This window comes from Artibeus jamaicensis, unplaced genomic scaffold, assembly GCF_021234435.1.
Source record: "Artibeus jamaicensis isolate MK-2021 breed Jamaican fruit bat unplaced genomic scaffold, CSHL_Jam_final scaffold_1964, whole genome shotgun sequence".
Taxonomy (NCBI): domain Eukaryota; kingdom Metazoa; phylum Chordata; class Mammalia; order Chiroptera; family Phyllostomidae; genus Artibeus; species Artibeus jamaicensis.
In genome coordinates, this window is record NW_026522030.1 from 26447426 (window position 1) to 27024141 (window position 576716).

The window sequence follows — 576716 nt, forward strand, 5'->3', positions numbered from 1 at the left end:
CTGGATGAGCACTCTTTCTACCCAACATTTTGGGGGATAGTGCTTACCCAACTTGGACAGAAAATTTAAAGGTGCTCGTGCAGGGATGAGAGCATGGGCGCGGAGGCCAGACAACATTGTGGCCTGATCACCTGAACAAACGGGTTAGATCCGAGGGCAGGAAGCCCTGGCCATGGAGCAACGATTCCTCGGGATTGCGAAGGGTGGCTATAGGTACTATGTCCTTGGTTATGAGGCTCTTTCCTCTATCAATTCACGTTTCAACTCCCGCGCTCTGGGCATTCAGGTCAAGCATTTTAAATCTAAGTAAACAAAAATTAAGCATATTAAAGTAATATAATATTCCTCCTGCATTCATTAAAGACCTCCCGGGTCCACAGACGTCTACTAACTACAGCTTTGGTTATGAGGCTCTCTCCTCCATTAACTCAGCTTTCAACTTCCGCGCTCCAAGCAGTTAGTTCAAGCACTTTAAACCTTCCAAGTAAACAAAAATTAAGCATATTAAAATAAAGAAACATCTCTCCTAAATTCAATAGAGACCTTCAAGTCCCAGCAACTTCGTGAAAAACAGAGAACCAGCGCGAGCGACCGCGCAGTATATGACGCAAGGGGTCGGAGAACTACGTGTTACTGGAGCGCAAGCGCAGCCACGGCCGCAGCGCCCAATGGTCCGGCCCTTTCTAGTAATTTCGCTAGCACACGACGTCATCTCCATGCGCCGTGACAGTGCCTTTCAGAACCCAGGAATATTTTGGGGTGGAGTTAAAAAAAAAGAACCACATCTCTCCTACCCTATTCTACTTTTAGCCTTTAACTCTGGTGGTGCCTACACTTTGATCCGTGGAACGGGACGGAGGAAGCTAAGCAACCGGCCCTCGAAGACGGATGGGTCGGGTGTGACTGGACGCATCCGCCAACCGCGTTACCCGGCGTGCCCCGCGCGGCGCCCGGAGAGTAACGTGGGGGCGGGGAGTGGGAGGAGGAAGAGGCGGCTACTGCGGATGTCGCTGCGACCCAGAGGCATAAGAACACACGACGGCTGCTGAGCGTCAGATCAGACCTGTGCCTGAGCCCACACCTAGGTCTGCGGCACATCTCTCCTAGGGCGGCTCTTCGTCCGTTGCCATTTAGGCAACGCGTCCTGCATTCTCTGTAGTCCGGGCTCGCCGGCTCTGGCGTCTGCTGGCTTCTACTCACTCGCCTGCCGCCTCCTGAGTCACTGCAGCCGCCGCCATGGCCGAGAGTGGTGAAAGCGGTGGCCCTCCGAACTCCCAGGACAGCGCCACCGCGGCTGAAGGTGGCGGCACCCCCGTTGCCGCTGCTGCCGCGGAACCTAAGATCATGAAAGTCACTGTGAAGACCCCGAAGGAGAAGGAGGAGTTCGCTGTGCCCGAGAATAGCTCTGTCCAGCAGGTAAGGGCAGCCCTGGGCTCGGGCTGGGGCGGGGGTAGCGGCAGGACCTCTGCCCACAGCGGGAGGATGTGATTTTGCGAGGGCCTGGGCGCAGGTCGTTCTTGGAGGTGCTCCTGGCCCTACTTTCCGGGCTCATCCAAGTTAGATCACACCCAAGTTCGTGGGTTTGTTCCTCGGGACACCGCAGAGGTTTGTGGCAGTGCCGTGCGGCCTGTTTGTGGGACGCGCGGGCACCGCTTCCTTCCGCGCCCCCTTCTTGCTTCAGCCTCCACAGACCCCCAGCTCCCCGCCCCCAGCCGCCTCCCTGCTGCTCCGCACAAAGGAAAGGGACCTACGGTCTGGCTCCGGGCTGGGGTGAGGGTTCTCTAGCCCAGTCTGTGATTTCTGTCTCCTGAATAAAAAAGAGAGGGTGCTCATTGTTTTACCTGCCTGGGGGTTAAGGTGGATTCTGCGGTGAGAGGCACGTGTATATTTAGTTATGTCTTTTGATTGCTGAAGTCTTTTTCATTCTTTGCTTTTTAAAAATTAACTATATCATAGAAATTGTTTTCAGCCACGTCTTAAGTAATAACATTAGGCTTAAGGAGAAAGGTTCATGACTTTCATTGATGACTTGCTGTTTTCTTTTTAATCTATCATACCTTAGATACTAGCCATTGGGTAGGTTTTAGTTTAATTTTAGAGGGATGATAGCTGTGTTATTATTCCTGTATTAGCGGTTGCAGTCTAATAAAAGATCACAATTGGAGTTAATGGAGAATAATACCAAATAATTTGCAACTTAAAATCTATTCAGGAATATAAACTTTACAGTTAATTAGGAATCTTGAAGAATTCAACACATTGATTTAGCATATTGTTTAATACATCCCAGAATGTTTTCCATAACTATTGCATTGACTTCTGGGGATGTCAGACAGTGTAAACAGTTTAGGAGGAAACAATTTCTGAAGTGTACCTACGTTTGCCCAGGGACGGTAAATGATTTGCGGTATTGGTGTATACGCTTTTAAAAGATGGTAGGTTTTGTGAAGTTGTAAGTAGTGTGCAGCATCAGGTTAGAGAAACTTTTACCACCTACTGAATCACCATATTTTTAAAATATTTTTTATTAGAGAAAGAGGAAGGGAGGGAGAAGGAGGGAGAGAAACATAGATGTGAAAGAGAGAGTTTCCTCTCGCAGGCACCTCGATAAGGGACCAAACTCACAACTCAGACATTTGCCCTGACGGAGAAATCTGTCTGCTACCTTTTGCTTTGCAGAACACCCAACTAACCCAGTCATACCTGTCAAGGCCATATATATTTATATTTTTCGTCAAAGTTTTGTTATAAAAAATTTACTTAACATTTTTACAGTTTCCAACATAAAGGTAAGTTGAAAGAATTGGGAAATGAACACTCATATGTACAATTAACATTTTGCTGTATTTGCTGTGTCACACAAATCATATCAGTCCATTTTATTGTTTTGGATGCATTTTAAGGTAAGTTTCAAATATCAGTACACGTGCTCCTTAAAAAGCACTTCAGCAATGTGGGTATCATTAATCTGAGTTCTTTTTTTTTTTTTTTTTAACTTCTTTCTTTTAAGGTAGGGTTGACAAACACTGAAATAGCAACTGTTGTCATTCTCAGTTTCCACAAAACTGTACTCTAAAGCTTATCAAGCTGTAGAACTTAATAATTGACTAGAAAATTACCTCCTCTTTTCCAGTCAGTTCAGTCACTCTCTCCTTCATCAACCACTTTTTTGATTCTTCGTCACCATGGGATAGTTTTGCCTTTTCTAGAACTTATATAATGACGTTGGGAAAGGCTCCCCCCCCCCCACTCAGCATAATGTTTTTAAGATTCATTCTTGTATATATATATTTTTTATTTCTGTGTTGCTTTACATTGTATGAATACACCAGAAGTTGTCTATCATCTGTCTTGTTGAGGTTAGTCAACTGGACTGTTTTTCTTAGTTGCTATGGACATTCTTGTACAAGTCTTTTTTTTTTTTTTTTTTTTTTTACAAATGCTTTTATCTTTCATGTTAAATATTTATAGAGGTGGAATGACTGGGTCATGTGGTAATTGTATCTTCAGTTTTACAAGAAGCCATATTTGTGCCATTTTATAATCCCCAACAATGCATGGGAATTTCTGTGCTCCATATCCTGCTAACATTTGATAGTGTCCGTCTTTTTTGTTTTAGCTATTCTACTAGCCATACTGACTTCTGAAGGCCTTAGGTATTCTTTTTTAGGATTCTAGTTCAGATCTCCACCATTATGGCTGTTTTAAGCATTTTACGATAAGAGATTAGAAAGATTCAGTATTCTATGAATAGAAAATTTGGTTTAGGTTAGTATATGATGTATCTGTGAGGAGTTTTAAAAACTTTTTGCGATAGTGAAATTAGTTTTAAAATTCTGTAGAAGTTTGAATTTTACTGCTGTGTAACCAAAATAAAATTTTAGTAGATGAAATCAAGGCCTTTCTGAAGCAACTTTTTCTGATGGCAGGTGAATTTCTATTTTGATAAGTGCTTTCTCTTAGAGCAGGAAACATGACAAAAATTGAAGCTCACCACTACACCAAGAATCTGAAGACAAGTTGAACTACCTGTGGGCTCTGTTAAAGGAAGCACATACAGGAAAATGTGCCAGAATAAGAAAAGCAATTTCAGATGATTTGTAATTAAATTTTTTTCTTTTTAAAAAGATTTTATTTGTCTTATTGTCATTGTCTATTGTCTTATTGTTACTTTATATTTAGACAGAGCTGGTGAGGGAGAGAAACATCAGTGCATGGTTGCCTCTCGTGTGCCCCCTACTGGGAGCCTGGCCCACAACCCAGGCATATCCCTGGCTGGGAATAGATCTGAGACCCTTTGGTTGGCAGGCCCGCACTTAATCTACTGAGCCACACCAGCCAGGGCCTGAAGTTTTCTTAAATGGTTTGATAGCTTTAAATTATTTGCTACAGGTTAAAATTTATTACTGAAATGTATTTAGTAACATTAAGAGTCCCATAAAAATGTTCAGTAAAAAATTGGCAACGATTTGATTCTGAGAGTACTTAGGTAATGTTGGAGGTAAGGAGGGGGTAAGCAAGAGACCTACAAAAAAATAATATTGGAGGCTTAGGATTTCTACAGCTTAAAAACTCTTTCAATAAGTGTTCCTATATAATGTAAATTCCCTTAATGTTATACTGAAACCGCATTTCTTAATATGAACATGTTGTAGTTCATTAGATGAAATTATGTTAAATCTCTTGGGTCAGTTGTAAAATAAATCGTAAGGTGGTAATTAATTTTGTTATTTTCCTCCATTAGTTTCTTTTTGAGTGTATGTAACCAACAGGCAGAAATAGGATACATAAATACAGTTAGTGTGTGATCAATGTTATTTGTTCAAGGTTGATAATAAAACTTGAAAACTTATGCTTTTCTTCAACTTAAAGTATTTTACCTTGTTTTTTTACTTACTGATTTTAGAGGGAATAAAGAAACATCGATTTGTTATTCCACTTATTGATGCATTTATTAATTGATTATTTTTGAGAGTATGTTTAAAGCCAGGGACAGAGAAACAAGGTAAGCTTAGGACAAAAGAAGCATCAGGAGAGAGCTAGGCTGGGATGCTTTGGCTCCCGAAGTCAGAAAAGGGGACCTTGGAGACAGGTTCATGGGGTAAAGCTGGGCCAGGCTACTGCTATCAGTTGCTCCCTTGGTTGTGGGGACCCTTAGAGTTTAGGAGAGAAAAGTAAAGATGCAGTCTGAGGGGGGAAGAAAGGCATGGGTATACACACTCCAGAGAGCCCTCTCAAGCTGGTTTCATTAATAGGGGTTTTCATAACATAAGTAAATATATTTAAAAGTAGATAAATGTGAAGTGGCACAATGTCTCTGTGTGTGAGACTGTTTTCTTCTTTTTATTATCTGTTATTGGAAATAGTTTGAGGATTTCCAAGTGTCAACAAGCAAGATAAAAGTCCAGAAGAATGGGGGTGTGGGTGGGTTGTGTGTCTGTGTGTTTGCCTAAAATAGTTCGAAGACTGGTAGGGAGCTCCCATATAACTTCTGACTAACTTGGATTTTGTTCTTGGGTTTTGTAGCACTCTAGATTATAGTGTAAAATTTTGAAATATAGTTAACTGAAATACTCAGGGAACACGTATTCTGGTTTAAAAATATCTTCGTCACTTGAAACTTTTAGAAAAATACTAACATGTGTAATATAACATCAGTACTATAAATATTGTATTTGAGCCTTTCCTGATAGGGGAAATTGGAGTGCTTTAGGGTCATTATCACAAACATCATTTAACATTACGGCGTGGATCTAGGCCTGCACTGTCCACTTTGGCACCACCAGTTATATCTGCCTGTTGAACATTTAAAATATGATTGAAATGATTTTAAATGTTCTGCAAGTGTAAAATACACACCACATTTTGAAAAAGTTGTCACTGTTTTCTTATACATAGCATAATGTTTTTTAAGGTTTATCCATGTTGTGGCATGTATTAGTACTTCCTTTTTATAGCTGAATAAAATTCGTTGTATGAATATATATTGCATCTTATTTCTCCATTTATCAGTTGATGGATATTTGGGTTGTTTGAACTTTTCTGACCATTATGGAAGATGCCTCTGTGAATACTCATAAAAGTTTTTTTGTGGACATACGTTTTCATATTTTGTGGGAATATACCTAGGAGTGGAATTACTGGGTAATATAGTAGCTGTATGTTTAACTTTTTGAGGAACTGGCAAACTATTTTCCAAAGCGGCTGTACCAGTGGTGCACCAGGATTCCCATTACTCCACATTGTCCTTAACACTTGTTATTGTCTGTCTGTTACAGCCTTCCTAGTTGCTATGAAGTGGTATCTCATTTTGATTACTTGGCTTTCTGTTACTTGAGCTGCAGTTCTCAATGTGGTTTGGAGTGCCCAAGACCCTTTTACGAGGACCGTGAGATCAAAACTATTTCATAACAATTTAGAGCTGTTATTTGTGTCTTTCAATCTAATTGTCAAAAATGAACAACATGCTTTTCCAGAAGCTATAAGATGTGGGCTCTTGCAGCAGTTGTGAATCCAGTTTTCCATTACAAGACTGAAGTGATTTGCAGAAATTTAAAACAGTGCTACTCTTTACACTGGGAAAAAGTAGTCATTTTTGTGATAAGAATGTTATCTATATGGGTTATTTTTTAAAAGAATGTTTAAAAAGATTTCTCAGTTTTAATTTTGAATGTAGCATATATCATTAGCCGTAACCTACATAAAGAAAAACTCTCTGGCGTTTTGTAAGAGTGGTGTCCCGAGACCAAAATTTGCTGCAGTAGAGGATTTAGTAGATTAAGTAGGTACTTACAAAATTGAGGAATGACTCCACTCTTGCCTAGAAACTATAGTAGCCTACTTACTGGTCAGTCTCCCCACTTTTCTCTTCTGCTCCCCCTCATTCCTTTTTAGAGCAGTCTATGAAGAATGTTCGTCAGATCACGTGATTCTCTAGGTAAAACTAAGGGCTCCCCATTGATCTTAGACTATTTAAAGTTGCTGTGAGGCTCTTTGTAGTAAGATACCTCTCCTTTCTTATTCCTTCTTTTTTTCCTTTGTTACTTGGCTCTTGCCGTACTGACTTTTTAGTTCCTTGACTTGCTTAATACATTTCCTTCCTGCATCAGGACTTGTGAGATTTGTTCTTGCTACCTTCATTGCCTACTACTCTTTGCTCATTCCATTTATCCCTTAAATCTCGGTGCATAGGTTACTTTCTCAAAGAAATATTCCTGATTGTCCAGACCACATTGGGATTCCCAGTTGTGTTTTCTCACAACACCCTATTTTTGGTCATAAGTCATCACAATTTATATTGTGTATTTATGTGACTATTTGATAAATGCTTGTTTTTCTGCTAGAGAGCATCTGTGATTGTTCACCGTTGTTACCAGAGGTTGACCCATGGTATGGGCTCAGTGAATATCTATTAACAAATGAATATAGATTATTATGAACAATAACATGCATTTAATAATAACTACCAATTTTGAGATTTTGCTGTGCAGTATATACATAGTCTCATGACTTCCTGCCTTCTTCTCTCTGCTTAGTTTTAAACGTTTCTTCCCTTAGTTCACTGCTCTCCAAGCACAACTATTGACTGCCTCAGGACATCCACTCTTTAAAAAAATATTTTTTATTCTAGAAAGAATGGAAGGGAGGGAGAAAGAGAAACATCGATGTGAGAAAGAAACATCTGTTGTGTTGGGGATTGAACCTGCAACCCAGGCATGTACCCTGATCAGGAAACGAGCCTGCGATCTTTAGCTTTGCAGGACAACACCCAACCAACTGAGACACACTGGCCAGGGCCAGTCACTCTTACTTGTATTGGCTGAAACATAATTCTTCTAGAACTGCCTTTCTTAGCTGTGGATCTTCATTTGAACCACAAAACACAGATGATTTGAATGAGTACTCGTTTTTCTCAAAGATGGTTCATAGCTAATACAATTTAAATGCCTAGGAGAAAAGTTAATTCTTTTTTTTAAAATATATTTTATTTAGTTAGTTTTTTAGAGCGAGCAGGAGGAAGGGGAGGGGAGAAAGAGAGAAACACTGATGTACAAGAGATGATCAGTTGCCTCTTGCACACTCCCAACTGGGGTCCTGGCCGGCAACGCAGGCATGTGCCCTGGTTGGGAATTGAACTGGCAACCTTTCATTTTGCAGGCCAGCACTCAATCCACTGAGCCACATCAGCCAGGGTAAGAGAAGTTAATTCTTTACGTATGTGTAGTCAATATGTAGTGCTGGTAAATGTTCCAGTTATTCAGGGAAAACGGATTTATAGTGTTTGCTGATTTCCATGGTATAAGTTCTCTTACCATGGTAGATTTTAAGCTACTAATATTAAACTGGCTCACAAAATTCCTGAAAATTTAACAGTGTGAGCCACAGGAGCTTTTGCTTACAGTGGATGTCTTAAGGCAGGGGACACAAAACATCATGGGAAAAATCTGCCATGCCTATTCATGTATGTATTATGTGTGGCTGCTCTCAGAACAGACCACATGGCCCCTAACTGAAAATATTTATTGTCTAGACCTCTATAAAATACCAGTGATATATTTCACAGATACGCGGACCTCTGCCTTAGGGCAGTAGGCTTACTGTTCCAGATCTTGGCATATTGGAAAATTTTTACCATGACTTAAATGATTACAGTGCTGTCCAGTAGAAATATAATGCAAGCCATATATGTAATTTCAGTGTGTTCATAGCCACTTAAAAAATAAAAAGAAGTGAAATTAAATTTTTAAAGATTTTATTTATTTATTTTTAGACAGAGGGGAAGGGAGAGAGGAAGAGAGGGAAAGAAACATCAATGTGTGGGTGCCTCTCGCATGCCCCCTTTTGGGGACCTGGCCCAGTGACCCAGGCATGTGCCCTGACTGGGAATTGAACCAGCAACACTTTGGTTCACAGGCCGGTGTTCAGTCCACTGAGCCACAGCAGCCAGGGCGAAATTAATGTTTTATTGTGGTAAAATACATATAAAATTTACCATCCTAACCGTTTTTAAATGTCTAGTTTAATGACATTAAGTACATTTACATGGTTGTGCAACCATCACCACAGTTCATCTCCAGAACTTTTCATCTAGCAAAACTGAAACCCCGTACCTATTAAACAGTAATCTCCCTCCTACCAGCCCCCGGCAGCAGCCATTCTTACTTTCTGTCTCTTCGAATTTGACTACTCTAAGTATCTCATAAAAGTGGGATGGAAAGTATTTGTCCATTTGTGACAGGAATATTTCTGAAGGTTCATCTGTGTGATCGTCTGTCAAAATTTCCTTCCTTTTTAAGGCTGAGTAATATTCCATTGTATGCATATACCTCATTTTGTTTTATCTGTTGATGGTCACTTGGGTTGCTTCTACCTTTTGGCTACTGTAATTTTAATAATATGTTTTATTTAATGCAGAATTATTTCAACATGTAATTGATATAAAAAACTGAGATACTTTACTTTTTTCATACTAAGTCTTCAAAATCTAGGGCTTATTTTATACTTCCAGCACATCTCAGTTTGGACTAGCCACATGTTAAGTGCTCAATAGCCATATGTGCCTAGACTAGTGAATGAAATCGCACAGTTCATAGACTCTTCACGTTTTTCTCCATACTGTACCTCTTTTCCTTCGTTCACTACATTTCAGCCATTTGTATGTCTTTTCCCCTAAATATCACTCACTAGCTTTTTTTCCTTCTGGGCCCTTGAAAGGGCTACTGATGACAGTAAAATAATAACTAGTATTTATTCCAGCCTTATCAAGGCATAATGCATTTTTTAAGGCTTCACAACTTTATGATAAAAGTACTATTATTCCTTTTTAAAAAAATATTTTATTTACTTTTTAGAGAGCGGGGAAGGGAGGGAGAAAGAGAAACATGAATGTGGGAGAGATACATAGATTGGTTACCTCTCTCACGCCCCCAGCTGGGGACCTGGCCTGCAACCCAGGCATGTGCCTTGACTGGGGATTGAACCAGCGACCTTTCAGTTTGCAGGCTGGCACTCAACCCACTGAGCCACACCAGCCAGGACTGTCCCTTTTGTTAAGTGAAGAAATGGATTTAGATTGGTAAAATGATCAAATCCATACACCTGTTAAATAGTGGAGCCTGGATTCATTCTAGTGACTATCTTTGGAGTGCACACCTAACCAATTGCTCCAAGTTGTCTTAGCTTTTCCCTGGGTGACTTTTATTTAAATTTATTTAATTAGATGGTGATTGGAGTCACCATTCTAAATTAATAATTATAATCTCATACCATTTTGTTCTTTTAAAAAATTTTAAAAAATATATTTTTTTAAGATTTTATTTATTTTTAGAAGGGGAAGGAAAGGAGAGAGGGAGAGAAATATCAATGTATAGTTGCCTCTTGTGCGTGCCCTGCTGAGAACTGGCCTGCAACCCAGGCATGTGCCCTGACTGGGAATCAACCATGATCCTTTGGTTCGCAGGCCTGAGCTCAATCGACTGAGCTGCACCAGCCAGGGCTCATACCATTTGGTTCTTTTGTGGACTTTATCCTTTCTACCACATACTATAAAAATTTACAAGGGAAGGGGCTGTTTTCTGTTCTTGGCACATACTGAATAATGCAGGTATTTATTAAGTGAATGAACAAATAGTGTTTTAAAGATTATTTACAACATTTTGTACTTATTTGGGACTATCTTAACATTGTGATTTATTGAAAAGTATGTGATGTTTAATCTTATTAAATATGCAATGACATTTTTCAGTTGTTTCCCTGTGCAAGCAACTTCCACCATAAAAAAAAGAAAACCCCATTAAATTAGGACTGGGAGTTTTTTTAGAGACTAAAGTTGCTATCTTCTATAAAGCTGTTCGGTGCAAAATTATTGGATACAAGTAAGTGGAAGGGAGTATATTATGGGGTAGGGGGATCAAGATAGTGGTGGAGTAGGAGGATATTTCTTATGCTGACTCCCAGAACCAAACTGGAAATAGAAATAAAGAGGAGAACAGCCACCTGAAATAAACAACTGAAAATTAGCTGAAGAGGAGACTCTTAACCAAGGACAGGAGGGGTAGAAACCACCTCAAGATTGGTAGGAAGGGCGGGGACATGAAAGGAGCCAGCACTGCTCCCACAGGTGGTAGACTGAGGTAAGGCACGGCTGTGGAAGCTTCACTCTGAGAGGAGTGAATCCTGGACCCCAGACTGGACTCCCTAGTACAGAGCACAAGTGCTGGGGTCAGGTGCCCACGTAGCATCCAGTGGTAAAAGGCGGAGGAGGGTTTGTCTGCTGGGGAGAAATGGAGCCCGCTGGAGACAGAGCCACTATTTTTTTTTGTCTTTCCTAAGGGGCCAAAGCACAGGTTTCTCATTTGTAGCCACTCACCTTGGGCTCCAGTGAAGGGAGGGCAGCATGGACTGGAGTCTCCTAAGGAGAGTCTGGAGTGGGAGGCTTTGGGGAGAGATGTGGAGGAACAGCCGCTGGGCTCCCTGTGCTGGGACAGACCTCAATACTGTGTTAGCCATTTTTCTTGAGAAGAGCAAGCCCCTCCTGGGGCAAAACAGTTACCTTCATCCTGTGGGAAACCACTCACCCAACCCTCTGGAATCCTGCTTGCCAATTCCTCTGGAATTCTACTTGCCCTATCTACTGGAACCCTGCTTGCCCCAGCCTGAACCTTTTTTTTTTTCTTCTTCTTATTTTTCTCCCATCCTGGGTCTTGATACCTGCTGAGGAAACAGACCCATAGTCAACCTCAGGGGGTGTCAGAGACTGGCTTTAGGGTACAGCCATTCCATACACTTTCCCAGGAACCAAATTGGAGCTTAACCCTCCCCAGGACACAGAACCCTTCACAGCCACAGAAACACCCTCTGGGTTTCCGGCGGAGCCAAAAGCTGTGGAGACCCTGCCTGCTTTTCTGTTAGGGGTGCTGCCCTGCCGGGCACAGGGAAATAGTCTGGGGCAGAGTCGGATGTGTGAGGGCAGACTTAGACATGTGGTGCAGGGTCAGGGGGACACACCCATCATCTTCCTTGAAATTTGAATGGCACCTCCCTTGGCAGGTCCCAGGGGTCCCACCTGTCCTTAGCAAAATATCCCAGAAAGTTCAAGAAGAGGGAAGACTTCCAAGCTCCTTTATAAGATTTTATTTATTTTTAGAGAGAAGGGAAGGGAGGGAGGGAAGGGAGAGAAACATTGATTAGTTGCCTCTCACGCTCCCCAGCTGGGGACCTAGGCCACAATCCAGGCATGTGCTCTGATCAGGAATTAAACTGGCAAGGTTTCGGATTGAGGGATGCCTGGCCTACTGAGCCACGCCTGTCAGGACACTGGCATTTTTATACACCAATAATGAACTATCAGAAAGAGAAATTAAGAAAATAATCCCATTTACTATTGCAACAAAAGAAATAAAATACCTGGGAATAAATTTAACCAAGAAAGTAAAAGACCTGAACTCGAGAATTATAGGACATTGAAGAAAGAAATTGAGGAAGATACAAATAACGGAATGCATATACTGTGTTCATGGATTAGAAGATTTAACATCATTAAAATGTCCATACTACTCAAAGCAATCTATAGATTGCATGCAATTCCTATTAAAATACCAATGATATATTTCACAGATATGGAACAAATATTATGAAAATTTACATCAAACCAGAAAAGACCATAAAAAGCTTCTGCTATCTTGGGAAAGAAGAACAAAGTTGCAGGGATCACAATACCTGAAATCAAACTATACTACAAAGCCACTATAATTGAAACAGTTTGGTACTAGCTTAAGAACAGACATATAGATTAATGGAATATTCGAATAGGGACCCCAGAAATAAAATGCCTTTATGGTCAATTAATATTTGACAGAGGAGGCAAGAGCATACAATGAATTAAAGACATTCTCTTTAATAAATAGTGTTGGGAAAACTGGACTGGTACCTGCAAGAAAATGTAACTAGAACCATCAGCTGACACCAAACACCAGAATAAACTCAGAGTGGATCAAAGACTTAAGTATAGTGATAACCATAAAAATTCTAGAGGAAAACAAAGGTATTAAAATTTCAGATATTTTGCATAACAACATTTTTGCTGATATATTTCCTAGGGCAAGGGAAATAAAGGAAAAAGTAACAAATGACATTACATGGAATTTTAAAAGTTTCTGTACAGCTACAGAAACTGATCAAAATGAAAAGGGAACCCACTGTATGGGAGAACATACTTGCCAATGATACATCAGACAAGGATTTAATCTCCAAAACATATGAAGAACTCATGACTCAACACCAGAAAGGTAAATCAATTAAAAAATGGGCCAAGGACCTAAATTAGACACTTTTCCAAGGAGGATGTATGGATAGGCCATAGACACAGGAAAAGATGCTCAGCATCACTAGCCATCAGAGAGATGCAAACTAAAACCACAATGTGATACCACCTCCCACCAGTCAGAATGGCCATCATAAACAAATCAACAAACAAGTGTTGGAGAGGACATGGGGAAAAGGGAACCCCAGTGCACTGTTGGTGGGAATGCAGACTGGTGCAGCCACTGGAAAACTGTGGAATTTCCTCAGAAAACTAAAAATGGAACTGCTTTTTGACCCAGCAATTCCACTGCTGAGATTATACCCTAAGATCCCTGAAACACCAGTCCAAAAGAACCTATGCACCCCAATGTTCATAGCAGCACAATTTACAATAGTCAAGTGTTGGAAGCAGCCTAAGTGCCCATCAGCAAATGAGTGGATCCAAAAACTATGGTACATTTACACAATGGAATACTCTGCAGCAGAGAAAAAGAAGGAGCTTATACCCTTTGCGACAGCAAGGATGGAACTGGAGAGCATTATGCTAAGTGATGTAAGCCAGGCAGTAAGGGAAAAATACCATATGGTCTCACCTTTAACTGGGACATAATCAACAAAAGAAAAAAGCAAACAAAATATAACCAGAGTCATTGAAATTAAGAACAATCTAACAGTAGCCAGAGGGGAGGGGGGAGGGGACAGTGGGGAGAAGGGTTTTCAGGAACTGCTATAAAGGACACATGGACAAAACCAAGGGGAAGGGTGGAAGCAAGGGAGGGAGGTGGGTTTGGAGGGGGTGGGGAGAAAATGTTGAACAACTGTAATTGAACACCAATAAAATAATTTAAATGAAAAAAATTTTAAATGAGCAAAAGATCTGCATATACACTTCTCTAAAGAAGATATGCAAATAAGTACATAGAAACATATTTAACATCATCAATGACCAGGGGACTGTACATTAAAACCAGTTCATACCCACTTGGATAGATATAATAAAAATGTCGAATAATAACAAGTATTGGTGGTGATACTGAGAGATTGGAACCCTATACACTACTAATCTACTGGGAATGTACACTGGTATAGCCACTTAGGGTAACACTCTGGTGGTTCTTGAAAAGGTTAAATCAAGAGTTATCATATGACCCAGTAATTCCACATCTGTACATATACCCAAATGAAAAACATTTGTCCATGTAAAAGCTTGTACATGAATGTTTATTGCAGCATTATTTATAGTAGTCCAAAGGTCTAAACAACCAAATGCCCATTAACTGAGGAATGCATAAACAAAATGTATATACATATAATGGAATATTATTTGGTCATAAAAAGTAATGGTATGTTGATACATACTACAATGTGGATGAACCTTAAAAGTACTATGTTAAGTGAAAGAAGCCAGTCACAAAAACTGCATATTATATGATTGCAATTATGCTAAATGTCCGGACTAGGCAGATCAATAGAAACAAAGTGGATTTGTAGTTTCTCATGGCTTGAAGTGATGCAGGGAAGGGGAGGTGATAGCTAATACGTACAGGTTTCTTTTTGAGAAGATGAACATATTCTAAAATTGGTGGTTGATGGTTGCACACTTTGTGCATCTACCAAAAGTCATTGAATTGTATACCCAAAATGGGCAAATTGTATGGTATATAGGTTTTATCTCCATAAAGCTAAAAAAAAATTCTTTACTATTGTTTTAGTGGGGATTTGAAACGGTACCAGTAGATACATGTCTCAATCTAGTATCTTCCCTTCAGATCCTGAAATATGCTAAAATGCTACATCATTGTATGTTAGACAGTTAAATCACTTATTTTGGAATGGCATGAAGGATATCAAGGACTCCAGAAAAGATTTCTTGGTTTGATGTTAAGAAACACAAATCTAGATTATTCTCATTTTACATAAGAATACAGGGTCTGGCACAAATAATGCTCCCCTTTTATTACAAAACCATAAGCATATAATTCTATAGCATAACAATATCACACTCAAGCACACCGTATGACATTTTTAGGTGAAATCTTCAAATTAAAACTATAAATTATTACACCCATATTATTACCCTACTAACCATACTTAAGCAGGCGTTACTTCTGCCAGACCCTGTATAGTTAATCTGCGTACATTGGTGCTTGAAATCAGCCTAGGTTTTAATCCTACCAGTAGGTTATTACTTGTGTCACTATGAGAAAAGAGGGACATATTGAACCTGCCTTTGTTTCTGTATCCGAAATAGAATAAAAAACCATCTGCCTCACTGAGTTACTGAGAATTAAGAGAGCTGGGATACTACTATTTATTGACTACCACCTGTGTACCTGACGCTTGCGTTTTATGTACCTTCTCATTCAGTTTGTACAAAACCATATGTTCTGCCTCTCATTACATTATTATTTCTAATAGCCACCAAAGGGAGAAATGAGATGTCTAATCATAGGAGAATGGTTAATTTGTGGATTGACCTATTTGCCTATGTAGAATATTATGCAAAGAATTTTCTACAAAGATTTGTAGTTAGTTGGAAATTGCTTATCTTAAATAAAAGGATTGTATATCATGATTTCAAGCAAAGGAAGAAGAGTTCAGTTCGAAAAGCTCCAAAATATTTACTGCAGTATAATTTTGCATTATCTTTATGGTTTAAAAAAACTTGGTTGTTTACATTGAGTGTTGTAACTTGATTATGGAAAATTTTATTCATGCACAAAGGTAAAGTGTGATGAAATTTCATGCATCTCTCATTTTCAGCAGTGATTGACATATGGCCTATTTTGTTTTGTTTATGTTCCTCTACACCTCCTCCTTCCTGCCTCTGCAAGATTTTATAAAATCCCAGATACCATTTAATGTCTTCCCACTTACTGTGACAGCCAAAAATATCCCCTATGTTTTCAAAATACCCTCTTGGTAATAGTGCCATCATCTGTGGAAGACCCACTTCCCTAGGGCATGGGGTAGAAACGTTTAAGGTGCGATTCTTTTCTGAAACCAGACTGGTTCCCGAAGTAGTCTATTAATGTAGATTCCTTGGCCTACCTTGGGGTTTCCTGCTTTGGGCAGAGGAGTAAAGCCTAAGCATACAGGTGATTTTTGATAATGGTTTGAGAATAGATCAAACCTTGATCTAGAATAGAACAAGTGAGTTTTTCTCTGTAGTATGATCTCTTGTCTGGTTTTGCATGTTATTCTCTGAAGCTTTTCTTCAGATATTCTTGGCTGCTTCCTAATCTTTCTTCAGTTCTCACTGAAAAAGTTTTCTCTGTCTTTTGTGCTTCCTCTGTGTTTTGTGGTTTATTTGACTGACTTTCATTGGGCCTTATTTTAGGGAAAGTTTTTGCTTTGTATTTTTGCATCTATGTAATACTGTTTGCTAATAAATGTTGAATGAAAGAGATGAAGAGGAAAGTCAGTATAATAGGATAATAGGCCAAGAATATATATTCAACAGTGTACTTTATATCAGTGCCAACATACAGTATGTATGTTTGTGTCTGTGTGTGTATACATGTAAACTCATGGATACACACTAAAAAGAAGTAGGACTGGAGGTGGAAATTGGAGGAATAGCTTCTTGTAAACTTGGTAAGAGCCTTATGTATGACTTGAACTGCTTTCAGTATTACTGATATAAAAAGGATATTGCAAAGAAATGAATTCTCAGCCTTAGCAGAAGATTGAATATCGGATTTGTACACTTATAATAAAACCTTTGTGTTAAGATGAGTGAAGTGGTAATACTCATTTCCCCACTTAAGATCAAGATACCGACACATAAAAGATACATCTTTTTAGTGTTTGAATTGTTGCAATATCTGTAGAAGGGGCTGCTTTGAAGTATTGGTTTGTCCAAAAAGTCCATTTAGTTTTTTTCTATGAAAGACATTTTTTCATTTTTTACCAAATAACTTTATTGATTTGAGTATAGTATGTTGGCTAAGCGTTGATTGTTCTCAGTTTCTCGATTTGATTGCTATTGACTTCAGCTGGTTTACTTGACTGTTCAGCATTGTCCAGCATGAAACTTTGCAAACCATTTTTGACATGCTCGATTAGTCACAGCACCTTCTCTATACACTGCACAAATCTTTTTTGTGCTTCAGTGTGTTTTTACCTTTCTTGAAATAATAAAGCATAATATGCTGAAAATGTGTATTTTCTTTCATCTTCAGTATTAAAATGGCTACACAATAATTTACCAATTTTGATGCTTTTTTAAATGCATGCTGATATGACAGCTGTCACAATACAATTTTAACAAAGTTTCAAATAAAGTAAAAGACAAGTGCTACTAGAGCCATCTTATGGAAATAAATCAAACTTTTTGGCCAACCCAATAATTTCTTCTAGGAACTAGATGAGATGATGCTATGCGAATACCTGTAATACATATTTTTATCTTACTTAGTTTAAGGAAGAAATCTCTAAGCGGTTCAAATCACATATTGACCAACTTGTGTTGATATTTGCTGGAAAAATTTTAAAAGATCAAGATACTTTGAGTCAGCATGGAATTCATGATGGACTTACTGTTCACCTTGTCATCAAAACGCAAAACAGGTATGTTTTTAAAAGACAGATAGCTTTAACCACAAGTACTTTAGAAATAAAAGTCTTGACTTTAAAAGGCTTTCTCTGTCAGCACTGACTAGGTGGCTTAGTTGGTTGGAGCATTGTCTTACACACCAAAAAAGTTGTGGGTTCCCTCTCTGGTTGCGGCGCATGTGGGAATCAGCCAGTCAGTGTTTTTGTCTCTAAATTTGATAAACATATCATCGGGTGAAGTTTTTTTTAAAGGGCTTCTTTGTCATTAATTTTTTAATTGCAGTATTCACTTTATTGTGGTGGTGTAGACCTGAACTTACAGGAGCTCCAAGGTATGCCTGTACTGAATCAGCATCTTCAGTGCAAGGGTCTGGAATCTGTATTTCTTTGTCATTAATGTTTAAGTGTATTAAAATTTTATGTTTAAAATAGAAGTGTAATTCAGTAATGTTAATGCTTGTACATTTGATACTTGATAAGATTCATTTGTATTGAGTCATTATATCTAAATTATTTTACTTAAAATGTTTAGTTTATACTTAATGAAAAAGCTCCTTAGACTTACTTGGATATGGTATTTATCATATCGCTCTTGTGCATACATACAAAGAAAATATACATGACATAAATTGGTTAAAGTCTTTCAGTGCTTCACAATGAGTCTGAATCTTTTGAATCACTTTTTTTTAAATCCTCACCCAAAGAAGGGGAAGTAGGGGTGGGGAGGGAGAGAGAGAGAGTCCCATTGATTAGTTGCCTCCCATACCTGTCCCAGCTGGGAATCAAAACCACACTTTTTTGGTGTATGAGGCAACACTAACCAACTGAGGCACCTGGCCAGGGCTTGGGTCACCTTTTGGCTCAGTTATCTGTGTCCCTGTTTTTCCACATGGGATGAAGATCTGTACTCTCAATATGGAGTTGGTGCAGCATTCCTTCAGGAATTTCTTTCAAGCCATTAACACCCATTCTGCAAATTTTTATGCTTGTTTTCCCTAACAGGAGATACTGGTTGTTCGCTGTATGAAATTCATTTTTTCTGTTCCTGTGCTTTTTCTGTATACACAGTAACTTCATTTCAGTACCAACTAATGGTGTAATCCTTTTGAAGACACTTTATGTGGTAAATACAACATGGGTAGTACAACAGTTTATTCAGTCACTCAGTTGAAGTCATGTAGAGCGTGTGTGTGCAGGCAGGGCCATTTGTCAGCAATTGTAAGGCAGATCCTGATTTCAAAGAAATTAAAGTTTAAAAATGTGTACCTTACAATCAATGAAAGAAGCAGTGAGTGAGATTCAGAGCTCTTAACTAGTATCAGATATGAGGGGTTTCCAATAAAATTTTTTTACTTAATATTATGTAATCAGTTATTGTTTATGTTGATTTTTCAACCTTCTTTTGGAGGAAATCTCTATTTTTTACTTTTAAGAATTTCAAGAGTCTGGGCAAGACTGTCCCCCCTGCCCCTCAAGGACTTAGAGGGAGGTAGATAAAAAGTGGCCTGTGTAGTTGAGCTGTATGGGTGTGATGGGTGATTGATTTTTTTCTGTGAGGTGACCTGTTTTCCTCTCTTACATAATAAGTATGATCGAAAGCAGTGTAGTATTTATATATATTATACTTGAGGAGGGGGGGCAGTTTTAGTTAGGTCTTTGTAAGGTTTACTGTGTTTCTTTATATTGTGTTCCTACTACTTAGTTCCCTCGAGGTATTTAATTTATGAAAATTTGAGCTGGTTTGAAAACTTAAACTTTATTCTGGATATGCGAATTTCAGCGGTTCTTTTAGAAATAGTTCCACTGTTCACTGCATGATTTAATTATTTTCCGTAGGTCTCAGGATCATTCAGCCCAGCAAACAAATACCAGTGGAAGCAATGTTACCACACCTTCAGCTCCTAGTAGTAACTCCACATCTGGTTCTGCCACTAGCAGCCCTTTTGGTTTAGGTAAGTGTCTTTAGTCATTTTTAAAGGGATTGGAAGAAAAAAAACCTTTCTCCCTAGGGTAGTTTTTATAAAGTGACAAAATTAAACATTAAGTCACTTTAACAAAAACAATAAAAACTTCTATAGCTTCTGTTATTGTTGTAGGTATTAAAGAAGTAGTTGGGAATACAGAGATACTCGTTTAGCTTATACTTACATTTAGTTAAATGGTCAATAAGTGGCATATTTCTTTTTAATAATGAAAGAGGTAGTATATGTTTGTATACCTGATCTGACCACCATGTTAGCTAATTGTTGGTCATAAGCTAAGATCCTGAATATAATTTTCTCACTTGTAAAACAGAGAGATCAGAATGCACTAGTGATTTTTCCAACTGTCCCAAACACCCAAAAAGGATGGGGCCTGGGAGCAAGCTCAGTGGTTAAGGATCTTCTGCATCCGTTTTATATACTGAGGTTCTATGGAAGGTTTTGCTGGGGGAAAAAGTATTCTGAAGCTAACAGTAGTTGAACTAGATAGATGTATAGCTTATCCTTCTTTCAATTTTTAAGTTGTAATTCAAGTATAGTACCTCGAAATGACATTTAAAAAAATACATATACAGTGGAGAGGCTTGGGGAGACTTGGTAAAAAAAGGTGAAGGGATTGAGAATTGGTAGTTTCAGAATAGTCATGGGGACGTAACATACAGCATAGGAAATATAGTTGATAATATTGTAGTAACTGTGTATGGTGTCAGGTGAGTAATGGAAATATTAGTAGGAACACTTTGTAAGGGATATGATTGTTTAATCACTATGCTGTACACCTAAAACTACAAAAATAATACTGAATGTAGACTGTAATAGAAAACATAAATTAAAAAAATTATTTTTCATATATCAAGGATCATACCTTTTATCTGTTCCAGAAAAAGTTTTTTAGTGATTGAGTTTTGTGCTATGTTGAAAACCTTTAGGATATGGCATGAATTCACATTTTTGTAAAAAATGTTTGTTGCTTTTTCTAAAATGATCTGAGCTGCCTGTGTATGTTTTGGTTTAGGCAGATGAGTTTTATATGGCAAAGTTATTAACACAAATAGTCTAGAGACATTAAGATGAAATTATTTAGTGTTCAGACCCATGGAAGGTGTTGTTGAGGTGTAAATCTCTCTCCACTTCCCTCATTTTATAGGCAAAGAAATTTAAACCCCCATACGTCTCCCTAATCCTTGAATTTCTAGTTTTATTCCCATGTCCTCCTATTACCCCATTTACTCTGTAGACTCAGCTTTTCTTTTGGCTGCCTCTTTTCATATTTAGGTCTGTCCCCTGTGTAAAAGCCACAGACTCGTGTACTGTTGCTTACTCTTTTGCTTTCTTTTTCAGCATTGAAAAAGACATTTTCTGTTTTTGTTTCCCTTTCACTGAGTGTTCTCTGTGCCTATTTTTTGCCCTTATCACTTGACTGAAAATTCCCTTGATAAGGTCATCTTTGACCTTTTATCTTAGCTTGTCAAATTTAGTGGACACTTTAGATTTTAAATCCATGTCTCTTAATGCTTATCGGTCTCCCCTTGAAATTTTCTTCCTTTTATTTCTGTTACTGTTTTCTCTTGGCTAGTTTTCTGGCCATTTTCTTTAGAAGGTTTTTTTTCTTTAAAAATTGTTTAAATTACAGTTTATGTTCAATATTATCTTGTATTAACTTCAGTTGTACAGAATTGTGGTTTGCCAGTTATACTTTACAAAGTATTCTTTTTATTATAACCTTTTTTTTTGGTCTCTTTTATAGGTCTCTTTTCTTCCTGTTCCTTACAGTATTGTTCTTCAGAGTTTTGCCTTGTCTTTCTTCTTTTCTTTTACTTCATTTATTTTCCTTGAGTGCCATTATTCTAACTGTGTATCTTGGTGAGACCCAAACCTGTACCTCAGTGCACATCATTTTTGAACTCCCTGCCTTGTATTCAATTCTCTTTGCTAATAACTGGTATTCTCTAACTGGTATTCTCTTTAGCTTATATGTGTCTTCTGAGAAAGCAAAGGAAAATGCTAGGAATGCAAACATTCACCATCTTGCCATTTTAAACCACTACCTCACCCCACGCCAAATCTGTTGAGTCATAACCTTTTCTCTCTCCTACCCCATGCAAGTTATTGCTACCTTCTTGATGTGGGTCCTCAACTTAAAAAAAACAAACAAACTGTAATGGTTGTTGTGGGTCATTTCCACACTGTTGTTATTACAGTAAGAGTATTATAAGTGACTAGACTTCCAGCCAAGATGGAAGCGTAGGTGGAAACACTGTGCCTCCTCCCACAACCAAGTTTAAAGACAACAAAGTTTTAGTAACAAAAACTCAACAAAACACAGAAAATTGAACTGTACGGAAGTCCAACAACAATGAATAGTTCAGCCAGACCAGTAAGAGGGGTGGAGTCAGCAGCTGGTGGAGCGGGTCAGGCAGGAAAAATCGGCCAGACCGACCCAGGAGTGCAGGCAGCGGTTGCCAGATCCCAGGTGTGGGGTGGCAACAGGCAGACCCAGTGGGGGCACAAGGCGGCTGGCTGACCCTGGTCACACATTCCCACACAGATAAACCAGGTGAAGGAGCAAGCAGTGAGACAGACCGTGTAGGCGAGGGACCCAGAGACAGGAATTAAAGCCTAAAAGCACCAATTGGAGAAACTTTTGGGGTCAAGGTGCTGGGAGAAGCTCCCAGGCTCACAGAGAGTTTGTTGTAGAGACCCACAGGGTCCCGGAGGGTGCACAGGCCCTCAACACCTGGGAGCCGGCACCAGGGGCATCCAGTTTGCTTGCGGGAAGCAGCAGAGGGGACCAAAATCTGAGAGAGAGCGTGGAACAAGCGCCATTGCCCCTCTCTGACCTCACCCCCACATAGTGTCACAAACCAGTGACTGGATCACCCCACCCTGGTGAACACCTAAGTTTCCGCCCCTCATATGTAACAGGCACGAAACAGACCAAAACATTATGGCTCAAGAACAGCTCAAAGCCCCAGAGCCAGTGCTTCTAAGTGACCAAAAGATAGCCATCCTATTAGATGCACAGTTCAAAACACTGGTGATCAGGATGCTCACAGAACTGGTTGATTTTAGTCACAAATTAGAGGAACAAATGAAGGCTAAACTAATTGAAATGAAGGAAAATGCACAGGAAAGCAATAGTGATGGGGAGGAAACTGGGACTCAAATCAAGGGAGTGGATTAGAAGGAAGAAAAAAATGACCAAACAGAAAAGAATGAAGAAACAAGAATTCAAAAAAGTGAGGAGAGGCTTAGAAATCTCTAGGGCATCTTTAAATGTTCCAACATCTAGATTATAGGGGTACCAGAAGGGGAAGTGGAGGAGCAAGTGGAAAACTTTTTGAACAAATAATAAAGGAGAACTTCCCCAATCTGGCAAAGGCAATAGACTTCCAGGAAGTCCAGGAAGCTCACAGTGTCCCAAAGAAGTTGGACCCAAAAAAGAACACACCAAGGCACATTAAAATTACATTAACCAAGATTGAAATGAAGGAGAGAATCCTAGAAGCAGCAAGAGATAAGGGGACAGTCACCTACAAAGGAGTTCCCACCAGACTGTCAGCTGATTTCTCAAAAGAGACCTTACAGGCAAGAAGGGGCTGGAAAGAAGTATTCCAAGTCATGAAAGGCAAGGACCTACATCCAAGATTGCTCTATCCAGCAAAGCTTTCATTTAGAATGGAAGGACAGATGAAGTGCTTCTCAGATAAGGTCAAGTTAAAGGAGTTCATCATCACCAAGCCCTTCTTCTATGAAATGTTAAAGGGACTTATCTAAGAAAAAGAAGATAAAAAAGATGAACAGTGAAAGGACAGCAAACTCACAGTTATTAACAACCACACCTAAAATAAAAGCAAACTAAGAGGACAGCTAGATCAGGAGCAGAACCATAGAAATGAAGATCACATGGAGGGTTAGCAACAGGGAAGTGGGAGAAGGAGAAGGGGGGAGAAGGTACAGAGAATAAGTAGCATAGACTGTAGGTAGAAAATAGATAGGGGGGAGGGCAAGAATAGTATGGAAATATAGAATCTAAAGAACTTGTGACACATGGACATAAACTAAAGGGGGGGAATGGTGGGGGAGGGGTGTGCAGGGTAGAGGGGAATGAAGGGGGGAATAGGACAACTGTAATGGGGTAATCAATAAAATAGATTAAAAAAATCCAAAAAAAGAGAGTACGGTGACTATTCTACTTTGTCCCTTGTCTACCTCTCCATTTAGGCTACCCCGTGGTAATAGATAACCCCAGAATCAGTGGTTTATTACCACAAAGCTTATTTTATCTGGAGCTTTCCTTCATGCTTTTCACTGGTCAGTGAGGCCCCCATCTGCAGGCTTCAGGGACTTAAACTAACAGAATTCTGCCATTTTATAGCTGTACTTCTTGAAACATGGCAGAAGACAGAGCTAAAGAGTCTCAAGCTGGACTGTTTATGCTTTGGCCAGATGTGATGCTCATCATTTCTTGCAGTCCTTTGGCCATCTAGTCATGTGGGCCTGCCCAATTGCAAAAAATATGAAAGGCTGCATGTGAAATGTTTAGTGAGCACTGCTATGTGCCATTCTAGTCACACTGAATTTTTTGCTGTTTTGAGCATACATCAATACTGGTATTTATTGCTATACTTTTTGTATATAATGTTTGCTGTGCCTAGTATTAAATCTTCTCCCAATGTTCTCCACTTCTTGCCAACTTAATTAGTTTTCCAAACTCATTAAGTGCCATCTTGTGGGAGAGCAGTCATCCCACTTAGGCAGATATTCTCATAATATCCTGTGACTATCTCTGGTGAAGTACTTCTGCATTTGTTTTTTTCTTTTTTTTTTAGAGAAAATATTTTATTTATTTTTAGAGAGAGGGGAAGGGAAGGAGAAAGAGTGGGAGAGAAACATCAATGTGTGGTTGCCTGTCATGTGTCCCCTACTGGGGACCTGGCCCGCAACCCAGGCATGTGCCCTGACTGGGAATCAAACCAGCAATCCCTTGCTTCATAGGCCCATGCTGAATCCACTGAGCTACGCCAGCCAGGGCTGTGCATTTGTTTTTCTTGTTAGTCTTTTCTACTAGAGTGAGTTCTAAGGGTAGTTCTTATGTCTTTTGTCACCTTTTTCCCAACATGTAGCATAGTCCCTGACATATATGGAAAGTGCTCAGTAAGTGAGGAATGAATGCATATGGTTGGTTATGTAATTTTTACTGTTAGCATGTTGCAGTAAGCACTCATCCTCTCCAGTCTGTTGTTTCTCTGTGGTTTCATTCCGTTGTATGTCCTGGCCTTTTCTTTCCTTGATTGGCAGCGGCTTTGCTCTATCCAGAGTTTATAGTTGAATTGCTAAACTTAAATTAGCTTTCTGCAAAGAGGTTCTTAGAAGTGTAATCCAGTACAATTTTTCATTTCTTTCTTCCTTTAGCTGGCATATTTTAGGGTATTTTCAAATTTCCAATTCCACATGGGTATCCAGTAGTTCAATTCTGATATTACCTACCTGGAGCTAGTGTTAGATCCTGCAAGTTAAAGGCCTCAGTCCCCAAGACTGCCCCGATTTCAGGTAATAGCCCAAGTCCCAAACCACCTCTACTTCTGACCAGGTTTGGTAATTTGGTAGAATGGCTCACAAAACTCAGGAAGACACTTTACTTATGTTTACCACTTTATTATGAAGGGCACAACTCAGAATTAGACAAGTGGAAAAGAAGCACAGGGCAAGGTATAGAGGTTGAGGGAGAATACAGAGTTTCTGTGTCCTCTCTGGGCATGCCATCATAATAGCATCTAGATGTCTTCACCCACGGGAGGCTCTGATCTCTAAATCTCATTGCTCAAGAGTTTTTACAGAGCTCAAGGTGTGGTCCCTTCTCTTCTTGAGGATGATGGTGGTAAGAATTTTTCAGCTTTATTATAATCTTTAGGAACCAGTGTTGAACAATACATTTGGTCCATTGTTGACCAAAATGTCAATTATGTGGCATGTGACTATATATTTTTGTATTTGAAATACATATATGATGCTTTTATTACTTAAACCTAAATTAGGATGAATATATTTTTGGCTAATTTCAATTATAGAAATTAAGCGTGTATTTATGAAAGTAATTAGAATTCTATTTTTGCTTTAAAGTGGTTTTCTTTAATGGATTCTTAATTCCATTAATATTTTTGCATCTTCATTTTTTGCACAGTTTTGTTAATAGTAACATTTCTGACTTTTTTTTTATGTGTCCTGTTTTTCTTTTTCCTGTTAGGTGGCCTTGCAGGTCTGAGTAGCTTGGGTATGAATAGTTCCAGCTTCTCTGAACTACAAAGCCAGATGCAGCGGCAACTTATGTCCAATCCTGAGATGATGGTCCAGATCATGGAGAATCCCTTTGTCCAAAGCATGCTTTCAAATCCTGATCTGATGAGGCAGTTAATAATGGCCAATCCACAAATGCAGCAGTTGATACAGAGAAATCCAGAAATTAGTCATATGCTGAATAATCCAGATATTATGAGACAAGTATGTGGAATGTTCTTTAAGTCCATTTAACTAGAATATATTTACTTTATCATTTTTTATGCCTAAAGAGCTTTCCCTATAAGTATGGCTGAGCTAAAAAAGGAAAGCCTAATATTTGTTCAGTAAAACTCAACAGTGCACTAATTTGGACTCTTTGAACTTGGAATTTTCTGCTGTTTTAAAGGTCTTTGTAAAGTTATTTTTCAGATTTCAGAAATAAAGAGTCCAGTTCAGGAGATGGGGATTCACTTAAAACAGAGTGCTTCTTTCTTTAATTATTTGAATATTAGCTTGCTTTTTGAGGCAAAGTCCAAGAGGAATTATTTAAAATAATGTTGTGACTGAAATAAGACTGATAATTTACAGACTTAAAGAACTTCATAAAATTAGGCAGTTAGTATGTGAAGTAATTCATGTGTGTTTTGGTGTTTTGTTTTTTTTTTTTAATGCAAATTTTCTTAGACGTTAGAGCTTGCCAGGAATCCAGCAATGATGCAGGAAATGATGAGAAACCAGGACCGAGCCTTGAGTAACCTGGAAAGCATTCCAGGGGGATACAATGCATTACGGCGCATGTACACGGATATTCAGGAACCGATGCTGAATGCTGCACAAGAACAGGTGATGATACTGGCTCTGAGGCTCAGGCTAAGGGGTAGCCCCTGTTTTAACAAAATTATGTGTGTGATAAACCTTTATGTGGGAAATGCGATTTTCATTAAAAAGTTTCATATCTGTTATTTAAAACAGAAACTTACTCTTTATGATTTTTGTCTTTTATTACAGTTTGGTGGTAATCCATTTGCTTCCTTAGTGAGCAGTACATCCTCAGGCGAAGGTAGTCAGCCTTCGCGTACAGAAAATAGAGATCCATTACCCAACCCATGGGCTCCCCCGGCTCCCCAGAGCCCATCAGTTTCCAGTAGCACCACCAGTGCTGCAGGGGGCACTGGCGGTAGTACTCCCAGCAGCACTGCTGGTCAGAGTTCTACTGCACCAAGTTTGGGGTCTGGAGTAGGAGGTATGTTCATAATAACACACTTCTTTGTTGTCCTCACTTGTTTGAATAATGAAAACTTCTTAATGCTGTTATTCTTTCTGCTTTTATTGGTGTATGACAAGTAGCTTTTATGAATTACCTTTTCCTATTGTAAGTTTTTTTTTTAATTTAAAAAATGTTTTAAATTAATTTTTAAATTTATTTTTGGGGGGTAAGGGTGGGAGAAAGAGAGGGAGAGAAACATAGATGTGAGAGAGAAACATCAGTCAGTTGCCTCTTACACATGTCTGACCAGGGACCAAACCCACAACCCAGGCATGTGCCCTGATCGGGACTCAAACCCAAGACCTGACTGGAATCAAAGGCAGAACCTTTTTGGTATACAGGAAGACACTACATCCAACTGAGCCAGTTGGCCAGGGCTAAATAAATTTGTCTAACCAACAAAAAATTAGTTCCGTGACTTTATTGAGATTTTTTCAGGAAAATCTGCTGAAGAAGAGAAGCAGATTTGAGAAGCACGTATCAGGAAACTTCCTCTAAAGGACCTCTTTGCAGGTCAAGAGGCAAAATCAAGAATACTACAGTACATTGGGGGACAAAACAAGTTTTTGCATGTTTTTTAATGATGGGATTAAAAATATAATTGTGTATAGTATTTTTTCACAATTACATGTGATTGGAATAAAATTTTTTTTTTTAGGGAATGATGTTTTTGCTTACTTGACATTCACACAGTTCCCTGTTGTCAGAGTCAGTTGCAGCTCTGACTGGTGTAGCTCAGTTGGTTGGTCATTGGTCTGCAAAGCGACAGTCACTGATTCAATTTTTGGTCAGGGCTCATACCAGGGCTATGGGTTCAGTCCCCAGTAGGAGTGCCTACAAGAGGCAACGTATCAAATGTTTTGCACGTGGATGTTTCTCTACCTCTTTTTCTCTCTTTCCCCTTCTGTAAAAATGAATAAATAAAATCTTGTAAAAAATCAATTGCAAATGTTCACCGATTAATAGTTATATATGCTGCATTTTGCTGTGTGTAATGTGCTGCTGAGTTTTTGTGCACGTTATACTCAGGATTACTGTAGCCATGGTATGTAATCATTATACTCATGTATACTGCACATCCTATTTTCCCGTCAAAACTTTGGTCATAAAATACGCATTATACATGTAAAATATGTGTAATGTGATTTTACTTATTTCATTCAAATACAGTCATTTGGTATGGCAGAGGATTGGTTTTAGGACTCTCTGGATACCAAAATCTATAGATGCTCAAGTCCCTTATATAAAATGGTGTATTATTTGCATATAACCTATATTTGCATATAGGGTGTGCCTGTATATCACTCCATTCACATTGATTCAGCATAGTGCTTGGTACGTGTAAGATTTGCTTTCAGGAACTTTTTCTGGGATTTTTTTTTTCTGAATGTTTTTAATTTGTGGTTGGTTGAACCTGCAGATGCAAAACTCTTGGCTACAGAGAGCTATTTATTCCAAAAACATATGATTTTAATAGAATATTCATCAGTTGGTAAACATTAACAGAATTCTATTAGATTCTTTATTGCTTTTATCATGTTATGGCAGGTTAATCATTTCCAATTGAGGGTTAGGTGGTAGGCCTCATTTATAGGTAAATAAATTTTGAAATGGTGGAAGTTTTCTTTGCACTTGTGCTGAGGTCCAAAAAGGGCTGTTGCAATGGCAGTGTTAGCTCAAAAATACATCTGTTGCAAGTTTGTGGGAATGAAGTCCTTCTTGCTTTGGCCTTTGACAGTACAAGAACATGTAAAGCAGCTTGACATTGCTTGTGATATGAACATTATTGGTTGTTGAAATGACTTTACCACAGTATGAGTTTCTCATGTCAATTTTTTTTTTTTTGCCCTGTAATCTGGGTTGAATTGAGAAACATTACCAAGTCTCTAGCAAAAGGTGATTTCCAAAGCCATTTACTCTTTCCATATCAGTGGTTGGGTGGTTCAAAAGAATTTCAGTCTTAGCCCTGAGCTACAAAAAAAGAAAAATTGCAGTAAAACTTTGCTGAGTCACCAAGCTGCTGTGTGGTTAAGTCACGATATTTCTCACAAAAAGTCATGAAATTGATTAGGGTTTATTTCACAAAAATGAATGATGTCTATCACTGATACTCTTATTGGTTGAATGACATGAGTTCAAAACAGTTTTTTAGACTACCTTCGAATGGATAAGACAGTAAGTAACCTTAGTCTTTGAATATATTCTGTGAGGGGGAACTCTCCTGCAAAACTGGAATTATCTCATTGTTGTGAGAAGTGGCTTTTGGCTTCAGTGAAATTTTTTTGATGGTTCTTTGTACATGTTTGCCTGTTTCATGATGGGTGATTTACGAGTACACTTGCCCACACAGTATCTGGTTTTAAGTCTTTGACCAGAAACAGCACGACCCGTGTGTCCCACCCTCCCTGTTCACACGGTTTCACCCCATGCCAACTGACTTTTTTTGTTGTTTCTCTGGATGAAAACATTTCCCTCGAAGGGAAATGTTTTGCTAATGTTGAAGAGGTGAAACAAAAATGGTAGAAGTACTAAAAGGCATCAAAATAAACAAGTTAAAAAACTTGTTTTGAACAATGGAAAACCACATCTTGATAGGTGTATTGCATTAAATAGAGACTACCTTGAAGATGACTGAAGTTTTAAGAATAAATACACAATTTTTATTGGGGTTTTGGGGTCTCCCTTGTATTTTCATAAGCTTTGTATATTTGTCCAACTAATCCTTTTAGTCTTCTACATTCTTTTATCACTATCAGATGTAGCACATTTTAGCAGATTCGACTTAAGGTTGTGCTGAACTAGTATTTTCTCAATTTTGAAATAGTTTACCTGTAGTCATTCCATGCAGACTATTTTAGAGACTAATTTTTCGGTCTCTTCAAACTTGGCATTTACCCCTCAAGTTAAACAGGAACTGAGCAGTATTAATGATATCCAAGGTATACCACTCAAAATAATTTACTTTTTTTAGTTAACTTTTAAAATTCTAGTGTATTTTATTGATTGTGATATTAGAGTTGTCCCAATATTTTTCTTCCCTTTAGTCCCCTCTGCCCTATATTCCCCCTCCCACCAGCATTCTTCCACCTTACTTCATGTTTATGGGTCATACATATAAGTTCTTTAGCTTCTCCATATCCCATATTACTCTTCACCTCCTGCTGTGTATTTTGTACCTACCATTTATGCTTCTTATTTGCTGTACCTTTTCCCCCATTCTCCCCCAAACCCTCTCCACTGATAACCCCCTATATGATCTTTATTTCTGTGATTCTGTTACTGTTCTGGTTGTTTGCTTAGTTTGCTTTTGTTTTTTTTTAGGTGCAGTTGTTGATAGTTGTGAGTTTCCTTCATTTTACTGTTTGTATTAATTGATCTTCTTTTTCTTGGATAAGTCCCTTTATCATTTTATATAATAAGGGCTTGATGATGATGAACTCCTTTAGCTTGACTTTACCTGAGAAGCATGTTGTCTGCCTTTCCATTCTAAATAAAAGCTTTGCTGGATAGAGCAATCTTGGATGTAGGTCCTTGCCTTTCATGACTTGGAATACTTCTTTCCAGCCCCTTCCTGCCTGTAAGGTCTCTTTTGAGAAATCAGCTGATAGTCTGATGGGAACTCCTTTGTAGGTGACTCTCTTCTTTTGCTGCTTTTAAGATTCTCTCCTTTATTTTAATCTTGGGTAATGTAATTATGATGTACCTCGGTGTGTTCTTCCTTGGGTCCAACTTCTTTGGGACTCTCTGAGCTTCCTAGACTTCCTGGAAGTCTGTTTCTTTTGCCAGATTGGGGAAGTTCTCTTTCATTATCTTTTCAAATAGGTTTTCAATTTCTTAGTCTTCCTCTTCTTCTGGCACCCCTATGATTCAGATGTTGGAACATTTAGTTGTCCTGGAGGTTCCTAAGCCTCTCCTCATTTTTTTGAATTCTTATTTCTTCATTCTGTTCTGGTTGAATGTTTCTTTCTTCCTTCTGGTCCGAACTATTGATTTGAGTCCTGGTTTCCTTTCCTTCACTGTTGGCTGCCTTTATTTCACTTTTCATAGCCTTCATTTTTTCTTCTATTTGGCAACCATACTCAACCATTTCTGTGAGCATCCTGATTACCAGTGTTTCGAACTGTTCATCTGATAGGGTGGCTATCTCTTCATCACTTAGTTGTATTTTTTCTGGAGCTTTGATGTGTTCTTTCATTTGGGCCATATTTCTTTGTTTTGGCACACCTGTTATATTGTAAGGGGTGGAGCCTTAGGTGTTCACTACAGCAGGGTAAGCTGCCTTGTGATGCTGTATGTGGGGAAGGGTCCGAGAGGAAACAATGCCACTTGCTCAGCTTTCTGCTGCCTTTCAGTCACTTCCTCTACTACCCCCAACCATGTTGGGCCCTTCTGGTGCTGATTCCCGGATGGGTGGTTTTGTGGTTGTTTTTGTGTACATTCTAGGACCCTGTGGATCTCTGCAAAGAACTCTCCTGTGAGGCTGGGAGTTTCTCATGCCACCTCAGTCTCCATAGGTGTTTTCAGCCAGAGGTTTTCAGGCTTTATTTCTCTGCACAGGAACCTTGAGTTACCTGGCCTGTCTTGCTCCCCAGTTGTTCCTCTTGGTTCATCCTCACACAAATTGGGACCAGGGCCAGCCACTGCCTCGCCAAGAGTTCTCTCCACCCTGCTGCCTGTCTCCACCTCTCCTACCAGTCTGGATGAATATTTCTATCTTTAACTCCTTGGTTTTGGACTTATATACAGTTTGATTTTCTGGCAGTTCTGGTTATTTTTTGTTTTTTAATTTGTTGTTGTCCTTTTGATTGTGTGAGGAGGCAAAGTATATCCACCTACGCCTCCATGTTGGCTGCAAGTCGGTGCATATATTCTTTTCAACTAGTGTTTTGGGTTTCTTGGGACATATACATGTATTACCTGAAATGGAATTGCTGGGTCATAAGACAATTCTATTGTTAATTTTTTGAGGAACCTTCATCCTGTTTTTTTATAGTGGCTGCACCAGTCTACATTCCCATCAACAGTGCACAAGTGTTCTGTTTCCTGCACCTCCTCATCAACACTTTTTGTTGGTGATATCTCATTGTGGTTTTAGTTGTCATTTCTCTGATGATTAGTGACCTTGAGCATCTTTTCATATGTCTGTTGGCATCTGTATGTCCTCCTTGGAGAAGTTTATCTTCAGGTTCTCTGCCCATTTCTTAATTGGATTTTTTTTGGTGTTGCATTGTATGAGATTTGTATAAATTTTGGGTATCATCCATCTATTGTCTTTTCATTTTGTTGGTGGTGTTCTTTACTATTCAGAAAGTATTTAGTTTGATTTAGTCCCGTTTGTTTACTTTTTCTTTTCTTTCCCTTGCCTGAGAAGATATATCAGAAAAAATAATTGCTTAGAGAAATGTCAGATTTTACTGCCTGTGTTTTCATGTAGGAGTTTTATGGTTTGAGTCTTACATTTAAGTCTTAATCCATTTTGAGTTTATTCTTGTGTACGGTATAAGAAGGTGGTGGTTTCATTTTTTTGGCATGTATCTGTCCAATTTTTCCAAGACCATTTATTGAATAGACTGTCTTTACCCAGTTGTATGTTTTTGCCTACTTTGTTAACTATTAGTTGACCATATAGATGTGGGTTTATTTCTAGGCTCTGTATTCTGTTCCATTGTTCTATAAGTCTGTTTTTATGCCAGTAGTATGCTGTTTTAATTACTATAGCTTTGTAGTATATTTTGATAACAGGTAGTATGATACCTCCAAATTTGTTGTTTTTTCCTCAAGATCGCTGTGACTTGTTCAGGGTCTTTTGTGGTTTCATATACATTTTGGATTATTTGTTCTTGTTTTGTGAAATGCAGCTTTGGTATTTTGATAGGAATTGTATTGAAAAATATTTGTGGTTTTCTAATGATTTAAAAAATGTAAAATTGATTTTTAGCTCCTGGGCTATACAGAAACAGGTTACTGGTTGTATTTGTCCTGCAGGGTATGTTTGTCACCCTTTCTGAGAATATTCTTAGACTCTAGGATGTGGAAGAAAACTAAATTACAACAACATGAGAAAAATAGGAAAAACAAAATTATCTTTAAAAATCCAGGAGAATCATGGAAGCACTGGAGATCTTGCTTCCATGTGTGTTGTCAGTTTGTCTCACATAAACTGTTATAAAAACCAAATAGTAGCAGAATCTGGAAAGACAAATGGGAAGAGTCAAATGTGTTATGTCTGATAAAACAACAATGGATAGAATGAGAACATAAGAAAAATGAAAAAGTTAATGAGTTAATAAGTAGACGTGAATTTGAGAACATATTTGAGCTTATCTAGTCAGCAAGTAAAACTCTGGATGTATATTGAACAAATTATCTAATTTTCAAAAAAGTTGATTTCACATAAATTTAGCTATAGTGCTCAGTAAAACAAAAACAAGAAAAACTAGAGAATAGTGTTAATAAGCAGTTTACACATTATCTAATTTAACTGTCACAACCAGGCTATGAAATAAAGACTATTTACCTCATTTTACAGATGGAAAAACTGAAGTATGAAAAGGCCATATAATTTCTCCAAAATTATATAGTTAGGGTAGATTTGAAACCAGGTACGTAATATGGCTTCAGACACTAGTCTTAGTCACTATGCCATCTGGTCTCTGAAATGTTATGTATCTGCCATTTTATCAATGAGTGCCAGTGCGCAAAGAAAACGGGATGGAGGCCTTTATTTATTTATTTATTTATTTATTTATTTATTAGTGAGAAGCCTTTTTTATTTATAAGTGTGAGCATATTGAGTGCTCAGTGTGATTCTAATTTAGTGATCCTGGAGGAAAAGTTTTCTCAGACTTACTCAATTTATGAAATTTTTCAATAGTAATTTGGATCATACCCAGTTTTTGCTTAAATAGACTATAGAACTTAACTTTTCCATTAGGTGTGATTTTACTGTGACTACAACCAGAATGTTTAAAATCCATTAGCCCTCTTTTACCTGGTATATGTTGGACATGTAGTTTTGGATCTTAGTTTTAAAATTATTTTAAAGATTTTATTATTTTTAGAGGAAGGGGAAGGGAAGGAGAAAAAGAGGGAGAGAAACATCAATGTGTTGTTGCCTCCCACTCACACCCCTCCTCCATCCCCCTCCCACCCTCCCACACACTGGGGCCTGGCCTACAACCCGGGCATGTGCGCTGACTGAGAATCGAACTAGTGACCCTTTGCTTCACAGTCCGGTGCTTAATCCACCGAGGTACACCAGCCAGAACTAAAATTCTTTATTAGTTAAATTGGTAAATAATATATGTACTCACTAGCAGTTGCCAAAATTATACAGTGTACATATGGCTTTAAAACCTTCACTTTTGTTTACATAGCTTGTCCTTGATACAATCCTGTTTTTGTTTTTTTTTTTAACTTTCAGCTAGTATGTTTAATACACCAGGAATGCAGAGCTTATTGCAACAAATAACTGAAAACCCACAACTTATGCAAAACATGTTGTCTGCCCCCTACATGAGAAGCATGATGCAGTCACTAAGCCAGAACCCTGACCTTGCTGCACAGGTGAGTTGGTAATTGAATTTGAAAAGGACTGTGCAGTGTGAATTGAAATAGCCTAATCAAATAGTTGTGATTTTGGCGTATTTATGTTGTGTGTTAACACAACCTGAGAAGTAGGTAATCTGCATATCCACTTTTTGTACAGTTACTTTCTTTGCAGCCTCAGTTCTGTCATTCACTGGGTGGAAGTGCAGTGCAGATTTACTCTGTGTGTACATAATGGTGATTTAGGGGATTAATACAAAAGTTTTGGATTGCTTTCTCTTTCGAAGACAGATTTCTTTTGTGAAATGTAAGTGTTGAAAGTGATTAAGAACAGTATTAATACACTTGAAATACTTTTATTTATTAGGTCATACAGATTCTGAGTAATAGTCATGTTCAAGTGGTTGTTATAAAGAAGCCTGAAATTTCTATTAAAGGCAGAGAGATATTTGTGGGAGCAGTGTTCTCAATTTTTGCATTATGGATCCCCATCACCACCAAATTTGAATTTATTCATTTATCTTTATTTATTCATTTATCTAACTTGTTACTAAAGAAACCATTAGGAGAAAAATTAGTGGGTCTCCACCCTAGTTGAATGTTAAGGATCACTTTGGGAGTTTCCCATCCTGAGAGATTTTATATAACTGCATTGCATCTTTTTGTTTTCTTTAAACCTCCAAGTTCCCAAATTATTCTGATGTACCCCTAAGTTAAGAACCATTGGTCTTGGAAAACCTTGGAGAATGTGAGACAAGCTTTGATCACGTACAGTTTATAATTGCTATTTTTAAAGAATGGTTTCTGTAGAGTGTTATGAATTTGAAATAGGTTACTTTATAGTTTATTTCCATTTCTAAAACCTCAGAAACTTTTTAAAGATAATCCCTTTCTTCATTATGTCAAATGAAATGGTTTTTATTTCCTAAAGTCTGCAACATAATTGTTTCAAGTATGCAGTATATATATTTGAGCTATAGTTGTTAGCAGTAACATCTGCCCTCTTAAAATTTGTGGTATTGGAAATAGAGAACAAGTTTTTTTATTTTTCCCTCACTCCCTTTCCTTCTTTGCTCCTTCTTCCCTCCCGAGAACAAGTTTTTAGGTTAAATTTTGTATATACTTAATTTTGTATATTGTAGGGATATTTTATTATTCACATGCAGATTACCATACTGACTATATTAGTATTAAATGCTGCATTTACTGTTATTGCACTTTTGTTTAAAATAAATGTGGAGTTATATATGTAAAGTGATCTCATTTGTGTCTTTAAATGTATATTTGACTAAGAGTTAATGTTGAATGTGCAATCATGCTTTAAAATTTGACTTTAACCAGGCACATTCCCATCCATTTTAACTAACAGTTCTATATTTATGAAGTGACTTGAGGACTTTCCTCTATTCTACTTTTACTTTAAAGCAAAATGTTGACAAAGAAGGCTAAATATGAATGTCTTTTATTATAGACAATTTAGAAACATTTATAATGTACTGTGGTTATAAGCAGTTTAAAGTTTGTAGTTCTCTATTCTGATTTTTAGGCATAAACAGGTAAGTTAGAAATATCCAGTGACATGCTTTTTAAAATAACCTGAATTCTGCAAGATAAATGTGATAACTTCATTAATGTGTTTGTAATAAAAAGTTTTGACTGGAGCCAATAAAGAAGCAGGTTTGTTCATCTTGAGTAGGTATTATTTTATTAACTGTGAATTTACCAGTCACTTTGAAATAAATACTGTGTGTCTATAAAACATTATTTGACTTTTGCTTTAGATACTTCTAAAAAAAATTAAGTAATCCATGTTGCAAAAGATTAGCTAAAAGAAGGAGAGAGGAATTCTCTTTACTTCCAATATTTACATACAATTACTCTTATATATGGTTAACTACTAAGGCAAGGATTATTTCCCCCCAACTCTGAGCCAGTAAATAGGCTATCGGTAAGTCATTCTTAGTTGACTTTTCACTCTGTGGGAAAACTGATACAAAATTTGTCTTTTTCAAAGGTATGAGAATTTACTAGTTTCTGGTTATGCTGAGTATGTATTGTAATTTTATTTTCAGGTATCTAGCATCATGTTAATACTGACCTTGACTTTTTAATTCTATTACCTATTTGATGGTTAGGGAGCATGACACTTTTCTCATCTCTGGTGATAGCGAGGTGCAATCCAAAGGCTAATCTTGGTGTTCTTAAATGGATTTACATCTTTCAGGTCTTAAAAGTATTTTAATGCTTTCCCCAGAGATCTGTTGATGAAGTCCTGGGCTGATTTTGACCTAGGTGGTTGCTCCATTTCTCTGGCAAGGTAGTTGCTGTTCTGTGGTGTTATTTTTCTGGACCTAATATTAGCTGTTTTGTAGTAGGCTATTATAGCGATTCCAGGTCTGGGTTTTTTTTTTGTGCTTGCTACTTGTGTGTTGAGGTGTCTTAGCAAGCCAACGAGAGTGTCACGTGTTGTTTATTCTGTCGGTGTAGCTGAAAATGTATCCTGTGAATGCTGGTTACTCCCATTTTTCTTTCAAGGGCAGGTATCTTTGCTCAAAGAAGAGCTTAAGAAAATGATTGCTTTTAGTTTTTAGGATATTGAATGCCATCATAATCACCATTCTCATTGACAGAGAGGATGCCTTTTGTATTTTTTCTGGAGATCACTCTTGCGGACAGTATCTTCCCTTTCTTTTTATTCATGTTCTACCTTCCTCCTTTTTAAATGCCAGGTTAGGCAGTTGGGGGAAGATAGACTATTAAGCAAGGTACATTACTTGTTTCAGATATTTCCAGTTAAAATTGTTTGAACACTTGCCCCATAGATGATGCTGAATAATCCCCTATTTGCTGGAAATCCTCAGCTTCAAGAACAAATGAGACAACAGCTCCCAACTTTCCTCCAACAAGTGAGTAAGAAAAGATGCTAGCTATCTTTGGTAATGATTTGCTTGAAAAAGTTTGATAAACCTTTTCCTTTGCTCTCTGGATGATAGCAAAACGTAGAAAGGAGTCTGGTGACGCTATCAATTCACAGAGAATTCAGCTTGATCTTAACTGAACCCCATTTCATTGCCGACCTTTTGTTTATGCTTGTATTTCTTAAACAAATTCCGAGGAAAGGACTGTTTTGTTTTTGCTTTTGAGGATTTAGGATTTTGAGTGTGTTTTTAATACCATAAACCATTTTCTTTCACTTTATTAACTTTGAAGTACTTCATTATGTCTATGTCACGCATTATGGTTTAACCTTGAGTAACAGGAAAGAGCTACCCTATCCTATTTTATAGGTTTGGGGTTTTTTTTGTAATTTTTTAATTCCTTGAAATTAGTAGAACACCTGTTTTTCAAGGGAGCTCGATCACATTTCTTCAGACTCAGAATTAGCAGGATTAAAATTGGCCCTGTTGTCATGTAAGGAAGATTTTAAGTACTTCAGCTTGCCATGGTATTTTAGTATTTAAAACGATAAAGAAGTCAGTTTTGGTGTTTTGAAGTCAATCTCGGTGGTTCTAGGTCTTAAATGATTCTCAGCCTATAAACCATTATCCAAGATTTGTTAGTGCTTTTGATCTATTGTAATGATGTACGCCTAGCTATATTGGTTAGTCAGGTGGTATGTATTGAAAGTAGTGAAGCTGAACTCAGGACATACGTATTAACCTCAAATTTGGTACTATTGTTTTACAGTTTAGTTTACTGGAGAAAATTGTTACATCAGCAACAAGTAACACTGGATCAGGAGGAATATGTGGCCTTCACCATATTACCATGTTACATTAACTATGCATTTGGAGTTGTCTTTTAGAAATAATACTTTTATCTTCTGTTGGAGAGAGGGAACCAGATGTGGCTTCTAGAGGAACCCCTCATTGTCCTGTATTATGAAAAATGGCTTTCATGATGGATTTGGGAGGAAATCAAGTAACAATTTGCATACTAGGTTTGCTCTCAGGAGGTGCTGGTGTTTATTTTGGGAAAGGAATTATGGATTATCGTTGTCTAGCAGTAAAGTTTTTTATTTTCTGCAGAAACATAACAAAGAAAACATTTAATTTTACCTTCACTGATTGTAATTCCCCCATAACCTCTTTTTTTTTTTTTTTTCCCTCCTTAGATGCAGAATCCTGATACATTATCAGCAATGTCAAACCCTAGAGCGATGCAGGCCTTGTTGCAGATTCAGCAGGGTTTACAGACATTAGCAACGGAAGCCCCCGGCCTCATCCCAGGGTAGGCTTATTTGAGGAAGATTATGAAAGTGCACAGAAGTTAACTTTCTCTTTTGGAGAATTTAAAGATTTATTTACTGATTTATTTTTAGAGAAGGGGGAAGGGAGGGAGAAACAGGGAGAAAAACATCATTGAGTTCAAGAGAAACATCAGTGGGCTGCCTCTTGCATGCCCCTAACTGAGGACCTGGCCCCACAACCCAGGCATGTGCCCACATTGGGAATCGAAGTGGCAACCTTTTGGATTGTGGGAAGGCACTCAACCCAGCTACACCAGTGAAGGCTCTGCTGGAGAATTTTAGACTTAATATCTTTTTCTCTTTTTGTTGAGATTGTTTTTAAGATAGAGCTTTCAAGGTGAAAAAAAAAAGCTCTCATTTAAAGAGTGTAACTTAGCTAATGTTATGTTAAAATGTCACTGATTTATTAACATCTGGCTTGATCTGGCCTCTTGTTTTGTAGGACTTTAGGTTTATTACCAATGTGTGCTTTCCCTAGGTTTACTCCTGGCCTCGGGGCGTTAGGAAGCACTGGAGGCTCTTCAGGAACCAACAGCTCCAGCTCTACCACTAGTGAAAACCCAAGTCCCACGGCGGCAACCACTGAACCTGGACACCAGCAGTTTATCCAGCAAATGCTGCAGGCTCTTGCTGGAGTAAATCCTCAGGTAGTGGTTCTTTTTTGCTCACATTTTGCATTCCTTAATGTTATAAATCCCCTCCCCCTCAAGAAAAAGAAAGGAAAGAATGTGGCAGTCCTTTAGAGTTTAGACTGTCTTAGAATATTGATTCTAAAGCAGGCATTATAAAAATGGTTATAACCATGATAACCATTTAAAAATGGTTAACTTTGGTACTGTATCAGACACTAAAGGAAATGTTTTGGTTGTAGAGAATAAATGCTAAAACTCTGCCTTACTTTTTACAGGGTGCCTTTAAAAAATATTATGTTGAGTTTATAAAGTTTGTCACGGAGGAATGAGAAACTCAGTTATCCCATATACCTCTTGATCAACTATATTCTATCTAGTCTTTGTATTTTGACTTAAAGAAAGAATCTAACTACCTAGAAACAGAAGCATGGAACAGACTGACAGCTGTCAGAGGGGTGGGGGAGGGGGGCTGGATGAAAGGAGGTGAAGGGATTATTAGCCAAAGAATATACATGCGTAACCCATATACACAGACCACAGTGTCATTATTGCCGGAGAGGAGGTAGAGCTGGGGCAATGGGGGGGGGGGGAACGGGGACATCTGCAATAGTGTTAATAAAAACCAAGGAAAAAAAATCCGGGCTACCTCATTCTGCCCACTACCTTACCGCACCCACTACTACCTCCTGTGGTAACTTGTGCTACATTTATACACCTCATAAATATGTCTAAAAAATGTGGGCTGATAATAATGCTCTTGCATCTGGAAACATTTACTGGCTTGGCCCAGAGTCTGCCATTATGCAAAGATTACCGCAGTTCAAACCTATTATAGTAGGTTGCCTCCAAACTTCTGCATGGCAACAATATAGCATGCTTAATGATTTTTAAGCCTTATTAAATATAATAAACAGGGCAGGGTTTTATCTTACGCAAGTATTTGTATCCTGGTTCCTAGCATAGCTTCTTATTCAGTAAATATCCATGGACTTAAGAAGAAGAAAGGATTTTAGATACTGGACACAAGAGTTGTAATATAAAGTTGCACAATCTGCAGGCTTCCCCATTATTAGGTTGGCCTGGTTGGTGGATCATTTGTGCATTTTTGTCTCACCTCGTTTGTGAAGAAAGATATGACACTGCTGAATTATCAGAAGTACAGTCTTTGGGCCTGAAACTGGACCTCTTCTGAAGACTGTGGCTGGCCAATGCAGAAATTGGATCCATATCTAAGCCTCATTAAAACTTTAGATTTGATATGTGAGGACACTGGCTTTTATAAGTACCCATTTGGTCAATAGCTACAAAATAAATCATCTAAGTCTAAACTGTTTGCATATACAGATTTCTTACTTGTTCATGAGCTTCTTAAATACTTGTAAAATAATGGTCGAGGTTTACTAAGCTACATTTTTAAGTATGTGATCTATTCAACATGATTGTTTAGGTATAAATTAGACTACTTAAAATAACAAAATAAAGTGCTAATGGACTTTTAAATATGTTGAAAAAGCTTCAAGAGATAGACCAGTGCTTTTGTAGCTTGGAATTTTGATTATTTTTTCTTTTTCTTTAATAGCTACAGAATCCAGAAGTCAGATTTCAGCAACAACTGGAACAGCTCAGTGCAATGGGGTTTTTGAACCGTGAAGCAAACTTGCAAGCGCTGATAGCAACAGGAGGCGACATCAACGCAGCTATTGAACGGTTACTGGGCTCCCAGCCATCATAGCAGCATTTCTGTATCTTAAAAAAATGTAATTTATTTTTGATAACGGCTCTTAAATCTTTAAAATACCTGCTTTATTTCTTTTTGACTTTTGGAAATCTGTGCTGTTATAAACAAACCCAGTATGATGCATTTTAAGGTGGAGTGCAGTAAGATGTGTGGGTTTCTCTGTGTTTTTTTTTCTTTTCTTTTATGGAACAATGGGAATCAATGCTTTTTCATTTAAGGCTACTGCATGCATCAAACACTTCTGCATTTCTTGTAATTTTTAAAATTATCATTTATAGTTGGGTGAACAGATTTTTGTCCTGCATCTGTCCAATTTATTTGCTTTTTAAACATTAGCCTATGATAGTAATTTATGTAGAATAAAAGCATTAAAAGAAGCACATCATTTGCGCTCTATAATTTGTGGTACAATATTGCTTATTGTGACGTTGGCATGTGTTTTTTGCAAACAAAATGCTGTAAGATTTATACTACTGACAGTTTTATTTGTATACAATATATTATGCACATTTGGGACTGCATTTCTAGAAACATACTGCAGTAGATTATCTGAGCAAAACACTTGTAACCAAAAAAGTAAAGATAAGGACATAACTTGGAAGTATTTCCTTATTGTGTAGAATCTTACAGCATCTTTGATAAAACATCTCTCAGCAAAAGTGCCAGTTGGTCAGGTTTGTTGAGTAGAAAAGCTGATTCTTATTATCTCTTAAGGACATTTAATTGTACAGACATCATAATGTAATGTTGTGTCAACATTCACTGATTGATTGTAAATTACCTTAATTTTTGTGCTGACTGGAAGAAGCACTGTAGTATAACCCAAAGTGCATTTGCCTAGGACTTTTCAGCTTCTCCCATAGGTAGTTTAACAGGCATTACAGTTTGTAATTGAAATATGTTGCTTTCACTGAAAGTGTCTTGATGCTTCAGTTATTTTTAATCACCATATAAAAATAGAACTATCTTTTGGGTTTTCAGATTTTCTTATGCACAGGCAATACATGAATTGAAAATGATTTGTGAGCTACTTGTTTCTGAAGTGTTTTGGTAGTTTTATTAAGGAATAGTTCAATATTGTGCTTTTCAGAGCCTCAGAGAAGGGGAACTTGAGGGAGGGGGCGGGGATCTACCCTGGATTGGGCCAGCCTAAATAATACTGGCAACCAAGATTCTGTTAGGATTTCTGTGCTTATAGTGTAGTAAACAAGTATCATTCAGGGGTGAAAAACAAAGAGCCGTTTTAACAATGTTGAGTACATTTGGCTGTTTTACAGCCTTTTTCTTTCCTCCCCAGATAAGTTCTGTTTGCCTAACTCTCAAATTGTTGGTGTGGTACATTCCTTTAGGACCAATTAAAACATAACTTTGGGGTCAGTAATATAATTTGGCTGACTCTGGTTCAGTATTCTCTTAGGTCATTGTAGTCTCTCATGTACAGGAAATTAAAATGTTGAAGTTACCTAAAATGAGTTCAGACCAATAAAATCACAGGAAACACAAGTTGAATTCCATTACTTCTGTAAGTTGCTTGCTGTAAAAAGGGTTAAGAGGTCAGGTCGTCCACCACCTGGTGCACTGTTCTGACACTTTCCCCAGGAGGAAAACCTGTGTGAAGGTCAAGGTGGAGGCATGGCTAGAAGACGTTGTTCAGGATGATGTTCATGTGTCTTTGCTGTCTCTGCCTTATGCCGCAGTCTGGTTTCAAAACTTCTGTAAATGGTGGTATACAGTACGGGATAGTGTCATAACTAATTTGACAGTTTATTAATCAAAAATAACAATAAATCTCTAGCTTTTACACTTGGTTCGTCTCGCCTCTTTTGTAGAAAGGAAATGTCTTTAAGAGTTGATTTCCCTCAGATTGTATCATGCTGTATATTCTTAATTTTTAAAGTTTCCTCAGTTTAAATATGTGCATCCTTACTGTATTATGTGTTAAAAAAAGACAGCCCGCTGGGAAGTTCGGTGACCTGGGCTCTGCTTGCTCTTTTAGGCGCCCGACTAGTTATTTGCCTCCGAGGAAAGGCGTCATGATGTCGTTATTACAGAGGTGCTGGTGAGGCCTGTGTGGCACACTGGGCGGGGCGAGCTCTTAAGAACCTTTCAGCTGCTGCAGTGGTATGAGTTTTTTTTTCTGATATTTCTCTTATGTTTATCCTGGATTTGAATATCTTTTACGGGGTTCAAAATACTAAAAATTCTAAAAAGCATTAAAAAGATACTTTAAATACTATGGGCTTAAATTGTTCTCATTGGATTAATACAAATTGAATGAAGAGTGTGAAAATATTTCAGGATTTTATTTCCCAAGTGAAATATTTGTGATACTGGGCTATCTTCAGCTGGCCTCTTTGTATTCAGAGGAGTTTGACTTGGCTTAAATATAATAATGAAAGGGGTCTTTTGTTCGGGGAAACATCAGGCATATTACAACAAAATGGGACAGAAAACTGTCACAGACACTAGTGATAAAAGTGAAGTTAGGCCATGTGTCTCAGTGCTTGACCAAAACAAAAAAGGTTGTGTGATTAAGAAAGGGAAATACTGCATGCTAAAGTTAATCTCTCAGAGGTTAACATTAAATTAAGCATGTTAAAGTCAACAAGAAGCCTTGCATTCAAGAAGCTTATTTAAAGTTGTTTAATCCAGCCTTTTCCAATCTTTAAGTTAACTACTCAAGATAATGCTATTTCCAATGAATGTACTTTGGGAAAACTATACTTAGCAAATCTCTACTTGTCTGGTAATGTGCATGGTATTCTCTTGTCTAGAATTTCATGTCGTCTTCAGCTTATATGAAGTCTACATTCCTTCTGGGCTCAGTTCTATTGCTAAACAGTGATTGATTTACTCTGAACCACTTAGCCTTTACTGTCAGCTGCTGCATTTTGTCCTCTCATTCACCTTACAGTTTTGGTGGGCTTTGTTTGTTTTCTGCTGAAATTTTCTTCTCAGTTACTTAAGCAACAGTGTTTTCCTTGCCTTCTTTGTATCTTTCCTTTAATCAACCATAAGCGACCATTGCCGTAGAAAGTCAGCATTTATTGAACATCTGTCCAGTACCAGGTTCTTTTCTAGTTGTTCAAAGTAAATAGCAGGAAAATAAAGTTCTGTCCATATGGAGTTTACATAGTAGAATCTAGGGAGACAGACAATAAACAAAACACACATATATACTCAGCCAGTGACAAGTGCTTTGTTGAAAATTAAGGCTGGTTCAGAGTGGAAGAAGGTGTTTTTACTTTATTTAGAGCAGTCAGAGAAGGCCTCACTGAGGTGGTGGTGTTTAAATAGAGACTCGAAGAATATCTATCTGGTATTGCGAATATTTTCCAGGGAAGAGTGGTACAGCTAATGAGCAGGCTCTGTAATGTGAGTGTCTTGAGTGTTTAGACCACAGGGAGTTTGATATGACTGTGCAGGGCGAACGTGGTTTAAGGAGTATGATTGGAGAGAGAGGAGCACGGGCGTGGCTTAGATGTTTGATGTGGAGGACTCAACACCCCATCCTTTGTATCCTGTCCTCAGAGTTTTTTGATTTACTAGTTCTGGGGTTGGAGGAGGATTTCCATTTCTAACAAGGTGCCATATGAGACCTACAGACCTACTGGAATAGGGTGGCTGGGGTGGAAGCAGAGTGACCCCAGGAGGCAGTGATCTTGATAAGAGATCATACAGCCTTAGGCTAGTTGGCAGCAGTGGGGGTGGTGAGAAGTCAGGTTTGGGGTATGCTTTGAAGAAAAAGTCTTTACGATTTACTGATGGATAAAAGTGGGAAGGTAAGCACAAGAGAGGTATCAATTATTGAGCAAGACAAACAAGAGAGGCACATATGGAGAGGAGTATAAATCAGAGGTTTAGTTTTGACATTTAAAGTGGGATATACTTAGTATGCATATAAATTCAGAGAAAAAGAAGGCAGTTGGAGGAGAGGATCAGGGTATAGACAAGTTATGCAATTGCCAGTGGATGAGGGGGGGACCGAAAAGAAAAGTAGAATTATCTTCTGGAAGGTGGGCCTCTTGCAGTACAGGCTTTCCCTAGTAGGTGAGTGTTCTAGGAACCCCTCTGTATCAGTGCACAAGCTGACACTGTTGTGAGAGGATGCGTTCTGCTTCAGTGGAGTTTTTTGAAGGCTCTTTCAAGTGCGTTTGCCCATTTCATGATGGGTGATTTACGATTGCACCTTCCTACACTGTGCCTGGTGTTCAGCAGCTTTTATCCTAAGCAGCATGACGCCCCTCCCCACGCCCCACCTTCCCAATTCACATGATCTCACAGTGAGTGACTTTTTTGTTTCCCTGGATGAAAAAGGTCCTCAAAGGGAAACATTTTCTGATTGGAAAAGAAAAAAAAATGGTAGAAGCGCTAAAAGGTATCAAAATCAACGAGTTCAAAAACTGTTGAGCAGTGGGAAAAAACCTTGATAGGTGTATTGCATCAAATGGAGAGTACTCTGAAGGTGACTGAAGTTTAAACATGTAACAATAAATACACAATTTTTTATAAATAGGTTCCGTTTTTTGGGGGGGTCTCTCCCTTTTATATAGCTGGTATTTAAAGCCAAAGAATAAGACTGGTGGCCCTCAACCAGAAGCAGTTTGCACCCCAGGGGGCTTTTGGCAATATATGGATATACATTTTTGACATCATGATTGGGGCTATCGGCATCTAGTGAGTAGAGGCCAAAAATGTTGCTAAACATTCTGTGATGCACAGGACAGTCTCACAACGAAGACTGAGCTTGGCTGAAATGTTAAAGCTAAAAGCTTTCCCTCTAAGATGCTCACTATCACCATTTCCATTCCATATAGTACTAGTAGCCCTAGCCACAGCAATGAGACAACAAAGAGAAATAAAAGGCATCTAAAACAAAAAGGAAGAAATGTAACTATTTGTAGATGACATGATAATATATAGAAAACCCGAAAGCCTCCACCCAAACACCATTAGAACTAATAGTTGAATTCAGTTAAGTTGCAGAATACAAAATCAAAGTACAGAAATCTGTTGATTTTTCTCATGAATAACACCAATAAAATATCAAAAGGAGAAATTAAGAAAACCCATTAACACTTGAATCAAAAGGCATAAATTGATCTCACCTTTAACAGGAACCTAACAAACAAAACAAGCAAAATATAACCAAAGACACTGAAATAGAGACCAGGCTGACAGTGACCAGAGGGGAGGGAATTTCCAGGGAAAGGGGCGAATGGTTTGCAGGAACGAGTATAAAGGACACATGGACAATAACAAGGTTGGGGCTGGGATGGGGGTGAAAGGCAGAAAATTGTACTTGAACAACAATTAAAATAAAAATGTAAAAAACATAAGTTACCTAGGAATAAATTTAACTTAGGTAAAAAACTTGTGCTCTGAAAACTGAGTCATCTGCAGCCTTCCGAGCCATCCAGATAGTTTCTGCGGAGGAACGTTCAAGCTTAATGCAAGATGTGATGCAGATTCATTGCACTACTCACTCAGGTGTTTTTTTTTAAGATTTTATTTATTTATCTTTAGAGGGGAAAGGAAGGAGATAGGGAGAGAAATATCAGTGTATGGTTGCCTCTCGTGTGTCCCCTGCTGGGAACTGGCCTGCAACCCAGGCATGTGCCCTGACTGGGAATCAAACCATAATACTCTAGTTCTCAGGCCTGCGCTCAATCCACTGAGCTACACCAGCCAGGGCTACACTCAGTTGTTTTTAATGCAAAGGCCACCCCAATATGCTTGTCCACTCAATGCCATCTATTACCCCCACTGATAAGTACAGTTGTCATTTGTTCATGTTCATTCCCAACCACTCTCCTTGGCTGCCAGGTTACATCAATGCTGTGCAAACCATTCTTCTTATAGTAATAATGGCCGGACTTTTTCTGGGTAGACTTTGTATATCATATTAAAAAGTTTTTGCACTGTGAGGAAAACCAATAAAGAGAACCTACTGTGTGAGGGAAGGTATCTGCAAGTGACCCAAAGTAATCCAATAAGGGGTTAATATCGAAACTACACGAACTCGTGCACCTTAACACCAAACCCCCCTAAACAATCCAATTAAAAAAATGGCAGAGGACTTGATATATCTCCAAAGAAGATGTGCCAAAGGACATGAAATGCTCAATGTTACTAATCATCAGGGAAATGCAAATCAAAACCAGAATGCGAACCCACCTCACACTGGTGAGAGTGGGGATCATAAAAAAATCAACACATAAGTGTTGGTGAGGGTGTAGAGAAAAGAGAACCCTCTTAACGACTGTTGTGGGATGACAAAGTGGTGCAGCCAGTGTGGGAAACTGGCTAGTCTTCAAAAAATGTAAAGTAGAGCTGCCATACAATCTAGCAATATCACTGGTGGGGTTTTATATGAGGAAAACAAAAACACTGATTTGCAAATATACATGTACTCATGTTCACTGAAGCATTATTTACAATAGCTGAGCTGTGGAAGCAACCAAGGTGTCCACTGATGGGTGGGTAAAGATGTGCACATACAAAATGGTATACGATTGAGCAATGAAAAATGAAATGTTGCTCTTTGCAACAACATGGCTGGACCTAAAGGGTATTAAGCTAAGTGAAATAAGAGAAAGACAAATAACTGTATGATTTCACTTACGTGTGGAATCCAAAACAAAACAAAACAAAAATGAATAAACAACCCATAGATTCAGAGAACGGGCTTATGGTTACCAAAGTGGGGAAGAAGGAAGGGCAAATGGTTGAAATTTTTAAAAATAAAAACCTCAGATTTTTTTCAATAAGTGGTACCAAAAAACCACAACAAAGTTGATAGTGCCAAGGCTGAGAATTTGAGGCTAGATGAATTTTAAAGGGAGAATGTGGATAAACACACTTTGTGAAGACTGAGCCCTGATTTACTCTAACAATGCTCAGGAAGACTAGAGGAAGCCAACAAAGGAGGTCAGCCGGCTGGTGGTGATGTGAAAACCAAGAAAGGTCTTGAAAGCAAGTGAAGAGACCTTTTCTCAAGGATAAATGTGCTCAATGAACTGTATTAAGTGCTGTTACTTCACATGCTTCTCATGGATTGGATATTAAACTTACAAATTTAATCAAAAGAAGGACTGTCATTGATGATAGAGTTTTTATAGAGTTGATGAGGGTAAAATTCTGGCTAGAATGGACCAAGGAAATATGAGCGGAGTTTTGCAGGGAAGAGACTCGGAGAAATGGGGTCGGTGGTGACTGTAGAGAAGATTGCCTTTTATATATTCTTTTAAGCTGGGAAGTACTAAACAGGGTGGGGCAAAAGTAGGTTTACAGCGGTGAGTACAAGGAAGTTCATTATTATTTATCAAGCATTATTTTCCATACGAATAACTGTATGCATTGGCATTCTAGCCTACTTTCACCACATCCAGTATATGTAGCACATTTGTATTCTAATGGCCACGATCCCATGGGTGGAGGGGGACTTGATTTGGGGGGAAAGTAGGAAGTAATTGTTTTCCAGCAAAACAAAGAGAAAGAAAGTCATCACTAGCTTTTGATCCCCAGAATAGCTTTAATAGGTAGGTGAATAAGTAGGCACTTCCTGACATGAACTAAAATGTGAGGGAGAAAGAAGGTTTCTTTTTCTCAGCCGTGAGCAGCCTTTCCTTGTGAGTAGGAGCGGCACCTTCCCAGCCCATTGGATGGCGTTTTGATGTTTTGTGTTCAACCCTTTCAGAAGTGGAGAGACAGCCTGGCATCTCTGCTTCAGTGAGATGAAGCATAATGTGCTTGAGAATTCTTCCAGAGCTGGGACAGTGTGACAAAATGCATCCTCAGGTGCTAATTTCAATTCACGCACGTTAACAGCTGCCTTTCGGATTCCCTAATTATTAAGTAACCTGTCCCAGATCCACAACCCAGCCTGTCCTCAACACTCCCTGCTTAGAGCAGAGCTAAGTGCATAGAGGGGGTCCCCGTGTAATTCCTCTCAGAAGATCAAAGCTGAACGTGGCACCTAATTCTTTAATGGGATAGAAAAAGTAGCTATTGTGTATTCAAGGTAGATTCAAAACAAAACCAAAACCAAAAACTATTTAGGTACATTTTCCACTCCTTGTACTTCCGAGAAAGTGAAGGGACTTTTCCTGTGTTGTGGTTACTGAGTGCTTTATAACGGAATACCCTACCACTTGGTGGCTTAGAACAAAATCAGTCATTGATTTTATTCCCAAATGAGCAGTTTTTACTGGTCTTAATGTGAACACCGCTGGAGCGATCTGACTGGGTCTGGAGAACTGACTTCCAAGAGGGCTTCCATGCCTGGCTGTGTGACTGCTCCGTGCCTCCACTGGGGGGGGGGGTGCAGCTGGTGTCCCAGTTCCGCTCCCCATGAGCCTGTCCACAGCCTACTTGGTAGATGGGTTTCAAGACCAAGTATTTTAAGAAAAACGAAAATTGTCCATTTTTTTTAAGGTCCGGGCCCAAAACTGGCCCCGGGTCATTTCTCCCATATTGTAACGGTCCGGCAGTTTCTGTTCACCCAGAGTGGAGGGCCACAGGTCGTGCTGCTTGATGGGTAGAATCGCAGTGAATCTGTGAATTTATCACTGTCTCCATCTACTACCCACTGTCATTCCAGAAGGAGGAAAATGTTGGAGCAGTTTTCTTCCCCAGTGTTCACTTTTTCTCCTGAGGCAGTAGTGATAACTTGATTGTTGAATATTGTGGAAGGAACTAGGTACGCTTGACTGAGCCCCCTTTACTCAGGAAAGTCTCTCCAAAAGGTAGCATGCATTCTAGCCTGCTGTCCTAGCGTATGGTAATAAGCTCGGCTCAGCTCCGTGGTTCTCGTTTGCTAAAAACTGTGCTGACATGGATGTAACAGAACTCACTACTGTAAGCATTTTAAAGTACATTCACAGTGCAAACACTGTCATCAACCAGAACTTTTATCATCACCCCGAAAGGAGACCCTGTAGCCCTTAAACAATTGCTCTTACCTCTGTGCCCAGCCTCTGGCACCCTCTAGTCTGCAGTCTGACTCTGGATTTATATATTTTGGATGTTTCATGTAAATGGGATTGGTGGCCTTTTTTGTGTGTTGGTTCATCCACATTGTAGCACATGTCAGTACCTCCTTTCCTTCTACGGCTGAATGATATTCCATTGCATGGCTGCACTGCATTTTATTCCTTAACCTGCTGGTGGTTTTTTAAATTTATGTTTTAAAAATTAACCTGCTGATAGATACCTACATCATCTGGATATTGTGAATAATGCTGCTATAACATCTGACTTGACCTGGTCAAGGGCTGGGGAGGGGTGGAAGGAGACCCTGGCAGTGATACAGGAGGAAGACTTCAGACAAACTCAGGAGGGGTTCATAAGCTCCCCCACAGTTGAAGTGACAGCAGTGGTTTTTGTCCTATGGTCACAACCCCTCAGACTCCAGGGGATGACATATATAGCAAGAGCTAATGTTTGTTGGTTAGTTTGTGTGTCCGGTTTTAGTTTTAGCACGTTGCAGGCATTATCTCAGTTATCACAGTCTTATGGGACAAGTGGTGTCCCCACTTTATAGGAGAGGGAAATGTTTAACCCGAACTCTCTCCAGCGGAGGGGGGCAGGTTGGAAAGTGCCGCTAGGGAGGGTCATAGGTAGTATTTGCAGGGTTGAGGAAATCTTTCATCAGCATCTGTTTTGAGCCATTTCAAGCAGTTCTCACCTTCTCCTTCTTCCTAGTTCATAGAGGCTGGGCAAGGGTGTGGTCATGGCTGGGTGGGGAGCAGCATCCACTGCCCTCCACCCGCGGACATTACCCTTGGCTGCTTGGAGGGGTTCTCAGGACCTGGAGAGCGCTTTGCACTTGCTGTGTCCCCTCTGCGCCACCAGAGGGCAGAACTTCTGCACACATTGGCCTCCTGGCGGCCTTGCTGGGGAACAGAGCCCCGTAGTAGTACTCAACCCCACCAGACTCCATGCCTTTTTAAAAAGCAACTATTAATATTTTCTAATGTCCCCCTTAATAAAGCTTACCCAAGCAAACAGTGCATATAATGCCCTATCTCTAAAGGACAAAAGGGACGGTAGTGTGTAGTAAGTGAATGGGCTTTCGGGGTGCAGTGGCTATACTAGACAAACATGTGGCAGTAGGTGACGGTTGGGGCCCATCGGTGGGTCACTGGATGAAGAATTCTGGGTGCAGCTGGGTGTTCATGTGTTGGATTCACGACAGATGCAGTGTGATTTGTTTTGAAATGATAAACAACTCTTGTTAAAAATAAAGTGGAGTAAAATTGTCCCTTTGTTACATTCTTGGAAATTTCAGTGAATATTAAAACTGCAAAAAAGATTTCTATTTATGTATAAAATAGAGTTGGCTTATGTGCTCCTACCATTATAAACAGGTTTTCTCATTTGGCCCTACATGAATGTCTGGCAGGATATTTGAAAACCAACTCTTTTTTGTGTCTGAAGAACTGTCTTCAGTTAGAACTCCAGCCTGTACCCGAGGACATGAGATGCCCTGTCTTTCCACCATGAGGTGAAGCCACCTGAGAGCCAGGGCTTTCTGTTGCAGGCCCTCAAACCCTCCAGGGTGCCCCTCACAGTACCCAGTGTGGACTCACTGAGGACGGGACAGTGGATTGACTGAGCCCTTCCTCTACGGCTGGGGGTGATTCTCATCCAGCTGGAGTATGTCGACTGCACCCTAAATATGAGGGTTGATCCAAACTGAAGCCAGGCAGGAGGTGCCCCAAGTACCTGGCCAGAGAAGGAAATCCAGGGCTCCACATTTTCTTAGGCAAGGTGCACCCACCCAGCAGGTCCCTGCCCATCCCTGGCACCCTATGCAGGTGTTCTACATGCAGTTCCCGGGACAGAAACTGCGTGCCCTTGTGAAAGAAGTTGATTGGTTCCAACTCATTTTCTGTCCAGAGCCAAGCAGCAGCCCTGTAATGTAGCTAGGTCCGATGGCCCTGCTTAGGATGGTGGGATAAGGAAGCATCTTCCTGGAGCCCTGTGTGGGGATGGGCCCACGCCCAGCCCATGCTGGCCAGATTGCAGCTTCCCCAGCGGGTGCCCAGCCGTGTGCCAGCAACACACCAGCATCTCGAACCTCCTGTGCTGCCGCTGGCATGTGGTTGCTCATTGGAAGGTTTCCTTTCATGTCTTGGCCACAGCAGCTCTGGCGTTCCTTCCAGGCCTGGTGTCTGTGACAGGTGGCTTTTCTAGGAGGGCACGTGGGCTGCCACCACTGAGGCGTCTGTAAAATGGAGACGGGCAAGACTGGGTCAGTGTGTCGCCTCATTCACTCAAGTTCCATCTCTGCAGTTTTTTGTATCTGTGAACTGCATGTTCTTTTCGTTTACTCATCTTGAAATGACCCCAGGACAGAGGATTAGGAAGTATGTGGTATGAAATGACTTGCTGGAGAGTGGTCGAATTCGTACACATTTCTGCTCCAGAGACCAGTTTCTGAGAGATGCCAAGGATGGCCAAGTTTTATTTATTTGTTGGAATATGGCATGATCAAGAATGTTCTGAGTAAGGCAATGATTTCAGCATTGATCATACAATGTCCTCTGACCGCTTGATTGGGTCACATGAATTTCAACTTGAATTGAAGCCTTACTTTGAGAGTTCCCTCTCATGTGCCAGAGCGTGATGAGAGAGTATCACAAATCCCTAAAATTACACCCAAACATGTGTATCTCAACACATCATGGTTTGTTCACCTGAATTACAGTTTAAAATACAGTAGCAAACAGGATGCTGGAACATCTGGATTAGTTAGAAATTTATGGCTAATTCTGTTCTGCACCGCTGCTATGCAGCAACTTACACTTCATTTTAGAGCTTTCACAATTATAGCAATGATCTCAGAAGGAGTTTTGTCCACACTGATTTGGATGAATTTTTCTGGAGCTGATGGAGGCTCCAGAGTATCGAACTGGGACTGCAATAACTCAGGGGGCATAAAATGTCCTTTTCTTCTGAATAAGCGTTCAGAGATGACCTCAAATGAGCCGCTCAGATGGACCACAAGGAGCGTCACCTCGGCCAGCTTCCCCTCCTTCCCCGGCTTGTCATGCTTCACAAGGGCACCGTCTTTTCCTTGGATTAAGATGTCTCTGTACATTTTCTTCAGAGCTGAACAGGCTAGAACCACCTGCTGTCCTGAGGCTACATCTCTGTTTAAAAAAAAAAAAAAAGCAGGGGAAGAGGAAGAAGTGCTAAAGAATTATGACACTTAAAATACTTGGTATCAACTGTAGGGTGATTCCAGTACTACTTCCCTGCAAGTGGAGGGCATCAGAGAATGGTGGTCAAGATTTCAGGCCGTCCTAGTTTTGAGGCAAAGATCTCCTATCTAGTGAACTGAACTATCTTGGGCAAGGCATGCATTTCTCTGAGCATCAGTGCATCATCTGTTAAAGGGGGCTGCCCATAGAGGACCAGCCCATAGAACTGTGAGAAGGAAAGTTTGTCGAGCTGGGAACACAGTGGGTAAGTGCTTGGTGAGTGGCGGCTCCTGTGGGTGCAGGGTGTGGCTCAGGTGCTGTGTGTTACATGGTTCAAGCACTTACACACTGATACGTTCAAAGTACTACTCATGATTCATCTTGTTAATTCTTCACAATAACCTGTGGCTAGGAGCTATTTAACCACCTTTTCGAGTGAAGAAACAGGCTCATGGAAGCCCAGTGGCTGGGATTCCCAGCTGGTGCTTGTGGAGCTGTCTGGGTTTGTCTCCAGAACCCCACTGGACTGTACGAGCGCGTCAGTGGCTGATCAAACTCATTGTTGGTTACTACACAGAAAAACGTTCCACTTCTGGGATCTTTTCTCATAAATCAGTTGTGATTTCAAGGGTCTATTTTTTCCTGTCCTTTCTGATGGGTCTTTACTCACAGGCTTACGCCAAGGCCTGATGTTCTTACCTCAGTAACATTTCATGCAAGTTGCAAAGCCACGGAATCCTGTCCTGAAATTAAAGCAAACAAAAGTGACTTTTCCAGGTATTGTTTATACAGAAACATAGTTAATCTTCTTTGTCAGTATTAAGTCCAGAGTGACCTGAGTGGTTTTGAGAAGTAGGCCATACACAAGGCTGAGGGTCAAGTCACTGGGCAGTGAAGCGCAGAAACGCTTTCCCGGTTCAGGTGTCAGGGGCTCTTTTCACAATAATGAAGATTGCCCTGAAATTCCAGGGTATGTCTTCGCCCTCTCAGCTCCATGTTGTATGTGTTTTCCCTGGTTCTGATGATTGCAGGTCTCCTTTGGTTGTACGGCATGATTCTCTAGGTGCCTCTGATCTCAAATGCAGGGAAGTGTTCACAGAAACCCCATGATCAGCTACCCTTTCTTCAAACCCTCCTGAACTAAGACTCAAGTCAGGTAAAAGCATCACGAGAAATTTCTGTTTTCCCAAAGATGAGACAGAGGAAGTTTACACTGGGCCCCTACCGTGTGTCACAGGGACATCCTCCTGTGACATGATTTCCTTCCAGGGGTAAGTACTTAGCCGTAAAGCACTTAAAAAATCTTTTTATTAATGAAAATTTCAAACAGACAAAAACACAAAAAGCAGCACAAAACAAACTCCTGTTAACTCGTAACATAGCTTCAACAGTTACCAACTCCATCTCATCTCATGGTATATTCCCACTAGGTCCCCACGTGTGGGCTCATCCTCCATTATTTTGATGCATGTTCCAGAAACATGATGCATTTAAAAAAGTCCTTGCTTTTATTACGTATTTGATTAGTATGGTTTTATTGAGGATTTCTGCATTCATGTAATGGAGACCTGCAGGTTTTCTTCTTGTATGGTCCATACTAAATTTTGGTATCTAGGGTATACTAGCCTCATAATATGAGTAGCTTTCCCTCTAAGTCTATTTTTGTATATTGCATACCATATATTATTGTTATGGGGTGAATGTTTGTCTCCCCCGATTTTAACACACAGAAGCCCTAACCCTGCAATGTGATGGTGTTGGAGGTAACTAGGTTAGATGAGATCATGAGGATGGTGCCCTCGTGATGGGGTTAGTGCCCTTCTAAAGGGAGACCCAGGAGCTACTGCTCATGCTCTCCTGCCTCGCCCGGGTGAGAGCACAGTAAGAGGGCAGCCATCTGCAAGCCTGGAAGAGGGCTCTCACCAAGAGTCTGACCATGCCGACATCTTGGTTTGGATCTGGGCTTCCAGCCTGCAGAACTGTGAGAAATAAATGTCCGTTGTTTAAGCCAACCACCAGGGCCTGGGGCCTTTTTTGAGGGGAGATCTCCAATTATAGATTCCATTTCTTGAATGAGCAGTTGTGTTCAGGTCTTCTATTACTGATTCAATTTTGGTACCATTTGAGGTGGAAGAGATTACACACACGGGCAGATCTCTAGATATTTCTGATTCTTGTGCCAAATGCAGCACCAGCAAGGTCATGGTTTCACTGTGGGGGGAAAGCAGACCCTTGTGCCCCCAAGCACTGTGTCTGCAATCAAGTCGCTGCTGTCCAAGTCCATTTTCTCACAGTAATTTGTTCTTCAGTGAAATTGTCCAATTTTATCAGTCTTCAAGTTTACTGGCACAAGCTTGCTCATGGTCCACTTTTCATTCCTAACCTTAATTATGCTTTTTACTCTCCTGACCAGTCTTGCCAGGGGTTTGTCAATTAGTTTTGCTCATCACCTAGCTTTATATTTCATTAATTTCAGCATTCAATTCCTATTTTCCATCATCACATTCTTCCTTTTAGTTTATTGAGGTTTTTTCCTACTTGAACACTTAGCTCATTATTTTCCATTCTTGTTATTTTCCCAAAAGTGCATTTAGAGGCTGTTTCTTCCTTTGCAGTATTTCAACTGTATCCCACAAGTTTTGTCTGATGGCAATGTCGTTGTACATTTCAAAATATATTTCCATGTTTAATTTACACATTCCTTATGAATGTTGACTTTTATTTTTCAGTTTTACTTATTTTTACAGCTTCTGGCCAATTTAGTGATTTGTGAGAATATGCTGCTGGAGTTGATGTTCAAGGTCATCTCACTCCTGATAGTCCCTACATGCAAGGACAAGAGGGAGAATGGTGCCCACCCCCCACTAGGCTGGTGCTTAGAAGTAGTGGGCACAATAAATGTTCCACTGAGAGTTAGTCAGGATGTCATGGGCACAGAGGAGGATTCCTGGGCCTGTGGTTCCAGTGATCTGATGGAAACATCTAGAGAAACAAAGTATGCTCTGGAAGGGGTGGTGGTTAGAAGGAGTGGGGAGATGAAGCTCTCAGGGACCGACGAGGGGGCATGTGTCCAGTTGGTCACACACGGGGGAGGCAGAGGGTGACGAAAGAGTGGGAAGGCGGTGGAGGGGAAGGGAACCGGGTTCACCCTGTGAGAAAGTGAATTTAAGACCATAAAGAATGCATGTAAAAGTATATATTTTATATATAAATAAAAGAGGGAAAACCTCTAAAATTCAATCAGTAGGTATTTTTGGAAGATGAAACCAAAAGTGATGTATTGTGAACTTTTCAGTACTTTCCAAAATTCCTATACAGAGTAAGTATTGCATTTATAACGAGGAAAAAATTTCTCTTTTAAATACTTTTGAAATTGAAGTAGAAGTCTGCTCAAGTGTGACTGTGGGCTTCCAAGACCGCACAGGGGCTCACTGACTGGAAGCTCACAAGTTATCATCATCATCATGCTAATAACTTGCCTTTCTAGACGGGTGCTGTCCAACAGAGCTTTCTGCTGCACTAGAAGCGTCCTCTGTCTGTACCATCTGGGTTGGTAGCCATCCGTCACAAGTAGGTGTGGAACACTTGAAATGTGGCCCTACAGCCCAGGAACTGGGGCTTGCAGTTCACGTATTGAAATGGCCTTGAGGAGTGGTTGGCACATTCACCTCTTCGTCTTCATATCTCATCCCTCTGAGCCCAAAACCTCCCCAAGACTCTTCCCCAGGAAGAACCCCTGCCTCTGCCTAGGACTCTGTAGTTGATCCCCCTCACAGCATCAAAGGGGCAGGGCTGGTTGCCAGGTACCCAGGAGGGGTCACCTTGCCAGCTCAGCTATGACCCATGCCTTCACTCTTAGACTTGCTGGGCTTTTGTCAGGAAGGCAAACCACCTGCTATTCTACCCCTTGCTCTGTTCTGCATCTCTCTCAAATCTGGCTAATTCGCACAGTTTCTCCTACATGTATTCAGGAACTCGTTATGTTTCTTCCGGTAACTGATAACCATGTTTTAGGTACAATAAATTCCTCTTCTGATTCCTACTCCCCCCACCCCATCCACATTGTCCACTTAACAGGGCTCACCTTTGAACACAGGAAGGGCATTTAAATGCCATTTTAAAGTCCATCCATTTGGGTTGCTTTACTTTGTTCTTTAACTTAACTCTTATGTGCAACTCACCGAGGAGAAAGATGAGACTTGCAGGGGCACATCTGACACACTACAGACATGGTTCACACCTAAACATACACATGTCTATACAGGTATGATATTAGAAGCAATAACAAATGAAAAGTGATACTGAATACTTTTGAGTACTTATCTGTGCATTTATTTTAATTATCTCATTTAATCCTCCCAAGAACTCAATGAAGTGGTACAATCCCTACTTCAGGGGAGGAAAATGAGGTGCAGAGAGAGGAACCCATTTGCCGAAGGTCACACAGGCTTAGTGGTAGGGCTCAGTTATCTGCCCCATGTCTCTTATCTCTAGTATGAGGGTTATATGTAAATTATCTTGTATGGTTCATTTCCTATCTTCTCAAGTCAAAGGTTGTGAATTTATTTTGTTGGTTCAAGGCCTGAATCACTGTGAACTCAAGCAAGCTGTGCTGACACAGAGAAGTGCACCCTTAGAATGCTGCAGAATTAGACCTGCTAATGGGGCAGTGAGTGACTCAAGTTTTCAAGGCAGGACAAAGGGAAGAGTGAGATGTTGGAGGCACAACAGGGTGTGAGCCAAGTTCACAGGAAGTGAAAACAACAGTGCTGGTCTTTGGCCAGTTCCATGCTGTCCTGTCCTTTGGACACACCTGGCATGTGGGCCTGGCTGGGGCCCCTGCTCTGTGGACCCAGACCTTGCCCCTGCCATCACAGTGTCTCCAGGGCGACAGCTAGCTTAGCCAATGAATCCAGTTTGTAAGTCTGGCTTGAGAGACAACTGTAGGAAATGGCCTCGTGATGGTGCATATACAAATGGAGAGCCATTCATTCATTCCTTCTCTCCTTCATTCATTTATTCACAAATCTGCCACAAATATTCTCTGACATTTACTCTGTGTCAGTCCCTAGGGATATATAACGGTTAACAGAAATGGCCACAGTCCCTGTCCTTCTAGAGGTAAAATTTAGTTGCATAGATAAATGTTAATCAAATTCTCACACTATCAAGTGCCAAATTGCAAGTGGGACAAAGGCAGTAAGGGATATGTTGCCATGAGAATTTACTATATGAGGTTTTACTTAAGTGGGTCAGGAAGGGCTTCCTTGCAGAAGTGGCACAGGAGCTGAGTCGTGAGGGATGAGTGGGGCCAACTTGGTGGCCAAGCGAAGCAAGCACATTCCAGGCTGTGGACCAGCAGGTACAAAGACCCCGGGAAGGAGCATGGCAGGAGGAGCTGAAAGGGACCATGGTGACTTCACCGGAGGTAGGGAAGGGGTGCATGGCAATTAAGGAGAGGGGACTGGGTGGAGGTCATTCTGGCCTAAGGATACATGATTCAGCACTTTAGGCATTTGGTACTGACCCTGAGATTGGTGGGAAAATTCCAAAGGGCCAGACGTGAATTTGCGAAGATCACTCTGGCTTGGGGTAGATGACAGAGTCTGGTGATGGTACAGGCTGACAGGACCTGGGAAGGGAAGATGAACTTCCCCATGTATGAGGTCCCCTCAGAAATGACATTCTGCACATTAAAATTCTTCAACCAAGAGTTCTGGCAGACCCTGACCAAGCTGGGGCAGAGAGTAGGTGCATTGCTTCTGATGCTGAGGTAAGAGAAGTTCATGGCCAAAGCTAGTAATATTTGCTGAGGCCCCACCGTGTGCCTGGATTGTGGAGCACTGTCCCCGAGTTATATCTTAACTTAGGAGCTGAACTACACCAAGCATTGCGAAGATCTGAACTTGCACTGCTCAGCTGGAATATGGGTGTTGGAAACAGTGAACATTACCTGGTCATTCAGCGGAATTCCTCTTCCCATCTTTACTCGATTTTCTTCTGGGTGATAGTCATCCGCATCATAGAATTTCCACCCTAGCTTTAAGAACAAAGTGAAAAGCTGTATGTGGCGGGCAGCGTGGCCCACCCTGCTAGCCGTTCGCCACCAGCAGCCCGAGGGCCGTGGCCAGTGCCGGAGGGAGGTCTGGGATGCCACTTCGAGATCCCACCTCACGGGCTGCTGCAGCTCCTTTTTTCATTCACTGTGGTTCACAATCACCAGAGAGGAAGACAAAATTCTTCCAATAGTTTTACAAACCTTGTGCAGGTGCTGTGGTGAGTTTTACAATCCACTACAGGCCAGAAGAAAGGGTGGGCAAAGAGAGAGAAATAGGAGACAACACAATGGTGCTTGTAAGTGGGGGTCGTGAGGGCAGGTTACCTCGGATGCCAGCAGGGCGCCCACGGTCGATCTGCGGAAAGGACACAGGTGTTCAAACGGCTGCTCTTTACTACCCTGCACGGTGCCTCCTCCCACCCAAGAGTGGCTGCCCCACTGGTATTGAATCACCAATAACTTTATGATGTTGAAGGAGTGAGAGTGATGCTCTTGACCCCGGAGGCCAGAGCCTGATCCCAGTTTCCTCTAGGAGTTTAAAGGACATAATGACCCGGTTACCAATAATTCCCCCTGCCCCCGCAAAAGCAGTATATAAGATCTCATTGAACTCCCTGTGGGGTTTTTTTTTGCCCCTGTTCTATAGAGGTTTAGTTTTTGAGAAAAATACTGAATAAATGGGATCAATTAGATCTTGAAATTATCCTTGACTCCTTCGTCCGTCATACCCTACATCCAGTCCATCGATGCATCTTTTTGACTCTGCCTTCAATACACCTCCAGCATATGGCCACTTCTTATCTGCATTGTTCCTTTGACCTCACCTCCCACTGTTCAGCCACAATGGCTTTCTTGCTGGTCCCCAGAGAAGCCAGGCCTCAGGGTCTTTGCATTCACCATCCCCCCTGTCTACAATGCCCTTGCGCCGGCTATCAGCGTGGCTTATTCCCTTGCTTCCTGTGGGTCTTGGTCAAATATCACTTCCTTTGGGAAGCCTTCCTGGACCATTCTTCCTGGCACTCTGTCCCACTCTCCCTCCTGTATTTTCCTGCGGAGTACCACCCAGCACTGGGCACACCAGACATACGTTTATTCACTTACTGCCTGTTGCCCACACTAGTGCGTAAACTCTTTGAGGGCAGGGGTTTTATGTGTCCTGGTCGACTGTGTCCAGTCGGCAACACAGAGTAAGGGCTGAGTTCAATAACTACTTACTGAGTGTATCACTATCACAACCATAATTATAACGGTAGAAATCATCTGGTCCAGAGTCTCCTCCTCTGAGCCAAAGCAGAGGTGCGTGCAGCCCAAACTCACACCAAGGGCTCCCATGACATGGCCGCCATCTCACATTCTCAACTTCTCCAACTCATACATCAGTTACGAAGTCTTGGCCAACACGTTCTAATTTCATTTAAGATTCCCCAAATGATTTTAATTTCTCAAAATTTGAGGCTAAAAATGCACAATAATTTTGGAAAGCTAAACCTGCCCACCTGGGGCAAGAAAGAGTCTATAATATACACCTGACCACGCGGGCAGTTCCTGAGCCAGAAGACTGTGGGCCTTGGAAGGTTATGATATTTTAGTTACGTTCTGGGTGGGTGGGGTGGGTGGTGTGTGTGTGTGTGTTTTCTGCCTCCATTGCAATGCTGCAGAGACTGTTGGTCCTGATAAAGGGCAAAGTTCGATTTTGGTTTAATCAAGAAGCTAATGAAAGGCTGGCACCCTCGGCCCCCAAGCCGACCAGCCAGGAGGCTTTGCGGCAGCCAGGGTTCCTCCGGCCTCACAAGCCCTCCATCCGTATGAACGCTGACTTCTTCCAGCTGTAGCTGCTAAACTCTGATCAAACACGGGGAAACAGGCTTAAATTCACGTCCCAAAATCTAATCAGAAAGCCCGGAGCCTCGCAGGAGGGAGCTGCAGCTCTACCCAGCCTGACAAAGGTCTGCAGAAGCCTGGGACAAGGTTTGCCCCCGCGCTTCGGGCTTTGCAAGCTCCACCTGGTTCTGACCTCACCCCACCTCCCGACCCTCGACTTCGGTCCCAGCCGCTCCAGGTTCCCCAGCAGGCGCCTCTTTAAAACGGCCTCTCCGTGGATGCAAGGATCCCCCGATCTCGGACGTGGTGCCGCGCCAGGTGCCCCGGGGCGAGCAGGTTGGAGGGGGGAAGAGGGAGCAGGTCCCCCGAACCTCACTTTGCTGCAAAGCGGAGGGAGGCTCCCAGGGCCGCCCGGCCGCCGCGGGCACGGAACGCAGCCGGGTTTGGCCTCCGCGGTGCCGCCCCCTCCTCCCGGGCGCCCCCTCCTCCCGGGCGCCCCCCGCGCCCCTGCCCTCCTGGACCTACTTTCCCGAGCCGCTCACGCCCATGACCAGTACCGCTGCAGGTGCCGCCATGGCCCCAGTCCGGCTGCGTCCCGCTGCTTCCGGGCCGTGCGCTCCGCCTTCCCGGGCCGAGGGCGGAGCAGCACGAGGGCGCGCGTCGACCCCTGCTGCCGCGCCCTGCCGCCCTGCCCCCCTGTCCCCGGCGTGTCCCAGGCTGAACCCCGGTCCGCGTCTCCCGCAAGCGAAGCCAGCAAAGGTGGGGTTTGGGGGCGGGAAGCCGGCCCGCAGCCCCGCCTCCCATCTGCGGGCCTCTGGGTTCCCTCTCCTGCTCGCTGCTGGGGCCTCGCCCTCCAAGGCCAGACTCTCCTGCTCCTCCAACACCGGACGGAAATAGATTTGATTTATTTAAAATGTTATCGTAACCCTCTCTGGCCCGGTAGCTCGGTCGGAGCATTGCCCCAAAAGGCCAAAGTTTGCGGGTTCCGTCCCCGTTGGGGCGCATACAGGACTCAACCCGTGAACACATGAATGGGTGGAGCAACAAATTGATGTCTCCTCTCCCACCGTCCCCTTCTCCCCTCCTCTCTAAGAAGTCAGTCAATAAATTGAAGACATTTAAGGCGTTATAAAAAGAGTTAGCAGATAATAAATTCACACTTTCCCACAGCATGTGGCAGTAAGTATCCATTTCTCGAATGATCTCCCCTCCCACATAGGTAGATGGGTTTGAGTATTTTACGAAATTGGGGTCATGCTGTCCATGGTGTTTTGTAACCTGGCGGTTTGTCACAATAATGTGAGAAGGACATCTTTTGCGGTCAAATATAGATGAGATGAGACCATAGCAGTGCATGTCATGGCGGCAGGCCTCTGGTATTTCATCTGCTCCTGGTCTCTGGTAAATTCCTTAAGAGGGAAGGAGCACCTCTATGAAGAGCGCATTTGCTTTACAACAGTGTGTTAATTGTAGGATCTAACCCACTTACATGAACACCTAACGCCCTCGCTGCACAGTGATGAATCAGGCCGCTGGGCAGGAAGCTTTTGTGGAAAGTCTCCCTGTCATTGGTCTGCAAGTGGAACGTGTTGCACCACCTGTCACTGAGGGGAGTGTTCTTGCTCGCCTCATCCTACCCAATAATGATGTTGGGCAAAAACACTCTTCGCGCTCGGTGTGTACACCATATTATGCAGCGTGGTTCCCGCATTTGGTCAGGTGTTCAGAACTGACAGCCATCTCCAGAGGTGGGGTGATTCGGTTGTGTCATGGTTGCCCACAGGATATGGATCTAGTTCAAGTGGAACTAGATGAGGTGCATCGCAGCCACACCTGGTGATGCACCTCATCACCTTGGACTCTGCCACACCACTGGGCACATGCTAGTGGCTTTGTATCGTGAACTGACTCCAGAGACAATTCTCACTGAAGAGCCGTGGAAAACCGGTTTAACACGTTCAAGGCTGCAGCTGGCCTGAGCATCATGCATGCAAATTATTCCCCATTAGATACATCGTCATATGTGGCAAATATAGCCACTTACAACTGGTCCCATCATCTTCTAGTCAATATTTGTCCACAGGGTTGGTGGTATAGCCCGGCCGTTTGTGGTCCATGTGCACAAGGTAGCCCAAGCAGCACAGATGACTTCCCTCATGGCCATCAACACATTTCTCACGGAAGTTGACTCAGCTCTTATTCTAATACCTGGAGTTCTAGATGAGATAATGAAATTTTGCGAGGCATAGAGACACTTGGAGCAAGAAGTTGGACCCAACCAGCTTCTATATGCCAAGACTGCATGTCACTGAGAAGCTGCCAAGGTGACCCCAACTGCCTTCCCAAAACTTGCATCAGCTGTCTTATACAATGCATCAGAGATGAGTGCCACTATGAAGAATTCCCGGCAAGGTTGTCCTGTCCTGGGTGGAATACCTGACACAAAGCTCCGGGACGCATTTTGCAGGAAGCTTAAGAAAACAGGGCAGTCGACGTTTACTGACCGGCAGCGGGCCATCCTAAGATCATGGGGCATCACTCAAGACAATGTAAATGCTATGCTTGGATCACGCCAGAAACACAGAGATGAGTCTCCTACTTCAGTGATCACAGGTGATTATAAACACATAAATAAATAAAAAATAAAACATTTGATTAGAAGCACCTCCCATGACATTTTGCTCAATCTCCTTTGTTACCCAAGTTCATATTACTTGGCACCCTTGAAACGACAAAGCTGACATATTTCAATTGCCCCTGCACTGACTTTGTTTTTCCTACTTAGCCAGAGGAGGTGAGAATTCAGCGTTCCCATATGTTGCAGATACAGAAATTGAGACCTGCAGAGAGAAGGTGGCTGGTCTAAGACTTTACTGTTCACTTATGGTCAATGACCATTTCTTGAGCCTCTACCAGCCAGGGGATTCACTAAAGATGAACCTTACCCCCCCCCCCCCCCCCCCCCCAGGTGTTAGCAGGCAGGTAGGAGGAGCTGTGTAAGCAAACACTGGAACTTGTGCTCTGCTTTACCAGCTCTGGCAAAAAAAGTTAGTTCTCATTTCTTTCAATGTTCAAATCAAAATGGTTAAAGTCTTGTTCATCTCCCCAGATTTCCCCTCCCCCCAAAATGTTCAAGGGCCTCAGATTTGCTGAATTAGGGAAGGGGGCGGGAGGAAACAGCACCCTCAAGCTGGGCCTTTGCAAAGGGTTTAACAAAGGGGCTATTTTTGGAGATGCAGGTGGGGTCAGTTAAAGCAACAAGGGGCAGTGTGTTAGTCCCAGTAATTGAGGGGCTGAGAAGGGGTGATGGGAGGGAGCCTTTCTAAAGGGCTGAGAGAGAGAGAGAGAGAAGTCCTAGGAAGAGACGCAGACACCCCTTGTTGACTTTCAAGAGGGAGGGAAGCAGAAGAATGGGCGGCCTCCCCTCTGCTTCTCTTGCCCTCCGATCTCCTGCGAGCAGCCAAACCCCAGTGGCCAAGCCCAGGCGGAAGGCAGAGACCTGGGCAGTCTGTTGAGTGGGCCCATGCGTGCCAATCTCCTGGACGTGGCAGGGAAGAGAAGGGCAGAGAGTGTGCCTGATGGGACAGAGGAAAGACATCCAGTACTTCTCTGCTCTCAACTGTCACTGACAGTGATTTTCAACCGATGTGCTGCCAGAAGTTTTAAAACATGTGCTACCCGACTACTCAGTCAGGGGCACTGACCTCTTTTGCCTTAGATTGTCAAATTAAAAAACAATGACAACAGCCAACACAACAGCAGCTGTCTGGTGTGAATGAATCAAAATTATACTTAATTTTTTGTTAGATTGGCAAAAATATTTTTTGGTGTGCTGCAGAATTTTGGTAATTACCCCATATTTTGTCACGTATAATGCGCACCCATGTTTTTGGTCCAAACTTTCACAGAAAAAAATCTTTCATTTTAATTCAATTATTTATTTATTTATATGTAGATAGTTGTTTTTTTGTATTATAAAGGAATTTTAGGATTTATTTTTTAACATATTATGGTACAAGAAATGTTATGTAATAAATAACTACAAAGCACAAGAACAGATACAAAGTACAAGAAATTTTATGTGCCAGTAACAAGTTTATGATATTTACCTACAGCATTAGAACTACCCATGTATAATGCTCATCTTTTTTCTTCCCTCAAAAATTTGAGCATAAAAGTGTGCATAATACACGGTGAAATACGGTAGTTCATGTGTGCCATGAGATGAATAAGGTTGAAAATAGCTGGTCAGTGAGATAATCCTCTTGTGCGTCTAGGACAGCAGAACTCAGAAGTGCCCCTAAGAACTAAATTTGACTTTTTTGTGGGGAGGGCTTCCAGAGAGTGCCACCTGCTGTGACTCATGGACAACCCGCAGGCTGCACATTGGTCTGGTGTGAAGTCCTGACTCTGCCGCAGGCCCTGCTGTACCAGCTGAGGCCCATGGTGCCCTGGAAACCGGGAGACCCCCAGTGAGGTGTTGCTTGCTGCATGAGTTACTGCAGTGCGAGGCCCTGGCACAGGGAGGACAGCTGGAGGGCTAGCAGCCTCTAGGTGAGAAGGCCCGTGCTCAGTCAACAATGAGAGAAGGTGCCTGAGAGGAAGCACTTACGAGGAACCCAGGGAACCTTTAGTTTCCAGCGCCCTCCTGGTTTTCTGTTTGCAACTGTCTCCAACTTTCCCACCTTCTCTGGGGTCTTGGATTAAATAACCCTCTGCCTACAGCCTCCTTGTGGGGGCAACTCTGCCCTCAGGTACCCCTGGCCACCACGGATGAAAGTAACACTACCAAGACATGATCTACTTGGGGAGGAGAGGCGGCCAGTTTCTCAGAGGAAAAAAGCCAGGAGCCCCTTCCTCAAGGGGCTTTTATTGGGTTATAATGCACAGGAATACAGGCGGCAAGGATCAAACAGTAGATAACATTTCAAAGAAATCTGAGGGCTTGGTCTGAGTCAGTGTCTGTCAGGAAAGGGGTTTGCAGAAAATTTGGGAGACATACTCCTTTCCTGCTTGGACCCTTACTATATGAATGAAAGCACTCTTAGCAAAGCAGGCTTCACAGGACTTTTAGGAATTCTTTCTCATGCCTGATTACCCTGATACTGCTCTAGCAAGGCAAGGAGCTGCACTGCCTCCCCTACCATAGGTTTTCAGGCTTAAGTGGATTATTGCCAGGAAGCGCTTCTTCCAGAAAACATGGAGAATTGGGCTATGTCAGAATAGCCAGGGGGCAAGGGTCCATTGCTTCCTCTTTGTCGCAGCCTCCCGAGTCCTTCCATGATGGCCTCCCAAGTGATCATGTCTGGCTTAGGTTGCCCCTCCTCTGAGGGGACTTACCTGTCATTGACTATCCGACCAAGCTTTGGGGGCAGGGGAGTAAGCTGAGGCAGCATTTGCTACCAGAGACAAGCTCTGTCTCCTGCGGTTTGCATTCTGGAGGTGGCTCACTCATCCTTAGCCATGGGGGGTAGTTACAATGCCCAAAACCAGGCAGAGCGGTTCCCAACACCTCCTTCCCTCTCCACAGATGATTTATTTCAGTTCTCCACTGGCTTCTTCCCACTATTCTTTTAAGAAGGTATTGCTGCAAGTTTTGGGTCTTAGGACCCTTTTGTACTCTGAGAAACTTGAAAATGTGTATTAATTTGTTTAGAAATAAAATAATAAACCCATCGCATACTAACATAACACATTTTAGGAAAAATCTGTACTTTCTAAAACAGAAATGATTCATGAGAAGAGTGGCATCTTTACATTTTTGGCAAACCTCTTTCGGGTCTGGCTTAATAGAATAGACTGGACAATTCTCACTCCTGCTTCTGTACTTGATCGATATGTTTTGTTTGAAGTGTATGAAGGGAATGTGGCCTCGTGTAGACGTGTGTACTGGAGATGGGGCAGGGAGTGGGTGAGCATAAAAGCCTTCAAAGAGAGTTGTGCAAATTCCTCTTTAATATAATATACCTGATCGGCGGTAGTTTCTTCAAGTCTGGTTCCACTGTGGAAACCATACCAATGAACTCTTTGTATTCTTACATTAAAATTCCTTCACTACCTCATATTTTGAATGGACCTTTTGCCCATGACTTTGTAACCTCTTGCACCGATCACTTGGAAAATATTGGTTCACTGTTGCAAATCATCTAACTGTTGACACACCTCATTATACAATATATTTTAAAAATTGCCTTTGTAATATCACCATCAATCTCATCAGAAAGTCTGTAAGTCTTGGGAAGCTGTGAAGCACCCAAGGGACCTCAGGGTTCTGTGGACCTCACTTTGAGAACTCTTGTTTTGAGTTGTTTGTTAATTGCTGACTATTCTCATTATCTTCTTTTTAACCACATCTGAGTTAAAGAAGATGAGGTTTCTCATTTTCCCCCACAATTTGTTAAAAGTCTGTCTTCTCCACTTTACTCTTGTTTCCGCGTCTGTATCCTTAGTATCTGGTGCTATGCCTGGTGTTAGGAGCACAGTAGGTATTCAAATACACCCATTAAATGAATGACTGGGAGGGAAAAAGGAAGAATGAAGACGGAGTTTGGAAGGGAGAGGGTGGAGACAGCTCACCTCTGGTACCTTGCTGGCACAGACTGACAGCATGGACTTCAGGTAAAGTCTGCCCCCTAGTGGAGATGGCTTTGAATGAGCAGGATGGAACAAGCTACAATCAGAAAGTAATTTAATTATTTCTCACGTTACCTCCTCAAGTCCATTCTTTCAGCATTTTTCCCTCAGCCCCTGTATGAAATTCTGAATATACTCCATTGTGTCCCCATTCCTGATAGAATCAGTGTGGTAAAGGGTCTGATTTTGGGCTTTGCTAATCCATGAAATTGATTTCTACCAGTCTATCCATAGTTGGTTAGGCCTGGGGAAATGATTCCCAAGCAAATTTACAGTAGGTTGCAAATGTAAAGGTATTTTGCCATCTATAAATTTCTGTTACAAAGTATTAGTTTCCTTACATTGACATAGAATTTACATGTAACTGTAGGTTTAAGGTTTAGAACATATTGATTTGACACATTTATATATACCACCATAATGTCAGCTAACACCTCTCTCACATCACATAATTTTCTCGCCTTTATTTGTGGTGAGAACAATTAAGATCTAGTCTCTTAGCAACTGTGAAGTTTATAGTCCAGTGTTGTTGTCTATAATCATCATGCTGTATATTAGATCTCCAGTACTTATTTACCTGTTGATTGCAAGTTTGTACCCTTTAACCTCTCCCAATTCCCTAACAGGTCAGTTTCTTGTAATATGACCCTGATGTATATGTCCCCAGAGCTAACATAGGCACTGGTCATTTACAATTCTACTCATGCTGTTTAGGTTACAAAACCTTGAGAAAACAAATGATTAATCAGAAGATTGCTTGGTAGGTGTGGATACAGAGTGAAAAAGTTTTGAATGGGCTGGGCAGATACGTACCACAAACCAGGAAGAGTTTGCCAAGCCACAGTGATTTGTCTGTGTTGTGCACTATTTCCTGGAGACCTGCTGGAGACCTGTGGACCTGCCGCTCCTCCGAGTAGGGCCCCTGCCCATCCTCTCTCCCCTCCCTGTTGCTTGTTTCTCTTTCTCTCACATGTTGTAAAAGTCTCTTTTTGTATTTGTCTGTAATATATATATTTTCCAATTTGTCTTTTATTACTTTACAGTGTTTTCTTTTGGCCCTGGAGAAGTTTCAAATTTTTATCTAACATAATTTCCAAAATATTTTATTTCAGGTGCAACTAATTCTCATGGTACTTTTGATATAACATGTTGAAATATTTTGACATTTCCTTCTGTACTGTCAACTAGGAATTGTTTTACCAGTAGAAAAAATGTTTTATGCATATTATAAAATACATAGTTAAAAGTTTACTCATTTCTTTTATCAGGTTATTTTAATTTTAATTTTAATCATTTACTGGTGATGCTCATTTACAAGATTGGCATGTATCAAAAATGTAAGAAAATGAATGGGGGAAAAACATGGTTTTGAAAAAATTCTGTTCATAGATGTACTTGAATTCTTGGAATTGGTAAAGTGTGAATTGCCAATGCATGATTTCAGGTGGTCCATTGCATGGGAAAAATGAATGTTCCTTGTAAATACAGTTGGCAAACCCTATGTCAAATTTCTCAAAGTTTTTTCTCTCTGTAGGTCCTCTAACGGGCATTCAAGAAACAGGAGGGCCAAGATTTTTCAGTTGGTTAACAAATATATTTGCCATGAGTTTTTAAGTAGTAAACATAAAGCTGGATCTTTAATATTGTTAATAAAGCTGCTAGTGGTTTATTACTGATGGGAAGGATGACATGGTTTGATGTCTTTCACAGGAGACTTGCCTTCCATGAGCTTAGAGAACACGAGTTCGCAATGCTAAGCGGGTAGGATCAGGGCACGTGCGGGGGCGCTGCCAGATGGGGCTGGGTGGCCCAGAGATGACGTGCAGCTCATTGGTGACCGCACTCAGATGCTAACCCAGCCAGCATGGCTCACATATGCTGCCACGGAGAAGGGTTCCAATCCGGCTTCATTTAGCCTTGGAAAGTCACTCTTCATGTTCTGTTACAAGCATTTGCATGTGGTATAAAAATATGTCCCAAAACATATCTTCGGTTTTATTCTCGAACAAATGAAGACCCATCAACTATTGTGAAAGAGCCAAACTTCACAATCAATTGTTTGCACATGGCCCGTTATTCTTCAGTAGCTTGATATTCTTTTTCTTTCCACATTAAAACCAGAAATTTTGGTCCCAAAGCATTAGGTAAAAATGATTCACTTTAGAACCATGAAGCAGGCCAGTTGAAATAATAAAAACCACCCTTACTTTGCATAGTCATAAAGTAATCCTTTCTATTTAAAGAGTATTATACGTGAGATAATTCATAAACCATATAATGAAACAAAAAAAATCCATGTTGATGGCATTTAAATGGAATTACTCCCTCATCATGTGCTAAAAGAAAAACGAAACCAAGACCTCTGAATCATGCACCTTTGTAAACAAAGAATGGTAGTGTCTCTGTTCCCTTACAGTACATTTCCGGTTTTGCGGAGCCGCCAGGCGAGCACCGGGTGCTCCCTCACCCTCGGCAGCCACTGACAGTTCGGAGGCTTAGTTTCTTCCACGCGGTGGGAGAGCACTGCTCTGTCCACCTCATGGTGTTCGAAATGAAGCTGAAAGCATTGGTCAACTGTGCAATGTTACAGAAATGATAATGTTGGTATTAGTTGATACCAATGTAGAAGACAATTGTTCAGTTTTTAAGTCTGTTCTTAACTACTGAATTAGCTATTATTATATTACATCAATAGTAACATGCTAGTAAGTTGAAAATATTCCAAGATTAATTAGAGAAAATTTTATATACACACGTATACATATATGCACCCCCACTGTATTTTTTGGATTATAAAATGCAACCCCCAATTTGGGAGGAAAACGGGGGTGTGTATTATAGTATGAATGTAGTTCACCTGGCTCACTGTGGAGTGGGGGTCGGCCGTGGAGTGGGAAAATGGGTTATTAAATATTTTACTACATTTTTTGCTTCAAAAAATTGTTTTTCTATTTTCGTCCTCTAAAACCTAGGTACATCTTATGATATGGTGTGTCTTATAGTCCTAAAAATACAGTATATGACTTTAAAAATATATAATAACTATTAAAAATGTTGGTAGGGCCCTGATTGGTATGCCTCAGCCAGTTAGGCATTGTCCTGCAAAGTGAAAGGTTGCAGGTTTGATTCCAGGTCAGGGCATACGCCTGGGTTGCAGGTTTGGTTCCTGTAAGGTTGTGTATAAGAAGCAACTGATGGATGTTTCTTTCTCCCTCCCTTCTCCACTGTCTAAAAATAAATTTAAAAATATTTTTAAAAAGATAGTAGGATATCTGTAAAAATTGTGATTTAATATTACATTTCAAATTTCTGAAATCTATATGAACAAAATTATTTGATCACATTTTCCTCTGACATACCCATACTATCAAAAGACTGCTTGATAGACTTTGGGGACAACCTAGGTATGTGGATAATATTTGAAGATTTTATTTACTTATTTAGTAGAGAAAGGGGAAGGGAAGGAGAGGGAGAGAAATACTGATGTGCAAGAGAAACATTGGTTGGTTGCGTCTTGCACGCCCCCAACTGGGGACATGGCTCACAATCCAGGTATGTGCCCTGGCTGGGATTTGAACTGGCAACCTTTCAGTTTGCAGGCCAGCACTCAACCCACTGAAACACACCAGCCAGGGCTGATGCTATTTGGAGGAACACACCACACATCACTGGAATGAAATCTTTTTCTACCCTGGGCATCAGATGGGAAAGCCTCTTGGCTGCCATGATTGTGGACCTGGGAAATAAGGCTCCCAGCCGGCTGGTCTACCAGACAGCAATTTCAATGCTTCTGGCAACCCTGGTTCGTCTTCTCTCCTTTAAACAGGTTTGGCTGTTTTGGGTCAGAAGGCTATATTATTAATGAGCATTTTATGGGTAGAAAATATTAGATGCAAGACAAAGGTTTTGCTAAAGTCTCAGAACAAGTGTAATTCAGAGCATCTGAATTTAACTCACTTGGGTGTGGGGTGATGTGTGGCGGGTAGAATGAACAGTTTTTCACTTCATAAATTGCTGGACAGCTCACTTTATTTTTATACATTGTAACTAGTTTTGTTTCTTGGTTTAATTTCTGGCTTTTATCATATGACACTGAAACCAAACTTATGTTTTACCTTCATACAACACGTCAAAGCCCCTGAGCACGGCCTTTACGGAGAGAGTGAAAGCGGAAGCGAAGCAGCCGTCACTGAAAAAAAGTGAATGAAACATGAGTCCTCCAATAAGGCAGCTAGGCCTCAGATGAACTGGAAACGCGTTGACTCACTGACCTATATTCCTCTCTGCTCCCACCATTAACCTGCTTTCGTTACACTGTACGTTAGATAACCTGGATCCTTAACACAAGACTTCACTTAAAGTGTTTGTCTTCAGCTGTGTGTGGGAGGCACGCTGTCATGAGCACGCGGGATCAAGGGGGTAGATGATGAAAGAGAAGTAGGAAGACAAAAAGTGCTGTCTCATGAACACGGGTCTGACTCTGTATTCAAGGAGAGCACTTACACGTTTTTTGGCGACCCCACTCAGGGGAAAGGAAACCTGAGATGAACGATCATATAAGTGAAGGGGTTTTGCTCGAATTCTGAATATTTATTGACGTCCAAACCAGGAGATTCAGTGTCTTCTTACCCCTCGTTGCAGGCAGAGTGCCTCCCCTCTCTCCTGAGCGGCAGGGTCAGGAGGCCACAGACTCCATTCACCAGCTACTTTCAGCTTGAGATCGGGAAGCACACTGAGCAAACCTGTGAAGGGATCAGCTTGTCTTCCTTGTCCTTACAAAAATTGTGGTAATCTACACACAACACAGCATTTACTGTCTTAACTAGTTCTAAGTGTACAGTTCCATTGGATTAGGCACCTTTGGAACTTTCATTTTGCCAAGCTGAAACTTTGTACCTGTGAAATAACGACTCCCCACCCGCTCCAGTTTTTGGTAGCCACCAATTTACTTTCTGTTTCTAAAGGATTTCACCACTTTAGATACTTCATACAATACCGCTTTTTGTGACTGGCTTACTTCATGTAGGGTAATGTTCTCACGGTTCACCCACGTTGTGCCCTGCGACAGACTTTCCTTCCCCTTCAAGATTGCGTAGTAGTTGACGGTGTGCGTATACACCACTTCTCGTTCACCCGTTAATCACTCGGTGGACATCTGGGTTAGTTCTGCTTCTCGGCTGCTGTGAATAGTGCTGCCATGAGCATGAGTGTGCAAATATTGCTTTAAAAAACTTTTAAAATTGTATTTTTAAATGACAATTTACATTAAATGCTATTTTGTACTAGTTGCAGGTGTACGGCATAGAGGTTAGACAATCATATACTTTATAAAGCAACCCCCCCAGTAAGTCTAGTGACCACCTAGCACCACACATCATTATTACAGTATTATTGACTACATGCCCTCTGCTGTACTTTATTCCCCTGAGATTGTTTTGCAACTGCCAGGTAGCCCTTCTTAATCCCTTCCTTTTTTCCACCCAGCCCCCACCCCACTCCCCTCTGGTAACCATTAATCTCTTCTCTGCATTTATGGTTCTTTCTCTTTTGTTTATTTTGTTCTTTAGATTTCACACATGAGTGAAACCCTATGGTATTTGTCTTTCTCTGTCTGACATTGTATTTAGCACAATACCCTCTAGTACACCCATGCTGTAGCAAATGGTAAGATTTCTCTTATTTTTAATGGCTGAGTAACATTCTATTTTACTCACTTGTCTACTGATGGACACTTAGGCTGCATCTATATCTTGGCAATTGTGAATGATGTTGCAATGAACATAGGGGTGCATATGTGCTTTCAAATTAGTGTTTTGGGTTTGTTTGGATATATTTCCAGAAGTGGAATTGCTGGGTCATAGGGCAGTTCAATTTTTAATTTTTGAGTTATCTCCATAGCAGTATGGAGATACTGCTATTTCCACAGTGGCTGCACCAGTCTGCATTCCCACCAGCAGTGCAAAAGGGTTCCCCTTTCTGCACATCCTTGCCAGCACTTATTTGTTGATTTGTTGAGGATGGCCATTCTGACAGGTGTGAAGTGATATCTCATTGTGGTTTTAATTTGTATATATCTTTTGAAGCCCATTTTCAGTTCTTTAGGATATATGCCCAGAGGTGGGATGCTGGATTGTTCATAGTTCTAGTTTTAACTGTTTGAGGAAGCTTCATGCTGTTTCTGTAGCAGCTGCACCATTTTACACTGTCACCAACAGTGCACAAATGTTCCCTTTGCTTCGCATCTTCGCTGACACTTATTTTCTTTCTTCTTTCTATAACCATCCTAAATTGTATGGCGCCATATCTCATTGTGGTTTTGACTTGCATTTCCTTAGTGATTAGTGATGTTAAGCGTCTTTTTTATATGCTTGTTGGCTGTCGTACATCATCTTTGGAGTGTTGTCTGCTCAGCCTTTACTTTCCTGCAGCCTTTCTCCATCTCAGCGGACCACCCCTCTCATTTAAATAGGACTGCCTGCCTTATTTATTCACCCTCCACCCTCCGCCACCTAGATCCTAAAAGAGGAGCCTCCCAGCATGTGTGCATTAGGACAAAATGAAACAGCTGAGAGAGTGGGGTAAAGGGAAGTACAAAAAAATAAGGTAAAACCAGGAGTAGTGTGAGCACACAGGGGGACATTTCAAAGGCCCTCTCATCGCTGTGGCTGCAAGCTCCTTGACAGCCAGGACAGAGTAGGGAAAATAATTATTTATCATACGGTGAACCCACCCCAGCTGGCCAGAAGAGCCAGCCTTTCCGTGGAAGTGGCCTGAAGGGTGATAGGTGGATTAGATATGGTGAGTGTCTGGACGTGGAGACAGGAATGGAAAGAGAGGAGTTTTGACTTCCACGTTTCTGGTTTAAGAAACAAGGTGGGTGGAGATGCTATTTACTAAGAGACTGACGAGCACAGGAGGAGGATCAGGAAGGTCAAGAGTTTCATTTTGAACAGGGCCTGCGGCGTGCCCGGAGCCAGGCAGGAGAGTCAGGATGAGGAGAATGAGGAGGCGTGGCCGGAGAGGGAGGGGAAAAAGAAAGCTTCCTGGGAGCCGCTCACCCTCCACTGCTCCAGAGAGCAACAAGTAGGAGTATTGCCGTGTGTCCAGTGGACTTGGTAACATGTTTAAATTACTCTTTGAGCAAAATGATAAAATTTACTTTTCCTTGAAACCATATGATAGAAATGTGCCCAGTGCTAAGGGGAAATTTGAAAAAAGAAAAAGAAAAGCTTTGCATTTTAAAATTGCGGACAGCGCTGCTAGAAAGGACACCTGCTGCTCCCTCTGGTGGCGAGGATTGGAAGTGGCTAGTTCAGTGTTGGGAACGAAGTGTGAGCAGGGTGATACAAGGTTACACTGTCTTAACCTCGGAGGAGTTTTCCAAGGTGAACTTCAGCGGACATGTTTTTTTTGGGGGGGAGGCGGGGAGGGGAATAATTTGAGCAAAGAAAATTTTTACGAGACTAAGCTTGTTTGCAGAAAAGGCAGTGAAAATAGAAAAGCATACTTTTTATTAAAACAAATTCTCGAAAACAGAGGATATTTGAAAGTCACAGAATTATTTCAGATGGAAAATAATTACACTTGGCTCTGGAAATGAGTCCTAAGTCATGGCCAGTGAGGATTCTAAGTAGTACCTGAGAAGGATGTCCTGTTTACTGGAATAATTTTAATTTTAAAGTACATTGCTTTTTTTGTGAGTGAGATGTGTTCCACATTCAAAACTTTGGTGAGCAGGGAGGCCACAGGCCTGTCTGGTTCCATTGCAATTTCTCTTACAATTTGAGACTGATTTCTGGATATGTTTGAGAAGTTTTCTCAGTTGCTTCAGTAATGGTACTCAATCTCAATTGTAGGTCACAACAGAAACTTACATTTGAGAACTGACTCACCGACACCATTAGATGACATTTGGAATCTCCTCACATGCTACCAAGTCCAGGGCCTTGAAATTAAAATGGAGCATCTCACCTGCATTTCATTTCACTGGTTAAGTCACATTAAGTTTATTAGTAAAGGACATGTGATGTAAGTTCCATTGGGTTTTTGTTTGTTTGGGTTATCAGATTCCCTTCTGGAGAGTTTTGTACTTCATCCAAGGTTGTTATTAGAACATGCTGTCATGTGTGAAAATTAGTGATTTGCAGGGGGCAGGGATTCAGTATTAGAGAGTTAATATCTTTTCCTATCCTGAAATTTTAAAATACAAAGACAAGTCTTTATTAACATAGCTAAGCTTAAACAAGTGCTAAGTTCCCTAATACATCAAGTTTAAGAGAAAATAAATGCTGTGATATCACTTTAACTAAATTTAAAAGTGGCAAGTTTGTATCACCTCAAAATGAAGCCTTCTCCCCATTAACAGTCCTCCCCAAACCATCCCCATCCATCTGACCTTTCATAGAAGTGGATTCATACACTATGTGGTCATCTGTGATTGATTTCTTAGCATGACATTTCAAGGCTCATTCATATTACAGCATGTATTAACACTTCATTACTTTTTATTGCCAAATAATATTCCACTGTGTGAATACACTATATTATGCACTTGGGTTGTTTCCACTTTTTGGTTATTTTGAATGATGTCTTTAGGAATATCTGTGTAGAGGTTTTGTGTGGATGTGTGTCTTCATTTTTGGTGGGTATACACCTAGGAGTGTATATGCATTGCTGTGTCATATGGTAACTTTATGTTTAATTTTATGAGAAACTGTCAGGCTGTTTTCCAAAGTGGTCGCGTCATTTTACATTCTCACTAGCAGTGTATGACAGTTCCAATGACTCCTCATCCTCATTAACACTTGTCATTTTCTGTCTCATCGTAGCCGTCTTAGTGCATGTGAGGTAGTGCACCACTGTGGTTTTGAATTACATTTTCCTAATAATTAGTGATGTTGAGTACTTTTTTCTTGTGCTCATTGGCCACTTGTGTATCCTTGGAGAACTATTTTTCAGATCCTTTGCCAGTTTTAAATTGGGTTATTTGTCTTTTATTATTGAATTATTCTTTTTAAAAAATATATCTTATTGATTATGCCATTACAGTTCTATTTCCCCCCTTCACTCCCCTCCACCCTGCACACCCCCTCCCCCACCATTCCCCCCTTTAGTTTATGACCACATGTCTCCAGTTCTTTAAATTCTATATTTCCCCTACTATTCTTGCCCTCCCCCTATCTATTTTCTACCTACCGTCTATGCTACTTATTTTCTGTACCTTCTCCTGAATTATTCTTTATACATTCTCTGTATAATTCTCATCAGATATAATGATTTCCAAATATTTTTTTATATTCTATGGGTTATCTTTTCACTTTTTTGATGGTGTTCATTGAAGTATAAAATTTAAAATTTTGGTTGTGCCTAATTATCTTTTTTCCACTGCTTCTTATGCTTTTGGTGTCTAATTCAAGGTCACCAAGATTTACACTTACATTTCCTTCAAAGAGATTTATAGTTTTAGCTTTTGCATTTTGGTGTACAATCCATTTGGAGTTTTTGTATGTGATGTGTGGGTCCAAATTCATTCCTTTGTATGTAGATATTCAATTGTTCTAGCACAATTTGTTGAAAAAATTATTCTTCCTCTCATTGCGTTGCCTTGACATTCTTGATGAAAATTAATGGAACATAAATGTGAAGGTTGGTGTGTGGATTCTGATTCTATTCCATTGACCTGTGTCATTCTTTTGCCCCTGCAATTGTCTTGATTACTGTTGTTTTGTAGTAAGTTTTGAAATTTGAATTTATGAGTCTTCCATTTTTGTTCATTTTCAAGATAATTTTGGCTATTCCCAGTTTTTGCTATTTCCATGTAAGTTTTAGAATAGGTATTTCAATTTCTGCAAAAAAAAAAAAAAGAGCCATTTGGGATCCTGATGGGGATTGCACGGAATCTGTGCATTAATTTGAGCACTATCCAACTCAACAAAGTTCTTCCTACTCGCTGATGTGGGGTAAAACATCTTTCTACTCACTTACGTCTTTACTTTCTGTCAACAATGTTTTGTACTTTTCAAAGTCTGTACACCTTAAAAAATGTATTCCTAAGTATTTCATTTTTTGGATACTAATGTAAATGCAATTATTTCATTAAAACTTCAGATTGATCATTGCTAGCGTACAGAAATATAATTGATTTCAGTATATTGCTCTTGGGTTCTGCAACCTTTCTGAACTTGTTTATTAGTTCGAAGGGGTTTTTGGTGGATTCATTAGAATTTTCTGTGTAGAAAATTGTGGCAAAGTACAGATAGTTTTATTTCCTCCTTTCCAATCTACTTACCTTTTATTTCTTTTTCTTGACTGGATATAATCTCCTCTACAACTGGAGCAGAAGTGGTGAGAATGGACATCATTGTCTTGTTCTCGATTTGGGGGCACAGCATACAGTCTGTCACCATTTGGCATGATGTTGGTTGTGGGTATTGGGGTAGATGCCTTTCATCAGGTAGAAGAAATTCTCTTTTATTCCTAGTTTGCTGAGTGTTTTTATCATGACAAGGTGTTAGAGTGTGTTAAGTGCTTTTCTGTAGGTCAGCTGAGATTTGCTTGTGGTATGGACCTTTATTCTATTGATGTGGTGTATTACATTAATTGGTTTGGAGCTGTTAAATCAAACTTTCACTCCTGGGATAAGTCCTACTTGGTCATGGAGATTAGTCCTTTATATGTTGCTGGATTTGGTTCACTAATATTTTCTGCATTTTTGTGTCTATATTTGTAAGAGATATTGAACTTTAATTTTCTTATAATGTCTTGATTTTGGAATCAGGTCAGATAGAATGAATTGGAGTGTGTTTCCTTCTCTTCTATTTTTTTTTTTTGGAAGAGTTTGTGAAGAATTGGCACTTTCTTCCTTAAACACTTGGAAGAATTCATGAGTGAAGCCATGCGGGACTAGATTTTTCTTTGTGGGAAGTTTGAAATTTAGTAATTCAATCTCTTTACTCATTAGCAGTTTATTTAGATTTTCTATTTTTACACTTGATTTTAGCCAACAGGCTGAGAAGCAATAGAGTTTCTATTTTTTTTCTTGAGTAATTTTTGATAGTTTGTGCCTTTCTATGAGTTTATTTTATCTAAGTCTTTTAAATTGGTTGGCATACAGTTTTGTTTGTTGACCAAGAGTATCCTCACTCTTTCTAGGCAAACTGTGCACCTACACTCTCCATGGTTATGGTGGCAGAGTTTCCTAGGCACATTCGAAGGTGTGAGCCAGGCTGCCTGACTACTCTTGATTGGTTCATCTGACCAACTGGGAGTTGAAAAAGACCAATTTTCCTCCCATTCAAATAGACCAGGAACATGTAAGTGCAGAAAGAACTCTTGGCAGCCACATTTGCCATTCTGTTGCCTGCAAAACAGAGAAATCTATTCTACAGTGAGAGGCACCGATGGAGCTGTCTGGTGGAGTAAATGTGGGAGACAGAGGCTTGAGTAGAATTAAACCCTGGTTTTAGTTGATATTACTGAAATTGGATTGTAGATTGTATCCTTGCCAATGATTCCCCAGTCTCACAGTCTTTAATTTTTTTAAACATCCTTTGAGGGGACATCTTCCAACTTCGATGAGTAGAGTCTTGACAGGTGAAGAGCTGGGTCCTGGGGAGTGGACAGTGTAAGTGGAGGCAGACAAGCTGCCTTTTGTGTTTTCAACTTGGTGTCTCAGTCAGTGGCGAGCCAGTTCCAGAAGCCTGGCTGAAAGTAGACACAGAACAACAGATTAGGGATGCTACTTGGCTAGTAAACTGAAGCTACTTAAGATCAGAAAATCACACATCTACGTGAAAAATAATAACTATATTCTTTGATATACTCCACCTTTTAAAATGAAGATTGGGACTGAAAATGCTGATTAAGAAGACAGATAACCTGGCAACTAGAAGAGACAAGTCTTGGAGGAGGTAGGTCCCCCTGTAGCACCTTCTACTAGGCCCTGCATTGGGCCGAAGGATGTAGCTTCCAGGACCAGGACAGAGCCCAGGGCACAGGCACAGTACTGCAATGTAGCTGTAGAGGAGCGCCACTTTGTGTGGCCCCAGACCACGGTTCTTCTGTGACTCTGAAGGGGACGGGCAGACTCCTCAGTGTTTCTGCTAGGAAACAGAAGCTGTATGGACGTGGCCCTGTTTTAGGGTACCATTTAGAAGATCTAGAGCTTTAAAGGTAAGGGGAATATTTGTGTCATGGGGTATTGTCAAATGGAGTTCTTCTCAAATGGGACTTATTAATAATCCACGAGATACACCAAAAATTTTACATACTTTACCATGTCTAACAAATAAAAAGGTAAGATTTATATTTTGGGTGTGACCAATTGGATTTTTTTTTTCATCATTGTGTACTGCGTACGAATGGGTTCCATTTGTCACGTCCCAGTTGTTGCAAAATGAGTGTGTTTCGTCCCTGGCCCAGACCGAGATTGTACCAGAGAAATAATGCGAGATCCTGGATAAAGAGCAGGGTCTCTGTGAAATCTCTCAGTGCAGGGGCTGCCTGGGACTCTGCCAGTGGGGAGCAGATAGCTGTTATTATGTTAGGTAAGGGCATTTTGGACCTTTATATTTTAAGTGGAAGATGCTATGGATGTGTTAAATAGAAAAGGAAGGGAATGTAACTGGAGCCCACTGAGATGACAGCCCTGCTATTTCTGGTCACGGCCTCTCCCTTTCCTCCACTTGCTTACAGAGGTGCGGTCTCTGCAGCCATGTTTTGGGATTATCGCAGCCCTTTGGCCACTTTTGATTGGTTTGGGCATGTCCACCTGACTCAGATGTAGCCCAAATCTCTTTTTTAGACCATTTTGCTATTTTATCAGTTCAGTAATGAATCTCTGGCTCAAGTTAGGGGCGGGAAGAGAGGAAGACACAGAGAGAGAGAGAATGGGAATGATTTTTCCACCATGTAGATGAGGAGAGCAAGGAAGAGAGAGGAATGAGTGCAACACTAAGAGTAGAGTCGAAATGAGAAAGAGACTGTGCTCAGGTCTCTGCCTCCAGCTTGCATCTGGGTCCCAGTGTCTCACGGGTTCTGTGATCTAGCCCTTAAGTCAGATATTCCTTCTTGCTTTTGTTAATTTTAGTAGGTTTTTCTACTCACAACCAAAACAATATTAACTAACTCAGTCTGTTAAATTAAGACTAACATCCTAAGAGACTAATGTGGTAATACATTTAATATAATGATTTGTCATGCAAACAAAAACATAGCAACATCTTTCCTAGCCTGTCAGCTCCTTACACGAACGAAGTATAATGTTTCCTCCTCTTCCTTTTTTTGTATTCTCCTTTTTGGTGCCCTTGGAGCCTAACATCGATAGATGTCCAATATCAATAGATGCTCAATTAATATTTAATGATTGAACTGAACATAAATAAAAAAGAAAGAAATTCCCTCCAAATCTCATTGCCAAGTAAATAAAATCATTTTCACTTCTCCCTGAGTCCAGATTCTCCCTCCTTCCTTCCGTCTTTCTTTCTTTCTTTCTTTCTTTCTTTCTTTCTTTCTTTCTTTCTTTCTTTCTTTCCTTCCTTCCTTCCTTCCTTCCTTCCTTCCTTCCTTCCTTCCTTTCTTTCTTTCTTTCTTTCTTTCTTTCTTTCTTTCTTTCTCTTTTTCTTTCTTTCTTTTCTTAAAAATATGTCTATTGACCTTCGAGAGGGAGAGAGAGGGGGAAAGGGAGGGATAGAGAAGGAAATATTGCCCTGGCTGGTGTAGCTCAGTGGATTGAGCACAAGCCTGTGAAGCAAAGGGTCGCCAGTTCGGTTCCCAGTCAGGGCACATGTCTGGGTTGCGGGCAAAGTCCCAGTAGGGGACACATGAGAGGCAACCACACACTGATGTTTCTCTCTCACCCTTTCTCCTTCCTTCCCCCCCCCAAAATAAATAAAAATATTTTAAAAATTTAAAAAAGAAGGAAATATTGATGTGAGAGAGAAACATCAATGATTGATTGCCTCCCATATGCACCCGGACTAGGGATTTAATATGCAACCTAGGTATGTGCCCAGACTGGGGACCAAACTTGCAGCTTTTCAGTTACAGGATGATGCTCCAGCCAACTGAGCCACCCGGGCACCCTGGCCAGGGCATCATCATTTATATTTAAGTGTAATCCCAGGACAGACCCAGCTTTGCATACTATTTTTTTTCAATAATAATGTATTTTAAACACATTTCTGTGATGTTCACAGCCTTCAAAATTGCTATTATTACTGCTTTAATAACAGGAAAGATAAATTTAGAAAGTATTTATACTGAATACTATTTCATAAGGCAAACAGAAATCAAAAGTGCTTTCATCACAGTCAACCAGGCGGACCCGCCCCTCTCCGCCGCATGGCCTTCCTTTGCAAACCCACACTCTGCTCAAATCCAGCTCTTCTCCGTACACCACACCTACACCCGTGCATCTGAATGTGGCTGGAAAAACTTCACCGCCACACCGACTGTCCACTTCCCATTCCTCACCACTAACCCAGGGAGCGCCCGGTTGCTGTGCTGCCATCATTTCGTATTTTCTGAGTTGAGGCGCGTTCCATCTCCGAGGCGCTTGCTTCAGCCTTCCAGCTCCAGCTTCTCACATGTCTCTCCAGCCTCCAGCTGAGCTGATGACCTTGCACTTTCTTTCACTGAGAAACAAAAGATAATCAGAAGAAAACTTACAAGACCCCAAGACCACTCCACCTTATCTCTGTCCATTTGTTCTGATAGATCCTGCCTTTCCTCCTGTTGCTATGAATGATCTGAACATGCTCCTCTTGAAGGTCAGTTCTTACTGGGTACGAAGTCTGTTCTCCCTCAAAGGCTCAAGGATTTTGCTCCAGCAATTTCCTGCCACCCCCACCACCCTATTTCTTGCATCACTATTATTTTCTTTTTTACCAGACTCTTCTCATTAGACTACAAATATATCATTATTCTGTTGGTGTAAAAATGTCCAAATCTGTAGAGAATTTGTATGAGTTTATTTGAGCCAAACTGACAACTTATGCTGGGAAGCAAAATCTCAATGGAGTGAGAAAATGCTCCTGAGAATGGCAGTTTGGCAGCTTACTTTACATATTAAACTCAAAGGAGGAGACGTAAGAAGGGTTACATGAAATCCATTGGTGGTAGATTAGTGAGGCAGGAGAAAGCGCAGTGGGGAAATCACTAGGACTGGGTAAAAGGCAAAATGGAGAAACACACTTTGTTTGCATTGGTGGGCACAGGACAGTTAATAATGAACATTTACAGCACAGGGCGATGGCTTGCAGGGGGCGAGATAACAATGCGGGAGTGGGTCTTTGGTCTTGCACTCTGGGGCCTGTAGTTGTGTCTTGGAGCAGTCTGGAAAAGAAAACTGGCATTTCTGAGGTATGTTATCCTAGATGCACAAGAACAATGGGCAGAGCTCATCTGAGGTAAAGATTGACCTTTGCTAAGGAAGCTATAGGCTTGGTACATGACTACCTGCCATGACCTGCCCAGTTAGGAATTTGTGAGTTGTCAGGCCTGCCACGTGGCCCCCTGAGCTCATCAGGTTTATTTTATTTTATTGATTTTAGGGAGGTGGAGAGAGAGAGAGAGAGAGAGGAGAACAAGAATCATCAATTTGTTTTTCAACTTATTTGTGCATTTATTGATTGATATTTGTACGTGCTCTGGCTGGGCATTGAACCTGCAACCTTGGCTTTGTTGGGTTTATTGTATAGCCCCCTTTTTGTTCACAACTTCTTTCCTTAACATACACACATGCACACACATCCATGCACACACCCAGAAAACTTTTCGTGACCCACTTTACTCTCCACCTACCTCTCCACTTCTTACCTTCTTTTTGAGCAGAATTTCTTAGTCCAGCCGTTCTTGAAGTGCACTATGAGGTGCAGCATGAGCATCACCTAGGAGCTTGTTAGAATTGCAAATTCTTGGACTCTACCCCAGATCTACTGAACCAGAAACTCTGGGAGTGGGGCCAGCGGTCGGTGCCTTAGCAAGCCTTCCAGGTGAGTCTGAGCTATGCTGAAAGTTGAGAGCCACTCTTTAGCATATACTGTAGTTGCTGATTCCAAATTTTCTCATTCTCTCTGAAACACATTCCAGCCAAGCTTTAGATTCCTGCATTCCATAGAAACTGCTCTGTCAAGGTCAAAAGTGACCTCTGTTGGTGGGAGTCACACTTATTACCAGAGAGGAAAGTTACAGGTAAGCAAGACGAGAGGCTAGAATGAACCCTAAGGTACTGGAGCATAGTCAGAGACAGCAGTATGAACGTATGTTTAATTTAATATAAGTATACATACATATAGACAGGTAAACATAAAATAATTACAGGTATGTGTGTATACATGCATAAGCATATGCACACACTGGTTTTTACTAGACTGAATCGGGTCTGAAGGCTCATTAGTTAGCAGCCAAACAGGCAGCTTGGGGCTTTTGAGCATTAGCTTCCTGCTCTCCTGAACGATGCTGTTCATCAATAAAAAAGTTGATCTGTCTTTCTTTAACTGCAATTCTTGGTGTTTAGTGTCTGGCCCTGCTAATGCCAGGCAGATAAACTGAAGTCTTTCTGTGAAACTTCTCAGCAAGTTACAAAATAGTATTCCACAAACCTTATACATTTGAGAGTGATCTATGTGGAATTACTGGTTAATTGAGGCAAAGTTACAGACTCCCAGGGGTGTCCAACCTGTGGCCCATGGGCCGAATGCAGCTCAGGATGGCTGTGCATGCGGCCTAACACACAATCATAAATTTACTTAAAACATTATGAGATATTTTCTGTGATTATGTGTTGTGATGTATTTAATGTGTGGCCCAAGACAACTATTCTTCTTCCAGGGTGGCACAGAGATGCCAGAAGGTTGGACACCCCGGCAGGCTAATCTGTGCTAGGCTCCCTGCTAGGCTCCCTGTGCAGGGTAGGTTCCAATACACCCTAGCTCTGTCCGCCGAGAGGGTGTAAGAGCAGAGACATCCCAGCAGCACACTCATGGCCTAGGTGATGCAGTCCAACCTTGGTTCTTGAATGTCTCCCATCCTGAGCAATTTAGTTGCCCACCAAATTGTTCATGGAAAAAAATGTGTCCGCTGACGAACAAAACTTCAGGTCTCGACCCAACAATCCTTCTATACTGATGCCTGTATGAGCAGTCCTGAGCCCCTCAGGTGACAAATGAGAGAATGGGCAAGTATGAGTCAGTTTATCATTAAACTTCACATTGTTAACATCTCAGGGAATTTTGCTATAATGTTTTTGTGTTTTTTGCTTTTGTTGCTGCTTTTTATTATGAACTATGTACAGTAAGTGACCAGGGGTCCTAAGAAGGTCAGCGATAGCAGCAGAGCGGAAAAGGAAGTTGTGAGAACAATGACAGAGCTTAAAAAAGAAATAATTGCAAAGTATGATAGAGGTGTTTGTGTGTCTGGTCTGGCTCCTGAGTGTGGCATGGTAAAATTGATGATTAGCACAGTTTTAAGAAATACAAAGGCCATCAAGAATGCTGACATTGCTACAGGTGTGAAAGCACTTGTGAAACAATAATCAGAGGTAGGAAAATTGTTGATTTGGATTAACGAAAGGCAGTTAGCTGGTGAGAGCATTTTGGAGGCAGTGATATGAGAAAAGTGAAAGTGCTGCATGCTGACACACCCCTGGAATGAGTGCTGATAGTGACTTGTCTAAGGCCAGTATGGGGTGGCCTGATGATGATTATTTTTTACCTTCACCTGAGAACATTTTTCATTGCTTTCAGGGAGAGAGAGAAACATTGACTGGTTGCCTCCTGTACCCTTCCAGACCAGGACTTGAACCTGCAACCTAGGTGTATGTCCTGGCTGGGAAGCGAGCCTGCAACCTTTCAGCCATGAGATGATTCTACCAACCGAGCCATACTGGCCAGGGCGTGATAAATTTAAGAAAAGAAATGGCATTCATAGTATAGCAAGGCATGGGGGGGCTGCCAGTTCTACGAAAGTAGCTGCTGATGATTTCATGACAGAATTTCAAAAATACATAGAGGCCAAGGGACTTTTTCTCTCCAGCGAGTATTCAGTTGTGATGAGACAGGCCTCTTCTAGGAAGACAATGCCAGAGGGACCTACAGCACACAGGAGGAGAAGTCGTTGCCAGGACACAAACCGATGGAGGACAGGCTGATGTTATTGTCGTGTGGCAATGTGAGGGGGGACTTTAAATTAAAGCCTCTACGTATGTACTGTCCTGAAAACCTGTGAGTTAAAAAAAAATAATGTCGTAAGAAACAAGTTGAATGTGATGTGGAGACCTAATAGCAAAGTTTGTGCAACCAGGAAATATTTTATTGAGTGGATTCATGAAGTGTTTGCCTCAAGTGTAAAGAAATACCTCTGCAAAAAACAGTACCCACTCAGGGCACTGTTTGTAAAGGGCAGTGCTCCTGCCCAGCCTCCAGGCCTGGAGGCCAAGTGGGTGGAGGTGGACAGCCTCATCACTGTTAGGTCCTTGCCACCTAACGCCATTCCTCTCAGCCAGTGCATGGACCAGCAGGCCATTTCTCATTTTAAGGAACTCTGCACAAAGGCACTGTTTCAGAGGGGTTTTGAGGTGACCTCTGAAACCTAACACTCAGGGAGTTCTGGAAGTTGCATTTTAATAGCCTCCCTTGCTTGAGGTTCATAGACAAAACATGGGGTGATGTACCTTCCAGGACCATGAAATCAGCCCGAAAGAAACTGTGGCCTGAGTCTGCTGCCGAAAGAGACTTTGAGGGCTTTGAGGACATGCCTGTGTCTGTTGGGGAGGATACCCTGTCTCTGGGCAGGTCCATGGGCTTGAAGGTGGATGGAGATGATGCAGAAGAGTTGGTGGAGGACCACAACACTGAGCTGACCCCGGACTCCCAGACCTTAGAGGGAGCAGCAACAGATGGCAGCTGAAGAGCTCTCTTCCGGGGAGCAGGAAGGAATGGAAGATATTCCTACTTCACTAATCAAGGAAATGCTTGGGAAGTGGGGAGAAATGCAAGGTGTCATTGAGAAGTATCACCCTGACAAAGAAGTTGCACCCCATGCAATAAACTTATTCATTGACAATGCAGTGTCTCACTTTAGGCAAGTATTAAAACACAAGCCAAAACAAACTTCATTGGATAGGTTTTTAGTGAGATGAGGCTCAATGAGCCTGAAGCAAGTTCTAGGGGAGCAGAGACAAAAGAGAGAAAGCAGCGCAGAAGAACAGCGACCTGCCGTTTGGAGGGAAGGGGACTCCTCTTCCAAACCAGAGTACCCCTTTATTCCTCCTCCCCACATTCAGTCATCAGTAGCTCTCAGTGTTAAGGGTAAGTTAAAGTGTGTACGTAAATTTTTATTTTTTACTGTACATTTGGCTTCCTTTTTTAACTTTTCACTGACATTTCATGTCCCTTTTGCTTTTACAGTGTTTATTTATGGATTAAACAGTACATTAGACATGTGCTATATATGAGAAAGGTTAAATAGGGAATCATTTGTGGGTCTGGAACAGATTAATTCAATTTACATTATTTCTAATGGGGACAACTGATTTGGTTTTCGAGCAAATTGCTTCTCAACCAGCCTTCTGGAATGAATTAAGTTTGAGAACTGAGGTCCCACTGTACTGTTCTTCAGTAGAAGGAACCTTGGACAAGTGGCTGATGGGAAGGGCTGAGATGGGAAACTGCAAGATGAGCTGGAGCAGCTTATAGTGCCAGAAAGGAACAAATTGCTAAAAGGAGATGTTCATGGTCTAGGTCGCCATAGGCCTGGTTTTTGTTTTTGTCTCATTGACTAATATTTCTAGTCTCCTTTGCTGATTCTTTCTTGTGTCTCTGACCCCTAAACACTGGAGCGCCCCAGGGCTCAGTCCTTGGACCTTTTCTCTGTTCTGTCTTCAAATCACCCTCTGGTGATTTCATCCAGTTTTGTGGCTTTAAATACTAGTGACAGACTCCCAGATTTCTATGCTAGCTATACCTCTACCCTAACCCCAGATCGTATATATAGCCACGCATTCCTTCAGGGTGGATGCATTGTGAGAAATTCGTTGTTAGGCACTTTCATTGTTGTGCCAATGCCATTGAGGGCACTTACACAGACTTAGATGGGATGGCCTACTACCCACCTGGGGTAGGTGGTACAGCCTGTTCTTCTGTAGGGGAGGAAAAATAATTTCCTCCTCTACCCTTTTGGGTTCTTGGCTGAGACATCTCTATAATAAAAGATAATTAGCAGGAAAAAAACCAAAGTTTAATAACATAAGTACCTTCTGTATTAATGGGAGGGATCCAGTGAAACTAACGCGTTGAAATGGCTGAAGCCAACACCTTCAATACCATCCTCAGCTGAATACAAAAGGAGATGTTGGGAGTGAGCGGAGTCAGGTATGGGGGGCTTCCAGAAAAAGCCCAGTCAACACAGGCAGGGTCGTTAGGCAGATTTAATTGTCCTTTGGCATTGATGAGAGTTCCCAGAACCAAGGTCATCCCCCTGTTCCTGGTACATTCAGGGAGATACCTTTACAAATGGGGAATTCTCTTACAAATATAAAGATAGATGAACGAGACTCAGGTCGGGGTGGAAGGGGGTGGGAGTGGGCCCACCCCTGAAATCCACTTTCTTAAACTCCACCTTTGGGAAGACAACTTCTTCTACCTCTTGCTCTTTCTCACAGTCCTGTGTGGAACTCTATCACGTGTTCTCAGTGATCCACAATGACACTGAAATCTGCAGAAAATCTCCGCCTGTAGGTACTTTTCCGTCCACCTGCAATGGCCTGGTTGGGGGCGTAGTAGATGCTGGAAGGACAGGAGTGGGCTGCCTGTGTGATGGGCAGTGGTGTCTGCCCTTTGCCTCCACTTCAAAACCAGCATCAGCGGCGTCTGGAATGCTTCAGCGGAACAATGGAGTAAGGAAGGCAGCCAGAACATTTGGGTACATGGTGGTAAAATCTCATTATAATGAGTGTTTCTGGGAAATGGGCTCTGTGGGTGAGAGGGTTCACACAGTATTCACGTGGGGAAAAATTAACTTAAATGTTCCTCGTGTCAACAGGCTGACCACCAGCCAGCTCCAACTGGCCAGCCAGAATACCTTAAATCCAATGTGTTGCCAGCGCCTGCTGCCTCTGCCTTCTGAGGCGATTATTTTCCAACTCTGGTTCACTCAGTACCACCAAGTTGGCCAGCCAGCCCCACCTGAAGGCCTGGGTGCTCGGCATTAAAAAGCGAAAAACCATTCCTGCCTGCTTCCTGGATGACACCCCTGTAGGTCCCCTCACCTCCTCTCTTGAGGAACTAAGGGGAGGTTTTTAAAGAAATAGGTAGATCTGGGCCCACAATCAGAGATACTGGGTGACTGAGTGGTGGCTCTTGAGCATGGAGAATGGGTGTTTTCTCTCCCTCTACAAGAGGTCCAGTGCCTGTCAGTTCAGCGCAGTCCGGGGCACGGGCAGGTGCGGATAGCTGCTGCAGACCAGGGGTGTGCTCCCCGTGAAGTGTCGGGTAAAGAACTAGCTCAGTTTTCTCCTGGGCTTCAGTGAGGAAAGACAGCCCGTGCATTCTCGGGCTGCTCTCGGGTGGGTTTTCACACGCTGTCAGGTTTTAGACAGTCTGGTTGGAATGTAAGACGTCCTAGTCAGGCAAGTGTGCAGAGTTAAGGGGGGAGTGAGGCGGCTGCCCTGACCCGGTGCTGTCCTGGGGCAGTGCAGAGCTTGGTGTTTACTAGGGATTTGGAGAATTCCTCCCTCCCTTCCTCTTTCCCTTTCTACCTACTTATGTGGAGTAACATTGGAAAGAAGTATTTAGGCAATAAGTGGAGACATTTGAAGGTCCATATAGTAGTGGGGATTGTTTTTTAAAAATTAGAAGAGTTTTCTCATTAAGTCAGTTAACAAACTTTGATTGTGGTTTCCACTTTCGATGTGGCCTCTGTACTCCAGATGCCTGAGGGCTGACTCAGGCAGAGACTTGGCCCCAGCACCTCTGGGACTGAGCCCTGGCAACAGCCTTTAAATACTGTGAAAATGAATTTCAAGACTAAGGAAGGGCCCATGTCGGTGACATGACATGAGAGGTCAAAGTAGGAATGCGGTTAGGACATGAGTTTTGCATAAACATGTCAGAATGTGTACAAACAAACGTGTCATTGTTTGAACGCTCTTAGTCCAATGAAACAACTCGGTGGTGGAGCCTGCCGGAGGCCCTCCATACTTTGTGGCAGATGTTTACGATACTGACTCGTCCCCCAGCCCCCTGCCTCCTCGTTTGTTTCTGGTTTTGTCTTTCCCTTTTCACTGGAAAGCAGAGAAAACGAGGCTTCTTCCTGGCTTTGCATTTCCAAAGCCCATACTGTCTGTGACCTGGAGAGGACAGGGGCATAGGCGGCCTGAGGTGAGGAGAGGTTCCAGATCCTGGAGGGGATGCAGTGGGGTGCAGGCTGAGAGAACAGGCGGTCAATGAAGCCAGTGGGAGGAGGTTTCCCTGGGGTCCACCGGGAGGGGCCTGTGGGCGCGGTGTGTGCACCCGGCAGCCAGCTGGGAACCAAGCCCGTGCTCACCCGTGCTGAGCATCATTCAGCATCTGAGCCTCGGTGAGGGTGGCCCAGCTTTTTGTTGGAGTCTGAAGCTTCACTTCCACAGCCACCAGCTTTATACAGGTTGTGCTGCAGGACTGTCACATTGTGGGGACAATACCTCCACCCTGCTGTCCCTCTTACCCATAAATCTGAGAGAAGTAGCATGGGGTCCTAGATACCCAGCGGATGAGAGAAGGAGGAAGCAAAAGTCCCCCAAACTCGACTGGGAGTGTGGGTGTGGGGAGCTGAGAGGGAGCAACTTGGAAGCCCTGGAGCTGGGACAGTGGTGAGCACAGCCTTGTCACCCATAAAGGGCCCTGGCTGGATGCTACAGGGCCCTGGCTTTTACTACACAATGTAATCTTGGGTAAATACTGTATTTCTTTGGGTCTCAGTTTCCACATTGCATTCATTCATTCATTCATTCTTTCATTCACCCGCTTGTTCATTTTTTTCTTTAATAATTTATATCCTAATCTTTATTTCTTATTAAACATTTTTTGAGCATCATTCATTGGTGAAACCCCAGCTGGGTGCTAGATACACAAATATACCCAAGCTCTGTCCTCAAGGAATTTCCAGCCCAGAGCTCCAAAATGAGGGGGCTGAGAGACTGTCTCCAAGTTCTGCCCTTCTGGAATTGTATTATTATTGCAAGTTTTACATAATCCCCCCTACCCGCCTTCTTTCACAGAGCTCGTGGCTCAGTGACAGTACCTTCACTGGTACTTGCCCTAAGGGATTGGTTTCAATATTTGGAAATGGCTAAAGGTCATTTGGACCAAGCCTGGTGGAAAAGGCAGCTAAGGTGTAGAAAAGAACTGAGTTCCAGGTGGCCTGGCAGAGGACTCTCATGTTCCTGTATTTATTTCTGGGTGAAGTCACCTTGAGCACTGCTTCTGAGAGCGCTGTGGTGGTCTGCTTGTGGATGCGGTTTTTCTTAAGCTTTCAAATCCTCTCCGGAGCACAGCTCGCTGACGCCAGAGTGAGAGCCTCCCAGCTGCTTGTGGGCAGCCTCCAGCTGGGAGGTCACCATGGTGGCCTGCTTGGTCGTCAGCTTCCCCAGTCTCTGCCTTTGCCCCTGTTTGTGCTAGTTTGTCTTCCCTGTCCCCCAGCTTCCTTCGAAGGTTGACAACAAATTCAAGTAGTAAAGCATGACACATCCAAGAACCTACTCATGTAAACGCCAATTACGTGCCCACTCTCATTCCTCTTTAGAGGTGCTCTTCTGCCTTCTGGGTGAAGAAGCTTGTTGAATTGAAGCTGATGTCATTCTGTTAGTACTTCCTAACTATCTAGTCAGATTGTTCTGTGCATGTGCCCTTGCATTATCTCACAGCTTCTCTAGAACAGGAGTACTTGATTCCATCCACTCATTTACTCTTTTATTCTCAAAATAAGCAATAGTTGCTGAGTACCAAGCAGTGCAGCTAGGCAGGGATGATGCATAAGACATGATCCCTGCTTTGTGAAGCTCACAGTACTGGAAGGGGTGGACACCTGTACAGTTGTGATACAACATAGTAAGTGCAGATAAAGAAATAAGAGAGAGTCACAGAGGAAAAGAGGGCAGCGTGGGCTCTTCTTTGTGGTAGATGGTGCTCTTGTTTGCAAATACACACTATTCTTCTCAAGGATTATATTTCCTTCCTCTCTTAATGCCAGGCTCAGCCTTGGGACTTGCTTGAGTTAGTAAAATAAGGTGTATCATTTTGAGTCAAATGCTTCAAAATCCAGCACATGGTCCATTATATTCTTTCCTTTGGCCCTTTGCCATAACAACCAGCAACCATTCAAGGTTGTCATATTGTCTTGAGTCCTGGAGTGGAACTAGCATGCTGGTCATGCAGAGTAAGCAGGAAATAAATAGTTGTTTAAAGCCATTGAGATCGAAGGGTCATTTGTTACTGCAGCATAACCTAGTGAATTCTGACTGATACACTTTTGTTTTTGTACCTCACTGTCTAGTAGTGCATGGTAGCTATTCCACAAATGTTTGTTGAATGAGTGAAGAGCGGGAGGGATTAGATAGGCTTGAATGAAAGAGGAAGGGAGGTTCAGAGGGGTTTGGAAGGCATCATGTGAAAAAGTTGAGCAGGAGCTTGGACATGATGGGTGCTATAAACTTTTCCAGGTAAACTAGACAAAAAAGGCCCACAGTACTTTTGTCTCCCTTTATGTCGTCTGTTTGCTTGCTATGTCACAAGCAAGTTTTGGAAACTGATTCTATTGATTAGCCAGAAAGGAACTGATATTAAAAGGATATTGGGCAACTCACAAAATCACTGGAGAGGGGGGAGTGGGCTAGAGAAGCAGCTTTGGAGCTAAGATTCGAGCAGTAACATCAAAGAACTTCTCAGAGAAAGCAGTTTCTCAATTCCATTAGTAAAGGTAAAAACAGATGGTTGTACTACATGTGCTAAAAATCCAGTGATTTAAAGAATATAGAACTTCCCTGCTGTCTAACAGGTTCAAGGTGAACAGTTCACATCTTTACAATTTGATGACTTCTGATAATTTAGTATATAAAGATTCTTCTGGATGTCAAAATTTTATATTTAAAAAGGTTACTTTCAAATTTTGTGGAAATTTCTTGCAATAACAGTAATAAATAATATTTTGAACCATATAAAATTGCAAGTACTAGGTCATTTCCGACCTGCAACAATGGCAATTTTATGTGGTCTAACCTAATCCAATCAAACTTTGTCTAATTAAATATTTCAAAATAAAGTAGAAGCTTTTTATTTAATTACATATTGATGTCAACATACTTTCTTAACAATTCACTAATAACATTGGCTAAGTATCATATGTGAACAATTTAACTTTATCAGAATTGGCATTTTGCTTTGAACCTATAATATTTATTAACACACACCTTTCACATGTTTTTAAATTTAAAAATTTACAGCTTTCAATTTAACTTCAGGTAAGCAAAAGTGTTAGAAAGTAAGCTTATTTCATTTAAACTAGGAATACTCTTCAACAAATCTTCAAAGTGAGATTCATTTGTAGAAAAATCCTCATTTCAACTCACACATTCTTTTATTTTTTATTTTTTAATTTTATCTATTGTTCAGTTAGAGTTATCCCACCTTTTTCCCCATTGCTTTCCCCTGCCCTGTTACTCCCACCCTAACTCCCACAGTCAGTCCCTCCCCTTTGTCCATGCCCATGAGTTCTCTAGTTGTCTTCCTTGACTTGCCCCTTCCCTTTCTTTCCCCCATTATTCCCCTCCCCCCACCCCTCTGGTCACTGTCAGTTTGTTCTTTATTTCCACATCTCTGGTTCTATTTTGCTCATTTGTTTGTTTTGTTGATTAGCTTCCATTTATAGATGAGATCATTTGGTATTTGTCTTTTACCACCTGGCTTATTTCACTTAACATAATGCTCTCCAGTTCCATTCATGCTATTGTGAAGGATAGGAGTTCCTTCTTTCTGCTGCATACTATTCCATTGTGTAAATGTACCATAGTTTTTTTTATCCACTAATTTACTGATGGGTGCTTACCGCTGTTTCTAACACTTGACTATTGTGAATAATGCTTCTATGAACATTGTAGTGCATAGGTTCCTTTGAACCGATGATTCACGATTCTTAGGGTATAATCCCAGCAGGGGGATTGCTGGGTCAAAAGGTAGTCCCATGTTTAGTTTTTTGAAGAAATTCCATTCTGTTTTCCACAGTGGCTGTACCAGTCTGCATTGCCACCAACAGGATAGGAGGGTTCTTTTTTCTCCGCATCCTCACCAGCACTTGTTGTTTGTTGATTTGTTTATGATATGGCCATTCTGACCAGTGTGAAGTGGTATCTCACTGTGGCTTTAATTTGCATCTCGCTAATGACTATCAATGTTGAGCATTTTTTCATGTGTCTCTGGGCCCTCTGCCTGTTCTTCTTGGAGAAGTGTCTGTTCAGGTCCTTTGCCCATTTAAAATTTTTTTCTTTAAAGATTTTACTTATTTATTTTGAGAGAGAAGGGAAGGGGGAGAGGAAGAGTGTGAGAGAAACATCAGTGTGTGGTTGCCTCTCTCATGCCCCCCTAACTGGGGACCTGGCCTGCAACCCAGGCATGTGCCCTGACTGGGAATCAAACTGGTGACCCTTTGGTTCACAGGCTGGTGCTCAATTCACTGAGCCACAGCAGCCAGGCCCCTTTTCCCATTTTTTAATTGGATTGTTTGCTTCCTGGTGTGGAGGCATGTGAGTTCTCCATATATTTTGGAGATCAAACCCTTGTCTGAGGTATATATCATTGGCAATTATATTTTCCTATATAGTTGATTCCCTTTTCATTTTGCTGATATTTTCTTTAGACGCTCAGAAGCTTTTTAATTTGATGAAGTACTATTTGCTTATTCTTTTCTTTACATTCCTTGCCCTGGGGGATGTATTGGTAAAATATTGCTGTATGGGATATCTGAAAATGTTCTGCCTATGTTCCCCTCTAGGACTTTTATGGTGTCACAATTTACATTTAAGTCTTTTATCCATCTTTTCATCTCACACATTCTTGACAACTCTTACTTTGAATGCCATACACTTTGGAATGAAAAACTGGTATTTTGATCTCATGCTTGACTGAAAGCTGAAACCAGATGGACTCTGGGAGCTTTTATTTTGTTAGATTTCCCCATTTTGGTTTCATTATTTAATGTGCAATTTAGAGCTCTAGACAAACGTTTACACATGAGAGTTTCTTTCTGAATAAAACATGTATTTTGAATCTGAAGGTTTTAGACAAAATTCATGCTGTACAAGGCCTTTACATCTTCCTGATATTGCAGTAAAATCACAAGTGCACCAACACAGTGTTTCTATCATATTTCATTGAAAAAAATCTTTATTGATTAACTCAGATAATTCATCTGCAGCAGTTAGATTTGGCACTTTGCTTGTGGAACAAATTGTGTTCCTCCGAGCATTTCTCTTTGGGCCTTCTAATTAGTGCCATTAACTAACAGTTACTCATGTCTGCAGTTATGTCAGTTAATTGATAAACTTCTGAATTCGTGTTTCCCCATTGTAGGAAATGTCATCCATGTGTCTGTTGATAGTATCATTTATCATCTGATGGGGGCTTTTTCTGTTTACCTGTGCTGGTCCCAGTGAGGTTGTGGATAATTATGCAGGCAGATTAAAAGACCAATTCTGCATTTGTGTGAGGCATTTTAACTTTCGCTATTAATTTCATGAGTTTATAACCAGTGTTCTGATATTGTACCAATCTTCTAAAGAATGTCATTTCTCGTTTTGAACACCCAATTTATAGAAATCATTGTATCTTTTGCTGTTTCATATGGAGAACTCTGGCTCAGGTGTTGGAGTAGTTTGCAGGGGCCATTTTTTATTTATTTTTTGCTAACTGAGAATATGACGTCTAAGCTGAGAAAGAGGATTTATGAGGCCCACAGATCAGGACATTCCTTATAAACTCCTAATTAGTCACTCAAAATCATTTTTTACTGCTGTGAATGTTTTATGAATTTAACAGCTTTAGAATTTAATTTAAAACTTTTCCATAAGAATGTGTAAAAAGTAAATACTTAAATGTAAAACAACGGAACTAGAGGCCTTTTTATGGCTTCAGAAAATCTCTTGGTTAGTGCATTCCTAGGTCACCTTTATTCTTTAGAGTGTTTTAAAAACAAATTACAGGGGAGGATTCTGGGAAGATGATGGTTTAGCAAGCACCAGGAATCTGTCTCACCACATAAAGTTTTGAAAGCTCAAGACAAAGAGAGAATCTTGGAAGTAGCAAGAGAGAAGCAGCTCATCACATATGAAGGATTCTCAATAAGAAAATCATCAAATATCTCATCAGAGACTTTGGAAGCCAGAGGACAATGGGCTTGGATGTGACAACAAAACCACAGCTAACATAGGAAAATTTAGACAAATCAGGCTTTGTGGAAATTTAAAATTTTGTGCATCAAAAGACTATCAACAGAGTAAAAAGGCAACCCACAGAATGATAGAAAATATTTGCAAAAATATGTCTACTAAGGGATTAATATTCAGAATATATAGAGAACTACTAAACTCAACAACACAAAACTAAAAATCAAGTTCAAAAATGGTCAAAGGACATGCATAGATGTTTCTCCAAAGAAGGCATACAAATGGTCAATAGGCCCATGATAAGATGCTGAGCATCACTGATCATTAGGGAGGTGTAAGTCAAAACAGCATGAGATACCACCTTACGCCATTAGGGTAATTACTATAAAAAAAAACAGAAAGAAGTGCTGGAGAACATGTGCACTGTTGGTGGGAATGTAAAATGGTACAGCTGCTGTGGAAAACAGTATGGTGGTTCCTTAAAAAAATAAAAACAGAATTACCATTTTTGGATACATACCCAAAAGAATTGAAAGTAGGGTCTCAAAGAAATATTTGTACACCCATGTACATAGCAGTATTATGCACCAATAGCTAAAATGTGGAAGCAATTCAACTGTCCCTCAATGGATAGATGAGTAAGCAAAATAGAGTATACACACTATAAATACTATTCATCCTTTAAAAAGAAGGAAATTCTGCAATATGTTAGAATATAAATGTACTTTGAGGACATATAAGTGAAATAAGCCAGTCACAAAAAGACACACACTGTATGTCACTACATTTATATGAGGTACATTGAGTGGTGAGAATCACAGACACATAGAGTAGAATGGTGGTCACCAGGGGCAGTAGGGAGAGAGGAATAGGGTGTTATTTCAATGAGCACACAGTTTCTGTTTTACAAGATGAAAAGGGTTCGAAAGATGAATGGTGGTAATGTTTGCACAGTATTATGAAAATATTTGATACTTCTAAACTGTATCTTTAAAAATAGCTGAGGTGGTAGATTATATGTCATGTGTATTTTCCAACAATAAGAAATTAAACAAATTTCATTTCATTCTTCAAAGAAATGAAGTATGCAGTAAACAAAGTGAAAATTAAAACTTTGATTTTCACTTAATAAAATAACAAAAATTCTAAAAAACCCACAGAATATAAATATTACTACCCTTATATATCATTAAATATATTGAAAATATATACCCTGAAATTGGAAAGGTACATTAATTAATTAATTAAATTATATTTATTATTTCCCCCCTAGAAATGCAAGGAAATTCCAGCAGCAACCTGAATTTGGCAAATTGAAAATTTCAAAAGCACACAAAAAATAAAAAACAAAAAACAACAAGGAAAAGAATTAATAAAAGTCAATAATTTAATAGTAAATAATAGCAACAATGAAAAACCCAATGTAATTTTATACAAGTAGCAACAATTGTTAATTGTGGAAATTAATTAAAAAATACTTAAAATTCATCTGTAAGGGAAAGCATCTCACTGACAAAACACGAATTACAGTTAAGCAAACCACCAGTGGAGTTGCTCTGGTTTTGTCAAAGTCTTGGGTACACACCATGGGGTATTGCCACTGTTGACTGCTCTCTGACAAGTCAGTGATGCATGGAGTTATACGCCCCCAAGTAATATTTACTGAATGCTGAAATTTCAGAGAGGGAGCCATGTAAATAATGTCCAGAATATTTTCAAGGATCTTTTTCTTGGCATAAATAACAGAAATTTATTTTCTCATGGTTCTGGAGGCTGGGAGTTCAATATTAGGTGCTAGCGAGTTTGGTTTTGGGTGAGAGCTCTCTTTGTGGCTTGCAGATGACTACTGTCTTCTCCCTGTGTCCTCACCTGATGGAAGTCAACCACTTTTTAAATACACTTAATTTTAGAGACTTCTACCAAGATGGAGGCGTAGGTGGAAACACTTTGCCTTCTCGCACAACCAAGTTTAAAGACAACAAAATTTTAGTAATAAAAAATGCAGCCAAAACACAGAAAATTGAACTATACATTCAATTGAACTATACGGAAGTCCGACAACAACCAACCGTTCAGCCAGACAGGTAAGAGGGGCGGAGCCAGCAGTGGAGTGGGGTTGGGCAGGAAAGATCCCCAGACCCAGGCACGAAGGCAGCTGTGGGCGGATCCCAGGTGTGGAGTAGCAATGGGCAGACCCACTGAGGGTGCAAGGTGGCACGCTGACTGCAGTCACACATTCGCACGCAGATAAACCAGAGCAGGAGCGAGCAGTGAGACAGACCAGGTAGGCCCCAGCAGCGGGAAGCAGCAGAGGGGACCACTATTGCCCCTTTGACCCTGCCTCCACATACAACCCAGCGACCTGGGTGGCCCCACTCTGGTGAACATCTAAGGCTCTGCTCCTCATACATAAAGGGTGCGAACAGACCAAAACATGGCCCAAGAAGAACTCAAAGCCTCAGAGCTGATAATTCTAAGTGACCAAGACATAGCCAGACTTTCAGATGCACAGTTCAAAACACTGGTGATCAGGATGCTCACAGAACTGGTTGATTTTAGTCACAAATTAGAGGAACAAATGAAGGCTAAACTAATTGAAATGAAGGGAAATGCACAGGAAAACAATAGTGTTGGAAAGGAAACCGAGACTCAAATCAAGGGAGTGGACCAGAAGGAAGAAAAAAATGACCAAATGGAAAAGAATGAAGAAACAAGAATTCAAAAAAAAAAAAATGAGGAGAGGCTTAGGAACCTCCAGGACATCTTTAAACCCTCCAACATCCGAATTATAGGGGTACCAGAAGGGGAAGAGGAACAATCACGAGTGGAAACCTTATTTGAACAAATAATAAAAGAGAACTTCCCCATTCTGGAAAAGGAAATAGACTTCCAGGAAATCCAGGAATCTCAGAGTCCCAAAGAAGTTGGACCCAAGAAGGAACACACCAAGGCACATCATCATTATATTAGCCAAGATTAAAATGAAGGAGAGAATCCTAGAAGCAGCAAGAGATAAGGGGAAGTCACCTATAAAGGAGTTCCCATCAGACTGTCAGCTGATTTCTCAAAAAAGACCTTACAGGCAAGAAGGGGCTAGAAAGAAGTATTCCAAGGCATGAAAGGCAAGGACCTACATCCAAGATTGCTCTATCCAGCAAAGCTTTCATTTAGAATGTAAGGACAGATAAAAATGCTTCTCAGATAAGGTCAAATTCAAGGAGTTCATCATCACCAAGCCCTTGTTTTATAAAATGTTAAAGGGATTTATCTAAGAAAAAGAAGATAAAAAATATAAACAGTAAGACAGCAAACTCACAGATATTAACAACCACACCTAAAACAAAAGTAAACTAAGAAAAAAACTAGAACAGGACCAGAACCACAGAAATGGAGATCTCATGGAGGGTTAGCAACAGAAGAGTGGGAGGAGGAGAGGGGGAAAAGTAAAGAGAATAAGTAGCATAGACCATAGGTAGAAAATAGATAGGGGGGAGGGCAAGAATAGTAGGGGAAATATAGAATCTAAAGAACTTGAGACACGCGGTCATAAACTAAAGGGGGTGAATGGTGGGGGAGGGAGTGTGCAGGGTGGAGGGGAATGAATGAGGGGAATAGAACAACTGTAATGGCATAATCAATAAAATATATTTTTAAAAATTAAGAATAAAAATACACTTAATTTTAATTTCATGTAGTTCCATTTATTTATTTTTTCTTTGGTTTCCCTTGCCTGGGGAGATATGTTTGATAAAATACTCCTATGAGCAATATCCAAGACTTTGGTGCCTATGTTTACTTCTGGGATTTTTATGGTTTTGGGTCTAATATTTGAGTCTCTGATCTGTTTCAAATTTATTCTTGTGTGTGGTGTTGGAAGGTGGTTTAGTTTCATTTTTCTGCATGTATCTGTCCAATTTCTCCAACACCATTTCTTGAATAAACTATCTTTAGCCCATTGTAGGTGCTTCCTTTCTCTGTCAAACATTAATTAACTTTAAGGGTGTGGGTTTATTTCTGGACCCTCTATTCTGTTCCATTGATCTACGTGTCTGTTTTTATGCCATTACTATGCTTTTTTTGATTACTATGGCCTTATAGTATAGTTCAATATTAGGTAGTGTGATTCCTTCAACTTTGTTCTTCTTTCTCAAGATTGCTGTTTAGTATGAGGGGGCTTTTGCAGTTACATATAAGTTTTTAAAATACTTGTTCTAGTTCTGTGAAAGATGTCATTAGAATCTTGGTAGGAGTTGTGTCGAATCTATAGATTTCTTTTGATAGTATAGACATTTTAATGATGTTAATTCTTCCTATTCATTAACATGGTGTGTGCTTCCATTTATTTGAGTCTTCTTTAGTTTCTTCAGTGTTTCATAATTTTTGGAGTCCAGGTCATTTACACCCTTCTTTAGGTTTATTCCTAGGTATTTTCTTCTTTTTGAAGCAATTGTGAGTGGGATTGTTTTCTTAATTTCCTTTTCTGTTTGTTCATTATTGGCATATAAGTGCAACTGATTTCTGGATGTTAATTTTGTATCTTGCTACTTTGCTGAATTCATGGATCAGTTTTAGTAGTTTCTTGGTGGAATCTTTGGGGTTCTCTTGTACAGGATCATGTCATCTGCAAATAAAGACAGTTTTACTTCCTTTTTTCTGATTTGGATGCCTTTTTTCCTTTTCCTTGTCTGATTGCTATGGCTAGGACTTCTAGTACTATGTTGACTAAGCGAAGTGAAAGCAGACATCCCTGTCTTTTCCCAGTCTTAAAGGGAGCACTTCTAGTTTTTGCCCATTGAGTATGATGCTGACACTGAGTTTATCATATACGTATTATTATGTTTAGGTATGTTCCTTCTATTCCCACTTTGCTAAGAGTTTTTATCATAATTTTATCAAATGCTTTTTCTGCATCTATTGGTTTGATCATGTGGCTTTTATCTTTATTTTTGCTTATGTGGTAAATAACATTTATTAATTTGCAAATGTGGCATCAACTTTGCATTTCTGGAATAAATCCCACTTGATCATGGTGTACAATAAAACAACAACAACAACAAAACAAAAAGACACCCACAGAATGGGAGAACATATTTGCTGATATATCTGATAATAGGTTAGTATCTAAAATTTATAAAGAACTTACAACACTCAACGCCAAACAAACAAACAACCCAATTAAAAAATTAGGGACTTTCAGCAAAGCTTTCATTTAGAATGGAAGGACAGATAAAGCGCTTCTCAGATAAGATCAAATTCAAGGAGTTCATCATCACCAAGCCATTATTATATGAAATGTTAAAGGGACTTATCTAAGAAAAAGAAGATAAAAAAGATGAACAGTGAAAGGACAGCAAACTCACAGTTATTAACAACCACACCTAAAATAAAAGCAAACTAAGAGGACAGCTAGATAAGGAGTGAACCATAGAAATGAAGATCACATGAAGGGTTAGCAACAGGGGAGTGGGAGAAGGAGAAGGGGGGAGAAGGTATAGAAAATAAGTAGCATAGACAGTAGATAGAAAATAGATAGGGGAGAGGGTAAGAATAGTATGGGAAATACAGAATCTAAAGAACTTGAGACATGTGGTCATGAACTAAAGGGGGGGAATGGAGGGGGAGGGTTGTGCAGGGTGGAGGGGAATGAATGGGGGAAAATAGAACAAATGTAATGGCATAATCAATAAAATAAAATTAAACAAAGAAAAAAATTAGTAAAGGACCTGAGTAGATGCTTCTCCAAAGAGGACATACAGATGACCAATAGACATATGAAAAGATGCTCAATGTCACTAATCATCAGAGAAATTGAAACTAAAACCACAGTGAGTTATTATCTCACACTTGTCAGAATGCCTATAATTGATAAATCAACAAACAACAAGTGCTGGTGCTGATATGGAGAAACGAAAACCCTTTTGCATTGTTGGAGGGAATGCAGATTGGTGCAACCACTATGGGAAGCTGTATGGAGATACCTCAAAAATTTAAAACTGGATCTGCCTTTGAAAGAGTGATTTCACTTTTGGGAATATATTTAAAGGAGCCCCAAACACTAATTTTAGAGAACATAAGCACCCCTATGTTCATTGCATCGTTATTTACAATTGCCAAGATATGGAAGCAGCCCAAGTGTCCATCAATAGATAAGTGGATAAAACAACTATGGGACATTTACACGATGGAATACTACTCAGACATAAAAAAGAAGAACATTTTACCCTTTGCAATAGTGTGGATGGACCTGGGGAACATTATGCTAAGTAAAATAAGCCAGTCAGATAAAGACAAATACCATATGATTTCACTCATGTGTGGAATCTAATGAACAAAGTGAACTAACAAGCAAAACAGAGACAGACTCATAGAGAACAGGATGACAGCTAAGGGGGGGGCAGGGTTAGGGGATGGAGGGATTGAGCTAAAAGGAAAAAGGACTCAAGAATGTGGACAACAGTGGGGTGATTGTTGGGGTGAGAGGGCATAAGGGGACTAAATGGTAATGAAATCAATACAATAAAAAAAAACGCCACAACTTTTTAGAGCATTTTTAGGTTTACAGAAAGTTATGCAAAGAGTATAAAGAGTTTTTATATATCTTCGCTCCCTCTCTGGCCCCGAGTTTTTCCTATTATGATCTTTGCCTTTTCCAGATGGATGTCATACAGTTGGAATTGTACAGTGTGTACATTGGCTTTTTCTATTTAGCACTATGCATTTAAGGTCTCTTCAGGCCTTTTTGGGCTTCATAGCTCATTTGTGTTTATGGCTGAACAACATTTTATCATGTGGATCTACCATGGTTTGCTTATCCATTCACTTATTGAAGGACATCTTAGGTATTTTCATTTTGGGGGAATAATGAATAAAGCTGCTATAAACATAGGTGTCCAGGTTTTTTTGTGTGTGGACATTATTTTCAGCTCATTTGGGCTAATGTTTATGAGCACAATTGCTGGATTGTGTGGTAAGCCTCTGTTTAGCTTTCTAAGAAACTGTCTTCCAAAGTAGCTGCCATTACACATTCCCATCAGCAATGCCTGGGAATTCCTGTCAGTCCTCATCACCAACAGCATGTGGTATTGTCAGTGTTTTGGATTCAACTATCTAATAGGTGTTCAGCAGGATCACAATATGGTTAATTTTGAAATTCCCTAACAAGTTGAGAATCTTTTCATGTGCTTATTTGCCATCTGTAGAGGGGGAACGCAAAAACCCTGGAATTTATTTATAAAAAATTGTGTATTTATTCTTACATGTTTAAACTTCAGTCACCTTCAAAGCACTCTTCACAGCTGGAGGACAAAGTAGAAAAAAACACCCAGAAAGAGCAAGAAAAGAAAAAGAGGCTCAGGAAGAATGAAGAGGGATTAAGAGAAATACAAGACAATATGAAATGTAATAATATCTGAATAATAGGGATACCAGAATAAGAAGAGAAAGAGATAGAAAACCTATTTCAAAGAACCTATCTAGGAGCTGGTTCTTCAAAAAGATAAACAAAATTGACAAGCCTTTAAGTAGGCTCATCAAGAAAAAAAAGAGAGAGCACCCAAATAAACACAATGAGAAATGAAAGAGGAGAAATTACAACTGAACCACAGAAATACAAAGATTTGTAGAAATTACTATGAAGAACTGTATGCTGAAAATTTGAAAAACTATTTGGAAAAGTAATGATGGAAAACTTCCCTAATTTGATGAGAGAAAAAGTCATGCAAATCATGGAAACACAGAGAGTCCCAATCAAGAGGAACCCAAAGAGGCCACTTAAAGACACATCATAATAAAAATCGCAAAATTACAAGACAAATAGAGAACCTTAAAGGCAACAAGGGAGAAAAAGGAAATAACATGCAAGGTAGCCCCAATAAGGTTAGCAACTGCCTTCACAATAAAATACTCCAAGCCAGAAGAGAATGGCAAGAAATATTTTAAGCAATGGCAACAAGAGGGCTACAGCCAAGGCTACTTTACTCAGCAAGGCTTTCAATCAAGATAGAAGGCCAAATAAAGAGATTTTCAGGCAAAAGAAGTCTAAAAGAATACATCTCCACCATACAAGCTCTGCAAGACATGCTAAAGGGACTGCTTTAAGGAAAGGAAGGAAAAGAGAGAGGAACACAGGTACAAAAATGACAATGAATATGTACTTATCAATAACATATTGATTTTTAAATTATATGGATTTAAACATAAATGGATTAAATGCTCCAATTAAAAGACACAGAATAGCTGAATGGATAAGAAAGCATGACCCACACATATGCTACCTACAAGAGACCCACCTCAGGTCAAAACACCTACACAGATTGAAAGTAAAGGGCTGGAAATAAATTTTCCAAGCAAATAGACAGGAAAAAAAGCCAGGGTAGCAATACTCATATCAGACAAAATAGACTTCAAAAAAGGGGCCAAAAAGAGAGACCCAGAAGGTCACTTCATAATACTCAAGGGAAGAAGCCACCAAGAAGACATTAACATTGTAAACATATATGTACCCAATTTATGAGCACCCAAAGACATAAATAAAATCTTAGAGGACTTCAAGCAAGATATTGACAACAATACAATTATAGTAGAGGATTTTAACATCCTACTGTCAAAAATGGACAGATCTTCCAAACAAAATATCAACAAAGATATTGTGGCATTGAACAATGCCCTATATAAAATGGACTTAATAGATATATAGAAAGCCCTTCATCCCCCCAAAACTAAATACACATTCTTTTCAAATGGACATGGAACATTTTCAAAGATAGACCACATGATAGGTCACAAAACAAGCCTCAACAAATTGAAGAAAATTGAAATCATACCAAGCATTTTATCCAACCACAAGAGACTGAAACTAGAAACCAACCCTAAGGTAAAAAACTCCAAACATTCAAAACTGTGGAGATTGAATAGCATGCTATTAAACAATTAATGGGTCAAGAATGAAATTAGAGAAGAAATAAAAAAGTTTCTGGAAACAAATGAAAATGAACTTACAACAACTCAAAATTTATGGGACACAGTGAAGGCAGTTCTGCTAGGGAAGTTCATAGCAATACAGGCCTACCTAAAAAAGATAGAAACATTTCAAACAAACAGCCTAACCCTAGGCCTACAAGAACTCAAGGAACAACAACAAAGACAGCCCAGAGCTAGTAGAAGGAAGAAAATCACCAAGATCAGAGCAGAATTAAATGACATAGAGATGAAAAGCACAATTCTAAGGATCGATGAATCTAGGAGCTGGTTCTTTGAAAAGATAAACAAAATCGACAAGCCTTTAATCAGGCTCATCAAGAAAAAAAAAGAGAGTACCCAAATAAACACAATGAGCAATGAAAGAGGAGAGATTACAACTGATACCACAGAAATACAAAGGTTTGTAGAAATTACTATGAAGAACTGTATGCCAAAAATGGACCTAAATGAAAACCTAAATGGACAAATTTCTAGAAAAAAATATAGTCTTCCAAAACTGAATGAAGAAGAAGTAGAAATCCTAAACAGACCAAAAGCAGAAGAAATTGAAGCAGTAATCAAAAAACTCCCAACACATAAAAGGCCTAGACCAGATGGTTTCACAGGAGAATTCCACAAAACATTTAAGGAAGAGCTAACCCCTATCCTTCACAGACTAGTCAAAAAAATTCAGAATGATGGAAGACTCCCAAACTCTTTTTATGAAGCCAACATCTTTCCAATCCCAAAACCAGATAAAGAAAGAAAGAAAAAACAACAAAGAAAGAAAACTTCAGGCCAATATTGCTGATGAACATAGATGCTAAAATCCTCAACAAAATATTGGCAAACTGCATCCAACAATATATTAAAAAGATCATATACCATGACCAAGTGGGATTCATCCCAGGGATGCAAGGATGGTTCAACATTTGCAAATCAGTAAATGTAATACACCACATAAACAAAAGCAAAGACAAAAATCACATGATCATATCAATAGATGCAGAAAAAGCATTTAATAAGGTACAGGACTCATTTATGATAAAAACACTCAGCAAAGTGGGAACAGAGGGAACATTCCTCAACATAATAAAGGTCATATATGAGACACCTACAGCCAACATCATGCTCAATGGGCAAAAACTAAAATCTTTTCCACTAAGATCAGGGACAAGACAAGGTTGTCCACTTTGTTGACCACTTTTATTCAATATAGTATTGGAAGTCCTAGCCACAGCGATCAGACAAGAAAAGGAAATAAAAGGCATCCAAATTGGAAAGGAGGAAACAAAACTGTCATTGTTTGCTGATGACATGATAGTGTACATAGAAAATTCTATAGACTCCACCTAAAAACTGCTCAACCTAATAAATGAATTCATCAAAACAGTGGGATACAGAGTCAATATCCAGAAGTCAAAGGCTTTTTTCTATACCGACAATGAAACAACAGAAGCAGAAATCAAGAAAAAAATCCCATTTGATACAGCAAAAAGAGAAATAAAATACCTAGGAATAAACCTAACCAAAGAAGTAAAAGACCTGTATGCATAAAACTACACAACACTGAAGAAAGAAATCAAGGAACACACAAACAAATGGAAACATATACCATGTTTATGGATTGAAAGTATTAACATCCTCAAAATGTCCATACTACCCAAGGCAATTTAGATTCAATGCAATACCTATTAAAGTATCAATAGCATATTTCACAGACATAGAGCAAACACTTCAAAAATTTATATAAAATCATAAAGCTGAATAGCTGCTACAATTTTGAGAAAGAAGGGCAAAGTAGGAGGTATCACAATACCTGATACCAAACTGTATTACAAGGTTACTGTAATCAAAACAGCCTGGTACTGGCATAAACACAGGCACATGGACCAGTGGAACAGAACAGAGAGCCCAGAAATAAACCCAAGGCTCTATGGTCAATTAATATCTGACAAAGGTGGCAGCAACATAAAATGGAGTAAAAATAACCTCTTCAACAAATGGTGTTGGGAGAACTGGACAGCTACGTGCAAAAAAAAAAAAAGAAACTTGAGCACCAACTTACACCATACACAAAAATAAATTCAAGGTGGATAAAAGACAAATACAAGCTGTAACACCATTAAAGTCCTAGAGGAGAACAGTGGCAGGAAAATCTCAGATATTTCATACAGCAACATTTTAACTGTTATGTCCCCTAGAGCAAGGAACATAAAGGAAAGAATAAACCAATGGGATCTCATCAAAATAAAAAGCTTCTGCATGGCTAAAGAAAACAGTATTAAAATAAAAAGAGAACCAACCATATGGGAAAACGTATTTGCCAATGATACCTCAGACAAGGGTTTAATCTCCAAAATATACAAAGAACTTACACGACTCCACTCTAAGAAGACAAGCAATCTGATTAAAAAGTGGGCAAAGGACTTGAACAGATGCTTCTCTAAGGAGGAGGACATACAGGAGATCCAGAGACACATGAGAAGATGCTCAATATCTCTAGCTATCAGAGATATACAATTAAAACCACAATGAGATACCACTTTACACTGGTCAGAAGGGCCATCACAAACAAAGCAACAAACAACAAGTGTTGGAGAGGTTGTGGGGGAAAGGGAACTTCAGTGCACTGTTGGTGAGATTGCAGACTGATACAACCACTATGGAAAACAGCATGGAATTTTCTCAGAAAACTAAAAATGGATTTGCCTTTTGACCCAGCAATTCCACTGCTAGGATTATACCCTGAGGACACTGAAAAACCAATCCAAAGAACCTATGCACCCCAATGTCCATAGCAGCACAATTTACAATAGCCAAGTGCTGGAAACAACCTAGGTGCCCATCAGTAAGTGAATGAATCAAAAAAACTATGGTACATTTACACGATGGAATTCTATGCAGCAGAAAGAAAGAAGGAGCTCCTACCCTTTGGGACAGCATGGATGAAACTGGAAAGCATTATGCTAAGCGAAATAAGCCAGATGGTGAAAGACAAATACCACATGATCTCACCTTTAACAGGAACCTAAACAAAAAAAACAAACAAACAAGCAAAATATAAGCAAAGACACTGAAATAGAGAACAGGCTGACAGTGTCCAGAGGGGAGAGAGGAGGGAATTTTTTTGGGGGGAAAGGGAAGGGTTTATAGGAACAAGTATAAAAGACACATGGACAAAAACTAGGGGGGTGGAAATGGTAGGGAGCGGGGAAGGCTGGGTGGGTGGGCCGGGATGGGAGTAAAAGTCAGAAAACTGTACTTGAACAACAGTTAGAAAACAAACAAGTAAATAAATAAAATACCTTAGTAAAAAAAAAGCACTTTTCATTTGGTGCAATACACCTATTGAGACTTTTCCCACCACTGCTGAAAACCGTTTTTGAACTCCTTAATTTTGATACTTTTTAGTGCTTTACCATTTTTTGTTTTACCTCCTTCACTTAGGCAAAACATTTCCTTTTGAGGATTTTTTTTTTGTATGTGGAAACAAACAAAAAGAAACATGACTTGGGGTAAGATCAGGTGATTATGGAGGGTGGGGCCCAGGGTTCATGTCATTTTTGATTAAAAACTACTGAACACTCAGCATGGTGTGAGCAGGTGCACTGGTAAATCACCCATCACAAAATGGGCAAGGACACTGAAAGTCTTCAAAAACAATTCACCGAAGTGGCACGCAGGCTCTCCCAACAATGCCAGCTGGTACACTGATACAGACGGGTTCCTAGAACACTCACCTGCCAGGGAAGCCTGTACTACAAGGGGCCCACCCTCCAGAAGATAATTCTGGGTTTTTATTTGTTCCACCTTGTATATCTTCTGTTGAAGTATCTGTTCAGTTCTCTTGCTTAATTTTAAATTGGATTATTTGTTTTGCTATTTTGATTTTTAAAAAGGTTTTCCTATGTTTTGGATACAAATCCTTTGTCTGATACGTGTTTTGCAGATATTTTCTTCCGGTTTGTGGCTTGTCTTCTTATTATTGTGTCTTTCACAGTGGAGAAATTTTTAATTTTAATGAAATCCAAGTTATTGTGCTTTTGGTGTTAAATCTGAAAAGTCATCAGCAAAGTTCAGGTTACCTAAATTTTCTCCTGTATTCTAGAAGTTTTATAGTTTTGCATTTTATAATCTGGTCTGCAATTTGTCTTTGAGTTACATTTTTTTAAAATCCCTACTCCAGGATATTTTTTTTTACTGTTATTGATTTTACAGAGAGAGAGGGAGAAAGAGAAAGAAACATTTATGTGGGAAAGAAATATCGATCAGTTGCCTCCTGTACTCTGATTGGAAATCAAGGCCACAGCCTTTTGTTGTGTGGGACAGTGCTCTACCCAAATGAGCAACCTGGCCAGGACTTGAGTTATTTTTTTATGAACAGTGTAAGTTCTGTGTCTAGATTCATTTGTTTTTTGCATGTGGATATCTAGTCGTTCCAGCACAAGCAAAGGGTAGTTGAATTTCCCCATTGGACTGACTTTGCTTCTTTGTCAAAGATCAGTTGACTATATATATGGGTCTATCTTAGGGCTGTCTATTCTTTCCCATTGATTAATTTGTCTATTCTTTTTCTAGTACTACCTGCCTTTGTTCACTGTGACTTTATATTAAGTCTTGAAGTTAAGTAGTGTTAGTCTTTTCTTTTATTTTTCTTCAATGTTGTGTTGTGTTTTGGGCCTTTTTTGCCTTGCCATGCAAACTATAGAAAATTTTGTTGATATCCATGAAATAATGTGCTGGGCTTATGATTTGAATTGCATTGATCAAGTTGAAAAGAACTGACATCCTAACTATGTTGAGTCTTCCTATCCACAAGCTAGCATTTCCCCATTTATTTATTTATTCTGATTTCATCAGAGTTTTGTAGTTTCTTTCATATAAATCTTATAGATATTTTGTTAGATTTATGCCCAAGTATTTCTTATTTTAATTATCAATTTTAATGGCTGTAAAAATAGTTAAAAACTTTAATCAGTATACAAAATTTACCACCATCAGTCTTTTATGGTCAGGCCACCTGTTTTCCATCTACGGCTTGACAAAGTGCTGTGACTCCTGGGTTCAGAAGTGGAAGTTTTTTGATAAGGAGTAGCAGCTACTCCTGCTGACCATGACACATTACAGTCTCTCCCACTGCTATTCCTTTATTAAGAACTGGACCATGTCAGTTCTTTGCTGCTATGGTTAATATTTTCTTCCCTCAGGTGGACCCATCTTGCCTTTACTCAGATGTCTCTGGTCATTTGTAGGGACAGGTTGTGATTTGGGAATTTTTGTAGGGGAGTTTTATTAGGCTTTTGTTTACTAGGCCTAGAAATACTGTCATCCTACAGATCCAATGTTGTACTCCCCATGTGTTACATCACTCTGAACTCTTCTTGGTCCCCATTGCTCATTCCCTCCTTGATATGACTTGTTCTCTGCTACTTCAGGCTCCCATCATCCTATTTAAGCCAGGGAGCTCCTTTCAGTTGCATTATTCATAGACACTGTGGAACTTTACAAAGGCGGCAGAGCTCTTTCACCAATGGTTCTCTGAAAGACTTGATGGAGATGCCCTTGGGAGAAATGGTTACAAGAGAGGTGAGCTGGCTACATGTGAAAATCTATATTTCCTTCTCCTTGATTCTTTGGATTCTTTGCTGTAGAATACCATGGGATTTCCTCCTTGTTTTTCTTTAGCTGAGTCTAGAGGTCAATTAATTTTAGATAATATGTTGAAACCAGAGTTACTGAAAAATATGCTCAAATTGACAAATTTAGATTTAGTCACACATATACTTTTTTTCTTTTTAAATATTTATTTTTAGAGAGAGGAAGAGATGGAGAGAAACATCAGATTATTGCACGTCTCAGCTGGGTACCTGGCCTGCAGCCCAGGCATGTGCCCTGACTGGGAATTGAACCAGCAGCCTTTCATTTTGCAGGCCAGCACTCAGTCTACTGAGCCACACCAGCCAGGGCTATTCATACATATACTCTTCAATTTAAGTTAGCAGAGCCTTGTAATTCTTTCTCCCTCTGGGGCTGACTTTGTAACTGGCCTCTCAGGTGTGCCTGGATCTAATTCAAGTATTATGAGTTAAGAGAGTAGTCAGAGGTGGTGAGCGAGAAATGGGGAGATTAGCTTCCTTTCAGAGGTAACTGCTTCAGGTGAGGTCAGAATGAGGTCTTCAATCAAGGCAGAAACATTCTCAGGATATAAAAGAACAGGTTTTGCTTGTGCTACCAAGAGGGACTTGGGGGCTTGAGTGCCTAGGAAGTATCCGAATCCTATTTTATGGTCCCATTTTTTTTTTTTAGAGGGAGGGGAAATGAGGGAGAAAAAGAGGGAGAGAAACATTGATGTGAGAATATGTTGCCTCTCGTACACTCTCAACTGGGGACCTAACCCACAGCTTAGCCATGTGCCTTGACTGGGAATCAAACCTGAAACCTTTTGGTTTATAGGATGATGCTCCAACCAATTGAGCCACACTGGCCAGGGCTAGGGTCCCATTTTTATTCCCAGATTCTTACTCTTTCCTGAGGATAACTCTCTACTCATGAAGTCTGGTGAGGCTGATAATTTAATTGATTTTGTAATTTGGCAACTTGTTGACAAAATTTCAAGTAATTTTCAGTTATTTTAGCCTTGTGGTTCATTTAATAGAAATTGTTTTAGCTCTGTTGTAGAAATAATGCAGATTTTTTAAATTTAAAAATGAAAAAAATTTCAGTTACAGTTGACATTTAATATTATATTAGTTTCAGGTGTTTAGCATAGTGGTTAGATAGTTTATATGACTTAGGAGTTAGTCACCCCAATAATTCTAAAACCCACCCAGCACCATACATAATTACGATATTATTGACTATATCACTTAAGGTGTACTTTATATTCCCTTGACTATTTTGTAACTGCCATTCTGTACTTCTTAATTCCTTCATCTTTTTCACCGAGTGCCGTAATGCACCCCTGTCAGTTCTCTGTACCTGTGAATTTGTTTCTGTTTTGTTTAATCATTTATTTTGTTTTTTAGATTCCACATATAAGTGAAATCATATGGTAAAGAATACAGATTTTTAAGTCTTGAGCTGAGAATTTAGAAATCAGAGTGTTTCATTGCTTTTCTTTAAGCGGTTCAATTTTAAACTCATCTCTTGAGTTCCTCTTGATATGTATGTGAATCTGTATAGAGATAGAGTATAGATACAGACATAGATACAGATACAGAGGCAGATATAGATACAGATATAGATATAGATACAGATACAGATACAGATATAGATGCGGATATACAGATATAGATATAGATACAGATGCAGATATAGAGGCAGATATAGATACAGAGGCAGATACAGGTATAGATACAGGTACAGATATAGATACAGATACAGATATAGATATAGATATAGATACAGATATAGACATAGATATAAATATAGATACAGACATAGATATATAGATATATATTTGGCCCTGGCCACTTGGTTTCCCAAAGCCTTGTTTTCAATGGGTACTTGTCTTCAATCCAGGTGACAGTATGCGGTTATCTACCTGGCTGGTTTTTTCATGTATGCCAAGGGCTTTCAAGGCCCGTATCTTTATATTAGCTGAATTTCAGCCTTCTTTCCAAACCAGGTCAGATAACCAATCCCAGATACTTCTCATTTCCTAACCATGGGTGACCTTTGTTCTTTTTCCTCCTGTTCTTGTTCATCTCAATCTGTTTCCTTCGAAGTTGAGATAATGATTTTAGACTGTTGAGCATGACTCTTTTGGAGCCAAAGGCAATTATAATAAGGATGGGTTAGCTATCCTTCAAAGAAAGGTATGGATTGTGTTGGGTGCAGACTTTTCCTCATCTCCAGGCTATCTTAGATCTGCTCTTTGGGTTGGGAGACTGGACTTGGACGATCTTATCACTGCCACCTTTTCTGTGCATGTGGAGATTTACAGATTATAGGCCGTAACCTGGCCCCCTCCACTGATGTTGCCGTATCCCCAGCTTCTTGGCCACCTGTGAGACAGGCAAAACAAACACGAACGTGTTCGTCTTTGAAGTTAAGAACAGAAATGAAAAGACTTCCCCAGGGTCCCCAGGGTTGGCTGGTAGCTGGGTCAAGAATCATATCCACATCTTCCCAGACCCTGTCAGGAACTGCAGTGATACTCACAGGCCCAGTGCCAGAGTACCCATGGATGCTCACATACTCTTATCTAACAGTTTGAAAGCAACAATCAATCTGTACTAAAATATACTCTACACTTCTGTCTTCACCAGTTGTCACATTTGGAGTCTGCAGAAGCAGATCCCGAGGCTGAGTTTGGCCTGCAGGGTATTCATTAGTGATCAGCACAGAGCAGAAGCAGGAGCAGACAGGGGGAGAAGTCCATCTGCAATGCAGGCTCCCTGAAACCCAGCCGACCCCACAGGGCGGCCTGGAGCCTGTGTGGCCCATGGGACCACACCAAGGTTAGGTGAAAAGGATGGGCCGTGATTGCTGCAGCCCCAGGACAGGGTGAGCCTTTGGATGAGGGGTTCTATGTAGTTGCAGCAAGAGCTGACAGCTGAGCAACAAGTCCGTTCTCTAACTCCTTAATAACGACTCAGGAAGGGGCAGCAGGACCAGGGGCCCTCCTTCTCTTCCCACTTCTGGATGCCTGGTCTCCTCATCCAACCTCCATCCCCTTGCCCCACAGCTGCTCTTGGGCCCATGGGCACAGCACCGGGGTGCTTGAACCACCCTGGGTAAGGCAGAGAGGCAGGAGACCCCTAACACCCTGGAGGCCAAGAGGAATTCCAGGGTCCTCAGTACCCAGAGGCGGGCCTAAAAGGGGATGGGGGATGTCTACATTTCTGGGCAACCGGGGATGGGGAGCAAGGTCCCTAAAGGGGGTGGGGCAGGGTCGGCCACCTCGCTCAGGTCTAAAGTACTGCTCTCAGAGATCATACTGAAATGGTGGGAGACAGCAACCTGAGAATTTGATGGAGGTTTTGAATTTTTCAGAGAAGGAGATTTACTCCAGTTAATATTAAATAAAATACAGGCTTAAAATATCCTCATGAGTACCAGAGACTGAAATTATTAGCGGCATTCCTGGTGTAGCTTTGCCAGCGTTTCGTGTCACTCGCTGGGATTCGTCCTTGGTCCAACAGTCCTCTCCCGTGCTGGAATCCTCCCTGCAGTTGTAGGTTAGGGTCACCCGCCATCCCCTGACTGTAGCCAGATCCCTGGGGCCAAGCAGAGCTGTCGGGCGCACTGGGGAGCCGGGGCAGGGACAGCGCTACCCGGAGCTAGAGCGATCGCGGTGGGAGCAGGAGGCGGTGCCCGGGCCCAGCCTGACGCAGCGGCAAGAGCAGGCCACTGCTGGGCGACCAGCTCCCAGTACCAGCAGTCTCTCCGCCTTCTCCCGAGGCACCGCGCGGGAGTGACTGCATCTCACACCTGCCTGGGGATTACGGGCTAGGGGCACCCTTTCCAAGGGAGCCCTGGCGGAGGGAGTCACAGGAGCGCGCACACTGGGCGGAGGCGGGGAAAGGAGCTGGGCGAGGCGCTGGAGAGGGAGCTGAGAGGGAGGAGGAAGGAGGAGGAAGAGGGAGGGCGGGGACCCGCCCGTTACGCTCCAGCAGCCCGGCAAGTGTGGCTGCAGGCGCCTGTCGCCACTGCTGTCCCGGAGCTGAGTCGCACCCAGGTGTCCAGGACGGTGCGTGCTCCAGTGTGTGTTTCCCTGAGGGCGAGCGCCGAGCCGGCCCCGAGCCTCCAGCTCGCTCCTCCTGGCTGCGGTGCATGTTCGCCTCCTGCCACTGTGTGCCGAGAGGCAGGAGGACCATGAAAATGATCCACTTTCGGAGCTCCAGCATCAAATCGCTCAGCCAAGAAATGAAATGCACCATCCGACTGTTGGACGACTCGGAGATCTCCTGCCACATCCAGGTGCGGGCGGCTCGGGGCGAGGGAAGTGGGGTTCGCCAGGCTGTGGGGAGCCCTCTGCGGGTGGGCGTGCACGGGCAGCTGTGTGGAACCTACCCCAGGGCCTTGCTAGAAAGCCAGATTTCGGTTCCTCCGCCTCCTGAGGCTGGGAGCTCTACCCAGAGATGGGGGCACTGTTCCCAGCAGGCGCCAGGAGAATCTTATCCGAGCCCAAGCTCCTTTAGGCATGCACGCTTGGCGCTAGGCTGGCCGTGTCCAGGCGGGGAGCAGCGGACAGTTTTCTCCTGGGGAGAAAAAACCCTCTGTCCCCTATCCCACCAGGAAATGGGAGTTCCGAGAACGTAGAGGGGCACCTTCACATCGCCCACTCTTCCTTTCTCCTTTCCTCCACGTGGAGAAGGCATGCACTCCTTTTTCTTTTCTGCACTCGGGCTCCTAAGGTGCCATCAGACCCGACGACCGGCTCCCTGCTAGGTCCCTTCGCCTGGCCTTTACTTCTTCACGTCGTGGTGGGGGCAGGAGGGGAGGAGGCTGAGAAGTTTCCTGGGAGGGAGAGAGGTTGGGCAGCCCCGGGCTCCAGCCTCGAGGGATGAGGTGCGCGTTGCGTGGAACTGGAGCTATCTCAAAAGGAATTGTGAGAAATCTGGGTGTTTCAGAGAAAGAAAAAGGGCTGTGAGGCCGGCAGAGTTGTTCAGGGCTCAGGGAATCTCAGCAGCAGCCGAGTCCCAGGGAAAAAATCGCCTGTTGGAGTATTGGTGGACATTTCATTTGCTCTTGCCCAAGCTGGAGAAGACGAAAGTTGTTTAGGCAAAGGCAGCTTTTCCGGCAGCCCCATCCTTGGGTAGTTAGTAACTGCCTCTGGGCTTGCAGGAGAGCTATTATGAGCTGCAAGTGTGTGTTATCAGTGCATGTATATGTAGGCAGGTGTGTGCCCTCTCCCACGACCCGCGGGGAGCGCACAAATTGGAAAGGTCCAGTTTTGGCTCACCACTTTTGACGCCTTTGACTTTTGAATCTATTTACCCGGGATTTTCTTTTCTTACTTACCCCAGTCTTCAATGAAGCTCCAGGACTGAGCTTCAGATACAGGGCACTCTACGCAGTTCTGGTGAGAGGTGAATGGGGGCAGCATCTCCCAACGACAGGAATGCTTCTGGGCTGGGTTAACCAAGAATGAATAAATGAATGAATGAAAGGTCTTTCCCATTTATTTTTTCTGCTGGAAGCTTGTGACATGAGGGCAGCTGGAGAGTTTCAAGGCAGGAATGTGGTGCCCCATGATCTCCCAGGAAAGTAGGCTGCTCTTGAATTTTCTAGAGGATCTTGAATTTCATTCCGAGCTAAGTATTGCTGCTTAAACTTACTAATAAAAAGATGAGCAGGATAGGCAGTTTTTCTGCTGCCACAGAGTTGGTCGCACAGGAATGTTTGGCATGTACTGTCTTGTGATCGATCCCAAGGCAGTTTGTTGGTGCACTTTGCTTTACATCATGAAGTGGATGTACAAGTCTTTTAATCCATATTGAATATGCAGCTAATGGAGGGGCGGGTAGCGGGGGGTGGAGCCGTTGAGTCCTCCTTTGCGCTGTCCTGTGCCCACTTGGATTTGATGCCACTGTTTTTGTCTGGTTCCAGACTAAGTCTTCCTTAGAATAGATAAGTATTCCTCAAAGACATGCATTTGTAGTCTGGCGTTCTAGGACATAAAGCTGTAGCCAATCTAATGACAGTTGGAAAGTTAGCCTGTGTATGGCCCAGCTGATGCCAATGTGGTTAAAATGATATGATCCAAAAATGCTGATTTTGGCATTGCTTAAAAAAGTCAAATGTTTAATTTTTGTGGCACATCTTTTTCTGCCCCTTCTGCCCCCAAATGGTGATTATTATTTAACCAGTTAAAATGAATTAAATTTTTTATTTTGCTAATCATGAAACTTCTTAGGGCATTCCAAACCCAGGAGTTAAAATTGTACTTCTAGGTATGAGGTCACACATATGCAGAAAAACTCTTGCCATTTGTTTAGAGGGAGAACAAAATGCTTTATTTATTTATTTTTAAAAGAATTTTTCAGAATCACCAGTATATGACCTGGGGAAGCCATCATCCCTCCCTCCCTTCCTTCCTTCCTTCCTTCCTTCCTTCCTTCCTTCCTTCCTTCCTTCCTTCCTTCCTTCCTTCCTTCCTTCCCTTTCCCTGTTCCAGGGAATCACAAAAAGTATACAGACTGTTAAACAGTGTTACACACACTCTTCCTAAATAACTCATACAAAATGTGAGTTATGGGATTTTTGAAAAAGAACAGCTTTTGCATATTCCTTTTCCAAATTATGTAATTTCAGCAAATCAAACTTTCAAACAAACAAGCTAATGGCCCAGTCTAAGCTGCCAGATAGCCAGTTCCAGTCAGAGATGCTGAAAGTCAGTAGCTCAGTCTGTTTTTACGAGGTCTGGGATATTGTCCTATCATGTCACTTGTGTGTGATTGTTTATTGTAGGTAGTGCGGAAGAGGAATTCCAAATAGACTGTGAGTCAAAAGAAAGTCTAGGGCACCAGACAGAGGCCTGGAGAAGGGAAGGAGTTGCAGAATGCTTCCTACTGGGCTTTCCAACTGAGCCAACCCTTGAAGTCAGGAGGCTGTGGAAGGAAGGACATGGTGTAGTTCTAACCTGTTTCACTCAATCTTGCTGCTTCAAGTAGAGTGGAGTCCTAGCATTCTTTCCTATTCTGTCCATATTTTCAGAAGCTAGTTTGGTTATTCACAACTCCTTCTAATGAGCTTCTAATTTTTTAATAGTTACTTTTATTGAGTAAAATGTAGGCTTTTCACATTATTATTCATTCTTTAGCAAAGCCTGGTAAGCATGATTGATAATTATTGGGAATTTGGATTTGGATTTGAACAGAAATCCCAGCATAGTACTTAGAACATAGTAGTCACTCAATAATTTTTTTTAAAAGTGTAGATTGGATCCTTTCCTTTCTAAACTGTTAATTCCATGAGAATAAGAACATTGTGTTGTTGTTCCTCAAGAAGTCCCCAATATGTAGAGTAGCACTTGGTATATAGTATGTGTTCACTAAACACTTGCTGAATGAATGAGTGTTCAACATTTAATCTAGCTCATTACCTATCAACACAAAGCTAGCATGGCAATATTAGACTTGGAATCAGGAGCTGTGTGATTTAATCATGTTATCAAGCAATTATATGGCATTGAGTGAGTCATTTTGTATTTGGAGTCAATGTTTCTTCTCTTGTAAAATAAAGGAGCTAGGTTAGATGCATGGTTTCAGTTTAACAAGTCTATAGTTTAATTATTACCTAAGACCAACTACATTGCTGTTGACAGATTGGTTGTCTAAACATCATCTCACATGATTTTCATAACTATCCTGCATTATCTACATTGTATTGATGTTATGGAGTATTATCTCAAGCTTATAGATATGGAAGATGAGGTTCAGAGACAGTATGTAATTCAGGCCACATGGCAAGTAAGTGGATTAAAACTTGGGTCCTTTGACTCAAAATCCAGAGCTCACTCCTCTTTGTAGCACTGCCTCTTGAAACTTCAGAGTTAGGATACTTTTGGCTGCAAGTAAGACAGCCGGGCTGAAGTGGCTTAAATTACCAGGACACTTATTATCTTACTGGAGGAGAAGTCCAAAGGTATGAAGCTTCAGGGTTGTTCAGCAGCTCTGTGTGGAAGCAGGCACTGTCTGGCTTTCTGTTCTGCTGTCCTGCATGCCGGCTATGTAACTATAGTCATCATGACTGTAAGGTGGCTGCAGTAATTCTGGATGCCAGTAAGGCACTACCACATCCACCATATTAACGGGGGCATTTCCTCATCCATTTGTTTAAGTCATGGAAGAACACTTTTTCTAGAGTCCCCATGAGTCTTATCTTCGGATCCCGTTGGCCAGGATTGTGTCATATTCCCATGGCCTTGGGACAAAAAAAAGTCTAGGAACAGGCACATCTGGTTGTCTTCACTTTTTACTCTCTATAGTAGGCAGCGGGCTTTGCCAGTATGGAAGGAAGGAGGCTTGTGTATGAGTGTGTGTGTGTGTGTGTGGTGGAGGGCAGGGACTGGCTTTTTGACTAAGCAACCAATAGTGTCTTTCAGAATAGGTCAAATTGAATTACAATGATTGTTATAATAAAATTATCAGAAGGGTTTAATAAGATGTTATCTTAATCCTGGCTTATTTTAGGCAAATTTTATCATCTTTGTATGATGAAATTTCAGAACAAGAAAAATTATTGGATAATCCTTTGTAGTTTGTGTTATTAAAATATGAGTTCAGTCCCATGAACTGGCGGGCTCTGGGCAGCCACAGCTGTCTTGTGCAGAGCGGGTATCTCCAGTCTTGCTGAAGTGCCAGTACGGCGAAGTGGTGGAGACCTTGTGTTCTGGAGTGCTACTTGCTTGGGTTCGAACCCAGCCACCTGTGCAGTTGACTAGCCAGGTGACTTTGGGCACGTCACTGTATCTCTTTGGGCCTCAGTTTCCTCATCTGTAAAGTGGAGATCATAATGGCATAGACCTCATGGGCTTCTTCTAAGGACTCCATGTAGAATATATGTCAAATACTTGGCTTAGTGCCTGCCCAGAATAAGGGCAGAAAAAAATATTGATAGTTATCTTGATATTGTGTTCGGGTATATTAGAAGTAATACCAAGTACTGGAAAGGATTTGGCTTAGAATCCAATGTCTTTAAGCCCAAACTCCATCACTTTGTGATTGTTTAAGATTTTAAGCAAATCACTGAGTCTCCTGTTTTTCATCTGTAAAATGGACATAATAATTCCTCAATTGCCATCTTCTCTTGGATTGTTGAGATAATATATATAAAAGCATGGTGTAATTGTTAAAATATACCAAAATGTAGAATACTATTTTATCAATTTATTATTTTTTAAAACATAGTGGTAGCGTACTGCTCCCCAGATTTCTTAATTGTTGGCACAGGAATTGGATGGTCACATGAAAACATACATATATACTAAATGTCAGGCCCCATGATAAATCTACTGGTGAAATCCAAGCTAGATTTAGAGGACAGCCACACCTTTTTTGTTAGTAACAACCCAACACTTTCTCTGTCAAACTCATCTAGAATGCCATTTAGAGTTCACTGAAAATCAGACACAAAAGGAATAGAAAGGAGAGACAGTTTGTTAAATAATGTGGCCTGGTGCTGACGTTTTTAGGCAAGAATACATGGGCCAGCTCTTTGTATTAAGTATTTTCTGAAAAATAAAGTAATCTTATTTCAATGGTCTGCTAAGATCTTATCTCTTGATGTCCTCACAGCAAATTCGAAGTGTATTGACTGTGGGGAGAATGAAATACTGTTAGCTCCACGTCATTTGGACACTATATCCATTGGATGCTTTTAACTTCATCTAGCAAATTCTAATTTAAACTGGCATTAACGTCAAGCACATATACTGGCTTATGTATCCAGAAGTCCTGAGTTAAGGACTGAATTCAAGGACTGTCCTGCTTTCTGTGATGGCTTTATCTTTGAACTGATAGTAAAAAGGTTGTAGTAGTTCCAGTTGTCACATTTTTATAGGATGCCATTCAGAGTGACAGAGGAACTACTTCCAATTCAGTGTTAGAAACAAACATCCTGCTGTCATTCTGATCAGACCTCCTAGGTCACAAGTCCACCCCTGAACCAGTGACTGCAGTCAGGGGAAGGGAATCTTCTAATCAGCTTACAGCGAGCAGAACTTGAACCTGGAACTCAGGGTGGAATTAACTTCCTTCTTGGTGGTGTTCTGCATGGAGGAGGGGTCCATATCTAAAAATCAGGGCTCTTTTCAGAAAGGAGGAAGGGGGAAGGGGCAAATGGCTTCTAGGGAGATAACCCACTATATTTATTCCAGGTGCTTTGTCTGGGCAAGTGGTCCTCAGAATAGGTCTACAGACCCTGGAAGTCCCTGAGATCATTTCAGAAAGTCTATGAGGTTCAAACTATTTTCAAAAAAATTCCCCAGATGTTGTTTACCTTTTTGGGGTAAGTTTTATTGAGCTATAATACCATAAAATCTACTCAACATGTACAATTTTAATGTATTTACGGAATTGTGCAACCATCTCCACAATCAATTTTTAGAACAGTTTCTTCATCTCCCAAAAAAGCCCTGTGCCCTTTAGCAGTCATAATCTCATTTCCTCTGAAATCTCTCTGCCCTACGTCACCACTGATCTACTTTCTGTTTTTAATGGTTTGTTTATTGTGGGCATTTGATGCACATGGAATCGTATAACGTAGGTTTTTGTGACTGGCTTCTTTCACTTAGCACAATGTTTTCAAGGTTCATCCATATTGTAGTTTATGTCAGTATTTCCCTTATTGCTGCATACGATTTCATTGAAAAAGACAGATCACATTTTGCTTTATCAATTCATCAGCTGATGAAAATTTGGGTTGTTTCCACTTTTTGGCTATTATGAGTAGTGCTGCAGTGAACATTCCTGTACAAGTTGCTGCATGGACACATTTTGTTTCTCTTGGGTACATTCTTGGGGAGTGACATTGTTGGGTCATATGGTTACTCTTTGTTTAATCTTTTGAAGAACTACCAGTTTTCCCAAGCAGCTGCACCATGTTACATTCCCACCAGCAATGTGCAAGGGTTTCAATTTCTCCACAACCTTGCCAACACTTGTTATTTTCTGACTATTTGATTATAATCATCTTAGGTAGGTATGAAGTGGTATCTCATTGTGGTTTTGATTTGCATTTCCTCGATAGCTTATGATTTTGAGCACCTTTTCCTGTGCTTATTGGCCATTTGTGTATCTTTTTTGAAGAACTATCTATTTGGGTCCTTTGCTCATTTTAAAATTAGAGTTTCTTTTTATTATTGAGTCATGAAAGTTCTTTATACAGGATATAAATTCCATAAAATAAATGATTTGCAAATATTTTTTCCCACTCTGTGGCCTTCTTACTTTCCTGAAGGTGTCAACAATTAAAAAATTTTGATGAAATCCAATTTATCTAGTTTCTCTTTTATTGCTCATGGTTTTGGGACATTGCTAACAAACGGTTGCCTAATGCAAGGTCTCGAATTAATGCCTGTTTTTTTCTAACATGCACAGTTTTAGCTCTTACGTTTAGGTATTTCATTTATTATTTTATTGATATGTGATTTACATACCATAAAATTCACAATTTTAAAGTGCACAATTCACTGGAGTTCAGTATATTCACAATTCTGTACAATCATCTAATTGCAGAACATTGTAGATGTTACACAACTATCTAATTCCAGAGCTTTTTAATCATCCCCCAAATAAATCTGTACCCCTTAGCAGCCACTCCCCATCTGTGATCCCATTTTGACCTCATTTTTGTGTGTGGTGAGAGGTAGGGATTCAACTTCATTCTTTTGCTTTTTATTCAGCCGTCACACCGCCATTTGTTAAAAAAGAAATTTTTCCTCACTTAATTGTTTTGTTACCTTTGTTCAGATGTTGCTTGCCTTTCCCTCTTCTATCTCATGAGCGTACAGCGGGGTTCCCCAGAGGCTGCATGATATGTGATATTGCAACACACTGAACACAGGAGCAGACCTGAGAATCTAGCTGTCTTCTAATGAGCCAGACATTAAAGATATTCACAAAAATCTAAAACAATAATCCCTTTCTTACTAAATTAGTTATTATTTATAAATAAGTTATTTTTTAAAATAGAATATGTAACATATGTTAATGTGCAGTGAGTTTATTGTTATTTTTAAATGAGTCAAAAATTGACTAAAAAATTCTCAGCAAATATTGATATATACAACCCAAATAAAAGTCCTATAAACCCTCAATAGTGTAATGGAGTCTTGAAGCCAACAAGCTTAAGGATTGCTGGTTTTGGTGACTTTCAATTTATTGAACTTCTCAAAAAATTAAAAAGAAAACCAAATAAAACAAAATAGAACTTCCATGCATCTTGGGCCTCCAAGATTGCAAGTTATAAGTGCTTGGAATGATATCAGTTAAATAAAAACACCCAATGTGTACATGGATGAGCATATATGTATTTAGAACACTGAGTAGTAATCGTACCCCTGGTGTTAAAAGTAGACGGGCGGGCCAGGCTCCTGCTGTAGTAAGCATTCCTCAGTTGCACCTGCTCTCTAACTGAGTTATGGTTTTTCAACTTTAATGATTAGATAAAGCCATGTTTATTTTGAGGCCCCTATTTTGGTTATGGGCCATGATACATTAGGTGTTTAAAATATAAGCCACTTGAATCAGGTCTGTTAGTCACTTGAATTCTTAAGCTGTTACTTCCTTTTCCAAGTAGACATTTTGGAAAAACTTGAAAACATTGCAGGAATGTAAATATCGAAATACGTTTTTTGTATATATAGTTTTCACATGCTGCTGCTGCCAGTCCATGAACCACACTTGGAATAATTTGTGGAATTTATCTTTTTCGTAATACTCTTCTTATTTTCCTTGAGGGTGGAGATATGTGGGCTGTTATCTCCTTTGATAATGCCTCACCTGGCACATTTCCCTCAGCAGATGTTCAATGAATGTTTGAGTGACTGGGTGAGTGAGTAAAAAAAAAATCACCTAGGTGTGTCTGTCACAATAGACCAAAGTGCTGATTAGGCACTGATGCTGGGGACCGAATGATCCCTGTGCACTCCCACCCCAGTCAAATCAAGAGGCTGCTTTTCAAACAGGATTTCCTGGAATGGCCAATGAGATGAAGTGTTGAAAGACCGTGAAGACATGGGGGCCTGCGGGCAGGGAGGGTCTTCTTGTCTCTCTGGGCCATACTTCCCACTCTCGCCCTCCTGTATCCTGGACCCTTGATGCCACTGCACAGGAACTCTGGCAACTTCGCATCACAAATCATTGTGTCTGTGCTAGCAGTGCCTGGGAACTCCCTGCAGTGGAGGGAGCCCAGTTGTTTTCACTAGCAGAAGTGACGCTGAGGGACAGTGACCCTGGAGGACAGTGAAAAGTGCATTTGAGGTGTAATATAAGCTCTGGGGCTGTTTACTTTGGTGATTTTCCCTGAAGGTGCAGGAGGCAAATGAGAGAACACTTTAGAATAAAGAATAAAGCCCATTCTAAAAGGGAAGAACATTTGTATAGATTAAGAAATTATGTTTTTTTCCAAAAGTAAATTAGTAAAGTTTTTTGAAATAACATTAATCTTATTTGATAAGCATTTAAAAATGTCTTCTGTATGCCAAGCACAGAGCCTGGAATGGGAGATAAAAAGAAAATAAAATCAGCCATCAAGAGGTTCACAGTCATTTGTGGAGAGAGAGACAAGATAGTGATACAAGAACAAAGTGTCAGAGGCAGGGACAGGAATATGCAGGTGGAGGACCAAGCGGAGGTATCTGTATCAGACTGGGGCAGCAAGAACTATCCGTGCTATAGATTAATCTTGATTAATAATGAAAAAGTGGAAGGCAACTCTTCGAAAAAGTGGGGAAAGGCTTTACAGAAAAGGTGATTTCTTGCTTGGCATGAAATAGCGTGATTGAATGTGGAAGAGAGGGAAGGTAGCCTCTGGGGACAGTCCCAGGTGGTTGGGTTCAGTGACAAGGGTTATGATGACGCCACTCCAGGAAAGACAGGACCAGCCACATAATTTTTGGTTCTAGTACAAAATGAATGTGAGGGACCCCTTGTTCAAAATTATTAAGAATTTAAGGATCATGACAGCAGACCATTACACCAAGTGTGGGGTCCTTCTAAGCATAGGTCATATACCCATGAGGCTGGCCCTGAGAAGATGGAATAAAGGTGAAGCAGTTTGGTGGGGGAGATGATGAGTGTCATTGTGGGCATGTTGAATGTGAGGTGTGTGTAGAGTGTCTGAGTGGAGAATTTCCAGTAGGCAGCTGGGTACAAGGAGTTAAGTCAGCAGAGCAGTCTGCCATGGAGACACAGGTAAAAGGGTCTTCAGTGTTGGTGCAAATGGTGGTAGAGACCACGAGGCATGAATGAAACCACTGTGATGAGTCTCCCTTTTCTGTCTGTGATTCTGTTTGGGTCATCCTTATAAACCAGACCCATGGGTTATTAGCTTTGGAATTCTTTCCAAGGGTATTTGATTATTTTCCATTTGTTAGGCAACAAATGGAGCAAGAGCTTCCCCATTTTTTTCTGTAGCTAGTGCAGCCAAGTCAGAGACATCCATGGGAAAGCATTTTCCTGCTCTCAATCCTCATTCCTTTGCTTGGACTAGCAAATGATAAAAAGTCCTTTCTCGGCTTTAAGGTTCTGAGTTATAAAGTATAGGATTTTCACTCTAGGGAAGTTACCCTCTGAAATAGGGTCATGAACATTAAATGGATAATACATTTTAAAATTCTATTAACATGGTACAGCATTGAAGTAAACGTAGCCTGTGAAGAGCAGGTTTGCAAATTATGCTGCAGTACTTTATCCTTTAATTAATATTTATATCTCAGATTTTTAATGGCAAATTTTGTTACTTAATTTCCAGGGCTTATTGTGAATATTAATTAAAATAAATTCAAATTCTCTAAAACCATTAAAAAATAAATATAATATTAGTAACAATAATCTGGATCTTAGATGCATAATAGAGTTTTGTCAGAATACATCTATGTATTCTGCTAAGCTTTGAAATGTGATTATTCTGTAGCAGGGGAAAGGAGTTAGTATGTGAACAGATCAAGGCTCGATTTATTATCTCCTGCATCAGAAGCATAATTTATTGCTTTAAGGTGCTAGGCCTGCTGGTAAATGTTGGTCTTGAAAGGACGGACTGACCCAGAGTCTTCACACACAAACTGTGAAAATTCAAATATAGTATCATTTACTAATGATCAGTAAAAAAATTAAGTAGTCTTAAAATTGATTAATCAACTTCCTTAATAGAAGAGAGGATAAAAACTAATTAATAAGTTGGTTAATAATTCTTTCTTGCTGTTCCTAACTGATTTTATTTTGGGGGCTGGTCTATATACATATTACTGCCCATTGTTCTGAAGATAATGCTAGTCCTTATGATCCGTATCTGTGTGTGGGTGTTGGCTACAATTACGGTGTGTTGGCAATTTAGCAGTTCTTTGTTTACCAGCATCCCTTCTCTTCACTCATGAGCCTTGATATCCTTGAGTAGTATGTTAATAGTGTGTATTAGGTAGTTGATTAAGTTGAGATCTGGAGATATTATGTGATTTGCCTAATCAAAGGTTGCATACTTAGCATAATTAGGATGGAATATGGTGTCTTGGGTTTTAGGTTTGCTCCTACTATACTCAGTATTACCATTATTTTAGTTTTGAATCTTCCTCGATAGTCTAACCAATGTAATTCTTTTGCACTGACAACTTTCTAAATAACTCAAGGGAAAAACCATATACTCATCATATGTCTGGGTAAAGCAAGCCTATTGATATCTTACAACTGTCATCTAAGGATAGAATTTTAGTTCTCTACTTTCTTTTAATCAACATGTAGCTCATTGTATATCTGAATAAAAATTGCAATCAACTTGTCATGTATTTATGAATACTTTATCATTTCACATAGCACGGTACGGCTTGGTATACACATTGCTTGTAGTTTGAAATTTCAAATTAACACCCAAGAAATTGTAAATTAAAAAAAAGAAAGAATGAAGTTAACAGAATTTTTTAAATCTATTTTTTAAGGTAATTTACTTCTTAGTTTTGAGGTTGACTCTGAAAATTAAAATTTTAGCAATCCCAGACCATGATATTTAGATGACTTTGAGAAAAATATGAAAACATGTTTTGTTGTCATTTTCAGGCCCTCGCTACATTCTGTTGGACTCTCTTTGTTTTGAGGGCTTAGGCAGAAGAGTAATGATATCTCTGGAGTCAGGGGTAAAAAAAAAACAAAACAAAAAAACTACTTCTTACCACCTGGAGCCTTGTCAAGGATAACTTCACCTCTTGTGTTCTCAAATCTCACGGGAGATGTATTTCTGCTGAGGGGCATTGTGGTATGGGGAGCGGGTAGGGGGGTGAGGGACCTTGAATAACACCTTTTTTCTCCAAATTTGGAGACATAGCTTCTTCCCAGGTGTAGATGGCACTTTCTTGGTTCAGTGCTGATTAAAACAAAAAAGAGCAGGAGAAGTTGTACAGCAATTCAAGGGCAGCCGTGGAGTCTGAGTCTGCAGCGCCAGCAGCAGTGTGGTAATTTGAGAACAGCAAATTAGAAGAACAAAGCAGATTTTAATCATATGCCACAGAGAGGAAGGTGGTTTAGTTTTATCTCCAAATTGTACTTCCATTAGAGAAAGTGAGGCTTTTAGTGCCATTATCCAATATTTATTGTTAACGATTTCTTCCTTCTCCCCCCCAGTCTTTCTTTAGTACACTTTAGTACACTGAGTGGGAAATGCCAGATTTTTTTTCTCTGAATGTTTTGAGCAGTTATTAAATATGAAACATTTTCTTGATATTACTGGAAGTGGTGAGAGAGAGAGATTTTGAGATTGAAGATCTCTCTTTAGAAAATTTAGTCTGAAGGTAAAATTGAAGGTAAAGAGTCTCCTCCCATCGCTCCCATCGTTTCAGCCATCCGTCCACTCATCCAACCATATGTCTGTCAACCCACCCACTCACCTGCTCCTCCACTCATCTGTCCACCCACCTGTCCATCCGTCTATCCATCCAGTCAACAACCATTTATTGAGGACCTCTGTTAAGGACTGGTCTGGGTACCAGAGATACAAAGATAGATAAGAATATATATGGTCCTTTACAGTGGAGAATACAGATAGCTGAGCAGATGCAAGGTGGTACTATTATGATGGAAGAACTCACGAGGATATTATGGATTGCATAGAGAAGCCAACAGTAGAGCCAAGGTATGGCTTGGGGGAAGATGTAGCCCTCCCTTAATCTCCAGTCACTCTCTTCCAAAGTCACTACTCCTCAAAAGGATATTCTTTGAAACAGAATACTAATATTTTCTCTTTTTTTGGACTCTCATTTTGCTTTTAATTTTTTTTAACGATTTTATTTATTTATTTTTAGAGAGAGGGGAAGGGAAGGAGAAAGAGAGGGAGAGAAACATCACTGTGTGGGTTGCCTGTCTCATGCCCCACACTGGGGACATGGTCCCCAACCCAGGCATGTGCCCTGACTGGGAATGAAACTGGTGACCCTTGGTTACAGGCCTGCACTCAATCCACTGAGCTACACCAGCCAGGGCAGATCACTAATATTTTCCGACTCTCATTTAGGTAAGTAAGAACATCTCTAAGAACTTTGATCTTCTTGTAAAAATCTCATCAAAAATTGTATTTTGCTGAAAATGTGATTTTAAGAGAAGTCACACACCTTCTTCTCTGATTTCTGCCAGATATGCAACTTCAAATGTCTCCTATATAGAAATTTTGGAGCAGCCACTGGGGCACCTAATGCAGCCAAGGAAGGACAGGGAAGGTTTTATGAAGGAAATGATGTCTCAGATGAGTTTTAAAAGAAAACAGGCATTGTCTGGCCCTTAATGTGGGGGGTGTGTTGAGAAGGCATGCCTGCATCCTTCTCAGGCTGAACTTGAAGTCCAAAGAAGAGAAGGGTCTCACTTGGTGAGTGACAGAGACCATTGGGACCTGGCCTCAGACATCCATTTTCATAGCTCTTTCAGCTTCATGATAAGGCATTGCTCATGTGAGCTTGGTTAACATTGCTAGGTTTTGCTAGTTTTTTTCTTTGTATCTAGAAATAAGTGGCATATAATCATTTAAGTTCAAGTTCCACTTTCCATTGCTGGTATGTAGGAAAGGGATTGACTTTTATAAATTCACCTTGTATCACCTTGTCATACCTATAATTGCATATTTGTTTCAGGAGTTTTTTTTTCAAATTTTAAAAATTTTTATTCTTTCTGATTGTCTTTTTAAAAAAAATCCTCACCTGAGGATATATTTTTATTAATTTTAGAGGGAGAGGAGAGGGGGGAGAGTGAAAACGAGAGAGAGAGAGAAAAGAGAGAGAGAGAACGAGAGAGAGAGAGACAGAGATTGGTTGCCTCCTGTTTGCGCCACAACTGGGGATGGAACCTGCAACCTAGGCGTGTGCCCTGACTGGGAATTGAACGCACAAACTTTGGTGTGTGGGATGCTGCTCCAACCAACTGAGACACACAGTTTTTTAAAATGATTTTCTACATAGATGATCATGTCATCTGTGAACAAAGGCAGTTTTGTTGCTTCCTTCCCAATCTGTATGCCTTTTATTTCCATTTTTTGCCTTTTTGCATTAGCAAGGACTCCCAGTACACTCTTGAAAAAGAGTGGAAGACTGAATATCCTTGTTTTGTACCTGATCTTAGTGGGAGAACTTACAGTTTCTCACTATTAAGTACGATATGAGCTGTAGGTATTTGGTAGGTTTTTTTAAAACACATTGAAAAAGTTCCCCTCTATTCCTAGTATACTCAGAATGTTCATTATGAATGGGCTTAGGGTTTTGTCAGATACTTTTTCTGTACTTATTGATGTGATCATATGATTTTTCTTTTTTAGTTTGCTCTTGTGATGGATGACATTAATTGATTTTTGAATGTAGAACCTGCTTTGTGTACTGAATGAATCCCACTTGGTTGTGGCATGTAGTTCTTTTTATACATTGTTAGATTATCTAATGATTTGTTTATATTTTCTTTTTTCCCCCATACCCACCCTCATCATCTAATGATTTAGACAAAGGAAATTCATTCCTAAAACTTGTAATTATTGGAAATAAACAGCACCTCAGTAATTCCACTCCACCACTTATTTTGGAAATATTGGGTTGGCCAAAAAGTCCACATGGTTTTTTATTTTTGTGAAATAGAAGACACGTTTTTGCATTTTCACCATAACTTTATTGATTTGGATATTTTGCGTAAGTCAGCTATCTCCCAGGTGGTACAACATTTTATTGTAATCAGTTAATGTCTTGAACTGATTGCTATCAATTTAACTGATCCACCTGACCATGGAGCATCGTTCAGAGAGCAATCTCCAGCATGAAACCTCACAAACCACTTTTGACGCATTCAATCAGTCACAGTCCTTCTCCACAAATCTTTCTTTGCATTTCAGTTGCATTTTTACCTTTGTTAGAATAATAAAGCATAATATACTGAAAATGTGTATTTGCTTCCATCTTTAATAGTAAACTGGCTACACAAAAATTCACCAATTTTGATAAGGTTTTTTAATGCATGCCGATATGACAGCTATCACAATACAATCAACAAAATTGCATCCAATGAAATTAAAGACAACTAAGTTCTACTAGAATCATCTTACAGAAAAAAACCCAAATGAACTTTTTGACCAACACAATGCCATCTTTTCTCTTTAATAATTATTGTAGAGCACACAGTAAGTGTTCAAATAATACAAAAGATTATTTAATGAAAAACAAATCATTGTTCTATACCTGATATACTCCTCAGAGGCCACTACTCTCCACAAACTTTTTAGGTGCATCCTTCTAGAATTTTTTGTTTTCTTTCATAAAACAATATTGACACCTTTTATTGGGGAGAAATAACAGCCCCATTGGGGTGTGGTTTGTATGGGGCGCATGACCTGAAGAAAGGTGTTCTAGGGTTAGCTTGGCTGACGCTTCTAGAACTAGGGGAAAGACATGTCAAGTTTTTGTCTTGGGTCCTGAACACCTCCAGAAAAGGTGGAGCCTGCTTCATGGTGCCCTAAGCACTTTATTCCCTTTGGTGGGCTTGATCTCTTGCTGGGTGATTGATAGCCACATCCCAGTTTTGGGGGTGTGTCCTCACGGCCTCTTCCATTGCTTCATTTTATTTCCTGCTTTGCAGTGTGAGTGGAATAAATGAAGAATCCTTCCATGTTCTCCCCCCTTCTCTGCTCACCATCACGTCTTGCAGACTGTCTTCAAAGAAGACCTTTCCTCTCAAGGGCCCTGTTTAAAATTCCACCTCCTCAGTGATGTGTGAAGAACAGTCAGAGATGCTGAAAGACATCTGATGTGTAAAATTCCTTCCAGGGAATTATGACTTACTTAGATCCCAGGGACGCCCCAGACAGTGAGGGGCAAGAGGAAAGGGGGGCTGGTTTCTAGCAGGAGAAGAGCAGAAAGGGAAAGCCCAGGAATTTGCTTAGGTAGTGTGTGTGAGCCGGTGTTGCAGTGAGGGTGTTGGGTGCATATACAACCTCACAGTTGCTGTGTTCATTTTTGCTGGAGGGCTTAGGCAGGTTGTCCAAATGATCAGTTGCTTAGCCAATAAGCTTTACTAAATCAATGAAATTTTAATGCCTCATGACACCCACTACCTGAGCCTTCCCAATCATATTGCTGCTCATTACTTTTTTCGTAGCACCGATGGCAGTTGATTAACTTACTCATTCCGTTAGCTGCCTATTGGCTGTCTGTGTTCCCCACCCAACCAGCAGCTGCAGGAGGACAGGGCTGCTGCATCCCAGTGCCTGGGACACTGTAGGTGTGCAATACAAATATCGGTTAGCAGAATGAATACAGAAATAAATACACTTTATGAAATAATAATGACAATAGCGACAGTGATTGCTACTATTTGATGAGCATTTATTATGTGCCAGCCCCTATATTAAGTACCTTTCATCTCATTTATCCTCAGAAGCAGCCCTATGAAGTAGGAATTAATACCCCTAATTTACAGTAGGAAAATGGGCCACAGAGATGGATCCTGCCCCAAGTCACACAGCCAGTAAGTGGTGGGCTGAGCTTTAAACCCTGTCTGTTTAAGACCTGGAAGTTCAATAAATTAAGGTGTAATCCCTAGAGATGTCAACCTTGAGCAGTTACTTCAGAAAGAGACTCCACCGAGGAGCAGGTTTGCGCCTTCCAGGTGCGTGTGAGGCGCTTGGTGGCAGCCCAGGCTCCTGCTCTTCAGGAACTGAGCTGGGGACACCCACGTGCGCTGTCGACAAGCAGAGCAGCTTTATCCCCAGTGCCGGAGCCTGGTAGATACTTTGAGCAGTTGTGAATTATTTAGGTGCTGAGGCAGAAATACTTCCTGGCATGGAACTCTAACTGAAAATTGTGCATGAAATGAAAGCCGAGAGGTCCAGCAGATATTTATTTTATTTTTTTTCCATTAATGAATGAGGGAGAAAAGAAATAGCCCTTCAGCAAATGGCCATATGTTTCACCTTTTGTTACTCTTTCCTGGCTCTCCAAGTGGCCCCTTGGTGCTTGCAAATTTTTTATTTTTATTATGTCATATTTTGCAAAATAACAGAGCTATTTTCACCATTCTGGGTGCCCAGAGAGCACTCAGGGTGATCTATTTTCCTACCAGGAGAGCTTAAGCTGAGAGAGGTAAGAGGCCTACCAAGCACCTAGCCCAGGCCAGTTCCCTCCTGCTCTGGGTCCTCCCTGGGCCTCCCTGCTGTTTTCCTCCTCAGCTGTTGTGCTATTTGAGGATCAATTGTGCCTATTATTGGGAATTTATGCAGCACATTGTATTTTGTAAATGCCTCCTATTCAGTTTATCGGTCATTTCCTTAAGTCACTAAGCAGGGAGGGAGGAGACCTGGGAAGGATTATCCTGGTGAGTAAACCTGGCAAGGGCAAAACTTCTTAATGAGGGTCAGTACTGTTCAGTCTCATATCCTTTTTTTTTTTAAAAAAAAAAACAACAACTTTACTTAGATATAATGCACAGGGCATAGAACTTACCCATTGAAAGTGCGTAACTCAGTGCTTTTTTAGAATATTCACAGAGCTGGCAGCCAGCATCACAGTCTATGTTAGAGCATTTCATTACCCCCAGAGGGACCAGCCGCTGCACCTCTCCCAGCCCCATGCAACCACTAACCTCCTCTCTGTTTCTCTGCATTCGCCTATTCTGCACATGTCACGTAAACAGAATCACGCGCTCTGTGGTCTTTGTGACTAGCATTTTCTGCATGCCATCATATTTTTCAGGTTCATTCATGTTGTTGTATGTGTCTATACTTAATTTCTTTTTATTGCCAGATAAGATTCCTTTGTATGGATATAACACAGTTCATTCATTCATTCACTGGTTGATGGACATTTGGCTGGTTCCACTTTTGGTTATTATAAATAGTGCTGCCGTGAACATGTGTGTACATGTTTTTGTGTAGACAGAGGTTTTCATTTACCTACGAGCAGACAGAATTGCCAGTTCATGTGGTAATGGTAACTTTACGTTTAAACTTTGAGGAACTGGCAGACCGCTTTCCAAAGCAGCTGCACCATTTTATATTTCTACTGGCACTGCATGAGGGTTCTGATTTCTCTGTGCTTCAGTAATAATACTTGTTATTGTCTGACTTAAAAAAAAAATCCTCATCCATGGACATGTTTCTATTGATTTTCGAGAGAGAGGAAGGGAGAGAGAGAAAGAGAAGGAAACACGGATGTGAGAGAGGAACGTTGATGGGTTGCCTCCTGTGTGCACCCCAACTGGGGATCGAACATGCAACGTAGGCATTGGCCCTGACCAGGAATCAAACCAGCAACCTTTTGGTTCACAAACAACACTCCAACCAACCAAGCCGTGTTGCCGGAGCCATTGTCTGACTTTTTTATGGCAGATATCCTTAGCAGGTGAAATGGAAGAGTGGACTTGCATTTTCCTGATGCCTTCAACCTACATCTTGAAAATAGTTTTTCTCCTTAGGTGGCTGAGCATTCTGCCGGGGCTTGACATTTGAAGAGGTGAGGAGAGAGCATGGCAGTTTCTGGAGCACAGTGCGTCCCTCACTCTTGAGCCTTTCCCATCTGGGCTGTGGGGAGGCACATGGGGACCAGGTCCTTCACTCTGTTAGCCACCTTCCCAGTTGGTCTGCTGCTTTACTGGCCATTTGTGATCACCACATGATCCACGAGAAAAATGACAATTTAGAGCAATTTGTTTTTAAAAGTCAGTTACAGATGTTGTCTTGTCACAGTTACAGACCAGACTATGAGGGTTCCTAAGGTCACGAGTGTTTTTGTGAAGACATTGTATGACAAGCCCACAGCCCAGAAGAATGTGCATGTTTTCAGCTTTCCTGTGTCCTCAGAGTGAATAGACAAGCAATGCCAAATCCTTGGGGATGTGTTTTTAATTAAATTCTTCATTTCAAGATAGATGTAGATTCACCTGCAGTTGTTAAGAAGTAATATGGAGAGATCCCATCCTCGGAACTGGTTAGCTGTGGGAGAAAATGATTTACTCGGGGACTGGAAAATAACTCTGGAAGTGTGCCAAGAATTCAAATTATTTCTACTGCTGTCTGCTCCCTGCTTTTCTCAGGATGGGGAGCACATGACCCCACCATCAAATGAACTGCTCCTGAAGAGTGGTTATTTATTGATAGTGCCTCCTCAGCTTTGTGAATTATTTTGGCTTAAAGTAGACAAACCTACCGACACTATCCCTTTCTTCCTTCTCACCCCCTTCCTAAGGGTCGGTTGCTAATATTGAATCTCGTCTGCCACTGTAGCTGTCACCACCCCTAATCTGTTGAACTTGTAAAAGAAATTAAACCTGCAAAGAAATTTAAACTTGTAAAGAAATGAAAAGATCTCATTTTAACTTAGATCTACCCACACTAGAAAAAAATTTTCTAAGTGAGGCAAAGAATGTAGATGAGCTAAAGATTATAAAACTGGTCAGGGCAGTACCTGGGATATCACCTGAGTTTGGTGCTCTCGCGGATTCCACATGTACTTACAGAATTCTGTCTGTGCTAGGCCCTGCTGGAGGTGCTCGGGTGTAATTAGAAAACAACACATGCAGGGATCCCTGCATGTGGAGACTGCACTCTCCTGAGGGGACACCAAAAAACTAAAAACAAAAGCAAAACAGTAAAACTGGAGGATGCCAGTAGCTGGTGAACGCTATGGCTAAAATGCAGTCTGTGTGTGTGTGTGTGTGTGTGTGTGTGTGTGTGTGTGTGTATGATGAGGCCATAGTGAGGAGGGGAAGGGAGCGGAAAGGTTACAGTTTTTTAAAAAAGCCTTTAGTGTCATGCTGTACATTACATCCCCAGGGCTTATCTGTCTTTTAGTTGAAGGTCTGTGCCTTTCGACCCCTTCACTCACTGAGCCACAACAAATGGTTCTGGGGCCTCTGCTGAACAAGGATCTGTTCTATCTGGGAGGTTTTTTCCTTCTTTTAGATTAACCACTACAGGGCGGGGCAGAAGCAGGTCTATAATTGTTCATGTGGAAAATAATACAATAATTAATAAATAACAACACAAGAATAAACTGTGTTGCATACTCACAACTGTAAACCCTCTTTCACCCCACCCTGTGTAAGTGGGGTCATACAGTATTTGTCTCACTTACTTCACTTAGCATAATGCTCTGAAGGTGTACCCATGTTATCGCAAATGATCGACTTTCTCATGGCTGAGTAATATTCCACTGCATATGTGACCCACACCTTCTTTATCCAGGCATCTGTTGATGGACACTTAGGTTGTTTCCATGTCATGGCTACTGTGAATAACACTGTAGTGAACATGGGGGTGCAGATATATCTTTAGGTAGTGATATAATTTCTCTTGGATAGTATCCAGAAGTGGAATTGCTGGGTCAGATAATTGTTCTGTTTTATTTTTTTGAGGAACCTCCATACTGTTTTCCACAGTGTCTGATGAGTTCACAATCCCAGCACTAGTGCATGGGGGTTCCCTTTTCTCCACATCCAGTGGATTCCAGTTTTAAACAAGGTCAGGGAAGACCTCCCCAGGAAGGTGGCAGCAGAGTAGGGGTTGGTGAACCTTTTTTACAAAGGGCCAGAGGGTACATGTCTTAAACTTTGCTGGTCAACTGCTCAGTAACTTTCAGTGCAACAGCAGCCCTCGACCTGACATAGAGGAGTGAGCGTGGCTGTGCTCCGTAAAACCCCATTTACAGAAGTGGGCAGTAGGCTGAGTTTGACCATGGGCTGCAGTTTGTCAATTTTTGGATTAGAATAAAAAATGTGAAGGATGTGAGAAATCAGGCCCTGCGGATATCTGTGGGGACAGCATTTTAAGTAGCAGGAACAGCCAGTGCAAAGGCCCAGAGGTGGGCTGGTGGCTGACTTGAGAGTTGGGCAGTAAGAGTTGGGCGAACAAGTAGGGGAGTAGGAGGAGATGAGGCGAGGAAGACGGTAGGGCCAGTCCCATGGGGTTTGTAGGCCAATGCCTCCTCAACACATGCTTATTAAGAATATTCAAGAGAATACTCAATGAACTGCTTTTTTTAAAAATTGAAGAATGCCGTGCATACAGAAAAGTATGCAAAACCGTAAGTGCACAGCATGATGCTCTTTCATAAAGTGAACACTCTCGGGTGACAGCACTTGGATCTAGAAACACCACATGACTGGCACCTCAGAAGCCCTCCTCGTGCCTCTGCTTGGGCACTGTCCCCACAGGGTGACCACCATCCTGGCTTCTGACACCACAGGTAAGCTGTGCCCACAGTTGAACTTGACACAATTTTTCATAAAAGGCATTGTACAATGCGCGCTCCCTCTGTTGTCTTCTTGCGACTGGTTCCTTGTGCTGAATATTATGTTTTTGAGATTCATTCTTTAAAAAAATTTTTTTATTGTTCAATTTCAGTTGTCCTCATTTTCCCCCCATTGCTCTCCCCTGCCCTGCCTAACCCCCTCTCCCACATTCAATCCTCCTTCCTGTTGTCCTTGACCATGTCCTTAATACATGTTCCTTGACTTGACCCTTCCCCTTCTTGGGATTCATTCTTAATGCTGCTTGTAGTTATAATTCTTTAAGTCTCACTGATATATGTGAGTCAGTTCTGTGAATATAATATTTAGTTCATTTTTGTATTGTTGGTAGACATTTAGATTATTTCCAGTTTGGGCCATTGCAAACTGCTTTGTTAGTTTTAACTTAAAAAACCAAAATCTCTTAAGTGACAGACACAGAGCTAGCCAAATATTTAGGGGCTTTTGGAGTTTTGGGAAAACAGTCACAAATCTTTGATAACAAGGCAGGTCTGGAACAGTCACAGACTTGTCCAGGCAGTTGTCTTCCTGCTGCAGCTCAGGGTCAGAGCTGGTCAGTGCCACAGCCGCCCACAGGCCTTGGCCTCGCAGTGATTCATCGGGAGTTGGTGTGGTTGGCTTGAGTTATTGTGGGGATACTTCACCTTTGCCTTTTGACATTTCTCTAGCAGATGTTTGCCTGTCTGTTCTGGAAAGGGGCTCTTTGTGGTAGGGCCTCAGAACTTCTCGTGAGCTCTTCCTCAGCCATCATCTGTGGGACCACAGAACACCTGCCTTGTCTAAATCTTAAACCCTCCCTTCAGGAAGACTCCATTTCTGAGACTGTAATACTTTCTTCCCACAACCCAGGAAGGAAATTAAATATTTAGGCAGCTCAAGGTGGAATCTGCCTAGAGAAGAGAAAACTGTGTTTGCAAATATTCTTCACAAAGTGTTCCAGCAGCACCCTGAGCACATCACTTTTTGATGATTTTGAAGCTGACCTTTTTGAAAAATACAGTTCTTGTGCTGAAAATGCAGACCAGGTGCACTTTGCAGCTGTGGAGTCATGAGATAGAAATCTGATCACTTCATTAGGAGGACCTTGGTGGCTGTCCTGTTTCTCTTGGCTCTCAGGCCACCTGTCCTGTTGCCCCTCAGCTCAGCGAGCACACATCTGTAAGTCATCCTCTTGGTAAACAACATGGCCCCAGCTGTCTATCTGGTGGCCTCAGCACCTGGCTAACCTTAGAACACTCCCAGCTCAACAGCTAGAGCTTACACAGCCTCCTTGTCCATCTTGAGCACTTTCTCATTTGGCAGGAGGGGGAAGCTCCTCCTTGCAGACTCATTCTAAATTGAGGAGCCCAAGGACACAGAGAAGCAGGCAAACTTAGGAAATAAGTGGGCTGGAAAAAGCAAGAGATGAGGCAGTCTTCCAAGTTAGCAGTTCTGAATGTTCTCACCTGTGCATAGACGTATGCCGCATTTTATAGGACTTTCCACCAGTACAGGTATTTCTAGACTGTTCCATGGCTTCTGTGAGAATCATTGTAAAATACCAACTCTGTGCTGCATTGACATATGAAGGGTGCTCTCCTTGTCTTGTGTAGAGGAAATTTTCATGATAGGTATAGACACCTCTCACAGAGTGGATGTGTGGGTATTGCTGAAAGAATAAATGAGGAGAGTATGTCTCTGAACTTTCTGCAGCAACTGACATCCCCCTGTATTGGGGACTCCTGAACCCAACGTTGCTTGTTCTTTGACTCCAGTTGGCCCAATCTTACCATTCGACATCTCCCAGAAGACTTCCTCTCATTCACTCATTCAGTATTTACTGCACAAGGTACCTCCACAGGATCTTGGGATACAGCAGTGACCAAAACATTATAAATTCATGAAGCTTATATTCTAGTGGGAGGGGGATGACAATAACCAAATACTCATACAGATAAAAATTTTGACAGGTGGCAATGAGCTCTGTGTAGAAAAACAAAGTTGAATAAAGGGGATTGGAGAGGGAAATAGAATAAGGATGAGGTAGTGTGCTTTCTAGGGTGACCCAGGAAGGTCACTCAGAGCAGAGGCCTGAAGGAAGTGAGAGAGAGAGCCATTTGGATATTGGGAAGAGCATTTCAGAAAAAGAATAGAGGTTCAAAGTCTCGATGCAGAAGGGAGTGTGACGTGTTTGAGTGGAGTAAGCGAGGATGGGGAGCTGGAAGAGAAACTGAGAAAGGCGGTGGTGGGCCAACCCTGAGGGTCTTACAGTCCACTGGAAGCACTTTGGAAACCATTGGAAGGCTTTGCTGGGGGATGGTTTGGTCAGACATGTGTTTTAAGAGGATCACTCAGACTTACACCAAGATGGAGGCATAGGTGGAGACGCTGTGCCTTCTCACACATCCAAGTTTAAAGACAACAAAATTTTAGTAATAGAAAACACAGCCAAAACACAGAAAATTGAACTTTTCAGAAGTCTGATAACAACAAATTCTTCAGCCGGACTGGTAAGAGGGGTGAAACCAGCAGCTGGTGGAGCGGGGTTGCACAGGAAAACTCGGTCAGGCAGACTCAGGTGTGCGGATCCCAGGTGTGGGGTTGCGACGAGCAGATCCAGCGAGGGCGCAGGGCAGCAGTCTGACCTTGGTCACACATTTGAGCGCAGATAAACCAGTGAAAAAATGAGCAGTGAGACAGACTGGGCAGGCCCCAGCAGTGAGAGGCAGCAGAGGGGACCACTACTGCCCTGCTCCGACCCCGTCCCCACTTACACTGTCATAACCCAGCGACCTGGGTGGCCCCACCCTGGTGAACACCCAAGGATCCGCTCCTCATACTTACGGGCGCGACAAGACCAAAAATTGCTCAAGAAGATCTCAAAGCACCAGAGCCCATAACTCTAAGCAACAAAGAAATAGCAAAACTTTCAGATGCACAGTTCAAAACACTGGTGATCAGGATGCTCACAGAACTGGTTGATTTTAGTCACAAATTAGAGGAACATATGAAGGCTAAACTAATAGAAATGAAGGGATTGCACAGGAAAGCAATAATGATGGAAAGGAAACTGGGACTCGAATCAAGGGAGTGGACCAGAAGGAAGAAAAAAATGACTAAACAGAAAAATATGAAGAAACAAGAATTTGAAAAAATGAGAAGAGGCTTAGGAACCTCCAGGACATCTTTAAATGCTCCAACATCTGAATTATAGGGGTACCAGAAGGGGAAGAGGAACAGCCACCAGTGGAAAACTTATTTGAACAGATAATAAAGGAGAATTCCCCAATCTGGCAAAGGCAATAGACTTCCAGGAAATCCAGGAAGCTCAGAGAGTCCTAAAGAAGTTGGACCCAAGGAGGAATACACCAAGGCACATCATAATTATATTAGCCAAGATTAAAATAAAGGAGAGAATCCTGGAAGCAGCAAGAGCTAAGGGGACAGTCACCTACAAAGGAGTTCCCATCAGACTGTCAGCATATTTCTCAAAAGAGACCCTACAGGCAAGAAGGGACTGGAAAGAGATATTCCAAGTCATGAAATCCAAAGACCTACAACCAAGATTGCTCTATCCAGCAAAGCTTTCATTTAGAATGGGAGGACAGATAAAGTGCTTCTCAGATAAGATCAAATTCAAGGAGTTCATCATCACCAAGCCATTATTATATGAAATGTTAAAGGGACTTATCTAAGAAAAAGAAGATAAAAAAGATGAACAGTGAAAGGACAACAAACTCACAGTTATTAACAACCACACCTAAAACAAAAGCAAACTAAAAGGACAGCTAGATCAGGAGTGGAAACATAGAAATGAAGATCTCATGGAGGGTTAGCAACAGGGGAGTGGGAGGTGGAGAAGGGCGGAGAAGGTACAGAAAATAAGTAGCATAGATGGTAGGTAGAAAATAGATAGGGGGAGGGCAAGAATAGTATGGGAAATATAGAATCTAAAGAACTTGGGACACATGGCCATAAATTAAAAGGGGGGAATGGTGGAGGAGGGGGTGTGCAGGGTGGAGGGGAATGAAGGGGGGGAATAGAACAACTGTAATGGCATAATCAATAAAATAAAATAAAAAGATTGCTCAGTTGTTCTGTTGAGAACAGGCCCTAGGGGGAGAGGAGCAAAAGCAGGGAGACTTTTAGGATGTAGTACATGTGTCCAAGTGAGAGATGTGCCCTTGTGTTATGAGAATCTTTAGACTGCCCAAAGCTGCCAGAATGTTCCCTGGTCCAGAATGTGCTATTCTACTTGTGCGTGAATTTCAAACTCAGGGGATAAACACCAGCCCGGCCTTGGGGAGGGAGTTGGCACGGGCTTCCCTGGGCCCCAGCCCCAGCTCCTCTTCATTCTGAGGGCTCTCACCATAGAGTGTCACAGGGCACAACCCCCAGCAAAGCTATGTAACATCTGCGTGTCGGCAACTCTTGGAACACACTTGAAATTACAGAAGGAACTCGAGTGCATCCTCCTCCTCCTTTACTCCCCCACAGTGTCACCAGTTGTGGGGAAGCCCCTCCTCTGAGGAGCAGGAGAGTCTCACCTGGCATTACTCATGCAGGACCTCCACAAGCCATAGCTCCCTTCCCCTTCTTGCTGGCACGAGTTATGCTTTTTTTCTTTTTCTTTCTTTTCTTAATTGAGATATAATTTACATATAACATTGTGTTATATTTAAGGTGTATAACATATTGATTTGATACATAAGTATATTGCAATATGATTACCACCCTAGCATTAGCTAACACCTCTATCATATCACATAATTATCATTTCTTTTTTGTGGTGAAAACATTTAAGATCTACCATACTTTTAGGACTATAAGATGCACTGGACCATAAAACATACCTAGGTTTTAGATGAGGAAAATAGGAAAACAATTTTGAAGCAAGAAATGTAGTAAATGTTTAATAACATAAATAACATAGGCCACCACCCTCTCCCCACCCCGGGGAGCCAGATAAGCTACATTTGGACTATAAGACACATCCCCATTTCCCTCCTACATTTGGATGGGGGGTGCATCTTATACTCCAAAAAACATGATACTTTCCTAGCAATTTTGAAGTATGTAATGCAGTGTTGTTGGCTATAATCCCTATGCTGTACCTCAGATCTTCTGAATTTATTCATCTTTTGGTTGCAAGTTTGTACCATTTAACACCATCTCCCCATTTTCCCTACCCCTCTAGCCCCCGGTAACCAGCATTCTGCTCTCTTTTTCCAGGAGTTCAGCTTCTTTTTTTTTTTAGATTCTACACGTAAGCAAGAGCATACAGTATTTGTCTTTCTCTGTCTGACTTATTTCACTTAGGGCAATGCCCTCAGGGTCCATTCATGCTGACACAAATGGCAGGATTTCCTTCTTTCTCATGCCTGAATAATATTTCATCATGTATATACACCATATCTTCTTTACTCATTCATCTGTTGATGGACATGTAGGTTGTTTCCATGTCTTAGCTACTGTGAATAATGCTGCAATAAACATGGGAATTCTGATAGCTTTCAGTATCCTGTTTTCATTTCCTTTGGATATATACCCACCATTGGGATTGCTGGATCATATGGATGTTGTATTTTTAATTGTTTTGAAGACACTGCAATCTGTTTTTCATAGCGGCCTCCCCCATTTACATCCCCACAAACAGCACACAAGGGTTCCCTTGCCTTCATGTCTTTGTTACCTCTTGTCTTGTTGACGATGGCATTTCTAACAGGTGTGAGGAAGAAGTGGGCCTTTTCTGGCCATGATTTTGACTAAAGCCACTGGGGCAGTGCTTTCTTCAGACTTTTTTGGATCTGCACTTACTTGGTTCACTTAGCTGTTGGAGGTGTGGCCCTGGAGTAGGGGCCATTCCAACCCTATGTCTGGTTCACAATGCTTCATCTATTTGGAATCTGTATCAGTTATCTATTGCTGAGTAACAAATGACACACACTGAGTGCCTTAAAACACCTGTTTATCAGTTTCACAGGCCAGAAGTATGGTGGGCTCAGTTTGGTTCTATATTCAGGGAATCACAAAGCTGCAGTTAAGGTGTTGGGCTTAATTGCTAGATTTTTTTGGGGGAAATCTGTTTACAAGATCATTCAGGTTAGTGGTAGAGTCCAGTTATTTGGGGTGTAGAGCTGAAGTTCCTATTTTCATTGGCCAGGAGCTGCTCTCAGCTCCTAGAGGTCATCCACATTCGTTGTCCCGTGGCCCCCTCCATGTTCAAGCCAGCAGTGGTGCCCTGAATCCTTCTTACCCTTTGTCTCTCTCTCACTTCCCTTCTGCCACCAGCTGGAGAAGGCATTCTCCTTTTAAGCTTTCATGTGATTATGTCTGGCCCACCTTGGTAATCCAAGTTGATCTCCCTATCTGAAACTTGTCATGTAGCATAGTGTATGCACAGGTGCACTTGTTTATTATAGTGGTGGGTTCTGGGGACTAGGGCAGGATATCCTTAGGGGTCATTCTGCCTGCCCTGACAGGCTCTTTCACGTTCAATGTCAGTGGCAGTTGCAGACCTGTCTTTTCTTTCATGACTGGTGTACCCTGGCAATTACTGCAGTGTGCTTTTACTTCCAGAACCTGAGTTCCTCCTTTATTAGAGAGACAGTTGGCATTTTGAAGCCATTGGTGCCCCAGAACCCAGCACAGTGATCAGAAATTAATGTTTAGTGTTTCTGTCCGAATGGCCAGGAAACAAGGAAATTATGGCTTATTATATCATTATATGGTCATTAAACCTTCCCATTAAAGCTAAAATTATGAGGACCGAGATGTTCAAGGCACTTTCTGGGTTTGATTTGGAGTCTCCTGAATCATAAATTGGGAAGTAACCTCCAATGTCCCTATGCTTCTGTTTTTATCTGTCACAGCCAACTTCCTGGTAATGTACCCATGAGTCTTGCTACCTGGGCTGGAACTTCTCATGATCAGGAGCTTGTTACCTTACAGTGCCGTCCATTCCATTCTTGGACAGGCCTATTCATTAAAAATTCTTTCTCCTATCAGCCCATATTGTCTTCCTTCTGATTCACCCATTGCACTCATGTGTGGCTCAGAGCCATACCAAATGCCTTTTCTCTTATAAAAGATGGTTATTCAGATATTTAGAGGCAGATATCAAGTCTCAGAACATCTCCTCTCCAACTCGACTCCAGATTTGCCAGGCAACCTGGCCCATTACCTTCACTTCTGGTGCGGGGAACACTTTCAGCATGTGGCCTCCATCAAAAGTGGGAACCTTCTTTGTCGTACTCTCCACTGTGTCCCCAGATCCTAGCACATCACCTCATGCATAGATGCAACCAGTAAATATTTAGTGAATGGGATGTAATCTCCTTTGGTCCTGAAGTCTATGTGGCCCTGCTTAGGAGTTTACATGTGTGAAAATGAATAAAGGAAATCTCATTCAAAATGGAATCAAGAAGTCCTGAAGAGAGAGCCCTCACACACGTGCCAGTCCTTGCAGCTGGCGCAGGAGGAAGGAAGATTACCCCTTGGCCAGCAACAGCAAGCTGCCCTCCCTTCAGCCAGTGAAAAGCTGCCTCCACTTCAAGTTCTTATTTTCCTCCAATGAACTTTTGTTCAAAACAGCCACCGCTCTGCCCCCGCAACTTCTTTCTTCTTTACCTCTATAAAAGAACAGCTCTTCCTTGTTCTGAGGACTTGTCTATGGTTCACCAGAGCTTGCTTGTCCTGAATTGCAACTCCTCTGCTATTCCTGAAGAAGCTTGATCTTGCTGGCCAAAACACTTACCTTTTCTCTTCTAAAAAGGTTGACAAGTATGCTCCCTGGCTGACACTGCCCAGTCTTGTGAGCCATCCCCCTGGGTTCCTACCTAGAAACAGTGAATGTTTTCTATCTTAATCCTTTCCAGAACAAGGCACATGAATAAATAAATAAAGCAAGTGAATGATTCTGGTACCCAAGAGAGGTTGCTTCCATAAGTAACAAATTTTGGTGCTCTGTTGAAATTGTACCTCATTTAGAATTGGAGCAGAAAAGAGGAGGCTAATTCATTACAGAGAAAAAAGGATCATGTTAAACTTGGAACTGGTTTTTCTTCTCTTAAGTGCAGGGAGTCACTTAATCAGATGCATCTCTCAATGTGGGCACTCGCTGCAGAGATGGAAATGCGGCCTCACTAACAATGAGAAGGCATTCCTTCCAAGAACAAATAGGAGAGGTGGCTGCCTTGCTGCTTGTTACAGAGCAATCATCTTATTACCCGGAGGCAGCAAATATGGATTTTCAGGGTGGGTAGGCGCTGCAGTATTTTAACATTCCTGCCTGGTTTAAATGCATAGTTTTGTATAATGTAATTATTGGCACATGTATATCATTTTCCTATAGAAAAATATAGGTAATTATGTCTGTAAGAGATTACCCCTAGCTTGGTAGCTCAGCTGTGTAACCAGAATGCACTGTTATCTCCCATGGAAGCACATTCCACATTTACAAAAATTTCAGGATGTAGTTCTGCTCTCTGAAAAATTAATATGGTACCTTGTATGTAAAATAAAGGGTTTTGCCTTGTCTTCACCTTTCAACAGATATTTGCTGATTCCTGTGATATGTAAAGAAGTGCCGTTTTGAAGCAGAATTTCCAAAGGAAAATCTTTAGTTGTATGAGCTCTGCAGAAAAACAGTAATAGAAAACCAATAGTTCATTGACTTTTAATATTGCTTGATAAACATCAGAATAAACTGTGAGTCTGTTTTTGATCACTTTGATCTGGACATAATATATTTCACACATACTTTGCAAGGTAATTTAAAAGATAAACCCAATCATTCTAGGTAGGCAATTTTAGTTTAAGGCTTGCTTCCTTTGTTATCTCTCCCAGTAGTGTGCCTAATAATTAACTTACAAGTGATTATAAAGCATTTTATAACCATAAGTTATAAAATTCTAGAGAGAAGCTAACTCATATTCTCCACATGTATCCTCTCTTCCAAATTCATATTTTGTTGTCCCTGGATAGTTGCATCTTGTTAGAGTCCAAAGACAGATTAAATTCTCAACCTTTTTAGCCAATTGCATTGACTAATTAATCGACTCAGTCATTCTGCAAGTGTGCACTGGGCCTCCTGTGTTAGATCGCAGCAGAAGACATGGAGAGAGAGGAGAAAGCTCCACGAGACAGAGGAGCCTTACCTTTTTAAAAGAACATTTTTTTAGTTAACACATGCATCACCTCACACAATTACTTTTTTTTCTGAGAACATTTAAGATCAAGTCTTTTAACAACTTTCAACTCATACAGTATGGTTAACAGTATGGCCGCCATGCTGTACGTCAAATCTGTAGAACTTACTCATCTCATAGTTGGAAGTTCATGCCCTTTGAGCAACATCTCTTCACCCCCCTCCACCCCACAGACCCTGAGTGCCAGTCTCAGAACTTTCTGTAAGTTCTGCTGGTTTCTTTTGGATTCTACATATAAGTGAGAGCATAGAATATTTGTCTTTCTCAATTATTATTTCACTCAGCATAATGCCCTTAAGAGTCATCCATGTTGTCCCAAATGTCAGGATTTCCTTTTTTATGGCTGAATATTTGTATACAGATCACATTTTCTTTATCCATTTATCTAATATTGGACGCACTTAGGTTGTTTGCACGTCTTAGCTGTTGTGAATAGTACTGCACCGACACTAGTGCTAAGATAGTAAGGTAGTGATTTCATTTAGAGGACTGCCTTTTAATGAATGAGTCTATTGATCAATAGTTTTCAAAATGTGCTCACACCCTCTATTGACACTGTGTATGTGTGCGTGCACACCCTGTATTGACACTGTGTGCATGTGTACATGCATACATTTTGCACATGCTGACAGCTAGAAATGCCAGGAAATGGACACTGAGGGTTATTTAAATAAAATAGACACGCTTTATTTTTAAAGTAGTTTTATGAGTGTGTATATACATATATATAAACTGTTCAGAAATGCAGAGTTTCCATCTCCTCCTATTCACTCCCCTCCCCTATTATTAACATATTGCATTAGTATAGTACATTTGTTACAATTGCTGAACCGATACTAATACATTATTACTAAAATTTGTACTTTATATTAGGGTTCACTCTGTGTAGTTTGTGGGTTTTGACAAATGTACAATGTCATATATCTACCATTACAGTATTGTGTAGAATAGTGTCACTGCCTAGTCATTCTTCCCTTCCTCTCCCCAAACCCTTTGCAACCACTGATCTTTTTACCACTGTCCCTGCAGTTTTGCCCTCTCTAGGTTCTTGTATAGTTAGACTCAAACATTCTGTAGCCTTCTTACACTGGCTTCTTTCACTTAGCAATATGCGTTTAAGGTTCCTTATGGTTTTTTTTGTGAATTGATCCTTCCTTCCTCCCTCCCTCTCTCCCTCCTTCTTTCTTTCCTTCCCTTTCTTTGAAAAGTATATTTTATTTATTATTTTTCAATTTAAGTTTTTAATTCAGGTATAGCTGACATCATTATGTTAGTTTCATTTGTACAATGTAATGATTCCATTTGTACATATCGTGAAATGCTCACTACTATAAGGGTAGTTAACACCTGTCACCTCACATAGTTACAGAAATTTTTCTTGTGATGAGAACTTCTAAGATTTACTCTCTTAGCAACTATCAAATATGCAATGCAGTGCTGTTGGCTCCAGTCACTGTGCGGTACAGGACATGCCCAGGACGTACCTATTTTATAACTGGAAGTGTGTACTTCTTGACTCCCTTCAGCTCATTTCTTTTTAATCATTGAATAATAAATTTTTATTTTATTTTATTTTGGTAAGGATATTTTAAAATTTAACTTTTTGAGTTCTTCTTGTAGTATTTTATTGTCTAGATGTACCACAGGTTGTTTATTCATTAACCTATTGGTGAACATCTTGGTTGTTCCCACACTTTGGCATTTATGAATGAAGCTTCTATAAACATTTATGGGCCCAATTTTTAATGTGAACATAAGTTTTAAGTTCACTTGAGTTACTTACCATATGCGTAACTAAGGAGCACAGTTGCTGCCTCCTATGGTAAGATTTAGGGTTAGAGAAACTGCCAAACTGTCTTCCAAAATGACTGCAAGACTTTGCCTTTCCATCCTCAGTGAGTGAGAGTTCCCACACTCCACATCCTTACCAACAGTTGGTGTCAGCAGTTTGGATTTTAGCTGTCTAGTAGGGGTGTAGTAAGATATCTTTGTAGGATAATTTTTTAAAGCATTTTAAATTTAATTATTGCTCAAGTACAGTTTTCTGTCTTTTACTCCCACCCCAGCCCACCCCCTCCAGTGCTCCCCACCTCCCTCCCATTTCCACCCCCTTAGTTTTTGTCCATGTGTCCTTTATACTTGTTCCTGTAATTTTTAACAAACTTCCTGAGCTCGTGAGTCTCATAGGTGCCTTGCACAGGGAGGCAGGAGCAGGAAGCTGTGGCATCCTACTGCATTCTGAGTCTGGGTGTTTCAGGAAGTCATTTTCTTCATTGTCGTTTTTACTCATGAATGTAGCTGTTTTCAGTCAAGGGTCAGAATGGCGAGAGCTCTTTCCTTTGCTACCTTGTTCAAAGAGGGTTTTTCCCCCCTACAGCATATCCTTCACAGTTCCTCAGTTTTATTTATTTATGTAAAAATGTTTTAATTGAATTTGCTAGGGTGATCTCGGTTCACAACACCATATGGGTTTCAGGTGTATGATTAACAAAACATCATCCATGTACTGCACTGTGCACCCATCACCCTGGGCAAAGTCTCTTTCCCTTTCCAGTTCCCCTCCTTTGCCCACCTCCACCTCTGCCTAGCCCCCACTTTCTCTAGCCATCATCACATACTTCCCCAGGTTTTTTTTTTAAAGAACTGGCCCCTTTGGGATTTTCATCTTATTGTCAGTGCAATGAGCGTGCAGCTGATATTCCCTCAGGGGAAAGACACCTTGCTGCAAGGTGTCTCCAGTGTCATTTTGGACAGCTCCTCCCACAGAGTTGTGTTTGCGTACAAGCCGTGGCATTATCTGGGCTGAGTGTGCCTTGCTGCCCTAATGGAGCTCAGCGTCAGTTTTTACATGACAAGTGCACTATTTTTTCATATGTACACACATATGTGAATATATATAATTTAGAAGATTATTTTTTGGGGTGGCCTTTGTTAGGGTATTTTAGACTGTCACTATTTAGTAAAATTTCTCTGTTGATAGCAGTGTATTTGCATTATCCACTATGGTATCTACTAGCCACATGTGTTTGTTGAGCATATGAAATGCAGCCATTTTAAAATTTTATTTAGTTTTAATTAATTTAAGTACCCCATGCAGCTGGTAAGGCTGAGAATGTAGGGGAGTATACAAACTCTTTCCTTAGCAGAATTGGAGATTTTATGGGAAGTGGAACTAAACTAAATCTGAAAAACTCTGAGCCTGTTATATTCCATCATGGAATTTGAAATAACTACTTAAAAATATTTCTTAATTTGATTTTCTGTGTCTGGCCCCATGTGGTTCTCAAGAAGTTTCTAAATAATGCATAGAAAGTTTGAGGAATAGGAAGTTTGTCTTTCCATCAGTGTGCTTTCTGGCCCCAGACAAAAAACAGTGATTCTGAGCTTCAGTTTCCCACATATAATGAGAAACATGGAGAGTACAGTGTCAGGATATCTAGCTTCAGCGGCGGATGTGACCCAAGTTGAACCATGGACAGAATTCCCACTGCTCTGGAAAATTCTGATTTGGGAACCAGAGAAGTCAGGTGACTGCCAAGTATGTTAGGATTGGCTAGATTATTCTGTGGTGCCAGATTAATTTAGAAATCTCAGGGCCTTAACAAAAGCTCGGTTTTTGCTCCTTCAAGAGGTAATGCAATTGGACAACTCTTCAGGACATGTGTCCTTCATGCGGTCACTCAGCAATCCTGGCTGTTCCTTTATTATGGAAGCCACCAAGATCTGAGAAGGAGAGAAACAGAGAGTGTCAGAAGGTTGCACACCAGCTCTTAAATATTTATACCCAGAAATCACCTAATCTCTTCTGCTCACACTATGCTGGTCAGCACTTGAGCTTGAACTCGATCCTGACTATGCAAGCTGACTGGGGGATGTGAAGGACCCCATGAATATTTGGCAAGTAATAAATGGTTTTTCCATACCAGACCCTTTGCACTTAAAAATTCCAACATTTTAGAATATTTTGGATTTTTAAATTATTTCTATTACGCCACTTAGATATGATTAGGGAGGTTGTGCAAAATATCTTATGTTCAGGGTTTAGTCCCACTTTGGAATTTACTTGGATGCACCATTTCTTGGTAGATTTGACTTCGGTTTCATTTTTAACATTTGCTCTTACAGTGCTAATTCTCCTTGAGATCCTCAGGGCACAGGTGTTCATAAATTTAAAAAAGTTACAATTTCATTATCCACTTGAACAATTTTAGTTTACATTGTTTGGTATGTGAACTGAAATTCAAATGGAAAGAGTATTGTACATAATTCCCTCAAGCTTGTCCTTAACTTGAGCATTGCTACCTATGACATTTTATAAGCATGCTATGCTTTGTTTTATTTATTTTTAGTTTTGCAAAACCCAGTGTACTACAAATCCTGGTGAAATGCATTCTTCATTCATAGGAGCCAGCTTTAAAGTGTCAAACTTAGAGAAATCACCCTATTTTTCCTAAATCTTTTTCCTCAACTATAATTTTTCTGCCATCTCTTGGAGCTTATATCGATATGCTTTTTATAATTCTGTTGCAAATTTCCCAAGCATAAAATTCAGCAGGACATTTGTTAAAAAAAATGTAGATTCACTATTTTCAGTGGATCCTAGATGGGTGTTATCTAGGAATAAATATTTTAATAATTACTTCTTGATGACTTAGGAACTCTGCTTTATCTTATTTTAAAGGTAAGAAAGCTGGTTTAGGATGAGAGGTTGGCTTCTTGTTAGACCGAGAGCAATATTCTTGTCATATAAGTAAGGTTAATGACGAAACACTAGCAAGTGTCTTTGACAAAGAACAATAGACATGTTGAGTTGTAGTTCATCAGCTTCTCAAACTTCAGTCATCACTCTGCCATTTCCACAATTTTTACATGGTCTCATGCCATTCGTACAGTTGTTTCATATTTTTCTTTCAATTGCATAAGCCAGCTTTTTAAATTGGAGATTTTATGCTGTGAAATCATGGTTTTACATTAAGAAAAGTTTGTGTACCAGTTAAAATTATTTCAGGTACTCATTGTGGAGTGTGCACTGTATTTGGGGAACACAGTGTGAAGTAATGCATTGTACCAGTAAGAAGGTCTCTTGCCTTTGAAGTATCAGTTTATGAACTTGTTGACTGAACTATGCCAATATAAGCTTGACATACAAACTTGACAAAATTCAAGCATTTATATTTTATTTGTATCTGTCAGTTGACTTTTTTCATTTTCTTTTCTTTTTTTCTTTTTTCTTTTTCCATTAATTAGCTGGGTTACTGAGAACATAGCTGAGCTGGAACTGGGCCACCCATGAGGCCGGGGGACCCTGGTGAACTGTTGTGAATGGTGGAGGCTGGGGAGGTGGACACACAGCTAGAGCTCCCGCATCGTGGAACAGAGTGGAGGGGAAACCCCAGCGGAACCTTTCACTGAATGCGTTAACGCTGAGCACCAGGGCTCCTGTCCTCTGGAGGCATCGCTGACTAGTCAAGGGGCAGAAACGAAGGCCAGGTGTGGAAGGAACCCTTCTGCGCTGTGCTGCTGGAGTCATAGGCTTAGATTTGAGCTTGGGATTGAACTCTTTAACTGATCAGGACTGAGTCTTAAATACCTACATGAACCTGTTCTAATACTTGTGAATGACCGGAATATTGTGGAATCTAGATAATTTAAAAATAGATTTTATTTATTTATTTTTAGAGAGAGGGGAAGGGAGGGAGCAAGAGAGGGGGAGAAACATCAGTGTGTGGTTGTCTTTTGTGTCCCCCTACCTGGGACCTGGCCTGCAGCCCAGGCATGTGCCCCTGACTTGGAATTGAACTGGCAACTCTGGTTTGCAGGCTGGCACTCAGTGCACTGAGCCACACCAACCAGGGCAGAATCTAGATATTTTTAAGGGACTCAGTAGAAAAGCTGAGTTTGATGCAAGACATTTGGGACCAGTTTTTGGGGAAAAAAATCAAACTAAACCCCATGCCATGTTTGTAGCCCAATGAGGCTTTAAAAAATCCTCTTCTGATTACATTATTATTTTTTTAAATATTTTATTATTTATTTATTTTTAGAGAGAGGGGAGGGGAAGGAGAAAGAGTGGGAGAGAAACATCAATGTGTGGTTGCCTCTCGTGAGTCCCCTGCTGGGAACTGACCTGCAACCCAGGCATGTGCCCTGACTGGGAATCGAACCGCGATACTCGGTTCGCAGGCCCGCACTCAATCCACTGAGCTACGCCAGCCAGGGCTGATTACATTATTTTTTTAAAGAGAAATATCAATATGAAAGAAAAACATTGATTGGTTGCCTTCTGTATGCACCTGGACTGGGGATTGGATTGGAACCTAGGCATGTGCCCTGACCAGGAATCAAACTTTCAACGTTTCGGTTACAGGATGACGCTCTTACCAACTGGCCATACCAGCCAGGGTAAGATGGGATTTTTAATGGATGGTTTGATTCTGGTTTATTACCCTCTCTCCTCAAAGTGTTTCCATGTCAACCGGGACTCCTGGTGTGGCTGTCATCTTTTCATTTAAGGCTCTTTGTGTGTCAGTTTTAGGTTCCAGTGGGAAGAGGCTTTAATCAAACCATCTTCCATTTAGGGCACTAGTTAATTTAGAGCTATACTGTCCTGGAGCGACCTAGCAGAAACAGAACTCGTGATTTGCTCTTGTTGTATGTGAGATATGTTTCCTTGGGAGCCCAGAGTGTGATGTGTATACATATTTATACTAAAAATTAAACGATATAGTTCACAAATACATACAAAATAGATAACAACAAACACTGTGACTTACCCAGCTTGAGAAGTAGCATGTGAACAAACAGGTTACAAAGCATCACAAATACACAGCCTCCTGTGGACACCTGTCCCTTCCCATTTCTTTTTCCCACCCCAGCGTCACCTCCCTTCTGAATTTGGTGTTTCAGATGCATGCTGGTTCACTTTGCAGAGGAGAACTTTTCCAGGCGGCTACATCCAGTTCAGAAGAGTAGAGCTCAAAATACCACTTACTGACTGAGTGTAATGCAATCGCCTTCCTCCCACGGGTCAGGGTCAGGAGGCCTCCAAGGTGGTTTTCTTGGCTGACCTTCCTTTTTCCACTGTGCTGGCCCCACGAGGATTTGTGTGGAAGGACGAGGGTCGACTGAAACTTCTGAAGTTGCTGATGTGGCAGAACCTCCCCGACAGGTGACCCCTGATGCTTACCACAGACTGGGAGTGCTGTCTGTCGGCGGTGCCTCTGTGTGAGTGGTGTCTCTCACCGAGACAGATGTGGGGTGCAGGCGTGTGTCCTGACGCGTCATCTCTCAGGCATGACTTGAGTGACTGCTGGACAGGATCCTCAGTGTACATGTTCCCCCCGGCGCCAGTTAGAGAACATAAAGTGTCAGGGAGCCACAAGCATTGTCTTTATATTGTCTCCCATTATGTTTATGGTTTTTTCTTGATCAGGACTCAATTTATTATTGCAGCCCTGCCCCCTGATCCCCAGTGGAGCAGTGCACTGATTACCAAGTTTCCTTGCATCTCCAGTTCCTGTACTCAAATGTTGTAATCCAGGTAGCCAAGAGGGTATAAATTGGTTGCAATAGGATTTCCTGAAATATAAGTATTCCATTAAAAAGGGGATTTCATGAGCAATTCAGGATTAAAATCTCTCCCTCCCTTTTTTTAAATAGCAGGACTTCACAGAGCTTTGTGTATACTGTTTATTGTGGTTCTCCAAGAGTAAAAATATGTGTGGTGATCATCAAAGTCATCTGACACCGAATTTTTAAAAATGAAGCATCTCATGGAATGATGGGCTCAAAACTTTCCATGAGTTTTCCACTTTGTTATGCTTTCTCTTTAAATGGCTGCTCCTGGCAACAATAAGAAACTCTGTGTGTGTATGTGTGTGTGTGTGTGTGTGTGTGTGTGTGTGTGTGAGAGAGAGAGAGAGAGAGAGAGAGAAAGAGAGAATGAGAGAGAAAGAGAGAGAAACAAACTGGGTCTTTCACAAACTGGTTAATTGATCTATCAGTCTGCAAATTATACGAAGTTCATTAAAGGCATTTTTTTCCAAAACGAATTTTGTTTTCCTAGTATGCACATCTCCTACATTCTCCAGATCTCTTTTACGCCAAATAGATTAACATTTAATTCCATTACACAATGTAGAACTGCAAAAGGAAGTTAGAAAAAGGCCTGTTTGTTTTTTTCCCTTGCAGCCTTTCCCAGGAGTGTCCATCTCTGGATGAACTCTCCTGCAAATGGTCGAGTGCTTTCGACAGCTTTGCAGTGGTTTCTGCCATTCCTGTGCCGACTTCAGGGAAAGGCACCATGAGCAGATAAAAAGCAAGGTGATGGAAAATAAAAAGAGGGCGGGCATTAGTGCATTTTAGAGTTTGGGGAATTGAGAAGCAGGGCAGGAAACATACATCACATTTGTTAGAATTGCAACAGGGTTCGGCTGCCCTCTTATCTGAAATCCCGGGGACCTGGCCACAGGGGTGTCTGATGTGGGGGGGCTGAATGTAAGACATGAGTCCCCTTGTTTCTCTGTGTTTATTGTACTTGGTTGTTTCATTTACTGAGATTTTGATCAGCAAATTATCTACCTAGGAGAAAACTGCAAGGAGCTTTTATTTTTAATGGCATTCATTTAAAAATTTTTAATAACATTGTTATTTTAAACAGCAGCTATTAAAATCATTTTTTTACAGCTATTAAAAGCTGAATGGAAATGAATAATTTAAGAAGCGGTGAGTTCAGTATGGTTGTATATAAGACCAGTGACACAATGTCTCAGACAAAGGGAAACAGCAGCCAGACTGTCACAGTGGTTTTGCTGACTTTCATGGTGAGCTTAGATCAGTTTATTTTTTAAATGCCCATCTCTCAAATGGCCCTAAAATATGGTACCAAGACCCTGTGGTACAGCAATTGGAATCCTTTTTTTTCTCCCTCTTTTTACCTGATATGCAACCTGTGGGATCCTGCCATGGGCCACAGCAGGGCTACTTGAGAGGACTGTTGAAATGGCCAGCGACCTGAGCAGAATTTCCTCCTGTCATTTAAAAAATACCCATCCATGTCCAAGGGGCTGAGCCGAGCTGAGGGGAAAATGTGGGGGTGGGGTGGGGTGGGGGCTCTCTGATGGTTTGACAATCTGTTCAGTCTCTCATAGCCTCTCATTTTCCGTTCATGTTCTTTAATTAGTCAGACATTTGGCAGTGGTCCAGCATAATGTTTGGGAAGTGGGAAGGAGATCTGAGTGAGACCAGGTGCCTGCCCTGGTAAAATCACACGGTCACATGGGTGACCCCTGTGAATAGTCAGAGAGGTCTTCGTGGGGAAAGTGAGTTTTGAGAGTGAAATGAAATGAGGAGAATAATTCAAATATCAGGAAAGCAAAAGTATTGCGTTTGATTTGCTAATAATCAGGAGTCCCCTTTTCAGAATTGTAGACATTCTGCTCTTGGCTTCATTGACCATTTACCTTCTTTTGTGATCCCACGTGTCCTAATCCATAGTTTTAAGCAGATGAGTGTTCCTTTCACTGTGGATCAGTTTCCACCTGGGTTTGAGTAGTGTCCATGACTAAATCTGCATCTAAAGATTGTGAAGGCAGTGGACCCTTGCGAAATTAATGTTAGCTCAGGCCTAAATGCAGAGTGAGAGGTTTCCAGGGGATCCAAACAAAATACTTGCCCACCTTTCCTTCCTTTGGTGCACTGGTATGTTCCCCCTGGGGCTGAGTGGAAGGGGAGCCTGTTGCTGAGATGTTTGTACATCCTCGCTGCCAGTTCTTTAGTCGTGTGTACACTATGTAACTGTAGCAGAACTGCAGGAAAACCTCAGTGGTTAAGTGTGCTTCTTTCCAAAGGAAGCAAAAGCAGTATATATTTTGATACTTAGTGATGCTCATAGAAAAATTGTCAGAGGTAAATAGCTTGGGGTTTATTTATATTTTGGCTGGAATATAATATTGGTGAAAATTCAGCCTCTGTTGATCTTGATTGGAACTCGAATGAAAATTTATTTTCACCTAGACTTATGTTGCTGTGATGGGCAGTTAAATCCACAGTAAGGTTCTGGGGGAGATGTTTGGTGAAATTCTGATCATTTTGGGGGTGTTGGATCGCTGAGCCTACTGTTCTTCCCAAAGTCCCTCTGATGTGTAGTTAGCCCTGGGAATTCTCATCAGATTCTTCCTGAAGTGCTTACTTGTTCTCCCCTCTGTGCTAGTATTTTCATGGTTGTGCCTTCTACAGAGTACTCTTTGCTTAAATCTCTCTCCCCCACTCCACTGATCAAGGGCTCTCCTAGGACATATGCGTTCCCTAGTCTGCCACAGGGGGAGTGCTCAGTAAATATTTGTTGCAGTAAATGTGTTTGCTGAGAGCCTAACAACTACTGTGCTGTTTGAAGTTTACCAACTCCAGCGGTGTCCTGGAGGGCTGTTATTACATCCAACCTATGTCTTCAGGAGCCTTTTAGCAGATTTCCAGGATGAGGAAAAGTGGTTTGTATTAAAATTCTATTTCCTACAAGTAGAGAGAAGTATACTACAAATTGCATTTAGCTCTTAAGTAGAGAGAAATATACTACAAATTGCATCTCTTTCACAGATGGGTAGGCTCTTGGGTGGGGAGGAGAGGTAGGTGGGGAAATGTTGGTTTTTAGGAACTAGAGAAAAATGAGAAGTGATTTTTAACAAAACCGGCTTGATTTTGGAAGGTGGCTTTTCAGTGACCTTTTACAATCCATTTCTCATGGTATTTTTACCACAAGGTTGAGACCACGGGCATAAATTTTATTTCTGTTGATAACGTGGATGACAACATTAATATTCTCTTCCTTGCTCTACTGAAAACAAACAGCACATCAAATAAGAGGAATGGCAGGGGTTAGAGAGGAAATATCACTGTTTGCCATGCAAGCAGTGTTGGCAAGGATCCCTGCTAACAAATGCTTAGGCTAAACATGCTTACAGTGGCTCTTGGGAGAATATTTATAATCAGCCCCTGGCATCATGATGTCATTGTTAATGCAAGTGTTTACTGCAGTTTCTCCTGTTTTAAAACTCAGGCATAGAGCTGAACATTTAGTCAAGTCACTCAGTGGGGTGTGTGCGAATGTGCGTGAATTGAAACATTAACTAATGTTCCATTAAGCAAAGGTACAGAATACGCCCCCATTACAGGTTTATATTACAGGTTTAATGGCTTAGACATAGATTCATGCATCCGCAGAACCAGGTGGGCTCACCTTGAAGAATACATATAAGCTGAGAAGATGGGCTGGGGAGGGGTTTGGGCACTGGAATGGCAGGCACCCTGGAGTGCCATATTTGGGAAAGTACTTGTCTTTTCTCTGTGGCCAGCTGGTCACTGAATGTAGTTTCTTCCAAGGGGCCATGGAAGTCCTGATGATTAAGACCTTAGGCTACTGTATAGCCTGAAAGAGATGCTTGGTGCTGGTCAACCTTGGTGAGTTCTCAGCATAGTGGATAGGCAAAGGAGGTTTTTATAGCCCCCAGTGGCCTCAAGTTTTAAAATTGTGTCTCTGGATGTAATTTAGTGAACATATGCATAGGATATTATTCACCGTTGATCAACATAAATATGTGCTTGTGTAAGAAGGCAGTAATTTTTTGCTACAGAGTTATACATGAATATATTAGCATATGCAATATATATTACATTATATAATACTACCTATTATATACACTGTCCATTATATAGGATATACATTAATATATTAGAATCTGATAAAAGGACTTTTTCCCCTTATAAGATTTTGAAGGTATTTAAGAATCATTGGCCTGTAAGAGAATTTTGTACTGTCTTGGTTAAATTCACTAAATTTTTATAGGTAAGCAATCTTTGTGTGTGTGTGTGTGTCTGTGTGTGTGTGTGTGTGTGTGTGTGTGAATCACATGGTATGTTTGTACCTGAATGGGAGCTGAAATTCAGGTCTTCTAATGCCTGGCCTAATGTTTTTACTAAGACTTCACACTAACTTGTTCTTTGCCCTACTCTGCCTGACTTGAGCCACGTCTGGGAAGTGGGAATCCCCAAAGCACACTCTTCGTGATTCAAGGTAGTTTTCCCCATCTGTTTCTGAAATGGGGGATCAGGTTGCATGTGGCACCTGGAGGGATTTGGCAGGAAGGCCAGCTTTAGATGTGAGACACATTTCTTGTTCAGAATTTAGTGACCCGAAGAACTTAAATACTTCTAAATTATTTTTGGGAGATTTTAATAAAATTGTTTCCCCTGTCCAGGTGGCTTAGTTGGTTGGAACATTGTCCCATACACCAAAAGGTGGCAGGTTTGATTCCCAGTCAGGGTACATACCTAGGTTGCAGGTTCAGTCCCTGATTGGGTGTGTATGTCAGGCAACCGATTGATGTTTCTCTCTCACATTGCTGTTTCACTCTCTCTCTCTCCACCCTTCTTCTCTCTCTTAAATCAATAAACATATCATCGGGTAAGGATAAAAAAATTGCTTAATGTAATTAAGCACTATGCAAAAGTAAAGAATGACATGCTGTTTATAGATCTGCCATCTGCTATAGATCATAAAGGAACTGGAAAATTAGTCATGTGCTTGTTAAATTACTTACAAATTACCCTGTAGTCTAATGAGATGTACATTAGTGCAAAGGCAAACCAGCTAATTTTCCACGTCAGATTACTGAAGGGCATTTTAACATTAGTCCTATAGACTATAAGTACATGTAATTCTACACACCAGGGAGAAAACAGCATAACTTAGGTTTGTTGTCTCCGTACAATCTTCCCCAGCCCCTCTGTGTAGAATTCTCATTTAGGTTCATTTGCTTTTGTCTAAATCAATGAGGATTTATTAGTGAATGCCCAGACAGAGCTAGTCACTGATATTTGTTTCTCTCACTGAGGCCCTAGGGACAGAATCACAGCAGTCCCCCAGTTCATATGGAAGCTCAGCCATTGACATTAATTTATTTATATCCACAGCAATGGCCTTTCTTTTATTTTTGATTATCTGTATCTCTAGACTGTTATGGCTGCAGGATACAGCTTTCCTCTATATTGTTTCTTTTTATAACTGCTTTAATTTTACTAGGATGCAAATACTATTTCCCATTCCTCAGTCATTTCTCTTCTAATAGTTTAAAGACTTTTGCTTATCTAATCATTGGTATTTTATATGCCTTCAAAAATTGATCACGAATTTATAAAATATCCATGTCTATACGTGACTCCTCTGTCCTTTGCCACATTTCCTCCTGATTGATGGGCAGAGTTTATGACTTGGAAAGATGCCAGTACAGATGTTGTGTTCTGTATTGGTGAGGAGTATTATTTTGAAACACGGCCAAGTCTGCACTCCAGACTTCCACGAGATCCTTTCCCACAGTGTGTGTAGAAACAGATGAGCACTAGAGCTAAGTAAACGCTTTCAAAAAGAGGTTGATAAGGGATTTTGCACTGATTTTTAAACAGATGTTTTAATGTATTCTTTTAAGGAAAAGCACTTATCCTCAAGCTTTGAAGTTTTCATCAGAAATGTACCCTTCTGGTGAGGACAGAGTAAATCCTCTCTAGTGAGTCTGAGGGCCTATTGGTACACTCAGAGTCAGGGCGTTTTCTGAAACACAATTTTCCATGGTCCATAGGGGTGTGTGCAGGCTCAGTACATGCACTTGGATTCTTTATATTGGACACATTTTAAAATTCACATTGTGCCACAGTTTACATTTGTATTGGATGAGGTTTTAGTTGCAGACATTAAAATCCCCTACAGCTAGTTTAAACACAAAAGGACTTATTAAGTGCAATAGATAGCTTACAGACTCACTGGCAGGGTTGAAAACAGATTCTGGGCTGAGCTCCCAGGAATGACTCCAAAACCACGCTGTAGAACCAGACGGTCAAAGGTGCTGGTCTTTTAGCCATGATCAGGATGCTGCCTGCCATGCCAGGAAAGCCCTCCAGCACCTCCTGGCCCAGAATCATGCCTTCTCTGCCATCTTCTTAACTCTTAACAAACACAGTGCATGTGACCCTCAGGGGAGGGTGTAAGTGCAGTGCTCATGCATGGGTTCTTTGACTCAAATTGGTCTGCTGGTGGCATCTGCTCCTTCCTTCCTGTGGGTGTGCACGTGCCCTTTCACCTGACTGCCCTGTGCTGTCTATCTGCCCTTCTGATTGAATTTCCATCACCCTTTCTTTGGCACACAGCCGAACGTGTCTTACTTCTTCTGAGTCCATCCTCAGTAGACTCTGGCTTCAGAAACTTTCATTTCTTAATGTCCTATGGCCCTCTTTTTTTTTTTTTTCTATAAATAAAAATTGTTTATATTGAAGGTATACAATGTGATATTTTGATATATGGATTCATTGTGAAATGATTATTAGAGTCAAACTAATTAACATATCCATCATCTCACATAGTTAACTTTTTTTGTTGTTGTAAGGACACTTAAGATATACTTTCTTAGAGAAATTTTAGTGTACAGTAGGTCTCTAGGATTTGTTCATCCTGTGTAACTGAAACTTTATACCCATCGACCAATATCTCCTCATTTTCTCCACCTCCCTGTCCTGCCCTTAGCAACCACCATCCTAATTTCTATTTCCAGGAATTTGACTTTTTAGGTTTCATACAAGTGAAATCATACAGTATTTTTCTTTCTGTGTCTGGATTATTTTACTTAACATAATGTCCTCTGTGTTCATTCACATTGTTGAACATGATATGATCTCTTTTTTAAAGGCTGAATAACATCTCTATATATCTATCTAACTATAAATATCTATTTACCTACTTATCAATCTATAAACAGAAGTTTACCCATTCATCCATCACTGGACACTCAGGTTGTTTTCATACCTTGGCTGTTGTGAGTAATGCTGCAATGAGCGTGAGAGTGCAGATATCCTGTTAAGGTAGTGATCCCATTTCCTTTAGATAAGTATCCAGAAGTGGGATTTATAGATCATGTGGTAGTTCTATTTATAAGTTTTGAGGCATTTCCATACCGCTTTGCATAATAGCTGCATCAATTTCCATTCCCACTAACATTGTACCGAGGTTCCCTTTTCTCCACATCCTCACCAACACTTGGTATCTTTTGTCTTTCTGATAATGGCCATTCTAACAGAGTCTTATTGTATATACCAACCATTCTCTTGTTATAATATTCAGTTTATATGTCCTATCTTTCTGAGTAGCTTGTAACTCCACATTTATACCTGTTTTCATCCCCTAAATCTAGTGGAACCTACTGTACATGACAGAAACAGCGTGGGGCAAAAGTAGGCTTACAGTTGTTCATCTGGAAAATAATATAAGAATTAATAAAATAAATAATAATACAAGAATAAACTCTGTGTTGCATGTACTCACAACTGTGAACCTTCTATTGCCCCACCCTGTATATTTGTTGTTGGTGAAAAAGAACTATAATCACTGAAACTGAGATTTTTCTTGGAACATCCCACCGGCCCTATCAAGCATCTAAAAAGTAAGTGCTTAATAGATGCTGTTGACCACCCTATAGCCCAGTCAACTTTTTATCCATTATTATTTTGTGAGTCACACATAGTTATGAAAAGCTTGACAGCTTTTGTTGAAATCATCTGGTAGGGAATCCAGAATGCAGCAAATAAATATTCCTTGAAGTTTTCAAACAGATGGGGTACTACTGCCAAAAATGTACGTGGGAGGAACTCCCTGTAAATGGGCACCTGCCTCATGCACAGGCCTCATCAGCAATGGCTGAGGCCCAACAGCCGTCCAGAGAAGGTGGCTACTGCAAGTGATGTGCTGTCTTCTCTTTTGTTTGCTTTGTTTTATGACTGATTGGTGAGGCTTCCTTCCTTCATTGTCCTTGTGAACATGCTTAAAAAAACCCACAGCAGCAGCAATTCTCAAGTGAGTTCTGTAGGCAGGAGACTGGCTTTCTGCAAAAATGGTTCTCTGGCCAAACACCCTGGGGAAACACTACAATCCCCTCGTGGTGATCACAGTGCACATTAGCATGGAAAGAGCTCCCAGAAGCCCTCTGGGAAGAAGAAACTGGTTTAATTTTATCCAGGCTTCAATGTTTCCCTTGTTTGTTAGACTGGGGCTCCCTCTCTTCCAGATGACTTTTGAATATCCCATAGAATTATTCTTAAATCAAATACCCTGGGTTTTGGGCAAATTAAAGTTTTATACATGGAATTTGGGTTTAAATGAACATAGAATTTGGGTTTAAATAAATGATGATACTTAACCTTGTAATAAGCACTGGACTTCTTTCTTATGTGATTGGTCCCCCCATCCATGTTTTTAAGTTTAAATTTTTGTGATCATGCATAGGTTTTCCTTTAATGGTATTCTTATACTATTTGATTTGGTAGTGTGTAGAGAGCCTTTTAAATAATGATTATTTTTAAGAGCTGGATGCAGAATTTCCTTTAGGAAGAGAGCTGTCCTTTTTTTATTAATGTACCTAGAAAAACCACTCTTCCCCTTTGGTTTTTGTTCTTTCTCAAAATGCCTCTTGTACATAGGATTGTGTTTGTCATAATCTGTAGTTCATGACATGCTCATGTCTTTGGGACATGCCAGGGCTACCTCTTACTTGTTTGTTGATTTGTTTATGATAATGTAGTAAACATCCAGAAAACCAGGGCCTTAACAGGGGCATCTCTATGTGCCCTTCCAATCCCATCTTTCTGCTCCTGCTGCCTGGGGTGCCATCACCCTGGATTCTGAGTTCATCATTCCTTTGCCTTTCTTTTTATTTGGTTTTCTTGAATCTGTATGTTTTCTTATACAGTATTTAAAAATTCAGTGGTTTTCAATATCCTGCTCTGTATATTCTTTCGGAACTTATCTTTTTTCACTTAATATTATGGTGCCACGGTTCAGTAGTGTTTCTTGCTGTTTTAATTCATTTGTTCTTATTGCTGAATAATATTCTATTGAATGAACAGACCACAGTTTCCTCATCTGCTGGCCTATGGATGGGCATTGTGACCATTCCTGAGGTTTCAGTGTTGTGATAAGTGGTGCTATGACCATTTTTGTACATGTATCCTGACATACTTAAACAGTAATCTCTTGTGATGGATATCTAAGAGAGGAATTGCTGGAGCGAGAATGTTCTGTTTAGGGGATAATAGCAAACTATTTCCCTAAGAGTTGCATTTACTGACATACCTAATAGCAGCATGTCACTCTAACCCTTAGTATTGTCAAACTTTAAAATTTCATCCAGTTGAATCATTTAAAATGATATCTCATTGTAGTCTTCACTTGCATTTCCCCTAATCACTACTGATTTTGGTTGCTTTTGTTTTCTTTTTCTTATATTTTACTGGCCATAGTTGTTTTCTCCTAGGGCCTGTTTATATCTGTTGCTCCTGTTTTTTATTGTTTGTGTTAACTTTTGATTTTTAGTTCTTTTATAACTTTTATATTAATCTTTGGATTATTATGTATATTGAGAATATCTTCTCTGCGAAGACATAATTTTGGGCGGTTCAGGCTTCTTTGTTATTGCAATAAAATATACACAGCGTAAAACTTACCGTTTTACATGTCCGGTTCAGTGGCATTAAGTGCATTCACAGTGCTGCACAACCATCACCCCCATCCACCTCCAGGACTTTTTCATCATCCCAAACTGAACTATACCATTGAACCACTGCCCATCCCTCCTACCCCCCATCCCTGGCCCCTGCTAACTTCTATTCTACTTTGTCTCTATGGATTTGCCTATTCTAGGTACCTCATATTGGTGGAATCACACGATATTTGTTTTTTTTTGTGTGTTTGGCATATTTCCTAGGCATGATGTCTTCAGGTTTCACTTATGTTGTAACATGGGTCAGATTTTCCTTACTTATTAAGGCCAACTAATATTCCATTATGTACAGTTGTTTATTCATTTATCTACCTGTGGACATTCGGGTTGTTTCTTCTTTTTGGCTCTTGTGAATACTGCTGCTGTAAACATGGGAATACATATACCTGCTCGAGGCCCTGCTTTCAGTCCTTGTGACTCGATCCCTAGGAGAGGCATTGCTGAATCCTATGGTAGTTCTATGTTTAATTTTTTGAGGAATCGCCATATTGTTTTCTACAGCGGCCGTGCCATTTTCTGTTCCTGCCAGCAATGCACAAGGGTTCCAGTTTCTCTCCACATCTTCGCCAAACTTTATTTTTAATTAAAAAGATTTTTAAAACTATTAGCCGTTCTAATGGGCATGAAGTGGTATCTCATTGTGGTTTTGATTTACATTTTCCAAATGAATAGTGATGTTGAGCATCTTTTCATCTGCTTCAGTACTCTTTTGAAAATCTTATGAAAATTATGGACTTTCTGCACAGAAAAGTGTACATATGTTCACCATATGTATTTGCATAACAACCAAGGGGAGGACATTACAGGTCTCTGAAGCTCATATGGGGAGTCACAGGCCCAGATTCAGAACCTTTCTTAGGTGGTTAATATTATGGTTAGATAGCTTTCTCTAAACCATTGCTATACAGGATGGCCTCAATAGTTTTAACTGCTTAAGAAATGTGAGAAATTGACAGCTCTAAAGTGATATAGAAGTCTTTGGACACAGAAGAGTTCATTCTTCAGGATGTAGTCATTCAGGCGAGAGAGGAGAAAGAAGGGAAGACAGTTCCAGGAACATGAATAAGGTTGTGGGGCAAAGAAATTGGTCTAAACTTTAGAACAGGGCAAACATTTGGTATTTTGGGATGAACTCATAGGCAAGATGAGCCTCTGATGCCAGTTATCATACTGGGAAGTCAAGTCACAGTGGGAAAGGAAAAGCAATATGTGAATTCTTTTAAGGGACGATCCAAACAAGGTCCAAGGCGTGGTATGTTTAAATAGAGTTTGGAGTATAGACAATGGGAAGTCTGGGTGAGTGGCATCAAGGGACCCCGAGGCAGAGACAGGAGTAAGGATTCAGGGCCAGCGGAGGCACAGATGTTGTCTGGTGTTACCAGGGCAGGGAAGAATGCTTTTGCTCTACAGCAGCGGTTTTCACCCTTCTTCATCTCATGGCACACATAAACTAATTACTAAAATTCTGAGGCACACCCAAAAATATATATTTTTGCTGATTTGACAAAAAAATATAGGCAGGATTTCCATTCATTCACACTGGATGGCTATTGTTGCGTTGTCTGTTGTAATTCTTTAATTTGACAATCTAAGGGAAAAGAGATCAGGGCCCCTGACTAAATAGTCAAGTATTGCATGTTTTAAACATTCTTGTGGCAACCCTGACTGGTGTCGCTCGATGGTTTGAGTGTCTTCCTGCAAACTGAAAGGTTTCTAATTTGTTTCTTGGTCAGGGCACATGCCTGGGTTGCAGGTTTGGTTCCTGGTTGAGATGCATGGGATATTCATGGGTTGCATGTAAGAGGCGACTGATCCATGTTTCTCTCTCACATTGATGTTTCTCTCCCTCCTTTTCCCTCTCTCTAAAAATAAATAAATAAAAATATTTAAAAAATCTTCTAAAAAATTCTTGTGGCATGCCAGTTGAAAATTGCTGCTCAGTAGGCTCAACGAGATGGTGCTGGTGTGTGAGACAGAAACCTTTTATTCATGAGCAATAAAACCTTGACATGAGAAAGTCTTGATAATTGGCTAGGAGAAGTGCAATTCTTAAAGAACTTGGCAATGAAGCCTTTGTGTTCTAGGAATGGGATCAGAAGATGATCAGGTTTTGAGTGAAACCAATAGCCAGCTAGCTCAAGGCTGAGCTGATCATTCACTGCCTTAGGGTTTGGCATAACCCATGACTAGAGAGAGGCTGGGTCCCAGTCTGGGGCACACCTAGTTAAGAGGCCCCAGCTGTAGGAGTTGGAACTTCCTAGAGCAGTGATTCTCAACCTGGGTTGTGCATTAGAGGCACAGAGAAACTGTACAAATCCTTGTGGTCCAGTATGCTTCAGACTTAGTAAATCAGAATCTCTGAGGAGGGGAGATGGGAAACAAGTATCAATATTTCATAAAACTCCCTAGTGACACTAATATGGAGCCAAAGTGAGAACCTGTGATTTAGGGGCAGACAGTCATGTTGTCATTACACATCCTACTTGTGTTTGAAAAAATTTTGTTCTCATATAATTTGGATTGAAACCAGACTGTTGACTCGAAATCATTTCCCTTATAACCTGCTACTCACTCAGGGTCAGGTTTCTTGCTTAGCTATCAAAAGTACATATAGTGGGCCAGTGCTTTTCAAATTTTATGTGCACACCAATCACCTGTGGGTTATGATATAGTAGGTCTGGGGAGGAGCCTGGGAATTTGCATTCTAACAAGCACTCAGGTGTTGGTGATGCAGGACCACATTTTGAGCAGCAGTATTCTAGGCTTATAACCATTGAGCTGATTTTACTTATTATTTTATTTATTGCATTTATTGAAAGGTGCTTACTGCCTGAAGGACATTCTGCTACTTAGATTCTGGGGATGTGATGGTGAATAAGAAAGAGACAGTGCTGCCCTCAAGGATTGTAAAATCTAGGAGTAAAGGCAATAAACCCATTATTTCACAAAGATTACTGAAATTCAATTTTAATTAGGGCCACAGAGGAAAGATACAGGCCACTATGACACCACTATGACACCACTATGACACCACTGTGATAGGGAGTCTTGATCTAGTTAGTGGGACATGGTGGTGACTCATGAGGTAAAGTGGCCCCAGGAGACCCATGTTCTGTACTGATGGCTCACTCTGACTGTGGGAACCTGTTGATTTCTTCCACCAGCTTCCAAAAGCACTGGCTATATTTAGTATATTGACCCTTTTTTCCTGCTGTACATTTTCCCATGGTGGCCTCATCCTTGACTTTCCTTATCCTCCCAGTCTCCACTTCTGTCTCTCGCCTGAGCTCCAGGTTCAGGTTTTGAACTATTATTGGACATATCAACTAGGAAACACATTAGCCTCTAAACCCAACACATTCTGGGACAAAAGCCCCACCCTCTTCACCAAATCGGCTCTTCTGTATTTCTGACAGCATCAACATTATTGTTTTTTAAGCCAATCAGGCAAAACTCAGCATCTTCTTTTAGGTGATGTGGACTTTCCCGTTGTTGGCCCAAGGGTGCAGCACACATTTTGTCTCAGGATCTGAAATAGGTGTATATTATGTATATTACATTCATTTGCTTGATGAGTGACCTAAGTCAAATAAACCGCCCTCTCGGTGAACGCTGTTTAAATAGGATGTCAGGGAGGAGAAAAGGGAGGTAACATTCATTTAGTCTATGTGCTTGTGCTACATATTTTAGGGACCTTAACTCATTTCATTTTCCATGTAGCTTTCTAGGAAGGTATTGCTGCCTTCCATAGAGTGAGATATTCTCATTTTGGTTTTCTTTGGGCTTTTCTTTTCTTTTTCATGCTCCACTATGAATATATTTTACTGAATCATCATTTTCCAGAGCACTAGTTATCTCTTCAGTTGGGTCTAGTCTGTTGTCAGTCCATCCACAGCATTCTTAATTGTTTTTTTTGTTGTTGTTTTAAAGATTTTATTTATCTTTAGTGGGGAAGGGAAGGAGATAGGGAGAGAAATATCAATGTATGGTTGCCTCTCATGTGTCCCCTGCTGGGAACTGGCCTGCAACCCAGGCATGTGCCCTGACTGGGAATTGAACTGTGATACTCTGGTTCACAGGCCTGCGCTCAATCCACTGAGCTACACCAGCCAGGGCTTGCATTCTTAATTTTTAAAATTAATTTCAGTGCTAGAATTTCCAACTATTTGTTTACATATATATGATATATATGTATGTGAGAGTCTCATCCTATCATCTACTTTCTATGTTTTTCTTTTTAATCTTCATCTGAGGATGTGCTTAGAGAGGAGATGGGAGAGAAACATCAATGTGAGAGAGAGAAACATCAATCAGTTGCCTCTCGTACATGCCCCGACTGGAGACTGAACCCGCAACCTAGGCATGTGCTGTGACTGGAAATCAGACCCATGACCTTTTAGTCCATGGGATGATGCTCAACCCACTGAGCCACACCAGCCAGGGCTCATCTATTTTCTAACATGTTGATCAGTTATTTAAAAGTGTGTGTCTAATAACCACACTGTCTGGATTACCTGTGAAATGGTTTCTATTGCCTGTTTTTCTTTTCCTTTTGGCTTTGTTTCTTGGTATGCCTGGTGATTTTTTAAATTAAATGTTGGGCATTGTAAATGAAGAACTATGGAGGCTCTTTTTCTTTAGCTCCCCGTTAGCAGGAAGAGTTTTAGAGTAAGAGCAGCTTATCTTAATTCATTCTGTCTTACCTAGAAGATATAATCCTTCGGGGGTCCTGACTGAAAGCCTAGTGTGTATCCAGGGCTCCTCCACTTTGGTGAGCTCTGAACTCCCATTATATGGTTGTTAGTGGTGACAGCTCTGCTTAGTTGATCATTTCTCTAGCAGCTGTTTTCTGCTCTGCTTCTCTCCCATCTGCCTGCGAAATTTACAAATCATCAGATGCCTAAGTGGGAGTGGTGGGGAGAGAGCTGGGCGCAGTTTCTGTGCTCCCGTACTCTGGGAATTTGGCCTTTCAGGTTCTGGTTGTCTCGTTAACTCTTAGATTCCCTCAAGGAAATAATTTTTTGTTTTTAAATTTTATCCAGGGTTTTTGTGTGTGTGTGTGTGTGTTTGCCCATCCTTGCTGGAAGGTGACACCTATTCTTTATTTTAAGCTTTGGAATTTTATGAAGAAGCCTGGTGTTCATTTTATCAGCTGCATTCTGATAAAGCAGGTGCCATCCAGATGTCCAGATGGAGGTTTCTGCTTGAGTTGCAGACTAGCTGCTACCTGCTCATCTCACAGGAACCTTTGGCTTTTCTCATGTTACAACTTTTGCTTTGCATTCTGAAAAGGCAATGCTAGAAATGAGTGAATTGAATAGTATATACTTTAGCAAATGTAAAATGATAGCTTTATGTAGTGAGGAATGGGTTAAAATAAATGATAGAGACAAAGGAAACTCAGGAGACTCAGGTTCCTAATCTGATGTTCAGGCAGTAACAAAGCATGTAATTCTTCTGCAGAGGAAGGGAAAACCATGGTGCTTTCTAGTGGTCTTACCTTGATGATATTTTTAATGTATTTTGTACTTTTGAGGGTTTGTACTTTTGAAGCATATGGTAACAAGTTTTGAAGTGTTTTCAATGCTATTTGTGTCTGCGTATAGATAATGTGTTTATATAAATACATAGAGAGTATATACAATCCCATGTTCTGAAAAGGGGATTGAATGCAAAAACATAAGTACTCCTCAATCTTAACTTCTAGGGAAGGAAAGAAAATTTAAACCAACAGGTTGTTAACTTTGGGAGGAGATTATGGCTGTAAGATTTCATCACTTTGCTGTCTTGTCTGGCACATGTACCTCTGCCCCAGTGTGTTTATTTTTCTCCTTCCTTCTCTCCCAACAATGAACCTGGAACCTGAAAGAAGCCAAGCTGCATTTCTTGTGGTAATTTTGGGGAAGGAGCCTGCTTTCTTTGGAGACTGGAAGTTGGCATGAATGCTTTCCTTTAGGGGGGTGAATTTTCATACTCCAGCTTATTGACTAGTCTTTTCCTTCCCCCTCTCTTTCCTCTCATTATTATTATTATTTAGTGGGATTATAGGCAAAGCAGATCATATGCTTTCTGTTTCTGAGAAACATGAAATTTAATTGCATGGAATGTCAAATATACTGGAAAAATTAAACATCAATATAAAAATTAAATAGGAACAGAAGTTAATTAAAAACAAAGTGCTAAATGGAGAGTACAGACCCTGCCAGAGAAATTTGATAAGAAGGAGGACTGCGCTAGAGGCATGTGGAAAGATTCTGTTGACTTGAGGACTGGGAGTTCTGGTGGAGGTATAGTTGGCAAGGAGCAAGGCTAACATCTTTGTCAGGGAGACTGATGTGCACAAAGGCTTGGGGTTGGGAAGGAGCAGGGTGGACTTGGAGCTTCCAGTGTCAGTATAAGCATGTGGAGAACGTGGGTGGAGAGGCTGAAGTCCCATGGTAGAGAGCCTCAAATGTCAGTTTCTGGGTTGAGTTTGGACACCCCATCAGCAAGGAGGGATCCATCAAAGGTCTCTGAAGCGGGGAGTAGGGTGATGATGGTTTTAGGATAGTTAAGCTAACAGGAGGGGATATACTGTAGGCACTGAGGATAGGGGGCTTTGCTATGATCCCAGAGAGTGTGGTAAGGATTGGTGACATGAAAGGGGAAATAAAGAGGCAGAATGCTTTACAAAGAACACTGGTGACTGATTTGCCATGAGCAGAGGTTATTGGCATTTTATGCAAATATAAACTATGTGCATTTGAGGTAGTACAGCATACCAATATTGACCAAGATTATTTTATGAGAAAATTTTTGAAATAACCCTAAACCCTTTCTTCTCACCAGGCATGGTACAGGCATGGTCACATGGAAACAAAACACTTCTTTGGGATATTGTGTCAGGCCTCTGAGAAGTAGGAGCTGGGCTGGGCCTGGCTCTGGTGGACTGACACTTGAGGCCTCATGTGGACTGGTGTGGAGCTCCTCTGGCTGGCGCTCTCCTTCCCTGGTGGCATTGTTGTCATTCCTGACTGCTGGATGTCTCCTCCATCATCATGGTGCCTGGGGCTAATGCCAATCAGAAAATGTCATAGGCCACTGGATGAGCCACCTCTCTGGTGCATTACTGACCTTTGTTCCAGATGAGCATTTCCTGAACTGTGGACCATGGAATGCTCTACTGGGATGTTGATGTGTGTGTCAGAAAAGGAGTTTCTTGCAGAATTTAGTTTGAGAAAAGTTGCGTATTTTCTTCCCTGGCCTGAGACTTTTAGGAAGATCACAGTGCACATTAGCATGTTAATGGCTCAGAGAAGGTGAGCAAACAAAGAAAATGGGTTGACATTGGTTTCCTGCACTTAAATATTTGGCCGTGAAACACTGTGTTTGCAGTACAATCCCTAGCAGTTATTAATCAAATTTGGGGAACAAAATTCTTCCTCATGGCCTCCGTGATAGCAGCAAAATCCCTTCAATGAGTGAGCAAACAAATATTATTGAGGCCACAGCTCTGTTCTCTCAATGTGCAGAGGAGTCCACATGAATTCTTACTCAAACTTCAAAATAAGCCCTCCTATGTGTATCTAAGGAAACTGTGGCTCTGATGAATTAGGATGCTTGTGTGAAGTTACACCAGTAGGAAATGGCAGGGTCAGAACTGCAGTCCAGATCAACCCCAAGTCCAATGTGAGACCATTTGCTAGCTCTCCAGGGAGAGTTTTGGGTTCTGTCCATAAGATAGCAGCTGTTTCATCATAAAGCTTTCATGCTTCACCACTTAAACCAATTCAAATATCTCTGTTGGTAAAATATACACCCCTGGTATTTTCAGAGTCAGTCTGTTCATTGTGATCAGAAAAAAAGCTTTGAACCAACTGAATTTGCACTGGTTCCTTTTCAGCCCTTTCCTGTGGGAGGGTCAAGTGCACACTGACACCTCTCTTCCTTTGCAGCAAGAGCAGTGAGGCCTCATTCATTCAGCCCTTACCTTCCTGCTTTCAATTTTCCAAGGCTGGTGCCCAGCCCATCCTCACTGATCTACCACCATGTCCTCAGGCCCTTCCCCTGTGAATAATAGTTTGAGTCGTTAAAGTGGAAGCAGTCACCTCCTGAGCATCACAGCCTAAGGCTGAACATTGACGTGAGAAAATGGAACAGAACGGGCAGATAATTACCTGTTTTTCCAGTTGCTTGGTGGGTTCATGGTTCTCTGATGAGTCTGGAAAGTTTTGGGGTGCTCAGACTATTTTAGTTTCTTTTTCCTGCCTCCTCTTTTCAGTTCTTGTCCCCGTTTGGCCAGGAAAGCAGACGGCCCGAGCAGCTCCCTGTGTTGCTGATTCTGTTCTGAGTTCATGTTCTCAGTTTCTTCTTACCTGTTGAGAGGCAGAAAGACGGCACATTTCTCTCCTAAAATTGGAGCTCTGTGAGAGAGAGTTAGATGTGAATTTTCCTTTAGCATTTAGGCAGGACCATTAAATTGCTCTCTACTGTTGTTTGTTTCAATATTATTTTAGCCGCAGTTGATTATTTGAAAGATTTAGAGATTAAATGGATCGGGGGAAAGTGTTCCAGTTTGCTTAGGACTCTATCTTTCAGTCACTTTTATTGAAAATGAGGGGAATGTATGATCACCCCAAAATGAAATTCACAGTTTATCTCTAAGTTTTCTTTGAGCCATCCGGCTCTCAAATATTCATTTGTTACTCATCTGCAATGTGCAGCGTCTTGCTCACTGAAACTCATCATATCAAATCCTAGCAGATAAAGCTGTGTATTCTATTCATAACTCCAGACCCTCCTAGGATGTCAGAAGGTAGCATTTTTCTTTGGGCGAGGCATATACTGGTGTTCCATAGACTTGGACAGCTGGGTTGTCACTAGCAAGGGGTTTTGAGCCTAAATATCTGCTCTCTAAGGGGCTATACTGGTAATAGCCCCTCAAATGAATGAACAATAGAAAGATTATTAGGCTCCTGCTCTGTATAGTCACCATGCAAGGTGATTTGTGTAGATTCTCTCACTCAAATCTCAAAATAACCCTCTACAGTGGATCTGAGACAACTGAGGCTCAGAGGAGTTAGGGAACTTACCTAAAGTCATGTGGGACATGGCAGGGCCAGAACGAGAGCCCCAAGTCCAGTATGGGACCTCATCACTCCCTCTCTAAGGAGTCATGCAGTAGGGTGGGATCCAGAACCTTCACTGGGCTCCTTGAGACATGCTCTGGCTCTGGTGGAGGGAGAACTGTGAATGGAGCTTTGGGGCAGCTGGGACTGGGGATGTGGGTAGTAAGATTTTTCCCTTCATTTTTAGAAAACAAATTTTTTAAATTGGTTGCATCCATTTTTCCCTGGGAAACTGGAAATGGTTATGAGCTCATGGCTTCTCTCATACAGATTTAATGGTTTCAACATGCTGGACCAGCTGCACTTTAAAAAGCACAGATGCCCAGTCCTATCCCCAGAGATCCCTATCCTCTGCTTTCACAAAGCTCCAGGGGATTCCAGTGTGCGTGTGAGTTTGGGAACTGGTGGACCAGAAATGACTCACTCTGGCCCTTCTCATTCAAGCACCAAGGCTTCCTCCCCACCCCCATCTTAGTTTTCCAAGACATCCTATGGGTGAGGAGGCACTAGCACCTGCGTTTTAATTATGTACGACCGCAGAGCCTTTACCTGACAACTGGTTTCCAATTTCCATCTTAGCTTTGAGTTCAGCCATTGTGGTTTCCTCCAGTTTCATGTTTTGTTTTTATTTTGGTGTTTTATTTTTGTAAAAAGTATATTCTTGTTTTTACCTCACTCCATGTTTTCAGTGGGGTGGTTTATGCATTTTTATCTTTCGCAGTGACTTTGAGATGGTGCAGTTACTTGGTTTTAAGTTTCCCTTCCACAAGTGATAGCCTCATGAATAAGATATGGCTCCTTTCTCACCAGGCACTTCCTTGCTGCCCTGGTACTCTCCAGTTTGCCTTTGCTCTTCTGGCCCGTGGAAATTCAAATGCTCCATGGCAGGGGAGAAATATTTGAGTCACTTGACCTGTAGGCAAACCATCCTGTGATTATCCAAGAAGCATGTTGACTTTCTTAGAACTGGTGTTACGAGGCAGACTGATTTTTGCCACAGTTGAGCTCTGTTAGAGTGACCCAAATAATACTAACCCTTGGCAGTGAGCTGCAATTTACCAGCTGTGGAGATGAGATTCTGTCTCCAGCTGGCTTTAGGCAAACCAGAGTTTAATGTTTGTTTGCCTCTGTCTCCGACTTAGCTGGCTTTGATTCTCTTGGTGACGGCTTGTCTCCAGCCAGTGCGACTCCTCATCCCTGCCGACATCGATATCTTGTCACATTTTAGTTTAACCTCTTTTGAATGCTTTCTGTGCAGCTGGACATTGATAAAACATTGGCATGGCGTGTCTGAATTAGCTCAGGGGTGGCTGCCTTTTGGCTCTGGGCATTTCCAGTGCTGATATCGTCTATCAGACTGGAGAGTTTGGGTACGCCATTCATTCAGTCTCTGTGCCGTCTCTGGGCTTTGGTGTGGGGAAGGAAGTCCAAACTATGGCCATTCCTTGGCTTCTTGGCTGCTGTCATGGGCTTGGCCTGAAGGAGGAGCCTCCCTGTTCCTCTCTGCTCACTTTCCAGGCTCTGTTTTTACAGGTATTACCTCCTCCCTTGTCCCAGAGCTGGGGTAAAGTTCAGGAACTCTGTGGTGAGCAGTTGCTGGGTTGCTGGGTTTATCCTTTCTGTTAATTACCCAAGCTCACTAATCCTGCTGTTGGGGAGGGTGGGAACAATTTACTGAGCTTTAGATTTTCTGAAGGATCTGGAGTAATAGGGGTTCATGGAGCTGGTGTTAGTGCTGGGAACTAAATAGAGCAGGACCTGACTTGTCTAGGGCCTGAGTCTAAGTCATTCCTCATGTGAATAAAGAGAAGAAACAAGCCTTTTCAGAATCAGAAGTTTGGACCAACTCTGCTCACCTCATTCTGCTCCTCTGTGTGGCATGTGCTTCCATAACCATTGGTTATGAACTCTGCCCACCTGAAATTTTTGGTTTGGTTACTTTTCTCCATCTAGCAAGGATTCATTTATGTAATTTGAGAATGTAGCTTCAGGTGGATGTCATGGTTTTTGGTGGTTGATAATTTTGGAAAAGACACACAAATAGGAATGACCGAAGTCTATTTTCTTATGGAAATGAAGTTTGTAAGGGGTCTGCTTGGGTCTGTCTTCACCTTCTTGTAGAAATGATTACAAAACCAGTATTTTAATTTCTCATGGAAGTGATCACATAACTACACTTCACCAAATGGCTCAGCTCTGTGCAGTGTCATTTTAACCTGGTGTCTAACAAGGTTAGATAATAACTGACTGACTAGGTGCTTTTTGACTGATGTCTTTATTCCCAAACTTTTGAGATTTTTTTCCCCAATGGTAGCTGGCACTGAGACCTAAGCATGACCCATACCTATGTGATGTCTGATGGTAAAATTTGCATCTTACTGTTCAATGACCTTTGAGTGATTAAAAGCACCTAATGTTTGCTAATCTTTTAGAAAACCGTCAAACTATTTACTGTGATAAAAATTAGGAAATAGGATTTTATTGGCCACAAGATCTCTGTGAAAGCTTGGAGTGGGGTCCTGTAACTTCCAGGGACAGAAGACAGGACAGCGGTACCCTAGTGTGCTGGCCCATCATGGTCCCACAACCCCAATCCTCGACAAGGCAAGAGGAGGTTTGCTTGTACAGCTTTCAAAGTAAGTGTCAGTCAGGTAAAATATAATCAATTCAGGTGTATCTTTATTTACCACGATGTATGTCATAGACTGCTATGCAATGTTCTGCATTATTCTTACTTAAATTAGAAGGAGAGATCAACTTCTGGAGGATCTCTTTTGGAGAGCTTCTGACAGGTTTCTTTCAGGAACCTTTATATTCTGCTTAATGGTCTTTTGAGAAACCAGCCAGAAGTCTGTTTTATTATCTTTTCCTCTCAGACTAGAATTTATCCAAGTCCCTGTGGTAATAATGGTGCTGAAGTTGGTTTGTTTCCCGACCAAGCACAGACAACAGGGACTCAACCACTGCACTTCCTGCCGAGGTCAAGGCTGAGGTACCATTTAAAAAAATTGTCCAGTTAATGCCTTTTGATTTGGGCAACACCTGCCATTTTCTTTGCAATTTGTGAAAGAAACCTTTGTATTACTAACACTTTATTTTCTGAGATCTTCATGGCAAATATTTTGGTAGCTTCTTAAAGGATTAGAGAATTGGAGATTCTTTGGCTTAAGAACCTAGGTGTGGGTAGTAGTTACTGATTAGCAGGAAGGAATAAAGGTAGGTGGAGGCTTATCTGTCAGCAATCAGAATGTAATTTTTCCAGCCCCTTTTGCTTATTTCAGTAGTACCAGTATCTTTTCGGGTGGCCCAGATTCTTCCATTTTAAACATTCTTGCAAACACTCAGCATCTCTGCCTTCTTTGCTAAACAATTGGGCATTTATAGTTATTCTCTCGTGTATGCCTTGTGCACACGCACACCTGTGTACGTAGAGAGATATTAGAATGGCTCACAGGGAATCACTGTTGGAATTCAATATGACAGAGGTCTTCCTGGAAATGACACATTCTAAACAATTTTAGTCTCTCAATATTTGCCCATACCAGCTATTAACATTTGCTTTGCAATCTTTCTGTGAACTAGGATACCTAGAAAGGTTGGTTCTCAGAGTGGCTTTGTGGGATGCAGTATCTATGTAGGTAAATGCTCAGCATATGGTGTATAAACCTGCTATTTTCTCTGGTGAACATACTGGGATTTCTTTCTCAGAAACATGTAGTGAACAAATGTACTCCAGAGTCCCAGTACTCGAAGCCTACCAGGGTTGCAGAACTCAGGCTCATAGCCTTTCTGTGCAGAGCAAAAATTTGAAATGAGTTTTCTACTCTGTTATGGGCTGAGTTATGTCCTCCTAAAATTCATGGGTTGAAGTCCTAACCTTCAGTACCTAACAATGTGACTGTATTTGGAGAGAGGACCTTTAAAGAGGTGATTAAGTTCAAATGAAGTCATAAGGTGGGCTGGGCCCTAATCCAATATGACTCATGGACTTATAAAAAGTGGAGATTAGGACACAGGCACACACAGAGGAAAGACCAAGTGAAGGCACAGGGAGGACAGCCATGTACAAGCCAAGGGAAGAAGCCTCAGAAGAAACCAACCCTGCTGACACCCTCACCTCAGACCTTCCAGCCTCCAGGATCATGAGACAATAAATGTCTATTGTCTAAGCCACCCAGTCTGTGGTACTTTGTTACGGCAGTTCCAGCAAACTAATATTGCACACACCCTGATATATGCAATCTTTGTTGCCAGAAGAAGAGCATAATGTCTTTTTGAGGTGTTTGGCCTAAATCAAAATGCAAATTTTCAAAGAAATAAAATGCAGAAAAATCAAACCCACCTCTACTCATCATAATAATTTCATAGACAGGAGCTCTGCATCCCTCAGGGGTCCCTCATGAATGACAGGGAAGCCCACTAATGGCCATGTGGACTAACAGTCTTGTTAGCTCTGTTCATCTTCTTCTGTTTTGTTCTCTTTTGTTGGCCCCTAACTGCATGCTCACAGTGCTCTTGTTACAGGTTATTGAGGAACCTGGTTATTGCCTGAGTCACAGCAGTTGGTGGTTGTGAGTGAGATGAGAAATTTCTAAGTCGTAACCATTTCTTATAGAAAGTCACAGAATGGTCTAAACAGATGGGACTTTAGGAATTTCATGATTTATTTCAAGAACCTAATTGAGAGTTATGTTGTTGGTCAGTTTAAAGCCCATAATTAAGACTTTTTTGAATTAAAAATTGTTTTTAAATGAGTTGAACAGAGTTCTAATTGATTAGATGGAAAATGGACAGTAGTTTTCTACTACTTTCTCCTCTACCATCTGCTGACTTTAAAGGTGAGAGATGCAATTTCAGTTTAGCCAAGGCAGCTGGCTGCTGGGCTGCAGTTTGTAGGCAGATCCCATTGTCATAGCCTTTATTATTTTAATGCCACCTTTATTTCTGTGACTTATGTGCAAATTTTCCATTCCCAATGAATTTAGGCACACAGAATGTCATAAATTTACAGAACACTGGAAAAAAGAAAATCAAGCAAAAAGGCCTGCTGTTTTCTGTACTCTGGAGGACGATTTGTGTGGTGTTTACACTAGAAAGGAAGCAAGGAGTGAAGGAAAGAGGGAAGGAAGGAAGGAAAGAAAGAAGGAAGAGTGGAAGAAAGGAGGGGGAGTTTGGAGTTTTGGGGAGAGCATGGAACAAAAGTCAGGATGCTCAGTTGTCATGGCCTTGCTGTGTAGTCCTGGGTATGTTCATTCATTTCCGCATTGGTCAAATCTTCCTTTTACCCCATCAACCCTGTAAAGTTGTTGTTGTGATTGGAAGGAAAGCGTGTGAAAATAAAGAATGATGTACCAGTTGAGCTTAATAGACTACCCAGGAGTATGATCCCATTTCTAAGGCATCTCATTAATCTTTGATAAGTTTTACTGTCCACGTAGGAGAGAGTCTCTCAGAGGGAACAAAAGCCCACAACACAGGAGCAGCATGTCAGTCAGAAAGAGTTGCCCATCGGTGAGTGGCCTCTCTGACAAAGGCCAGCCCTGTGAGTTTCGATCAGGCCCTAGTGCATGGCAGTAGCTTGAGCCCACTTTCTGAGAGCCTTCTCTCCCCAGGAAATACTGACTATTAATAACCCAGACCTTCTCAGAGAGTGAGAAGATTTGATGTCCTAGTGCAGAGGAGTGACAATGACTTGGGCGATCTTCTACTCTCCACCAGCTAATACAGCAGAGCAAGAGCCAGAACCCAGAACCTGGCTGGCCCTACTTGGGAGAGATTGCTGGTTCCTGAATGGGCAGGTGGGACTGAGGATTTGGACTCACATCTTGAGGTATCTGCCTGGTCTGTTGAGAATCCAGAAAATGATTGATTGCTGGATGACACTACAGCCTCTCATCATAACAGCCATTCCTTGCCAGCCCAGATAAAGAAGCTGTTGAAAAATGTATGAGGATTGCCTTCAGCAATAACAATGGGTATGGTCCAATCTGAAGTACAAAGAGTACTGGCTACTCTTGGCAAGTATCGAGATGGGAGAAAGTTTGATGTCTTTGAATGCCAGTGAATAGTGGTAAGCTGCACATTGGGTGTGTGCATCAGAGTTGGGCACTTAGATGGATGTGCTGAGGTTCAGAGGAGATGCTCGGAAATCCTGACAGGAAGAGGGATGCAGTGGGGCTGGTGGGAGTAGGAAGAGGCTACATAAGTTCTCACAGGATATGGTGGTCAGGTAGAGCTGTCTGTACATCAGATGACATGTCCTCTTCTTGCTCTTCCTGGCAGAGAGCAAAAATTCAGATGAACACCTTGGCCATCTAGGGGCAAGGGATAAATTTCTTTATGAGGTGAATGGCAGGTAGGTGTTCCATCAGATGTGAGCTGTTTTGCAGATAATGCCACACTGATTCTAAATGGGTCTTTCCTGGGGGTAGGGATGGGGGAGAAGAGATTTTTTTTAAGACAGAAATAAATTTCCTTGGCAAAAGCAAAATGCCAAATAGGTCATTTGTCCGTCCATCCATTCATTTATTCATGGCTAAACTACCCTACTGTTTATTATAACCAGTAAGGAATCCTGACTATTTCAGGGTTTAAGGTTTACATCTTCAGTAGAATCCACATTCTGAGTGTGATGCTTGCTGACCAGCTTCTGAGGCCTTATTCTAGTCTTAACTGCTTTCGTTTCCTTTGCTGTCAGAATCCCCAGAAGAGTGTGGTGCCATTTTTATACACTTTCCATACAATCCAACAAGTATAGAATATTAATATAAACCTGCCAACCACCAAGCAAGCAACAACATGTTTGGACTATATGATACTGAGAAACTATTTTTATTTTGGAGATAATGCTTGTTAGTAAAGGCAACTTTATAGCTTCAAGTGCCCAAATAGTTGTTTTCCCTACTGAGTTATATATTCACACACACACACACACAAAATAACGATCTTTTCTGAAACATAGGTGTGCTGGGACAGTTCATTGAGATAGTAATTAGTAAATGTGTTCTCCCTCCATTATCTACTCTCCTCTGCGATCTAATTAGGGAGGGAGCAGAAACTACTGGAAGACTATAGATCTATCTTCCTTTCTTCTATAAAAGGTGAAGCTCTAGGACAAGATATTTCCAAGTGTTTGTGATCATTAGATATGAAGGAGTGGGCTTTTGAGATCAATAGGGAATAAGAGCAGGGAGATTCCTGAAGCCTGGGAAGTGGTTACCATGGGAGCAAGGGTGCTGGGAGGTGGAATATCATGAAGGAGATGGCATCATGGTGAGCCCATTGACAATGAACCTAGGGGATTGGGCTCCCAGCATTGTCAGAGAGCACTGGGACCCTAAAGACACTGAAAGTACCGGGCACGAGCTAATGGCTGGGACAATGGGCATTGTAGGTGTAACAACTGGAGACCAGTGACCTGACTGGTAAAAGCCACAGGGTTGTCCTCAGTAAACATTAAGGCTTCAGAGATCCCATCAGCTTGGCACAACCCTAGCCAAAGTAGAGGGTATGTACATGTGCCAGTGATAACTGAGATTGAGTTTCCTTCCAGGAAATGGTATGGGGGACCAGGTCCAGATTTACATATAAGAATAGAGACACATTATACTTCTTTCAAACCTGAGCTTGTCTGCTAAGTAGTCATGGACAGGTATATATATAGTCCACCCAATATAACTTCCTCATTTCACAAATAAAGACAGTGAAACTCAAAAGTATGTAAGTTCTTAAGGTCTCTTAACCTCTCCAGTTCTCTTATTTGTGATCTATAACATGAGGGAATTGGCTAACAGAATCCCTAAGAGAATTGTTTGATAGATTGCTAAAAGAAATTGGGTGTTTGGCTAGTAAAATCTGTAATCTTGCCATTTTAAATGCCTAGAAATTCCCTGAATAGATACCACAGGGCCTTTGGATATGCTACTTCCAGTCCTCGGAACTTCCATACCCAAACCTTTTGTTCATCCAAATGAACAAATGTCTTTTTCTCTGGGAAGCTTTCCCCAACAACCCTTGTACCCCAAGACTAGGTTAGGTATATATCCTGACATTCTGGGTTTACCCTATGTATTAGTTTTATTGCTGCTATAACAAATCACAAACTTAGTGGCCTGAAACAAATGTATTACTTAATGTTCCAGAGCTCTGAAGTTTGAAATGGGTACCCCTGGGCTAAAACTTTAGGTGTTCCTTCTGGGGGCTTGAGGGGAACATCTATTTCCTTGCCTTTTTCTGCTTCTAGAGGGCTTCTGCATTTCTTGGCTTGTGGACTCTTCATCCCTCTTCAAAGTAAACATCTTCAAATATCTTTCTGGCTCTGAATACCCCTGCCTCCTTCTACAGCTGTGGAGCCTATGATCACACGTGGCCCACCTGGATAATTCAGGATGAACTCCCATCTCAAGGTCAGCTGATAAAAACCTTACTTCCACTCAATACCTCAGTTCTTCTTTGCTCTGTAACCTAACATAGGTTTAGTTCTGGGGATAAGGACATGGCTGTTTTTGGGGGGCATTATTCTGCCTCCCACCCCCCCCCCATCAGTGCTCTTGTCATACCTTGTGGGAACTGCTTTTCACTTTGGCTGTCTCCTTCTTTAGACTCCTAGAGTCTCGAGTCTGTGTTTGTTTTCTGTTGCCTTCTCAGTAATTTGTACAGACATTCGAAAATGGAAGCGTTAAGAGATGATGTGATCTCTGCATTGTTATAAATAGATTTAAATTCATTACCAATATTTTTTAAAATTGGGAGACTTTGCATAATAGCTGTGAGTCCATTTTTTTTAAATGAAAAGCATGAAACTTGAAAACACTGGACATGTGATACTGGGGGATCTTGGCTTTTACTTGTCCTCCAGCACTCAAAGGCATTAACTGCCTAAGACCTGTGGGCACTAGGATCTGACCTGTAATAGGAACCCCATAAATTTATTCTTTGAATAAATTAATAACTCAGTGGCTGACTTAAAGCCTAGGTGATGGGATGGGTTAAATTGGGAAGCGCGAGAACAGAAGACCAGCCTGTGAGGGGCATTACTACTAGGACTGGCAGAGAGTCCCTGGCCGGCGGGGGTCCAAGTGTGGTCTTAGGTGACGTGCCATCTTAGCTGGGTCTTAAAAGCAGAGCCTGAGAAAAGAATTTGTGCATATGTGATTTATTTGGGAGGTGATCCCAGAGAGCTGGAACGAGGACCTAGGGCAACTGACACAGGAGAGGATGAGAGCCAACATATGAATGTTGTCATGAACTGAATGTTTGTGTCCCTGTCAAACTCATGTCGAAGCCCTAACCCCCAGTGTGGTGGTATTTGGAGATGGGGCTTCTAAGAAAATAATTAAAGTTAAATGAAGTCATAAAAGTGCTCCAATAGGATTAATGTCCTTACATGAAGAAACACCAGAGCTCTCTTTTCCTTTTGCTCTCTCCTTGAGATCCCTGAGGGAAGGTCATGTGAGGGCACAGAGAGGAGGTGGCATCTGCAACCTGAGGGGAGAGCCCTCACCAGACACCAACCCTGTTGATCTTCGACTTATAGTCTCTAGAACTGTCAAAAAATAAATTTGTGTTGTTTCAGCCACCCAGCATATGGTATTTTGTCATGACAGCCCTAGCAGACTAAGTCAGTTGCATTTCGGAAGTCACTGCTGTGGGCAATGGGCACTCAGTTCTTCTGAGGTCCTCTGAGGAAGCCTCAGATTGTCGGCCCAGAGGACGCAAGGCAGGTGTGGCATTTACCATCAGCTCCTCTCTCCCACTGGTTGCATGTGAATCCTGGGAGTGTTAACTCTACCGCAGTGTGCTACATTTGTGCACAGGCCTAGGCATCTCTTGATAGCCCCTGTGTTCTTGGGGAAGTGCCAGGATGGAAGTGAGAATGTGGGGGCATGTGTAAGATGCCGTCAGTGTGAGATGAGCTGGAGCCTGGACAAACTTGGCTGAAATTAGGGGTGAGACTGAGAGCATGTGAGCTAGGACACCAGAAGTGTCTGCTGTGGACATCTGGAAATGCTCCAGGCTGGGGGTTACAGTTCAAGAGGCTCAGGCTTAGGAGAGAGAATATGAACAAGCAGACAGGCTTAACTCATTGTTGGGTTGTCAAAGACCAAGGTCAAGTAGCCAGACCTTGGAGAAGCCTGTGGGTTAATGGCCATGCAGGCTCTTAAATAATGAATAAATAAACTCTGTAGATTCTCCACAAGACTCAATTTAATTTTTCCCCCTTCATATCTTTTAGATCATGTCATACAACCTTTCACTATTGCTACTTACCTGATTAAGATCAACTGCCAGGAGTTCAATTTTTCCCTCTAGGCGCACTGTTGGGTGGGGGCCATTCACTAACAGTGAAATAAATGGATGGCAGGCAACAGGAAGGTAGCTGAGTATAACAAAGTGTCTAGAATAATCAACATATATTAAATAAACAAATAATTAATTCACAAATGGAAGCCAGTGTTTGGCCAACTAACCATATTTCTTCCTATTTTAGGTCTTTAATTTTGTTTCTTTAGATCACCTCCCCACCCCAACCCCTCCAAGTTCCTTATTCCATTTAGCATTTGTTTTTTGGCTTGGGGAATTTCTGTTTTTGATAAAGATGACTGTTATGGTGGCATTTCCCCCCCAACCTTTATAAGATATACTTGACATATAACACTGTGTTAGTTTACAGTGCACAATGTGATAATTTGATACACATAGATATATATTGCGAGATGTTTACCTCCACAAGATTAGTTAACATACCCTTCACCTCACATAATTCCTATTTTGTTGTTGTGGTGGTGAGAACATGAAAGCTCTACTCTCACAGCAACTTGCAAGGATATAATGCAGCGTTGTTCACTATAGTCATCGTGCTGTACATTAGCTCCCTGGAGCTTATTCATCTTATGACCTATGTCAACCCATTTCCCCCACACACCAGCCCCTGGTAACCACAATTCTGCTTTAAAAAATACCAGTATTTTTTAAAGTACTGGGTTGGCCAAAAACTCTTTAGTTTTTTTCTGTAAAATAGAAGACACACTTTTCATTTTCACCAATAACTTTATTGATTTGGATATTTTGAGTATATTGATTATCTCCCGTGTGGTATAACATTGATTGTTCTCAGTTAATGTCTCTATTTGATTGCTATCAACTTGGTCTACTCTACCGTGGAGCATTGTCCAATAAGAAATCTCCAGCACAAAACTGCAAACAACTTTTGACAAGTTCTATCAGTCACAACACATTCTCCATATTCTGCACAATTTTTTTTTGTGTGTGTGTTTCAGCTGCATTTTCACCTTTCTTGAAGTAATAGAGGATAATATTCTAAAACATTGCATATTTTCTTCCATCTTCAACATTAAAATGGCTATACAAAAATTCACCAATTTCAGTTTTTTTAAATGCATGCTGATATGACGGCTGTCACAATACAATCTAATAAAATTGCTTTCAGTAAAGTTAAAGACAACTAAGCGCTACTAGAGACATCTTACAGACAAATGAACTTTTCAGCCAAAGTAATATTAAAACATTCTATGAGTGTGGTGTTTTTAAGTTCCACATGGAAGTGAGATCATACAGTATTACAGTATTTGCCTTTCTTTGTTTTATTTCACTTAGCATAATGCCCTCAAGGTCATAACTATATCTTAGTTTTGGATATTTTTTGTTAACTTTTTCATTTTGCTTTTTTTAAAGTTTGCTAGATAGGGTCTTTTTGTTTTCTTAATTGCTTTGCTTAGCATTTCCATGGATAGCACCCCTTCTGGAAATCCTCAGGACCCATCATCCCGTCACAGGCTTCATAGCTGATGACTTGGACACCCACGTAATGAAATCTGTCTCTTCGGCTTTATGACAGGTGCGTGTACTGTTGTGAAATAACCAGAATTATTGCAAGGGTGTTTAGCTGAGAAATGGACATTAAAATTGATTTTAATCCTCACTGAGCTCATTGATTCCAAATTTTAGAATGTATTTGTTCATTCCTTTCAGTCATGGTATGAGATAGAACACACAGCATGTGTTCTATCACACGACTCTTTGGACGGGCCCTGGGGTTACAGAATCCTTTCTTAACACACATGGAAATCTCTGTTCTTTGGTTCTAGTGGTTACTGACCACCCCTAAGCAATAACCACGTGACCATCAAATGCATATTAAAATGGTGGTAAGTGAAGGCCTCTGTACATATTTATTTTTAGAAAAGCCACTCATCATCTATTAATCAATAGCATTAGGAGTATCTTTCAGTTGGGAGGGACTTCAGAGAAGAATCCACTGCAGTCTCTTCATTTGAATAGATGAGGAGTTAGAGGTCACAGGGGTATAGTGACTTGGCTGGGGTCACTCAATGAGCCAGTAACCAAGGTCCTGCTCAGAACCTGTGTGACCTTACTCTAAGTTCATTGCTGATCTGAAATACAGGACTTTCATGGGGTCAATGAAGATGTGGGTGACATTGGGAAGAGACATTTTTTTTACCTTCAATTTGTTCTTCATTTATCTTTTTCACTGGTTCAGTTCAGGGTTGTCTAACATAAAGCAGACTCTCAAGTACAGTGTTGATATTTCTGAATAGTTGAACTTTAGACAGCTGCTGGGTGGTTCTCTCTCTAGGATGTTTTATAAAGCTTGTACATGTGTCACCATGATGAATTGGCTTATTATAAGGGGTGGGTTAATATTGTAATTACATATTTGTCTTTACTGCTCATGTGAACCTAATATATCCTTTTACAGGGTAGTGCCATGTCTTAACTTTTATAGAACCTTCCTCTGAACAAACTCAGTGTGTTGTTCATTAGGCTTCTTAGATCCCTTAGCTTATATCTCTTGTATTAAGTTGTGCTTATTCCTTTTAAAATTGAGAATTTTAGAAGTATTTAGAACATTTGTAAATTACTATTTTAATGAGCTATCATTTATCACTTAGCTCAATTAACAGAGCACATAGTACATTATGTTTTGACAAGGGGCAGGGAAAAGTGATGCCATCATGCCTGATGGGAGTTAAATTGTGTAACTTCTGTGAGGATACTTTTGTAATATCTATCAAGATGTTATATACATGTGTATATTTATGTATATACACATAGATATATACACACATTTTTATATATGCATAAAGTATACACACATACACACTTTTTAACTCAACAGTTCTGTTTCTGGGAATTTGTGTTGTGGATATTCTTGAACATTATGAAATTCCATGTATATGGGAGTATTCAGAGAAGCACTGCTTATTTCCAAGGATTTGAAGCTACCTCTTAATCAATGGGAGACATGTTAACTCAATCATAGCACATCTGTACAATGGATGCTACCAGTGAAAATAACAAGGCAGCTCCACATGCACCAATATGCAGGATCTCAGAGATGACCATGAAAGGGAGACAGCAAGTTGCTGCTATTTGTGTTAAGATGTGGGGCAGAACATATGTATGATCACTTGTTTATGTGCAATATCTCGGAAATAAACTTGAGAAATGATACTGGTTACCTATGTAGAGGGTTCCCGGGGGTCTGGGGGCAAGGGGTGGAGCTTTTCTCACTCTAAACCCTTTTGTTTACTATTTTGTACCATTCAGAATTTTTGATATAAAGTTTATTTTAGGGAAAAAGCACATATAAAAATGATTTCCAATCTGCCCGTTCAAAGTTTTTAATGATTATTGAATACACTGAGCTTCTTCTATTGCTGTGAACTCTGTATGCTGTGTATGTGAACATATATAATTACATGTAATATTTCAATTTATACTCATTTATATGTGCCTTGGATGGTGACTCAAGAGAAAAACTTGTTTTTTTGCCTACAAATTTAGTAAATTGTTGCTATATTAAGTGTGGTCAAAGATAGCTACTCATCTCAACTTTATGTAAGTTAAAAACCATCTAGTATTTAAAGCACACTTGAGTATATGCAGTTTTAAAACATGTCAAACCACACATTGCTTAGGGATGTGCCTCTAGGAAAAGTATAAAGGAACGTACAGACATAATAAACAGTAATTCCATGTGGACCATGGTAAGGGGAACTAGGGGGTGGAATTTAGGAGGGATGGGTACCTGATTGTCATTGCACTTTTCCGTATATCTTCTAGCATATTTCAACCATTGCATAATGGTTTAAAGGGTCAAATGTGTTTCTAATTTACTGCTGGGAAATTATAGTTAGAGTTTTGTGAAAATTTTAAAAGATGCAGAAACAGTGTGGGAACTGGTGATCTTTGTTTTCCCCATTCTCTGTTGAGTCACTCCAGCACCTAGAACAGAGCCTGGCAGAGGGTGGGCCCTACAACGTGTCTGTGAAAATGAATTAAACAGGCATAAGAGCCCTCTGAACTGCTGTAACTGTGGCAGTTGGGCTGTATGATCTTCTGGTGTGTCATCTTGTGTGAGGGGACCCCAGGAAACAGAGTGGACATAACTAATGATGTCTATTACCTCTCAGATGGCTAGGGAAAAGAATCTTGGGAATTTTCCCAATAACTGGAAATGAAAATGAAATATAGATAGGTGATCAGGTCTATGACAAAATTTAGTTCCCACCTGTGCTCCGGAGCACACAGCTTGAAAAAGACTATTTCTATGGTTTGCAGTAAAACCAGATGTTTTCTTTGTGTCATGCTCCACAACCATCTTTATAGATACTGTATATTTAAGAAAGACAGCTAATGTGGGTGTAGCTCTGGTGTTCCTCCTCCTCCTAGCAATGTTGTTGCTGTCTGTCGTGTATTTATCCCCAAGCCCAGGAGCCAGGTGGTATGGGAGTGGCTGGAATGGGTGGCATTCACTACCACCCATTCCCAGCGACAGCATAACCCTCCCTCCTGCAGGGCAGCGGTCAGTCATTTTGAGACTGGATGAAAAGACTGGGAAAGTCATTAATGAGGCTCTTCTACAATAGCTATAAGAGATGTATTAGTAACTGGAGAAAATCAGTGAATATTGTGCTATTTTTGCCAGTTACTTTACTATATATCACACTAGCTAGAAGAGTGCTGTTCAACAGAAACTTCATGTGAACCCCATATTGTAATTTATAAGTTTCTAGGAGGACATTAAAGAAATGGAACTAAAGAGATGAAATAATCACTGGTAATGATTATTAATGAGATTTTATATATTTTTCTTCATACTAAATTTTGAAAATCTTATGTGTATTTTACATCTCCCAGCAGGTGCTAAATGGTCAGTAGAAATACCTGATCTGTATTTAGATTTCACAAAATTTACAGTTGAAAAAGTAGATTCACATTCCCACATTGCCCCATATATACTTAAAAAGTTTCCAATAACTGAATCAGGCACCTCTTTTTAAAAATGAAAATTAATTACAATGAAATAGAACCAAATATTCATGGTATTTTGCTATGTATAATGTACACTTTTTGCCCAAATTTTTGAGGGAAAATAAGGATGTACATTATAAATTATACGTGGGTAGTACTAAATCCCCTGTATAATTCACATTATACAGGGGAATTAGTACTAAAACATGGGTGCGCATTATACACAGCAAAATACAGTAGTTCCTCAGTTTCACTAGCCACATTTCAAGCTCCCAATACAGTGCCAAAGCTAGAACTTATCTATACATTTCAACATTAGATTTTTTTCTTGACTTCAAGAATCTATTTGTCAATATGCTTTTGAGAGGACGGTATATAGTAAAGATGTATATAGTGAAGATGTATGTGGTATAAAGTGTAGATGTATGCTTACTCTTGAGTAGTTTAGAAACTAATAAAACAGATGTCCATATTGCTTTGGGTTACATTATTTTTTTGAGTGAGTCTCACAGCTATTTTGATGAACCTAATTCTGAAAACTCAGATTTAAGATCTAAGATTTAAGGTGAATAAAATTCTGGATGATAATCCTTTCACAAATATACTTAAGCTCAGGTCAAAAAAAATTCAAGCAGCTCTTGCTCTAAGAAGTAATATCTAACTTTCCAGTTTTTAGAGAAAAAAATAATAAATTTGGACCAAAAACAAAGAGTTCATGTACAAATAATCAAGTGGAACTTCAAAAAATATAGAAACATGATTTCATGGCTTAAATAAATCTCACAAGTTCATTAACAAGGGGTTGGGTAATTTAGCTACTGAACCTGAACTAGTAGAATGTGCAATTGAGCAAACCAATTTTAGTGTAGATTTTGTTCCAAGTATTTGACAACTCCCATGCCTTGTAGGAAGAAGTTGATGTAGAGATGGACAGCCTTTCATGCCAAAGGACCAGTTATCTAGAAGTTAGGGAGGGTCCCCTTTGTGCTTCATCATTATGGCTGCTGGGAAGTTCTACGAGCCCAGAGAATGGGGGCCCAGGGTCTCTGGTGCTCCCATCTCCATACCGATATCTTGTTAGGAATAATCAAGTCCTGGGAAAAGAACTTAAAATTACAAACCACCAAGAATTCAGTGGGGACCCCTGACATAGTTATTTGTTAATAATGAGTGGACATGCTGACAGACTGTTTTGTCTGTCAAAGTGCGGGCCAGGGAAGGGACCAACGCTGCTGTGAGTGCGATTCTGTGGGATTGACTCTGTGCACCACTCATATTCGGCAGGGGAACAGCTAGCTCTTCTTACCTCATCCCTGCCAGGTTAAACCTTCAGCTCGACTTCACGGCGCACCATGTAAGAAGCTCACCTCGGTGTTTCTGTGAAAAGCTCGTGTCAGCCCCCCTGCCAGGTCCTCTTCCGGCAGTGGCCTCCGCTCCGTGGTGATTCTGTCACCCGCAGTGTTTCAAAGACAACCGCCCAGGCAGATAATCATTGCTCCCCATTAAAATGGAAACACGGCAGGAGTAGTCAGTGTTTACATGTGTGCGCTGTGTGTAGCTGTGTGCCTATGTGCGTGTGCATGGAGGCAGTTTAACATTTTCTTCTATGGCTCTTAAAAGAAGTTAAAAAAAACTGCCTTTTCTGATAAGCACATGCATATTATGGAAAATAGGGAAATCCACAAAGGATAATATAACTTCCCTTAATCCTCCTTCTCAAGATAATCATCGAAGTAGCCTGTCTTCCTCCAGTGTTCAAAAACAATCCTTTATGAAAAATTCCACTGACTTTGTTTAAAAGGGTATATATACACATATATATTTTTTCTCTGTCACATAAAGCAAGCAGACACATTGCTTGTAGCTTAGGGGACCAGTGCTCAGTGCTATCAGACTGACAGTAATTTGGCATCGGATTGCTTATGCCATAGAGTTTCTCTGCACACGATTCTTCATGTGTGGGTGCTTACTAACTGGGCATTCATTAGAGCCTCATTTCCTACATTTTATCCACTTGAAGAGATTACCCCCACCCCACCCTGTTTGAAATAGTGTCTTTTCCACACTGCTTCCACTTGGAATTATGCCGCCATTGCCAGCTTTCAGATGTTCCTGTTGCTGGATCTGGCCCTGGAGATCAAGCATGGTGTTTTTTAGAGAGGCAGTCACTTAATTCTGTTTCTCCTGCCCACACAACGGGCAGGCGGTCTTTTCGGCAGCAGCTGTGGCTGATCAATACCTGACCTGGTAGCCACCAAGACCCCGCTCTGCCATGTCCCCGGAGTCCCCTCCCCCTCTTCCAGGGAGCTGAGTCCCTTTGTTTCAGGCCACCACTTGGGGTCCTGCTATTCCAAAGAGGGGCGGGAAGAAGGCTGATGCTATGCATTTTACCCATAACAGCTTTTTGGGCAATGGTCTTGGGAAGAAAACACACTCACATAAAATGCAAAAACAGAGGGCGACAGTTGGGATCTCATTAGCTTAGTGGCTGTCACAATATAGCCAGGAAAGAAGCTGTGGCATGCGGCGGACTGTATGTGAGGAGCTGGAACTGCACGTGTGTGCGCATGCATGCGTGCAGACTGCACACCCTGAGGTGGGACAGGCACTTCAGGCTTTGCTATATAATTACTTGCTTCAGCCTAAAAAAAAATGTCAGTTGGGTTGCATCAGCCTTAGTTATTTTTTTTAAGGGTGCTTCTGTGAATCTCTTTAAATTTCAGCTTAGGCTTTTTAGAAGGGCATTCACTATGAAGAGTAGACTTATTACGGCTTAAAAAAAATTGCAGTGTGGAATGGATACAGTAAATGCCTTTAGTGTACTGTCTTCAGAGAACAGCCCAGATCAAAATGAGAGTGCGTGTATACTCTGGAGGGTGCAGCCCTGACTGGACCTTTTTAGGAATATTTTAGTGTACCACCACTGCCTTTCCTTACCCCTGAATCTTCATAGAAAGCTGCTGAGATGAGGTCTGTGATGTGGTTATGATTTCCACCAACAAACATGGTTTTAGGGCTGAGATGTGTGTGCACCTGTTTTCACCTCAGTGAAGTTGATTGACAAACAGTACGTGATGTCATGGAGGTCATGGGGGTCAGCAGGGCCTGAGCAGGGGGAGTTTGTTGTCTAAAGATTCCTAGGTGGGGAGCCAGAGGCCTGCGTTCTGGACCAGCTGGGTTGCTAACCAGCAGGGAACCTCACTGTGTTTGGGTTTGTCTCCTGACGTCCTGTTTTGCAATCTGATGGCATTAGGATTCCAGTGGAAATATGGCCTGTCATGTAAAACCAGTAAACCCCATAACCCCAGAGCTCCATCAGGAAACTTCCGTGATCCGAGAGCCAGGCCACATGTTCCTCTTCTACTTGACACTGTACAGCCGTTTGCGGGCCTCATTCTGTCTTCCCGGGGGCAGTGGCCAGGCCTCTCAGCAGACTGCGTTACACTCATAGGGCCCTGTGCCAGTTCTGGCCTCGGGGTCTCATTGTTTTAGTTTTTAAAACTTTATGTGCTTCTTTTTCAAAACCACAAATTGTGGGGAACTGCTACTAATTTTTCTAAGGGGCTGTTGGCTGGTGGGACAATGGTTCTGAGTTGGCAGTGCCACTTTGCTGTCCTTGTTATTAAATATTTTGAATGTGGCCCCTAGACCCCATGAGCATTTATGAGAACCCTGGCACATTCCCTCAAAAATGTTAATTTCCCTGTTGCCTGCAGTGGCTCAGCCTGGTACCACTCATACTTTTGCATTTCACGTGAATAAGAAGAGCTTCACTACTATGAGCTGAGCAAAACCACAGGCTGTGGGAGTGCAGGAATCTCTAACGAAGGCTGGATCTGCTGTTAGGGCGTGTCTGCTTTTGCTTCTTCCAGGCTTGTCAATGGGGCTGCAAGAAATTCCGAGAAGACTGCTGGTCACAGCTCTCTCCACTGCTGCCTCGATGATTGGGAATCTGTGGCGATGAGGTGCTTTTCAGGCTTCGATAGCTTAGGTCATCTTGGCTCAAGCCAAGGGGAAGCTTGAAAAACTAGATTTCAAGCATCTTTTTTCCTTTCGAGTTCTTAGGGAGGTCACTGGGGTGTGGCTCACCTGCCTTAATTTACCTGGGTCATTGTTTCTATTCTGAGGAGCTGATGCTGAGTTGCTACTTGCATTGGCCACCCCAAATGGTTGCTGAAGCACCTCCTTTCCCTTCCTGTCTTGCCAAGGCTACCATTTGCCTGGTGCCACCCGAGGACTAAGAGCTGCTCTCCTGGGTTTGGCTGGGAGGAATGCAGCCACTCTCAGTGGTAGGTTGGCTGTCATGGGATTGCGGCTGTCTATGATAGGGTTTCGGGTGGGCAGTTTGAGCTGTTGCTCTTCACCACTCATATGCCTCAGTCAGTCTGCCCCCTGCTCTGATTCTTGGCTTAAGGGCAAGGTCACAAACTCAGCTGCCTACATGGCCGGGCAGGCAGCATAAATGTGCAAATCGAGCCTGGGGCAAGACAAAAGGGAGTAGTGGAGACTGTGGCAGAGAGGGGCATGCCCCTTATCAGATAAAGCTGTTTATTTTTAGGTATTGATGTAATGCTTCTTAGAGAAGTGTACTTAGGAATACTTACAGGAAGATTATAAAGGTGTTAAGGCTGTAGGCAAGTAACATTGAAATTAGACTCATATAAGAACAAACTTTTAGGTATTCAAACAAAAAACAATAAATCTACATCTGCAGGTTGTATTTAGGTTAGGCATTGGGGATTTGTTATTTCCAGTAGAGTCTTAAAAGAAAAAGAAGCATTTATTGAGCATCTACTATGCAGCAGAAATGATAGACATTTAATAAATATTACCTCATTTAATGCTCACAGCAATTCTGTGAAGTACGTTTGAAACTTGGGCACAGTCCTGGCCGGGTGGTTCAGCTGGTTGGAGCATCATCCTGTACACCAAAAGTTCATGGGTTCAATTCCCAGTCAGGGCACATGTCTAGGTTGCAGGTTTGATTCCCAGTTGGGTAGTGTGAAGGAGGCAGCTGATTAATGTCTCTCTCTTTCTCTCCCCCTCTCCATCCTATCTCTAAAATCAATAAACATATCTTTGGGTAGAAAAGAAAAGAAATAAAAGAATTTAAAAAAACAAATAAACTTGTTTGAGGACAAGTCATTCATTTGGGGTTTTCCTTAGTCAGCATTAGGATTTGACACCCTGACCTCCATCTTCCAGGCCAGAAGCCCCTGCTCTGCACCACAGTGTTGCGGGGATTTGTGGCCTCTGCTGCCCTCTCCTCTCCTCCATCAACACTGGGTGTCCTCTGCCCGCTCTGGGGTGTGGGGGGCTGTCTGTGTGCTCTGGGCTAACTCTCCCACTTCCTGTGGTCCAGGTGTGCATCCACATCCTGTGTCTGCGCCAAAGCTGACAGCAGATCCTGCTCCGTGGTGGATTCACCCCAGCCATTGGCACCCTGGGCCTGTGGCTGGCGCCATCCCTCCTGACTCGGTCTACTTGCCTGTCCCGTCTCCTTGGGTTTGGATCCTGCTCTGCTTGGCGTAGATGTCTGCTGGGCATGGGCATGGACCTCAGTCCACAGACTGCAGCCACAGCCTTGGGATTGGAGCCCGCCACCCAGGGGACAGGCTGGAGGGGAGGGCAGCTGCCCGAATCTCATTTCATGGGAACCATGGCCTGCCCTCTGTGAGGAGGGTTTGGACATTTACAATGTGTGTCCAGTGTGTGGGGCAGGGCAGTGTAATTTACTGTTCAGGGCTGTATTTTCCTTCCCTTTCACATATTCTTGATTATAAATAAATTAGAACATTCGGAATGCGGTAAATTTAACACCTCCTCAAGTGCCCCAGAAATGCTTTCCCGTATGTGAGTAAATGAAGAACAATTGGTGCAAAGTACCAGAAAAGGACATTCCTACTTGGCAGGTGTTTTCTGGGGGTATGGAGGTCAGCTGTGGCTGGCAGGTAGGCATTTTTATTTTCAAGTGCGGGCTGTACTTTTGCCCAGAGAACTGTGTTTAGGGTTACCTAAGGCAGAGAGTGGTGCATGGAGTGAAGCCACCGGGCTCTTGTAAATGTCCCAGTGAGGCCAGGTGTCACATGATGAGGCATCCTGCACCGGGTGCTCCTGCTGGTGGGCTCCATCGGGACAATGTGCTTATGTCCCATGGGCCACTTTTTTTGGTGGCAGGACCTCTGTTCTTATCTCCTCTGCAACTAAATCAGCTGTGTGCCCTTGGACAGGCTACTAATGTCTCTGAGCCACAGTTCTCATATCTACTCATAATAAGGAGAATAATGGAACCTTTCAGCATCATTTTGAATATCGAATGAGATAATGTATATAAAGAGCTCCTGTGAATTCTGAAATGCTATGCATTGCTAGCTACTATAAATATCAGGTCCTTCACCACAGACTTTTAGGCTTGAGTTTGTTGTTTGTCAAAATTATGAAGTAGGTAAGTGAACCGCAGCCCCTTCCCTCTCCCTCTCCTGCATCAAACAGCTTTGCAGTGGTGTGAGCGATTCCCCACTGTACAAACATTCTCGATCCCCGGACATTCCCTGTGTCTTTCATCTAATGAAGTTATCCTTGTGTTTTCTCTTTTCCTCAGCCCACACCTGTGCTGAGCTATGTATGGTTAGCTATGTGCTGAGCTATGTATGGATCATAATAAACTTCTTTGCAAGGATAAATAAAGAGGCATCCTCCCCAGTATATTTACTTTATCTCCCAAGAATAGAAGAAAGTAGTTTTGCTAAATGAGTGAGTTTCAAATAGTGAACTATCATGCATCTGACACAAGGTTGTAGAGGAAAAGGAGAGGCCTCTTCTGGTGCCCCTTGGGGTGTGCCCTCTGGGTGGCACCTCTTTGATGTGGCGGGTGCTGCCATCCGTGTCTTGTTAACTTAAATGGAATGTGTTTTATATAGGATTTGAATTGGCCAGCAAGTGGTGCTAGAATAAAAATATAAAGAATAACACAAGTAAGAGTCAGGGTAAATGGAATGTTGGGAGCATGGGGAGAAGCTGAACGCAAGCCCGTGGGCTGTACGGCTTGCACAGTTGCTGTGGGTGGGCCGTATGTTTGTGGGCTACCTGAAAAGCAAGTCAAAAAAGGAAATGTCCTCTAACCATGAGAGAAAAAATTCCTGGTTGCTGTGGAAGGCAAAGATTTCTCAGTGCTTAATTCCCTCCAGGGTTTCACTGACAATAGGAGATTGTAGCCCCAAGAACATCGTGCAGTGAAATTGAAGCAAATTTCTAGCCTCTCGTTTCTGTGCATACGACTTCCAGAATCTGGTGTTAGCCTGCCGCTTTGGATCAGCGTGGTTGAAACACGCAGCTTTCAATGGCTGTCCCAATGGTTTGGGACACTGAGAAGTAACTTCACTTCTGCCAAGCCAAAGGGCACATGATTTTTGAAGGATGTGCTGAAGGTAGCATGTAGTGTTTCCTTTTATGCCTGCGAAGATTTGAAGAGGATGGGCCACATCTTAATCCTGCCTAGAATTTTCTGGACACATGTGGGCAGCGCTGATGCTCTAGGAGAATCATCAGTCATTGCGTGAGTGACGTGGAAGCTGAGCCAGACCTAGGCTCGGTTTTATGTATGAAAGTGGTGACTTTGAGAAAGGTGGGAGAGGGTCGTTGGCTTGTCAGGAGGAGCTTGGCAAAACCCGGTTCTCTGACCAAAGTCCAGCCCACTGTGTTGGGTGAGCAGGTCCTATGGTCGTCTTTGTGGGTCTCCCCACCTCCCTGGGGAGTAAACGCTCACTGTCTCAGTTCCCCCGTGGTTATGGCAGCCTGTGCCCAACACTGAAGGAATCTCCAGCTGATTTGCTCTAAGTGCTGATGAGATTTTTCCCCTGTGCATTAGTTGTAGCATTTGGACATTTTTTTTTACAAGTAAGCAAAACCAAAGGAATGTAATTTCAGTCACTGAAATTCTTTTATTTATTTTGGAAACAATATGCACCCCAATAGGCAAATGTTGAAAAATTAAAAAGAGCCCAGTAATCACCTTCCATGGCTTTAAAAATATTTTTCTCCTGTTTGTCAAAGAAATGTACTCTCAGCAGCCACAATGCAAAAGCTTGAAGATATTAAAAATCCCATGATTCTACCACCCACAGATAATTGTTATCAACATTTCCTTCCATTTTCTCTGTATTTATATCTATATATGCACATCTAAAGCCATGTATTTTTATGTTGATATTCATGTCTTCATAGATTAATGGGAAGATTAGTATGAACATCAAGATATGTCCCAGCAGTCTTTTTAAAAAGATTTTACTTATTTATTTTTAGAGAGGGGGAGGGAGGGAGAAAGAGAGGGAGAGAAACATCAATGTGTGGTTGTATCTCATGCGCCGCCTACTGGGGACCTGGCCCTCAACCCAGGCACGTGTCCTACCATGGGAATTGACAACCCTTTGGTTCACAGGCCAGCGCTCAATCCACTGAGCCACACAAGCCAGGGCCCAGCAGTCTTTTAAAGACTGTTGATAGCAGCACAATTTCACAAGAGCCTCCCATCCAAAATTGTGGTACATATACACCATGAAACACAGAGAAAAGAAGATACTACTTTCAACAACATGATGAACTGAAACATCTGAGAAAACCAGGCATTGAAGACAAAACCATAATCTCACCTTTACAGGAACAAAAAAAACAAGAAACAAAAAAACAAGGAGGAGGGGGAGGGAAGGACTTAAGAAAAAGGGGGAGAAAAAAAACGGGGGGGGCAAGGGAGACTGGGGGGGGAAGAGGAAAAAAATGTACTTGAAAAGTAACCAAATAAAATTATAAAAAATAAAAATAAAAAAAAAATAAAGACTGTTGAAGATTCTAGGTTCAGAAGAATTATTCTAGATATACCACTGGGGGAGAGGTAGAAAGGTAAAGAGGATCTGGTGGATAAAATGCATCTTGGCTTTATTATCTATTCATTTAGAGCCTCATTTTTCTCACCAATGAGATTTATATAAATTCTTCCTTCTTACGCTTGTTTTAAGGACTTGAAGATGGGATGGACATGAAACACTTATGCCTGGCATATAGCAGGCCCCCTGCAAATGGGAGCTGTTATTGTTGCTATTCCAAGTCTGAGTAAAGTGAGTTTCAGAGCTGGAAATGAGCCTAAGATCACACAGCTGGTGGTACAGATGGGTTTGAACTGGAGTCTGTCCGACTTGGAAGCTCATGTTTTTTATACTACACTAAATCAATGGCTAAAAAGAAAAATTATGTTTATCGAGTAGTCTGACATATTTCATTTCTTGCGCACCGTACATCTGAGGGGTGGGTGCTGATGTTTGGGAGTTCGTAGCTGCCTTTTCTGGCAACTGCGAGGGAAGTGACGCACTGTGCTCTGTGTTTGGATGTGCCCCCTCCTGTAAGGGCATCTACAGCTGGCGGCATCTGCAGATAACAAGGGAGGAGGGGTTAATGTGTGTGTTTGGTTTTGCCCCAGAAAATGGCAAGGAATTTCATGCTTAGGGGTGCTGACTACTATTTAGCAATGAAGCTTTTTTCCACTAGATTAGGAAACAGATGTTTTCTGGTCCATTGAGGAGTTTTAAAGGCTGGGAATACTTAAGAGTTATTTTCTAGGGCTGTTGACCTCAATTCTTGGATTATCATCATTCTGGTCCAGTGCTTTAGAGCTTTTAATCTGCAGAAACTCTTTTGTGTATTTATCCTTCTCTGCTCAATGTGATCTCTAAATCCTTAATTCATGGAAGCATAGTTCAGATTCAGGACCTGGGATTATTTAGTTTTGCTCTTTTTAACTGTAATAACTAATGAGGATCCTTGCCTGGTGAATTGTCTTGGGATCAGTCTTTTTTTTAAATTAAATTTATTGGGGTGACACTGGTTAATAAGATCATGTAGGTTTGAAGCGTACGTTTCTGTGATATATGATCTGCGTATCACATTGTGTGTCCACCATCCCAAGTCAGCCACCTTCCGTCAATCACCCTGTGCTTTTTGCTCTTTGCTAACCCCCTTCTCATTGGTAACCACCACAGGGTTGTCTGTGTCTATGAATTTCAGTTTTATATTCCACGTATGAGTGAAATCATATGGTTCTTAATTTTTTCGGACTTATTTCACTTAGTATGTTATTCTCAAGTTCCATCCACATAGTTGCAAATGGCAGTATTTCATCTTTTCTTATGGCTGAATAGTATTCCATAGTATAAATATACCACATCTTCTTTATTCAATCAGCTACTGAGGACGCTTCAGTTGTTTCCAGATCTTGGCCACTGTGAATAATGCTGCAGTGAACATAGGAGTGCATATATCTTTGTAAAGAAATGTTTTTAAATTTGGGGGGTAGGTACCCAGAAGAGAGATGGACCTTATTCACTGCAGGTGGGAATGTAGGCTAGTACAGCCACTGTGGGATCAGTTTTTACTGACTTCAATTGGAATCTTTGACTTCTCTGGCATTCCCACCTTCCTTTCCGAGGTAGCAGTTTGAAATAATAAAAACAGAATCACACGAGCTAGAGTTCATTGACTACTTATTATTCTCCTTGTTGCTATAGTAACAAAAGTACTCCCAAATCTCAGTGACTTAATACGGCAGTTTTTTCTTGCTCATGCTAAAATGCCACACTGTAGGTCTATAGGGCTTTCTGCTCACCATGGCTATACTGTGTCCCAGGGTCATAGCAGTGTCATTTTCATGCTTCCATGACCCCCTAGTAGTGGGAAGGGAAGGACGATTTCATTGGCTCTTTAAGCTTCCTCGCACAGCACAAGCACATGGCAGAGACCTATTTCAGACGGAGCTTGAAAGTGCAATTCTACCATGTTCCTGGAAGGACAGGAGAATCAGAAAACATGGGAGCTGCCCTGATGACCACTGTACCTTCTGAGCACAGACTGTGTTAGGTGCCTCACACATGTCATCTGTCATCTTTGCCCCAATTCTGCAAGGTAAGGGTCTTATTTCCATTTTGTAAGTGTGAAAACGTACTCAGAGAGGTAAGATGAAATGTCCATGGGCACACTGGGGTGGGATTGAAATCCAGTCTGTCTGACACTGAAATTTATGTACTTCTACTGCCTTCAACAGCCTTGACTTTCATCTTTTCCCCTAACTGGACACTTCCCATGGACAATAATGTTGCCAGTTAATATCCTTCCTGTGATTGACTTCTATAGGTCCCATGATTGGGCAAAATTGCCCTGGGAGGCTTAAAATGATAATTGCTGATGACCCCATGAAAGTGTCCAGCTGGGAGCCGGTCCACTGAATCCTGTGTGTAGGGATGTGGAGAGTTCAGAGGTGACTAGGGAGGGAATGGGGGTCTTTTGAGGCAGTCAGAAACTGGACACATACTGTCCTCAGTCATGGGACCCTAGGCACCACAGTGCGAGTGGTAGGCTAAGGCTAACACACTGATTACAGTTGTATTTTCAAGGGGAGCTTTGTTGGTTTTTTTTTTATAAAATTTTCATTTATTTATCTTTAGAGGGGAAGGGAAGGAGAGAGGGAGAGAAACATCAAAGTATGGTTGTCTTTCATGAGTCCCCTGCTGGGAATTGGCCTGCAGGGAACTAGCCTGCAACCCAGGTATGTGCCCTGACTGGGAATCAAACCTCGATTGTCTGGTTCTCAGGCCTGGGCTCAATCCACTGAGCTACAACAGCCAGGGCGGGAGCTTTGTTTTTTATTTACTTAAGTGACAATTTGGGTATGACCTGGATTGCAGGGTTATACTACAGATGAAATGCCGGGTCCTTGAAGTGACCCGGCCTATGATCAGTGGCTTGGAAGAGGTCTGGAACTGGTCTCTTCTGATGATACAGACAAGAGCGTTCTCCTGGGCAGCCAGTCTGCACTAACAGACCTACAACCTACTGATGCCCAGGACCACCTTCTCTGGTTCTCATAACAACTCGTACGAGGGAAATAGTGCCAGTAAGGTGGAAGTGAGTGAATTTGGGGACCTCGAGGCAGATCTTGAAAAGCAATTCCCTGCTCCAAAAAACAGTAAGAATTTTGATGAAATGAATTTGAATTAGTAGATGTCTTCTATTTGGTCTTCCTACCAACTTCTCCTTACACACCACTGCTAGTATTACCTGTGTTAACTTACTGACACTTCCTGTCACTTGCTGACTGGATAACTTCTGATGGCTTCTCATTGCCTACAGGGTGAATGTCAAACACCTTAGCAAGTCACACGTAGCTCTTTGTGATTCTGATTTTTACCTGCTAATAAAATATTTATAATGTGTATGCAGTGGTGTGGTTCAGGAAGTTTCTGCATAACAGAGGGCCCATTTTTAACTGCCCACCAAACAAGAAGAAAATTCCTGCTGAGAGGGTGCAGAGAAAAACTCAGTCTTCCTCCCGTGTTTTTCCTTTACTCTCACACTGCTGGTCCTTACAGTGTTGCTGACTCAGCTGTGTGGCACCCCGCTCCACCGAACAATTCTCAGACGTCAGCTTCTTCTCCTGCAATTTAACTCAGTTTTAACGCTATCTTCCTGGAGATAGCGTCAGATCCCACAAATTAAGGGTTCAGTCTCAGGAGACTGTTCCTCATTTCAGGTGCCAGTCGCAAGTTGTGGATCTCCAGGCGGCCCGCAGCTTCTGCCTGATTTGGCTACAAACTGAGGGTTCCTATGACTTCTTCCTCCTTGGATTTCATTATTTGCTAGGACAGCTCACAGAACCCAGAGAAACGTGTACTTATCAAGGATGTGATAAAGGATATGATGAACAGCCACATAAAGAAATCCACAGAGCAAGGTCTGTGGGGTCCTGAGTGCAGGGGCTTCTGCCCCTGAGGACTTGGGGCATGCCACCCTCCAAAGACATGTTCACTAGCTTAAAAGATCTTGCACCACATAGTTTTTGGACTTTATGGAGGCTTCATCACATAGACATAATTAATCATTAACTCCATTTCCAGCTCCTCTTCCCTCTCTGGAGAAAGAGGGGTGGTGCTGAAAATCCCATGCTTCTTTCTATTCATGGCTTGGTCTTTCTGGTGACTAGCCAGCCATTGGTCCAGGAGCCAGCTGGGAGTCTCCTCATTAGAACAAAAGACAGTGGCTATCACCCAGGCAATCCAAGGGATTTAGGAATTATGTGTCAGGAACCAGGGTCACAAACGACATATCAGAACAAGAGATGCTCTTAGTGCTCATATTGCTCAGGAAATTAGGGTTTTAGGGGCTCTGTGCCAGGAACATGGGCAGAGACCAACATGCAGAGATATATTTCCCATGATCTCACAGAGGAGTTTTATCTTTCTTCTCCGCTCAGCAATGTGTTGCCCCTGTGGAGAGAAGATAATTACAAGAAAGATGGAGGATTCGGTGTTTTGTAACCTTTCGCTGCCTATGCTCACTGAAGACTGAGGCCTCTCTCTGGTCCAGAATAAGCCGGAAGTAGGCTTCTCATAGCAGATCAGACCTGAGGAACAAATGTTCCATGTGGCTACTATGCAAAGAGGACCTAGTTCAGTCATTACAGGGGCCTTCCTTTGTCACTGGGCATTGGTTATCATGTTGCCATGTATGTATGAAGGAAGAATTGGAAACTAATCTCATAACCTGCTCTGTGGCCTGTGTGGACACTATCCACTTATAGATATTAAATATTTTATGGCTCTCATGGCCTAAATCACATTTTACTGTGTTCATCCAATCTTTAGTCAAACATAAACTATTTTGTATATAGTTTCCCAGACTGGGCGTGGCCTCCATTTAGTGAGGGGGGTCAGGGTTCTGGGGCTCAGAATGGGTAGGTCTGGTTAACAAATGCTGTTTTGACTCACAGATGCCTTTTAAAAAATAAATGTACTGGGGTGACATTGACTGATAAGATTACATAGGTTTCAAGTATACATTTCCATGGTACATGGTGTGTATTTTGCATTGTGCCCACCACCTAAAGTCAAATCATCTTCCATCACCATATATTTGACTCCCCTTACTACCTCTACCCCTCTTCCCTCTAGTAAACACAGTACTGTTGTCTGTGTCTATGAGATTTATTTGTTTTTCTTGCTTGTTCATTTGTCACTCTCAGTCTTAATATCTCATATATGAGTGAAATCATATGGTTCTTAATTTTTTCTGTGTGACTTATTTCACTTACTATGATACTCTCAAGACCCATCCATGTTGTTGCAAATGGCAGTATTTCATCTTTTCTTATTGCTGAGTAGTGCTCCACTGTATATATATGTGCACATCTTTTATCCAATCATCTGTGGAAGGCCACTTGGGTCATTTCCAGGTCTTGGCCGCTGTGAATAATGCTGAAGCAAATACAGGGAGCACACATCACAGATGCCTTTTGAAAAGTTCCCAAATGTCTGGAGGTGCAGCTCACACAAAAAGGTTGGGCTTTGAGGTGACTCCGCCCTTCGTCCAGAAGAGTTTTCTTTCTCCGGACAGCAACCTTTTATAGCTGTTTGTTGTGTGCCGTGCTGAGGTATAGCCCGGAGGCAGGAGTATCTCCTGATGGCCTCTGTATGACGTACAGAATGAGGAAGGCTGTTTCTACATCTTGCCCTTGATGAGGCAGGAATATTCCATGTGGTTACTGAGAAAAGAGGCTGTAGAGTCAGTCACAGGGGTCTCATTTGAATGCTGTGCCCTTGGTCATGCCTGCTTGTACAAGTGCACATTTGTGTGGGGAAAACACTCTCTTCTGAGACAGGTAGCCTGGACAGAGGGGAGCTACCTGTGACGACTCCTGAGTCCCCATGTTCAAGACCTATTTGGGACATCTATAAATAATAGTTATGACTTTCCCCAAATGGCTGGTAAGTGTTCTTTTCAGCAATTAAAAAAATGGAATTTATAGGTTTTGTTCCTTTGGGGCAATATCCTCCTGAGCTTAGCCACCCCATACTTTGTGGCTTGCTTTGGAAAATACTTTTTTTTTTTTTGGAAAACTTAGTAAGGTGTTTCCTGGAGTCAGATCTTTTCTTGGTATGCTTAATAGTAAGTTAGTAGAAATTTTTAGCTTTGTGTTGGCACTTCCAGCCTCACTGGGAGTCTGCTTATAGCACTAGAACAGCCAGTGTGTGGGAGGTGAGGCTGAGGGTGGAGGCTGATTCTGCAAAACGAAGTGTGTTTCCCACATGGGTCCTCAAGTGCCCTCATTCCTTCTCTTCCCAGCCTTCCTTTCATTTCACACTCCCTTTTGTGCTTTTGAGGATACCCCTGCTTTATGCATTTAGCCTTGCTCTATCATTTCCACTGACGTACACACTTTAAAAAAAATGATAAGTCTGATACAAACTTCGTGCCTGGAGCAAAAACGGAGTAGGATACAGGGCTTAAAAATACACAAATGTGTCCTGTCTCTCTGTTTCTTGCATCTTGTTCTGCTTCCATGGAAGACCCAGATCTGTGCCCCTGGGTGAAATGCTGAGATGTAACCTGATTGGAGGATAGTGGGGCCCAAGCTGTTCAGTGCTTTCATTAGGAGGAGCCTTTGTGACCTTGACCGGTGGTGATGGAGCAGTGACAGTAGTGCGAGGCAAATGGAGCCTTCTCAGGCTTCATGGTATTTTGGAAATAACTTTCAAGCTCAGTCATCAGAGAGAAAGAGAAGAGCAGGTATTTATTTCTAGGACAGAAAGGGGTGGACCAAATGGTAAATAAAGTCTCAACGTATAATTTTTAGGAAGTTAAAATGGTGGCTCTTACTACAGTGATCATGGGTCAAACATTTATTTAAGTGATTAATGAACAATCAGGATGGCAAAGTGTATTCAAAAGAGCATTGGGAGCCGTAAGTATAAAGAGTCAATGAAACAAAGCACGGCCTCAGTAACATTTGCCGAAACACGACTGAGATACAGAACATTATATAAGGTGATAAAACCGTTACCTTTGGCTTATGGGACGAAACAGTGGGACAGAAATCATTGGCAGCGTGTCAGTCTTCTCTACAAGTTAATATCTAACTTTACGGTCAGGACCTGAAAGGGCAGTGAATATTAAATCAAGTTACTTTCTGTAAAGCATTGAGTACCCTTATGTGGCTTTGTCAAACAGTGCTCTGTGCACCTAGTCATATTTTTGACTTATTTCCGAATTTAAGATAGTGGTTCATGACAGTGCATAATGGAGCTGTTGTGGAAGAGGGGCTTCTGGATTACATCCGAACAGTCTTCCGATTTCTTGTTTGACGCTCCCTTTGAATGGTTAGCTATTTCAGGGCCTGGATGTTGTCGGTTTGCTTTCTCCTGCTTTCCTTCCAGTGCTGCATGTTGTGACTATTTTCAGGGGTGATGGCTGCTGGGAAAACCATCTGGATCAATATTCTTTTCCTGTCCAACTCTCTTGTTTTTAACTCTTGGTCCAGGTTGGAAAACTCCAGTCACAGAATAAAAATGTATATCTTTAAATGGCATGCTTATTTTTGAGAGGGTATAATTTAAAAACGAAATTGTATTTTTGCCTAGTTCCAGAATAGAGCTTTAAATGAATCTTGCAAAGTCACTGACTATTATATCTTTAAGTTTGTAAGCAACACTTTTCTATTTTTGAATTGAAAATTTTCCGATTTTCTCTTTATGGCCCCCTGAAGCGAGGTTTGCTTTCGCTAATGGGTTGATCTTTTGTGCATGCACAGGCACACAAAACACAACCATGCATATAATAAATCTTACTAATTAAGACTTCATGAAAGAAAAATGTCATTAATTGTACACTCTTGATTCTTAGTTAGAAAAAGCTAAATGTTGCAAAGTCCCATGAGTCCTTTGTAACGCCTGCTGTGCTGACTGTTTCAGGTGTCAATTACTTATTTAATTATGTTTCAGGAGCTATTTTTGGACCCACAGTGTGACAGAACTACAAACGATTTTAATAGATTTCCATGGTCATTTGTTTTTACTCTTTTGGAAGTGCTTAATCTCCAGGAAGGTGCTGCCAAGTTAAAGTATAAGATGAAAACCCCAGGAGAGGGATTGTTGGGAATAAGGGCAGGGCGAGCTGGACTCAGACAGAAGGTAGGAGCTCTGTGTCATCTACCAGAAACCCACTTGAAATATAAAGGCACATACGGATTAAAAGTAAAAGGGTGAGGAATGATAAACTATGCTAACACTAATCAAAAGAAAGTGGGAGTACCTCTATTAATTTCAGACAGAGCAGACTTCAGAGCAAGGAAAATGATTAGGAATAAAGAAGATCATTAATGATAGAGGGGCGAATTCTCCAAGAAGCTATAATAATCTTCCTGTATTTGGTTTTTTTTCTTTTTTTTATAATATAATGATCTGTAATGTGTATGCGCTTGACAACAGAGTGTCACCCTACATGAGGCAAAAACTGACAGAACTGCATTGAGGAATAGATGAATCCAGTGTTATAGCTGAGACTCACCTCTCCTCTCTCAGCAGTGGAAACGCAGGGAGGGGTTGGTGTGGTGTGGGGACCGCCAGGGGCGCACCGGTGCTCCAGGAAGTCCTGGACAGGTGTGCGTTCAGGCTTCTGTTTTCCAGTTTCTCCATGTAGTGGTCTGAAGAACGCATCACGAAGCGGGTTCTTAAAAACATGTAGAATTCTGGTTTCCACTTAGAACCTCAGTCTGGTGGTGGGTCAGGAAATTTTAAACAAAACTTCCAGGTGATTCTCAAAAATTTGAGAATTGCTTGAATGAATGTGTGTGAACTCTGCCTCCCCCTTTTACCCCTTGACCCTTGTCTCAAATAAAAACAAAACAAATGAAACATTCTTCTATTGCAATCATCCTGGCTTTTTATTAAGACAAAAGCGATCAGATTAAAGCAATTCATAGGAAGGAGTAAATGTCTGAAAGCAGTCTTGAGGGTGTTTGTGGTTTAGGTAGGGAAGACTTTTCTTATCCTAAAAGACTCGCTAGTAAGGTTGTGCTCAGCGGGATCTTTCGGATCTGAAACCCTGGCTTCCTGCTTTGTAGTAGCTTTAGACCTCAGTTTTGTGATGTACCAACTTTCTCTTAAGTAGGATACTTGATTTTCCTTTTCCAGATGAGGCTAGACAAGAGGATTTTCTGAGTGGGCCTGGATATTTGAGGTTAGAAGGCCACTGGACACACTGTGTGCTGAATGGGAGGAAATGAAATGGAAGTCTGTGTGTGATGTTCACGCCACAGCCTGAGCACCAGGCATGTTTATACCTAGTGTGCATATTCCAGTCTTTTCTGTCACCCTGTGGGTGTGCTTGTGTGTATGTGCATTTCTGTGTCTGGGGCCACAGGTACGTGTGCGCATATGTTGGGTTGGCCAAAAAGTTTGTTTAGTATTTTCCTTAAAATGAAAGACACATTTTCCATTTTCATCAATAACTTTACTGATTTGGTTATTCTGAGTATGTCAGCTATTTCTTGCATGATATGACATTGATTGTTCTCAATTAAGATCTTGATTTGATTGCTATCAACTTCAACTAGTCTACCCAATCCATTTTCAATATTAAAATGGCTACACAAAAATGTACTAATTTTGATAAGTTTTTTTAATGCCTGCTGATTTGACAGCTGTCACAATACAATCTAACAGAATTTTTCAAATGAAGTTAAAGACAAGTACACACTACTAGAGCCATCTTATAGAACAAAAACACAAACTTTTTGGCTGACCTAATATGTCTGCATATATACATATGATAATATGGCCATATTTTATAGATACACATACAGTGAGATAAAAAAGTCATCATTGCACTGATGTTCCTTTTTCCACAGGGATGCCTGCAGAACTGGGGGAGCACCTGATAAGGAAAACTAAATAAGTGACTCAGTTATTACCATCTTATATTCACGCTAATGTTCTTTTTCAAGGAAAGGTTGTTACTACTCATGGTGCGATACTTTTTCCCTCTTGCTCTACATTGAAAGCCATAAGAACATCTAAGCTTTACATCTAAGACACTGGGAGAGAATTGTTAGTAACATGTCCTGTGTCTGCTTTGGTATGAGCTAGTTTGCTTTAAAAAACTTGTTAAAATGACTTAATGGTTCAGAAACCCAACTGGTCTACTGCCATTTCAGCAGGAAGGGATGGTTGAGTGGAAGTTGATTTGGCTTGTGCCACGGGCCAAGAAGCATGCCAAGAGCTCAGTGTGTACCATCTCATTTCATGATGGGCGTTTGTGCCAATTCACAGTTGAGGAAACTCAGGCTCTGAGAGCCAAGCAGCTTGTCCCAGGTGACAACTAGGAAGGGCCAAGGCCAGGATGTGAACTGAAGTCCCTTCCTGTTTAATACCACTGCCTGGGACAACAGGCCAAATTATATTTTTCTGGCCTGAGGAGACACAGGATAGTACAATGTCCTAAAAATAGCCTTGAACTCCGCTTGAGAATCAGATGGCCAAGGGTCCAGTAATCAAGGCACAGAACAACTTAGACAGGAGTAGCTTCATTTTTTAGTGTGGGGAGAAGTTATTTCTTAAAACAAACTGATGAGCCTATGGCCTTGAGGATAAAAGTGCTGAAGAAGCATTCTGCTTTCCTTTGGTCTTGGAGCCTCAAATGGTGCTGCTAGAAAGAGGAGGTGGCAAAGGAATTTGTGATGCTGGGCAAGATGGTGACCTTTGATGCTTCCCCTTTAAAGACATTGCTTATAAGAAAGGCAGGAGAAGGACAGGCATGGGTCCTGGAGAGGGCCAGTCCCTTTTGCTCTATTTTATGGTCTCTCCCAATCTTTTGCTTCTACCATTATTGCTAAACATGTGGAATTTTATGATGTGGTTAAAGGTCACTTCCACCCATATCCTTTGTTAATATAATGCATGAAACGAGCTCCAGTTGACCTTCTTACCGTTCCTAGATTTTTTCATAGTCACATTTAAGGAATAAAATGATTCAAGCACTTTTAAATTCCACTTGAACTTATATTGTGCACTAACTATATGCCTTTTATATTGTACCTTGCAAACAGATATTTCTGCAAATTTGGGGTGAGTGACCTTTGTTTTAAAAGTTTTACCTACTGGGCTGGACAGCCTTGCAAGTTCCAGAGGGCTGGAGGCCATGGTGGCATTTTCTGTGGTGTGGTGGCGGGGTGAATTTTGATTCAAACATTAAGCCTTGGAATGTGAGTGGGCTGCTGGGGAGCGTCGGCTGGCCAGGCTGTGGGGAGGCAGCCGCACAAAGGGCGCACAGTCACATTCCTCTGGGGCCACCTGGCAAGCATGCTGGCTGCTTGCCATCTGGTGCGATCTCTGGTGTTCTCTTGGGAGTGGACTCTTGGATTCCTCGTAGCCCTGGGAGCACAGTGATCCCGGGAGGCACGGCTTCTGGCGAGGCACGGCTTCTGGCAAGGCCAGAGCTATAGAGCAGTTTATGGAGGATGCTGTGCGGCTTCTGCAAAAATCATCCTCCTGGGGAGAGGCTGGGAATCCAGGGGCTGGGAGCATGGGGAAGACCCTCGAATTGCAGCGATTTGATTCTGGCCCTGCCAGGTGTGTGGCACAGTCCCTTCCAGGTACCAGATTTGGGAGTGCGTTATGGGAGGGAAATTGGATGGAAGGTTCAGGTAATAAATGGGAGTGTCCAGTGAGGCTTGTCGGTGCTTAGAGCGTCCCTAAGTTCCTTCTAAAGAGTCCTGGGGTTTCTTTGAATAAGGCAGAGCCTTGCATTAAAGTGTCCTCTCTCTCCAGAACACTGTGCTAGCAGCTGGCAGGCACACTGTTTACAATGCAGTGATCGTTTGATAAGAGCTCATTCCTGAAAGGCAAATGGAAACTTCCAATTAAAACTCAGTCCAGGTTGTGGGGTGAGATTATGAGAAAATAACACCAAATGTAAGCACAAAACTGGGAAAGGGAGGTAGAAGATTGCAGAAACTAAAAGGGCAACAAATACCATATGATTTCACTTACGTGTGAAATCTAAGAAACCAAATAAATGAACAAACTCATAGATACAGAGAACAAACTGGTGGTTGTCAGACGGGAGGGGACTTGGGGGGTGAGTGAAAAAGGGAAAGGGACTAAAATGTGCAAATTGCCAGTTACAAGAACACTCATGGGATATAAAGTATAGAAAAGGGATTATAGTCCATTATACTATAGGAACTAGTTATGGTGTCAGGTGGATACTAGAATGATTGGGGCAACCACTGCTTAAGTTATATAAATGTCTAATCACTTATACACCTGATATTAATATAGCATTGTATGTCAAGTGTAATTGAAAAATAAAAAGTTAGGAAAAAAGAAATTAAAAGTGACATTAGAACAAACAAATCAGAGAAAAGAGAAGCCCAAGGCAAGTGACACTTTGGACACCTTAACAGGTTCAGCAAAAACTGATACTCCCAGGAGTGAAAATGGCAGAAATGTCAAATGTTCAATCTCAGTATGAAAAAAAGGAACAAAGCTAAACTACAAAGTTGCTTAAGATTATAACATGTAAAATACAAAGTAAAAAGTTAGAACAGGAAAAAAAGAGACTAGAATAAGGAAGCAAAGCATTGAAAACCAATTAGGATAAATTCAAACTTAGGAATTTAATTGTTTGCCCCAAAGTTTTTAAGAAAACAGAGATGATCTTGGAGGGCAGAACAAGTCACCCTAACTCCTATTGCTGGGAATGTACTAGAATAAACTATTCTTCAGGGAATAATACACATTTGGAAGCACATGTAGTGCTGGTTTCATTTGTAAAACAAGGACTGCATCACCCCGATGTCATCTTCATTCACGGCTGGAAGCCTTGCTGGGTGAGAGAAGTAGGGCATCGAAAGTGGCTGGTGTTCTGCAACATCCACGATGCCGGACAGTCCCATGAGCCAGTAAGGCTCCATCTGAAACACGGCAGCCCCTCCAATGGGTGTGGGGAAGTGCTGCTCAGTGGGAACTTGCAGACATACTGTGTGTATCAGAGGGCTCTGATGTCATTTTATATAAATCAATAAAATGTCATTGTTTAAAATAAAGGTCAAAGCATAAGATTCCCAGTGGGGTCAGATAGGTGATCTGGACGAATGAATGAGAGCAGAGTTGGCGCCCTGGCTAGAGGGGCAGTCACGGGCTACGCTCCAGCTCACTGCCACGGGCGCGCTGAGCTGGTGTTACCTGCTGAGCTGGTGTTACCTGCTCAGCTGAGTATTCATGGGAGGCCATGAATGTGGCCTGATTTTAGGGGAAATGTGATTTTTTAACATTGACTTTTAGACATCAGAAGGTATGGGTATTGGGCCACCTGTGTGCTAACTCTGGATGTACACTTTAAAGGAGCTAACAGGTGAATGTTTGGTGCCACCATCATGTGATATGAAAGAAATTTTTAAAAAATTAAGCAAGTTTGGGAAACTAAAAATAAATTTTCTTTTATCTTGATGATAATTATGTAATTTCCACATTGTGAGGAGTAGATATGTACAGACTTGTGGTGTGTCAGGTGACTGATTATATTTCTACTCTGAGCATTAGGCAGATCTCTGTGATCTGTGTGTGCCTAGGTCCATTTCATATATGTTTGTTTATACTTACACATATATACATAGGCAACAGTTCCTCATTGTGGCTTTTGGTACTGATTACTCTTTGACCAAACTGAGGGGATCCTTGGGTTTTATTGGGCAGATACAGTGGGCTGCAGAAGGAGGGAGCAGTGGCAGAAAGAGGACTGCACCTTAGGAAGTTCTCTCTGCACTGGTTTGTTAGATAAAGAGGGATGAGCTCGAGGAGCTGAGAAATTGGGCAGGTGGGAGTCACTTGAAGTTATTTCAACTAGAGTTGTTGAGGCCGAGAGTAATGATAAAGTAACTTTAATATGTTAAGGAAGGGGTTGATAAAAGCATTATGGATTGCATAGAATAAGACAGAATTTAATCAAGTGATTAGTGATGGGACAACAAAGGAGTACATGGTAGTTGCAAAGCCTCAAGTTTAAGAAATTGGCAGGTGGTGGTGAGGAGATGTGGTTGGCGAGTAGCAGGGTTCAGTGTCATCAGGGAGGATGAGTTTGGCCTGGGACCTATTGATTTACATGTGAGATTTCAAGTCTGGATATAGAGCTTGAGAACCATTTGCTTCTTTGTATGGAAGCCATAGTTGGTTCTAGAAGGCTGGTGAGGTCCCTGAGCAAATGACAAACAGAGATAAGAGACAAAGACCCAGGTCCAGGAAAGAGATAGAGACTAAAAATGGAATCTGAGAGAGAGAAAAGTTTCAAGAAGTACAGAACTAATGAGCTCCCACTTGGAATGCATTATGAGCCTCATGTTCTCACTGAAGCCTCCTGAGGGCCTCGGGAGAGGCCAGGTCACTCCGATGTGATATATGAAGATACAGGGTCAGCCACTAGAGGCAAGCAGGTGGGCCTGAGGGAATGGCTGGGCTCTTTCAAGAAGGTGGATGGTGAGAGAGTGTGATGGGTGAGGACATATCAGAAGAAAAGAAAAGGGCACTTCTGAGGAGGTCCTGGGGAGCACATTTCTCACCTGAGGGCCAGGATCCGAGGGAGAGGGAGAGACAGAAGATAACACCTGGAGATGGAATGAATAATGGAAGGCGCTGAGTTGGAAAGCAGGGGGTGTGAGATGGGATCAAGGGAGAACTTCAGAGTGACAAGAATCTGCAAGGAAGCTGGACAGAGCACCTTCGCCCAAAGCAGTGGGGAAACGTCACAGAAGAGCTACAGATTTGAAAGGAGTAGCCAGTTCTGGGAGCTGATGACCAGTCATGCATTGCCATGAAGAGAGGCATTAGGTGTTTGTTTTCTTTTTATCTGAAAAACTTCTATGGATCATCCATGTTAATTCTCATGAATTGTAGATTCTTCAACACAAATCAGTCGTGCCTGGATAAGTGGAGATGACTTTAATTAGCTTTTATTTTTTGACCCCCAAGGAGAGCATGCTCTTCTTAGTTGCTGACATGTGAGTGTTTTAGTTTTTTTTTTAAAAGATTTTACTTATCTTTAGAGAGTGGAAGGGAGTGAGAAAGAGAGAGGAAGAAACATCAATGTGCGGTTGCCTCTTGAGCATGCCCTACTGGGGACCTGGTCTGCAGCCCAGGTCTGTGCCCTGACTGGGAATCAAACCAATGACCCTTTGGTTTGTCAGCCAGAACTCAATCCATTGAGCCACACCAGCCAGGGATGTTTTTATTTTTCAGTTTTACATAACTTCAGTGAAGAATAGGGCGACATATCAGGACAGTATTGGAGGGATTCATTTGTCATTGTATTTACATTATTTTCAAGATAATGGCTTTAACACACACTGTTGCGGTTGAGAGTTTTCTGGGAAAAGCTCCCTGTTATATGGTAAGAAAGGACTTGGGTTTTGGAATTAATGGGCTCCAATCTGAGCTGTAGCATTTCCCTGTGGTGTGATTTCAGGCTAAATACACTGCTTTGCATCCTCCAACTGTAAGGTCGTAATTATACTTTACAGTTAGTGCTTTTATTATAATTAGGAATATGTGAAAAACATGTAGCACTTATCTTAATAAAGGGTAGAAATCATAATAAATCATTAAATTCACTGTAGACTAAATGTCTTCATTTATAAAAGACAGCAGACAAACACAAGAGCATGGTATACATATAAATATATGCATGTGCTTTGTGTGTTTATGAACCTATTTCCCCCTTCCCTTGATGGATATTGGAATTGCTTCCAGTTTCATCCAATTACAAAGCATGACACTACAAACATTTGCATACATATCTTCTGGTGCACATGTGCTAGACCTTCTCTCTGCTCACTCTCTGAAAGTGGAAGTACTACTCTTGATGCTCATGTTCATCTTTGCTAGGAATGCCAAATCCTTTCCTAGAGTGTCTGTGTTTATTGACATTCCTTGCGGCACTATATGAGAGCTTCTGGATTCTTTGAATCCGACTAATCCCTGGAAATGTCAAACTTTAGAATGTTTGCCAGTTTCATGGGTATGAATTGGTATCTTGCTTTTACTAGCATTTCCTTGATTATTGATCAGTTAATTGAACATCTTGTCACATTTGCTGACCTTATGGATTTCCTCTTTTGCGAAATGCCTATTGCCCATTTTTTTCTAGACTCATCTTTTTAAAAGATGTGAGGGTACTGACAGATGAATGAATAAACAAAATATATTATATGCCTATAAAGAGATACTATTCACCCCTAGAAAAGCAAATTCTGACACATGCAACAACATGGCTGACCCTCGAGGACATTATGCTAAGTGCAACAAAGCAGTCACAAAAAGAAAAAGGAAATACATGAAGGCACTGAGCCAGGCATCTGTCTAGCTAGCTACCTGCATACCTGTGTTTATCAAAGTTCAAGAGTCAATTCATACTAACACTAAATGATGCTTTTATCTGGGAGAAAAATCAAGTTTGTTGCTTGTACCAAATAGGTATCTGTAGATGATGAGTACTGAATGAACTAAATAGGAGGAAAAAACAAGCTTGCCCTTAAAGACACAGCATGTGAAGTGTGACACCTTTCTAAACGAGTACCCAGCAAGCCTGGTTTTCATGTTCTGTCCCCTAAGGATTGCATGACCTGGACAGCTCCTCTAAATAGCTCCTTCTGTGAACTCAGCACCTTCTGACCCCCTGGGGAATGGGCCGCTCTCTGCCCTGCAGTGATAGAGGCCAGGCCCCATCCACTCCCTGCCCCAGAGGCCCCAGGTTTCCTGGTATGTGGAACCACCTTGGCTGCTCCCCAGTCCTTGTTCTTCAGGCCGCTGCCCTGGGATTCAGATTCTATAGAGTATAACCAGTGCCTGGGAATCTGAATTTTGAACAAATGCCCCCAGGTAATTCCTACTTCTGGGTGACTTCTGGAAATCCTCCTCAAGCCTCATTCCTGGAACTGAGATCCAGTGGGGAAGGTCTTTGATTGCTTTTCCTTTTACTTATTTGGCACAGACCTAGCCAGGAAGCAATATAATTGGGGGGAAACAAGGGGCTCTAGAAAAAAGGTTTTCTTGGTTTCAAAGAAGCAGCTAAACTTCCCTTTCCAGGTTCTCAAGCTGTGTCAGATGACTCTGGGTTCCTTCCAACTGCAGCGGGTCCTTGGCCGTCTGACCACCTTGGTGTCCCCACTGCTAGGTACAGTGACATGGATCACAGTTTCCTCCCATGGTCCCTAAACCTGCCCCTTCCCCATTGCTGTCAGGGATGTATTTGAAATGCCCCTGCAGGAGACCTTTCCAGGCTGCCCAGGGCCCTTATGAAAGACCTAGCTGAGTCCTCGGGTCACAGGCTCTGACTGGTCCGACCCTCCTTCGACTACTACTTATATCTGTCAAAGTCGACCTCTGCAGTTGGGTGTGTGGGACAGTCACTCTCACAGCAGTCATTTTGCTTTGCTCTTTCCTGTGTCTTAGATGCACCCCCTGACTTATCTTTGTTTGGCTAACTCATCCGTAGTCTTTAAGACAGTGTTTCGCAGACTTTTTAACATGTACCCAGAAAACCTGGGGATTTGTTAAAATGTGGATGCTGATTTAATTGGTTTGAGGTGGGGCCTGAGATTCTGAATTCCCAGGCAACTCTCTGGTGCTTCTGGCTCTCACCAAGTCTGGGAACCCCACTTGTGAGACTAAGACTCACCTGCTCCTCCCTGAGTTGTAAATGCCCCTTCTTTGTGTTCTTAACCCTGGCCAGCCTCTGTCGTGTTTCTCACCCTGTATTGCAATGACTGCCTTGTCTGTCTATACATTTCTTGAGGGCAGAAATTATGCTTTGTTTGTCTTTGTTTATATCTTCGGTGCCCGGCATCAAGGAGACACTCAACAAATACTAATCTTTGTTGAACAAACAAATGATTCCAACAATCCAGACAGATATTTGTCAGGCTGCATTTGCTGTTTGTGGCTGTTTTCTTATTGAGGCCAATGACCTGTTGCTTTTCCAGATGGTGCCCTGTGCCCTGAAGGGTTGGCTCCATTTTCTACAATGTAATAAACAGACCTTGCCAGGGGAGGAGCTGAAGAGTGGGTGGTTAGCTTTGGCATTGGAAGAATTCAACTTCTTTGTGCCTAATTTAGGTCAAGATTAGTGGGTTTAAAATTAGCCGTGGCTTCAGCACTTTCTTTGGATGGTTGCTCATCTGTTGCGGAATGAGTCTCTGAGATTTAACAGCTTCTCTCTGTCCTAACCAGAGGTGCCACAGTGGGCTTTCTGAATGCAAATTTGGGTTATGCCACACTCTTGGTGGCTTCCTCTGCTTTCAGGGAGAAATTCAAATCTGTCGCCATGGCTCATGAACAGGGTGCTCAGTCCCTGAGCACTCCCGAAGACTGAGCATTCATCTTTTCTCCCAAAGATGTCTCAGCATGATGAATGATAGGACCATCCTATCCCTAAGGCCTCTCTACATGGCTTCGTGCTTTACCTTTTCAGCCTGGTTGGTTGGTTGGTTGGTTGTGAGAACATCTCACATCACTTGTGGGGTCCCTGGCTTCTTCCAGTTATGGCTAATTCTCATGAAGGGGACCTAGTTGACAGCTAACTCTTGCGTTTGTTCTGGACAGTTATTCTGTAAACTAGATTACATGTCTATTTTAACCTGTAATTACTGTACATTCTGTAAACATCAGTGAGATCATGTCATGAACACAATGCTTTATATTTTCCTTCAGCACATCTAGCAGAGATCTCTTATGATTGCATTAACCCTTAAATAGACTGATGGGTGAGGCATCCTACTTGTGGGTGAGTAAATAGTAGCTCGATGGGAGAAGAGGTTGCCGGTCTGTAATCATTATTTCATTTAAAGGGTGTAATCTCTCTCCTCTCATCTATTTATAAACTTGTTTCTTCAGTGTTGCTGGAGCGGTAGCCCAGGACAATGTAGAGTACGAATTGCAAAGCCAGAGAGACCTGGGTGAACCTCAGGCAGTTTCTTACTTCCTCTGAGAGTTGGAATTCACACCTGGAAAAATGAAAATAGTAGGGCCTACTTTGTGTGAATAGTTATGCAGGTTCATTGAGATAATGGAGAAAGGTTGAATTATGTAGACCACAGGTGAGACATTTTCCTGGTTTTCAAAGACTGAACCAATGAAGTTATTTCTAGTTGGAAACAGTGGTAGTGCTATAAATATATGGTATTTTCTTGTGACACTATGTTTTTTTTTTAATTGTGATGCAGTGTTCTGTTTCTAACCTGGGAAAACTTCTCTTTTTTCCCCTTCATTGTTCTAATCTAATGCAGACACATTGAATCCCTGCTCATGCCTGACTGTTCCTCTTAGAGTTACACTGTGTCTCAATATAAATGGACTTCTCTTATCTGCTGAAAATGCAGTTGCTTCACATACAGGAGGCTGAGCTTTGTGGTAAGGAAATCTCCCTTGCAGACATTAGAAATGGGGCAAAGATAGAGATCCAGTGCTCTGCACATTTGTGCTGTGAATCCTGGAATGTTTTAAAGCCAGAAAGTGCAAAGGTAGAGAGGTAGGCAAGGGAAAAGAATTTACCAAGTTCTGTGTTGTTTAATGTCCACCGTTTGGTTGCACCGTAACTTGAACCTAGAAGTTTTCCGTGTTAGATCAGGAAAAACATTCACCATTCGGCCCCTGGGCAGCATGTAACTGCATGTCTGTGACCCTTCTCCCGCCTTGCAGGGTGGTCCAAGGGCCAGGACCATGAAATCACTGGGAAATTGTTAGAAATGCAGTCCCAGCCTTCTCCCTGGATCTATTGAATCAAAAGCTGCATTTAGCAAGCTCTTAAAGTGATTAAAAATGCACATGAAAGTTAAGGAAGCTTTTCTCTTGGCCAGTGCTGTCCAATAGAACACGCTGTGATGATGGAGGTATTCTGTTTGCTCTATCTGATATGGTAGACACTAGCCATATGTGGCTGAGAACTTGAAATAGGGCTAGTGCAACTGAGGAACTAAAGTGTATATTATAGTTTATGTTAATTAACTACAAATTTAGTTAGTCACATATGGTTTATGGCTATTAAATCGGGCAGCTCAGCACAAAACTCTGAGAGATTTTGCTTACAGGACTCTTCGTGATGATAATGTCCACTCCCTATCACTGCCAGGAAGTAGTTAGTGCTCCTTGCATGGTCCAGGGGTACCGCTTCACCTTCTGGGGTCCTTGCCCATGACTGTGAATCTGTGCACAGTCCCCAGAATAAATCCAAGAGCCTCAACATTTGTGTTGGGGGGGCCTGTAGCTGGCATATTAAATGAAGGATAGGTAGATTATGCCCTGCTGAAGAGGGGCCACAAGCCACGCATGTGGGGTCAGTGGGTAGCTCCCTCAGCATCTGAGCTCCCATGTTGGGGACGTGAAAACCCAGGGTTGTTTTGATTGAGGGCACAGTTTCAGTGCACTCACAGAGGAAGGAGGGTCTCGAGGTGCATCACAGATCCCAGAAATGGGGGTGGGGCGGAATGCAGTGAGCTGGGGGAGGGCAGCCCTCCATCCCAAGTCACTAGTGACAGGCGATAGAGCACAGTGGGGTAGCAAGCATCTGTTACTTATAAGGGCATTGTGGTGGAGCTCACTAATTTTCCACACTCTCAATGCTCAGGGGTTATTTTAAAAGGTGTCCCGGGTGAAGCAAAGGGGAACTTGTGGTGGGAATCCAGAGCTCAGGGAGTGAGCAGGGTTGTCGTACAGTAAAATACCAAGGCAGCCACTCCAAATAGCCATTTTCTCATCACAGTGTTCCTGACACACTTCCTTCTCTGGAGCCTCAGAATTGGATAGGAAAAAAAAAACCAAACAACTGAAAATCAAAAAGCAAAACTTGACAACCAAACACCTGCACTAAAACCAAACTACCCATTTCTAATTATGTAATTTTAATGATTTTATGAGTCCCTAAAGAGAATAAGACGTATTCCTCTACTTTGCTTCATCTACAATGCATCTGGCTTACAAAATAAGAAATGGGTGCTTTTTATTGGCTTTCTTTCACCCTTAGCAGCACTCATCCTCCACAGGGAGCTCCAGTTCAAGCTGTTGTACAATAGTTATGGTCCCCGGAGGAGGCCTGGAGAAACTTTTGCTTCGACGTCTTTGCTTGAGCATTCCTCCTCTGTGCTCTCGGTCCTGAGCTGTGCCCAGCGGGGTGTGTCTGGTGCATAAATATCACCCGTGTTATTGTGATCACTTAAGCATGTTCTGTGACTTTAAGACTTCTCTTGTTTTTCTACCTTCTGCATGCTGATCATCTCTGATCATTGTTCCAAGCTTAAATTCCTTTTATCAAGTTTGGCAACACAAAACACTTCCCAGCTGTTCAGTGGTGATACGTGGCTCAGCGATGATGTAAACATCTGTGGCTGGGGTAACCCTCATATTTCTCCAAATAGAGTTCTGTGACCATCTGTCTCCCCTGCACTCCTTGGGACCCCAGAGTGCTGTTGAGGTGAAGGAAATCAGAGTCATGTGGTGAATACAAATGAAGCTGAGTGCAGTAGCAAAGAACTTCTAATCTAAAATGGAAATATTTATTGACCCAGGTACATTTGGTTACACTTCAGAAATGTTTTGTCATCAGGTATAGGGGACTTGTCATCTCCTTCTATAAATTTTTGTCCTTATGTATCACCTGATTGACCAGGAGCCACACACGTTTAGACACGCACTGAGAGTGGGAGGGGCTGGAGGAGTGGAGGGTCCTCCACAGGCTTCCCTGGATGTTGGTGGAAGAGCCAGTTTAGGGACTTGGGTCTCTTACAGGCCTGCAAAGGGGCCAGCTGGACATAACATTTTGGGAATAGAGCCACTGACACACTGTTTGGCAAAGGTGGATCTATTTTTAGAGACAAACAGGAGAAGGATATTTCTTCTATAATATTTTGTTTCTTCTAAAATATTCTATTTTAGGCCACAGGTGAATATTCACATGGAGAGAACATGCAGTTGCTAGTCTATGGTCTATCTTAGGTTGTTTTGCATCGTTTTCCCTCTAAGAGCTGATGTAAAAGATGAACATTTGCTTTAAAATAATGATAGAACAAAACAAACTTAGATGGGAGAGTTAATGTTGGCTGATAGAGATGCTTTACAGAATAAGGCAAAGACAATATGAACCATTCCTCCTGGATCTTTTCTGTCCCCGCTGTACCCACATACACACACATACACACATCATATACACACATCACACACACGTCACACACTCTTGTCACACACACCAGCTCCTTATGGTCATGAAACTTGTTACAACTTCTCTTGCATGTAGTAAGACTGGGGACCAATCATAATGCCTGACAAAAGTACTCCTAACAAATATTTTCTTTCAAGGCTTGTCCATTCCCAAGTTAAAAAAATGCTAAAGCACAAATGAGCTTAGCTGTAGATTTTATTTAAAAGCAACACACAAGTTCTCTAGGAATAGAAAACTCCCAACCTGGAATAAAAATGAGCACTGGCTTCTGTGTCTTACCACCTGTACCCCCAGTATATGTAATGCGTCCCATAGAAACTATTTATATTTTTAGACTTGATTGTTTTCAGTCAACATTTAATGAATTCCCTTGACAGAGCAGTGCTGGCAAAAGAACCATTTCCATGGCCACTAACTACTTCATTCTCACCTGGAAGAGTTTCTTGATTACCACTCTGTGGCAGAGTCCCTGCCTCGCTCTGTGTGACAGATACGGGAGACTCACTCTAATGACTTTAAATTTGGTGGCTTTCCTCCTGTCCCTGGCCATGTCTCTCTTGTGTTGGCACCCCTCCTTCCATTGTTTGGCTTCACCTGCCGTTCCTTCCCTGCCCTTTCTGGAATCTGTGCCCTCGAACTTCCAATATTATCTAGCATCACACTACACCAGTGGTTCTGAGTAGCTTCTTTGGCCACAGCTGGTGTGCTAGGCAGAGTAATAGCTTTTCAAAGAAGTCCACACCCTGATCCCTGGAGCCTGTGAGTTTGATAAGTTACATGGCAGTGGGGAATTAAGGTAGACATCATCAGCTTGTTTAGCAGCTGACCTCGAGATGGGGCGAGGAGCCTGAATTGTCCAGGTGGATCCAATGTAATCACAGAGGTGTTTAAATATGGAGGAGGGCAGCAGAACAGTCAGCGTCAGAACTGCGTGATGGGAGAGAGACGCCCAGCCATGGCCACCACTGTCACTGGAGAGGAAAGGTAGGAGCCATGAGCCAAGAAGTGCAGGTGCCTTTAGAAGCTGGAAGAAGCAACAAAATGGTTCTCTCTGAGTGTCCAGAAAGCAATGCAATGCTGCAGGTACCTTGATTTTAGCCCAGCGAGATCCAGTTTGGACTTACAGTTCTGAGTTCTACAAGATAATAAATTTGTGTTGTTTTAAGCCACTAAATTTGTGGTAGTTTCTTAAAGCAGCAATAGGAAGCTAACTCATCTGGGTACTCCACAGGAATAAAAATTCTAGGACCCTCCCTGCCCCCCCCCCCCAACAGACCTGCTGTACCAGAAACTCTCCAGGTGGGTCCCAGGAATCTGTGTTTTAACAAGCCTTCTGGGGGGATTTGGATATACTAATAATGTGAGAATCTCTGCCTTAAGATATCTAGTTTTCCTTAAGGGATTCCAGTGCTGGAGGCCATTTGAACGAAGGAGCTGGGTGGCTGATGCTGGGAGATCTTTATGGGAGGAAAAAGGCTTTCTCCTTGTGACCTTGGTGAGAAGGAGGACATTCAGGCTGCATTTTGTGTTTTCCATAACTTGTGTCACAAGGGGCTTTGAATATCCTAACATTACTATGTACAATAATGAAACATATAGAGCTTGAGATGTAATCAACACAGCGTTATGTTTCAGGTGTACATCATAATGATTAGATATTGGTGTATATTTTGAAATGATCACAATTCACTGCACCTGCCTCTGCACTCCCCCTCCGCCCACCCAATTCTGCTCCTGTCCACCCCGATCTCTCTGCCTGTGCCCTTGTAATACCCTTGTCTCTGGTATTGTGATATTTGGCTCTCCATCGGCTTGTATCCATCAGCCTTGTATCCATCAGCCTTGTGAATATATATCCCTGTCTTATTTTAAATATTTTTCTTACCCTCTAGTCTCTTCCACTTCTCAAGCTATTGTGGTGTTGCTTGTGCCTTTTCTCATCAAGTTCGTTAAAAGCACAGTCTTAATGCCTCCCATTCATTTCTGTGGTCTTCAGCCTGCCTTCTGCCCATATCTCACTGTATTGGGTTGGCCAAAAAGTTTGTTTGTTTTTCATAAGATGGTTCTAATAACACTTAGTTCTCTTTAACTTTATTGAAAACAGTTTTGTTAGATTGTATTGTGGCAGCTGTCATGTCAGTGTGCATTTAAAAAAGCATACAAACTGGTTAATTTTGCATAGCTACTTTAATACTGAAGATAGGAGAAAATATACAACATTTTCAGTATATTGTGCTTTTTTATTTCAAGAAAGGTAAAAACATAATTGAAATGCAAAAAATAATTGTGCAGTGTATGGAGAAGGTACTGTGACTGATTGAATATATCAAAAATGGTTATACCAGATGGGAGATGGCTGACATACTCAAAATATCCAAACCAATAAAGTTATTGGTGAAAATGAAAAATGTGTCTTCTATTTTATGAAAAATCCATATGGACTTTTTGGCCAACCCACTAACTGCTGTAGGAAGAAGTGGTCAGCAGATGTCTCTAATTGCTGAATCTAATGCAGGCTTACCAGCCGTATCTTATTTTACCTCTTTACAATGTGGGCAATTAATACTTCTTGGGATTTTCTTCACACCACTCTTCCTTAGTCTTTCTGTCTTGGTGCTCTTTTTTGGTATATCCCTTAAATGCTGGTGTTCTTCAGGGCAGCTTACAACATACTCTTTAAAAAAGAAAAAGCTTATGCACTTTACAACACTTCATTCCATGCCTTTGACTGACTCCTTTCTCCATTCTAAGTATCTTCTTTGAGCTTCACGTGTGTATGTCTGCTAGATATCTCCGCTTGGATGTCTGCAGGAACTTCCAGCTAATGGGTTCAAAGTCAGAATCACAGGTTAGTAGTTTTTAAGCTATGGGTCATGACCCACTAGGGAATCTAAGGTATAATTTAGAGGATTGTGATTAGCATTAAACCAATCAGCAACCAAGCAAACAAGACTCTCACACACACAGAGGTAAGTTTGCATTAGAATGTAATCTCCATGAGAGTGGCAGGATTTTTAAAAAATTTGTTTTTGTTTACTGTTTTATCTCTAGCATCTAGAACAGTGCTTTGTAGATGTACTGACTCGAAATATATTTGTTGAAAGAGTGTGTGCTTGGCCTGGCCAGTGTGGCTCAGTTGGTTGGAGCATTGTCTTGTGGACTGAAAAGTTGTGGGTTTGATTTTTGGTCAGGGCACATACCCAGGTCATGGGTTCAGTCCCTGGTCAGAGCACATGCAAGAAGGCTACCAATGCATGTTTCTCTTTCTCTCTCCTTTCCTCTCTGTAAAAGCAGTGAATAAAAAATATTCTCGGCTGAGGATAAAAAAAAATGTGTACTCAGTTGTGGTGTACAGTGTATATCATACTGTGGGTTGTGTCAGAAAGTTTGATAGCTATTTGCATATTGGACCAGATGACCTCTAATTTCCCTTTGAACATAAATTATATGATTTTTTTTTCTTTCAGTGCTCAATTGTTTTTTTACCCATGGCCAAGGTCTGTGGCAGAAACTTTGGTATTTTTGCTTGTGTGATGAACATTACATAGGTCTGAGTAGGAAGAAAAAGTGGTATTTGTGAGGATTCAGTGGGTTAGATGAAATAGTGTCATCAGGTGGCTGTGTGTGGACCGACTCTGAGCTGGATGGACTCTGCTGCTGTAACTGACCAGCCAGCTTTTCAGAGGGAGGGGGGAGAGGAGGAGGGAAAGGAGGAGGGAAGGATGCTTTGGGGACTTCATCTCTTTAATGCATCACAGGTGGACTTCTTTATTACAAAGGGAGCTGACTTAGTGGGTGGCAGACTTGAGGCCAAGAGCTGCCAAAGGAGAAGTCAAACAAGGGATGTCACATTCAATGACTAGTTTATTAAGCATACATTTAACTTACTTGGTTCCAGGCACCGTGTGAGGCTCTGAGGCTATCAGGTGAACAAGACAGACAAGATCCTTGCTCACAAGAACCTTTATTCTAGTGAAGGAGACAACAGACAGACATTGATAAATAGGCTATTTCAGGATCGGGGGAGCCTCCTGCCCAAACAGGTTGGTTTTGTTTTGTCCCATATACAAAGAGGTTTAGAATTGGGAGTGACTAAGCCATCTCCCAGATCACTTTGCAGACTGAGGCTTGTGAAATGGAAGACTGTCAGCATGCTTCATGATGGACACTTTTAAAGCCTTAAAAAAAACCCAATGTAGATAGCATCTTGGATCCTGCACTGATGGGGACTGTGGTGAGTGGAGAAGAGAAGAGAGTGGGCTCCAGGGCGTGGGATGGGGCCTCTGAGGGTGTGTTGTGGTGCAGGGGAGACCAGAGGAGAGCCTGGCAGGGCCCTGGTAGACTGTCCAAACTAAGAAGAACCGGTTGAAGAGGGGATTCACTTTTCAATCTCTGTGGAATCACAGACTCTCCCAAGTGCCCACATGTGGCTCTGGAGTTTGAGGAGGAACAACTCCCTCTGAGAGGCTGTATCCTTTTTCGACATCCTGAGGATGTCGAATTCACTCTTGGACAGGAGTCAGCTGCACATCCAGTCGATAGAAAACAAATTATGTGGGGCATTTCTTCACTGGGTGTATTATAACAAGCTGCTACCCTTCCCCCTCTTCTTCTCCTTTGCAAATTGCATATGAAAAGCTAATATGATGACTCTAAAGAACCTTCTTGTTCTGTTCCAGGAGCGTAGTTTTACTGGTTATAGTACATATTGACCACTTATTATCAGCATATTTTAAAGGGGATTCCGGGCAACTTACAATGGAGTGCCAGACCTCTTCCGCTTGCTCCTCCAGAGCCAGTGGCTGCCTTCTCTGCCCCAGAAAGCTGACCTGGTATAAGAGATACCTTGTCCTTTGTCTTTCAGTTGCGTTTGATAAACAAGGCCCTGAGATAGAAGGCCACATGAATGAGAGAGTAAGGCCTGGATATTTTTTCCCTAGTTCCTTTCTGTGAGGTGGCCTTGGGCTGCTTGTGTTCCCGAACCTGTACTTACTGTTCTTCTGGAGGCTGCTACTCCCTGTGACTCTCAACAGCAGGCCCTGGCACCTGCTTTCTCCCTCATCCTTTACATCTGGCTGTTGGGTGCAGGGGTGGCAGTTCTGCTCCTCACCTGGCTCCCTCACTACCGATGGTGGTGCCCCATCCACCCAACTCACACCCTTGCAAACAATCCTTTTGGAAAGGAAATCTTGAAATGCACTAAATTGAGTGTGCCATCTGCTTCCTGTAGGGACTTGGACAGATACAAATATCAAAATCTATGACAAAGAGAAATACTATTTTAAACAATTGAAAGGTGTAGAGACACAGAACTAGGGATTGAGATGCGCATGACATTTGTGTACCTTGTTGTGCGTGCTGGTTAAATTGATGTTTGATCTTATTTCATGAACTATCTGTTAAGTCTGTTGTCCATTTAAAAATTGGGTTGTTTGTCTTTTTATTTGCATGAGTATCTTAATATATTCTGGACATGAGTTTTGTCAGATATAAATATTTTGTCCAGATACTACAAGTAGATGTCTTTTCTCAGCCTGTTGCTTACTTCTTCAGTATCTTAACAATGCCCTTTGTCTAACAGACATTCTTAATGGGAATAAAGTTCATTTTAGCACTTTTAGTGTTCTATTTAAGAAAAAAATTTCTACTCCAAGATTGTGGCAATATTTTGATATCTTCTTTCAGAAATTTATTTTATTTTTCACATTCATGTCCATGATTCATCTCAGACTGATTTATTAAGAACAGCTTTATAGAGGTATAATTTATATACCATTAAATTTACTCATTTTAAGAGTAGAAGTCATCCTGGCTGGTGTGGCTCAGTGGATTGAGTGCCAACCTGTGAACCAAAGGGTCTCCAGTTTGATTCCTCATCAAGGCACATGCCTGGGCTGCAGGCCAGGTCTCCAGTGGGGGCAGCACAGGATAACAGCCAAATATTGATATTAAAAAAAAGTACAAGTCAATGATTTTTAAAGCAAATTTACAGAGTTATGTAGCCATCTCTACAATCTAATTTTAGAACATTTCTATCACCCAGAAAAGAAGTCTCGTGCCTGTTTGCAGTCACTCCCCCTTCCCACGCCCAGGCAACCACTAATTTACTCTCTGTCTCTATAGATTTGCCTTTTGAATTTGTGCACGTGTGCACACACATGATGAGTAGCTATTTCATTTGAGCACAAACCCTAAATCCAAGTTTTCTAGAAGACAGAGAAAGAGGGATCTCAATGCTTTGCATGCCCCCCCTGGTTGGCTCCTGCTAGGACTATAACTCTGTCATTTCTAGGAAGAATTATTCCTAGGAAGAATAATTCTAGGAAGAGTTATTTTTATCAAGACTTATCACAGGCATTGGGTAATATAATGGACAACGTGTTTATCTCTTGCCAGAATGTAGCCTGTCTTGAATAGTTATTTCTCTGACTGCCTTTCTTTGAGAATTAATGAATTATTTGTCACGCAGTTGAGATGCATGAAGTCACTTCTGTGAGAAGCTACAATAATAAGGTTTATGCCTGTGAATTTCTGATTATCTAAATGAATACACTTGCAGAACCTAATGAAGCTAAAAAATGGGCAGGCAATATGGTCCCTTTAAATACCATGAGTCTGAAGCAGGCTTTTGGTGAGGGCAGATCACAAATATTTTCAGTTAGGTTTTTTTTGGGTGAGTGCTCAAAATACCAAAAAGCTATGTTATTTATTTTCTTATTTATTTTGCTTTATCTAATTTTCCCCAGCTCTATTAAAATGTAGATGACAAATAAAAATTGCACATATTTAAAATGGACACTGTGATGTTTTTATATACACATGCTTTGAGAAATGATGACCACAGTAAAGCTAAATTAACATATCCACCACTTCACTTGTTTTGTGTGTATGTGGTAAGAACACCTAAGATCTATGCTCTTTGAAAAGTTCAAGTAAACAGGATGTTGTTAACCACAGTCATCATGCTGTACAATAGGTCTCCAGGACTTGTTCGTCTAAACAGAATGTTCGTACCACTTGACCTATGTGTACCTGTATTCCTCATCCCCAGCCCTTGTAACCATCATTCCACTTTGTGTTCCTACGAGTTCCACTTTTAGCTGTCTTGTTTATGGAGGCAGGATCCATGTGCTGTGTGTAGCCACCACAACACCAATAGCAGAGCTGACTGGTGAACATGTAAGGGCCTGCTGTGTCCTTGTATTTCTGCCTCTCAGTGACAGAGTTCTTTTTTTTGGTGCACAGACACCGTGGGACTGTGAGTAGGGCCAGCAGTCTCCCCTGACATGACCATCTATTCTGCTCTGACAACTGGGGAAATAGATGGCCGGTTCTCTAGATTTCTGCACCGTAAAGTAGGAGAAAAATGGCTTTAGATCCTACACAATTCTAAGTGTTCTTACCACTTTGCCACCTCAAGAGATGGACTTATACTTTAATAATACTCAATGGGATCAGTTGATTTCAAAATGAAGCTGTACACAGCTGAACAAATTGATTTTTGAGGGGCAGTTACTTGTAACCCCCTAAATATTGAAGAATATCTGTAATTGCGATGAGTTTATTTAGACCATATTTTGATGTTGAAATATGTTCAAGGCATCACTTAGCCAACATGTTCAGCTGCTCACAAAGGCTACTCTCTGGTCAGTCATGGCAAAGACCATATCAATGGTATGGCAAAGGTTGCCTTTCTATTTGACTTAATAGTATGAGGAAATGTATCTAAAGGGTATATTAATTAAACACATTTACAAAAGGACTCTCATGCCCTGCTAGTGGAGAGGACATTGGTACGACCACTTTAGAAAGCTCTCTGGCAGTGTCTGTTACATGTAAACGTATACATACTCTGTCTTCACAATTCCACAATACACACCCAATAGAAATAGCTATATATGTTCACCAAAGATATGTGCAAGTGTCTTTATAACATCTTTGTTTTTAATAGCCAATAACTGGAATTACCCAAATGTCCATCCATAGTGGAATGGATTAATCAATCAGATGTTTATACAACGAAAATACTGTAGAGCAATAAAACAAATGAATGACTTCACGACAACATGTATGAATATCAGAAATTATGGTGAACTAAAGAAGCCAGGCATGTGGGGGGAATAAATGGAAGGAGACTTGACTTGCAGTGGTAAACACACAATGCAATATAGAGAAAATATAGCCTTGTACACCTGGAACCTATATTTTATTAACTAATGTCACCCAAATAAATTAAATAAAAAACACAAATACATAAAAAGTAGAAAAGCAAGATACAAAGATAACAATATTGTAGGCTTTATTCACGTAAAGTTCAGAAACAGACAAATGTGATGATAGAAATCAGTAGTGGGTACTTTTGTGGGGAGGTAATGACTGAAGGCTATGAAAGGGCCTTTGAGGAGACAGATGTGTTTTATTGCTGGATCTGGATGGTGGCTGTATAGATTGTTCACTTTGTAAAAGTTTATAGAACTGTGTACTGTGTATAAGTTATGTCAATAGTATTTACATAAAAACAGCATCTAGAACAGTCCTGCCTGATGTGTTGAGGACTGACTGTCTGCTAAAAGTTCATTTCTGTGCAGATACTGATTACAGAAATGGTGCAGATTCTGAAGACTCATGAATAACCTGAACTAAAATGTGAATGGATAGCTTGGCTCATAGAGGATTTCCATATATAGACTCAAAATTTGACATGGATAAATGTGAATGAGATCAAAATTGCATATTAATATTTACCCCTCTTTGGTGAAATGAATGAGTTTTAGTGAAATAGTTGTGTCTAAAACTGCTTACTTCATATCTAAGATATTAAGAAATTCAAATTTGTGGCCCTACCCTGCCAACCCTACCACCTCTGCACTCACCTAGACAAAAAGGCAACCTAGTTTTACAAAGGGATATCTGGCAGAGTAATGGTTCCTCCTTCTGTCCTTGAGGAATTGGTAGACAATACTTCATGTCCTTGTTAGAGTAAGTTGGGAGTTGAATCCTTTGGTGGGGATTGTGGTCTACCTTCTCCTTAGTCCTATGGAATCTGTCCACCTTCACTTCTCTGACCTCATCTGCTTCTGCCCCTTTGCTCACTTTTCTCCAGCCCCATGCCAGCCTCCCGACATTCCTCAGACCCATTCTGACACTCTGGCCACAGCACCTTCACCTTATCTGCCCTCCTTGCCTGGGATTCTTTCTCAAGTTCATCTCTATGATAATGCCTTCACATCCTTCAAGTCTTGCTCAAATGTAGTCAAGCCAATAAAGGCCTACTCTGACCATACTATTTAAAATTGTAACCGTCCTTCATTTTTTTCATTCCCCACCCACTTCCTAGTGTACTGATAAGAAATTTCTGGACACATGTAGGAGACATGGGCTTGGGAATGAAATCAAACTGGAACTCGAAATTTAGCTGTTGGATCTTGGGGGCATTCCTTAGTATTCTTTGGGCCTCAGTATCCTCAAATGTAAAGAGAGGAAACTCATAGTGCTGCTATTGTAGATAGGATACTGTAGGTGAAGCACCTGGCTTGTGTACAGCAGGCCTCCATAAATAGAATCTTCCTTTCTCTCTAGCCATTTCCTCCCTGTATCAGTGGATGCTGATTTACACTGAAAAATATTCCAAGAAGTCAGTTCCAGATGATGAGTAATATATCTTCACAGGCTGAATAAGCTAGCATTAGAAAGTTGAACCTGTAATAATATGTTAACTGAAATTATTGTGGTTAGTCTCATCTTACCTATTCAAAGATGACTTTGTTAAAACTCTGGGAGAAGAAATGGCCTGAAACCTTGGACACAGATGGGAATTGACTGTTTAATTAGTCAGGTCTCTAATGGGCAGGTGATGTTACAGCCCTGGAGGAAGGTGAGAGGATGAGGATTTTGACTCTTGCCCCAAATGCTTCTCAGGCATTCTGGGGAGGAGCTGTGTCATTAAGAATCATATTTTGAAACACCCTGAGGGTCAGCAAAGGCACCATTTGCCTCTGGGGTAATTCCGGTTACTAAGCAACTCACCCTTCCAGGCTGGCCTGGCCTCATTATTCTGTCTACAGTGGTAGGGAGCATATCAGTTGTTTTTAAAGAGAATTTATGATTTCTTGGTCTTTCCATTTGTACAAGGAAAGATCCTCATGAAAAATCACTAAGACATGGGGACAGTTTTGTCCCTAGTGGGGTGAGAACAAGATTAGGAGGGATGTCAACCTGGAGGGAAGGCCGTCAGTAGAAATTGAGGGATGGTATCTGTCCATCACTTTCACACTTAGTCCACTGAACACTCAGGAACACTGAGTGAGAGACTCATTGGTTGGGTAAAAGAGCTTACTGAGAAACTAGTGTTCTCAAAGTGTGTACCCAACATTTGAAGACCTGTGAGTTGGTGGGAAAAAAACAGAAGTATTGTGCATAGAAGAGACTTCAAGTCTTGGGCTCAGCTCCTATTTGTTGTTTGAGCCTTTGTTTTCCCATCTATATCAGGGGGATAAAGCAGTGGTACCCACCAAAGTGATTGTGAGGATTGAATGAGCTAATATGTGTAATACTTGCCTTTATTGGAAAATTCAGTTGGTTATAATTATATAAAAGAATATATTATGCCCATTCTGGGGAGTCTCACATTCTCTTAACACAAGTTCTTGTTCTAACATGAGGCGAAGCTTTCAGAAATTTCCCATGCTAATACAGTTTTTTTCCCCTTGGGGGAGAGCAGAAGTTGTGTGACAAGGCAGAGAGCCACAGTCAGAGAGCAATGGGTGACCAATGGAATGGAGTGAAATGCTAAGAGGGAAGACGCAAGCCAAGGGCAGCAAGAGTCAGGCAGCAGACCCCATTCTGAAACTGGTGACTTGCAAAATCAGGAGTAGACATTCCGTTCCACATGCCTGGCTTCTTGTCCTGTGTTGGATATTGTGTACCGGTGAAGCACCCTCTGTCACCATCTTCCTGGCCTTTCTGCTAGGCAGCCTGACTGCCTGGGAGCCTGGTGGTGGAAAGGAAGTTAATCTTCATGTCTGCAGACCCCTTAAGAGAAGTGATAAAACCAGAGTTACGTAATTATACACAACAATCAAAGGAGAGCACCAAGGCAGTACTTCATTAATTTCTAGATGAGATCAGAGGACAGAGGCATCCTTGAGGGTATGGGTAGATCTGTAGGGGCAGATTTTACAGGGCAGCCTTTACCAGGAGCAGATGAACATATCATAACAGAATTTTGGTAGGCAGAGAGGAACTCTACTCTGTTTGTGCGGGGCAATGGAAACCATACTGTAGGGCATTTTGCAGAGTATTTGAAGTGGAGGGTAATACTGAAAGTGAAGCAAAACACCCCAAAACACAAAAACAAACCCAAAACAAATATACCAAGACAATAAATGATAACCAAAAAAATAGAATTCAGCTGCTTAAACAACAGGTACACACAGTTTACGTGTCCAGATTTGCCTGCCCTCCTCAGTGGAGTGTGTCCTCACTGATGTCAGCCAACATCTACTGACCACCCAAAAGAGGACCATTGACATCCTGTTCATTGTCCAGTGTCCAAGGAAGTCACTGTTGGAAATGCAGCACATAACTTGGGGGAGCAGTACGCGTGGGTTGAAAGATGTGTTCTGATCTGGAAGGGTCATCTACCAGGACTTTTCTTTGGCTTGCAGCAGAAAAAACCACCTCATCTTTTTTTGACATCTTTAAAATTAACCAGTGATTATTACCTATGGGGACTTCCCCCCCCTCCCAAGAGGCCTAGGTGGAATCTTTGGGGTGCTGCTTCTCCTCACATCAACTCTGCTGTGGAGCACTGGACCCCAAGTAAGGTCTCCAGACTGCTCCTTCAAGACACTTTAGTTCATCTTGGAGAATTCTTTAGCTTTGATCATCTGTAACTTTTGTTCTTTCTCTTCTTCCAACTTTTGAGCATGGAGAAGGTGAGGAAAGACTGGGAAGCCCTTCATAGAAAAAAACAGAAGCTAACAGGTGTGGGGGGGAGGGGGCAGGAAGGTGGAGGGAAGCAAGGGAAGTTGGGGTGTTCTATCATTGGAAGCAAAAGAAGCAGAGAAGGACTATCTTCTGTGCTCTATAAAGTTTTAAGATACATGTAGTTCCTAAGCAATACAGTTTATCTGTTTTTATGATCCCTAAGCCTGGATGTCTTACATGAAGGTCACTGGTGCCTTCACGCTGTATGTGTGCGCACACGCATGTGTGTGGACGGTTGGTGGGCAGTGGAATGTGATAGAATTGCTGCAAAAGGTGAGAAACTGACTATGTAAAATTTAAGTTACTACTTTTTGGCTTACATTTTTCTATGGATATTAGAGATTAGTCACATTTCCTTATTTCCGCTCCCAGCTTTATGGAGCTATAATTGGTATATAACACAGTATAAGTTCAAGTTATACAACATAATTTTAAAAGATTTTATTTATTTTTAGAAGGGAAGGGAGGGAGAGAGGGAGAGAAACATCAATGTGGGGGTTGCCTCTCACTCACCCCCCCACTGGGGTCCTGGCTCACAACCCAGGCACGTGCCCTGACTGGGAGTCAAATCAGCGACCCCCTAGTTCACAGGCTGGCAATCAACCCACTGAGCCACACCAGCCAGGGTGAATAATGATTTGATATATGTATATATTGCACAATTATTATTATAAGAAAGTTAACATAGTCATCACCTCACAGGTAATATTTTTGGTGGTGAGAACTTTAAAACTTATCCCTCTTACAACTTTCAAATATTAACTGTAGTCATGATATATATAATATTTTGAGAACTTATTTATCTTATAATTGGAGAAGTTTATACCCTTTGACCACCTTTACCCATTTCCCCCAAATCCACTCCACTTGAAAAGTTACTACTTGATTTAATCTGTGACTGAATGAAATTGGAGAATTTTCATCAGGACAGAAACTAAGAGCAGGTCATGCAGCCTAGCCCCACTTCCAACAAACTTGCCACATTAAAAACCTCATTCAGCTCTGATCCTTCTCTTGTTGCAGCCATTGGCTTGGAGGATGGATGATAGACACGTTCAACATCTCCTTAACCCTGAGCTGCCTCTTCCTCATCCCAGCAGACAACTTTCAGAGGCCTCCACTAATTGTGTTTAGATGCAAACAAATTAATGTTAGCCTTAGTCAGTGTGGGACAGCCCCCTCTGCTGAGAAGGTAGTGTGGAAACCCAGAACTGCCTGAGCTTTGTGCCTGGGATGAATCTTCAGCATCATTTGGGCCAGCTCACTGTTCATACCTGGGCACCTGGAGGCCAGGAAGTTTGGGGCTGGGGCCATCAGTTGGGAGAGGCAAAGAATTCTCAGTCTTTACTAGGATTCCAGATCAGAGACATCCTTACTATACCCACACTCCTGTCTCTTGCTTCTGTTTCTTTCTGGAGAAAAAAGAAGTAGGACTCCTAGTAATATAATAACTGGAATTCTGGTTTGTGAGTTGCAAGCCATTGGCATGTGGGAGGAGAGTCTTCAGCAAGTAAACCAGTGATTAAAGCTCAGTGATGAAAAAGTGATTAGAAAGAGAAATAGTGCACTGATAACCAACCTAAAGCTTATAATTTGTAGAAAAGATAGAAAATGCAAATAGGCACAAAGGAAAACTAAAAATAATCTGAATCTCATCTCCCACAGATACCACCACCAACATTTAGCCTTTTAAGCCTTTATCCTTTGTGCCTATATGTATATGTAAATGCATGTGTATAAATAGGCACATGTGTAAAAATAGGAATTTTAACAAAATCTTTTATTCCAACATATATTTGAAATTACATTTTATTTATTATGTTATTACAGTTGTCCTGATTTTTCCTTTTTTGCCCCCCCCCCCCGCCCAGCACCCCCCACTCTCTCAGGCAATACCCCCACCATTGTTCATGTCCTTGGGTCATGCATATGCATATAGGTTCTTTGGCTACTCCATTTCCTATACTGTACTTTACATCCCCATGGGTATTCTGTAACTATCTATCTGTACTTCTTAATACACTCACCTCTTCACCCATTCCTCCAAATACTACTCCCATGTGGCAACATAAAAACACTCTCCCTATCCATGATTCTAGCTCTGTTCTTCTTGTTTGCTTAGTTTTTTTTTTAAGTTCCATTGCTGATAGATCTTTTTGTCATTTTATTGTTCATAGTTTTGATCTTCTTTTTTTTTTAAAGTAAGTCCCTTTAACATTTCATATAACAGTGGTTTGGTAATGATGAGCTCTTTTAGATTTTTCTTGTCTGTGAAGCTTTTTATCTGCCCTTTGATTCTGAATGATATTTTTGCTGTGTAGGACAGTCTTGGCTGTAGGTCCCTGCTTTTCATGACTTTGAATATTTCATGACTCTGAATATTTCTTGCCAATCCCTTCCAGCCTGCAAAGTTTCTTTTGAGAAATCAGCTGACAGTCTCATGGGAACTCATCTATAGGTAACTACCTTCTTTTTTCTTGCTGCTTTTAAAATTATGTTTAACCTTCAGCATTTTAATTATGTGTCTTGGGATGGGCCTCTTTTCATATATCATGTTTGGGGCTCTCTGTGCTTCCTGGACTTGCATGTCTATTTCCTTTACCAAATTAGGGAAATTTTCTTTCATTATTTAAAAAAATATTTTTACAACTTCTTGTTCTGTTTTCCTCTGGCATGCCTATGATGCAAATGTTGGGCTTATTAAAGTTGTCCCAGAAGCTGTTTATACTATCATTGTTCTGGATTCTTTTTTCTTATTGTTCTTCTGATCGGTTGATTTTTTTTTTCCTTCCTATATTCTATGTCATTCATTTGATTCTTGGCTTCATCCACTCTACTGTTGTTTCTCTGCAAATTGTTCTTTATTTCAATTAGTGAATCTTTCATTTCTGACTGGATCTTTTTTATGTTGTTGAGGTCCTCACTAATTTCCTTGAGCATCCCTATAACCAGTGATTTGAACTCTGCATCTGGTAGATTGCTTATCTCCATTTCGATTAGCTCTTTTTCTGGAATCTTGATCTGTTCTTTCATTTAGACCATGTTTCTTTGTTTCCCTGTTTTGGCAGCCTCCCTGTGTTTTTTTCCCATGTATTAGTTAGAGCTGCTCTGACTCCATATCTTGGTAGTATGGCCTAATCTAGTAAGTATCCTGTATGCTCCAGTGACACAGCCTTCCCTATCACCCCATCTGGGTATTCAAGGTGCTAGAGGAGGGTGTACTTAGCCCACACAAGGTGCGCCCTTTGTGTGGGCTAAGTACACCCTCCTCTAGCAGTTGAGCCTTGTTTGCTATTGGCAGATCAATGGGAGAGATTTACTCCAGCCAGTCAGCTACAAAGATTGGCTGTGACCACTTACCACCATACTCCACCTTCTGTGAAGGGTCAGTTATGCAGGGGCAGGATGGTGGTGCCCTGACATGGTCTGTAGCTGTCCACTGGGTGTGCTATTCCTGGGGTTTTCCAGGTGGTGCAGGCCAAGGTCAGAATCCACCTGTGTTCTGCCTGCTGCCACCCTGCCTGAGCTATAAAGCAATCTGAGATGGCTTCTACTTGTGCTGGGCTTGGGAGATTCTCAGCTGAAGCCAAGCTGTGAATCTAGGCTGGCTGCTGATAGTGCTGGGCCTGGGGCTCACTGAGGCTAGTTGTTGCTTTTTTGATAGGATTTAGAAAGTTAAGTATAAGCCAAGACAAGACACTTGTGTAGCCTGGGTGAGCCTGTAAGTTAGGTGGGGGGGAGTCTCTGGGGATCTCCAAGGCAAGTCAAACAGTGTTAGCCAGGTGGTTGGTGTCTCAGATATGCCACCAGCCTTCTGGCTCTGTCAGGAGAGAGTTTAGAAAAGGGACAATGCCTCTGCTTGCCTTGATGCCAGACACTTCAGTTCCTCCCTGTATACCACTGATACCTTGTAAGCTGCTACCCCAGTCAGTGCTGGAGCTCAAAGGTAGTAAGTCTGAATAGGTGAGTCTTTGTGTGGGTTCTTTAAGAGAAACCGTTTGGGGCTCCAGAATTTTCTTTTACTGACTCAATCAATCCCCACTGATTTTTGCAGCCAGAAGTTGTAGGGACTCATCTTCTTGGCACTGGAATCCTGGGCTGGGGTAACTGGTGTGGGTCTGAGACCCCTTGCTTTTGAGTATCCCTTCCAAATTTTTATCCACCACACATGGGTAAGGGACCAGCCCATTCCATGTGCCCCTCCTACAAGTTTGGATGGCTGTGGTTTCTTTTATTCCACAGTTTCATCCTTCCATTCAACTCAATTTCTGATGGTTCTGAGTGATGGTTGTTCTATATTTTAGTTATAATTTTGATGTGGCTATGAGAAGAGGCAAGCCGTGTCTGACTGTGCTGGCATCTTGACCAGAAGTCTTCCAATTTTTTATTTTGTATTGTCTTGAATATCTTTGTATGCCTTTTTAAGAGTGAAATCTTGAAGAGGTTCTCACAGTTATACTTGTTTTCGAGCATTTCTGTGCATTCTTCTGGGTTTATATAGTACTGTTGGCTCTGTGTTGTGCATTGCTAAAGAGTGGACCAAATTGTTCTTTGGGTGTAAACAGCTGGTAGATTGCATGTGATATTTTCCTTCCTTTAGGAAGCTGTTATCGGATGCAAAGAGTCAAAAAAAAAAAAGGAGGCAGTAGAGAGTTGAAGACACAAGCTAATTCATAATAGCTGATAATGGCCATTAAAATTTACATCAATCATTCTTTGTGTTTTTAGTTTTATAAAGTAAAAACACCCTTGGCTTGGTTTGCTGTGTAGTCAGAAGAGCTATAAATAGAACCAAGATGGTTTTCCTTTTTTGTGCCTAATCACTTGAAGAAAGCGGGGAGTGTGATAGTTGGGGAACCTAGCCTACGCCTTTCGGTCTTTAAATATTTGTGATAAATCCTTTGTGTGTGCATGCATGTGTGTGTAGGAATCCCTCCAACACATAGAGGGTTGTTTCAGGGGCTGTGTGGGCTATGGGCCAATTCATAATTGTCTACTAATATGAGCATTGTCTAGAATGACACTATTGTTTGAAGCATTATTCCTTCACAGGGTAGACATTTTGGACCATGCTGGTTTGGCCTTTTGCTAACATAAGGAATAGAGTTTGGGAGACAGTTACATAGCTTATAAGAATTAGGAATGGAGGTGGGTAGAAATCATCCATTTCTAGGTCACCCACCCAAATATGGCTGGTGCTGGGGTTGTTGGAAGGAGAAATGCCATTATCTCTGTTCAGCTGTTCTCATGGGCCCTCATTTATAGTTAAGTCAGTAATTCATAGCTGGTATTCATGCTGTGATTGTGACTTTTGTCATATTACTTATCATACTGAATTATAATTCCCTGTGAGGTAGCCATGTTTAGAAATATACATGCAAAGGAGTGGAAGAATCCTGGACTAACCCATTGTCCACTGGGGTCTCCTCTTTCCCTGCCCATCCCATTCATTTCCCAGTCTTCTCAACTCTATCAGAATGCTTCTTGGACAAGCGATACCTAATGTAACAATGACAATGCATTGAACCATTGCAAATTGCCCTTTAAAAATCACATTCCCACTGTAATTCTAAACATACACGAGTGCTCAAGCCATCTTCTGCCTTGGACTTCACAGTTTTTTCCTCCTCTGTTTGGAAAGATTATTCTTTGCTGCAAATGAGGCTACCAATGCTTATACTAACAGGGGATAGGTGCAAGATGAGATAAAAGGTAAAGCCTTGTGGGTTTGGTGTTGGTGAGGGAATTTTGGGGTAGGAGTTACATAGCACCTGAAGGGTACTAGGAAATTTGAAGAGGCTAAAGGGCTTTTGTGAAATGTTGTGGATTAAACCTTAGGATCTCTTCAACATTCCTTGAAAACCAATAATAAAGAATTGAATTTCTGTTTGAGTACTTTTGATAGTGACCTGCTCCTCTTTAAGTATGTCTGAGGTATGCAAAGACTGAGTCATGTGGACTACCATGGATGTGTTAGGGCTACATGGGTACAATCTTTTAAATTTATCTCCCTGCCCTTGCTTAGTTTTCTTTTTTTTTAAATTGGCCTAGGATGGGGTTTTTTTGACCCTCTCCCCACCTGAGCAAAACTTTGCTGTATAGGTGGTTTTGAATTTCTTTATAAATGATTCAACTCTTGTTCTGGCTGCTTTATCTCACCATCTCAGGTGGGTCAAGATCTGCCCTGTCAGATAATTCTGAGATAATTCTCTGTATTGCTTTTGCCCCCATTGTGGGATATGTGTTCATCGTGGGATTCCTCTGCTCAAGGCTCTTGACAGACAGGACTGTGGAGGGGTTCTAAGCTTAACTGGTTTCCTTATCATGAGGTTGACAAACAAACAAAAACCACTTTGTTGAAATTTTAGAAAGAATTGGAGTTGGGAAACTTCAACATTATTCAGAGGTGAGTGCCTTTAAGAATTGGGCCTGGCAATGGTACTAGACCCTGAAACAGGGTGTGTGGGGGTGGGGAGAAAAAGATGGGGAAGGAAGAAACTTCTGAGCACCGAGCAGTGGCATAAACTCCTAAGATGAGCTGACACATCAAATGTGGTTCCCAAGCACTGGAACGGATCTGTGTGCCAGTCAGAAGATAAATGACCCTACACCCGAGCACAGACACATAAGGCATCTTTTAGAATGAAAGTCACAGAGCAAGGAGGGTATGGGAGGTGAAAAACACTGGGAAGAAAAACAAACGGGAGGAAACAGTACCAACTCCAAGCCATGCTGGGTACTTATTTAACTGTGACACTCCTTCAGAAGGCCCCAACCCAGGCTGGCTGCTTCATCTTGGGGATGCAGTTTCTTTATTCTTCTTCCTTAGGAACCGTTCACCTTCCCCTTGGTATTGAAAGCATCTTGCAATGAGGATGGCTCTGTGTCTGTCTTCTCACGGTATGGAGGGGTTACCATAGACTTGAAATGAGCATTTGGCTTTTGACTGTCTACCAAATGAACTGGCTGGGCTAGGCAGCCACTTGTGTTTTGCCTTTATTTTGTAGGCAGATGCTTTTAGGCAACTGTTGATTATTTTTCCCCCCAGTGAGTGTCTGCCTTTGGTAGTTGTTTTGTTATTTTCTGGTTTCTAGGTCACTGCTACAGTCAAAGCCATGCTCCTCCCTTTCTCCAACTTATGAATATTTATCATGCCTCAAAATATCTTTACTCAATCTAGCCTATATTTTCAATTATCTTGGCCATAATTTGCTGATTATTACTATATAACAGGTGTGTATTCAGAATTAGGTATTTTAACTTCTCCAAATCTTGGTTTTATCTTTTATGTGTCTAAAAATATTTGAAGAAAACAAATCAGAGTAACTTTTAATTTCTGTGTGAGAACTAGACTCAACCCTGAGAGATCCCTTTATTCTTGGTTTTCTTTACATTTCTCCTCATTTAAACGGTTTGAACATTTTTTCCTTCCTCAATTTGGAAGGATGCAACTTTCTGAATTTATGTTGCAGTCAAATTCAAGCACCAGTTACTGTCAGAAATGGGAAAAAACAATTAACAAAACAATATATAACAAAGCAATAAATCCAATTATAAAAGCTAATTCTTTTCTAAAGAGATGTTCTGTTTTGGTTAAAGCTATGGCACCTGCCATAACAAAACGTATGAATTTCCCCAAACACGCTTGAATGTTTTTAGCAGAGGATAAACAGATAGTGTTTTTAGGCTGTTCAATCAAGCCACACCATCTATCTTAAATTAACAAATACTTATCCTGCACAATAGAAGCAGAGCTCTTGGGTTCACCGCTTTCTCATCACTATGTTTTTGTTCTTCTGCCCATGAATGTGAATGGATTGAGGCTCTTAATTCATACAAGAAATATGTGAATTCCACGTACATTCATGGTGGCTGCTGCTTCTCAAGAGCACTTCCTGCTAGCATAAGGTGCCAGGCAACAGGGACCTTTGAACAAGAACCTCACAACCTTCATTATCAGACAAAAGAGGTCTGGCAGTCCCACTTCTGCTTGTTAGAGTTCCTGGGAGCACAGTGCCAACCACAAAACAAACTCTTCCCAGGGTCCCGGGTCTGTGCTTCTCACTTCTGACTGCTGCCTGCTCCCCTCATCCTAGTGGTCTTTCCTAGAGCCTTTAGTCTGTGTTGGGTCCTAGGACTTCAGTGGCTGCACTGTCTTACAAGGGCAACTCAAAGCTGTGTCTACTGAGGACTTCTCCTGGCTATGAGGATCCTCCCAAACACTTCAAAGGTAAACTCTTCCAAGGAACTGTTTCAAAAGCCATTAATTTGCTTCAGATCAGGATTAAAAACTTAGATTCCTCCACAGGTTATAAAGCTATGGGCATTGGAAGACAGGGAAGATGATAGGATGCGTGGGACTGTGGGGGACCAGCAGGGTTCAGGCTCTGTGGGAGGGGAGCCTGTACTGAACTCCAGCAGACTTTATGGTCCAGATTCCAGCCTTTTCAGCCCTTCAAGAGCAGCCAGCAGCCAGTTTTATGTGTAGTCTCCCAACTTAACAAATGTAGACACACAGTTTGGGTCGAATAGGACCTGTTGATAGATGGACTCAGCTCTCTGATTCACTAGTCCACAACCTTTGTGATTTTAAGTCACACTAGGAGTATCATCCTCTCTGCTGTTTTCTACTTGGCCTGAGATACAGGTTCTTCTCTCCTAAGTAACTCATACTGGCTGAAGCAACAAGGAATTTTGGAAGCATCTCTGAAACTTCACACTTACTATGAGCTTCATGACTGATAATCTGGAAACACAAATTCCATTCCTCTGTGAATATTTTGGCTCCCTCCTGTGTTGGCTTCATCTTCAAGCAGGTTTCAGGGTAGCTGCCTCAGTTTCAGAACTAACGCTTTTGTATAACAATGCCCAGAGGGAAGATAAAACCTTTTCATGAGGTTCTTTCGGAAGAAGGAGCATTCCAGAAACCTGTCAGTTGCTCCTCATGTCTCATTGGCCTAATGTGGGTCATGTGTTCTTTCCTGAGCCAATCAGATAAGAGGGGAGGGATTACCCAAGCTTAAGCCCTGGAGGTAGGGTCAGGTTATAGTTTCCTGAGGTTCATGGACTTTGCATGTATCTCTGTATTTGTATGGATCTGTTATGTGTGTACACACATACTCATACCTGAACAAAACCTGGGTTTTATTAACAGTGTGTGGATGTCAGGCAATCTACCATAATTTGTTTTGTATTTTATAAAACTGCCTCTCTCCAGGCCTGGTGCTATAGTGGATCACCCAGGGCTCCTTCCTGCCAGTGTTCATATTCTCGTCACTGTGGCACTTGAAACTCCTCCCACGCCCACATATTGTTCTCTTCCATCTCCACAGAGAGACTGGAGGCAGACAGGCAAATGGAGTTCCTACAACAGCTCGGGCATAGGCATTGGACCTGGGCTTGACATATTTATGAACAAATAACATTTCCGAGTTCATTAAAAAAAATCTGTAACATGCAGAGAATATAATTACCTCAGTGGGTTATTGGGAGATTAAATGCAAAATATGTAACACAGCTCTTGCTGTACAGTAAGTGCTTAATAGATAGTAATTGGCATGATTTTTATACTTTTATTCCTGAGGGTAGCTACTTAAACACTAAATCTGGGTTTATAGCATTACATTAAGCATTCGGGGGTTGATATTCTTTCCCTCACTTAACCAATGTCTAAAAGAGCAACATGTCTTGGCATAGAGTTTTGAGAACTAGGGGGTTGAAACCTGTCATATGTTTTCAATGATAACAAGCCATGCTGACTAGCCAATTGGTTTTTCTTGCTCTTTTTCTTTAAGCACAAATGTTGTTTTAAGTTTGCCACTGAACTGGGAAGTTGAAGTAAATGCATCATCAACAATTGAATGCAAGAGAAATTAAGCAAAAGAATCAAGTTCTTTATCTCTCTGTTCATCTTTTCTCCCAGAAAGTTCAGTTCTGGGAGGTGACTATTGTTCCTCTCAACTCCCTTGTATCTAGAAGCATCTGTGAAATTGAAGATAAAGGTTTAAGATTAAGATCTTAATATTAGTGGTAGTTTATATTGGTATAGTGCTTTGCCATGTAAAATGCTTTCACATCTTATAAAATGCAAGGTTTTGAGATATGGGAGATTATAAATTGTTTTTTGCTCACTGTTTATCTCTAGTCCTCATCCCAATGCTTGTGCACAGTAGGTGTTTAACAAATAATATGCATGAAGCTCCAAATAACTCCTTAGGGTAGATTTGTGTGATGCCATCATCATTTCCCTTTTACACAAAATGAAATTAAGTCTCAAGAGATTTCATGACTTGCTTAAAGCCGTCCAACTGGTAAGTGGTGGAAACAAGACAGAGACACAGTGACTTGTTCTATTTTTCTAGGATGTACTTCAGGATTTTTTAAAAAGGAAATTTGTAATGACAAAAATTAGTTTCTATTCCAACCTAATGGGGAAGACTCTGAGAGAATGTGGGATTATTGCAAGGAGTTCAGGGATACAACTCTCCCCTCCCCCAAACAAATTGTCTGAAATACGGCAGAGAAGGTGGAGAAGAGGAGCCAGTCACTTCACTTGTTGAGGTTCCTGGAGTAAAGAAATTCCTAACAGAAACCCCAAGTGCAACAGCACAAGTTGGATCAGAGTGTATCAAATTCTCTGTTGTGAGAGACCAGTACTAGATGTCACTAGCCCAGTCTGCTTGGGATCTATCCTTGGAAACATAATAAAAATAACTCATTCTTAATTGCTGCACTTAGTTCATGGAGGGCCAGTAACAGAGTTCACATTCCAGCACAGCCCAGAGACCATACACGTTGACTAACATTGGTTTAGATTTTTAACATATTTTAAAAATTACAATTTTCTCCACAGTATTTGAATATAGTATTTATTAAAAATAGCAATTCATAGTGCACTGTAGGTGGTGAGGGCCAGCATACGGACACAAGTATAAATGTGTGGTGAGCAGATTTCTCTTTCAACCATGTCAGTACATTTTCGAGACCATATAACCTCATTTAGAGATTCATCAGAACTTGATGCCTAAGGCACATCGAGGCCCCGCTCACATATTTATGTCCTGCTCTTTTTCACATGTATGAAGTATTTTGGTTAATAGAACACAACTTAGGTAACAGCTCTAAGGAATCTATATTAGCAGCCTGATTTCTTTTCCCTATTCAGTTGGTATTGAAACTGCTATCTTGTGAGAATCAACAGAATTTTGACATGAAAAAAAGTCATTGTACTTGAAATCTTTGCTAACCACTTCCCCATGTAGACCTGGGAGGATTTAGGTGAAAGTTGGCTAATTCCACTGTGTTTGAGGAGTCTCCAATACGAGGACTTGACTGTCTTGCCTGTGGCTCACAGTCTGTCTCAGATCTCAGGCTCTCCGTGACAGAAAGCAGTGCTCGCTTTATTAATTCAGTAACATTCGGTGTGCCAGGCACTAGCTTAGGCAGCAGAAGAGTGGCCTCCACCCTCAGCAACCTCAGGAAGAAGCAAGTGGGGGTTTTAGGTCTGTCCACTAGATGTCCAGGTTTGGGAGATAGGGGGCAGAACCAGTGTTCCCTAAGCCCCTGCCCTGCAGTGAGTCTCACACCTGACCTTGAACGAGTATAGCCAGCCCTTGGGACTGAGCCTGGGTGGCCTTTGGTTTAGTGCTAGAGCTAGGTTTATTGCATAGAAATGCTGATAATAGGAACTTAAATGGCTTAAGAACACTGTCCAGACTTCTAGGCAAACATGAAACAGAACAGAATGGGAGGCCGTAAACTGGCTTCCTGAGCTGGAAGCAGTGACATGAAATGTCTCAGGATGATGAGGCGGGCCAGCAGTTTGTGTTGCCAAGGCTGGGACACACTTTGATTTTTCTGAGTTGAAGAATAGATAATTCTAAGGGAAAATGGTCTTTTTATTTTCTAGTGACTCCTGGAGACAGGCACAATTTTGCCCTTCTCCAAGGCTGAGGTAACTTCCCTAGACTAATGCTGCTCAAACTTGAATGAACATGGGACTAACTGGAGGATCTTGCCAAACTGCAGGTTGGGTTCAGTAGGTCTGGGGCTGTGTCTGGGATTCTGTTTCCAACAAGCTCCCTCCTGGGGATGTTGAGGGAGGTGCTTTGAGGAACAGAGACCAAAAAACTCACCTGGTGGCCTGGAAATATGGGAACTGGCCTCACCTTCTTTGTGGAAGGTGTTGATCCCTGCTTCAGCCACTGCACACTGCAGTCGCCACATTGTCTACAGTGGCACTTCCTTCTCTCAAGGGCCTTAGGTAGTCTAAAGGGATATTGCCAGAGAGTATTTATTGGTTGCTGTGTTTAATCATTTAAAAAAATCTTTTTTGTGCTTTGCAATGTATCTTCTTCAGGGAAAAATGCTAATAGTAGCTGTCATGCAAAATCAAGATCTGCTTAATCCCACGCCATTATAAGGCTCTACCTCGACTTGCATATCTGGTGTCGTGCATGGGGGGGGGCATGGGAGAACCAGTTCACCAGTGATCCCTGCAGAAAGCTTGGTAACCCAATCATAAAATGATGAGCTTGTATTCTGTCCAGTGATTTGATTCTGCAGCAGCCTCTTTAAAATGGATGGATTACAGATTAAATCTGTAAAAGGAACTAAAACCATTGATTATATTCTGGGTATTGGCTTTAGCTGTCATCAGATATAGTTGGTTATTTGGGCCTCTCTGTTAAAAACAATTAGAGAAGTCAAAACAAATTTCATTTTGATGTTTTGTCATTTTTGAGCTACATCAAATAGGTTCTCTCAGAAAGGAGGTAAAGACTCAAAGCTCGTTGAAAATTAAATGCAAAGTAATTTTAGGGAAATTAATGGGCTTCATGTCACAAGATGGGTGAAAATCACAGGCCTGGGGTGTGGGTTTGGTCCTCTGTTGAGGCCCACATGAGAAGCAACCAATAGATGTTCCTCTTGCTTTCTTTCTCCTTCTCTTCTCTCTAAAAATAAACTAGGTAAAATATTTAAAATAATAAAGCCGTAGTCTTTCATTCAGTGCAGTGAACCCCAGGCCAGCAAGTGGCTTTTTCATCATTTTCCCAGGCTGATGGTACTAGTTTCTAATGAAAAGATAATCACGTAACATAGACCAAACTGATCCTCCAAAATTACTTTTAGTGGATTTGGGACAGTGGCTCACTTAATGTTTCTAATTTCTTCATTTATTTTCATAGGTCACATTCTATCCCTAAACCATTCCATGGGTCTGTCAGCAGCGCCTTTGATTGAAGCAGAAATTGATCTTATCCAATATCCTGCCCAGGGCGTGGAAGGGTCTTTGCTGTTAAAAGGGTTTTGTTGTAATGGTATTTATCTTAATCAGATTTGGCTGACACATCTTTCACTTACAGAATTTTACAAGGGAAAATAATCTAACTAGCTTAGAAATTGACTCATACAACCCTCTTATTTTACTTCCGGGGAGTTTGCCAGGGTCACTGGAGGTTGTCTTTGAATTCCAGGCCTGGGCTCCCCCCAGTTTCCCAAGATGCATTTCTGTGTTGATCTCAGGATGCAATATAGTGGCTGTGAAGAGCATTCTGTCAGACACCATTCACTGCATTTCTCTGCCATCCAGACCCTGCCTTCTAGCAGAGTTGCAGTGGACTCACCGATGCTCCAGGGAGACAAAATGGCGTGGTGTAGGAGCCAGCATTCTACAGTTCAGTGTTCTGGGCCAAATCATACCTTGCTGGATATATGTTGTATGACTTTGGTCAAGCCACAGAGCCTGTCTGTGCCTTAGTTTCTTCAGATGCAAAATCAGGACCTTCCTCATAGGATAGTGGGGGTTGAATGAATGAATACAGAGCGACTGAAGCAAGCAGTTGGGTGCATTGTATGTGGATTTGCAAACTGTGGGTCTCCTCTAGGTACTGAGTTGTGAAATCAGTGTTTTGGGTTTTTTAAAGCATTTTTTAAATTTAATTGTTGTTCAAATACAGTTTTCTGCCTTTTACTCCCATCCCAGCCCACCCCCCAGTACTCCCCACCTCCCTCCCATTTCAACCCCCTTAGTTGTTGTCCATGTGTCCTTTATACTTGTTCCTGTGAATCCTTCCCCTTTTCCCCTGAAATTCTCTCCCCTCTCCCCTCTGGTTGCTGTCCCCATTCTCTATTTCAGTGTCATTGTTTTATTTTGCTTGCTTGTTTCGTTGTTTAGCTTCCTGTTAAAGGTGAGATTATATGGTATTTGTCTTTCACCGCCTGGCTTATTTCACTCAGCATAATGCTTTCCAGTTCATCCATGCTGTTGCAAAGGGTAGGAGCTCCTTCTTTCTTCCTGCTGCATAGAATTCCATTGTGTATATGTACCATAGTTTTGGGATCCATTCATTTACTGATGGGTACCTAGGTTGCTTCTAGCTCTTGGCTATTGTAAATTGTGCTGCTATGAACATTGGGGTGCATAGGTTCTTTTGGATTGGTGTTTCAGGGTTCTTAGGATATACTCCTAACAGTGGAATTGCTGGGTCAAAAGGCATATTCATTTTTAGTTTTTTTAGAAAATTCCATACTGTTTTCCATAATGGTTGTACCAGTCTACAATCCCACCAACAGTGAACTAGGATCCCCTTCTCCCCACAACCTCTCCAACATTTGTTGTTTGTTGCTTTGTTTATGATGGCCATTCTGACCAGTGTGAAGTGGTATCTCATTGTGGTTTTAATTTGCATCTCTCTGATTGCTAGCAATATTGAGCATCTTTTCATGTGTCTCTGGATATTTTGTATGTCCTCCTTGGAGAAGTGTCTGTAAAAGTTCTTTGTCCATTTTTTAATTGGGTTGCTTGTCTTCTTAAAGTGGAGTCATGTGAGTTCTTTGCATATTTTAGAGATTAAACCTTTGTTTGAGGTATCAATTGGCAAATATGTTTTCCCATACAGTTGGTTCTCTTTTTAATTTAGTACTGTTTCCTTTAGCCACACAGAAGCTTTTTATTTTGATGAGATCCCATTTGTTTTTTTCTTTATGTCCCTTGCTCTAGGGGACATATCGGTAAAAATGTTGCTGCGTGAAATATCTGAGATTTTCTTGCCCATGTTCTCCTCTAGGACTTTAATGGTGTCACAGCTTATATTTAAGTCTTTTATCCACCTTGAATTTATTTTGGTGTATGGTGTAAGTTTGTGCTCAAGTTTCATTTCTTTGCACGTAGCTGTCCAGTTCTCCCAACACCATTTGTTGAAGGGCTATCTTTACTCCATTTATGTTGCAGCCCCCTTTGTCAAATATTAATTGACCGTAGAGAGTTGGGTTGATTTCCGGGCTCTCTGTTCTGTTCCATTGGTCTATGTGCCTGTTTTTATGCCAATACCAGGCTGTTTTGATTACAGTGGCCTTGTAAGACAGTTTGGTATCAGGTATTGTGATCCCTCCTACTTTGTTCTTCTTTCTCAAAATTGCAGCTGCTATTTGGGGTCGTTTATGATTCCATATAAATTTTTGAAGTGTTTGTTCTATGTGAAATATGCCATTGGTACTTTAATAGGTATTGCATTGAATTTGTAAATTGCTTTGGGTAGTTTGGACATTTTGATGATGTTAATTTTTCCAATCCATGAACACGGTATGTTTCCAGTGTTTTGAATCATAAATAGCATTAGAAAAATCAAATGACATGTAATAGAATAAAATAGAACATATTAGAATGCACTGCATTTATGCAAGGTGTTGTTTGGTGTCCTTTTCAGTGTTTGTTTGGTGTGGGCATGTGTGTATATGTGTGTCATGGCTTACAATATGAAATATGTTCTCACTGTGGATTGTAGTTAAAAGAATTTGGAAGCCCCTCTCTAAGGGCTGGAGAGGAGAGTGAATCTATTTATCTAAGAACAGATGTATCAGGGTGAATGAGGCACATTTTAGCATGAGTGCACAAGGCGAGCTGTGGCTGAAACTTAAATGTGCTTCCTTTGCAGAGGGAGACCAAAGGGCAGTTTCTTATCGACCACATCTGCAACTACTACAGCTTGCTGGAGAAGGACTACTTCGGCATTCGTTACGTGGACCCAGACAAGCAACGGGTAAGAGCTGATTTCTCTCTGAACACGTTTGGGGGAGTCACTCAGGCTGTGGGGTGCTGAAGAGGTTTCTCTGAGACCAGTTGTGATGCACTCTTGTTCTCATGGTTATTGATGGATATCGACCACATGAAACCAACCACCCTGGTGTGTCTGTGTGTGTGTGCCTGCCTGTGTGTGTGTTGGAGTCTGGTATTGTTCTCACTGGATGGGGTGTGGCAAGAGAAGAGAACACTTACCTTAGGCCTTTCCAGAAGTTACTCCCACTTGGTTGAAGACAAAATGTTCCTGTGCCTTTTGAATCCCAAGTTTGCCAAAGCTCTTCAAATAGTGGCTACATGTAATCTCACAGAGAAAATCCACTTCTCAGTATAAAAAGCTACTGGTACACAGGAGAACAGGGCAGTGAACACTTAATGGGTACAAGGGTTTCTTTTGGGGTAACGGAAATGTTTGGAACTTGACATAGATGGTGGTTATACAATATTGAAAATACTCAATGCCACTGAAACACACATTTTAAAATGGGTAGTTATACGTTATGTGAATGCCACCTCAATTTTAAAAAGCATTGGCAGGTGAAGGGTTATGATACTTGAAAAGCTGCTGCTTGAGCACCGCTGCATTTGACAGCCCCTGTTGTATTCCTGCTCTCAGAATCACCTCTCCTTTCTGGTCTCTGCTGGTGTTCAAGAGTGAGCAGGAAGTCTTGCCTTTTGAGTTGGTGTACTAGCCTATTAACTGTGTTCAGGTTTGGCATATGTCACAGTGTCAAAATGATGTGTGTTCCTCACTTCCAAAAGGCCCAGGAATCTCCACCCCAGCTCCCACCACCTGCTGCAGGTCCCACGTATGAGTTAGGAGGTCCTGTATCTGCCTCTTACCCTGCCCCACTGCCAAGCAGGGCAGTGTGAAAGGCTCAGCTAGGGGTGGTCCAGGATGGTGGGACAGGTCTCCTCAGACTTCCTTAATTTTTTCTCATTCTTACTAGTGTCCCTGGTCATCTTTTTCCTCTACATAGAACATCAGCTGGGTGTTTTTCTATTAAAGATTATTTATTTATTTATTTTTAGAGAGGGGAAGGGAGGGAGAAAGAGAGGGAGAGAAACATCCATATGTGAGAGAAACATCAGTCTGTTGCCTCCTGTATGCACCCTCACTGGGGACCAAACCCACAATGGGGTCATGGGTCCTGACTGGGAATTGAACCTGCAATCCTTTGCTTTGTGGGACAATGTTCGATCAACTGAGCCACACCAGTCAGGGCACCACCTGGCTCTTGATTTTATGTTTACTGACCTGATACAATGAGGAGAAGCCTGTACTTTGGGGAGGGAGGTGGAGAATGAACCTGTCTGAGGAATAGATTAGATTTTCTTCTAAAACATGGAGAGTCTTACTAGCTTTAGGAGTCCAGTAAGACCTAATCTTCTCTAAAAAATAAAATGTGGTGTCTCAGAAGGGGGTTGTGCTCTTCTGTAGCACCTTTAATGGGCCAAGCCTGAGTGAGAGGAAGGTACAGGACACTGATGAGTGTGTAGGGCTGACATGAGGCTGCAGAGGGGACGTGTGGCATTTACCACTGATTGATTAACAGTGGTTCACAGACCTGGCCCTGCAACAAAATCCCCTTGGGGGTTTGCTAAATGTGCTTAGTGTGGACCCTGTTCTCGATCTCCTGAACCAGAATCCTGGGTGTAGGGCCAGGAACATGTGTTCTAACTCATCCTAATTCTGCTTTTGATACAGACTACAGCTTTGGTCTCCTGTCAGTGTTGGGGACCGTGGCATAAAGTCATCTTAGGTATAACTTTTATGGCCACAAAGGCATTGCCCTTATATGGAGAGGGGAACGGGCTCAAAGACGGTCTTAGTTGCCTAAGGTCTCACAGCTAGTAAGTGACGCAGTGAGTACTTACACTTGGGATTATGGTTTAAACCCTAATCCATGCCAAACAGTCTGTGGACTGTGTCGGTCATGAACCACCCTTGAAAATAGATTTCTTTGTGTGTAGAATTCCATCTTAAATTCTAAATAGCCAACCTACAGAGGTAATTCTAAGTACTATTAGTTGAGCATCTATCATGTGCCAGGAATTTTACTGAATGGCCTCTAGTCTCCCCCAAAATACTATAAGGAAGGAGAAAACTGAGGTGCAGAGAGGGTCTGTGGCTTGCCAAAGGCCACATGGCTAGTAATTGTTGAAGGAAGGATGGGATTTGAACCCATGCTCTTTCCACTTCACCTCCCACATGAAACAGTCTGGATCAGAGATATCTAACCTTTTCCTGTCAAGGACCATCTAGAAAATATTTTCAGCTTTGTGACCCACACAGCCTCTGTCGTAATTACTTTATTATTCTTTCAATTATGGAAAGCAGCCAGAGATAATATCTAAAGTAATGGATGTGGCTGTGCTCCAAAACAAAAAAACTTTTTTCCAGTAAAAGTATTTTACAAAAATAGGCAATTGGCCATAGTTTGTGAACCCATTGCCTAGACAATAGCTGGAAACCACTTAAACACATTAGCCTTTTTTTGTTTCTTTTGACTCTCTCATTGGGGAGATACTGGATAAAACATTAGAAGAAGTGTTCAGAATTGGAATCAGATATCAATATGAACTCATGATTTTAAAAACATGCATAAATATAGAAATAAATACAGGTGTGTGTATATGTGGGCTAGTATACTACATATATTTATCAGTTCTGTCCACTGAGATGTCCTAGAAGCAATGACATCACAGTAGCAATGAACACACCTAGCTCTCCTAGATCTTGGTTTCTTTTTTTTAAGAATCAATAATTTTTATTTAATTCTTAATTGAATTTATTGAGGAGACATTAGTTAATAAAATTAGAGAGGTTTCAGGTATACAGTTATACAATACATCATCTTTCTATTGTATTGTGTATGTACCACCCCACGTCAACTCTCCTGCCATTACCATTTAGATCTTGGTTTCTAAATACCATTGCCCAACAAAAGGAACAAGGGCTCCTTGCAGAAATGGCTGATTCTAAGGCTGGGATAGGGAAATCTCAAGATGAATCTGAAGCATCTTCTGGTGCCAGAAAATAAGAAAGTGCTGATAAAGCTAGAAGATAGGGCCCTAGGAAAGGCACAGAGCCATCCTGAAAGAACTTTCAGTGGCCCAAACTGGAACAACAGGAGTGGCAACAATAAATAACAGTAGCATTGAATTATAATCCCTAGAATAAAGTTCTGTGAGTTCCTACTGATATAAATAGATTAACTGAATAAATAAATAAGAGGGAAAAGGAGCAGCTCTTTCTTACAGAGGAATTACAAATAATACATGGAAGGAATGAGAGAAATGAAAAAAACTGCCATTAGAACACTGTGATAATGATCATTGTGGGCAAGATCTATGGATGAATGCTGACATTAGTAGGCAAAAGCTTGAGGAGAAATAGGATATTTCTCATAGTCTCAAAGTATTTCCCCTACTCCTTGATAGATTTTGATTACAAAGGGTAAAAGAATAACTTTACAGTGAAGAAACCTGGCAGCTGTCACTTGAAGCAAGGGATCAAGGTTAACATCACCAGTAAAAAGATGAACAACATCATGCACACCTGATTCATGCCCTGAGAAGGGCATGGCCTCTGGGGTGTTCTTCATAAGAATGCCTAACCCCCTTCAAATTCTGAGAAAATATCGGACAAAATGAAGAGAAATTCTTTGTAGTAGCTCATCAGTACTCTTCAAAGGCACAAAGGTCATGAAAGGCAAGGAAAGACTGGGAAACTCAGTTTAGATAGATGCATCTAAAGCCATGTGGGGTCCTGGACTGGATTGTGGAACAGAGAAGTGTCTGTAGTGGGAAAACTGATGAAGTCCAGTTTAAGTCTATGCTTTAGTTAGTAATATTGTGTTCCTATTAGGTTCTTAATTTTGATTATTGTATTATAGTTACATAAGATGCTGAAATTAGGGGAAGGTGGATGAAGGTATACAACATTTTGCAAGTTTTCTATGTCTGCAAATTTATTATTTTTTAAGTTGAAGTTTTTAGGTTGATGCGCTTCATTGTTCTTTATATTTTAACTTAGTTTAGCTTACTTTTTAATGTTCAGACTTGGATAGTAGATTAATAGAAAAAAATGTGGGTCATGACCTCCGAAACAAATTCTTCTATCTGATGTATCCATTCAGTTGCTTAGAGGGCTCTCTAAATAGTTTTGCTTTCCCCCTGTACCACATAGCTGTTTTAGCCTTTTGACTTTGAGACTACAATGTGAGTGTGGCTTCCACATGGGTTTCTGAGCAGTTGCTGCACTGCATGAACTTCATACACTGAAGGATGTGAATTAAATCAGGTCTATGCTGGTTAATAAGCTGTGTGATGTTGATCAAGTCACTGAGCTTCTCTGACTCTGTCCCGATTGTTAAAACAGATAACAATACCTACAGGTAGAGTTGATATGACAATCAGAGATAAGATATGCAAATGCTTAACAAATGGTATATACCGAGTTCATGGCATGTGACATTTTATTATTATGAACTATTATTACTCTGTATGGGTCTAGGTGAGGCAATTGCATGAGGAAAAAACACCACGAATTAGCAAGTTAAAAACGTAGAAATTCAATTGACTTCTTTTAAAGGCATGGTGGCTATTATGATGGAGAAAGACAAGGGAAAGTGAGCCTTGGATAATTAGAAAAATGGACTCAAAGGAACAAACACTCTGATATGGGGGTTTTAAGCAGAAATTAATTGATCTTTTTTTTTAGCAGTATGTATATTTCTTCTCAATGGAAAATAAGACCAATGAATTATTTGGATAGAAAGCTAATCAACAGAGAAAATAAAACTATTTTAGAAAAGCTGAAGTGGAACTTACCCCTGCTATGGGAGTTGGTGGTTTGCCTACAACTCTTCGCAATTTGATTTGTGGCAAACCATTGTGGAATATTAAATATTTAGCACTATTACATTTGGAACACCATATGTTTGACAAGATGTCTCCTGCCTCATATGCTCTGGGAGTGGTGAGGACTGAGTCAGTAAATGACTATCTTTTGCTATTTTAATGCTAAGGGCACAGAATTTCCATTATTTTTAAAATTTGAGTTAAAAAGGAGCAGATTCAATGCTGGTAAATAAAAATCCGCTTGACATTTTTCTTTTGAGGAACGCATATCATCTTAGTTGCATACAATTAGGGAAAAGGTATGTGGTACTTTCTTCATTTTACTGATAGAGGAAACTGGGACTCAAGTTTAGAAGTCTTGGAAGAAACAATTTCAAAAGAAAAAGGTATAGTACTTGGCTTAAGTTCTGGTATATATGTTTTTAAATATAGCATGTTCTTTCCATCACTTCTGCTCAGGTATTTGGGTAACTTCTCGTGAAAGTTGAAGTTCTGAAATAATTGGATTTCATAATTCCAAGTTTCTATGGCTATGATATAAAATATTTATCACCCTTAATTTTCTTTTTTTTTCTTTAATCCTTTCCTGTTTTCCACACTTAGCTGGGGATGCCACCTCCAGTGACTTAGAACTAGGTGAATGCTTAACAAAAGCCCCAGTTCTAAGTCACTGGAGGACTGACTTGGTTGTAGGTGGCTGGTTACGGTCTGCTGGCAGATTGGGTCCAGTGCTTTTCATTTTAACATTCCCACTTCCAAGCATCTGTTTAACCCACTTACTGCTACACCAGTGGCATTCTGACTCATACCTACAGACAACAGGTTCACTTCAGAAAACCCATGTCTCTGGGGCAGTCTCCTCAAGCACCTTGTGTTAGAGCCTTGTGTGTCATGTGGCCACTGGGCATGAGTTCTGATTGGATGACCTGGGAAGTCATGGATGAGAGGACATGCTGAACCCTGATGACTCCTTCCCCCAAATATAATCATAGCCCTGAGGTGTTTGTTGGTAGCCAGGAGGGATTAGTAAGACTATCAGTGAACTTTATTAATAACAGGAAGAGACCTTTTCTATGTTGGAGCAATTTCCTTTTTTTGGAGGTACCTTTGGGAAAGGCAAGGAATAGAATAAAAACAGGTCCAACGATTTGAGGCTTCACTCTGGGGATGGTGCCAAGAAGCCAGACAGCATTGTTTGCCTCCAGCTGCTCCTGCTGTTGAAGGCTGCTTCCAGCTCCTAGACACCATGGCTTCACAGGTGCTCGGAACTAGGAATGAGTGATAGCTGAGATTCAGGGCAGCCCTGCACCAAAGAGCAGGGTTGTCCTGCTATCTCATGTCCCTGGGCATGAGTGTGTCTGCTTAAGGAGTCCTCTTGTAAAAAATCAAGACAGCTTAAGTTCCTATTTTTGGGGGGATATGAACAAGGATCTTGGCTTAGTGGGAAAGGACTTTGGGCCCTTAAGTTGTGAGGAACAAAGCTCTATCACAACAGCTTGAAAACTGCATGTGTTGTCTGGTGATTCAGTTGTGGCCCAAGGTAGGAACACTGCCAGATTTGGGGAAACTGTCATGTTCCTTCAGCAGAAAGTAGAATTTGGTGTTTAAGTAAAATGATCACATAATTGACTCAATCTATGTCCAATGCCCTCTTCTGGAAGGGATGGGAAGCCTGATAAAGACAGGTTGCAATCTGGGAGTCGCTAAGCCAACCAGGATGCTGTAAATTTAGTGGAGGGAGCAGCAAACATGCAAACCAGTTATCTTTTTTGGGTCAAAAAGCAGACATAAGAATAAATGAGGCTGGAAAAATGCCATTTTCTCCCTGTTTGAGTTAGGTTAAAAACAGGATATCCAAGGTAGGATGGTCTTCCTTTTTGGTGGTGAGGACCTCCTGGGTTAGATGAAGACAAGTTAATTAGGGAGATAGGGGCTAAATGGCCTCATTAGTGAGAGAAGCACTCGCTGGAGGCTTCCAGCAGGCAATCACATCAGACAGCTCTGGAGGCTAGCAGGTCTGAAGTTTCAAAATAACTTTAAAGACAATTTTTAAGTCAATCTGGTAAAAATTGGAAGCTGGTAAAGACTAGAATGGACCTACGATGCGGAACTTGGAGGAATAAAAACAGTATAGGTTAGGAAATGACCATTTGAGGCAGACTTTATTTCTTTTCACCCATGCTCAGCAGATCTTTCAAAGGCTCAATTGCCATCATGTGTTGCATGCATTGAGGGCAATAATGAATATCTTAGTCAGGTTGGGCTGACTAAGCTACACCATAGACTGGGCAGATTGAACAGAACATTTATGCCTCACATTTCTAGAGGCTGGGTGGTCCAAGATCAAGGTGCTAACAGGTTTGTTTCCTGGTAAGTGCACTCTTTCTGACTTGCAGATGCCTGCCTTCTCCCTGTGTCCGCACATGGCACTGGGGGCAAGGAGGTGGGGTAGGGAGCAAGTACTGTGGTCTCTCTTCCTGTCCTTATAAGGGCATTATTCCCAATATAAGGTTCCCTATCCTGGTGGTAATTTTATACCTAATTACTGCCCAAGACCCCACCTCCTAATATTGCAACACTGGAGGTTAGAACTTCCACATGTGAATTTGGAGTGGGGGGGACCACACACATTCAGTCCATATCAAGAAGTGAGAGTTGTGGGTACCTATTGCTGTGTAACAAATTTCTCCAAAACTCAGCGGATTAAAAAAACACAATTTAATTGTACCTCAGGATTTTGTGGGTCAGGAATTGGAGCAGGGCTCAGCTGGATGGTTATTCTGCTCCACCTGGTGTTGCCCAGGCTCCCTCAGTAATAGTCAGTGGGGGGACTGATCCAGGGGTCTAAGACGTCTTCACGTGCCTGGTGCTTTGATGGGGGTGACTGGACAGTGGAGCTTGGTTGGGGGCTCCCTGTGCATGTGCTTTCAGGGCCTTTCTACATGGCCTCTCCAGCAGGGCGTCTGAACTTCTCGTATGGCCACTTTGGGCTCCAAGTGCAAATGGAACCACTTACCAAGTAAACTGTACAAAGAAAGCGGGTTTTAGGGAGGAGTGGGGTTTGGGATACTGGTGAGATGCTGAGGTGGAGATGTTCAACTTAAGGAAGAGGTTTAGGCCACAGAGATGTTGGTGCCCCGAGGCCTTCACTACTTCAAAGCCCTGAGAATAAATTGTAGAGATAAGGGAGAGAACATAAGGGAGAGAGGAGAATCTGACGGGCAAATAACATCGATATTTTAAAGGATGATCCACAAGGAGAAACCTGCAAAGGAGGCTGACCAGGACCATACAGAGAAGAAGAGAATGAGGAGAGAAGGGCACTCTGGAAGTGAGGGCAGTTTTACACTTAGTAAAGGGGAATGGCTCCAGTTTCAAACATGAGGAAGGAAGGAAGGAGGATCCAGGGACACTAGCACCAAGAGCCTTGGTACCAGGAAGACTGGGACAAATCCTGTCCCTGTCAGTTGCTGGTTGTATGACTTTGAGCAGGCACTTTAACCTAGGCCTCCATTTCTTTATCTGAAAAATGAGGATACTAATAGTATCTGTGCCATAAAGTTGTTCTTTAAGTGTGTTAGTCCATATTATCAACACATGTAACTGATCTTTTTACTATTCCACACTTTAAAGAGTTTGTGAAGGTCCCTGGGTCTAGCAACTAGGAGATCTTTGACCTTAGAACAGTATGGTGACAATGTTAACTTTATATGGCTTGACAGCAAATGTTAGAGTGGTAAATTCCATTATAACAAACAAGGGAATTTCATAGTTTTCCTTATGATTGCATTTTGGTATCCTAGTGTACTTTAAAATAAACAGCAATAGATATTTTTATAACCTCTATTGCATTTTCTGACTACTAACTTTTTAGGTGAACATTCAGTATTTCTCGGATGCAGAGCAGGGCTTGTAACACAAGTGTCAGGCTGACTCCCTGCCCCACCCCCAACCCCACCCCTGCTCCCAAATCTGATTTTGTAAATAAAGTTTTATTGGAACACAGCTACTTCTACTTATTTATGCATTATCTGTGGCTGCTTCCATATACCAATGGCAGAGTTGAGTAGTTCTGACCAAGATCATGTGGACCACAAAGCCTACAATATTTACTGTCTGGTCCTGGAAGGATAAAAATGGTGCTTATTTTTTATTTTAGGCTTTCTGTTTCCACCTCTGCTTCTTACAGTGTTTCTTCTCCGGGCTATTACTTCTATTTTGTTCATCACTGAGAACCTAGGGTACAAGAGCAGTCATGGCTGAAGGAGTAAAAATACTACACAGAAGCAATGAATTTTTTTAACATAGTTTGACTTCCAAAAGGACAGTAACTTTTGAATGTACTGGATCTACAGATATTTTTGTGGTGGTTGCCATGTGTAGTAGATTTTATGGAAACTGGACTGGAAACCATTGTTACTGTAGCTAAATGACTAGAGCCTGCCTCTAGCTTCTAACTTAACAGAGCACGGTTAAGGCTGCATTCTTTCAGGTGTCAGTCTTTTTCCCAGCAAAGGCCGCAGGGCCCAGAAATGGCATGAACTGGCTGGATAATGCAAAGCCCAGGTTATGCTGGGGCTTTGTCCAGGTGAGATGGGAGAATCAGGCCGTCTTTTCAGGGCTAAGATGAGAATTGGTCAAATTTTGGATCTGGTTGCTCCCAAGGGAAAAAACACTCTTTTGTTTGGGAGGAGGCACATTCATTCTTGTGTAAAGCCCCACTGGGTTATTTAATACATTTCTGTGGGCTACAGATTATTCATGTCTGGGACACCAAAGGTTTTGAGAGAGATAACAGAGAGGTGTATAATTTATTCCGTAATCATAGGCTAAATCAGTTTCAACAGAAGCTCAACAATTGAAGATAACTGTTACATTGTTTACTTCCCAGAGTGTGTGTGTGTGTGTGTGTGTGTGTGCGCATGCACACAGCTACCAAATTAAAAATTAATCTACTTGATCACAAGTAATCACCATTTCACACCCACCTTCTTGTTTGTCAGACAAGCCAAAATTAGAAAGTACAAAACAAATGCACTATTTCTATGAAGGGGCAGAGAAAAATGATCTCTTAGGACTATGTACAGCTGGGTCTCACAAAATAAAAGAAACATTCGTTGGCAATGTTCTCATCCTTCAAAGTCACAGAATATGGCATGTGAGAGCTGAAGGAATTTTAGGATCCTGGAGTCTGCTCCCCCCGCCCCTCAAGGTCACATATAAGGAAATCATGGCCTAGAGGCGTTCTCATCTCTCTTCTTGGTTTTGACCACCTTGGTGCAGCTTCCTTCTACTCCTCTTCTTCTACAAGTTGCTATCAATCAAAATAAATGTGTTCTAGGAAATTATTTAAAGTGTTGTCATACGGGATTGTCAATACTGAAAACCCTCCCTAACTGGGGCCTCTCACAGGAGACTCGCAGTTACCGGGTTCAAACCTAAAGCAAAAGGAATAAACCTCTGAGGGAAGGATTTTTAAATATCATGGAGGGCAGTTCTTGGTGGAGAGTTAGGGAGACTGTCTTAGGTCCATGTTGTATCCTGTTGGAAAAACAGATCCCAAGATAGAAATTCCAGGTTTATTGGGAAATGTTTCTAGGAAAAGGCTGTAGAAGAGTTGGGGAATGGGGCAAGAAAGACGAGGCAATGTGAGTGTTGGCTGTCAGACAAAGTCATACGAGGGTAACATGGGCCAAGTCCCCACAGAGGAGCTCTGGGACAGTGTAGCTTGTGCCTTTGAGTTGTTCTGGCCACAGTGCCACGGAGCAGAGGCTTTTATCCTTTCACACCTGTCAGTTATTAAAGAGCTGCCCTGCTGTGGGGTGGTGTGAGTGAGGAGACTCATTTCAGAGACTCAGTTCTCCACCCTGCTCTGGATTCCAGTAACGTGAGGGCAGCCTTCCTGCAAGGAGTCAGACTGTTGCATAGCTACAGGGAAAGCTATCCGAGGGGATGTGGGCAGACCTGACAGCATCTTTGCAGACACCTCCCTGATGCCTTCAAATCATGCTATTGTGCATCCTCTGGTTGATCTTGCTTCCCGAGCTCATTAGGTAGAATCAATGATTGGGTCTTAGCTTTTTTAGTTGTTGGAATTTTTGTTTTAAACAAGAGTGGAGGAAAGGAGGGTTTCAGTCACAGTAAACCAAGCATGAATTCAGATTTTTGGTTGGTAGACTTTTTTTTTTTTTTGCCTCTTAGGGAGTATCAGTTTCCAGTAAGAAAACAACATAGCATCTATTCCAAGGAGCAATTGAAAGAAAACTAGAAGTGCAATAAATGTTCTAAGCCTATATCTAACTACCAAGTACATCATGGTGGTGGTTTTTCTTCCAGACTTGACTTCATTGTCCAACTCATTACTCTAAAATGAAGAATAAAAGAAGGAGAATTAGCTGTTCATGTAAAGCAGAGGGAAGGTGGGGTGGGGAGTGAGAAAGGATGAGAATGACAAAGGTGGCCTCATCAAGAGAGCCCAGTGTACCAACTTAGGGGGCTTTCTCAGTGAACATGAAGAAATGGGGCTGGCTGGTGTTTACCAAGCCCTCACTATGCTCCCAGCTCTGTTCTAAAGGCTCCTCAATGAATTAATCCTTCAAACTTCACAATGATGCTGTAAGTGGAGAAACAGAGGAACTTGTAGGTTACACCACCAGGAAGTGGCAGAGCCGGGATTCGAATCCAGCCCTGCTGGCTTCTGAGTTGGACCAGTGTCAGCCCTGGATGCTTAGCTGGATTTGGCCTCTGCCTATTATGAATGAAATTCTTCCTCTTGAGTCTAAATGACATGAAATCCACTTTTATTTTCTGAGTAGGACTTACCTTTCTTTCCTTTTTTTAAAAATTGATTTTTAAATTATTCATGGAATACACCAATGCATGTAAAAGTTTGGATTACAATATTACAGAAAAACAGTGATCATTTCCTTTGATCAGCAGCCCTAACTTCCTGTTCTGCCTCTGCAACCCACCCTCACTTTTATCAGTTCAGTGTGCATCACTTCAGAACTTTAAAAATACATTTAGATGCTTGTTATGTATTCTTTTATAATACATGACATGGTTTTGAACATTTTATTTACAAAAAATATATGAATTGTATGCTGCCTTGCTTTAGAAGTTCCCAAACTTTCTCAGCTTATGGCTTTCTTAGTATCTGGGTGATATTTCCCATTCCTCTACAGTAGATGCGCCAGTTCACAAAGGTGCTCACCCTCTTGTGCCTTTGTGTGGTCCAGGGACCCTCCTCAGAGCCCTGGGAGACAGCCACCGCCTCCTGGGTGTAGGCGCACAGAATGAACCTTACCTGTCATCCCTGGGAACAGAGAAAAGCTGGCAGGTTAAAGTTAGGCTAAGAAGGGATAAGGAGTTTAGAAGGATGCCAGGCAAGAGGAATTCAGAAAATGTATTTATATTTCAGACTTTCTTGGCAAAATGACTGGTAATTTTTTCCTCTGTGAAATAATAGCAATAGGTATGGATCTCTGGCTGCTGTTACTTGTTTTCTTGCCTTAGTTCTAAGTTATTCAATTTATTTCTAGGAAAGTAATTGCGTCATCACATACTCCTTTTATTATTCTCTGTGAGTCCCATGTATTGAAAGATATGGTCTACCAGTTAAACTACACTTAAGTAACACCACCGTTAGCAAACAAGCACTTACTGAGTGTTTTCCACATTCCAGCCACCTTTCAACTATTTTATGTTTATTAACTTTTAAAATCCTTACAACAACCCTACAAGGTATAGTAGCTACTATTACTATTCCCATTTTATAGTTGTTAAAATTGAGACACAGAGTAAACATTTTTGCATAAGGTTATATGGCCAGTAAGTGGATAATCAACACATTTTCCACTTTTCCATCACAGCTCTGTAAAGGACAAACATAATTTCTGATTAGAGGAGAAAATCAAAAGTAGAACGGTAATTTCCAGGGGCTTGGAGGAAGGGGAGAAAAGGAGGGTTGTAATTTCGTAGGTATAGAGTTTAAATGTTTCAAGATGAAAAAGTTCTGGAGTTAGACGGTGGTGATGGTAGCCCACCATTATGAATGTATTTACTAGCACTAAATTGCACGCTTTAAAATGGTTAGGGTGGTGAATTACATGTTACATGTATTTTACCACATTAAAAAATTGGGGAGGGAAAAAGAAGATAACCAGGGTTCCCAAAGTAAGTTGATATAATTTTGTCCATATGCAAAGAAACTTGCTATTTTAGCTTTTCTGTGCAACCTGTCAGGAGGAAATGTGTGGTTTTCTGTTAGATTCTTCATGACATTGAGATAGTAAAAAGACCCCCATTCTTGTCTTTTGAAGACCACAGAGCCCTGACACGCTGGATTGGAAACAACTGATCCGGCCACTCAATTTTTCAGTTTCTGGTGAAAGAGTGGTTGTTCATTGTAGAGAAGAATACTTTTTAGAGTGAACCAATCCATCAGGAGGCTGCAGAACCAGGAGTAAGGAAGGACCCATGCTCTGGAATTCCACTGCACGTTGGCATTACCATTTAACATCCTGAGTCCTAGATTTCTCATCTGTAAATGGGGTGATAGTGATGGTCCGTGGAGCAGCACCTGACAGTAAATACTCAGCCAACTCTTATTAAACTATATAGTTAGGCATTATATCAAGCAATAGTGATAACACAGAACCTTGAGGCTTACTGGGTGACACAAATGAGGTAAAGTGAAGTATTTAAGTGTTCAACTGATAAGTTTCCTCCTCCTCTTTGCTCACCAAGCAGGTGACCCATCAGTGAGGTCTCCCAGACCTCTGATGGAAACACAGTGGCAGCTCTTAGTGTCTTCATAAACTGTAGGTGTAGAAAGTGATGCCTTCTGCTGTTCCCTAAGTGGCTTCAGACACATCATGTGATGTCAAAAACTGCCCTGACCTCCACATGGTGAAGCGACCTCCACACAGTGTGGAAAGAGCTGGTTTCTGGGGCCAGCATGGTGTTGCTTCAAACACCTGTCTGTAACATAATTCTGGGCTACCCAGGTCTTTGAGTTCCTTTTTTTTGTGTGTGGTGAAGCTGATTTTCCTTCTTGATGACCTCAGGCCTTTGAAATGAGATTTGAAATCATTTGCTCCTCCCTGGTGCAGAGGAAGGCCTGGCTTTGTGTGTGTGGTGGGGCGAATGCTGGCTTGGCTCCTATTAACCTGAGAGGAGGCGACCTTAGGGAAGAGGAGCTGGGTGCTGATGATGTCTTGAACTGTGACTCTCTGAGGTCATATATGTCAAAGTCTTTAGCCATCTGTGGCTTGCCCTGGGCAATGGAGCACAAAGAACCACCTAGGAGTCAACTAGAGCCACTAGAACATCCCATTTAAGTACATGTTCTCTTTCTTCTCTCTTAGCAACTCTGACTCAAATACTACTCAGAAGGTATTAATTCTCTGCAATTTATACCCTTGCCTGTGGTATTATTGTTGCCAAATGGTTCATGCCATTCTTCAGAGGTAGAACACTAAGGAATATCTATAGGAACCAAGGCAGTACTTTAGAAAAAGAATATCTTTATTAAATTCCTTTTGGTTATTAAGTATGCATCGTATGGTCCAACCATTTGACCCACAATCTCTTTTTTCTCCCCAGCACTGGCTTGAACCTAACAAGTCCATCTTCAAGCAAATGAAATGTAAGTGTCAATCTGTGGGTTCACTTTTGCTGTGAAATGTCCAGAGATAGATGCTGTCTCTTGACAGAGTTTTTCCTGCCAGGGAAGAAATTGCTTTAGTTGAAGGTCTGTGGGTGGGTGGGGTTTCTCTCTCCAAGCGAGAGCTGTGCGACCTCTTATTTGCTGGCCTCGAACCTCCTTACAGGCCCTTTCCTTCTAGCCCCGGGTCTTTCCCTCTCTGCCATTTTACCCTCACATCATATTTGAATACGGGAATTAGATTAGATGGTTAAACACCTGTTAAACACAATCACCAAAGGCCGGGTTCCTTCTGATTGTGGGGGTTGTTAGAAAATGGTTCAGGGTGGGACATGTGCAGCCTTGGGGGTGGTGTATTTTGAAACTAAAATCAATCTTCCTGGTGACTTCACTGAAGGGTGTAGTATAATTTTCCACCCCTCAAACTCACTAAGATAAATGGTTTCTTTTTGAGTAATTGTTTCCAAGCTCTGGTGTTCCGACCTGCCCTTTAAATTAATTTTTTTCTCTGATGAGCTCTTGGAGAAGTTGGTTTGGAAACTCACTCTTTAGAATATCTGGCTGTCCACTTAAGGCACTGTGACGAGGGTGTTCACTGGTGGTCCTGGGTGGGCATGATGTTTTCTCCTGGTTACCCGTGCCAGGCTGCAGTCAACCTGCTTTTATTTATGGTTTGGAGGAGAGCTTTCAAAATGCACCTCAGAAATGTATAACCTGCCCTGAAACTAATTTATCCCTTTATGCCAACTTTCCCAGGGCCCTGAAATGTAGGTGATAAATCAGTTTCTCCTCGGAGATCAGGTTAGCACACATTATGTCACTTGTCATCATTCAGGGGATTCTTTTCTTCCTCCAAAATGAAGAAATTATTCTGGGCAGGGTTTTAAGTGGAAGGAAGAAGAAACTGAATGTGGATGGCACACTAGCAACAGACATATTTATTCCTCATTGTCTTTTTCCCTCCCTCTTCCCCTCTTCCCATTTCTCCCCTTCCCTCTCCCATCTCTCAAGAGCAAACTGTCTAGCCAGTGAAGGAAAGACAGAAAGCTAATGCCCATGGCTCCTGTGAGTGATGGGTACTGCAGAGAGATCACAGTAAAGATGCATGAGATGAAAACAGGGACAGCAGTGAGCGTGGGAGGTCCAGGGAGGTCCGTCTGTTGGGGTGAGTCTGGAATAGAGTTGAGATGAGTAGCTAGTAATCACCAGGACGGAGGTACTGGGAAGCTCCGTATAGAATGACTTGCAGGACAATGAAAATGAACTATCGTGTCTGAGCAAAAAAATAACTGATGCCTAGATTTTATCCCCTAACGACTAAGTTTTGGTATTTTTGTTTACATAGTTTAAAATATTTAGGCAATTTCCCAGGACACTTATTTATAGTAAATGGTTCTTTGATTTTGGTTCTTAAATGTCATGAAATATTTTCCTTAGGCTGCACACAATTTTGAAGTGTAAATCTCTCTGTAAAGTAAGATGTATTTCACCACTTAATGGGAGAAAAATTTAAAACTTGTGAAGAATTTGCTGCTTAAAGAGCTTTGTCTCTACCATTAGTAAATCTGAACAGCTGACACAAAATTTATAGTGTTGGCCAAAAGTGATATAAAGAGTGACATTTGACTACTGGCCAATTTTAATTTAATGATGAATGGAATCTGAGTCTGGAAGAAAGAACTGTGTAAAATTCAATATCTAAACCAGACACAGTGACTCCCCAATTCCAGGAACTGGCAGGGGTCTTCCTACCCATCACCTGGTCCCCTGTTGTATTAAGGATGTTAGTGAAGAAAATTTATGTAATTTTCTCAGATCACAAACCTAATTTTGTTGTTATTGTTTTCTCTTAGTATCAAGAATTTCTGCAGTCTTATACCTATGTCCTGGAAACAATAACTTTTATGTAAATTAGAAAAAAATATGTAAACTTATAAAATGAGCTTATAAAATGTTAACTCTGGGAAACTGGGTCCAAATCCTGGTACTTATTTATGAATTTATCAAAAAGATCTTGTTCCAGAACCCCAGACAGCTTCCAGTTTGGGTGTGGGCATTGCTTTTATACTCGGACCGCCTTAGAGTAGGCGGTGAGGACTTAAGTCCTTGGAGGAACAGCTGCTGCCATTCCGGCCTCACTCTGTAGAGCGATGCCCAACTTTCAGGTCATTTGCTCTGATCTCATAAGATCCCTCTGACTATGGGGGTTCCCAGGAATGGTGTTTGCCGGGGTTGGCAGAAGATCGGCTGTCCTGGTTAATAAGCTCTGTACAAAGGCATTATTATTTCTTACTAGTATTTTTAAAAATTATCTTTAATAATGTAATGTTTGTGGTTTTTCTAACAGTTCAGAAAAGTTTAAAATGAAAACTGTAGGTTTTTTTTCTTTTCCTCCTAATATCTCCAAGCCCACCCTGAAGAAATAGCTGTTGTTAACAATGTTTTATATGTACTTTTAGAAACTTTTTTATGTTATATAAGCTCTCTCAACATATTTAAGGCCTTTTAGAAACAAATACAAGATAAATCTCTATATTATTCACCTTGTTATGTTCTTAATGATTTTAGAGGTTCTTTCCATATCAGTGATAGATGATCGGTTTCATTTAAAAATGGTTTTCTCCACTATGAAAAGCAGTATGGAATTTTCTCAGAAAACTAAAAATGAATCTGCCTTTTGACCCAGCAATTCCACTGCTAGAATTATATCCTAAGAACCCTGAAACACCAATCCAAAAGAGCCTATGCACCCCAATGTTCATAGCACAATTTACAACAGCCAAGTGCTGGAAGCAGCCTAGCTGCCCATCCATAAATGAATGGACCCAAAAACTATGGTACATTTACACAATGGAATTCTATGCAGCAAGAAGAAAGAAGGAGCTCCTACCCTTTGCAACAGCATGGATGGAACTGGAAAGCATTATGCTGAGTGAAATAAGCCAGGCACTGAAAGATGAATGCCATATGATCTCACCTTTAACAGGAACCTAATCAACAAGCAAAATATAACCAAAGACATTGAAATAGAGAACAGGCTGACAGTGACCAGAGGGAGAAGGGAGGGAATTTCAGGAGAAAAGGGGAAGGGTTTGCAGGAACAAGTATAAAGAACACATAGACAAAAACAAGAGGGTGTGTGGAAATGGGAGGGAGGTGGGGAGGGCTGGGGGGATGGTCTGGGATGGGAGTAAAAGACAGAAAACTGTACTTGAACAATAATTAAAATAACTAAAAAATGGTTTTGTGATAGTTGTATGCATGCATGTAATTTATTAATGGACATCAAAGTTGGGTCTAGCCCTTTACTGTTATAAACTGTGCTATGATAAATAGGCTTGGATGTACAATCTTCTTGTACATCCATACTAGAAATTACTAGAAGTGGAATTGTTGGATCAAAAGCTGTACACATTTACATTTTCCTTAGTGATAAATGTCCATTGGAAGAGCTTATAATTTGCTGCCAATGTTATGAGAGTGCTTGTTTTCTAAAATATTGTTGAAAATAGATATAATCAAACTTGTTTTTATGGTGAGTTTTTCCTCCATTCCCTTCCCCAGAATGGCATCATGTGTCAGGGAAGCTTATGCACCATCCCGGCAGTGATGGTGACATCTCTCTAGTGTGCAGTCCTCTGTGCTCCCCCTCACAGCTAATGTGGTTTGGCCTTTAGTTACTGGCCTCTTCCCCACTCCTCCTCTCCGGGTGTAACTAGCCTCATCAGCCTTTGAGTGCACTGGCGTGTGCTGCTGCCTGTGGCTCCTGCCATGGTCTTGTCCTGCAGGTCTATAGCCGTTGCCCTCTTGTTGTCCCCACTTCAGGTCTCTTCACTGGTTGACTTTCGACACTTCTGTATTCACCACTGGGACCAGTAGAAACTGCTCAGCCTCTTCCAGGCCCTGCTTCAGCCTCAGGGACACTTGTGTACTTGAGCTAAATGTTCCCTCTCTGCTTACACACGGCCTGCTGCCACTTCTCCAGTACTCTCCAAAGTTCCAAACACAACACTTTCCCTCAACTCTGAGATTTCTTTGTCTTGTTCCCCTACATCTCACTCCATTCATCCAGGTCTAGGGTACTGAGGGGTGCTGGATGCCTTCTCAGAGCTCCGGTAGCATCTTAAACTTGGTATTGTCCTCTCTGCATCTCTCCAACTTCTGCACCTGCCTTCCTTTCCCACCTCCTCCCCACAACTAATAATGGCCTTTGTCCTTGGGTACTAGGTTGACATCCTAAAATAATGGTTTTCTCACACAGGCAGTAACTGTTTATCAAATATAATGGGGGAAAGTGCTGTAATTTACAACAGCAATAACAAGAAAAAACAAATTTCTTGTAAATTTACCAAGAAATGTTCAAGACTTATGTAAATAAAACTTATTTTTTACTGTGGTGTTACTGTAGAGTAGATGAAAAAGAGCTCAATAAACAGACTTCTCTCATGTTTCTGGTTAATACTGTTAAAGTCAATTCCTTACCATTAATATACACATTCAATAATTTTTCAGATCAAAATTTCAATGAGATTCTTTATGGCATGTAGCAAACTGATTCTGTGGCTCATCAGTGAAAGAAAATGCTCAAGATCAGCCAATCAATACAGGCTGGGGCAAAAGTAGGTTTACAGTTGTGAGTACAGGAAACAATTTTTTTCTTTTAAAAATAATTTTATTTTCTGAGAGAGGGGAAGGTAGGGAGAAAGAGAAACATTGATGTGAGAGAGAAACATCAATTGGTTGCCTCTTGCATGCACCTTGACTAGGGGTTGAACCCGCAGCCCAGGTATGTGCCCTGACCAGGAATCAAACCAGTGACCTTTCACTTTGCGGGATGACGCCCAACTAACTGAGCCATACCAGTGAGGGCCAGAGTTTATTTTTGTATTACTTAGTAGTTACTGTACTATTTCCCACATGAACAACTGTAAACTACTTTCCCCCCCGCACCCTGTATGTGAAGAACAGTAGGGTCCTTTGTCTCTTAGATAGCGAATCAAGGCTTATGAGTTACAGTAATTAAAAGAGGACTAGTGGTGGACGCATAGTAATTAAAATAGACCCAGAAATAGGAAAAGAATCAGTGGAAAAATATCCCAAATTCATGTATTATTAGAGTGTGGGCTATGATAAAGATTGAATTTCATACCGGAAACAGGGAGATAGATTATTTAAGGCATGATTTTGCACATCCTTTCCACTTGGGGAAAAACGCTAAGGACAAACCGCAGACCATACATGGGATTAATTCAGATGCAGTCAAAAGCTCAATATATTTAGCAACCTATAGACATTGTAGGTAAAAGTTTAGGACTATTTTTATTGTGGAGTACCACATGACTTCCTAAAGAAAACCTAAAAACCCAGAAGCAGCAAAGCAAAATGCTGACAAATTTGTGCAAAAGAATATTTGGTTTGTTCACTACACAGAGTAGGTTCACTGTAGATATTTGTTGAATTAATGACTATACAGTGAATTACAAACAAATTAAAACACATGCAAAATAATGGAAAGAGCATATGCCAAATACCTAACAGGCAGTAATATGCAGAATATATAAAGCGTGATACTATAAACCCAAAGATAAACAATTCAATAGGGAAATGTGAAAATAACCAGAGAAGGAATAAAAATAAATGGCTAATTAACTCAAACAGATGCTCAATATCATTACTAAAAAAGGGCAACTTAAAACATTTTTGTTTATTATACTGAGAAAATTGTAATTATTGATAACGTCCAGTTGATAAGTATGAGGGTATCACTTCTGGTTGGAGTTCATTAATGGGTGAAGCCATCTGAGAGGGCAATTGGCTGTATCTCAAGATTAAAAATGCCTATATCTTTTAATCCAACAAAGTAATATCCATGTGTCCGTCTAAAGCAACATTTATTCCAGCACAGGTATATATTTTGCAAGGATGTCTATTGCAACATTGCCTATAACACTGAGAACTGGATGCAATAAAGAGCCCAGCAATTTTGGAAAAGCTAAATAGATTATGTGGCATACATGGGGTCATGAAAAGGAATGAGGCAGATGCATATTTTTGACATTGAATGATTTCTTAGATATATCATAGTTATAAAAGCAAGTAAAATATCACATAGAAAATGATCCATTTGTCTGAAAACAGATTATTTATATTAATATAAAAGTGCCTAGAAGAAGGGCTGCCAGGATATGTCCTAACTGTGGTTGCCCCTGGGGAAGAGAGTGGGGTGGAAGGGAAGTGAGGATCTCACATTTTACTGTGTATAGTTATATTTTACTGAGATATTTTATAGTGAGAATATTTTCAGATATCACTTGGTAATAAAAACAGAGAAAAATGAGAGAAGGCTTTATGCAAAAATCAAGAAGGAAAGAAACAAAGGATGGAAAGAATCAGAGTGTGTTGTGCATCAAGCATATACTATAAAAATAGAGACCTAGATGAGAGAAAGCGGGCTTCCTCTTCCAAAGAGGCTCTCTGCTTAATCCTGGCTGCTGCCTGCCTAGCCCTGCAGGATAGTTAAGATCTTCTCGCTCTATTTACGAAGCACCCTGGTGGTGCAGGGGGGCATGGAAATGGCTTCTGCATGCAAATCAGTGTGGTGAGGACCTCCAGTCTATGCATAAGAGCAGTGTTGTGTCACGTTGCTAGCTGATGGCTGCAGGGATCCCTCCCTGAAGTTATGATGTCTCTTCCTGGCCAATTTCTGTCTCTGATGGTAATATTTGTGAACCTTCATGTTTGCATGTCATTCCATAGCTTTTCAGCACCCCTTGGAGCTAATTTAATGAACAGTACCTTTGGTGCTGAATGATTCGTTGATGGGAATGTATTTTCTTCTGTAGTATAGAGAGCGCCAGGAGAGTAATTTTGCTCTGGTACAAAGAGAAAAGCCACAGGTTCCACATTCATGAGGTCAGTTGGATGCCTGACTCCCAACTCTGTTCTGATCACTCCCCTTGCTGAGTATATTAGTTTCCTAAAGCTGCCATAACAAACCCTGGGGGGCTTAAAATAATATCAATTTATTCTCTCACAGCTCTGGAACTAGAATTTTGAAATCAAGGTGTCAACAAAGCCGTGCTCCCTCTGAAGGCTCTAGGGGAGAAATAGAATCTTTCCTTGCCTCTTCTAGCTGGTTTTTTTCTTGGTCAAATCATTCTGTTTTTATAAACCATTAGCAGATTTGTGGAGGGGAAAATCCACTGGAATCAAATCACATTCTGTAGCCCTATTTGTACCTCCTCATTTTAAAGCAAACACTTTAATCTTCTAGCATCTTGCACCTGTTCATTTTCTTAAATTTTTAAATTGAGGTATAATTCATATATGCTATCAGTTTTAGGTGTATAACATGGTGAGTTGATATTTGTACATATTGCAGAAAGATTATTACAATGAGTCTAGTTAACATCCATCACCATATATAGTTACACAATTATTTTCCTGTGATGGAAAATTTTAAGATGTATCCTTTTAGTAACTTTCAAATGTACAATACAGTATTGTTAACTATAGTCACCATACTGTACATTGAATCCCCAGGACTTTCTTATTTTACAATGGAAAGTTTGTACCTTTTGACCCCTCATCCATTTTGCCCACCCTTTATCATGCCTCTGGTAACCACCAATCTTGTGGTTCTTTGTATCTTGTTCTGTTTTTTTTTAGGTTCCACATGTGAGATCATATAGTGGTTCAGTATTTGTCTTTCTCTGACTTATTTCATGTAGCAAAATGTCCTGAAGGCCCATCCACATTGGTGCAAATGGCAAGATTTCATCCTTTTTAATGGCTGAATACTATTTCATTATATGTGTATATTACATTTTCTTTATCCATTCATTTGTTGGTGGTCATGCAGGTTGTTCTCATGTCTTGGCTTTTGTAAACAATGCTGCAATGAAAATGGGAGAGCTTTTATCTTTTCAAGTTAGTGTTTTCATTTGCTTTGGATAAATACCCAGAAGTGGAATTGCTGCAACGTAGGGTAGTGTCACTTTCAATTTTTTGAGAATTCTCCATACTTGCTTCATAATGACTGTACCAATTTCCATTTCCACCAGCCATGCACAAGGGTTTACATTTCTCTATGCCCTGCCAGTGCTTATTTCTTTTCTAGCTCTTGGTGTTGCTGGCTGTTGTTGGCACTCCTTCCTTGACTGGTAGCTGCATCAGTCCAGTCTCCGTCTTCATCTTCATATTGCATTCTCCTTGTGTTTCTCTGTGTCCAAATTTCCCTCTCCTTTCTCTTGTGAAGATATCAGTTATTGGATTTAGAAAGCACCCTAACCCAGTATGACCTCATCTTACTCAATTTCATCTGCAAAAAGTCTATTACCAAATAGGGTCACATTCTGAAGCTCTGAGTAAACACAAATTTTGGGGGTACACCCCTGCATTGGGCACTCCCATTAAGATAAATCTCCCACACACTGTAGTATCTCTGTTTATTTAATGGGTAGCTTTCATGCTTTTGCTTTGTGGCTCATTTTTCTCCTTTGCATACGCTTTCTTTTTTTCTGGACTTGACCATATCTATCTGACAGTAAAGTGTCACACATTTTACCTCTGCAGACACCCACAGTGAAAGTAACTACAACTCTGACCACTGGAAACCTGTCCCAAGTCCTCATTCACAGATTTGTGTTGTAGGTTTGGAAGCTTTTATACCCTGGCCCGTGGCTTAGGACAAGGTATGCATGTAACCAGTTTATAATAAATACTGGAATCAAAATGCTCCTTTTAGGGAGCAGGTGGAAGAAGTTCAACTGCCATGTTCTTTAAAAAAATAAATCACACACCTGAACAAAACCTGTTGCACAAGTATGGTGATGAATTCTATAGAACAGACTTCTGTTTCTGTTTTGTTTCTTTGTTATATTGTTTCTTAGATTCCACATATAAGGGAAATAACATGGTATTTGTCTTTCTCTGATGGACTTATTTCACTTAGCATAATATCCTCCAGATCCATTCATGCTGTCACAAGTGGTGAAACTTCTTTCTTTTTTACAGCTGAGTAGTATTTCATTGTTTAAATGTATTACAGCCTTTTTTTATTCACTCATCTGCTGATGGACACTTGGGCTGCTTCCAAACCCTGGCTTATATAAATCACACTGCAGTGGACATAGGGGTGCATATGTTCTTTTGAATTAGCGTTATGGGTTTTGATGGCTATATTCTCAGGAGTAGAATAACTGGTCATGAAGAAATTACATTTTTAATATTTTGATGAGCCTCCATACTGTTTTCCACAGCCACTGTACCAATCTGCATTCCCACCAACAGTGCACCAGGGTTCCCCTTTCTTTACATCCTCACCAGCACTTGTTTGTTGATTTGTTGATGTTAGCCATTCTGGCAGGTGTGAGGTGGTATCTCATTGTGGTTTTGATTTGGCCATCTGTGTTTTCTATGGAGAATTGTCTATTCAGATCTTCTGCCCACTTTTTTCCCCCATCGAATATTTATCTATCTGTCTGTCTGTCTGTCTATCTATCTATCTATCTATCTATCTACTTATTTATTGTTATTCAGCTACAGTTGTCTCCATTTTACTCCCCCACCCCAGCCATCACTCCCTCCCTCCCCTGATCCCACCCCTCCTTGGTTTTGTACATGTGACCTTTATAGTTGTTCCTGGAAACTCTTCCCCCCTTTTCTGCCCACTTTTTAATTGGGTTACTTGGTTTTCTGGTGTTGAGTTGAGTTCTTTATAAATTTTGGATATTAACCCCTTGTTGGACTTATCATTGGCAAATATTTGTCCCCATTCAGTAGTTGTCTTTTTGTTTTGTTGGTGTTCTTTGCTGTTCAAAAACTTTTTAGTTTGATGTAGTCCTATTTGTTTAGTTTTTTCTTTTATTCCCTTCCCTAAGAAGATATGTCAGAAAAAAAATATTGCTAATAGAAACATCCAAGATTTTACTGCCTATATTTTCTTCTAGGAGTTTGTAGGTCTCACATTTAAGTCTTTAATCTATTTTGAGCTTGTTCTTGTATATGGTGTAAGAAGGTGGTCTAGTTTTATTTTTTGCAGATATCTGTCCAGTTTTTCCAGTACCATTTATTGAACAGACTGTCTTTATCCCATTGCATGTTCTTGCCTTCTTTTTCAAATGTTAATTGACCATATAGATGTGCATTTATTTCTGGGCTTTCTATTCTGTTCAATTGATTTATGTGCTGTTTTTATGCCAGGACCATCCTGTTTTGATTACTATGGACTTGTTTGATATCAGGTACTGCGATATTCCCAACTCTGTTCTTTCTGAATATTCCTGAGGCTATTTGGGTTTTTTTTGTGGTTCCATATCAATTTTTGGATTATTTATTCTAGTCCTGTGAAATACACCATTGGTATTTTGACAGGGATTGCATTGAATTTATAGATTGTATTGGGTAGTATGGATATGTTAATGATGTTAAATCTTCCTGTCCATTAACATGGAATATGCTTCCACTTATTTGTATCTTCTTCAGTTTCTTTGTTCAGTGTCTTATAATTTTCTAAGTACAGGTTTTTACCTCCTTGGTTAAATTTTATTACTGGGTATTTTTTGTGCAACTGTAAATAGGATTGTTTTCTTAATTTCCCTTTCTGCCTGTTCATTATTAGTATATAGAAATGCAACTGATTTCTGAATATTAATTTTATATCCTGATGCTTTACTGGGGTAATTTATCAGTTCTAGTCATTTCTTGGTGGAATCTTTGGGGTTCTGTATATACAGTATCATGTCATCTGCAAATAATGACAGTTTTACTTCTTCCTTTCCAATTTGAATTTCTTTAATTTTTTTCTCTTGCCTGAATGCTGTGGCTAAGACTTCCAGCACTGTGTTGAATAAGAGTGGTGATAGTAGACATCCCTATCTTTTTCTTGATCTTGAGGAAAACACTTTTAGTTTTTCCCTGTTGAGTATGATGTTTGTTGTGGGTTTGTTATGTATGGACTTTATTATGTTGAGATGTATTTCCACTTTGCAGAGAGTATTTTTTTTTAATCAAAATTGGTGCTGAATTTTATCAAATGCTTTTTTTACATCTATTGATAAGATCATGTGATATTTATCCTTCATTTTGTTTATATGGTGGGTCTCATTTGTTGGTTTGCAGATTTGCAGATATTGTAATAACTTTGTATCCCAGGAATAAATACCACCTGATATAGTGTATGATATTTTTAATGTAATTTTGTATCTGGCTTGCTAATTTTCTGTTGAGGATTTTTGCATCTATGTTCCTCAGGGATATTGGCCTATAATTTTCTTTCTTAGTAGTGTCTTTACTAGTTTTGGAATTAGGATAATGCTGACTCCATAAAATGAGCTTTAGGTTCTCTCCTCTTGAACTTTTTGGAATAGTTTGAGAAGGAGAGGTGTTAGTTCTATGAATGTTTAGTAAGTTTCACCTGTAAAGCCATCTGGTCCAAGACTTTTGTTTGCTGGAAGGTTTTTGATTACTGCTTTGATTTCATTAGTTATAATTAGTATGTTCAGATTTTCTAATTCTTGATTCAATTTTGGAAGATTATATGTTTGTAGAAATTGTATTTCTGTGGTGTCAGTTATTACCTCTCCTCTTTCATTTCTGATTTTATTTATTCGAGGTCTCTTTTTTCTTGATGATTCTGGTTAAAAGTTTGTCAATCTTGTTTATTTTGTTAAACAACCAGCTCTTGTTTTCATTGATTTTTTAAAAAGTTTCTATGTTGTTTATTGCTTCTCTGATTTTCTTTTATTATTTTCTTTCATTTTATTTTTTTCCCTTCTACTCACTTTGAGCTTTGTTGTTGTTTTTAGTTCTTTTCTGTGTAAAGTTAGATTGAGATTTTTCTTGTTTCTTGAGGTAGGTCTTAATGCTATGAATTTCCCTCTTAGGACTGCTTTTGCTGTGTCCCGTAGGTTTTTGGGTTGCTGTGTGCTCACTTTCATTTGTCTCAAGGTAAGTTTTGAATTCTTCCTTGATTTCATTATTCACCCATTCATTAGTTAGTAACATTTATTTAGTCACATTGTTTGTGTGTTATCCAGTTCTTTTCTTATGATTGATTTCTAGTTTCATACCATTGTGGTCAAAGAAGATGTCTTTTTTTTCACCAGACTAGGATGTTTTCAGCCATTATTTCTTCATATAGATTCTCAATTCCTTGATTTTTCTTTTCTTCTTCTGATATCCCTATAATGTGGTTGCTATGATTCATACTCTTCCAGAGGTCCCTTTGACTATCTTTACCTTCATTTTTAAAATTCTTTTTTTTTGCTTCTCTGATTGCTTTTTGCTCCCTCATCTTCCAAATAGTTGATTCAGTCCTCTGATTCATCTAGCTTGCTGTTGATTTCTTCTCATGTATTCTTCTTTTCTGATATTGTTTTTTTTTCATTTCTGACTGTTTCTTTTTTATGGTTTCTATGTTGTTTTTCATGGCTTTGAAGTTCTCACTAAGTTCTTTGAGAATCCTTACAACCACTGGTTTGAACTCTGTATTTGGTCGCTTGCTTGCCTTCATTTCATTTAATTCTTTTTCTGGAGATTTCTCCTATTTTTTCACTCGGGGCATTTTTTTCTCTCAATTTCAGCTACCTCTGTATATTTATTTCTGTATATTAAGTAGATCTGCTATGCCTTAGTATGGTGACCTTAAGTAGCAGCTGTCTTGTGGGGCTCAGAAGCACAGTCTCCCTAATCACCTGAGCTGTGGGTTCCAGGAATGTACCTTGTGTGGTTATGTGAGTCTTTCTGTTGTAGTTGAGCTTTAATTGTTGTTGGCCCACCTGTGGGTGGGTTTTCCCCTCTGTTATGGTATAAGCATCAACTCTGGTCACACTATGTGAGCTACTGTACGGGGGCTGGCTCCACAAAGCTGAATCCACCCCAGCAGGGGCTGATATCTATCAAGATCTCCTTTTGTGTATGCTGTTTGTGGAGCTACTTGGATTGTGCTCTGAGGTGGTCTGTACCACTGGTTGTGTTGGTTCTGGGATCCTTTGGAGGGGGATCCAGTGTAGGGCTCTGGGCTACCTGTTTGGAGTTACAAAGCTATCCAATTTATAACTGCCTCTGCTGGGTCGGTTGTACATAGGAGGGGTTTAGCTGCATACCAAGGCTGATTGCCACCAGCACTGAGCCCAAGGGGCAGGTCAATCAAAGGCCCAAGACTCCTTAAGATCATCCCTCTCCTGTTAGCTGCTTTTTGGGCTCAGTTACTCTAAGAACCTCTGGCTGCACATGAGTTGACTGAGGGAGGCTCTCAGTGAGTCACCAAGTAGGGGCAAGTGGTGTTCACCAGACTGATTCACATTCAAACTTGGTGCCAGTTCTGGCCTTGAGGCCACTCAGCAAGAGTCTCGGGATACAACAAGGTTGTCTACCACCTGCTATGTGTCTGAGGACCTTTGTGGTGGGGCTGGGTCTCAGGGATTCATCAGGGTGAGGCCAGCAGTGTTCATTAGGCCCATGTAGACTATGGTTTGGCCTTGTGCAGGGAGGGCTCTGCATAGGACCGCTGGTCTGGTTTGTGCAGGAAAAAGGTCCCTGTTAGGCTTGGTTCATTTCAGATTCTGCCCAATTTGCTAGAAAGTCTTCTGTAAGCTCAGCAGCACAAGGCCACCCATAGTCCAGAGGGTAGAGTTAATTTATCTCCCATGGTAGGGACAGTGGATCTCCATTGTGGGTTAGGGTGCTGCCACTATAGCCCTTGGGGGGCAGGCTTGGCAGTGCTTTCAGGTGCTACAGTGGCTGCTCCAGTGGGGTGCTCTGAACTGACACTTGGAGGGTCTACTGTGGCTTCTCTAGTGGGGTCCTGGAAGGAGACACTATAATTGCTGGGGACAGGGCACTCTGGGCTGGCACAGAGGGGCTCCTGGGGTCTTTCCTAGCTGGTTCTTGGAAAGGCTACTGTAGCCGTCAGGAGTGGGGCACTCCAGGTGTCATGGGACTGGCGTCCTCCAGCCTATAGTAGACTGGAAGAGAAACAGTCCCTTCTCAAGAGTCACACAGCTCTGACTCTGATTCTTCTTGAGTTTGCCTTCAGAATCTCCTCTAGAGAGTCTATATCACAGTTTCAGGTAGCAGACCTCTCCACAGGGCTTGAGCTCAAGTGGCATTACAGTGGGTCTGGGAGGGTGGGATTGTGCAGTCCCCTTATGCTGATGCAGATTGGAGGAGAATGTTCACCCCAGGGAAGATGGGGTCTCTGAGCAGTGCAGGAGAGGAACTCAGCACAGGGATTCTGGTGGCTGACTTCTCAGCACTCTTCCTAGAGCCACATAGCCCATTCTGTCCTCACAAGACTCTAGTAAGGTCTAAACCACCCTCCCTCTTCTGGAGCTCAGGATGAGTGGCTGTGAAGAAAATTTTCTGCATTTTCTCCCCAATTTTATGGGGAGACCAGGCTTCCCCACAATGGGCCATATTTCTAGTCTCTCCCTGGAGGACAGAATCCCTGCCAAATTTTATAGCCAGATGTTATGTGGACACCTCTTCCTGGCTCTGTTGCTATGGGCTGGGGAGCCCAGTGTCAGGTTGAGACCCCATGTTTCTTAGGTGGAAGCTTTGCAGCTGAGATATCCCTCCACAATTTCAGCCGTCACCCAGGGGAGTGGGGCCAGAACTTTTCACATCTCTGCCCTTCCTACCAATCTCAATGTGGCTTCTTCTGTAAACCCTTGGTTGTAAGACTTCTGTTCAGCTGATCTTCAGTTGATTATTCAGGTTGATTGTTCTTTAGTTGTAACTCCAGTTCAGGGATGGGTGGAGGTGAATGTAACTTCCACTTACTCTGCCACTATCTTCCTTCCCACAATTGTTTTTTTTTTTTTATCCTCACCTGAGGACATTTTTTTTCCATTGCTTTTAGAGAGAGGGGAAGGGAAAGAGGGAGGGAGACAGAAAGACAATGATGTGAGAGAGAAACATCATTTGGTTGCTGCCTGTACATACCCAGATCAGGAATTAGTGCCTGGACCAGGGATCATAAGCATCAGGACTGGGGGTTGCACGTGCCCATGCATGGACTGAAGATTGAACCTACACACTAGGTATGTGCCATGACTGAGAGAATTGAACCCATAGCCTTTTGCTTATGGGATGATACTCCTACCAACTAAGCCACACTGGCCAGATCTTCCCCCAGTGTCTTGTAGCTTTGCTAATTTTTTGAGAGGGAGAGAGAGAGAAACAGAAACATTAATTTGTTGTTCCACTCACTGATGCATTATTGGTTGATTCTTGCATGTGTCCTTACAGGGGATTGAATCTACACCCTTGGTGTATTGGGACAATGCTTTAACCACCTGAATTACCTGGCCAGAGCTGCTAAGTTTTTTGTTTGTTTTCTGGCTAAAATTCTCAGGTTGCTATACCCTAGGCCCAGGTGTATAATAACTCCTATGATTGAATACTTAGGTCTCAAGCAGTGAGCTGAGTGCTTTACATCATTAACTCATATAATCCTCATAATGGTCTTTATGTCAGGGGTCAGTAACCTCTGGCCCCTGGGCCAAACCCAGCCTGCCATCTGGTTTGATATGGCCTGCTGGCTAAGAATAGGTTTCATATTTATAAATGATTAGGGAAAAGAGCAAAGGACAATATTTCATGACATGAAGATTATATGAAGCTTGAATTTCAGCGTTTCATTATTTACATCTTGTCTGTGGTTGCAGTCACACTACAACAGCTGAGTGGAGTAGTTGAAATGGAGACCTTGAGGCCCACAAGTTGCAAAATGTTCATTCTCTAGCTCCTTAAAAAGAGATTTTGTTGATCTCTATTCTATGTCATTGTTTCCATTATTATCCTTATTTTAAAGATGAGGAAATGGGAGCTTAGAGTTTCACTTTGGCCATAGCAATTTGTGCAGATGGTGAACTTGACATTAGACACGTTAGACACCAAAGCCCCTATTAGGGCTTTTCCTGAATTGCATAGGGGCACAGAGAACTCTGAGAACAAGAATCTCTGAGGAAGCTGCTCAGCGCTCCTGTGTCCCCCTAAGAGAGTTCTTAGAATATGGCTTCACTCAGTGCAGTGTGCCTGCATGTGATCAAAGCATGAGAGAGGGCTATAACAGCAGGAGTGTGAGTTAAATACCATTAAAAATAAATCTCTGCTTTGAAAGTAGAGGCAACACAGTGCCAGTAACATCCTGGAGGCTGCTAGTTGTCATTTAGTAAAAAAAAAAAGTGTTAGGGGGATTATTACTGCTGTTGATGCTGATGATAGTGACACTTGTGGTGAATGACGATCATCATTTCTATCTAGGAGAGCAGTCCTTATGAGAGCAGTTCTCTGTGGCTGGTTCGTTTCAACCTATACCAAGAGTTACAGTTTGTTGAATGAATGAGGAATGCTTGGTCATTTTGGTGCCCAGGTGTCATTTTGCACATGTGCAGATTTCGTATGCCTGAGCAGTCTCATCAAAGAAGTGGTGGTGTGTTCCTCAGTTCTCACTCTGAAGTCCCCCGAAAAGACATGAGAGGGACAGTATTCATTTGGTTAGGAATCGGAAGTTGTGCTGTCAGTTATGCTGAAAAGGCCAGGATCCCCTGATGCCTGCTTGGGGTCATTTGAAAGGTAAGCCTCTTACTTGCTGGGTGGGTGTTTGTGGTCATTTCTGCAACACCAGACCCTTTGCAATATTTCTGAAGATTTTGAAAGTCTGACAGATTACTCATACTTTTTTTTTTCAATACAATCCCAGAGGAGGGAGACACAAGATACAGATATTCCAGGAACAGGAATCTCCCACACATTTGCCAGAGCCACAGGCTCTCTATGCTTCAACTACTGTTTAAAGGAGTTTGGGGCGATTTCCCGTAGCTGTCAGCCAGAATGTGTATGAAGGAGACTATGATTTTACATGTCCGTTCACAAAGCTATACCTTTTTCTATAGTTATTTACAATGATTGGAGGAAGACCTCTGCATTTTAAGAAAAGCTGTTAAGTGATGTGTCACTTACAAAAATGCCGTATTTGTTTCTACAAAGATTTGAGGATGGCTGTTGGTTAAAAAACAGAAAGATTTTTTTTTTCAGTTTTACCTGGGAGCCTGCTCACCTAAACCTTTGGCATTCCCATGCCCACTTCTGGGCAAGGTCTCAAAGCAGAGATGAGAAAGTCTGTTTCTGCTTTGTAAATGCCTGTTCTTCACCCCGTGTTCTCACTGTTAGCAAACTGCCCAAATAATTACCTTAGGATCTGCTGGCGGAAAAAGGGGGCCACTGAGCTGCCCCCTGGAGACACTTGGCTCCCCAACCCTGTCTGGCAGGTACTGGAGGTCTGTGAGAGGAGCCCTGCTCTTTTCCCAGCAATTATGTTCTCCTGGCGTTTTTAAGGGGATTTTCCCCTTCTCTGCTACTCAGTGGTATTCTAATTTTTAGCACTTACATGTCTGAGTAAATGTTTTTCAGCTGTTGAGTTGTTGAATTTAATGCAGCCTTCTCCATTTACTCCCTCCCATTTCCAACTGCCCCTTTTGTTCTCCAGATAGGAGTGTTTACCCCCACAAAACAAAAGCTCTCATTTAGATAATGTGTGCCGGTGCCAAGAGCCTACTAAATCTGTTCAAACACGCATGGGAAGTAGACATGGCCTGTGGTGCTGCTCATTTTCCAGAGCAGACACAGAGAAGTTAGCTGGCTTGCTCAAGGTCACTTTTGGAAGTCCCCTTCAAAATTCAGGGGCACATCCCCTGGGAAATTTGGGGATGCCACCACTCGTGTGTCTCTGTCACGGTGGCCGGAGCTTCAGTTCCACAGTGGAGATGCTCTGCAGTGTCTTCCCCCATGGGGTGACCATGCTGTCTAGTCTAGTGGAGATGCACAGTGGCTGCCCATGACAACATGATCAGGGTGGGGCCCCAAGGTACAGTGTGGTTTTATTGCCCACATGTTACTTCCATGCCAGGTGCTTCCTGCTCTGCAGATAAGTCCTTCATTAGACATGTCTAAATACTGATTCTGCACCAAATGTTTGGCACAGATAAGAGTCATCCTTTACTTCATCCCTCTTTCTCTGTAGCTTAAGGATAAAAAGATGTGGATGCTGAAATGGAAGAGACACTTAGATGTTTGGAGAAAAGGACAGGTTCATCTCCACAAGAGGATTGTGTCCTTAGACGTGTTCCAGGGGGTGGATTCTAGCTGTTGACTGGGGAGTCTCTCTTTGTTCAGCATTTATGCAGCTGGTAGGGTGCATGCCAGTGCTCAGAAGCTGGGATTTTGATCCCAAACCAGTGCCAATGTATTTGGGGGTGACTTTTCCCCATCTTCTTGTTTAGCAATTTAAAATCTTAAATAATTGGATTTCCTTCTGATTTCGTTTTCTAGAAGGTAGAAAACAGAATTGTACTTACTTTCATGGATTTGTAATCAGGATGAAAAAAAGGAAACAAGTTGGGGTGGTATTTTCTCAGCACTGACATTCTTTTTGCTCTATTGTTTTTCATAGCACTTCTGACCTTTGAATTTCCTATATATCTTATTTATTTTGATTTTTTATCTGTGTATAAAATCCCACCAGAATGTGTTCTCCATGAAGACAGAATTTTTTCTCTTTACAGTTGCTATTATTTGTCCATATAAACCTGTGCCTGGTGCCCAGTAGGTACCCAAGAAGCATTTGTTGATTGAATTAATTAATCCTTTCTCTAGAAGTAGCTATTCTTACCAACCCTAGAGTCCCCGAATTTGTTCCAAATATTGAAGGACAGAAGTTGAGCTGTAATATCATCAATTTTCAAATAAAAACCCTAGAAATTGCCATCATAATTCAGACTATGGAAATATTTTGATGTGGTGATTGTGATATCAGGGCTGGCTGTTCTTGACATTTGCCTGAAATATTGGGGATCATTCATTCATTCATTCAACCAGACAAGTGGAGTCAATCTTTTATCAATAATAAGCTCTGGGGATAAAAGACCAAACAGGACATATAGGTCCATGCCCTCATAAATCTTGTCATCCATAACTAGATCAACATTTTTGGGGGAAAATATTTTAGCCTGTTCCAACCCTGTGAAGAAGCCTCCATCAGCTTTACTGCTTTCTTGGTAATATAATTTTGCATCCAGTGCCTCGAGTGAGTTCTTCAAGGAGAAGCCTGTTGTCCCTTCTTTAGGCCTGGGCAATGGGGTTGAGCTCCTTGTCAGGGCTGGTCCCTGGTGCTGCTTGTGGTTCACTGTGTGACAATCATGTGCCCCTTTCCTTACAGGAAAACTCCTTCTTGTACTGGGGTTAGTGATACTGCATGAATCTGAGAGAAATACACTTTAGAGGTTTATGTGATGGTTATGTCCAATCATGTAACAGTTATGTCCAGTGTGATGCTGTTGATGGTGCCCTTACCTGAGCAGATGTGGCAAGCCTGGGACCCCATGCTTGAGGAAATGCAGAGTAGTCAGGAACATACCCAGGTAAGGGCACTCAAAACTGCTTCACAGGAGGGACAGTTAAAAAAACTGGGGATGTTTATTTTAGAGAAGACTCAGAAGGACCATAAGTACCATCTTCAAAGGATGAAAGAGCTCTTTGTGTAGGAGAAGCATCAGACCATTCTGGAGCTTGAGGTCCTGGAACAAGGATGACTGGCTGAGAAGACTTCCTATAGTCAGGGGTCCTCAAAGATGCCGCCTGGGGTGTTGCTTGTGAGCCTCGCTGCCTGATCCTTGGGGTGAGTGCAGTGAGGTCAGATCACTATTGGAGCCAGCCTAGGTCACGGTAAACACACATGCTGATGAAGTGGGAGAAAAAAATGGCAGCTTTAGCTTGGGACCCTCTTCTGTGACTTTATTGTTTTGCCCTCTTTCAGATATGTTCTCATACCTATTGACCCAACAATTCAGATTCTGGGAGGCTGTGCTATAGAAATAAAGACACAAGCACTCAATCATATATCCATAATTATATAGTGTATAAATATATATCTTTGTGCATATGCCCTTGTACAAATATGTAAATAAATATACATTTATTCTTTTATAAATATATGTATATATATATATATATTTATGTAGTTTGAATTGCAAAAATATGGAAATAACCTGAATGATGATAAAAGAAGAGTGGAAGTAGTGGAGTAAATTCTGGTTCAGTCATAGTACGAGTTATTATGCAGTAAGTATAGATCTTTACCATCCTAGAGGGGTGGGCAGAATATAGAATTAAGTGAGAAAAGCAAGAGAAACATCTGTAGTATGATCTTGTTTTGCAAGAGTAAATGATAAAAAAAATCTTTCACCAGTCAAGATGGCTATCATAAAGCAACAAACAACAAATGTTGGAGAGGTTGTAGGGAAAACGGGACCTTAGTTCACTGTTGGTGGGATTGTAGACTGGTACAACCACTATGGAAAACAGTATGGAATTTTCTTAGAAAAATAAAAATTGACCTGCCTTTTTACCCAGCAATTCCACTGCTAGGATTATATCCTAAGAACCCTAAAACACCAATTTCAAAGAACCTATGCACCACAATGTTCATAGCAGCACAATTTACAATAGCCAATAGTTGGAAGCAATCTAGGTCCATCAGTAAATGAATGGATCAAAAAATTGTGGTACATTTACACAATGGAATACTATGCAGCAGAAAGAAAGAAGGAGCTCCTACCCTTTACAACAGCATGGATGGAACTGGAAAGCATCATGCTGAGTGAAATAAGCCAGGCGTTGGAAGACAAATACCATATGATCTCATCTTTAACAGAAAGCTAAACAACAAAACAAACAAGCAAGCAAAATATAACCAAAGACACTGAAATAGAGAACAGGGGGACAGGGACCAGAGTGGAGAGGGGAGGGAATTTAAGGGGAAAAAAGGGGAGGGATTTAGAGGAACAAGTATAAAGGACACAGGGACAATAACTAAGGGGGGGTGGAAATGGGAGGGAGGTGGGGAGCATGGGGCGGGGTGGGCTGGGATGGGAGAAATAGACAGAAAACTGTACTTAAAAAATAAATTAAATAAAAAATCTCTCACATATGTAAACATGTTGGCATGTATTTGGACAAAGATGTAAAGGGGTTGCAAGAATATAGACAAAGTCATTAATAGTGGTGGTAAGTTTGAGGTGGGGTGGGGACCTGAGGTGCTGATGGGGAGAAAATAGAAACAAAGTGAAGGAAAGTGAAAGGGAATTGGCCTTTCTCTGTCTTTCTCATCCCCCCTCCCCCACTCCCCCTTCCTCTCCATCTGTCTAGCTGCCTTCATTGGTTGTGCTTAAACATGTGTAATTTTGAGAACTTTAATAAAAACGAAGGAAAAAACTTTCTTATGTCATTTCTGTTTTTTGCTCCATTGTTCTTCTCTTACAAATTCTCTTCAACCTTTCTATTCAGGACAATCCTTGGGTTTTATAGTAAAATACTCATTAGTTTTAATTCTTTAAAGGTGATGGTTTAAACAATTTAAAGAAACCTGGGGAACATGTAAAGATAAAAGATTGCGAGGCAAAACTGAACTTCTAGGTGTCATGAAAGATTTAAGAATCACTTGTATTTTACTCCACGTTTTGTTGCTGTATAGGAGGTGTCCATTTTCCCCTTGTGTTCCAGGAAAATGTTTCCTTTCTTAAATCTAGGGAACGTAGGGTTGGGTTAGGAGCACCCAAATCAGCTAAGAAGTTCACTAGCTTTTGGTGGGGAAGCAGAGCATTGAATTGAGAGCTCTGACGTATGTGTGCATGGGTATGTTTATTTAATCAGTTTTTCTCTGCTGAGATAGCCAACAACGTAATGCTATTTCCCTGTGACCTGGATGCTTTTCTTTCAAATTATTTTTAAGAGTTGCTTTCCTTATTAAATTACCCTCATTATACATTCATATTTCATACTGATAGTCCTTTTTACATAAAGAATTGGTCTGCATACAGAATAGCCCCAGACATTGTAGAGCTGGCTGGTGATTTAACCCCTGCTTATAATGAAAAGAGATCTGGGGAAGAGGTTTGGGGAAGAGTAGGGTGCTGTTTCAAAGGTGGGGACTCAGAGCTGATCCCAAGTGGCCATACTGATACAAAGGTGAGAAGTGGGTGGGTATGTTAGGTCTGTAGAGAGAGTGATACTAACCATCATGTTTTTGATTGTAAAATGCTCATTTTATACGTTACTTGAAGTCTGCATGAATTTTACTGTGCTTGTGTGCATTTTTAGGTTAATATTACAAGTCAACAGTGGTCTTATAATTAGAAGTATCAGAAATCCTGTAGAATCCTTTTAGCTAGTCATTAAGTTCTGGATATTTAATGTAATTACAACATCCCAGAATCATGGATCTCAACCACAGTTTCAGTCTGCATAATATTATCTTTTTTTTTAAACCTCACCCAAGGATATATTTCTTGATTCTAGACAGAGGAAGGGAGATAGGGAGAAACATTGATTGGTTGTCTCCTGAATGCGCCCCAACAGGGGTTGAACCTGAAACCTAGGCAGGTGCCCTGACCAGGAACTGAACCCATGATCTTACAGTTTGTGGGACAGCACTCCAACCAACTGAGCCACATTGGCCAGGGCTGCATAGAGCCATCTTGATTTAGGCAAATCAGCAACTTATAAAAATATTTATTTTCATACAAGTGACTGACTCACAGATAGATAACACTAAAATACTACAAAAAATATACAAAGTAGGATCTATGCATGGCTGACTCCATTTTAAAAATCTCAAATTTAGTTCATGGCACCATTGCTTTGGGAAAGCTAGTCATGTGCAGTGACATTTTTTCCACGTCACGGGCTAAAGGATATTGTATTAGGCCCAAAACCTAAGTGGTGCTTATGCCCAGTTTGTCATAATGGGGTGGGAAGACTCGCAAGAGAGACTGCTCCTTGAAGCTGTGACCCAGAGAGAATGGAGGAGTGAGGGGAGCTGTGACGTGGAAAGATGGGCTGCCGGACTGGATCTCCTGTATCCTGCCTGCATTTGGCTTGGGTGTCCTGTCGAGAGTTTTGAGTTTTGTTGCCACAGTGGCTTTGCTTTCTTGGGCATAATACCTGCTTCATCCAGAAAAATCTCCCTCTCCCCTCCCCCCACCACAAGCCAGGCTGTAAGGCTTCACAGCTGACTTTCCTGTGTATGTTTGAGTCCATGGTTTTGCTGCTTTTCTCATGCCTTTTCTTTATGACGTTTCAGCTCATCCACCATACACCATGTGCTTTAGAGTGAAATTCTACCCACACGAACCCCTGAAGATTAAAGAAGAGCTCACAAGGTATCTTTTGTTTGTTTTATATTTAACGTGCCCCCTTAACCAGCTAGGGCCTCCGAGTCTTGCAGGCTAGATGTGCCTCCGGTCTGGGGCTGAATGTGTCTCCAGGAAGCGGGCGCTCAGCTCAGTGTTCTGGCTTGGAAGGATTCTCTCTCACTTAATTGTCTCAGGATTTTTCAAACACTCATCATTGGGAGTGTAATTAACTGCACAACAAAACAATGGTTATAAGGAGGAGGTGCCCTCTGAAAACATCTGATAGTGGGGTGCTAAAAATAAATGGAAGATGACTTGTCTTTAGAATATGGGCAAATTCACAGTGAGAGAAGCCCCTGGGGTCTGTCTTTTGGATCTAAGCTTTTCTGGGAGGGAAAAGATCACTTGATAGAATGGACTGTTTGTTTTGTCTTTGCCCACTTGACTTGCTAAATGACTAACGGTGAGGCTAGTAGCTTCCCCTCTCTTTGTAGGCTCCTCTCAGTCCAAGTCTCTGAATTTTCCAATTCTCAGGCCTCCCCATTTCTTGTCTCCCTCTGCTGGGGTCATATTCAGTTCACTTTCTGTGAGTTTTACTCCCATGAGCAACCTGGGCAGGCGCATCTGAGCAGGATCCTGAAAGGGCCAATTCAGTGGATGGGGAGGAGCCGTTCTGTGCTTAGCTATTGACGACTCTCTGATTTGGTGACTGTAAATCTCCCTGCATAATCGTCTCTCAGAATAAGCCGCACAGGTACAAATGAAAGAGAGAAACAAGTGCAGTTCACTGATCGTCATCTGCAGGAAGATGTGCTGGGTTCTTGGTTATTTTGCCTCCTCATTATCCGTGAATGTCTGGTAAAGCTTGACCATAATGGCACTGAGATGACGATGGAAGGGAGCAGATGGTTCTGTTCTCTGTTATGAAGTGATGTACCACCATTCAGTGAGGTTTGTGCTTTGGGGTGGGGTGGGGCTTAGGTTTGGAAAGGAGAAATACATAAATAATGGCCATTATAAGTGGCCAGTTAGTATTTTGCAATCTGGCCTGCTGTGTTTTTTAAATTTGATGTAAAATTCCCATAATATAAGTTGATCTCACCTTTTCTAAATGTACAATTCATTGGCATTAAGTACATTCACAAGGTGAGGCAACCATCCCCACTGCCAAGGTCCAGAGCGTTTTCTCATCACCTCACAGGGAAACACTGTGCCCATGAGCAGGTGCTGTTCAGTCTCCTCTCCCCCAGCCCCTGACAACACCATCTACTTCTGTCTCTGTGGCTTTATGTGTTCTGAACATTTTATGTAAATGGAATTATATAATATTTGGCTTGCTAGTGTCTCAAAAATGTATTCACTTATTTAATAAGTTCCTCTTCAGTATTCTTTGCATAGCCCAGGGCACAGGGTCTATTTGAGTTACCAAAAAATATGTGTGTACATATATATATATATATATATATATATATATATATACTGTGTATATATGTCTATATATACAGAGGAGAGAGAGAGAGATAGAGAGATAGATAGATCTGTCCCACTCTGGGTGGTGCTAACAGTATAATTGGGGAGATCCACCAGGGGCCAGAATGGATCGGTTTTGTCATTTGTTTTCTTTATACTCTTGTCTGGAAGATAAAAATTGATACATGTCAAATGTTCTATTTAGTAGTAAAAGAAAGTTTTAGCTAATACCCCTAGAGAAGTCCTTCTCAATTAAATTTGCTAGCATTTGCAAGCATTAGACTAAATAACTAAGGTATGAGTAGTGGAAAATCATGAACATTTTTATGTCTCTGAAGGAAATTAAGCCAATGCTCAGCCCTTGCACAGTAGAGACAGACTTTCTTAGTCAGTACCATCCTTAGCATTCAAAACCAATCTAAAAACTGTGGAATGACCCAGGTACTTAGGGCTTAAACCCTGTCTTGGAAGCGTTTAGCTATTCTTGTATGAAAAATTATTTTATCATAAGATTAATCCAAAATTTAAGATGAATTTACTATATGAGAAGCTAAGATCACATTCATGACCATGTCTAGGGGCAAAGAAACATTGAGAGAAAGGACAGGTTTAAAATAGGAAAACAACAAAAAATAGTCACTAAAAAGGATATTTGAAATCATTTTTTATCCTCCTTTATCTCTCCATTTATGCCAGCATCTTATAATCCTTTTATTTTGTAAATGCTGTAGTGTACATGATTAAATGTAATCACAGTATGTTGGTTTTAATTTCTTAGAACCACGTTTAAAGGCAGGCCAGGTAGAGAAGCAATATCATTAATGGCGGCAGTGATGTAAGTCCCAGATCCTGCTGTTGCATAATCCTTTCCTGCAGGTGCGATACTAAAGGAAGATGCACCATCATTATTTTTTAGTGGCTATCATATTAAAAAAAAATGAGTACCTGCACCTGAAGCCATTTTTAAGGCTCAGAGGATTATGTTGAATCCATAACAATCCACAGTTATCTCTGGAGATCACTGAAATGAGCAAGGGCCCAGGCCTGCCCGGATGTTGTGAGAGCTGGTTTTTCCTTTCTCAGGAATCTCTTGCCCACTTGATTTCCAATTTATGGGATTAGAACCCAAACTTCTCATTCATCAGTAAATAGTCATTTAAATCTTTATTTATTTTTTTAAACTCATCAAAGAGTGGAAAGGAACGCCTGCTGTTTAATGCATACCTTTAGCAAGTAGAGAAGAAAGCTTGGTGGCCTTTGGCCTGGTTGTTTACATTCTTTAACAAAGGAAAGATTGGATCATTTCAAGTGTTGTGTGACCTGTTTTCCGCAGTGGGATCTCCACCCCAGCAGCGTCGATGTCGCCTGGGTATTTGGCCCTTGCCTTTGACCAGGGATAGGCTTGGCAATCTGTATTTTCATAAGCCCTCCAGATAATTTTAAAGCATGTCAAAATTTGAGAACCAGTATTTTAAGTTAATTTGGATTTTCGAAAGTATTTGTTTCTTTTGAGTGTACATTCAAATGGGGTTGGCTGGTCACGAAGTTGTGCCATATCACCTCAATCTAATTCCAGAACATTTCATCACCCTGGTGGGAAGCCCCCCTACCTGAGCAGTCATTCTGGGGCAGCCACTCATCTGCTCTCTGTCTCCATAGATTTTCCTATTCTGGACATGGCATATAAATGGAATATGTGGTATTCCACGGCCAGCTTCTTCTACTCAGTGTAATGTCTCCAAGGTCCGTCCATGTGAGTCATGGCCGAATGCCACTCCACGGCATTCACATTTCTTTCATCCTTTCATCACTTGATGGTCACTTGGGGTTTTTCATTTTTGGCTGCTCTGAATGATGCTGCTGTGAACACTCAACAACACTCTTTGTGAGGGTGCAGATTCTGCTTTCACTGGCTCTAGGGCAGGGTCCCTAGTGTAGGGATTGTCCAGATGCTCCGTCAGGTGATTCTAATGTGCAGTCAGGGCTGAGAACCTCTGGCTTAGAACCTTAGCACTAGATGTGAGCTCCATGGACCTTCGGCCCAGCATGGCCAGGGAACTGACTAGAAATACGGGTCCCTGTGCCCCACCCAGGCCCACTGAGTCAGAGGTCAGAGTCCAGCAGGACCTCCAGGTGACATGTGTGCTCATTGAAGTGTGAGAGGCACAGACAGGTTCTGGGAGCTACTCGGGGTCCTTGTCCACCAAGTGTAACCTTGTTCCTCTGACAAAATGCACACCAAACTCTGAACAGAGAACTTATTGGGGACCACCTTTATCCCCTGCACACGTGCCACGCAAAACTGGGGGCAGAGAGTCTCATTTGAGCCTCCACCATGTCCCCAGTTCCCAACACAGTGCACAGCACAAGCAGGTGTGGGATAGAGTTGTCACATGGAAACACCAGCGACCAAAGAGCCCTTCTGTATGTCCAGTGTGCTCTCAGGGGACCAGCACCCAGAATCCATAAGCTCCACCAGCAGCAGCTGTGTGATCTCAGTGTTAATCACCCCTCTGAGCCTCTGTTTTTTAGTCCTTAAAACAGGGTTGGGCATATGACAAATCACAGGCTGCATGAAGGTCAGATTAAGTGGTTAATGAGACTGAGTGGTGTCCCCACCCCATCCCAAGTAAAAAGATCGGTCTCTGAGTTAAACTCTAAAATAACCTCAGAAAGAATCTGCATACATCTGCGATGCTACTTTGCTCAGAAGAAAGAGACCCAGGCCTGAGTCTCTAGAATGAAGGAATCAACCTGGCTCGGAACAGCGAGGACGTCTGCAGAGGGGCTTGATGGTCAGGGAGGAGAGAGGGACGGATAGAGTGAGCCTGGCCAGGGCTCACGCGCTGGCGTGTCCCTCTCCCCCAGCTGAACTGGGCGCAAGTGTGTTTTTTTGTTTGGCGCTACAGTATCTTTAAAAACAAAATTTGCTGCAACATTTGAAATTCACAGGATTTTACTTTGTCAGTGAAAAATTCTCAACCTAAAGAAAGTTTTAAAGAATTTATCATGAACCAAGGTTTTGGAAGCTAGTCCCAGAAGCAAAATCTCAAGGGACTGAGATAATGCTCCAGAGAACAGCAGTTTTCAGTATATTTTCTATATTAGAATCAAAGGGGACGACATAGGAAAGGTTAACACAAAACCCATTGGTGGCAGATTAAGGAGGTGGGAGAAAGCAAAGCAGGGAAATCACTAGGACTGGATAAAAAGTAAAATTGAGGGACACATGTTTATTTGACATGGGTGGGTGCAGGACAGTGAACATTTCACATACGTGGTTTACAGGGGTATGTGGGGAAGAATGATAATGAAGGATATTGGGCTTACCCCTTACTGGGTGTTTACCTTTGGAAGTCTGGAGAAGAGATGGCTCTGACATTTTAAGTATGTTATTCTCGATGTGCAAACACAATGGGCAGGGCTTGCTGAGATGGAGATCAACCCATCATCTAGGCCTTAGCATCTGCCCTCCCTCCATAACCTGTTCACTTAGAAATTTCATATAATCAGATCATTCCACGTGGTCACTTTCAGTCATTGAGTTGTCATGCTTGCCAAGGTAGCTCTTTTTTTTTTGTTCACAACTTCTAAGTCCAGTCTCCTTGATTTTCTGTAAAAGCTGGTGCCTTTGGCCTGCTTTTCTTTCTTTTTTTTTTTTTTTTTTTTTAGATTTTATTTATTTATCTTTAGAGGGGAAGGGAAGGAGAGAGGGAGAGAAACATCAATGTATGGTTGCCTTTTGTGTGTCCCCTGCTGGGAACTGGCCTGCAGGGAACCAGTCTGCAACCCAGGCATGTGCCCTGACTGGGGATCGAACCTCAATTGTCTAGTTCGCAGGCCCGAGCTCAATCCACTGAGCTACACCAGCCAGGGTGGCCTGCTTTTCTGTGTGGCAGCTTCAGGCTGGAGCTGCGTGGTGGCTGACCCCTTCACCGGGTCCAGGGCTCTATGCTGCTTCCCCGGCCTCTTCCCCAGCCCGGTTACTCTTGATCAGGTTTGCCTGGCTCTGTAGGCATCTGAGTTTGCTGTCCCTATAGTGGGGCTGGCGGTGGGGTGGGGAAGAGGACATTAAATAGATGACAGCTCTAGTTAAGGATACATTGGCTTTCTGGCCTCATCACAAAGTCGTTTTGAGATTGATTAATGCGAGTCTGTGCCCTGCGGACTAGTCCCCGTACGTGGATTGAGTCCCTTTCCTGACGTTTCCCACAGAACTTGGGAAGCATGTACCGGACGGAGGTGCGGGTGATGGTGATAGTGACTGTGCTTGGCATCATGTGGGAGGGACTTCCCGCCAGGACCAGTGGCTATTGGCCCTTCGGCTTTCCTTCCTCCTTCTCATGCTTATTTGAAAAGGGCCCATCACCCAGGTTTGGAAGCTGACACGGACACTTCGGATTTCCTGAATTCAGAGGGCCCCTCACTTTCCCTCTGCTTGCCCTCCTCGGGGGCTTGGCAAGTCAGCGACTCCTGGGAGCTGGGGAGCGCTCTGGTGATTCAGGTGGATAAAGCACACACAGTCCTTCCACCTCTCCCAGGCCTTTGTCAGAACCTAGGGTCTTTCTCCTTTTGTATTGCAGGTACCTCCTGTACCTGCAGATTAAGAGAGATATTTTCCATGGTCGCCTGCTCTGCTCCTTCTCCGACGCTGCCTACCTGGGTGCCTGTATTGTGCAAGGTGAGTTGAACTGGGCTCTAGAGCTTTGGCTGCTCTGAGCTCTTCTCCTACCCTACCTGTACCCACCCTCCTGTGCCCGTCCACCCATGTCCATGGTGTGGGGCCTGGCGGGTCTGGGTCCTCAGCAACAGACCCCTGGTTATCTTCCCTCACAAGCCCCTGGGGTCCTGGGGGGAAACTGGGCTGCAGTGGTCACAGGGCCTCTGCAAAAACAAAGGGCTCTCAGAGACCCGTGGTAGAGCTCAGAATGCCCAAATTTACGAGAAGCTCTGAAGGGCAGTGGGGTCTTCCGTGCTTGGAGCTCCCACCGCCAGCTGTGGGGCCTAATGAGCACACTGAGGGGGGCACTATGTCCAGGAAGGCAGTTGTAAATTCAAACATTTGAATGAAATGTCAAAACACACACACACATTTATTCATGTGGGTACATGTACACTGCATCTAATTCTTCAGCTTCTCTAGTCACGTAGGGTGGTAAGAAAAGCATTAGGCTCACAGTCTGTTGTACGACTCAGGTGTTCTGTTCCCGTGGGGTCAGTCGGGAGGCAGCTGGCACAGGGGATGTTTAGAAGGACCCAGGTGATGCAGCCATTTGAGCATGAATGCTAATGACATGTTTATGGGAGAAGAAGAGGGAAGGGAGGGGAGGTGGGAGAAAAGAGAGAGAGAGAGAGAAACAAGAACCAAGTGAGCATGTCACCCTTATAAAGGATCTGGAATAATGACAGTTATCTGCTGATGACAATTCCAAGCTTCATTCACAGCTTGGGGGAGAGAGAGAGAGACAGACAGACAGACAGACAGACAGACAGACTGAGACCCCTCATTGTCTGGGGGGTGTGCATAGGCACACCCGTCCCTATGGATGCTCTGTGCTGTGAGAGAATTCCGCAGTGAACCCTGTTTCCAGGTGTGTGCTCTCTGAGAATTCTGAAGAATGTGTCTCTGTTGATTTCCCCCTTCCCCTGGGAGCACACTAGTGCTGCATAGCCGATTTTAGCAGAGGTGTTGAAACCCTTGGAGATATTCATGTTTAAAGTCAGAACAATAGTGATACCGTGATGGGAAAGGTCCTTCCAACTGTCTGGAGGTGGGGCATGTGCTTCTAAAAGCAGCTTCTCTTATATCATCAGAGCTAAGGGAGGTAGAAAGTTCGTGCCCACCTTTTCCCGTGAAGACAGCAAGTTCCTCCTAGTCAGGGAGTACCGTCTTTGTAGGGAAAAGTGGATCGATGCTAATCGAAGCAGCCAGACCACATGTGAGGATTTCAAAACACATTTAGGCATTAGTGAGTAATGGTCAATTCTCCAAGGGCAAGCTCAACATGGATCTGTAATAGGAAACTTTTCATTCTGTTTTATGTCTGAAATAAAGCCACAGAGGCTCTGTCCAGAGGTCCTGATGATGGGGCCCCTATGTGAGGCCTGGTTGCTGTTCTCACTGACCACACACACAGACATTGTGTGGAGAGTAGAGTTGCAAACGGACTAGTGACCTAAAAAGGCCCTTTCAGCTCAAAAACGCAGTGGTGTCCATGGGCCATTTGCAGCAAATCCAGTCAAAGCAATTCATGAAGTTCTCTGATGCTGAGGCGAATCATCAGCAGCTCTAGAGATCATTACAAATGCAGATAGGAGATCATTACAGATGCAGATAAAGATCTGCTTTGTAGGAAGTGCTCTTTGAAGGAGCTTTGTCAGCTTCCCAATATTCTGAGTGCATAAAAAAACAGGCAGCCGCCTCGGGTTTTGCCAGTTGTACACGCTGAACACACGGGCATATTCAGCACATGCCACGCCTTTTCTTTCATAAATACAAATTGCAACACAAACACATAGGACCCTTGGCCTTTCTTTATCCTTTCTCAGTAAAAATAGCTTTTCTGTTCTTTCTATGGAAGAGCAACAGGCTGGGATTCTTGTTCTCATCTCCTTTGCCTTTTGTACTCAACCCCTGTAGCTCCCTGGCTCCTACCAGATGTTCAGAACTCAGTTCAGAGGTCGCGTCCTCTGAGAAGTCTTCCTGGACTACTAAAGTAGCCTCCCTCCTGCACGTTATCACACTGCTCTTTCACACAACTATTTTGTTGTCTTTTAAGCACTTAGGTCTGAAATGACTTTGTTTTTTGGGGGGGTTATTCATCCTCTGTCCCACCCCCACCATGTAGAACCTAAATTTCATGGAAAGTGGGTCTCTGGGTGGCTCATTTCACTGTAATACCCCTGTGTTGGGTATAAGTTCTCCAGTAAATATGTTAAGTGAACCAGGACACTTGCCTAATAATTGCACCAATGTATGCTTTATTCCTCTGTGTGGGAGAAAGTGGCTGGTTCACTACCTCATTCATTTGTTGTGCAAGCATTTATTGAACATCTGCACTGTAAAGTCCCTGGGGGTGGGGTGCGGGAGACAGACAAGAAAATAGGCATTGAGACATGTGCTAAGGGCTACATAGAGAGACCTTCCCCCTCCCCATATGATCTCCAGAGGGCCCCTGGTCCAGCAAGGGCAGTCAGGGAAGGCTCCTGAAGGAGTTGGCCTTGAAGCCATCACATTCTTTATCTCAAGTTCTTTTGCAACAAGTCTGCGCCACAGCAGGGGAAATGCCATTGCCAGGCTTGCCCTTTCTGTTTGCCATCACTCGATGGCACTCATCCATTCGCTTTAACTCTTGGGGTTAATTCCTGACAGTTAATGCTCTTAAAAATGTGCTAGGACTCATTTCCCCTCACCAGCCATCCAGCATGTTGTCGGTTGTTTGTCACAACTTGACCCTCAGTGTCATGTGTGGAAAAGAACCACAAGCCTCTTACCCAGCTCCTTTTGGTAAGGAAAACAAAATTTGAATACTTAAGAAATCCTCAATCATATATAAACTGCCTTTTGCTTCAGGTGAAGTCAGATTGAAAGACAAGATATTGGGAATAAGAAATTGGGAAGCAGGGCCTGTGATGGGGGAGGTGTTGACATTTACCTGGTCAGCTGCCTTGTGAAGGTTCCAGGGCATTTCTTCTCTTTGTTTTCAGACATATTCCAGGCTACTCATTTGCAGTGTTGGGCAGTACCACCAGTCCATTTGTTCCTCCCAAGTTTTTCTGTAAAGATAAGGGCTCCCCACAAACCAAGCACTCCCTCACCAAGCACTATGCAAGCTAACATTTGCAGTGAAGATGACCCAGTCATATCAGTGGTCCTCTCTGTGGGACATGGAAGCCTTGGCTTGTACCATCTCCTAAGTTGTAGGTCCATAGCCAGCTCACAGTGTGTGTGTGTGTGTGTGTGTGTGTATGTGTGGGTGTATTATGTGTATTTCTTTTGAAACTTGAGTTAATTCTCTGCTTATGACCTGTTCTTATCATTGATCCCTTTGGGACAATTGATGGATTGAGGGATTTCCCCGTTGTCATTATTCTCCGTTTCTGTTCCTAAAGGCAACAACTGGGTTTGCACAGATATTTGATTTTGCACACAGCCTTATAAAATGATTAGTGTTGCTTAGTGTACATATACTTTTACATTTTATAAAATAAATGAGGCTGTAGAACTCATTTCTTTTTATGCTCAGAACACTGGGGCAATGCGTACACCCAGATGTACACATTGCTGGGTGTACATCTATCTATTCTGTTGCTTTTAATTGCCACAGAGTATCCATATATATCACTCCCACTGAACGTGACACTCAAGTTGCTTTCATGTTCTTTTTCACACCCAGAGGTTTTCTAGACTACACGCTCAAAAATGGGTTTGCTGGGTCATAAATTTGACAAAATACTCCTGTTTTCTATAAAAGCTATATGCATCAAGAATCCTCCAGAAATATGCAAATATTTCCATTTCCTTGCGTTGTTGCCAACACACAAAATCACCCGACTTCCTCAACTTTTTGTTCATTTCATGGGGCTAGTTGCTGTGGTTTGCAAAGCTCTGATTATGGACGAGTCTGATTATCTCTCCGTACACTAGCCCTTTGGGTTTCCTCTTTTGTGAACTGGCTGTTCATATCCTTTGACCAATTTCCTGTTGGTCTTCCTACCAATTTCCGTATTGATTTGTAAGGATTTCTTGTTTATTCTAGCTGTTAGCCCTTGTTAGCTTTAAATTTTGCAAATATGTTCTTTGAACTTGTCATTTATTATTTTGACTGTGATGTTCTTTAATGAATGGAAATATTTAAATTTTGATATGGTCAAATTAATCAATTTCCCTCCTATGGGTGTTGGGAACATGGGTCTTATTTTAAAAGTTCTTCCTCATGCATTATACATTTTAGGTTGTTTTAAGAAATTTGTAATTTGAATTCTGTTAAGAAGCTTTATGGAGCTTAGCTTTCTTCCCTTACCTTTCTTATCCTTCTACAGTAATTAGATAACTCAACAACGAAGGGACAGCGGGTACAAATTACAGGGTTGTATGTGATTTTGCAGATGTGCTCCAGGCATCTTGATTTTTAAAAAATCTATTTCAAAGTCGTGTTAGTGATCAAATTCTTTGAATACCATTTTCCCACCATCTTTGATCTGCTTTCTGGACCCTTTCTGCCTGAGCTACTTGCCTCTTCCCAGCTCGTTTTCCTTACCATGCTCAGGAATTCCAGTGGAATGTATTCTGACCGCCAGAGCATCGCCTTTGCTTCTCCAGGCTGTGGTCCTTGCACATCTAGGTCCAACCTCTCCTAGAGCCTCCGGGTGCTCAGAGAGGTGCATGCATTTCTTTTTTATACTTTAAGATCCTCTGGAGGTGCCCTCCATTAGAATCCAGCAACAGCCTTCATTTGGTGTGCTTGTCCATACTTGGACACACACTCTTTAACTTGAGAGCAATCCATTTATTTTTAAGTGCAATCCTCTCAGGTGCCTTTATGTTGTGATTTTTCATTGAGTAAGCCACACCTACAGAAATCTCAGAGTAGGCGGCTCCAGCCAGGGAACTCCTAGACTCAGAGAAAATTAGCTGTGAAAGAAACCGTGAGGGACGTTCAGTGGTTTCCTCTTGGAGGTGGTGTGTACCACCTCCTGTCCTGGGGGGCATTTGGAAATATTGGGGGAAGCATTTCTGGTCATCACAATGACCAGGCCTGCCACTAGCACTTAGTATCTGAAGGCTAGGCACACTGAATGCCCTAGTACGTCTTAGAAGGCCTGAAACAAGAAAGAATTATTTGGCCCTAATAGTGCCCCATGGAAAAATAATGATGGAAATCCCTTTTATTGTATAGATAAAGAAATGAGACTCAGGGAGGTTGGCAAGTGCCCAAGCTCACACAGTTAGATGTGAACTTGAACATAAGCTTTTAGACTCTCAGGCTGTGGTCTTCCCGTGGATACAAGAACATTTCCTTGGGTGAGCTTCTTCTGTGCTCTTCTTTTGGGTGGCAGGAGCCATTCCATGCACACCCTGTTGTTGTTTTTTAATCTTTCTTTCTCTCTCTCTTTATTTTTCACTGTTTGTAGCTGAGCTTGGTGATTACGATCCTGATGAGCATCCCGAGAATTACGTCAGTGAGTTTGAGATCTTCCCTAAGCAGTCACAGAAGCTGGAAAGAAAAATAGCAGAAATTCATAAAAACGAACTCAGGTAACAGGGGTAGAGCTTTGTAAGCGCGGTAGAGGTGTGAAATCATTCTTCCGGTGGGGAATGCGGAAACCGTGTGGCGAAGGGGGGGTGTTTGTGAAATAGGGACAGACTGTTTCGGGTGTCAGAGCCGTATTTCTGGGCCCTGTCGAGATCTTCCATCAGTAACAATGCCAACAGCGGGGGGACTCCTGGAAGGTTGTTTATGAATCATCAGCAGTTATTAGAGCTGTATATTTTCTTGGGGGTTTTAACCACCCTCAGTTTCTGAATGTGAGATGCAGGGTAAATAAGTAATCCCTTCTGTTCTGAAGTTTACACCACCTCTTCCTCTCCTGTGGCCATTGCTGGGGGCTTTGACTCCAAGGAGGGTGGAAGCCCCAGACAAGGTTTCCATTGCTGAGCTGCTTTCAGGGTGACGGACTCAGCACCTTCTCCTCTTTTTCTTGTCTGCGATGCTTCAGGACAATTGCTGACGAGAGTACTAATAGCAGGAGTAGCAAAATCACATACAGTATCCACTGTGTCCGAGACACTCTTTTAATTGTTCATGTTGACTCATTTAATCTTCACAACAACCTGGGAGATAGGTGCTATGGTTATTCCCATTTTACAGACGAGGAGCTGAGGCACAGAGAAATTAAGCATCTTACTCAAAATTATACAGCTTGCAAGTGACAGAGGCAGGATTGGAATCCAGGTGACCTGGCTCCAGAGTCTGTGCCCTTAAGCAGTGTGTGGCACTCCCACTTTGCATGGTCTACCCGGGATAAAATGAGGCACAAGTAGGAATCATCGACAGTTTGGAATTCAGGTAACTCAGGTCTTCCAGCCTGTAACTAGAATTCGGATCTGTGCAAATCACAGAAACATTCATTATGATAAACACAGCAAGTTTGGGCTGTGTTATGACAACTGTTGATGAAGAACTGAGGGAGCTGAGAGACTTCTACCTTCTGGGCCTCTGGCAATTATAAAAAAAAATTAGTGTCACTGGTTTATGAATTCTGGAACAAATTACTGTCCCCTTGTGAGAGAGTGCTAGAACTCCCTACTTTATGCAGGCACTCCCCCTTCTGGTGAGTCTGAGAAGAGCACACACATGGGCATTTAAGTTAGCAATATATTTCAGCTAGGAAAAACGTGACCTTTGTTCTTAAAGATGATTAGACATCAACAAGTTATACCAGTTGCAGAAAGGAACATACCATCTCAATGGGTAATTTTAGAGGATTGTCTCCTCATGAAAAGCTTTGTTGACAACATATGACACTCCAACTACTCTTTTTTCCATTTGGGGGACAAGCATGCTCAAGGTTAAAATGAAGTTCCAATGTCCACTTGAGGGGTATGTGGATCAGCAGGGTCTGGAGAGCACAGGGTGAGACCCTTTAGGCAAAGGAGTCACATCCAATGTGTGGATTGAGGGGAAACTGGAATGGAAAGGTCTGTTGTGATCAGAATTTGCAAAGCCTCCAATGCTCAGAACATGTGATAATAATAAACATTTATTGTGCACTTACTGGATGACAAAACCCCATGCTATGAGTCTTATGTGTATTGTCCCACTCAGGCTTCCCCAGCTCTATGGGGTAGGCGCTACTCTTTCCGGTCCAAGGTGAAGGGACCTCAACCTGGGGTGTCTAAGGGCCTCGCCTTGCTGGCAGCAGACTCAGGACTTGAGCCTTGGTCTTATCTGAAACTAAGATACTTGCTCTTATCCACTGTGCTGACAGCTGTAAGGCAATCGGGTTGGTTTTCCCCAGCGATCACCATGGCCAAGGCATCAGAGGGTGGAGACCAGCAGTGGGAGGACCAGGTAGTTTCTGCTGTGCAGACAAGAAATGCTGTGGGCCTGACCAAAAGCAAGAGTAGAGAACTCTGAGGAAAGAGTCTTGAGGGACATTGCTGCAGGGCTCAGTGACCCACTGGACTGAATGAGTGAATCAAGATTCCTGATGGTTATTTATAACCAGAAAGCTGTAGATCAGCCCTGGTGCCGCCACCTGAAATTGTTGATGCACAGCAAAAGTGGTCATCATGCACCTGAGGAACAGAGGGGGTCACCAGTCAAACATGATTTAATAGATCCCAGAAGTGAAGGCCGTGACTTGATTAAAACTGCTGTTCTGTGTCTATCACCACATGTCTGTAACATCCGAATGTGCACCCTTAGAAGGAAGTCGAGTTGTGTGTCAGAAGGACGAAGCAGCTAGAATCATGTGACACTGCCAGGGGAACTGCAGCCAGTATTTCCCTACGTACTTTTGCTAAACCACAAATAGTCGTGTGTTTCCTGCAGCATCAGTGCAGCCGAGAGAGATTTTAGGTTTGGGTGGGAAGATAAGAGCAGAGCGAGCTGAAGTGTGGCTGGGGGTGGTGGGTGCTTTCCAGAATCAGTTGGAACCCTGTCATAGAGACTCCGGTTACTCCGGGGGTTCTGTGAGCCCTTTGCACACAGGTAATGAAAGTGTTGACCTTGTATGGGAATTGAATTGCTCTACAAACATGACAATGTCAGGAAGGAGTAGTAAATGGAAGAGATCATTGCGAGAAGCTCTGTCTAGGAGTTACCATCTTACTCTCCCAGGTTGTCACAGTACCCATGACCCTCCCACACAGCAAACGGCTAATGTGTGATCATTGGTCTGTTGTTAAGGAAACTTCCTGGGAGAATTCCAGTTGGCCTGTGTTAGGGTTTGAGTGGCCCCTGAAAATAACCTCCTGCTTTCTGCATAATTTCTGAACCAGCTGGGAAAGAAAACAAGAGATGGTGATAGAGAAACTCAGACATTTGTGGAAATGGTGACAATGATTTGCAGTGAGATAGACATTTTTACCTGTGGGGTTTGAGAACCTTCTCCAGCCTTTTTTATTGATTAGAATCAGTCTCCTTCTGTGCTCACTGAGGAGGGGACAAAAGCTGTGACTCTTGGGAGAATTTAATCAGGGAGAAAGGAGGACCCTCTCCCTTCTGAGGAGGCTACCTACTGCTTGAAATTAGAACTAACATGGCTTGATAGACAGGCACAAGTAAGAGACATTTTAGGAGAAGAAAGTGTGAAAAAGAGACTCCTTGGAATTTTTAGGTGCTTGAAAATAGAAGATGAAGATTTTAATAAGAGTTTCCATGAACTAAGTGTTCAGACTTCTTTTATTTGTGAGTGAAGATTGAAATTCATGGCCGGGTCAATGTTGCTTCCTTAAATGTGCCACTCTTTGACTGAACTGAGGGGAGGGGAGGGAAGGGAGAAGTTACAGTTTCGCAAATGTAATAACATAGTTTATTGATCATCTCTGTGTCCGTCAAGAAAAGCTAGATTTTGCTGAAGAACAACCCCAAAATCTCCATGGTTTAGAATAGAGGCTTATTTTTTACTCTGGGGTGTGTCCACCACATGTCAGTGGAGAAGGAGGGGGTGAGGAGGGCTCTGCTCATCATGGTCACTAGGGGCAACCCCAAGCTTGAATTTGCCAGTAGTTGAGTCAAAGGAAAGAGAGAGATCTGGACGATGTTGCTTCAGCTTGGAAATGATACATGTTGCTGTGGCCATAACTGGTCCCATGTTAGGGTCACAGCACAAGGAACTGAAATGCTATGAGGTGTCCAGAAGGGGCAAACTGGAAACAGCAGGTGAATAGCTCTTAATAGCCTTCACAGTATCGTTAACTAGTAAGTTTTAACAATGGACTAATTTTTAGAGCAGTTTTAGATTCATAGCAAAATTCAGTGGAAGGCACAGAGATTTCCCCTATACCCTCTGTGAAGCCGCCCCCAGTATCAATGTTCCCCCACGGAAGTGGTACATTTGTTGTGTTTGATGAACCTGCATGGAGGACACATCATCATCACCCAGAGCCCATAGCTTACCTTAGGGTTCACTCTTGATGTTGTATATTCTGTGGATTTGGACAATAATATCCACAAGTATAGTATCATACAGAATACTTTCACTGCACTAAAAATCTCTGTTCTGCCTGTTCATCCCTCCCCCACAAAACCCCTGGAAGTCACTGATTTTTTTAACTTTATCTATAATTTTGACTTTTCCAGAATGTCATATAGTTGGGTCCATACAGCATGCGACCTTTTCAGATTGGCTTCTTTCACTTTGTAATATGCATTTAAATTTCCAATAACATGTCTTTTCATTGATAGTTCATTTTATTGATGAATAATATTCCATTGCCTGGAGGTACCACAGTCTATCCATTCGCCATACTGAAGGATGTTTTGGTTACTTCAAAATTCTGTCAATTATCCATGAAACTGCAAACTGCTATAAACATTCACATGCAGGACTTTGTGTGGGCATATGTTTTCCACTGCTTTGTGTAAATACCAAGGAGAGCGATTTCTGGATTATATGGTTAGAATATACTTAGTTTTGTAAGAAACTACCAAACTGTCTTAGAAGGAAGCTGCACCATTTTGCATTCTCAGCAACAGTGAATGAGAGTTTCTGTTGCTCCACAACAATGAATGAGAGTGTTTGGTGTTTTCAGTGCTCTGAATTTTGACCGTTCTAATAGGGGTATAGATAATAGAGTATTATTTAGAAAGACTTTATAGAGGCAGCTTTGGGCCTCTTCATATCCTGTGAGCCAGAGGATGAGGGGATGTATGATACACATTATTGAATAGATGTCAGTGCTAAAACCTACTGAGGCTGAATAATTCTTCTAGATCAGGAATGGTTAATAATGGGTTTTTTTTGGTGGCAGGGAGGGAGTGGCGCTTTCTGAGCTGTATGATCTCCATTGCAGCTACTCAGCTTAGCTTTTATAGAGCAAAAGAAGACACAGACAACACAAAAGTAACTGGGCTGTGATTCAATAAAAGTTTAAAAAAGATTTTATTTATATATATTTAGAGGGGAAGGGAAAGAGAGAGGGAGAGAAATATCAATGTATGGTTGCCTTTCATGTGTCCCCTGCTGGAAGCTGGCCTGCAACCCAGGCATGTGCCCTGATTGGGAATTGAACCACGGTCCTTTGGTTCGCAGGCCTGTGCTCAATCCACTGAGCTATGCCAGCCAGGGCTCAATAAAACTTTATTGACAAAACAGTGGGCCAGACTTGGCTCAGGGGTTCTACTTTGCTGACTTCTGTTCTAAACATGTGCAGAGCAGGTCTAGAATCAATTTCTGCTTCATTTCTCTGCCTCTATAGATGATTTTAAGACAAGAACCACACTTGTTTTTAAAACTATGTGTAAAAAAAGTATCTGTTATAATTTACAGATTTCATTTGACTTTGGTACACAGACATGAGGTCCTACCACTAGGACTACTTTAGAAATAGGTCATCCCTCCTTGGAGGGCCCTCTGCTAGGTATAGTCAGTCACTGCCACAATTTCTGGGGACATGACAGTTCTGTTACTTTTGGCTCTTCTTAGTTTCTGTTTTCCACAGCTTTAATCATGGCCATGTGGGTTAAGAGGGAACACCACTTCCATTAGTCCGGAGGGTGCTGAAGATCAAGAATAAGATTGATTTCAGTATCAGAAACCCTGATACACTTTTCTGAAGGTTTTCCTAGAGTTTCTACTCAGCTAGTCCTTCCGTATCCAGTTCAGCAAGTTTCTTATTAGAGGTAAAGATACTTGAATTAGCTTCAGTTACAGGTCATTAGCTTTTAAATATTCAAAAAGCTAAGTTGATGATGAAGTGGCTTTGATGCTGTACAGTAGTACTCCTTCATCTGCAGTTTTGCTTTCCACAATTTCAGTTACCCACAGTCAATCATGGTCCAAAAAATATTAAGTGGAAAATTCCAGAAGTAATTCATAACTTTTAAATTGCTTGCTGTTCTGAATAGTGTGATGAAATCTCATTCTGTCCTGCTCCATCCTCAGGGATGTGAATCATTTCTTTACTGAGAGTACCACCTTAGATCATTATAAGAAGAAAGGTGAGTGGAGCACAATACGCTATTGTGTGTGTGAGTGTGTATCTGTGTGTGTGTGTCTATGAAGGAGATGAGACCAGATTCCCATAACTTTTATTATAGTATATTATAATAATTGTCCTGTTTTGTTTATTATTTATTGTTGCGAATCTCTTACTGTGTCTTATTTATCAACTAAACTTTATGTAGGTGTGTATGTATACATAAGAAAAAGCATAGGATGTGGAACTGTCCACAGTTTGAGGCACCCACCGTGGGTTACTCTATATTCCTTGCCCTTAATGAAAAGAAAAATCATCCAACTCTCTACCAGCACAATGATCTAAGGCAGTGAGGTTTGTGCTGGAAGGAATAATGACACTGAGTATGTTTTACACAGTCATTATCTCTTTTTATTTCTCCAAACTCACATTGTCAGTAGATCATATCCGTGCCTTCCTGGCAAGGATTTATAGTTTCTAGAAATAAGTGCCCTGCTATGATAAATACCTTCTACCTATGCTTCTGATGAATAGATCACAAGGGCCTCCTTAGGAAATGTTTTTGTGCAGTTTTGAGAAGAGTGTTTATGGTGTAAAAGGAAGAGAGGAAATGTCAGATTATTTTATAGCTCTAATCTTTCTTAACTTGTGCTTTCCTCTGTCATCTCTCCCTCCTCCCTTGGTTCTTTCCCTGCTTAAGTCTCTTGTTCCAAAATACTAGAATGATGGTCCCCGACCTTTTTGGTTCCAGGGACTGGTTTTGTGGAAGACAAATTTTCTAAACACCAGGGTGCAGAGGCTGGTTTCTGGATGATTCAAATGCATTACATTCAAGCTCACCTCCTGCTGTGTGGCCAGGTTCCTAACAGGCCCAGACCAGTACTGATCTGTGGCCTGGAGGTTGGGGACCTCTGTCCTAAAATCTCCCACCCTGGTAGGTTATCAAACCTATTTCCATTATCCATTGTTACTTGGTATAACACCCTTATTAGAAGTGGGTAGACAGAATGATTTGGTATTAAATACTTTTCCTGTAAAAACTAAATCCCTGCATTTTATGGCCAAGAGTCAGGGACATTTCTACAGAATATTTGACTGAGGTGCTGCCCTAAGCCATCAACATTTTTTATACAGATGAAATCTGGATGAAGTGACTTGAAGGGAGAGAGAACAATGTCACTGACATATAAAATAACTATGCAGAAAGAGAGAGGGAGTAATACCCAAAACTGGAACCAGCCATTTCTAAATATATCTTTGATCACTCCCAAAATGTGATTGTATATCATACTTAGAGTCAAAGACTTGAACTTTTGATGAGGCTGTAACCGTGTATTTATCCACTTATCCATCCATTCCCCTATCCATCTGTCCACTCATCCATGTAGACATCCATGATTCATTCATACATCCATGCATCTGTCCACATGCCTATTTCTCCACCCATGTCCCATCCGTGATTCATCCACCCATTCATGCAACTATCCATCTATCCAGTCATGCACCAAATATTTATTAAAGGGAAACTCCATCAGAAGCTGCAGAAGTGCTGGATGACCTGGCTCGGTGATCTTCAACTGCTTGGCCACCAAGCGGGGATGTCCTTCACCATCTACAGACCTCCATAGCCTCATGTTTTGAAAGATTTTATCTGAAAAAAAAATTTCATGAAGCAAAAATTAATTTGCTTTCTAATTTTTAAAAAATATATTTTATTGATTATGCCATTATAGTTGTCCCATTTCCCCCTTCTTTCCCCTCCATGCTGCACATCCTCTCCCCCACCATTCCCCCCCTTTAGTTTATGTCCATGTGTCACAAGTTCTTTAGATTCTATATTTCCCATACTATTCTTGCCCTTCCCCCTGTCTATTTTCTACCTACTGTCTATGCTACTTATTCTCTGTACCTTCTCCCCCCTTCTCCTCCTCCCACTTCCCTGTTGCTAACCCTCCATGTGATCTCCATTTCTATGGTTCTGCTCCTTATCTAGCTGGCCTCTTAGTTTGCTTCTGTTTTAGGTGTGGTTGTTAATAACTGTGAGTTTGCTGTCCTTTCACTGTTCATATATTTTACCTTCTTTTTCTGAGATAAGTTCCTTTAACATTTCTTATAATAAGGGCTTGGGGATGATGAACTCCTTGAATTTGACCTTATCTGAGAAGCACTTTATCTGCCCTTCGATTCTAAATGAAAGCTTTGCTGGATGGAGCAATCTTGGTTGTAGGTCTTTGGATTTCATAAGTTGGAATAGATCTTTCCAGCTCCTTGTTGCCTGTCAGGTCTCTTTTGAGAAATCAGCTGACAGTCTGATGGGAACTCCTTTGTAGGTGACTATCCCCTTATCTCTTGCTGCTTCTAGGATTCTCTCCTTCATTTTAATCTTGGCTAATGTAATTATTATGTGCCTTGGTGTATTCCTTCTTGGGTCCAAGTTCTTTGGGTGTCTCTAAGCTTCCTGGATTTCCTGGAAGTCTATTTCCTTTGCCAGATTGGGGAAGTTCTCCTTTATTATTTGTTCAGACAAGTTTTCCACTTGTCGCTCTTCCTCTTCCCCTTCTGGTACCCTTATAATTTGGATGTTGGAACTTTTAAAGATGTCCTGGAGGTTCCTATGCCTCTCCTCATTTTTTTGAATTCTTGTTTCTTCATCCTTTTCTGTTTGGTCATTTTTTTCTTCCTTCTGGTCCACTCCATTGATTTTAGTCCCAGTTTTCTTCCCATCAATATTGGTTTCCTGTGCATTTCCTTTCATTTCACTTAGTTTAGCCTTCATTTTTTCATCTTATTTGCAACTGAAATCAGCCAGTTCTGTGAGTACCCTGATCACCAGTGTTTTGAACTGTGCATTTAATAGGTTGGCTATTTCTTGGTCACTTAGAAGTATTGGCTCTGGGGCTTTGAGCTGTTCTTGAGCCATAATGTTTTGGTCTGTTCACGCCTGTTATGTATGAGGGGTGGAGCCTTAGGTGTCCACAAAGGTGGGTCAACCCAGTGACTGGGTTGTGACACTGTATGTGGAGGCAGGGTCAGAGAGGGGCACTGGCTCTTGTTCCATGCTCTGTCTTGGATTTCAGTCCCCTCTGCTGCTTCCCACAAGCAAATTGGGCCCTTCTGGTTCTGGTTCCTGGGTGGGTGGGCTTGTGTACATTCTAGGACCCTGTGGGTCTCTCCAACAAACTCTTTGTGAGCCTGGGTTCCTCTCCAGGCACCTTGACCCCTGAAGGTTTCTCCAATTGGTGCTTTTAGGTTTTAATTCCCAGCACTGGGAGCTGGTTTGCTTGGTCTGTCTCACTGCTCATTTTTTTGCCTGGTTTATCTGTGCAAGAATGCATGACCAATCTCAGCCAGCCTCCTTGTGCCCTCACTGGGTCTGCCCATTGCCACCCCATGTCTGGGATCTGCCAACTGCCGCCTGCGCCCCTGGGTCAGTCTGGCCACTTTTTCCTGCTTGACCCCTTTCTGCCAGCCGCTGACCCCGCCCCTCTTACCAGTCTGGCTGAATGGTTCATTGTTGTCAGACTTCTGTACAGTTCAATTTTCTGTGTGTTTTGGTTGTGTTTTTGTTACTAAAACTTTGTTGTCTTTAAACTTGGTTGTCTTTAAACTTGGTTGTGCAAGGAGGTACAGTGTTTCCACCTATGCCTCCATCTTGGCTGGAAGTCCCTGTAATTTTTTATTAGTCATACACATCTACAACTACCACCCATAGCCTTTGAGTATCAAGATGTCACTAGCCAAAATCAGAGAAACTTAATGCTAAATTATTACACTTGAGGTACTCTTGGGGTTTAAAGCAGGGGTTATAAAATGACAGTCCTTGGACTAAACTCTGATCCAGATGTATATTCTTTGGGCCACACAATAGTTTTTTAAAATGGAATCATTTTACATAAGTTTCAGCTTTCCTGGCAACTGGATGATTTGGTCACACTCGGCTTTGACCATGGCAGCCCTCAGCTAGAGATGAGCAGCAGAACCCTTAAAAAAATTATTTGCTCTTTGAATCACTACCATCATTGCTTAACCAGTTCATTTTTATCTCCATTGGTATTGAGTTTGAGGCCACCTTCTATTTTTAATTCTCACCTGAAGATATGTTTTTTGATTTGAGAGAGAGAGAGAGAGAGAGCAAGATTGATCAATTACCTCCCATATGTGCCACAACCAAGGATGGAACCTGCAACCTAGGCATGTGTCCTAACCAGCAATTGAACCCACATATTTTTTGGTGTACAGGATGACACACCAACCAAATGAACCACACCTTCTTTTACCAATAAGGAAAGGGAGTTCTGAGAAATTCCCTTACATGAGGCTCCACAGTTCTGAAGTGATAGACCTTGACCTGAATCCTGAGATTCCCTCTGCAATGCTCAGATATCTAAGTTGCTGCTCTCCAATAAGTCTTGTCCTTGCCTGGCCCAGGGTATTATCACTGTCTTCTTAGCATGACATATACCCCAGTTTGCAGTGTTTTATCTAGTCCTCTGCATAGAGGTGGTCCCTAATAGTCCTCATGGAGTTTGCAAGTTCCTCTCTAAGTAAGGAATCAGAGGTGAGAGACTAGGGACTTTAACTTCCAGTTAGGGTGTAGAAAAGCTTGAGACATTGATCTCCCCCCAACACCAAGATAACATCAACAAACTACAAAAACTGTGGAAATCATATTAGTAAAACCTATCTTATTGCTGAGAATACAAAGAAACCCAAATGTTCTGAAATCCAGGTTGTCCTTCTGAGGAGAATGGAAACCTGCAGTAACTTTCACTTTTGGAGGTGTGGTGGGAAGTCAAGGACTAGGCCACGAGTAGGCTGACTGATTTGACTGATTGGGACTCAAGAGACTTTAGTTACAGAATGAGTTGCACTTTTCTACTACCCTTTAGCCCCCACCCTTCATTGACTGAAGAGGGGCAGTGTGCTGAAGTTGGGCAGGATGGGAGAGCTGAGCAAAATCCCTCTGAGACACTCCCAATGTTCAGCCAGAGCCTGGCAGCTCTTGCCAACTGTGGCGACAGGACCACAGGGAAGGGGAAAAGTCTGAAGTGCAGAGAGCCAGCAGTGATACTAAAGAGCAAAGGAGGCTCTCTGCAGCTCAAAAAGTTGGCAACCCAACTTTTATAAAATATAGAGAGTTCTCTGGCGTCTCCTGGGTGCTAAGAACTGAAGTCCTGCTGCAGGGCAAGTCCTGAAATCACTCACATTTGAAGCCTGGGGCAAGCAAAACCAACCTAAGTTGCAATGAGGTTGCAGAAAAATGAACGTAACTTAAGTTGAGAATGCTACTTTGCAGCAGACCACTATATTGGTCTTATGAGTTTAATTCTGGAGCTCATAGACCCAGATGATTCAGGTAGAGCCCAAACCACCCCTGCCCTATCAGCTGTGCTCCAAGCAGTCCAGGTCATTGCTGGAAAGATCCACACTTCATTTCACAATTAACCACTAATAATTTGCATTCAGTCGGGGACACTGTATGTTTTTGTACTCAAGATAATTGTATGCTAAAGGCTGACCAATAAGAGAGAGAGAGAGAGTGCTTCCCTTTGGCAAAAAGTACTCAAGATGAGCGGAAGGGAACTGTGTAGTTAAATACATAATTACTTGACCTCACTTAATTTATCACAGGAGCATACCTTTGGAGAATTGTTAAGTCTTAAAAAGGAATTCAACTAATCACTGTATTTTTATTTCTAAATGTCTCATTAGGGACACTATTAACCTTTGAACAGTTCCTAATGCAAGATTAAAACATTAGAAAATCATTATTTTTCATTACCCAAGAGATTTTTGCCAGAAACAAATGTCCAGTGAGGGATTCAAGGGAATAAAACAAAGTATTTCCATTTGATAAATCTTAGTATTTTCCTGAAAACCTGATCATTCCATGGTTTCTTCCTTAGTGAGTGTGGGGGGCGCAAGGGTTTCTAATGCCACTAGTCCCCACCTTTCCTTCACTGGTTCTGAACTTTTGTAGTTAGCCTTTCTCTGTATGTGACCTCTTAGATTAAATCTCTTAAACATCTAGCCATTGGAGATCTGCAGTAAAACCCAAAGCAAACAATAACAATTTGAGGACTTTTAGTTTAAAGAGGGGCTGTTGCTTTGCTATAGAAATCTTGACATGCTTCCTGACATTTCCCCCCAGGGCTATATTTCTATCAGTCACATGCAGGGCTAACAAGAGAACACATGTTCTGTGCCAGGCTCTACTCCAGCTGCTTTGTATCTGTTAACTGCCTACTCTTTACATCAGATCTTGGAGGTTGGTACTATTTTCCTATTGACTTTATGCAATCAAAGAGACACAGCTTCATTTCCTATTCCTGTGTTCAGTTCCTGGATCAGGGTCCAGCTAACTTTTTCTGTACTAGGTCATTTAGTAAACATTTCAGGTTTTGCAGGACATAGGGTGCCTGTTCTCACCACTCAGTTTTGCCATTGTAGCATGACAGCACTGTTAGACATTCTGTGAATGAATGGGCACGGCTGTGTTCCAATGAAAACTTATTGACACAAATTTGAATGTCATAATTTTCATGGGTCATGAGATGCTCTTCTGCATTTGTATTAAAGCACTGAAAAATGATGAACCATTTTAGCTCGAGGGCTGTACACAGTGAAGTGGCAGTCAGGATTTGCCTGCAGATGCAGGCTTTGGTTTGGGGATCTCTGACCTAGATTAAAATGGAGACATCACAGCTCTCCAGTCAGGTGTAAATACCAGTCATCTGAGGTGGATTGCTACCCATCAGTGATAAATTGCAATGTTTAGATTATGAGAAGGGCTTTCTATAAGACCTGATACTGAAATGCTCTGCCATGCATCCAGAAGCACAGGCAGGTGGCTCCTGACCATGTCTGATTGGTGGTGGGGGTGGTGCAGGCACTAGGACGTGTTTGGAACCAGGCAGACTTGCACTCGCATGTGGCTTCTGCACATATGAGCAGAGTAGCCTTACTTTCACTCTTTGAGTGTCGGAATCTACATCTATAAAATGAGAATAAGAATTCCTCCTTTATAAATAGTAAGTGAGAAAAGATGTATTGCTTGGTAATAGAAAAAAATTATACATTTCTTGAAACAGTAGGATTTAGTAAAAGATAGCTCCACATGTATATTATATTCCTGACCAATTCAGTTTGGTTCAGTGGTGCTTATAGATTGTATAATATTTCATCCAATAATTCTTTTATTTAAAAGCCAATTGTCCCCTAGCTGGTGTAGCTCAGTGGATTGAGCATGGGCCTGTGAAGCAAAGAGTCGCCAGTTCGATTCCAAGTCAGGGCACATGCCTGGATTGTGGGCCAGGTCCCCAGTGGGGGACACATGGGAGGCAACTGCACATTGAGGTTTCTCTCCCACTCTTTCTCCTTCCCTTCCCCTCCCTCTCTAAAAATAAATAAATAAAATATTTTTAAAAAGCCAATTGTTTTTTTAATCACTGTAAAATATATAAAATAGAAAAGACTATATAAAATAGTATATATACTATATGTACAATTTAAATAATAGCTGAAAAACCACCCAGGATCCCTAACTCTGCTAATGAATTGGAAGGTTACCAGATGCTTTGAAGTCTCTCCTGTGCTCCCCACCCACAGAGCACCTTCCTCCCTTTTCTACATTATTCTGAACTAAGTTATTCACTCTCTTCTTTTGCTTTTATAAATGTACTTTATATATATCACTAAGTAAAGCATTGCTTTGTTTTTGCCTATTTTTGATCATATAAATGGAATCATACTTTATTCTTATATCGCAGTTTTTCTCATCAACATTATATTTTTGTGATTCTTCCACATTGATAAATATAGCCATAATTTAGGTCTTCATTTTTACCTCTGTGTAACTAATTTTATGTCACATGAATGGGTCATATTTTATATATCCATTCTCCTGGTAATAGACATTTAGGTTGGTTTCTCGGTTTTTTCTATTACAAATTCATATGGGTTCTTGAATATCCTCATGGGTATCAACCGAGGTATGGAATTTGCTGAGCCATAGAGTTTGCACAACTTCAGCTTTTTTAGGAAGTGGTAGTTTGTTTGCTAGGGTTGCCCCAGCCTACACTTACCAGCAACTACTGAAATAAAGATGTTCCCTTTATATATCAGTGAAACTTCAGAACATGAAGACTAAAGAAAAAATCCTGAAAAGGCTTTAGAAAAACTTCATCTTCCTAAAGCAGGGTCTTGAGTTAATTCCTGAGAAATATATATCTGTAAAGGATGAATTTAAAAATTCTCTCTTCCATTAAAAGTAAAAGCTTAGTATATGTGGCTACCTTCCCTTCCTTTTCCAAGTCCCTATGGATAATAGAAAAAGTATTAGACAGTGGATACAGGAAAGAATACCATCTTAGGGTCAGAAGTCCTGAGGTATCTCTGGAAGACAGGAAACAGGAAATACAGGGCAAACACATGCATAGGAGGAGAGGAGTGGTTCTGGGTGCTTCAGGCAGCAGGTACACAGGTTGGCCATCATGGTGAGTGGGCAATTGGTTTTGGAGCAGTCGGGCAGCTTTGACCCCTTCCTCTGCTTCCAGGCTTGATCTGGGGGTACCCGGTGTGTGGAAAAGACCTAGAAAGAACTGAAACTTTCAGCCTTAAATTACTGACATGCACTTCACACATGGCACATTCTGTCCTTCCCTACAACCTTGGGAGGCTGTTCCTTCAATGAATAACGTCAGGTATATAGGTGACTGTCCAACCAAGAATCACCAAACACTTAAGGGAAGGAACATCAATTTAATGAATGAGAAACTCTGACTTAGCAAACCAAAAGCACCATTACCAAGAAAGTAGCATTAATGGAGCAAACAAGGTCGAACTTTAAAAGTGGATGTAAGAGAAGTAAAAAAAGTTTTTTTCATAAAATAAAAACAAGCAACTATTTCAAGAGCCAGATATAGGCATACCGTGGAGGTATTCTGGGTTTGGTTCCAGATTACTGCAAGTGAGTAAGAGCAAGTCACATAAATTTTTTGGTTTCCCAGTGTGTATCAAAATCATGTATATGTATAGTAAGTATATTACATTATACTATAGTCCATTAAGTGTGAAATAGTATTGTGTCTCAAAAATGTACATACTTAATTAAAAATAATATATTTACTAAAAAATGCTGGTGGAGAGTTGATGACCACTGGCTGACCGGGGTGACGGTTGCTGATGGTTAGGGTGGCCATGACGATTCCTTTAAATGACAGCGAAGTTTGCCGCATCAACTGATTCTTTCACTTGGATTTTAGAGGTCATTTTAGGGTTGTCCACTTAATTTCAATATTTCTGTGTTTCAGGGAATAGGGGAGCTGAGAGAGAGGGAGATAGACAGGGGAATATCCAGAACACACATATTTATTAAGTTCACCTTCTAATATGGATGCAGTTCATGGTGCCCCAGAACAATTAAAATGGTAACATCAAACACCCATTATCACAGATCACTGTAGCCAGTACAATAATAATGAAAAAGTTTGAAATATTGCAAGAACTACCAAAATGTGACCCAAACACACAAAGTGAGCAAATACTACTGGACAAAGTGTGCCCACAGACTTGCTTGATGTGGGGTTGCCAAAAACCTTTGATTTGTAAAAGAAAAAAAACAACCCCCCAAAAAACCCACACAGTATCTGTGAAGTGCAATAAATTAAAGCACAATAAACTGAGTTATTTCTCTAGTTGTTACATTGAAAATAAAATAATTGATAGTTAAAAACTCATACATGGGATGAAAAACAGGATACATACTGATGAAGAATAAATTAGCAAGCTGGAAGGTTGAATTAAGAAATAATTCAGAACATAGTACAAAAAGAAAGATACTTAAAAAACGAAACAAAGGTTGAAAGGCATGAAGAATAGACCTAGGATAGACCTGCTAGGGCCTCTCAAAAGAGAAAAGAGAGAGAGAGAGCGATTGGGAGTAAAGAAGGAAGTTGAGAAGGGAAGCAAAGAATCAAAGAAATGGCCAAAGAAAGATACGAGTTGTTGGATTAAAAGTGCCTTCACAGCACTGGTCATGATGAATAAATAAAGATGCTCCTTAGATATATCACAGTGACATTTCAGCGTACTTGGACTAGAGAGAACATCTTGAAAGGCTTTAGCAAGAAGGAAATTGGGGCACTGTTTTGATGGAGAGGCATGATGATGACTCTTAGCTGTCTTGAGGGGGTAGTGGAGGAAATCTCTCTTTGGGGAGAAGCTTAGGTGGAAATAGGTTTAATATTGCAATATAGTTTTACCTTTAAAAATAAAAGTGAATTCCTGCTGTTTCCTTAGCAATCTCTTCTTGGTTGTTAGGGTTATATATTTACCCTTGGGGAGTAGTTCAGATCCTCTAGAATACTGTGGGATGTTTATGTAAGCCAAAGTGGAGTCTTTGAAATGCTGCGCAGTCCTGGTTTGGAAGTTAGCCCCCAAAGGGCTTTTCACGGCCATCTATATTTGTAGTCCTCTCCCCCTCTTGAGGCCAAGACCTTGTTTACCACCCAGGAGGACAGTGCTAAGACTTGTGGCTGAGATTTCCTTTCAAAATCCAGGGCTTTCCAGTGGAATGGTTGGCAGTTTGTTCCAACCTGGATGGCTCTCTAGGCTTGTTGATGGGGCGACAGGGTTGCCCACTTCCTTTCCTGAGCAAGAAGGAATGTCATTGCCCCTGGGTAATCTTTAAAATAAGTTGGAAAGAACAGATGCTGTGTTTTATTTCATAGTAAGATTACATTTCCAAGGGCCTACTCATTGGTAACTTGATAACCTTGATTAAGCATATGGGTCGCTGGAGTCCTCCAGTACTTGCGGGTTTATTATGGACACTCAGCCAGGGAACAGGAGCTCAGATTCCTTGGCAACAGGCTCCTCATGGTGAAGCATGATGATTTCTATTTGTGCAGGGATTTCTCTCTTTATTTAGTTTAGGATATCACATTTTATTGAATGAAGGGACTCCGTGTCTCTCATTTTCCATATTAACTCTCTCCCTTTTCTTGTGTGATGTTGTAGAGGCCAGAGCCCACCGGTTGCTGAATTTAACTTACTCCTGAAAGCTCACACTTTGGAAACCTATGGGGTGGACCCCCACCCGTGCAAGGTAATTGCTTCTCACAGCAGGTAGACATTTAAGGATTGTTTTGCCCTGCAGGAGTTCATTGTTGTCTATGCCCGGCAGATCCCTCCAAGGATACTTCCACTGCCTGCCTCACTGTCCCTCATTGGAAGGGACAATAGTGGGCTGCAGTCTCATGTTTTGGTAGTTGGTTCTCTCCACTGGAGTCAGCCAATTGCTTGCTAATTGCTATGTAATAGCCACATATTACTAAATTAACATGCATGGATTCACTCATCCATCAGGGGTGGTTTTATCCCCAAGAAGTTACAGGGTCCTAACATTTATTTTCAAGGCCGTTGCTGGCAAGATTGCAGTCTGAAAAGATGGGAAAGTGGAAGAAAAGAAAGATTTAAGATTATTTTTTGACATTAGGAGTATTTGTTTTTCCTTTACTCACATTATTTTTACAGTGTTTCTTTCAAGCATGAAATCTGGCCATTTGTATCAGAACCACCTGGGCCCTACCCCCAAACTACCGATTCAGAATCACTGGGGATGCATCTGGCAGGTCCACCTTTTATACAGGTTCAAAAGGCGATGTTCATGCACACATATTCCGGAACTGTTTTATGAAAAGTTTTTTCCTTCCCATGTCTTAAACTAACTACACATCAGCCAGCACTCACCTGTATTCTGAACTAAGCATTTATATCAGGTGGTCTTTTAAAGTTAGTTCTTGAGTCATGGCAGAACATTTCTTTACCCAGGTGGGAACAGATAGTTGTATTTGGTCAAGTCCCATTCTCATAGCTGTCAGCTTAGGTTCCTCGCTACAGGCAAGTGGGGAGCTTCCTAAACTCTTGCTGTCCTGTTCCATCAGTGTCTTTTGGGAAGCAGACCACATGCTCCAGGTGATTCCAATGTGTACATGAGGTGAGAGCCGGAGGTAGTTGTCTCTGCTGGTACATGCATCTTGCGGTCTGCCCCAACATTTGCCAGATGCCTCTTCCTAGTCATGGTATAAATAAAATTAGTCCATTTAATGAACTAGATTTTATCTACAAATCTGAGCCTCTCTGTTTATTTATTACTTGGAGACTGACTAAATTGTTATTGTTGTTCCTCTGCCTTATGAATGAAATGCTTAGTTTTCTGGGTCGAGGGTGGAAGCAAAGTAGGCATTCCTGGGCATATCTTTACATTAGAATTGCCAGGAATTCTGTGTGGGATTGAATCAAGCTACAGTAGATGCTCAGGGCATTAGTATCATAGCATTTTGGTTGTAGGGTTAACGACAACTAGGAATGGTTTGTCCACATTATAGGGCCAATATGAGGACTCGGGTGGCCCAAGAAGACATTTGGAGGTTGGCATAGTGGTTTATGACTAATCTGGACTTTCCCAGGAGATTCTTGGAGAGGAGAAGAAGTTCTGTCCTCAGAGGAAAAGCTATACATTCCTGGACTTTGCCCAGACTTTGGAAGTACTATCCTTAGAGGTCCCACCTCAGAAATTTAGTTTATTGCTGCAATCATTAGAATTAACCTGACATTAACCCAGGGTGAGAATGAATAAGCATACCACTTACCATTTACTTTATAGTCCTCAATCCAAATATGTTTTCATTTTATTTTATTTTTCAGGATTCAACAGGTACAACAACATTTTTGGGATTCACTGCTGCAGGCTTTGTGGTATTTCAGGGAAATAAGAGAATCCATTTGATAAAATGGTGAGTACTTTTTTTTTGAAAACTGGCTCATCATTTTTCTTAATCTTGTTCTTTTCCCACCTTTCACTTGTTTTTTTTGTTTGTTTGTTTGATTTTTCTTGAGATATCAGGTAGGATGCCTGGTATTCATTTCTTTGCTTTGGAACTTCATTATGAAGGGACCTATTATCTATAAATGAAACCCGATCTAGGTTGCCCTCTCTTAGGAGGGAATCAGATTTGTCTAGCTGAGTAGTGAACTCAGGAGACCTGGGGTGTGTTCTGAGCTCAGGGACTCTGCTTCCAAAAAACAAAGTGTCTAGTGTTTTCTCACCAGTAGCGTCTGCTCTCACCAGAGGGTGACCGGGGAGCAGGGGTGGGAGTGGCGGTCAGGGAAAGTAAAGGTGCCCGTTTCCTTGAGCAACAGGACCCAGTTTCTCCCATTCACTTCAGTCTATTCTGTTGAACCCTGGCTGCAGACTTATTTTTTGTTATCCGGTATATCAGGGAAGATGCTTTTGGTCAAAATAACAGTAATGTCTGCTCACAGTGCCTTACCAGTAAGAGGGCTGATCATCTCACACAGCAGAAGTTACAGAGCTCAAACAGCTCCATAATCCTTTAACTGAACTGTCCAACAACACTGTGTAGGATGTAGGTCTCTCTGTTTTCTTATTTGCCATTATAGGGTGGTCCCCTTCATCCCCAGGCTCATAAAATGGTATGGTCATGTTGCAACTCTGGCGTTTATATCTTCACACAGCAACACCTAGAGCCTGGAGGAGAGCAGCCCTTCCATGTGTCTGCTGTTAAAGCAAGCATAACCTTTTCAGAAGCCTTGTGGGAGACTTCCTGTGTATTTGTTTGGGCAGGATGGGGTCACAACCCTTCTGAGAAGAACAGGAACTCCTGACTGGGTGGTGGAATCAAGATTCATCCTCTTGGGATTGGAAAGAGCATGATCTGTATGAAGACATGACCCTGAGGAGGAATAAAGCCTAGATTGTGTCAGTAAAGAAGAGGGAGGATGGTGACCTGCAGTAGCCACTCCGTTCAATCAAGGAGCAAACATGGTTTTGGTAAAGAGAGAATAAGGCTGAACATTGTACGTGTGATGGGTTATTGGAAAGGCGTAGTCTTGTTCCTACCTTCAGCCGATTCACTTTTCTCTCTGAGAGTCCCTGACAGGTTTGTCAGCCCTGTTGTGTCTCACTGAGTCGGGGATTCACTCCTTTGGCTTACGTGCTTGAATCTGAAGTTCTTCTTGATGGGCTAGTGGGTATCCATCCTCACTCCTGAGCTGGAAATGCTATTTGGGCACTTACCTGAACCTCAGTCTCATGGTTCTATAGCTTCAGGATTTCTTTTATCACCTCATTATCAAGGAGCTCTCCCTACCTTCTTAGCATTCTCCTCTCACCTCCCTTCCTTTCAAACCTTCTCCACTAGATTAGCGTTAGTCAGCAAATGTCCACTCCTCTCCCTCCACTTTCTGGTCTTTTTCATGATCAGCCCTCTCTTTCTAAAATGCCCAGTTTCTCTAAATATCTTCTTTGGCCTGTCTGTAATTGCCTTTCAACTCCATTCCAGAACACATTCCCTGCTGACTTTGGGGAGCATGGGTAATTTGAGGACTTCCTCCATCCCATCCTAGGGCTATAAAAGGCATTGGGGTCCTGAAGAGTGATAGATCCTCAGGTTTTGAATTGCTTGAGTTCGGTTAGAACTGGATACATCTCAAGTGCAGACTAATTGCAAGTCTCTCCCTCCTTGGACCTCACTTTCTTCTTGGGTACAGTGAAGAGCTGAGAAGGACAATCTGACCATTTGTTTCAGTGTTCATGCTGGGCTGCTGATGCCAACTCTAACCTTCCCAGCCTCTGATTAGGCACATGCATTTCTCATAGTCATGTATTGTTACTAAAACAAATTGTCTTCTCACATTAATCCTTAGATTTTTTTGTTTGTTTTTAATTATCCATTGCACTTTGTCATTCTTGCAAATCCTCTACCTAGATTAAGACAACTTATTGTGACTGCACTGTTCTTTATTTACTAGGAAAAGCACAGAGGCACACATCATCAGTATCAGAGGAATTAGATCAAAGGAATAAAAATAGAATTCCCCCCTTCACACATATTTTCTCACCAAGAAGGTGACTTCGTGTCTGCATTTCAGACAGATTTTAATCAAGCAGCTTCTTAAGATGTCCATTCATCCAGCTGTCCTCACAATTCTGAGCATCTCAATATCTAATGAAATATTCTATGAACAGGGAGAGCAGGAATGAAATTTCACAGTGTGATGTGTGTGCTTCTCAGAGATGAATGTGAAAGGATGGGAGAACAGATGTTGTGAACCCACATCATTTCACTGACTGAATCTGAAACCACCACATTCTCCCTGGGCTGAAAATTCTTGTTTTGGTCGTTAAGGTTCATGAGACCTCTACCACTCCTTAAAAGAAAGGTGCAGCTTAAATGTAAAAAAGTGGACTGAATAGTTGAGCTGCCTGTGGATCCTCTCTTGGGAAGAAAGTTGCTGTGTAGTTCACTCAGGGGCTTTTCACTGCTCACTTGGCCTTCACTGATGATAAGATGGTATCTTGTTTCAGCGCAGCCCACTTGGCATGAGCGAGTCAGCTGCGTTCCTGTGGGAAAGCCAGGTTCCTCGGTTAGTTGCCACTCACTTTTTCCTCTCACCCAAAGGTATTTTTTTCCTTAGGCCAGATGTCTGCAAACTGAAGTTTGAAGGGAAGACATTTTATGTGATTGGCACTCAGAAAGAGGTCAGATGCTGCTTTTCTAACTCTCTGTCATTGTGTGTGTGAGAGCACGTGTGTACATGTGTGCCTCTGAGAGAGATTTAAGCATAAAATGTGCATTTAGCCTTGTAGGCCTCAAAGACCATGACCTTAAAGTTTTCAGTGATAATGGAAGCTATATGCTTGAGAATACTTGAGAGGTAAGCAAATAAACACTGAGCTTGCACATTTAAGAATAAAGTTAGTGAACAATGCTGAGTGAATACCCCTGTGTAAAAAATAGACTGGGATAGGCTTGGGATTTAGCAAATGGGACTTCCCCTACCTCTGTAATTTACCAAAATACAGATTTAGGAAACATACAAAGGATACTTACCAAGCTAGATACCAACCAGTGATGGGTAGACTTTTATAAACAGAATCTATAAGAACCAAGAATCTTAAAATAAAGGAGTTACCAAATGTAGGTTGGGTTCACCAGTGAACACATTTGGGAGGAGGGCATTACTGAAACTTGGAATCTCAGAGCGGGGTCTGGAAGTCTGCACAATCTCTCGACCCCAGTTTTCAGTTCAAACAGTAATTATTCAACGTTGGCAAGAAAGTTTTTAAACTAGCCCAAGTATGATTGAGATCAGGCAGTGCCTGCGGAGTTGATTGTGAGGTTACTTTTTTTTTAAATCAGAGAGAGGGCCTAGATAGATTAGTGTAGTGATATTTTCAAAGGGTGAGGTGAGTCGGTGGGTAGGGGGAAATACCATTTTAAAAACACTTTTAAGAACATAGTAATACACAAGTTACTTCAAATCTGTTTGGTAGGTGTCAGGATACAAATAGGTAGATACCTGAAGGAAAAAGATGAAAAGCATCAACTCTGTTTCACCTGCCCTTTCTTGTTATTTATTAGAAAAAAGCCATGTTGGCATTTCATACTTCAACACCAGCTGCCTGCAAACATCTTTGGAAATGTGGGGTGGAGAACCAGGCCTTTTATAAGTAAGTAGCTTTTATTTATTTAATCATAGGTTTTTGAGAACACCCATGGAACCCTTTTATGTTTTGCAGACAGCTCTATATGTTCATTTTTTGAAAATAGTCCTTTTTATTTTTTTAAATAAATTATGAATTTGGCTCTTTGTTCAGGGTGACTCCCTACTACTGTTAGGTCAAGGAAGTCCTGAGCTCCCTGTTGGGTGTTTCCCATGGAATTGCCCTGTGTGTGTGTGTTGTCATTGCTATTTCCAGTCAACATGTCACAGGATCTGTATTTGGTTGGCTGCCCTCCTCAGAAGCAGACCTTGAGAAGAGTTTAGTGCAAGTGGTTTCTTTGGGAGGCGATCACTGAACATACCAATTGGGGAGTGGGGGAGGGAGATGGGGGAAAGGAGCCATGTAGGGGGCGCTGTTGAGCAGGTCACTACTGTGGGCAGCTGGGTTCAGCTCTGCAGAGGAGCTCTGGGGGATGGCAGAATGTGCCTCAGAGTTCAGCAAAGAGGCTGGGCTGTTTATATACCAATTCCTCATTTAATTTGGTTGAGGGCCACTTTGGAGGTGGAGTTGATACTCTCTGGTACTTCTGGCCTACCTTGGCTTGGGTCAAATATATACTCACAACCAAAAACAGAAACCTCTGGCAGGGAGCCACATATGTTCATAGTAAGAGGCCTTCAGTATATAGAGATGAGAGCCAAAGTTTTATGGGTGCAGTGCCATCAGAGCCTAGGATGGTAGAAAGTCAGTGCTGCCTGGACAGGGTTTCAGAAACCATGCATAAAGCTGTCAGGTTCCACAGGGGTTCAAATTTAGGATCTTTTTGCTGAGTTCTGGCACCTCCTCTTTGAGACACACTTGCTCATTGGAAGAGCGGTGATGGTGGTGATGATGGACACAGTCAAGAACCTAGTCCAGCCTTCAGGGTATCAGCATGGCCAACCCCCAGAGCTTATCCAGGCGGATTTTTCTCAGTCTCTGTTTCTCCAAATCCTACAAGATTCTGTCTTACTCACTAGACTCACTTCCCTGAAAATGAGTCTCTGAACTCCTGGGCTTTGGCTGATGAAGACCTTTAGGAGAATGATGTCTTAGGTGATGATTTACAAACCTCTTCAGCCACAGAAGTCTTTTTGTTTTAAACAGAAGTGTAGGCAAAGCTCATGTAAAAAAAAATAGAGAAGCCTGTGGTTGTTGGTGGGGACCAGAGTTAGGCCTGGGGACAGGAGACTGTTCATCCATTTCTTCAGGAGCTTGGGTGACCAGTTGTCCCAGTTTGCCTGGGACTTTCCCAGGTTTAGCACTGAGAGTCCATGTCCCAGGAAACCTGTCAGCCCTGGGCAAATTCTATTAGGAGCATAATTTGAAAACCCTTGGATGAGATGATCCACAAAATGTTGTGCTTCTAGCAATGACAGGAAATGGTGATGCCTATCAATAGACTTTTTTCCATAGTCATCGCCATCTCAAGGCATCTGTGTGCCCCCAGTGGTGCTTGGGGACTGGTAAAAAAGGTGCCCAGTGGACTTTGAAAAATCAGCATGTCTAGACCTCTCTATCTCCATGAGAGCTCAGAAAGGGAAATACAAAGGGATTGATCTTCTCCATTTTCAGTTGGAGTCTGCATACATTTTTTGGTTTTGTTTTTAAAAAATTATTTGAAAATTGAGATAATACATACTATAAATGCATCCCTTTAAAGTATAATTCAGTGGTTTTTAGTTTAATTCATGAAGTCATGCAACCATTACTACTGTCTAATTTCAGAACACTTTTATGAACCCCAGAGGAAGTGACTCACCACAGTTGCTCCATCTACCCCTCTCCCAAGACCTTGGCAACTACTAATTTACTTTCTGTGTGTATGGATTTACCTATTCTGCATGTTTCATCTGAAATTATAAACTTATGTGCTCTTCTGTATGTGATTTCTTTCACTTAAGTGAAGTTTTCAAGGCTTATTCATGTTGTAGCATGTGTCAGTACTTCATTGCTTATGGCTGAATAATTATTCCACTGTTTAGATATATTACATTTTGTTTATTCATTCATCAGTTGATGGACATTTGGGTTCCTTTTTTAAGCATTATGAATAATGTTGCTGTGAGTATTCATAAAGATTTTTTCTTTGGACAGTTCTCTTAGGTTTATTCTTAGGAGTGTATTTCTGGATCATAGGGTAACTCTACATTTAACTTTTTGAGAAACTGATAAACTGTTTTGGAGCCTAAGCTTTTGGGACTTTTCCATTATTCTCTTAATAAAATCATCTGGTTCCTGTCAAATAATAATTGAGAAACATTTAATTATTTTGAATGACTATTGTCTTGCAAATAAGGGCGTTAGTAGATAGAGTCTTGAAACAAAGCCAAAACAAGATATAGCATGACATTCTTTTATTGTAGATTTTTATATCTATATTAGATCTGATCTCTTTGAGGGTAGGAACTAGGTTCTATTTATCTTTGTATTTCCTAACGACTCCAGGCATTTGAAAAAGAATGACTGGATCAAATTGATAAGGCATGGTTCTTGTGCCAGGAGATTTGTAGTTTGTGATAGAGACAAAAATGGAAATGCAAATAAAATGCTAAAGAGAAGTCCAGGGGAGGGGATGAGTCTCGCTGTAGGGAAAGCTGGGAGGTAGAAGGAAGGTTCTTTCAGGTGGAGGAAGGACATTCTGAGTAAAGGACCAGTATGGGATGTGGAAGGCACACATTGAGAAGATAAAAAGTTATACAGAGCTGGAGCAGAGGGTAGTGAATGAAATAGATAGGGAGATGGTGAGGGGCCAGATACAGAGGGCTCAGCCATCAGTAAAAAGGCGGCAGAAGAACACTAGGTGGGGTTGATTGCCACTGATCCACAGACACATGTAAGGAGTGGGTAGCAGAGGAGAACACCCAACACACGGGCTTTTAGAGCCAGCTCGATAAGTCTTACTCGGAAGCAGCACAAGATTGAAGATCCTTTAGTGCAGTCATGGATCTCTATAAAGGAATAGCTCAAGACATTAATTAGTTCTTTTGCACACAGGCTGTTTATCACACTCATGTGTGAAGGTGTCAGTTAGTAGATGGAGTCAAAGGCAAAAACAGAACTGAACCAGTTTTGAGCCAGTTTTGAGATCTTGGATGAATCTTTGGCCCCAGCCTTCTCAACGGTGAACGGTAGGGGGCTAGTACTCAGGCATGCTTTGCTTGTCCCAGTGTTAATGAGTGTGGGCTTTGGAAGTGAGCAGGCTTGGGTCTGAACCTTGACTCTGTCACTTCCTAGCAGTGTAGCTTGGAACAAAGAATTTGCAGTTTTTGAGTTTAACCTTTATTTTTTCAACTGTAAATGTGATTGGTAACACCTGCCGTGCCGTGTTTAGTTCTGCCAGGCACATGGACCATCGATAAATAGTAGCTGCTGCTGGGACTGCCACAACTACCCCCTCCTCTAATGATGAAAAAATTTTTGAATGCCCCTTCATTGCAGAGCCCAGCCCATTCGATTGTGATTCTGTTAGTCTCAGGGTGGGGGCCTGCTTCCCCCCTGGCAACATCCCTTTCCTGGGCAGAGGTCCCGGACCTGCTTCCAGGCCTGTCTGACTGGCACTGTACTTTAACCATCTTGGCTGGCAGAGCAAGGCCCTGATCTTTTTTCCTGGGTTGGGGATGCTCTGTCCCTCCTTTTCACTTCACCTGCCATGGGAACCAGGAGACCTGGTGGGCAAGAATTCCCAAGTGCACTTTCAACTTGTGAATGTGTTGCTGGTTGTCAGTTGGCCCAGGGCCACCGATCAGGTTTGATAGGCCTGGCTCTGAGCTCTGCTGCCTGAGAACGGAGCCTGGAAGCAGAAACTCTGACATTTCGCTCTTGCTCCCAATCCCATGGGATCCCTGACACAGTCCAAGTCACCATTTCAGAGCTTCCTTTGTGCCATATGTTTTCTAGGTGCTGTGCACCCAGAGTCCCAGGGCTGTCCATTCCTGGGTGCTGGTCTCCTGAGAGCAAACTGGACACAGAAGGGCTCATTGGCCACTGGTATTTCCATGTGACAACTCTATCCCACACCTGCTTGTGCTGTGCACCGTGTTGGGAGCTGGGGACATGGTGGAGGCTCAAATGAGACTCTCTGCCCCCAGTTTTGTGTGGCACGTGTGCAGGGGATAAAGGTGGTCCCCAATAAGTTCTCTGTTCAGAGTTTGGTGTGCATTTTGTCAGAGGAACAAGGTTACACTTGGTGGACAAGGACCCCGAGTAGCTCCCAGAACCTGTGCCTCTCACACTTCAGCGAGCACACATGTCACCTGGAGGACCTGCTGGACTCTGACCTCTGACTCAGTAGGCCTGGGTGGGGCACAGGGACCCGTATTTCTAGTCAGTTCCCTGGCCATGCTGGGCCGAAGGTCCATAGAGCTCACATTGAGTGCTAAGATTCTAAGCCAGAGGTTCTCAGCCCTGACTGCACATTAGAATCACCTGACGGAGCATCTGGACAATCCCTACACTAGGGACCCTGCCCTAGAGCCAGTGAAAGCAGAATCTGCATCCTCACAAAAAGCATTGATGAGTGTTCACAGCAGCATCATTCAGAGCAGCCAAAAATGAAAAACCCCAAGTGACCATCAAGTGATGAAAGGATGAAAGAAATGTGAATGCCGTGGAGTGGCATTCGGCCATGACTCACATGGACGGACCTCGGAGACATTACACTGAGTAGAAGAAGCCAGCTGTGGAATACCACATATTCCATGATTCCATTTATATGCCATGTCCAGAATAGGAAAATCTATGGAGACAGAAAGTAGATTAGTGGTTGTGTAGAACTGGAGTGGAGGGAAACAGAGTAATTGTCATTGGCTACAGGACAGTACTTTGGGGTGGTGAAAATGTTTTTCTGATGAATGTTTAAACTGTGAATTATAATGAACACTACTGAAGTGGACAGTCTAAAAGAGTTAACCTTATGGTGTGTGAATTATGTCTCAGGAAAGCTGTTACTTGAAAATTCAGAATCTGGGATGAGGGGTCCAGATGTTGATAGTAATAAAAATTTTTCAGGTGCTACAAACACGCAATCTAGGGTTAAATTCTCAAGTTGAGTGTTCTCAAAGTAGGGTCCCTGGGCCAGCATCAGCACCTCCTGGTAACTTGTTAGGAATGCCTCCTTGGGCTTCACCCCAGACTTGTAGAATCAGAAGCCTGAACCTCCAGGACATCTTTAAATGCTCCAATATCCGAATTATAGGGGTACCAGAAGGGGGAAGAGAACAGCCACCAGTGGAAAACTTATTTGAACAAATAATAAAGGAGAATTTCCCCAATCTGGCAAAGGAAATAGAATTCCAGGAAATCCAGGAAGCTCAGAGAAACCCAAAGAAGTTGGACCCAAGAAGAAACATACCAAGGCACATCATCATTACATTAGCCAAGATTAAAATGAAGGAGAGAATCCTAGAAGCAGCAAGAGCTAAGGGGATAGTTACCTACAAAGGAGTCCCCATCAGACTGTCAGCAGATTTCTCAAAAGAGACCTTACAGGCAAGAAGGGGCTGGAAAGAGGTATTCCAAGTCATGAAATCCAAAGACCTACAACCAAGATTGCTCTATCCAGCAAAACTTTCATTTAGAATGGAAGGGCAGATAAAGTGCTTCTCAGATAAGGTCAAATTCAAGGAGTTCATCATCACCAAGCCCTTATTATATGAAATGCTAAAGGGACTTATCTAAGAAAAAGAAGTTAAAAAAAACATGAACAGTGAAAGGACAGCAAACTCACAGTTATTAACAACCACACCTAAAACAAAAGCAAACTAAAAGGACAGCTAGATCAGGAGTGGAAACATAGAAATGATCTCAAGGAGGGTTAGCAACAGGGGAGTGGGAGGAGGAGAAGGGGGGAGAAGGTACAGAAAATAAGAGGCATAGACAGTAGATAGAAAATAGATGGTGGGGCAAGAATAGTATGGGAAATATAGAATCTAAAGAACTTGAGACACATGGTCATAAACTAAAGGAGGGGTAATGGTGGGGACGGGGGGTAGGGTGGAGGGAAATGAAGGGGGGAATAGAACAACTGTAATGGCATAATCAATAAAAATAAATAAATTTAAAAAAGAAAAAAAAAGAAACATATTTTCTGAAGGCTGTCAGGTGATTCTGCTGCCCTCTGAAGTCTGAGAGTCTGCATGACTAAAGCACTCTTTTAAAAATATGGATGGACCTGGGTTTGCAGCCTGGTTTCCCCAGCTTCTATCATGTAACCGTAGTTAGGTGACTTAACCCCTCTGTGCCTCAATTTCCTCATACAGAAGTGTGGATTGCTTCTTCCTAGAAGAGAACCGTGAGCACAAAATGAATTAGTATGTTTAAGGTGCTTTGGGTGGTGCATGGCCAATAGTAGGTGCTCAAGAATAACATATGTTGTTATTGTTATAATTACTGCAAAAGTTGTAAACCATGGGAAATTGTATTGTTAATTCTAGAGGCAGCCTGTTAGGGCACTGCCCTTGGTCTCCCTAGCACCTAACCTGACCTCATGCCTAGCAACTGTAGTAGCAGGTGTCAGAGGAGATAAGTTAGGAGCAGGCAGAGGGGAGGTGTGCTCCTGTAGAGCTGGGCCTGGTGCATCATCAATGCCCACCCTTAGCGAACACTTTGCACATCCCAGGCAATGTCTGCATGCGTTACCCTATTTGAAACACAGCTTCAGTGGCAGGGCTGGGCAGGAAAATGCCCTAGAGCCGTGGGTCTCTGGGTACTGTGGCTGCCCTGGCAGACCTGGTGTGAGGGGTGGTGAAGAGCTGTGTCAGCAGAAATGTAAGTAGTGGCCAGGCCACTATTTGAATTCACAGTTGTTGTCAAGTTGGGTGTTGGTAAACTGGGGACTGTCTGGATGTTTCTGTGAGGTTGGATGTTTGAGAATAGTCAGTGTTTCTGTGCTGGGACATTCAAAGGGGAGCTAGAGGTGGAAGTGGGGGCAAGGCAGATAGGGAAGAGTCTGGAGGAGAGAGAATTGCTATGTTAACTCAGTTGTGCCTTCGTTGCCTTCACTGGGAAAAAGACTGTGGCTCTGGGCTTGTTGATGTGGAGCCTGGGAAACAGAGCGCTGGAACATGTCAGCTAGAGTTAGAGCATGAGGGTTTTGTTAGCTTTCAGGGTGTTTGACACAATTTCTCGAATCTCCGTGATTTAGAGAATTGGCTTTGTTAGCACCGTCGTGAGAAGGCGATGGGAAGTTTTGGGAGTGCTCTAGGAAGAGAGGGACAGGAAGTGTACATTGTATAATGAGCAGGCTGTTTGCTAGGTGCTTTCAAATCATTGAATCTGATTTAACCCTCCTCTGAACTCTATGAATTAGGTATTATACTACCCTCCCCCTTTAAAAAATTAGTGGGAAAACTGGGACTCAGAAAAACTGTATGGCTTGACTAAGGTCACAGGACCAATGGCAAGTAGGAGCCTGGCCCTCGCCCCTTTCAGGTAAAAGGCCACCTCTCGGGGCATTTAAAGGAGAATATGGCAACTCAGAGGTTCTCAAATGCAATGAATGGCCTTGGGGTGTTTGGCCCCTCTCCAGACCCGCCAAATGAGACTCTAGTGATGGGGCCTGCTGACCAGTGTTTTTATCCCGTGTTCCAGGTGCTGCTGATGCTTGGCCGGGTTTGGGAACCAGTCCGCCTTTCTCTTTTCCCCACCCTCGCCCTCCTATCCTGCTGTCAGTGCTTCCCAGTTCCCAATGGGGTTATGTTGTTTGAACTCTCGGAATCAGCTCCCCTGTTAAAATTCCCTGGCAGATCTCAACCCAAACATTATCAGGAGTCCACCTGGGTATTTGGGAGGGAATTGGAGGTAGTGCTTAGGAACGTGTCTCTGAGCAAATCAAATGACACAAATAATCACCAAGGGCAATCAGCTGCCAGAAAAAGGCCAACACTTTTCTCACTCCTCTCATCCTGGGCAGACAGCTACTCACCTTCTCTGTGAAATGTGTCTTTTGAACTGTTTTTCTTGAGGTGCTTTGAGGGTTTATGTTCCACCCAGTGCACACGCCTCCCACCATTCTGGGTGTCAGGAGAAGGCAGCAGCCTCCTTGAGGGACCTTGAAGGGTGGGCGCTGAGTCTGAATCAGCGAAAACTGGAGCCGCTCACCTGTCCCCAGAAGAGGGTCACTGGAGCTGCTCAAATCTGGGCCCAGAGTTGAGTCTGAATTTCCAACACTTCAAGTAAGGCTCTTAACCTTCCTTTTAGCAGACTACCTTGCCCCAACATCCTTAGGAACCTAGATCAACACTATCAACAACAACAAAATCAATAAAAAATAGAGGCTCCTTTAAATTTTTCTATTTATTGATTTTTAGAGCAAGGAAGGGAAAGAGAAACATTGATTTGTTGATGCACTTTAGTTATGCATTTATCAGTTGACCCTTGCACATGCCCTGAGTGGGGATGAAACCCACAGCCTTGTACCAGGATAATGCTGTAACCAACTGAGCTACCCGGCACAGAGGCTTCTTTTGAGGTTTCTCTTCCCTTTACCTCTGAGGGGTTGGGAGCCACAGCCTTGCTGAGGGAGGTGAGGCTGACCCTCTTCTCAGGCTCCAGTGCAACATGTATCAGGCCCACCCACAGCTCTCCAGGGCCAGGACGTGAGTGCTCACAGGAGGAAGACAGCTCAGCAGGACATTTTTTACTTAGCCAGCTTGCCGGGGACTTTTCTGCTCTTTACTAGGTGTGATCTTGTCACCCAGCTCTGGTGAGCAGCCAGCAGGTCTGTCCTGGGTGTCGGGTGGTCTGGGATGCGGGTCTCACGTGCTCTCACTGGTCCTTAGGGCTTCTGCTCCATGATCTCTGGGCTCTGTCCTGACAGGAGCCGCCTCCTAAGGCCCCCTCTCTGTCCATCTCACTCTCGCTGCTCCTCCTTTGTAGCCAGTGTCCTTCTCTGCTGGCTCAGGCTGCTTGCAAAGGTGGTTGGGAGAAGGGGCTTCTTTGCAAAAACTGTTACTATAGCTTTTCATTGTTCTGTGGGCAAAGTCCAAAATCCTTAACAAAGACAGAGAAGTGGGGGGAGTGAGAGAGAGAGAAAGAGAGAGAGAGAGAGAGAGAGAGAGAAATAATCACTGTACTAACACGGGGAAATGCACATCAGATCTTCCTTTTAGTTCCTCCAGTGTTCAGGCCCATGGCTTTTGTGAATGCTGGGCCTTCTGCCCAGAACACTGCCCCCTACCTGCCCTGCTTAACACCTTCCCAGCCCTGGATCTCAGCTCAGATGTCCCTTCCTTAGACTGGCCCCAGACTGGATCAGTCCCCCCACCCTACACTCACTCTCATTGCATCTTTACTCCCATAACATGCACCACAGTTGGAATTTACATTTGTCACTTATTTGTGTGACTTCTAGAATAATGTCCATCTCTTCTCTAGACCTTACATTCCATGGATATGGGGAACACAAATCTTTCCTGAGCATAATGTGATGCACCAAGCAGGCTAGGCATTTGGTTAATACTTGCTGAGCCAATGAATGAAGGCTTTCAGGGGCTCGTGATAGGAATCACTGCCTGCACAGAAACTTGTAGCTGGAGACCTGGCTGGGTGCACATCTTTGCTCAGAATTACAGAGCCTATTGTTCATAATGTGGGTTTTTAAAATTAAGATTTTGTGACTATCAATATTTAAAAATAATCCCAAACTTCAGGAGACCATTGTTTCTAACTTGTTGGATTTAATTGCACCAGGCATAGAGGGAGTGACGTAGAGGCATTCTCAGCTACCACAGTGGCTACCGCAGTCCTTTAGCACCTGGGAGTGGCCTCTGGGCAGCCCATGTTCTGGAGTGTGTCTCAGAATGCTGTTGTTTTGCTTGCTTTTACTGGCAGGTCTCAAAGGTGCTGAAACAGGGCTTGGCGGGGCTTCTTGATCCTCATGTATCTTAGTCATCTACCGGTGTTGCTTCTTTCAAAGGGCACTGGGTCATGGCGACTTACCCAGGAAAACACTCAGAAGCCAATGACCATTTCCATGGGGGCACAGGTCCCTCATGCCCTTTCTCAGGCAGTACCAGTAGGTGCGCACTTTGTGACACAATGAGTGACCTCTGTATCACCAAGAAACTATTTTTCATGGCAGTGTTGGTATAGGCACAGGCAAGAAAGTCCCCCTGCAGCAAGGAATTTAATGATGCCATGCGACACTATCCATCCTCTCATATCTTTCAACTAAAAATCGGGAAAGAATGCCTTCTGATCATCAATACGACCTGGAATTTTTGCAGGTGGTGAACCAGTAGTGGATTATGAAACCAAGCATATGGGTGATCATCAGTATTTAAAAAGAAGGAAAAGAGAGAACATAGAAAAGATCAGATTGCAAATGCAGAGAAAGTTAACTACTCTTTTGTGAAACTTTTCTTTCAGGGGTGTGTGTGTGTGTACCTCATTTTATCTGGCCGAGCACCTTGCTTCTACCTGGCTGTAGCACTGAGCTCCTTACCCATAGTTAAGGAGTAGTTACATTTGTACGGTCCTAACTGGCGAGGCCGATGTGGCCCCCGGTGAAAATGAGTTTGGCACCCCTGGTCTACAGCATATCCAGCTTTGACTTTCCAATGTTATCACCATGTTTGCTTTGCTTGTTCTTGAAGGTATGCAAAATCCAGTCAGATCAAGACTGTCTCAAGCAGCAAGATATTTTTTAAAGGAAGTAGATTCCGATATAGGTGAGTACCCATAGTTGCAGGCGTTTACATTTGAATGTCTTGCTTATAAATGAGTGCACTTTGGCATATACCCCTGTTTCAGTCCTCCCTTGACGCTTCACTCACCGTTTATGCTCATGGGCACCCTCAAACTCTGTAGTAACTTCCCCTCATGGAGGGAGGGGAGGCATGGGTTCCTACGGCTGGGTCAGGCCACTGTGAGGTTTAAAAAATACATGTGCTCGTCCTTCTCCTTCCATTCTGAGCATTTGTGCTTTTGTCTTGTGCAGCGGTAAGGTTGCCAAAGAGGTGGTGGAGGCGAGCTCCAAAATCCAGAGGGAGCCTCCGGAGGTGCACAGGTGAGTGGGGTGCTCTCAGGGCTCTGGGAGGCTTATGGGATGGACAGAGGGATTTAAACACTGGCTTCACCAAATCCTCTGCGACGGGAAATAGTGTAAGGGCGCCAGCTGCCAGGCCCTATGTTGTTTTCATCCCTGGTTCCAGGCATGACACTCTTCCTGTTGCGGAAATCTCTCTCAGACAGATTTGGCTGGGCCACGGTGTGAGCACAGCTGGGTTCCATTTTGTTATTCGCTCTGTGGAGAGCCACCAGCTTGGTTTGCCCTTGAATGTCACGTGAATAGGCAGGATGTGTGTGAAGCAAGGTGGTGTCGTCCCCTGGCTGAGTCCATTGTTCTGCCCTCTTGGAACTGCCCTCTTGGAACTGCCCTCTGTTCCTCTGTTCATCAGACGTGGCTGGTTCCCTTCAGCCCCACTCCTTCTAGGCTATTTCACCTGGGGGGTGGGATGCTCACAGCTCACTGAACTCATTTCCAAGGGTCACTCGGAGGAGTGCAGGCTTACTTGGTCATTACTTGTTTAAGGGTACACATCTTCATTAAGGTGGCAGTATATGGAATCCTTAGGTATTAAATATTCTCTTGGCTGTGTAGGACTTCGTACCACCACAATGGACACAAGTCATTATATATCCTAACCTCCAACATGCTGGATATTTAAAGATGAACATTCCCATCGTTGCGCTTCCCCCTTTGAGGACAAGATCATCACAAGCTGTGTTCTTTAGGAGGTTCCTACACACTGGCACCCATCCTTTTTTCCTGTCTCTGAACTTGGAGGACTTCCCCTGAGGCCCAGATTTGCCCTGTACCCTCTCTTTCCAGAGTGACTGGGTGAGCTAGGTTCCTCTCACCTTGTCCCCTGGGGTTGTTGGGCAGGAGGAGTTCCTGCTTTTTTTGGAAGCGTGGCCAATCTGGCCTGGTATGGGTGTCCAGATGTCACTTCTCTCCCACACAGGGGGACAGAACTGCTGTGGGCAAGAGAGCCCATGCAGATAAACACAGAGAATAATTTATCCCCAGCTGTGGATGACCTGCGGGAGCAGTAACTTGCAAATCTGCTAAACCAGTCTCTCTTGCTCTGAGAAGCAGGAGAAAATTGTGGAGTGGGAAGCCAGAGCACCTTGGCTGGGGAGTGCCTTGGTGCAATACCTGTGAAGGTATTACAGCCTACCCATCAGCAATTGTCATTTTTTAAAATAGTTTTTAAAATTGCTCTTCTTCCACCTCAAATTGTGGTTGCTCAGTGCAGCAGAACAAAGAAGAGGAAATGATAAAACACATCATTTGAATTTTTCTGGTATCTAGGGGCTGGAAATGACCTTAGGATCACCTCGTCTGATTCTTTTGTTTTATAGATAAGGAGAAATTAAATGACTTAGCTAAGGTCATCAATTTGGGGACTGGGCCAGGCCTGTGCTCTTTTCTTTGTAGCATCTGCCACTGAGAGCCTCCGGCGTTCTCTCAAAGCTGGGAGGCAGACTGCCTCGGGAGCTTAGCTTGGTTTTCTTCTTTCAACATGCAGCTTCTGCGTTTGATCTTAACAAAAAGAAGTACTGCTGGGGAGTTCTCTTGATGGCACAGACACGATATAGGCAACTGTTCCTTTCTAACATGTACTTTCAGAGAGGCATACTCCAAATACATGAAGTTTTCCAAGAGTCCCATACTTACAGTCTATGGATGGTTAATGAGATCAGAAGAGAACTTCTTAAAAAGTACTTTTCTTTTAAGTTGAAATTTGCCTAACTTATGGGAATTCAGGTTTCCTAGATCAGGGCTTCTCAAACCTTAACTTGCACAGGGCTCACCTGGGAATCCTGTTACAACAGATTCTGATTCATGAACCGGGCATTTCTAACAAGCTCCCAGGTGATGTCTGTGGGGCTGGACCATGGACTCACACTTCCAGTAGCCAGGCTCTAGACAGCTGAATGTGAAAGGGGGTGAAGGAAGCAGATTGGCCTTCATGAAAAAAGTTTTTTCTGGAGTGGACCAAACTACCAGAAGAGATGGGAAATGCGGCATTAATTTATAGTTTCCCTTTTTGGGAATCTTCTAAAATGCCCAGGATATTACTGTACACAGGAACCTACAGGCCTGGACATTCTGTCTTGCATGCTCCTTGCCCTTTCACTACCCCCTTTTATGTGTACGTGAAAGCCGATTGAGTTCATATCCTCAGGATGTTCTTTGGCAGTATCCCTCAAATTTCCGATAATACAAGGAAGAATGTATTTGTTTAAATTAATGACACAGAGCAATCTGTGAGTGGACAAGCCGTGTATCTTTCTTGGGCTCGCCATATTTCCCAACACCACCTAACACATGGCCGGGCACACACTAGGAGGTCAGTACCTGTTTGTTGAGTTGCTGCATGAACTAGGAGTATGGGATGACAGCAGCACCTCTGTGACTTTCTGAGACCGGAGGCCTGTGCAAGGTACTGCCCTGGGGCCCTCTGCCTCCCAAGACGAGCCATGGCCATGTGGGTCGCTCTTCTGGTTCCTTCCCAGTAGCCAGTTGTGTGGTAGAAAATTGTTTCTCTTGAAAAATTATTTTATGTTTGAATTGTTTTGACATCTTTGATGCCACTGTCAAAAGTGAAAGGATAGCAATGAGCTCTCTTTCTCTGGAGGTGTTCAGAGATGATTGGTAGTCTTGAATGGTGACGACTAGGCTTCAGTTAGCTGTCGTTCCTCACACTTGAGATTCTATTCTTCAAAGAATGACAAGTTCACAGACTGCTACTTCTACTAAGATGTGTGTGTCTAGAGAGAGACTGATGCAGACAGACTGAGAACACTGTCTGGGATATTTCTTTCTTTTTTCAAAAAGAGAAGATGCTAACTCTAATTTTAGCCCACTGATTTTTGCTGCTGTCAAGATCCTCAATCAAAGCCCTCTGGACTGGCTACCTGGTGAGAATCACCTGCCCATCTCAGAGGCCTGGTGAGCCCAGGGAGGGTTGTGTGAGCCACCTGGGCATAGCAGCCATCATCAGGGGACACCCAGAGGTAGCATTTGCATTTTAAAACAAGTCCCTGTCCAGGAATCGTGAATGGGTTCTAATCTTGGCTGTGTTGCTCATCAGCTGCATGGTCTTGAATAAGTCACTAAACTTCTTAGATCATCAGGTTAAGTTTACTCATCTGTCAAATGAAATTTATAATATTACTTTGCCCAACTTCTAAGTTTTGTTATGGGGATTAAAATAAAGTACTTTAAAATTATATAGGGCCATACCTATGTGAGATGGTGATAATATTATTGTTGTCTCTTATCCAAAGATGAGGAGCTAGAAGCTGACAGACATGTTCACATTAAAGTCTGTTCAGATGGAGTTTTTGATGACGGGCCAGCAGCACTTCTTTCGTTCCAAAGAATGGTGCAGAAACTCCACGAGCCTCATTTTAGTCACTGTGTTTTATGCCATCATTTTAAAAAACAAATCTTAGAATACATTTGCAGTTCCCAAAGGAAACCTCCTACCTCAGTAGAGTTCTTAACCACAGTTTCATCTGTAAAACTGTGCTGTGCCAGGAGTACACGTATTCGTGGGCTGCAAAGTAGGTCAGGTGTATTTGCATAGTCAGCCGATGAGTGCATTGTAAAAGTGGAGAAACATGGTGTGGACCCTCACCTGGCCCAGGGAGACCCCAGCCAGAGCAGCCATTACCTCAGGAGCTCAGGTTAAAGGGCAGGGTGGGAGCTGATTGGAATATTGGCACATCCTTGAGAAAACTGCCTGACACGGTGGGACCTTGGATAGCCACACACGGCAGGACATTAGAGGTAGCGGACAGAGTTCCCTCTGGGACATTGCAGGATGAATTGTGCAGAAAGGCAGCGCGGAGCACAGCAAAAGCACAGGACTAGTCCGAGTCTGCGCATTTGAGTGCCTTTAGTCAAGTCATAACCTCACTGAGTGTCAAGTTCCTCATCTGTGAATATGGCATTTTTCTTGCCTATCTTACAGTGTATACAAATCCATTTGTAAACTAAAAAAGGCCCATTTGAATCCTGGTGTTATATTTATTAGAACAACTGTACTGGTGGGCTCTTGAAGCCAAAAGAGAGTTAGGTGAAAAAATAAAAAAAGGTAACCTTGAGTCTAAAGGAGTCGGTAGGAAAAGGTGGGAGTCTTGCATTTTCATCAAATTTTGCTTAGTCCTTCCCTCTAGCTGTGCTAGTGCCTGGTATTGAGGTCTGCAGCCCTGGATTCTTGGTGCTTCAGGGAAACGCCTAGTTGTATCTACCTTCGGTTTTATCTGAGTCTTGTACTTACCAGGGAAGTAATGTTCATCCCTGAACCACAGAATTGGATAGTCTTAGGGGTGCAATCGACCATAGGGGCCATCTGCCTCACTCTGGGCAGCACCTATAAGCCTGGACCCTAGCTGTGAATTTCTGCTATAGCAAAGCCCCTGTGAGTGTAGGGGCTGGGTCAGCATTCTCCTGACCATGTAATGCCAAGCAGGTGTGCACCTGAGAGGTCACTCCTAGGGAGCTCAGCCTGTCCCAGCACTAGGCAATGCTCAGACACTGAAATGTTGGGTAGCAAGCAGCAAGATGCTTCTTATCTCCAAATGAAGAGTGTTGTGTGTGTGTGTGTGCGCGCGCACACGCGCGTGCATGTGGTGGTGGGGTTATGAGAAGCAAAAATCCCTCCATAAAGGATCACTGCGTCCCTCCTTGTTATAACTTATGCAGTGAGTTCTGGGGAGCAGGACTGCTGCCAGCAAAGCTGGCCTGGATGGTGAGCAATAAAACACAGCGACTCAGAGCTAGTTTGTGCGAGAATGGACTAAGTCAGCTTTTCAGAGGTCAGAAAGCTATTACATGGTTCACTCAAACATGACAACATGCCATGTCTCTGCAGAGCTAGAATCACAGTCATGAATGGCCACAGGTCCAGAGGAAATCCCATGGAAGCTTCAAAAATGGGACCCGTTCACAAAGAAATAAGGAACCGCTTGTGGGAAATTTTAATCTCCCCTCCTTACTCCTTCCTTCTTACCTTCTCCCTGCAAGCAATTTGTGGCTGTGAGCACTCCCATGCTTACTGGTGCTCGCTAGAGGCATTGCCTGCCTCGTGGGGTCAGTCCTGAGTGTCTCCTCCCTCATGTCAGGATCGGGCGCCTCCCTCAGTGTCTCCATGGGACTTTTAGCCATCGGCCTCCTCCATGAGATGCATGTTTTTCCAGTTGTGGCTGTTGCACATTAACAAGTCATGAAGTAAAAACAGAGGTCAAGACCACTTCAAGCAAAATACAACCGACTAGAAAAAAGACCCCAGTGAATCACACATAGCAATAGCTACTATTGCTGCATGAAACATTTGTTTTAGTTGTATGTCTTCCTGCATGTGTGCATGTATTTGTGTATACAGAGAGGTGGTATAAAATGTATTTCTGATCGTAGGTCTCAGTCCAAAAAGTTTGAAAAATGTTAAGTTACATAGGCGAGCACCACAGTTCCCCAGAACAGGGCAGACTGCCCAATACATACATACCACAAAATAAGTAATTATAGAATGAAATAATAAAGAAAGGGACTCTGTGGTTAAGCAAGACCTCGTAAACTTCCTTTTCAGCCAGTGCCAGCTGTGGAGGGTTTCAATTCAAAATGCTAATAGGCATCCTAATCTTCCCCGACGCCCCATCCCCCCTTCCCAACAGAAATGCCTCCTGGGGTAGAAGGCAGTCCTGTCTACAGGCCTGGAGAAACCCTGGCCAGTCTGAAATGGCAATTAAATCAAGCCAGGATTACAATTAGTTTCAAACCTGAACAGCCCTTCAGGGTGCCACTTGAGGAGCTGTAAGGTGAAAGAGAATGGCTAGGTCAGTCTCTACCCTGAAGGAGTTTATCCAGGTGGGGCTCAGTGGGATTATACCACCATAATTACAGAGAGACAGAGGTGAGTTGTAAAAGAAGGGAGAGTGGAGTGAGCAGAGAACAGAGTGCGTTGTGAGGCCAATGTAGGAGGGTGTGAAGGGGAAGGAGACATTGATACCATCTTTGAAGGATGGGTTGGTTTTGGTTTTGACAGACACCACGGGGAGAGGAAGGGTGCTCAAACATCCAGTAGAGGCGCCCATCTCCCTCTCTGTCAGGCCAGACAGCTGGTCCCTGCAGCTGGCAGAGTATATGGGCTTCCCAGCTGTCAGCCAATAGTCTCGACGAGACACCTACATGGTTTCCTGGCCATCTGCTGTCTGACACAGCCACTGACACGTGTGTGTCCTCCTTTCAAATGGAAAAAGCAGAGCAGGGATCTGTGGCTGGTTGGGGACTGGGGTGTGAGTTCGAATGGGGATGTTAAATATTGATATTAAATGTTGGACATCCAGTGACACTATAGTAGCTCATAGCTATGAAACATCTGTGCCATCTGACTGTAGGGGTTGTGTGTATGTGATTAGTAAATTAGTCTGAGCCGTGCCTTTTATTCACTTTTCTGTGTTTAGTTCAATGATGCCTGCCTCCCAGTTCTTTTTCAAATGCTTATGGTGTCACCTATCCTCCTCAAGTCTCATGACATACAAGAAAATACATTTTTCTTTTACTACATTGCATAAGAACACATGGACATTTTGTCAGGGCCTAGTTAAAAAGGGCTATGTGTCTTCGGTGTAATGTCACCTTTCACTGCCCTAATCCACTGTGAGAGTCTAGAGGCAGTTTCCAGCTTGCACAGCCGACTGAAATGCAGGGGCCAGTGTTTGCAATGGAAACCAACTCTATCTGGCTTGTGTCTGTTTTCAGAGCCAACATTACCCAGAGCCGTAGTTCCTACTCCTTGAACAAGCAACTCATCATTAACATGGAGCCCCTGCAGCCCTTGCTGCCTTCCCCCAGCGAGCAGGAAGAGGACCTTCCACTGGGTGAGGGTAAGTACATTTCCAGAGGCCACCATTGCAAGCTCACCCTGGAGGAATGGGCAAGGCACCAATTCTGGGTATGCTGGGTAATGGTTGGGGCGGGGGTTGGAGTGAGTCATAAACTGTGTTTTTAGTAAATAAGCTGTTTGCAGCTAGAAGACTGCATTGTATTGAGAGTTCTATCACTTTCTCCTGGAAGGTATTGGTACAAAGCATCTGTGAAATTACACGTTAAAGCAGCAATAATAGACCTATGCTACCCAATATAGTGGCCACTGGCTGCGTGTGGCTATTGAAAGCTAAGTTTAAATGAATCGAAATGAAAAATTTGGTTTCTCAGCCACATGAGCTAGATTTCCACTGCTCAGTAGTCAGTCACATGTGGCTAATGGCTGCCAGCTTGGATAGCTCAGACTGAGAACATTCCATCATTGCAGAAAGCTCTACTGGAAGGTCAAGTTTTTGACTATTATCACAATTAAGTTAGTGGTTACAAAGAATAATCCTCCAGTGTCTCCACACTTGTCACCCCCCTTCTGTTCCAGTGTTTCCTCAGCCTCTTATTCCCTTTTCCATGAGTTCTTGTCTACAAGCTAAATGTGTAGAGCTTCAACCCAAAAGTTCTTATATTTTTAAAGACTATAATATATGTAATTCTAGGCTTTTTTTTGATGATGCTATTGCAGTTGACCCGATTTCCCCCCCTTCGCCCCTCCCAGCCTGCCCCCCACTTCCATAGTCAATCTGTGTACATGGGTCCTTCTTATATGTTCTTTGACTAATCCCTTCCCCTTCTTTTAACCACTCCCCACCCCTTACATCTGTCAGTCTATTCCACGATTCAATGTCTCTGGTTCTATTTTGCTCCCTAGTTTATTTCGTTCACTAGATTCCACTTAGAACTGAGATCATATGGTATTTCTCTTTCACTGACAGGTTTATTTCACTTAGCATGATTTTTTGTACTTTTAAGAACTTACTTCCAGAAAGAATCTCACCATACTTGCTGCAGTTACTGGTGAGGCAAATGTCACACTCCTATTAATTTCAAAGTAAATTAAAAAAAACAATTCACCCAAAATAAAGTTATTGGAACTCTGAATACAAACATAACATGCCTTTCCTTAACTCTACGTGATTTTGGTTTCATCATTTAAAATATCGATACTGGGCAGTTAGTTTTGAGAAAGCAGGCCACCCTGTTCCCAAAAGATCACCTTCACCTGCAGCTTTAAGTCAAGAATTATTTCCATAGGGGAAAACTTTTCAGTTCATAATAGGAATATGGCTTGTGATGAAAATACCCTTGGGGGAGAGATAGCTAATTCACACTGAAGTGTAAAGAATTTGTCCATCTTTTCCTGTGGGGGAAAAAAGCTTTTATGGTTAGAACTGGGCAACTGGATGCCCATAATACCATGGGTGGAAGGAAAGCATGCTCAATACAAAGGACAGGGTCTCGGGAGACACCTATGTTCCCAACTGAACCAAAAGATGATGAGGAGGACTCTCTGTCTCATCAGAGAGCAAATGAATTTTGCACTTAAACTAATTTTTTGCACTTAATTTTAGAGTCACTGGGTTCATGTTGCTTATCTACATTTTTCAGTACCTTTTCTGTTTTTGTATGTTTTTCAAGAGAAGTGAAAGCAGCTTTCATTCCCCCCCAATGCCTAGAATATTGGTTTGAGTGGGAATCACATTTTCTGGAGGTCCTGATTGTCCCAAGGTTGAATGGAGAAGGAAGAGGGAGAAAGAATAACCCAAGCATGAGACTGTGACTGCAACTATGGAAACCTACATGGGAAAAAAGTTGGAAGACCAGACAGGCTAAACAATTACCACAGAGATATGGAAGCCAGGAACCCCTGTACTTGAAGGGCAACTGGGCACACTTTCTCCTGGACCCTTCACCCCATTCAGTTAGAAACTTCTGCTTTGTTCCATTTCTTATAATGTGGTTCCACGGCTAACATGTCTTTAACACAACAATGTTGTGAACAAGAGATACATACATTATATCAATTGCATTAAAAATACAAACATTTTATGACATATGGTAGGTTCCACATGGAATCCACTATGGTAGCCTTTAATATTTTTTTAGTAATTTTAAAAAAGAATCTTAAATTCTTTCACCAGCTGTAAAGTAAAACTGATAGGTATTTTTCTCAAAAAGTCCAAAATAACTTTATAAATGTCTAATAAAACTCTTTTTTCTAAAAGATCCATTCTTTCATGGGACATCTTTGTAGGTTTTGAAACTCAGGCAAATCACCACCTCCAGAATACAGAATCTAAAGTAGAAACAACAGTTTAGTTAAATGTCCAGTAGATAGACCGAAACTCCCAATCTAGAGAAGAGAGCAAAGTCATTTTAGGTACTGTGACTTTCAAAGTTATGATTCCCAAGTGAACCTGGCCCTGTGCTTTTCATAGCATTATATCTGAGTTACTGTTTGACAGTCAGATTCTGCTCCATGTATCTTATCTTTGAGTGACAGGCAATGGACTTTAGATATTCCATAGAGATAAATACTTATTTTGTAGATCTCTACTTTTCAGATACAGGAAGAGAAGAGGCTGAGAATGATACAGCTGTAAGCAACGATGTTCTCACCTTTGTGGATTTTCTCTGTTTCTGGGTACATACAGTGTAATGAATTTTGCTTCATCCTTGGATTTTGATATTTTAGAAGTTTTTATTTCTGAGCAAGAGCTAAATTGAAAGAGGGTAGAAATTCATCCATTCCTTAGTACAGCTATGACAAGGACAATATAGACAACTGGTAGACCACACTTAGCATGCACAAGTTGTTGTGGCCTGTAAAGATGAAGACACTGTCTTCCTTGGAGGTTCACAAACTCATGGGGGCAGTGGGAGTGGGATCACAGGGGCTCTGCCTTTGCTGATTGAGTTGTGTGCTCACTTTTCTCCATGCCTCATGAGATACCAGAGCCTCAAGCTGCCTGGAGAGCATCTTGTTCCCTTTTAGTGTCATTAGAATGTCTGACATAAAATTGGTGGGCCAGGGAATGAACAGATGAGACTGACAAGCAGAGGCAGTTGTGGGGGGTCTGGGCTGCCTACACTGGTTTCTCCTGTGGCTTTGGGGAAGAGGGTTGAGGGGAACAGAAGTGAGGTAGAAAATTAGGAAAGGGTCAGATCGTGATGGTCCCACGTGACTTGCTGGAGACACTTTAACCTGGGGCAGTTGGGAGGCACTGGAAGATTTCAAGCACAAGAGTGACCTGATTGGAATTGGGTTTTGTATCATTTATGGTTGCAGAGGGCAGATGAGAGGCAGGTACGACTGGAGCAATTTTTTTTAGCCTCAGAAGTATTGAGCTTTTGAGCTGTGTAATGCTTTGTTGGGTCTGGCTTGTGCATTGTATGATGTTTATCAGTACCCCAGACTTCTATCTGGTAGATACCAGTAGTACCCCACCAGTCTTGACAACCAAAAATGTCTCCAGGTATTGTCAGATGTCCCCTGAGTAACAAAATTGCTCCCTGGTTCAGAATCACTGGGTTGGAGACATGGAGACCACACAGAAACCATTGCACTAGGCCAGCGAATAGATAAACAAGCTGAATGGAGGCAGTGAGTGGGGCTAGGGAGGAGGTGGGGGATTTATGCTAATAAACCGCAGGCTTGTCAAGATGGAGTCACCGGTTCCATGGCAGTATATGGCCTGTGGACTCCTGTCCAGGTTTTGCCCTTGTCTCCTTGACTTTGACAGTGAAGAGACTTCAACCTCTTTAAAGATGAGACACTTTGAGACACAGGAAGGCTTAAGTCAGCGTCACTCGGGGATTTAGCAGCAAAACTGGTTTTGTTCAGATATAAGTATCTTCTGTTTAGTTAGGTGCTGCGCATCACCTCACTGAGCGTCAGACGTGCAGTGGGGGGGACGCAGACAGCACTTCTCTCCTTCCGTGTCTCTGGTCCCCATCTTACATAGTGGCTCGGATTCTTGTTTGGGGGAGTTGCAAATCACACATTTTGGTTACTGGATCCACAGTCCATTAAGGTTAGCAGAGTGAGTCCTATTAAAAGAGTTCTCTGATGAGGAATTAAAAAAAATGTAAATCAGGCTGGGAGAAGGCAGAATGTCTTACTATAATCTTTGGAGGCCTCACTGCTGTGAAGTCATGGGAAGGTCCTGATGCCAGTGTCACATGTGCCGTGGTGGTGGCATCTCTGCTCCTACCATAACTCTCCAGGGTTACCACCACCCGTTTGTCTCACAAGATTTTTCTCTTCTTCCCAGAACTTCAAGGTTCTCAAAGACAGCTGGGCAGAGCATGATTGCCTGGAGTAGCCCAGTGGCATTCTGGGAGAACGTGTGACCCCATTCACCCATATGACAGCTGGAGGATTAGAGCTGAAGTTGGCTGTGTCTCAGTAGAGAAAAAACAAAATCAGTTCCTAGGCACCACTAAGCAACGGGAAAGTTTTCAGCGTTACCCCCAAGTTGCTCAGTTACAGCATCTGAGTAGATTAGTGCAGTGGACAACTTTGGATGAGAATGGCAAATTGCTTGCAAGCTGCCACTTAGAGCTTTTGAAAGATTCAGGAGAAAGAATTAAGGGTAGTAATTGTTTGGGTAAACGTTTTAAGGAATCATTTATCTGAATAAATTCACATGTAAAATGGAGTAGGGTCTTCACAGTGTAGCTACCAAAATGTTTGTGTGTTTTATTGGCGGAGTATATTTTTCACTATGGAAAAATGCTGGATTATGGTAGAGAGGAGGGTGAAATTAATCATGTGAGATTCAGTAGTTGGAATTATTGACACCCATTGAAGACCATCTTGTTTGCCAGAGCAATGGCATATGCTGGCAGAATTAAACAGGCGGGACACTGTGCATTCTTCCTTTCGGCAGGCAAAACCAAGAGTTGAAAATGTTTGACGCCTTCCTGTGGGCATAATGGAGACACAAGAATGTCTATAAAGGAGCGTCTTGGGGGTGGCAATGTGGTTGGGTAGAGAGTGGCTTGAAGCTGTATTTACGTAAGAGAAACTATCTATATCAAAGAATAGATAGAAATTAAGGACATTGGTACAGCTAAGTCTCCCAAACTACTCTTTAGCACTGTCTCTGTGAATGTTTGTGTGTGTTTGTCATAGACGTGGCTCTCTGTGTGTGGGAGGGGCAGTGGGGGTGTTTAAAGGACTGTTTATACTTTGGCCCTAACAGCTTAAGGTGGCATCACTGAAATTCTAGAAAGTCTATATGTGAACCTGTGAAGGCATTTTGAGCATATAAAAAGAGTACTGTCCTCACCCACCAAGCATGCCATACTGTCGATCTTACCCATCCTCCACCCAACACATAACAGGTGACTTGTGGGGACAACTGCATTTTCCCATGTGAGAGTCTTTCCACATCATACCAGGCAGTGCCTTTCACATCTGACACAGTTGTTGTGGTCCCATCACTGGTGGACTCACTAACAGCCTGAGGCTGCTGTCTTGACACTGACTGTGAATTCCTTTGCCCACTGTGCTCCCTTCTGGTCTCCTACAGGCTTATCTGATATGCAAATTTTCCTTCCTTTTTTCTCCCTTTGTGAAGTTCCATGGCCCTGAGTCAGATTTCCCCTCTTTTTAAAAATGACTTCAGTGTCCTTCTTCCCGGCCATTTTCCCTATGTGCGAAGTCGTTTCTTCCCTTTATCTCAGGGTATGTCAGCATGTGCATTGGGAGCGATGCACTGGTCTTTTAGAAATTTTTTTGCTGTTATGTTCCATCAGACAGTAGGAGCTATTAATAAAGCCTGTGGAGCCACATTCCTCTTGTGGTTACTGCTACCTGCTGATGGGCAGACCAATTAACTCCCGATCTAATTGCATTTGTCCCTGAATGAATTTATCACCCTCTAGATATTTTAGAAAATACAAAATAAACATAAATAAGCAGGGAAGAAAACCCTCCAGATTGTCCCACCTATGAGAGGCAACCAGTGTTAATGTCAGCAATTTCTTTTGCTGAACATTTTAATGCCACTGTGCTCATGCTCATTTTGGGTGTGCAACTTTTGAAATTCCTGCTTTGTTTGCTTAACATTGAAAACATATCATAAAGTGAACCATAGTTCAGCAGTGAATTGGGAACATATTTAATGCAAATGCAGTTGAAGGGGTTAATATCCTGAACGAGAAGGGACTCCTACAAAGCTCTGTTTTAAGCATCATTTTTAGTGCCGTGTGTCCTTGGCTTTCACACTTCTTCTTTTTTTATAATATATTTTATTGATTATGCCATTACAGTTGTCCCATCTCCCCCCTCTTCATTCCCTTCCACCCTGCACACCCCTCCCACCCACATTCCCCCCTTTAGTTCATATCCATGTATCATAAGTTCTTTAGCTTCCACATTTCCCACACTACTCTTGTCCTCCCCCTATTTTTTCCCCACTGTCTATGCTACTTATTCTCTGTACCTTCCCCCTTCTCTTTTTCCCACTCCCCTGTTGCTAACCCTCCATGTGATCTCCATTTCTATGGTTCTGCTCCTGATCTAGCTGTCCTCTTAGTTTGCTTTTTAGTTGTGGTTGTTAATAACTGTGAGTTTGCTATCCTTTCACTGTTCATCTTTTTTATCTTCTTTTTCTTAGATAAGTCCCTTTAACATTTTATGCAATAAGGGCTTGGCGATGATGAACTCCTTTAACTTGACCTTATTGAGAAGTGCTTTATCTGCCCTTCCATTCTAAATGAAAGCTTTGCTGGATAGAGCAATCTTGGTTGTAGGTCCTTGCCTTTCATGACTTGGAATACTTCTTCCCAGCCCCTTCTTGCCTGTAAGGTCTCTTTTAAGAAATCAGCTGACAGTCTGATGGGAACTCCTTAGTAGGTAACTGTCCCCTTATCTGTTGTTGCTTCTAGGAGTCTCTTCTTCATTTTAATCTTGGCAAATGTAATGATGATGTGCCTTGGTGTGTTCCTCCTTGGGTCCACCTTCTTTGGGATTCGCTGAGCTTCCTGGATTTCCTGGAAGTCTATTTCCTTTGCCAGATTGGGGAAGTTTTCCTTTGTTATTTTTTTCAAATAAGCTTTCAATTTCTTGCTTTTCCTCTTCTCCTTCTGGTACTCCTATGACTCAGATGTTGGAATGGTTAAAGTTGTCTCAGAGGTTCCTAAGCCTCTCCTCATTTTTTTGAATTCTTGTTTCTTCATTATTTTCTGTTTGGTCATTTTTTTCTTCCTTCTGGTCCACTCCACTGATTTGAGTCCCAGTTTCCTTCCCATCACTATTGGCTCCCTATGCATTTTCCTTTGTTTCTCTTAGTGTAGTTTTCATTTTTTCATCTAATTTGTGACCAAAATCAACCAGTTCTGTGAGCATCCTGATCACCAGTGTTTTGAACTGTGCATCTGATAGGTTGGCTATCTCTTGGTTGCTTAAAAGTATTGGCTCTGGGGCTTTGATTTGTTCTTCTGTTTGAGCCATAATTTTTTGGTCTGGTTGTGCCTGTTACATATGAGGGGCATAGCCTTAGGTGTTCACCAGGGTGGGTCAACCCAATCACTGGGTTGAATGTTGTGTGTTGGGGTGAGGTCAGAGAGGGAATAATGGCACTTGCTCTACTCTCTCTCAGATTTCAGTCCCCTCTGCCACTTCCCACAAGCAAATTGGGCCCTTCTGGTGCTGGTTCCTGGGTGAGTGAGCTTGTGTACATTCTAGGACCCTGTGGGCTCTCCAACGAACTCTCCTATGAAGCTGGGAGTCTCTCCTGTCACCTCAGCTCCCAAAAGTGCTTTTAGTTAGTGCTTTTAAGCTTTATTTCCTGTCTCTGGAGCCCTGGGTTGCACGGTCTGTCTCACTGCCCATTTTTGCCTGGTTTATCTGCGCATGAATGTGTGATCACAATCAGCTAGCCGCCTTGCGAGCTGCACTGGGTCTGCTGGTTTCCTCCCCACACCAGGGGTCTGCTAGCCCCACCCCACCTGCGCACCCAGGTCCACCAACCACCGCTTTTTTCTGCCTCAACCCTCTCTGCTGGCCACTGTCTCTGCCCCTCTTACCGGCCTGGATGAATAGTTGTCAGACTTTCATACAGTTCAATTTTCTGTCTGTTCTGATTGTGTTTTTGTTTCTAAATCTTTGTTGTCCTTCATTTTGGTTGTGCAAGGAGGCATAGTGTTTCCATCTATGCCTACATCTTGACCGGAACTCCTGGCTCTCGAACTCCTCTGTTAAATGGCACTCACAGTCTCCCATGGCCCACAGATCTCCAGCAGTAGAACCTGCTCCTGCAGGAGCTGGGAGCCTCCGTGGAGCAGTGGACAGCTTTTGCTTTTACTTATTTCATGTTAGTAGAGTCAAAATTCAGAATTCATGATTGCATCTATTGTAACGTTCTCTATGGTGGAGATTGCAAAAGCCACAGGGAGTGGGGGTGTGAGATAAAGGCTTCAGGGAGCTCCACAAATTCACCTTTTCTAATGTTTATAAGCTCTTCAAAGATTATCACTTTCTTTTGTGCTTTACTTTGGAGTTTGCCTTTGGAATTGGGTTTCTGGTATTTACCGACAACTTAAGTACTCAGAAGAAGTTTTATCATTTGAATGGAGATCTTTGAAATTTTAAGTATTAAGATGGCTGTAAGGAAGCCCTTGTTCTGATGCAAGTTAAGTGCACTTTGCCTTGCAGGGATTTTTATTTTACATCATAAGACACCAACAGTGTGTCATTTCAGTTTTGTAGTTGGCTAATTGCCGTAAACTGTTCATTTGGTGAAATGAGTATTCCTCAATGTAAACACAGCAGGGCTTCAGGTCGCTGCTCTGTTCTGTACAAACCCTGGACAAGTGGGGACAGGGGAACTCTGGTCTCAGCTCTTCCTCCAGGCAGCTGGGTGACCTGACACAGGACACTGCACTTTATGGAGCCTTATATTCTTCATCTATAAAATGAGAAAATTGGACTTGAGCACCACGCAAAGGCTTTCTCCATAAACTGTTTGATCCTTTTGCTCAGTGTCAGGGTCAGATTCCAGGACTACGGCTTCAGGTCTTCTTCTCTGAGAATGGGAACTTGGGGACAGGAACACCACCGTTCACAGCTTTTGTGGAGGGTTGGAGAGAATGTTGCTGATGTTCTAGCTCAGGAATCAGTGTACTTGGGCCTGTGGCTGACCCCCACCTCTCTCTCTCTTTTTTTTTTTTTTTTTTGCCCAAGAGCTAATGATTACATTCTAAGTGATTATATATTAAGCACCTACATAATATCCTTGACTTTATCTCTTGGCCTGCAGAGCCTCAGTTTCACTATATGGGCCTTTATAAAGACAGTTTGCTGATCTCTGATCTAGCAGACCACTGAGGGGTCTACAATGACAAAACTCAGAGGGGGCCCAAATCACCCAAAGCCACCAAGCGGGGTGAGTACTGGGGCTGCAATCAGACCCTGGTTCTTAAACTCCTGGCCCAGCTATCTGAGATGACTTCAAACACATTTAAAGTGGCTCACCTCCTTTTCACTAAAACAGAACCAGTACCTAAGGAACTGCATTTGTTTTTCATCGAATGAATTCTCAAAAAATGACATATAAATGTGGAGAGTCTCTGTGACTCGGTGAGAAGAGCCTCTGTGCATTCTGGGTGGTGTTTGGGTTTTGGGTCATCTGTCACAGAGGCGAGGACCCAATGACTCCTGGGCAACTTGCAACTCACTGGAAGGTGTCACCGCACCTCAGAATCGGTGGTGAGAAGGCGGTGGACAGAGTGTGCCCTCCCCAAACAGAGTTCCTAGTAGAGCCAGTGGAGGGAAACTGACCTCACACAGGAAGCCTGGCTCCCCTCTGGGAATCACGTTCTGATTTTAAAGCTGAATTCATTAAATAAGGAATGGCTCACTCCAGGCCCAGTTCTAATTACTTATAATCTGTGTTAAGGATCTCATTTTATTAGTGGAAGCAATTCACTGTGGCACATCCCAAATCACTGCTCCTGCCGAGGCCAGCACTATGCTGCTGCATGTCAGTGTTAATAATTAATTGCTTTAAAGGATATGGCTGGGGTGAAAAAAAAATAATGTCAGTCAAGTGTCCCATGAAGTAATCAGTTACGGTCCTTGAGGGTTGGGATGCGAGCCAGGGGAGAGCGTAAGCAGAGCGGCTGCGACAGCCAGAGCATGGTCTGTGGTGGGGAAGACATTGTGCCTGGCAGTTAGACAAGTCAACACTCCCACCACATCCCTGAGAAACCTCGGGAGAGGAAAAGTGAAAGTATTACCAAACTGTTGTCATTAGAAAGCAGAAGCTAGAATTCTCTGAATTTTAGATGCATTCCACAGTCAACGTGGAGTTCTGTTTTCTAGCGTTTTTGTTAGTGGGTTGACAGTGAGTGTTAAGTAAATGTTCTTTGTGACACCCAGGCTTCAAGTGAGGCAAAATCTCACAACACCTCTTCCTGCACCCCCCTCCCCCTTCTGTTAAGACACAGGGCTGATGACCTGGAAGAAAGTGTTTGTTGGGCAGTGTGTATGTGTGTTCCGCTCTTGGGAACATGCATACTGGTAGGTCAGTGGCAGAACGGGCTGGGCTCAGAAAAGAGGTTCTGTTGGCACAGGCTGCATGTTGGGGCTGCCCACAGGGGTGCACATTCGATGCCATCTACAGAGGGTTGTAGCCTCCTGCCTGGTTTGGCTGATGGGGAATCGGAGGCCCCAGAGCCGTGGCTTCCAAGTGGGGTATGAGCATGGTAGGTTTACATAATGTCCCCCAGGGGTGGAGGAAGAAACTATTCAGACTTCTATTAGTATTTTACTTGTGTCCCCTCATAAAATCTCTATTGTGTAGGTGTTATAATGGGCATAATACAGGGGCAGGCAAAACTAGGTTTACCATTGCAACACAAATAATATAATAATTGATAATAAGAACACAAGAATAAACTGTTTCACGTACAACTGTAAACCTGTTTTTGCTCACTCCTGCATGTGAAGACAACTGCACACATATCTAATTTTTAAGTAAGTATGCATTTATTCATAAGTAGGAGCAGGCTCCCTCCCCACCCCCGAAAAAGGTTTGGATAAACTGCTCTGAATTTTACAGATAAGTTGACACAGAAGAAAAGGCGGGGCATGTTTTGAAACTCTGATATCGCTGTTCATGCCAAAACTCCAGATTCCTAAAATAGATGTGAGATCTATCTGCTCTAGTTACGATGGTGAGATGCCATTTGACATGCTTTTGGTCTTTCACGCTGGTAAACCAGAATGAGTCACCCAAGCACAGTCTGGGATTTGCCAGGCTGTCTGGTAGGTGCTGTGTCACTCTCCCTGAAGCATGCTGGGGTGGCCCCGAGTCCCCAGTTTATATGGGTGCTGGACTCCACCCTCTGAGTCAACACATAAGTACACCTTAAAGGAGATTCTGTAGTGGTTGGAGGAGTTTTGCCTAGAGTGAAAGGGATTCATTCATTCCTTCACTCACTCACTTGGTAAACATTTACTTCTTATCTGGAACATGCTGGACACTGACATTGCCTGAATCTTAGTTCCTCTTTCATAAACAAGATGAGATGATTTCTAAGTTTTCTCTCCACTCTGTTCTTTAAAAATTCTCCCCCCACAATTGCTGCTATTCTTAAACAGGTGCTTTTCATCAGTATCTCAAAAAACAAAAAAGCTAAAAAGCTTTTTTTAAAAAAAATCCTCAACTCAGTATATATTTATTGATTTTAGAGAGTGAGGGGGTGAGAGAGAGAGAAAGAAACATTGATGGGAGCAAGGAACACTGATTAGTCGCCTCTTGTCAGGCACGGAACTGCAGCTAGGAATGTGCCCTGACCAGCGATGGGACCCACAGCCTTTTGGTGCATGGGGTGATGCTCCAACCAACTGAGCCACCCGGCCAGGATAACATCATCTTTTTAAATGTGGTTAATAAAACTGTAAGCATGTACACAATGATCTATAAAAGCAGGGTTAAATTTTTTCTTTTCTTTTTGTGAGTTGCAAATATCTAGCATAAAACTGAAAATTAATTGCTCCTAGCAAAAAAACAAATGTACAATGGTTGTTTGCCCCCAATTGAAAGAGCCCTCACATCCTAACATCTTCCCTTAAAAGCCAAGTCCAATCTGGAACTTTTAATAAACCCCAAATCTCCCCTAAAACATAGGAAATGTGAAAATGGGCAGATGCTTTGGCTGAAAGAGAAGTAAATAGGATTTTCAGAATGACCTACCTGATAATCTGAACACAGACTGGATATTGCTGTTAAAGAAAGGAGTGTGCGCATTTGAAAATATTGAGCATCCCTCGTGCTTGATGGGCTTGTTAGTCCCTGCTTGAGCCCTCTGCCAGCAGCACAATTTGCCCTTTAAATATAGGCCGGGCTCCATTTCCAACTCTAGAACCAGCCCTTCCTTTACCTGGGAGGGGAACCAAGCTGAAGCCCAGCCCTTTGGCTCAGTCTCCTAGTCCTGCTCTCCCTCTTGCTTTGTCCTGTCTTCTTCTGGTTCTTATGCCAGTGTTGCTCACTTTCCCAAGTCTCTGCCTGTTGCTGGTTCCCCTGGTACTCTATACCCCCAGGACCTTGGTGGCTGCCCCTTCTCCCTAGGGTTAGGCCAGGCTCCTGACCTCCACCCAGTGCCTGGGGCCTTACTCTGCTCTGTTGATTGACAGCCTGCATGGACATCCCATCTTGTCTTGGGGCTGTGTCCTCTTTCCCAGAGTACCTTTCAAATACACCCTAGACTCACTGACATTGCAGTGCCTCAGCTGCAGCCATTCTATACTGTCTCCTGGGTATTATTATTTTTTTAAATCTTTGTAAGCAGATAACAATATCTCTGCTTCTACTCTTACGCGTCATCCATACTCCCCACACAGTAGTCAGGTGATTTTTGTCAGTATAAACCACAGGTGGCAAACACAAGGCCCACAGGCCAAATCTGGCCCTCCACCTTGTTTTATCTGGCCTGGCACCTTGTTTCTACCTGGCGGCAGCAACAAGCTCCTTGCCCCTAGTTAAGGAGTAGTTACATCTGTACAGTCTTAAAATTACACTTGGCCCTTTGAAGGCAACCATGAGGCTGATGTGGCCCCAGGTGGAAATGAGTTTGACACCTCTGGAGATCACATTATGATAACATCTAAGCCCCTCACTCTGGCCCAGGAGGTATGCTTTGCCCTTTACCCACCCTAGTACCATCTCCTATTGCTTTCCTCTTGAATCTCTGGGGTCATTGGGGTAATTTTTGTTGCATTTATAGGCCATTTATGTTTTTCTTCTTAATCATGCGACTAAAAGGCAAGTGAGAAGGGCCCTTGGCTCGTATCTCGGGTGGAAGGTTTGGGTCCTGCTACCTCTAGCTTCTTGATTACATAGCAACACAAGGAGCCCACACAGTTCCAGAAGAGCCTGTGTTTTTCTACAGGGAGATACAGATGCCCTCTTTCTTTTTTATTCTCACCTGAGGGCATTTTCTCATTGTTTTTAAAGAGGGAGGGAAGGAGAGAGAAGGAAAGAGGGAGGGAGGGGAGAGAGAAAGAGATTAAAACATTGATATGAGGAAAACATTGATTGGTGATCAGTTACCTTTTCATACCCACCCTTGTCCGGGGATCAAACCTGCAACTTGGATATATGTCCTGACTGGGAATCACACTCATATCCTTTCGGTCTATGGGACCATGCTCCAACCAACTTAGCCACATTGGCCAGGGTGATGCCCTGCTTCTTAAAACCATCTGTAAAACTGTTGGGAAATATGGAGGAAAAATTGGAGTGCAATTTTTATTAATGCAGCACAATTTAATTTTCTTTAGTCAGAGAAAAATAGTTTATCTTTAATGGTGATATGTGCCTGGAGGGAGTAAAATAGTAAAGCAGAAGTGATGGAAAAAGCAAATTCATCCTACACAGAGACAAAGGAAATAGATTCTTGATTGAGATCTAACCACAGACCAAAAGATGCTATTACAGTTGGAGTCAGTAAGGACAGTGTTGTCACCCATTTCTTCTTCTGGGGGCACTTCCGGGCAGCCACAATGGCATCTGAGAGAAACTGCATGATCAATAGATTGCACTGGTATATAGAAGTTGCAGAGCATCAGAGAATTTTTAAGCCCTAGGTTCAACCAGGATGGAGAAAAAAACACTTTGTTTTTAACAGATGAAAAAATCTGAATTATAGGTAGCCTTGGTTGGTGAGATGGTTTAAATTTTACACCCGGGGAGTTCCTCATGCATGTTTTTGAAGAAGGCGTTATCATTGTGAAATTCCTCGTCCCTGTCCAAACACTGCAGGGAGGTTTTCAGCTGGTTCATCTGTGGACAGCTGTGGAAGGTTTTTCTGCATGGGAAACATTACCACCCCTACAATGAGGGTAACCATAGGTATTCAGGTCCTATCTTCATTTACAGGGCTTTGAGAGTGCTAGGGTCGGTGAGTAAGGGTGTGTCTCACAGTAGATACATCATAGAGGTGATGGACAGTTATGTTGCTGCACAGTCTGTGGGTGGCCTCTTGGGTCATGACTACCCTGAGGCTCACTGGTCCTGTCAATGGAAGTTACTTGATTCTTGGAGGCTGAGGTCCCTTATCTCACCCTCTTCTCTCCTTTGGCTCCTTCAGTTGTCCTTTTACTCAGAGTATAGATTCTTTTGTCCAGTCTGCAGGTGAGGGAGGTATTTCTGTCTTGGAATAATGGCTTATGAAATTAATGATCGAATATTTGTGGTTATTGCTTTATTGTTAGGCGGGTTAGGTTTGGTCTCCAGGCTGAAAATCCAGAAAAAGCCACCAGGAATTCTGTGAGCATGGGTGGAAGGAGAAGCCCATTGGTTCATATTTCAAGTTGTCTTCCCATGATTGGAAAACAGTAAAGCTTGTTCTTCACTGGTGTTGGAGAGAGACTGTCATCCCATTTGCAAACTGGCTCACCTGACTCCTTGTGGAGCATCTTCCAGGGCAGCAGTTGTGAGCACTCTGTCAGAGGGGCCGGAGTGGGGTGGGGGGAGGAGGAGAGAATGGGCAAACTGAGTCTTGCTCAGATCTTTGTAAAAGGCAGTCAGACAGTGAGACACTAAAGAAAATTCAGTTCTTAAGTGTTTAGGTCAAAGCATCACACTTAGTGGCTAAGTTGGTTGGAGCATGGTCCCATAGACCAAAAGGATATGGGTGCGATTCCCAGTCAGGACATATATCCAAGTTGCAGGTTTGATCCCTGGACAAGGGTGGGTATGAAAAGGTAACTGATCACCAATCAATGTTTTCCTCATATCAATGTTTTAATCTCTTTCTCTCTCCCCTCCCTCCCTCTTTCCTTCTCTCTCCTTCCCTCCCTCTTTAAAAACAATGAGAAAATGCCCTCAGGTGAGAATAAAAAAGAAAGAGGGCATCTGTATCTCCCTGTAGAAAATATAGGGCAACACATTGTTCTAGTCCACAACATTAAAATTTCATGCTCAATTATTGGCTTCTCTGGGCCTCACCACCTTGTAAAAATTTTAAGTATGTTTGAACCTTAAAGCTTAAAGCTTTTGCAGGTCTGGTAAGAAATATGAATGTGAACAGCAATTTTCTCTGGGCTGTTGCAATTTGAGACTGTCGGGACCTCCTTAATCCCCTTTCTAACTATTGGTGGTTCTCAACTTTCCTACACTATGCGGGCAGTACTTTTAAAATAACCACCACTATCTAAAATTTATTTCCACAGATATTGACACTGAAAAGCTGGGACAAAAAGAGCCAGGGACAGGAGACAGGGAGGCAGGATGTGAGAGCAGAGGTCTGATGGTCTTCTTCCCTGACATTCTGTGTCTCGGTTTTTCTGCTCATTTAGAAATAATCACCAGCAGCCTGAGCAGACAGAGAGGGCCCTGCCAGACTCTGCCCCCCTCTCTCCCTGGCATGGGTCACATCAGCTGCCTATTTAGAGGTGCCACACTTATCAGCATATGGGACTATCAGGGATACAGATGGATATGCCCTTATGCCAAAATGCTCTGTGGCCATAGTTCCTGAGAAGTGTATTCTCTTTCCCCACAGGGGTGGCGAGGAGAGCCCAGGTGCCCTGTTTGAATTCTATTCTGTCCGCTACTGTAATTCTCCAGAGGGTTTTTGCTGGCTTTCCTCCCACCACTCCATGGTGATGCCCGCCCCACCTAGCTGGGTTCACACGTCACGGCGGGAAACACTCAGTGAATGCTCCGTCTGATACGGGGATAATAACAGGAAGAGTATCCGATATGTCAAAGCATCCTACACATTTCGGAGTATTTTTTTTCATGAGGGTTATCATAATTCGAGACTCATGGTCATTTCTTTGAAACAGAGAGGATAGTGTTGCCTCACTTTACAAATGAGGAAATTGAATTAGATGGATGATTGACTACCGGGATCTCCCATCCTGGTCCGTCAGTTCATAGTGTTGGGAACTGCATCTGTTTCTCCTTACAACACACCTAAGAATATACTAATCATATTGCAAATATACTACTAAAATATTTATATCATTATATTTTATTATTCAAGACGTTTTTAAAGTTCTCTAAGGTATGTGATAGTCCCAATGACTCTTAATAATGGATATAGTCTAAATTTATGGCAAAGAATATTTCATGTATGTTATTTTTTCTCTCTCTCTAATTGAAGATATCAGTTAGCTAAAATTTCACTGAATCTTTTTAAACTATTTTAACTAATGGCTGAATCCACTATACCCATTAAGTATTAGCTATCAAAATAGCTACTAAGGTACATGATATTTTTGGATTAAAATAGTTAGCATTTATTAACTGCTTACTACATATCAGCCCTCCAGTTATAAAGCAGCCAATATCATTATTGTTCTACAGACAGAAGACTGCATTTCAACAAGCTCACGTAGCTTTCCCAAAGTGACAGGGCTAGTTAGGCAAAAAAACAATCAGCAATACTGCTTCCCTACTGTTTGGGGAGAAGTACCTAGGAATGTTAGAGACAGACAGTTGACAGAAGGAAGAGAATCCAAGCTATTTAAAACATCCACTTTCACTTAAGAGGTTAAGGGAGAGGAAGGAGCAAGCTTGCATTAGAAAACAAGCGAATGAGCCCTGCCTTTGCTATGCTCATTTTAGAGGCATGGAAACCGAGGCTCAGAGAAAATAAACACTGCAGCCAGGAGAACCCAGAGCTTATGCACTAAACCTTGTTTTGTACAACTGCTGAGTAAGAGCTACAAAAGGCAGTTGACATTCACAATCTTCTTTCCTTGTCAAAACAACCACGAGAGGAGTACTGTCTTCATTTCACAATTGCACCAGGGCTCCAGGTTGTCCAGTGGCTCCAAGTCACCCACAAAGCAGAGGTCAGCTTGTTGCTTTCCCCAAACCTGTTTCAGGAGCTTTGTCACAGACGTGGACATGGGATTCAGGCCTGCAAACAGCGTTTCTCATTGCGCTCTCTTCTCTTTGCCTTCCGTTTGATTTATCCGTGTGTCTGGCATCTCATTATGGAAAATTGATTCCTTTCTTCACACATCCTCTGCTTTCTTTAGCCTCTTGTCACTGCTCAGACATGCATTCCTGATACTCCAAACAGATGAATCTAACAGGAAGGGTATCCAAGGGCGTCTGAATGTTGTGCTGTTGACGTGGTTCTTTTGAGTACAGAGCCTTAAACAAGAACCATCCTCCCTGTGTAGTATTTCACAGAATCTTTGCTTTGGCTCCATCCACATCCCTGCCCCTCTTTGGTTCTCCTCTTCAAATGTAGCCATACCTTCGAGCAGAGTAGGGCAAAGCAGAAGGAAATGGCTAGTGCTTCCAGGTTTTCTCTTTCTTGAAAGAAAAGCAGAAGGTCCCCAGAAGAAAGAAGGCAAAAGAACCTACTGAGGATCTGTGAAAAGTAGTGTGAAGAGTAAGAACAGTTTTGAGAGGGAAAAATTAAAAATATGAGATACAAAATATTATGGCTAATAAAATGAAGGAGGAAACATTTTAAAACTATGGTGAGATTTTAAGATGGATACTTAATGAAGAGTAAATGTTTTGGTAGAAAAGGATGGAAGTATAGATACAGTTTTGTTTCAGGTTTTTTATTTGCTGTTTTTTGGGGGCACTGAGTCTGTTGTTTGTTTACGGTGGGCTACCAGATACCATTTTGTTTTAACACAATGCTAAGCATAGGGACTTACCTATAAGCCATCCCAACAGGCAAAGATTTTCTCATTGTCTGAGCTTGGGCCTACAGCCATGCAGATGAGCCCACGTTAATCTTTGAAATTCTTCATCTGCGTTACTGCCAATCATTGATTTATCTAGAACAAGGGTTTTCTGATTTGTCCTTAGGCATCCTAAAAGTTTTCAGTAGTTCTTCAGGAACCATTGTTGGTTATTAGTAAGGGAAGGCCTACGAGGCACTACCCCAGAGCCCCTCCTGTGTGCAGTGTGCCTGGTTTATGTAGGGCTCTGCTCAAAACTGGGTCACAAGGGGGCTTGCCAGGGGTGAAGATGTGGGTTTTTAGGGGCATTTTCCTTTCAAGTTTCAGGTTTGGAAATTGACCCCCCTCCTGAGAGCAGGAACTGGCCATAGTGTATCTGGAACTGACAACCCGTTGAGGGGAGTGCGAGCCCCTGTGAGGTCTCCAGAAGTGACCCCAGCTCCCCGTGCACAGGTGGCTGCCACCCTCCTCCCCTTGCAAGATGTATAGTTTGGTCTGTAGTGTACATGTATACAGAGTGGGGTCATATTGCTTATATAAACTGCGTAAAAATTATCAATATAGTGCAAGCTTTTCCTCACATCATTAAACTCCAAAACATAAATTTTAATGGATGTACAATATTCCATCACATGTATTTAATCATTTTCCCACTGGAAAATTAGATTGACTTTTTTTTCTTTGCTATAATAAAGGATACCCTGCCCTGGCTGGTGTAGCTCAGTGGATTGAGCTGGGGGGGCACTGTGGATCAAAGGGTTGACAGTTCGATTCTCAGGGCACATGCCTGGGTTGCGGGCCAGGTCCCCACTGAGGCACATGTGAGAGGCAACCACACATTGATATTCTCTCCCTGTCTTTCTCCCTCCCTTCCTTGCTCTCTAAAAATAAATAAATAAAATATTTTCTAAAAAATAGAGGATACCCTGATGAACATATTTGTCCAAAAATTTTTGTCAACATCTATTTGTCAAAATAGACAATTTTTTTGTCAATTTCTAATTATTTCCTTAGGATAAATTCCTAAAAGTGAAATTTCTGGGTCAAAGAATATCACACTTATAAAACTCAATGTATTTTGCTAAACTTCTTTCCAGAAATGCTAAATTAAGTTATATTCCCATAGTAAAGTATAATAATGAAGAATATCAAGTGACTTCCCTGGACACTTTGTTTTAACATTAGAAAAGAAAGGATATTTTTATTAGAAAATTATCTCTTGGCTGCAATAGCTATTTAAAGCAGAAAAGTATGTGTATGCATGATGAAATCGTGTGAGGGATTTTTTTCCTCTAAAAAGGAGAGTGAAAAAATATACCAGTAAAGAAATATAACAAAGATAGTAAATGGAGCACAGTCATTAATCAGTTGAAATTTTTTTCAAACAGGCGTGTCCTAAAAAACTGAAAACAGTTTGCCCCCCGAGCACTACACTGGGACTCAAGCACGTTTTGTGCCTCAGATGTGCAAGTGCAGGACTTTCAAAGTGCTGAGAGTTAGACATAATGGGATTCTGCATTTAAAACACCTTTGGGTAGAAGTTGGGGCAATAACAGCTTTCATTTTGTACTATATTTTTAGTCAACCAATGTTAATTGGGTGCCTAGATTCAAATCATGGCTTTGCTGCATATTAACTATGTGAATTTAGCCAGGTCAAGTAGTCTAAGGTGTTGCTTCCTTCTCTATAAACTGAAGAAAATATTAGCAACATCGTGAGGATGGAGATTGCCCAGTGAGGAGCCCAGCACTTTGGCTGGAGCTGTGCCACCCAATTCTGTGGCCCCGTGTGGGCACTGAGCTGGCATTGTGGCTGGTTTGTGGCCATAAGTGTGCAAATGCACACCACTTTCAGACTTAGTACCAAAAAAAATTGAAACTATTAATGTTTATATTGTTATGTATTGAAATACTATTTTAGATATCTTGGCTTCTAATTAAATACATTCTTAAAATGAGTATATTTCTTTTACTTTTAAAATACCTTTTTAATATGTGAATTGCATTATATTTTTATTGAACAGCACTGCTCTGGAACATAATAAAGGCTCTATACATATTTTTTTAAAGGAAATCAAGGCAGCTGTTTCTCCTTTGTGGAGTTGCCTAGTTTTTTTTGTTGTTGTTTGTTTGTTTGTTTGTTTGACCTTCTGGGGCCATCCATTCTTAGAGCACTGTAAGGCATTTGGGTGGGGTCCTCTGGTTTAGAAAAAGCTGGAATAAGGATGATGCATAGTATTTCATTGTTTGTTAGAGGAGTGGAGAGTTTAAAAATAGAGTCCCCCTCCCTCTTTCCGTCCCATGCTGATCCCTCCTGAGTTATTTCTGTTGGCTGCATTAGGAACTGACATTTGATTCATTCAGTGGGCCCTGCCTAGGTCATTTAAAACAGAATGGACGGTTAGTGAAAGGTCAAAGCCGCTATGGCTGGTGGTAGCTGCCCCGGACCTTGACGGGCAGAGAAGACTGAGGGAAAAGGAAGCAGCAGCATGGCCAAATGCTTGGTCAAGATACAGACTCGGAGGGGCCTCCGTTTGCACATGGTGAACCACTGCAGCAGTGATGTGTTTGTCCGTCTGCTGAGACACGGCTCCAAGATCATCACAGCTAGAAATACGGGTAGGTGCCCTGCCTCGGGCTGCCATTCTGCGACTGGAGAAGGGTGCAGGCTTCCAGCTTCCTGCTGGCAGCTGGGCGAGGAGCCAAGGGTAAACCTACTGTCAGAGGTGTGTGATTAAGGATGAGCAAGTTGGAGAGAAGGAGGGAGAAAAATAGAGACAGGCAGGAAGGAGAGTGAGTAAACCAGTGCCAAGAGAAAATGGGAAGGTTTGAAATGGGCGTCCTGACTCTCTTATTAAGTGAAAATGGCATGAAGTCATAAAGGTTAATAAATTACACCTTAGGCAGCAGCTGGGTTAGGAAGGAGGTAGTGGTGGTGTGTCCATACCCCAGTGCTCAGGAGTGATGGGAGATTATACAGAAGGCATATTGGATGATCAAAACGTGCTACCCCTCCTTTCATTGTTTCAAGGGTAAAATCAAGTATGCTTGCCCTGATGAGGCAGAACCTCCCTTTATGTTCAAAGCAGAGCTTTAGTGAAACACAATATCAATAAGAGAATTGGAATCGAATTGATGTTCTGCCAATTTCTTTTCATTGAAAACATCATATTTTGTGGTCCATGAGGGAAATAGGAATTAAAATAGAAATTCTAAAAATCAGAGCTTATAGTAGGAACGAAGGTGCTGCTATCTATATGTATGTGGTTTTCAAGTGATGAAAATAAAAGAAATCCTGGGATATGTCTGGAATTGGCTGTACCTCATGCTCCCATGTGGAACTGACTTTGAAATGAATTGAAATGAAATTAATTGTATTTTTATAATGACACAGGTAATAGATGATGTATTCTTATAAAAGACTTTTAAAAGTACAAATATATAGAACCCTAGACGCTAGACCCATTTTCCTAGACCCTAATACTGTCAATAGCCAATCTATATATTGTATACAGGCATGTAGGATATAAGATTTTTTTACATGAATGTGTTACATTCTACATTATTTCACAATTTTTTTCACTTTATATCATACGATTGAAGTACTTTCCATATGAACACATATAACTCTATATCCTTTTAAAAATGAATAATATGTAGTATAGAGCTACAACAAATTTAATCAAATTATTGTGGAAATGGGTATTTCCTATTTTTTATTATTCATTTCAATTTATTAAGTGCTTATTTATACCAATCATGGTACCAGGCACTTTCGTATCATTATATGTTTTTTCTTTTTTTATCGTATTATTTTCCATTACCATTTTCACCCTTATGTCCTCTTCCATTTCCACCCACGCCCCACAATCACCACACTGTTGTGTCTGTGAGTTCCTTCCTTTTTTGCCCAATCCCATCACTCACCACCAGCAACCCCTGTCCAGATCTGTCAGCCCGCTATCTATTAAGTCTAACTCATTTTGAATTTATTCTTATGTATGGTGTAAGATGATGGTCTGTTTTCATTTTTTGCATGTATTTATCCAATTTTCCTAACATCATTGATTGAATAAAGTATCTTTAGCCTATTCAATGTTTTTGCCTCCTCTGTCAAATGTTAATTGATTATAATGGTGTGAGTTTATTTCTGGGCTCTCTATTCTTTCTGTTCCATTGATGTATGTTCCATTGATGTATATGTTTGTTTTTATGCCATTACCCTGCTGTTTTGATTAGTATGGATTTATAGTATAGTTTGATATTTAATGGTAGCGTGATTCTTACAACTTTGTTCCTTTCTCCAGATTGGTGTGAATATTTGGGGTGTTTCCTGGTTCCATATAAATTTTTGAGATATTTGTTCTAGGTCTGTGAAATACATCATTAGAATCTTTATAGGACTTGCACTGAATGTATAAATTGCTTTGGATAGTATGGACATTGTAATGATGTTAATTCTTCCTATTCATGAACACAGTATATGCTTCCACATATTTGTATCTTCTTCAGTTTCTTTCTTCAGTGTCATAATTTTCCAAGTATAGGTCTTTTATATTCTTGGTTAAATTTATTCCTAGATATTTTATTCTTTTTGAAGCAATTGTGAATGGGATTGTTTTCTTCATTTTCCTTTCTGATAGTTCATTATTGGTATATAAAAATGCAACTGATTTCTAGATATTAATTTCATATCCTGCTACTTTTTTAATTCATTTATCAGTTCCAGTAGTTTCTTGGAGGGATCTTTGTAGGGTTCTTTATGTACAGTATCATGTCATCTGCAAATAAAGGTAGTTTTACTTCTTCTTTTCCAATTTGGATGCCTTTTATTTCATCTTCTTGCTGATTGCTGTGGCTAGGACTTCCACTGCTATGTTGAGTGAGAGAGATGAAAGTATACATCCCTGTCTTGTTCCCAATCTTAAGGGGAACACTTGTAGTTTTTGTACATTAAGTGTGATGTTGGCAGTGGGACTGTCATACATGGCCTTTATTACATTTAGGTATATTCCTCCTATTCCCATTTTGCTGAGAATTTTTAATCATAAATGGGTGTTGGACTTTTATCAAATGCCTTTTCTGCATCTATTGATATGATCATGTGGTTTTTCTCCTTCATTTTGTTTATATGGTGTATCACATTTACTGATTTGTGAATATCATACCAGCCTTGTATTTCTGGAATAAATCCCATCTGACCATGGTATATTATCTTTTTGATGTATTGTTTTACTTGGTTTGCTAATATTATGTTGAGGATTTTAGCATCTATGTTCATCAGGAATATTAGCCTATAATTTTCTTTCTTTGTAGTGTTTTATCTGGTTTTGGAATTAAGATAATGCTGGCTTCATAAAATGAGTTTGGGAGTCTTCCCTCCTATTGAATTTTTGTGAATAATTTGAGAAGAGATGTTAATTTTTTCCTGGAATGTTTGGTAAAATTCACTTTAAAGCCATTCAGTCTAGGGCTTTTGTTGGGAGTTTTTTTTCTTACTGCTTGAGTTTCACTGTTTATAATCTGTCTATTCAGATTCTCTGATTCTTCTTGACTTTGTTTTGAAAGACTATGTTTATAGGAATTTTGTTCATTTTGTTTAGGTTGTCTGATTTGTTGGCATATAGTCGTTCATAATATCTTACAATGCTTTGCATTTCTGTGATGTCAGTTCTCTTTCCTCTTAGTTTCTGATTTTATTCACTGGGGTCCTCTCTTTTTCTTGATCAGTCTGGTTTAAGGTTTGTTTATCTTTTTAAAGAACCAGCTTTTGGATTTATTGGTCTTTTGTATTTTATTTAGACTCTATTTTATTTATTTCTGCCCTGAACTTTATTATTTCCTTTCTTCTACTCACTTAGGTCTTTGTCCATTGTTCTTTTTCAAGTTCCTTTAAGTGAAAGTTAAATTATTTATTTGAGTTTTTTCTTGTTACTTGAGCTAGGTGTGCAATGCTATGAGTTTTGCTCTTAGGATTATTTTCCCTGTGTCTCACAGATTTGGGTTGTTGTGTTCTCATTTTAACTTGTTTTAAGGTGTCTTTTATTTTCTTCCTTGATCTCATTGTTAACATATTTACTGTTTAATAACATGTTATTTAGCTTCTATGTCTTTGTGTATTTTTGTTTTCTTTTTGTGATTAATTTCTGGTTTTATAGCATTATGATCAGAGAAGATGCTTGATATAATTTCAATCTTATTAAATTTATGGAAACTTATTTTATGTTCTAGTATGTGGTCTAGCCTATAAAATGTTCCATGTACACTTGAAATGTATATATATTCTGCTTCTTTGGGGTGAAGTGCTCTGAAGATACCAATTAAATTCATTTGATTTAGTGTGTCATTTAAGGCCACCATTTCCTTGTTGAGTTTCTGTCTGGAAGATCTATCCACTAAAGTCCGTGGAATGTTAAAATCCCTGATTATGACTACATTTCTGTTGATCTCTCCATTTATGTCAATCATGATTTGCTTTACATATTCATTTATGTGCTCCTATCTTGGGTGTATACATGTTTACTAGGGTTATATCCTCCTGTTTGACTGTTGCCTTTACCAACAGTAAAGGCAACCATTATGTAGTGTCCTTTGTTCCTTACCAAGTATCCCTTGGTTTTAAATTCTACTTTGTTGAATATAAATACTGCTGCCATAGCTTTTTTCCCCTTTCCATTTGCATGAAATATCTTTTACCATTCTTTTACTTTTAGTCTGTGTGTATCTTTTGCTCTGAAGTGGGTCTCTTGAAGACAGCATGTATCTGGTCTTGTCTTGTTGATCCTATGTCTTTTGATTGGAGCATTTAAGCCATTTACATTTCAAGTGATTATTGATAGATATGTATTTGTTATTCAATTTTTTAACTGTGTTCTTTTGTTGTAGTTGTTCTTCTCTTTTTCTTCCTCCTCCTCCTTAAAGCAAGCCCTTTAACATTTTTTGTAATACTGGTTCAGTGGTAACAAAGTCCTTTAGCTTTTTCTTGTCCAGGAAGTTCTTTATTTCACCTTCAATTTTAAATAATAGGCCTGCTGGGTAAATTAGTCTTGGTTGTAGGTCCTTACTTTTTCATCGCTTTAAATATTTCATGAGAGTCCCTTCTGGCCTGAAGTGTTTCTGTTGAGAAATCAGATGACAGTCTATGGTAGTTCCTGTAGGTAACTAACTGCTTTTCCTTTGTGGCTTTTAAGATTTTTCTCCTTGTTTTTGAGCTTTGCCATATAATGTATCTTGGTGTGGGCCTCTTTGGGTTCATCTTGTTTGGAACTATCTGCACTTCCTGGACTTGTGTTTTTTTTTTCCTTCACCAGGTTAGGGAAGTTTGCACTCATTATTTCTTCAAATAGGTTCTAGATCCATTGCTGTCTCTTTTATCCTTCTGGTATTCCTTTGATGTGAATGTTGTCATACTTCATATTGCCCCAAAGGTCCCTTAAACTATCTTCACTTTTTAAAATTCTTTTTTCTTTTTGCTGCTCTGATTGGTTTTCTTTTCTTTTTTTTTTGCTACCTACTCTTCCAAATCACTGATTTGATCCTCTGCTTCATCTAACCTACTGCTTATTCCTTCCAGTATATTATTCATTTCAGATAATTGCATTATTTCTAAATGGTCCTTTATTATGGGTTCTATATCTTTTTCTCATGCTGTTGAGCATTCTTATAATCATTACTTTGAAATTTATATCTGATAAATGGCTTGCCTTCATTTAATTTAGCTCTTCTGGAGAATTCTCTTTTTTTCTGGAGAATTCTTTCATTTAGGGCCTGTTTGTCTTCCCTATTTGGTTGTATTTTGTGTTTTTTTCCTATGCATTATGTAAATCTGCAAAGATCCTGGTGTAGACCTATGTTGGATGCTGCCTGTGACTGGCCCTGGATAACCTGTTTGGAGCTATTAGTGATCCACAGCTTATGGCTCCCTCTGCTAGGCCTGAGTGCATGCTGAAAGGGCCAATCTGAGCACCAAGGCTGCTTTTACCTGCACTGGGCCTGAAGAAGGATCAGCTAAAGTCTCAAGGCACTCAGAGCTCGACCTCTGCCTGTAGGCTGTCTGTTAGCCTTAAACACTGAAAGAGACTCCAGCTGTATTCAACAGGACTTAAGCTTCACAGGGTGTGGTGAGAGGGATTCCTGTGGTATGGGCTAGTGCTTACCCCAGGCTGGTGCCACATGGAGGGGAGTGCTCTGCCCAAGAAAGATGGCCTCTGCTGTATGGGGAATGACTGAGCACAGGGATCCTGGTGACGGACCTGTTAGCTCTCTCCCAGAGTCACCAGCCTCAGACTCTTTTCATGTGGTTCTACTCTGTCCTTTCTCTGCTGGAGCCACAGTAGGTGGCTGCAAACAAAATTTTATGTTGGCCCTTTAAGAGGGGGTCTGATTCTTTAGCTATCTGTCCTTGGTGGACAGAAACCCTGTGCTCTTCACAGCCAGTTGTTATGTGGGCACCTTTCCTGGTTCTGGTGCTTGAGGCTGGGGAGCCCAGGTTGGAGTTTAGACTACACACTTCTCAGAGGGGTGCCCCTTGACTGGTGAAATACACCTCTGGAACTTCAGCTGACACCTGTGGAAGCCCAGCCAGCTCTCTTGCACTTCCTCACTCTCTATCAGTCTCAGTGTGGCGGTGTGGTTTCTTCTGTAAGTCCTTGATTATAAGGCTTCTCTTCAGCTATACTTCAGTTGGTTATTCAAGATGATTTTTCTATAATTTAGTTGTTATTCTAGTTTGGTCCTGTGAGGAGGTTAGTGTAGCTTCCACCTACACCATTGCCATCTTATTATTGGTATTTCCTATTTATTGGCTATAGCAGATAGTGTTGCAGTGAAATTGCATACACAGGCATTTCTCTACAATAGATTCTTAAAAGTGTAATTATTGGGCTGAAGCATATGCACAGTTTAAATTTTGAGGAACTGGGCAACTCATCCTTTAAAAGATTACTAACATACTAATAAGGTATGACAATGTCTACTCCCCCCATGTAATCACTAACCCTGATGTGATGATAGTGTTTTAATGTTTATGTCCCCTTTTACTAGTGTGGGTGAACCTCTTTTCAAGTGATAAACATAGCATTTCTTCTGGGAATTGCTTGTTTACTTTGCACACTTCTGTTGTGTTTTTGTCCTTTCCTTATAGATTGTAGGGATTCTTTTATAATCTGCATTTCAATCCTTCACCTTTCATAAATATTAACATTTTTTCCTAATTTGTTCTCAGCTTTCAACTTTTTAAAATATTGATCTTGTGACTCAGTTCAGAAGATTTTAATATGCACAAACAAGTGAATGTGAAGACTACTTCATTTTTGTATATTCTAAGTTTTATACCATTTTTATGTCAGTTTTCCATTCTCAAAGATTACAAATATGTCCTACTTTTTTTCTTCAAAATTAATGCATTAGGTTGAACTTTGTGAAATTGCTGTTCTCAATTGCTTTTAACCTACAAAAATGACAACTTCATATAGTAGTTTGATCTAATATTTGTTCTTATTTAACTTGTTAACTTCATTGGAATTTTTAAGTATGTATGACATAAAGTAGGGATGTGTCATTTTTTTACCTCCAAAAATTTAGCAATTTTTCTCCAAGTTGTTTATCATTATATTCAAAGGTATGCTCTAAATTGTGTTTTAGTATTCATGCTCCATTACTAACATTAGAGTGTAGTTTTGATATCAGGTCAAGTTTCCTCCTCATCCCCCAAAGCTTTTTTTAACCCCATATTTCTTAATTTTTCATGTGGACTTTTTCCATTTGTCATTTTTGAAAACATACTGAGGTTTGTATTGGGCTTGCAGTGAGTTTAATTAGAGGAAAGCTGCATCTTTGAAATAGTAAGTTCTCCAATTCAGGGAACCTTTACATTTATTTTTTTTCCAGATTTTCCTTTATATTGTTCAGCTATGTTTTAACATTGTCCTCATGCAAGGTTTACATATTTCTTGTTATAAATATTCCTGGATATTATGTGGCTATTCTAATGTGTACACTTAGCTATTTTGAATAAGATTATCTATTACTGTATTTTTATATTGTCTTTGCTAGGACATAGTAAACCACTGCTTTGATATGTTGATGTTGCATTGAAATACTTTACTAATTTTGATTAATTCTCCCAGCTCCTTATTTGCATCTTTGCCTTTCTTGTTAGATAATAGTATCACCTTGAAATAATGAGAGTTTTGTGCCTTCCTTTCCAATATTTAACTTCTAACATTTTGTCTTTGTCATTTTGCATTATGAGGGCCACCAGAATAGCACTGAAGTGTAGTGGGGGTTTTGTCATGTTCCCGACTGCAGTGTGATGATTGATTGTGATGACAGAGGGATTCACAAGATGGTACAACAGCTGCATCAGTTAGGATGCCATTAGCAACAAGTAAGAGAACTCTAACAAACACTGGTTTAAATAAGGTGATTTATTATCCAAGACAAGTCCCACGTCAGGAAGGATTCCAACGTGAGAACCCAGGCTCATTTCATCTCTCTGTACTGCCCTTCTCTGCTGGCCAAAGTCCCCTCAGACCATTTGCGGTCAGCATCAGGAAGTGGCTGCCAGAATTCCTGGTGTCTCTTTCAGATACAGGCTCTTTCTCTTCACATTGTTGTGCCTTTCTAGGATGTTCTTCTTGGAAGCAAGAAATCTTTCTCACAAGTTTCTCCTTGTTCTCATCAGCAACTCTTCCCTTCTTTTCATTTTCAGGGTTGGCTCGCATGCCTATTTCTAAATCAGATACCACCCACAGCCTGGAATCACCAGAATTGGCTTAGATTTAATCATGTGGGAGAAAAATGGATAATAAGGCATCAACCATGTGAAGTACCAGTAAAGAAGCACCTGTATGAGACTAGTAATGGGGATGAGAGAGTCTTCCCAGAGGAAGTGACACACAGGGTCTTAAAGAATGAGTAGGAGCCATCTGGGTGCAGAAGGGCACTCCAGGAAAAGGCAACAGCGTGCAAAGGCATGATGTAGCATGACACATTTGGGCGCCTCTAACAGATGAATTGGTGGAAATGTGTGGGCTAGAGAAGTGCATTTTCTGCTGAAGAGCTTACTCTTTAGCATGAAAGGCATGAGCAACCTTTTAAGAGGATTCATATGACTAATTAGACATTTAGGAATGATTGTTCTGGCAACAATGAAGAAGGAGTCTGAGGTCAGGGAAACCAGTGGTAAGAATAGAGAAATGGAGAGGCAGGAACAGCTCTGAAAGTGAATTTGGTGGCAGAGTTTGTAGAAGTTGGTGACAGATTAGATATGAGCAGTGAATGAGAAGTGGTCTAGGCCACTGCTCGGTCTGCTGATGTGGGAGACTGGGTTATGGGAAGAGGTAGAAGAGGGAAAGGCTTGGGTGGGCAACAATGTGTCTGATTTTTGACATATTGAGGTTGATGTGCCTACACGGTTTGCATGGTGGGTCTGGAGCTGATTGAAAGGTTTTGAACTGAGATGGGTCAGCAATTCAGTAACGTGTGCTTCTTAAACTAAGTTGTATTCTAAGTTCTCTGGTCAAATAAATTTGGGAAATATTGAGGTATTGTACAAATATTGAGGTATTAAAGCAACACTGGTTTCTTCAGGACCTCTCAGACATTTTAACATGCTACTAGTGATGTTACTGAGAGTTTGCCACGTGCCAGGCACTTCACATGCCTCAACTTGTCTATTGCGTTCCACACAATATTGCCGTGTGCTGTGTCCTGGGTTTTTTTCCATTTTGTAGGTGATGAAACTGGAACAGGGTGATTAAGTAACTTGTGTATGGTCACATGACAATTATGACAAGGTTGGGATTAAAATATAGAAGTTAACTTCAGGGCTTGTACTCTTTAAAAAATTCAGCTTTATTGAATTATAATTGACAAATAAAATTGTAATGTATATGAAGTGTACATCCTGGTAGTTTGATATATATTTACATTGTGAAATGATTCCCCTCTACCTGGCTAATTAACACATCTATCATCCCACATATTTTTTCTTTTCTTTCCCTCTTTCTCTCTCTCTCTCTCTCTTTCTATCTCTCTCTTCCTTTATTTTTTTGGTGTGAACATTAAGTTCTACTCTCTTGGAAAATTTAAGTTATGTAATGTAACACATTCTTATCAACTATAGTCACTGTGTTTTATATTAGATCCTGAGGCCTTATTCATCTTATAGTTGAAAGTTCATACCCTTTCAACAACCTCTCCCTATGTTCCCCACTCTAGTTGTTGGCAACTACTTTTCTATTCTCTGTTTCTATGAGTTTGGCACTTTTAAAGAAAGATTACACATTTAAGTGATACCATGCAGTAGTTGCCCCTCTTTCTGGCTTATTTCACTTAGCATAGTGCAAGGCCCATCCATGTTGTCACAAATTGCAGGACCTCCTTCTTTCTCACTGCTGTATAATATTCCATGGTATGTGTGTGTGTGTGTATCACATCTTCTTTATCCATTCATCTGTTGATGAAAAGTGGGTTGTTTCCATATCTTGGCTATGAATAATGCTGTAGTGAACATGGGAGTACAGACACTTCTTTAATAAACTGTTTTCATTTCCTCTGGATATACCTTCCTGTACACAGGTGTGGAATTACTGGATGATATGGCAGTTTTATTTTTAAGTTTTTGAGGGACCTCCACACTGTTTTTCATAGTGGCTGCACCAATTCACATTCACACGTGTTCTCTTTATTCCACATCCTCACCAACATTTATTATCTCTCGTCTTTTTGATGAGGGCTTGTACTCTTAACTTTAATGGTTATATCTAAAAAAGGTTAGTGTGAAGTTTTTTCAAACTAATCGCATCATAGGACACTCTTCAAGAACAACTGGCAGCACCTCTGTGGACACTAGTTGCCTGCAGAGCCATGGTGAGTAATGCTCAGGAGCATATTGGAGCCATGAATATGGTTGACTCCAAGGGAGAGAGGGTACAGAGTGACCAGAGAGGAGAGTTAAGGCCACCACAAATAGAGGGAAGAGACTGTGAAGACGACTGAGAATCAATGGAGGGAAACCAAGAAGAGAGTGGAGTCTCGAATGTTGAGTGGTCAGCAGGAGGAGAGAAAAGAAGACACATTGTCTTTAGCAATATGCTGGTCATTGGAGAGCTGGGTGAGAGTCATTTCAGTGAGCCAGAAGGGGCATCTGGCCACTGCAATGTGAAGACAAAGACTGAATTATCCTCTTCAATTCTAGATAATGAAGTTTCTCAAAATGAAGCTAAGACTAAGGGTGTCAAATATTCAGCTACTGTTAGAGACAAGACCAGGAGGTTGGTAGAGGATGACCACAAGGAGAAGAGAGACTGGGGTTCATGCATGGGAAGAACACTAGGATTTACCGTGTGTGCGTTTCCATTTGTTTATACCTTCCTGAGTCACTGGGATGACTCTTCATGGGTTTTAAATAGAATGGGCGGGCAGCCTCCCAAAAATATTCAGAGACATCAGGTATGTTTCCAGTGTGAGATATTTTGCAATAGCTATGCCTGAAAGTGAAATCCCTCCTCTGGAAAAGTAAATGTCATTCGTAGAATCCTTTCTTCAAACCCATGGGACATGAGCTTCTCTTGAAGGATTACACTTTATCCCTAACAAAAGGAAGGTAAAAGAGTCAGTCATGTGGGAGGTAAATGGCCTAGTATCTTACTACATTTTGGAAATTTAAATACCACTTAATGTGATAGAAAATACTTTGAGGGCCTGTAGCACATGCAGAATATAGTAAATTCTAAAGTTTATTTTATTTCCAATCCATACTTTGAATTCCTGCAACAGCAAGTGATTTTTATGTTTTTGTTTTTGGCCTCTCTCCTGGCTATGATACAATCATAGTGGTGCTGATATATAATTAGGTGACCACGAAATTTGTCAGGCAAACCTTTTGAGAGCAAAAGGGGCACTTTAGGAATACTGCTAGGAAAACAGGCATACAGTGATATCTGAGCCCTGGGCAAATGGTGACAGATGACCATCCTACATATAATTACACTGTGGTTTCAGCAAGTGAAATTGGGCTAATAACAGAGAAGACTCTTCATCCTTAGTTAAGAAGTGAGGTGTTCTCTACGTCTCTTAGAGCCCCTTCTTTTCAGGCAACGTGGTGGTCTGGAACAAGCTTTGGAGCCAGACAGGCTCAGGTACAAACCCCTGCTCTGTTGCTGCCTGGCTTCATGACCTCATGCCAGTTACTTAATCTCTCTGAGCCTCAGTTTCCTCATCTCCTGTGTTCACAGGATCATGTGTTAAAAAGGTCCAGCTGTGTAAAACTCCATTGGAAATCTCAGTGCCCTGCTCCTTCCCCTCTCTCCCACAATGTTTCTCAACAGATAAAAGAGATATCACACTGCTTGTTATACGCAGTGATTGGTATTTGAAGAGAAAGTATATGCAGAGTTTTAAGTGGGATGGTGTATTGATAGATAAAGATTAAGATATAGCCACAGAACACTGGAACTGGAGATGCCTGCATGATTTGCAAGAAGTCTAAGACTCATAGAATTGAAGTGCTATGTCTGAGGGCACCAAGAGAGTTCTGGCTCAGCTGGGAACTGAAGCCAGGTCCCTGAAATTCCAGGCCACTGCTCTTTTCCCTCAATCACATTTCCCAGAAGTTCCCTCCCCCTCTCCCACTTCACTCTTCCTTAACTGTCAATTAAAGAGGACAGCATACTTTCCAGAGCCAGTATGGCTAAGCTGATCAATATAAGTAGATTAGAGTTTAGCCTGTCTCAAGAAGGATGGTTCTGGTTAATAAGTGACAAAAATGTGATCTCTATAGAGACCTGACAGTGTGGTGTGTGCTTGGGCAGTGGTTGTCTACCCTTTTAGATTCAGTGTCTGACTTAGTAACAAAGATCTTTTTTTTTTCTAAATTTCTATTGACTGACTTTGGAGAGAGAACAGAAGGGAGAGAGAGAAACATCTATTTGTTGTTCCACTTATTTATGCATTCATCGCTTGCTTCCTTTTTTAAAAAATTATTTATTTTTAGAGAGGTGAAGAAAGGGAGAAAGAGAGGGAAAGAAACATCAAAGTGTGGTTGTCTCTCACATGGCCCCCACTGGAAACCTGGCCTGTAACCCAGGCATGTGCCCTGACTGGGAATCACACCTGTGACCCTTTGGTTTGCAGGCCTGTGCTCAATCCACTGAGCTATACCAGCCACGCCAAAGATCTTATAACGTTCTTTCTACCTTCCTGATACGAACTCAGAGAAACGCAATTTATGTACATGTAACTTTATAACTCAAAAAAAATGCTATCTAACTCTAATCTCAGGAGAAATTGGAAGAAAGTAATTTATAATTAAGTTTCTCCAAAGGTTTTTGTCAGGGATGACTCACCAGAAGGCAGAATGAAGGTATTCAATGCTTGTACCCAGGTGCACGAAGCTGGGGGAAGTTGGCATCAAGGCACACTTACACACCTTAGGTATTCTGGGTGGCAGTGATGTGATATTCTGAAAAGGTAACCAAATTTTGGCAAAAATCTTCATTTTATACGGTGGTGGCATTCCTGAAAAATTCAAAATAAGTTAAAGTGACACCTAAAATACTTTAGGTTTAAATGTAAAACAGAGGTAGGTTCTAGATTCAGATTATTTAAAATAGGTTTTTAATGTACATGGATAATATTTGATAGAACATCTGCAAGTTATATGGGATGCAAAATAAGTCTTCATTTTGTGGTGCCATCCTATACATTTCAGGATGTCTGGCAACCCTGATCCCCACCCCTAAATGGTACTAGCCCCTCCACTCACTGACACCTCTGAAAAGCCTCTATGATTTTCCAAAACACCCTCCTGCCTGCTGGGTGATGGGACCTGGTTCTTTTGCCCTAGCTCTGCGGCTTTGATGGACATTCCATAGTTGGGTATCAGCACAGGGCGACTTGGAGTACCTCCAAGGAAACAAGAATGGTGGCTCCCAGTGGTGTTATTTGACAAAGCCTCCAGCATGGAGGTAGGGCTGATGTTCACAGAACAAGCACCATGGGGCCATGGTGGGGGTGGGGTGGAAAGGGAGTAAAGTGCATAGCTGAGGGAGTATCTCCTACAAAATAAGGCAGTTTGGTTCCAGCCAGATGACAGCAATGGCAATGACAGATTCCAAATAGGAAAGGCATTGCCAAGTGAATTTAAAGCCACCCCAAGTAACCCAAACTCCAAAGTCTTTGCTAAGGTTAGTGTGGATAAATGCAGATGACAGTGATCTGTTATCTTCTGATGTTGCCATATTGTCTCTAAAGTGCTTCCTCACATGTTTCTTTGTTATATACTTTGAGCCTTTCCACAATCTCAGGAGATAGTTAGGGTTACTATTATCTTCATTTTGACATACTTTTTCTGATGATACCCAATATTGCATTGCTTCATTCATAAAGATTGTAGTACAGAGGAAAACTACATAAGGCACCATTAGCTGGTCTCTTTACCTGTTTTCTAGACACAGGGTGCTGGTAATTTCAGCTGCAGTATTTGGATTTTGTCACAGATGTGCTTGGAATTAATAGGCAGATTTCTGAAAGTAAATGTGAGCAATGCTTATTCCATTTTTACCTCCACTAATTTTTCTGTATCCTAAGATAGAGCTTTTTATCATGCCTTTAGCCATGAGATGAAGAACAACTTTTTCAGTAACAGCATCTCCCTGTAGCCTGCTGAGTAGATTGTGTTGTGGTGCATGGAGTGTCATTAGGGAGTTCCATCACACTGGGGTTGCATGAATGGTGTTGGCTGGAATGCACAACCTGCCTGAATATACGTGGCAGGTACACTGCCTATCTGTCTTCAGTGGGCAGTCTTCTTCATCAGTATCTTTTGATTCTATTTCACTTTAATCATATAGAAACATAGTGATACCACTATACCAAAATGTAACCATAATAGTTTATTGAGTGTTTATGTGTCAGAAATTTTATAGCTATTATCTAATTCTAATTAGGCTGTAAAACTAGATAACCTTGAAAGCTATTTCCTTTTCCTAAATCACTGTCATTTCAATTCTTAAAGTTTTCAGCCTTTGAGCTTTGTGAATATATTCATGAGGCTTCTCATATGTGATTGAAGTAAAATAAATTTAGTAGAGCAGTGCAGATAATCTTACTAATTTTGTATTTCTGGTCTCCTTAAATGCTTTTGTTAGAATTCACCAGAAAAGGTGTGAAGGAAACTTTGAGGATCTATCATGTAAAGAAAGTTAATATGGATAACCAACTATAATTCACCTTGTACACTCTTAATAGTGGACTTGTTGGAAAACTAATCTACTTGATGAAATGATATTCCTTGATAATAGATCAAATGTAACCCAATGTTCTTTGGTAAGCTAGTAACATCTAGTGTTGTTTAATATCTGTACTTGTGAATTTTTCAGTTTTCTTTCTGTTACTGATTTCAATCATCTTGAATTTGCTAAGAATTGTTTTGTGGCCTAACATATAATCTATCCTAGAATATGTTCCATGTGAACTTGAGAAGAATATGTTCTGCTGTTGTCAGATAAAATGTTCTGTAAATGTCTCTTAGGGCCATTTGGTCTAGTGTTATTCAAATCCACTTTCTTATTGTCTGTAGACAATCTGTTCATTGTTGAGACTGGGGGACTGACGGCCCCCTCAATTATTCGAGTGCTGTTTATTTCTCCTTGTAGCTCTGTTAGGTTTTACTTTGTGTATTCAGGTGCTGTGATATTGGGCACATAAATGTATATATATGTATTTCTTTTCCAGGGGGAAAATACTTTTTTTTACATATTCATATGCAGTGATTCCTTTAAGCTGGAGGACTCATCCAGCAGAACTCTTCTCACTCTGTGTGTGTGTGTGTGCACCTGGCTAGAAGAAGATGTTGGCATCATCTGACCAACCTCTGCTATGCTAATGAGCCCTACAGTTTTGACACACATAAATATTTATATCTTCTTGATGTATGGATCCCTTATTATTATATAATGATCTTCTTTATCAATTTTTTACCATTTTTAATTCAAGTATAGCTACCCCTACCATTTTTGGTCACCATTTACTTGAATTATCTTTTCCCATCCTTTCCCTCTGTGTGTCTTTAAGGATAAAGTATGTCTTTTGTACACAACATATCATTGGATATGAACTTATCAATGAACTTATTTTTTGTTCATTCAGCCATTCATTCTGTCTTTTGATTGGAGAATTTAATCCATTTGAGGTAATTATTGATAAGTAAGGGCTTACTATTTTGTTAACTGCTTTGGGGTTATTTTGTAGCTCCATTCTTATTTCTTATCGTGCTGTCTTCATGTGTTTCGATGTCTTGTTGTACCAGTATGCTTTGATTTCTTGATCATGTTCCTTTGTGTATTACTACAAGTTTGTCCCTTGCAGTTACCATAAGGTTTACATAAATATCTTGAAATTATAATACCTTATTTTAATACCAACTTAACTTCAATATAATTCTTAAGCTTTACACTTTTATTCCCCTCTAGCTCATTGATTAGGATATTGATTTACCATTTCTTATATTGTGTAACTAATAACAGACTATTGTAGTTATGGTTATTTTTGCAATTGCTTTTTTAACTTTTAAACTGTATTTAAGCAAATTACACACCACAATTACATTACAGACTCTTTTTTACTATTACCAGTGAGTTTTACACTACCTTATATTTTTACGACATTAATTTGTGTCCTTTTACTTCCATTCAATGAACTTCCTTTAGCATTTCTTATAAGGCAGGTCTAGTAGTAATGAATTTTTTCAGTTTTTGTTTGTTCCAGAAAGTCTTTATCTTCCATTTCTGAAGGACAGCCTAGCAAGGTATAGTATTCTTGGTTAACAATTTTTTCCTAAATATTTTGAACATGTCATGTCATTCTCTTTTGGCCTAAAAAGTTTCTATTGAGGTATATACCAATAGTCTTATGGGGGTTCCCTTGTATACAATTTATCTTTTCTCTGAGTGCCTTTAAAATTTTGTCTTTGACAGTTGACAATATAACCTTTGATATTTGACAATTATAATATGTCAGCATAGTTCCATTTGGGTCCAATGTACTTGGGGTCTTTTGGGCTTCTTGGACCTGAATGTCTATTTGTCTCCCCACATTTGGGAAGTTACAAGACATTATTTTTTTAAAAATATACCTTCTGCCTCTTTCTCTTCTGGAATTCCCATAATGTGAATAATTTTACTTTTTAATTTATTTTTCTTTTTTGCTCCTCTCCCTGGTTAATTTCAAATGTCCTGTCTTCCAGGTAGCTGATTCTTCTGTAGGGTTGAGTCTGCTTTTGAAGCTCTTTATTGAGTTCCGCGATTCAGTTATTGTATTTTTCAGCTCTAAGCTTTCTGTTTGGGTTTTTTAAAAAATTTTTTTTGTTTCTTTGTTGAACTTCTTGTTTTGTTCATTCATTGTTTTTCTAATTTTGTTTAGTTTCCTATGTGTTCTTGTAGTTCACTGAACTTCTTTAAAAGGATTATTCTGAATTCTTTGTCTGACAGGTCCTAGATCTCCATTTATTTAGAGTCAGTTATTAGTACTTTATTAATTCTTTTTGGTGGTGTCACATTTACCTGATTTTATGTGGTCCTTGATTCTTATGTTGATATCTGTGTATTTGAATTAGTGGTCTTCTCTGCCAGATTTTCAGATTTGCTTTGGCACAGAGTTCTTCATCAGTCAGCTCAGTTTGGGTTTCTGGATGTGTCCCCCTGGTTGAGAACAGCTGCATAGGACTGCTGGCCTTGGTTCTCTGCCAATCTGAGACTGTATTCTCTGTTCAGGCTTACTAGACAGTCAGGACTGTCTATACTCACCAGTAGATGGGGCTGTGAATTAGCTTTCCTGCCCTGGTGAAGCTACAAGATGAGATCCAGAGCCTGCCCCACTCACTGTTGAACAGAATCAGGTGAGAGTGTACACTGGATGTACACTGAATTTCCTGGTCAGGTGAGGCCAAAGTTTTTCTCTGCAGACAGGAAAAGCCTTAGGCTGTGTTCCCTGTTCAAGTGCCACTGTAAGCAGCACTGTTTGAAAAGCTGCCAGCTCCCAGTGTGCTCTGGTAAAGTTTCCTGGCTGGGCAGGCTGAAGGCTATATTCAGCAATGACTGAGTCCATGAAAGAGTTTCCCTGCCTAGGTGCAATGGGAGAAGCAGCTTCAGGGCCACTAAGGTTCTTCATTTGTGGTCTTCACTCAATATGACCTGTACCCAAGTCCCTGGTTTAACAGGGCTACCTGTTTTGCTTTGAGGGACTATCACCTCTGCTTACTCTCCTCTCAGCTTGAGCACTGCTATCTAACACAGTTTCCAGCTGTTCTCACCAGCCTCTCCTGGCAGGTGTGGGTGGAGTTATGACTCAGTTCTTCAACCTGCTCAAACCAGGTTCCAGGATTTCAGGTTCCTTGTCTGAGAACCAAATGAGGCAAACCTGTTCCCCACTGAGTTCCCTGGTCAGATGTGCCACCAACTGGGCTTTGCAGGTAGGAATGCAGTCTGCTAAGATCTAAGTGCTGGTTGTTGGAAGCCTCTCTCCCTTTCTCCATCACAATCAGATTCCTCTGCAATCCCAGATTGGGGTGAAACCAGAGTAAGGGCTCCTACAAAGTGACCCACAATACTGGGGTGCATGGATGTCACCATAGGCTCAGGGGGCACCTCTATGTGTGGTGCTGTGCTGGCCTGGGGGGGCAATGCAGTCAGCATGGAGCCATTCATCTTACCCTTCTAATGCAGTCTGTCTTGGTCTTTGTGGCGGAGGGTGTGCTTCAGCCTTCCTCCTGTGTTCCAGGATTTCCTCAGTGGTGCCTTGTTCATGAATTGTTCTTGTGAGGGGAAGTGAAGCAGGAATGACGTATGTTGCCATGTGGGTGATGTCACTTCCTGCACAGATTGAAGAGAGAAATTCTGAAATGTATTCAATTACCTATTGCACATCATTACCAATTTGATATTATATTATAGAATCATCCTGGAAAACACAACTTTGAACCTGTTTTTATTTCTCACTGAGTACCCACAGCTCAAAATTAGGAGAGCTGGCCTTAGGCTGACAGTAGTAGGTAACTGACATGTGTCCCCCAGTAAACTTTAGGAAATAATATTCGTATCTTCTGACAAAGCTGTTTTCCTTTTGGACCAATGAACTGAAAAATAAGAGGGACAAAAAGATTTATATGTAAAGATGTCTCTTACAGCAATTTTTTTACAATTGTGAAGCAATTTAAATGTTTGCCAATAGGCAACTAATATTGTATTAACTAAATAGAATTTAGCAACCATTATAAGTACTAAAAGGGAGTTTATTTCAACATAAATGTCCAAATTAAAATGTGCACATATTTGCAATACAAACAAGAAGATAATATATAACATAATAAAGTGATTATAATTGGATAGCATAGTCTATAATTTTCCTATAATACTTTGGTTGATAGAGTTTACTTCTATAAGATACCACTTAAAATGATAACATAATAGTGATTTATTGTCATTTTATTCTTTCAAATGAGCAAAGTCGAAGGTCAGAATTGTACACATAAATATTAATATCGCCAGCCACTTGAGGTGCTTTTTTTTTCTGGTTTGTTTCCATCTACAGATTTTCATGGAAAAAGAAAACCAAACCTGAAATTTAAAAAAAAATGTCTTTTACAGGTATTCCTCTGCCCAAAGAAGATGGCATTTCTGCCCCCTTGATCTCCAGCTCACCAGTGAAGGAAGCCCGGGAGTATGAAGAGCCCTCAAGTGAGGAGGAAGATAAAATAAAAGAAGAGCCTTTGACTATCTCTGAACTGGCGTACAACCCAAGTGCTAGTCTGCTCCCCACCCCAGTTGACAATGATGAGATTGACATGCTGTTTGACTGTTCATCTCGGCCTGAGTTGGAAAGAGAAGACACAGATTCATTTGAGGAACTGGAAGCAGATGAAAATGCCTTCCTGATGGCAGAGGAAGAGGAGCTGAAGGAGGCTCACCAAGCGTTGTCGTGGAGCTATGACATTCTGAGCGGCCATATTCGGGTGAACCCACTGGTCAAGAGTTTTTCCAGGCTCTTTGTGGTGGGTCTGGGCCTGCTGCTCTTTGTATTCCCCCTGCTCCTCCTCCTTTTGGAGTCAGGTATTGATCTCTCCTTCTTATGTGAAATCCGCCAGACACCAGAGTTTGAGCAATTTCACTATGAATATTACTGTCCTCTCAAGGAGTGGGTGGCTGGCAAAGTAAACCTCATTCTCTACATGCTGGGTTGCTCCTAAAGTACATCTCTCATATGACTAAGGGCTATATTCAATACTAGTGATTTGTTTTTTTCTGCAAATGCCTGGTTCTGAATGGTCCTGGAGCCATCAACAGGTGTTCTTTGCTCAAAACTGATTATTCAAACCTTTAAGTTAACTTTCCATAATTCACTACACTTAAATAAGTTTAAATCAAATACAGTAATTTTAGTTATAGGTCAGGAAGATGGCCTTTAAATAACCAAAAATGTTTATTTTTATTATATCATGGCATAGTCTTTATTATAATACATTTCTATTATATCATAATACATTGAGCTGAATTAGGTTTCCCCCTTTTAGATGGTTAGCATCATTATAGGCTATAAGGTTCAGAATCAGAACTTTAGTAATAATCCAAGAGAAAGCTTTTGAATATAATCCTTAGTGAAAACAATGTCCTCTAACCAATGCCTATACAACTAAATTTATGCTGGGTTTTTGTTTTTTTAAAAATATTTTTATGTGTTCAGAATATTTTGGTAAATTTTTAGCAAAAAAAAAAAACCCTCCTGGAGTTATTTAATTGTACAGATTGTAAGACTAATGCACAAAAGATATGTTGGAAATTTTTTAATGGTTTGGCACTGGTTTGTTTAAAAAATATTTTTGGCTGAAAAAAAAATCCCACAATTTGTTGTTAGCTACTCATGAGTTAGAAAATAGGTAGAAAGACTGTGGTAAGTAAGCTCCTGAAACAAGTGATGGAAATGGAGGATGTAGAAACTGAGCATCAAGTGGACACAGGGTGGTCCCTTTTTCAAAGTATCTGGACAAGATGACTAGTTACTTTCATTTGCATCCCGCCTAAATATTTTGGCTGAGGAAGCAGAACATTTTAAAAAGAGAGTGGAACTTGAAAAGATATGCCAGTTAATTGCATGTTATTGTACTTTAACCCAAGAGTGGAAGCAGATGGGAAATGGACAAATGACAAGTAGCAAAAAAAGTTTTGGTGAGGCTGGTAGTCTAGGGGTGGTAGGAAAATGATTGATTTTATGGAAGTGATGGTGATACAAGGTGTTGGATGATGTAAAGAACAGTGTACTTGCTGTCCAAATTGACATGAATATGTTTAAGTGGATCTAAATAAAAGTGGAGAAACTTTAAGGCACATTTATGGTCCCTCATACCATTGATTGTGATTCTGTGGAAGAGCTTAACGTCAAAGGAAGTGTATGTATGTGTGGGGGCAGAAGATGAAGAGAAGGGATTTTGGCTTTTTGATAAAGCTAATGATCTTTTGTGGTGGACATTATTTCTCCTTGCCTGGTTTCCTCAAGATCTAACTCATTCATAATTGGGACTCTTGTTAAGAATGAGGAGTGGACTCACTAGTTGATCCACTATTTCAGCCTGGGTGAAGTGGAGGGGGGAAATGTTCTCTAGTGCCTATCTTCATACCGTTAAACCCATGGCAGAAAGGCTCTGATGCCTTCCCATGCTGCACCCTGACCAGTCCTGTTGTATGAATGAGAAAGGTAAGCATACGGAGCTTTGGGACTTCTCCACATATTGAAATGTTCCACTGCCTTCATTTACAAAGAGATTGGGCTTCCTGTAATCTCTGACTCCAGCAGACACTTGAGCTCTACAAGAGCATCATTTCCAAAACGGTCATTTTGGCCCTACTTATTCATGAAGCTCTGAGTGCTTTATTAGACATTTAATTTTGAAAATGAGTTTTAACAGTTATCTAGCCTTTAGTTAAGCAAACTATAATATACAGTTGCTACTAAGTTTGTAGAGCTTTCTCATGTGCTTTCAGTAATTTGTTTTGCATTTTAATTTTAATACATGAAACTTGATAATATACAGATATATTTCCTATGGTTTATTTTGGAACTTTGCAAATGGCTAGCTTTGAAATTAAAGGTTTTTTCCCCCTGTTTTCCATATGACTTGGAAGTCATACTTTCCGATGAAAGGGCCTTCCAGCGTAGTCTGAAATAAATTAGTCCTCCTTCTAATTATGCTTCAGTTTCTAACAATGACAAATCATCTAGCTTTCGTTCTTTTAAAATAATATTAGATATTTTAAATTATGGAAGTAATGCCCATCATAAAACATTTGAAAAATACTGATAGGGTAAATATCATACATAGTCCACCACACAGACTTATATTAAGAGGCAATATATTATTTTTAACATTTTCAGCTAACATCTTTTTTTTTTTTTTTGGCAAAAACTTGACTATTGACTGGAAATGTTTTAAAGTTAAGGAGTTGATAGGATAGGGTCTGCTGAATTTAAACAATAGCCACCAAAAGTAAAAGTGGGGTCCTGAAATGCCATTTTTTAGGATAGGATATAAAAAGCCTTTTTAGAAATACCACCTAAGTTTGGTAGAAGGCAGTCACCAGTTGCCTGAATGAAGTGGGAAAAACTGCTTCCAAGATGGAAAATATATGAGGGGGGACCCTAAAAAAACCAGAATTTTTAAATAAAAATTATATATTTATTCTTACATGTTTAAACTTCAGTCACTTTCAAAAGTACTCTCCATTTGACGCACTAACACCTACTGAGACTTTTTTTTCCATTGCTCAAATCAGTTTTTGAACTTGTCAATTTTGGTGCATTTTAGTGCTTCTGCTATTTTGTTTCACCTCTTCCACATCGGCAAAATGTTTCCTTTTGAGGACTTTGTTCAGCCAGGGAAACAAAAAAAAAAGTTGCTTGGGGTGAGATCGGGTAAATAGGGAGGGTGGGGCACGGGGGTCGTGCTCTTTTGGGTTTGAAAACTGCTGAATACTCAGCATGTTGTGGGCAGGAGTGCTGGTAAATCACCCAGCACGAAGTGGGCAAATGCGTTTGAAAGAGTCTTCAAAAAATAAAAATTCACCGAAGCTGAATACAGCCTCTCACAACACCACCAGAAGGTACACTGATACAGATGGGCTTCTAGAACACTCACCTAGCAGGGGAAGCCTGTCCTACAAGGGACCCACTCCCTAGAAGACAGGCAATGCTGGGGATTTTGGTCCCCTGCCGTATAATATAGTGAGATACAGAGCTCAAAGCAAGTGTGTGAGTATATGTATATTCCATATTACTGGTATATATGTTGACATATGCATTATGTGTGTGTATATGCACCACTGATATGCTCTTATACAGTTATGTTTACTTTTCCCCAGTTGAGGAATTTAATATCATTATTCCTTTTCTTTCTCAGATATCTTGGTCAAAAAAAGTCTCAAAGGTTTCAATTTTCCACAAAAATCACTGTGTATGTTTATAGTCGTATATCCACACATATATGGCAAATACATATACACACACAATCTTGTCTTTAGTGCTAGTGCAAGTTAGATCATTAAAAAATGTAGGTAAAGTATATTGTGTTTCTGTTCATGCTTGGAACATACTGTAAAATGTGTATTTGGAATATATTTTGTGGCTTGTTTAATATTTATAAAATCAACTCTGGGAAGAATTCAAAATGAATTCATTTCATTGAAATACTAGAGATATGGAGGCCATATGATTGGAGCCTTATCTTTGTATAGCAAAATTTGCATTTCTATGTCAACATTCAGATTGTTTTCTATGTTAATATGGTGGCAGAAATCCCTAATAAAATTACTCTGGGGAAAAATATTTCTGCAATCATTTAGTTTTATTCAAGGCAAAGTTTTATAGGTAGCCTCTTGGGAAGTACAGGAAGGTGCCATGGAGGACCATGAAATGGTGTCACCTTTGCATGGTGCTGGCATGAAAAAAATAACCACAGGTCACGGATGGAAGCAGTCTTTTGCAGGAGCCACCCTGGCTAAAAGCAGGAATACTGAGGGTAGTGGAAATGCCCCCAAATATAAGAGACAGCTATGGCATTAAGATAACTGGAGAAATAAAAAAAAAAAAAACAGGAATGTTCTGCATGACAGGTAGGAGAAAGGATTTTAGAGTGCTAGGAATCAGTATGTCATCACTTCTGGCCAAAAAAGGGTGTCTTCCTGTGCTAGAAAGAGCCTACATCAGACTCAGGTCTGCAAAACTTACTGCTAAACTTCTTCTGCCTGTTCATGGGCCTGGAAGACTCTCACTATTCTGTCTTCCCCTCCTTTCAGCATGGCCCGTCACAAAGCTGACAACTCCACACCTGACAGTTGAATCACTGGGTGTTATTCTCAATGAAGCAAAAGGGACACCATTCCTGTCCAGCCAAATTGTACCCCAACTGTGGTGGCCTCTTAAATCTGTCAAGTTCTTTTTTGTTTTTCAGTTTTATTTAGATATAATTGATGTATGACAGTGTGTTAGTTTTTAGGTATACAACAATGATTTGATATTTGTATATATTGCAAAATGATAAAGTTTAGGAAAAAATTCATCACCTCACAGTTACAAATTTTATTGTGGTGATGAGAACTTTTAAGGTCTACTCTCTCAGCAACTTTGAATACGCAATACAGTATTGTCAACAGTAGTCACCATGCCGCATATTACATCCCTAGAACTTACTTACAACTGGAAATTTGTACCTTTTTGACCTTCATCCATTTCACCCACTGGGGTGTGGGAGGTGAGGGAAATCTGTCAAGTTCATACTCAGCAGTCCTCAGAGGTCCAGGCTCTAGGGTACAGGCAAGAAAAGGAATTCACTGGTTAGTGTTCAGGCAGGAGGTGCCATGGACCTAGAGTCCCAACTCCAGCAGCTCTAGCCAGTATCATTTTTTAGGTTAGTATCTGCAGTCCGGAAGGCACACACAAAATAGCCCTTGGCTGCTTACTCATTGAATGGCCCAGGTTCCTGACCCAACCTTGCTTCTTGGCAGGAACCCCTTTCCTTATTCCTATCATTTGCTGCTCAGCCAATCAGGGGCAAAATCTCTTAACCACACTCCAGCTTGGAAGGAAAGTACTGGGGAGAAGTTTCCACCCCTGGGGCAACCTTGGGATTGTTGCAGTTGATGAATTTGAGATTCTTGGAGCCATCTTTCTCTTCTGGGTGGAGATAATGTGCCAAAAGTCCCTGCTTACTTGTCCTCCTGCTTCTCTCTCTTTCTCTCTCTCTCTCTCTCTCTCTTGGACCTGCTTTTGGGCTTCCAGTCTCCATGCAGTAAACAGACCCAGCAGGAGCTGCCGTGGTGGGCGCAGCCAGGACTCTGCTCTCCACAGTCCAGCCTCAGTGTCTGATGGGGCGGGTAAGTCTGGTGAGCCCTGCCCAGTGGGCTCAGCTGTCATCACTGCTGAGAGGAGGAAAGAAGCTTCGCTTGGGCCGCAGATTCCAGCTGTATTCTCCAATGCTTTAATAAAACTGATTTTAACCCTCTTCTGGCCATTGTCTCTATTGTGTATTGAGAACTGGGGTGTGATTCACACTAAGCTCACTCAAGAATGTTGAGGATCTCTGCAACCTCCAATGTTGCAAGGAAGGAGTGGAGAAGGCTGCTCCTGGCTGAGCCTCAGGTGACAGGGCATGGTCTGCCACTGACATCAGCCCTGACAGGCCTTGCAAATGGGAGGGGAAACTTAAACAGAGGATTAGTGGGAACTGTGCATCCCTGTTCTTTACCTGTACCTGATGCATACCCCAATATCACTGGTAAAAGAACCAAGGACACTTTCCTCATTGTAAAGGAAAACTCTTGGTAGGACAAAGGGTATGCTTTGCATGGGTGCTGAGTATTGCAATAAATCTTGCAAATTACAGCAGCTCCTCCAACTAACACTGATCATCTTAAGTCTCCTCACCTACAAGAATTATGATTTTAATAATTACAAAGATTTTGAGTTTTCCAAGGAAAGTGTCCTTCAAGGAAGAGAACACCCTAATAAACGTACATTAATTTCTACTCTGTCAGTTACATTTTTGTAAGTTAAAAACTCAGTGTTGTCTAAGTCTCCTGTAATTTTTAGAGAATAAATTGGCTTCCTTCCATCCTGACTCAGCCTCAGTATCTTGAGCACCCTGAGCTGCTGGTTTTACAAAGTCGCAAACAGTGGTGGGCACATGAAGGTGCCACTCCCTGGCCACAGGATTACTGTAGAATTTATTGTACAAACCAGGACTCTTTTGAGAGCGAAGGGGTGTTTTTAATGATTTTGTCACAGCAACAGGTGTCAACTAGGACTGATCCAAATACTCTGCCATAAGGCTTTGACCAATGAGCTGGACGCCCTCTTTCAACAATTCCTCCAGCTCGGTCCATCTTCTAAAATACTGACCAGGTGAAACAGGGCAGGATTACTTCCCGATAGTCATAGCTCTCCCACTTGCCATGGAGAACCAGATTAAAGTTCACCAAACTTAATTATATCATGTGTTTTGAATAAGACACTTGGTATTGAATATTTAATGCTACACACTTGATTTGTTTATTATTTATAATGCTGACTGTCTTGTTTAATGTGAGGCAGGTAGAGAGTTAGAAAGTTCTCAGTGTTGCTTTTACCTCTATGGTCCTGAATTTGACAGTTTTGGACACATACCGAACTCTGATCTGACAGCTTAACTGTCAGCAACCAATTCACACTAAAATACACTCAAGACAGGGTGGCGCAATAGCCAAGTTGATCATTTATCATGAGAAGTGTCAGTCAGCTCGGCACCTGGTTGAGACTGGATGCTCCACCCATGCCCTTCCCAGAACGTAAGCTGTGTTGTGAGCCCTATACTACCAACTAGTACAAGGGCTCACAGTCCCCTGAGGGGACTGTCTGCACCAGAACTTGAACCCAGATTAATGGAGGCAGCTGCAGCAGAAGCTGGCTCTGGGAGAAAGGAGGTATCCATGCAGGGGCAGCAGTGGAGCCCATGGGGGCAGGGTGGCTTGCCTATCAGTCCCTGGAGCCCACCCCTGAAGCATCTGCACAGATGTGAACTCTCTGGCCTCAGATCTGCCAGATCTGCCACCACTTAGGCAGTAACGTTGTCGGTCACTTACTACAACATAAAAGTGTGCACATGGACAGTACGATAAGCCATCAAGAGTTATTGAAATTCCTCAAAGAATTTAGAATCTGGTTTTAAAAACTACTGCAACATTGCAAAACAAATACCTACAGGCTTAGAAATAGAAATTAAATTTAAGGATCCTTGCATTTCACAGAAAAAAACTCACTTTTTATATAAAAACTTGCACGGACCAATTATTAACAAATAGACAAATGTAAGATTATTTTTCCTTGTGACTGAAGACATGGTACAGTTGTCTTTTGGTATCCATGGGGGATTGGTTCCAGGATCTCCTATGAATACCAAAACCTGTGTATGCTCAAGTTCCTTTAATAAAATGGCATAGTATTTACATGTAACCTATGTACATCCTCCCATATACTTTAACCTCTAGATTACTTATAATACCCGATTCAATGTAAATATTATTAAATAGTTGTTACTGCTTGTTTACAGAATAATAACAAAAATATCTGTGCATGGTTGGTACAGGTGCAACCATTACAGGCCTACATAGTACATAGCAACTTTACATTTTTTAGAATTATTTTTGATCCATGGTTGGTTAAATCCACAGATGCAAAACCCATGGATATGGAGGGCTCACTATTAGAATTCATATACAGGCATTCTAAATTATATACAAATAATCATGAAACAACTTTCAACTTGTACAACCAATGCAAGCTACAGGCAATGTCAGAGGAAACATTAAAATGCCATTATATACATTTATTAACATTTAAAATAAACTTAAACTCAGTTACAAAAACTGATTTGCAAAAAGTTAAGTAATTTTAAAAAAACTATTCTGCAAGAATCATGAGCTCTAGAGGTACTAAAATTTATAATTCAACTTATCAGAAATTTACCCTGATGCTGTTACAGCCTATAAAACTCTTAGCATCAGCAGAGAGATCCTTCTCAGAATTAAAAATTATCAAATAGAGAACAAGGGGACAGTGACCAGAGGGGAAAGGGAAGGGAATTTAAGGGGGAAAAAGGGGAGGGATTTGGAGGAACAAATATGAAGGACACAGGGATGAGAACTTAAAGGGGGTGGAAATGGGAGGGAGGTGGGGAGCACGGGGCGGGGGGTGGAGAGCTGGGATGGGAGAAATAGACAAAAAACTGTACTTGAAAAATAACTAAATAAAATTATTAAATAAAATAAAAGAAAGCAAAATTAAAAATTATCAAAAAGTATTTGTGATCCTGCATTTGTCAAGAGCAACTGATGTTACTTTCAAATATATCAGTCGAAAGCAAAACTGCTGAAATAAAAAGTTTTTGATGGCCTAATAAATACAGTTGCAGAAAAGTAAACCATAAAAAAATTCCATGATCAATCAAGACATTACTATACTCATATAATAAAGTGTCATTGTTTATTGTATGATACAAAACTATGACACCAAATATTGTTTTTTTGCAATGTGTAACATTATGTGTTATAACATAAATGTTACTCCTGTATAACTATTACCCTTTTATGTCTTGTAAGTAATAAAGTACTTTACAAGGGAAAATCTTTATTTTCAGCACCATTAACTGCATGTTCTCCCTATATGTTGGACAAGGAGCTCCACATTTTCATTTCTCACTAGGAGCTGCAAATTATGTCACTGACCCCAACTGGGTTGAAAGAATGGAGGGAGGGAGTATGGGAAGGGAATCCTTTGATGCTCAGAACTGAGGATTTAAGTGTGAAAGCCAAATACATATGACTAATTCTTCTTTGATGAATTTAAAAACATGTAAATAATGACGAAGAGTGTGTCTTATAGAGATTTACTCTCTCTATAAAGAAGTGAAGGAGCTATCTTTTTAGCAACTATTTTGATTTTCTCAAACTTTGGTGATTAGATTGAGGTAAACAAGGTACCTATAAATGAAAGAGAAAGAATAAAAATTAAAATTCTGCACCTAGGATTTGGTAAAGACTTTTTGGTATAATTCTGCATAACTAAGAAAGCAAATGATCCGAATGCTGGTGCGACAGATCTTTTTGCGGGTCAGGGTATTACCAATTCTTTGCTTCAATAAAATTGAAAGAATAGCTAGTTAAATCATTAGGTGATAGAGTCTTAAAATTATATTGATGAAGAAGAACTTCTAGTGTGCCAGAGACCTCTGAAAATCCTTTCCTCCATAAAAGCAATGAGAACACTGTCAAAAATGGTAAAAACCAACTTTTCCACAACTCTGAAAAATTAACCCAAGTCTTGCGAGTAACTAAGAAACCTTATTCAAGGAAAACCTGTGAATCTTGGTAATGTCAGCTTGTGGCATTTTAACTTGCCCTATTTCTACCTCCCTCTCACCATCCCTGTAATACCCTTGAAAACCAACAATCTCACACCTTTGATGGCTGTGAAAAACAGAAGGCCTGTAATCACTGGTGGTGTGGGGGGAGCAGAATGGGACTGGAGTTCCCTAAAGGTCCCATCAGCAGAGAAGGGTCACTATTGCATCTGTCTGGCAGCTTCCTGAAAGGCTCCATTCTCAGACTTCTCTTTATTAAGAAATGCTATGAACAATTAAAGGTCCACTAATTTAATAACCTGGAGGAAATGAACCAATGTCCTGAAAACACAATCTGCCAAATGCACACAAGAGGAAACAATTTGAATCTATTAAAAATTGTATCAGTAATTATTAACCCTCCAAAATAAAAGCACCAGGCCAGATGAATTCACTGTTGAACTCTGCCAAATATTTAAGGGAGAAAAATCATACCAATTCTCTATAATCTTTAAAAGCAAAGGGAATACTTCCTAAGTCATTTTATGAGGTCAGTATCACCCTAATACCCAAACCAGATAAAGACATTATAAGAAAAGATATCTACAGACTGATATCTCTCATGAACATAGAGGTAAAATTCCTCAGTAAAATATTAGCAAATTGACTCCAACAATGTATAAAAAGAATTAAACACCATGACCGAGTGGGATTTATCCCAGGTATGTAAGGCAAGTTCAACATTTGAGAATTAATTACTGTAATTCATCATATCAACAAGCTAAAAAATAAAAATCAAATAATCATACCAATAGATACAGAAAATATATTTGGCAAAATCCAACATCCTTTCATGATAAAGACTCTCAGTAAACTAGGACCAGAGAGGAACATCCTCAACTTGATAAAGATTATATAAAAAAAGTAAAAATGACTACAACTAACATCATACTTATGGTGAGAAACTTGAAGCTTTCCCACTAAGATCAGGTACAAGGCAAGGACAACTTTTGAACATCATACTAGAAGTTCTAGCTAATAACTGTAAAGTTGAAAACCTGCAAGTCAAACCATCTTAGGTCAGGGGCTGTCTGTATGTATTTTATCTCACATGATGTAGTTTCAGCTCTAGAGATTTTTAAAAAATTATCTTCCATGTCTCTTCTTAACTTGTTGAACAGATAGAACACATTTCATGCCCTTGACTGTGAATTAAAACATCTTTGCCAGCACTGGGTTTGTTTCCATTGAGTTTCTTCTCATTAGGTGTCACATTTTCCTTCTCTGTACACATGGTTATTGTGTAAGAGGTCATTTTTAATCTGATGCAAGACAGTGTGAATTTTACTTTGCTGGGTGCTGGACACTTCTGTATGCCTGTACATCCTTTTGCTTTGTTCTGAGATCAATTTGGGTTTCTTAGAAACAGTTCGAAACTCTTGGGTCTTGCATTTAAGGTTTATCAGGAGAGAGTGGAAAAAGCTTTATTTTAGAGCTAAGAATCTCCCATTTTTGACGCAAGAATCTTCCGTGTATTCTACCAAAAGCTCGTGAACGATGAACTTCTTGGTCTTGCTGACGGGAACAGGCATCATTCCCTGCCTGAGGTGGGTGCCAGGCACCTCTCCCAATCTCTTTGGGTGCTTCTTTCCTACTTATAAAGTGGCTTCTTCATGTCCTTAATGGTGATCATTATTCTCCTGAATACTTGAGAAAGACCCTCAGCAGACCTCTGAATTTCCCTCTCTGCTACTCTCTCCATTCTGGTATTGTTTTGTGTTATAGACATAAAAACTGGCACTCACAAGTTACTCAAACACCATGGCCAAGTCTGTGTAGGCAGGTGTTCCTCAGTATATGGCAGAACCTAGGTCCAGCACCAGGGCTGCCACCAAGGGTTGGGGATAACAACTGGTTTCACTGTCATGGTCACCTGAGTAATTTGGTGGTGCAAAGTGGGAGGAGTGAGAGGCCAGTTTTCAAATAGCGGAAGAAAGCCCCCAGGGTGGGCTTTGATGGTGGGCAGGAGGTAAACCTTTCTCAAAAGGTGTATATGGTCAGGAAAAATTGGAAGTTTCATTGCAATAGGACCTTAGTTGCAAATAAAGGAAAACCTCAGTCGAGCAAAGATCAAAGGAAGCCCAGTTCCGCTTATAAAGAAAGGAATGTGTGAGAAGAGGATAGAACACAGAGTCTCCCTCTTGCCCTTGGACCAGATAATGGCGCTATTCAGGGAACTCTCCCCTGGAAGAACACAGCCTCTTTCTCTCAAGTAAGAATTAGCATGTCTGCAAAAGAATTTCGCCAATGTCAGAAATCTACTTTTGAGGGTGGAGCAGAGGCAGCCCATGAGGTCTCGAGCAAAGAGAGCAATTTACACTGAATTTAAACTTGATCTGGGCTTACAGGCCAAACTTTTGGAAACTTAATCTACTGGCAGGACCTGTGGGCTAGAGGCCAGAGATCCGATAGCCTGTTTAGAATCCAAAAATGTTCACAGTAGAGAAGAAGACTGCCACGTAATGTTGTTGGGCCAAAGCAATGGAACATGCCAAGGGGCCTCTGGGGTGGCCAACAGCTGGTCAGGGACAGGACTGGAAGGCTGTGTATCAGAAGAATTGGATACTTGGAGCCGACTAGGAGGCAAGAAAGGGTAGAAGGGAGAGAAGCTGTGCATCCAGGGAGAAGAGGATGTCCCCTAAATGAGCACCCAGTGCTGCCATGGGGAAGGTTGGGGGGGCAGATGTCGGAGGCAGAAAGCCTAGTATAAAGGCAGATGCTTGTATTTTTATTGTGAGAAACTATGAAGCAGAACACCCAGGAGATGCTCTAACCAGCCCCTTTGCCCCACAGTGAAGGATTTAGCATTATTCCAATCCTGAAAAAATAAAAATACAAAGCTATAAAACACCTGGATATTCCTGTCTAGTAGGGTTATGGTTGAGTATTATTTTGTTCTTTGTAACTTTTTTTTTGAAGCTTACTGCCAATTCTTCAAACTGAAATAAAAAAAACCCACTAAATGTGAATTCCTAGGTATATGAAGAAACTGGTAAAGGTATCTAATCGGATAAATATTAAACATGCATTTTTGTTTGTAACTTTTTCTCCTGTTATTTAAAAGGAAACTGCAAAAAACAATGATTGCAAATCTGGGTTGATGGCCACACGACACTTAAAGACACCACGTGTACTGCAACCACACCCCCGGTGTGGGAGCAGGGGCACAAAGCTGGACGGGAGCAAAGTATGCCACGGAAATAACGTTGGCATTCATATGAACCAGGCTGTTACACACCAAGATGTTCACTATAGCCCCCCGGACAACTACTAAAAACACAACTCAAAAGATATTTAGGAAAATAAATGGCAGGGAAATGAAAATGGTACACTAGAAATATATTTAGGACAAAAGATGACAGTAACAGAGGGAAAGAGAAGCAAAAGGGATATAAGACATATAGGAAATGAATGGGCCAAGTATCCTCTTTTCAGTAATTGTATTAAATGTATGTGGACTAAACTCCAACGGAAGGCAGACATAGGCAGAATCATCCCCTGTGTGCTATTTACAGGCAACGTGCTTTAGATGCAAGGGCACAACTGGTTGAAAGTAAAAGGAATGATTGTCAAAGTAGTAACAATCATTTGAAGTAGCTATACCAATATCACATAAAGTAAACTTCAAAGCAAAAATTGTTAATAGAGACTAGGAATATTTTAAAATAGTAAAAGACCCAATCTATTAAAATATAACATTTACAAATATAGATACACCTAACAGCAAAGCCCCAAAATACATGAAACAAAAGCTGACAAATTTGAAGAATAGACAGTTCAAAAATAATAACTGGAGACTTCAATACCCCCACTCTTTTTTCTTTTTAAGATTTAATTTATTTTTAGACAGAGGGGAAGGGAGGGAGAGAAGCATTAATGTGTGGTTGCCTCTCGAGCACCCACTACTGGGGACCTGGCCCGCAACCCAGGCATGTGCCCTGACCGGGAATCAAACCGGCGATCATCTGGTTTGCAGGCCAGCACTCAAGCCACTAAGCCACAGCAGCCAGGGCACCCCCACTCTTAATAATGGATAAACCAAGTAACTGGAGATCAACAAGAAAATAAATCTGTGGATGATACAATAAACTAGACTATCTGACATTTACAGAAGACTATATCCAACAACAGCAAAATACATTTTTCTCTCAAATACACATGGATCATGTTCCAGGATAGATCATAGATCATATTTTAGGCCATAAAGCAAGTCTCAATAAATTTAAAACTAGAGTCATATAAAATATGTTCTCCAATCGTAGTTAGAATTCAATAACTAAATAAAATATGAGAAATTCATATATAAATATGTGGAAACTAACACATTTTTCAACCAGTGTATCAAAGAAAAAAATTACAAGGGAAATTAGAATATACATTGAAATAAATGAAAACAAAAAGTCACACAAAAACTTATACAATGCAATAAAAGCAGATACTTAGAAACTTATAGTTGTTAAGTGCCTGTATTAAAAAAAGATCTCAAATCAATAACCTAGCCTTCCACCTTAAGAAATTAGAAAAAAATAGAGCAAATAAACCCAAAGCAGGCAGAATTGAGAAAATAAATATTAAAGCAGAGATAAATGAAATAGAGAAAAATCAATGAAACCAAAACTTAGTTCTTTGAGAAGATAAAAAAAAACTGACAAATTTTTACCTAGGCTGTAAAAAAAGAGGAACTAAAATTACTAAAATCAGGAATGAAATATACTACTTCTGACCTTATAATATTTCACCAGAAAGGAATACTATGAACAATTGTGTGCCCATAGATTAGATAACCTAGAAGGAGTGGATATGTTTCTAGAAAGATAGAAACTACCAAACTGGGTTGAGAAGAAATGGAATATCTGAATAGGCCCATAACAAAGAGATTGAATCAGTAATCAAAAACTTCCCTCGAAGAAAAACCCAGGCGCAGTTGGTGTCGCTGGCCAATGCTATTTATGTGAGGAAGGAACACTTTCCAGCTCATAACCCTGATACCAACACAGGCCAATTTTGCTTATGTATACAGAGACAAAAATCCTTAATAAGATATAAGCAAACAAACTCCAGCAACATATAAAAAGGATTATACACTATGACCAAGTGGGATTTATCCCAGGAATGCAATGTTGATTCAATAAATGAAAATCCAACATCTTTTCATGATACAAATATTTAGTAAAGTAAGAAAAGAAAAACTTTTTCAGCCTTGTCAAAAGCATCTAAGAAAAACCCACAGTTAAAAATCATACTTTATGGGCAAAACTGAGAACTTTCTCCTAAAGATTAGAAGTAAAAATGTCTTTTCTTGCCCCTTCTAGTCCACATTGTACTAGGTTCTAGCCTGGGCAATTAGCAAAAAAATTCAATAGTAGGCATATAAGTTGGAAATAATTAAAACTATCTCTCTTCTCTGATGACATGAGTTTGTATATAAAACATTCTCTAGCATACATTAAAAAACTATGAGAGCTAATGAATTAAACAAGGTTGCAGGATATAGAATCAGTATACAAAAATGAATTATACTTCTATATACCAGCAATGAATAATCTAAAAATGAAATGAACAATTTACAATGCACCAAAACCAATAAAATACCCAGCAATTAATTTAACAAAGGGAGTACCAGACTTATACACTATGAACAAAAGGAAATATCATTGAGAGAATTTGAAGATCTAAATAATGGGAAGACAGCCTATGTTTGCGGCTTAGAAGACTTGGTATTTTTAAGATGGCAATATTCCCCGAAGTGATTTCCAGATTTCAAGGCAATCCTTAGTAAAATCCCAGCTGCTTGTTTTATAGAAATTGCAAGCTGGTCCTAAAATTTCATATGAAAATCAAGGGATCCAGAATAGCCAAAACAATCTTGAAAAAGAACAAAGAGCACTCATACTTCTTGATTTCAAAACTTAATGTAAAGCTACAGTAATCCAGTCAGTGTGGTAATTAGCATAAGGATAGAAAATTCAACCCATGGAATTTAACTGAGATTCCAGAGATAAAGCCATACGTTTGTGGACAATTGATTTTTGACAAAGGTACCATGAAAATTCAAAGGGGAAAGTATAGCCTTTTCAACAAATCATACTGAACAACTGGATATCCACATACGAAATAATGAATTTGGACTCATTCCTCACATTGTATAAAAAATTAACATGGATCAAAAACCTACATGTAAGAGCCAAAAGTATAAAACTCTTTTTAAAAAATATTTTATTTATTTATTTTTAGAGAAGGGGAGTGAGAAAGAGAAACATCAGTGTGAGAGAAATAGATTGGTTGCCCCTCGTATGCGCCCCAAATGGGGACTGAACCTGCAACCCAGGCCTGTGTCCTGATTGGAATCGAACCTGGGACCTTTCCATTTGTGGGGCAACCACTAACAAACTGAGCCACACTGGTAATCAATGTGGCCAAAACTATAAAACTCTTAAAAGAGAATACAGGCATAAATCTCAGTGACCTTGAATTTGGCAATGGTTTTAAAATGACACCAAAAGCACTAACAACAAAATTAAAAATGGATAAATTAGCACTCATCAAAATTAGACACTTTTGTGCTTCAAAGGACACCATTAAAAAAGTGAAAAAGACAACCCAAAGAATGGGAGAAAATATTTTCAAATCATACACCTAATAAAAGTCTAGTATCTAGAATATATAAAAACATGTTACATCTTGACAATAAAAACACAACCCAATTTCATAATGAGTAGCAGACATGAATAGATATTTCTCCAAAGACAGTATACAAATGTCCGATGAGCACATGAAAAGATGCCAACATTAGTCTTTAAAGAGAAGCAAATGAAATACCACTTTGCATCCATCAGGATTGCTATTTAAAAAAAAAAAGATGGTGAGGATATGGAGAAACTAGCCCCCTCATGCAAGTTTGGCGGCTCCTCAAAATGTTAAACAGAGTTACCATATAACCCGCCAATTCTACTTCTATGTATACAGCCTTGAATAAAGGTGTGTCAGACAACACAAGGGCTCTGTGACTATTCTTCCCTCTGCCCGAATTGCATGAACCTGTCTGGCCTCGGACAGTGGCAACACACCAGTCCCCCACATACCTTCACAGTTAACTTCTTCAGCTAGGAGGTCCCTGCTTGGACGCTCCCTTCTCAGTGGGGCCTTCCAGAACCACATGCCGCACCACTTCTTTTCCCCATACTCATTTTTTCTTATTTTTATGTATCCTTTTCTAATATACAACATGCTTTTCTTAATTATTTCTTATTTATTTATTGTCTGTTTCCTCCCACCAGGACTGAAGCTCCAGGACAGCAAGAATATTTTTGTCTGCTTTGTTCACTGCTCTGGTTGGCACTAGTGGGCACACAGTAGGTACTTATTAGCATCTATTGATTCATTCAGAATGAATGAGTGCCTACAAGGGTACATGAATTTAGAGGATCTGTTCTGAGAATGAAAGCATATCCAGGTTCAAACAACTGACATACAAATGACTTTGGAAATAAACTTTTTCTTTGAAGATGGGATATAGCTTGTTATAAAAAAAGTTAGTCAAGTGTAAGAGTTGTCAGGTATTTTCTGACACCTGCTAGTTACACCTGCCAGTGAATCACACATGAAGCAGTGGGCCCCAGACACTTTTCTTCCAGCATTTGAATGTGTGAGCCTTTCCCAGCTTCTAATGTCTGATCCTCACTTTCCTTGGGACTTCTTATTCAGTTTCACACAGTGATGCTGACACAGGGTGCAGCCAAGGGGTGGGGGGCAAAAAAAGATTTGGAATGGTGTCCAGAACTCAAGGTGTATAGGAATATTGGAGAGACATATAAGATGTCCTCACTCCTTTCCCCTCAGGTGTGAATTGGGGGAAGGGACACAAGGAGCAGGAACATGCAGGGCTGTTTTGTACAGCCACAGCCTTGCAGCTAATCCATGGCAGGGTCATTTAACGTATCTATAGCCTTTGGCGGGTCACTTGGATATGTTAAATGGCTGTGGCCAGGCTTGGAGCCAGGGGGATGAAGTCACTTCCCCCAAGAGGTAACTGGGGGCAGGTCCCCCAAGTTACAGGACCTGTGTGAGAGCTTGGAAAAGACTGGCTCAGGGACTGAGGGGAGAACTGCCCAGGTGAGGAGAGGGCCATGTAGTTTTGAACAGAGTGAAAGAGTACCACTCGGCTTTGCCAGAATGGGGATCCCTGCAGCCAGATGAAAGGGAGAGCCACGCAGTCTCAGCTGAGTTAAGACCCCCTCTTGCCGAGGTGAAGAGAGGGGGAACCATGTGGTTTTGGCCAAAGTGCAGACCCCTGCAGCCAGATGAAAGAGAGAGCAACTCGGTTTTTGGAAGAGTGAAAGAGTACCACTCAGCTTTGCCAGAATGGGGACCCCTGCGGCCAGGTGAAGAAGAAAGACACACGCGCTTTTGGTCAGAGTGCTGACCCCTGCAGCTTTGGTAGAAGAAGCCCACGTGACTTTGGGGTGCCCCCTTTGGCCACGTGGCCTGGAAAGCAGGACAGACTTTGACTGGGACTGGGTACAAAGAACTCTTGCCAGTGGACAGTGAGAGGGTACTACATGACTTTGGATTAACTAGAGAGAGATCCTGCCTGCACGTAAACACAGCTGATGGTGCCAGCGGCCTGAAAAAGGGATGTGTGCTCTTTTCCTGATTTACAGTACCCAGAGTTGGGACAGTGGGAGAAGGGAGCGCTGTGTGGATACAGGTGTATACCCTAAAGGACTTTGATATTTTAGGGGAGGCATTAAGCCTGAATAGCATTAAATAAACATTTTGTGTCCTCTTCACAAGTCTCTGGCATTGAGAGATGTCTTTCCAATTGGTGGCAGACAGAAGAGCCCAGTAGATTTTAGTATTTTGTCCTTGGGAAGGGCCCCTGTTCTGTAGCAGTTTTTGGCATCCCTAGGTGGGCCAAATATTGCCCCCCTCACCCCGGGACCTCCTGTTCAGTAACAATGCTGCCAGGTTATGCTCTCAGACATACATGCCTTGAGTCTGGCTAACTCTGGGCCAAACCTGCAGACTAAAAGGCATTCTGGATGTGACCAATGACAGGAAGAGGGGCCCCACCAGCTGGCCTCGCAGCCTCCTGAACTGCAGAAAGCGTCTTTGTTTTGTGCGTAAATGGGCCTTCTGTGAACCCTGCAGGGAACACATGATAGCAAGCAGTTAACACAGCACAGCAAGCTGTGTAAGCTTGATGCACAGACTTTTACATTACAATTTATTTTGATTCATTCATTCTAGGGATTCAGCCTTTCTTTGACTGTGCATTAAAACATAAGAAGTTTCTTGGGTTTCCAAAAGGCCATAACACTTTCTGGACATTTAGTCTTAGCATGAAGAAATCCCACTGTACTCTGCCTTCTTGATTTTCTATTTTGTGCACAAAATAGCTCTTGCTCTGTGTCTGTGTAGAGCATGGCAGAAGACAGAAAACTCAGAAAAAGTTTAAAGGACCATTGTGTCACCTTCTAAATTGCTTTCTTATCTGGTACCCTAAAGTATTTGCCCTCTTTATTCACAAAACATTTTCTCCTAGCTGGTCCTCTCTGTGCTAATGATTTAAGTAGCACCTGTAACCCAAACTGGTATAATCCAGAATCCAGCCCCAATTTCACACCTGCTTCTGGTCTACCTAAATATCCCAGTGGTTGTTCAGGTTCATTCTATTCAAAGCTAACTCATTCTCTTTTCACCAAAACAAAATGGTAAAACAAAATTTAAAAGTTTCTCTTCATTCTCCTTCTCTTGCCAAGCCTGACTAATGGCATTGCCTTCTCCAACTCAACAAAATCAAGAAATTCAAAGTCAGACTTGACTCACTGCTATGATTCTATGCAAATTCTGTCTGTCACCAACTCACTGCTTTGATGCTAGTGTAATAAATTTTCTAATTTTTCGTGACCATGTATCTTTTGAAAAAGGCTTACCCCCTGCCCACCATCAAAGCTGACACTGGGGGCTTTCTTCTACTATTGAAAAGCCTACTGGCCTCTCCTCCCATTTTTCACCACTAATTACTCAGGTGACCATAAAAATGAAACCAGCTGTTTTCCCGTCCCCTGCTGGCTGCCCTGGTGCTGGGCCCGGGTTCTATCACATACAAAGGAAGATACAGCTCCAAATACCAGCCCTGTCACTTCCTGCCTACACAAGCTTGGGCGTGGTGTTGGAATAATTAGTGTGTTTCTTTCTCTCAAAAGTGGGAATATCTATCTCAGAAAGTGGTTGCAGGGATTAAATACAGGCATAACTCAAGATATTGCAGGTTCGTGCCAGATTATCGCAATAACGCAAATCACCTTTTGGCTGGTGAAGCATCTTGCTTTCCATTTTTAAAAACTGCAACATCTGTGGAGTGCAATAAAATGAGGGCTGCCTGTTAACTAAAGAATGTCAAGCACCTGAAACGGTTGACATGGACTTCTGGGAATTTAATTATTTGTCCTGGGCCTGCTCTCATTTCAAATGACTGCTCTCATCCTGCTCCTGAAGAAGGCAGCCCCAATCTATGTTGCCAGCACTGTGTTGAAAACCAGGAGTGTCGAACAGCCCCGACCTTCCTACCTCACACAGACTTTGTGGGCAGTCATTGTTACTTTGTTACTCCAGCTCAGGGTTTCCCAAGGCACGCCCTGCAGAATAGTTGCTCTGCACGTCTCTCTTAGAAAAAAGGTGCCATGGAAGTGTGAGAAATGCATGTAGTTACCTTGGCTTAAGGAGTCACAATACATGCTAATTTAGAAAATCTTCCGCAAAAAGCTCTGACATAGAGAAATATATGTAATCAAGTATTTTATAGTTATTTGACCGTGAGCCCTTGTGTAAGACTATCACCCCAAAGGACAATCTGTGTGGTCCATTCACTTGGTCTAAGTCATCTCAGTCCCTTCACCCTATTTTAACAATGATTCATGCCTTGTAACTTGGAAGTACATTTATAAGTTTGAAGAAGTACTTTCTAGGCTAATGTAGGACAAGCTATCCTGACTTATTACATGTTATGCAGTCATAACACAGAAGTCCGACCTATAAAAAGGCATGGTAAATGCATAGGATACTAGAGACCCATAGATTATGCCCCAATTGAATTGAGCCTCTCCCTACTTGTCATGGAGGCTGTGCTAATATTACAGGTGTTGGTTTCACTGTCAGGGAGAAGTATACTTGGGGGATTCCCATTAGTGCAGATGTCACACCCTCCCCCATTTGACCACCATGCAGCCTCCTCCAAGTGAGCAGATGAGGCTCCTGGTTTCCCAGGGCCCAGGCCTACAGTTCAAGTCCATCCAGGACTGGGGCTGTTTGAATCAATCCTGAGGTCTCATCTGATTGCCCAGTATAGGATAAGGCTCAGAGGGCTGAGAAATCTGTTGTCTAGTGCACATGCATTATTCTCAACAAGAACATTATTGCTTTACCAGCCAGGATCCTTTGATCCCTAAGCGTAAACCAAGAATTGGAGCTAAGAGCTTCTCACGTTTAGAGCTCCATTCCTTCTAAGGAGACATCTCTCAGCATCCAAGCCCACTTTCTCAATGAGTTCATTTTGGGGAGATTGCAGCCGGAATTAACTGGAAAAAAACACCAAGGACCCCTGCTTTCCTCATTGAACAGGAGCGAAGAACGAGGCTGCCCCCAAGTGGGAAACTGACAAAGCGCAGTTTATACTTCAGTTCAAGGAAGCAGAATGGGATCTCCATTTGCAACTCCAAGGACCCTCTCCTGCCGGTTCTCGCAGGCCTCTGAGAGCCGCAGTGGGGCGGACCGGAGTGCGGTATTACCATCACGGGGTGGTGGGGGTGGGATGGTGTTGAGTAAAAAGATTAGGCGAAGCCAGTGTCTCCCAACCTCCAGACCCTATAAAACACCTGGTTAAATCCAGATCCCGGATCCTCGCCACGGAGATTTTGATTATCAGGCCCGGAGTGGGAACGGGGATCTGAGTTTCTAACCAGTGATATTTTGGTTTCTGTAAAGATGATTCTGCTCACCTGGCCGACTTGGAGATTCTGGGCTGGGAAGCAACTGTCTTTTTCCGTTTACCGGGTCTGGGGCAGGCGTAAAGTTCTTCCATGCAGGTCACAGGAACCCAGAAGTCACGTCTACGCTACTCAGGAGCGACCCCCCAGCTGCCACTCAGGCGGCTGCTTTCAGCCCCTACGCCCACAGTCCCACGTGCCCGGGATCCGCCCCCGTCGCCACCGTGGTTGCCATGGCGACCGGGCCACGCTGCTAGCAGCTTCTTCGGCCCCGTGTCACCTTGTCAGGTTCCACCTGTCTGCCCCAGCGCTGCAGCCTGACCAAAGAAGGGGGTTTCTGATCCAGGACAATCAAGCTAAGAAGTAACTTTATTAGTTATTGATTTAAGTATTTCTTATGCTCATTTCTTATTAAAAAGAAACTAAGCATTTTGTTTCTGAAGAGTAGAAGGGAATACATGTAAGTGTCTTTCTAGTGCTTTTATGTAACATTTTACCTTCAGATTCAAATGGTTGGGGCAGATTGACCTCTGCCTGAAAGACTATGATTTCTGCTTGCTTTAGCAATTTACTTTTGCACGGTCTTCCGGGTGTGGGAGGACACTCAGGTATGTGACTTATGCATTCCTGCCAGTAACTGGCCACATGGAGCTGATTCCCAGACCATGGACTTCCTGGGCCTTTCCTTCCCAGCCCTTCCTTTCTTTTCAAGGGCTGCGGCCTCAGCTGAACCAGAGGGAGGAGGTCAGGCTCTCAGGAGGCTCAGGTGAGGATGCAGAACCATCTGGGCTGAGTTGGGGCTCAGAAGCCCTTAATTATTCTAGTCAAGGAACCCAGCTCATTCTAATCATCTTCCCTTGGGAGAGGGCTACACCTTCTGAAGGTGCTGGTTTTCCTGATTGTCAACACTTGGGGCCGGGCAAATCCTCGAAAGGCGCTCTAGGTAGCTTGGTCCAGAGCATGTTTTTGCTAGTTAGGTCCTAGGAGGGTTGGGGGTGGGGCTGTGCTATCAGTTTTTATTTTTTGGTCATGGGTGACCTCTGCGCTAAGGTGCTTCCCTGGGGCAGGTTGTCTGCTCAGGATGGCCGGAAGCTAAACGGAAGCCTGTTGGTAACTGGAGTGAGCACAGAGAAGCAGGAAGTGTCAGGGACAGGTGTTGCTTTTACTTTTCACAGCAACCCAGTGGGGAACTACTGTTATCTCCAGTTTACAGAAGAGAAAAGGGAGGCGCAGAGAACTTCAGAGACTTGTCTCCTCCTCACCCCCCCGTGGATGGAGTCCAGCAGTAAACCCACACAGGGTCTGGCTTCCAAGCTCACATTGGGAACTTGAAATTTAGCTTCATGTTCTTTTCCCTAATGGAAACTTTATTCAAGCTTCACCCCACCATTAGATTCAGCAAATTCATCCACTCATTTACCAGTTGGCTGTTTCATTTCTGCACATCCCCCCCCCCCCGGAGTTTCATGGGGGCAGAGACAACCACATCTGTTTTTATGTAGTTCTTTATCTGGCACATAGTAGGGCCCTAGGAAAGTTTGACAAATGAGTAAGAACAAAGAGAGTGCTTCAGAATTTTTGCATTAGTCCTATAAATTAGGAGGAAAAGAAACAACAGATTTATAATGACCTCCTCTGGGCCTGTCCCCTAAGATGTTTTATCCTCATTTATTTCTGCAGTGCGAGACAGGAAAGGAATCTGAGTCTTTCTCCCCACTCCTCTTTTTATGAGGGAGGACACCAAAGTTAAGACATGCTGCTCACTATGGTGGAGCTGGGATTTAAACCCAAGTTCGTTTGCCTGACTCCAACATCTGTACTTTTTCCACACACCATACAGCTCATTGCTGTGGCAGTAGTGATCCAGGAGAAGGTAGAATTATTTTTCTAAGTGAAAATGAAATGTGAAATTTTGATTTCAGGTGTGTCAGTCTTTAGCCAGTCAACAAGCCCATGCACGCAAAGAAAGACTGAATACCAGCACAGTGAGAGGCTGGGAGAGGGCTCCTCACTTAGAGGACAGTTTTCTTCACTTGGGTCCTGGCTTAGGGAGTCCTAAGGCTTCCACCTTAAAATGGGAACTGGGAACATCAGGAGCATTTTCTCTATCAGATCCTTCTGTCATAGGCTTGCCTGAGAGGGAATTGCAGGCTATTTTGTTTTATTTTACCCTAAGAAGATATTATGTAAGCACCAGAAAGAGAACAATGGAGTCTGTCAGATTGACAGCAGGTTTACTGTGGATATATAGTATTTTTTAAAGCCTATACTGTGTTTCCTGGTTTATTATCTTCCTGGAAGAATCCATTTTGCACTATAAGCATTTACCTGAGCACCCGGTGATTTGGATTTAGGTAAAAGGTAACTTCTGTTTCCAGTCTGGAAGCGATGCACTATCTCCTAGTTTTCCTAGCTCTTAAATTAATGGAGTTTACACTTTTCTTTTATCTCATTTACTTACCACTTTTTAAAAATATTCTGCCCCCCACCTCTGCCCCTTCCAGCATCCACCGGTTTTTGCACTATTTCCCTCGCCTTTGCCTCTGCTTCCACTCTGCCTCGGAGGGTTTTCAGGGATGACTGTCGGTGGAGCAATCGTGTGGGCTGCCCAGGAGAAAACCAGCATCTCGTTATGCCTGTAGATGGCATGTGCAGACTGCAGTCTGAGGAGGGGCTGGGAGGTAAGGCTTAATTCTTGGAAGATTTAAATGGGTTGCAAGGAACAGTATTGAAACAATGAAGCATTGAGGTCTAAAAAAATATCTTGCCATTCAACAAGAAATGAGATACAGACTTACTGAGCAAGCATCTCTTTATCTACATATATTGACACTACCAGTTCTGCCCGTACTCTCAAGTAATTGCAAATTGTAATTTTAAGACCTTTTTCCTATTTACATCTAGATGTTGTCTTTTCCACCTGTCCTTTGGGGGTCTAGAAACACAACTTGAGCTACATGTTGGTTATGTCAATGCAGAGCCAACTAAACAATTAAAAGTGAGAAGCAGTGTATCCAAGATTTAAGAGCAAAACTCTGGAACCAGTAGGTGTGGGCTGGAATTCTGGCTCTCCCACCTATGAGCTGTGTGACTTCGGCCAAGTTACTTGGCACTGTTTTCAAAGCATGAAGCACTATGTGTTAGCAGTTGTTACTTTTATTGTGATTACACAGTTGTGCACAGATATCCTAGACAACTACATACACACACATAGATTTTTTTCTATATAAGTTACCGGTTTCCGGGTTTCTGAAGTCACTGGCATGCACCTTCCTGACAATAGGTCTTCGTGCTGTCATCATTTACAGCAGGAAAGCTGTGCAAAGAGCACCAGGTTTCCAAAAGCCATGGATTCCCTTGAAACTGGGCAGCTGTGGGCACAGCTGTGGCCCTACTCTCTCTGGCTATGAATGTCTGTCTCTAACAAGTGACAGACACAACTGGCCTAGTTAAGAACCAAGTCATCTTTACCCCACTGTGGTCCTAATGGCATCCTAATCTGCATCATGACGGAAATAAGCTAATTCAAGACAATGTCCAATATAGTTAGAAATGGGTAGAAAATTGAAACCACAAATGCCCTATTGACTAATTCCACAGTCCCAGTTTCTTGCTTCTTGATGAGTTAGTCTGCTGCCGGCCCCCTCGGGGGGCCAGGCTGGAATGAAATGTTCTTGAGTTCTGAAGAGAATGGAGAGAAGTGGGGAACTGAGGGAGAAAGTCTTTTGTTCTTCTGTGTTGCTGGAGTGTGAACACCAGGCCCTTCTGGAGTTCCAGTTGTTGCTGAAAACAGCCAGTTTAACGTTCTACTGGAATCGTGGCTACCTTTCCCTGCTGGCTGACTGTGTGTTGGCTGATGAGTTATCTCTGGATCATCTTTTACAAGGATAAAAATGTCTTGGCGCTCTAGAGCAGTCTGTCACAGCACATGATACGTTCCCTGCAGACACTTGGACCCGAATCAGAGAAACTGGGCTGTGGCTACCTTAAGACATCTTTGATGCCAGGGAAAGACTGTTTCACATTGAAGGAGCCCAAAGACACGCCAGGGAAAGACTGTTTCAGATTGAAGGAGCCCAAAGACAGGTGACAACTAAACACAACACACGAATGGGAACCGAATCCTCTTGATATAAAATACGTGTACTAGAAGATGTAACAGAACTGCTCTAGTTGAAGTGCGTGGCTTCCCTGGCCTTTGGCCTCCCAAAGCCCCTCGCCCTGCTCGCTGATCCTCCCGGCATCCCTGAGGCTCTGAAAGGGACTGGGGAAGGGAGTGGGGCTGAAAGGAGCATTAACAAACACTCTCCCTGTGGGACGAGCAAAGAGCAAACAGTGCGGTGTGACGGGTGCTCTGGGTGCTGGGGGCCCCCCTGGAGGTTCGGGGTGGGGGCGATGCCTCAGCCAAGACTGAGGCTGTTCCCAGGGAGCAGAAGGGAGGGAGCCGCCAACTGAAGGGAGGGGGCCGCCAACAGAGGGAAGGGAGGAATGTTTCGGGCAGAAGAAACAGTGTGGGTGGAAGTTTCAAGATGAGCGAATTTAGCCAGAAGAACCTTCGCCCAGGCAGAAAGTTGCAGACTCCTGGTGGTGGCGGGGCGGGGTGGGGGTGGGGGGGCGTTACAGTTACTAGCAGGGAGCTAGAGAATCTACATGAGCTTGTGTGAGAGTGGCCTGACTAGTAAACCAAAGGCACTGCGATCTGTAGAATACATACTCGCACAAGAACTACTTCTGAAGGAGTATTTGGACATTGTGTATTTTCCTAACTATTATATTAAAAGTACAATGACTGGCATGTGATTTTTGGAGAACAGTTTTCAGGTTGAAAGCAAGATCTTATATTCAAACAGTCATGTTCCATTGACCTAGGCATAACCTCTACCCTTCCCCTTTTCCTTTTGGTGACCCCTGTTTAGTGTCCTCAGGTTGCATTTAACTCTATGCCTAATAGGAAATCAATCTCATCGATAAATTCATTTTTAGGTATTACTAAATGATAATAAATTATAATGCTATACAAATAATGCTGATACTATGTAATACTTGCTGGATACTTTCTATTAAATATGTATTTATGCACTTTGACAAATAATCTCTGAAGATACTATGTCTGTCCGGGGTCACTGGGTCACTGAGGTCAATGATAGTTGCATCGAAGAATTTTGTGGGGGAAAGGTACTCATTCCTTAGAAGGCAGACTTTTCCATAGTGGCTCTGCCAATTTGCATTCCACCAACACCCTATAAGGTCCCCTTCTCCTACACCCTCCCCAGTACTTATGTTTTATTTCTTAATCATGGCCATCTTAGTAGTGCGAAGTGCTATTTCACTGTGGTTTTGATTTGCATCTCCCTGATAATTCCTTATGTTTAGCACCTTTTCATATAGCAGTTGGTCATTGCCCGTCTTCCATGGAGAAATGTGTATTCTGCTCATTTTCAGATCTTCTGCTAATTTTTAATTGGGTTATTTTTGTTATTCCCATTGACCTTGATAAGTTCCTTATATATTTGGGAGAGTAACCCCTTATCAAATTTTTCCCATTCCATAGGTTGCCTTTTCATATTGTTGTTTCCTCTTAAAAAATAAAAATGAAACCACCACAGGTTCTAGCAATTTCAGTTCTGAGCATACTGTATATCTATGTCTACAAGATATTATTCAGCCACAAAAAGAAGGAAATCTTGCCATTTGCCACAACCTGGACTGGGTTCAGTAACTAGAACAGGCATGTGAGTGTGAAGGACTTGGGAAAGAGCCTGAGTGCCCCACATAAAAGAGGTTTGAGAAGCTGGGGTGGTGCCCTGCAGGAGGAGTGGTGGCTAGTGAAGAGAAACCCCTGTCAACTGGAATCAGATTTACTTCAAATTGAATAGGGGCTAATGAAGTTGTACAGTCTGTCTAGAGCTTCTTGGAATTCAGAAAGGCTAATACAAACTTATGAGCACCTGATGTGCTTACACTTTTTTGTAGAAAAAAAATAAGGGGCGAAGTTCAGTGTATTACTTGGCACATTTGAGACAACATCCCTACATGGACAGACGGTTTGCCCATCTGTCTCCTTCTCTAGACTCGAAGCGTCTAAGCTCGGTGCAGGCATTGCTCCTCCTGGACGTGCCACTTAGCAGCGCCTCAGTGAATGGCGGCTGAACTACGAACTTTGGTTCTAGATTAGCGCATGGAGCAATTACCAAATGCTTTAAATAACCCTTTTAAAATTGGGACCATTTTGACAAGGACAAATGGGCACTTGCAAAAAATCAGGCGATGTCTGGAACACACACTCTTTCAAGTCAGGGTCCTGTCTGGCCTAGTGACAGTGATAGTGAGAAATTCAGAGATGTCTAGTCCACACAGTCCTTGGTAACTAAAAAAGACATGATTTTTCTTCAGGAGTTCCTTCAAAAAGTCCTAGTTCTCATGGAGCCCTTGTAGGAAGGGTGGTCCTGCCCCCAGAGTGGTGCTCTTAACCACTGAGCACCTTGGACGGACCAGAAGTCGCATTTCAGTGCTTTGATTCACAATGAAGTAGATGAAAGAGCCGTGAACTCAGGACCCAAAGATCTGACTTTGTTCTTGGCTTCACAGGTGTAATTCTGGACAAATTGCTGATGTTATTGAACTTCACTTACCATGTCTGAAACTCTCTCAGGATCACTGCAAAGATCAAAGGAGAGAACTTGTGGGATGTGGCCAAACACACGGGCTCTAAGTCTCTAAGTTATTAGTATCAGACATGCTTGCAATCATTATCTTATTAATTCACGAAGATTTCCCGAGGCAGACCATGGACAGCAAAGATGCTGAAGAACTCTGTGCATAGAAAAATAATTTTTGAAGGGCATTTCTTATATTAGTAATTTTCAAATTATAGGAGGTGCCTCAAGGAAGACTTGGATGAATCAGGCGGAGGAGGGAGGAGGAAAAGGGTTTGTTTTACAAAGCTCATCTCACATTAAGCATAAAGGTCTATAATAATTTATTTATTTATTTAACGTGTGGGTTTGTCAGGGGTCCAGTTTTGATTAGTAGCATATTTGATTGACAGGTGACCTTGAAGTCACTAGGTCACTTCCTGGCTTTTTGTTTTCACTAGATCTGGAGCCTTTCTGTCTGTTTTCATCCTCCTGCTTTCTGCCTGTCTTGACCTGGGTTGGAAGGGTATGTTGGGAGGACAAACTGACAAACTGGTATGAGATGGTTGTACTAAGTGGGTCTGAATACATTTTCTTTTCTTATCTTGTCTTCTTTCACCTTCCTTCTCCTTTTAGATGTGTTCTCTTTGTTTTTTTAAAATGACTATGCCATTTATGAAAATAAAAGCAATTCATATATGTGGTAAAAAAAAGAGAAATTAGACAGTAAAAGAATGTTGAAATAAACCAGACTAACTTTATTTAAAGGTAATTTTTTAAATTTTATATTCACTTTACTGGCATACAACCCCTACAAAAGACAAAATTAACCCTTCTCAGTCAGTGTTTCAGACCCGGAGTATGTGATAAAACCCTGATGGTGACATTTTTCTTAGTTTCTCTGAATACATTAGTTGCCTTGCTGTTGTAGTTCAAAAATTGCTTCAAGTTCTTATCATAATATTAGTTGGGTTGTAGGATGTTAGTAGATATAGTAGGATTACATTGTAGATAGAAGATTGATTGGTGTATTTTCTTTTTTAAAAATTTTCTGCTATTTTATTTACAGGTGGATCCCTTGCCCTCGTCATTCTCCATGGAATGAGGCAGACACTTCCCGAACCCGTGACCTGAAGCACTGACGAGCCAAGCATGTGGCTTACTATGACAGCTTTGGGGTCATCAAGGGTGATGCTTCCAGAAATGGCAGTCAACAGGGGTTGACAACTTCCCAAGACACCAAAGTGAGTCTCTCAGATAATCAAACCTTTGGACTGAGGGGACCTCAGATGTCAGGACGTTATTTAACAATTGGCAAGAAACCTCTGCTCTAGAAAGTGTCCCAAGTGGCTCCCAGAGAATCAGAGCAGTGTCAGGACCAGAGGAACCAGCAAGGACCTTGGAGAGAGAGACGCCCAAATCTCCTTCTGTTGGCTGATGCCTTGGTGCCCAAGACACAGAAGCTGCAACATGTTACAAATTGGGCCCAGAAGTTCTTATCCAACCCTCCAGAAGAGCATGGGTTGAAGAGTCCCCCAACTTCTCTAGAACTCCCTCGGTCTAATCTTTGTCGAAGGTCAAGGAAATAAGAGAAATGCGCATGGGGTCATTCGATTCTCCACCCCTGCTTGGAGAACACCAGCCCAGTGCACGAACAGATAAGCACAGCTGCTGTTTAAGATCCCAAAATAACTTGTCAGAAATGTGCGTGTCTTTAGAATTGTCACGCTCCCTCCAGAAGGAGGGTTTTCTAGACAGTTTTGTGGGTGCCCTCCGGAGAGACTTCAGCAGGAAGATTCAGCTCCACCAAAGTAGCACGGAGTAGGAGATGGTTGTATTCAGACCCCCAGTGAAGATGAGATGTTTTCAGGAAACACACTGTGGCTGAGAGGTTGGGGGCTTCCTGTTCTAGGCAGGAAGCCTAAAGGATTTTCAGGAAATGGCTTGCTTTCCCCAAGTGGGACCACACTGGTGTTGAAAACCATGGTGCTAGTTGTGTTTCTTCCACTGGGGAGACACTCCTGGAGGCTGAAGTCAGGAATGTACAGGAACAGTGGAGTCCCATGTGGGGACCCCCAAGGATGTCACAGTGGAACTCAAGGATAATATCTGCAGAGGTGAAGACCCCATCTAGAGACTGCCTGTGGGCCAACTAATACCCCCTTATGACAGCTCCAGTTGAAAGAGAAAGGAATTGGACAACATGGGGCTCAATCCATGGTTCCCCCCAATTGATATAAAGCACAAAAATGAGTGGGGCCATACCCCCCTGGAGAGCATGGGGAAGACTATCACAGGGAGAGTGCCCAGAGTGGCCTGAACAGAAGTGTGAGGAGTTCTGCTGAAAGCAGCTCTGCTGTGATAACTCAGAGGCAACGTGATCTACCACATCCTGAAAACCACGTGATCCCTCAAATTGCCAGCCTCTCAACGAGTGTTTCAGAAGGCCCCTTGGAGAATGCTCTCCCATAAACATTTGGGAGCCGTTGTATTCCGTGGTATGTGGTGTGGTGCACATGCCAGCACTAAGACCCATTGCCACCAACCAAGGTGGACAGTGGTTCAACGCAGACACCTTGGCAGTCACCAGCCAAATAACTCATGAGGAAAAGGAAAAGACAGATTTCTCCAAATCACTCCATTTCCAGAGATATTTCCAAAACTGGTTTGAAGGCATTCTTTTCACCCCGGGATGCTGGGGACAGCCTCTCCTGGAGTTATGAGCCACCATGTAAACCAGAGCAAGAGCCCACTGTAGTGGAGACATATTTCTATTATTTGCAAAAAAAGAAGAATGCCTCTTTGCCTTTCCAGGGGCCTAGACTGCCTGAAGCAGAGTCAGTCATCACATCCTCAGTGGGGAAAGGCAGGCCATAAAGGGGCCAGCCTGGACAGGGAGACCGAGGAGTGGAGAGATGGGTGTGAGTGATGTGGCTGTGGAAGATGAGGGGGACACCTGTCCCCAAGGACGAGGCTGTGTGGAAGAGACCAGCTTCTGGAAACTTCAAGGCAACTATGGTATGAAACCAATGCTGGGGAAAGAGTCTCATGAGCAGTAAATTTATTGGCACTTGTACAACATATCATGTGGCCACTGGGGACGAGACACAGCTCCTTCTTTATGTATTGCCACTTAGCTTCATTTTCCATAAGTATAAAATGTGGATTGTCTTAGTTTTCTTATGGATGCTATAACAGAAATATGGTAGACTGGGTGGCTTAAACAACAAACACATATTTCTCATAGTTCTGGAGGCTTGGAAGTCCAAGATCAAGGCTAAGACAGATCCAGTGTCTAGTAAGGCCTCATTTCCAACTTCACAGGTAGCTGTCTCCTCACTGTGTTCTCACATTATGGAAGCAGAGAGGGGAAGCAAGTGCCTCCTGAGTCCTATCAGGGCACTAATCCCATGAGGAGGACTCCAGCCTCATGACCCCAAGTAATTCCAATCACCTCCCAATAATATCACACTGGGGAGTAGGGGTTCAACATATGAATTTTGGGGGAATATAAGCATTCAGGCCATAACAGCAATAATTATCAGAGTAATGTATAAACTCTAAGATACTATGCAAATATTAGTTTTATTTTGGTAGACCAAAAGACATTAGCTAATTCTAAGTAATCTTAGAAAATAGTTATTCTGAAAGATAAATGCTATAGTATTCTTCTCAGATGCTTGCATTTTCCATAAGCTTGATGATTCTATTCATTTTGCTATCTAGTATTTTGTATGGTCATAAACATTTTATGCCTTTCAAGCTGTCAGAGGGGTGGGGAAGAAGGAGGAACTGGTTGGAAAAAGGGGGGAAGGGATGAGCCAAAGAACATGTATGCGTGACCCACAGACACAGACAACAGTGTGGGAATGGCAGAGGGAAAGGGGGTCAGGGGCTGGGTGGAGGTGGGCAAAAGCAGAGAAAGTGGGGACATCTGGAATAGTGTCCACAATAAAAACAAAGTTAAAAATATACATTTTAATGACCAAGCATTAGATAATAGAATCTTTCTGTCTATTCTGATTGGGGTGAAGATAGAAAATAATTAATATATTTTTATTTCATGGAATAAGCTCAGATTAGAAATTTAAAACCTTTTGCCAGATCATTATACAAAAATTTTTGTTATTTGAATTTGTTCTCCTCTGTTTTTTTTAAACTAGGTTACATGATTTGTTGTAAACAATAGTAAAACATAATGTTGCAAAGCTGTATTGAGATACAGTTCAATTGGTAGAAGACATGTATTATTAAAGTAGGCTTATAAAACTCATAAAATTTGGGAAGCTCAGTGACATGCATCCCGTGAGTGCAGATGCAGTAAATCTGTAGATAAAACCTATGTATGGAATAAAATCTATGTGAAAAATAATATCTGTAAAAATCCACATGAAACATGAAGGATTTGTAACTTCTTCTAATTTTCTATTTTTAGGGAAGTTATATTCTGTTACCTTGAAAGCAACATCCAGAAAGAGCAGCCACAGGGGTAGCGGGAAATGTTTAGTATTGCCCATGCACCTCCTAAACACGGAGATGTGAAACTAAGGTTTGACTGCTCTTTTGTTTTGTCATGTACTATTAACTTTTAAATAGCTAAGTATCAATATTGGCAGCCTTCTGAGAAATTACTTAATATTCTAGGTTACTCAGTGTGGTGAAATCACTTATGTACTGGAGGTCTGCCAGGTGTAAGATACTTTACAGGGTGCTATAACGGACAGAAAAGGGAAGAAGAGACAGTTACTCCAGATATGACGTTCTCTACAGTAAGAGCAAGCCAAGCGCTGGGGGAGGAAAAGTGAAGTTATGGTACTGGTGGAATTAGGAGAGGCCTTACCTAGCAGATGGTAAGAAAGTAGACTTTGAAGGGTGGGTAGATGTTCAACATGTAAGAAAAGGAATACCAGCCGGTGGAAAAATCAGGAGCATAGTCATAGAGTTAAGATTCTTGGATTTTTAAAAGATTTTATTTATTTATTTTTAGAGAGAGGGGGAGGGAGAGAGGAGAGGAAGAGAAACATCAATATGTGATTGTCTCTCACATGCCCCCTACTGGGGACCAGGCCACACCCAGGCATGGGCCCTGACTGGGAGTCCAACCAGTGACCCTTTGATTCTCAAGCCCACATTCAATCCACTGAGCCACACCAGCCAGGAAGATGCTGAGATTTTGTTGAAGGAATAATGAGTTGTCTAATGTCACTGGATATATCAGGATTATTTTGGTTGCAAGTGATGTAAACACTACTCAAACTAGTGGGGCAACAGAAAACAAAAATACTGCTCTCTTTATTTGAAAATTTGTTCAGGTTTTATTAGCAACCCAACACAAGAACATTATCATTCAACCTGTCTCCATTCCTCGGTTTTACTTGCAAGATGGCAAGATACCTCACCCACCTTTTATATTACATTCATCAATAGGGCACCTTCTATAAATTAGAGCAGATTTCTCCAAAGAGTTCCTCAGCTTTGTTTTCTGCTTGTTTTGGGATCCTTACCCAGTGCTGGAATACAGAAGTTGAAGTCAAAAGACTTGGGCATGAATCATGGCACTGCCACTTGTGAATTGGGTGACTTTGGTTGAGTTAAACTCTCTGAGGCTTAGTTTCATCATCTGTCACATGGGTACAATATTTACTCTACCAACATTGAAGGAATTTTTTAAGATAAAATGAATAAAGTATATTAAAGTACTTTGAAAATTATAAATGTTTTATGCATTGTAAGACATGATTAATAGAAATAATAGTATGTCTATTTCATACATCCCAACTTATCCTAGAACTATCTGACCTTTTTGGTTTATACCCCTTTTATAAAACAGTCTCATGTCATTTTCATCATTATCAAACAGTGAATGCTTATTAAGTGCTTACTCTGTATGTGCTCAGCATGTTGCATGCTGTGTCTTGTATTTATTCTTTCCAGTAGTCCATTTTTTAGAGAGGTGAGGATCTTGTCCAAGCTTACCTAGTTAGTTAGTAAGTGACAGAGCCAGTGTTCCAACCCATCTGCCATATGAAAAGTTTTGCTTTGAATTCCTCCACTCTACTTTCTCCAAAGTCCTTCTCTTCAGTCCTGTAGGTCATTAACGCAATGTGTCCTAGATAGTTCATGCCTATGCCACCACGGTGTTAAAACTCTTTTGCAAATGGCAAAATTCTGTTCCGGTTTCCAGTTGTTCTGAATCCTTCCCTAGAATGTGATTGTGAATATATTTGGTTGAATACATTTCCTTGTAAAGACATCTGTATATTCTGTGATGTTGATGTATCCCTGTGTTAAGTACAGCTACTGTGTACTATTACAGACATGCTTGGATGGTTTTCCAGTTTTATGACATAGAATCCATTTGTCTGGTTTCATCCAGTGTCTTTGGGAAGCATAATTGGTTTAATTCTCTGCAACCAAACTTACCAAAAGCATCTTTCCCTGGGAACTCTGTTACTTTCCCAGCAATGAGTTTGGCATTAAAATCTGTTGTCTCTGCTAAGTTCATAGGACTCATGACCAGTGCAAGTGCAGTGCTTGACCCTTATATCCTAGGTGTAGATATACCCATCTGACCTGGCCTCTGGACCTCAGACACATACATACAACTTTAATTGGCACTGGAGCCACATACCTGGCAGGTGTGAAATTATATTCCCAGGTCTCTGCTCTCCATTCCCTAACATCCCTGCTCCTCTGTCGTGTCTTTCATCCAGTGGCTGGCACTGCTGTGTACCCAACTGCCCAGGCCAGAATGTCAACGTCATCCGTGATTCCTTCTTCCTCACCTTCCATATCTGGTCCATCCCAAATCCTGTCAGTTTTATCTTCTGACCATGTTTTGAATCTAGTTATTCCTCTTCATGCTCATGCCCTCACATTCTGACCTCCACAGGGGACTGCAATAGCCTCCTACCTGGTCCCTCTTAACCACTCTCTCACTCTGATCTATTCTCCACACTGTTGTGATTTTTCAAACATATTAGATCACTCGAAAAGGTATTGCCATTGTCCTCAGAAAAAAGAGTAACTGCATTAACCTGTCCTACGGGGCTCAGGTTGGTTCCTCCTGGGCAGTCTGCAGTCCTTCTGGTGCGGTGCAGACTCACCCGTGCTCAAGCCTTTGCCCTTGTTACCTTGCCTGGAGTGCCCTCTCTTCCACCAGGCCCTGACTTAAGTGATAATCACTCTTCATATATGAGCTTAAGGCCCTGAGGGAGTTTGCCACCCCACCACCCTCAGACTAGATCTGGATCTGGTCTACTTGTCTATTTGTTTCTAAGGTGCCCTATTTCATCTTTTAAGTAGCTTATTTAAAATATAATAGAGTGGAAGAAGGATCTACAAGGTCAGGATCGAGTCTGTCCAGTTCATGAGGAACCAGCTCTGTGCTTAGCCCTTGATAGGTGCTCTGTTCAATATTTATTTATTGAGTAAATGAATATAATATTGAGTATATAAATATGATGTTGGTGGGAAGCTATCCTCATTTTTAGTAAATTGCCATGTGTCTGTTCCCCTTTCCTCTTTCCTTCCCTCCCTCCTTTCCTTCCTCCCTTCCTACCATAATATATCTCATTGTCATATGTGAAATATACATATATTATATAGTTTATATGTATAATAATTTATATTTTGCTAGCTTTAAGAATTGGATTCTTTTAAGGAATAATCCAGATAAGGAATATCTTTCTCTTTTAAATACTGCTTTCTTTTAAAGCCATTTCTGTTTAAAATTTTCTAAAATATATTAGAAAGCTTATTAGAAATATATATTAGAACTATTTATAATGATCTTCATTATAAATATGCATATCTATAGTCTATTTGCTCATTTGTTATTTTCATCTATTACATCTTTGAGTTATTGTAGCTGCCTGACTGGTTCATCTTTAACTAGCCTTATTTTCACTCAATCTGCTTCAGAGGTAGAAATTAATTAAATGTACTTTTTAAGCTTGTGTGTTAAATTAGAGTTAATAAGGCTTTGAATGAAAGCCTAAGAAGCAAACTATGATGTGGTATTATTTTAGCTCTTTTCTCCTGTATCCTGGACTGGCTTCTGGATGCTTGAAGTAGTCACAGGTCTGATAATCTGGGAAGAGAGATATTACTGTATGTATTCTTGCATTTAAGAGTGAAGGTATTTAAAATAGAATGCAGACCACATGATAAATAGAATTGAAGAGAACACAAATCATGCATGAAATTGCATCAGGTAATTTTCCTTATTTACATACTAAGCAGAGCTAGATCTTCAGGAGAAGACTAATTTGTAGTTAGCAATAGAGAAGTAGGAAAAAAACCCCATTAATATTTACAGTTAGCCCAACTGCTATATTGGTCCACAGGACTATAAATGTTTTATTCTAAAATTGTTTTTCACAATTCTATTTTTCAAAAATTGTAAATTAGGGCTAGATTGTTTCAGGAGTTGCACCCAGAAACTAATTAGTATTTGGGGTGTCCCCATTACATTAGCAAGACCTCTGCAAAGCCAATACGCAAGCTCTGACATCCTCTCCTTCTGAGACACAATTCAAAATGATTTCAGCAAAATATGATGATGGGAGGACACTCTCCTCCCTGCTGAGAATCCTGGCTGGGCTGATGCCTGGCATTCCCCTGCATCTTTTTGGTGCACAGTCTGAGGCCTAACAAGTGCAACTTCCAGACAGGGACATGGGGGCAGTTGTCTCCCCATGAATAGCCAGGGTGAAGTAGCCTCATTTGACTTGCTGGGCAGATGTCCTTCTTCCCCATCTTCTTCAAGGTTCTCCCAAGACTATCACTGGCTGGAGTGAATGATAACTGCTAGGAAAGGAAGGGCCATCTTTCCATTGGAAGTCTATGAGTACTGGCATTCCCCTGTTAGAACTGTGCCTCAAACTCATTCCAGACAATGAAAGCTTCTAAGTGGAAAGTCCCAGAGTCTAAGGCCCAACAGAAAGAGGATGCCCTTGATTCCTTGGACCCACTTCTGGATCAAAGTCAACTAGAGGTTATATCCAGAGTAAGCAGCTTCACCTCAGTTTCATTGTCCTAGCAACCATAAATTGCTAGCTTGTTTTCACATTTCAGGGAACAACAGAGGACTTGACTTAACTAATTCATCTAACAAACTTTTTGAGACCTTATTATGTGCAGATACTGCCTTAGGCACTGGGGACACAGCAGTGAGCCAAACAGACAAAGGCATTCCTCCCTGCGTGGAGCTTACCTCCCAGCTGAGTGGAATGGAAAATGAAACACAAGTTAGTGAACCATGAAATAGTGGCAGATGGTGATAGGTGTTTGGAGGAAAATAAATCATCAAAGGGAATAGAGAGTGTTGGAGGGATTGTGAGTTTAAACATGGCGGCCAGGGGTGTCTTACTGGGGGAGAATTGAAGGAAGAATTAAAGGGTGCAGCCGAATGGGGCCAACAGCAAGTGCACAGGCCGTAATTGGGAACTTTCTTTCTGTTGGTCTTTCTGTTTGTTTGTTTGTTTGTTTGTTTGTGACTGTGTGTATATTTTTGGAAGAATCTTATACATCTGTGTATAAAATGTGTCTGTTTGTGTATACATCCTTAAGAAATGTTCACAAATGCCATCATTAATGAGCATCCTGTCTACTACTTTCTTTTTTTTAAATCCTCACCTAAGGACATGTTTCCACTGATTTTAGAGGACAAGGAAGGGAGTAGACAGAGACTGAGAGAAGTAGTGATGTGAGAGAGAAACATTGATTGGTTGTCTCCTGTGCGTGCCCTGACTGGGGATCGAACCTAAACGTAGGCAAATACCTTGACCAGGAATCAAACCAGCAACCTTGTGGTGCAAGGAACTTTGTTCTAACCAACTGAGCCATGCTGCCAGGGCCTGTCTACCAGTTTCTTGCATAAGCAGGTCTTAAGGGTCTTTCCACACTAATAGGCAGTGCAACCTCATTTGTTGCTGGCTGCATTGTGTTCCACATTGTGCCATGTGCTACATGTAGTTGACCAGTTCCCCACAAATGTACTACTAGGCTGTGACCAGTTCACAGTTCAGCTCCATGTCTGAGAACTTGAGAGGCATTCTCCCTGGCCGTCGTCCACGTCAGCCACGGAGTTGTATCTAGGCCTCTGTTGCCATCACCCACGCTCTGTCTGCTCTTTCCTTCCTTCTTCCCTTCAGTTCAGGAAAGACCTGTCTGCATTCAGTCCAGCAGCTGGGTCCTCAGTAGTGCCAGCTCGTGCTAACAGATGTCTTGTCAGTGCATTGTTGGCTCACCGACATGGCTGTGGAAACAAACTCTGTGTGAGAGGACTCAGAAATGTATTGTGTTGGCATGTCACGGATGTTGTGGTGTCACTCACTGACATTCTTGTGCTTCCTTTCTCCCTCAGTCTGCACAGTCAGCCCTCCATAGCCCTGGGTTCCACATCTGTGCATTCAACAAACTGCTAGCGAAAATATTTGAAAAAATGTAATGTTGTTGCTGACCTGTACTCTATACTTAGGTCTACAATGGTTGTGTCTGTACTGAACATATACAGACCTTTTTCTTGTCCTTATTCCCTAAACAATGGGATATAACAAGTATTTGCCTAGTATTTGCATTGTATTAGGTATCGTAAGCAATCTGGAGATTATTTAAGCTATAGGGGTGGATGTGTGGGTTATTTGCTAATACTAAGCCATTTTATGTAAGGAGCATGTGAGAATTTTGGTGTCTGTGGGGCGGGGGGAGCGGTCCTGTAACCAATCCCACGATGATGCCACCTGGCACCGAATGGGCCTGGGCAGCACTGAACAGGACAGTCTCATTCTGGCCTCTGGTGGACGATGCTCTTTCCACATGCAGACTAACTATGTTGGTTCAGCAGTCCCTGTAACAAACATCTTTTCAAAGGTCAACTGCTTTTCCTCCACCTTCCAAAGTGTAACCCAGTTGGTTTCCTGCTTCAAATCCTGCATTGTATCTTCTTTTTATCTTGTGGAAGGCCTTGGGAATATTGGGGCAATTAATCACCAAAGTAATTTGAGGTGAATGCATTCCAGTGCTTACACCGGTTTTTTACATTTGTAATGTTTTGTATGATTTTTCATATGCAAAGGTGGCTTTTGTGGCAGTCTTCTTTGTTTATTTTATTGTCTAAATACTTAAAGTTTTAATTTATTTCTATAGTAAGATGTTTTCTCTATGTTTATCCCTTTCCTCATTTATTTATAACTTTTAAATTATATGAGACCAGAAAGCTACTCCTTCTGCCCTCTCTCACCTTCTTTGGCTTTGTTTTTCTGCAGCCCTGCTCACTCAGCAGTAGTGAGTGCGTGTGACCGAAATGTGCCATGTGAGTGAGTGGCTTGCTGAGGGGAAACATTGCTTTGTTTTCCAGGCCCATTAAATAGGCTCATTCTGCCTGAGATGTTGGGCTGAGGTGAATGGTGGGTGGTAAACGCTGGGAGAAACCCAAGGCCCAGTAATCAGCATCCTTATCTCAAAGTGACACTGTGTTAGTCTGGAGGGTTAATGTAGTCGGGCCACTCTCTGGGGTCTGCCCACTGGCAGCTGTCATGGGGGTCCATCCACGTGGAAGGGCATGCAGAGAACAGAATGAAAGGCAGTGTATTATGCACAGGGAAAGAGGTTTTCTTCTACACACAAAAAGGGGCGGAACCTTTGATGTTCCTTTTTTTAGACAGTAGAGAGAAAGGGGTGAATTCTGTTGAGATGCCTTTACTTAACTTGCATGTCAGGTGGTCTATTTCCTTGAATATAAATATATGAAGTCATAGATTTCAGGTGGCTTCTTACTTCCAAATTATATGTCTTTGGGAAATTTAAAAAGATCACATTATCTGGGGACTCCTGATGCTGCATATTAAAGGAGTGGTCCCTTAACTATATAGTAAATAAAATGGTCCAAAAAGTCATTTTGTTCTGGGGGCACCTCTGAGACCAGGGAGAGATTTTGTGAGCTGGCTGTGACTGCGATGACATTGAGATGTACACGTGAACTTCCAACAGCCAGTTCTTTCAGAAATGTGAGTGCAAAGCAGTGCTGCAATCAAGCAACTAAATTGTTCCCCTGTGCTTTTATTGCCATAGATTTCAAGGCATTTCAAGACCAAGCTTGGCTGAGGCAGAGGAGAGAACCTCTACTGGGACTTACCTCACTGCTTATGCTGTTGGTAGGCAGCCAAGTCATTAATATGCCAAATGGTCAAATCTGTCCTATGGAACCGAAGAGAGAACAGTTACATGTGTCAGATCCAATTAAAATTTAAAAGCAGGAGGAGCTGACAAGCCAGGGTGAAGAAAGGAAACTTAGGTCTATGATTTTCAAACTGCTAGCATGTTAGCATCACTTTTCAGAAGCACTCCTAAAGTCTGTGGTCTCAAGAATAATTTTTAAAACTTTTCTCCAGAAGTTTCTTGTTCGGGAATCATCACTGAAGGCCACCAGTGTCACTTTTTATGCTATCAGTGTAGGCTCAATCCCAGTAGTTCTGTGTGATGATGGACCCATGTCCCCATCAGAACCTCAGCAAACACCTCTCTCCAGGTTGGCCTTTCTGTGGTTCTCAGGGGCTGTATTTACACAGTAAGGAGGGTGGGATTCTTGAAGAGGCAGGGCAACTCCTGTGAGCAGGGACTGCTCTGCCCCTTGGGAGAGCACAACTTTCCGTTTTGTTCTAAGTTGTCAGTAATAGCTATCCCAGAAGACCAGCCTGCCCTTCCTGTTTAGGGAACCACTTGTTCTTCATTAAAGGAGCAGCACTAAAGGATTGGCATCACTTCAAGAGCTGGATAAAGATTGAATTGATCTGATGGGTGTGGATTTCCACGTCTGCAGTTAGCATCTTGCCCTTTGAGTTACCACCTGAAGGACTCTCCCATGGAGGTGCTGGCAAGTCAGGGAGGCCATAATTAACCTCTTTCTTCCCTTGCCTGTTATAGGACATCAGGAGTCAGAGAGATTGAAATAATGGCTTTATAATGCAGCAGCATGGTTGTAATTCTAGGTTTGAGTTGGCCTCAAACTCACAAGACACAAATAGATTTTAATCTCATGTTACATTTAGGGGGCATTATAGAAACACACAGAGGAAGAGGTACTGCGGGCACAGTGTCTTTACCTGATGAAGCCAAGGACCAGCTCTTTTTGCCATCACCCACACAAGGTGCATAAGGCTGCCGAGTGAGAGCCAAGGGGTATGAGCTCACCCAGACACACAGATGCCACAGCTCCTCTTCCCCATTAATTTTTACACCATTCTAGTTACACAGGCCTAGACCTACATGCCAACGGAAGCACAGAGCCACTCAACACAGTGGGAAAGATACTCCCTATTTATCTTAACTACCATTTTTAAGGCAGTTCTGAAGGCAGCTAGGTTGTTTGTAGGCCTCATGTCAACATTTTTCTTGCCATTACTAATTTAACATGTGTCCAAGCAAATACCTCATCCTCTCCATTCCAACCTGCTCCTCTCGCAGCCTTCCCCATCTTGGTCAAGTCCAACTTCACAAGCCAGCTGCGAGGACCAAACCCCTGGGAGTAATCTGAGGCTCCTTCTCTCTTCCTTGTGCCACACTGATAGCCACCATGCTAGCCCAGACCACCATCCTGTTGTTGCTGGCTAGACAACCCCAGACCCTCCTGACTGGGTCAGACTGCTGACCTCTAACATTTATTATCTAATTTACATTCTCTGTCTTTTAAAAAAAGACACCTATGGTACTTTTTGTCTCAGTTATCACATTCACTTCCATATGGAAACATCTACCCTATTTAGATTTTAATATCTAACTCCATATGCATGAGGCCATTTAGAAGGAGGAAACTACCATTTATTGGCTGCCGGCTATGTACCAAGCACTGTGTTAGGTGCTGTTTCATTCGAACCAAGTTATGCACAGGGTTTGCATTCTGCCTACCACAGGAATTGATTTTCTCTCTACAACTCATTGAAATGCTTAGAATTACTGACATGCTGATTTGGTGTATAAAATTCCATTCATCACAGTGAGGCTGGAGAAATATTCTATAGGGCAAGTGTCCATATACTTGAGTGTTCTCTGGTCCTGTATTACTGTAGGTAGTTATACGTCAGATGGGGGAATAAACCCACTCTTCATTCTCTCCCATTGTTCACCATGTGGTAGAGTTTCTGTGTTACACTCCTGCAGGTCCAGCTGTGGAGTGGATTCTGGTTCAGGCACCTTGGAGCAGCCCAGGCAGGGATCTGGCACTAGGGCTGCCCACCAGGAGCATGAGAGTGTGATCTGACAGGCAGGCAGGTGGGTTTGGGCAGTTCTCAGTCCCACTTGATGGTGTTGTCCATGACTCCTGCTGAACTTGTACCACAGAAGCAAGGAATGCCAGCAGTTCTGAACAGCATACACATTCCTTCATCTGTACTTGACCTCAAGAAGGCCTAGCATAGGGGTGGATGTGTTCATTTAACTTCTGGAGCTCATATCCTATTTCTCACTAGAATACTGGGCACATTGTTCAAGGCACATTTGTATGGTTTTTCAACAGTAAAGCCATCTTTATAAGAAATAGTACTAAAACAGTTTGCACTTCAGCATGGTGTTACTATTTTTTAAGTATATTTTATCGATTATGCTATTACAGTTGTCCCACTTTTTTCTCTCCTTTATCCCCCTCTGCTCTGCAATGCCCTCTCCCCTCCCTCCTTAGTTCATGTCCATGGGTCATACATATAAGTTCTTTAGCTTCTCCATTTCCTATATGCCTCCTCCCCATCTATTTTATGCCTACCAATTTTGCTTCATTTTCTCAATGATAAAATTGCATTCATCATTGCCTCAGTTAACCTGAGCGGTGAGCTTTACTTGCTCCTGATGTGGTCAGCAGTCTTGATCACTGCTGCCATTATCTAACCAGTTGTTTTTTAAACTTTTATTTTGGAACAATTTTATATTTAGAGAAAAGTGGCAAAGATAGTATAGAATTCCCATATATCATTCATCCAATTTTTCTAATGTTAGTCTCTCCAAATGAGGTTTTAATCCAAGTCATTGGGAAGCATAACATTTTTTGAGACAGGTGAGAGTGAGGGAAGAGGGAGGAGGGGGACAGGAGTTTGATACTTGAAGTCAATAATTCCTTGAAGGAAAAGAATGGCCAAGCTTGAGTCTTTTCAACATTGTCAGTTTCCATTTTCTCCAAGGGACAGTGTGTAAGGGCTTGATAGAAGCCCAGACCACATGATTCTTTTCTACAGACTCCAAGTGTTTAAAAATTAATGGCTAAAAATTGTGACCAAGCTGTGCTTTGCAATGGTTCAGGAGAAATGAGTGAATTCGCCCAGTGGCTTTCCTGTTGGCATTACCTGATCTTCTTTTATTCTTAAGTGTGTCAAGAAGTGATAAAGGGATGGCTGTGGACAGGGCTATTTCTGCAGGGGATTATAATTGGTACCTGCCAGTTTATCACTCTGTAGGGGGAAAATATAGTCAAACAAGGATGCCCTCTGTCTGCAGAAAGGCCATCGTGTTTTCTGGAGCCTTTGTTAGCAAATTGGTTTTCCTGGTGCTTGAAAATTTTAAATCCACAGACTCTTCATACCTTCCCAAGCCAGACCTTCCTCTGTCTGAATGCAGTGTGGTTACTCATGGCCTCCTGGAGATCATGGGGCATTTTAATCATTAGACTAGAAGGATATGTCTGTTCTTTGTCTTCCAATGGGTCTCAAACTAAATCTCTTCTGTTCCAGGGTCTGTTGAAACATTCTTTTTCAAGAATGTGTGTCAGGATGTGGAGAGAGAAAATGAGGTTCCCAGGCTGTGTACTGCATGAATAATCAACATGCTAGTCTCATTGTTACTTAATTTTGAATGATCCCAGTGTTTCCAAATGGGAAGAACCTTGCTTGAGTAGGAAGGTCACTTGGTGATTAAATGGGCATGGATCGTGTTGGATGGGGGAAGCTGATGGGTCCTGAAATATGGTTTTTCCTAAAGCTAGGGGAGCTTTTTCCCCAGCAGCTACTGATTTAGCAGAATTTAGCAGAATTTAGTGGCAACTGGAGTCAAAATACCTTAAAACTGCATAATTGGTAATTACACATATTAACAAGTGATTTAATGCAGGTGGGAACCTTGGCTAACAGCCAGGCCTTTTTCAGCATTCTGTTTTCTTATTTAGGCTTTTTTAAAAAACATGTCAAGTAGTTGTCATTAAGTACCAAGATAAAAGTGCAGCATTCACAGAATAAAAATGAGTGCTGTGAAATTCATAATTATAAGTAAAATGAAGGGCTGAGAGTGTAAAACTGAATCTACCAAGATTTGATGTATTACATAAAGGAAGGGCAAGGTCATCAAAGAAGAGGTGTTTTTCTTTTGCATGTAGGTGGATACCTATTGGTTCATTAGAGTTCAATAGATACCTCATACTTTATTTTTATGATTTACAATTATATTTTGAGATAATACGCTCAATTAATAATGCAGTATACTTTTCACACTGTTTTGAAGAGCACATTTTCCTTGGAGCTTATATTCACATATAGTTGAGATGCAAGTATTTCAGTAACAGGGACAAAAATTATAAACATAGGACAATTAATAGCCTTTCTGGATCCTTGAATCCTAGAAATGTGTGTTGATGTTTGGACTATTGTGGGGAAAAGCACTGTGGAATTGGAGGAAACCAGACAGGCCACAGAGATTTTATATCAGAAAGGAATGAAACTAGCAAAAAGAGGAAATAATCCAGAAAGGCAGCAGGCTGGGAGTGGACTGGATGGGGAGGACATATTCAGGGAGCTCAGAGAGACCAAGTACAGTCAAGGATGCCACTCCGCAGTGTGAGGAATTTTGAAAGAGAAATAAACAGGGAAGCAGGAGTTTAGGACATTTTATCAGAATACTGATGTTTATTTGAATGAGATACACAGGGTCAGGCTCTAGAAGACACATAATTACATTTTTGCTATATTAACAAATAGGATTTTAGATTGCAGGTGACCACCTTAGATTTATTCAAGAATTAAGACAGAGTACCAGTTTATCACATTTGCCTTGTCTATGGAATGTGCAAGATTGTAGAGTGAACAACAATGAGGCATGAAATATGATCATTCTTAGAGTTACACTAAAAACCAAAGGGCACCATGCTGAAATTGGGATTACAGTGTTTCAGAGATGTGTGGTTGAGGACTAGAAGTTCCAGGTAGAAATCTCATTTTAGGGGATATTATGAGCAATCTCCAAAATGAGGAATTCTGTAAAACTTTCTAACAAAAGTGTCACCTGGGAAGTAACTTTTCATCTACCCTGAATGGTAACCAATTTCTCAAGAAATTGGAACCTAAATGGGTGGATCAAAAAACTATGGTACATTTATACAATGGAATTCTTTGCAGCAAAAAGAAAGAAGGAGCTCCTACCATTTGCAACAGCATAGATGGAACTGGAGAGCATTATGTTAAGTGAAATAAGCCAGGTGGTGAAAGACAAATACCATATGATCTCACCTTTAATGGGAACCTAATCAACAAAATTAACAAGCAAGCAAAATATAACCAAAGACACTGAAATTGAGAACAGGCTGAGAGTGACCAGAGGGGAGAGGGGGATTACAGGGAAAAAGGGTGAAGGGTTTGCAAGAACAATTATAAAGAACATACGGACAATAGTAAAGTGGGGGATGGAAACAGGAGGGAGGTGGGGGGGCTGGGGTGGTGGGGAGAAGTCGGGGGAAAAGGCAGAAAACTGTACCTGAACAACAATAAAAAATGTTAAAACAAACAATCTGACAGTAATCAGAGGGGAGGTGGGAAGGGATAATTAGGGGGGAAAGGGGAGAAGGGTTTTCAGGAACAACTATAAAGGACACATGGGCAAAACCAAGGGGGAGTAAAATCAGGGGAGGGAGGTGGGGGTGGGTGGGGTGGGGGGAAGTGGTGGGGAGTAAACGTAGACAGCTGTATTTGACCAACAATAAAATTAAAAAAAAAATTGGTGTCATCCATGGGAGGGGCACAAAAGCTGATGACAAAAGCACTGTCCAATTCAAGAATCTTTTGCAGCACTGGTGGTGAGCCCACACCCTGTAATGTGGACTGGGCTTTGGCTGTGGGAGGGAACACGGCTCCTTCCTGCCAGCCACATGGTGTTTGTGGACAGAACCCCCTGAATGGTGGTTAGCTAATGTCAATGCCACACTGCATGGCAGTGAACCCAGAGGAAGTGGGAAAATCTTCTGTTGAGTTGATGTTTTTTATTTTGGTTTCCAAACTTTGGAATATGCCCTCTGTTGTGGATAAGCTGGACTGAGGTCAGTGGAAGGAAAGGAAAGAAATACCTGGTCTCTAGGCAGCTTTATGCACTTTGAGCAAATGCAGTGCATTTAATTTTTTTTCTTCTCTCTCTCTCTTTTGAGATGTGTAACTTCTCTGCACTAGCTTTATAGCTCCCATCGCCTCTTGTTCTATTGTAGGAGCACAAGAGGGATGCAGGTATCTCACAGTGGCTGATGAAATATGGATTTGTATATTTTTCCTTATGTCGCACAAGGAGCTTCCTCTGTTTTTCACAAGTGTGTGACCACTTCTACCAGTTTGCAAGTGATGAAAGCCTCTGTAAGGAGACAAATCTGTATTTGAAACAAATGGACCCTAACTGGGAAGAAAATGTCCATATGACTTGACTTCAGCAAGTTTGCTTTGTAATTTTCCATTGTCTAAGGGAAGTACTTTGAAAATCACATTATAGTTTCCTGGCCATTATCACATTGATTAGTATAGTCCTTCAATTTATGCATTTGGTCATCCATCCATTCAACCTGTAAGCCAGGTGTCATGGAGATAATGATAAGAATTAGACATTGGCCCTACCTTCAAAGTTCTTTTATTCTATCGGGATGAGAGTTTATAGTTAACTGAGATACAACTAATAATGCCAATAATCACTCTCACCATCATCACTTATTGAGCACTTTGTATGCGAGAGGCTTTATATTGATTCATGTACTTTGTCTCATTTATTTCTCCAAATAAATCAGGGGAAACAATAAATATCAGAACTTTTTCCACCCCAGTCTTGGAGATGAAGAAAGTCAGTCTGGGACAATGTGCTTACAATGTCATGGCTAGTCAATAGCAGAGCTCACTGTTGAGCTCCAGTACTGATATTACACAGGTGAAAACAAGGTATTGGGTAGCTGTGGAAGGCAGGAGTGATCCAGAAGAAGCATTGACATAATTTGTGCCAAGTTTTAAAGAATGAGTAGCATTTGAAGGGTGGAGAAATGGAAGGTAGAGGGAAGAAGGGCATTCTAAAGAGGTTGAATTGCATAAAGAAAGCAAAGAGGCATTACATCTGTTCAGTATTACATTTGGCTACTGGTTACAGAGATCTGAAATAACAGTAGCTTAAACAAGGGTTTTATTTTTATTTTAAATGACAGGAAATCCACAGATAAGTTGACCAGAACTGATTTAATGGCTCAGTGACATTGTCAAGGAGCCAGGATCCTTCTCTATTTTTGTTCTGCCTTCTTAGGTCATGGCTGCTGTCTTGAAGATCACTTCATGTCTACAAAATGACTGCTGGAGCTCCAACCTTCATATCATAGTTCCAGGGTGGGGGGAATGTAGGGAAGAGCAAAAGGGCAGGTACCATCTGAGTAACCCCATTTAAATTTTTTTCTTAAAACCTATACAATGATATTTTATGTCTCATTGACCACCTCTTTTTATAAGGTAGAGTAGGAAATGCAGGAGTTTTAAGTGTGTACATTGTCTTCCCCAACTTTATAGAGATTCTGTTAGGAAGAAGAGAAACATGGATATTGGAGAGCTAATTAGCACTACTTCCTATAGACGAGAAGTACGAGCACACAGCTTGTGGAGAGTGGGGTTGAGAATGTGTGTGGAGAAGGAGGCCAGCGTCAGTCATGGAGGGAGTCCCTTAAGTGCTATACTAGGCTTAGACTTTATCCTCTAGACCTGCGATTTTCAACTGGTGTGTCATAAAAAGTTTTTAAACATGTAATACCTGGCTGTTTAGTTAGGGGCATTGACATCTTTTCCCTTAAATTGTCAAATTAAAAAAAATGACAACACAACAATAGTTACCTGTTGTGGGTGCTGTGTCTTGAAACATAAATGTATAGTTCATATAATATAGTTGCTTCTAATTGGTCACATCACATAATAAGGTTGCATCTGATTGGTTAATTCTTGGTACCAGAAATCCTTATATATGAGTATATGCACTTGATTTTTTAAAAAGTCACCTTGGAGCAAAAGGGGTAGGTAAATACTGTTATTATTTTTGTAAATAAATCAAAATTACGCTTTTTTGTCAGATTAGCAAAAAATATATTTCTTTGGTGTGCTGCAGAATTTTAGTACCCGTATTTTTCAGACTATGAGACACACTTCCTCCCCCCCCCCCCAAATTTGGGAGGAATAATAGTTGTTAATGCTGCTGTTGAGTTCCGTTTACATTTACATTGGTGAAATATAATGTTATTAAATATTTTGCCACCTTTGTTGCTTTAAAATTTTCTTTTTCTAGTTTCCTCCTCTATAACCTAGGTGTGTCTTATGGTCCGAAAAATAAGGTAATTAGTTTATGTGTGCCATGAGATTAAAGAAAGGTTGAAAATTGCTGCTCTAAATAACAGGGAACATTTGAATTTAGAAGTTTTTGAGCAGGGAGTGACAGTTTCAGGAAGATCAGTCTTACAGCAATGTGAAACACACATCGCCACTGTCCCACCCACTGCCCGCAGGTGACATCGGCGCAGGATGGCTGTGAATGCGGCCCAACACACAATCGTAAATTTATTTAAAACAGTATCAATTTTTTTGTGATTACATGTCACAATGTATTTAATGTGTGGCCTAAAACAACTCTTCTTCTTCCAGTGTGGCCCAGAGAGGCCAAAAGGTTGGACACCCCTGTATTAGAAAACTTCTTAAATAGGAAGAAAACCCAATACATTGGAGTCTGGAGTGCACTTCAGACAGAAGGCGAGGATGGCAGAGTGCCAATAGTGAGCATAGAGAGGAAGGGATGCACCCCCAGAACCTCTGTGGCTAGAATCCACAGAGTAGCTGTTCAGATGTGGCGAGTTAGGTATCCACGGTGACTGCTGTCTCAGGGGGAGGGACAGGGAGAACGTGGTGGCTTCCCTGTCCTATTGTGGCTTCCTTCATTCCATCGTTAAAGAAACAGTGCTGAATAATGCATTGAGAACGAATCCCAGCAGTCCAGCTCTGTTATTTCAAAGGTAGGGATAAGTTTTTCACAAGAACCAGGGGATTAGTCAGGAAGGAGTTCCTTAATTTGGGTTACTTAGTTTTGCTGCTTAGCTTCCTCTTGGGTACGTTTTTTCCCTAGGCAGCAGGAAATGCATAGGATTCCCCAAACCAGGGCTTTGTAAACTTTGGCCCATGGGCCAAATTTGTGCCACCTGTTTCAGTGAATAACTTTAGAATGCGGTCATGCCCACTTGTCTCCGTATTACCCATGAGAGTTGTGACAAAGAAAGTATAGTACAAAAAGCCTAACACATTTACTATTCAAAGTTTAACACTTTAAAAGAAAAAGTTTGCTGGCTCCTGTCTAAAATGTTAGACTTCCTGATTCTTCTCTTTCCAGGTAATTTCTGTGGAGGGAGAATACTGTAGACCCTTTTGCTCCTGGGCCTGAGATTTAGAGGCTTAATTAGTACTTTTTATAATGTTTAAGTATCATGAAAAAATTTTAAATAAACATCAAATTAAACAAAAAGTCTTATTTGCCTATTCTCCCACGTGATTATGTGAATTATGTGGCTGTAAAAACCAATGAGAAATTAAGTATGAGCCCCTGACAGGCATTTCCTTTGCATTTAATACAATATATTTGTTGTTGCAACCTCACGTGTAAGTTCAGGGTCCTCAGATGTAAACTTTTCTCCAGTGGAGCAAACAATAAAAGGAAATCCCTTAATTTTTTGTGGCTAACCTTAATTAAAGGTCATTTTAAGATTATGATTTTAGGTGGCATGCATTTCAACATGGGGGTAAATGTTCAAATGGAGGGTGGAAACAATGACCTCCTGTGGAGTGAAAGAATATTTCTTGTAGGAGGCCTTTATTCTGCAAATGGCTGCTAAAGCAGCTCCTCTAATTATTATTGCAGCTTGCCATTCACTTAGTTGAGAGGAGAAAAAAATGACATACCACTTGAGTTCTTGGACACCCGTGGCTGTGCACAGGGAACCCCTGGAAGCTGCACCCCAGCCCAATGCAGAGATGAGTCTCCAGGTTGCTGTCTGAAGTTCATCTGAGGGAAAAGGTATTTATGGAGGAGCGGCCAAGGCTTCTGATGCATTTATTCTTTCGGCACCTTGTGGTCTATTCCTAGTTTAACTTCAGATGCTCAAGAGCTGCTAGTCTCCCTGCTTTGCAGAGTCCCCTGGTGGAATTTCATCTGGCCCATGGCCATCAGCAACATCTATTGAGAAACAGCCCTGGGAAACTCATTGTGCTTCTGGAAGCCAATTGTTGAGAACATCACCCTCTACCTTCAGCCTTCTCCCTGTGGCACTGCAGGGCAGTGTGCCCTCCTTGACCATGGAGAAGCGTGTTTCATGTTCCTCACAAGCTGGCACCACCCTCTCATCTTATCTCCTATCTGCTTTCCATTTGATCAGATTCCTCATTGTTCCCTGACAACTTTCTATACTTTCCAAGACTGATCCTTTGTTCCTGGTATCTCCTTCATCTGAACCCACTTTTCTCCATTCTCTACCAGTCCTACATGGTACTGTTCAGATGCAACAGACAACTTAATTAAAATGCCAAGATTTCCTCCCTATACCCAACTTTAGTGATTAGTGAATAGCTTGCCTTGATGACAGTATCATTCCTTTCCCCATTTCTTTGTGTCCAAGGTTTGTTCTTCATCTGTCAATTCTAGTTTACCGGCTCGTCTTCTGTGACAACCCCCTTTACAAAGCGTGGTCCACACATCAGTAGTATGAGCCTTCCTGGGGACTTGCTGGAAATGCAAATATCCAACCCTGGCCCAGACCTGAATGGAGCTCTGGGGTGGGCCCAGCAATCTGAGTTTTCACAAGCCCTCCAGGTGATTCTGATAAATGCTGAGGAAAGCCTGTGGCTCTGACCCCTCTCAGAGACCTGCCTCCTCCTACCCTAGAAATCCCTGCTCTCTAATTACTAACAGTCCATTATAAGCACTGAGATTTTGTGTCTCTTGTAAGATGAACAGTTTTAATTTCCTCAGCAGTTTGCTTTAAAAACAAAATGAGAATGTTTTCTCCATAAGTTTAACATTTCACTGAGTTTATTATGTAGTACGAATGCCCTGGCTGCTTTTTAAAATGATTATAATTCAACCATAGATAATGGATGCTTTGGAGTACTGTAACAAATTGGATAATAACAATGATTTAATAGAAGTCAAACTATCTAACAGTAGGAAGAAAAAACCTACTGATTAAATTCATTTTTCTAAAAATCATGTCCATTTAAAGTAAACTATCTTCATACTTAAAATCTAATGCCTTGCTTAATCTGTACTTAGTGTAGAGGAAGAAAAGTAATTTTCCATCTACCCTTTTATGTTCTTCTGACTGGTCTAATAATCAGATTGACATGAGACAGATGTTACAATAATTCCAGAAAAAAATTAAAAGAAAATTTTACTCATATACAGTTTGCAAATCAGAGACTGTAGCCCATGGCATGAACTGAAGACGCATTCCAAAATGGAAGGATAGGGCAAGGTTTTTAAAGGCATAAGTTGCAAGGAACCAATAATCAAAAGGATGAGTTGCTGGAGGAAATAAGATTGTAAACTTGCATCATCCATTTTCTGATTGGTGGTGGCAACTGAACTTTCAACAGTGGGCTGAATCAAGTAAGTGGTGTTGTATCAACAAGATGAGAACAATGGGTACTATGTGGTTAAGCATTTATCAGCATCCTAGTTTCAGCCCAGGCCTGTAAAAAACAAAGAGCATTTTTTAAAAATCACACAGTGATAGTACAGGGAGTACTATTTATTAAGCAGTACACTCAGCACAGGTGGGCTGTTGGCTCTGTAGGTGGTTTCTGAGTCCAACGGGAAACTTACGCCTTATAAGCAGCTTCAGAGCTCAAGCTGCAAAAATTCAAATATTGGGCCACAAGTTATGGTGTTAAAGTTCTTATAAATCCTCACAGATTAACAAGAGAAAATGACCGAACTCTGTATGTACAATGTGTAATATGGATCCGAGGACAAATTGAACAGCTGAGGCATATATGTCATCTTGAAGGAAGAAAAAAGGGGTGGGGAGGTAGTGATTTGGGCTTCGAAGGGAAGGTAAGCAATTTACAGGTAGATGAGAAGGAGCAAACATTTGGCAAACAAATCCTTGCCAGGCCACTGAACAACAGTGATAGAGGGGAGTCTAACAAATAGAAGTTGCTAGGTTCCTCCCTGTTGGTCATACGTAGTTTATATTAGGTTAAGCTGATCACCTTTCCTGGAGTAGGTTTTTCTATTTGAATTATTTTAGGCAGGTATGAAGGAGGTCAAAGGCTCTTCTGTGTCTTAAAAATAACCAGCTTAAAATAATATCTCAAAAAGGCATATTTGGGGATATCAAACTCTGCTCCCCCTCACTAGTTATATACTTTCTCATAGAAAGAACTTAAAAAAGTAACAAGAAATTCTGTTTACGTGTTACTGAACAGCAGTTGGGGTCCTGCTGCTCATAACTACCCTCTAGGCCACAGGTGGCAAACACAAGGCCCGTGGGCTGAATCCAGCCCTCCACCTTGTTTTATCCAGCTTAGCACCTGGTTTCTACCTGGTGACAGCGCCAGGCTCTCCATTAACTCTTAAGGGGCAGGTACATTTATACAGTCCTAAAATTACATTTGGCCTTTTGAAGTCAACTGTGAGGCCAATGTGGCCCCTGGTGAAAATGAATTTGATACCCCTGCTCTAGGCAAAGTTCCAGAGGCAAAGGTTTGGTGATAAAGGAAAAGAAGCCTTTATTCAAAAGCTTTACAATTTTGGAATAACAGCTTCCAATTGTAGTAGTCACTTAAGCCTATCAATTAAAGCTAAATTCTTTAACTCTTTAGGTTTAGGTTTAATCACTTAAACCTATCAATTAAGGCTAAACTCTAACACCTGATTTCTCCTAGCATTTCACCCCCCCCCCCCCCCCGTTAGTTTTACCTTATTTCTATAGGGTTAGTTTACAAACTAAAACAACCTAAGATACAAAAGCTACGCAGTTTTGGGAGAATGGCAGGCTTCTGTCTCAGAGGTCATCCCCTCTAGAACACACAAAGAATAACCATGCCACCCTCTGCCAGGCCAGCCTGCTCCTAGGCTGTGCCCCAAGTTCTTTTTCATCTAAAAAACCACCTATTGGCAAACGCAGGCAGCTGCAGCATGATCATCCAGGTATCCTGGATGAAAAAAAAGCCAGAGAGCCAGAAAGAGCCCAGGAGCCAGAGAGAACCCACATCCATCTTCCCAAGAGCCCCTCTTTTATTTCATATTTTCTTGCCCACAATTCCATGTGCTCTGGAGGCATTCAGATTCTCAGCCAGTCCTGTCCTAGACTGTTTATCATTGCCTTGGCAAACTCCTCCTACGGTCCCTTTCTGCTCTTCCCCAGAAGATCTGATCAGATCTCTCTGTGTCATACAAACACTGTAGTTTTCAAGGATTTGCAATATATTGCTTATCGTGCAGTGAAATTGTAACTGGTTGGCCATGCACATAGACTATATGAGAATGCTTTTTCCATTTTAACATAAATTTGTGCTTTGCTGAGTTTTGGTAGTTATACTCATGAAACCACTATCACGATCAAGATATAGAATATTTCTCTCAACTTCCAAAATTTCCTGGAGTGCCCTTGCAGTCTCTCCCATCCTCCATCCCTGGTCCAGCAGCTTTTTGTTAGTATGGATTAGTCAGCATTCTATGTGAATGGAAGCATACAATATGTATTCTTTTGTGTCTGGCTTCTTGAACTCATTATGATGGTTTTGAGATTCATTCATGTTCTTGCATAGAGCAGTAGTTCGGTTCTTTTGTTTCTGACTAATATTCCATAGTATGGATGTACCACCTTTTGTTTATCCATTCAATTGTTGATGGACATTTTGATTTTTTGGCTATTGCAAATAATGCTGCAATAGATATTCGCATATGAGTCTTTGCATGAACATATGTTTTCACTTATCTTGGGTAAATGCTCAGTGAAAAATGGCTGGGTCATATGCTACATGGAAAAATGTTAACATTTAAAAAAATAACTGCCCAGTTTCCAAAGCAGTGGTATAATTTTATCTTCCCACCATCAGTGTATAAGATTTCCAGTTGGTACCATTTGGTAGCATCAACTTTTCTATTTTTGTTAATCCTGATATGTGTAATGATATCTCATTGAGCATTTAATTTGCATTCCCCTGATGACTAATGCTATTGTGTAGTTTTTTATGTGCTATTGGTATATTTACTTTTGTATGGCTTGCTCTCCCCTTTTTTGAGTTGTTTGCACCCTCTTTTCTCTCTCATTTGTTCATTCTCTCTTTCTCTTTCTTTCTTTTCTGAGTTGTTTTCCTTAGAATTATAAGAGTTTTTTTTATATATTCTGGATATAAAGGTATCAGATAGCTGTAATGTAAGTACTAGTTTGTGGCTTGCTTTTTTATTTTTTTGATAGTGTCTTTAAAATAGCAAACCTTTTTTTATTTGATAAAGTCCATCTTAACTTTTTCCTATAGTAAGTCCTTCTTAAAGAATTTGTATAGTTTTAGTTTTTGCATTTAGGTCATTTATTCATTTCGAGTTAATTTTTAAGTGGTGTTCATTTTATTTCCATTTAATGAAAAGACTGTCTTCTGCTCACTGAATAGCCCATTATCTTTACCAAAATCAACAGACCAAATACCATATTTTTTGGACTATAAGATGCACTCCCTTCTCCCCTCAAATTTGGGAGAAATAATGGCTGTTAATGCTGCTGTTGAGTTCTGTTTATATTTACATTGGTGAAATGTTATGTTATTTATTTTATTAAATATTCTACCACACTTTTTGCTTCAAAATGTTTTTTGCTATTTTCCTCCTCTGAAACCTAGGTGCATCTTATGGTCCAAAAATATAGTAAGTATGGATCAATTTCTAGATTTTCTTTTTTGTTCCATCGGCTATATGTTTATCCTTATGTTAATACTGTCCTGTCTTCCAATACATGAACATTTATTTCACTTTTTAAAATAATATTTCTCAGCTATGTCTTAGGGATTTTATTACAGAGGTTTGCATATCTTTTGTTCTATTTATTCTTAAGCATTTTATGTTTTTTGATGTTATTGTTAATGATATTGTCTTCACATCTTTTTCTAATATTTTCTAATATTGCAAAATATAAATTGTTTTTTATGTCAACATGGTATCTGTTACCTTGATAAATTCACTTATTTATAATATTTGTTTTCTAGATTTCTGAGAATATAAATAATACTGTTACCTGAATATAAAGATAGTTTTATATCTTTCTTTCCAATATTTTTGCCTTTTATCTCCTTGCTTTCATACCATGGCTAGGGCCTTCAGGACAGCATTGAATAAAAAAAGTAAGAGCATTCCTTCTCAGTTTTTCCCCAGTCATAGGAAAGATAGTTTAATATTTCACCATTAGGTATGATATTGGTTAACAGTTTTTAATAGATGACATTTATGAGACAGAGGATGTTTTCTTCCTATTTGCTGAGAGCTTTTTAAAAATTATGGATTGATAATGCATTTTATCAAATGCTTTTTATGTATCTAGTGAAATGATTCAATTTTTCTCTTTTATGCTGGTAATATGATGAATTACATTGATTGGTTTTGGAATATTAAACTAATCCTTCATTTGACTACTAAACTCAAGCACACCATGGTCCATTATCCTGAGCATTCAGCTCTTAATATTTTTTAATCTTTCAGTTCTAAAATGTCTGTTTGTTTCTTTATCAGATATGTGGTTTCATTTTTAAAGTTTCCAGATCTATTCCAAGACTATTTTCTGGAATACAGTGATCATAGTTGTTTCAGAGTTTGTATCCTGTTGTCTCTTAATTGTACTAGTTTTTGTTCATGTTATCTTATCTCCTTTTAGCCTTGTTTTCTTTCATTATCTGTGGAACATTATTTCTGATTTCTGGAAAGTTGTGGGAAAATCTGAGGCCTGAAGTGCTTTTCATTCCTCTACCAGGTGCTTTTATTTCCTTCTGCTCAGCCCCTGGAGATACTACTACAATGATATCAACTGTTTCCAATTTTAGTGCTTGAGATTTTCTTGGACCACTAAGGAGAGTTCAAGTCCCAGGATGAGTTTATTTTCAGTTCACCCTTACTCCTGATGCTCAGATTAAACCCATGGATGGTGGCTTTGGGCCCTTGGTACTTTGTCCTGCTCATCTTTGCAGGGCCTGGCATCTTTCTTTTGATTCCTTCTATCCCCATGAGCCTGTGACAATCACTGCTTGCCTCTCAGGTGCCTTTGCTGGAGAGATATATGTCCTAGGGAAAAAGGGGTGTCAAATGCTAGACTCAGCACACTGGGTTGCAGCTTTTCCAGCATTTCAGTGGGGTAGCTCGTCACCATTTAGTTAGCTCTTTAGCACTTCTAAGCTGTCTTTAAGAAAACATTTTTAACTAGCTTTTTCTATTGTGTTCAGTGGGAGATACGGTTTGAATTACCCAAAATACATATCCTGATGTTACCTCCTCAATCCCTTTCAAAAGAACTCCTAGGTACTAGTCACACTGTGGATTCCACATCTGTTGTCCAGATCATGCACTTTAACCTGCAGTTGGGAGGAGAGGAGTTATTTCACAGATAGTTCTCTGGTAGTTTGCTTGCTTGTTTGCAGCAGCCTGTCTCTTACTTGTGGGCATTTTGAAATTCAGGGTTGAGTCATACACCAGTCCATCTTGTCCTGCACACTCCAGGAAGTGCTTAACAAGCTCCTTGAGAAGTCTTCTTAAATTATCTCTCTCTAGGGTTGAGAAGAGAACCCAGTACTACCCCTTTCATGGTACCCATATTGTTGTATTATTTGTATTGTTACCCATAATACATCAACGACTCTTTCTTCTAAAGAAATTCTCTCATCTCCAGTTTCCACAGCCTCTTCAACTTCAACCCTTTGATCCTCTTAAAGTGGTGGCTAAGGATTACAAAACCTGGTTTCCAGAAACTCCCTTTATAAACCTTTAGAATCTGGGTAATTGGCACAGATGGTCTTGGATACTGAAGTTGAAGTATTTCAACATCCTATTATGTATTTTACAAATGCTTTTTCAGTTTGTCATTTGCCTTTGATTTTTCTGGGGTGGTGTTTGATGTACTGATGTTACATTTTAATATAATGAATTCTTTTTATGGTTTATGGCTCTGTTACTTTTTAAAAACATTTTATAATTCTGAGGTTGTTTAAATATTTAGCTATATTTTCTTCTGCTACTTTTTGCATTCCTTTTCTACGTTTAAATATTTAATCCACCTGGCACTTGGCAAGTTAGGAACTTTAACTACTTTTTAATTGGTAAGTTACCCAAATACTTACATGTATTTATTTTTTCTAGATTCTTATGTTCTCTTCCATTGATTTGTCAGAGCATTCTGCTAATGACATTGTAATTGATTAACTGATTAGTTAAAGCCTAACCTACAGATGGATGCATTTGTCTAAGTCTTCACACTAACCCTGATGATGTAATTCTTTGCTAAACAATTGCTTTTGAATTAAATATACTTATTAAAGATGTTTCCAGGAAATTACTCTTAAGTTGGGATTTTAGAAATTGAATTATGAATTCCCTTTAGTTTACAGTGCAGCTGTCAGTTGTCCAATGACAGTCACTGGTGGCGTAAGTGTGAAAAACTCATTTTTGTGATCCAGTCAAAGGGAGTTTTAAGGCTTCAGAGAAAACACATTTGAGGTAATGCCAAGATCAGTCAACTGGTGTGAGTTTCACCTGCTACTAGTCAAAGATTCTAGCTTCTGTGACTTTCTCACAGTGAAATTTGAAGCTGGTAACTGGCTGTGAGAACAGGACCGAATGGCGAGAAGCAGCAGACTCATGTGTCTCAAATGCAGCGCATCAGCGTTTCAGACATCAGGCACATTGTTGTGGGGGAACCCCGAAACCAGAATTTATTTATAAAAAATCGTGTACTTATTCTTACATGTTTAAACTTCAGTCACCTTCAAAGCACTCTCCATACAATGCAATACACCTAATGAGACAATGCAATACACCTATTGAGACAATGCAATACACCTAATGAGACAATGCAATACACCTATTTTTTTCCACTGATCAAAACAGTTTTTGAACTAATCAATTTTGATGCCTTTTAGTGCTTCTGCCGTTTTTTTGTTTCACCTCTTCCACATAGGCAAAACATTTCCCTTTGAGGACTTTTTATTTGGAGAAACAAAAAAGATTTTCCCAAGGAGAGATCAGGTAAATAGGGAGGGTGTAGCACAGGGTCATGCTGTTTTTGGTCAAAAACTACTGAACACTCAGTGCAGTGTGGGTAGGTGCACTCATAAACCACCCATTGTGAAACGGGCAAATATGTTGAGCCTTCATAAAAAATTCACTGAAATTGATCACAGCCTCTCACAACAATGCCAGCTGGCACACTGATACTCACCTAGGGTTCCCAGGACACTCACCTAGCAGGGGAAGGTGTACTACAAGGGGCCTATCCTCCAGAAGATAATTCTGTTTGTGGGGGCATTCCCCTTGGTATAGTGAGCAAAACTCCTGAGCTGGGATAGTGCAAATTAGGCTACATGTTTTGAACAGCTGCATGGTTGCAGGGCAGCCAAAGGGAACCTTTGGTCATCTTGAGTCGCCTGAAATGAAATTCAACTAGCCAGGATAAGAATGGATGCTTCGTCTTGGGGAGTGATCTGAACTGGTTTTATTTTCCTGTTTCCAGCAGTGGATATATATAAAGAGGTTTGCATAAAGTACCATAGAGTTTTCATTTTTAGCAAATTATATAAGAACAGTTTTTAAATACTTACAATACTTATTTAAATTATGTCATGGTTTTATTTATTCCCTACTTTTTCCTAAAATAATTTGATCTATTTATAAAAATATATGAAATATAATAAGTTTAATTGAGTAAGAAAATGATATCAGAGCAAAAGAAAAATATGGGCAAACTAAGGGCCAGAGAGAAAGATAAGGGAGCAGGGGAAGAGGATAAATACATAGAAATGTGTGTTCTTTTTAACCTTTTGTGATTGTAAAGTCACTGCCCAATGGACTCTGAGTTTTCCTGGCCAAGAAAAAGAGGTGAACATGATGAAACAGAAATACTCATTGTTTGGAAAAGAAAAAGAAGCCAGTTTCTCAGAGAAAAGGCTTTCACAGGAGCATATTCTTTGTATGAGAGATACCTCTGCAGTGGTTTTTGGTTTTAGGTTTTTGTTTTTTTTGGGGGGGGGAGTTGGCACAGATATTACTGTCTGTATCATACTTCTTGATGCTGTTCAGGTTTTATGTTTTATAAATAAGTTGTATTTTTGTGAATTAATACATCTGTCAGCCAATTCCACATACGTCGTGTCTAACCCATACACATTAATCCTGACCCCACATATGCCTTTGTGCTCAGTGTTGATTGGTGCTAAGAGACATAAAGATAAAGAACACCAATTATCACATTTCCTTTAGAAATAAGTTTAGCTAAGCAAATAATAATATAGGTACTAATGCAAATAAACATGTGATGGTGATGATGATGATGATGATGATGATGATGATAGTGATCACGGTCAAAGTCACAAAGATCACACTGGATGACTGGAGTTGTGGCTGTAGATGATAGTGATGCTAATGACAAGGTTTGGCAGAGGATGATATCATTAGATTTGTGGTTTAGAACAATTACTTTGGTTGCGCTGTAGGGGATGGATTGGCAGTGAAGAAAGACAGAACATTGATGAACCATACAGGCTTGAATGAAGACAGAGACTTTGTGGAAAAAGCCCAGGTCTTAGGATGATATAACGTGAGCAGAGAAGGGAGGAGGACCTGAGGAGAGCTCGTAGGTCCCTGGTTTACGTGACTAGACACTTGGTATAACTGACTAGAATATGGACAATAAGAAGAGAAACAAACAAGGTTTGGAGAAAAAGAGTGCAACCTTAGGTGTGTTGTTTAAATTTGAGGCAACTGTAGGTCTTAACAGAAATGTCCAGAAGGCAGTTGGATTCATGAGGCTGGAGCTCAGTGGGGAATAATCAAGGCCTGAGATGTGTATAAAACAAAATGTTTCTATATTTGAGATATAGAGACACAAGATTTGTAGAAAACAAATGTGAATGCAGAAACAATCTAATCAAAAGGCAGAGAAAGTCACACTAGGGAAAAATCCAAGTATGTATGTTATCTCTGAGATGTACACTATACATAAATAATACATTAGAATATCATTCAGCAATATAAAGGAATAAAGTACTCATACCACATGGATAGACCTTAAAAGCATTATGCTAAGTCACTCCTATCATAAAACACTATACATTGTATGGTTCCATTTATATGAAATGTCCAAGATAGGCAAATTTATAGAGGCAGAAAGTATTGTAAATACCTAACTTTAGGGAAAATGTGAGAAATGAGGAGTGACTGCTAAAGGTTATGGGGCTCCTGTAATATTTGGGGATGTTAACAATGTTCTAAAGTTGACTATGGTGATGAGTTTGCACAAATCTGTCAAGATACTAAAAGCCTTTGAACTGTATACACTTGGAGCAGGTGAGTTGTATGGTGTACCAGTAATGCTGTTACACTAGGAAGAAAAACAGGAGCTCACCTCGATATCTGTATAATACTTGTTTACAAAGTATTGCTGTCTACAACACCTTACGGGCTTTCACACCTCTCAAGGAAAGAGATGGGTTTTGCCAGCCCAAGCTGCATGATATAAGGCTTAAAGCCTTTAAAAGTGATTTGCCTGAGACATTGGCTGGTTTGTGGTACAGGCAGGAGATCCCAGACCCGGCCCCTGAAGCCAAGTCCAGTCTTGTTTCCACTACACTAGTTTTCTCCCCAGGACTATCCGATCACTTCTTATTTACTTGCCTCAAGTGCCTTATTTAGGGAATGGTGAATAATTCTGCCTTTTGACAGGCACTGCTCTAAGCTCAAGTATATTAACTAATTAAATGCTTATAACAACCCTCTGAAAAAGATGCTACTTTGAGTTCATTTGCAGATTAGGAAATGGAAACATGGAGACTAACTTTTCTAGGTCACACAGCCAGAAAGTGGCAAAACCAGGATTTTAACCTGGGGAGTCTGGCTTCAGACTCTGTTGCTATTAAACATCCACACTCTGCGCAGAGCTTCTCTTCCTTGGATGCTTATATCTTGTATATCAACATCAATTGCAAAAAGAGATGAAGGAACCCTGTTCTATCTGTTTAGTCGGGATGACATCCGACACTGCAGCCCTCCCTACGTAAGTGTACTGAGGGCTCTGAGCTCCCAAAGAGCCGAAGGTGAGGGGTATTGGGAAGTAAAGACTTCCAGGCCCTGAGCTCAGCAGCCGGGAGCTGTGTTTGCATTGCAAGTAGTTAAACCTTCATCTGTCAGGTGACCTAGTGAGGGAGGAGGTGGGGCCAGCAGGCAGGGTGGAGGAGGAGCTGCGGAGTTTGTGTGTGTGTATTCAGTTTTATGAAAACCCGCCTGGAAAAACAACTCCACTGAAGGAGCCTGAACAAGAGTTGTGGGACTCAAGAAGTCTCACTGCACACGTGCGCGCGCGCACACACACACATTGTGCTGATGATGATACCACAATCCTGGCAGTGTCCCACTGCTGCTGACATGGCAACTAAGTTGCATGTTATTTTACACCATTGGCTTCCTGGGTTCTGTGTCAATGGGCAGCCACAGCTAGTTCCTGGACTCGTCTTTCTGGTTGGTTGTTTAAAGAAGGCTTACAGGTGTTAGACTCCTTTCCTTGTGACTTTCAGTCTCTATTATCAACTCTGCTCGTCAAACGTAATTAAGAGTTTTTACCGGGTCACACAGGCTGCCTTCCCCGGTGGTGTCTGCATCTGGCTCTCTCAGGGGTGCGGGGGCCCAGTCGCTCTTGTATTTGCCCTGTGGACAAGGGCAAAGCTGTTTGGCTTCGCAATATGTTGGGGAACTCAGAGTTAAACAAGCAGCTCCAAGGTCCAGCAGAGGGACATGCTGCGAGTTTCCGGCGCCGACCTGGGAGAACAGGACCACACCGACCTGCACGGAGAGCTGTCATGCTTACTGCTCGTGTGGAGGTTAAGTCACGGACTGTGCACATTATTATTCAGGGGACAGTGTGTGGCCTCAGTGAAGATTAATAATGACCATGCCTTTAACAGTCTCCTTTTAGAGACAAGCCTGAGTTTCTTTCTAATCTTGAGATTCTGCAATTTATCTCTCCTTTAACATACCTGGTGTGTCTTCTTCTTTATGTCCTATTTACTCTTCCTTTTGAATACAACTTAAATCTGAATTGTAATTTTATTTTATAAAAAAGTTTGATACATGCTTCTGTACTGAAAGTGGAATAGAAATATTGGTAGGGTAAAAGGACTATTCAGTTTATACTACTGTAAGTGTACTCTGGTTTATACTCTTTAGCGATTGCATCCTCCACTACCCCCTGAACCATCTCTCTCTCTTTTAAGTAGGTATTAGCTAAAAGAAAGAGGAAGATAAAAAGTGGCAGGTAATAGGGCCAGTTTGTATGGGTTTTATTATGCTATGGTAAGAGCTTTTGCTTTTACTTCTGAAGGAGACGAGAAGACATTGGAGATTATTGAGCAGACATTTAAAAAACATAATTGCAATACCATTATCATACCCCACAAATTAATAATTAACTAATATCATCACATACCTTACTAGTATTCATACTTCTAATCATCCCATAAATATCTTATTTTCTGTTTTTTTAAAAGCAGGATCCAAATAAGGGAAAAAGGTTTTTTGTAATCACTATTAAGTCAACTCTGAAATAAGTGCGGAAGTTTCTTCGGTAGATTTGTGTCTGGTTTTCATGTGGTCACTTAATATTACTATAACTCCATGGTGGATGGTGCCAACATTTTGTGTAAATTATACTCTATTATTAATATTTTTAGGCAGGTAAATCCTGAGCTTAATTTTTTCACACACTTGCACTTTTTTCACACACTTGCATTTTTTTTAGCTCATTGCTGCTGAAAGAATTTACTACAAAAATACAAACTAATTTACTCCTAGACCTGTGCTCAGTCTCTATTTCCTGTATATTTTTCATGTCCTTCTGATGTATAATTCCCATGGTTTTCACTGACCTCACTGACTGTCTTCCTGTGTCATTGTGTATCTTGCAGGTCAGGGTCGTGTCCATGGTAAAATCTTCTGATATATCAAGTGGCTGGCTGCAGCAGTAACTTCCAATACTTTTCCTAACACTACTTGACACCAGGAGTTGATTTTTTTCTTTTTAAACAGCAAGTGTCCTGTTTGGTATATTTAAGAGGGAATTATATTAGTTATAATAGTTATATTTCATCTAAGACTAATTAGTCTTAGTCTAGTTAGTATTAGTCTTAGTAATATTTCATCTGGGAAGGGTTGGGAGAAGAGGAAAGGGTTATTTCAAATGCAACCATGTGTTAAAGTGGGAGCTCTGTTTACCGCCATGCATCCTTCATGTTAGTATGTAAGACCATGACAGGGACTAGAAGCACAAAGTGGAGAGCTCACAGACCCGTCCCGGCTGACTGTAATTGAGGTGACATGATAGTAGTTCATAAAAACGAAAACTCCAGGACACACACTAGGTGAGTCAGGATGCTATGCACAAACCAGGGTTGTCCTATGTAAACCAGGAAGGTTCTGGAGAACTGAACACACTGTTGCCCCACTCTCTTCTAGTCAAGTGGAGATAGTCATGTAGGCAGTTGGGTATTGAGCTTGGAGTTCCTGGGAGGTGTCATTTCTGGGACATATTTGGGAATCATCCATCTGTAGATCATACTTAAAGCCACGAGACTGGATGGGCTCACGACAGAAGTAACTGTAATCAGGGACAAGGAGAGGCCCAAGGAAATGCCCTGGGCACTGCATCCTGGGGAAGGGGGAGAAGATAGGAACCAACAACAGAGACCGTAAGTTGAAACTCAAATCATAAAATGGCACTTACGAGGTTGCAAAGACGGTTCAAATTTCAGAGAACCAGAACACAGGTTTCCCCTTCTCTCAGAAAGTGAAGCTTTCCTATGAACATTTTCTTAAGCCAAAATGGCATACAGTGAAGAAGCAATTACCTTGCAACACATGTGGCTAATGAATGCAGAACGTGAATAAAGATAAAGCACAGATGCTCTCAGACACAGCTCAGAACGATGGAGGCTCAATGCCGAGATGCTGAGTGTAGTTCTGGGGAAAGGCGGTTGGTGGGGCCACGCTCGCTGCCCAAGGAGCAGGCTGCCGCTCTGACGGTGGGCACAAAGTGAGCGTGGAACACTATTTTCACTTTTTGCCTTTTTCAGTAACAGTGTAAATCCTCTTTGGATTTTTTTAGCTAGCAAAAACAGGCACTGATGTCTTTCATAAAACAAAGTGGTATACAGTGAACTTTTGAAAAATGGGGGATACTGGTGTTCTCTGAGTGCTTGTTATTGGCTAGGGGCTTTCATACCCTCACGGAGCTCCAGAAGAAAAGGTCAACTCCCATACGCCCTCGGGCTTGGGCACAGAACACAAACTCCTGATTTAGGTCAGTATACGAGTAGGACCAGAGGGAGGAGTGAGAATTGCCAAACAGAATGCAGTGCTCCTCTAAAGAAATTTAAAAACTTTTCACAATTTCATGAGCCAAGGGACTGATGACTGTGGACTAGATATGGCCCATGGGCCATAAGTTTGTAATGCCTGCTATATTATTAACTTTTCAAAAGATATCCCCATGTTTCCAGGTTGGGTAAATGCATCCCAGGGTTACATAATTTTAAATGGTGGATCCTGGGATGGAAACTCAAGCTGGTGGACCGCAGAGCTGGTGTTCTTTTCACTGCACCAAACTGCTGTCCTGGACTTTTGGAACCACATCTTTCTGGAAGTTGACTGGTAGTCTAAGCATCAAGCTGGCTCTGTCTGTATGTCTGTGGAACTGAATGAATAAAATGGAGACAATTACATTTTGTCTGTTCCAGAATATTTTCATTGGTACCATGAAGTATTTCCACTCCTAAAGGAAAATGGAGACACTTTCCCCCTGCCCCCCATTGGAAGAAATTCTGCATGTTTGAAGTCTGAGGAAATGCATGGAGCCCAGGGCCACATACAGAAGAAGGAGACCGTGGAAGCACTCAGAAATCTTAAAAGCCTTAAAGTGTATTCATGGCCCCTAAACTCGACTCTGGGGATTGAATGACACCCAGCAGTGCTTGGAGTCAATGACTTTTTCTGGTCCTTGCTTTCCGGTTCACCTCTGGATTTAGGCTGATGGTTTGTGACAGGTGGTTGTGACAGGTGTTCCTTCTTGGCTCCACCTCTGGTGTTTCCTGTGGAACTCACAAGGACTATAGGGGTCAGAAGGTTGACTTTGGGTCAGCAGGCTGGTGTGTGCGGCCGGACTTACTATCAGCAACATACTATGTATGTGACCTTGGAGCAAGTCACCTAGACTTTCTGGGCCTTGGCTTTTTGTTTTTCTTTTTGGTTATTGTTGGTTTTTTCTTTAATTTTTTTAAGTTCTAAAATGGGGATTAAGAATTCCTTTCCCTGTTATGTCCTTAGATGGTTGAGAATATACAATAAAGCATTTGTGATTTCATCTGTGTGAGCACCTATTAACGCCATAAGTATAAGGACTTTATTTTAAAAGCAAGCAGGGGAAAAAAGGTAGGCTGGTGAGGGAAAGGCAGGCTTTAAAAAAATAGGATTGAAAGCAAAGGAATTACCATGGAATAGACAGGAATGGCCAGTGTAGATGAAGAACCTGTAGAAATACTGCTCCAACTCCTGTGCTTTAAAAGTTCATGAATTTATAGTGTTTCAAAGGCCATCATGTGTACCCAGGGGATGGGAACATAGAGTGAGGGCAGGGAAGGGGAGGAGATTGGCTGCTGTCCAGCTGTGCGTTTTCTCACCGCGACTCTAATGCAGAGGGAGATCCAGCGTGCTGGAGTTTCTGGCACAGAAGTTACATGACTGAAAATACAACTGTGATGGTACTTTCAGTGCTGGGGAGAAACTGTCCTAGAAAGTTTTGAACTTTCAAATGGGATATGATAGGCAAATGGATAGGCAAGGAAGCCCAAGGAGGATGTCACTCAATTAAGTGGCAGAAGATGGTATAGTTCACGGGGCTATCTAAATTTCCTTTCTCCATACTTTCTAACAGTGACTCCATGCAAACAGAAAAGACACTGCTTTTCTTTTATAACTAAAGTATCTGAAGTCAAATTGACTGAGAGCTGGTAAGTGGCAGAATGTAGACTAGAATGTGATCTGCTATTTTAGTGTATTCTTTGTCTACCAAGCCATCCAGGATCCATGTGTGCTGAAGCCCAGTGTGGTTAAGCAACTCTTCAGCGGTTGCACAGCAGTAAATAGCAGAGCCAGGACTTTACCCCAGGCACTGCGACTCTATTTCATGCACTCTCTGCTGTTCCACACGGCTTCCCTAAGGGGCAGTGGAAAGGGGGTCTGACAACCACCAGGCTGTGAGATGGCACTCCATGGCAATGGGCACACCTGGGCTTGCCATACCTGCCTGAGAATATGCTCTACAGAGGATGGGGGTTTAGAAATGATTTCTCTCACTTTTGTGAGGCAGCCACAGTGATCTCAAAAATGTAAGTGTGATCCTTGCTTAAAACCATTGGGTTCAAACCCTCACTGTGGCCTGCGAAGGCCATACACAGTGTGAGCCTGGCCTTCCTTGCCATTTGCTCTTGAGTCCCTCCGCCCTCACTATCTAAATGCCGCTCTCTCCAGTCCTTTTTTGTTCCCTCTGGGCCAAGATCCTTCCTGCCTCAGAACATCTCCTCAGGCGCCATCTACCCCTGTGCCACGTGATTCCCATGCTCCTCCCCAGCTCAGGGTAATGGTCTTCCTGGGGAGGCCATCTCTGACTCCCTCATGTCTCCCTGCACTGTTGGGATTTATAAGAAATATAACCCTTCCCAGCCCTCACCATCCCAGGTGACAAAAAACTTTCTCTCCCTCTCTCCCTCCCTTCCCCTCTAAAGATAAATAAATAAATAAATAAATCTTAAAAAAAAAAAAAGAAATATACAGTTGGTCATTTAGATTGTTTTTATTTATTATTATACTTTTATCCCTAGGGAAGCGAGTCCAGATCTCAGACTGCCACGTCCTAGAGGGTAGCTGGCTGGTGGCTCTGGCTTGTCCTCAGCCACACGCTCTCACTCGCATCGCGCCCGCCATGCCAGCCAGGCTGTGACAGAGGTAGGCTGAAGCGACTTTTCCATCACTGCAGAGATGTTCTTCAGCATTACATAACACCTTCCTCCCCGACAGGAGTGGCATGCATTGGGTTCTAATGGCTGTTTACTTACCATTCTCCCTGATTCCCCATAAGACGATCTTTTGCATGGGATTGTATAAAAAATGTGGTCTATGGAATGGACACTACATTCACTTGGCTTCAGGAGTGAAATTGATCTAAAACGCTATCCTTTGAGAAGTCTCACTCTCACCCATGTGGTATAAGTTTGCTGCGGCTGTTGTAACAAAAAGTACCACAAGCATCACCCTGATCTCTGCCTTCGTCTTCACAAAGCTTCTTCTGTGTGCATGTCTCTGTGACCAAATTTCTTCTTTTTATAAGGTCACCAGTTACACTGGATTAGGGGCTGCCCTACACCAGTCCCATCTCATCTTACCTTATGCCAACTGTAATTATTACTAAATAAGGTTGCATTCTGAGGCACTGGGATAGGATTTCAATACGTAAAGTTTTGGGAATCACAATTCAACCCATAATATATCTGTTATGTGATATTTTAATATCTAAATGGACTTTCACACAGGTGAAAAAATACTTTATTATTGAGAACTTAATATTTTACATAGACACTTAAAGTAATTTTTGCACAGTTTTAATATGCACTGAATTTCTCAGACATGTTAACTACCAGGTTTATTGAAAAAAGAATATGCTTTGTTTTGTTTGGAAATTTGCCAAAGGTGTTCATATCTTGAGAAAATCACATCGTTAACACTGTGCAAAGCATTTATAGAAACACGTCAGGCTCCTGCCACTGTGAAAATGATCTGGAATATGCTTTTTATTTTTTTACCTTGTTTCCTTCTTTGGAGGTGGAAGGAAGGAATTGCAAAATATTCTAAATCAGCATTACATGACAGATATTTCCTCCCAAAATATTATGGGAAATACACACATGTACATATATATGACACACATGTGCTATATTTACACGTTCATGGCATCTGGGAGGTACAGGAAATAATGTTTTGTAAAATACTTTGAAGATTCTACTATTACCTTTCAAAATTCCTTTTGAGGTTGTTAATTTTTTGTTTGTCTCACTTCATTCTTATCCAGTTGGTGGTGGCTCTGTCTTTTCTGTACAATTTTGACACCAACTTTTCAAAAGCCCAACATTTTAGTTGTGTCTTCAGTTAAGGGTGAAAATATGTTTGGGACTTTGAATACAATGACACTTTGAAACACTGGGGTGCTGAGTATCTCATTCAGCATATGCATCCATGCACATATTAGTTTGAAAATGTCAGTCTGACAGAAGCTGTCAAAAAGCATTTTGAATATTTAATGAGAGTTTGTAACCTTCATCTAAGTTCGGAGATGAACAGTTTAGGAGGTCGTTGAGTCTGCTCTCTGTTGGCATTCATGGATCAATTTGTGTGCAAATATTGGATCCTTTCCAGCTATCGCAACAGGCAAATAGCAGCAAATCTACTTTCCAGAATAGTTAAATTATTAAATGCTCAGAGCTGTGCACATGTGTGCATGCATTTTTATAATTATTTTTATCCAGGGAAGTGACACATAATAGGGTCTCAGTGAAGATGCAATCAAGAATCACAGACATTCCTTCAGAGCTAGGAGGAATGTGGGGATTATGTAGTCTGCTCTACCTGCCTGTCATCCTCTGTTTCCAACTGACCCCATGGAGGCCCACAGGGATTAACTGAACTGCAAGTGATTGCTCATACTCTGGGCCGGTTTTGAGGGTTCTTATACACAACAGTTGTCTTGCATTTTTGTATGGATGTCTTTGAAGACTTAACTTGTAAGCCACCATACAGCTCCCCAAGGAGTGTCGCCTTAAAGAACTCTTTGCTTTTTTAGCACTTTGTGTGTGCATTTCAAGCATCACAAATTATTAAACTTTAAGGCAGAGCACTTTATAGCTTTTTAATAAATTATCCTCTTTATGAGGACCTGAGAATAAATTTATCAGAAAACTTGGACCTAGGGATATCATCAGGTAACTTGTTTGTGTTCACTCCATGGAAGGTATGGTTGGGCTTTATTCCTTGTCTTGGCTGCTATGAAATTCAGAGTCAGGATTGTGAAATTCAACATTTTAGTAGGATGTGGGATGACTTGTATTTTGTAAACTAACCTAAACTTTGGCCTCATTTTATCTTTTTCTGCCCTTTTTTCACTGTCTATTCTTCTTTTTTCCCCTTCCTTATTTCTTATGCTATTGAACTATGGATACTTTGAAGTTAATGAGATCCTTTCTAATATTTAATAAAATTCCTCAAATCTGTTATTTACTGCACATTAAAGTATGTGAGGCACTGCCAGCAGACCCATCTGAGAAGTTGTGGCAAGACAAAGTTAAAAGATAGAGAATTCAATGAGTTGTTTTTTCCAAATATTAAAAAAGACAACAACAACTGTGGGGTCCTACCAAGGACGAATATGAGGAGAATGTAGAGTTCTCTCAAGGTCTAAGGTCTCTTGCTGTAAAAAGAAAAATAAATGATAGCATTTAACACCCATTTAAAAATACAGTGTATCTCAAAATTATGTTACGAGTAAAATTAATCCAGAATTCTCTCGAGTGGTTTAGTAATCCTGGATGGAGGGTATAGGCTCAAATCTGACTTGAAGATTATGCCATGGTATGACTGAACCCCAGGGATGTGGAATGTTTGGTGGCCTCCTTCTGTAAGTTCTCTAGTCTGTGTTAAAGATACAAATGGAGCTCTGTCTGGCCTGTATTTGGAACAAGAATCCAGTCTGCAGGCCTGACGATCATTCTGGCTGTTAGGGAGTTTTAGCAAACTAAGGATGCAGCTCCAGAGATTGCTTGGAAAAGTAGACTCAAAATTGTTTGGAATGATTTCAGCCTTTTGAAAAATGAGTTTATAAATTTTAATCCTATAAATTAGGACTAAAATGTTGCTGAGAATCAGAACTTCGATATTAATATTTTGTGTAAAAATCTGTACATGTTGTGTTTTAAGTATTTATAAAATTTAAGAGGATTTGGCTTATTAAAGCAACAGATTATCCTTGTGATTTTAAAGCACATAATTGAATAAATGATTTATATATGTAAGCTAGGATTTGCATCCTCATCACTCTGAGCCCTATTTTTCCTTATCCTCCATGCTGATTATTACAAGAAAGTAACTGATTAATGCAACCCAATCATTCATAAGTGAACAGGTTAGTGCTTAATTTCTGGGTGCTGTTTCCTTTTGTGCACCAGCTGTCTCATTTTTCCTGTATGTACTGGGCACTTTCACACCTGTGTGTTTCTTCTTGCTGTTCCAGACACCCACTACCAGTCCTACCTCTGCTTTGAAACACTTAATCCATTTTTAAGGCACAGTTGGCAATGTTCTCTCAGCTGACATATCCCCCCTCCTCCTCCACAAATAGGATGTTCCACTGTCCCTATGATGTTCTGAGATCCTGTCATGAAATGAGTATGTGTGGCTGTCAGCGGTGGGCTGGCACGTTGGTAAAGAAAGACGCAGGTTGTGACTTGGGCACAGTGTCTGGTCCTTAACGCGTTAGTCATTTAATACATGTTAGACTGAACTAAACTAATAAGTTAAATTGGCATTAAATATTCTGACAAACTAGATAACAAATTCATTTCTTAGTCAACTCTTGTTTAGGAGCCATAAAATGATAAAGCTTTGAAATATAACCTAGTTCTTTCTATTTCATATTAACGTGTTCTATGGAGAATTTAATTGGAAGATTTCTGTGGCCTAAAACAGTATAAAAACCACTGATTCTGGACAAACCCTTTATTTTCAGTTGAGTAACATAACTACTTTTATTATAAAAATCTAGATATTTGATTTCTCTTGAAAAGTTAAAAGACTCAGCAACACAGTCTCCCCTTATTGAAAAGTGTCAATCTGTGGGGTCTCCCCCCAGTCAGCCGCAGCCCTCACTTCCTATAGGTTCTGTGACATAGGAGCTGAGTGAAAGAGCAGCATTGAAACCTCCAAGTGATGAGCTTGGCCTACCGTGGTAATACACCTGGCCTTCTCCCTTTAATACTTGCCTGTCACCAAAAGCCATTGAACTTGAGGTTTCAGTGTTGCAATAGATGTGTTTCTGTGAAGTATTGTAGGAAATATATTGTTTACAAATAGAGCTCCTTTTGAAATGGTAGTTTGCTAGTTAAAGGAATCAATTATAATGATAAACTAAGTCTTTTGTACATCAAATTAGCACACTTGGTTATACTTCCATTCCCTTGACGAGAACTATATCTCAACTTGGTCTCTAATTCTGAAAACTCAGATTGCCCTATTAAAATTCTATAATTTTTTTTTTATTACTGGGACATTTACTTTTGCTCAGGGGAAGCTTGGGTTCGGTGTGATTGTTCTTCCTTTGCAAGTGATCCATTGGGCTTTTTTCCTTGTATGAAGAAGATCATATTGCTTATATAATTTTTATCGTGAAAATAAAGTGGTTGTCAAGCCAAGTTAAAGACTAAGTAATACTAATTTTTGTCAGGGACATGGTGAACTCATTAGAGTTAGACCTTTTCACCCTCAAAGTTTTTCTTTTTATATACAGTTAAAAAAACCCATTTCATTGACATATAAATTTCATATAAAATTTACCCATGAAAAGTGTACATTTCAATGTTTTTTTGCTTGTTTTCAGAACATTTTAATCATTCCCAAGAGTTTCTCTGTGCCTGTCTGTAGTTAGTCCCACTCTGACCCCCACGCCCTAGCCAAGCCTGATCCAGGAATACACTTGCCTCAGGTCGAGCTCAACCTGGGGCAAGTACTGACCCTCTCTATTCACTCATCATGGAGATGTCACTTCCACCCAGGCCATTGAGTATGGGTGTCACTACTGCTCCAAATGGAGTGAACCTCCTCCCTCAGAAGCACAGCCTGCCCCCTGCCCTGGTGGAACCTCTGCCTTACTGAGCAGGAGGGGTGGGGGGTGGTTGGAGCACACCTAGGCAAGAATGCCTCCGACTCTTACTGTTGCTACTAGAAGTTCAGCTGTTCTTTAACCCTAAACGTGTCACAGATAATTGTTTGCAATTGTTTTGGGGAAGATGATTTGCTGACCTTCTCACTCCACTATAGCTAGAAATCTTTTTATATGTTTTTCTGCTTTTTAAAAAAAATTTAAAAAATTTTCCTGATTTCTTTCTCAGTGATGCCAATGGCCAGCTGAGTGGGTCTTTGTGTTTTTTAATTTATTGCTATCTTCTCTTATTTTATTGTCTTCTCTGTTTTCTTATGGAGCTTTTCTAGCTAGACCCTGCCATCAGGGTTTCTGTCTTCTAGTTTAGTTCCTCATCACGCTAGCTCTGTTTTCTGCAACACATCTTCAGCTCTGCACTGCTGTTGAGATGAATTTTAGTTAGTTATTGCAATATTAATTTCTTTACATTTCTTTTGTATCCTTATCTATCTTTTTTTATCAGCCTGGCACTTCAGTTCTATTTTCATCACTGTTAAAAAAAAATGTGTACAGCTATTGTCTTCTGGGTGTTTGGAAACAGAAGTGCTTTCTAAAATTTTATGTGATTTCTCGGTATTAATAAGAATAATTTTTCTTTCATCTTTGGAGCAATGATATCCTTCAATTTTCAAATGCTGCACATTATATAATTTTTCTGATTACTCAACATGAATAAAAAAGATTGTTTCCAGTCTGTGTGCCAGCTGATGGGACCCACATTTTATCTTGATTCTCTCACTGTCTACCAGGGTACCATCACAATTCTCTTTTTAGGATGCACGCATACACTGGAGGTCGAACAGATGTACAAGTTCCTAGCATTTAGGTTTTTAATGTCAAGAAGACATCGATCCAGTTCAACATTATTTTACTGAGTCAGGACTACTTCTGTTCACATTACCTGGCATTCTAACTATGGGCAAATGTATTTATTACTGACGACTTTGAATTAGCATATAGCTCTTGCTTGGCAGGGCATGGTTAAGGCCAGTCTCCAAAGTGTATTGCCTCCTCCTTCTGCCCCATCCACTCAGGATTTGACACCACAGGGTACAGTGCGCCACTGCTGCACCCAAGGGCTCATAGGCTCCAAAGTCAACACAGCAGTGAGGCACTGAAGAATCCTCAGGAAAGAATTTCCTTAGGGAGGAAGATGCCCTTAGGAACTAGGTCTCTAAAATAATGCTGAATCTTTGTGGCTGATTTACTTCCATTCAGAGAGCCATATACGAACTCACTGGCCATCATTTCTCAGTACGACTCACCTGCATTGCTGTTAGGACTAATTCTGACAAATAATTGAAAAAATTATTGACATCATTGAAGTCTATCCTTAGTTTCACTACACTGGTATTTTAAAGTGGGAGGGGAAATTAGCAACTTGCTCCTGTATACTAAAAATATCCAAATATTGGCTAAACTAATGAAGTGGTTTCACATTTAGAGGAATTGTTTTTTCTATCACCCTTGAAATTATTAGCCTAAATCTCTGAAGAAATAAATTTTCTGCTCTAGTTTGTATACAAAGAAATATCTAGGAGGAGTGTGTGCTATACCAGCAAATCTCCATGTTAACATACAGTGCTTCTAAAACTTTATCGTGCCTATGACCCCCATAGGAATCCCGTTAAAATGCAGATTCTGCAGTCTAACAAGTTCCCAGTTGCTGTAGATACTGCGGTTCTGATCAGCAAGGTGACCAGGGAGCTGTTGCGCTGTGTCCCCGATATGGAGCCCAAATCACTCCTACTTGGATTAGCATTCAGGCAAAATTCGGCAGCATCACCATTTCCATACTCACTGGGGGCCTGGTGATCTGTGACCCCTGTCACCAAAGCAGGGACTGTTATCAAATGATTGCTCTGTTAATAACTGTGTGCACTTCATGTTCAAATACTCGTGACCTTTTTATCTGGGAGGAGACTGTTAGAGTAAGGAGGTGACAGATAAGGCTTATCATCTTTATGACATCAATAATGTATTTTTATTTTTTTAAAGTAAAGCTTCTCAGAGTTTGAAGTGAGGCTTGTTTATAGCAAGCGAGGCCATAAAAATTTGGTTTTTTGAGGTCAAGGATAGAGCCAGAAAGCACATAACCCACACGGGGATTTCTGAAAGGAACGCTGTCTTCCTAAGAGAGCAGCCGGGGATGTGTTTAGAACTTCGGGAAAAGAAACTTAGGGTTAAGAAGGTTGGCCCTGCTATAGACCAGCTGAGATGTTGATGTTTTAATATTTAGTAAAAATGAACGCCCCTGTTGATGTGGAAGGTTCTGCCTTCAAAATAGATCACGCTGTGGTCCTTTGCCAATTTGGGCATGTTTATGTGTCAAACTTAAATTGGAGTTAATTTTCAGGGTAGGACTACTTTTATTTCCCTGCCTGCTTGGCACGCACTCTCTTCCAGTCCTTTCCACCAGTATCATCACTTCCTTATTCTATTATTTTCTTTAGCGAGCCACCTTCATGATTGGCAGCCTCAATGTATGCATTATGTCATGGCTAAGAATTGCAAGGCATTTAGCTGGAGAGGCCTAGAAGGCCTTGGTGGCAGTTTTGATAATGGTGGCCACTGGGATTACCTGGCCAGTGGATATGGGTAGGGAAGCAGTGTAGCAAGCTTTAAGGGCCTTGGATGCTTGGAAAAAGCAGATTAACACAAGTACCAATTCTGGAGCCTTGGTCACATCGCTGAAGTTATTTAATTTCTCATACTGTGCAGCCTTTGTAAAGTAACTAAAAATTAAATTTGCATTTATATCTTAAAATAGGTCAGCTCCTTCTGAGGATAATATTCAAGTTTTGTATTATTCCCTCTCAAAGAACTCAGTTTTTTCAGTAGCTTTTGCTTTTGTATTTCGGAGACAATAGTTTGTTGCCAGTTTGACCTGTATCCATCCCTCCCTTCCACCCTCTCTCCCTGCTGCTTAGCGTTACTGCTCTCCATCCATTGTCGTCAGTCACTTTATATATAAAAATCCCTTGTGGCCTCGCCACTGCCCTCTACTGAATTTCCGGCCTCCTCACTCTGCCTGGCCCCAAACTGTGCCTTTCATGTTTTTCGGTACCAATCTGATGAAGCAACACCCAGAGGCTCCCTGCCCCAGCTGATCCAACTTTTGACTTCAGTCAGCGAGCCCTTCAGTATCTATCTGTGCCACTCCATTGTCCTCACTCCCAGCGTGGACCCGGCTGCTACTGTCTTGCTGCCTGTAGCTCTTTATCCTTCCCTCTCAGCACTCACCATTGTCCTGTTTTCTGTCTACTAAATTACCTCCTGCCATTACAGGAAATCTCATTTTAAGATAGACTCAGCACTAATGTTTTCTAGATTAACTTTTAATGCAAATATACTACGACTCTTAACTCTCTACTCCAACTTCCTCAGTATTTATGATTATCTTCTTTATTACAGACTGAACTATTTTATGTATTCATTTTGCATCCAGTGATTATGTTCTTTTCTAAAGCATATGTCAGGTAGTCCATAAACCAACAATTCCCCAAAGAGAGTTTTGCTACAGTTAAAATAGGAATACCAAATAATAGAGCAGGCTAGAGAGTAGCAACATAAGGCAATTATATGTATGCAAAACTCTGTGTGTGTGTGTGTTTAAAGAGGTTAAGTAAAGATTAGTTTATATAGGGTATTATAAAAAGAGGATAGTATTTTAGTTAAGGTGAATTCAGCTTTATCAAGTTTCAGATAAATCCATATATAATACAAATATAAGCATCTAACAAATTATAATAAAGTGGGCAAATTTTAGAGCATTTATTCAATATATATGAAGGATAACTTCATTTTTAAGGAAATAAATGAAGTCATAGGAGGATGATTGACAGCTTTAGGAATATACATATTTAAAGTTTCTATATTGTTAAAAAAACCCCAAAGGGGCTCATATATACAATATTTTTAAAAATTCACATTTTTAAAGAAGACAGCCAAACTATAAAGGATAAATGAAAAGGAGGATATCAATGCATTTCCCTTAGTCTATAAGCTCTGTGAAGACCAGTACATTTCCTTGTATTTCACTCACAATAGGTATTTAATAAATATTGATCAAATAAATGATTAAGGGGGAACAAATAGAAAGTGAACTTCTAAAAATTCATTCTTGTGGGAATATATAAAGCAAAAAACTAATATCTTCCAATTAAAATATTTTAAAAATATTATAATTATAGGTACAATAATATTATAGTACAATTGGCATACATTCTTTGTAGTGGGTCTATGAATTGATTATATTTTGGAAGGTAATATGACAATTTGTAATAAGAGAGCATCATTCCCCATGCAGAAATTTATCTTAGTGAAGTAGCCTAGACTAAATATTTTATATATGCATATTAAATAGATTTTACTATTTCCATATTCAATATGCATTTGCACATGAAAGGTATTCAATCTAACTTTATCTACAATATTTAACATTAGGGGAATGGTTATATGCATTTTCACTTTGCACAAGAGTATGCTATGAAACCACACAATGATATTAATTCTAAAGATGCATGGATACTGTTTATTCAGCATAAATAGAATATGTATTATTATTATATTCCAATTGCAACTGTAAAAAATTCTATAAGCATGTAGAAGACAATATGCATGAATGCAGAAATAAAAGCAATTTTACAGGGTGGTAGATTTATGGTCTTACTAATACTGCTTTTATATAATTTTTTAAATGATAGCTTTAAGTAAAATAAAGTTTTCTCTACTATGTATATCATATATGTATACACACATATATACATACATACATACATACATATGTGCATAGGAGCTTAATAAACCTGTTGGTTTCCCAGGGAAGGTATAATAATTACTTATGGACCAACAGACTATCCACTGACATTGATATATTCACTAATGAATATTTACGAGAGAACAGGAAGTGTAATTTCAACTTAGGGTTGAAGGGAAGCTTGGAAAAAATGTTCCTGAAGTATTGTCTACCTTCACAGGAATTTTAAGCACAAAGTAAATGATTCTGCTCATGGACAGCAAAGTTCAGAGGCATTCAGGTTGTAGCTGCATTAACAACACATGGGACCATTTTTGAGTGGACTGACTGGTGGATACCCATCAGGAGATAATTCGCAATATTGAAAATATTAATTACTTATTTTTATGCGTGGCTTTTGAAGAAAGAACTGGATTATTGAGAGATAATTTAAAAACCATAAACATCTTCTTTTGAAGTGTACAGTTCAATGGTTTTTAGTACATTCACTAAGTTCTACAGTCACCACCACCATCTAATTGTAAAACACGTTCATTATCCTCAAAAGAAACCTTGTACCTATTAGCAGTCACTCCCCATTTCCCTTTCCCCCAGCCCTTAGTAAACACTAACCTACTTTGTGTCTCTGTGGATTTTCCTGGTCAACACATTTCATATAAATGGCATCATATGATATGCAGTCTTTTGTGTCTGGCTTCTTTCACTTTGCATAACGTTTTCAAGGTTCATCCATGTAGCACCCATGGGTACTTGTTATTGCTGAAACATAGCATATTTTATGGATATACCATATTTAATTAACCCATTCATTTGTTTCTATCTTTTGACTATTATGAAGAATATTGTTATAAAAATTTGTTTACAAGCTTTTTGTGGACATATGTTTTCATATCTCTTTGGTGTATGCTTAGTGGAATTGCTGGGTCATATGGTAGCTCTATAACATTTTGAGGAACTGCCAGACTACTTTCCAGAGCAGCTGCATCATTTTATAACCCCATTGTACGTGGCTGTTACTTTCTTCTTTCATTTACTTATCTCTAATGGACATATATTACTTTAATAATTCAAATATAAGGAAGTTATTTTTTTAAATGTCTGAGTCCCAATCTGTGGGCCACAGGACTATTGCAATGGGCTTTTTAAACTATTTCAGCACCATCTTGGTCTTGAAAAGACCCTGTCTTTTATCCTATATACAGAAGCTATTGTGATCAAAGAAGAACAAATTCTCTGTTAAAGGAAAGAATACACTCCTAATAGTTTGACCAAAATGATAGACCCGTTGGGAAGAGGTATGGACTCTATCTATATTCTTTATAGGATTCCTCTGTGTAAGTTTTTGAGTTCCTATCCCATGTGTTGTTCTTACACTTACCTGTGAAAGTACAGTCAAACCACCTCTGCTGATCAGGTGACTGAGAATAGGGAGTGAGGGAAGGGGGATGAGAAAGCCTGTGTGTGGTGGAAAAATTCATTTCAGTATTGTTGGGATATACAGCTATACCTATCTATACATGTATCTATACATGTGTACCAATAACTCATCTATAACTATGTGTTATAGTTGGCTATCAGAATTTTGACTAGTACAAAGTCCTCCAGTAAGTTGCTGAAATAAACAATATGATATATATGTAAAAGGAGGTCTCAGAGTTGCATGGGGTACCGAAAGCAATGCACACATTGATTTCTTGTCTCTCACAATGGTCATGTGGGATGTGTTGGTGGAGTTCAAATGATGTGGCTTTTAGGGCTCCATAACAATGCCATGCTGAGCGGTAAAGGAGCCTGAGGCAGAAGGAAAAATCAGTAATATGGATCCTATTTTTACTGAAAAATTTAACATTTTGTTAATCATAGATTTTGTTTACATTAATTTTGATTTTTAAAAAATATTGCACTCCATGTTATATATCTTGATAACTGGATTTTAGACATCCTCTTAAATTTTATACCCAAAGGGAGTACATCATTGACCTCACCTTAGTCCAACTCTGACTTTGAATATATTTAGAATTCCTTAGGTAAAAGGCATAGAAAACTGAGTGGCAATTTACTCATAGAGAAACTGAGTCATGGACTAGATCATTTGATAGCATACATTGATAGGCATACAGTGAGTAACTGGGGATCGGAAGAGTAAGTCCTCCCTCCTTTTTTTTTTGAATCAAATCAGTAAGTGATACTCCCTTGTTATATATTTACTAAGGTTTGATCTCTTTACCTTATTTCTCATTTCACATATTTGATTAGAAATATGAACTATTTCTAATGTTTTCTATACTGTCTCTCTAATTTTTCAACCCTTACAAGGTGGACAAATTTCCTAATCACTGGCTGTTTAATTCTCATTCGTGGCCTTTTACAATTTTCTTCATAATTCCTTCACTCCTCTCTAAGAGATTAGGGTCTCTCTCTCCCCCTCTCCCCCTCTTCCCCTCTCCCCCCTCTCTCTATCTCTATATCAACACCCCCACCATCTCTCAGCAACTTTTTAGAACTTTTCCATTTAAAACTGAAATAGAGAGCCAGAGAGCTATGAAAATTTTAATGCGTTGAAATGTTTGTCAAACCATTGGAAGGACAGCACATCCTGGAGCTATTATTGGCACAGCAAATAGTGACATTCAGTGTTTATGCTGTTTGCTCTGTGATACTGCTGGAATGAGCTCAGATCACACACACGTATTACCAAGAAGTGACTCTTTCTGGGCTGGCCATAACTGTTTGCTGATTCTGTAATTTAGTATCATGGTGAAGTAAAGTTGTTGTCTGTAGTTCATATCACCAGGAAAAAGGGAAAGCTGCAAATGAGAAGAGAATACCATTTTAGCCCAGCATTTCTGAACGTTATCCCTTGATGGTAGCTATTCAAGGGGTTTCTTGGTGAAAGAAATTGGGGAATGCTGCATACTAAATGCCAGTCTTAGAGATACACATGCCTATTAGCATATAAAGGCTTTGAGAAATCCTCTAGAGGAAAACAAAAATCTATAGAGTTTGGTTTAATGTGGTTTTGCCCAATTTTTGTTATGGAACTTCCTTGTAGTATTGGTGAAATAAAATGCCCCCAAACTTAGAGGATTAAAACAGCAATCAGACTTCCGCCAAGATGAAGGCATAGGTGGAGACACTGTGCTTTCTCACACAACCAGGTTTAGAGACAACAAAATGTTAGCAACAGAAAACATAGCCAGAACACAGAAAATTGAACTTTTCAGAAGTCCGATAACAACGAATTCTTCAGCCTGACCGGTAAGAGGGGCGAAGCCAGCAGCTTGCAGAGTGGGGTTGCACAGGAAAACTCAGTCAGACAGACTCAGGTGAGCAGATCCCAGGCGTGGGGTTGCAAAGGGCAGACCCAGCGAGCGACCCAGTGAGCAAACAGCAACCCAGTGAGGGCGCAGGGTGGCGGGTTGACTGTGGTTGTGCATTCCTGTGCAGATAGACCAGCGAGGGAGTGAGTGGTGAGATGGGACCTAGCATGCCCCAGCAGCGGGAGGCAGCAGAGGAGGACTCCATTTCCCCACTCTGACCCTGCCCCCACATACAGCGTCACAACCCAGCGACCTGAGCAACCCTACCCTGGTAAACACCTAAGGCTCCACTCCTCATACTTAACGGCCCGAACAGACCAAAAATGGCTCAGAAACATCTCAAAGCCCCAGAGCCCATAACTCTAAGTGATGAAGAAATAGCAAAACTTTCAGATGCACAGTTCAAAACACTGGTGATCAGGATGCTCACAGAACTGGTTGATTTTAGTCACAAATTAGAGGAAATGAAGGGAATTGCACAGGAAACCAACAGTGATGAAAAGGAAACTGGGACTCAAATCAAGGGAGTGAACCAGAAGGAAAAATAAAATTACCAAATAGGAAAATATGAAGAAACAAGAATTCAAAAAAATGAGGAGAGACTTGGAACCTCCAGGACATCTTAAATGCTCCAACATCCGAATTATAGGGGTACCAGAAGGGGGAAGAGAACAGCCACCAGTGGAAAACTTATTTGAACAAATAATAAAGGAGAATTTCCCCAATCTGGCAAAGGAAATAGACTTCCAGAAAATCCAGGAAGCTCAGAGAGTCCCAAAGAAGTTGGACCCAAGAAGAAACACACCAAGGCACATCATCATTATATTAGCCAAGATTAAAATGAAGGAGAGAATCCTGGAAGCAGCAAGAGACTATGGGGACAGTCACCTACCAAGGAGTTCCCATCAGACTGTCAGCAGATTTCTCAAAAGAGACCTTACAGGCAAGAAGGGGCTGGAAAGAGGTATTCCAAGTTATGAAATCCAAAGGCCTACAACCAAGATTACTCTATCCAGCAAAACTTTCATTTAGAATGGAAGGACAGATAAAGTGCTTCTCAGATAAGATCAAATTCAAGGAGTTCATCATCACCAAGCCCTTATTATATGAAATGTTAAAGGGACTTATCTAAGAAAAAGAAGATAAAAAACATGAACAGTGAAAGGACAGCAAACTCACAGATATTAACAACCACACCTAAAACAAAAGCAAACTAAAAGGACAGCTAGATCAGGAGCGGAAACATAGAAATGAAGATCTCATGGAGGGTTAGCAACAGGGGAGAGGGAGGAGGAGAAGAGGGGAGAAGGTACAGAAAATAAGTAGCATAGACGGTAGGTAGAAAATAGCATAGATGGGGGAGGGCAAGAATAGTATGGGAAATACAGAATCTAAAGAACTTGAGACACATGGTCATAAACTAAAAGGGGGGAATGGTGGGGGTGAGGGGGTGCAGGGTGGAGGGGAATGAAGGGGGAAATAGAACAACTGTAATGGCATAATCAATAAAATAAAAATTAAAAAAACAAGCTTTTCTCATAAAAACATTAATTTTGAAGATAAAACAGCAATCATTTCTTTTATCTCTCATAGTTTATTTGGGTTAGAAATTTGGAAAGGGCTTATCTGGGTGGTTCTGGCTTGGGACTCTTTCATGCAGTAGTTGAGTGGTGACTGGTGCTACAGTGGCAGGTGGTGAGAGCAGCTGGAGACTAGCTGGGCATCTCTCTTCATGTCACCTTCAGGCTTCTTTCTGTAGTTCCTCCATGTAGGCCAGGTCAGGCTTCCTCACAGTATGGCTGCCTTGGGGGCAGTAGGACTGTTACATGGTAGCTCAGAGTTCAGTGAAAGACTTGCATCTCACAAGGTGAAAGCTGCAGTGACTTTTATTTATGACTTAACCTTGAAATTACATGGCATTGCTTCCACTGCATTTTGTTACAAGTGAGTCACAAGATCAAAGAACAGGGGAACTCAACTCCACATCTTGATGAAGTGGCAAAGTTTTGCAAGAGCATGTAGACTGGAGATAATTGTTGCTATCATCTTTGAAAAATACTTTTTTTTTTGGCCACAGAAGCTTCTTTTCTCCATGGAGTATATTTAGTGTTGGTTTCCTGAAACATACTTTGTGAATGTTGCTTTAGGCAATTATCACCAGGGCTGATTCCAAGGAGAAAGATACACTTGTCAAAAAAGATCTGCTTTCTTAAATTCTGGAGACATCCAGAAATGCATCTCACAAAGAGATTATTTGCATGAGTAAACCCAAAGGTACCACTATTTTAAATCCTATATCCCAAGGTATACCCATTTAAATCTATAGTTTTTATGACTCAGAGAGGGCTAACACTGATATTCTATGTCAGCACCAATAATTGAACCAGGTTATGTGAAATCTCTTGGCATTTATATATCTAGACTAGACTGGAGCAGGTTCAGAATTGATCCACTGTAATCTATAATGGCCTAAAGAATATTGGCTACACTTGGCTTCCTGGTAGTGTAGCTAAGTTTGGGTAACATATCAATAAGCTACTTGTGTTTCCTGAACCTCCCAACACTCAAATTCTCAACCTGGGGTCTACATTTGGGGCAACACAAATGAAGACATACCATTGTTAGGAATAAAAAAGTACTGTACTTATGTAAAAGAAATAGCATGGAGAAAATCAGTTGATTTTTTGCATATAGAAGGGAGAGCTTATGAGATGAGTTGTTAGAGAAAAAGAAGGGCTTTGTTGGATTGATAGGCAATACTTTACCCAAAAGACCTAGGTTGAGGACAGTGGCAGCCAGCAAGGGGTGGCTCCCAAAACACTGTGTACTAGATTCTCCACAAAACATCTAGGGGATTAGATGATATCTAGCTTATCACACTGAAGTGTTTACCTTGTTGACTTCAGAGAGCTTGTTGATATGTCTCTCAAAAGTTGGCTACATTGCTTCATAGGTATTTTTTCTCAGTCCTCATGTTCTCCATACATGCTTAGTTTTTAAGCTAAGCCTGGCCTAAGGAGAGGCCACACATCCTAAAAATAATGGACAAGCTCCCATTGAATGTCTCACTCCTGTATGAACCGTCAGCTTAAACAAGGAGGAGGGCACCTCTTTTTTTAGATATAGTCCAGGATAATAACCAAATATTTGAATTTGAAGCAATAGGTGGTAAATTTTAATTGACTTTAAATCAAGGTACTTAAAAATTCACTCTCACACCAATGATGGATTTTTATTGATTTTATCACAGAGCCATCTTAGCCCCATAGGCTTTAGTTGAAAAGTCTTCCAATAAGATTTAAGAGTATATAGGTATGTATGGTCTGTGACATGGAACAGAACTGGATTTATTTCTCTTTGTTTTTGTTTAAATGTAACTAATATATATAGGGATAAAACCCATTTATTTGAACTCTTTTTTAAAATATAATATTTATAACAAATTACTTGGATATGGGTTTAGAAGAACAAAATAACATGGACTAAAAAACTATATTGAAACCAGTATCATTATTTTTAAACAGTTTAGCATACTAAGATGCTTCATAATGAAAACATTATGCCTATGTAAATTACAGGAAATTATAGGAAAGGTGGAAAATATAGGAAAAACCAACAAATTTATTGGTTTTTGCAAAAAATACCCTTTAGCACTTCATTTGTTGGCCCTATTGTTACCTGAGTTTCAGATTAATGAATAGAAGCAATTATCAGCTCATCTAAGAAATATCATGGCAAATATTGGCCATAACAAACAGGTTTGGTTCTTATTGAAATGAATGAAAAATCAGGGAAATTATCTCTCAATTTGTTTTTATTAGTCAGTGGCTACTGTGGGCTTTGGGGTATGTATCTTGGCAGACCTGCCGGGTTTCTCACATCCTTGCTGTGAGTGTCTTGTTTCAGGAATGCTAGTAGACAAAGGAGCGCAGACAAAGAATTGCCTGTGAAAGTGGTCACACCCCGGATCAGGACACTGCAGTGGCTAACCCCCTCCTGTGGTGCCTTGGAAATGAAGCTTTCTTTCTCGTTCTAGTCCCTCGTCTCTCCTCTGACTTTTGTTCCTACCTTTTCTTTCTCTACTCTTTCTGCCAGCACATACATATACTACACTTTCATTCAATTGCTAGTACTGATCTCTCTGGATCTCTCTTTCTCTTTCTCCCTACTTTTCCTTCCCTAGCTTGGGCTAACAGAGGGATAGATAAATTCTCAGCTAAGGGCTCTGAAACTTTCTTTCTTATTTCAGTTTCTTATTTCATTTTGTTGCTGCTAGATGTTTGTGAACTTGGCAGGGAAAGAAATCCATGTGTTTATTTTCACCTTTACCATGCAGGAATTAAGCATCTTTTACATGACTATAGGCAACCAGTCACCTAGTATTAGCAATGTCTGTTACTCAGTCACCAACAGATAGCAAACTTATTTTCATTTCACATTAAAGTTGTTGCAGAATCTCAAATTGTAGTTCGTGTCTATCACTGCTTCAGAACTGTGATAGTTACTGGACCAGCGACTAGATCATATTATATACTACATTAATAAAGAAGTGAATATATTACTTTATCACAAAATGTAAAAAAATTTGATAACTGTATTTAAATATAATGGTTTCCTTGGGAATCCCATTTGTCGTATTTTATTCTTTTACAAACAATATTCTGACCCAGGTTCATCATCGGCTCACCAAAAAAGCCCAGCACACAAAAGGGCCAAGACCCTCTGTGAACAAATAGGCAAGGCTTGGAATCCATGCCTGTCTCTTTGGTGTCCCAGGATACTCCCAGTCATCATTAAATAAAAAGTATGACATATCACAACAAAATTAATTTTGATGATCTTTGATTAGAATAAGGTTGAACATACTTTTAGTACTGATAGTGAACAGGGAATGTCTGCCAGTGTCAGTTATTTGAATTCCACAAAGTTGGGGCTGCCATCCAGGACAGTAGGCAGCCATTGGAGTCCTCCCAGAGAAAGGGCGAAGCCATAGGTGCCATGCACCCACCCCAGCCCTCAGTGTTGTTGCAATGGGAATAGGGGTGGGAAATTAAGAGATGAGTCAGAGGCACGGGAAGACACTTCAAGGTCATTATGATTTCAAGCAATTTAATTTTAACTTAGCCTCTCAAAATGTTCAAGTTCTACTGGTAGAAAATTCCTATTGTCTGGGGTGATAAACTTCTATCCTAGAATAAATGATTTCTACATTGTTTTTTACATAAAATGGGAGCAGCTCCTGTCACGCATTAGGGAGATTCTGGTACTTACTGGAGAATCATTGAGGCTGCCATGACACAGGATGAGGTCCAAGACTGATGAGATTCTAAGGGTTCAAGGAGTCCAATTCAGCTTGGAAAGAAATAATAAAGTGGCATATCCAACAGATATACCCTCTGGCTATTCCAAATGAATAATCTTTTAATAAAAAGAGCACTTGCACCTCTTAGAATCTTAGTTTTTACAAATCAGGATTGCTGTAGGTAGGCGAACCAGCATCACCCACTCCTGCCACTCTATGTTGGTAATGCTGTTTCTTTTTTAAAATTTTATTTTAGAGAGACAAGAAGGGAGACAAAAAGAGAGAGAAACATCAATTTGTTGTTCTACTTATCTATGCACTTACTAGTTGTTTCTTGTATGTGTCCTGACTGGGGATTGAACCTGCAAACTTGGTGTATTGGCAGGACACTCCAACCAACTGAGCTATCTGGCCAGGACAGTATCACTGTTCTAACGTGCTCTCAAAGCCAGTGTGGGCTGAAGCAGACCAAACCAAGGTCTTGCTGGAGTCTCCATATTTTTTAAATGAAAAGTTTAGAATATACTTAAAAATTGAAGGAATTATATGGTTAACACCAACACTTACCTTCTTGTCTCTATAATTAAGTGACAAAATATTTACTTTATCACAAATCTATCCATTCCTCTACCATCCACTAAATTTGGTGATAAATCTAAAACTAAATGCTAAGTAAGAGTTTTGTTGTCAATTTTGAGCTGAAGTCTGGCTTAGTGGTGAGCATAGAGAATCTCTGCAATGAGCATTATATCACTGTATGTTTTCCTTAATTTATCTCTATAGGAAACTGTTTCTGGCTTAATAACATGATGGTGATGACAGAAACTGTGGTTTAAAAGACCACACCCAGGAACATTCCATATCCCTTAGACACAACCAAAGCCTTGATAAAATAGATTGAAATGAAAATGCTTTATACAAAGACAAAATCAAAACATCAGAAATCCAAGAAATAAGGGTCAATCTATCTGTCTATCTATCATCTATCTATCTATCTATCTATCTATCTATCTATCTATCTATCTATCTATCTATCATCTACCTATATTTGTGGCTGATTTACTGACCCCTGCTGCAAATTTGATAAACCCAAATTAAAGTACATTGTTTACTCAAACAAAATTCCTCTTTAGATATTTATGAGTCTATTTGAGTAAGTAATAAACTGCAAATTTTTGGTTTGAAATCTTTCTTTTTAAAGACATCATTGAGATATGATATTTGTTTTGGTAAACTTTCAGCCTTCAAGGACTATCCATTGATAGATGCCAGATTACAGACAAAGCCATTAAAGCTTTAGTTAAAAAGCACAAAAACAGGTAATAATGATAAATTTCTCATTTGTATGTACCTTACATTTATGTATCATCTATCAGCTACAGCGTGCACTCTGCTGTCTTATTTGTATCACATTATTTGGTGTGTTCATCAAACACTCACTGGGGTAGGAATTTGCCACGAGTAAAATGAGGCTCAGATATATTAAGCGACCTGCTGGTGGGCACACAGATACTTATAGAAAGAAGCTAGACCTTCCAGTTTCAAGCATATTGTTCTTTGTGTTTTAGCACAACTCAAAGAAACATAGTGAAAACTTTCTCCCCGTCTCCTCTTGTTCAGAACCTCAAAGCTACTCGCAAATGACTCCAGACTTTCCCCATCGTGATTTGATTTCCATTGTCTTGGGATGAAAGGGTTAATACCATTCATTTATTTACCCCACCATTCTAAAAGATGATCAAATGATTCTTCCACAATTTGGGGAAGGAATTATGGAGCCACTACAGTAAGATGGCCAGCAGCAGCTGGCACCTGCAGAAGGGTGCTCCAGACTTACAGGATTCCAGAGAGACTGATGGGGTTTGACTTCTGTAAACCGAAGGCTTCCCAGGTGGAGGTACAAGGAGTCCTCAGGTAAGGTGGCTTTACTGATGGGTGTCTGTCTGGCCTTGCAGGGCAGCAGCTGCTTCTCTCATGTCCTGCAGAAAACATTTAGAAAGAATCTTCATGGACTGAAGTGTGGGTTTCTGTACATGTTTCTGAGGTGAAATGATTCAGACAGATTCTTATGCCTCCTATTTGAGTCTGCTTCTGATGTGTGGACATTCCAAAACAGTCCGGTGAGTTTTGTCCAGTGTGAGGACTGAGAAGTGTAGGTTGTGCATAAACAACCCCTGGATGAAGAGAACTTTTATCTTGGCTATTCCCTGTGTTTAAATATCGTACTCTGTAGAGTGAGGGTGATGCCTTCTCTTCAACTTTTTGCTTGTTTGTTTTTAAATAGAATTTTCCAATGCCATCAGCCTGGGAAAGTTTTATTGGATTGTTCATTAGATGTGATGAGGTGTGAAATGCATGGCTCCTGATGACCCCAGCATGAATTGGGAGTTTGATGTGTTCCCAAGAATCAGTTTGAAACATCTTTACTTTGATCAACTCTCTTCCTTGTTATTTTATAAACCATGAAGCATAGGAATCAGCTTATATACACTGTGCTTTTGGAAAGAGTGACCAAGAGACTCTAGACATTTGCTTAAGACTGTGGTTATTTCTGATGCCTCAGACTTTCTACTTTATAAGCAGAAAAAGTTCTACTAAAATGATTCAAGTAATTAGTCAACTTGTCATGAAGAAGAAGTATTGGATGAATTATAATTACTATCTTTTAAAAAAGATTTTATTTATTTATCTTTAGAGGGGAAGGAGAGAAGGAGAGAAACATCAATATATGGTTGCCTTTCATGCATCCCCTGCTGGGAACTGGCCTGCAGAGAACCAGCCTGCAACCCAGGCATGTGCCCTGACTGGGAATTGAACTGCGATTCTCTGGTTCGCAGACCTGTGCTTAATCCACTGAGCTACACCAGCGAGGGCCTATAATTACTATCTTGTTAGCCACTGACACATTATTTACTTTTTTCCCCTCAGACTAGTACTTTGAAGTCTTCTTTGAGTAGTGGGGAGAGGGGAGTGGGAATCCTGTTGACCTGCTCATTAGTTAAATGATTTGGGGGAAGTTACCAGTATATACTTTCTGAGCCCCAGTTATCTGATTTAAAAAGTGTGGGACCTAATGAAGATCTGGATGTGCTGTTGTCGAAAATGAGAAGAGATAATGTATGTAAAATCCTTCATGACTAGTACTTAGTATGTGCCCAACAAATGCTACTTTATTCCAGCCTACATTGATTACCCCCTCTTTGAGTGCCTGTAGCACATACTTTTGTTCCCTAGTATTTGTATAAAAATCACATTTTCTTCTTAGCCAACTGTTAAAGCAAGAATAGCTTTTTCACCTACCGGATCTAGCACAATACAGGAAATAAATGAATCCTCCCAAGGTCAACAATTTGTGAATTGTGTAATAATTTGTTTGGTAGAAAAACACATCAAGGAGTGTGGCCCTTGTGATAAAAAAGGCTCTATCTGGCCAATAAAAACCTCATCAAATTGAATTCTGATTGGCAGAGTATACAAATACATTAAGAAAGCCAGTATTTCTAAAATAAGTTGGCAGCAAGTTGTGGTTCCTCTGAATTATCTCAAGCCTTTCGAATAATACTAGTTCTTGCATAATTTTGACATAAGCCAACAGTAAATGGGAAGATAAAACTCAAAATGAAGTCTTTGCGGGAATTCCAAAATGGTCGCTGTAGCCACAGTTTCAAATCTCACCTTTACTCACTTTGGAATATGAATGTCAATGCTTTAGTTCAGAAACGTTCCAGTGTATTTTTTCTTGTTTCTTTGTTAAAACTATTACTATTTTCTTCTATTGTTTTTAATGCACAGGCATGTTTCTTTAAATAGTTGTACATTTTTTGTGTTTAGCAAGTGTTTTCCTATATTACTGAAAACCTGCCATTAGTATCATTTTAAGATTTGTAAAATTGATTAGCCATCTCTCAAACTTTGAACAGTTAGAATATTTCTAATATTTTAAAGTAAATGCTGACTAAAAGATGCATCTTTTTGCATGGAGATTCCCCTTTATCCCTTACTGACTTGGGCTGGGTTCTCCAAAGTGGCATTCCTGGGTTTAACGACAGGCTGCCAACAAAATCCTAAGAATTCTCAGCAATTGTGTAAACAATAGAACACAATACAAAGTCTTCTATAAACTTTGATAAATTTAGTGTCAGCAGAGGCCTATGGACTCTTATCAGTAGCAAATAGGGGCAGAAATATGTTCCTTCCACTTTGGGAGTCAATTTATTGGAATTAGAAGGATTTATCCTCTTGATGAACCTATAAAACCTTATTGTTTGGAAAAGAAAGCATTTGGTCTCATTGCAGGGAGAGTACATTGCATCTGGGAAGAAACTAAGATGTGCTAAAGCCTGCATGGTGGTAGAAAGGACAATTTTTGATTAACAAATTGTCAGCATGGGGTAGAGTCCTTCAATTTTCAGCAATTGAAATCACAGCATTAATCAGCTTTTGTGGAATGCCACCCACGGTTCATACCGCAGTAAGGAAGGCAATAATGAAACATTGTAGAACTAGCATTGCATCAGAGATCATGCTGACTGGAGTGTCTTTAGTCTGTGTGCAGGCTGTTTTGTTATTTGTCAGGAATTGGCCAAAACACATCACATCCTCATCTTCTGTGAGTGCTTCCTTTCAGGACAATAAATGGTGCTAATAAGTTGGCAGGCCTCCCACCAAGCAGACCTTTGATATACATTGTGTGAACACATTAATATGAAATCCAAATTACAAAAACACAGGGAGTGTTCCTCACTCGTAATTGCCTTTTTATGTAATGCAAAATGAATCAGACAATCACAGTGGTCCCAGGAATCATAAACCATTCATAAAACAATGACTTTTGTTTTTATAAGTTACTTAATTAATCCACATCTCTCTTGCTTATTAGATTCCCACAATGTGCAAGGCACAGCAGGGACCAAATAGATGCACAGGCATGGCCCTGCTATAAAACAGCTACCAGTATCCACATACATGCCATTATTTGGTCCACATGTTTTTACTTCCCCTATACCTTGATCTGCTGAATAAGTGTGCCAATATTCTTCATATGTGAGTGTGACACTGCTCACTCTTCTGTGTATAAGCTATTGCTTTGTGGTTTTTTGTAGAATTGAGGCTAGGACTGCTAGTTCATCCCTTCTGGTGTTCTTGGTGTATGTTGGTACCAAACTACAGTTTCAGAAACATTTTTCAAGGCCAAGTATTAGTCTGTCAATTACAGAAAGGACAAAGTAAATTGATTGATACAGGATCAGGTACTGTGATGTGGGCAAATTTGTTATTGGCTGTAGCCATGAGTAGATCCATGGAACTAACAAGAATGTGAAATGGAAGTTCAGTCATTTGTGGTTTATAGACAAGAGAGCCAAACTGGGCTGTTCTCAGTAGAGTGCTTTAGTAATTTGTGATGAAAGTGTCAAATAGGAGGTGTTAAGTTGGGTTGATGACTGGGTGTCAGAGAGCATATGAACCTCTTGAAACTATATTTAAGAAGCTGGGTGTTTTCTTGAGGAGACCATCTACAGCTTTCACTGGATTCCTCAAGATAATAATGAATCTTTTAAAAGCTATGAACATTGACCTAGAACAGGGGTTGGTAGATTTTTTTTTCTGAAAAGCACCGGAGAGTAAATATTTTAGGCTCTGAAAACAAATGGGTGTGACTATTCTTTTTTTTTTGAATAGATCAGATTTTACTAAATCAATGAGTAAGACAAAAATAAAGGGTTTTTTTGTTCCTTTGTTACTTTTTCATATTCTTCCTTCCTCTTCATTTCTAAAATGCCCCAACTGTCAATTTTGTTTGAGGGCCTTAAAAAGAACTCATTTTGGTTTAATTGATTAAAGAAATACATTCGATAAAATGATTGTTATGTTAAACAATGTGGGAACATTGCTGCACATTTTGTTTTTCAGGTGATATTCAAGTAACAAAAAAATTCGCCGTAATAAAATGAACAATTCAGTGACATTCAAACATTCACAGTGTTGTGTTACTACTATACCTAGTTCAGAAACATTTTTACCACCCCCAAATAAACCCTAAACGCTTCTTGTAGTCACTCTTCATTTCCTCCTTCACTTGTGACTATTCTTATGCAACTTTCTTTACAAAACCAACACAGCCCAAGGGCCACAGTTTTTCACCCTCTGGCTTATATTATGATTTGGTAAAGTAGAAATTTCAAAGTTTTTATTTTTTGGATAGTCAAGTTTTCCCTTTTATAAAAATTACATTCCTATATAAATTTTATTTAATTAATTTTGTGTTTTCTTTCTTATTGCAGTATAAATTACTGGGGTAAATGTACATCTCAATAAGTTTCTTTATGTGTATACACCCATGTAACCACCACCCTCATCAAGCTATAGAATGTTTCCATCACTCTAGAGATTTCCCCTGTGTCCTTCTTCAGTTATATTTTTCTCCTTCCCGCTCGAAGTAACCACTCTTCTCTCTCTCTCTTTATTGCCCATGGCTTGGTTTTCATCTCTCCTCGAATTTCATTCAAATGAAATAGTAGAGCAGTGTATATATTTTTTGTGTTTTTGGCTTCTTTCACTCAACATAATGTTCTTGAGATTAATCTGTGTTTTGAGTACATGCAGATTTTTAAGACAGATATCCTGGTTCATTTATATTGTTGTTCCTGAAGACCCATTCACATCTGTTCCCCTCAAATCCTGCTGTGGGAGCAACCAGCTTCCCAGCCAGTCCAGGCTGGCACCCAGCACATGTGTGAGCCCACACATCCTCTCTGCCCCTCCTCCCACATCCATGATCCGGAAGCGGGTAGGAAGGTTCCTAGCCATGTGCAGGGGCATAGCATCTCTGCCCTGGGCTGGGTGTCACCACATTCACCTCCAGGATACACGTGTGTTGTGACCTTTTTCAGCCTGTGTTTCAATCTGCTGCCTTGGGGTTTCCTGCAACCCCTTCCTCACTTTGGGGAGTGCAGGTTTTCATGCACCTCAAGGATCCCTGCCCGGTGCCTGGTGATCTGGCCAGATCCCCTGTTATACTCTGGCATCTAGAGAGAGATGGCAGTGTGAGGGGAGGAGATAATCTTGCCCTTAGCCTTGACGAACTCTAATAGTCAAAGATCAGACAGAGCAAAGTGAGTCTACAAAAGAGACTGAGAAGGGAAAACCAGAAAGATAGAAGGAAAACTAGAAAAACATGTTTATTTAAATAAATAAAAAACCAGAATGTTTTAAAAAATAAGCAGTGGTTAACTGTGTCCAGCGCTGCTTAAAGTATGCGAAATGAGGATTTAAATATGTCTGTTGAATTTAGCTACTACAATCATTAGTGATTGTTTTGCCCTTCACGAGGGTTGTTGTGCTGGAGTGACAGTTAAAAAAAGACTAGCACAAAATGATGAGTAAATAGGAGTAAGGAAAAGAAGATTTAGAGGTTTTGTCCATAGGGCAGGAAAGAGAGAGAAAGTGATCACCTGGAATATATATATAGGCATGTGAGTTCAAAGGTGTCTTTTGCTTTTTCTTTTATGAAACTTGACCATGTTCAAATTCCAGTGAATCTGACCAAATAATTGAATATATAATATGAAAAAAAGTTCTGTAAAGGGCTGGAGTCAATGGGATCCAAAGACTAGGAATTGATTTTGAAAGGAAAAGATATGCTCAACCAATTGAGAGATGCTCAATGTAAGAGGAGTGGGGTAAGATTTTAAAGTGTGTGGAAGGATGTGGTAGTGGCATGCTGAGCATGAAGCAGGAGGCAAGGTCATTGACTATGAGAAAAGGGGAAGCTGGGGCTATAAGAATGTGTCTAGAGAAGTATGACATAGATTTGAAATAGTCACTTTACAGAGAGCAGTGCATCAGCCAAACGAATGTAACAGGTTGTTGACCATTTGTTTAAAATATAAATATTTTTGTGTGATTTGCTCCTGTGCAAGGTCAGAGGACATGGACAGTATTTATATGGACTCTGATTATGCCATACAACAGAGGCAGGACCTTGGGATACTGGCTAGACCATCACTGGTCAAATGGTAAATCATGGAGTTTAAGGAGCAAGAGAAGAAAGTGAGTATTGTGTGTGTGTGTGTGTGTGTATTTGCATGAAAAACTGTAATCAACGTTCAGTTCCTCAAAAGGCTTTACTTCAACCAGGTGTTATGTACTACATCCAGCAGAACTGTTAAACACATTTAATACATAAATAAATGTGGGACATTTGGCCCTTGTAGGGAGAGAATAAAGTGAAGAAATAAGCAGGCTGATGGTAGGAATGAAAGTAAAGAAGATAGTTGTTTGGGGCCCCAATGAACTGGACAAATGATCGCAGTGGGAATAGATAGAAAAGTATTTCTAAGTTGAAGGAAAATAAGTTGGGGTCTATGACGTGAGAGGTTCCTAGTTAGTAATTTCAGGGTATGACAAAGTCTAAGGCCATACTAATAAAGTGGGTGGATGATGGGGCACAAATAAAGTCATAAGTGGTAAAGAAATCAAGAACCGAAGGCCAGGGTGTTAGATGGACTGTCCATGTGGCTGCTGAAGTCACTCAGCATATTGGCAGGACTTGGGATGGAGAGGAAGGCTGTGACCATGTGCCAGTCTTTCATGAATGGTAGTGATTGAATGAAAGGGTGGTAAATGAAAGCTAAGAGAAAGAGGAGAGGCTGTCAAACATGGCGTGAGGGGAGGTGACAATTTGTTGGCAAGTAATGAGCACAGAGGAAAACCACTCCATGTCCTGATTTGGAGCTCCATGACAGTGAAAGAATGAACAGCCTCCAATTATGAGGGATGTAAGAAAGTATTTGTATTATGGGTCTCCCTTAAGGTGACATGAAGGAATTAATCGAAGACAGAGGGTTTAGTGTATGGAATAGTATTTCCAGAAAGTTCAGCTGAAGGGCTTAAATGGTGTAGGAAAAATGGGTCAGAGGCTCCAAAGTGCCAAGCAGAAGGGATTAGGGTGGAGAAGAGAATGGATGGCTAGAGACTCATTTTTTGGCTATTACTGGTGAAAATGTATGATGGCTTTCCAGATAATCTCTTTGAGGAGAGTGGGCGCTGGGCCTCGTGGTCAGTCACTCTTATGTGATGTTAGTCCCAGCGACTACAATGTCTGCAGTCATTTGACCTTGGGTGGTGTTCTTTTGGGCTGCAAGTCTGCAGCCAAGGAATAGGATGGTCTAAAACCCTTATTGTTATTCAGCCTTATAACCAAAATTCCTGACTATGATTATTTTTAGCTTTTCTATCTTAGCATACTTGCTTGGCACGCATTGGCTGGGATCACACACTTTCATAGGGTTTCTAGGCTTTAGAACAGTTTACAAGGTACTTTCAAGCACATGACCCTATACAATGCCATGCATTTTCCTTTTATAAACTCAAAGCTATTCTCTTATGGTTTGTTTGCAATTCTGAGAAAATTCAGGTTGAGAAAAGAGAATTTTATTTTGGGTTAATTTCTGTTTGATTAATAGGTCTATCAAGTGAAAATAAAATCTCGTTGAGGACCACTAAGATTTGAAAAATAAGGTTGGGGAGCAAGAGGTAGGTCGTGCCCCTTGTCAGTTTTTGGTGACCCTGCACGGAGGAAGGTGAAACTAATTTCAGCAGTGGGCCTTCATCTGGACTTGACAGCGGCTTCCTTCCACTTTTTTGCATTTTCAATTTTAACATTGTTTCTCATGGCGGGGATCTATATTCTCACTTAGCTTTGTGACTTTGAGATTGGGGGAAAGTGGCAGATACAGTGACCATTGGCCAGTAATGTAAAGCTCAGCTTGGCCTTGGAAGCAGCAGAAAGAGGCAGAAAGAACATGCAATGTTGAAACTTAGCCTCTTACATGTGCTTAAGCTTGAGTAAGGTACATTACATCTCCCAAACTCCATTTTCCTCTGTTAAAAATGACAGTTATGATACCCACTTGCCTGGAATGAGATAGAAATTCAATAGATACGAGGCTTTCATTTCCTCCTCTTAGCTGATTTGCTTACACTTGGCACTAAAGTGAAGTTTGAAAGTGTGGGAAGGATGTAGAGAGGTCATTCACCCTAGGTAAACTAGCCTTGGTATTGGGCAAGCGTTAACTAATGTGATTTGTTTTATTTTTTTAAAGATTTTATTTATTTTATTTTAGAGAGGAAGGGAGGGAGAAATAGAGGGAGAGAAACATTGATGTGTGGTTACATCTTATGTGGCCCCCACTGGGGACCTGGCCCACAACCCAGGCATGTGCCCTGACTGGGAATTGAACCAGAGACCCTTTGGTTTGCAGGCCTGTACTCAATTCAGTGAGCTACACCAGCTGGGTGATCTGTTTTATTTTATACTTTCTGGTTATTCTGATACTAGTTTGATTTGTTAAACTAGTTGATTCTATCTACCAAGAATTTAATCGTTTGGGAAATGCAGAATTGTTTGGATTCATCATTGAGATATTCATTTTATGGGAAGAAAGAGGAAATAATTTGTTGTGGTTTGAATGAACGATACCACCAAGTATATTCATGTAGATTCATGCTCTCTCATTCCCTTTAGCAGGCACTTTGATTATCGAGTGCTCTGTCATTGCATATAGCATTTTAATTAAACATTTTATTTTTTTCAAAAAAGGTTTTATTTATTTTTTGAGAGAGGGGAAGGGAGGGAGAAAGAGAGGGAGAGAAACATTGATGTTCGAGAGGTACATTGATCGGTTGCCTTTCACTCGCCCCCAACTGGAGACCTGGCCCACAACCCAGGCATGTGCCCTAACTGGGAATCAAACCTTTTGATTTGCAGGCTGGCACTCAATCCACTGAGATACACTGGCCAGGGCTGTTTAAAAGGTGTCTTATATTTACCTCTTCTTGCACAGATTGAAACAATGTTTTTTACAATCTCTCAGTGGCTTTGAAGATATCATGGAAAGAATACCCTCAGAGAACTGCTCTTTTTTTAGTTCCCTCCATTCATTGGCTTATAGTTATAGTGCATAGGTGTTTTTTAAAGGATTCTTATTTCTTCAAACAAGAATAATAAATTTGGGGAAAGAGTTTTCTTAAATGAAAGGTTGATCACTTTATGACAAGTTTAATGAAATGCTTATATAACAAGTTTGATGAAATTCAATACCTATAATGTACCTAAAGAAAACTCCATTAATACCATTATGGTGAGTATTTTTCCTTTTATTTCTGATGAAGAGAGGAATTTTCACACCAAGATTTCCAAGTGCTGCATTTGGAGGATTCTTTCATCAACTTGGCACAATAGAAATGTCATTCTTGACCTTGTTTCTGAAGGATGTTTTAACCTTACTAATTAAGCAACCTCAACAGCTATTCAGTGAAACTCTCTTGAGAGTGGAGGGCCTTTGATTAGGGAAATTCCCTAATTGGGTAAGACCTCTCATCATAAAACAGTCATAACATGTTGATTATAGTTGTACCATTAGGAATTTCATTGCTCAACACAAATGGATTATAAAAAGAACTTAATTAACCTAAGTCCATTTTAGCCTGGAGATATTTGGAAACATTACAAAGATTAAGTCACCTTAGAAATCCAAGAGTCTAAGAAAACAGGATGAACTTTTGATTCATGCTAGCAAAGATAAATATTGTACAGTAGACATTGGGGTTTCTATGTTTTTTTTAAGAGTATGAGAGATTTCTGTGTTACTACCTACAACTGCATAATTTGCAATTATACCAATAAAAATTTAGAAATTAATTAACAGAAGGCATGTAAAAGATTTCATATATCTAAACTTACATACATATATGTTTTATGCACAGAGAGCTATATGTAAGGATAGCCTCTAAAACATTAACAGTAATTAACCCTTGGTGGTAAGTCTTGGGGTAACCAGTCTCCTCTGGATCGCTATTAGTTCAGGGTCCTGTTATTGCTGTAGGACCCCCATCCACAAAGCCCCAGGTACCACACAAGTGCTCGGGTGGGACAGAAGAAGGAGGGGAGGAAGCCCACCTCATTACGGTCAGTGAGCTGTTCTGGGTGGACGTTGTCCGGCAGGGCCAGGCTGGAGGTCATTTCCCAGGTGTCCACAAAGGCCACATGGAGATCAGCAAAGGCAGCTTGGAGGAGTCGGTCATCCGAGGGTGAACCAGTCACTTCCATACACAGACTTGTAGCTGGTATTGGCCAGTTTGATGACCACAAGAGTGTGGGGTTCCCAGGCCAGCAGTGCCTGGTTGCCTGGATCCCTGCCAGTTGTCACACAAAGGTGGATGGAGGGAAGGTGGTGAAGCGGGAGCCCAGCCCCAGCACCACCACGGTGTGGGGGCCCCTGGCCAGGCCCTTCAGCTCCCACACCATGGAGTGCAGGGAGGCCAGTGGGGCTGGGGTGTGGAGGGAGAGCAGGGGCCAGCCGTGGGCTTGCCAGCGCAGAACTATGTCCCGAGTGGTCTCCACAGCCATCAGAGGCCCTGTCTGATAGGTGGTGTGCAGACCCACAGGCTTCAGGGAGGGCACAGTGTCACGCAGATACTCCCACCACTGCCAAAGTGTGGGGTCCCCCATCATGTGGACGATGTGACCACACAGGCAGCCTAGGACACTGTCAACAGTGGGAAAGGAGCGGCTGGAGCAGGAGAGTGAGTGCCTCACATCTCCATAGTAGAAGCCAGAGGGCTTTGCGGCAGGGAGCCCAGGACAGCATGGGGGCCACGGGGACAGGGCCAGGGTGCTGTTTCCTGGGCCTGCTGTTCTGATCTGGATTGGAGAAATGCCCAGAGGGATCACCTTGTCTGTCATTTTCCACGGCAGCAGGGTGTCATCAAGCAGAGTAATCACATTCAGGTAACTTTCACTCGAGTGCCCAACTAAAGAGTTGCAGGGCCAGGTAGAGGGTTGAGCACAGACCCAGAGCTGACCTGAAGCCACGTCCCTGTGCTGGCAGATAGGCCCTCTCCTCTTGCTCTAGTTGTCTGGGGTTCCACATCGCAGATCACAGTCTCTTCAGTTCCTGTGGGTCCCCGAAAATATCCTCTAAAATCAATGGTGGCCCTTTTCTCCAGATTCTTCACAGAACTCCAACAGCCTCACTGGAAAGGACCAGCTGCACTCACGCCTGGGCCTGTGCAGCCCAGAAAAGTGGGGAGGACAGCAGGTATGTGCTGTGCACTAGATCCTGGACATTTCCAGGGCCCTTGCCTTCAAGTCAGGACCCAGCAGCTGTGCCTGAAACAGATCCCCACCAGGGTCTCGGGCCTGCCCCGATGGTTTCTGGCCACAAGGGTGGCATCCAGGAACCTCCCAGAGTCTAGCTGGTCTGGGCAGGACCCCTCAGGTGGTAGGTGGAGGTCTGAGGACTGGTGGAGGCCAATAGGTCCCCCTCATTTCCTGGGGTCAGAGGCCAGTACAGAAGATGAGTCAGGTTGGCAAGTTCCCAGGAGAGACACTTCAAGAGGGAGGGAGATTCTGTGGACTTGGGGCAGACTCAGAAGCAGGGCAGGGTGCTAAGGGCCAAGAGATGGTGCTGTTGGGCCAGAACATCTTGAAGTAGCGGAACAAAACCAGAAACACCAGCCCCACAGGCAGAATCTTGTACTTGCATTGCCCTTTGAATGGACCCATGGCAGCATAGGCTCTTCTCTGAAATACCCAGTAGAACCAGCCACCTGAGAGGGTCAGCATGCATTAGCCCAGAGGATGACAGAGAGGTGACTGAGGTCTGCAAGAGTCAAGATGGGGTCCAGTGTGTATCGGTGCCCACCACCCTGCACGATACATACTGGTGACTATTTTGTAACTGCCAATTTGTACTTCCTAATGCCTTTATTTTGTTCATCCAGTCCTCAGAGCTTCCCCTTTGGCAACCATCAGTCTGTTCTTTGTTATCTATGAATCTGTTTCTATGTTGTTGGTTCATTTGTTTTGTTCTTTAGATTCCATAGATGAGTGAAATCATATGGAATCTGTCTTTCTCTGATTGACTTATTTCACTTATCATAACACCCTTTAGGTCTGTCCATGCTATCTCAAATGTACGCCACATTTTAGTAGCAATCCTTCAATGACTGCTAATGTTTAATACTTATCTCTCAAGTTGTATCAAAAACTTGTATGAAAATATTCCTGAATACACAAAAGGAAAATTGCATATAGAATTCCCATGTATCCCTCAACCAGCTTTATAATTACCAATATTTCCTCAATCTGTGTCATCAATTTGTTCCACTTTCCTTGTTAGCTGTGACGATTTAACATCAAATCCCAGATATATTATTTCACCCGTAAACACTTAAGTATTCACCTCTGCCAGTATATGGTAACCTTACACAGGGCTCTGTTTCCTAGAAAAAGTAAAGGACTTGCCTGCAGGTATGTCTTTCATATGAAGACCAACCAATCCAAAGCCCATACCTCCCAACTGATACAGGGTGCAGCCAAGAGGGAGGCCCCCAAAAGGGATTTGGAATGGTGTCCAGAACTCAAGGTGTATAGGAATATTGGAGAGACGTATAAGATGTCCTCACCCCTTTCCCCTCAGGTGTAAGTTGGGGGAAGGGACACATGGAGCAGGAACATACAGGGCTGTTTTGTACCATACCACAGCCTTGCAGCTAATCCATGGCATGACCATTTAACATATCTATAGCATTCGGCAGGTCACTTGGATATGTTAAATGGCTGTGGCCAGGCTTGGAGCCAGGGGGATGAAGTCACTTCCACCCAAGATGTAACTGGGAGCAGGTCCCCTGAGTTACAGCGCCTGTGCCTGCATGGAAGCTTGGAGAGGATTGGCTCCAGGACATGGGGCCATACCTGCCCAGACTCACGATGACAGCCCAGTAAACTTGGATAATACAGAAATACTGGCAGGTGTAACTGATTGAGGGAGGAGTCAGAAATGGAGGTACAAAGGAAGATTGGTGCAGGGATTAAAACCCAGACATGGCAGCCATTGAGGGAGAGAGCCACACAGTTTCAGCAGAGTGAGGACCCCCTCTTGGCCAGATGAAGGAGAACCATGTGGTTTTGCCAGAATGGGGACCCCTGCAGCCAGGTGAAGAAGAAAGCCATGCGCTTTTAGTGGAGTGCACACCCCTGCAGCTTTGGTAGAAGAGGCCCACGTGGCTTTGGGGTTCTCCCTTTGGCCACATGGCCTGGGAAGCAGGAGAGACTTTGCCTGGAAAAATGGGTATAAAGAACTCTAGCCAGTGGACCATAAGAAGGTGCCACATGACTTTGGATTCATTGGAGATCTTGCCTGGATGGTGACACAGCTGGTGGTGCCAGCGGCCTGGCAAAACAGATGTGTGTTCTTTTCCTGAGTTGCAGTACCCTGAATTAGGGCTGGGGGAGAAGGGAGTGCTGTGTGCATAGGTGGATATCCTAAAGGACTTTGATATTTTAATGAAGACTTAAGGTTACTATAGCATTAAGTCTGTACAGCATTAAATAAACATTTCCTTTCCTTTTCACAAATCTCTGGCATTGAGAGATGTCTTTCCAATTGGTGGTGATGATCGGGCCCGGTAGGTGGTCTGGACAGTATTAGTATACCATCCTCCAGAGTCCAGGCCCTGGTGTATCTGCTCTGTAAGTTTTTGGTGTCCCTCAGTGGGCAAATATTGCCACCCTTGGACCTCTGTTCTGTAACACAACCCCTCCTTTCACCTAGCTTTTACACTCCGTCACCACGGGGCCAGGTACCAGACAACTAGGGACAGCCCGGATGCCCCAGAGCCCAAAGAAATTCTTCAGATGAGCCAGTCCTGAGCCTGCTTACTCTGCTTCACCTGCCTCTTCCTGTGGAAACCACAATAAAGCTCTTGCCCACTTTTTCCTCTCACTTCCTCTGCCTCTTGACTGACCCTGGAGCTTCCCCATGTGGCCCAGAGTGGTGTGGCAAGCCCCCTTCTCCTGGGAACTGTGAGTGTAACAAACTCCCTTTTCATGGCTTCATTATGCCAGAGTAATAATACATTTTACATTTTAAAACGGGAGAGTAAAGGCTGAATAGAATCTCTTGCGACTAATGCCAAAGCTTTGCTATCAGAAGATCTGACAATATTAGTTGGAAATAGATGAGGATACAGGGTCAGGTAATCAGATTGGAGATCAGACTGTGAAAGAATGAACAGTGGGGAACAGGCAATGAGCTCAACAGCACTTGAAAGGCGTCATAATTTAATGGCAATCAGACATCTGGCCGGCATCCTGAGGTGGGATGAATTCCAGGGGAAACTGTTTTTTCTTGGGTGTGAGCATCATCTCAAATACATTCCCCGAGGACTGTAGAAAGGCAGCATTCCCTGGATTTTGATGTTGATGCCTCCCTAAGTTTTCTCCCTTTAGGCCACCATTTCTGCTGGGCCTGCATATGCCATCATAGTCAACAGTGAAGGACAGTCCCTGAGACTTAGTACCTGATTCTACCTCAAGTGTTTCCTCTTCTCTGAGACTCTAGGTCTTAAGCTCACTCTTGCATTTCCATCTCAGGTATAGTTTCTGATCAGACACCACAGTCCTCTCTAAATTTCATCTCCTCATTTTACAGATGAGGAAACTGAGCTTCAGAGAGGTATAGGGACTGGTCCTAAGAACACAGGCTGCAAAAAGGTGAAGGCCTTTTGACGCTAACGTACGCGTTCCCTTACCATGCTGACAACTGTCAGTAAAATCTGACTTCCATTAAGTGTAGATCGTATCTCACATTATGTTCCAGTGGACTGAACATATATCCTCAAACACACACAAATGCATAGCATAAACACACTCCACACCTGAATGAATACTCAGTCTCCTTCGTCATTTTAAGAGAGACTCCTTAACTCAAATTGACCTGTCTTGATGGATGGGGCAATAAGTTAATAGGCCATATGTTCAGATACTTCACAATAACTCATTAATTTTATCATGAATTGCTTTTGAAATATGTCTTCAAATCATGCTATCAACGTAAAGAGGTATTTTATTACCTTGTACTGCTTCTGGGAAATATATGATTAAAGCTTCATTTTTCAGTAACGAACTCACTTATCTGAGAGGTAATCATGGACCCAAGAGCCCTGTGCCTATGCACACTACAGAAGTGACCTGGGTGTGATTAGAAAGGTTCCTGATGTCAGTGCTTCTCTAACCAGAGAGGCCTGAGGGTCCCCCGGGGGGCCTGTTAAACCACAAATCTCTAGGCCCCCTTCAGAGGTTCTAATACAACATTCTGGGTGGCCCCACACATCTGTATTTCTAACAAGCTCCTGCCAGTTCAGAACCCACATTTGGAGACCTGCTGCCTTAGGTAATCATTTACCTGAAAGTCATGCAAAAAGAAGAGCTGGTGGGAGTTTCCCTGATTCCTTCGGGGTCAACTCATGAGCTTGCAGCCCTACACAAAATAAACTCGCTGTCTTTCCTGTGTCCTTACTGTGACCTGAAATGTTAAGTACTACCCCCAAGTCAGGCAAATGTGTGTGAAAAGTCTATCGGCAGCACCAGCTGCTAGAATAATGTTAATATCTGTAAGCCTTAGTCCTTTAAAGCAATCAGAGAGGTTTTTATATGTCCTGTAAGTAATTTGATGGTGAGGGGTGTGATACAGGGTGCAGCCAAGAGGGGGGCCCCCAAAAGGGATTTGGAATGGTGTCCAGAACTCAAGATGCATAGGAATTATTGGAGAGACATATAAGATGTTCTCACCTGTTCCCCCCTCAGGTGTGAGTTGGGGGAAGGGACACAAGGAGCAGGAACATGCAGGGCCGTTTTGTACAGCCACAGCCTTGCAGCTAATCCATGGCATGGCCATTTAACATATCTATAGCCTTTGGCGGGTCACTTGGATATGTTAAATGGCTGTGGCCAGGCTTGGAGCCAGGAAGAAGGAAGTCACTTCCCCCCAAGATGTAAGTGGGGGCAGGTCAGTTACATCTTGGCCCAGACTCGTGATGGGAGCCCAGTAAACTTGGATAATACAGAAATACTGGCAAGTGTAACTGATTGTGGGAGGAGTTGGAAATGGGGGTACAGAGGAAGATTGGCATGGGGATTGAAACCTAGACATGGCAGCCATTGAGAGAGAGCTACACAGTTTTGGGCAGAGTGAGGATCCCCTCTTGCCCAGGTGAAGGGGAGAGCCATGTGGGGGACCCCTGCAGCCAGGTGAAGAAGAAAGCCATGCGCTTTTAGTGGAGTGCAGACCCCTGCAGCTTTGGTAGAAGAGGCCCACGCAGTTTGGGGGTGCTCCCTTGGCTGCATGGCCTGGGAAGCAGGAGAGACTGCCTGGAAAAATGGGTACGAAGAACTCTTGCCAGTGGACTGTGAGAAGGTGCCACATGACTTTGGAGACCTGCCTGAAGGGCGACACAGCTGACAGTGCCAGTGGCCTGGTAAAATGGACATGTACTCTCTTTCTGAGTTACGGTACCGAAAATAGGACAGGGGGAGAAGGGAGCACTGTGTGGGGTGGATAGCCTAAAGCACTTTGATATTTTAATGAAGGCGTTAGGTTACTATGTTAAATCTGTATAGCATTGAATAAAGATTTCCTTTCCTTTTCACAAATCTCTGGCATTGAGAGATGTCTTTCTGATTGGCTACGGATGATGGGGACCAGTAGGTGGTCCGGACGGTATTAGCGTACCATCCTCTGGAGTCTGGGCCGGTGTATCTGTTCTGTAACAGGTGGTTCCATGTTCTTGTGTACTATCAAGTTGTAAGAATCAGAAGTACTTTTATAAACCTCCACTGCCACTGTGCACGGTTGTCCTGTAATTTAGGTATCACTAGCACAAACTAAGGTAATGCTACTGTAATTGCATTTATTCTTACATGTTTAAACTTCAGTCACCTTCAAAGTACTCTCTGTTTGATGCAATAAACTTAACAAAATGTTTTTTTCTACGGCTCGAAACAGTTTTTGAACTTGTCGATTTTTATAAATATTTTCTAGAAAATAACTTCATTTAAGATTAAACCAAGTTTTCGTAACTTCAAATAGTAGGGAATATATTAGTTCCTTTTGTACTATGTAATTCATAAAAAAGCCATGAAAAAATATTTGGAAAAACTTAAGTGAAAGGCCTTTCAGTTACATTGACCCTGACCTTGGAATCCTGTTTACTAGAATTATACAAGCTAAGGAAAGAAAAGCATTTCAGGAGTTATCAGAGTTGAAGTGACCATTTAAAAAATGACTTCATTAGTCCTAGTTCACTCTCTGAAATCTGAGGTTTTGAGTGAAATCTAAGCTTTTGTAATGAATTAAACTTTCATGAAATGGAAGAGTCCATAGAACAAATACTTTTATGTGAAACCCTGGGACTGTTAGGTTTCAAAACCAACAAAACAATTGAACAGAAACTTAATTTGCCAATTATAAATATCTTACAAAAATTAACTAATAATTTATTACTGGAAAACAGAACTGAGCCCTTAAAAGACATAATGAAATACACATTGTTTTAAAAAATCATCTCTTCAGGTAAGGCATTCTCAACAAATGTGCTGTTGGGCAAAGAATGATGTGTTCTACCATCTTGCTGTATGGTAGAAATGTGACCGCTTGCTGTTATTCCAAGCTAGCTTTCCATTTTATTCATTCACCTTCCATAACACTATAGATTTGTAAATTAAGTAATACATGTAACATCATTAGAAGTATTGATTTTGTATTTCCAATGATTACATTAGCAAAATATTAGTGTCCTAGTTCATTGCTAACCTGTAACACCAGGATATTGGTGAAAAGAGCCTTATTTTAATATCTCATCTTTTGAATACTGAGTTCTATAATGCTTTGAGAGGAATAAGAATAGTTTTATAATTCTATACTCATAGATCTCTTTCTGATTGATCTAGTTTGTCTCCTTTTATACTTCTGGGAACAGAGGCTTTAATCTTTTTCAGTTTAAAAATAGTTAACATTTTAACATCTCATATTACAGAATTGGGAGCAACTTTCTTGCCACATAGAAATGTACAGTTTTCCATTATTTTGGATGAATATAAATGTAACTCTGATCTAACAATGCACCTACTACATTCCCTGGAGCTAAAAGTAATTTTTGAGTGTTTGAGATAAAAATCATAGGCTTCCCTCAGGAAAAAATCCATTGTGGTCTTAGAACCTGACCTGTCTATTGTTAGAATATAAATTTGGGAATATAGAGTTGACTGTGTCCTAAGCAGCTCTGAAATAATTAGGAAATTAATAACAAGGAAATGTTGACATAATTAGCATTCCAGTATTACCAACATTAAAATGAATATAACTGCCTAATAGTTGTCATAATTATTTGTAATTTATCAATCCTGCCTACTTTCAAAACGGCTTTAAGACTTTTTATAGTTAAAAACACACATGTACACACACACACATATAGATGAGCAATTCAAAATTATACCAAAACAGTTTGATCAGAAACTGGCCAGAGCAAGAGTAGACATGGAGTTGTGGAAAAGCTGGACACTGAAGATGAACACTAAGTGTAGGTTGGAATTGCTGGCAGAGCAGATAAAATGAGATTAACTCTTTGTCCTTTTTGCTTCCTGAAAGCAAAGGCCTGGTAATTCTCCATTAAAAACAAAATCAATACATTCTAAGAAAAAATTATCATAGGAGTCTTCTAAAATAATGAGAAATTGAAAATTTTAACTATTAGAAAAAAATGGCACAAGACTCTGGTCAATTGGTATTGTCTTAGTTTTCAAAATGTTATGTAAGTTATCATTAATAGAATTTCCACATACTTTCTTCATCCTACCACCCTTCCCTTATGATGACTTCATTTTGTCCCCCTGTAAGTTGAATTACTACATGTTTTATTGGGTTTGAAGAATTTTTAGAGACATTGAGGGTAAAGGACTGGTTGAAAATAAGGAGATTCTTGTCTAAAGCATTAAATTAACCTGTGCTAGGAGATTAGTGAGACATGTGCTTCCCTTACTTCTTCATACAGATCAGGGTTGGTAAACTTTCCCTAAAAGGGCCATATATGTTTGTTACAACTGCTCAGCTGTAGCATGAAAGTGAATGGGCATGACTACGCTCCTGCAAAACTTCATTTTTCTCAGGAGGGCCCAATACCCTTCACCTTTTAAATAAAACTGGTCTTTAATTTCAGATATTTTCATCACTCCTTCACTAACATGATGAACTTAGAAAATAAGCATGTTATTCTCAACTTTGATGCTGTCTGTCTTATTTGAGAACCACAAAGTGTTAGTCAAGGTAATTTTATAGAGTTTGCAGGCATTTATCACACTAAGAATCTGGGCTCGATTGTATCCCCTCCACATAAACTGGTCTTATCTTTTCTTTCTTTTTTTTTTTAGATTGAAAATTCTCCATCTTTAAGGCTATACCATCACTTCTGACCTGTTCAAAATAAAAGAAACTTACAAAAGAGTCAAAATACTTCATGACATTTCTGCCCTTACCTGCTAACAGTCTTAGGAAAATAAAAGTTTTAGCAATGAGGATTTTGAAAGATCTACTTAGTTAAATGTTCATTAGAATATTTTCCAAAGTAAAGTGAGATATAATTTTTTGAGTTTAGATGAAGGCAGATAATTAAGGAATAATTGCATGTGAAATTTTGGCAGCTGATATCAAAGTGATGCATTTTTGTATGCCAAATTACTCTCCCCAGTACTGACAAAGTAAGAAGCATATGATTTTAAGTATTGGCATTTTCTTGTTTACTTGATTATTTGTTTATAATACATTTAAACTTTTACCTGAAGTTACTAATTGGTACATTGTAATTTACTTGTCTTCAGTCACTCAATGAATTATGAGAGAATAAGTCCAATAACTCTAGAAGGAATATTTTCTCTTTCATACCCTTGCACAGGGTTTTACATGTACTACAACAATGTCAAATGTGTTGATTTCCTCAGGACTTGTGTCAGGACATCATGGTGGCTTCTAGGTAGCCCATGAATCTCACAGGGTCCTTTGACAAACTGCACACAGTGACATGCCCTTAGACTTGAACCTCTATAGAGACTAAAGAAAGTAGTTGGGTATTGCCTCTGGCTGGGTTACTTGGACACAGATGTGGAAGGTTAGGCAAGTAGGGCAGATCGAACTGGAAAGGGAAGGAGAATAAACAATGGTGCAACATCAATACCAAGCAGTGTCACCCAGTAGGTTGACTTTTGTCTCAGTCCCACTGCTAAAGATTGTGCAGGTCAACTTAGAGTTGTCCTACACACAGGGCAAGGGAGCCTGAACATCATTCATTGTTTGAGGTCTACTCCCAGAGGAAATATAAATAGACAGGCACCTGTGGCTGTCCGGACACAAAGTCAAAGCAAACTCTGGCAGCCTGAGGGCAGTCTTCCAACAAGTGACACAGGGCTGATTGTCAGGAGGAAATAAATGCACAGGGGATCTAAGGGGATGAGGCAGAGCAAGATAGCATTTGCTACATGCACTGTGAAGCGAAACATGCAGCAAACTCGAATCAGGTGGCCTGGAATTGAACAGCGTTCTTTAGTTGTGTGATTTTAGTCATATCACTCAATCTGAGATTTAATTTTCTTGGCTCTAAAACTTTGAAGTCTATCTCATGAGGGTGTTTAAAGGATTAAATATGATTGTATTGGGCAAAACGGGGAAAGGATCCTGGGCAGAGGAAACAGAATGGAGGAAGTGTAGAGTCTAAAAAAATAGTGCTTAACCTTTAGGAAATAGTATTCCCTCCCTGTGCAATAGATATGGAGGGGATACTTAGGATAATCCTTAATCTCTTTCGGGAAGGTTAGAGAAATGATATCTAAGTTAAGGTCTAAAGCAGAGCATGAGGATATCTAGTCAATATGGTGGACTGAGCTGAAGTGAGAAATATTCCATCCCACTTCAAACACAGAGAGATACAAGAAAAAAACCCAACAACAACAAAGGTGTATTATGAAGCCAAACTCAAAGCAAGGAAGGTTTGGTAGATTAAAAATGGCCACAAATTCTTGATCACTCCTCTTGTTGAGAGGTGGTGACTATTTACCCTCCCTGTGGTGTAGGTTGGCTTTGGTGACTAGCTTGACCAATTGAACGTGGCTCACCTAACATTCTGGGAGTTTTGAGGTTAGGCTGTAAGAAGCAGTGAAGCTCTGGTCCAAGACTCTTTGAATGCTCATTCCTGCAGTCCTGAGGCACCATGTAAGAAGTCCAACTACCTTGAGGGAGAGACCATGTGAAAAATCCCTGATACCACATAGAAAGTGAGAGTTGGATTACAATTTTAAAATGTGTCAGTATAATTCAGGATAAATATTCTCAGCAATGTGGGAATAGAAGAGAACTTTCTAAACCAAATAAAGGGCATCTACAAAAAGGGGGGCACCTTTAGTTAACATCACAATTAATGGTGAAAGACTAGAAAAATTTCCCCCTGTGAATAGGAACAAAGCAAGGAGATCTGTTCTCACAACTGTAATTCTGCCTTGTACTAGAAGGCCAAAGCAGTGCAATAAAGTGTGAAAAAAATTTAAAAGAACTACAGATTGGAAATGAATAAGTAAAACTATCCTTTTCTTTCCACAGATGACATAAGTGTGTCTGGAGAAAATCCTAAGAATTTGACCAAACAGCCACTAAATCTAATAAGTGGGTTTGGCAAGGTCTCAGGATATATGTTCGTCCAAATACCAAAATCAGTTGAATTTTCACATGTTGGCAACAAATAAACAAGAGATACATCATGTTCATTGGTAGGCAGGCTTGGTATTAAGATGTTAATGCTCCAAAAATTGATCCATTAAATTCAACACAATTACAATGCCAGGACATATTTTTGTATAAATTGAGAAACTGATCTTAAAATTTATGTGAAAATACCAAAGACCAGAAACATTTTGAAGTGATTTTGAAAAATAATGACAAAGTTTGAGTATGTATTCCACTTGACTTTGGGACTTAACTCTCAAGCAGTCTAATCTAGACCACATGGTGTTGGTGACAGGCTAGATATACAAATTAATAGGACACAATAGAAAGTCCAGAACTAGACATATATGATCATTCGATTTCTGATGAAGGTGATAAACTGAGAAAGAACAGTGTTTTTCCAAAGATAACTTAAAATAGGTCACAGGTGTGATAAATGATGTATTGATGTATTTCTAGAAGAAAATACAAGGAGTGTTTTTGCAACACTAGATAGAGGATTTTTAGATGGGCCACCATAAAATAAATGTTAAGCATAAAATAAAACATTGGTAAACTGAATTGAATCAGTACCAAACCCATTTGCTCTTCAAAGACACCCATTAAGAACAGGAAAAAGCAAAGCACATAATGGGAGATCTTTGAAGTACCTTTGTATGATAGAAGACATGTTTCCAGAATGTTGAAGGAACTCTTACAACTCAGTAGGATGACAACCAAATAAAAACATGGGCACATGATTTAAACAGCCATTTCATAAAAGAAGATAGAAGAATGGCTGATAAGCATATGAAAAGCTGTAAACATCATTAGTCATCAGGGATATGCAAATTAAAGACACAATTCATTCGTTTTCAGTTTTCATTGGATTTGATTTCTGCCTCCACTTCCTGCATACATAAAATGCAAACATTTGTCTTAATTGAGAGAAGCAACATGTCTGAGACACACATACATCTAATGTGGGAAAATGATATATGAGCTTTGCTTGGTCTTCACATGATGGGATCAGAAATTTGAAAGGCAATGCTTGTCACTCAGTTCTGGTCCTGAATACCTACTCTGCTCTGGTTTGCAAGTTGGTGTTTGGTGCTGTTTGGAGCATTATAGATATGTGAGCTTTTACAGTGGAAGACAGCAAAGTCTGACAGCTGCCAACACACACACACACACACACACACACCCCAATGCTATACATTGATTACAAAAACAATATGCAATCAAAGAGAAAGTTCAATCAGATCTGTAATGCTGGATTAAAAAAACAGATCCAGCCCTGGCTGGTGTGGCTCAGTGGATTGAGTGCTGGCCTGTGAACCAAACAGTCAGCAGTTAGATTCCCAGTCAGGGCACATGCCTGGGATGCAGGCCAGGTCCCCCAGTTGGAGGTGCGTCAAGCACACACTGATATTTCTTCTCCTTCCCTTTACCTCTCTCTAAAAATAAATAAATAAAATATTTTAAAAATCTTTTAAAAAGACAGATCCAAAAATATGATAAAATGTTTACATTTGCTAATTCTGGGTAGGGAGATATGGGTGTCATATCATTCTTTCCTCATAGTTACAAAAAGAGTAAGTAAATTACTATGATATAAATTTGCTGACACTCCCTTCTCTATAAGACCATCATTTTTTCCTAGAATTTTCTTAGGACTACTAAGCCCTGAGTAGATATAATGAGAAAATTAAGAGTCAAGCTTTTGTGGGAGTGCATATGTTTGAAAGAGTTCCTGAACCTACTAATCGGCTCCTCAGTCGCAATGCCATTACTTGGATATCTAATTTCATCTACACAGGCTTATCAGATCTTTCTGGGACAAGAGTAACTAAAATCTTACGTCAGGCTCAGAGGATGGCTGTTGTACCTGAAGGAAATCCTATAGGGCAGATTATAACAAACTTCCATTAAAAGCCTTTCCCATTGACTGGGTGAGGAGGAGGTGAAGGGGTGGTGCTCATTTCCCATTGTAGAAAACTGGGCCAATTTATGATGTAGCAGTGGGTAATTGCTCACGACTCATCACTCTAACACGGGTTTCCCAAGATATACTCTCAGGAGCACTTACTCTGTGAAAAGCCCACAGAAATAGAAACAAAACCAAAACAAAACCCAAAAGCTTCCATGTCAACTACATTTAGGAAATATTAGATTGAAACAGCTTTCTTTATCTTGTTGAAGAAGTAATATAGTAGGACTCTTTTCCAAACGCATTTGTGTTTTGGAAACGTATTTGATGGCAAAACTGTCTTTTCAGTATCGTTTCACTATTTTGAGAAACACTCTAACACGATTATCTCTGATTCCTAAAATCCTGGAGCAGCTCCAGAGAAGCTGATGTTTCTAAAAGTCATGCTGATAACTGTGGGCAAGCTCTCCTTACTTACCAACTGATTGGCTCTCAAAGGCTGCTCTGTTATCTCTGATTCCATGCTAGCTGTTTCTGGATGCTTAAATAGAAAAGAAATGCCTGCTATTTCTTTCTTCTCCTCTCTTTCTTTTATTCTTTGAAAAAAATTAAAGACAGATTTTGTAAACTTGGCCTTCCCCTGAGTATATTGCTGGGGATAGTCAAAAGCGTTCCTTGGTACTTATAAGTAGCTTTGTAGAGGCATCTCACATTTTAGACAAACAGGTAGTTCCTTACTCTTTCCAAAAATCAACTCCTATTTTCTCACTGATTTATGTGAAAACTTCAGATGGACAGTCAATATGCATTTGTTCCTAACAAATGCCTTAAGCCTCCTCCCTATCTTCCCCCAATCTTTTCTGCCAATTACTTACTGATGTGTAAACAAACACTTAAAAATATAAAAGGCAACCCCATATTTATAGGACTCCTTTGGGAATCTTTTTATAGGTTGAAGAGTCCTTTCAAAATGTGAGTGACTACTCAATATAATAGACTAGAAAGCCCAGAAATAAATCCAAACACATACAAGAACTCAGTACGTGCTAACGGTGGCATTAAAATCCACGAGGAAGAGAGTGTTGAATAAATGGTGTTGAGACAACTAGGTAGAAATCCAGAAAAAAAGTAAAGTTGAATCTACAATTCACACCTGATCCAAAATAAATTCTAGATAGATCAGAGTTTCATCATGAAAAATAAAACCACATAAAAGACTTGAAAATAAAAAACATTCCTTGGCCTGTTACTTGAGCTGACATACATGCTAAGCAATGTTGTTGTACGTGACAGGTCCCAATGAAATTGTGGAAACTTTGATATTTACATTCTGTCATGACAGTAAGGGGCTGTGAAGTTAATTATGTAATACTTAGGTGAGTAATTATGTAAGTATGTAATTAATTGTCATACTTAGGGGATAGTAGTAGCCCCGATGGAAGCCAAAGGGACAGATGTTGGATATAAAAGGTGGGACCAGATTGTAGAAGGCTTCAAACCCAGATGAAGAGTTTACCCTTGATTCGCTTTTACTGGGAGACCACTAGGGGTTTATGAGCTAGCTGCAGGTTCTCAACCTCCACACTATTTACATGTTTTGGACAGATAATTCTTTGCAATGGAGGCTGGCACCCCTCGGGGATGCTGCATCATAGGATATTTAGTAGCATCCCTTGGCATCTGCCTACTAGGTGCTAGTAGCATCTCCCCCTTTTCACCTTGTGACATCCAAACTGTTTCCAGATGTTGCCAAATGTCACTTGGGGAACAAAATTACCACCGAGTAAGAACCATTGAGCTCTAGAATGACAGAATAATTGGTATTCAAGAAGGACTGTCTAGCTATGGTTGTGCAGAATGAATAGAAGATGGGCAGGGCAAGAACCTGCAAAATGTATTAGGGGTTGTCCCATACCCTAGGTATGGTATATTGATATAGTAAGGGCCTCCAATAAAGTACATCTCTCAGTGTCCATGACCTTGTATAGTTAGTCCCCTTTCACATTGATGTAGAGCCTGGCATGTGACTTGGTTTGATCAATACAATGTCAGTAAACATGACACAGCTGAGGCTTGAAAAGCATATGCGCATTTGGACTTACTCTGTCAGAACACTGCTGCCACGTGACAAAACCCATGCTAGTCCCATGAAGACCTAGCCTGGTGGAAACCATGTTTGGTCATGTTGCTGTAAACACTGTTGCTGCAAACATTTTCACTGCAGAAGTAATTGTCTGCGAGGCAATTTCACCATAAAAGATAAAGTAACTGGCTGACAGTTTGGTTTCATTTCACTATTAACAAAATTCTCAGAGGACTCCCAATTTTACATTATATAAATCTTAGCCAGATTGTATAGTGCAGTAGAAAATAACATCATTTTTGCAAATCCTTCAGTAAGCATAGTCATCTCCTGAAACAACCAAAAGTTTACCAAGATATGGCAAATATAAAAGAGAAGGCTGCTAATTCATAAAACAGTCTTTGAGAGCATTATTGCTTTTTAGTTGTAAATTTCTCTCTCTCTTAATGAAGGAAGAAATTTCAGGGAAAAAGAGAAAAAGTGTTATGCCAACAAGGAGACAAATCAATAAGCCGAAGAAAAGTATAATACTATGCATAAATGAATGTCTTTGAAGACCATGCATTTTCATTTTTTAAAGATTTTATTTACTTTTAGAGAAAGGAAGGGAAAGAGAAAGAGGGAAAAAACACATCAATGTGTAGCTGCTACTCCCGCACCCACTATGGGCACCTGGCCCACCACCCAGGCACGTGCCCTGACTGGGAATGGAACTGGCGACCTTTTGGTTTGCAGGCTGGCATTCAATCCACTGAGCCGCACCAGCCAGGGCTCATTTTTGAAATAAAGTCTTTTACATTTTGTTAATTTTTCATGTTTCATTATGTCTTTTTCCATGTCCCTCTTTTATTTTCTGTTCTTTTATCTTTTATGGCAAAATTACTTTGCAGTCAATTAATTACGTGCAATCTTATGGCAAAGATGTTTATAATGATACTACCTAGAATCCCTGAAGGCACATGGTCTACATAACAGTGAGCACCAACTTCCAGACACATGAGTGAGGCCTTCTGAGACCACACAGCCACAATTAAGCCACTGTGACTACATGATCCCAGGCAACCCAGAGGAAAAAACACCTACCTGAGCCCTGTCCCAGTTCGTGACAATGAAATTATGAACAAATGTAAAGGTTGTTGCTTTAAATGACCAAGTGTTTGTTGTACTGTTATACAGTGATAGATAACTATTATATTAGGTCTGAGTTGATTAACATCAGTGGAAATGAGAAGGTATGTACACAAGACATTTGGAATAATTCATGTTTCTTGATGACTCTTCAAAAAGGGGCTTGGAGGAAGAGAAAGCAGGTCAAAAAATATAAGAATTTAGAAATGTGTGCAAAGGTCAGAGTGAGTTCAGGGATGAAGCTGCATGAGCAGTCTTCAAAAAAGCACTTCTGCCTCAGCCATTAAAATATTAAGTCATATATTTTAAAAACACAGATATTTATTAATTGCTAACAATATAATGATAATATTTCAAAGGTATAGTTTTCTAAGTATATTTGTAAAGCTTTAAAGGCATTCCAAGCTAGCTACTTTTTACTTTATATAGAAAAATCAACCTTTAGATTAAACAGGAAAGCACATAAACTCAAAATCAATAACAATTTATATTACACTAACAATAAAATTCATTTCCATATATTAGCTGTCTACTTGAATAGAACACATTCACTGGAAAGATCCAAGATGGCAGAGGAGTGAGTACAAGTTACACTAACCTCTTCCTAGGACCAGTATTGAATTAAAACTAAACTGTGGTGAAATCATCCGGAACAAACAGCTGAACAATAGCGAGAGAAGCCCTATAACCACAAACAGATAGGAGAAACAATGTGAGCACAACCTGACTGGTAGGGATTGGGGTGGAGATATAAAAGGGCTGGCTGAGCACCCACAAATGGCAGCTTAAGTTCTGGAGGAATATTGCAGCTGGATCCCCTTGAGAAGTATGGGGTCTAAAACCCAGCCTAGAGCACATAGTCTGAAAAAGTACACAGATAATATCCAGCTGCAAAAAGTGGCAGGGTTGCTCTCTGCCAGAGATGGACAGTTGGAGATGAAAAGAGCCATTTAAAGGGCCAACACCTAAATTTTCATTTGCAGCCACTTACCTTGGGTTTCAGCAAAGTGGACGAGAGACATTTGAGGAGAGACTGGGGATGGAGGCTTTGGGGAAATAATTGAGAAAGTAGCTGCAGGGATCCCGGTGATGAGTCATCTCCAATACTGTGGCAGCCATCCTACTCAGGCAGAACACTCCCATCTGAGAAATAGCAGCCTGAGAAAGCAATAGATAGCCCTGTCCACAAGAATTATTCTGCCTCACCCTGTGGAACTTAAGCCTGACTGCTGATTGCAGAATGACTAGATTAACAACTGAAGGGGCCAGCCACAGACAGTAATCCTTCACACAGGTTCCCTAAGGCCAGATGAGGTTACCATCTGACATCACCAGAGGCAGATCCAGAAAGAAAAAACAGTGGTAAATACCAGATGCTGCTGAGATGAAATCCACCGTGGTTTTTCTTCATGATTTGCAATATTTTCTTTCCTGCATAGCTTTTTAATATTAATTTCTTATCCTTCAAGTTTGTACATATTAAGTCACTAGATTTTTATGTTACAGTTTATTTCAATTCACATTTTTTGCTCCTCCCTTCTCTTACCTTTTTTTACCTTCTTCTTTTCTCTTATTTTCATTTTAAAATTTATTTTCCCCCTTGCTACAACTTGTTTCCATTCTGCATTCTTACTATTTCTCCCCCATCCAGCCTCTCAAAACCAATTTTCTTGTCAATGGTCACCTCACATTCTTTTTTCTGCCCTTAAAATACCCATGTTCTCTCTCCACCTTTACCAATCTTTGCTCATTGGTTGTGGATAGGGTAAGTGTTGTTGCATTTTTTCCAATTTTATCTCTAGATCTTCACTAACTTTGTATTTCAAATCTCGAATTTTATTGTTCCCCTCTCTTACTCTTTTTCTCATCTCAAATTTTAATTTTGCTCTGTCTTAGCCTATTTTTCTTTTTCTTCTCTTTAATCCTCCCCTGTTTTTACCTTTTTTCTTTTTCTTTTTGTCTCAAATTTTAATTTTTCTCTGTTTTAGCCTGGATTTTGTTCCTCACTCTTAGTATTTACTCATTATCATCTCTAAATCACATCCCTTTCCTCTAGACATCTCTTAAGCTTTTCTTTCTTTCTTTTCCCCCCTCTTATTCCCATACACCTATATTAATTTTAGCTCATTTGTTGTAGATAGTGCCACGGTGGCTCTTTCTCCAATTTGGTTCCTGTTCTTTTATTATTTACTTACTTTCCCCCTCTTTTTTATCTCTCTCTATTTTATTTTCTTTAAATTTCTGTTTAAACCTAATACTATATGCTTTCCTTCTCTTACTCCATTCCATTTCTTCATTACCTTTTTTATTCATGATGTAAATTTTACTTTCTCTCTTCACATTCCTCTGATTCCTAACTCTTATTAGTGCCCTCCATCCACCCTTTCAAAATTATTTTTCTTTCAGGAGATCATGTCCTATTTACTCTCTTGTCTTATAATAGTCTTAATATCTTTACACCTTTATTAATCCTGGTTTACTTGCTGTTGATAGTGGGATTAGTTTTGCTGGTATAGGTTGGTTTCCTGGACTTTACAACTACATATAGGACATGGTGGGCATAGTGACCCTCAGTCAACCAGCTGAAGGGAAAGACCCACAAAAGAATGACCCAGCAACAATCAAAATCTAATTATATAAAGAGAGCCAACATAAACAGCATAAAGGGAGTTGATCCTAAGCGCATCAAGTTAAGGAGATCAAGGAGACTGTACCCTGAATCACATAGGTCTCCTAACTATAGAAGTTTACACCACAAAGACAGGGAGTCAAAGCAGACTGACTTAAGAAGCAGAAGTAAACAAGAAGAGTCTCCCCAAATATGGGGAGACAAAGAAACCACCCCCAATCAAAAGGAAATGAGGAATCCATAGAAAGAGTGCTAAATGAAATTCAGGTAAGTAAACTATCAGATACTGAGTTCAAAACAATGGTTATAAGGAAGCGTGGTGAGCTCAGTGAGAATTACCAAAAACTACAGGGAAACTATAAGAAAATTACATGAACTTTTACATTAGCATGAAAAAGACATAGAAACTATCAATGAATCCAGGAGGAAATGAAGAATACAATTTCTGAATTGAAGAACACAGTAGAAGGAATCAAAAGCAGGCTAGATGAAGCAGAGGATCAAATCAGTGAGCTGGAGGATAAGATAGAAAAAAATTCCTGGAAAGAGAAAAAAGACTGAAAAAGAACAAAGAGGGGTTAAGGGAACTGCAGGACAACATGAAATGTAATAATATCTGTACAATAGGGATACTAGAAGGAGAAGAAGAGAAGCAAGGGATAAAAGTAATGTTTGAAAAAGTAATGATAGAAAACTTCCTAATTTGTTGAGAGAACATGTCACACAACTCCAAAAAGCACAGAGGGTCCCAATCAAAATGAACCCAAAGAGGTCTGCTCCAAGATGCATTATAATTAAAATGGCAAAATTTAAAGATAAAGAGAGAACCTTAAAGGCAGCAGGGGAGGAACAGGAAGTAACATACAGGGGGCCCTAACAGGGCTAGCAGCTGACTTCTTAATAGAAACACTGCAAGCCAGAAGGAAATGGCAAGAAATATTCCAAGTAATGAAGAAGAAAGGACTAAAACAAAGACTACTCTATCCAGCAGACTCGCATTTAAAATGGAAGAGAAAATAAGGAGTTTCCCAGACAAAAGAAGGCTAAAAGAATATACCTCCACCAATCCAGCAATGCAAGAGATGCTAAAGGGTCTGCTTTAAAAACCTGAAGAAAATGAGTGAGAGAAAGAGGCATACAGTTACAAAGGGGAAAATTGGCAATGAATAAGTACCTATCAATAATAATCTTAAATGTAAATTGGTTAAATATTTCAATCAAAAGAAATAGGATAGCTGAATGGATGAAAAAACATAACCCACACCTACGCTGCCTACAAGAGACCCACCTCAGAACAAAAGACCTACACAAACTGAAAGTGAAGAGTTGGAAAAAATATTCCCAGCAAACAGACAGGCAAGAAAAGCCGGGGTAGTGATAGTTATATCAGACAAATTAAAGTTCAAAACAAAGACCATAAAAAGAGACCCAGAAAAACACTTCATAATACTAAAGGGAAGAATCCATCAAGAAGACATAAACATTATAAACATATTTGCATCCAACATAGGAGTACCCAAATATATAAGGAAAATCTTGGAGGACTTCAAGAAAGATATAGATAGCAACACACTTATAGTAGTGGATTATAACATTCCACTCTCAACAATGGATAGATCTTCAAAAAAAAATATCAAAAACAATACTGTGGCATTGAACGGTGTCCTAGATCAAATGGACTTAACTGATATATAAACACACACACAAACATGTATATAAGCATTAAAATAAAAAAAAATAAAAAAAAAAAAAAAAAAATATATATATATATATATATATATATAAACTGATACACACACATATACTTTTCATCCCAAAGAAGCAAAATGCATATTCTTTTAAAATATACCTGGAACATTTTCAAAGATAGATCACATGATAGAACACAAAACAAGCCTTAAAGAATTCAAGAAAATTGAAATCATATCAAGCATCTTCTCAGACCACAAGGGCCTGAAACTAGGGACCAACCTCAAAAAAAAAACCCCCTCAAAAAACATTCAAATTCATGGAGACTGAATAGCATGCTATTAAACAATGAATGTGTTAATAATGAGACCAAGGAAGAAATCAAAATGTTTCTGGAAATAACTGAAAATGAACACACAATGCCCCAGACCTATGGGACACAGGGAAGGCAGTTCTGAGAGGGAAGTTTGTAGCAATACAGGCCTACCTAAAAAAGATAGAAACATTTCAAATGAACAACCTAACCCTACATCTGTAAGAACTAGAGGAATAACAACAAAGCCCAGAGTGAGTAGAAGGAAGGAAATAACCAGGGTCAGGGCAGAATTAAATGACATAGAAACTAGAACAATTTAAAGGATCAGTAAACCCATGAGCTGGTTCTTTGAAAAGGTAAACAAAATCAACAAGCTTTTAACCAGTCTCATCAAGACAAAAAGAGAGAGGACCCAAGTAAATGCAATCAGAAATGAAAGAGGAGAAATTACAACTGAGATACAAAATATCTGAGGCACCCAGAAATACAAAGGATTGTAAGAAATTACTACAAACAACTATATGCCAAGAAATTTGAGAAACTGGTAAAATGGGCAAATTTCTACAAACATGTAATCTTCCAAATTTAATCTTCTTAATTAAGAAGAAGCAGAAAGCCTGAACAGACTGATAACAGCTAGTGAAAACAAGCAGTAGTCAAAAAACTCCTGGCACAGAAAAGCCCTGGACTGGACTGTTTCACAAAAGAATTTTACAAAACTTTTAAGGAAGAGCTAACCACTATCCTTCTCAAACTCCTCTGAAAATCCAAGAAGAGGGAAGACTCCCAAACTCTTTTTATGAGGCCAGCACATCCTAATCCCAAAACCAGATAAAGACACAACAACGAAAGAAAACTATAGGCCAATATTGCTGATGAATATAGTTTCTAAAATCCTCAACAAAATATTGGCAAACTAGATCCATGTTTTTACATTACAAAGATTATACATTAAAAAGATCATACATCATGATCAAGTGGGATTCATCCCAGGAATGCAAGGATGGTATAATATTTGCAAATCAATAAACATAAACCATCACATAAACAAAAGGAAAGACAAAAATCACATGATCATATCTATAGCAATTGATAAGGTAGAGCACCCATTTATGATAAAAACACTCAACAAAAGGGGAGTAGATGGAGCATTCCTCAACATAATAAAGGCCATATACAAGAAACCTATAGCCAACATCATACTCAGTGGGCAAAAACTAAAAGCTTTTCCACTAAGATCAGAAACAAGACAAGGGTGTCTGCTTTCACCACTTCTATTCAACATAGGATTGGAAGCCCTAGCCTCAGCAATTAGATGAGAAGATATAAAAGGCCTACAAACTGGAAAGAAGGCAGTAAAACTGTTCTTGCAGATGACATAATAGTGTACATAGAGTAATATATGTGCACTATATAGTATACACAGAATAGGACATGTACATATAGTATAGACTCCACCAAAAAAAACCTACTCAACCTATTAAATGAATTTGGCTAAATAGCATGATACAAAGTAAATATTCAGAAATCTAAGGCATTTTTGTATACCAACACCAAAATATCAGAAACAAAAATCAGGAAAAAAATCCCATTTGAAATAGCAACAAGAAAAATGAAGTACCTAGGAATAACTCTAACCAAAGAGATAAAAGACTATACTCAGAAAATTGCACAAAACTAGTGAAAGAAATTAAGGAAGAGACAAATTAATGGAAGCATATACCGTATTCATGGATTAGAATTAACATCATCAAAATATCTATACAACCCAAAGCAATTTATAGATTCAATGCAATCCCTATTAAAATACCAAAGGAAAAAAATACCAAAGAGATATTTCACATATATAAAACAAATATTTCAAAAATTCGTATGTAGCCATAAACAACCCCAAACAGCCTCAGCAATTATGAGAAAGAACTACAAAGTAGGAGGGATTACCATACCTGACATCAAACTATATTACAAGGCCACAGTAATCAAACAGTCTGATACTGGTATAAGAACAGACACATAAATCAATGGAACACGATAGAGAGCCAGGAAATAAACCAATGTCTCTAAGGTCAACTAATATTCGATGAAGAAGACAGAAGCATAAAGTGGAGTAAAAAAAGCCTCTTCAACAAATGGTGTTGGGAGATCTGGACAACTACATGCAAAAAAATGAAACTCGACCACCAATTTACACCATACACAAAAATAAACTCAATATGGATAAAAGACTTAAATATAAGTTGTGTCACCATAAAAGTACTAGAGAAGAACACAGGTAGAAAAACTTCAGATATTCCACACAGCAACATTTTCACTGATATGTCCCCCACAGCAAGGGACATAAAGGAAAGAATAAACAAATGGGACTACATCACATTAAAAAGCTTCTGCATGACTAAAGAAAACATCAGCAAAATGAAAAGGGAACCAATCATATGGGAAAACATATTTGGCAATGATACCTCAGACAAGAGTTTGATCTCCAGAATATATAAAGAATTCACACAACTCCATACCAGGAAGACAAACAATTGAATTAAAAAATGGGCAAAGGACCTGAACAGACACTTCTCTAAGGAGGACACATAGAGGGCCCAGAGACATATGAAGGGATGCTCAGTATCAGTAGCCACCAGAGACAGAGAGCTACAAATTAAAACTACAATGGGATACCTCTTCACACTGGTGAGAATGGCCATCATAAACAAATCAACAAACAATAAGTGATGGCAAGGTTGTGGAGAAAAGGGAAGCCTAGAGCACTGTTGGTCGGAATACAGACTGGTGCAGCCACTGTGGAAAACAATATAGAATTTCCTCAGAAAACTAAAAATGGAACTGCCTTTTGACCCTGCAATTCTACTTCTGGGATTATACCCTAAGAATCCTGGAACACCAATTTAAAAGAACCTATACACCCCAGTATTTACAGCAGCATTATTTACAATAGTCAAGTGCTGGAGACAGCCTAAGTGCCCATCAGTAAGTGAGTGGATCAAAAAACAGTGGTACATTTACACAATGGAATACTACACTGCAGAAAGAGTGAGGGAACTCCTACCCTTCACAACAGCATGGATGGAACTGGAGAGCATTATGCTGAGTGAAATAAGTCAAGCAGTGAAAGACAAATACCATATGATCTCACCTATAAGTAGAATCTAATCAACAAAAGAAACAAGGAATGGAGAGGGGGATAGTGAAGAAAGGGAAGGGTTAAGTCAAGGAACATGTGTAAAGGACCCATGGACAAAGCCAAAAAAGGGTAGGATTGAATGTGGCAGGTGGGGGTGGGTAGAGCTGGGGATAGTAATGGAAAAATGGGAACAATGGAAATTAAACAACAGAAAAAAAAAGAATATGAAAGTTGGATTAAAAGTAAAAGAACACATTTACCTAGCAATTAGATTGCTAAGACCAGGGTTTCTTCTAATTTACCAGTTAAATTTACAGATGGACATTACCAGTGGTATTTACAGCTTGATAGATGCTGTGAGTGTTGATGGTGTTTATTGTACTATTCAAGAAGAAACAGTTTCTCAGAAGTTTAGCACTTAGCTTTATGTTTAAGGACACTAGCCTGAGGGAATGTGTCAGTCAAATCCCCTACTATATCATAGTTTTAAAATCAAAGTAATAAGCAATAAAGAGAATCCAGAATGAAGTAAAATGGAAATATGGAGTCATAAATAATAGAAATGGCAGTAAAGAAAGTCTAAAAAGTGGAGGGAACGGATAATGTAAGTAAAGTAAAACTAACTCAAATGCATTTTCACAGGCTGTAAGAATCACGGTGAGAAACATATGGTACATAAATCACAAGAGGTCTTTTGTAAATTGACGGGCAAGATTTTTAAAAATTATCAAAATGAATGAATTTTAAAGACTTTATACCCATAAAACAGCAGTAAAGAAATAATAGCATTGTTAAGTGTTTAAGATCAAAGGGGAACATATACTTGGATATGTCGATTCCTTAAGTTTTTTAAACTACCCCATTCTCATAAATATTGCTCCCTACCAATGATTTAGGTTATTAACTTTTTCTAAGACTGACGAGACAAAAACTAAGAAAAATTATTTGAATGTGGGTATCTGGAAAATCTACTGTTTTACCTACTAGTTGGACCTTAATGTTGGAGGGATATGTGTTAAGGAGAGCCAGTAAAACCAGAGAATGGGGTCAATCTTTCCTCTTGATTTGTAAGAAAACTTGTATACATAGAAGTTTATCAATTTCCTGCAATTAAAAGAGAATAAACTACACATAAGATGAATTAATTTGGAACACTGCCCCTACCTTTCTCTTTTCTGCCCAGTGAGTTAGTGTACCACGCTCACGACAGCAACTTTATCTGTGGGGAATTAAGTTCCCTTTATGAGCAAGAGAGTGTATGCCAAAGGACCTGGCAACGCTACAACCGCACCTCCAGTTCCGGCCGTGTCCCCGACTTCAAAAGCCCCAAACCAGAACCCAATACAGAAAGCACAGCCGGGCTCCCGAGGCCTGGGAACCCAGAGCCGCGCGCTCCTCCTCTCTGGCTGGGCGGAGCCGGCCCCTTCGGGAAAGTTGCCAGTGCAGACGCAGCGGGGGCTCAGTCTCTTGCGGACGCTCCTGAGTAGAGTGCACGGTAGGAAGCGCACTCACCGGGGCTCCCGGGGCAAGTAGGCAGCCTACGGGGATCCGCGTCCAAGGCCAGCGTTGGAACGCGCCGCCCTCAACCCGCACAGTCCCCTCGCGCTACCCAGACGTTTCCAAAAGAGGTCGAACCAGCCGGACAAGTCTTACGCGCCACGACTCCCGCCGGCAGCAGGTGGCCCCGGACTTCCCGCTGTCGCTGAAGCCCGGGCGCACAGTGCGCCACGCTGCGTCCCGGAGCTCTCTCAGCCGCCCCGTCGGCAGGGATGGAGGCGGACGGGGACCAGGAGGAGCTGGCCCGGTTGCGGTCAGTCTTTGCCGCCTGTGACGCGAACCGCTCTGGGCGCCTAGAGCGAGAGGAATTCAGCGCGTTGTGCGCAGAGCTGCGCGTGCGACCGGCCGACGCGGAGGCTGTGTTCCAGCGGCTGGACTCCAACCGAGACGGTGCCATCACGTTCCAGGAGTTCGCGCGCGGCTTCCGTGGGGCCCGCCGCGGGGGGCGGCGTCGGGTCGGCGGGCTGCCAGAGCCAGCGCCCACGGAGTCCCAGGCTGGGTGGGACCCCGGGAACAGCGAGGAGGAGGAGGAAGACGAAGGCAACGAGGGGGCGGCAGCGGCAGTGCTGGCAGCCCCCTGGGGCGCGGTGGGCCCCAGCCAGGCTTGGCAGGACTTCCAGGCGAGACTTGGGGAAGAGGCCAAGTTCATTCCCAGGTGCGTGTCTGGGTTGGAGGGCTGGAGGTGAAAATGGTTTTTCCTGTGCTGACCCACCGGACCCTACTCTGTGAGTTGCTGTCCTCCATTCACCGACTCACTAACTTTTCCAAGACCGAGATCCCCTAAGAGTTAAGGAAGGAGAATGCATTCATAATCAGGGTTTAGGGGACAAAGTTTCATGTGCTCATTTCTGAGCCCTGCAAAAGGCTCTTTGTTAATTACACGAGACAGAGTGAAATTCTCAATGTCTAGAGACTCCTCCAGGACATGGGTTTAGGAGCGCCGGCTCCTCAATGACCTGCTTATGTCACTTACTTGGAGGACTTCCGGGGAGGCGGGAGCGGTGGTGACTGGGGCCCTTTGCCAATTCGGTGTTCTCTGTAGCAGTTTCTGCATATGTTGTTTTCCTACTACTAAGTAGAAGAAGAGACATTGTTGGGTATTTATATTGCTGGACACATATTCATTGATGCCTACTGTGTGGTAGGCACATTTTACGGAGTTCATTTTAATTTTCAGAATAACCTTGGGAGGAAGACTTTCTTTGCTCTGACTGATGAAACTTAGACCCAGAAATTTATACTTGTAAAATATTAAAGGACTGGCCAATTAATAAAAGAGCAGGGATTTGATCCTAGATGTTGTAAATTGAAAAACTCTCTTTATATACAACAGAATAAAATGATAAAATCATACAATAAATTCTCTACTCCTATGGCTCCAACAGAAATAACGTTAATACAAAGTTACTAACTTAATTCTTAGCGAAAAAAGGAGTGCTTGCTGATTCAGGGCAGGGAGGTGAAGCTACTCAGGGAGTTTTTTGTTTGTTTGTTTTTGTTTTTCATCTGATTTTTTTTTTTTTGAGATTGGTTTGCATCTGTCTATTCCCGGTGCCTTGGTATGTCTCAGGCAGCTGCTATCACTTCTTCCTCAGGCACTGCAAACATGTGAATGCTGTCTTTTTTTTCTTTTTTGCTTTCTGCTTAGATTTTAGTTGAAGTTTTTAAGGGGCTCTGGCTGTTATTAAAAAAAAACTTGAAAGATTGTTTTGGTTGGCAGTTCACATACCTGAGACGTAAGACCCTGAAAAGGAAGGAGCCCTAGGAGGTTGCAGTGGCCTGACTTACCCATTCACCGAGTAGACCTGCAAGGCAGGGAGTCTTCACTTCCGCCTCCTCCCAGGTTCTCTCTCCAGTTTAGAAAGTACAGGGAACCCTGGCCTGGAGAGTGACTCACTGCAGTATAAGAGGGATTGTGTAGAGAAAGTGGGTGTGATACCCATTTTTTTCTAGTATTTACAGATGAGTTAAAATGCAGTGTCTCCACCAGGGGAGAGGAACAATTTAAACATTTGCTATAAACTATGCTCTTTGAATCACCTTTCATTTGTAACTTGGTTTGGGTCCGGCCAATTAAAAGGATACAATTTTAGGAATAAGGAAAGCTGTGTTATCATATTAATTTGATGTATATATATACACACACACATGTGGATCTGCTTTTCTCAGTTGTTAGGTCTCAGCAGCAGATACTTAACACTTAGATGATTAAAATGACCTTCCCAGGATCAGTGTACAAACCAGAACTTATTAGTATTGGTGATATTATTATTATCATGATACCTTTTCAAATTCCTCAAAGGTTATTAAATTTAATGGCTACTGGTGTCACTTGTTAGACTCATGTCCTAAGCCTCAATCCCTTCTGATGGGGCTTAACAAGTACAGTGTTTGCTTTCCTACTTGTGTGAGTGGAAAAGAACCAAACGGAGCTGCTTGGTCTGATTGTTACCATGGCAGCCATAACTGTTTTTGTAAATTGGATTGCTTCTATTCTACTTCCTTGTACAGTTGTGTCCTTCCCTTCCTACCATCCAAATGTGATAAAAATCTTTAGTTATTGATGATGTCATTGCCATTTTTTCAGCCAAATTAATTCTGCAAACATTATTGAGTATCTTTTGTGCCAGACACTATCTTAGATACTGTCCTAGGTCCCTGGAGACAAAGAGAGTGGTGAGATGTAGTTCATGCCCTCAAGAAGTTCGTAGTGTGGGTGAAATATTTTTCAAAAATTTCCGCGAAGACCATTTAAAGACAAGAGAGTTATTTGCAGGAAACTCCATATGTTGTGGATATAGCTCAGCAGACTGCTGCAAGCAGGTGCTTTCATTGAAGTCTTGAGTTTTTATATTTTAAAAAATCACATATTTGGTTGTCATTTTACTCCATAATATAGTGGAACTTGTTTTAATATAAAATATTATATTTTCTTCCAAAGGGAACTTGCTCTCAGGGAGTGTGCTGTTGCATCTGTTGGCTTTGTCTCCCTCCTGACACTCCACCTCCCTGCCGGTGGCACTCTGTCCCATGTCTATGGTGGGGGGTGGTGGATATTCATGTGCAGTTTGAGAACAAGTATCAGGTGTAAGAATGTTTGGTTCTTGTAGAGGCAAAACGTGGTAGTGATTTCCATTTCCAAGTTTATTCAAGCTCCTAGATCCAAATTTGCATTAAACTCCCAGTCATCAGTTACTATGATATTAGAAAATAATATTGCATTGTGAAAGGATGAAAGTGGTCTCTGGGATGCATGTCAACACATTCTCTTTTTAAAACACTTTTTAAAATTTTAATTGTTCTTCAAGTACAGTTTTCTGTCTTTTACTCCCATCCCAGCCTGTCCACCTACCCAGCCCTCCCTGCTCCCTCCCATTTCCACCCCACCTAGTTTTTGTCCGTGTGTCTTTTATACCTGTTCCTGTAAACCCTTCCCCTTTTCCCCTGAAATTCTCTCTCCTCTCACTTCTGGACACTGTCAGTCTGTTCTCTTTTTCAGTGTCTTTGTTTTTTTTCCTGCTTGCTTGTTTGTTTTGTTGTTTAGCTTCCTGTTAAAGGTGAGATCATATGGTATTTGTCTTTCAACACCTGGTCTATTTCACTCAGCATAATGCTTTCCAGTTTCATCCATGTTGTTGCAAAGGGTAGTAGTTCCTTCTTTCTCTCTCCTGCATAGAATTCCATTGTGTAAATGTACCATCGTTTTTTGATCCATTCATTTACTGATGGGCACCTAGGTTGTTGCCAGCACTTGGCTATTGTAAATTGTGCTGCTATGAACATTGGGGTGCATAGTTCTTTTGGATTGGTGTTTCAGGGTTCTTAGGGTATAATCCTGGCAGTGGAGTTGCCGGGTCAAAAGGCAAATCCATTTTTATTTTTCGGAGAAAATTCCGTATTGTTTTTCATAGTAGTTGTACCAGTCTGCAATCCCACCAACAGTGCACGAGGGTTCCCTTTTCTCCACAACCTCTCTAGCACATGTTGTTTGTTGCTTTGTTCATGATGGCCATTGTGACTGGTGTAAAATGGTATCTCATTGTGGTTTTAATTTCCATCTCTCTGATAGCTAGCGATATTGAGCGTCTTTTCATGTGTCTCTGGATTCTCTGTATATCCTCCTTGGAGAAGTGTCTGTTCAAGTTCTTTGCCCATTTTTTAATTGGGTTGCTTGTCTTCTTAGAGTGGAGTTGTGTAAGTTCTTTATATATTTTAGAGATTAAACCCTTGTCTGAGGTATCATTGGCAACTATGTTTTCCTATATGGTTGGTTCTCTTTTTATTTTAATACTGTTTTCTTTAGCCGTGCAGAAGCTTTTTATTTTGATGAGATCCCATTTGTTTATTCTTTCCTTAAGTCCCTTGATATAGGGGACATATCAGTAAAAATGTTGCTGCGTGAAATATCTGAGATTTCCCTGCCTATGTTCTCCTCTAGGACTTTAATGGTGTTATGGCTTATATTTAAGTCTTTCATTCACCTTGAATTTATTTTTGTGTATGGTGTAAGTTGGTGCTCGAGTTACATTTTTTTGCACGTAGCTGTCCAGTTCTTCCAACACCATTTGTTGAAGAGGCTATCTTTACTCCATTTTATGTTGCTGCCCCCTTTGTCAGATATTAATTGACCATAGAGACTTGGGTTTATTTCTGGGCTCTCTGTTCTATTCCACTGGTCCATGTGTCTGTTTTTATGCCAATACCAGGCTGTTTTGATTACAGTGGCCTTGTAATACAGTTTGGTATCAGGTATTGTGATCCCTCCTACTTTGTTCTTCTTTCTCAAAATTGCCTCTGCTATCCGGGGTCATTTATGGTTCCATATAAATTTTTGAAGTGTTTGTTCTATGTCTGTAAATATGCCATCGCTACTTTAATAAGGATTGTGTTGAATCTGTGAATTGCTTTGGGTAGTATGCACATTTTGATGATGTTAATTATTCTAATCCATGAACATGGTATATGTTTCCATTTGTTTGTGACTTCCTTGATTTCTTTTGTCAACTCATTCTTAAGTTTTATTCCTCTTAAAAACTGAGGACTCCTTCCCTTAAAGGCTGGATGGGGAGGGTCCCGAGCAGTCACAAGACCTGTTAACCTGAGCTGGGCATGTGTACATGGTATCCAGGGTTAGGATAGATGGTCAACACTTCTACTGAGTTGGAACCAGATCAGCCAGCAGATGAAACTAGAATGCACAAGGTGATGTGGTTATGTAAGAGAATTCCCGAAGGAAGATCATACTGAGAGGTATGATCCTGTTTGTGGGGAGGAAAACCCTTGATGTGGGGAGAGAACGTCTGGGTAGAGACAGAGAGCAGACTTGTAATAACATAGCCTGGCCAGTTTCTGGTGCCAGGGGCATGATCTTGGTGAAAGGGAGAGTCGTACCCAGTAGGTATTCAATAAATAGACTCAATAAATATGTCCTGGATGAATCAAATAAACCTGCCTTTAATTCCTTGGTTCATATACTGAGAAAGCATTTAGTTCATGCTCGGTGCCTTTTTGCATTTCTTTTGTCAATTCTCTATATTTTTTAGATTGTCAGTGTGAGCTGGTTGTGGTGCTCAGAGATTGGCAAGGAGAGAAGGAATCCTGTGCCTGTGGGTGCGCACACGCATTGATTATTTGACCAGGGGCAGGGACGGCAGAATTGATTTCTCCTCTGGTCAGAGCTAAAGCTTTTTGGAGTTTTCTCAACTCCCATTTGTAGCAATCGAGTGTCATTTGTGAATTGATAAATTAGCTTAGAACCCTACATTCTCAGAAACAGAAGCATGAAGGTCAGGTTGGCGCTGGTATCAGCCAGATTTTGGGAAGGGACACTGGTTCTGCCCTAATCGCCAGGTCAAGGAGAGACCCAGGGCAGGTATCAAGAGTGTATTGGGCATTAGTGCAACTGGTGACCTGTCAGACAGGGCTAGGGTGGGATTAGGTCAGACCCCAGGACTGGTCCTGTGTGGCCAGCTATGGCGCATGGTTTGTGACCTGCCTACACACACAGCCTTGAAGGGGAGTCTTTTCCTTAATAATTTAAAAAGAAGAAATTTAATTAAGCAAAACCACAACTACCCATGGGTGAACTGTACATAGATTGCCAACACAGTGTAGTTTGGCATGTTCATATAATGATGATTACTAAAATCAAGAGGAAGAAGTCAATAGTTGAACGCTAATCCCACTTAACAAGGACATTTTTAAAAATGAGCACCTACATGTGGTGGAGGCATAGTTTGAGTACCGATTAGGGTTTCTTTTACGTGCTGTCCTCTTGGCTTCTCTGTCGGATGGTCTTTTGTAATAGTGTAGTTGCTCCGGCAGCCCGCTCACTTACTATGGCGTGGCGCTGGGAGGACAGCAAAGGGAGAAAAGAGAGGGAGGCAGAAGTAGGTGAACACGGACGGAGGAGGGCTGGAGGCAGCGAGTGAGAGAGGAGACAAGGTGAAGATCAGGATCCAGAGACACTGATTGATTAGATAGTGCCTTAGTTTCTCCTCTTATCCCTCAGTGAGTTTATGGCCCTGAGCCAACCTGACACAGGATAGACAAATCAGCTCTTCTCTGTTTAATCTCAGCTCTTGATATTCAAAATATGGGTATCTGGGTGTTTTGGACTGTGTTTGCAGTGTTTGAAGATAAATATATACTTGTATTATGTTACACATATGCTGAATCTACTACTGTGTTTATCCAAGGAGTTAAAGAGTTATCCAGCCTCAAGGCACGATGGTCCCCAGTCCTGGAATGGGCTTAAGGATTTTTTTTGACTATGTGTGACATGTACCTTTGGCACTGGCTCTGGGATCTCAGTGCACCAGCCGCAGGTTTTTCAGAGCTTCTGTGCCTTTCTGAATCGAGATTCAGAACTGGGGTGGGTTTGAATCGATCTATCCATCATTTATCTGTCTTTGTTTTCCCACCATTGCTGGTCTGTTGTTTTTTTCTCTTTAATACGTCCTCTAGGACAATTACATGTGTCATTACCCTGCTGCTGAGGTGGAGAAGCCTGTTGGTAGAGAAAACCACGGCTCTACCTTGAACCTTCGGAGCCTTGCAGGAGTCTGTGCGTGACTTAGTTTGTATGGGTTCCACTTACTGGCATTCCCTTCTGGTTTTGATATTTGAATTTCATCTCAATGTCATCATTTCTTTTTGGCCTCCTGGCCCCAGATGGTATTCTGGCATCCCTAGTCTTAGAGGACTGTCAGTTTTGGTTGTACATGCAGTAGCCAGCTCTGACCCTCAGATCTTGCTGATTGTCCAGTGCTTTTCTCTCTGGTTTTGGTGAGAGATTATTTATTCTGTCCTGATGGTCAGGCAAAACAGGAAAGGCTTAAGATGGGGTGTCATTGGAAGACTGTACTCCAAGAACCACCGACTCCTCTGTTGCTTGTCTTTAACCCGCAATGTTGATTTACTCCTCTCCCACTGTTCAAGTTCATGGTCACGCTGCTCTTATTGCTTTGAGTAAGTGGGAATCTTTACCTGTTTCTTTATTTCTTCCTGGTTATATAGTCTTCAATAGCTACAACCTGTTATTCTACCTTGAATGGAGGTGTGGGAGCTGACCACTGAAACGAGAATCTTCAGATGATGGGAGAGGTTCAAATGCCATAGTGATCCAAATGTCTGGCTTTTTTCCTCCTAAGATGGTATATACAGTATACATTCTTGCTTCATATCTCTCTTGCTCAGGGTTAGGGAGCCCTTGGCTTCACTATGTAGTTGGAAGGAAGAAATGGGAAATGATCAGCATGGGTATTCAGGCTGTTTCTGTCCGACAATTTTACTCTCATATCAGGTTGTAAAATGCAAAATAAACACCATTTCCCAGAGAGAGGAGACGGAGGTGGAGTATGTGTGACACATGATTTCCTTGGAATTGCTTCCCTGGAAAACGGTATCACTGCTTCAACTTGTAAATATTTGGGGCCTTTCAAATTATAATTGCCTTTGTCAATTATAAAAAGAGAATAAGTGAATTTTAACCCTTGAGGCCTTAGCCTGTATGTTTTACAAAAACAAGATATACAGATGCAGTAGCTCTAACTAATTTAATTCTTTCTCGGATTCACTCAATATTAATGTGCCTGCCAGTGTCCTAGGCACTAGTGAGACTTGGTAGACTTGACCCTGACCTTCAAGTTTCTGATGCCGGAAGGACCTGGGATGCAGTACAGTGAATGGAAAAACACCTCTTGGCACATACTCAGGACTATGCGCATTTCATGTCAAGAATGTTTCTCAACCCAGAGGCTATAGATCCTTTGGGGTCTTTGCATGTATACTTAGGCATCTTAGGAGAGAAAACATTTCTGTTTTCATTTAATGAAAGATAAAATAATTAACTTGAGCACATGTGGAATTGCTTGGGTGACTCTTCCATCATAGTTTTGGCTGCACAGTTGCACGGCCTGCTTTGTGATTAGGATTGTGCAGCATCCCACAGCGCCACCCACATTATTGTGAGTGGGTAAGGAAGGCTGAGCCATGGGCTCACTGTGTGAATGAGGCGTTCGTGTAAACGGACAGCAGTGCTGGGTCGTCTGCAGTCTCAGTGGAAAGTGATGGGGGAGCAGGGCTTTGTTCACGTCAGTGCGCTCAAAAGAACCTCGTGCAGGCTGTTGGTACCAGGTTGGCAGTGCTTCGGTGACTCAGTTTCAGTTAAAGCGTGTCCCCTGTCAGATGAGATCGACAGTTGCTAATTGTATTTTCAGTGGTTTTGTAAATGTGTCTTGGTCTTATACAGTTTTGGAGTATAAGGAGTTTATACCTGGTTTATGTTTGTTCGTAGTTGGGTAAAGTGATATAAACATGATTTATGTCAACTCTGGAATCCATAGGAAATGTTTTCTTTATGAAGGCCTGCATGTTTATCAAGTGTTAGAAGTACCCTTTAAAAGATATGAAATCCTTAACAACTACATAGGATTGAAAACATTAATTTCTCATTTTTCATTGCTCATTTGATCTTCTCTGAAAGGGCATAATGCCATGGGAAAATTTATGTTAAATTTTTCCCAGTCTTGTCATTTTTCTACAGAAGAAACTTTTTTTCTTGCCTTTTCCCCCTTCTCCCTTCTCCCTCCTTCTCTCCCTTCCACATTTTTTTGTATTCACACATGTCTGGGACTACATTGGGCACTGACTTTCAAATAGTGTCCTGTCAAAAATCAAAGTTTCTTGGCCAGTTTCTCCCTACCCAGAGATGACCTGATCAGCGAGGGTAGAGAGCGCTGAGAACCGCGAGGTGGGTCGGGGGTCTGGATCCAGCTCTCACCTGTGGTCAGAAATCAAGCAAACCAGTCACATGCAGGGAGGTTCCTCCTGTCTTCGATAGAGACGTTATCTTCATTTATCCATTGTGGTAGGGTCATAGTTCCAGCGAGGGAGACTCTAGGCCCCTGTCAGATGAGATCTTGGTTCCGTTCTCTCACCTGTGAGTGGATGACGTGGTGGAGCGGGGCTCACACTCAGAGGCCTCCAGGGAGGCCGGGCAGGGAGACCAGGCAGGGAGACTGATCCCGTGGAGTGGAGAGGAGCCCGGGCCAGGAGGAGCCTCTGCTTCATCTGTGGGGGGCTGGACAGCTGCTGCCAGGTGGGGTACAGGCCCAGTGTTGCCAGGTGATGCCAACTTCTACAGATGGTGAAAAGTCTAGATGTTAAGCGCAAGTTTCCAATTTTGCGTTCTCTGTGAAGGTCAAAGCACAGAGGTGAAAAAGATGCTGTGTCCAGTTGGAAACCTCTGTTCCCTACCTGTGAACAGTAGGAGTGTAGTTCCATGGCGCCTCAACTCAGAACTTCAGCTGAGACCCTTCTTCCCCTTCCAAGTTTGTGGGGTAGTATTTTGACCCACAGATGGTCTGTTTTTACTCTCTTTTTTGCTCTTGGATGTTACTGTACTTTTGGAGTGACCTTGTTCTGGCTCAACAAATGTCACTGAACAATATTCTGTCTCTAGGTTACGCCACCCTGACAGGTGAGTCCTTGGGGAGCAGGGCAGAGCTCTGAATGCGTTGGGATGCCCAGAATGCCTTTTACCTGGATGTCCTTTCTCTTAATCTTGAAGGTGGAACAGTTTTTAAGACATGTCACAGTTTTTAAGCGTGTCACAGTTTTTAAGACATGTAAAAAATCAATTGGAATGGAATGGTTTCTGATTAAAAAGAAGGGAATTTACTTATGAGAAGGTCATATTTGCTGGTACCGCATAGTTGGGATACATTGTCCTTCAGGCAAAAAAAAGTATAGGATGAAAAGATGGTCAACATCCCTAATCATGATGGAAATGCAAATCAAACAATAATGAACTACTACTTCACACCTGTTAGGACAGTGGTTACCCAAAAAACCGTAAGGCAAACAAGTGCTGCAGAGGATGTGGAGAAAAGGGAACCCTTGTACAGCAGTTGGTGGGAATGTAAAGTGGTGCCGCCGCTGTGGAAGACAGTGTGGAGGTGCCGCAAAAAGTTAAACCCTGCAATCCCATTCTGGGTATACGGCCAAAAGAAGTGAGATCGGGGTCTCGCAGACTTACTCACATTCCTTGTGAGTACTGTGACTCCCGGTCAGTGCAGCATTACTTTACAACAGCCAAGAGGTGGAAACAATCTAAGTGTCTATTTCATAGATGAATGGATAAAGCTGAAGATGTTTCAGCTTTACAAAACAAACAAAGCAATGGTTCCACTTTTAAAAAGAAGGAATTCCTACAGTATGCATGACAGCAATTGTGCTAAGTGAAATTAGCTGGCCACCGAAGGGCAGATACTACACGATGCCACATAGAAGAGGTGCCTGGAGTCGTTAGACCCTTAAAAGCAGAACCTGGAATTTTGGTTGAAGGGGCAAGGGGCTGGAAAGTGGGGAGTTGCTGTTCATGGGTTGTGGAGTTTCAGTCACTGAAGAGGCGAGCATTCTAGCTGTCTGCTTTACAATAACGTGCATAGAGTCAGCAATACTTTACTGCACCTTTAAAATTTTATTAAGGAGGTAGACTTCATGCTGTATGTTTCTTACCACAAGGAAAACAAGTGTTATGGGAATAGGAAGGGTTTTTTTTTTTTAACAGAGATACGAAATTTGAGTAGCTGCAAAAGCTCTGTGTGTTGTATTTTGGGACCAGTCCCAAATACAGGTTCTGTCCAGCTTTGCCCCTTAAATGCACCCGCACCTGTCATTTCTATGTGAACAAGCAGATACACTGGAGATAATGGCCCATTTAGGATTTCCCTCCCACCACACGCACAGCAAGGGCAACCACTCCCTTCAGTCTCCATTTATTTTATTTAGGTTTAGGACACTTCATGGGAATGTTCAGCCATGATATCCCATTGTGGTCATTCGCAATTATAAAATTATGGAGCATACTGAAGTGGCTCTTTTGTTATGGTCACATCTTTGACTAGGAATTTTTTTAAAATGTCTGCACATATAGCACAAAAGTGCGAATGAGTTACTCATGCTGAAATCTGCCTGCAGCGGTGCAAGGATCTTTGGCTGTCAGCCGCAGTGTCCCCTGGTGCGCAGGTGGGAGGGCCCGTGGGAGATCGTGGCAGCACATGCTGGCTTGTAGCTGGTCGGCCAAGGCTGGCAGCCGCTCTGTTTCACCCCCCGATGTGACATGGTCACCTCATAATTCTTGCTTGTGGATGGAACAGAGGACAGTGTACTTTGGCCTGAAGTGGAAGAGTTCTTGAGAAGTCAGCCGATGTTTGCTAAGAAAATCCATGTTTGAGGACTCTCCCATGCTGTATTTTTGGATGGACATGCTGCAAACTAGTGTTAGTGTTTGTGACGCAGCTTACTCTTTCTCTTCCTCCCTGGGCATCTGTCGGCATAGCATGTACTTCAGTGTCGCAGATACGGTTCAAGTGGGAATGCTAACAAATGAATTACAGTGCCGGCCTTTCTGCTCTAACATAGTGTACATCCCACAAAACCTGATATTCTGCAAAAGCACACAAGTCAAATGAAAAAACAATAGGGATGGGGCCGACCACTCACTAGCAGTACAGCTTTGTAATCAGATACTAAAAAACATAGTAACAATCCTAGTAAGATATTAGTACAGTAAAAAAAGAATGATCTTAATAAACATAGAAATACAACAGTCCAGAATACCTTTACATGTTTTAACACAGAAAAATGTAGGATTTTGCAGGTTTTTTGGAAGGTAAAGGTAGCTTGATGGGAGGAGGTATATGGATTGTGGCTGCTGAGTTATGGGGGCAAGGACAAAATGTGCAAAGACCTGATCGAACCAACACAAAGCATGCGGAAGAAGTCTGTGCCAAGCGGAGGACTCCACAGAGAGTGGGCGTGGTGTCCAGGCCTGTGTTCACCTGCAGCCTGCTGCCTTCAGCTGTGTAATGGATTTGCACTTGGTGGCTGCATCTTGAAGGTGCAAAAACATTAACATGCAGGGAGTTCACCTATTGACCTAGGGAATGAGCTGATTGGTGTCACGGGAACATGGCAGAACTAGTAGTGAGTACAAATTCATGTGAGGCTAAGGCAAGGCACAAAGCCATGAGTGAGTGTCAGGTTGCTTCTGTGTGTGCAGATTTGGGGTTTCATACCCGTCTGAAAGGACACTGCATCGCCTCTCTCCTAACAGATTACTGTGAATAAGCTGCCTTCAGGCTAGTAAAAATCCCTCAGTCCACAAAAGTACACAGATCTATCAGACAGAGTGTTAAAACCTTAAGGAACCATGGAGAGAATTAAAATGTTACTGTATAGCTGAGCATTGGGGCCTTAAAAAGTGACCTACTCTCTTGGATGATATTTAAAATGAAAGTTCTTATTCAGCAACTGAGTGAGAAAGAATTCAGTTCTTATGAATGCAACTTCGTCAACGCAATACATTGAATAATCTCAGTTCTGCTGGCAGAATTCCTTCTTCTTTGGGGGTAGCGAGTCTTCATTTAACTGTCTTCAGCTAATTGGTGAAGATAATCTGCTTTACTCAGGCTCTACTTAGAGTTTAATGTTAACCTAATGTGCAAAATACCTTTATAGCAACCTCCAGACTTGTATGACCAAGTGTTTGATTGCCGTGTCCTAGCCAAGTTGACCTATAAAATTAACCATCACAACCACTGAAGAACTTTTTCAGATATTCTCAGTTATTGACATTCCCAGTTTTGAAAAGATCAGAGAGCATTTTTTAATGCCTTCAGCTTATAAAATATGTACCAGAAAACTTTCAAATATTTATTTGAATCTGGAAAAATCCCTCTACATATGTTATATTCCTCCTGTACCCTTTCCAAATGCCTACACACTTCAAAAGAATGTACTAAATTTCTGGGGCAAGTTTAAAGCTATTTACATTTTTCTCTCTGCCAAGAAAAGGTTTGCCTTTCATGTGTTTATGGCTCAGAGATGCTCCTGGGGAGAAGGGGGCTTATTATTTACCCTTATCTCTACCCTTCCATTCTCACCCTTCAGTCTCATTCTTCATCAAAATATCTGTAACGTCAAACTGAGCACCTCACAGAAGAGACATCTTGGATTTGAGCAGCCTTAGCCGTCTGGCAAGCCAACCCAGCATCTACATTGCTGCACTTTCCCAGGCAACCTAAGTGCTTGCTTGCTCACTTCTTTTCTTCCTTTCCTGCCTTCTCTCTTCTTCCCTTCCTCCCTCCCTCCCTCCCTCCCGCAAATGGCATGGAAAAGGTATTAAGCTGAGAAGTCCAAAGGCTGAACTTTTAATGAGAAGCAGTGAGAAATACCTTTTAGGAGGAACAAGTTCTTATTCTGCTGTCACCAACTACTGGTTTTTGTCCCTCGGTTGGTTGTTGCTGACAGGGATGCAATTTGAGAGGCATGGGGAAGCCCAGATATAGGTCCCGAAACTCAGCAATGAGAAAGCTGCTAGGTCCAGGCTCATTTTCAGGACAAGGCATAATTCATTTCCCAGGAGCTTAGCAGACACCGGTGTTAAATGTTTTTGTCAGGCTTTGCTACTCAAGAGTCTCAGACCAGCAGTATGGGGCATACCTGAGAAGCCTTCCAGAAGTGGATAAATCAATTATAGTAGTGGTAGAATTGTCATCTCCATTGCTGTAGAGTATTTCTCTGTGCAAAGTCGCACAGTGTATCGTTTTACCGTTGTCGATCACGTGGGTAATATCCACTTTGTGGCTGTGGCGTACAGTGCTGCAGTGAGTAGTCTGTCCCTTGTTTTGGTAACCATTTGGATGCACACAATACGTTGTTTCTACTGTCTGTTTGCAGAATAGTTTAAGCTTTCCTTGCTAACCCAGGGACATCTTTATGAAGTCCACCTCTTGCTGAGCAGTAGTGTAAGTGATATTCCTAGGATGTGTGGAGGTGGGGATTCAGCTTGACTTTCTGCGTTCCTGTGCGTTTTCTGTGCTGCGGTCAGGTTACGATGTGCTATTGTCAGTACTTCCTCCCTCCTTGGGTACCTTTGTTTGCCCAAGATTCAGAAAGTAAATAATCCAACGTGTTAGGATGAGGTTATTTGAATGCACATTATTTCTGTATCAAGCAGGTGTGCCCCAGAGGCTTTCATGCTCTCCTGAATCTCAGCCTTCTCTGGGATCCTCCCTGGTGCCCGGAGTCCCGAGTTTCAGGTGGCTGGAGTGCCATTTCATCATGTTGAAATGGCTATTATTTTTTGCGGTTTTATTCCTTTTCCATTTGTATTCATATGTTAACTTTGTGTTGAAAGTCCCGCCAAGTAGACATTGTAGTTCTAAATGATCTAGAAATAATGCCATTAAGAAAGATAAGCACGAAGCATGGATTTATGTCACACACCTGTAAGAAGCAGGCATCGAGCCAAGAGTGGCTGTGGGCTTCCACTGAGATGAGGCCAGGCATGCGGTCTGGTGAGACATGGGTTGGCACCCATGTCTCGGGCCCCCAGTGGGTCATTGAAGTGATTTTTAATGCTCTTTTTTGGGGGGGGTCAGGAAAATTCTCCAAATCTATCCAGGAAGGTATACAGATACTATTGCTTTGTGGGTTCTCTGGTCCATTCAAATGAATTACTGTAATAACTTTATTACGACTTCTTTTTTAGTGCTTGGATTTAAAGCAACCATTCAACATATATTTGCATTTTGTTTAGTAGCTTTTGGGCCAGTGGCACTGCCCAGAGGGAATCTTATCCATGCAACTGAGAGAAGGGGGTGGCTTATGTCACAGAAAACCGGGGAAGAGTAAATATTGGGAATGAAAAACATAAACCGAGGTAAATGTAAATACACAGTTCACTGAAATTGCTTTTCCCTTATCTGATGAACCAGTGAGTTAAGATGACTCAATTAAGAGAAGGCCTGGTTTTTCTTGGCTCTCTGGCTGGCTTGGGGTCAGATTTCTTCAGCAGATAGTGTTTGCAAATCTGATGGTTATTTGCTCTTTTAGTGGGCTGGGGCTCCGGGAGCTTGAAGTGGGCTCCTGTTCGGGACAGCTGATCGTGGAATAATGTGAAAAAGTCAGATTTTAATAGGATTTTTGGCTACCTTCTTTTTTAAATCACATTCCAGAAAATCACCCTTCAGTTGTTCAGAAAATCAAATGAAAAAGTAATTAAATTTCCTGCAGGTTGCCGGGAAAGCAGTGGAGTGGACAGGTGATGAGCAGTGGAGTGTATCTGGGGGGTATCTGTATATTGTGGAAAATACGCCCCAGGTGCCGCTGAGGGGGACCCGGAGCCTCACCATGGGTCTTCACTGTCGAAATGCGGAATTAAAGATGCCTGGGACATTTTAGTTTAAAGGGGAAATGCGTTCAAGAAAATGTATTAGAAAACCCCTGCACCTAATTTTGCTTTAGTTTGATATCACTGGCCCTTCTCTGCATAAAACAGGGATGCTGGAACAGTGTTACTGATTTATCTTTGCATCTGCTGGTTAGCTGGCAAGATAGGAAGATACAAATCAGTGGTTCTTAAAATTAAAAGTGCACTTTTAAAAATTCTTTCTAGGACGTGTCTTTTGTACAGCAACCAAACAAACGCTATCATGTATACAAACAGTTTTAATTTAAGGTAGTTCAAAATTGCTGTCATTGAAAAGAAAGTCTCATTTCATTACACGGTCTTTCAGAGCAATTCTTGTCCCCTTTGGAAGAGGTTTCTGGCAGGCCGGAGCAGGTTGTGTACAGTGTCCAGCACATTTTCTTGCCAGTCTCATCTGTACTCTGGCATAAAGTCGATGTTTAATTGTTGAAGAAAATGGTACTATAGCTTCCGCACCAGTTACCCTTCCACACCATCAGTAACGCTTTGCAGTTAAATGCCAGTCACTCAGTAATTAGTGAGTGTTAACAAACATTAGATGTGAATTTAAGAAATACATTTGCTGCTGAGTGAACAGGTAGAATGCATTTATATCCCTAATATACTGACTGTAAGAAAGAAAATGGGCTCTTTGCTAGTAGTCATGATTCTGTAGTATATTAAGAAGTCAATTGGAGATTTCAGAAAGGCAGGCAAATTTTTTTCTTTAACAGAAGCTGGTGGTGAGGTATTTATGTAATGCAGTTTTTAATGTCTGTGTTGACTTATATAAAATCATGTGATTTAATTTGTATTTTTGGAAGGCACATATATTTCAATACTTATAAACTTACACATATGCTTTTGTTAAAAATGCGCCCTTGTTTATTATTGCAGAAATGCATTCAGTATTCACAACACTGGGTTAGCCATTTAGCAACCTCAACCCGCAAAAGCACAGATCTGAGTCGAAAGGGAGCAGCCGGCCTCCGCATGTCAGAAATACTAGTCACAAGTCCCAGCAGTTTCTCAAGTTGGAAATTTTGGCTCCTGGCAGCTTTGTACGTGTGGGTTATATAGTAAATATTGGTCACTCCCCTGTTGGAAACAGCACGAAAGGAGAAAAGGGAAAGACAAATGGAGAAGGCAGCCAGCAGGCGGGTGAGCAGTGTGTGCTCCTGCAACCTGGTGCACTTTGTGGAATCTCCTCCTTTCTCATTGTGTTCAGAGGGGCTTGCCACTTTTTAGGTTGGCAGTCAGATTTCTTCCCATAATTTATCTCTTCCCTTGGCCCTGTGTCCAGCAAGCTTCATCTGCTCCCTCCTTACTACAGTCTTCTTTACCCCATCTAAGTCAGTCCTTAGCTTGCCTCAGGTGCAGTATAAAACTCTGCCACTTCCTGTCCCACTGAGTCTTCCTCCCTAGGCTCATTCATTAACACAGGGTCTACTGAGGATCAGATCTCTGGCTGCTTGGAAGGGATATGGAGGCTTATAGGGTACTTCGGAAGGTAAACATCCACAGAAAACTCAGTAACCAGGGCTTCAGATAAAGCGTGGCATGGGATCTGAAGAGAAGGGTTTCTTGTGATTGGAGTAGTCAGGTCAGGCTTCAAGGAGGAGGGGATTCTTGGGAGAACCTTGACTGATGTGCAGGATTTGATTCCTAGATAGGAAATACAAAAGGTTTAATTTTGATCAAAGACTAATATTAAAATATACTTTGACTAGGAAGCGGTAAATCTGTTTCCCAACCCTTTTCAGTTTCAAAAGTTGACAAAATAGTTACAGGATGGGATGGTCTGTGAAATGGACCAAGATAACATGTTTGATCTGAACCTTGTCTCCTTTGTGGAAATTGTATGAATTGTGTGTCAAGCACTGTACAAAATACTTGCAGACAATGAGCTCCTTAGAGTACCTAGAAGATGAGAAAGGTGGAGGAAATTAGACAGGAAGGTAGAGTAACCATCAAATTGATTCTCCAAACCATAATTTTCTTGTGAATAAATGAGAGGAACTAATAAGTAAAATTATCCAATTGTAGTGAAATATTATTTTATTGTCCAACAAATCGCTTTTATTATGTATGTAGTTCTATAAAATGCAGTTGACTCTTGTACAGTGAAGGGGTTGGGGGGGCTGACTTCTGTTCAGTTGAAAATTCATGTATAACTTTTGACTTCCCCCAAAACTTAAGTTACCCCTGAGTATCCATGGGGGGCTGGTTCCAGGACTTCCCCATAGATACCAAAATCTGCAGATGCTCAAGTTCCCAATGAAAATGACATAGAACAATGCATGTAGTTGGCTTTTCATATCCCTGGACTCCCAACTGTGGATCAAAAACAGATATTTATTGAAGCAAATCTGCATAAAAGTAGACCCATAAAGTTCAAATTCATGGTGTGCAGGCTCAACTGAGTTCTGTTTTCAAAAATAAAGTTATTTCTAAAATATGTAAAAATTTAATGTACATTTAATCAATGAAATGTTTATATCAGTTATCTAAATGCTAAAAAATTACATAAGTGGAATAGTTTCAGAAAATATTCAAGTATTTTAATTAGTTGCTATGCATATATATCTCTGAAACTTTCTGAAGAGTATATCTTATTTCAAAGTGGTCTTTTTATGCTCTTCCCCATAAAATTGTTTATAATTTTCTTCAGAGTTACATTTTTCTGAACTTAGGTAAGCTCAGAGCAAATTCTGATAAATGGAGGAATCCTCAGTTTCATTTTTTTTGGTATTGAAGTGTAAATATTGACATATGTGCATAATTGTCAACAAAGCCTACATTTTTGCCTCCCTTCAAAGTACTTTCTTCAAAAGTTTCTTAATTTTTATGACAAGACTTGCCAAGTATGTTGTCTTCATTCATGACTTTTAAATGTTTCCCCATACTTGGGTGCTCCAAAAGGTTTTTTCAATTTTATTCTATTCTGGTCCAGAATATAAATTTAATCAGTAAATTAGGAGGTCCATCAAAAGATTTTCCTCATGACTTAGTATGTTACAAATCATAATTACAGAATTTTAGAATAAATTTGCACAACATTTGAGCTCCCATCCTTTAGTTTGTTAATCTGCCTGCCTTCCTGTTATCAGGCTTAGTTTTCAGTTGATTCCAAATTGCTAACAGCTTCAAAAGTGGAAGGAAGGTAGTTTTTCTAGCTCCCATGTTGACTAATTTCATGAAAGTTTCCAATAGATTTTGGACAAAATGTAATCAAAATTAAGAGGACTAGTTTACAAAAAAAAACACACCATGAATGATTACTGAAGTAATTCTTCAAAGATTCAAACATTTCAAAAACCCAAATGATGATAGACTGTAAAGAGAGAAAGTAACCACCATAAAAATGATTAGATACTGTAACTGTATAAATATATTTGAAATTTTAACAGTTACAGCTTCTATTTCAATTGGTATAATATCAGAGCCCATTTGGAGGTTATTATACACACGACTACCAATTCTGGGTGTGTTTCTACTTCATAGATTTCTTAATGTAGTAAAAAATTTTGTACCACAATTTTTTAGTCTTTATTTTTTGAATTTACGGTAACATTCATAGTAAGGTTGGATGTTTTACCTTCAACACAGTGAACTTCCAAAAGCTTTACTTGGATTCCATGCAGTGGATGGGGAAAAAAAATCAAGCTGTTATTGGAATCAATGCAACTAGTTGTTTTTGTTGTTTGAAGCATCTGATCAGACTGATAAAAAACTAGCCTCATTTACCTGTGTGGAATTATTTTTCTGATAATGGAGACGACATAAACAGCTATCACCTATCTGCATTTGTACAAGAAAACTTGGAGTAAAAAATGCACAGTTATCAGTTTAGAACAGCACTTTTCAACCTTTTTCACCGCAAGGCACCCATAAAATAATCACTAAAATTCCGCGGCACACCACAAAATATGTTATATTTTCTGCTGATCTCACAAAACATAGATACAATTTTGATTCATTTGCACTGGACGACTATTGTTGTGTTGGCTGATGTCATTTTTTTAAAAAAAAATGGGCAATCTAAGGGAAAAGAGGTCAGTGCCCCTGATAGTCAATTATTGCATGTTTTAAAAATTCTTGCAGCACACTGGTTAAAAATTGCTGATTTAGAAGAACAGTAACTTGATATAAGGGAAAAATCATGCCCCATAGGTGGTGTGCAAATGGACCTTCTGTAGCTACATGAGTGAAATTGTAGACTCTGAACTTAGTTCTCTTAAAAGATGTAGGTGCTTAGGCTTCTTCAGGAAGTGTGTGGTTGTCATGGGGTTAATGATATCACCCTTGTCCACTATGGTGGAGGATAAATGCTGACAAACAGTTTTAAAATAAACTTATTTTTAGGATGTTTTTAGATTTACAGAAAAGTTGTATAGGGTGGAGAGTCCCTGTGTAACTACCCACTCTTCCCCATTATTAGCATCTTGCGTTGTTATGACTAATGAATGGATACTGATACATTACCATTAAGTAAAGTCCCTGCATCATTCAGATTTCCTCAGTTTTCCCCTAATGTCCCCTCTTTTTTTTTTTGGTCCAGGACCCTATCCGGGACATCACATTAGATTTAGTTGTCATGTCTCCTGAGACTCCACTTGGCTGTGGTGATAGTTAAACCTTTCAAACAAGTGACCCATTTATCACAATACTTCTTGAGGAAGGGCAGTTTGGTACTTTATTTTTTATTAAGCACACCCCTTTGCTTTTTGAGGTCTAAAAGGGTTTATTTACTGCAAAACATAAAAGTATTACCATCAATAAAATAACTAGTTCTACACTTGAAACCATGCTAACAGTGGTTAAGTCACAGTAGGAAGAGCCTTCTGGTTACTCACTGTTGCTTTCTGGCAAGACTGCCCAGCTTCTTTTCTGTGCCTATTTCCTGTCCTTATGACTGGAATCTCCTAATTTCCCATTGCTGGGGCCAAGCGGCTACCTAGCAGCATTGTGAAGGTGGTTCTCTAGGTGGCCAGCAAGCAGCTGCCTCTAGTCTTTCTCCACCACTATCTGAGACCTGAAGAGTGACCTGTCTCCTGCTTCTCTTGTCCCGGCTTAATTCATTTCATCAGTGACTATTGTTTCCTGCTCCTGAAAGGCACAGCTTAGTTACATTGTGTCTGGATAGGGTCAGGGGAGGGGAGATGGCTTTATCGTTGATTGTCTTCCGATTTAGGGACTCAGTTCATGAGGAGTCTCTTCACTGCACGGATGTTTGCACACCACCAGGAAAAAGCTAGAAGCAAAAAGTGCAGACCCACCGGCTCACCCTGGCCTGTTTTCTGTGTGACTGTTAATAACTGTAATGCATCCTTAGGACACAGTTTAGTAAATTACTGTTAATGTCACTTTTTGATTAAAAAAGAAAGTTCTGGGTGAATGTTAAAGCAAACAGGATACAGAAAAATAGGCAGGAGCTGTGATTGTTTCCAGCAAACCTGGGAAGGTGATAGGGGTCATTTAAGAGGAAATTTTGCATGGAAACTGATATGTCACTACATTTTCTTCCCAAGCCTCATCTTTCTTGCCAAAATAGAAATTTTCAGTAAAAAAATGACTATAATACACCTACTTGCACTAACCTTACTGGATTAGGCCTACGTTTAGCTTGATTCCAAGTAAGTATGGGGAGAGTGAATGTGCATTGTAAGTACTCTTAGGTAGAGGTGCACATTCTCACACGTGCATTGTACACATGTAATAGCACTGATAATGTGATATTCATGTATGAGAAAAACTGATAGGACCTCGGGACAGGATGAGAACAAGATCCGTTTCCTGGGTATGGAAGTGTTAGGTCTGCAGTACCCCACCTTCATTCCTATGCTACGTTAATAGGCAGGGATCCAAGTAAGGTCTGTCTTGGCCTCTTGCCTGTTTGTGTAAATATGGTTTTTACTGAGGCAGAGCCAAGCTCATTCATTTATGCAGCATGTGAGGCTGTTTTCATATTACAGTGGCAGAGCTGAGTAGTTGCAACAGATATTTTTAATACTTTCTATCTGGTAATTTACAGAAAAGGTTCACTGACCCCTGGACTATATAAGTTTGCAGACTGACTCAGGCATGAGCCAGTTCTCATTTTTGAGGTTCCCTGCACTGGCTCACATAAGACAACCTCTCTGCTGGATGGGGCTTCCACACCATGCTGCTGGCTTCCTTCTAGATCTTCCCCAAGACACAACAGAGAAGCTGACAAGAGATAACCATCTACTTCTTTCTAGCTCATTTGGATAGGACAGTCACCGATTGTAACAGTGGGGGACATGCATCGATTGCCCTTAGTGTTCTGTGTATGGTTGCATGTGCTTCAGTAGGAGTTAACCCTCACAACGTTTTGTGGCAGCTTCCTTTACTGTACTCACATCGGTACTGAGGAAACCTAAGCACAAGAGGTGAAGGGTTTTGCCCTGGGTCACAGAGCCAGGATGTGGTGAGGAAGCCCTTGAATTTAGCCAGGCTATTACAATTGCCCTGTGTAGTCAATGCTCGTGACTTAAGAAGTCCTCAGCTGTTTCAGTGCGCCTTCCTTAGACCTGCCGCACATTGCCCCGTGCTGTTTCTGTCTTCCCCCCTCTGTTGGCAAACTCCCAGTGCCTAAATGTCAGTGACTTGGAATAGGAAGCAGATTGCCCTTTGAAATGCTTCTAGGTATTCAATAAATCTAGTTAACATACCCATTTTCCGGGGAGTTTTTGTTTTAATGCCTTCTGGGGGAATATTACCCAAATAAGTACCTAGTAAAATATTTTTCAGGATTACATTACTTTGGAAGGAGTTTTACCTGCTGGAGATGTATTTGGGCAGAGGCCACTGGCTGATTGAATACCTGGGCTAGTCATTCTTTGGTGGAGCAGCAGCAGGGCAGCAGAGGAAAGCCCAGGCTGAACTGGCTTGTCTTTCCCAGCCTGTGGGAGTACATGACCAAGTTCAAGAGAGCATTGTTTGTCTAGATGGGGGAACCGGATACTCATTCTGTATGAGTTAATGGAGAGTAAGACGTGTTGTGAGAATACAGATTAGAATCATTTCCAGTTGTGTGAGGCTGGCTCAAGGTATTTGCTGGGTAGAGACCCATCCTGTATGGAAAAAAAAGGACTTGAACTTCAGAAAGAGAACTAGTGTAGTCCTGGCCTAGCAGCATAGCCAGATTCAGCTGCTGGAATTTATTTTCCAGTTAGTTGGATTTTATTCTGAAATTATTGTACTATATAATAAAAGTACATTTTGAAATCGATAAACTTTACTTAATTTCTATGGGGGGAAAGGTAAGCCTTTCCACTTACGAACAGGGCATCTAGAAAGATCGGCTGGTGTCAACTTAGTAGGAATATACTCAGTCTCCCCCGCTCAAAGAAATAAGATATCGGATTAAATCAAGACTTTTTTTTAATAGCAGTTTTAGGTTCACAGCAAAACTAAGAGGAAGGTACAGAGGTTTCCTTTAACGCTCTGTCCCTGTGCACGCACAGCCTCCCCCACTATCAGCAGCCCTTACCAGGGTGATGCGTTTGTTACAATTGATGGACCAACATCGTGATCAGACAAATTCCTTATTTTCAGTAGGGTTCGTTCTTGGTGTTGCCCATTCTGTGGGTTTGTACAAATATGTAGTGACATCTGCTCATCATTATAGTATCTCACAGAGTATTTTCACTGCCCTAAAAATCTGCTGTGCTTCACCTATTCATTCCTACCCCTGCACCTCTATCAACAACTGGTATTTTTACTCTCTCCAAGTTTTGCCTTTTTCAGAATGTCATAGAGGAATCGTACAGTAGGTAGCCTTTTCCTATTTTGCTTCTTTCACTTAGTAATACTCATTTAAGGTGCTTCCTTGTCTTTTCATGCCTTCATAGCTCATTCCTTTTTAATGCTGAATAATATTTTCTTATCTGGATGTGCCATAGTTTATCCATTCGTGTACTGAAGGACCTATTGGTTGCTTTCAAGTTTTGGCAGCTATGACTAAAGCAGTTATAAACATCCATGTATAGATTTTTATGTGGACATAAGTTTTCAACTACTGTGGGCGGTACTGTGAGAGGATCTTTAGTTTTCTAAGAAACTGCCAAACTGTCTTCCATTGTAGCTGCACCATTGGCATCCCCACTAGCAGTGAATGAGAGTCCCTGCTGCTCCACGTGGTCCCCAGCACTGGTGTGTCAGTGGTCCAGATTTTGGCCATTCTAATAGGTATACAGTGATGGCTTGTCCTTTTAATTTGCATTCCCCTGGTGACATACAATAGAGCATCTTCTTTGGTGAGATTCAGGGCTTTGACCTGTTTTAAAATTGGGTTGTTTTCTTATTGTCGAGTTTTTAGAGTTCTTTGTATGTTTTAGATAATAGTCCTTTATCAGATGTATCTGGACGTATTTTGTGCTAGTCCGTGGCTTGTCTTCTCATTTTCTTGACATTGTCTTTCATGAAGTTTTCATTTTTTCATGAATCCAACTAATCGATTATGTCTTTCATGGATCAAACCTGAGGTGTTATACCTAGAAAGCCATTGCCATATGCAAAGTCATCTAGGTTTTCTCCTATATTATCTTCTAGGAGATTCTTTGTTTTTCAGTTTAGGTCTGTGGTCCACATTGAGTTCATTTTCGGGAAGGGTGCAAGGTCTGTAAGTCTGTGTCTTTATTTGTACTTTTGCAAGTGGGTGTCCAGTTGTTCCAGCACCATTTATTGAAGGGACTGTCTTCGCTCCATTGCTTTGCCTTTGCTCTTTTGTCAGAAATCAGTTGACTATATTTATGTGGGTCTATTTCTGGGCTCTCTGTTCTGTTCTGTTGATCTATCTCTACTGTCAGGTTTTAATTGTCTATAATTTTGTGCATTCAGTAATAAAAGAAAGAAGTTAGTGAAAACTCTTGAAGCCCCTCATTTCTGGATTAAATGATAGTGGACTAAGATTTACCTTTACCTCTGAAAACTTTTTCAAAATTCTTTGCTTCATTCTTTGCTATAACCCAAAGTTTTTGAAGATGGATATCATTATGATGCACACGTGATTATGCCATCTCTTCTTTGAAACCTTCTAGTGATTTGTGCCCTCTCAAAATAACCACCCCTCCTGTGTCACTGCTGCCCTTTCAGGTCCTGTGCTGTCATCTGGCTCCTGCTAACTTCTCCTTTTGCATCGACACCTGCTGCTCCCTCCCCACTCTGAGCTTACCAGCCTCACCGGCTTCTTGGAATTATAGGAATTGCTGGCTGCTTCCCTGCCTCGAAACCCCTTAGCCTTTGGTTATTAGCGCCCGGGACAGGCTGTCTTCCCACTCCCTTCCTGGTTTCCATCTAGTTAATATTGACTCATCCATGTTCACCTGCTCTGTGGTGTCAGGGCATCTTGGGACATTATCTTCATGGTGAGCCTTACAGGGTGTAAGCAGCTCAGCCTGTTCCTTAGCTATTTTATACCCAGGCTGTAAGGTGGTGCCCCTTGGATGACGTGGATGTTTAATTTCCCACGCTCAGGTGTTAGGGTCATAGTGTCAGTTTTCTTGTGGCAGCCCCTGATGTGGAATGATGTAGGCATTGGCACTTTTATTCACAGAAAATGGTTTGGGGCTTTAGATTTATATAGCTTATAGTTTGAATAGTTAGCCCCTTATTTTAATGCGTGAAGCAGCAAGACTCTGAATGTAAGGGACAGTTTTTCCTAGCACTGTTACTGGGTCACTGTGTTCCTTAGCATGGAGTGGTGCGGTCTGTGCCTATTTCCCAGAGGTGTTCTGAGCCCATAGGTGCCCAGACATTGTAAGCACCGGCCTCACTACATGACAAATACATTGATTCACACACGTACATGCCTACATACACATACATGAACTCCTAAGTAAAACGTTAATCTTATGGGTGACTTTGTAAACTTTTTACACAGCTTAAGTGTACTTGTACTTCTTGTAAGTTCACATAATATCCCTTTCAGCTTCAATAGGACTATTTGTAATTTTAAATGCTCATTTCCCATGGATCATTTGAAAACTTTAAGTTGTGAATTTTTCATCAGTAATTAGCCTTTCCTATAGCCTTTCAGACAGATCATTGTGTGGTTTATCAAGCAAGAAGATGAACAGGCTCAGACTTTAAACATCTGAAATTGCTAGTTCAGGGTGCATTTTTCTCCGAATGCCTTTCCTTTGATCCCTTTTATTTAGACATAAATTAGATTATTTTTAGTGGTAGTGGCTCTCCCTGCGCAGAAGCAGAAACTGTTTTTTGGCTTGGCTGACTAATGCATATGACTTGACCCTTGATCTCTACCTACTATACGTCAAGTACACCTGTAAAGAGGTCTGCGTGCTATTTGCGAATCTGAGTGTTAACTGCCTTAGAGGAAGCCCTGAACTTAAATGAAAAGTGCTTCAAGCCTTGTCACTACCGGGCACCCTTCTCAGAACTCAGTGTGCCACCCTGGGGCAGGCCTGGAAGAAAGTGGAGCTGTGTGTGCAGCCTTGTGCAGTCTCTGCTTGTTTAACTTTTGCCGTCAGGAGCCAGGACACGGGGGAGGCTGGTGACTCTCAGGAGTGGAACCGAGATCGTCATGGCACCAAGTGATGACACCAGGGCTGTGGAAGAATCTGCAGGTGTGTAACTGCCCGTACGGGGCACAGCATCTAAATCTTACATTGAGAGAATGCAGATTATCTCTTGCCATGGTCTCTTTTTTTGCTTTGTTTTGTTTTTTTCCATCAGGTGTCAAAATTGCCGAGTGCCCTAAATTGCGGTCCGTAGGCATAATCCAGATGGTTCTCTTGTTTCCCACGGGCAGATGAGGGGGCTTGGGTGGGGGGTGTGTCTCATTGTCTGCAGTAGTGTTTTTCCCAACTAGCTTTGTGTAAACCAAGTTTTATAAGATTACCTCATTTTAATCTTAGTTATGCCTTTATTCTTTAAGGAGTCCCTTTGCGGTGTGGGCAGTTTTTGTAGCAGTAATACATATCCTCCTCCAAAATAACTTTTAAAATCTTGGTATAATAAAGTTTCTTAAATGGAGCCATCCACTTGGGATCCCTTAAAACAAGTTCAGCACTTGCTTTTGGCCTGAAGAGTGAATTCTTCTCTGGAGAGCTGGCTTCTGGAGCTGATGGGCTGCATTGGAATTCTCAGCTCTGTGACCTGATGATACTTACCTCTCTCTCCCTCGTTTCCTCTGTGGGGAATAGCGATCAGGATACTAGTGATAATTTCTTCATAGGGTTGTCATGGGGATTAAGTAAATAGTACATGTAAATGCCGGAATCACTGCCAGGTCTGCTATGGAAGGTGCTTAATAAATGTCTGTGTCAGTATATGAATGCTTTGGAATAGTCTTTTGTTCCCTGGAAAAGGAGTGGGTGGTGGTGGGAAAGACTTAGCCTGGTCAGAGGAGTTTTATTACTTTGCTCATGGGAAGCTATCAAGGAAGTAATTTAACCTGGGACGCATGATAAAAAACGAATTAGGAGACTATAATGCCAACATTTTAGCTCAAGGTGGCCATAACAGAACCTCTAAGTCTTAGGGGCTTTATAAAGTGCAAACTTGTATTTTCCTTACGTGTTGGGCAGACCAGTGTGGTCAGGTGGCAGCCCCCATGAGCAGTTCCCCTCAATGTGAGGATTCAGGGATCCAAGCACATGCCATCCTTGGCTTTGCCATATCGGAGTTCTTCACTACAGCTGTGCTGATGAGGGAGAGAGAAAGAGGAAGGCAGAGCAGGAGAGGGGAGAGAGGGAGAGAGAGAAGGAATGGGAGGGAGGGAGAGAGAGACAGAGAGAAAACGAATGAATGAATTAGACTGGATATGAGCAGAGGATCTTACAAAGGATGGTAAGGGCCAAGTATGGAAGTGGTAGCGCACCATTTCTGCTCCCATCCCATTGGCCAGAACTAGTCACATGGCCCCACCCTACCTGCTGGGGGTTCTGGGAAGTCAGTTCTCCCCTGGTGCCCTGTAATAAGAAGCAGGTCATCTGTGGCACAACAGTTAACTATGTAACATATTTTATGCTAGTGGTGGATATTGTCTGTTATTAATCTATTTGTATAGGCCATTGTAAACTGTTTCTGAAATTCTGTATAATGCCAGGACCAGTAAAAGACCCAAGGGAATTTGCAATCATTATGTTTCTTTCTTATGTGAGAAATTTGCAGAAGTCAGGAAATTTACTGAGACATCTGCTTTTAAACATTTGATTGCTGTGCAGTTGGCCAGTAAACGAGGACTTTCAGTGACAGTATCTTAATGGCCATCCCTGACAGGCAGGTTCCTGTTAATGAGACAGTTATGTGTTGTATCCTGCTGGTGGTCAGTAAATGACAAAAGGCTAAGAAGTTAGTGATCCTGTTGTGATTGAAATTACATGGGACAGTCTAAGAACAGAGATTTTTAAAAACTGCCCTTTAATAAATATGGCTCATTATTGCAACTGCAGTTTTTACTCAGCTCCGATGGGAGGATGAAGGCAGCTTTCTGTGTCTTATATCAGCCAATGAAGTGGCTTAGTCCTGCAGGTCTATTAATACTGTTTCACTTGAGCACTTCTTTTGAATCATAATTGGCCTCTGTGCAGATCAAACAGTTTATTCACACGAGCAAACCTGGGAGAGTTCATAGCTGTATCGACACACCTCGGGACCACGCTTAACTTAGTTTCCAGGTTAATTATATATGTCACATCTTGCAGTGTTTCATAGTTCTGTGGACTGATTTCTTCTGCCAAGGTTCAGTTGTTTAACACAATGGGAAGCAATAGAATGTAATAGTTGATTGTGTGGCCTCCGACATCAGACTGAGTTTGGATCCCAATTCTGCCACCCAGTCAGTCACTCTGTGACCATGGGCCCTCTCATTGTCTGCTGTGGTTGCCCAGGTGTTTCTGGTAACTAATACCCGTCTGGGTGGCTTAAACCATGGAAACCTATTTTCTCACAGTTGAAGTCTGAGATCAAAGCGTTGGCTGGGTTGGCTTCTTCTGAGGCCTCTGTCCTTGGAAATGACCATCATCCTGTCTTCACACGGTCTTTCCTCTGTGCATGCCTGTGTCCAAATTTCCTCCTCTTAGAGGACACTAGTCACGTTGGATTAGGGCCCTTCCTGATGGCCTCTCCAAATCCAGTCACGGTCTGAGGTACTGGCATTAGGACTTCAACATAGGAATTTGGGGGAGATACAGCTCAGCCATATCAGGCACTTAGCTCTGCCCGATCTGCAAAATGGGTTTATAAGAGTATTTTAAATGGCTGTTGTGAGTATTCAAAGATATGATATGCTTAGCATACAAATTGCTTAGTATGATAGTGAGTACTCATTAAGTAGAAATATTTTTACTATAATTATAAATCTTATTATGGGTAGCTGTGTCATCTCTCCCAATTGGGAGATGGTTATATGCAGCACAGCCTTTCAATCATTGAAGCCCGGGACGATTGTGTTCTTTCTTGTGCCCCCGTGGCATTGGAACGGGCTGCCTGCAAAAGAGCAACAGGGCAGAAGCCCAGACGTTGTGGCCAAATGGATGGGTAAGGCTTTTGTGCTAGGGATTCGGAGTGGCCTTCTCTGGCTGTCACCCTGGGCATGTCAGGCACCACGGACGGCGTGAACTGCTCTCAGATGTCTTGGTTCCTGTGATGGCCTGCGCGGCAGCGTCACCAGACCTAGATAAGCACCTGGAGAAGAGCAGTCTGTCTGTGTCCAGGCCAAGAGACTTCTATCACTGTCAGGGGAGCAGCTATAAAATTATACTGATTGAAAGAATTATCCAAGCACTGGAGATGCTTTTTAAAGAATGCGGCCTGTGAAAGAGGGTAGCATCCCTGCGTTGATAGCCTGTCAAACAGTGAGAGACTGACGCGAATTGGTAGAATTCTGCATGTTGATATTATGGCAAGTTATCTCAGGCCCAAATAAGTGCCTGTTATCTAAATCCCTGGCATTTTTCCAACTGACATAAATGTTTCTTCTTTTTAAAAAACACTGCTACTGTCACAACGGAGTCGCGGCTTGTGTTAACTGTCAGCAAGCGTGGTTCTCACTAGGGTCAGAGAAGGGAGGTCAGACCACATGGGCACTGATGGAGCTCCCTGTCCCATTGATCGGAGGAGCTTTGGATATGGTGGGGGATTCTCACGGTGCCTTGGTGGCGGTTGGGTTCTGCAGGCACACTATGCATCGTTCAAACTAGACGCATTCAGTACATCAGCTCCTAAACTTGAGTCAGTGGCACCGCTAGCCAGCTGCTCGGCCTTATCAATTTTTCCTTTGGAATGACCATGAATTATTTGTCTTTTAGTAAAAGTTAATAGATAATGACTATGAGGATTATAACATATAAATACATTCATAAACATGAATTTATATGAAGTGAATTTAACTGACCATCAAATAATAGGTATGGTGCTCTTATGATTGTAAAGTCTGAAATACATCCTTATTAGGAATTGGTGGAACGTGGCATTAAGTAATTGTTTTAGTGTTACCTAACTTTTCCCTTGTGAGTCTGTTTACCTTTCTATTATAGAAAACTCAGCAGTGACTAAAAAAAAATGTCTTTGTGTACATTTCCACTGCACCACAGACCTCCACCTTTTCATACTAAATCACCACATGGTACAACCTAAATCTCTACAATTTTTGCTAGTCATAACCTCAGTAGAGCTGGAAAAGCAATAAGGTTGCTGTTCCACCATAAAAAATACGGAGACTAACGTAGCAACATCTCTGACTGTTCCCGCCCCCCCAACCTCTGCTAGGTCCTTCTGTTACTGTGGTTTTTGTCTTTGGTTTCTTTCATATAAGTATTCTGAAAATTTGCCTTTTTGTTTTTCACATGGTTTAATTTCCTTTTTTTTTTTAAGGAAAGAGCAAGTTAGTACTTTGTATCAAAACATCAACCTTGTGGAGCCAAGACTGATTCAGCCGTATGAATATGTCATAAAGAACTTCATCCGTGAGATCAAGCTTCAAAGCACAGAAATGGAAAACCTGGCCATTGCGGTGAAGAGGTATTGAAGTCCTTCCTTTCTAAGTGGCACGTGGGGTCCTTGAACTTACTCTTTGACTGGGGGGTGTCACCTGGACTGAGCTGCATTATCACAATATGACATGGGAGGACTTCCTGATCCCCGGGAATCTGGAGCTTTCTGAACTGAGCCAGAATGAGGGAAGTGGAGTCAGGCAGTACTTCATAGGGTCAGTCAGCAGTCCATCAGCAGGTCTCCATGATCCTGTCACAGAAACTCATCCAGGCCACGATTCCGCACAGAGCACTTCAAAGAGATTTGGTATCTTCTATGGAGCCACTTGAAACATGTGGGAAACTTTCATCCAGAAAGGCAGGCAGGGGTCCATTTGAAGCCTGGCCTTGTGACTGACAGGCATATGACTTTGGGCAGGTTACTTAATTTCCCTGTCTCAGATTCTGCAGCTGCAAAATGAGGCTGTAAATATTCACCTGTTTGGGGGTGGAGACGTAGGCACCATCGTGGGTGATGCCCCTCACACTGGGGCTCCCACACGGTGGGTGGTCTGCGGTGCTGCTCTTCCTCTCTCTAGCTCTCCTCCCCCAGCCTGACTGAAAGCCTAGAAGCTGCTGCCCTTTCTGTCCTGCAGCCAGTTTGTGTAAGGCATCGCAAGCTTACACAGGATAGCTTGCTGGTTTTAATAGCAACCCAGTGCAAAAGAAGAATTACGGGCATTGCAATCCAAATATCAGCCTCTTTGCCTCCTAGGAGGACCACACTCCCTTGGCATATGCTGGGAAAGAGGGCATTTTGTGTGTCCCAGTTCTTCCCATAGAGGCCTCCACTGCTGTGTGTGCAGCTCAGGGCATGCTGCCCACCTCACTGGTCTTTGCCCAGAACTTGCAAACAGCCCCTCCGGTAGGATGCCCCCATTGCTGTGGGGCAGGCACAGGAGCCCGTGGGGCTTCTCTGTGTCTGTTCTTCCCTTCAACGTGGCGATGGAACTGTAGAGTAGACCCTTTGAAGTAACTGAAGTGAATTAAAATGTACAAGGGAAAAATTTTTAAATGCTACTTTTATAGTCCTGGAGTCATGCAAGAGTTGAACTGTTCATGGGGTTTTTTTATGATCATGTTCAGTTCCTGGCTCTGATCAAGTTTGCTGCCAGGGGCTTTCCACAGTCTGGTGTGCAGAGCTCCGAATTCTGGGGGGCACTGTGGAGTGCTGGTCAGAGCCCCAGATTGGACACCTTTGAGAGGCGACTGGCAGACACACATAGTGAGTTTTTAGAGTCTCCAGTGAATAGCTGTTAAAATAGACTCTCATACATACACACAGGTACACATACACAGACCCACACAAAGATATGGGGGACACACACCCTCACACAGGCGAGCACATTCACACACACACACACGTGCACCCATGATGGCTAAGGATAGTACCATGTAAACCCATTAGGGAGAAGAAGAATGGCATTCTTTCTGTTCTCACTGTCAGCCAGGCTGCTGTCTGGCTGTGGAGTTTGTCACTTTATGTTGAGCTCCATTGGTGCTTCTCTCCTGTCCCCTCTGTGCTCTCTGGGTGGGATCCAAAGGCAGGCTCTGTCCCGAGTTCTGGGCCTCGTAGAGGCCCCTCTCCTGGCTCTCAGGGTCCTCACTGAAGCATTTATATGACCACTGTGAACATTTCCTCACATTCCTAGCTCGGGACCTTTCACCATCTCCTCTATTTTGTGGTTGGTGGAAGTCCTCAGTCTTCCGCACTTGCACTTGAAGAGTGGGTTCCCAGTGTCCTGGTAGGGGCCCTGGACTATGATAAAGCAGACATTCTGAATACCTTATACATTTTACTAGAATTAGGAACTGCTGGGGCAAACACTGTTGTTATAGACTAACCAGACAAAAATATGAAAGTTGCTCAGAAGTGCCAAAAGCAGAAGGATCACATTCAGAAGCAGTCCCAGGCACTCAGCTGTTTGGGACTGGATGTCCAAAAGGAAGGGCTGGAAAATCTGGTTACAGCAAAGGGAGAAATGGGTAAGTGGTGTAGCTCCTCACAGTTTCAGAGTTCACTAAAAACAAGCAAATCCCCAAACCAAAGTTGCTATGGAAAATACATAATTCTTGAGGTTCAAATAGCAGGTGTTTATAAACAGACCAGAACTAGCTGACTTTCCACATGAGGTTAACATAACCTTGGGCAGGTTGTAAGCAGAGGAGGGAGTAAACAGGAGCAGAAAATAGTAGTTAGTCACTCAAAATTTTACTTTGGGTTATTCCCCCCCACCCGTCAATGCTTGTTTGGAATTTTAAGTAGAAATTAAACTAATGTACCAACAAATTGTGTCCCAAGTTGAAAGCAGGTAGAATGGGGTAGCAGAAGCCATCAAACTGGAAGACGGAAATCTTCTCCTGAGGTCTCACTTCCTACTTTTTATTAATGGCATGTCATTGACCCACAGGAACTGACTGTCTAAATCTCAGGCTGGCTGCTTTCGAGTCACTTATAATCTAGTCGAGTAGGCAAGACATACGGATGTGAAAATGTAGATAATTGGACATATAGCTGAGAGAGATCAGAAGACATATTTTTTTTAGGGCTTAATATGGAGCATCGACCATTGTAAAATGACAGATGTCTCCATACCAGGCAATTGCTAAGTAAAAGTGTCATGGAATGCTTCTCAACAAATTGTTCTCCTTTCTAACTTTTTTGCAAATTGGTATGTTCTGTCTTCAAAATATTCGATCTATTGATTATATTAAAAAAGAAACAATTTTTCTAAAGGGGAACCGAATTTACATTTATAATATTAGGGAATTGATGAGTAGTAGTTGTTGAGATCCCTCCTTTTTTTCCCTTCTAACTTTAGCATAGAACATTGTGTTTCATATAATAAAATTTCAAAATTATATCTAACCATCTCTTTGCCTTTGAATTTTGTTCTTTATTTCCCCACAGTTGTAGCTCAGTCCTAAGAGCAAAAAGGATTTTCAGAATTTATTGACAGCCTGCCAGTAATTTGGTATTTTTGTCAGTCCTTTGCCACATTCTAGTTTAATGCCACTTTATCCAATCTATTCCATTTATTCAATATCTAGTTTTAATATCCTCTTATACCCAAATGGTCAGATTGCTAATTTTATTTTATTATGTGAAAGGCACAATGATTATTATTTTAAATGTTATGTTTCTCCTCATTTATGAAATAAAGGGCTTGAACTAGATTAGGTCCAAGTTTTCGTGTTGCAGGTTCAAGGGTATAATGAAAAAGTGTGCGTCCTATTGACTTTCAGAGCCCAGGACAAGGCAGCCATGCAGCTGAGTGAGTTGGAGGAGGAGATGGACCAGAGGATTCAGGCTGTAGAACACAAGACTCGGAAGGACGTGAGTGTGTGGGGTTCATTCATTCGCTGAGTCCTTATGGAGCCCCTTTTATGGACTGGGCACCAGACGACCTCTGGGTGCAGCAAGTGCAGGCTCCAGATGATGGTGACAGTTTTGGGTGGCAGGTAGGGGAAAGAGAGAGGGGGAATAAATAAATAATTAAATAAACAAAAAGTGACAAGTGCAGTTGAGAAACAGTGTGTGTGATAGAGAGCAACGGGGGCAGGAGGCTGTTCAGGGAGGGTCCAGGGTCACTTCAAGGAGGTTGTGGGGGCAACTTTGCCCACAAAGTCCCCCTGTCTACCACGGACAAAAGTAAATACTACCAGACATGATCTGCTTGGGGAGGAAAGGTGGCCGATCCCTCAAAGGGGAAGGGCCAAGAGCCCCCTGCTCAAAAGACTTTTATTGGGTTCATTTGCCCAAGAATACAGGTAAGGATCAAACAATAGATAGCATTCAAAGAACCATGAGGGCTTATTCTCAGTCAGGGTCAGATAGCTAATGAGCCATAAAACTTTGAGGAACCAACTTCTTGCTTGGACCCTTATCATTTAAATGAGAGCATTCTAAACAAAGCAGGTTTCACAGGATTTTTACATATTCTTTCTTATGCCTGATTTACCTTGGATATCCATCCGCCCTTTCCAGCACAGGGCTGCACCGCCTTCCCCATCATAGGTTTTTAGGCTTAAGTGGATTAGAGCCAGGAAGCCCTTGTCCCAGATGGAAATGGGGACTCGGGCTATGTCACAATAGGGGGTGGGGATGTCGAGGGTCCATTGCCCCCTCTTTGTCACAGCCGCCCCCTCCCCAGTCCTTCCATGATGGCCTCCCAAGTGATCATGTCTGGCCTAGGTTGCCCCTCTCTGAGGGGTCGTACCCACCATGGACATCACCCATGCTTTGGGGACAGGGGAAGAAGCAGAAGCAGCGCTTGCTGCCAGAGACAAGCTTTGTCTCCTGTGGCCCGAATTCTGGAGGTCTCTCACTTAGCCCTGGGAGGCAGTTACAGTTCCTGAAGCCAGGCAGGGCGAAGTGAGAGCTGAGGCCTTCGGGAGAGCGGGGTGGCTGGGGTGCTGCAGGCCACTGACTCACTGCCCATGCGTACTGCCTGCTTTATAGCTTGACTACAGCAAAATGAAAGTTCTCTCTGCAAACTTCAGTGTTTTATAATGGAGTATAAATTATAATGGAAGATGTAAAAGTATACCTTATATACCTTTTATTCATTATAGGAATCCTTAGAGTTGAAAGTTGGAGGCTGCCTTCAGTTATTTCCATAGAAGAAAGAATTATCTTTTTTTAAGTAAAATATATCTGGGTGATTAATGTTCACTGGAAACAGAAAATAGGCATATTTCTTTGAGTAGCTAGTGTTAGGTTCCATTTTTTTGGAAAAACATTTTATTTTTTTTCCTATTCATTTGTCCTTTTAACTGAGAGGCATCTGTACACCTTAGTTTGCTTTCTGGCTCTGTCCTATGTTATCGATGGTGCTGGAAAAATAATCTTACCTCTGAGCCTTTGTTGTTCCATCTTTAGAATGGGCCTCAAGTCCAGAAGTGGCCGTACAGCTACAGTCATACCATTACTTCCACCCTCCCTGTGTAGGAAACTCGGGATCAGCCTTTGTTGGAAATAAAACACTGCCCCTTTATGGGGCCTTGATGAACCTATTTAGACCAATAAAACCTTTTTTTTTCTTTTAGGAAAAACGCAAAGCTGAGGAAGCCCTCAGTGACCTCAGACGTCAGTATGAAACAGAAGTAGGGGATCTACAGGTGACAATAAAGAAATTGAAAAAGGTAGGTGTGTGGCGGCTAGACTTTCAGGAATAGCTTCAGGATGCCAGCGTCTCTGTTATTAGTGACTAAGACAATTGGAATCACAGTGAAGCAGCGGATGGGATCAGATCTCAGTGGCAGGACTTTTTTTTTGAGGCCCTCCCCCCTGTTTCCTAAGGCACCTGTCACTTGCACAGATCTAATAAATACAGTTGTCCATCAAACCAGTGTTCTTTCCCTAGTCTTCACCAACCAAGTGCCCTCAGCACCCCCGTGTCCAATGGACCGTCTGCTCGTGACAGTGGGGGTACTGTGTTTCCCGATCACCTATACCTGTGTGTCTGCCCCAGCATCCTGCAAGGTACATGGTAGGGATTCAGTGGATATTTATTAAGTGAGGTGAATATTTCCCTTCTGTGTTCAAAGTCTCAGACCTAGGCAGAGGTGGGAGAGAACTTGTTGAAGTGTGAGCAGAGGTGTGAATGGGTTTTGGCCTTGGCTCTGTTTGGTCCTAATGAATAGGAACGTTTCACTCCATGACCTGCTGCTAGATGTTTAACAACTGGCTCTGGCTGAGGTAGAGATTTGTAGCATTTGCTAATTTCTGTGGTATAAATACCCGCACCATTACCGATTGCAAGCTACCAAGCTGGCATCACTGAACGCCCTGTTTGGGAAGATATGCTTAAACAGGCTCGTCTGGGGGCACAGACTGACTCCGGCTCATTACTGGGACCATTTCTTCCACGTGGATTGTCTCCATAACGCATGGAAACATCTTGGCTAACACGAAAAAGAATACTTAAAAATAATCATCCTGAAAGTGGCATTGTGAATTTGGGGACATCGCTTTGCTTCCCTGGTCGTTCTTGTGCTAACCGTTAATATTCCTTCCAGTGGTGTTAATATACAATGAGATGGGTGATGATTAACTGTATTCTGTGGGCTATTGTGATTTAAACACCTGGAATTACTAAGAATTCTCATAGTATTCTTGGAAAATTATTATCAATGTTAACTTTTTATCTAATTTCCAAAGGTCATTAGACTGTACATAGGATGCTTGTATTATAGAATTTGAATGGACCAGTCCCTTATTTAGGCCAGAGTCACAGATGATCCTGGTCATTGTCCTCACTTACTTCCATGCCTCCCCAAATCTTTAGGAGAATGTGTGCAAGAAGAGACGCAGAGATTTCTTGACCTGATACAGTGTATGATGAAGACCAAAGGGGCACCAGGCAGTGAGAGTCAGGAGCGATGAGCCCTGAGTCCTTACGGGGGCTGCCAGTTTCTGTCTGTGACACTCGCACAGCTGGCTTCATCTTTCTGACTTTCAGCTTCTCATCTGTAAAATGTGACTAATAATATAGTCCCCTGTCTAACCACAATAAGATATTGTATTGACTTTGCAGTTTACTGAGCACTTTTAAAAATAATTTTTGACATCTAAATCTCAAACTTTTTAAAAGAAGCATGTATAAATAGCCTACTTTGACAAATGAAGACACCAAGTTCCACAGAGTTTAAGTAACTTACAGTCACACAGCAGACAAGCAGTGGAGTCATCCTCACTGTACATTGGTGCTTCTTCACTTGTAGCAGACTTTCTTCTTGCTCGATAGGGTTGTTCTTCAAGAAGACAAGAGATGATTTATGTGAGAGCATGTTAAAGGCTGTAAAGAACTATAGAAAAGTTTACAATGTTGTTATAATTGCCATTACTTTCTGCCAATGATTCTGAAAACTCATTTTGCCAACAGCTTTTCTTGCCTGAAATTGGCACACATCTTAAGGTCCGTGGCTGTCGTTGGTTACTGTCAGCTACATGCAATTAGGCATAGTTGTGTGAAAACCTTCAGCAGCAGCCATCTGGCAAGATGAAGCAAGGCCAGTGTCAAAGTACTTAGACTTAATGAAATAAGGCATACATTTTGATCAATGTATAAGTATTCAATTAATGGACACCCACAAAGCCTCACATTTCCCACAGGATGTAATCTTTCTGTAGGGAAAGCATTTTTGTTGTCCATGTTATTGATGCTCCTGAGCCATTTGGGCCTGGAAATACTAGTGAGTCAGTCAGTAAGCAAAGCTCATGTACATATTGATATAATCTTGTGTGTGCATGTCTCTACCTTCACAACATACTTAAATTTTATTGATTTCAGTCATTTAATAAGAATTTCTTGAAATCACTGTGAAGAAAATGTAGGTAGAAGTAATACTAACTTTGTTCTTAAAAATCTTAGACTCTAGTAAGGACAGGTAGAACATTCACAAATAATTACAATACAGGGTAGAAAGTGTCAAGTGCAGGTAAAGGTCTAGGTGAATATGGAGGTCCAGACTCCTATGCAATGTAATTGGAAAAGAAGGACTGGGTTGCTGAATAGTTGGCGACTGGAAAGCCCAGTTTCCATAAAGGGCTTTCACATTGTTTCATAGAGAACTTACTGAACAATACAGAGCCTTTTTCAAATGTTTACATTACTTAAAGCAAAATTTTAAATGCTTATGCATTATGTGTACTTTAATGACTTAAAAAGTTATATGATGTTGAAAACTGAAGACATTTAGAATTCCCATTTCTGTATGCAAGGGTATTCCTAATTTTAACTCAGTAAATTCAAAGTCTGTAAACATGCAACTTTTATTTTCTCTTTCAGCTAGAAGAACAATCAAAACATGTAAGTCAAAAAGAAGATGTGGCCACATTAAAGAAACAAATTTATGATTTATCAATGGTAAGAATCACCTCTTCACTTACAGAAATACATTTCCTGTTAGACTACTGTTTTCTGAACATATTCATGCTATTATTTCAGTGTTCCAGGAATAGAAGTTTAAAGACAAATTAATGTTATAGTGAGAGAAAATCTTTGAAATACCTCAACCAAAGGTGTTATTTATGCAGGTTTTTCCCCTCAGTGATACCCTGCCTGTTGTGAACACTTACATTTATTTTTTATTTCCAGCAATAATGGCATAGCCTTAAACTTTCAATAGTTAACTTTGCATTCTTACAACATCCACTCTGATCTGCGTACCTGGTGCAGTAATGCCCTGCCCTTCCTGCAACTTTCCTCTTTCTGTTTCTTTTCTATCTTCTGCTGACCATATCTTTGGTCTTTCTATTGCCAATACTGATAACATTTATATCTGTTTTAATATCATTAAAAACTTTATTTTGTTTTTAGGTTAACTCTAAAAGTGAATAATGAGCATTTCTTTTATTCCCACTGCAGAGCCAAGAAGTGAGAGAGCATGAACTAGAATTGCATTCCCTTCTCTCTAGCCATGAGCCCTGTGCCACGGAAAAGGGGTTCCCAGCCTCACAGTCAAGAGAATCCCCTTCATGCACCACCAGCTCCACGTTTTGCCGCATCTTAGCTGGCCGTGTACTTAAATCATGACTTTCTTACAGAGTTGCTTGTTTCTCTCGGATTTCCTGGTAGAGGTTTTGGTTTCTTGTTGTTGAAAAACAAAACAAAACAAAGACTTTTCTATCTTCACAATATCACTGACTGCTTGTAACTTCCTCTTTCTTCTTCCTAATGCATAGAATTTATTTTTTTCTCCTTAAAAATGTTAATTTTGGAGTCCACAAAGTTTGAGTTCTTACTGGACTGATTGAGTCATCTTGGAATTTCTGGTCATTCTAGGTAGCTGGGGTAGGAGTCCTGTGCAGCTAGGCGAATAGATCTGCTTGCCTCTAGACCTCTGCCTGAAAAAAGGTCTTCCCAGGATCTCTGTGTGAAGCTGGCTGTCAGACTGGGGGAACCTCGATTCCCAGAATGTGTGGGACATGGATGCTTTATTCAGGTGCTTTAAGCATCTCTCTGGACATATTCAGAGAGATGCTTTAGCTTTCCTTGTGGGGATCAAACAGTTATTTTGTAAAAAGACAAGCCCTGTCTTCTGCCTTTGGAATCAATTCTGTCTATCTACTGTTCTTTCATAGGGGAAGAGCAGGCGTAGGCTTGAGGGGTGGAGCGAGTTAATACATAAATGTAATCTCGGGTTTCAGCTCCACTCTCACTGTCCAGGCTTCTGCCTGGCCAGCTGCTGCTTCTTGTTCTCCAGCAGAATATTCCACACCCGCTTCCGAACCTCCTTTTCCTCTACTCTCTCTCTCTTTCATCAGTGCATCTTTGTCCAGTTTCCATTTTTTTCAGAAATGTTGAAGTCACTTCACTGCAGATGGCCCTTCTTCCATTCTTCTAACTTTTACTGGTTTATTTCCTTTGGTATTTCATGTTAATGGGGTCTCAAAAGGGAAGGAAGGAAGACAAATTCATGTGCTTAGTTCACCATTTTGAGCTGGAAGCTGCCAATAAATTGTTTTTAGAAAAATTTCTTAGATAAATTTTTAAACATTTGAAAATTCTTTTTAAAAATCCCTAGAAAAGTCTAGCTCCTTTGGAACTTCCAAAAAAATTGGAAAATGTCTGACTACATTGGTTTATTCTTGGGTGCAAAACTTGAACATGTTTGGTGATAGGATTTATTGTAAAAAAGTAGCCAGTCTCCATGGTCATAGGTACTACTAATTATTAGGAGTTCCATAACTCTCAAGTAAAACAGATGTTTAAATGTTTGGCTTCAGTAAATTTGCCAAAAACGTGCCAAGTACTAATGACAAACTCTTGAGTGTTGGGGTTTGGCACCAAATGACAAGTATTTTTTAGAAAAAGAACAACTTCGAATGTTTAGATTATCGACACTTTAATATTTTATAGTAATTTCAAATAACCTTGAGTTGATAATGTTTTGAATACCAGGATACAAAGACTTGTGGCTGGTGAGATGGATGTGTGGGAAGGTTACACACTCTACACTGGATTCCTTTCTCCTGGGTGAACCGAATCTAATGACCTGCACTGTTCCTTTTCTCTAGGAAAATCAGAAGGTTAAGAAAGATCTTTTAGAAGCACAGACGAACATAGCCTTTCTTCAGAGTGAATTAGATGCATTGAAAAGTGATTATGCTGACCAGAGTCTGAATTCTGAAAGGTGTGAAACTTCACATTTGTTTTTTTAGTTTGAGTGGAATATTTATTTTGATAACCATCCTGGGGATGAACTTCAGCTACATGATAAAGGCTTATTTGTTAACTTTGCTCATATATTCCTTGCTTTCTAAAGATTTTACTCTCACTGTCAGCTTTCCTAGTAATTTGGGGGGTTTTAGGATTTTTTTTATACAAACAGATGAATTAGCTTAATTATTGACTGGGTAGGACAGTTCAGGGCTTAATAAATGTTTGAATTAACTGGGAGAAGAAGAATATATCTCACATGTCAAGAGTCAGTGCTAATTAAAGGGCTTTAAAGTTAGGAATATTGGCCCTTCAGCATAAGAAAAGTGAAAAGTAGGCATCTTAGGCAAGTAATTTTGTTTTGTTCTGCTTTAGTTTTGCAGTATGGTATTAAAACAGAAGGCCTAACACATACACAGAGGCAGGTGTTCATTACACACACAGGCACGTATTTATATATATGAAAATGCATAGGTGTGCAATTGTAAAAAATATATACGAGGTCTGTCCAAAAAAAATCCAACTATTGTTAACATGATGAGAATGGTTTGCATGACATCGATGTACCCTGGCAGCCAAGTAGAGTGGACTGGAATGCACATCCGTGAACAACGACGTATTCGTCAGTGGGGGCGGTAGACACCATTGAGTGAGCATGTGTGCTGTGTGGCTGTCACATTCAAAATGACTGAAAAAGTAGAGCAATGAATCTGCATCAAATTTTGTGTGAAGCTTGAACATTCCTCTGAGGAAACTACTCAGATGATTCAGAAGGACGTAGCTCTGGGCAAGTGCTGATTGGCAGCTTCATCATGACAATAAGCCTGCTCATGTGTCACGTCTCTTGCAGAGTGTTTTTGTGAAACATCAAATCACCCAGGTGACTCAGCCCCGCTACAGACCAGATTTAGTGAGGTGTGACTTCTGGCTTTTCCGAAAACTAAAATTACCTTTGAAAGGGAAGAGATGTCAGACCACTGATGAGATTCAGGAAAATGTGTTGGGGCAGCTGATGGTGATTTGGGAGAATTGTGTGAGGTCCCAAGGTACTGCATTGAAGGGGACTGAGGTGTCATTGTCCTGTGTACAGTGTTTCTTGTATCTTGTAACTTCTTCAGTGAATGTCTGTATTTTTAATATTATGTAGCTGGATACCTTCTGGACAGACCTTGTATATGCATACACATATTTGCATATAAATGCATCGATATGCATAAATGTATATACGCACATATATGTACACTTAGGAAAATATCTTGTTTTTTGTTTGTTTGCTGGCAAACTTTAATCAGAATCAAGGTCCTATAATGGAAGGCAGTGAAACATATATTATTTGCCATGGACTGGTCCTTGAGCTGAATGAGTTTTGTGTGTGGAGTGTACAAAAAAGAAAACTTGTGGTCTCTGCTCTTTGAGAACTTTAGATTTAGTTGAGGAAGATAAAAAGCTAAAGGATTACAGGGTTGACATATGAGCTGAACAGTGTCACGGGATGGGTTCATTGCCACGTGGTGGTAGCCAGCATGCTCTTTTAGTTGAGAAGAGGTGAAGAACTGTACTAGAGAGGAGACACTTGAGGGACTTGGGAGGGAGAATGGGCTTGTGTTGGTCAAGGGAGCAGAGGCAACATCAGCAAGTAACGCAGGTACCATCAGCCAGGCATTGTCCTTAGTACTTTACTAGTATTAACTCCTTCAGTCCACAGAATGTCCTACAAGATAGGGGCTTTCCCCATCCCCATTTAACAGAGGGGAGGAGAAAGTCCAGAGATATTCGTGGTGAGGCAATAACCAACTCAGTGTCAAGAACACAGGCACAGATGAGACTGTTCTGGGGAAGAGTAGCCATACCATAGGGCAGAAAAGAAGATATTTTGAATGGAAAGGTAAAGGTTAAAAAAATTAAAGTGTTTAAAAGCTAGCTTAATACTATAATGTAAGGGCCCAGGATTTTTCATGAAGGAACTTAACTTTCTGTAGACAATTGGGAAACTTTTAGCCTTATCAAGAGAGAGAATGGGCAGGTTATTGTGGACAAAATTTGATACCCTGAGAGTTTCGGAAGCTACTGAGGGGAGTCGTCTGCTTAGAAATGGGGCTGACATGAAATATGGGCTGGAGATGAGTGACTAATGTTCAGAGTGGACTTTCTGAGAATAAGGCCAGGGCTTCATAATAAAGCCACAGAGGAATCAGTGTGCAAAAGTTGACAGTGAATGGGGAAAGCCCGGTCCTGTGGACTCCTCCGAGGTTCAGGGCAAGGATCGGAGGGAGAGCAAGAGCAGGGACAAGGCAAAGAGAGGAGAAGGATTCAGGAGAAAGGAGAAAATAGCTGGGGTGGGGATTGTATAAGGCTTGGAATGAGCAAAGAAAGGTTTCAAGTGAGAGAGCGAATTGGGGAGGCGAAGCTTCGCTGAAGGCCAGTGGTTCATTGCAGTGAGGAACAGAGCCAGGTCAGTGGGGTGTGGATGGAAGGGTTGGTGGGCACCGAGTGGTCAGTGAGGCGGAGCAGCACCTTGCACGGGAAGCAGAGGGTGTGGGCGTGTTTGTGGAGTCCTCGGAGGAGAGGAGGCTGCAAACTGCACGGAGGAGCCCGGGGGGAGCCCAGAGGAGTACAGACTGGTGAAGGGCACACGTCTTTGTAAAGGTGACAGGAGAGTCTGAGCAGGCAGGTTGGGGTAAGGCAGGATGGAACACCTAATTTTCATTCAAACATAAAATATAATTTTACAGGGATCTGGAAATAATCCGAGAGTACACAGAAGATCGAAATAGTCTTGAGAGGCAAATTGAAATACTCCAGTAAGTTCTCATATAAAATGCTCGTTACATTTTACTTATTTTTTGTGAATAAAGTACGTGCCGCCCATAACACAAGATGCTGCATTCGGAAGACTGGGCTCCTGCATCCACGCCTGCATCTTCTAGCTGTGCTGCATTTAGCACAACCACTTGCTGTCTAATCCTAAAGAAACTGTTCCAATGCAGGCACTCGAGTATAGTTCTCTAAATGCCCTTGCAAGTCAGGTGATATGTCCAGTGTGTCTTTATTATACTTCTGTAAAGAACATGGCCCTGACCTCAGTGGCTTTCTCTGCAGCCCCACCGAGAGGCTGTCCGGCGTCTCGTGGTGGTGCATGTCACGGCACCAGGCGTACATGGCCGTTCCCTCCCAATTTATTGTGCTTGGTTAGAGGTATATTTTTCTTAGTTTTTTTAAAACCATAGTGGAAATATTATACCTGCTCTGTTAACTTCACAGCTGAGTCTCAATAATTCCCGCTTCCGAGGCCCTTCTGCACAGAACTTCCCCCTTTCTCTCCCGTCCTCTCTTTTCCACTCATACAGTATTTTCTGCTGTTTTCACCTCCCGCAAATGAAGTATATAAGATCTGGCTTGACAATTTTTCTCACCATCCATGAGTGGTTATTAAGTCTCACCTGTGGCAATTACAGAGCTGATGTATTACTGTAATCTCATTCATTCATACATTCATTCAGCAGACTTTCACTCACCACCTTTATGGGTCAGGTTTGCCCAGAGCTGAGAATAGGGTGGCAAAGTAGGAGGAAAAATGTCTCTTTCTTAGTGGGGCTAGTCTAGGGAAGAAGGCAGAAACTGATCAGTAATTGCAGAAATGTAAAGTCTTGAATGAGAGAGAGGTGGGTCAAAGGAGAGTGTCTCCCCAAGGGCATACATAGAGAACTTTGACCTAACCAGGAAGGTCCAGGAAGTGTTCCCAGTGGAGGCACCGAGTGAGCTGAGGTCTGAAGGATGAATAAGCCTTCAGCAGGGAAAGATTGGCCACCTCCATCGCAGAGGCTCTGTTATTACCCTCATTTCAGAAAAGAGGTTGCTGAGGCTCTGCCAGGTTAAATAACTGCTGTCGGTCATGTGGGAAAGGCACACCTGAGTTGGGATTTGAACCTATAGTCAACATCTGAGCCTTCAGCAGGTACATGGCATTGCCTGGTGACAGTACACCAGGCCAGGAGTGGGATTCGGGAGTAGCCAGAAAAAAGTGTGTTATAACACACCACGTCCACAGCCAGCCTGTGTGCAGAGGGATAGAGGGCGGCTTGTGATGGTGGCCTGCTCCAAGCACTTAGAGAGCGGGAGCCTACACGAAACCTGCTCAAGCAGCAGAGCTGCTTGAGGGAAGAGCAGTTCCACAGAACAGCTATTACCTTCCTAAAAATGCCCTGAGATCTTTAAAGAGAGGCGATACATCCATTAAGTTGTACATTTAGTAATGAATTATGATCTCAGTTTGGGAGGTGTGAAGGGAAGAGGGAGCAAGTTACAAGAGGTGGTAATTCCACATTCCGAACATCACAGCCTGAAAAGGAAGTGCTGCCCTTTGCTCCACTAACACTTCTCAGTATGGATTTCTCTCTCCTCTTCACTCTGTAGAACAGCCAACCGGAAACTGCACGACAGTAACGACGGCCTAAGGAGTGCCCTGGAAAGCACTTACAGCAAGTTCAACAGATCCTTGGTACGCTGTAGGATTTTCCAGCGCCTGTCGTTCTGTCTCGTGGTAGACTCTTTCGACGAAAATCTTTTATTTAATTAGGGAAGAACTTACATTCATGAGAAGCTATTCCATATAATAATAGGGGAAGCATTTGTCCCAAATTAAAAAAATATGCTACCCCTCTGAGGCAATACATGCCTGGAGGTTAACCAACTCTTTGTTACATGGTCTAGGAAACCAGAGAAAGGTGTATTAAAAGTGCGACCTGGGTCCCACAGAGTTTGTGTAGTAGGTAGTTAGGATGAGCGCAGATAGCAACGACATCAAAAAAAGCAGGCTGTCCTGGGAGGTGCAAATGAAATACTGCCCAGTTGAGAGGAGGGAGAGGGTGCCTCTGGCTGAGGAGTATGTCTGCACACACTGAGTGTTCTTCATGGCAGTGAGACAGTCAGAGTGGAGGCCTTGGATTTTAAAGCCCCCCACAAAAACCAGCTACACCCCATTTAGAATTTGGAGGACCTTCACCGGACTCTGTGCCAGGGAGCCTCATCTCCCACCGTGGGAGGTCAGCTTCACATTTGGGGTCCCGGTGGCATAGCTTTGGATAGGGAAGGGTCACTCCCTAAGCCAAGTTATGCTTTGAGAGGAAGCACATCACTAGGGGCTGGTGTTGCAAGGTCCTGGCAGATCTCAGGAACCGGGTGCCCCTTTATGGCTGACACGGTGGGGTTTAGACTGACGACATGGTGAGGAGAAAGTACCGAATGTGGTTGTTGCATGTTTTCCCCTTGATTTCTGTGCTCAGGTTTGCTCCTGAAGGACACCAAAGGTTTAATTACATTAGAAGTTAACTAGTGTGCTGCAGTTTAAATAGCATGTATAAATAAAACATTTAGATGGAGTAACAAACCATTACTTATGTATTACAGCGCATAAATAGTACGTCACCAGGGAATACGATCTCTAGGAGCAGTCCCAAATTTAATGGTCATTCTCCTCAGCCTTCAGGCTATGACAGGTATGTTACTTATGTTTCATTTGAATTCTTGATCAAAGTTGATGGGAAAGTAAATTTCCTTAGAGGTATGTGAAAATAATGAGATTATATTTTGGGCACTAATTTCTACTTGTACTCATACTTCACATTTTTGAAACGTGAAATAGGTAAAGATTAAACATGTTGCTGGAGGGCCAAAGTGATTTCCTTAAGATGTTATCATGACCTGCTATTATGTATGTTCTACTTTACCTCATCCCCGATTGAGTGTAGTTTCACAGAGGTAGAGTCAGTAAATGGAGTTTCAGGGAAACCAGTCGGTGTTACGATATATGTGGTATATGATGTTGAGACTCTTGGCAAATGTTTAGTAGCTCAGCATAATATTATGTCAGCCCTGTTCAAGGGAAAGAAAACATTCAAAACAAGTAGCAATAAAGCTAATGTTTACAAGCTACTGTATTAAGTCACAGAGGCTTACCAGAAGTGAAAATTCAGTTATATTTTTAATTAAATGTCATGAAATATTGGTGCTACTGTAACTTGAGATGTAGCAATAAAAACTGAAAGATGATATGTGTGACACATATATCCAGCGTTGCTACTTAAAAAGTTACTTTTGGAGCATGTCAAAGCTTGAAAGTAGATGTGAATGTATGAGCTACAGGTTTCCACTCTCCACTTCTGATGCAACTTGCTGATTTATGTTCATTCCCTTTTCATTCGAGATCCCTTGGACTAAAGAATAATGAATGAACTTAACATTCTGGTGATAACAAAAAAGGCAGGTCCCCTTTCAGGAAGGACTGTAACCAAGGCAGCTGGTGATCACTTTTAAGAAAACCCCACAGATCACATGTGTTTATTGTCCACTGACTTCTGAATAAAAAATTCTAACAATTTACTGGTTTTTAATAGGCTGGCTGCTCTTTTACTGAGAGATAGAGGTCACTTTTATGAATGTGGGTGTAATTCCATTTTTCTGGACTGGTATCTAAGGTCACTCTTTAAGCACATAGGAGGTAAGATACTTAACTGAAAATGCTTCCAGAAATTTTATCATGATTTATTTTTGAAAACAGTAGACACCATGAATAAGGCTCATACATACTGGACTGAGAGCCCCTAGACAGTAGATTCTCAGGGACAAAACCATCATACATCAGTGTCTCAGACTGACAGCGATGTATCACAGGAGTGCTCACGGCATCGGGAGTCACTGGGGGGCAGGTGGTCTGACTGGTGTTCCTTTTGGGGAGGTCATATCATTGATATGAGAAGCTAACATTCTGTTTTCTTTTGGATGCTATAAAAGCTTAAAAGTTATATAAAAGGCTTAACTATTATAAATTTAATTTTGTTACTTACTGGATTTCAATTTGCATGTTCATTTTAGTTTTGTGTTTTCCTAAGAACGCTGATAAAATATGGCTTGTGCTGTGTTTTTACATATTTAATTGTAATAAAAATATTCTTTGGTTGGATAAGAATAGTTTACTCTTAAAATAGTGATGTATGTAAGATGAGTTTGGAAAAGTCTGGTCTGTACCTATATTTTTAATTTAGAGTTTAGATGTTCATGTAAGTGATTTCTCAATTCAGGATTTTACTTCTCTTTCATTCCTTATCAAAGATACAAATAGGTTAACAAATAAAGTTATGACCAATAATGACATGAGCTGAAGTAGTTTGTACTATATTATAATGAGAATGTTTTTTTTAGGTTCCTTACAGGTTAACCTAAAATCAGTTTCAGGAGAGTTTCACAAGTGGTTAAATAGTAAAAGAATGTGTACACACACATGCATGCATGCACACATACCTGGCTAGCCAGACAGATAGAGATTTGGTATGAAGTTCTGGTCCCAGGAAAAAGACCTCATAATTGAGCTATGTATTTAGACAAAGTACAGTGGTTAAATCACCTTTGTAGTTAATTTCAAACGTGTGCTTAAAGGCACCAAAATATTTTGATATTGTAGATTTTTTTAATATGGCTTGTATTTCTTTATACTAAGATCACCTGTCTTTTCTAAGCATATCCATCTCTTCTTATGTGTCATGTCTGGAGACCCATGTACCTGGCCCAACTCCTGCTTCTGATGAGGTCACGTCTGCTCAATAGCTAGGATTGTGCCTGGTGTGCAGCGGGGACTAAATTAATTGTAGCCATTATTTTTACTCTAGTATAAACTTAGGTCCTTATGAAAATAAATAGGAAAGCAAAAGTAAATAGGGAAATGTGCAGTTCCTTCAGATTCTCCTGTTTGAGTTTCACAAAAGGAAGGATCAACAGAAGTCAGAAGTTCTAGCTTTTTTCTCCTTTAGGGATCTTTCCACACTAGTTGTCAACACTCAATGGCAGAAAACTCATCTCACCTGTGGAACCATTCCAAAACCACACATTTCTAACTGCCTGCCATTTTTTACCATTTTGTTAGAAATATGACTCCCCAGAAAAGTTTAACAGTTGGCCCTTATTTTGTCTTGGGCAACCTGAGAGAATATGTTCTTCACGTGTCAGCCCTTTGATTAATTGAAGAGAGAAACCATTAAGACTTAAGCTGATTACACTGAATGATTTCTCTGTCTGAGGTTTTGAGGCTCATGTCATCATGACTGCCTTTCCCATCCAAGTTTTCAGCATCTCTTTTAAATGGAGATGTTATCCAGAAATGGACACACTGTTCAGAATGTGGTCTGACCACATTTGAGTGAAAAGGTTCATATGTTCTATATTTTATTTTTCTTAGTGCAACTTTAGATTGCATTTAGATTCTAGAAATTTCTGTATCGGAAAATAAAGGTAGTTTTTTACAAATAGCTTCATTTAGTAAATGTTAGAGTGTCTTTATCTTAATTGATTATTGCAGAGAAGGAACTGATATGGCTTTGAACATTTTATTTCCCCTGATGCTTAATCACGGGTTACATTGTGGCTCTTGGCACAAGTGAAAATGTCAGTCTTCTGGAAGCCAGTCTGTCCCGCTCTTGCCCGTGTGGTCTTGTGCATGGCAAGCTCTCAGGTGAAGCAATCTTCTACTTTCTCCCAGGTCATCTCGCTCTTCCTACGTGGATGAGGACTGTGACTCGTTGGCCCTCTGTGATCCTATGCAGAGGATGAATTGTGAAGTTGACAGCCTGCCTGAGAGCTGCTTCGACAGCGGCTTGTCCACCCTGAGAGATTCCAATGACTATGACTCGGAGGTGGAGTACAAACACCAGAGGGCATTTCAGAGGTCACACGGCACCCAGGAGAGCTTCACGGGGGATGCTTCAGACACAGACGTAAGCCCCAGAAACCACTGCTCTCCTAGGCCTTATCTTTTTAGAGATCTGTCACCCGTTCACCATTGATCAGTCATGGGAATCCATTTTGCAAGGTTATAAATATGAAACATAGGCAGAAGGTTTTTTTCCTCCACCAAAATGAGAGATTCTCATAGATTGCCATTTGGGGCCACTTTATTTCATAACAGCATTGACTATAGATTCAACTGTATATTTTTCTTCTGTTTAATCTATGATGTAGATGTGTAATGACTTTGTTTTTTAACTGCTAATATTTTTAACAGGTTCCTGATATAAAGGATGAAGAGACGTATGGTTCAGAAGGTGTGGCTTCCGTCTTAGACTGGAAGCCCCAGGAGTCTGGTGGTGAAGACAGTCTTGCTGCTTTTTCCAGAAAGCCCATCTTGACACTCTCACCCCAGGTAGGTGATTTCCGAGACACTTTCATGTGTGAAGACAAATAGTTTTGTGTGTCATGTAACTTGTAGGAAGAGAACTGGCACTCCCTTTGTCACCCACTGTGGCTTCCCTGCAGACAGACACGGTGGAGGACAGCAGACCTTCCAGCTCACAGAAGGCTTACAAGATTGTGCTTGCTGGGGACGCCGCTGTGGGGAAGTCCAGTTTCCTCATGAGACTTTGCAAGAATGAATTTCGAGGAAATACAAGTGCCACCCTGGGTATGGTTCCCTTTTCAGATGTTAATGGGGAAACGATCTTCTTTAGCTGGGTTTTATTTTCTTTGGGGATTATATACACAGATACATAGATCTGTCTCTCTGTGCATACATATACAGACATGTGTGCATTTCCTTGTCTGTTGAATGGTCCTCTTCTGTTTTGTCTAAGACCCAACTTTAGGGAAAGAAGACTGACAAAGGACAGAGGTATCTACTTAGCCAGTGAGATAAACCATAGTAAGGTTAGAGCCTGAGAGGACATTCATTCCTGTGTCCTACTGTGAGCCAGGTGCTATTGTAGGCACTAAGGATACACATTGGACGGAGTTGACTACATCCCAATCTGCAAGGAATGTAGAACCCAAAGGAAGGAAATAGATGTAAAACAAATACAAAAAGTATGACATTTGGGAAGAGGTGCATTTTTATACAGGGCGACCAGGGAAAGTTTTTCTGATGAGATGTCACTTGATATTGGTAAAATGACATCATTGATGGGTAGGTTGTCACTGTGGTCAAAATCATAGCTAGATATACGAGATACGTCTGGAAAAAGTCCAGCCTTTGTTAATATAAAGAGAATGCTTTGCATGACATCAGTGTAACCTGGCAGTCAAGGAGAGTAGACTGGAATGCACATGCGTGAACAGTGATTTTACTAGTTAGTGGGGGTGGTAGATACCATTGAGTGAGCATGTATACTGCATAGTCATTGCATTAAAAATGACTGAGTGAGTAGAACAGTGAATCTACATCAAATTTTGCATTGAGCTTGAACATTCCTCCGTGGAAACTATTCGGATGATTCAGAAGGCTGTAGCTATGGGCCACTGGTGATCGGCAGATTTATCACAACAACACGCCTGCTCCTGCATCACGTCTTCTGCAGAGTTTTTTGGCAAAGCACCAAATCACCCAGGTGACTCAGCCCCGCTAACAGCCCAGATTTTGCATCCTGTGACTTCTTGCTGTTCCCAAAACTAAAATCACCTTCTAAAGGAAAGAGATTTCAGATCATTGATGAGATTCAGGAAAATATGATGGGGCAGCTGATGGCAACTGGGTGAACTGTGTGAGGTCCCAGGGTGTCTACTTTGAAGGGGACTGAGGTGCCACTGTCCTGTGTACAGTGTTTCTTTTTTCTCTTTTTTAAAAAATATATTTTATTGATTATGCCATTACAGTTGTTCTATTTCCCCTCCTCCATTCCCCTCCACCCTGCATACCCCTTCCCCACCATTCCCCCCCTTTAGTTTATGAGCACGTGTTTCAAGTTCCTTAGATTCTATATTTCCCCTACTATTGTTGCCCTCCCCCCTATCTATTTTCTATCTACAGTCTATGCTACTTATTTTCTGTACCTTCTCACCCCTTCTCTTTCTCCCAATCCCCTGGTGCTAACCCTTCATGTGATCTTCATTTCTATGGTTCACTCCTGATCTAGCTGTCTTCTTAATTTGCTTTTGTTTTAGGTGTGGTTGTTAATAACTGTGAGTTTGCTGTCCTTTCACTGTTTATGTTTTTTATCTTCTTTTTCTTAGATAAGTCCCTTTAACATTTCATATAGTAAGGGCTTGGTGATGATGAACTCCTTGAATTTGATCTTATCTGAGAAGCACTTTATCTGTCCTTCCATTCTAAATGAAAGTTTTGCTGGATAGAGCAATCTTGATTGTAGGTCTTCGGATTTAATGACCTGGAATACTTCTTTTCAGCCCCTTCTTGCCTGTAAGGTCTCTTTGGAGAAATCCACTGACAGTCTGATGGGGACTCCTTTGTAGGTGACTGTCCCCTTAGCTCTTGCTGCTTCTAGGATTCTCTCCTTCATTTTAATCTTGGCTAATGTAATGATGATGTGCCTGGGTGTGTTCCTTCTTCAGTCCAACTTCTTTGGGACTCTCTGCACCTCCTGGATTTCCTGGAAGTCCATTGCCTCTGCCAGATTGGGGAAGTTCTCCTTTATTATTTGTTCCAATAAGATTTCCACTTGCTCTTTCTCTTCCCCTTCTGGTACCCCTATAATTCGGATGTTGGAGCATTTAAAGATGTCCTGGAGGTTCCTAAGCCTCTCCTCATTTTTTAAAATTCTTGTTTCTTCATATTTTTCTGTTTGGTCATTTTTTTCTTCCTTCTGGTCCACTCCCTTGATTTGATTCCCAGTTTCTTTTCCATCAGTATTGCTTTCCTGTGCATTTCCCTTCATTTCAATTAGTTTAGCCTTCATATGTTCCTCTAATTTGTGACTAAAATCAACCAATTCTGTGAGCATCCTGATCACCAGTGTTTTGAACTGTGCCTCTGATAGGCTGGCAATTTCTTGTTCGCTTAGATTTATCGGCTCTGGGGCTCTGACTTGTTCTTGAGCCATGTTTTGATCTGTTCATGCCTGTTACATATGAGGAGAGGAGCCTTAGTTGTTCACCAGGGTAGGGCCACCCAGGTCACTGGTTTGTGATGCTGTATGTGGGGGTGGGGTCAGAGAGGGAGCAATAGTGGTCCCCTCTGCTCCTTCCCGCTGCTGGGGCCTGCTTAGTCTGTCTCACTGCTCGATCCTTTACTGGTTTATCTGTGCACAAATGTGTGACTGTGGTCAGCCTGCCACCTTGCACCTTCACTGGGTCCGCCCATTGCTACCCCACACCTGGGATCCCCCCTTGGCTGCCTGCAGGCCTGGGTCAAGGTATCTTTTTTGCCCAACCCACTCTGCTGCTGGCTCTGCCCCTCTTACTGGTCAGGCTGAGTGTTTCATTGTTGTCAGACTCCTGTATTGTTCAATTTTCTGTGGTTTGGCTGCATTTTTTGTTGCTAAAACTTTGTTGTTTTTAAACTTGGTTGTGCGGGAAGGCACAATATTTCCACCTATGCCTCCATCTTGGTGGAAGTCCCAGTGTTTCTTGTATCTTGTACCTTCTTCAATAAATGTCTCTATTTTTCATAGTCCGTGGCTGGATACATTCTGGACAGACCTTGTATGCTCCTTTCCTTCTTTACAGTAGAATATCAGTACTACAGTTCAGGGCAAGGAGATAAGTAGTGTCTTGATTTCCCCAATTTGCATAATAATCAGTAAAAACAGTTGAGGATATACAAGTTATTAATAATTATTTTTCTTTATCTAAATTGTTCTTATTTAGATAACCAGAAATGTTTTTAAAAAGATTGATTACACTCTTCTCTATGGGCATCTTTGTAAATTTATGGTTCTCTGTTAGACTGTTCAAGATAACAAAGCTGAAAGTCCACTTCAATTTGATTCATAAAAAGGTTATAGTATCTGCTTCAGTTGCTAGAGAGCATGGCACATACATACATCATGTACATATATACACATGTATACATATATACGTGTATGTATAAACAGGGACATATATACATATGTACATGTGCACACAGACAGATGTAACTGAGTTCATCTAGTTATGTAGGTGAATAGAACATAGACTTCCCCTTTGTCCATAGACTAAAACCTTTCCCAGTTCAGCCAACCTGCAGATGGTACATCTGCATGCACTTGTGCGTTCTGGCTTATAATTAGTGTGTGTAGGTCACTCTCCATGAAGGCCATGTTCATTTTTCTCTACCACACTGGGCTCTGGCGTACTGGCTTGAAAGTGAAAACCAGTGGAATTATTTGCACCACGTTCTCCATGTTCTCCTGTATTTCTTTTCAGGGGTCGACTTTCAGATGAAAACTCTCATTGTTGATGGAGAGCGGACGGTTCTGCAGCTCTGGGACACGGCCGGTCAGGAGAGGCAAGTGCTGTCCATAAAGCTTCAGGCTCTGCTTCAGTTTGCACAGACAAGCTTCGTAGCACACTTGATGTGTTTTATGCTTATAAGTATATAATTATAATATGCCATATAGTTACATGGTACATTAGAATTTCAGGAATGCTTGCTTTCTTCCATTTCCTACCTCCTTCACTTATCTGTCAGTTGTGTGAGGAAGGGATCTTAAACTTCCACTAAGTTCATGTTCATGTGAGAGAAAGAGCGGGCCCTCTCCTAACAAGAATTCAGAGACCACACCTCTGAATCCAGTGACAGTGTGAGGAGCCACTAATTGGGGCCCAATAAAAAACGGAGAACAGAACCTGTCAGCTACTCTTGGTTCAAACGCAGAGGCACAACCTTTAAGTAGCAGACTCCCATTTGGTGACAGTACTTAGTCTCACATTTATTGCTAATGATCAGAAGCACTGAGCGTAAGTTTTAGGTCTAACTGTTTGGGAGCAGAATGTATTTAATTCTTTAAGTATGTGTGGGGTACCTACCTGCCTCTGCACCAGGCACCATTGAGGCTGCTAAGATTCGTCAGTGAATCTTTTCAATAGGACACAGCTACCCGCCCACATGGAGCTCATATTCTCTGGCAAACCGAGGGTTTCAACATTTAAAACACACTCGTGGCTGATGAAAGATAGTAGAAAAGATTGCACTCGATTTAGATTAAGACATATGTCTTACAGTGTGCTCTTCCCCAGTGGATCCCCAGCCCCTGGATGTGAAGCTTTGGGCACATCATTACGTTCCACATTGTTAGTCCTTCTCACACCCAGATTGTTTTTCTCTGATGTGCATCCCCTTCCACCCTTCTCTGTGTCCCACTTAAGGGTTTTGGTAGGTTTTTGCCAAGGCTGGAATTTTCAGAAATTACACTGTCAGTCTTGCCCTGGTTATGTTTTGGTGTTTGTAGACATTCTTGGGGTGATTTTGTGGAGAAAATGATTGGCTTTTAAAAATTGGTGGCCCAGATTCCCATCCCATTACATTTCACTGGGTCGTTCTAGGCCTCAGAGATGGCTGTTTCACAGTGACATGCGGCCAACAGATTTTCCTCAGTAGGGGCTTATTTGAGAAGATGAGAGAAAAGTGAGCATAAAAGAGGTGAATGAAACAGCATCAAATGGACTGAGTAGAAATATAAGTTAAGTTCATTTCTCTTTTCTAGATTCAGAAGTATTGCCAAGTCCTACTTCAGAAGAGCAGATGGTGTTTTGCTGCTGTATGATGTCACATGTGAGAAAAGCTTCCTTAATGTACGAGAATGGGTAGATATGATAGAGGTAAGAAATCAAAACAGAGAAACAGAACATTACTTGGGGAAGCTCTAGGCCATCTTGAAAATGCAGGTTCTCTTCTTCATCGAAGGGAATGTGATGAGAACCCACTGATGTCCGATGTCACAAAGAGGTGGACATTAGACGAAGAGTTCTCAGTGGCACTTAGCAGTTCCTGTCCTTCTCAGTAGCTGGGCAAGTTCCCACATGGTCAAGGACAAGACTAAAGGGAGTTCGTGGGAGTAAAATTTCTGGGTTTTCTTACAGATAAAATCAGAACCCTACTGGAAGCAGGTGGAAATGCAGGGAACTGGAGAAGCAGCGTACTCACAAAGGAGGCTGGGGTGGGGTGGATCGCTTGGCTGCATGTGAACAGGGGCTTCCTTGTCAACAGGGGCTTTCCTACCAGGAGGTGCAGGTAAAAAGACCCCTGGTGTGAGGCCCAGACTCCATAGCAAGTGTGTGCTCAACATTGTTCTGGGAGTGACTTGGCTCTTTCTAAATCCCAAGGCACCACTGGAAAACTAATTGGTGTTTTTAATGTCTGTGACAACTGTCTGTGCTTTCTTTTGATCAAATGAGATGGTATCTTTCATCTGATGAGCTTTGATGACCTTTGGTTTCATCATAAATAATGTTCAAAAGTGGGAAATGATTTGACCACAGTTAGGGTGCTGCCAGCACTTATTAATCAACGTAAAACTATAGTTCAAGCTGTGGTTCAGTATACTCTCTCAAGGAAAAAAAACCCTGAAACACTAGACTAATACAACTTTTCAAGTCTATTGTCTATAATTTTTAACAGGCATTAAGTACAGGGGTAGCTAAATAGAGAACTTTTTACTACCTAACTGAAGATGTCATGTGAGAATTGACATTGTAATTGGCAATAAAACTTAGAGATAAATAAATGTGCATTTTGTCCTCCTGAAATGTCGTAACTTAAGTGGATACTTTTTCAAAAATTTTCCATGTTATATTCACCTCTGCGACATATCTGAGAAAGGAAGAAACATAGCATCATTCCCATTTATGATGGAACCCCAGGAAGTACACTGGTGTATAGTTATTCAGAGTTTAGGGTTGGAGCAGGGGCCAGAACTGGACCTCCTGGTTCAGTATGGTTACTCCCTTGATAAAGTGTCAGAGTGAGCAACAGATTATGAGAAGATGCTTTTGAGGCCAGGAAAGGAATTCTGAGGCACGGTCCTCACATGGAAGAGTGGCCTCTGCTGCCTTCAGTCATGTCCTTGACCTTGTGGGAACTTGCCCAGCTACTGAGAAGGACCAGAACTTGCTCCCTGGGACAGAGCAGTGAGCCCAGAGTAATGGATAGTCCCAGCTAACTGGTCCACATAGGTAGTTGAGAGTACAGCAAAACTTCATTGTTGAAACTGTTGGAAGTAGTTTTCATTGTAAGTCTTTGGATTATGCTCAAGAAAAAGAAGCCTACAAGGCATGGCCACCGCAGGGTTGGGAGGGTGGTCAGTGGCCAGCTGTAGTGTGTGCCGGGGCCCACGACCGTAGTTCGCTGAGCGGCCTGCACAGGCTGAGACCTTTTCAGTTTGGTAGCACCTTTCGCAGGGTCTGAGGAGTAAGACAACTGCATTCAAGATGAATTATTCGACTTGGTATAGAGAAAAAACCAGAGAGCACTTGGCATTTAACTCTCATATCAGACTGGAGAGCATTATGCTAAGTGAAATAAGCCAGGCAGTGCAAGACAAATACCATACGATCTCACCTTTAATGGGAACCTAATCAACAAAATGAACAAGTAGGCAAAATATAACCAAAGACACTGAAATTGAGAACAGGCTGACAGTGACCAGAGGGGAGAGGAAAGGGGATTATAAGGGAAAAGGGCGAAGGGTTTGCAGGAACAATTATCAAGGACACATGGACAATAACGGGGGGGTGGGAATGGGAGGGTGGTGGGGAGGGGTTGGGGGAAAAGGCAGAAAACTGTACTTGAACAACAATAAGAAATGTTAAAAAAATAAAATAAAGACAAAAATAGTGGGAAAAAAGTGGTGAAAGTAATGGGTGCGATGAACCTTTGCCGTGGCTCACCCTTCCCAAGGTGAGGAAGTTCAGTAGGGACAAGGGACAGTTTACATGGCCGCTGTGAGTACCGATAGAAACTAATTGTCATCAGGATAGGCCAGAGGACTGAGGGGAAGTAGAGTGTCAGTGGCGAATGGACCCTCTGAGTGAATACACTTTGATCAAAAACCACTAAGTTACAAAATCTTGTCATAAAATCATGGGTAAAATAAAATGATGGCCTTTTACTTCTCTGTCATGAGTAGTTTATTTAATGAATATTTGGGCAAAAATTGAAGGGAGATGCTGGAGACATGAGCTCTCATCCTGACTTTTATACGTTCAGAAGCAGTGGGTGCCTCCCCTGGGCAGGTGCCATTCAGGTGCTTGGGATGTACCTGTTAGTAAAGCAAGGAGCCCCATTCTTGAGCTTGTACTTCAGTGAGGGAGATAGAACAAGAAGCAAAATAGATAAATGAAATAAACAGAATGGTGGAGTGTGAGAAACATTACAGGAATAAAAAGAAGGCGGGAGGGAGGCCTCAGGGTGAGGCAGTGGGCTGCAGCTGTCATCGGTGTGGTCGGGTGGCCTCGTGAGAAGGTGGTATTTGAGTCAGAACTTGATGGAGGTGTTTACCTGTGTGACTTTGGGAAGTCATTTTGATGTCGGGATTTTTGGCTTACTTAAGTGCATATTTGGTTAATGGCTTCCCAGTGAGGTCCCTTGGATCCTCAGCTGAATGCCAAAGAACACGATTAATGAACTCATTAAGGGTGCGTGGGCTAGGCTTGGAGAGGGCCTTCTCCTCCCTCTCCGCTCTGCTCTGAGCACACTCTGGTGCCTTCAGTTAGAGCGGACTGGTCTGAAGAGAGGGAAGTCAAACATGAGTTCATGATTTCTAAGGCATATTTCCTGCTCCTGTCTCGGGTATGGCACCGAACCGAGCGAGCCCCTGGGAGTCTTTGGACACCACAGGGAGTAATTGCCACATGCCTTAGCCAGGGCCGCTGTTTCTCTCATTTAGGACCCAGAGACCCATTTTTTTTTCTGGCTAGGCAGGTTATATTCTCTTACTCTCATCATAGCCCGCTGAGGTGGGATGAGCCTTTTACCAAGAGCTAAATTTTACACACAGGGATATGCAGGCAAAAACAGGAAAAGGCTTGCCTGATTTCACAGAGCCAGTGAGCGGCCAGAGGTGGTAGAGGTGCGGTCTCAAACTCAGGTCTGCCTCTCACATCTTTCATTTCCACCCAGCTCCGCTGAGAGTGTGGGACAGTGTGCTGGTTTGCATTTGCTGATTTGGAAGCATTATCCTGAGAAGCTATGACTTTGAATAGAGTGATAATTGACGCCTCATAAGGAGAGTGTTGACTTTCAGGGCCTTCTTGCTTTGCTCTGTAAACCAGAGAGCAGCAGGAGGTCCCATTATAGCTGAGGGACTTGCGTGTTTTGGATCTGGGATAATGAAGTTGACCTGTAATCACTATTGTTCAGAGTGAAAGTTGTAGAAAATGATGTGGCCACTGCAGTTAGAAGTAATTCTGAGGTCATGCTTCTCAAATTCCTATTGGTTTGTATGTACAGTGGGAAGGGGAATGCAGTCAGTTTAGACCCTGGCCCTTACCAGTTCCTATTTGGAATCTTTGAATTTCAGTGTTCTCACCTGGCAGTGGGGAACCATTTGGCTCTCTTTAGAGATTTTGAGGTTTAAGGGTCTTATCCATACGTCAGATGGCACACAGGGGCATTTGGACATGATAGCCGCTGTCATTGTAGTGGTAACTTGTGCGGTGTTTGATGTGTGTACATTTTGTTTTCCTTGTAATAGGATGCAACCACCGAGAATATCCCAATCATGTTGGTGGGAAACAAAGCTGATCTTCGTGACACTGCAGCCGCAGAGGGACAGAAGTGCGTCCCGGGATACTTTGGAGAAAAACTGGCCATGGTAAGAGTGAGAGTGGGTCCAGACTGGGAGACATATTTCGCCTTTGTCTGCCTCCACTTAGGAGGTTCTTTTATGGACCTGCTCTCTGCTTAATGGGGATTATTCTGTCCTGGCACAGGCAGAACTCCCAGCATCTCCCACTTGCTGAATGTAAGTAATTGCACCAAGGGTTAAATCTAAATCCCTCATCGAGGTAAATTGGTCACTGGATCCTTTCCTCCCGTTGACTATTGTTGACAGAGAGGAGCCAGAATTATCATACCTTCCTCCTCACTCTCCCCTGGTTCCTGGAACCCTTCTCCGGCCCTGGAATCCAGGTAAAGGAGAAGAATGGGTGTCCTATTTTTGAAAAGAGGGGTTTGAGTCCAGGGGGTTATGGTGCCCAGGGGCAGGAGATGGTGCAATGTGTTGCCTGGTTGAAAGGCAATGGGGAAACTTCTTTTTTCCTGTAAGGTGTGTGTTTAGTCGGAACAGATAGTCTGTACTTATTTTTGGATCTGTGTAGAGGATATAGCTCACTCCTGTCCAAATGATGCCTGTGGGCCACATTCGTCCTCCCGTTGTCATCACCGTGCCAGAGTGCCACGTGGCCCTCCTCTGGCTCGTCCTGCCCTACACGGAATCAGATGCACCTTGGGTCAGATGACAGGTTCTTAACGGACGGAATAGTCTGAGGTGACATTGCTTTCAGTGTTCTCTTTCATCAGCACCATGAAAGAACTTCTCTGCAGCATGTCCATGTGCCCTTTAAAAGTTTGAATTTCACTCTTCTGATTTGGGGGATTTTTCTTGTTTTAAATTTGAGAACTGTGAACCTAATGTGGTAAACATTAAAATGAGGTGGTGACACAGGAGAGATTCGTTCAGCACATGTTTAATTGTCTCCACCACGTGACAAGCACTTCGTTATGTGCTGAGCAAAGACTGGATAGAGTACGAAACACTCAGTCCTTGCCTTCCTGAGTTTCCTGCCTGGAGGAGACAGACATTCCATGCGTGCGATCTCATGTCCGACTCGGTCCCACATGCCGCTTCGGAGACCTCACACTGGCCATGTGCGTGCCACTGTGAAGGGAAGGGTTTCTTCCCTCCCCACAGTGTCTCAGACTCCAAGGTCTGCTTGCTTCCGCCTCTCATCACTTACACCCTCCTGCATCCTCGGAGGCATCTCGGTTTCACCCCCTAACGTCACGGCTGCAGAACTCCCCAGGAGCACTGCCTATTTCCACTAGAAACCCCTTCATGTTGTGAGTTTGTATAGATGTGTCCGTGGACTCAGGGGCTCGTGGGAAAAGGTCCCACAGTGGAGTTTTCCCCGCTATTCGGTTCCTCTCTCTCCCTGCCTCAGAGCAGCCATCACATCCTGCCCTTATCCCCCCCCCCAGGACTGTGAGACCCCTATGCAGGCCACAGCACACGCCCTTCTTTTTACCTAAGGGAAATTATCTGCACCTTGGTAGACTAAGATGCACTATAACTTCATCAGTTACAACTGCGGCAAGGGCTGTGCAGGAAGACAGTCAGCTCTGAGGTTTTATAATAGGGAGACCTAATAGGAACTTCTCAGGGTTTAAAGACAATCTTCAAGGGAGGATTACTTATGATCCTAAAGGTAGGTAGGGGTCGGTCTGGAGAAGAGGGTCGATAACCTAGCTAATGGGAGAACCCAAGGTGCAAAGATCCTGAGGTGAGAGGGATTTTGGGGCATTGGAGAAGGAGAGGGAGCGTTGTGAGTGAGATCGTGGTGGCAGGTAAAGCCGGGAGGTTGGCTGGGGTCACATAGAGGCTGCTAGGTCTTGTAAGGCATTGTAAAGCATTTGAACGTTATGTGAAGTGGAACGGGAAGCATTGAAAGGTTTGAAGGAGGAGAGTGATATGATCGGTGGTCACACACATAACCACTGGGAGGCGGACTGATAGAGGACTAGAAAATGTCCATTGGTTTTAGCAACATGCAGGCTGCTGAATCGTGATAGGAAATGATCGCCTGCTGGCCAAAGGGAGATGCACTTTTGATGGACTTCAAATTCCTGAGTGGTTATCTTAAGCTATTATTTCTATTTCTCTCAAATGATTTTATAGCAAATGTTGTGTAGCATGTGCGTGACTATAGAAAATAAGCACCTTAAAGCTTGAAATTTTGTATTGTGGGTTTTTAAAAAAATGCAAACTATAAACTACCCCAACTAGGAACAGTTTCTGGAATAAAGAGGCTGTTTAATTATTGAAACTCTGAATCCAATTTCTTAGCTACTAGTCACTCTTAGCGTACTCAATAGGAAAATATTTTTATTTTATTTACTGATTTATAAGCCAAATCTTTAGGAAATTTAAACAGAAGCTTTGTTTAATAGTGTACGTTTCTTTCCTCAGACGTATGGGGCTTTATTCTGTGAAACAAGTGCCAAAGATGGTTCAAATGTAGTGGAAGCTGTTCTCCATCTTGCACGGTAAGCTTTTGTCTCTTATTTTGAAAAGTGGGTGTAGGATTGAATTTCCATCGAGTTGGTGCGCATGCATATCAGACTTCACCACAACATGACTATGCATTGGCAAGGACTGTCTCGCCTTTCAGCAGTGGTTAGGGAAACAAACACAGATTTTATAAAAACTGGTAATGCTGTATGTTCCCTGTGATCGTTGGCAAAATACCTTCACTGCCAAGCAGAGTGGGTGCATCTGAGGTACCATTGACATTTCTGCAGAATGTCACCACAAAGCTAACAGTTGACTTGTATGAATCATTTCCAGGAACCAGACTTTGAACACAAGAGACTATTATGAATGTAACTCGTATGACATTTTCCAGTTAAAGAAAAGAAAGCCTCAGTAAAGCAAATTGTGTATCATGCCAGTTGGAAGCACTTGATTAAATTTATCACACAGGTAATTTATTCAGCTAAGACACCGTGTTGTTAATAATAAATCACATTTTGTGATGTATATTAGAATAAAATATTGCATTCTTGAGGAACTTGGGTATAAATGTGAGTTTTAATCCTTAGAGTACTCTTGGGAAATAACAGCACTGTCTGTTATAATTATTTCTTCTGCCTAGTTTTCTGCCACAAATTACAAGATGATTCTTTACTGGTCTAAAGGAATTGAATATACAAGAAAAACAACAAAATATGTGCCAAAAAAATACAGGCCAATGATCTTTAATGGCTTACAAAGTAAAAATGTAATTTAAGTTTATAGAGCTTTTCCTGATCACTTGTGAGGTTTTCAAGAATCTTAACTTTAGTATGATAATTGGCCTCTTCCGCTAGTATACATTGACAGTGACAATATTTTGCATTGTTTTAAATTCTGATTTTCTATTAACGACTTGATGTTTATAGTGCTCCCTAGATTAGAATCCCTTGAATAGAAGGCTTGGATGGGACCCTGAGAGAACCAGGAAACAGGCCCTGGGACCTTCCATGCTTGCTTAGAATGAGTTTGTGTCAGGGCTTAGAATGCGCCTTGAGCTTGAACTCCGAGTCTATGAACATTATCTCCTTTGACATCAGTCCAAGAGAGAGATCACCTGCTCCCACCACACTGGAAATCTGGAAATCTTTTTTGTTTAAAGCAGAAACAGCAATAACTTTGATTGTGACCTAGAACAGGTAGAAAAGGGGCAAACAAACATTTAAATGTATACATTCAAGTGAATTACATGGTTTTTGCTTCTGATTAGTAGGAGAATCATGGCTAATATCACATTTGTCAAGAGCTAAAAGAAAACCTTCATAAATTAGGTGAAATAATGGATCTCACGCACCTTTGGGTGCACAGCCATTTTGGTCAAATAGGATACATTTAGTAAATGTCGAGGGGGATATTCAATGATATGAACTAAAGATGGAATAATTGCTGAGCTGGTAGGTGTTTTCCTTTTTTTTTTGGATGGTTCTGTTGTGTTTCATTAAAATGTACGTGAGAATTCCTGGATGGAGATGATGTGCCCATTGAGGCAGGTGGTGTTCAGAGAGGGTCTTCAGAGCGTGGCTGGGCACTGGGCTGGCCAGGCGCTGCGTGCTGCCTGCGCCTCGGGCAGAGTGGGGCTGAGTGGCTTCTGTGTCTGAGCAGGAGTGGATGCTGCTGAGCAGGCTCTCTGTGTGGCTGCTGGCTGTTGGCTGCTGCCCAGCGTGTTACAGGATTGTGGTGTCAGAGGCTCGAAGTCCAGCCTTAAATCTGCCCTTGAATAGCTGTGAGGTCCTGAGCGAGTCCCCGTCTTCCTGTAGACATCTCTAATCTGTAAAATGAGGGAGGGAGCTGAAGAGAATAATCTCTCAGGCCCTTTCTGGTTTTGACAGTCTGTAATTCTATATACAGTAGCCTGTAATCCTCTGAGTAATACAATCGCTGTGTAATGCTGCTTTGTCCAGTAGGGTCATATTAAAGTTAAATGACTCCAAATTGCTGTGGTCACACCCAGAGTGCAGAATCGTTTATTTTATTATATCATAAAGATGGGAGAGGCTGTAAGCCGTCTGTCTGAATTTGCTCCCGCAGCTCTGTTTATGGTGTAGCTCCCACTGCGGGTTGGGTTTACTTAAAAGCACCTGTGCCCATAGGCATCTTGGTAACGGGGGCACTTCCTGTGAATTCCTTATCCAGGAGTTTATTCTGTTGTTGCTATTGCATTATAGCCTGGTTTGAGGCCTGTAGGTCAGCAATTAGTGTTAAACCTGAAAATTATACAGAAGGCAAGTATGTAAAGGCTTTCATTTGCTTTATACTCTGCCCTCAGATTTGCTTGTCAACATACCTAAGTCTTAAATAGAAATGGTATAGACTCCACAGGCTAAATGAATATTTAAAAAGGTTTTCACTCCTCAGAATATTATTTAGAGTGCAAAACATGGAAGCTCTTGATTTAGAGCTCACAAGACAACCCCTGACACAGTCCCTTGCATGCCAGGTCATGGGTTTGCTAGGTGAACAAGGTGGGTTTATGGATTTGCACTGTCTGAAGGATTCGTTTCAAAGGGAGGCCAAGAATGTTTGGTTGACAACATGAACTACTCTGCCTTTTCTCAGAAAACCTCTCAATCCCAGGAAAAGTTTCTCTTAGAAATGCAATTTTGCAATTTCCCTGTAGTCCTGGTAGGACAGCCACGTGGCCATTGTCCTGTGGTAAGTAAATTTGCCATTAACAGCACTGAGGCTTTCAACTCTTTTCAATCTGTTCAGATGCCATAGGCATTTAATTGACCAATGGCCTGAAATTTGAAAATGATACAAGAAGCTCAGGCTGATGTATCAGTTCAGCACAATTGCTGATCCCTTTGGGTATAAATGTGTTTCCAAGATTGAGCCATTTAAAATGTGGTTGTTAAGCATATGGTAGTTTTGGGCGAAGTAATTTAATTTCCCCAGCCTTAAACCTGTTTTAGATGTTTTGGAATCATCATCTTTCTACTTTCCTGGAAGTGAGACATTTCTTTATTTTTGGTGAGTTAAAGAAACTGAAGGCCAGATGAGCAGTGTGGGCACCTCCTTCTCTCCCTTCCTGTTTGCTTCAAGTTTGATAACGTCTGTGCTGTTACAAGCACTCAGCCTGTGAAGGCCTGTACATGGTTCCACAGAGGTGTCAAGGGAAAGACAGGCTGTTATTTTTATAGATGTCATGATGAGTTGATAATATTTGTGTCCTACCGAGTGACGCAAAATACATCACAAACTTAATTTCACCTGCTTCTCCTTACATTTTTTAGGGTGGCTACTAAAAATTTTAAATGACATACGTGGATTGCATTATATTTCTACGGGACAGCATTGCTTTGCTGCGCATTAGCGATTCCCAGCATCTACCGCTCAGTAATAAACCACCCAAAACTTAGTCGCCTAACACCGCAAGCACTTTTATTTTTAGAAATTACTGGAATTGGTGGGATCTCAGGTGGAAGGTTCCTCAGCTGCCCTCATTCCGGGTGTCTCCTGTGTTTGTAGTCGGATGGCCACGGGGCTGTCTCAGGCCTGATGTCTGCCACCAGGGTGCTCCTCCTGGGTCCTCTCCTCCCCAGAGCCCCTCTGCGGGCCTCACTCCGTTGAGGAACCCTGGACTTCTTAAACGGCAGCTCGAAGCGGCCAGGCCTCGTTACCACCTGGCTTCCAAGTCCCAGCACAGCACTTCCTTGGCATTCCTTGGGTCTGAGCAGTCACAGAGCCGTCCTGACCTCGGGAGAGGGGCAGTGGGGCAGTGCCAGGCACTGACAGGGAGGGGCAGAATTGTTTGGGGCTGTCTTGGGGACTAGCTGTCACCTCACTTCACCCCTGGAGATGGTCTTTGGCTTATCTCAGGTGGAACGTGGGGTGGAACTGCATTTCTCACAAGCTTCCCCAGTGGCTGCCCTAGGGGGCTTTTATAAGATCATGGAGACCTTTTGTCAGTGTGTTCATTCTAAAAGAAACTTAGGAAGACACAAAAAGAAGATTGTTTTTATTGGCTTTTAACCATCCATTGTTGTCTCCATGATGATGTATAATTGAAGAATGGTTTCAAAGTCACCACTGCTTTTGTTATTGTAAGCAAGTATCAGCTGGGGATGTGGGCCAGGATGAGAAGCAGGCTGTGTGTGTGGTGGACTGTAAAGCATGTGAAACCACAGGAGAGAGCAAGAGGGGTCTGTGCACGTGTGCACACATGTGTGTGCTCCTATGCACGTGGGCCTGTGCATGCGTGCATGTGTGTGCATGTGTGCAAACCTGTGGCCTGGTGCTCAGAGGGCAGGCTCTGGAGCCAGCCTGCAGGGTTTGAGTCTCAGCTCTGCCACTTCTCCAGCCATGTGACCTCAGGGAACTCCTCGTATGTAAAATGTAAAACGGGCACCACAAATTCATACGGTTGCTGTGAGGATTAGATAAGTCAACGCCTATATAAAGCATTTGGGACCAAGGTCTGGATGGCACACAGCACGTGCTCAGCAGAGCAGTTTTTATCTCTGCAGAGCCACTGTGGTATAGTCTTGTCCCCTCGCTGTCTCTTCCTCCACTTTGACCTCTGCTTCTACCGCTCTCTCCAGGGAAGTGAAGAAAAGAACTGATGAGGACGACAGCAAATCCGTCGCCAACCTGACTGGAAGCGGTTTCAAACAGTCAACCCATACGAAGAATTGTTGCAAGGGGTGAGCCCGAACCCCGTGGCCTACGCAGTCTTCATTTCCGGAGCCCAGAAGCTGTGGGACTCGTGCGTGGCCTGCGGACACTGTCATGCGGAGAGTTGCGGTGTGGGAGTCTGAACTGTGTTCTCGGTCCCTCCGGAACCTCAGCTCTTCTTTTGCTACGTTTCCATGAACAGTTCGGGCTCCCTGGTTAAATATACTTGTCTTGTCCTACCAGAGACTTAAAGATAACATATAAATGTGTGTAAGTGCTAAAAAATCACATGCTCAGATCAAAGCTGTAGAAAGAACTCTCGGACTTAATTAGATTCATGTGGTAGCTGATACAACCTGTGACCACATGTCCTACAAATAGTCAGCACTAGAGTACTAGTAAACAAGGGTTATCATGCTAGCTTTGCTGTTAACTAGGCTAGTGGCCTCAGACACATCCTTGTTGGCCTTGGCCTTGGGTCTCTCTCACATCCTGTAGCATTTTTTTGGCAGTGGGAGGGAGAGTACAATAGCTCACAATTAGTAAGGACTCGGATTGTTTGTACTTTTAAAATATTGCAGTATTGACTCTTCTCACTTCTGAAACAAGAACAGATTTTAATTGAGAAAAATGATAATTTTTCAGGCTTCGGTGGAGACAGAAAAATTTATTTTTCTATGCATGGAGAAGAAAACATTTTTGTGACAATAATAGTTCTGTATCAAAGAAGGTATTTTATAAGCTCAAAATACAAAGTCTGTGGCTTAAATTCAATGTTAAAAATTTTAATACAAATATATAAAGCCACATACTATTGAAAGGACAAAGCGTAGGAACGTCGTCACTCTTCACTTAAAAAAAATCACCTTTGAGTGGCTGCCAGGGACTTGGCAAAGGGAGGAGCCGAGGGTGAGTGGCTGCTGCTGGGTCTGGGACAGCCTTTGGGGGCGATGAGAATGTCCTGGGGTTACACTGGGCAGTTGGTGGTTGCACAAGTTTGTGAGTACACTAAAAGCCACTGAACTGTATACTTTAAAGGGATGAATTTTACAATATGTGAATTATATCTCATTAAAAAATACATTAGTCTTTAGAACTATTTAACATTTTTGCCAAGTGAGAATATGTATGCATACTTATTTCAAACCTTCCCAGGGTTTAAAAGCCTAATCTCCAATATAATGCAAGTCCCTTTACCGCCTACCTGCCAGCATTCGCTTCCTTAAGTAATGAACAATAAAAGAAGTTATGCATGGTGTTTGGACATATCATCTCTTTAACAAAAGAGGTCTGGTTAGGAAAGGAATCAGAGTCCTTCGATTAATGTGACTAGTGACTCATCCTCACCAAGGACCTGGCAGGTCTTGCTCTCCTTCTAGAACCTGCAGTAGCTCCCACACTTCCCCACTGAAGTGCCTCTAAGAACCAAAGGGGTCAATATCTGACCCTGGGGTAGGTCAGCAATGCTGGGGTTTTGGTTTTTGGTTTTCAGTGGCCTGAACCAGTTAAAGTCATTCCCAACCAGCGATCTGAACCTACTTGGTTCATATAGGTCAAGGCCCCAAGTAGTTGGCTGAAAAAAACTGAAATAATGGGTTTTTACATATAAGCTAATCACATTCTTTTTTATTGAATAAAACAGTTTGTTGTAGGAATTCTTCTCCTGTTTATGATTTTTAGGATCAAACCACACTTCATTTTTATTTTAATGGAAGCTGACAAGGTATGTCACTGATTGTAAGTAACCACACAGCATCATTGGCTTTGGAAGCTTTCTTCCTCTCTATTGACGACATCTAGGTTTTTTTTCCTGGAAAGTTGGGTCTGTCCATCACAACTCCACATGCGTTCTTGTTCCTCCTTCACGGTTTTTGGTAGTTAAAAGCTATAAGAAAACATTATGTTTTTGACCCAAAACAATGCCTTGTTTGTGGGGAACTGTCATGCTGAGCGGCGGAGGGAGTGGTAGTTACTTTGCGGATGTGTGCGATGGAAGTTCTGCTTCTGCCGCCTGCCTAGGTGACATATGTGGAGCCAGGTTCGAAGGGACCTGATGAGTGTGTCACAGGGGACTCACGTTCAGGTGTCTGGTGGAGGTGCACAAAGCTGTGCGTATGTGCTGTCATGTCGCCTTTCTTTCCCCCCGAAGTGTCTCTCTGTTTTTACCATCTGTACCTGTGAGCATGCCTTTGATGCAAAAGTATTACCTGGGCCAGCACATCCACAGTGTTTAGAGTACGCAGGTACCTTTGATAGACAAAGCAGTCATCTTTAACTGCTCGAACACAGATAAATATTTTGGCAACAAAATCCAAATTAGACGTATATAGCTCTGGGTAGCAATCTTGTTTACAGAAAAGCTACTTACAGCTCTTTCAGCTGCATTGCTAGCAAATTGTGATTATTACCAGCACTTGATTTCATGAAGGTGTTCTCAAATTGAAAGCATATTTTCATTAAGAACAAAAATACAGTCATGCACTGCTGAAGGACTGGGGTACATTCTGAGAAGTGCTTTGTCAGGCAGTTTTGTTGTGCAAACATCACAGAGTGCACTTCCACGAACCGCGGGGGTGTAGCCAGCCTACCACACACTCAGGCCACATGGTATAGCCTGTTGTTCAAGACTACAAACCTGTATGGCGTGCTACTGTACTGAGTGCTATAGGCAGTTGTAACTCAGTGGTAAATATTTGTGCATCTAAACAGAAAAGGTACAGCAGAAATACAGCGTACAAGATAAAGGGTGTGTGCCTTTGTGCAGGAGTTTGGAGACCGGATTGGGGAGGTCTGTGGAGGGAGGTGCTGTCAGAGGGAGAATAGACGTCAGAAGGAAGGAGGGAAGAAGGCAGAGAGGGAAGAAAGACAAAGGCAGAGGAAGGAAAAGTGGAGATGGAAAGAGGCCTGCGGAGATAAAGCTGGAGAGGAGACACAATAAAAGGGAGGGGTGAGGGCTGGGGGGCCTAGACTGGGAGGGAGGAGAGAGACAGGAGGGAAGCTGAGTTTGCGCACAGAATCCTGTGTCTGTGTGTGTGTGTGTGTGTGGGGGAAGGGGGTGGGGTGGGCATCGGGCTCAGCCTCCCCGTCTATTTAAATCCCTCGGAGCATTGAGTTCAACATCTAAGTCGGTCCAGCCTTTTCTTTCAACATTGTGAACAAACTTTTTGCTTGTGATCCATTCTAATCTTACAGGACCACCGTTGAATTTTTGGTCTGTTCTCGTGTGGCACAAGACTGTATTTCAGGGTTTTAACTTAGATTAATTTGATACCTTTGCATAGTTCTATGTGAGTAACTCGTCTCGTCTGAATTTTGCCTTTGAGAGCTTTTAAAATCACAATTATGCTATGCTCCTTTTTTATGTATCCTGACACATTGGATAATATTTTAATTTCATTATAGAAAAGAATGTTGGATAAGTAGATGTTTTTTACCGTTAACTTTTAGCCTCATGCGTTTTCGTAATTTATTTTTTCCACTTGCTGCTTTGTATGGCATACGTGACATTGATTATTTAATACAAAATGTGATTTGCATAAACTCAACTCACACAGCTATCTTGCTGAAGATAAAATTCAAGTTAAAGATAAAGATTTATTTTCATATTTGTACCGAGATCAGTTTCAGAGTGATCATTTTTGGGGGGGTTATTGTATATACGTGTTAGAAATTTCATATATATGTATACGAAGTAGGCCTCTGAGTATAAAATAATTGTTTTATGATTTTGATTTATATGGTTTATATTTTCATAGTATCAACCACATTTCATTTATACTGTTTCTTTCTTTTCAAACCATTAATAATTATACCATAAAGTATAATTTTTATAGCCATGCTAATGTTCAGGGAACTACAAATATTTTCTGCATTGTATATTAAGTGAAGCAGGCTTCCTTTGCCCTTTGGGTATTTTCTTCAACTGTGCTGCAGGCATCCCTGAAGTGATTTTCTTTTTTAAAGGTTGTATTTGTTTATTTTTAGAGAGAGAGAAAGAGGAGAGAAACATCGATGTGTGGCTGCCTCTTGTGCGCCCCCTACAGGGAATCTGGCCCACAACTCAGGCATGTGCCCTGACTGGGAATTGAGCTTCCCAGTCCAGCACTCAATCCACTGAGCCACACCAGCTCAGGGGGCCAGGGCCCCCTGAAGTGATTTTAATTCTAGGAGGTGCATAGGTGAAACCGGGCCTCTAAAGCACTCGGCTTGTGGCCTGGACAGATGGCTGGTGGGAGGCAAAAATATACACATTGTGGCTGGTGCTATGGCACAGCCAGTCATCTTGGCCGGTGTGGCAGCAGGTCCGGGAGTTTGCAGGGTGACGGCCAGGAGTAGTGAGGCTGTGGCAGAAAAATGTCAGGGTGTGCTCTGGCCATCCCCGTGACCTCAGGGGTGGATTTCTTTCTCTGACTCCCATCTTTCTCCCTCCGCACCCCCTACATGTCGCCATCTCAACATTATTAATCATATCTGCCAACTCCCTTTGCCATTAAGGTAACACATTTCAGATTCTGTGAATCAGTACTTGGGCAGGTCATTACTCTGTGCACTGCAACATCCACAGTAATTTTGTCCCATTACCTTTGCCTTTTCTTGATTTCCAGGCTATTAGATGATCTAAATTTTAAAAAGGAACAAAGCTTTACTCTTTACTAGTTCATTTTTTAACCTTTTAAATTTGAAATCCTAAATAAGTATACAACCAAAATTTTCACACTGTTTTGGTCTACATGAAGTATACTGATGAATTTTAAAATTTCCTAAATGCTCTTTAAGAACCAGAAATAGGCATTTATTATTTCAAACGTTAAGTTTAACTAAATGACCACACCTGACATAGAGTTGACCAACTAACCATTTATACAGCACTGATTAGGGGCAGTGCTTGCTGAAAGGCTGGGCAGAAAGAATCAAAAGCATGCTTCCTGGTCCTGAAGAATGTATCGTTCAGTTGACAGGATCACAAAAGAAGTCATCTCCTCAGCAACTGGAGGAAATGGAGCCACCGATAAATTCCAGCTGAGTGGCAATGGAAAGAATGTGCATTCTCACGGGTCTCTCTCCCAGTTACTGGATTAAAGTGTACCCCGTGCCTCTTATCTCTCGGAGGCCGTGCAAGTGGTTGTAAACAGATATGGTCCTTTGAGCTGTTTATAACTCACGAGATTATAGACTCGATGGGACTTCAGTGGGAGCACTGAGCAAGCACACAGATGAATTGCTAAACATATACATGGGCATGTTCAGCTGACCTTGTGCAGATAGTCTACCATAACGGGTGCTAGATGTCCACCACAGAGCACCGTGGAGCGTCAGCCGGATGTGCGGTCAGCTCAGATTCAGGTAAGGCACAGAGAGGATATACATTTCTTACTGTGGACAGGAAGGTGAGTATTTCCTAAATGTTTACTGTGCCCTTCAAGCTTCCTACAGATCTTCTTATGTTATTCTGGTAATAACATTTCTGTTTTAACCGGTGAGGAAACAGGCTTAACTCTGCTTAAGCTTAACTCTATTTAACAGGCTTAAATAGCAGAGCTGGGATTCAAACTGAGGTCTCTTTGAATCTTTCCACTATATATATAGCACCCTGCCTCAGACAATGTATATCTTAAAGATTGCCCACATTTATTGAGTCTAAGTGTTTTTGGAGAAGAAAATACCTTAGGACTTAATGATTATAATGAGTACCTAAAAAAATCATAGGAAAATGTATTTTGTTTCTGTTGTCTTGACTCACTGAGCTGACTTGCCTGGAAGAGGGATAACATGGTAATGTGGCTGTTGTTCTGATTCACATTCAAGACGGCCTTCTGATTGGCTTTTTTCCTGTGGTAGCCAGGACTCTCGCATTAGAAGGACTATAGTTTCTGCGGGGTGTGTCCTCCTCATCTTGAATATTGGAAGCTCTCAAATTCTCCTAACAACCGATTCTTGATTTCCCAACTGGTTGGAGGGCAGAAGAAATATTCTTGTCTCCATGGATCTACCCTATTGAGTGGACACCCAGGATAGAATAAATGTTAGAGGGAAGAGGGATTTTAGAGGTCACCCATACTATGCCCTTTCTTAATTGGTGAGGTAACTAGTATTCAGGGACAGTCTGATTGTCTGGTTTTAGACCTGAACCCAGAGCCCAGGTCTCCCGTCTTCAGGCCCACAGTTCAAGACACCACACTTCTTGCTTTGTTGGCCTGGGAACTGAGTGTGGGCTGTCTCCTCCCTCCCTCCTTCTTTTCCTTCCTTCCTTCTTTTCCTTCCTTCCTTCCTTCCTCCTTCCTTCCTTCCTTCCTTCCTTCCTTCCTTCCTTCCTTCCTTCCTTCCTTCCTTCCTTCCTTCCTTCCTTCCTTCCTTCCTTCCTTCCATGAAGTATGTATTTAATCATTCACTCAGTTTTTTTATTAAGTCACTGTTGTGAATTGAACTTTACCCCCATAAAATGTATGTTGAAATCCTCAACTCTTGTACTAGTGAACATGAACTTACTTGAAAATGGGGTATTTGCAGATGTACTCAAATTAAGATGAGGTCATTCTTGACTAGGGTGTATCCTAATTCAATGTGACTGGTGTTCTTATGAGCAGAAAGAGAAGACAGAGAGACACGTGGGGAGAACACTGTGTGACTGCGGAGGCCGAGATTAGCGTGATGTGTCTACAAGCCAAGAACCGCCGGCAACACGGAAGCTCAGAGAGAGGCATAGAACGGATTCTCTCCTTGAGCCTTTAGGGAGAGCATGGCCCTGCCAACACCTTGATTTTGGGTATTTGGTCTCCAGAGCTGTGAGAGTATAAATTCATGCTGTTTTAAGCCACCTGGTTTGTGGTAATCTGTTACAGTTGCCCTAGGGAACTATTACAATCAGCAGACATTTCCAGCATTGCTTAGTGAATGGAGGGAAGGACCAAACAGATGAATATGACACCATGTTTTACCCTCTCAGAACTCACAGTCTAGCAGTTATGGGAAGCTCAGTGGTTTCCCCTGCCCCATCCCACCCACAGGTGTATCTGCTTCCCAGGACAGCAGTCGAGGATGGGTGACATCGACGGTGATGCCTGTGCATTACAGCTTCAATGCAAAGATTGACGCAGGAAACACTATGAGGAGAAGAAATGTTAATAAGTTGTTAGAGTTGGGCAATAACTGAGATTGGCCTCCGAGAACTGAAGGCCAAAATTCGGAAATTGTTAAAAGAATGGTGGTAATATGGAGGGTTCTAGTTTGAGGGTTTTTTTGGGGGAGGGGTGGGTCTTTAGTTAGAAAGAAGAGGCCTGAAGAGATCGTACAGAAGAGGGCAAGAAAGTTCAGTCTGAAAATGCTTCTAGCCAGGACTGCAGGGGGCATGCGGTGTGGTAACCACTGGTTCCTGAGGCCCGCCCTCCCCTCCGCCTCCCGAGCATCGCCCTTTCCCCACTCCCCTTCTGCACACAGCAAATTCCTACAGGATTGCCTGAATTATGTTGTGATCGTGTCCCCAGCTCTCATTTTACATGAAGAGTTCAATTGGAACCCACAGTGGCTCTGCTGTTATCGTGCCAATCAGCTTACCTGGGCTGGCCTTATCCCCTGATGCCTGGTTTAAACCACTTCCTGTGAGGCTTTGGAGAAGACGGAGAGAGAGGAAGATGGAGACAAAAGAGGACAAAGTCAGAGGTGGGTAGAGCAGCAAGGAGCAGGCAGGGTGGGATGAGGAGAAGGTTTGTACCAAACAGTGCTGGTCAAGCCTGGCTCAGCCTGGCGGACGCTTGGGCATAAAGGGCTTGCACCTTGATGGAGCCTGACTTGAATGCTTCCCAATCTAAACTTCGTAAATAACCATGGGCTGCTCCAATTTTAAATCAAGCTGCCTGCTAATGATTATTTCAAGCTTAGCAACCCTTCATTTTGAGAGGCTCGTGTATCTAATAGAAACTGCCAGATAGGAGGCAGCAGGATACAAGTCACCAAAGGCTATGTCTAGATCAGTGGTTCCCAACCCTTTAAAAAGAATTATCATTATACTGAGTGATTTTAGGCCTATTTTTATAATTGCCTGCACTGTGAAGTTCTAATGCCATAGATAACTTACATTATTTGTTTATGTGCTTACATATCTGTGCTTAAGTAAGATCCCCCTTCCTCTTCTGGAAGCAGTTCCCTCCACCTTGGGGTGACATCACCACGTTGAGATTCCTTGTCTAGATGTGAAGGGACTCCAGGACTTCAGGATCCCCTAGTTGGGATAGAGGTCTTTGGGCACAATATTGTCTAGACAGCATGGGCTTAGAAATCAGACAGATCTTTTCTGGAATTCCACTTTCTAACCATGAGCTTATCCTGAGTGTTAGTTTCCTCATCTATCTTATCTAAATATGAAGAGCAATTTAGCTGAAAAGGTAAAGAAAGTGAAGTACCTAGCCCATTGTTAGACCCCTAGTCTGGGATCAGAGTGGATGTCCTTTCTAGCTCTTCCCTCGGCTGTCTTCTGTCCCTCATTCGGCATAAACCATCAGGGGAACGGGGTATGTGACCATTAAGTCAGGAGATCCGCAGGTGTGAGCATTCATTTGCAGACTTTTGTTCTTGAAGCACTTTTCCATAAAGAGCACGATGGCTTTCCTCTCTCAAGGGACATGCAGGGCCTTGGTGACCTGGGTCACTGGGGGCTCTGTCCCTGCTTCCTCCCACCTGCCTGTTCACACTGAGGAGAAGGGGCTGCAGGCTGCTGTTGGAGCCCAGGTACTCAGGACGGTAGAGCCAGCGTGC

The 576716-nt window shown here is 41.4% G+C and overlaps 4 protein-coding genes, 1 long non-coding RNA gene and 1 pseudogene across 17 annotated transcripts; 3 read left to right on the plus strand and 3 right to left on the minus strand.

Moving 5' to 3' along the window:
- The first annotated feature begins 958 nt into the window (after window positions 1-958).
- UBQLN1 (ubiquilin 1) lies at window positions 959-43757 on the plus strand. 3 transcript variants are annotated; one of them, XM_037153786.2, is made up of 12 exons: window positions 959-1416; window positions 17723-17874; window positions 19696-19811; window positions 26089-26342; window positions 26805-26963; window positions 27129-27363; window positions 34811-34953; window positions 37758-37841; window positions 39050-39165; window positions 39663-39831; window positions 41396-41573; window positions 43551-43757. In XM_037153786.2, exons 1-11 carry the CDS (start codon window positions 1237-1239, stop codon window positions 41546-41548), a joined length of 1761 nt encoding a protein of 586 aa, XP_037009681.1. In that variant the 5' UTR covers window positions 959-1236; the 3' UTR covers window positions 41549-41573; window positions 43551-43757. The 3 variants fall into 3 exon arrangements, with proteins under 3 accessions (XP_037009681.1, XP_037009680.1, XP_037009683.1); XM_037153785.2 differs by lacking the exon at window positions 43551-43757 and having other exon boundaries at window positions 960-1416; window positions 41396-43355; XM_037153788.2 differs by lacking the exons at window positions 37758-37841; window positions 43551-43757 and having other exon boundaries at window positions 960-1416; window positions 41396-43355.
- A 5253-nt stretch (window positions 43758-49010) lies between these two features.
- Window positions 49011-62295, minus strand: IDNK (IDNK gluconokinase). 4 transcript variants are annotated; one of them, XM_037153799.2, is made up of 5 exons: window positions 62200-62292; window positions 60146-60176; window positions 59717-59799; window positions 54463-54506; window positions 49011-53712 (listed from the first exon to the last, which is right to left on the minus strand). In XM_037153799.2, exons 1-5 carry the CDS (start codon window positions 62215-62217, stop codon window positions 53367-53369), a joined length of 522 nt encoding a protein of 173 aa, XP_037009694.2. In that variant the 5' UTR covers window positions 62218-62292; the 3' UTR covers window positions 49011-53366. The 4 variants fall into 4 exon arrangements, with proteins under 4 accessions (XP_037009694.2, XP_037009695.2, XP_037009696.2 ...); XM_037153800.2 differs by having other exon boundaries at window positions 59717-59803; window positions 62200-62291; XM_037153801.2 differs by having other exon boundaries at window positions 62168-62219.
- A 52943-nt stretch (window positions 62296-115238) lies between these two features.
- On the plus strand, window positions 115239-382911 carry FRMD3 (FERM domain containing 3). Of its 7 annotated transcripts, none has more exons than XM_037153808.2 (15): window positions 115239-115568; window positions 247240-247344; window positions 261855-261897; window positions 285059-285137; window positions 291164-291261; window positions 296715-296838; window positions 313747-313834; window positions 315436-315524; window positions 318229-318292; window positions 319176-319264; window positions 329893-329967; window positions 330237-330305; window positions 337074-337198; window positions 377012-377415; window positions 382689-382911. In XM_037153808.2, exons 1-15 carry the CDS (start codon window positions 115422-115424, stop codon window positions 382773-382775), a joined length of 1686 nt encoding a protein of 561 aa, XP_037009703.2. In that variant the 5' UTR covers window positions 115239-115421; the 3' UTR covers window positions 382776-382911. The 7 variants fall into 7 exon arrangements, with proteins under 7 accessions (XP_037009703.2, XP_037009702.2, XP_037009705.2 ...); XM_037153810.2 differs by having other exon boundaries at window positions 115240-115568; window positions 377012-377473; window positions 382689-382780; XM_037153807.2 differs by lacking the exon at window positions 382689-382911 and having other exon boundaries at window positions 377012-378745.
- Window positions 376083-398939, minus strand: LOC119055571 (uncharacterized). The gene is made up of 3 exons (XR_005083721.2): window positions 398841-398939; window positions 382121-382212; window positions 376083-376237 (listed from the first exon to the last, which is right to left on the minus strand). It is a non-coding gene; the product is annotated as an uncharacterized LOC119055571 (long non-coding RNA).
- A 76295-nt stretch (window positions 398940-475234) lies between these two features.
- Window positions 475235-476944, minus strand: LOC119055557 (NXPE family member 3-like; annotated as a pseudogene).
- A 24398-nt stretch (window positions 476945-501342) lies between these two features.
- Window positions 501343-570893, plus strand: RASEF (RAS and EF-hand domain containing). 2 transcript variants are annotated; one of them, XM_037153783.2, is made up of 17 exons: window positions 501343-502082; window positions 532053-532199; window positions 535457-535547; window positions 537260-537355; window positions 540004-540081; window positions 542235-542350; window positions 545109-545177; window positions 546790-546874; window positions 547783-547871; window positions 550904-551138; window positions 551426-551563; window positions 551677-551821; window positions 555493-555574; window positions 556773-556887; window positions 560760-560879; window positions 563253-563329; window positions 567896-570893. In XM_037153783.2, exons 1-17 carry the CDS (start codon window positions 501640-501642, stop codon window positions 567999-568001), a joined length of 2232 nt encoding a protein of 743 aa, XP_037009678.2. In that variant the 5' UTR covers window positions 501343-501639; the 3' UTR covers window positions 568002-570893. The 2 variants fall into 2 exon arrangements, with proteins under 2 accessions (XP_037009678.2, XP_053512557.1); XM_053656582.1 differs by lacking the exon at window positions 545109-545177.
- Window positions 570894-576716: the final 5823 nt, after the last annotated feature.

Bases quoted from the DNA above. Each gene is read 5' to 3' on its own strand.
- UBQLN1 (XM_037153786.2), top strand. From the start codon at position 1,237: ATGGCCGAGAGTGGTGAAAGCGGTGGCCCTCCGAACTCCCAGGACAGC. The intron at 17,875-19,695 runs GTATGTTTTTAA...TATTTTCCGTAG, and splicing joins GTCATCAAAACGCAAAACAG to GTCTCAGGATCATTCAGCCC. The intron at 26,343-26,804 runs GTATGTGGAATG...AAATTTTCTTAG, and splicing joins ATCCAGATATTATGAGACAA to ACGTTAGAGCTTGCCAGGAA.
- IDNK (XM_037153798.2), bottom strand. From the start codon at position 62,217: ATGGCGGCACCTGCAGCGGTACTGGTCATGGGCGTGAGCGGCTCGGGA. The intron at 59,804-60,145 runs GTAACCTGCCCT...TTGTTCTTAAAG, and splicing joins GCGCCCTGCTGGCATCCGAG to CTAGGGTGGAAATTCTATGA. The intron at 53,713-54,462 runs GTAAGAACATCA...TTTTTTAAACAG, and splicing joins TTGCATGAAATGTTACTGAG to AGATGTAGCCTCAGGACAGC.
- FRMD3 (XM_037153807.2), top strand. From the start codon at position 115,422: ATGTTCGCCTCCTGCCACTGTGTGCCGAGAGGCAGGAGGACCATGAAA. The intron at 247,345-261,854 runs GTAAGAGCTGAT...TTTTCTCCCCAG, and splicing joins TGGACCCAGACAAGCAACGG to CACTGGCTTGAACCTAACAA. The intron at 319,265-329,892 runs GTAAGTAGCTTT...TTGTTCTTGAAG, and splicing joins GAGAACCAGGCCTTTTATAA to GTATGCAAAATCCAGTCAGA.
- RASEF (XM_037153783.2), top strand. From the start codon at position 501,640: ATGGAGGCGGACGGGGACCAGGAGGAGCTGGCCCGGTTGCGGTCAGTC. The intron at 546,875-547,782 runs GTACGCTGTAGG...TATGTATTACAG, and splicing joins GCAAGTTCAACAGATCCTTG to CGCATAAATAGTACGTCACC. The intron at 556,888-560,759 runs GTAAGAAATCAA...TCCTTGTAATAG, and splicing joins AATGGGTAGATATGATAGAG to GATGCAACCACCGAGAATAT.